The sequence below is a fragment of the Stigmatopora argus genome, chromosome 15, assembly GCF_051989625.1.
Source record: "Stigmatopora argus isolate UIUO_Sarg chromosome 15, RoL_Sarg_1.0, whole genome shotgun sequence".
NCBI lineage: Eukaryota > Metazoa > Chordata > Actinopteri > Syngnathiformes > Syngnathidae > Stigmatopora > Stigmatopora argus.
Window position 1 is genome coordinate 13161549 of NC_135401.1, and position 576716 is coordinate 13738264.

At 41.0% G+C, this 576716-nt stretch overlaps 11 protein-coding genes, 1 long non-coding RNA gene, 3 other non-coding genes and 1 pseudogene across 20 annotated transcripts in view; 9 read left to right on the forward strand and 7 right to left on the reverse strand.

The window, feature by feature from the left end:
* Positions 1–39978, forward strand: part of arhgap5 (Rho GTPase activating protein 5) — a 43870-nt gene extending 3892 nt beyond the window's left edge. Inside the window, exons 2-7 of the mRNA XM_077621061.1 lie at positions 8190–12092; positions 14805–14958; positions 33725–33802; positions 34328–34459; positions 35772–35877; positions 37610–39978. Coding sequence (XP_077477187.1) covers positions 8367–12092; positions 14805–14958; positions 33725–33802; positions 34328–34459; positions 35772–35877; positions 37610–37937 — 4524 coding nt within the window. The 5' untranslated portion in view covers positions 8190–8366 and the 3' untranslated portion in view covers positions 37938–39978. The remainder of the gene's footprint in view (positions 1–8189; positions 12093–14804; positions 14959–33724; positions 33803–34327; positions 34460–35771; positions 35878–37609) is intronic.
* Positions 39979–41648: 1670 nt separating this feature from the next.
* LOC144090121 (A-kinase anchor protein 6-like) lies at positions 41649–144482 on the forward strand (the record flags this gene model as incomplete). Its single annotated transcript, XM_077621440.1, has 20 exons — positions 41649–41877; positions 44528–44719; positions 45595–45772; positions 55055–55164; positions 55272–55428; positions 55588–56133; positions 56226–56468; positions 56537–56674; positions 56743–56868; positions 57383–57625; positions 62119–62241; positions 69683–69779; positions 73943–74115; positions 99281–99411; positions 102479–102599; positions 121023–121169; positions 124798–125019; positions 133740–133949; positions 139223–141724; positions 144096–144482. Coding segments are annotated over exons 2-20 (5988 nt in total), but the record flags the coding sequence as incomplete, so codon positions are not given.
* Positions 144467–151204, forward strand: LOC144089704 (uncharacterized). Its single transcript, XM_077620803.1, has 3 exons — positions 144467–145478; positions 148123–148191; positions 150344–151204. Exons 1-3 carry the CDS (start codon positions 144486–144488, stop codon positions 150383–150385), a joined length of 1104 nt encoding a protein of 367 aa, XP_077476929.1. The 5' UTR covers positions 144467–144485; the 3' UTR covers positions 150386–151204.
* Positions 151205–162698: 11494 nt separating this feature from the next.
* npas3 (neuronal PAS domain protein 3) lies at positions 162699–322535 on the forward strand. Of its 2 annotated transcripts, none has more exons than XM_077620285.1 (12): positions 162699–163129; positions 218460–218561; positions 237609–237853; positions 261656–261738; positions 281202–281291; positions 295410–295590; positions 310965–311083; positions 311768–311961; positions 314916–315022; positions 317941–318088; positions 319641–319756; positions 319859–322535. In XM_077620285.1, the coding sequence occupies exons 1-12, from the start codon at positions 162957–162959 to the stop codon at positions 321289–321291; spliced, it is 2991 nt and encodes a 996-aa protein (XP_077476411.1). In that variant the 5' UTR covers positions 162699–162956; the 3' UTR covers positions 321292–322535. The 2 variants fall into 2 exon arrangements, with proteins under 2 accessions (XP_077476411.1, XP_077476412.1); XM_077620286.1 differs by lacking the exon at positions 162699–163129 and adding an exon at positions 168022–169043.
* An 8341-nt stretch (positions 322536–330876) lies between these two features.
* Positions 330877–332967, reverse strand: sptssa (serine palmitoyltransferase, small subunit A). The gene is made up of 2 exons (XM_077620288.1): positions 332773–332967; positions 330877–331234 (listed from the first exon to the last, which is right to left on the reverse strand). Exons 1-2 carry the CDS (start codon positions 332873–332875, stop codon positions 331131–331133), a joined length of 207 nt encoding a protein of 68 aa, XP_077476414.1. The 5' UTR covers positions 332876–332967; the 3' UTR covers positions 330877–331130.
* Positions 332968–333112: 145 nt separating this feature from the next.
* eapp (e2f-associated phosphoprotein) lies at positions 333113–336965 on the reverse strand. The gene is made up of 6 exons (XM_077620287.1): positions 336771–336965; positions 335978–336165; positions 334817–334903; positions 333982–334099; positions 333768–333893; positions 333113–333712 (listed from the first exon to the last, which is right to left on the reverse strand). Exons 1-6 carry the CDS (start codon positions 336839–336841, stop codon positions 333445–333447), a joined length of 858 nt encoding a protein of 285 aa, XP_077476413.1. The 5' UTR covers positions 336842–336965; the 3' UTR covers positions 333113–333444.
* Positions 336966–374763: 37798 nt separating this feature from the next.
* Positions 374764–408758, forward strand: prkd1 (protein kinase D1). Of its 4 annotated transcripts, none has more exons than XM_077621342.1 (21): positions 374764–375181; positions 378898–379036; positions 381627–381758; positions 381847–382022; positions 382101–382124; positions 382788–382986; positions 383068–383145; positions 386556–386763; positions 386824–386947; positions 388203–388280; positions 388366–388530; positions 389089–389200; positions 395104–395156; positions 396707–396779; positions 396869–396975; positions 397281–397442; positions 399103–399201; positions 399272–399432; positions 403483–403589; positions 407136–407221; positions 407811–408758. In XM_077621342.1, exons 1-21 carry the CDS (start codon positions 374966–374968, stop codon positions 408021–408023), a joined length of 2712 nt encoding a protein of 903 aa, XP_077477468.1. In that variant the 5' UTR covers positions 374764–374965; the 3' UTR covers positions 408024–408758. The 4 variants fall into 4 exon arrangements, with proteins under 4 accessions (XP_077477468.1, XP_077477471.1, XP_077477473.1 ...); XM_077621345.1 differs by having other exon boundaries at positions 407136–407249; positions 407811–407959; XM_077621347.1 differs by lacking the exons at positions 407136–407221; positions 407811–408758 and having other exon boundaries at positions 399272–399308; positions 403483–403566.
* An 86660-nt stretch (positions 408759–495418) lies between these two features.
* On the reverse strand, positions 495419–497923 carry foxg1a (forkhead box G1a). The gene is made up of 2 exons (XM_077621776.1): positions 496176–497923; positions 495419–495797 (listed from the first exon to the last, which is right to left on the reverse strand). Exon 1 carries the CDS (start codon positions 497646–497648, stop codon positions 496206–496208), a length of 1443 nt encoding a protein of 480 aa, XP_077477902.1. The 5' UTR covers positions 497649–497923; the 3' UTR covers positions 495419–495797; positions 496176–496205.
* An 11163-nt stretch (positions 497924–509086) lies between these two features.
* On the reverse strand, positions 509087–533224 carry ehd4 (EH-domain containing 4). The gene is made up of 8 exons (XM_077621248.1): positions 532774–533224; positions 526577–526753; positions 523548–523645; positions 519064–519230; positions 518856–518989; positions 518677–518788; positions 516235–516399; positions 509087–511602 (listed from the first exon to the last, which is right to left on the reverse strand). The coding sequence occupies exons 1-8, from the start codon at positions 533001–533003 to the stop codon at positions 511045–511047; spliced, it is 1641 nt and encodes a 546-aa protein (XP_077477374.1). The 5' UTR covers positions 533004–533224; the 3' UTR covers positions 509087–511044.
* A 1459-nt stretch (positions 533225–534683) lies between these two features.
* Positions 534684–534802, reverse strand: LOC144090416 (5S ribosomal RNA). The gene has a single exon (XR_013305387.1). It is a non-coding gene; the product is annotated as a 5S ribosomal RNA (ribosomal RNA).
* A 7375-nt stretch (positions 534803–542177) lies between these two features.
* Positions 542178–542296, reverse strand: LOC144090417 (5S ribosomal RNA). The gene has a single exon (XR_013305388.1). It is a non-coding gene; the product is annotated as a 5S ribosomal RNA (ribosomal RNA).
* Positions 542297–547404: 5108 nt separating this feature from the next.
* Positions 547405–547523, forward strand: LOC144090420 (5S ribosomal RNA; annotated as a pseudogene).
* Positions 547524–550307: 2784 nt separating this feature from the next.
* On the forward strand, positions 550308–550426 carry LOC144090392 (5S ribosomal RNA). Its single transcript, XR_013305363.1, has one exon. It is a non-coding gene; the product is annotated as a 5S ribosomal RNA (ribosomal RNA).
* Positions 550427–552061: 1635 nt separating this feature from the next.
* znf839 (zinc finger protein 839) lies at positions 552062–572347 on the forward strand. Of its 2 annotated transcripts, XM_077620936.1 has the most exons (11): positions 552062–553254; positions 555718–555804; positions 555868–556719; positions 558427–558567; positions 558642–558761; positions 558828–558920; positions 563279–563425; positions 563481–563585; positions 563649–563730; positions 568659–568794; positions 570430–572347. In XM_077620936.1, exons 1-11 carry the CDS (start codon positions 552343–552345, stop codon positions 570737–570739), a joined length of 2985 nt encoding a protein of 994 aa, XP_077477062.1. In that variant the 5' UTR covers positions 552062–552342; the 3' UTR covers positions 570740–572347. The 2 variants fall into 2 exon arrangements, with proteins under 2 accessions (XP_077477062.1, XP_077477061.1); XM_077620935.1 differs by having other exon boundaries at positions 555718–556719.
* LOC144089786 (uncharacterized) lies at positions 559234–560132 on the forward strand. The gene is made up of 2 exons (XR_013305181.1): positions 559234–559502; positions 559533–560132. It is a non-coding gene; the product is annotated as an uncharacterized LOC144089786 (long non-coding RNA).
* cinp (cyclin dependent kinase 2 interacting protein) lies at positions 570193–576405 on the reverse strand. Its single transcript, XM_077620937.1, has 5 exons — positions 576264–576405; positions 575447–575609; positions 575110–575203; positions 574920–575049; positions 570193–571206 (listed from the first exon to the last, which is right to left on the reverse strand). Exons 1-5 carry the CDS (start codon positions 576268–576270, stop codon positions 570998–571000), a joined length of 603 nt encoding a protein of 200 aa, XP_077477063.1. The 5' UTR covers positions 576271–576405; the 3' UTR covers positions 570193–570997.
* Between the last annotated feature and the right edge of the window lie 311 nt (positions 576406–576716).

The following is a 576716-nucleotide window of genomic DNA, read 5'->3' on the forward strand; positions in this document are numbered from 1 at the left end:
TCCTTTTACTTTAATGCAATATGTTGGTCACACTACAGCTAACCATGTTAAAAATAGCTGTTTGTTTCTTATCATCTTCTTTGTCAATGGAAAGTTTGTCTGGATCTAGTGTTTAAGTAGCATCAGCGTCTAATTTTAATATCAATAAAATAAATCTTGGCTACGGGATCAAGAGATTTCAGTTTCCTTTAATCACTTCAAGTTTTTTAAGTATAGCGTCACTGTTTTCAAAAGTCGAATGTACTGTGTCTTATCTCATCTCATTTTCGGAACTGCTTTATCCTCACTCGGGCCGCGGGGGGTGCTGGAGCTCATCCAAGCTGACTTCGGGCCAGAGGTGGGTGACACCCTGAATTGGTGGCCAGCCATTCGCAGTGCACAAGGAGACAACAACCGTTCACGCTCACTCATACCTAGGGGGAATTTAGAGTGTCCAATCAGCTTGGTATGCATATTTTTGGAATGTGGGAGGAAACCGGAGTACCTGGCGAAAAACCCACGCAGGCCCGGGGAGAACATGCACACTCCACACCGATGGACCAACCTGGATTTGAACACAGGTCCCCCACTGTGAGGCAGACGTGCTAACCACTATGTTTCCACAAATGTTCAAATATTGCCATATATTGAAACATGAAAGTATACATAACTACAGTTTTTGTTCATACCAAGGTCATGGCTACTTCCGTGCATGTACTAGTAAAATAGTAAACGCTGGAGAAAAATACTTGGCTTGATAGTTAAAACTGAGACCCGGTTTGATTCCTTACTCAGAAAATGAGTTTGGAACAAACTGCCAGACTTAAATCAACTGACTTTAAAAAAAAGTTGCCCAGGGAATTATTTTGTGGCAGTGATCTCTCCGTGATCTGAGTGCACTGCCATAAAGCATCAAACTCCAAAGCTGCATTACAGCTGATAGTTCGTTTCCCGTGCGAATCATCTTGTGGGAAGAACCAAACACCGCCACAAAGAGTCAGAAGTCATGTCTCGTTTCAAGTCCATCGAATGCCCGCCTGGTGATTTAGGTTGAGAAAAGAAGACAAGGTGTTTGTGCTAATCTAACAGCTTTGATTTGACATAGTTTTCTGTCCCTGGCGATGTGTTTGGGGGGCTTAACAGTATTTAGTAGTTTCGAGAGCAGGCTGCCAAGTGATGCGTTAATCCACACGACCAATACGCTGATCAGAAAGCTGTAGCCATGGTAATGCTTCAGAGGCAGTTGCAATGGTAAAACTTGGAATCATAAAGAGAGCTAGAATTGGGTGTATTGGAAATAAATGATCACTTTTCACAGATTTTATTTATTTTTATTGATTTAAAAAAACCTTTATAGGTGATAGATTTAACAAATCTGTATTGAAATCCCTATAGAAATGACGGTAAAACAGATTTTATCCCCCCTAAACCGATTATATGGCTGTTCCATGGTGCGAAATGAGTTAAGACTCACACTGCTACTACAAGATTAGCTCTGTTCATGATGTCATATATATTCTCAATCATACTAATAATCTGACAAATATTGACCATCTATTGAAACAATTACAACGTGGTGGATGTAATAATAGGCATGGCTCAGCAGTTTTTTTTTTTTTCCAAATGGCGTTGCCTGGCCGAATGAAGTTGACACAATACCCCCATGCTTGATCCCACCTGCATTTTTCTCTGGAAGTCTCACATGTTATTATGCATTTGCACCTGAATTTGCATGTTCTCATGCGTGCCCTTATCATTTCCTTGGAAGCGGATGCCACACCCACCTCTTTGGACCTAACAAATTTCAGTAGCCACAGGCACGATGGGAAATATTTGGTTAGCGGTAACTAACACAAATCAGAGTTTGACAAGTGATAAGGAGACGAAGTGTCTTCTAGATATTAACATTACACATAAAATCGACAATGCATCAATACCATCTGTTTTGCATAACGTCCCCCAAATGCTTGTAGCGGAATGAAATGTATCCATAGGTGCTGCAAGCTAGAGCTCTGTGAATGTTTACTTCCGTATTTTATCTTGTTACCCAGGCCCAGACTGTTTTGTCAAATGATTGAACAACAAACACCCACATGCATAGGTTTTTTGTCAAAACCTGGGTCGCTTGCAAAATTTGCACCACCAAATGTATTTTTTTTGGTGTGGTCTCTAAGGAAAGCAAAATTTTACCTTTCTTGTTGTGAATATGCCCATACTGTCCAAAGTATTGCTTACTTTCAGTTAAAGTTGGCTGTAAACGTGACGCTAAATCAAGTATTAAGATTTCATCGAAGACTAGAAACATAAGATGATAATGACCGTATTTTTCGGACTATAAGTCAAAACTGAGTATAAGTTTTACAACATCATTTGTTAAATAGTATCAATAGACAAAATAAGCACTTGTTAGTTTAACAAATATTAAAAACTTTTGTTTTATTTTTATTTATTTTTTATAACTAACTATAACCTAAAATAGACAACATAAGCTGAAGGCGATCCGAGTGAAAAAAAATAATACCGGAGTGGCGGAGTCGCACTTGAGTTGAAGTCGGAGGCCCAACCAAAAAAAACAATGAAAAAAAACACACAAATAACTAAAAATACTTATACAAAAGAATATTTATTTTCCCTGCAACCTCTGTTGAGAGGTGTTGGAGCGTGGAACGTAAAATTAAAACTTTGAATTAAACAAATACGTTTATTGAAACATATATAATCTGAAACAATAATAGACATCTGTTTCCATTCAAAATATGAAAAAAGTATTTTATATTTTTAACTTATAAAAAACCTTTACAAATAGTTTTCATTAGATTTGTTTTTTCATTGAATTGCAAATTTAAAAAAATGAATAAAAAAATCATAAAATAAATAAAAACATTCCTTTAAAAATTCTCCTCCTCCTATATATATATATATATATATATATATATATATATATATATATATATATATATATATTAATTACATCTAAAAGAGCATTTAATTCTTTATACCATATTTGGTTTGCTGTTTAAAATAGTGACCTTCAGAAGTATTTTTTGGGAGAATCATTAACTCTGTCAATAACATTAATGATGATAATAGATGTCCTGTGGCGCTTTCCATCCTTTTGCTCAGAAATTAAATGAACTGGCAGGACCTGCCACCAATGAATGAATGAGATTAGAGTAAATCCTGTTTCAAATGATTTTTTAGATGTCCTTAAACCTTGTATACTGTGTGTGTATATCCAATTGAAAGTTGAAGAAAATGGCCATGACAAAGGTCAAACCTGAAAAGGTGATTTGGCAAAAGGATAGATTTGATGTCTCTGGCAGTCAATGTGCTGATTAAAATATATATATGTTTTTATATAAAAAACACGTACACATTTTTAAATAATAAAAGAAAATATATTACAGCTTTTTTTTCTCGATAAAAAAGGAAAAAAAACTAAATCAGGCAAAATACTTTCTGTACAATATTTTTTGGTGTACATTAATCCCTCGAATATCGCGGCTTCCCTACATCGGATTTTTTTCTGAGGAAAACTTTTTTTAAAAACATTAAAAATATAAAAAAAATTAAGTTCATAAAAATGTGAAAATCCACGCTGAAACTCACAAGCGGAAGCCACTCCCCTGTCTTCTGCTTGCTACTAGGAAAATGGCAGAAGACAGAACTCAGCACTGAGGAAAACATTTTTATTTTTTATTTTTTAAGTTCATAAAAATATACAAATCCACGCTGAAACTCGTGAGCGGAAGCCACTCCCCTGTCTTCCGCTTGCTACTATGACTCAGCACTGAAGAAAAAAAGGTTGTAACCATAGGGGTGATCCTACTTTGCGTTTTTTTGTTTCGCATTAACCACGATATTTGAGAGATGACAGTATAAGGTGCATTTAAATCATTTATTTTCCCCTAAAATTGACAGTGAGTCTTATAAACTAGGCCAGGGGTCCCCAATTCTGATCCTCATGGGCACTTATTCAATTCTGTTTTCCACGTTTCCCTCCTCCAACACACCTGAATCAAATCATCAGGATTGCTCGCTTTCAGGCTTCTGGACAACTTGGTGACGACTTGATCATTTGATTCAAGTGGGGTAGAGGAGGGGGATACGTAAAACAGACTGGATAGGGGCCCTCGAGGACCAAAGTTGGTGAACCCTAAACCAAGGCATCTTACCTATAATTTTGGATTCTACTTAACGCTTTCATTTCCATTGACAATAATAGATGCCGAATCATGTGGGGCTTTTTTTGTCATTAGTAAACGTCTAATCAATTTAAACTGTGAGGGCTGGCAGAAAGAATGTTAATTCACTCACTGTAAACGTTTTCAGTTCAAATGGATTGCATGGCTATCGCTGTCAATAGCAGCCAATGAGTTCAGTTTAATTCCTCTCTTTCTGATTTTAAACAAAAAACAAAACACAACTGATGTCAAAAGATAATGGTGAAAATAGTTGACATTTTTGTCAGATTGCCCAGCCCTAAGTAGAAGTAGTTTATTCGGAATGGGAACCGCCTCCACACTCACACTGGTGCGAATGGCAGCTCTGCTCGCGCCTCGCCAAAGATGTGAAGCAGATGTTTGGATTCGGGTGAACGATTGGCTCAAACACTGCGGTCTTCAAGAATTTCACGCTGTAATACACGGCCAGGCAGGCCACCAAAAACAATACAATTTGTCATTTGCGCAGTTGGCGTTTTTGCTCGCATATCTTCTCACACGTCACGTCCAGAGGTTTCCTTTCTCCAGGAAATTAATTAGCGACGTGTTTGCACACGTGTGGCTGAGTCAGGTCAAAGTCAACACCACGCCCAAGAAAGGAACGAAACAAATGTTTCGTAATGGCAGCGAATTATTATGTTTCAGTGCCATTGACTTTGATAATGTCCAATTTTGATGTCTATTGCGGTCAATGACACTGAAACATGATCAAATAATCCTGTGTGGCTTTGTTGGATTTGATTTCTGTCAATGAAGGGCCAATGAGTAAAGTCAGAGGTGTCAAATCAAAGGCCTGGGGGCCAAATTTGACCTATCAAATAATTTTGTGTTACATGCCAAAGTAAATCATGTACTATCAACTTTGTTCTTCCACTCTTATAAAACCTACAAATTCTTTGGTCCCCAATGAAATATCAAAGGCTGCATTTCATAAAGGGTATTTACTGTTTGTTTCCTTGTAACATTTTCAAGTATTTTTTTAAATGCTCACTGATTATTCTTTTTTTTTAAATGATCCATTTAGAAAATTGCAAATATCGATAATAAAAGAGCAGATTTAGATTTCATCCTTTTTCAATTTAAAAATACAAAAAAACATTCATTGATTTTCTGTACCGCTTATCCTCACAAGGGTCATGGGGGGTGCTGGAACCTATCCCAGCTAACAACGGGTACTAGCCGGGTGGCACCCTGAATTGGTGGCCAGCCAATCGCAGGGCACAAGGAGATGGACAACCATTCACACTCACACTCATACCTAGATCTTAATCTATAATTCTGCACCACATCTAGTGCAATAAATCAACATTATGCAGAGGTTAATATTTAGCAAATGTAGAACAAGAGATTATTTGTAGTTTCTCATTCTTATTTGCCACATATAAAACAAGTGCATACCTGTAGACAAAAAGTATTTCTGTAGTGTAGTGGTTACAAACATTTTTCAACAGGCACTCATACATAAACCATTTTAAGCTTTGGCAACCCTTCTACATCTATACCTATGCCATATTATATTGTCTACTTTAATAAAACAATAACATACATTTCCAAATAAACGTGCAAAAGAAAAAAACGGGAAAACGGGTGCAAATTTATAATTTTATTCCGATGTAAATCTTCGTCTAAGATCTGATTGAATGTTCAATGCTGCACCTGAATTTGGTTGTCTTTGTCAGATATTCAAATGAAATGCTTTCTCATAGAATTATTAAAATTACACATTTTAAAATTACGACCCTCTTTGCATCTTTGGCGATCCCCCCTGGGTTGGGAATTAATTATGTATTGTGATGCTAGAGTTAGATGAAGGGGATGTGATACTACCCAAAATAAGTAAGCTAGTGTTGACAGCAATTCAGAAAAATGTATGCAAAGGACCGAAAAAGTAAACCGGAAATGGGTGAAAATAAATAGAAATTATTTCATATACCACTCATATGAGAATATCAAAAATGCTGTTTGCATAAAAAGTAAACCATAACAAAAACAGTGATGGCGATTTTCAAATCGGTCACTCAGCATTGTATAAAAGCAGTGAAAAAGATGCAACAGAAGATGAAAAAAAATTGTGCAGTGCTATCCAAGTAATTGTTTCATTTGATAATTGATTAATTTTCAATGTATTGATCAATCATGGTTGGATAGTTGGTGGAGAGCCCTGTAATAGAAACCACAACTAAAATACGGTCCATGACAACGAGTTTGAAAGTAAAAAAATATAATTTCTCCACATCATAAATTCCGCATGAACATCTCGCCAAATGTCCTTGTGACGAATGACAGACTTATATAAGACGAAGAGACTGTCCCGCGCTCGTCAACGTCACTTCAAACCCCCTCAGTGCAGTGAAAAAAAGAGCTTCAGATCCATTTGCGGCAAGGCAGATAAAAATGGCAGCCAAGTGTGGCCCTTTGACAGCCACTGACCTAGAAATGATTTGGTTGGCTGTGAAATTCAAACAGAAAAACCAAATCAGAGCGCAGATCTGTTCTCGTCGCCATTGAGATGTAAAGTACATTAGTACTTCATGCATTTTGGCGACAAATCTTACCTCTACACAAAATGAGATTTGCATCCTCGGCTGTCCAACGGGCCGTGACACCGCGGGAGGCATGTGATTGATGACCGTATCTATGAGCATCTTACATCTGCGTGCCAATCGTGCTGCATGTACCCGCAAAGTACCTTTGAGTACAAATTCGCTGGGTTGAGGAGGAAAGAAAGCTATCCATGCGAGAGGAAGGGCAGCTTTACCACCAACGGGACCACTCGCCCCCATTTTCATGCAATCTCTTGAATTAGCGCTGAGTGATAAGGCCTTAACCCTTTGTCAGCTACTCATTAAACTCACTAGCTGGCATTAACAGTGCTGCAAGTTAAATCTGTTTTAATTGGAACAATAATAATTTGGTAGTTGTATTAAGTTTATTTTGTCTTGTGGTTATCTATGTTTTGAATGATTCGTATATAACAGACAATGGTGTGTTTTTTAGGTTGTTTTGTTACCTGACATGTTTTGGCGTGTTACTTCCTTCCGCCATCATCAGTGTCACTCTTGAGTGATATATGAGATAACGATAATTTGGTGTCAGTCCTCCCAGTCGAAATGGATGAGACGTTGAGCTTTGGCCGTGAAGGAGCAATCAAATTCAGTCCTTCCAGTGTAAAACAATGGGACGTTTTGGGCAGTCAATAGCAGTAAATGAATTTAATGATATGGAAAATAGAAAAAGCTTGTGGGTGATATTAGGGGTAATCAGTTTTTTATTCATTTGAGATTTTTCACTGACATTTTATGAATTCATAATATGATTCATTTCTGTTGATATAAAAATTATACTATATTGAAATACAATAATGCTTAATGATCAAAGATTTATAATTATAGTTGAGACTTAGCAGCTGCTTATGGGTACTTCACATTTTGGATTATGTAGGCCACAGCTGACCTAAAATTTACAATATTCAAGGGATTATTTTTTTTCCTTTTAAATGGCCAAAAATAGTCACTTTCCCTATCAAAAGTTAAATACTATAAAATTAAATAGCAAGTTCAAAATGAACTGCGGCCACCTGGCTCGCTGCCGAGCTATTTCATCAGCCCAGTGACATTGAAAACACTAAAAATACTGGCCAACATAGAAAAACAACAACAACAATAAGGTTGCACTTAAACAATATATTTCATTACACCTGAGTATCATGCATTCATTTAATTTTCAGGTCACTCCTCATTAATCTTATTTTTTTCGGCATTACTGGGTCACTCCACGTTAAAGTGGACTAGACGAGTTGAAGGTGTTTTTGTGTTCACTCAAAGTTGTGCTAGCTATTTTTTACTCAGTGATAATTAAGCTAAATGTCTTGTTAATGTAGCGGATTTGTTGCTTGTGTCTCCAAGGGACGGATCAAGCAGCTAATTGTTATTGTGTGAAGCGCGCCTGTGTTTATCTCACTGCAATTGTTTGTTCCATGTCTTGCAGGCAGGTGATAAGGGGAGACGCCAGCTGCCATTCACTAGCTCCACCAAGACCCGAGGGCAACGCGGGAGTGCTTGCTTATCCGAGATGGACTCGCCAGCACGCTGCTGACGGGAATGATATCCTGAGCTTTTTCCTGGCAAGCGTGCGAGTCAGCGATGAGCGGGGGGATATAATATAATGGCCAAGAACAAGGATGCACGCCCCCCGATATTTGCCGTCAGCGTGGTTGGCCTCTCTGGGACGGAGAAAGATAAGGGAAACGGCGGCGTGGGGAAGTCGTGCCTTTGCAACAGATACGTGCGTCCCAATGCTGACAACTACTACTCCGAGCACACGTCTGTGCTGAGCACCATCGACTTTGGCGGGCGTGTGGTTAACAATGACCACTTTCTCTATTGGGGTGACCTTTCTCACCGGGGGGATGAGGGACCCGATTGTAAAATCCAAGTCATCGAGCAGACTGAGTTTATCGACGACCAGACGTTTCAGGCGCACCGGAGTACCAACATGCAGCAGTACAGCAAACGGGCAGCGACCACCAAGCTTCAGTCGGCCGAGAAACTCATGTACATCTGCACCGACCAGCTAGGCCTGGAGCAGGACTTTGACCAGAAGCAGATGCCTGATGGGAAGCTGAACATCGACGGCTTTGTGCTGTGCATCGACGTCAGCAAGGGCTGCAACAGGAAGTTTGACGACCAAATGAAGTTTGTCAACGGTCTGTATTCCCAAATCATTAAATCCAAAAAACCTGTGGTGGTTGCCGCCACCAAATGTGATGAGTTTGTAGAGCAGCACCTGCGGGACCTTCATACTTTCGTGGCTAGCAAGAAGAACTTGCTCCTCGTGGAGACGTCGGCACGTGCCAACATTAACGTGGAGCTTTGTTTTAACGCCCTTATACAGCAGTTGGACAAAGCCAGGGGTAAACCCAAAACTGTACCATATTTAGACGCCTACAAGGTCCAGAGGCAACTGGTCGTCTCGGTGACGGACAGATTTGAGAAACTGATGGTGACGATGGTGAGGGATTACCACACCACGTGGAAAGGGGTGGTTGCTAACATGAAGGGCAACCCCGACTATGAGGAGTTCATCATTTTGGAGGGTTCCAGGAAGGGCAGAAATATGTTCAACAAGCACATTGCACAGCTGAAACATGAGCACATCAAGAGAAGACGAGAGGAGTACCTGACCACTCTGCCCAAGACCCTCAATACCCTCCTGAGTCGCTTGGACGAGGTGGAGCACCTGACGTGGGCCGAAGCGCAAAGCGTCATCCGCAATCGCTCGGATTTCCAGTGCTGGTTTGTGGTGCTGGAGCGGACCCCCTGGGACGAATCGGACCATGTAGACAACAGCGACCGGCGGATACCTTTTGACCTCTTGAACACATCCGATGGCGAGAGAATTTACCACAACCATGTTCAGCACCTGCTGTTGGAAAAGAGGAGGGTGGACATGAAGGAGAGGTTCAAAAAAACGCTGGACCGGGTCCACTTCATCACTGCCGGGCAGTCTTGGGAGGAAGTCATGTGCTTAGTTATGGAGGATGAAGCCTACAGGTTCATCACTGAATCAGATAGAAGAGATGTTTACTGTCGGCATCAGCAGGAGATAGTGGAGCGTGCCAAAGAGGACTTTCAGGAAATGCTTTTTGAGCACGCTGAGCTCTTCTACGACTTGGATCTAAACGCCACGCCCAGCTGCGACAAGATGAGTGAAATTCACAGCGTCCTAAACGAGGAACCCAGATACCGAGCATTACAGAAACTGGCCCCGGATCGAGAGTCGCTCCTCCTTAAACACATTGGTTTCGTTTACCACCCCACCAAGGAGACGTGTCTGAGCGGCCACAACTGCGTTGACATGAAAGTGGAACAGGTCCTGGCCAACCGTTTGGTTCAGCTGGATCATGGCCGCTCCAGCCTCTACTACAACAGTGCCAACGTGGACAAAATCAATCTCTGCCTTCTGGGGAGGGAGGGCCTGTCGCAAGAACTAGCTAATGAAATTCGAGCCCAATCTACGGATGATGAGTATGCCCTCGATGGCAAAATTTACGAACTGGAGCTTCTCCCTGTAGACGTCAACTCCACCTTGCTCTTCAGCCACACTTGGGTGTCCACTTTCAAGCCGCACGGCTGTTTCTGTGTCTTCAATTCAATCGAGTCCCTCAACTGCATCGGGGATTGTGTAGGCAGGATCCGAGCGGAGATGGCTCAGAGCAGGAGAGAGAAGTTTGGACCTCCTCTCCCTTTTATCCTCATCCTGGCAAATCAACGGGACAGTGTGTGTAAGAACATGCCCATCCTACGTCATCAGGGCCAGCAGCTGGCCAACAAGCTCCAGTGCACCTTTGTGGACATTCCTTCTGGCGCCTTTCCCCGAAAGTTCACAGAGTTCCAGATAAAGCAGGGCCTACGCGCCATCCTGGAAGGGCTCAGGCAGAATTGTGACGTCCTGGCGCCACCACCGTCCATAAAAGACATGTCCGAGGTGGACCTCCGGATCGTCATGTGTGCCATGTGCTGGGATCCCTTCAGCGTTGACCTTATCCTCTCTCCGTTTTTGGAGTCGCACTCCTGTAGCGCCGGGCATCCGGGACAGGCCAACGCTTTGGTTCTGGACAAGATACTCGGAGACCGCAGGAGGAGGATTCAGGTCACTATTCTCTCCTACCACTCGGCCATCGGCGTCCGCAAAGATGAGCTGGTGCACGGTTACATCCTGGTCTACTCGGCCAAGCGCAAAGCATCTATGGCCACGCTGCGTGCCTTCCTGGCAGAGGTCCAGGACGTCATCCCTGTCCAGATGGTGGCCATCACGGACAGCCAGGCAGACTTCTTTGAAAACGATCCCATCAAGGAACTGATGACTGAAGGCGAGCACATCGCCACAGAGATTGCTGCCAAGTTCACGGCCTTGTACTCACTGTCGCAGTACCACCGACAGACAGAGGTTTTTACTCCATTCTTCAACGAAGTCCTGGAGAAGAAACCAAACATCGAGAGCTCCTTCTTGTTCGACAGCTCGTCTCGGGAGTGCTCCACCGGGGCTGGCGATGAGGTCTTCCAGACTTCACCGCCGCACAGCCACTCCCCGGCCTACAACACGTACTACCCGGATTCGGATGACGACAACGAAGCCCCGCCACCGTACAGCCCCATAGGTGACGATGTACAACTCCTCCCCACACCCAGCGAGCGAACCAAGTACCGCATCGATCTGGAAGGCAACGAGTACCCGGTCCATAGCACGCCCATTGGCGACCACGAACGCAACCACAAAGTGCCTCCGCCCGTTCGACCCAAACCAGCTCTCTCCAAACCCAACGTAAAAAAATTGGACCCTAACTTGCTGAAAACCATCGAAGCTGGAATGCGAAGTAACCGCCGCACACCACGTGGTCTCACCACGCACTCAAACGATGCAGATGCTTCGGACAACTATGCAGACCCTGTAGACACCCTTCTGAGGACCAGGGGCTTCCATGCTGAGGATATTTACGCCGAGCCCGATGACACGCACAACCGTCTGGTCAAGCAACGCAATTCCTTTGGCCTGCACGGTGGAGGAGAGGATGAGAATGGGTACGATCGCAAGTCCCAGGTTGGACGCAGGCCTTCCAAGTACAAACATCGCTCCAAAATCCTCTTCAGCAAGACGAAGGCCTACCAAAGACGCTTCCACTCAGACAGCGATGGTGAGGAGACAGGGCCCGCCATGCAGAAGAAAAAAAAGGGAAGGGCTCACCGCGGCAGCGAGGAGGACCCACTGCTGTCCCCCGCAGACCCCTGGAAGGGGGGTATTGACAACCCTGCCATTACCTCTGACCCTGAGCAGGAGGATAAAAAAATGAAGAAGAAGAAAGCAAGTAAGACGCCAAAGGAACCCAAGAAGGTGAGTCCAACAATAACAAAATGAGACATTATTCAGTACAACACGGAGTTTGCGGATGGGAGAGAGAAAGAGACTTGACGGATGCGCTCGTAACATAACATAAACTTTAAATTTAACTATAATGAACTTAGATTGCTATACACGCACACACACTTAAAAAAGTCTTAATCTTATGTTACACTAAATTTAAACCTTCTTGTGCAATAACCAAGGCGAAGAGGTTAATGTATTCCACCGCGGCTTTCGAGGCTTCTTGCTTTTCCATATGTATTGGCGAGCCAGCTCAGTCACGCGTACATGTTTTCCGATTATTTCGTGCTTAATATCGATTGTCATCATACTCATTTTCTTCGCACTACCCTTCATTGCACCTGCTTGCTTTGGACACATTGTGTTTCCCTTAATTCTGCACTGACTAATGCAAAAAAAAACCACAAAAAATGCAACGCTCCGCCCAGTGCTCGTAGAGATCTTTGCACGAGGGAGATGCGGCCACCTCATATCTCAAAATTTGTCTCGTATCTCAAGGTAAATATTTGCTCTGAATTTTACTTTACTATTTTTTTTAAATCTCTAATTCCTTGTATTTTGGGGCACTCATAGGTCAACGATAACGATATTTAAAATGTTAGATGAATCAGTTAAGAGTTAAATTATCGAAAGATCAATAGAATTATTCAAAATTCGTGCAGTCACTAAAGCGGATTCCATGCTTGTGCACACAAGATTTCATCAGAAGTTCCTTATTCACATGGTGATGCTGGTAATGTCATGATTCAAGACAAAAATGGATGGCCCCTCCGCCGGCGTGACCAATCATTTATTAGCGTGCAAATTGTTGGAGCAACTCCGACCTAGGCGCTGCATGGCCGTGATGAATAAGACCTATTGTTGAAAACACTTGGCTCACACAAAACGCAAGGGGTTAAACCCATGGGTGTAGTTTAGAGAGGGCGGGGGGCTGGTTCTTTTACTCCTAACATTGGTTGTTTTGGGGATGATAAAGTGATCACTGGTATTTTATGTAACTAGAATTTCACATTTTAAGTAAGCCAAACTGAAGTGTAGTGAAGTGAGGATATAAAGTAAGTTAGATTCAAACCTGAAGCACCTGACTGCACTTCTAAAATACCATATTGGTGGAAAGGTTTTCTCTTATAGGTTGGAACGAAAACCCGCACCCACTGCGGCACATTGTAGAATAGTTTGCCCACCTCTGCTTTAGTCAAACAGTGGTGATGAATTTCACTTGTTGATGGCTAGATGGTTTTGTACTGATGAGCATTCATACTGGAGAGGAATGCGCTGCATAGGCGATTAATATAAATAAATGATAAAGGCCATTCAGATTTAAAAACATCGGAATTGAACTATTTATACTGCATAAAGATGTCAGATATATGTTACATGAGAGCAAAAACATTTACCTGTTGTGTGAATATAGCCAAAGTGCTTGAGGAATGCCCCATAATCCTTTGGACATGACCTGGAAGTATCCCAAATTGAATAGATAGTGGCCCAGGAATGCCCCAAATCAATAGAACCTGACTTTTCAACATTCCCAAATTTAGAAGAAGTGACCCAAAATGAACAGAAAGTGACCCAGTTATATCCCCAAACCAACAGGAACTGACCCAAAATAAGGAGGAAATGACCTGTAAATACCCCCAGATTATTAGGAAGTGACCCAAAATCAGTAGTAAATTTCCAGTAAACATCCTGAATTATTAGGAAGTGATCCAAAATCAATAGGAAGTTGCCTATAATGCCTCCAAAATCCACAGTAATTGGCCCACAACATTTCTAAACAGGGATGAAGCATCCTAAACAATTCCTTGAGGAATTGCATTTTCTAGTTGCTAAAGAACTCTGGTTCACTGCTGTCAGTATTAATGAGTTAAACCTTGTGCATGTTTTGCTCCTTTTTGTCCTCAACAATTTGTCAATTTGTCCAGCCCATCCCTGCAACTCTGACGTGGTAAAGCTTTGCTGGAAATGAAGATCTCTGTCGTCCTCCGCACTACCTTCTTATGATCTGCTCCCAGTTTGCCTCCCTCCTCGTCTTTGTCAAATGTTTTAGCATTCCTCCGTGTCTTCAATCTATTCTTCCATTCCTTTTGATGCACTTTTTCTTTTCAAACTTTTCCTCCCCCGTCCTCCTCCTCCTTGGGTCTCAAAGCTTTCACATTTTTATTCTGCGTTCTTTTTTTCTTCTTTTGCCCCACATTCCATGTCTGCTTGACGCCTTTCCCATCTTTTCTGCAGCTTCATCCCATGTTCTTTTGAAAGCAACATTATCACCACCAGTATAATCCAGGACTGAGTATATTTTTTGCTAAGGGGCCACATTAGTGGAGGATAAATAAAACATCTTTTAATTAGTAAACTCATTCGCTCCCACTGGCGTCTACTACCCTTTACCCAAGTTAACAATTTTTAGGTTTTTGTAATGTTTTCAGAACATTTGCATGAAATGGGAAAAGTCCTTTACATCAAGTAAGAAAATAATTACAGGTTGTCCTCAAAGGAGGACAGTGGGTTAAAAAGGGGTAATGTATGTTTTTACTGTCTGTCATTGACGGCTATAGACGTCCAATCCATTCAAAGTGGAAAGCATCCCAACAGATAACATGCAGTCTCAATTCCTGAAAACATTTTTTCCCAATTGTCCTACATGACAAAATGACTAATTGTGTTTTTGTTCTGGATCAGGCCAAATCTTCGAAGCCTCCCAAACCGCTGTACCCGCCAACCAGAAGAACGTGGGAGAGCAAATACTTTGGGGTCCCCCTGCACAACCTGGTCGACCCCGAACACCCAATTCCTCACTTCATCGAAAAGTGTGTCGACTACATTGAGCGAACAGGTGACTTTTTTCTTTCCTTTTCAGCGTACTTATTCCAAATGAGCCGCGCTGCCTGCTCTTGGGAATCAAAATCCATTGGGGTGTAATCATATTGTCTACTAGTGTCAAACTCAAGGCCCCAGGGCCATATTCGGCCTGTCCCAACATTTGGTATGGCCCGTGAACATAAATTGTGCGCCACTTTCAAATTGAAATATCTTTAGTCCTCTGCCTTGCACCATAAGTCACAGAAATGTTGAATATAACCCGTATTTTCATGCCTACAGCCGCACTTGAAAGCCTAAAATTTTCTCTAAAATGGATGGGGCGCCCAACCAGTTGGTGGGCCTTGTGTATGCACTAAATTCAAAATTTTGTATGACCCTGACCGCTTAAATGACTGGTTTCATTTATTTCCGACACGCTACCTACTGCGGTCAACCCAGCGGATATTCATGTTCTCGTGGTCAAATGAGCAGACCCTAAAAATCTTTAAAAAGTGATACTCAAGCAAAATCTAAAAAATAGTACTCACACATTACGGTATATTCGTTTAAAGCGTCCCAGACAAGTGGCGAAGAAGTTGACTTCCGTGTGCTCATAGCGCTTTTAACCCTCATAGCTAGCTTATAGCTGGTCAAATATTTTTGTAGGTAGCTCATAGCTAGCAATAACAAAGGAAAGGCCTGACGTCAATGACAACAGGATATGGTGAAAGTTTGGAAGATGGACTCAAGCCATCGATCGAACACGAAAGAACAGCTGGGTGAAGCAGCGTTACTCTTTGACAAGATTTGCTCAACTATTTATTGTGTAGAAAACAGTGATATTGGGACTTTAAAATAAAAAATGAAAAATATCTGAGAACATTATTAACTATTCACTATTAAGAGAATCAAAAATAACAATTTGAACATGTTTCAGGTCAACTATGTCTCAAAATGATAAAATATCAAAATGGTGATTTAGTTCCTTAATCATGATATTCCTAGTTGATAGACATTGTGGCCCTAGCAAACCATAGTTAGAATGTGGCACATGACAAAGATGAGTTTGACACAACTTATCTGGTCTACCAAAATATTCTTACTACTGAAAGTCCTATTGATGGTGACAGACCTCCAATTCATTTTGACAAGGAGGGCTAGCTGCGATAAAGAACGATGTAGTCCTCAAATCCATGAAATGATTTTGTCATCAAAAACATCTTTTCACTTGTATTTTTGTTGCTTCATAGTTTCACTTGAGAAAAAAAAATACTAGCGTCAGAAAGCATCTGTGCGGCAAATGTCATATGAGAGAGAATCCAGAGTAGGAATTTCCTGCATTCCTTGTCTTCTCTCTCCTGCCAGCCACCATCACTTTTTGTTTGCCCTTTTTCATTCTTATATCCTGTTCAGAATATCCCCATTGAATGCAGAAAAAAAACCAATGAAGCAATGGTTGGATGTGTTCAAGCTGCTCTGTGGATTATTGTTGGCATGCTAGCTGACTGCATTGCGCTGCACCAGTCGTCGCTTTTCATTTCCCTCTATATATCAGCATTTCCGCATTGTTACACCAAAAACTTTGCAGAGCCACCTTCACGTGCCGGTTACCATGGCAGCACTGTAATCTGCAGAATATATTGCCTTAGAAAATGTCAAATCTTTTTGTCGGTAAATTAACTCATTAGAGGCAATTGACTGTGATCGATTTCTCATACATTTGCTCTCTAAGGGTGGGAACGGATCATGGAATTATCATTCAATCAGTTATTCATTTTACGTTCCATTTATTCTCACAAGGGTTGCGGGGGTGCTGGAGTATATTCCAGCCATCTTTGGATAGTAGGAGAGCGACATGCCGAATTAATTGCCAGCCAATCACAGATCAAACGATTAATGACTGAAATATGATCCTTCGAGGAATCAAGTAACATCATGTTCTTAATAATGGGAGATTTTAAAATTTTAAGAAAAAACAACAGTACAAGCACAATCGCATCTGATCATTCTGTAAAAAGATCCAAATTTCACAGTAGTAAATTACAGTGTTACACTTTTGCTGTCTTAACCTTTCTGGAATAGAAATTAAGATACATTGAAGTTGTGGGATTGTTTATTTCAGGAGTTTTTGCTTTCGGCATGAGTTGGTAGACTGACTTGGTTAAAAAAAATCAATCTTTATTTAGCAATTTTGTGATTAATTAATGTTGATTAACTCTCGGTCCAAAAATATATTCTTTTAAAATGTAAATTTTGAATGTAAATCAAGCATAAATAGCTGCAAATATTAACTCTTAACAAATGCATTTAATCAGATTTACATAATGAAACAAAAAACACAAAAAATAAAATTAAAAGATCCCTGTCCCAAATTTGAAGACTCTGACAGACTAAATTAATGAAGTTGTCAACTATAGAGTAAAAAAAGTATTTTGACTATCAAATGAGTTATGAAAGAATCAGAAAAAACACAAGGATATTCAATGAAGATGCCATTGATCAATGGAAACAAGTGAGAACAAAGAGAAAATGAATTGTAACTCAGTGTTGTTGGATAATGGGCTAGCAATGCACAACACAGTTTTGTCTTCCAACAAGGAAACCCGACACTAGTCCAGGGGTGGCAAACAAGTTAGACACAGAGTAAAAATTTAAAACTGTGAGAGTCAAAGAGCCACGCCTTATGTCAGAAGCAGCATAAAAAAAATACAATACAGTGGTACCTCGAGATAGGAGCTTAATGCCTTCCGGGACTGAGCTCGTATGTCGATATTCTCGTAACTCAAACAAACGTTTCCCATAGAAATGAACTAAAAACAAATTAATTCGTTCCAACCCTCTGAAAAAACACCCCAAACAGGATATTGGATTGGAAAAACTTTTTTATTTGTTCTAATTCGGCATCTATTAACAAAGTAACAAATAACTAGTGGTTTAATATTACCAACGTGTTTAATAGTACTAAAATTATACGGATTTTGCTCTATTTGCCCCGCCTCCATCCTGACTTTCACATGCAACTAAAAGGAACCTATCGAGCATTGTTTACTTTTGTATTCCCTTCAAAATATTCCCAAAATGATGCACACAAATGTCCTCACAATAGAATAACACACGACCACTTGCCAATGAGAAGTAGTTTATACGCCATTCCCACTGACTAACGGGAAAAAAACACTAAAAAAATGCAACGCTCCGCCCAGTGCTCGCAGAAACATTACACGAGAGAGTTGCAACCACAGAGACATTACACGAGGGAGTTGAGGAGAGAGAGACAGTGCCCATGATGTTCTTATGAGCAGCCTCTCACGTCCGCTGTCTGCTCGTATATCAAAATTTGTCTCGTATCTCAAGATAAATATTTACTCGTATCTCAAATTGCTCGTATGTCGGGGCACTCGTATGTCGAGGTACCCCTGTATACCAAATTATTTTTTAAATATAATTTATTTGTTTTTAATGGACCCTGATGAATTTTAGTGTATTTTATGAGAGAATGAACATAAGAGAAACATGAAACGAAGCAAAGAGCCACCGTATGTACAAAATATGATAAGAAGCAAAGAGAAAATTCATTTTAGCCGGGACGCGCATGGGGCTTGAGAGCCCTGTACTAGTCAACCAATCAAAACCCCCAAATTAGACGTTTGTTATCAAAGCCACTGGATTCTAAGAGTGAGAGAAAAAAGTAGCAGTTTATAGTCTGAAAAAATATCACTGTAATCACCCTCCAAATGATGGTTTGAACACATAAATTAGGTCACTGATTATTTCCGTGGACTACGTAAATTCCCCATTTTTTCCTGCTCGTCTAATCTTATGAGCGCAAGCGCATGTTGGAAAACAACCACTGTTGCTGTGTATGGCAAGTCACGTCCGCTTGATGTTCGGTTGCAACCACATGAAACGATGACGACTTGTCGTGGTGGTTTCCCACTAGTGAGTGCTGCATCCACTCGCTCTTGTTTGTAGTGTGTCTTTGCGTCTGTGTAAATGAGAGAAAAAGTGTGCCTATGTGAGGTTCACTTCATTCACTTGCTTTGTTATTGTTCTTGGTGAGATGATAATTGTAGCATTGATATTTCCTGCTGTTGTGTGACGGTGTCTCGACCGTGGGAAAACATGTCACTTATGGTGTTTTAATTTTTTTTTAAAAATCCAATACGGTCAGTTTTTTTGATTCATCGAGATTACCTGAATTGAAACTTGGTCAGGAGGGGTTGGCAGTTAACCCTTTCTGGGTGAATGACTATTTTGGGTAAAAAAAACATCTTTAAATACATACTTAATATATAAGATTTATATATTATTATTTTTTCCTTTATTCATTATTAACCCTGAATCGGTGACCAGCCAATCGCAGGAGCGCAAGTAGACAGACAACCATTCATGCTCACACTCATACCTAAGGGCAATTTAGAGTGTTTAGGATCTGGGAGGAACCTGGAATACCAAAAAGCCAAAAAGCCCAAGGAGAACATGCAAACAGTGAGGACCGGCCTGGGATCGAACCCTAGAACTGTACGGCCAATGCGCTAACCACTCGCCCTCATCATTACAAATAAATTCAAGGAAAATTTCTGTTGTGTGACCGTAAAACTCAAATCATTAGAATTAAATGCAACCATTTTAACCATCGCGGGTGCAATTTCTGCATTTAACCCATACATACACAAGGTTGGGCGCAACATACGGTAGCATGCAAACACGATAAATTTTGATACATGCACGCTAAAACATGGCATGCTAGCATGAAACAGACGTTGGAAATTCATGCTAGCACAAGTCTTTAATAAAGGCAGTGGGAGCCACAGAGGCTCTGTATATCTGTGGGGTTCCGTATAAGGGATTCTGGCGAAAAGCTCGAACAGTTCTCGTCCGGGAATCCACAATCCATTCATAAATCATCTCATAACTCGCCCGATTCTGCCTGCCAGTCTTTGTATAGCTGTGTTCGCCATCGGGCATCCAATCGCTTCCGAGCCATTCGCAACTTTGCTGTTAATGGCCCGTTTATGTCAATGTTCACCGGTTGAGGTTCAGGTGATTTGTAGAAAAAGCCATACAGTGGTACCTCAAGATACGAGCTTAATGCGTTCCGGGACTGAGCTCCTATGTCGATATTCTCGTAACTCAAACGAACGTTTCCCCTAGAAATGAACTAAAAACATTAATTCGTTCCAACCCTCTGAAAAAACACTAAAAACAGGATATTGGATTGGAAAAACATTTTTATTTGTTCCAATTCGCCATCTATTAACAAAGTAACAAATAACTAGTGATTTAATATTACTAAAATATGTTTAACAGTACTAAAATTATACGGATTTCGCCGGGGGGAGAGAGAGACGGACAGAAGGAGGGGGGGGGGACATATTGCATGGCAACGCACTCGTAACATAACATAAACAAATTTAAGTGAACTTGTATTACGATGCAGACACACTCAAAAATAAATTTAATCTAACCTTACACTAAACTTAATTCTAATTTTGTTTTAAATTTTGATACCTTCTCCCGGCTTGGCTTTATTTGCCTCGCCTCCACCCTGACTGCACGGCAAAGCGCTCGTAACATAACACAAACAAATTTAAATGAACTTGGATTACGATGCAGACACACTCAAAAATAAGTTTAATCTAACTTTACACTAAACTTAATTCTAATTTTGTTTTAAATTTTGATACCTTTCTTCTCTTAGCTATATTTGCCCCGCCTCCACCCTGACTTTCACATGCAACCTATCGATTGTTTGCTTTTGTATTCCCTTCAAAATATTCCCAAAACGATGCACACAAATGTCCTCACAATAGGATAACGCACGACCACTTGGCAACGAGAAGTAGTCTTTACGCCATTCGCACTGACTAACGGGAAAAAACACTGAAAAAATGCAACGCTCCGCCCAGTGCTCGCAGAGACATTACACGAGTGAGTTGCGACCACAGAGACATTACACGAGGGAGTTGCGATGTTCTTATGAGCAGCGTCTCGCGTCCGCTGTCTGCTCGTATATCAAAATTTGTCTCGTATCTCAAGATAAATATTTGCTCAAAATTTTACTCGGATCTCAAATTGCTCGTATGTTGGGGCACTCGTATGTCGAGGTACCACTGTACCACAGTCAGCAATGACTATACAGACACTTCTCCCGGCTGCTGTTTTGTGCTCTATCCATTGCTTGAGTAGGTCTTTCAACTTGGGCCTCCTCGGTTTGCGAACTCTATATGACACTGAATGTCCACAATGTCCCAGAAAATAATATACTGACCCAAACAGAACGAAGACAGTTGTATTTCGCCATGTTTTATTTTCCTCCACTGTTTTGTAGTAATAAACAGTATTTATTATATGGGTTCGTTTCCCCTAGCGCTTTTTTTCCTACCAAAAAGTCAAGGAAAGAGCGTCCGCCTCATAGTTCTGGGGTCCTGGGTTCAAATTCAGGTCGGTCCTCCTTTGTGGAGTTTGCATGTTCCCCCAGCCTGTGTGGGTTTTCTCTGGGTACTCCGGTTTCTTCCCACATTGCAAAAACTTGCATGGTAGGCTGTTTGGACACTCGAAATTGCCCTTAGGTATTACTGTGAGCGTGAATGGTTGTCCGTCCCCTCATGCCCTGCAATCGGCTTGGCACCGATTACGGGTGTCCCCCACCTTATGCCCGAAAGTCAGCTGGGATAGGCTCCGGCACCCCCGTGACCATTGTGAGGATAAGCGGTTCAAATAATAAATGAAAGAAAAATGAAGGAATCATCAAACCGTGAATATTAACAATACACACAAGACTGAAGGAAGATTATTGAATTATTCATCAGCTAAAAAGGATGTAAATAGTGATTGCTATTCACTGTATGAACAACATGAATATAAAACTGAATAAATAAGACTGACACAAGCTTTAATGCATATAAAGTTAAAAGAAGTTTCGACCTTGAAGAATATAATGTTGAGGTCTTTGGAAAGGCGCGCGTCTTGTGGATAGAGGTTCATGGCTTGACATGATTATAAAATGAATCCCAGACGGCCGTAATGTGTCCTCTACTTGGAAAGTCATTAAATTGAAGACAATCCGTCGGTGTCCTGCTTGGAATCAAGACAAAGTTGAAAATGAGTAGTAGTTCCTTTGTTCCACCTTTTGGCAAATGTTTAGCTAAGAAATTTTTCTTTGCACTTTTCCCCAAATACTAATTGACAAATGTAAAGCACATTAACATGTATTCAAAGGCTGTTTTTCTTTCACCATTCATAGTTTAAAATAAGAAATAAAAAATTAACTTTAAAGCGTTATTGGGGGACAAACAGTGTTTCTGTTTTTATTTGTTTCATATTTTGTTTTTATTTACTATTTATTAATTCATACATTTATTTATAAAATATAGAAGTAACAGAGATGCGGCAAGGAGAACGATTTGTTCGCAGGTCTGCCTCATAGTTCTGAGATTGACAGTTCAATCCCTGGTGACTTCTGACTTTCCCGTGTGGAATTTGCATATTCTCCCCGTGCCTGCGTAGTTTCCTCCCCCATCCCAAAAACATGCAATGGTAGACTAGCTGAACACTCTTAAATGCCCCGTAGGTATGAGTGTGGGTGGGAATGGTTGTTCATTTCAGTGTGCCCTGCGACTGGCTGGCTACCAATTTAGGGTCTTCCCTGCCCTACACCCTAGTGAGGGTAAGTGGTGGAAAATGAATGAATGAAAGAAGTACAATTTTTTAATTGAAGAACGCACAATTATACTTGTTAACATTAAGCATTTTTTTTAATTACCCCAAATAGTCACTTTCCTTATAAAGATAGATTGATGGTGTGTTTTAAGACTTTAAATTAAAATTGATCTGAACTGATTTCATTATTTAATTTTTGAAACCATTTTTTAAATTGTTTTTTTTAACGACGATTTTAAGAAATAACTTTGCGTCAAAGAGAGACTCTTCTTTTCTTTCAACAAAGCACATGGATGTGTTTGATTTATTGTTTCATTGTTTTAGCGGCCGGGAGTTAAACACTCCCGGAATGTCTGGATCGAAGTGATTCTTAACACGTCAGTGGAAAATAAATGTAAAATTGGTAGATAAAGAGTGCGAAGAATAGAAAAAGACAATTCACGACATCTGCTTTGAACAAGGTTCAACAAGCCACAATTACCTGATGGAACACATTTGAGCTAACATTCATTCATTCATATTCCATACAGCGCATCCTCGTAAGGGTTGCAGGGGTTGTTGCAGGCTATTCCAGCTGACTTTGGGCGAAAGGCACACTCCACCGTAGACTGGTCGCCAGGCAGCCGTAGGGCACACAGAGAAACACATGACCATTCACACTCACAATTAACTTCCACCAGCGGGAATACAGCCTGCGCCTGTCTGCACGAAAGTCAGCCCAGTGAACCACTACACCATTAGGCGACTTGAGCTAACATTTCCCTTTAATTAATATATAACTCCATTACTGCAAACAATTAGCTAGGCATACATATTTGATGTTTGTAACAACTGTGTCAAAAAATTATTAAAGAGATAATGACAATTGTAGCTGTGTCGGGAACGCCCAATTCAATGAGTTACCTAGTGTTCATTCTTTAGGGTTGAGGCCCACTTCATAACACAATGTACCAGTCACAGTACTCCCCTGTAGTATCGTACGGGCCTACCGTATTTCATACTGATCTGTCCACAAATAATGGATGAGTACTCATTTTGAGTAAGTGCCCTCAAAAACAAGGAGAACATAAAGTGAGCCCCTTGAGTCTGCCCGCTAGCGGTATTCATTCATTCATTCATTTTCCGTACCGCTTATTCTCACAAGGGTAGCGGGGGGCTGCTGGAGCCTATCTCAGCCAACTATGGTTCACCAGGTGGGGGACACCCTGGAGTAGTCCCCAGCCAATCACAGGGCACCAGGTGGGGGACACCCTGGAGTAGTCCCCAGCCAATCACAGGGCACAAGTAAACGGACAACTATTTACACTCCCACTCATACTTAAGGGCAATTTAAAGTGTTCAACCCGCCTACCATGCAAGTTTTCTGAATGTGGGAGGAAACTGGAGTTCCCGGAGAACATGCAAAGTCCACACAGGGAAGTCCGATCCTGGGATCGCACCCTCGATCCAGAACCTTGCCCACCGGGTCCCGCGAAGCGCTGTATATAATTTTATTTGTTTTTGATTTTTTTTAAAGCTCTATTCCCTAGGTAGTTTAAAAAACTACTGCCTTTCTTACATCCCAGATCATCAATCATTCATTTTCTGAACCGCTTTATCCTCATTAGGATCACGGGGGATGCTGGAGCCTATCCCAGCCGACTCCGGGCCAGAGGCGGGAGACACCCTGAATTGGTGGCCACCCGATCGCAGGGGACAAGGAGACAACCATGCACACTCACACCCATACTCAGATTTAGTGTCCAATCAGCCTACCATGCGTGTTTTTGGAATGTGGGAGGAAACCCGGAAGAAACCCATGCAGGCCCGGGGAGAACATGCAAACTCCGCACAGGTGGACCGACAACCATTCACACTCACCCATACCGAGGTGCAATTTAGAGTGTCCAATCGACCTACCATGCCGGATTACTCAAAGAAAAATAGAACTCCACACAGGTGGACCGACCTGGATTTGATCCCAGGACCCAGAGCTGTGAGGCTGACGCGCTAACCACTCCACCGCCGAGCTGAGCTGCCCCTCATAAATCATTTTAAATCAATTTAACATTTTGAATGAAAGGATAGAAATCAAGATGTTAATGCACCCTCACCACGAATCGATGGAGTCAAACTCCTCACTTTGTCTTCTTTAATCGGAGTGTAGCTCCCGGACCATTCTGGGCCCAAAGCCAAACTCGAACGACAGAACTAGGCCTTCCTGGGCTTTATTATTCTGTTGCGAGACGTTACATTGCCTAGAGGACAATCCGGGAAGGAAGCCGAGTCCTTCAGAGGACAAACAGATGGCGGCGAGCTCACCATCTCTCTCCCAACCGACTCCATGAGGTGAAATTTTATTAAACGCTTCCTGCTCTCCAGAGACAGGAGATGCATTTGGCAGGGAGAGCGGCGGCTTGGATTAAATGGCTTTTTGATGCCCATGTTTTCCGATATCCCACTGCTTGTTATCGTCCTCGCTTGTTAAAGTCACTAGTATGTTGTTCGTCGCCTTGTACACCGCCCAATCTACCCAAATGTCTAGCTCCAGATCATTTTTTAAAAACTGGGAGATACTTCTCGACCCCAATCACAGCGAAAGCCATGCACTCCAAATGGACGGAGAGGGCTGACAGCGATCAAATGATCGGTGCCGACCCCTCTCTGTTTAAATGGATTGGACGTATATCTCTGTCAACGGTGCTGGAATATGATAATTCACTGACAGGCTTCCTAGTTGAGATACAGGATACTAGTTGATATTTTTACGCTTCAACCTTTGATTGCTAGCAGACCCTTTTAGTCAAAATGGATTGTCACTGTTGTTGGCACCCAAAGAACTAATATATGAAATAAAATGAAAGACGTTGGAACAGATGGTGATATGTTTGTTAGTTTGAGTGTTATAAGTGGCAATACAGCATGTTTCCTATGTAGTCATCAAATTATTTTTTTATTAAAAATAAAAATAGGAGCATTTACAGTTTTTAAAGAAAAATGATGAAACGTAATTAAAATCAATGCAGGGGTACCCCTACTTACCAAGGCTTCCACATATGAAATATTCAGCTTGCGAAAAGCCTCGATGGGAAACCTTTTGTTCCAAAATACAAAAGCAAGAAAAGTTACAAAACAGAACACGCCCCAATTTTTTTTGTCGTGATCTACCATATTTATTTGAGTGAAACGTGCACCCATAATTTCTGACTAAAAATTAGTATAATTTTTTGGTTTGTTTTTCTCAACTGACAGCAAGGATTGCACCAGTATAAATGCTGAACACATGTCGCCATGAGAAAAAAATTATTCACAACATATGGTATGGCAGGGCACAAGGAGACGGACAACCATGCACACTCACACCCAAACCTAGGGGCAATTTAGTGTGTCCAATCAGACTACCATGCATGTGGGAGGAAACCGGAGTACCCGGAAGAAACCCACACAGGCCCGGGGAGAACATGCAAACGCCACACAGGTGGACATGACCTGGATTTGAACCCAGGACCCCAGAGCTGTGAGGCCGACACGCTAACCACTCGTTCCACCGGATCTCCATATATATATATATATAAATGTGTGTATATATATAAATGTGTATATATATATATATATATATATATATATATATATATATAAATGTGTATATATATATATATAAATGTGTATATATATAAATGTGTATATATAAATGTGTGTATATATATAAATGTGTGTATATATATAAATGTGTATATATATATAAATGTGTATATATATAAATGTGTATATATATAAATGTGTATATATATATATGTATGTATATATATATATATATATATATATATATATATATATATATATTGTACTTGTATTTTTGTATGGGCACTTCGCTGTCGACATTATCCGCGAAATTCGAGGGATTACTGTATATACTGTGTCGTGCCCATCGTTCTGTAAGGGGTAAAAGATAGAAATTGCACCTGCAACTGAGATAGCGCCCTTTCAGTCGGTGCGCACTGTAGGCATGAAAATACGGTAATGCTATTGGCTATGGACACATGCACACACATTAAACTATAAGCACACAACCAAAGGAACCAATAAACCAGTTTTAAAAAAGCCAGAACCTACTAACTACACAGGTTAACACTTTTTCATGAAGTCACCATTCTGCCTCAGACGACTGAGCAGAACTGTGATGACTAAAAGGAAAGTCACATGAGCAAGATGTCATCACACTGAGGTCATTCGCACTTCATTGTCCGCGTTTGTGCTTTCTATTGAACAGATGTTTACTTTACAGGAAACGTTTGACACAAACAAATACGTTGTTTATTGGTTGGTCGTTGTTGTTTGGTCACTTCTTGCACATTACTCTATTTACTCACAAACACACAAACCTCCAAAATCAATGTTCTAGTGTGTGTCAATATTACAAAAAACAAACATTGTGCGTAGTGCTACTAATCAAGTATTTTAATTTTTAATAAAATGCTGAAATCATCGTTTCAAAGAGGACAAAAGAGAATCATCAATTCTTCTAATGAAGCCAATTAAGTGCTCGTTTGTGCAACGCAAACATAAAAACGCTGCTGACGGCAGCAACAAACAAGCAAACCACTTCACTTTAAAGGAGCACCAAAAATGCTCTTCAGACGTATAGCAAACACACACAAAAACGCTCTTTATCTGATCTCCAATAGATGAGAAATGTTACTGCCACTCTGTCCTCGAAGACCTTCAATGCGTCACCACAGCATCATGTGTGTGCACGCACGTGGGGGTGTTTTTGCAATCGGTGTGTTTGTGCACGCGTGTGTAGCCTGCAGCGAGGTGCTTGGTGAGGACATCAAGAGACAGACGTCTTGGAAAAGCATTCTACACATTCCCATTTGAGACGTTTTGAAAAAAAAGACATAATTTTCTCAAAATTGTTACACTGAAGTATGAGATTGATTCTATGATCCTGTTATTAACCCTTTATAAGTATGATGGGAAAAATACAAATGAAAAAGAACCTTGGGTGTCCACATTAATTTCTATGTTTTGGGTTAAATGGGCCGCAACATTAACATTTGTTATAGAAGTGTGGCCTCAATGAGGAAAAACTGTGCCACATCCAGATTTATTTTGCTTTTCTCCATTGAATACAATTTTTGGGTAAGGAGATGTTCATAAAAACTAAATTAATGAAACTGAAATGAATAAAAACAAATACACTCTTGTTATGACCCCCTGAAACACGTTACGCTGTTCTTTTTTGTGGCACCAAAGGTATTTTCATAATGACTTTTCTGCTTACAAATGTAGCTACCAGGAATGCTATTGCTAAAGGTACCTTGGCCAATGAGTGTTGTTGTATAATGAATGGTATTGTCATCCTTCACCACTTTGTGGCTTCAGTACATTGCATTTTTTATAGTAAGTATCCAAATCAAAAATGTTCATAAAAATGTCAAAATTCATGCTGAAACTCGCAAGCAGAATACAGGGAGTGAAAAATGGCGGAAGTCAGGGCTCTGATTTTTCTTCAGCGCTGATGAAGAAGCGATATTCACCGTAGAAGAATGACACGGCAAATAATATAAAAGGCCGAGAAGGATGATGCCTTTGTTTAGATTTCGAATCACCGTTAAAAATGTCTATTTTTGACATGACAGTGACCGAAAAAGGACATTAGACGTGCTAAAGGCGTAGCACGCCATTGCGGCATAAATGACCCGTGCGTTATACTAAGAAAGAAGAAGGACATTTGGAAAACGGCAACAAATATCGAGAGCATGTCAACACATTGTTCAACATCAACATGATGTTCCATTTTGCCTTTCCAGGGTTAATATGCCGTCAATGGCAGCCAATCGGTGTAAAGTAGAAAAAAATCAGTGCTCCTTCACATCAACGCTCCCTTGAGATAGTATGAGTTAATTTCGAATTTCTTTCCATGACCATGTTCGCGTATCTCGAATAATCCATTTACCCTGGTAAAATAATAAAATGGTTTTAATATGCATTATAACTTCAATTTCACACATTTTTACTTATTGTGAAATACTAACATAAGAATCACTTTGCCATCGTCCGCGTATGTGATGTGGTGCAGTTTGTGTCGAATCCTCTGGGATTTTGAATTGAATGTCGGATTTGTGATGAGCGATGAAAGGACATTTTAAATGACGTCTGCCATCGACTCACCATTTCTAAATCTCCCAAATGGTGATACTCGTGTTCCATTTTTGCGCAACAACCTCAACCTTTGGCCTTCTTGAAGCCAATCAGTCCACCCTTGAGTGGACGTTTGTGGAACAGGGAAACGATGATTCCCTCGAGGGATTCCCGAGAAAGACAAAGAAGGGGGAGGGATACGCGGGTGCTTTCACCAAAATGTCAATTAGTGTCCATCCAAACCGACTTCGGCTTTTGCTGCGTTTGCAGTAAAACCAGATAACCGTCTCCTGGTTGGTAACCATAGCAACCAGTATTGGTTGACCACTGGACTGAATGCGATGGCGGTCACCTTGCGACCGAAGAGCTCAGTAAAAATCACAATTAGACAAGATGAGATTGAGATATGAGCCGACTGACTTCTGACTTTTTCCAGAAATAGGTATTTGTTACTTTGTAAGATATATATGTAATATATATATATATATATATATATATATATATATATATATATGTAATATATATATATATATATATATGTAATATATATATATATATATATATGTAATATATATATATATATATATATATATATATATATATATGTAATATATATATATATATATATATGTAATATATATATATATATATATTTATATATATATAAATATATATATTTATTTCGGGGGGACTTTCCACGACAATGCACTCTTAACGGAACAAACTAATTTAAATTAACTTGGATTAATATATACAGACACTCAAACATACGTTTAATGTAACTTTACACAAAACTGAATTCTATTTTTTTTTTTTAATTTTTTTTTAACTTCGTTCTGGCCGGGTTAGCTGTTTGCCACGCCTCCACCCTCACGTTCGCTATCGACGGGCTGTTTGCTGTTGTATTACCGTCAAAATATTCCAAAAATGATGCACACAGATGTGTTCACAATAGGATAACGCACGACCACTTGCCAACGAGAAGTAGTCTTGAATTAGCGATCGCTCCGTTAACGGGAGCTAACAGGCTAAGGAAGGAATAACAGCCTACCGACGTATTGATTGTGGGTAATGAAGTTTTATTCTGAGAAAGGGTGCCATTGGCTGTCAGTGTTGTGTGGGTATACAACGAGTATACTTAATTACCCAGAAAGCCCTCTTTTTGCCCGCGCATGCGCGTTGTGCGTTTCCTGGTCGATGCGTAGGAAAAACTCGTCTGAATAAATCGTTCAGTGCTTGTAGATATCTGTTATACACGAAAGAGATGCGGCAAAAAGACTGTGCTACAATGATAAACAGCCTCTCATGTCATGGCCACCTGGCTTGGTCGCATCTCGAAATGTTGATCGTATCTAGGGCGAATTATTCGATCGAAATTTTCGTCGTACCACGAGCATGTCGTAGGCACAACTGATCATAGGTCGAGGTACCACTGTATAAGCATTTTCTATGTCAATTGTTGAGGGGAACGTCAGACGTTCTCCACTTCTTGATTTACCCATCTAACATTTTAAGTTGATCGCTTATCAACTTGTTAAATCTAAATTTTTTCTGCTAATTAATTTGCAGTAGTTTACCCTGGCAACTTGCATAACTTGATTAGAGAAGCCCGCAGGCAGTCCAGCATGGTTTTGGAAAATATATTACCATTAAAATGTTAGGTTTATGGGAATTTATGTATGTTTTTAAAGCCATTTATTTAAAAAAAATGTCATAAAGCACTGGGGAAAACCTGGTAATATGATGCAAGCAGCTAAATAAATCAACAATACTATTGTTTTTCCTAATACTTTCTGGGAAAATATTGATAAAAAAAAAAGAGCATACCAGGCTGAGGTGGTTTCTTACTTCTCCCCCACTTCGCCGCCTCAAAGCACATTAACCTATCCTCTGTGTGTTTCCTGCCTCTGGGAAGAGGGGAGTATATACCCCCCTGTGGCTCTGATCAAAATAGCCTCATCTGGCATTTGCCTTCAGATAAATGAATACTTTATTCATTCTGTGAAGGTAATGGGTTTTGCCCCGCCAGCATTATTTTTAATTACACCCCAAAACCATGAGCAACCACCAAAGAAAACGCCAAATACAAAAGCAGCATTTGAACGGGATCCAAGGAAAATTCACGAATGAACTTTCTGAAATATAGATGGTGATGAACATCCAATCCATTTAGACCGCGTGGGCTGACAGCAATCTGACGATCGCAGTCCAAATGGATTGGACGCCCATTGCCGTCAGTGGTAGTCAATGAGTTAATTTTTCAAATAATTCCAAAGTAGTAGTAAAGGACGATTATTTAAGGGTTTTTTTTAGATTTAGTGTTATAAGAGTTAAAATGCCAAAGTTATTGTGTTCAAAGTAAAAGCAGTTCTTCTTGATTCCTTTGTTACCAATACACACATCTAAGAAAATCTGGATTTAAAAGGTGATTGGAAAAAAAAAAACAGTCAAAGCATTGGATGAACTCACCCCAGGAGGAATACTATTGATTTGTATTGACCTTCGCTTGTGTGTGGGGTCAGCCATTAAATGAAAGCAACACACCGCTACAGAATATGATGACTCCAATTCTGCTTGGTTCTGTGTTATTACCTCGACATACGTGAAGGCTCCGCTGCCAAATGACTTCCAGACGGGAAATATTTCTTAGCTAAGGCGTGGGGGAAAGCGCTCCGACAATGACATTCATCCATCTCGCGTTTCGGCATGAACAAGTGCCCAAGGGCTTGTCCACATGTAGCAGGATCTTTTTGTTAACCAGTGGCCTCGTGCTTAAGTGAAAAAGCCAACAAGCCGTCGTTTCATGTTTCTTCAAAATTTGGAGACACTGTTTTGTATTTGTATGTATGTAATTTATAGTGCTACTTTGTGAAGGATTATTCCTTGATTGGATGTATCTGCCGACGGCACATATAATCTATAATCCTTATAAAGTGTGATTTATGGGTGTGTGAGTGTGTGTGTTTATGTTAAGATTCTTTCGCTATGTTTGTCCAAACCGTGCAAATAGTTGATTTTTTTTTATGGTGGCCAGAAACGGCTGTCGCATCCTAATAGGCGAGTGATTGAATTTCTTCACCTTCTCTAAGTATGTAAACTCAATTTTTTATTTGTTAAACAACCATTTTTCAAAAGAGAATTTTTTAATAGCGCAACAATTGTCTTTTGGTTCTAAACAAGCAGCTTGTGATAGTTTAAAACACAGTAAACAAGGCAGATACTTTGAGTCTTAAAAGGGAATGAATTAACTGTTTAAAAAAAAAACGCAACTGGCATTGAAATGTTTTTTATTCAGTTTTAAAACTCTTAAAATGTCAACACACAATTACAATTTTGTTAGTTTGATATGTATCTTTGTTTATCATTCATTTATAATTTAGTTGTGTTTCAATCATAAGTTATCTATTTACTATAGTGACAACATCATGTTAACACAGCAAAGAGTGAAGTGAACCAAGGGTGCTTGAAAAAAAGCATGCATTTCTGCTGTGCACACAGTAATGCCTGCAAATTACCACCTAGAAAGAACACTGACAAAGATAAGAAAACACAAACAACTTTCCTACTGTTCAATCAGTTTGAATGTTTTTCAATAACTGCCAGTGATGGTAATACACTAATCTATTTTGACTGGCTATCCAAATACATTTGACATCTATGGCTGTCAGTGCTGCAGAAGCATGAAAAACAACTGTTACCGCCTATCTGTACTGAGTAATGTCACATTTTAGTATTGAAGATCATAACCACTAGATAGGTATTTGTTACTTTGTGAGTAGGTGGTGAATTACAACAAACAAAAAGATGTTTTTCCATTGTAATATCCTGTTTTTGGTGTTTTTTCCAGAAGATGGGAACGGGAACGGATTCATTTGTATGTACTTCATTTTTATTGGAAAATTTGATTTGAGATACGAGTAAATTGACATATACGAGGTCGCTCCCGGAACGCATTAAGCTCGTATCTCATGGTATTACTGTAGTGTGGTATTTTGGAGTGGCAATCTTGTTCATTCATGCAAACAAAAATCTGTTTTATGACATTTTGAGCGCCAGTTCATTTAAAATGACAGAAAACGCGTATGAAAGATGGCAAATATTTTTTTCTCTTACCTCTGAAAATTGAGACAATTATTAAATGCAAAGAAAAGCACAGACACACTGATATTTATGTGGTAATGGTTTTTTGATGTAACTAGGAATTGTGGGTAATTTGTAAAACTCACATTTGACTTGCTAAAATATTATCTGCACTGATGAAAATTTCCACTTTGTGGAATTGCACATGTTATTGGTGTGTTTATCCTACTACAAAATTGTGTTTAAAAAAATAAAAAAAATTATTGGACAAAATTCATCCTCCCTGCAAAGCACGATAACGGTCTTGTTCCTTGAAAATGACCAATTTTTGTTGTTGTTTTTTTATTTTATTTTTTTAGGAGGAATGGATTAACTTTCACTTTTTTGGTGTTTTATTTATTTTAAATGCGTGTGTCTGTGTATGAAAATATAAAGACTAAATTTTATTTTTTATTTGTTTTACAGTGGCTACACAATTTTTAGACCAATGTCTTGTAACTATGAATTAAATTCCATCAAATGTGCTAGGTGTCCAAATCGTTTGAAGTGGGAGGGCTTTCAGTGTTTAGTTATTTGCTGTCAGCCTTTGGACGCCAAAAGGGTTGGACATCAACAACAAAAAATAATTGAAAAAATCACAGTACATGGAGGAAGAGCCACAACCAGTGCAACTGTTGTTTCAAACCATAAACACCTGAAATGATTTGCAACAAACCCAACTCACAGATTAGCGAACATGAAAATGTCCTAAAATACTACTGATGTGTTTGTCCTCTAATTTGTCAGCACTTCACGTGGCATCTCAGAATTTACACAACCATTAGATCAGTCAAATATTAGTCATACGCCTCACATTTCTAACCTAACGTGGCTCATGTGAAACCACACCTTATACAATTCCCATGATCATGGTTTTGGTGTTTTTGTGTTTACAGGTTTGACCACAGAAGGCTTGTACCGGGTCAGTGGCAATAAAACAGACCAGGATAATATTCAGAAGCAGTTTGACCAAGGTAACAAAAACACAAAAACAAAAACCTGCCACACACAAACCAGCTTTAACGGTGACAGATGTACAAATCATTTAAACTGAAAGTGCTAGCAGCGTCCAGCCATCCCAGTCCAAATGGACTCGAAGTCTTTCATCGTCAATGGCAGCAAATGAGTTGCTTAAAGTGACATGCACATGTTAGAATGTGAGAAATTGAGAGTGACAGCTTCCTTGACCGGGGGGCCGTGCCATCTGCCCCACCTCCTTTACTGATGTTCTCGTATGTGCGTATCAAAACTCTCATTTATTCATTTTGTCCCAGCTGTCAAAATCATGTTTTACAAAAAATATGCTTGTAAACTTTAAAAATTGCCTGCCATGTCCAGTTTAGTCTCTGATTTTGAGGCAAGGCACCTACAAGCGACCCATTATTTGTGCTTTCTGCCATCTAGTGGATGAGGATGAAAATGTTCCACTTAAACCATTTGTTTCACTTTTTAAATGTTTTTAATTTAATTATATTTTGGTGGATATTTTGTATTTTAAGATCCCAACATGGATTTTGTCGTTTTGGACGTGGCCATCAACGCTGCCGCCGGGGCCCTGAAGGCTTTCTTCGCCGACCTACCTGACCCGCTTATTCCATACAGTCTCCATCCTGAACTGGTGGAGGCCTCAAGTAAGAAGGCACACAAACACAACAATAATTATAAATAAATAAAATTATACATATGTAAACATGCTAAATATATAAAATACAATGCAATTTCCAATGAAGTTGGGACATTGCATTAATCTAATATGAACTGAATAGAGATTCGCGAATCAAAATCAATTCAATTCAGTCGTACCTCTACTTACGAAATTAATTGGTTCCAAAACTTTTTTCGTAACTTGAAAATTTCGTAAGTAGATCAGCACTTTATATGCAAATTCTCTAATTCGTTCCATGGTCCTCACACAACTACCAAGTAAACCCTTTAAAATTGGTCAGTGTCCCAATTTGTATGAAAGATGTGAGAAACACAAAAATGAGAGAAAACCATAAGAACATTATTGATTAATGTTTTAAAATTAATAACCAGCATACAAAATCTATACGTGTTGAAGCATGATATGCGCACACGCATTTCTGTATGACCCGAGGGCGTCAGAAAGAGATCCACTTTATAGTACATTTTAGACTATTACCTGTGCCTTGTGTGTGTGTGTGAAAATATATACCACGTTGCATATGTACGTTTTAATGAATTGCAATCATTAATAACATTTAGCCGAGGTTGTCAGGTATGTAAGAGAGAATCTTGAAACATGGATAGTGGTTGTTGTGAGACAGCCAGTGAGAGCCCAGTAGAGTGTAGCGAGGTTCTAAAGTGAAATTTAATGCATCCGTGACAATATTTTCAAAATTAAATAATGGATAAGGAAATGCATTTACTTTTTGGGGGATTTCGTAACTTGGCTCTTGTTCGTATTTCGAGGCACTTATATAAAAAGCTTTCGTAACCTGAACCTTTCGTATCTAGAGGCATTCGTAAGTAGAGGTATAATTATATTTAATTGAAAATGCTAAAAAGACAAGATATATATTGTTTAAACTAATAAACGTTATTGTTTCTAGCAAGTAATAATTAACTTGGTAATTTACACTCTAAAAATAGCTGTTTAGAACATACCACAAGTGAACAGGGGTGAAATAGGTTGTAAATACAATTTATTCACTACCAAAAACAGATAAATAATTTTGTTAAAAATGCTCATTTGCCTATTTTTTGATGACAAATCTGATCATCTTTCTTTTTGTAAGTTCTGTGGTATTTTTATCATTAAACTGAAAGTATTATGCTTGAAAAAATGAGGAATTTAATTTTGCTTTATAGTCAAATTGAAATGGACATCTATCACCATCAGTTCAAATGAAATCTTAAACATTTAATTTGTTGAAAATTCAATACAAATGTTTAATGTTTTGTATTTTTGTTGTGATTCAGAAATTATGGACTACACGGAGCGTCTTCAGGTCCTCAAAGAAATCGTCAAAAAGTTTCCCTCAGTCAACTACTATGTCTTCAAATACATCATCACACATCTCAACAGGTAACGCACATGGGTTTGAAAGCTGTCTATTACAGCCTGATTGAGGTCAAATGCACAATGGGAACACATTCAAACACAAACCCAACGGTATCATTTTTATGAACTAGTTTGGTATGGGTGACATCCACTGTTGATGCCACCAGAGGCAGGGAAACGACGGGTGAACTCAATGGGCAATCAAGGGGACAGGTCACACAAAGGGAAAAAAACAAAACAAAAAATCCCTAACAAGAAGTTACTTTTAAATACAGTGACCGCCATTGATGGCAATAAACGTTGAGTTCATTTGAGCTGAGACATTAATTTGTCTTCCGTACTGCGCATCCTCATATGGGTTACTGGAGCCTATGGCTTCGGACGAAAGGCAGACTACACCCTAGACTGGTTGCCACTCAGCCATAGGGCACACGAGAGAGGAAAAACGACCATTCGCGCACTCAATCATACTACCACCATTGGGATGGAATTTTATTTGTGAGGACTCAGGAGGAGGAGGGATAATTTATGATAACAAATTAAAGCCTGTCCTTTGTAACGAAATCTAATTTAAACAACACTGCATAAACATTTACATGTTTTATACGATAATATAGATGTTTGACGATCATAACTTTTGCCAGTACATCTTTTTAAATGCCTGCTCAGCATCGAAGTGTCAGTCTTTTGGCTCTGGTATGAAAGCAAAGCGCCAAATTGACTACATTCAGTGAAGCCAACGCAAGTTTCTCTAGCATATTCAACAATCAATTTGAAGCTTTTCCACACCTCACTCTTACCAGTGCGTGTTTGTCTTTTCAGTTCTGTCTTTAGTTTATCCTTAACTTAATGGTCCTCCAAATTGGGGATGCCAGGTTAACATAGATGCAGACTTGCAAAGGGGAAGATTATTAAGAGGGCGGCGTTCACGTGTTGTGCGCAGACCAAGCTCTGGCACTGTGGCTACTGTTTATCAGTTACATAGCAATTACATTATAGCGCCTTCTCTGATTTATCCAAATTATTTATTTTAGAACAAGTATTCCTTAGTTTAGTATCCACACCGTTTTAGTATACATTTTTATAAACATATATTAAAAAAAAAGTCACCGAGAGAGACCACACATCGTTTTTAGTATACTACATTTTTTTCAGCGAGAGAGAAGCCTGGCCTGACCCGAACCCCAAGTAATTATTTACTTTTTAGGCCGGGTCGGGCTCGGGCTTAAGATCTTTCCTCTACACCACAGGTTTCAAAGTGGCAGCCCGGGGGCCAAATTTTAGTAAATTATGAGTGCCGACTTTCTGTTTTAGGATCAAATTAAAATGAAGAGTATAGATGTATATTAAATTTCATGATTTCCCCCATTTTAAATCAATAATTGTAATTTATTAATCAATTTTTTCTTGGTTTTTAGTTCAAAAATCATTTTGTAAAATCTAAAAAAATATATAAAAAAGCTAAAATAAACATTGTTTTAGATCTATAAAAAACTGAATATACAGGGCTTTTAATCCAATTCTTTTAATCCATTTATTTTAAAAAATCTAAACATTATATCTAAAATGGTCCGGCCCACATGAAACCGAATTGACGTCAATGCGTCCCGCGAACCAACCCGAGTCTGACACCCTTGCTCTACACCAAAGTCAGGCGGGTGAACCACTACACCAGGGGTGGCGAACACGTGGCTATTATTTGCAATTATTGACTGGGACTTAATATGAATTACAGATTTTTTTTGGCATCTTGCAGGGTGAGCCACCACAGCAAAACCACGCTGATGACAGCCGACAACCTGTCCATCTGCTTCTGGCCGACGCTGATGCGGCCCGACTTTGAGAACAAAGAGACGCTGTCCACCACCAAACTCAACCAAGCCGTAGTGGAGGCCTTTATCGTCCAAAGCGACTTCTTCTTCCACGGTGGGGACATCTGCGAAGGCGACGGAGCCCCCGGAGCACCACCGCCCCCGGCTCACCACTGCCACAACATGGTGGAAGCCCTGTTGCCACTGCAACTGCCACCACCGCTGCAGCCGCAGCAGATCCAGCACGCACTCCCCACGGAGCCCCTCATATGAGCGAAGTCAAGTAAAAATGAAACTTGTTTTGAAATCTAGTGAAAAAAAACTAACAACATTTTTGGCTCGCAATGGAAAAAGGGCTGCAGGACAGCAAAATGCTGGTAAAGCACAACTTTTCTTTGAATTAAACAAATCCACACAAAAATTTGAAATCCTACCTCTCGAAAATTTGCATTCATGGATGAAATAAAAAAATTAGGCTCAAAATAATTCATGGTGAAACTTTAGCACATCAATTTGTTACTGTCATAAAACTACACATAACTCATTAAAAGGCATTAATTTGTGTTTGAGCTCTTCAGGATGGCACGAATGTTTTACACGGACGGTAAAAGAATTCTACGGTGGTCATATTTGTCCCGACTATTCCTGCTATTGACGGCGAGTGTAATCCAATCCATTTTGACTTGGATTGGCTATTACACATTTTTTTTTCATTTTAAACTAAAACCAACCCATACCCCTTTGACCTTTTTTTAGCTCCCCTGCATTGTTTTTAAGAAGCGCAAACAAAATCCTGCATACTCCACCATTCAAAAGTTTAGAGCCTGTCAAAATAACTCATTGGCTGTTGATGAGCCAATATTGAAGGGTAAATAATTGCAACATAAATGGCAATTTGCATTAGCATCAGAATGAATGGGCTTTTTGTCTATCATCTGATTCAGTCCTGTGGCCTTTTTTCAATTCCTTTTTTTAAATATGACAAATGTGGTCACATTTAATTTTTTTTTTTTTTTTTAGATTTCAAAGTCGCATTTTTTTTGACACACAAGTGACCACTTTTCCGAGTTGTTGATGATGCTCATGGAGGTGAAAAGGACCACGGGGGGCCTTCCGATTGGTCTTACCATTTCAGCACAGCAACCTCATCTTCCTCATCACGTGTAGATAAGTCGAAAAGAAGAGCACAGCGCTTTTCAATCATCTTTTTGATATATGTGCTCTCATTTCTACCTTGTTTGTGTGTATGTTTGTACGGATTTAGGAGGGAAAATTAGACGTGAGGCGTATGAAAGGGACAAACGGACAAACCACTACAGGACCCGTCTTGTATGACGTCTGCATGTTTCTTGTGAAAACGAAAACAAAAAAAAGTTCATGTTATTGCCATGAATTCAGTTAAAGGGGATTATTATTTTTTTTATTTTAATGGTTTAACCTATTTTTGCTTAAATGTCAGATAGTGTTTTTCCCCAAAATAGAGGAAATATGTTTATAAAAGAATGGAACTATATAAGAATTTATCAGCACAAATGCTGCTGATGGACATGAAACGACGACAAAACAAGACGGGACACCACAAATCGCCACTGTGAACGCAGCACGCCAAGTCTTCGCAAAACTCTAAAATTTGCATTCATGTCCACAATGACTGACGACGAGAATAAGCACTTTGTGGAAAATGTAGTTGAAAGAGAAGGCAAGGATGAAATGTGAAAAGTGAGGAGAAGGATGGCCATGTTGGTGTTTGAGAGAGTCATGAATGAAAGATAAGAATGTGTGTGAATGCGAAGAATGTGTGAAAGCGATTGTCTTTTGCGTGTGTGTCGTCTCTGCGGTCCAAACGTTATTGTGATGCTAACAAGCTGTTAGCACGTAAAACCGGCACTAGCAAGATGCTAACATGCTGGTAGCACCTGACAGTGGTGTTCCTGTTAGCACCTGTAGCCAGTTTTAGCATGATGCTAACAAGTTGCTAGCACCTGACCCATTTGCGTCCGCCATTGCGTCAGGATGGAAATTTAGAGGGAAGTTAAGAGAAACTGTAGCAATTAACGTGAGGTTTGAAATTGAAAAAAAAACTGTGGCCCTCTACTGTGGAGGACCAGTGTCTTGTTGGAATTAAAAAAATAACCAGCTTGATGATTGGCGTAAAGGGACAAAACTTGCAACACGTCCACAAAGAAGCTACTTGGAGCATCAACGTCTTGGTGTGTTGAAAGATAATCCCATCTTTGTATAATAGTCTGCCAAACTAAAGGCTGGAAAAAATGTTCATCTTGTTTGCAAATAAACTTCCTCTTTTCCAATATTATGTCACTGATGGTTGTGAAACGGTTTCATCATTCCTGACGGACGCTCCTCTCCAATACTGCCGAATAGAATAGAATAATTCTCCTATATAATTGGAACACACCCACCGGTCCCCCTTTTTAAAAAGGGGAAACCACCACCCTGGTCTGCCAATCCAGAGGCACTGTCCCCAATGTCCACACGATGTTGTAAGACAACCGCACAACATTCAGAGCCTTTAGAGCACATGTGTCAAACCGATTCCGTCGAGGGCCACAGTGGGTCCTGGTCTTTGTTCCAACAGATCCAGTGCCGACATTTTAACCAATCAGGTGTCTTCTAAAATAAGTAGCACCTGACTTTAATTAATTGATTACACTTGCAAAAGGTATCCTCTTGTTGAGTTGGAATGAAAACCTGCACCCACTGCGGCCCTTTGAGGACCGGTTTGACACCCCTGCTTTAGAGACTCGGGAATAAAGGTGGTGGTCATGGTGGACATGGTCCACTTGGACTCAATGTCCCCCGCCTCTTCCCAGACATGAACGAAGCTCTGCCAGAGGTGGGAGTTGAAACTCTTGACGGGGGACTTTGCTAGACGTTCCCAGCAGGCCCTCAGAAAATGTCTGGGTCTGCTGGACCGGCGTTTTCCCCCGCTATCGGAGATAACTCACCACGGTACTCTGCCGATTGGTCGCCGGACTTTTGGTCGCCCGGAAGGTTATTGATAATTACCATTTAAAATTGTTGCTCAAATTCCCTAAATACAAACTGCGAATTATTATTTAGTCATACTTGATGCCCTATTAATTATTAGGCTAAAGAAAAGCTCCAAATTTCCCGTACTTTTATTGTGTTTTGTTGGAGAACTTGTTAAGACCCTGACTGACGTCCCTTCCTAAGGGGACAACTCATGTATACATACAAACTCTTATACACTCACACGTCCGCTCAGTGAAACTGCTCAGGGCCATTGTTGGCTTTTATTGATGCGTAGACCGTGTTGTTTTACCTTGTTTTGTCGCCGGACTTTTGGTCGCCTGACTTTTGGTCGCCAGGCGTTTGGTCGCCGGTTGTTTGGGTCCGGGCGACCAAACGTCCGGTCACGACTCGCCACGAGGTGGTGATTGGTTGAAAGCTCCGCCCCTTCTTCACCCAAGTGTCCAAGACACTTATAGTAATTGAACATGGTGTTTATTATTGACAATACATAGCGAGCGCAGAAGTCCAAAAATTGAAGACCCCCGTCGGGTTCTGAACAGGGGGGCTGTTCTTCCCAATCACCCCACACAAAATTGCTCCTCGGATCATTGGGACACGCAAACCCCACCACCACCACGATAAGCTGATGACTCATCGGGGGGTGAAAGAATTCCGTCATGAGTAAATGTTTCACGATTAAAATTAAAAAAAATATATTTAACATGAGCTGTTCTGATTTCAGTGACAACGATCCATGTTCAATTTAATTGAACTGGGAGGTCTGGCAGACTTTTTCCCAGGCCATGGAGTTGTACTTCCACTTACGTGTTTGCTTTTGCCATGTTTCCAGCAGGAAGCACCCAAGAAGAAAAGAACGAATGGGGTGACACTTCCTTCCTACCAATCAGAGCAAAGTCCCGCCCTCTCCATCACATCCTCTCAGTTCCCAAGGCAACAGTATTCCCCGTTTCCTCCTCCTCCTCCTCCTCCTCCTCCTCCTCTTTCTCTCTGCTCGTGTCTCCCATCCTGAAGGTGCCGCATCATCGCCTAGCTTCGAATTAGCTTAGCATCGTGGCTGCTAGCACCGCAGTGGGACTGTCCCGACGGCGGAGGGAGGCGCCTCCCTTCCTCATCATCCATCCTTCCTCCTCCATCCATCCGCTGCGTCATCCTTTCATCCGACTGCTCGCTTCCAGCAAACACTGACCAGCCACATGTGGTATGTACGCATCTATTTTTTATTAGCGTGCTAGCGTTGCGTCGGTCAGTTGAAGGCGAGCATTGAGCAGAAGGGCATGGCGTGTCATCCCGGGGTGGGGTGACCCCATCCCGCTTGTGTCTAGCTTTGTTGATGCTCGGCCTGCGGTGGCCGACACCTTTTCGGGCTCGCTTGCGTGCGGGAAAAGTTTCACCCGTTTGCCGATTCATAATTCTGCCAATATTAGCGGGGAAAATACGATAAATGACTCATAGGATGATTAATTGTGCCAGCCCCACCCTGTCGGAATTGATTGGATGTTGTAACCGTTCCAGTAATGTGAGCTAAAGACTACTCTAAACTTGATTGTTGACGTCTTTCATGGGCACATTTTGTTTGTGCTTCTTTAGTAAAACAATATAGAGGGCGCTATAAATAAATTAAAAATTCATGAATACACAGATGTAATGGTCGCTCTATAAATCAGTTTTTCAAACTATAGATGAATCGTAAAAAATGATATGATATAGAATATGCTTTTCAAAAAGTAAACGAATGAATTTATTGATTAAAATATTAATGGTGTTTGAATTGTTGTAGAATTATATAAGAATTATATAATTCATTCATTTTCTGAACCACTTTATCCTCATTAGGGTCCCGGGGGGTGCTGGAGCCTATCCCAGCTGACTTCGGGCCACGGGGGGAACACCCTGAATCGGTTGCCAGCCAATCGCAGGGCACGAGTAGACGGACAACCATTCACGCCCACACTCATACCTAGAGGCAATTTAGAGTGTCCAATCAGCCTACCATGCATGTTTTTGGAATGTGTACCCGGAGAAAACCCACAGAGGCCCGGGGAGAACATGTAAACCCCACACAGGTGGACCGACCTGGATTGGAACCCAGGACCCCAAAGCTGTGAGGCTGATGCATCCACTAAATAAAAATATTGGAGAAAATAAATTAACATAGGATTGTATTTTTTTTTTAAATGCATAAATAAAAATAAAAATGTGCAAGCTGGTTTTCAAAACATAATATAATTTTAAAAATGAGGAAAAGAATGGAGTGGTCACCAAAACGTATTCATTCTTATCGCATATTTTAATCACTTACCTTACTCATAAGGGTTGCGGGGGTGATGGAGCCTATCCCAGCCAACTTAGAGCAGTAGGCGGGGCACACCTTGAATTGATGACATGCCAATCGCAGGACACAAGGTGACAGACCACCATTCCCTTCACACTCGTACCCAGTGGCAATTTAGAGTTTTCAACCAGCGTGCCATTAATGTTTTTGGGAGGAAACCAGAGTGCCCGGAGAAACCCCATGAGGCACAGGGAGAACATACAAACTCTAGAAAACTCGGAACCCACAGGCAATTGAACCGTCGATCTCAGAACTATGAGACAGCCGCGCTAAACATTCTTTCACCGTGGCACCAAATTAAACAATATATTAATTTGTTAATGGATGATACAATGTAGGAGGGGCTTTTCAAAACCTAAAGGTATTTTTTAATGTATGAATAAAATCAACTAGGGATTAATTTGGAATAAAGAAATAAGCAAGGTGGCCCGGTAGCCGAGTGGTTGGTGCAGTTCTGAGATCAAGGGTTCAGTCCCAGGTTCGGACCGTTCAGGCTTGCGTGGGTTTTCTCCGGGTACTCCGGTTTTCTTCCACATCCCAAAAACATGGTGATTTTCCACCATTGTGCGCTGCGATTGCCTGACAACCAATTCAGGCTCCAGCGCTACCCGCACGCAATTTTTGTGAGAATAAGCAGTATGGAAAATGAATAAATCAATAAGCAAACAAATGAAATATGTTGGTGCTTTTTAAAAGGTAAAATAGTTCATTTAAAAATGAGTGAACAAAATTAAACTTTTAAAAAATAGAAACAAATTGTACAAATAAAACAAATAAAGTTTTTTTAAATGTTTTTTTTTATTTTAAGACAAATGATTAGCAAAATTTGAATGAGTTAATACGTTCCCACTTATGACCACATTTGTTTATCCTTCACTATTTGTTAAACAGGCAAGTGGGGTATTGTCAATTTTTTTGCGTTTATTATAGCCCTTGATCACAACAAATGTCTCATAGGCTTTCACAGGGCCACAGTTTACAGATAATTACAACATCCTCTGAACTGAACCAACTAAAGAGCAAATGTTTGTTTACAAACAGCTATTAAATGGCTGTCGATTAATGGGTCTGGTGCTAGAGTGCAGTGGGCCCCTACAATAACCTTTTTTATTCTGTTTTTTAGATACATTTTAAGTTTCACACTCCCATTAATGGCGGTAAACGTCCAATCCTTATGAAATGGGAGGGTCTGGTAGCGATCATTTATTTAGTCGCACTGAAATGTGATCATTCACTTCCAACCCTTTTTTAGCCTGTTGCTTGTGTGTCGTCTTTTGGTACTGGGCTGTGTGTGTAGCGCAAGTGTGTGTCAATTGAGGCTTTTGTTGTATTGAGATAACGTCACGGTGATGTCATCATGTGTCATCTGCTAATTAGTGACATCTTTTCCTTTTAAAAGTGATGTAAAATTAACAGCTAGACATTTTCTTTATCATTTTCACCATTTGTCTTTTGCTGACATCATCAGTACTGTAATGTTGTGCCTAATTCTATTGTGTGTTTGTGTTGTCTCCAGGCTCCGCCCCTGAACGACGTCATCCGCTGTCAATCATCTCTTCCTCGTCTTTGTCGCCATGAGTGTGGTGGCGTTGTCACCTTTGACCCCTGAGTCGCCGTTCCCCATGATCACCACGGCAACGCCTGCTGAGGATCAGGAGGGCGCGGCCCAAGCTGAAAATGGGAATGTGGGGACTGACACCTGCCGCAGGTAAGATTAAGGGACAAAGGTGCAAATTTAAATAATATATACGAGAAGGGTTTTCCCCAAAAAATCTTGTTGCCATGTTCATTCATTCAGGCCTGGTGGTTTGATTGGTTAGCACGTCGGCCTCACAGCTCTGGGGTCCTGGGTTCTATTCCAGGTCGGTCCACCTGTGTGGGGAGTTCGCATGTTCTCCCCAGGCCTATGTGGGTTTCCTCCGGGTACTCTGGTTTCCTCCCACATTCCAAAAACATGCATAGTAGGCTGATTGGACACTCTAAAATTGCTCCTAGGTATGGGTGTGAATGTGCATGATTGTCCGTCTCCTTGTGCCCTCCGATTGGCTGGCCACCAATTCAGTGTGTCCCCTGTCCCACTGTTTGCACCTGCTCAGGTTTGTTGTCCATTCCTAATCATAATTAAAAACTGTATTTTAATTGCCAAAAGTCGAGGGACTCGCAACGTCTTCTGGTTCGGGTAACTTAAACATAAGCAATAGAATGACTTTAATATCTTAATTTTTCTATTGACTTCTAATATTTATTCAGGGCGGCCTGGCGGCTGAGTGGTTAGCGTGTCGGCCTCACAATGTGGGTCCTGGGATCAAATCCAGGTCAGGTCCATCCCTGTGGAGTTTGAATGTTCTCCCCGGGCCTATGTGGGTTTCCTCCGGGTACTCTGGTTTCCTCCCGCATTCCAAAAACATGTATGGTAGGCTGATTGGACACTCTAAAATAGGATAAATGTAGTGATAAATTTAATGATGTTGAAAAAAGTTAGCATTTTGATGAAGATGAGGATGAATGACAACGATGATTAAAGTGATGATGAGGACGACTTTCACAATGATAATGTCACATCATGGTCTTCTTCCGTGGCAGGTCTCGCGATGAGAAGCCTCCCCCTGTCCAGGCGGGGGCGGACTGGCAGGTCTTACTTCACCTTCCCCAGATGGAGGCGTGGCTTCGGGCCAGCGCCGCCAGGGTGACGGAGCTGACACGCTCAGTGGCACAAGATGGCCGCAACAGACACGTTGATACGCACTTGCTGCAACTCAAGGTCAGCAATAACAATACCACCATAATTTGGATAGTGGATTGTGTTGTTCAGTCATTCACAAAAGTAATCTGAGATTACTTCTTCCTATTTGAACTTTCTTTCTGCCATAAATGGCGGGAAATGTCTCAGCTGATGCAGGGAGGCGTGGGCTCGATTCCCGCTGGTGCCGGTATTATTGTGAGAGCAAATGGCCGTTTGTCTCTCTGTGAGCCCTATGGCTGAGTGGCAACCAGTCTAGGGTGTAGTCTGCCTTTTCATTTGAAGCCATCTGGGATAGGCTCGGGCAATTTTCATAACCCTTACGAGGATGCGCAGTACGGAAGATGAATGAATGTCTAAGTTCAAATGAATTCTGTTTATTGCCGTCAATGGCAGTCACTGTGTTCAAAAGTAACTTCTTAACTTTACTTATGACTTGATATTAGTAGTAGCCTTGAGAACACGTTATATAAGATACCACAGTTACTTGGACAAATAATCACATTCTTTTTTTTAAGGTTTGGTTTACTTTTTTTTAAAAATCTAAGCTTAATACCTTTACCGGCGGTCCGGCGGCGTGAGTGGTTAGCACGTCAGCCTCACAGCTCTGGGATCCTGGGTTCAAATCCAGGTCGGTCCACCTGTGGGGAGTTTGCATGTTCCGTGTGGGTTTCCTCCGGGTACTCCGGTTTCCTCCATTCCAAAGACCTGCATGGTAGGCTGATTGGACACTGCAAATTGCCCCGAGGTATGAGTGCGAGAGTGAATGCTTGTCTGGCTCCTCGTGCCTCGTGATTGGCTGGCCACCGATTCAGGTTGTCCCTTGCCTCTGGCCCGAAGTCAGCTGGTATAGGCTCCAGCACCCCCCACGGATAAAGCAGTTCAGAAAATGAAGGAAAAATGATTGAATACCTTTTACTCATGGATTTATTTCAAAATGATTTTGGATTATAAATGATAATATTTGTGGCTAGCAGTGTTGCCACTCTCTAATCTGATCACTGAAATGTTCCTTGCAATCCAGCCTTGAGCTCACAACTCATTCAAACTTAATATAGAAACTCATTAACCAGTCCATGAATGTGTGTGTGCATGATGAAAAAAATGTGTGTGCTGGTTTGCGTGACCCCAACCTAAGATAAGCAGAAGAGGTGAGATGAGATGCTGGTTGGCTGTTTTATGTTGATACCCATCATGCTTTTCACCACTTCTCACTTGTTATGCAACACTTTTGTTTTATTCATTTGGGCCACTTTAATATTTAACAAACGTTTATATAAAATAAATTAGATGTTTTTATGCATAATACTGTCAATTGTATTTGAGTGTTAGCTTTAAATTTGATGTAATTGAAAATGATGTAGTTGAAATACAGTATGTAATAGTTCTAACTGCTGAAGTTAATAATATAAAGGTGACTGGATTGAATCATAACCTTTGGAAAGGTGAAGCTAACTCGTTACCGCCATCTACTGGCAAACAGTAGAAGGACACAACTTCATAAACGTATCATTTTTTAGATGAAACTATTCTTCAAAATCCCCTAATAATAGTGGTATGTAAATCTTATAATTATTACTAACCATAAAAAACAGTAAAAAAAACAAATACAACTAAATATTTAAATATGGCATCTAACTGTAATTGTTGCTATAGCGCCCTCTTGTGGTGATTTTATCAAAATACACGTTTCTCTGTGCGGTAGAAATCCAATCCGTTTGGACTGGCAATAAATATCATATAACTGTGCTATTGACAGCGAAAAACGTCCAATTCATTTGAACTGTAAGTCAAAAGCCAACTTTCACAGTCCCTTACCTGTCAACCTCTGCCGATAACCTTACAAACACCGTACGACTCGTACGGTGTTTGTAAGGTTTTTTGGGGGCTTGTAAGGGGAATCATAATCATTTATAGGGGCAGTTATCGGCAGAGGTTGACAGGTATGCAGTCCTATTGAATTGGACGTCTACTGCCCTCAGTGACAATCAGCAAATTCAGAACATAGTACCATAATGTTGTACCGTGCATTTCAAATCTAGGACTTCAGTAGTGCTGCGTCTGAAATCATCCGACCCTCAATAAGTATTTGCCACCTGCTTCTTGCCCTTCTTTTCCTTCGGGTGTGACTTGATTTCCTCTTCGTGTTTTCTGTTTCCTCATGTCGTCATCTTTGCGCCAGCTGGGCCTTTTGTTACTTCACTACCGTCACAATGCCATTCAAGGACGTTGTTGGAGAACCAGTGTGTGTGTGTCTGCATGTGTGTTGGAATGCCATTCCAAATGCTAACAGCTGCATGAGGAAAGTCAATGTTGCTCTGATAGGGCGAGGCCACGCACAGACACACCAGACAAAACCCTTCCACATGCACCGAAGCTAAATATTTTTCTTATTTTCAACGACTTGATGCAGGAGAGAAATGTATTAGATGGGTTGATCAAATTACTGACTTATGAAACTGTGGTTTCAGAAGTATTTGATCAGTTTTCATCATGGAACTTGAATGTGTACATGTAGAAGTTCAGCTATTTTGCTTGCTGACAGCTGCAATTTGGCTGTACAGTATTCCCTCGAATATCGCAGTTAATGTAGACTAGACATGGCCGCGATAAAGGAAAAACCGCAAAGTAGGATCACCCCCATTATTACTACCACAATACATTTTTTTTCGTGCCTATAAAGTAATACAAGTACAGTGGTACCTCGAGATACGAGCTTAATGCGTTCCGGGATTGAGCTCAGATTTCGATTTTCTCTTAACTCAAAGGAACGTTTCCCAGAGAAATGAACTAAAAACAAATTAATTTGTTCCAACCCTCTGAAAAAACACCCAAAACAGGATATTGGATTCGCAAAACATTTGTATTTGTTCTAATTTGCCATCAATTAACAAAGTGACAAATAATTAGTGGTTTAATAGTACTAAAATGTGTTTAATATTACTAAAATTAGACGGATATCACGGAAGGGAGAGCGAGAGAGTGACAGAGAGGGGGGACTTTTTGCACGGCAACGCGCTCGTAACGTAACATAAACAAATTTAAATGAACTTGGATTACGATGTAGACACACTCAAAAATAAGTTTAATCTAACCTTACACTAAACTTAATTCTAATTTTGTTTTAAATTTTGATACCTTACTTCTCCCGGGTTGGCTCTATTTGACCCGCATCCACCCTGACTTTCAGATGCAACCTATCGAGGGTTGCTTGCTTTTGTATTCCCTTCAAAATATTCCGAAAATGATGCACACAAATGTCCTCACAATAGGATAACGCACGACCACTTGCCAATGAGAAATACACGATTCGCACTGAGTAACGGGAAAAAAACATGCAAAAAAATGCAACGCTCTGCCAAGTGCTCGTAGAGACATTACACGAGGGAGTTGCGGGGAGAGAGACAGTGCCCATGATGTTCGTTTGAGCAGCCTCTCGCGAACGCTGTCTGCTCGTATATCAAAATTTGTCTCGTATCTCAAGATAAATATTTGCTCAAAATTTTACTCGTATCTCAAATTGCGCGTATGTCGAGGCACTCGTATGTCGAGGTACCACTGTACACAAGGGCAATTATCAAAACGTGTATATTTATTAAATATTACAGCTATAATCCCATGCAAACCTGGGGAGAACATGCTAACTCCACAGAGGAAGGTTGGAATCTGGGACCTCTGAGGCCAACGTGCAAAGCACCGCGCTGCCTGTTTTGTAATTACACAATCAAATTGAAAAGAATGATACAAAAAATGACATAGCGTTAATATACATTAAATGGAATGTGATTTATTATATATGTAGTATTACTGTATTCTTGTGTGTTTCAAGTTTACTTGTGACAGATGGATTTGCTTCAGCTTTCGACACCAACCTCATAGCCTGGCAAATTAGCTTGACAAGATACATGACGATGGCGTATGTAAATCGGACGCAAGTTACCCCAAAATTTTATCTGTAATTATTTCCCTTCCTAAAGACAAAAAACAAACAAAAAAATAAGTGGATTCCAAATACAGTGGTACCTCGTCATACGACCGCTCGTCATACAAAATTCTCGTCTTACGGCGGAAATTTCGATCGAATAATTCGCCCGTCATGCGATCAAAATTTCGTGATGCGACCAAGCCAGGTCTTTTTTGCATATCTTTCATGTATAACAATATCTACGAGCACGGAACGATGAATTCAGACGAGTTTCTCCTAAGACCAGGAAACGTATGTTTGAGTGTCTGTATATATTAATTCAAGTTAATTTAAATTTGTTTGTTCCGTTTACGAGTGCGTTGTCGTGGAAAAAAACGACCGCCCCCCCACGCCCCCAAACGTCTCTGTCTCCCGTCGGCGAAATCTGCCCAATTTTAGTTAGATTAAACACATTTTATTACTATTAAAACACTAGTTATGTGTTACTTTGTTAATAGATGGCGAATTAGAAGAAATAAAACATTTTTTCCAATCCAATATCCTGTTTTTGGTGTTTTTTCAGAGGGCTGGAACAAATTAATTTGTTTTCCATTCATTTCAATGGAAAACGTCCGCTCGAGTTACGAGAATCTCGTCATACGAGCTCAGTTCCGGAACGGATTAAGCTCGTATCTCGAGGTACCACTGTAGATTAAAGTTAGGGGTGGCCAACTCTGGTCCTGTTTTCCATATGTCCCTCCTTCACCACACCTGAATCAAATGATCAACTCATCAGCAAGCTTTCCAGAAGCTTCATGCCGATCCCAATTATTTGATTCAGGTGTGTTGCTGGAGGGGGACATGGAAAACAGATTGGATAGGAGCTCTCGAGGACCGGAGTTGGCCACCCCTGGATTAAACAGTCTAGACCTGGGGTCCTCAACCATAGGTTCTGTTGCCGCATGCAGTTCTTTAGCACTGCTCTTGTCACGATTTGTTGGGGTTTTTGGGTGGAGGTGTGTGTGTGTATGTGTTTTCCTTGTGTGTGCTGTCTGGGTGATGTGTATGTCTCACCTCTTATGTCCCTCCTGGTTTCCCTTCCTCCCATGGCCAGCTGTTTGTAGTTCATAATTAGCCCTTTTCCGTGTATTTAAGGGAAGTGTTTGGTGATGTCTTTTCTGGGAGTTTTACCTTGTGTTTCCCTGTCCACGCAAGACATGTTTTTGCCTCACCCAGACCGTTTTGTCCAATGATTGAACGCTGTTTGCACCTGCTCAGGTTTGTTGTCCATTTCTAATAGTAATTAAAAACTGTATTATAATTTCAATTCTTTTTACATTGACCATTCACGTTGCCAAAAGTCGAGGGACCTGGAAGGTCTTCTGGTTCGGGAAACTTAAACATAAGCAGTAGAACAACTTTAATATCTTAATTTTTCTATTTATTTCTCGTAATATTTATTCACGGCGGCTTGGGAGATGCGTGGTTAGCGTGTCGGCCTCACAATGTGGGACCTGGGTTCAAATCCAAGTCACCACCAGCTGTGTAGAGTTTGCATTTTATCCCCGGGCCTACGTGGGTTTCCTCCGGGTACTCCGGTTTCCTCCCACATTCCAAAAAGATGCATGGTAGGCTGATTGGACACTCTAAAATTGGCCCTAGGTATGAGGGTGTGCGTGTGCATGGTTGTCCGTCTCCTTGTACCCCGCGATCGGCTGGCCACCGATTCAGGGTGTCCCCCGCCTCTGGCCTGGAGACACCTGGGATTGGCTCCAGCACCCCCTGCGACTCTAATGAGGATAAAATGGTTCAGAAATGAGATATCCCAAATACCCCAAAAATCGCAATGTCAGTTGTTTCCAATATCGTTCAGGCCTACTGCGTGGGTTTTCTCTGGATACTCCAGTTTCCTCGCACAGTCCAAAAACATGGATGGTAGGCTTGTGGAACACTACAAATTCTCCATAGGTATGAGTATGTGCGTAAATGGTTTTTTTTTTATAGCCATATATTCCCCGCACAACCAGTTCATAGTGTTCCCCGCTTCCTGCCCGTTGTTGGGTGGGATAGGCTTTAGGACCCACGTGGCCCGCATGAGGATATAAGCGGGTCAGAAGGTGAATTACAGTGGTTGATATGTATTATTTTGGGCGTGAGAAATGTAAGTAATGCCGTACACAGCATAAGAATGGCCTGAAATTCTCATTGCACTGGAGCTGAGAAAACTGAATGAGAATGTTTGGGTTCTTTTGCTCTGTGTGTGTTTTACATTGTGTGTATAATACATTGAATGTAGTGTGTTACATTGCTTGTGTGTAAGGTTGTGTCGTATTTATGTCAGAGTTTGTGTCTGAGTGCATTTGTTCTGCTTTGTGTGTCTGTGTGTGGAAGGGGGGGGTGCCATGTTAAGTGCGTGCCTGTCTGTGTTTTAGAGTGTGGGTATATCACAGTGTGGGGGTGTATGTACTGTATATGTGAAGGTGTGATTTTTTAAAATATGTTTGAGTGCATATGCCTATGTTTCTTTTTGTGTTTTGCTGTTACCACTATGTGTTAACCCTGACCATTGGGTGTGAGGTGTCTTAGTGAGATGCCACCAAAAATAACTTGCAACTGTTGCCCCCCCCCATGCCCCACCAACCCAGCATCCAATGAAGAAGCAGGTCAACGCGCATACTGTAACTGTAACACAGTTAGACATACACATATACAGTCAGACTGAGTGTGTGTCATCCTCATGGAAGTTTACGGCGTCCACTTCCACATGTCAACTTCTCATTTTTGAACACAGAAAAAAAACACAAGATTAAGGTAAGGGACATGAAATGTGTTTGTGTGTGTATTGCAAAATTTGTGAGAAAACAATGTTGTGTTTGTTATGTAAGTCCAGACAGGAAGTCATGTGATGACCACGCCTTGTTACTCTGTTGCTTTCAGAGTGTTGTTGCCATAGTTACCCTGTGTTGAGGTACTGAATTGTGTTGTTGCATACTTCTGGGGTAAAAGTTGTATTGTTGTGTTACTGTGGATTGCGTTTGATTGTTCCGTTTTGATTTTGGTGTTGTTGCTTTTAGTGTCACTGACGGACAGAGATGCCCATTACATTTTGAGTGGGGGGTCAAAAGCGGACAGCTAGTCAAAATGGATTAGATGTCAATGGTGGCTGATGAGTGAAGGGTGTTACCATGAAAATCACCCAATGTTAATCACAAAGATTTTGGGTTGCGCTTTGATTCTGACATGAAAATTCATGCGAACAACCTTCTGACAGTTTTTCCTAATGTATCGCTTTGCAAAATTCAACCTTGGACCCACCACCTTTGAAGCGTACCCCTCATACACACACGCGTGTGCGCATTTGACATGTGGGAGGAGTTTGAAGGTTATTGGCTGAAATGGCCATCTTTTGATGTCTTTTGGTGTCTTTGATATTGACGTAGATGACGACTATACGACCTGAAGTTCGCCAAAGAAACGTCACCACGGCAATGCGGCTTGATTGACACGTGTGCATTTCTGTGTGATTTTGTGTGTCTGCAAGTCTTCATGTATGTGCATATGTGTATGAATGTGTGATTAGCTCCCAACAGATGTAAGATCTTAAAAATGAGTTCAGATAGAGAAAAACAGACTTGCGCTTAATTTAAACAGATGTGTGTGTGTGTCTATTAGCATATGAAAGCAGCTTGTGTGTGTTGAGAACAAGTATTAAAAAGACACAACAAGGCTCTCATCAGTGTTTAACAGCAACTTGACCACACTTTCATGACAAACTTTGAATGCGAATGTGTGTGTTAATGTAATGTAATTCATAACACCCCCTCAGGCGCTTCTCGATCTCCCAGTGGGTCGTTTTTGACGCACAGGCGTTTGTACTCTGGTGTGTCGAGATGAAAGCGTGGGTGCGCCCGTTCGATTCCCTGGTGGCGCAAGACACGCAGTACTTTGATGTGACAGGTTGCAAGTCAGTAAGTGCTTCCATTTGATGCCGATAGAACTTTGGTCATCAGTTTCCAGAATGGCTTAATTCGAAGGTGGTTTGTCCAGGAAGAATAATACTATGAGCTGGTATTTCAGGAATTGCTGTGGTGATTTATTAAAGGGTAATAGAGAGGAGAATAATGAAGTTGCTATGTTGAGGAAAAATCTAGAGGTTTTGAAAAATGGAGGTGGTATGCTTTTGAAAATTAAGCTGATAGGTTTATTGAAAAACTGGATGTGGTCTGTTTGTGATGATGGAGATGTTATAGTTAGGGAAAATAAGGTGCATTATGTAGAAAATCATTTCCTGAAAAGCTTATCCTTCCTTACAAGGGAAGCGGGGGTGCTTTTTTAAAAATTATTATTTTTTCAATTTTTCAAGCTTGATGTAAAATAGGCTAGTATTTTTAGGTAATGGCAGCACGGTGGAGAGTGGAGGGTTCAATACCAGGCTCCGACCTTCCCGTGTGGAGATTGCATGTTCTCCCCGTGCTTGCATAGGATTTCTCTGGGTACTCAAGTTTCCTCCAACATCCTCAAAACATGATGATTGAACACTCCAAATTGTCCGTAGGTAGGAATGTGTACATGAATGTTTTTTTTTGTCTCATTGTGCCTTGCGATTGGCTGACAACCAATTTAGGGTGTTCTCTGTCCTACTATCTTTAGCTAGATAGGAAAGGGTCTGGCAGCCCCTCATGAGGAAAATTGGCATTGAAGATGAGTGAATAAATGTTTGGGAAACAATAGAGGTGGTATGTTTAAAAAAAAAAGGGGTGCTGATATGGGTTATGTTATAGAAACAATGGAAGTGATATCTTTAGCAATACAGGGGTGGAATATTAAGAAATAATACTTGTGGTATGTTCCGGAATCATTGGAGGTGATTTTGTATAAGAAACAACAATGTTGTTAGCATTAGGAAACAAAATGGCTTTGGTTGGGATTTGATCGGGACTCTCTTTGTAAGATGACCTGAGTGCATGGCTTGCCTTTGGACTGCCATCAAGCGGTCATTAACTCGGCCCTCACTGGCCCATCTGGAAATATGTGTTACCCATATTCTCTCCTGGCCAATGCCCGCCCACTGTGGAGCCGAGACACCGTTGATTGGCTAAAGATCTACTGTGAGCTCAGAACCAAGTAGGCAATCTGATCTACGTGCACATTCATGTTTATTTTTAGTCACAAGACTTATGAGTTGACCCACTGGGCATGACTTCAACACATGATGAACACAAGGATCAGAACCTTTTGGACAAATTTCACAATCAACACGTAAAATAATTGTGTTGTCTGTTACTGTGACAGCAGGAATTGAGTACACGGCACAAGAATGAAAGTTCCAATGTGCAAGCATGATCACATGTCTGAAATACATGCACATTGTGATCAGATGTGTGCGTTGTGTTATTCAGGATATCTGTGAGGACATCTCTGACCATGTGGAGCAGATCCACGCTCTCCTGGAGACTGAGTTTTCCCTCAAGCTTCTGTCCTACTCCGTCAACATCATAGTAGACATCAGGTGACCAACACAACAGCGCGACCAAACCACAATCTCTTTTCTACACACACTCTCGGACACACATCCCAACACATTGTGTATGATTAATGTATTTGTGTACCAATCAGGACGGTGCAGCTTCTGTGGCACCAGCTGAGGGTTTCGGTTCTGGTCCTGAAGGAGCGCCTCCTTCAGGGTCTGCAGGACCCCAACGGAAACTTCACTGGGCAGACCGACATTCTGCAGGCCTTTGGCCAAGACCCTGAACAGGGGGAACAACACCAGGTGTGTTCTCTCTAATCTGTGCTCATGACTTGATCGATAGCTCTCTTTGTTTATCTGCCTCTCGACCGAACGACCAACTAACCTACCTATCAATCGAAATTCTGCCTTGCCTTTCTCCCTCCCTTGCTCCCAACTCACCAACTTCTTCTTGTCCTTCAGACTCGTCGGCTTGACGCCCTGACGGAAGTCGATGATTGTGGTCAGCTGACCATCCGTTGCAGCCAGGACTATTTCTCACTAGACTGCGGCATCACTGCCTACGAACTGAGCGACTACAGTCCTGGTGATGGGCCAGAGAGCCGTGAAAACCAGGGCCAGGATGAGGACGCCACCCAGGAGATAGAAGAGATTCAGAGAGTAGGCTTGGAAAAGGGAGAGGAATCTGAATTACTAGTGTCGTCTAGTGATTCATTACGCCACATGCATCCTAGTCCAGGAGACATAAATCAGAGTGAGGCTTCAAAGCATTCTGTGCCGGGTGACAACCAGAACACCGGGCCGTTTTTCCCAAAGAGAATTCCTCTGACCTCAGACGAGGTGGAGGACACCAGAGAAGCATCTCAGATACAAGTCCAGAACGAAGTCAGGCACAACACCACCGCTGTTCTCATGGACCCTGTCATGGATCCTTTCATGGATCCTCTGGACCATTCCAAGTTCTGGTTGGAATTGGACTCTGTATCACAAAATGTCCACAACCTAAAGGTTTGTGTCACATGTATGTTAAAGCTTTTGGGTTTTCTGATTTGTAACCCAGCATCAAGTTTTTTTTTCTCATTAATGGTTTCAACCTCTAGAAAGGTCTGGTGACAACGGATGAGAAATCTTCTGGAGCGCCCTCGAATACACAGGAAAAGGCCTTCAAAAGAAATCGAGTACATCCCTGTGCTCACGGCGATGGTGATTCAGATTCCTCGGTGCCATCACCCACTGGGGAACATGCCATGTCCTCGGACCTAGAGGCCAGTGGAGAGGAGTCAGACCCCAGACCACCATCTGGAAAGATGCCATCCTGGTTAGGGAAGCAAAGAGGATACAATGTAAGCAGTCATTTCTTTCAAGTCCACTTTCTTACCTTTCTTGGAGTAATCACACCTTCTGCCCACAGCAGGCGTGTCGGGGCTCTTCAGCGACCAGTCTTGACCGGGTGCATTGGTATGGCTCCGATGAGTTCCTGGCACTCCCTGCTCAGATCCACAAGAATGAGATTCTGGCCATCGACCTAGAGAGTCTGGCCCGAGCGCTGGTTGGAAATTTCTTTTTGTCTCTCAGCACTCTTCCACAGTCTTCTTAATTGAGTTCCTTTTGTCGCAGAGACCTAGTCGTGAAGATATGACGCATGATGATTTGCAAGATGTGGATGACTGGGATTTGAATGATCTCAACCAGGACAACTGGGATTCTTCTGAAAATGGGGACAACATTCTCTCTCCACCACTGGTGAGTGCTTTGCTTTGCGATGATAGCCTGGGATTTTAGCCCAGTAGTGTTACTGTCCTCTCCTGCCGTGCTGGCTCCGAGGCGCAAGTCTGAGTCTCAACCTGATAGAGGCGGGTGGATTGCATTGAACGTATGTGGCGGACCGGTGTGTGATGATGACCAGTTTGAAGATATAAGGTTTTAAAAAGCCATAGTATTAGATTAGGCAAAAACTAGCCATTATGGTAATAATCTGTTTTTTGGGTCTGCGCTTTGCAACTTGTTATATGATTGGTCATTTGCAAACTACATAAACAAGCAGTGCGCTGGTGCCTTTGAAGTAAATGCACAAATATCCATATGTCTTTGTTTCAAACTACATTTAAAATTTTCACAATGGCGATGAAGTTTTTTTTTTATAACAATTTTTATAGCTTTAAATATGATACTGCAATATTTTTGCTTAACGTTATCATACCCTGAGAAACTGATGGGCCCATGCCTTCTTCTAATCTGCCCCTACCCTGATCCACAGTGTCCAATTAGGCGAAACCCTGTCAACCGCAGTAGCCCCGCCTCCTCCAGTGACATCGGTGCCTCATTGGATGAAAGTATTGAGTCGGGCCGGCTGAGCGAACTGCTGTCAGAAGATGAGGAAGGCCGTGCACTTGGGCCTGTGGCGCCCCTGGAGGATGAACGTAGAAGTGCAACTCTAGTGCGACAGCTTTTGGACGAAATCGGCCAGGACAAAGACTCGGCTATGTGGAACAAAATGGAGGTGAGTGCTAAATTAGGTTTGGGAAAATAATTAATTAATGGGAATCATTTTTGTGAACTATTTTATTTACTGCTGTCAGTTTGCTGCTATTTATAGTGAGAGACCAATGCCAATGAGGTAAAGCTTTGACAACATAAATTTAACTACCGTATTTTCATGACTATAAGGCGCACCACATTATAAGGCGCACCCTCAATGAATGACATATTTTATTTTTTTTTCCATATATGAAGCACACTAGATTATAAAGCGCCCTGTCTATTTTGGAGAAAATTTAAGACTTTTAAGTGCGCCTTATAGTCGTGAAAAATGTATATATGAATTTGAATCAAACATTTAAGATGTTGAATAGTTTCAATTTGAAATACCCTTTTCACTTAGAGAGTTTCACTATAGTAACCATAATAATGCGACAGTATTCTCTTGGGCCATAATGGTTTTAAAAATTTAGAGTGTTCAGTCAGCCTACCATGCATGTTTTTGGAATGTGGGAGGAAACCGGAGTACCCAGAGGAACCCCATGCAGGCCTGGGGAGGACATGCAAACTCCACACAGGTGGATCAACCTGGATTTGAACCCAGGGCCCCAGAACTGTGAGGCCGACGTGCTAACCACTCAGCCGCCAATTGATTGGGCTGTATTCAGAACTTATCCCATTAAAAATATTTTAAACTAGAGTAGTTGAACATTTTTGCCTACATTTTAACATGTAATATTTTTCCTAATTCATCTAATTATTGTTTAAGAGCCAGTAAGGGTGAAAAGAACGTTTTAAACATTTTTATGAAGCAGAGACAACTTACTAAATGACAAAACGTTCGCTCTTATTTTGAAAGTGTTAAAAAGTTTCAAAGAACCGACCGGTTATGATGGATCGGAGCGCTGTTATCGGCCTGTGTGCGTTTTTAGATAATCCATCATCTCATCAACTCACCTGCAAAGGTCGCATTTGATTGGCAGCCAGATTATTGACGAGGCTGTGTACTAATCAGTCATATCTGTCTTATTGAATATGGCCAAATGTCAATACGCTGAGGAATTACCGCATTTTTAATGAGACTGCATTGGGAGTCCTCGTTCTTTTTTCATTTTCTCTCCGACCGCTTACTCTTAATCGTAGAATATTACGTTCACATCTTTTATTTTTTAATCTTCATCCATTCAATCCCTAACAACATCAATGACAACCAATTATGAAAGTGGAAGTAAATGTACAAGTTATTTTTTTAAATTGTATTTTATATATATTTATATAGGTGGCCCGGTGTCCAAGTGCCTATAGTCGGCTGGGATAGGCTCCAGCACCCTCGTGACCTTTAAAAAAAAATGTTTTAAATAATAGTTCTGCAGTTTAAATAAGTTTTTTTGTATAATTCAAAATGAATTTTACTGTTTAATCAGTTATTTGTTTCAAACATGCACTTTTTGAATCTTTATTGCAATAAACAAATATCTAGTCAAATGATTTGATATGACAATAAAATAGAACAATACATTTTTTAAATTCATTCATTAACCGACCCACTTATCCTCACAATTGGTGGCCAGCCAATCGCTGGGCACAAGGAGACGGAAAAACATTCATGCCCACACTCATTCCTAGGGTGTTCAACCAGCCTACCAAGCATATTCATGCGATTTGAGAGGAAATCGGAGTACCCAGAGAAAACCCGCACAAGCCCAGGGAGAACATGAAAACTCCACATGGGAGGACCCACTTGGGATCGAACCCTTGATCAGAACTGACGCGCTAACCCATGTGTCAAAGTGGCGGCCCGGGGGCCAAATCTGGCCCGCTGCATCATTTTGTGTGGCCCGGGAAAGTAAATCATGAGTGCCGACTTTCTGTTTTAGGATCAAATTAAAATGAAGAGTATAGATGTATATTAAATTTCCTGATTTTTTCCCCTTTTAAATCAATAATTGCAATTTTTTTAATCATTTTTTTCTGTGTTTTTAATTCAAAAATCATTTTGTAAAATCTGAAAATATATATAAAAAAGCTAAAAAATGATTGTTTTAGATCTATAAAAAACTGAATATTCAGGGCTTTTAATCCATTTATTTAAAAAAAATCTAAATATTATATCTAAAATGGTCCGGCCCACATGAAATCGAGCTGACGTTAATGTGGCCCGCGAACCAATCCGAGTCTGACACCCTTGCGCTAACCACTCGCCCACCGGACCCCCCGGTAGCAAGATTAAATGGATTTTAACAAATTCCAACAATGAGGTAACCTGTTGTGGATCATTATTTGAATGTTATTATTTACATAGAATTTATTATAACATTTTTCATAACACACTGTGGACTAATCAAATAAATAATACAAATATAGAAAATGGCCCCAAAGCCTTCATATACATCAGGTCTCTCGATAATTTAAAAGCTTTCTGTGCAGCAATAAAGAACGAAGCCAACTTCATTAAGAGACACAGTTTGGATTTATTAGCTGTTGCAGACCAAAGCAATCGAGTTACACGCGCACACAGACACGCACTAACTTGCAAACTGGCACTCACGCTGGTCGTTCCTCTGTGCTCCCGGCTAATTAGCTGATTAGCCGCTTAATTAGCAGCATGTAATCACGGCGATGGATGAGCAGCCTAATTGAGGAAGTGAAGAAGACCAAGAACAACAGCTTCTGTTTCTCTTCTGCTGCAGTAGGACTCCACCCAAAGCAACACAATAAAACACACAAAACACAGCAAAAATTCAAACAGTTATATTTGTATTAGACTTTATTTTTTGGCTTCTCATCTCTCATCTCATTATCTGAACCGCTTTATCCTCACTAGGGTCACGGGGGGTGCTGGAGTCAATCTCAGCTGACTTCGGGCCAGAGGCGGGGGACACCCTGAATTGGTGGCCAGCCAATCGCAGGGCACAAGGAGACATACAACCATTCACGCTCACACTCGTACCTTTGTTCATCTTCTATACCACACATCCTCGAAAGGATTGTGGGGGTTGCTGGAGCTTGTCAGGCGCATGGTTACATAAAAGAATAGAACAATAAGACTAAAAAAGCAATGCATTCAGTACCTTCAATTGTTATTTTATTGCTGTGTAAAAACAAAATACAAAAACAAAGCGGTAAATGTCTTTAATTTCATTACATTTCAATTTGTTTTGTGAACACATGCATTCATTTTCGAAACCGCTTCATCCTCACAAGAGTCGCGGGGGGTGCTGGAACCTATCTTCAGACCAGAGGCGGACAACCAGCCAATCGCAGGGGCACGATGAGGCGGACAACCAGGCACACTCACACCCATGACTAAGGGCATTTTAGAGTGTCCAATCAGCCTACCATGCATGTCTTTGGAATGTGGGAGGAAATCGTGGTACCCAGAGAAAACCCACGCGGGCCCGGATAAAATATGCAAACTCTACACAGACCGATCTGGATTTGAACACACGTCCCCGAATGTGAAGCCGACGCGTAACCACTCACCCGCCGGGCCAACCCTTCATTTTTGTCTTTTTAAAAATAAAAAAATAAATGTTCACAATACCTAATCTTCGCAACATCATCTTCATCTGCTCATCTTCCTCTCTGTCTTATCAATATTTTTCATTTACATTTTTCTCCAACATTATTGATCTTTTGGATCTTTTTTTCCCCTTCAGGGGTCAAACTTGTAATTAACATACCGTCATAAATCCCCACACATATCAGAGTGCAATGAAGTTCACAAGTGAGTGAGTTAGGTCTTTTTATAGCTGCAAAAAGATGTACTTTCTACTCTTTATTTTCTAAACAAAGAGAATAAAACGTTCGTTTCGACTTCATTGTGAAGTCAACGATTTAAACCAGTAGCGCTACCTTTATGTATTTATTCATTTACTTTCTTTCAACACAAGTAACTTACTTAGTTTACAAGTTTTTGCTGTGCTGTATTCTTTTCCCGTACGTCATTATAATGTCAACCAGCAGGTGGCAGTAAGTCTCCGTTCACTCTATAATTCTCTCTGTTTTCCTTGTCATTTATTGTGAATATTTTCACTTTTTAAATTCTTTTTATGCGGTTTGTTTGTGGCCTATTGAAAATGTCTCTTAAAATGTCAAAAAAACCCATATTAAAGCATAAAAAAATTAAAACATTATTCAACAATTGAGGGTAAAAACAATTTTAAAAATATTTTTGTACTATATTAAATATTAAAGCATTATAGAAAACCAAAGGCATAAAAGTAACCAGTTTCAATTACAAACATGCATAATACATTATAAATTATAAATAAATGAAACTTTAAAAAATTATAGGATAAATCAATTTGACATTGACATTGAAAGACGTCCAATATATTTGGACTTCCCATTCCAAAAAGACCGGCATTATTTGTTAATTTGAATAATGTAATCCAACCAGTAAACTGTTCACAATACTAAAAACTAATTCTACCCTCTTCTGTTCTACTTCAAAAAGCCACATTTTTTTGCGATTGCCGCTCTGTTTAGTCAACAAATGTTTTTGGGGTCTAGGAATTTGTCCAGCAGTTGGATGGATTCATCAACTGGATGACGGAGGCCCTAGCAAGCACGCGTGATTGGACACCGCCTGCGGCCCGCTTGGATGCGCTCAAACGCTACCTGGACATACATCTGGTGAGATTTTCATATTTCTCCTTTTTAACAATTTATCTCATCTTTTTGCTTTGATATTCTCATCCTTTATCCTACTTTATTCTGCCTTTTATTGTTTTCTTTGACCGCATATTTGATGCCCCTATTTTTAAATGGAAATACAGCATCTACTTTAAAAAACCTTTATGTAAAAGGTATTTAATTATGCAAATGTCAAATTTGTTTCTATCTCTATTAATGGGGAAAATCCTACAGCAAACACCAAAGAATCATTCAATTTACAAGCGCTGCCATTTTGTGGCGTGAATTATACTCATGCAAAGACACATTGATAGACCTGATCCAATTGCATGTGATAATGGATATAATTCATATCAGTATGAAGAGTGGGCTATCTGGGATAAAGTCAAATCTCATTACTATGCCACCCGTCGGGACCGAGCAAAAGTGGCGTAGTAGCGAGAGTGGCATAGTAACGACGGTTTTATTGTTAAAAAAAGGCTTTATTTTCTCATGTTATCCATCAGCTTAGTCCAAATCTCTCAAAAATTGTCACTGGTGCATCTTTTGGCGGATCTTGAGCATCTCATAGTCCGGGATGTGCATCAGCTCGGCCAGTTTCATCGCCTTCACCTTGATGAGATCGCCGCTGACAGGCAGATTCTGTCCTCTTGCTTATTTTGAGCACCCCCTCATCAAGCTTTGGGTCTTGGAGCCTGCGTCAGCTTCATGCGCTTTGATGGAACTCCAGCTTTGATTGGTTCTCTTAACTTCGACGCCCCATTTCTTGCTTATCTACGTGGTTAGCTTGGACTGATTCTACGCCTTCTTCGAAGCATCGATGATCTCCTTCTTCTCCTGCAGTGTAAAGTTGGTTTTCTTGCATTTCTGAGCTGACATTGTGAGCTAAATTTGAAAAATAAATGAATTTGAAAGTACAACACACACACACACACACACAAAATAGTGGCGTAGTAGCGAAATTAGGGGGTGGCATAGTACATTTATTTTTTATTGAATTTTGTCGGGACCGAGCAAAAGTGGCATAATAGCGAGAGTGGCATAGGTGGACTTAAAACTTTATTTCATCCCGTATTCGGGAAATTTCTGGATAACGAGGTGGCATAGTAATGAGATTTAACTGTACTCGCATTTGTGGTCTGGCCTTGCAAAAATGGCTGCTGCCACTTTCTGGAAATTGTGGCTTTTATTGATCATTATCTCTTCTATATTGGAAAAAAAAATAATTCTGTCTATATTCATGTTTTTACATGTGATTCAGAAAATAATAAAGGTGATAGTTGTGCTGTTGACAAAAAATATATAAAAAAATATTTTTCGTATCTCGAGTCACTCATTTGCACATAAAAAAAATTGTAACCTGAATATTTCGTACCTAGAGGCATTTGTAAGTAGAGGTATGACTGTACTTCACTACATCGCAGATTCACCACATTGCGACTTAGATCCGCCAAATATGTATATAAAAAAATACAGTCATGCTTCATGTGAATCTTACAAGGTTACTTTTTTTTTTTTAAATTCCATAAAATACCTACTTGCCCTGTAGACTTCAACAACATTCTTCCAACTGGGATATACATGATAAAGGTGTTGTATTTCTCTTTAACACAAATGCTTCTCTCTTTTGTTATCTCTCTTGATTTCACTCTGTCCTCATTTGTAGAGAAAACAAAAAAACTCAAACAATCATCTACAAACATATGGATGCGCACTGACAGTGCAATGAGTCGAGACATCAACTCGCAAGATTGTAAACACTGACACACACACACACCTATGCACACGTGCACACACAGATTGTGTTTGCATAGTTTATATAAGATATATACAAGCGGGCCTGTGTTTTAACCGCACGCACACTGGGTGCTATTTGCATAGATTTGCATGTTCCTGGACAGACTTCGAAATAAGCGTCTAGATAGTCCCAGAAGACACAAACACACACACACAAAAACCCACGCTTGGCTTATCGACATATTTATTTTGCCTCAGCGCATTCGTACGTGCATGTTTGTTGTGCACGCCAGCAGGGCTACCTTTAGCGCCGGTTAGCTTCAATTAGAATGAGTGTGCGCTAATTGGTGCGCTTGTCTTCAAATGAAAATAAATACGGATGAAACTGCATAGCTAATAGGCTAATAGGCCTTTGTAGTGCCACGTCGTCAATAGCTTGTTTGCGAAGCGTCGTGGTGTTCGAATGTGTGCGTGGGTGTGATAGTCACACTTGCACTTTGTAGCCATTAGCGTAACAGCGTGCTTATAATTGTGTGTTTGCTGATTGAAGCACACTCGTCAACTTGAAAGATTTATGTTTTCTTTGTTGTTAACTTTCTTCTCGCGTATGTGATGTTATTTGGATGTTGTGTAGCGCAAACGCTAACATACATAGACTACCACCAGTCAAAATAAAGCATTTGAGCTGCCACGAAGAACTATTTTGACAGTCGATTGACATATATATATATGTATATGTACAGTTGTGGTCAAAAGTTTACATACACTTGTGAAGAACATAATGTCATGGCTTGCTTGAGTTTCCAGATATTTCTACAACTCAGATTTTTCTCTGATAGTGATTGGAACAGATACTTCTTTGTCACAAAAACATTCATGAAGTTTGGTTCTTTTATGACTTTATTATGGGTTAACAGAAAAAGTGATCAAATCTGCTGGGTCAAAAATATACATACAGCAACACAAATGAGCAATTTTGGTGACTTAGAAAGTTGTGTCAACGAAATGAGCCATAGCATGGCCTCTTAACTTCTTGTGAGTGATTATGAGTGACTACAGCTGGTGACTTCTCTGAGGCCATTTAAATAGGGCTCATTGGATGCAAACGCCCACAAACGCTACAATGGGAAAGTCAAAGGAGCTCAGCATGGATCTGAAAAAGCGAATCCTTGACTTGAACAAGTCAGGAAAGTCACTTGGAGCCATTTCAAAGCAGCTGCAGGTCCCAAGAGCACCTGATGCTGAGAGAAAATTGGTCAGGAGGGTGAAGATTCAACCGAGATACACCAAAAAGAAGATCTGCCAAGAATTAGAAGCTGCTGGAACACAGATGTCAGTGTCCACAGTCAAGCGTGTTTTGCATCTCCATGGACTGAGAGGCTGCCGTGCAAGAAGGAAGCCCTTGCTCCAAAAGCGGCACCTTAAGGCTCGACTGAAGTTTGCTGCTGATCACATAAACAAAGATAAGACCTTCTGGAGGAAAGTTCTGTGGTCAGACGAAACAAAAATTGAGCTGTTTGGCCACAATGCCCAGCAATATGTTTGGAGGAGAAAAGGTGAGGCCTTTAACCCCAAGTACACCATGCCTACCGTCAAGCACGGTGGTGGTAGTATTATGCTGTGGGGCTGTTTGCTGCCAATGGAACTGGTGATTTACAAAGAGTAAATGGGATAATGAAGGAGGATTACCTTCAAATTCTTCAAGATAACCTAAAGTCATCAGCCCGAAGATTGGGTGTTGGGCGCAGTTGGGTGTTCCAACAGGACAATGACCCCAAACACACATCAAAAGTGGTAATGGAATGGCTAAATCAGGCTAAAATTAAGATTTTTGAATAGCCTTCCCAAAGTCCTGACTTAAACCCCATTGAGAACTTGTGGACAATGCTGAAGTAACAAGTCCATGTCAGAAAGCCATCAAATTTAACTGAACTGCACCAATTCTGTCAAGAGGAGTGGTCAAAGATTCAACCAGAAGCTTGCCAGGAGCTTGTGGATGGCTACCAAAAGTGCCTAATTGAAGTGAAAATGGCCAAGGGACATGTTACCAAATATTAGCGCTACTGTATATTTTTGACCCAGCAGATTTGATCACTTTTTCTGTTAACCCATAATAAAGTAATAATAGAACCAAACTTCATGAATGTTTTTTGTGACAAAGAAGTATCTGTTCCAATCACTCTATCAGAGAAAAATCTGAGTTGTAGAAATAACTGGAAACTCGAGAGAGCCATGACATTATGTTCTTCACAAGCGTATGTAAACTTTTGACCACAACTGTATATGTGTATGTGTGTATATATATATATATATATATATATATATATATATATATATATATATATATGTGTGTATATATATATATATATATATATATATATATATATATATATATATATATATATATATATATATATATATATATATATATATAAATAATATTCACCTTTTTTCCAATCATTTTGAAAGGCTTAAACATTATGTGGGCAGTAGTTCAGGCATGTCTTGAAACAAATCATTATCTACATTAAATAGTTGTCAACAGCCATAGAAAACATGAAAATATTCACAATGTGAGAGCATTTATTGTTTCTTTGTTTGATTGATTGGAGTTTTATGGGGTAAAAGATCTTGTCACATCACACACAGTCACTCTCTCAAAGAAGATTTTCATTCTTTTTATCTCTTCCTAGCTCCCCGTGTAATTTAAAATCATTGTGAATGGGTATTTGTGTGTGTGCATTTGGGATGTTGGACAAATAAGCACAGGTCTTTTTTGGAAACCTCGGGAGATTAGTGAGGAGAACGGATTGCAACAAACATATGCACTCGCACACGCTCACTGAATGTTGTTTGTGCATCAAATGTCTGTATTGATTGCTGCTGATGGTTTATCCAGGCTTTGAATCAAATTATTAGGAAGAACAAGAGACCCCCCCCAAAAAACCATTCGCTAAAACTATTTCAATACAGTTGTGTATCATCAGTAATATAAATAGTTTCATTCTATTTTGAGAGACATTTGAGAGCCACATTCTGCATTTTATTATATTCACACCCATCTTGAGAAGCTTGACCATGCTCAGATTTACTGGTTCTCGTACTGTAGGGCTACAGGCCTTGGCCTTTGCCATATAAATACAGTATATAAATGGTGCGGTTTGGTTTAGTTATTTAACACTTTGTGTGATTCTGGATTATACTATGGATATTGCTGTCATTGACACATGCGCAAGCGATTGAATGTGAGTGCTTAACCTATTGGCTGCCATTAAGGGTGATAGACGAACCAAAAATTGCTCGAAAATTAACTGGTTTTAAATTGACTGCACAATAACTTAGGCAGCTTACCTCTTAGAATACTTATATCAAAGAAATACACCAACAATCTTTCTACTGGCTTAACAACTTTAATGTTATTTCATACATTGACTTTGGCTGACATTGAAAATGATAGAAGTCCCATCAATTTGAACTGGGAGGGCAGTCATTGCCAGCCGACCCAGTCAAAATCGTGACCGGACGTTTGGTCGCCGGACTTTTGGTCGCCGGACTTTTGGTCGCCGGACTTTTGGTCGCCGGACGTTTGGTCGCCGGACATTTGGTCGCCGGACGTTTGGTCGCCCGGACCCAAACAAACGGCGACAGAACGTCCGGCGACCAAGAGTCCGGCGACAAAACAAGGTAAAACAACACGGTTTATGCATCAATACAAGCCAACAATGGCCATGAGCAGTTTCACTGAGCGGACGTGTGAGTGCATGTACATAAGTTGTCCCCTTAGGAAGGGACGTCAGTCAGGGTCTTAACAAGTTCTCCAACAAAACACAATAAAAGTACGGGAAATTTGGAGCTTTTCTTTAGCCTAATAATTAATAGGGCATTAAGTATGACTAAATAATAATTCGCAGTTTGTATTTAGGGAATTTGAGCAACAATTTTAAATGGTAATTATCAATAACCTTCCGGTCGACCAAACGTCCGGCGACCAAAAGTCCGGCGAACAAACGGCCGAGTACCGTCAAAATAGATTGGATGTCTACTGACGTCAATGGCACGGAAACATGATCATCCATTGCCAGCCATACCAAATAAAATAGAATTGCTGTTGATTGATGTCAATGGCTTGCATGAGTAAAAAGAAAAAAAACAGTTCTTGTTGGAAGGAAAACAAATGATTCCCAAGAACGGTCTTTTTCTTTGTTTATATAAAGTATACTCTTGCCACTGACTCACCCACTCATCCTATGGCAAGCCAGAGCGAAGCGGTTAAAGGTAAACATCCAAGACAAACTGTTACCTCACAATGGATGTAGATTATGACAGAAGTGACATCGTATAATTTAACTCAGTTGGACGTTGATCATCGTCATTTGCAATCAAACACATCATTCCCTGCCAGCCATGGTTTTCTGTGGTCTTCACGGGCAAAATAAGATCATCTTTATTGCAAACACTGATTGGATCAGCCCTCGTCAACCCACAAAGTCATGCTTCAATGTCATGTGCCTATCAGCACCGCACATCCTGGCTAATATGGTAATGCTAAAGGCTAAAGCGTAGCAGGCAGCGTCGTGGTCCTCCGGGCTAATATGCTAATGCTAACAGCTAATCTGATGTGGCACGCTTTGAAGCGGCTCATTTCAACCAGTTTATGATAATCAGCTTAAGGAACTTTAGTTGAGCTTTTTTTGAGGAGGCCACAAAATGCCCAAATTTCTCATAGCACATGTACAAGATGTTTTTTACAAACATGAATTACAATTACATTTTCACAGGGATTTTTGGCAATTATAGTCATGATAAGAAATTGATAAATAATTCCATTCATTTTCTGTGTTTCCTCACATCTTTCGGTATTCGGACGTTTGATCGCCAGACGTTTGGTCGCCCGGACATTTGGTCGCCCGGATGTTTGGTCGCCCGGATGTTTGGTCGCCCGGACGTTTGGTCGCCCGGACGTTTGGTCGCCCGGACGTTTGGTCGCCCGGACGTTTGGTCGCCCGGACGTTTGGTCGCCCGGACGTTTGGTCGCCGGACGTTTGACAACATGACAGAGTTTACTGTTGAAACCAGCTCTCAAAATTATATTCATGAGCGAGAGAGTTTAATATCTAAATATCTACTGTTGAAACCAGCTCTCAAAATTATATTCAGCTGGGCGACCAAAGTCCGAAGTCAGCTGGGATGGGCTCCAGCACCCCCCGCGACCCTAGTGAGGATAAAGCGGTTCAGAAAATGAGTGAATGAATGAATATGGCTCACTTAAACTTAAATGGAATTCACTCATGGCAGTTGTTCAGACCCAAAAAATGCTAAATTGTTATTTATTTTCTTGCAATGGACTTTTTGTAAGTCTTATGATATTATGAAACACACCCACATTCGTTCATTTTTGTTGTTTTGACCAAACATTGTTTACTATTTCATTAAGATTTTAAGTGTTCCATTTTTTTGTTTTTGTTACATTTTCTATATATATTTGATTCCTGGAGAGAAGTGTGTGTGTGTGTGTATGTTGGATGGGAAAATGGTGTGTTGTGTTTTGAATGTTGCCCCAGGCGAACGTCTGTCTTCGCGGCGCCCATTTCATTCTGTTTATATTTGACTTGACTCATTTTCTACCTTTTCATCCAAACCAAAACCTCTCATCCGATAACTTATCGTGTGAGCATGCGTTAAAGTGCATATTTATGTGTTTCAGACATTTAAACTGAATGTGGACAGCCACTGCGCTCTGAAAGACAGCATCATGGAGGACGGTACGGCTCTCCTCGCCACCATACCCGCCCAGCAATCAGGTACACGTGCACACACACACACTCATGGTGGCCATTACATTCATTATTAATATTTAGATTAACATGGTGACCTTCAGAAGGGAACATGTGGTACAAAGAGATGGAATAAAACCTGGATGTGGATGAGGGAGACATTTAGGAGCCGAACTGTTAGTGTTTTAACACCTTGACAGCGATAGCTGTTCAATTCATTTTTGAACTGGGAAGTGTCGCCAGTGAATGACAACACTGGGGAATATATATATTTTTTGTTAAATTATGCCTTACAAATTTTTGGGTGCGGAATCTAGAACTCATCCCAGTTTTTTTTTCTTCCGTAAATCACGTTTCAAACTGTAGGATTCATTTTGTAAAAAATAGGAATAACACTGTAGTTAATGTATGTGCTTGTTTTATAAAACTGTTCAAATCTTGACATAAAATCAAATGTGAAAGAATCAGGCATGTCTGCAATGTTTATTTAACACTCTTATGTTGTAACAAAGAATGCAACTTATGTCATTATAATTGTACATTTTAGAAAAACTGACTGTAAATTGGCAATAGAGTATGTAAATGGAATTGTAAAATAAGCATTTACCTTCGGTTCGCTCAGATTTAATTTTAGTGAATTAATAGTTTATCATTTATTTAACATTTTCCGCACTATAAGGTGGACCTTTAATGAATCACCTTTTAATTTAATTTCATATATAAAATGCACCGGATTATAAAATGCAGTAGTAGTGGTGGTGGAGGTAGTTGTAGTAGTAGTAGTAGTAGCAGATCGTGTTATACATCCACTAATTGGAGCTGTTGGTGTGCTTAACCAATAATATTGATACATATAGGTTTATACAGCGAACTGCCAGCTTTTCGTTGTGCCTTATAGCGCAAAATATTGTATTCAGAAAATATCCTGTATCATAATAATGATTTTACTAATCAAAATAATAATTCATTCATCTTCCATACCGCCCATCCTCGAAAGGGTTGCGGGGGTTTACTGACAGCTGTCTTCAGGCGAAAGGCAGACTACATCCTAGACTGGTCGCCAGTCAGTTGTGACGACCACTCACTCTCACAATCACACTGCCATCGAGTGGGAATCGATCCCAGACTGCCCACACCAAAGTCAGGCCACTGCACCATTGGGTGGCCAAAATAATAATCATAATTTCAATTGATACTTGGTGTCCACATACATGGACATCACACATCATAATGTAGGCCACAGCTTTATAGCAAACAATTTTTTGGCTGACATGACCCAAAATGGCAGTTATTACTTTTTTCCCCTTCCCTCTCTGTTTTTAATTTAATTTAATTATTATTATTATTTTTTTACTTGCCCCAAAAAGTCCTTTGTCCTATAACCGGCATAGAAATCTTACCCATCAGGTATTTTATTTTTCAAATGGTTTTAGTGCCATTGATGGTAAGAGACACCCAATTTATTTGAACTGGGAGAGAAGCCGATTAGACAAAATAGAATAGACCAGGGGCAGCAAACTCATTTTGGTTCATTTGGTTTGCAGGCCATATTATTGGAATTAGTTCTCATGTGGACTGGACCTGTTAAGCAAGTTATCTCACTGGCTGCCATTGAAAGCGCTAAAGGCTGATTTATACCAATTTCGGTTTGTTTGGCTTCAAAACGTGGTACCTATTCTAAATCATACTAATCAATCTGGCAAATTTCACCGCACTCAAAAAGTCTACAATTGTGGCAGGTGTAATCATAGACAAACGTCAATTTTTTTTCTGGACCTCGAGGGCCGACCTTATGAGATTGACACAATCACCCTGTGCTGGACAGGAAGTTTACCACTGATCCAAAATAAAACATTTGGTTTCCTTCAGCAAATAAAGCACAGTTGTCAACTAGCATCGTGGAATCTGTCTGTCCTTTCCATTTTCATGAACACGTAAGATATTTGTTTACTTTTTTCATGCGCTTGTAATGTCCTCATGCAGACAAAACTCATGTGGCAGTTTCAATTTAATTATTTGTTTCGTGATAAACCATGAAAAACAAATGTTGCACTTATCCAACAATTATTCACAAATGGTAGTCATGGTGGGATGTGCCGCCTTCATGTTTCTGTGGAATTCATGTTATTGTGAAATTGCACCTGAATTTCTGATCGCAGCAAAAGTTCGCAACTGGGAAACTTTGGCCTAAGACATTGTCTTTAGTCATGATGCAGATGTATCACAGCCATTCCTGGTGTATTTCCTGGATACAAGCGGCTAAACCACTTGTATGGGAGGGGAACAAAACGTTTGATGCCTTCAATAGCACTGGAATATGAACATTCACAGCAAGTCCTCCCAGTTTAAGTTAATTGGACATTACTTGTTGTCAGTGGAAACACAAGAGTTAATTTTGGATCATTTTTGGGTACTTATGGGTCCCATTTGGATACTTTCCTGTTGATTTTGCAGCATTTCCAGGTCAACTCTTGTTCATGTTGTGGCATCTTTGGGTCACCTTTTTATAAATTCATTGGTAGCCATTGACAGAGCTAGACGCTAATGAACAAATATGACTGCGGACAAAGAAGTGAGACAAAGTGGAAAAGATCTTAAATCTCTGCTTTTATGGCACCAATGTCAAAATAAAAGCATGTGATTTTGTATGTACCGTATCGTGACCGGACGTTTCGTCGAAACACGTTTGGTCGACCGGACGTTTGGTTGACCGGACGTTTGGTTGACCGGACGTTTGGTCGACCGGACGTTTGGTCGAACGGACGTTTGGTTGACCGGACGTTTGGTTGACCGGACGTTTGGTCGACCGGACGTTTGGTCGAACGGACGTTTGGTCGAACGGACGTTTGGTCGAACGGACGTTTGGTCGAACGGACGTTTGGTCGAACGGACGTTTGGTCGAACGGACGTTTGGTCGAACGGACGTTTGGTCGAACGGACGTTTGGTCGAACGGACGTTTGGTCGAACGGACGTTTGGTCGAACGGACGTTTGGTCGAACGGACGTTTGGTCGAACGGACGTTTGGTCGAACGGACGTTTGGTCGAACGGACGTTTGGTCGAACGGACGTTTGGTCGAACGGACGTTTGGTCGAACGGACGTTTGGTCGAACGGACGTTTGGTCGAACGGACGTTTGGTCGAACGGACGTTTGGTCGAACGGACGTTTGGTCGAACGGACGTTTGGTCGAACGGACGTTTGGTCGAACGGACGTTTGGTCGAACGGACGTTTGGTCGAACGGACGTTTGGTCGAACGGACGTTTGGTAGAACGGACGTTTAGTCGCCGGGTTGTTACTGTTGAAACCAGTTCTCAAAATTAAATTCATGAGAGAGAGAGTCCGTTCTACCAAACGTCCGTTCTACCAAACGTCCGTTCTACCAAACGTCCGGTCGACCAAACGTCCGGTCGACCAAACGTCCGGTCGACCAAACGTCCGGTCGACCAAACGTCCGGTCGACCAAACGTCCGGTCGACCAAACGTCCGGTCGACCAAACGTCCGGTCGACCAAACGTCCGGGGACCAAACGTCTTTCAACGAAACGTCCGAGTACCGGCATCTTTGGGTCACCTTTTTATAAATTCATTGGTAGCCATTGACAGAGCTAGACGCTAACGAACAAATATGACTGCGGACAAAGAAGTGAGACGAAGTGGAAAAGATCTTAAATCTCTGCTTTTATGGCACCAATGTCAAAATAAAAGCATGTGATTTTGTATGTACCGTATGAATGCGCTAGTACGTACCGAATCGGACCCCCTGGTGGATTGTTTGACACCCCTGGGTTAGACATCTCCCGCCATCAGTGGCATGTTAACATGATCATTTTATTCCACATAGAATGCATTTGATGTTTATCACTGTCAGTTGCAGTGAATGAGGTAGTTAGAATATTTAGAAACACTTCAAATCTGTTGTTCCCAACAGGCTAGTTTCAAGCACGCTCTTTTGAAAGGAGTGAGAATTCACACAACTCCTGATTTCAAGCTCAATTTACTCAAAATTCTAAGTATGGCCCAGAGACCTTGTTCACAACTTGTTAAAATAAATTAGGAGTGCTTAAAATAACAAGTTACTGATGAGAATGTCTGAGTTATGTTGAGTCCAAATCGTTAGTTAGTATGATTAATAGGCTGTTTTGAACTATTTATTATCTTTACAGCCTATTCATATAGGTTTTGTGTTTTAGGACTCCGCAACATACTGGAAATGGTGTCCAACCAATGGGAGCAGCTTGATATTCAGATTCGCCGCCAACATGCTTGGATGCTCCACGCCCTGCGCCTCATCCGGACACGCCTCCTCCTGCAGGCCGGCCAATCGCCGCAGCCCGGGGAGATGTCTCCACCCAACCAACTCCAGGTAAGACAACTTTTTTTCTCTTCTTCTTCTTAATTTCTTTGGTTCGTCTTCATTATCTTTGCTTAATGACACGCGCGCTTAATTAGTGTAAGCATGCCGGTTTGAATGTGACCTTGACGGAATGGAAAAGTACAGGTCCGATTGTAATAAATGTATGCAATGATAAAGGCTGCTACAATATTTATAAGATGTTCATTACTAAAGATTAAATACGAGCTCGTATCAATAATTCAACATGGGTATCATCTTCATCTTTATTACTATCAGTGCAATGGAAGACTGCGCTAATGCTCCTGTTTAACCCAAAAAACTAAATAGAAAAAATAAAATAAAATACATAAAGGATGTTTAAATAATTTAGAAACTTCAATTTAGATTTCAACAATATTTTACAAAAGATGTGAATGATTTAGTTTTGGTGACAGCAATAGCTGTCCAATCATTTGAACTAAAAGGGGCAAATCATTTGAAAATTGCTGAAAATAACAATTCAATTAGTTTTATTTTTAAAAAAATATATATGAAAAGAAAAAATATAATATTATTTATTATTTTAAATGAAGTATAAACATAATATGAAGTATAATCGTGTTCACAATCAGTCGCTGTCAGCCATCCTATTCAAAATGGATCGGTCATCTATCGCTGTCAGTGGCAACCACTGAGTTAAACAGCATGTAATTAATGAAGAAATCAATCATATTTTGGCAATTGATTATATAAAAAGCTGCTGACTTTTAAAGACCAATAAACTCACACTTAACATTATCTCAACAAATTCAATTAAAATGTATTCCATCAATTTAATTTTTATCTAAAATGGAATGAAAATCCTTTTACAAATTTAACATTTTACTCATTTAATTAAAATGTAGTGGCATTTACAAAACGTCAGAATTTGATTTTCTTCAAAATGAAAAAAAACCTATTTCTGTAATTCTAATTTTCTTGCTCTCTTTTTTCCATTGTAAGATATTTGTGAGCGTCTTATTAGACAACAAATATCTGGTAAATGCAGCGGCGGTCCGTGCATTTTCTAGCGACGCCTTCAATCCAACCCTCAAAAACTATTTTATGGCTATAAAAACTCTACTGCCTCTACAGCTGCGACACATACAAAATAATCAATAATAACCTCATACAATTAAAATATTATTTAGGAATATAGCTATATTTTACTCACCAAAAATCCCTTTTAACTGTACACAATATCCATCCTCCTTTCTTTCTTCCTTCTTTTCTATCGCCATCGAAGCTAATGATGAAAGTCGAGGCTGTCCTGTCATATTTCCGGCATAGTCCGTCTTGAAAATGGCTTTAAATCAACACAACAATATATTTGCTTGTGCAGCTAGCTCTTTGTAGTTAGCGCACTGAAAGTGGCGCACACACCCTTTTCCCGGCTGTAACAGGGTTGCTAGCTTCGGAGTTGAGCGCCCTTTCTTAATGATGTCCATTTTTTCTGGAAAAGTCCATCTGGAAAATAGCTATGTGAGCAAATCGGCAACCAAATCTATTTGTTTTCCTGCGTCGGCCATTGTGGGTGGAGTTTGCTAGTCTGGCTGCCTCACTGTGGCTTTGGCCCGCCTACTCTATAGCTAGCCAATAATAGTTGGTGAAAGCAATGACGTAACCCCAAGCCAGCAAAATGGCAATGCCTGCGAAAAAGCATTGTGGTTTTGCCAACTCAAAATCTGATTGGTTAAAAGCAACAGTCTTGTTTAATGTAGCAGAGCCCGCAGAACTGATTGTGAAGGCTTTGAGGCAGATTTCTGATCCTAGCAACAAATAATGGCTGAAATGTGATTGGTTAAATGCTTCAATATGAAAACACACATCTGGAAGCAGTGCAACCAGGGGGGAAAGCAATGAAAGGAAGCTAACAGACCATTTGGAATAATAAGTATTGATGGACAAAATATAATATATGATTCAGATATTTCTTAGGCCAGCAAAGAAGGCCTTGAAGGCCCTGACGGCCCGCCACTGGGTAAATGTTACAAACCGATAATGAACCGATAATGTGAGACTAATTTAAAAAAAAATCTATCAAACACATCTATCTAAAACATTGCAGCAAACCATCATCACGTTCACTTTCAACCCCTTTTGATCATCTTTGTCCACTTTCAATCGGCGTCTTCCCTGGGCCTTCCCCTTCTTCCTCCATCCATCCTCCTCTTTCTCAACATCCTCCTCGTGGTCTCTTGTGTGTGGAGGGTTGATTCATGTAAATGTCAGGAAATATCACAGTCGGGGTTCTGGGATTAGACAGCGAGGAGAAGATACACTGATACCAGCAAATATAACACTCTGACAAGACCACCGGCGCGGGGATTAGGAGGCGCTTGCACACACACACTCGCACACACACACACACACAAGCATGTGCACACCTTGCCGTTATGAGATGTCTGCAGTGTCTCGCCGCATTTTAAGGATTTGTTGTGCATGTGTGAGGATTGTCAAGTGACATCTGTAGTGTTTTGTTGCATATTGAAGATGGAGCAAAAGGTTACGTGTTCATGTTGGTGTGTAGAGTGCAGCAGAGCCAGAGAGCTTTTTAATACAAGAGTGAGAGCGGTGTAATATTTAACAGCTTAGTGGGATTTGTCTGTCACATTAAACACACGCTCATACGCACTCAGACATACATGGAGGAGAATGTGTTCTGTTTGGTGATGGAAGGCTTCTTTATGGCTTTTTCTCCTGAAAGTAAGGATGAAATCTGTCTCTAAAATGTTCTTTTCTTATCATACAATCAGTTAATTTTGCAATCTTTTTAAACTTGATTTTTCTCTGTGATTTTGCTTGGGAGTTTTATAGAATGTACATTTGATACTGAAAATTGCAGAGCATTGTCATCCTTCACCACTTGGCTTTAACATTCGCAAATTCAGTACATCGCGTTTTTACATTAAGTATTAAAAATGTTCAGAAAAATATCAAATTTCACGCTGAAACTTGCAAGTGGAAGACGGGATGAAAAATGGCCGAAATTAGGGCACTGCTTCTTCGATGACGCTCAACGCAGAAGAAGCAAAATTTCATTGTAGAAGAAGAATGAAGCGCCGAATAATACCAACAGCCGAGAAGGACTTTTCTTTGGATTACATTTCGTATCACGCACAGAAAGACTACATCGACCATATTTCAGCTTTGAAATCGCCATTTAAAATTCCTCCTAATGTCATGCGTCATCTAAGGCATCTTATAGAGGAATCTACTGTGCGTTACCTCAAGAAAGAAGAAGCAAACTTTGGGAAAATGGCAACAATATATTTCTCAAAGGACACCAAGCGAGTGGCAACCACTAGGAATAAAATGAAGTCATTGTCAAGATGGAGAACGCCCTATTGGTCAGAATCTCGGACTGTAGGGAGAGGATAACTCTGGATACCAACATGTTTAGAACCAAATCCATGACCTTTTATGATAGCTTAGCTCCTGACGAAGACAATAACCTTAGTCTTGTGGTTTTATTGCAAGCAAGGGATGGTTTCAAAGGTTTAAGAACAGGTATGGTCTACAAAGTGTCTCGGCAAACCAAGAGGCACGGAAAGAGTACGGCGAGCAAGAGTTCCCTCACATAATTCAAGAGAATGGTTATCTTCCGGAGCAAGTTTTTAACATATCTTAAGTGGAATTTTCAAAAGGCTTAAAATGTGACTGTCTAAGAACAATCAGTTATTTATTCAAGCAAACACTGTTTTTCTTTTTAAATATGAATACTTCTTAAACATGTCCAACCTATGATTACTCTTGTTAGTTCTTGCAAGATTTCACGCAAACATAAGCAAGGTTGGTGCTGTTAAAATAATGGGATTCAGTGAGAACCTTGAAAAAACAGACACGATTAAGTGATGTAATTTCTCGATTCTCTCTTGGAGATTCCATTCAGGTCGTCTTGACTTTTAAACACGTTTGGATTACAGCATTTGATTTCAAGTGGTGTTTTTCTTTTTGTTCATATCAATTTTGGTTTGTTCTTGAGTTTGTCTAGATTTATTTTCAAACAGCATTAAAAAGTCATGAATTTTATTTGGCTTGAGCTGCAGGAATTATGTAACATGAAATATAATCCAGAAATTGACTCAAGAATAGAAAAACCCCAACAACTCTGGCTCGTAAATTAGGCTCGGAAGTCCTGAAAGCAAAATAAGATAGTACACTAATACCTTGACATACGAATTCCGCGACATACGAGGAATTTGAGATACGAGTAAAATTCCGACCAAATATTTACCTTGAGATACGAGGTGGCAGAGAGGCTGCTTATGATTTCTTGCCGTATATCCCTCGTGCAAAGATCTCTACAAGCACTGGGCGGAGCGTTGCATTTTTTTACGTTTCTTTTTGCGTTAGTCAGTGCAGAATTAAGGGAAACGCAATGGGTCCAAAGCAAGCCGGTGTAATAAAGGGTAGTACGAAGAAAAGGCGTATGATGACAATCGATATTAAGCATGAAATAATCGAAAAACATGAGTAGTGTACGCGTGACTGAGCTGGCTCGCCAAAACATATGGACAAGCAGGAAGTTCGCCTCGAAAGCCGTGATGGAATACATTAACCTCTTTGCCTTGGTTATTGCACAAGAAGGTTTAAATTTAGTGTAACGTAAGATTAAAACTTTTTTTAAGTGTGTATAGGAATCTAAGTTCATTTAAGTTAAATTTAAAGTTTATGTTACGTGGCAAGCGCAACCGTCAAGTCTCTCTCTCTCTCCTGTGCGCACCCCGCCTTGTAGTGAACATTGTCTCATTTTATTATTAAACATCATAACCACTAGTTATTTGTTACTCTATTAGTAGATGGTGAATCCCAACCAATAAAAATATGTTTTTCCATTGTAATATCCTGTTTTTGGTGTGTTTTTTTTCATAGGGTGGGAACGAATTAATTTGTATTTATTTCATTTCTTTGGCGTTGATTTGAGATACGAGTAAATCGACATACAAGCTCAGTCCCGAAACGCATTAAGCTCGTATCTCAAGGTACGACTTTAGAACAGAATAGGACAACATCCTAGAAACACTCGTGACCCCTCCCCCTCACTCACACTCACACCTTTGATACACTCTCATTTGATTTTCTGGAACAGACCAACTTCCCCCAGGGAAGTAAAGAGGAAGCCAAGCAGGGGAAAAGGTTGTCTGTGGGGTGATTGGTCCAGATGAGCACATGTTCTGTTGGACACGCAACACACACACACACGCAACACACACACACACACACACACACACACACACACACACACACTCTAATAAATACATTGCAATGTTGAACAAAAAAGTGCAGTTGCGACATCATCACTGTGTGTGTATGCATGTGTGTGTGTGTGTGTGTGTGTGTGTGTGTGTGTTTGTGGAAGGACAGAGTATATTGAAGTAAAAAGTGATAAGTGACCCCCTGGGTGGCACTTCACACAACCTGAGCTCTGACTTAAATAATGACTGTGTGTGCACATGTGTGTATGCTTGTTTCTTATCAGTGTAGCTGGTGGAGACAGCTTGTTGGCCTCAGGCTTTTATTTCACCCCACAGACCACAAGCACTCAGTGTGTGCGGGTGCGCATGTCAGGTGTGTTGAAGGGAACGAGGGAAGAAAGAAGGACAACAAGGGAATGCTGTTGCGAGAACAAATTAGATTGTTTTTGTCAGCAGAATTCAGTTTAAAAATAGGAAAGGATTATGGCAAGATTAGTCCATTCAAATTCACGTATGAGGTAAAGAAGTGTACACATGACATAAGGTCAAGATGCAGGGAGTTTGCCAAAGTATGCAGTCCCTATTGTAAGGAATTTCTGTTAAAAAAAAGAATGTTTTGCAAGAAATAGTAACAGTGAAATATTTTCTAAGAAATCGGTCCTTCTACCGTTTTGAATATATTGAATTAAAGTTAATTGACAGATTGCCCAAACATATTTCCTTTTTTTTTACTAGTTGACTGTGATTGATCTTCCAATCCCAAATGAATTGGACCTTTTTGATAAAAGTATAATAAGTATAATAAATTATAATAATACTATACTAATAACTAATACTGGCAGTGATTAAGTTACTGTTACTACAATTCAATTTTAAGAAGAACCTTATATTTTACAATGTTTTTTAGGATAGCGGTTAGGGTTTTTAACCCTAATTTATGAAAATCGTTAAAGTTGTCTGAACGGTAGGATGGGAATTGTTGATGTGTTTCATTTATTTGCTCTTTTGTGAGTAAAAGTGTTAAAAAAAATAATTCTGTGATATATATAGTACAGTATGGTTGCACGAAGTTAGGTTGCACAATTCCAACTTGAATATCATGATATTTTTCCTTTGGGTAATGAAGGCCCAGTGTTTTTCAAACATGAACATTTTGTTGTTGTTGTTGTACTTTAGTGTTGAAGTAGGTTTCAGAAATTAATTTATATAAATATACTTGTAAGTCCATTTTGTATTTTTTTTCCAAGCGTAGTAGTTTCAGGATTAATAGGTATTGAATCTAATCGTCAAATATGAGGCAATACACACCCCTAATTCTAAGTGTTAATTTAATAAAGTTACCATGTGGTCTATGTTAAAATTGTTAATTTTTAGAGTATCTGGACAGCTAGTGTGTTATGTGCAGTTGGGGTTCTGGGATGGTTTGTACGCTTTTCGCCTATTGTGTCCCTCATGGTTTCCCTTCCCTCGTGTGACCAGGTGTGTGTACTTTGTAATCAACTCCTGTCTGTCTATTTAAACCCTGTGTTTTTGTCAGTATTTGTTGGATCGTCTGCCTTGTCTGCTTTACCCTGCTTTGTTTGCATCATGCCAAATTACCACGCCATGTTCCATGTTCCTCGTTTTCCCGTGTCTTACCGTCAGGTTTGGTTTTGTTATTTGATTCGAAGTCCTTGTTATTTTCTTGATACCTTTGCCAAAGTTTTGTTAGTGCACTCTTTAATTGTTCCCCTGCATTTGGGTCCAGCTACACTGATCGTAACATAGTGACTTCAATTCAAATTGATCGCACAAAAGTGCACTGTCCTTGCTGTGAAACATGCCTTGAAATCTTAAGACTATCAAGGTATTCTAGCGGGAAATATGCTGACCCAAGTGAGAAAACTTGGTATCATTCGCAGTTGAGGGATTTTGGTGTGCTACCTGCATAGATATATTTCCGCCATACGTGACAAACAGGACCAAGTTGACTTTAAAATTAGAAAGAGTAGGAAAGAGCGTAAACATTCTTTGCATGTCGTCGGTCCTGAACCTCATTTGCATATTGTCCTGAGGTTATTACCATCTTAAAAAAAGAAAAAAAATCAAATTACGCCCTGTTGGACTCCCGCCTGATACCTGGAACGACCAATCAGACAGCGGCGCCTCACTTTCCATAATTTAAGATTAAACTCGGCGCTCCATGTTGCTGTTAATCCGCGTTTAAGTCGCGGTCATTTGGAAGCCGTCACACATACCGGGGGTATGCGTATGTGTGCGCCGGCGGGTTTGTATGCAGAAGATTTGATGCATTAAACATGTTCAAGTCATGTCGTGCCACAAACTTTAAAGTTTTGTCTTCAACTTAAATCTTTGGCCCCCAGTGACGACCCTAGACAGAGGGTGGAAGCTTTACAAAATAAAAACTGTTTTCCAAAATAAATACAAACATATAGGTGCCATGTTGAAAAAAAATGACTAAAAAATGTAGGAGGGGCTTAAAAATGTATAATTAATATTAAAATTAATAATTAATTTAAGGTGTACTTCTCTAAAATAATATTTTTATTTTTCAGGGCGGAATTAATTTTAGTTTGGAACTACAGAGATGAATGAAAATATTTTCTGAAATGTGTTATTTTTTCCAATTATATAGATGTAACGTGTCAACGTGTGCGAAATGAAATATGGAAATCTAATAATAAAAAATAATTATGATTGTGTGGTCTCGCTTGTGGCAGGTATTTTAACAAGCCATGTTTTTCAAAAACTTGGCGGTAAACTTAATTTACTGAAACTATATTTCAATATGAAGTTTGCTGAGAGCTGTGTGACAAGCGTGATGACTAGCTAAAGTATTAGAGAGTAAAAAGTCTTTGCAGCTTTCATTTCATATTTTGCCAATATTTAATTACGGAGATTGAAAAAGGTTTTCCCACCAAATTTGTTAGTCCAACTTATTAAAAGGTGTCACACTTTAATGAAATTTGCCAAGCGTTTTATCAATAAAGTCCACAAATGAAGTAGAACTTTTTTGTTAATTGAACATTCCGTTTACGCTCCATTTAATTGAATGTCTCCTCCCACCCTAAAGCCAATAAAAAACTCAATGATAAGTGGGTTTGTCGTCATCACTTTGAACTCTTTTGGGTTTGGTATTGAAAATTTACAAACAATTCACGTCCACTGTTAAATAGTTAACAATATGATACAAGCGAATAGTTATGCCCCTTCATTCTGGCCAAGCCATCCTGCTTGCTGTACCATGTTTTTTTCATTTTTACCTGTAATTTCTCTATTTTGTTCTGCTTTCTGTTTGTTTAACATGTAAATCCACTGTCACTACCATTAAAAAATGAAATTTCATTTTCTTTTCTCTGTCTGCACATCTTACGTCACCCTTCCTGAATTTCCATCTTTAGTATTCACTCATCTTCCATACCTTACATCCTCGTAAGAATATCGATGGAGCCTATCTTAGTTGACTTCGGGCAAAAGGCAGACTACATCTTAGACAGGTCGCCAGTCAGCCGTAGGTCACACAGAGACAGACGACCATTCACACTCACAATCATATCACCAACTGCGGGAATTGAGCCCGTAATTTAACAATAAATCTTTCATTCATTCATTTTCTGAACTGCTTATCACAAGAGTTGTGTGTGTGGTGGTGGTGGTGGTGGGGGGGGGGGGGGGGGGTGCTAATGCCATCCAACTATGGGCAACACCCTGATTATTCTGTTGTACAGACGGTTGTTGTGAGGTTTGTGTGCTTTCGAAGTTGTTAGTTTTTGCTTTTTTCCTCTCTAACTTGTCATTGTCATTTTCCATTGATTTCATCAGTGTTCACCTCCCCAATGTGTCTCAGATAATTGCCTTGTGTGTCACCCAACTGTTCTCCATGTCTCGTTAATCCATGACTGTGTATTTAAGTCCTCCTTGTTTGTTCATTTCTTTTTGCGTCTTTGTCAATGTCACGTCAGTGTCAGGTGTGCTACCAAGACATGTTTGATTCATCTTGGCAATGTTCCCTCTAAGCTGCGCGTGTGCGCAATTGTGCACTACTCTCGTCTTCTCTGCGCACAGCAAATCATATGGAGCGCACAAAATAAAATCCCTTTTTTTTTAGCTGTGAGACCGACATGCGAACCACTCATCCGCCAGGCCGCCCATTCATAGATATTAATCATTACATTTTATTATTACTAAATCATTTATGTGTAGTAGACATGCACCTGCTTATGGCAGGTGTGATACTGGTGTGTGCCCATAGCGAGCAATGATGATGTTGCTCACACGGTACTCAGTGTGCTCAGGGAAGTTGTCATTCTGCCCAGACAAACAAAAAAATTGAGGGAACATTGCATCTTGGTATTTTTGGGTACCCTGATCTTTGTTTTTGGTCTCTTTAATTAAAACCCTTTGAGTACACCACCATTCCCGGCCTACCTGTTTCCCTGCGATTGGGAACATCCCGTGTTTTTCACGCCTACATGTCCGTACTACGTGAAATTCGTATGTAGAGGTACCACTATATTTCTAAGCGACTCCAAGTAACTCACAGTTGCACGAGTGTGCCTGCGTGTGTGTAAGTAACATTGGCTTCCATTTATTTTTCATTAGGGAGTGTGGAGAAATAATTCAGCCCAAGAGGATAAACACACACACAACACTTTTAGTGCCATAGATGTAAACATCTGCGCACGTTCACACACGCTTTCTCCTGGCGACTCAATTACACCTCCCCCTCGTCGTCTTCGTCACTCTCAAAGCCAATCAAAAACACATTTCAACATTGTTCCACTTATTTTTATCCACCTGCACACACACACACACGCACACACACACACACACACGCACACGCACACGCACACACACACCCACACACACACACGCACACACACACACACACACTCACAAGATGGACAAGGTTCATGGTTGGTATCGAAGAATTTGGGTGTTTTGAATTTAAGGCTGCCACTAATGAATTCATATAAATAATTTTTATGAGGTGACTAATCGATTTATGTGGTAAATCACTTTATTTACATACCGTTAGCTCGACATTTTAGGTAAAACGCACTTGGAAATGAAAAACGTTTGTACTGAAATGAATATTATGGAACTATGGAACTTCGTCTTAGTATTTCAAAGCTGAAACAATAAGAAATTTTGATGAATTAGAAAGATCTCATCTCATCTTCCGCTTATCCAAGGTTGGGTTGCGAGGGTAGCAGGTTCAGCAGGGAAGCCCAGATTTCCCTCTCCCCAGCCCGTGTGCGGTCGTTTGGTCGCCGGTCTTTTGGTCGCCCGGACACAAATAACGGGCGACCAAAAGACCGGCGACAAAACAAGGTAAAACAACACGGTCTACGCATCAATAAAAGCCAACAATGTCCTTGAGCAGTTTCACTGAGCGGACGTGTGAGTGTATAAGAGTTTGTATGTACATGAGTTGTCCCCTTAGGAAGGTAAGTTAGTCAGGGTCTTAACAAGTTCTCCCAACAAAACACATTAAAAGTACGGGAAATTTGGAGCTTTTCTTTAGCCTAATAATTAATAGGGCATTAAGTATGACTAAATAATAATTCACAGTTTGTATTTAGGGAATTTGAGCAACGATTTAAATGGTAATTATCAATAAGCTTCCGGGCGACCAAAAGACCGGTGACCAAACGACCTAGTACCCCCCCCCAGCCACTTCATCCGGCTCTTTCGTGAAGATCCCAAGGCGTTCCCAGGCCTGCTGGGAGACATAGCCTCCCAGCGGATCTTGAGTCGGCCCCGTGGCCTCCTCCCATTGGGACGTGCCTGGACCATCTCACCAGGAAGGAGTCCAAGGGGGCATCCTAATCAGATGCCCGGGCCAACTCGTGACTCCTCTCAATCTGGAGGAGGAATGGCTCTACTCTGAGTCCCTCCCGGATAACCGAGCTTCTCACCTTAAATCTAAGAGAGTGTCCTGACTAATTGTGGAAGAAACTCATTTCAGCCGCTTGTATCCAGGGTCTTGTTCTTTTGGTCCCGACCCAAAGCTCGTGACCATAGATGAGGGTAAGGATGAAAATCAACTGGTTAATAGAGAGCTCCCCATGTTAGAGAAAATATTATAATAAGAGAATATGTACTAATACACATTCAAAAAATGCAAAATATTTTTTACTGTTAAGAGGTTCAAAAAAACAATATCTAAATATTTCATCAACTAACACAATAGTTATCAATTCAGAAAATTGACAAAATATTAATTAGTCACTTCATTGCGGCAACCCTTGTTGATGTCTATCGCGGGTTGGATGCCACCTAACAAAAAATAGAGACACGCATTAAGAAGAAATGAAGGCAGGTATCAATGTAAGAAGATGAAAGAAGAAGGGATGATGTGTCAGATGCATGAAAGGAGAGGAAGGGGGGTGCGCAGCCTGCCGTGTGCATGTCGTTGCACCTGAGAGGCGCAGTAAATCACAGCAGATAAGGTAATTGAGGCGTCGTTCGTCATCGGGCGCCAGACGTTTTTATGACCAGCAGATTGGCTGCGAGGAACGATGATGGCCACGAGACGAGAAGAAACGATGGTGGCGGCTGCTCCCGAAAACCATCTCACATTTTGCCAGACTATAAGGCTTCAATTCTGGCAACCTGTTAAAAATCAGTAAATACTGGTCAGCTTAGATTGCAATGTTTTATTCTAGCGATTTCCCTTTGAGATCAGAGTGAACCAACTGCTGAGTTTTTTAAGATACAAGATTTTTTTTTTACATTTTGACTTGCTCCAGACAACACAAATCCTGTGGTTAGCGAGTCGGCCTCACAGTTCTGGGGTCCTGGGTTCAAATCCAAATCCAATTTGCGTATATTGTGTTTTTTTCCAGGTGTACCCTGGTTTTCTCCTACATTCCAAAAACATGCATGGCAGGCTGATTGGACACTAAATTTCTCCAAGGTGTGAGTGTGAATGGTTGTCCGTCTCCTTTCGACCTTCGATAGGCTGGCCACCGATTCAGGGTGTCCCCCGCCTCCGGCCCGAAATCAGATGGGATGGGCTCCAGCACCCCCTGTGACCCGTGTTTCAGAAATCAAGTATATGTATATATGTATATACATATACATACATATATATATATATGTATGTGACAACAAATTTCCCGAATACGGGATGAATAAAGTTATCCAATCCAATCCAATCCAATATATATATATATATATATATATATATATATATATATATATATATATACATACACATATATACACATATATATACACACATATATATATATATACATATAGCTAGCAGATGATCTTTCGATTCATACAGCATCTCATAAATACCAAGGGCGATGATTTTTCTCATGATTTTCCCTTCAAAGTAACACATTTGTACTCCCTAATAAATCCATGAATATGGAGGTGAAAATTGTGAACCAGGGGGCATCATATACGAGAGACATCGTAAAATTCAACGATTTTAAGGCAATTTTTAGGGTTCGCTTATACGCAGAGGCGGTCAGTACGCGCGAAAATACGGTAATCGTTTTAATGACGATCTTTATATCTTTTTTCATTAAAATACATTGCTGATAATGATTGTTTTTTCCATGTGCTTACATCATTCAAGTATGCACCTAAAAACCTAACCTAATCTATTCATGTTTGGGTCAAATAAATGTAAAAAATCACTTTTCACATATTAAAACAAAAACAAATCCACTATAGGGTGAATGTTATCGGGCTGGCTGGCTTTACCAGTGAGGTGTTCCTTTTTTTTCAGGGAGTTGCCAACCATCGCCGTAAGTGAGGTAGCCTAAGATATAGCACAGAAAATATTGTTTTGACTCATTGCCGATCATATTGTTAACTGTAACCGATTGGTTCGGCGACCTCTCCCGCCTTTTCTCAATGTCACCGCCACACAAAATGTCCGCCAGCGCTTAGGGTAGCACAGTTACTGTATGTGCGCGAGATCACCAAGCGAAGCGCGAGGTACTTTATTTACTGTTTATTCTGCACTTCATCATCATACACCCCCCTTAAACCCTCCTTAACACCCCCCTTTGCAATCCGCCGTGAGCTCAACGCACCACTGACCACGCCGTAAGTGTGTGTGTGAGAGGGGGATGATGTCTATCCTTCCATCGGAAACCTTGTTAAATATTCATTGACAATTATTCCGCTTTGACCGGCGAGTTTGATGATGACGATGAGGAAGACGAAGATGCCGCCGCAGCAGAGGCAGAGGAGGAAAAAAAGAGTATATGTGTGTAGATAGATATGAATGATTATGTTTCAATACCATTGACGGCCAGAGACCATCGTCCGAAAGGATTGGAGGTCTGTCGCCGTCAATGGCAGTCAAGGAGAAAAATGAGGATAAAATAGATGAATACATGGAAATCTTGGTCGGAGGAATGCAACATTTGAAAAATATTTTCATACACATACAAAAAAAATATCAGCTTTACGACTTTTGGCGTCTGGCCCAAAATGGTCGTCACCCCCTTGGGTTTTTACTTCCTCGCCAGCTGGGGGGAGGGTTTAAATATTCAGATGAGCGTCGGGGGAGGGGTCTTGACAGACGGCCTACCTTTTATGGCCTCGTTAGCGACCGCAGAAGACCCGCTAGGACAACGCCGGAGAGGAATGTCGGCGTTCATATTTTTAACGACCGAGCTTTAACGTAATTTGCTTTGATATGGAAAAAACTTGAATTGCATTGAAAGAACCATGAATTGAATTGACAGACGTTGCAACTGGGCTTGTGTCTGGTAGATAATATAATAAAAATAATGGGATTTGAAATTGTAAAACAGTATGAAAAAAATAAAAAACATTCACCCATTTTCAACAACGCTTAACGTTGTCAGGGGGTGCTGGAGCCTATATAGGCAGACTTAAGGCAAAAGGCATTACATCATACATAGACTGTTCGCCAGTCAGGTGAAAGAACAACTGCACCATTGGGTGGCATAATAATAACATTCATTCATTCATTTTCTGAACCGCTTCACCCTAACTAGGGTCGCGGGGGTGCTGGAGCCTATCACAGCTGACTTTGGGCCAGGGGCAGGGGACACCCTGTATCGCAGGGCACAAGCCAGGACCCCAGAGCTGTGAGGCTGACGTGCTAACCACTCAAGCCGCCGGGCTGCATAATAATCTATAATCCTTATAAAGCGTGATTTATGGGTGTGTGAGTGTGTGTGTTTATGTTAAGATTCTCTCGCTACGTTTGTCCAAACTGTGCAACGTATAGACTTGACATTTTTTTATGGTGGCCAGAAACGGCTGTCGGACCCTAATAGACGAGTGATTGCTTCTCCAGTGTGTAAACTCAATCTTTTATTTGTTAAACACCCATTTTTCAAAAGAGATTTTTTTAAATAACGCAACAATTGTCTTTTGGTTCTAAACAAGCAGGGGGTGACCGGCTTGTAACAAATAAAAGAAAATACCAAATATATGCAAAAGGAATAAATAAATAAAATGAATAGTTTTTGAAAAATATAACACTTCTAAGATAAATAAATAAATGAAATGCAAAAGTTGTAATATAATTGGTTTACCATTTATTTAAAATCATATAAAAAGGCCGATAAATAAAACAATTGATAAATAAATACATTTCCATGTAAATACATTCTTAATGACACAAAATATGGCAGCCCGCCGGCTTAAGTGGTTAGCATGTCAGCTCTGGGGTCCTCGGTTCAAATCTGGGTCGGTCCAACTGTGTGGAGTTTGCATGTTCGGTATGGGTTTTCTCCAGGTATTCTGGTTTCATCGCACATCCCAAAAACATGCATGGTAGGACACTCTAAATTGCCCCTAGGTATGAGTGAAAGAGTTCCCTGCAATTGGCTGGCCACTGTTTCAGGGTTTCCCCCGCCTCTGCTCTGAAGTCAGTTGGGATAGGCTCCAGCACCCCCCCACGACTCCAGTGAGGATAAAGCGGTGAATAAATGACACAAAATATACACTTAAAATGACTAAAAACAGAAATACACTGGTTATGGTCCCCAATGGCACACTAAAGTAGATTTCTTCGGGACATGGGATTTTAAAGTATTCAATTCACTACTTGCCATTAATAACAGTCACTGTATGATTCATTTGAACTGGGAGAACTGGATGTGAGTGCTCATCTTTGAGTGCCCTCACACCACTAAGACAGCCAATCCTATTTGACTGGGAAGGGTGGTAGCAATAACTCGCTTCCAACCTCTTTCAGTGAAAATGGATTGGAAGTCGAGTGGCATCATTGGCAACCAATGAGTTCAGTGAGTGCCCTGTAAAGGGTTGACACTTTTTTTTCCCCATTTCCTTTCTTGGTTGAATTTTTGTGGCTGCGAGCGGCGTCTAACTTGTTGATAGCTGGCGAGTTAGAGAGGAAGAAATAGAAAGCCAGATTGTTGTATTTGCGGTGGTCTCACATGCATGCAGTGGGATTAAAAAGTTAATTATATTTTAAAATGATATTTTAATTAAATAAAGATAGGAGCTGAAATGGACTAGAAGCAAAATAATCAAACTCAAAAAAAGAACAAAGCTTCTCGTGTCATTCTGCGTGGTCAGCAAAATCTTTGGTCGCCGCTAATTATTTGGTGACCTATCCGTATTTGGGCTACTTTCTCACCTGCAGATTGTTTCCATGCAATCGTCAATATTTCAATTCGTAACAAAGAAAATACGAGTGTTCACACACCTTCTAGTGGCCTATGCGGTAATGACATCGTCCGTCTCTTAAGCTCTTGAAAGCAACTTTTGAATTTTTTTTGCATCACAAGAAAGAGTGTAATACTTTCTAATTAATTATATAAGTTCTTTCATGAGAATTAATCCACTCTTTCATCAAGGGATTATTACTTTTTAAAGTTCATTTCCTTTCCCAACTTTTGTAAATGCCAGCTGGAACTTTTTTTTAACATAATAATTGTAGCGCTAACAATGTGATAGACGTCCAATCAATCCGTTGGGACCATAAGGGCAAATGGATTGGACATCTCTCGCCGTCAGTGGAACTGAATGTTTAAATGAATGGATGCGTCACAGTGCGCGGGTGATGAAGATGTGTCAGCAGGTGTTACAGGGGGCAGGTGCTACAGCAGCTCTCATTAACAGAGCTAATTAACATTAGCCTCCATGCTAATTAACATGTAGGCTAATTAGCAAATAATGAAGATCTGCAAAATGTTAGAGGAAGGGAACCATAGAGGAGCAAAACCAGTGCACTGTTGGAAAAACCATTGCCTACTTCCATCATCAGTAGCATCTTTCTTTACTTTCAACATTCATCCATCCTTCTATCCATCCAAACTACTATCTTTACCTTCTCCATCACCCTTCCATCCATCTATCCATCAATTTATCAATCCATCCATCCTTCCATCAATTTATCAATCCATCCAAACTACTATATTTACCTTCTTCATCACCTTTCTATCCATCAATTTATCAATCCATCCATCCATCCATCCAAAATACTATATTTACCTTCTCCATCACCCTTCCATCCATCTATCCATCAATTTATCAATCGGTCTATCCATCCAAACTACTATCTTTACCTTCTCCATCACCCTTCTGTCCATCTATCCATCAATTTATCAATCCATCCAAACTACTATCTTTACCTTCTCCATCACCTTTCTATCCATCTATCCATCAATTTATCAATCAATCCATCCTTCCATCCATCCTTCCATCCATCCATCCATCCATCCATCCATCCATCCAAACTACTATCTTTGCCTTCTCCATCCCCCTTCCATCCATCTATCCATCAATTTATCAATCGGTCCATCCATCCGAACTACTATCTTTACCTTCTGCGTCACCCTTCCATCCATCTATCCATCAACTTATCCATCATTCCTTCCATCTACCCATCCATCAATCCTGACTTTCTCTATCATCCAAACATCAATCTTTATGTTCTCCTTTGCTCCACCTTTTTTATCTGCTCGTCTTTACTTTATCCACCCATCATCCATCCAAAAATATCTACCTTTTCATCCATCCATCCCAACCACTATCTTTACCTTCTCCATTACACCTTCTACTTCTATTTTTTATATGCTCATCCGTCCAACATTACTTTATCCATCCCTCCATCTACCCATCCATCCATCCACCGAACCATCCATCCACCCATCCATCCATCAATTTCATGGAAATTTAAAATGTTCCCATTCTTTTGATGACATCTGCGTTTCTACTCCCAGGACCAGGAGATATAAAATGTACCCATTTGACAGTAGTTTCTCAAAATTAACATTCTGACATTATCGACATTTCAACTTTTCTTTTTAAGATCAAAACCGACTTTTCATTTTTATGATCCCCTCAAATTCTGTCACATTTCCTGAAAAAATAGCTGCACATGTGCGTGTGCGCTCACATCAGACGTGTGTGCCTTGTTCTTGTATTCATAGTGGCCTGAAAGATGAGAGTTGAGCATTCATTCAACCGCTTCACACATTCAACTGTATTACAGTATTGATGTGTGTATGTGTACGCACTCACTGGCAGCCGCCCTCATATCCATTATCGATCATGTATCATTACCCACTGCTCCACTCTATCAAGACAAAAAACCCTCTTTATTGAAATATCTCCCCTGCAGTATTGACCTCCTCACTCGTACCTGAATCTGATTTTTATTTTTAATCCCAAGTGTGTAGTCGTCGTCGTGCGGATAAATGTTGTTGTTATTAAAGGTCAACACAAAATAATCTCTATCTGAGCTGTTCTTTTTCTTTTTTTAAATAAGATGATCAAACATATTTTAAAGCAATGAAATCACAGGATTTAATCAGTTTATAGCATTTAACTCGATGGCTGCCATTGACAGTGCTAGACGTTCAATCCATTTGGACACAGAAGGCTGGCATGCAATTATTTGGAATGAGTTAAGTAGCTATATAATGGCCGTTGTCAGCAGTGTAGTACCAAAAGTTAAGGGGAAAGTAGCCAGAATTAGGGATTTAAAATCAACACACTCGACCAGTGGTTCTTAACCTTGTTGGAGCTACCGAACCCCACCAGTTTCATATGCGAACCATACTTTAATGTAAAATACAATATGATTTTTTCCCCAAATTCAAGATATATAAATTCCTCACAGCACTAATTGGCGAAGCAATGTCACGTGATCATCTGCAGTCAGTGATGGTCAAGTGGGGGATGTTATCGTGAATAGACATGATGATTTGTCTTGACCTCTGCGGCAGAGGCTCCATCGAACCGCTGAGACCGACTCACCGAACCCCTAGGGTTCGATCGAACCTAGGTTAAGAACCACTGCGCTAGACACAACCCTTTGGTCTGGCACTCGGACGTTTCGTCGAAAGACGTTTCGTCGAAAGACGTTTGGTCGACCAGACGTTTGGTCGACCGGACGTTTGGTGGAACGGATGTTTGGTAGAACGGACGTTTGGTAGAACGGACGTTTGGTAGAACGGACGTTTGGTAGAACGGACGTTTGGTAGAACGGACATTTGGTAGAACGGACGTTTGGTTGCAGGGGTTGTTACTGTTGAAACCAGCTCTCAAAATTATAATCATGAGAGAGAGTTTAATATCTAAATATCTAATATCAAAATATCAACAATAAACTCTGTCATAATTTGACAGCGACCGAACCCAGCGACCAAACATCCCTTCTACCAAACGTCCGTTCTACCAAACGTCCGGTCGACCAAACGTCCGGTCGACCAAACGTCCGGGGACCAAACGTCCGGGGACCAAACGTCTTTCGACCAAACGTCCAGTCACGCTTTGGTCTGGTCTCAGACTAAATTCAGACTAAGACTAAGAATTTTTGTTTTGACTCCTGAAATTTCTTAGCTTCACTATATTTTTATTTTATTTTATTTTTTTAATTATTACTTTAGACAAGTCTTAGTCGGTCTCAATCTTTTTCTCAGTCTTGGTACTGACTGGTCTTGATCTTGACTTAAACTAGGAGAGTTCTGATTTCAGGCAAGACTGTCTGGTCACAGTTGTGATCTTGGTCATGTTAGGTTCATTTAAAAGATTTCTGATCTTGGGCAGTTGTTTTCGTCCAATCTTGAACATAGTTTTGCGCACAACACTACCAACTGTTCTTAGCCAATGAGCCTAACCAACAACCTTGGCCCAAATCCTAGCTAGAACCGGGATAATGATGAAATCACGGACTCAGTTAATGCTACATTACCGACTGCTTCTCCTTTATTTTTGTCAGTCTCCCCTCACACTGCACCCAACTTTTGTTGTTGTGTACTTGAAGATTCATAGGGACTTAAAAAGAACAATCTAGACGTAATGAACAACTCAGCATCCTAATGAATGAAAGTGGACGTCTATTTAAAGCAAGTGAGCTTGTGTACTATTTTCTTCATGCTCACGCAGATGATTGCGTGTTGCCGTTTTGTTTATTAGCTCCCTGATTGAGGCGCTCTGCCTCCGCCAGATTGAATGACCTTTCCAGATCCTTCCGCTGAGTCCGCTAAGTATATGAGACGGCGGACGGCACGGGCTTTGATTCAGATTGTTGCGTGCGTGTGTTTGTACGCTTCATCTCCATATAGTTTGTGTGCAATTACGCGCGAGCGGCACTGAGCGCTCTGGATGTGATTGTGAATCCCGGCGTGATGTGTGTGAAGGAGACTGTGCTTATCTGTGTGTGCGTGGGACGCACTCTTCATGCTTATGTGCGTGCATGAGAGGTGATTTGTTCCGCGGAATGCGATTCATGCTAAAGGTGTGTGATTTATGTTAGCTTGCATGTGTGTGAGAGGTGGAGGATGAGGCTTTAGTGTCATTCGAGTGTCGCGTTCTAGCTCGCTGGGCTTTAAAGGGCACGTCCATCACAATGTGGTGACAAGCGCTATCATCTAATAATAATCGGACATAGGCCATGTCGTCATTACCACAACACAAAAAAGCCTACTTGTCATCACACGCAGAAACTGCGTGTGACGAAATTGATGGTGCTTCTCCATAAGCTACGTTTAATCGGCACAAGACCTAAATAAGTGTAAGTTACGGACTTGTAATTTGTCATTCCGCTGTTGTGAATACAGGTCGCTTACCTCTCGATTACATACAGGTCGCTTACCTCTCGATTACCGCACACTGTCTGCCACTTACCTTCCTTCAAGTCAGCTAGGAGGCGGCAGATCACCAACCAAACATCTAATCATATGCCGCAGAAGGGAATGTGTGTATGTTAGCGCGAGTTTAGATGTCTGATGGATGTGGGGAAAAAACTGTCCTTAAGCCTATTTGTCCGAGCTTTGTGGGACCTATAGCGTCTGCCAGAGGGCAGCAGCTGGAACAGATTGTGACCAGGGTGGTAAGGGTCCCCTATGATGTGCTTGGCTCTGCTGAGGTAACGCGGGCTGGCAATGTCTTCAAGTGAGGGCAGAGAGCAGCCGACAATCCTCTGGGCAGTGTTAATCACTTTCTGCATGGCCTTTTTGTCTGCCGCCGTGCTTCCAGCGTACCACACTGTGATGCCGTACGCCAGGATGCTCTCTACAGTGGTTCTATAGAAGGTTCTCAGAAGATTGGAGCCCAAGTTGTTCTTCCTGAGCACCCTGAGGAAATGGAGTCGTGTCTGAGCCTTCTTCACCACTGCCGTGGTGTTTGTAGACCATGAGAGCTTGTCCGTGACGTGGACCCCCAGGAATTTAAAGGACTGGACCCTGTCTACACATACTCCATTTATGAGGAGTGGGGCCAGATCTGTGCCGTGTTTGCGAAAGTCCAGGATTATTTCTTTAGTTTTCGTGGTGTTCAGTGTGAGATTGTTCACCGAGCACCACGAAGACAAATTGTTGACCTCATCCCTGTAAGCCGACTCATCCCCTCCTGAGATGAGTCCGACCACAGTGGTGTCGTCAGCGAATTTGATGATGGCGTTAGACTGGTGGGTGGGTGCACAGTCGTAGGTGTACAGGGAGTACAGAAGAGGACTCAGTACACAGCCTTGAGGGGAGCCAGTGCTTAGTGTAATGGAGGAAGAGAGGTGGGGACCAAGTCTAACAGTCTGTGGGCGGTTGGTCAAGAAGTCCTTTATCCAGCAGCAGATTGAAGAGGATAGTCCAAGGTGGGAGAGTTTGTCAGTCAGAATGTCCGGTTTTATGGTATTGAAGGCTGAGCTGTAGTCAATGAAGAGCATCCTCACGTAGTTCCCAGGGTGTTCCAGATGGCTCAGTGCTGTATGAAGAGCAATGGCAATAGCATCATCAGTGGACCTGTTTGCCCTGTAAGCAAACTGGTGAGGGTCAATTGAGGGAGAGATTGTATTCCTGATATGGCGGGCTACCAACTTTTCAAAGCACTTCATGATCACAGGCGTGAGGGCAACAGGCCTATAATCATTCATGCTGCCAATGGTTGGCTTTTTGGGGACAGGGATGATGGTGGCAGATTTCAGACAAGATGGAATGATGGATAGTTGCAGGGAACAATTGAAAATATTTGTGAAGACTCCAGCCAGCTGGTCAGCACAGGCTTTGAGCACCTTCCCAGGTACTCCGTCAGGGCCCGCAGCCTTCCTGGTGTTCACAGACCGCATTACCAGTCTCACTTCCTGTTCCCGGAACGTCAGTGTATTGCTGCAGGGTGGTGGTGGGGGTGTTGAGACTGGGCCTGATTTATCAGTCTCAAAGCGGGCAAAGAAACGGTTCAAATTCTCCGCTAGTGAGGCATCTGCATTAACAGACATAGTATTGTTGTTGTAGTTGGTTATATGTCGTATTCCTTGCCACATCTTCTTTGGGTTATTTTCTGTGAAGTGCTCCTCAATTTTTTTGGTATATGCTGCCTTGGCCTTTTTAATGCCTCTTTTCAGCTCAGCTCTGGCAGCGCTATATTTTATCTTGTCCCCTGATCTAAAGGCGGAATTACGGCATTTGATGAGTGCCTGTGTCTCATTGGTCATCCAGGGTTTTTGGTTAGGAAAAACCCGTATTCGTTTATCTATAGTGACGTTGTCGATGCAGGTTTTTATGTAAGAAAGAACAGAGTCCGTGTAGTCCTGGAGGTTGTCTTGTACAAAAAGTTCCCAGTTGGTGCGGGAAAAGCAGTCCTGCAGCTGAGAGAGTGCGTTGTCGGGCCAAGTTTTTATTGTCTTTATTTGTGGCGTTGTTTGCCTCCGGAGTGGAGTGTAAGCGGGGGTGAGAGATAGGCAGAGGTGATCTGATCCAGCTAGGTGGGGTAGGGAAGTGGCTTTGTAAGCATGTTTGATGTTAGAATAGACATGGTCAAGAGTTTTGTCTCCTCTAGTATTACAATTTACGTATTGAATAAACTTAGGTAAAACAGTCTTTAAACACGCCTTGTTGAAATCACCAGCGACAATAAAAACTCCATCGGGGTGAGCAAGCTGTTGTTTGTTAACAGCCGCTAGCAGGAGGTTAAGCGCCGTGTTAACGTTAGCATTCGGAGGTATATAGATAGCCGTTGCTATGACAACGGTAAGCTCTCTTGGAAGATAATAGGGCCTACATCGAATTGCTAATAACTCTAAATCCGGGGAACAGTGAGTGTCAATAATTTTACTGTCGCAACACCATTCATTATGTACATACATGCACAGTCCACCGCCCTTGCTTTTGCCTGTTAATACTTTAGAACGGTCGTTGCGAAAAAGCGTTCGGCTAGCTAGCGATACCGCCGCGTCAGGGATATGCGGGTGTAGCCACGTTTCGGAGATGATAATAATATTACAGTTTCTAACAAAGCTGTTGGTAGCAAAACAATCTACAATAAAGAGCTAATCACACACAGTGACTCCTATGTGTTGGACAATGTAAAGGCTCTAGATAATGATCATTTTTATGAATATTTTGCCCGATATAGACAGTCATTGACTTCAAATGTATTTTGACAAGGGAGAGGCAGGCAGTGAATAGTTATGTTTCAGCAAAAGTTAATGTTTCTGAGGTGAGAGTTTATTCATCATTCATTGCAGCCAGTCATGGAAAAATACCTCTAATCCATTTTTATATCGCTGCAAGCTTCTCCAAGTCAAAATGGTTTGGCAGTCGACTGGCGTCAATGGCACTGGAAGAACGAAAACACACATGCATGCTGTTAATAAAACTCATGCATGCGCGCGCATATTCATAAGCTCTGATTGGTAGGAAAACGGCAGCAATGATGTAATTCTAAAGTTAGCGTTCGACCACAGACGCAATGACGGAAACTATCCATCTATTTGCAATCTGCTCATTCTCATGAGGATCGCGAGGATGCCGGAAAAATTGCAGTGACAGAAACTAGAATTGAAAAACATTGTAATCCGATGAATACATAAAATCTTTAATCAAACGGTAAAATCGGACCCGAATTGTTTACATAAACAAACTAAAAACTGAAAATGAGAACTGAAACTATACTACACAAAAACAAACGAAAAAGTATAATTGAGAATTAAAATTTTATTATGTGTTCACGGGTGGCTCATCAACTGTGTGGTTAGCGCATCGGCCTCATAGCTCCGGGGTCCTGGGTTTGAATGCAGGTCGATCCACCTGTGTTGAGTTTGCATGTTCTCCCCGGGCCTGCGTGGGTTTCCTCCGGGTACTCAGGTTTCCTCCCACATTCCAAAAACATGAATGGTAGGCTGGTTGGACACTCTAAATTGCCCCTAGCCATGGGTGTGAGTGTGCATGGTTGTCCGCCTCATCGTGCCCAGCGTTTGTCTGGTTGTCCGCCTCTGGTCTGAAGATAGGCTCCAGCACCCCCCGCCACTCTTGTGAGGATAAAGCGGTTCATAAAATGAATGAATGTGTTCACAAAACAAATTAAAATGTAATGAAATTAAAGACATTTACCGCTTTTTTTGTATTTTGTTTTTACACCGCAATAAGATAACAATTGAAGGTACTGAAGGCATTGTTGTTATTTTTTAGTCTTATTGTTCTATTCTTTTATGTAACCATGCGCCTGACAAGCTCCAGCAACCCCCACAATGCTTTCGAGGATGTGTGGTATAGAAGATGAACAAATGAATGGTGGACACGGTACCCGGACATTTCGTCGACGGACACTTCGTCGCCAGATAGCTTGCCTAACCTTAACCACTAACCTTAACCACTATTAAAGAAGACAAAGGAAATTCACATATTCTTTATTAAAGAAAATAAAACAGCAAAAATTCGCTTGACAACACAAACACATTAACATTTGGGCGTGTACAAGTGAATGTGGTCGTCTCTAAACACACTATGCGCGAAACGGTTCCTACATTGCGATTGTCTTTAAAATAAAAAGCAATAAATAAAATTATTTTATTAAAAAAAATATTGAAAAGAAGACAAAGAATCAACGTGACATAACAACTCAGATGTCACGTTGATTTTTTTGGGGGTCTTTCCAAACGTGGAGCGCTCAACGTAGGAACCGTTTCGTGCGTAGTGTGGTTAGAGACGAGCACATTTACTTTACGCCCAAATGTTAATGTGTTTGTGTTGTCGAGCGAGTTTTTGCTGTTTTATTTTCTTTAATAAAGAATATGCGAATTTCCTTTGTGTTCTTTTTATAAAATGTTTAATAAAATAATTTTATTTATTGCCTTTTATTTTAAAAATAATCGTTCGCGTGTCCGGCAACGAATTGTCCGTCGACGAAATGTCCGGCCACGATATGTCTGTTCAACGAAGTGTCCGGCGACAAAGCGTCCGTTCGACGAAGTGTCCGGAACGAAGTGTACGGGACGAAGCGTCCGGCGACGAAGTGTCCGTCGACGAAATGTCCGGTCACTGTGGACATGTGCAAATATGTGCCGATTGACTTTTAGTGCTAAAACAGTTAAACAGTAAAAATAAAGCAATAAAATAACATCCTACCCCAAAAAAGAACATGACTGCTGTGTTGAATGAAGCACGACTGCCCCATGAGCCCTGGTGTTAAGCTATACTATCCCATTAGTTTGTTTCTGTCTCAATAGTAAAATAACGAATAACTCTTTGCCCCGCCCCCTCCAGACGGAGCCGCTGTCCAGCCGTCGTGACACCCAGCGAACTGCTCTCCAACAGATGGCCGCCAAGCTTAGCAGCTTGCAGTACACCTCCACGGCCAGCAAAGGACACAACAGGCACCTGGGACGCAGCGACAGGTGAATGAAGTAGTGTGTCTGCGTGAGTGTAGCATAGTGTGTCACCTTCCATTGACAGCAATAGGCGTACAATCCTTTTGAACTGAGTAGGCTCCCCCCACTCCAGTACAAAAGAATTGCATGTCTATCGTCATCGTTGCCCCTGAAACATGATCATTCACTGGTAGCCCTTTAAGTCAGCCACTTGCGCTGTACCACCATTTCATCCCTGCAGGAAGAATCCATTAAATATGGCGCATGGCATCCAATCGCCTCATAAATCCGCCACGGCCGTCGCCGACTCAAAGGTAGCAGATGCCAATACGACTCATTCAACCTTTTCTTTTTACTGTGACAGCCTGACGTGTGCACCCATATTCTCACTTGCATTTTTCCCATCCAACCTTTCCTTGTCTTTCGCTACCTTTGCTCTCAATTGTTTCCAAATTCCACTTGTTTCTTTTTAGCATCTGTGTTTTTGTCCTGTCTTGACTTTGTGATGTCTTATTTCATCGGCCATCGTAAGCCAATCACCTTCTCCAAACCCTCGTGTTCTTGTTGTCTTGTCAATTTGTTTGTATATATTATTTTTCTTATTTTTGTTCCCACAAAATTGCTCCTTTTTTCTTACCGACATTTTATCACCTATCTTTTCTGAAATGTTACACCATTCCAACTCTTTTTATCAGTTGACCTTTTTGCAGTTCCGCCCAAACACTGACATTGCTCAATTAATCATTGTCACTAGATAACATCTGCAAGAAATTTTCCATTGAGTTCTTGTGACAAAATCAACAGGTGACCCCATAAGTGCCCCAAAAAGGAACCTGAAGTGACCCAAACTCAATAGAAAATAACACAGCGGGTTCATCTCTTAATTGCAGCGTTCCTTGCTCCTTGTTCTTCAAAACATTGGAGGATGTGGTTCACACTCTGCCATATTAAGGAGCGTCTATTTCTGTACAGTAATGCCTGTACTCACGAAATTAATTGGTTCCAGAACTTGTTTTGTATTTTCCGCAAATAGAGCAGTATTTTATACGTAAATTCTTTAATTTGTTCCTCAAATAAATAACAATTAAACCCTTTGAAAATGATCAGTGTCCCAAATTTGTATAAAAGATGTAAGAAACAAAAATGAGAGAAAGTTATTTATTAATGTGTTAAAATGAATAACAAGCTTGCAAAAACATTTTTGGTTGTTGGGAGGCAGCCAATGGGAGCCTGGCGGAGTGTAAGAAGATTGTCAACCAGGACGCAATGCTACCGCGACAATTTCAAAATAAAATAACGGATAAAGGAAATGCGTTTAGGTTTTGAGGGAGTTCGTAACTTGGACCTGGTTTTCGTATAGTGGAATTTGCATATCAAAGGGTTTCATAACCATAAAATGTTGTATGTAGAAGCATTGGTAAGGAGTGGTACCACTGTATTTAATTTGAACTAACAACCACTTAAAACATGGGTGTTACAAACCGGGCCTCAATGGCCACAGTGGGTGTAGGTTTACATTCTATCTGATGAAGACGATACATTTTCGCCAATCTGGTGTCTTAAACGTGTAATAAAAGTTGATGCCCAAAAATGTATGGTTGAAGTAACGTAAAAACAAGAAAATGACTCAAATATTGTAACATTATGACTTTAAAATTCTCAATATTACTTAAATCTCCTAACATTACACAAAGACCACTTTTGTGCTCACCCAGACTTAACGTCGACAAAACTTGAAACCATTGAATCCAACTTCCAGTTCACGTTACAGAACATGAGCAACAAAATGACTTTAATCTTTATTCTCATAATATTAAGATTTTTCTCTCAGAACATTACAATGTATGACTTGTAATTTCCCGCAGCACACCTGACCATCTCTAACGGCATAGTGATTGAGAACACTACATTAGATGATGTCATCAATCAAAGAAGGATTATATAATTTTCATAAACATGAAGTTCCTCCCTCCTATAGCTAGTTTGTCAATACATCATAATCTCATCAAATGAATTTCTGCTGAGAGGACCTAGCATGTAAACATAGTAGCTAGTACCTAGGAAATTATACTTTGATGCATGGATGGACCATGACAGAGGAGGATGCTGTTTCTTTAGAATCATCTTGGACGAGGACGAGTCAGGAGTGATTTTCCTTGCAAGCTGTAGCCAGAGTATGTTAATGATGTCTCCCTGTTTTGATTAAAGTGTATTAATAATAAACCTATCACATACTTTTCTGAAATTCAACTGGAGGTGACCTAGAACTGCCCCAGAATAAACAAAAAGTGATCCAAAATCATCAGGAAATAACCAAAAATCATGAAGAGCATTTTCATTCAACTTCCCCACCAATTACATGCTTTTAGTTGACTACTGAGTGTTTTGTATTTTACTCTTTTAATATTTAATTAAGAAAAATACATTGATATTTTACTTCTCAGTTTGTGTACACGACCGAGTTGCTTAAACCATGACAGTTTGCGTAAAAAATGTGAACAAAACAGTCAGTTGGGGCATACCGGAAATCACAATGAGTGTCAGTAGGGTTGAGGAAAAAGAGACCACGTCTGAAAGCGAATGTGTTTGTTGTGCATAGATGAGATGTGATAAAACCACACTTTCATTCTGTTTATTATGTCTTGTTTTTTTGTTGTCAATCCATCCATGGTTTATTCACGCACTTCTGTTTGCGTGGATGTGTCAGTGCTGTCAAAATGTTTACAACTAGGGAATTCCAAACAATTTCAGTGCTAATGTTGAGAAGCATGTTGCTGAGCCCCATTGAGACCCCCAAGACTGCCATTGTGTAAATAATACACGCAAAGCTTGACAAAGCAGCTGACAGTATAGTGTGTGTATATGTGTGTGTGTATCATGTCTGAACAAGGTTCCGACATTCTAAAAGCATCCATATTTCATGCAATCTAGTATTGTGGGAGGGAGGAGGAGTAGATGGGGGGAAGGGCATACAGTCCCTTGTTTGTCTATCTGTGGCGACCAATCGGTTGTCTATATATATGGACATTAACCGGTGAGCAGAATGTGTGCTGAAATATTGCCCCATATGTATTTGCATCTTTGATGTCTTCAGCCTTCAGGAATTGGAGTGCGCGTATGATGAGCTCTGGGATTGGTTGACGGACATGGAAGCCATGGTGACAGATAGCCACCAGCTGATGATGTCGGACGAGCAGAGAGAACACCTCTTCAAGGTAGGACCTATTCTAGAATTGTTCATCGGAAGCCATCTTTTCATTCGCTCCAACATTGTTTTGTTTGGGGTTTTTTGTATTCATTTATTATTATTTTAATGCGTTCATTTAAACATTCAAGGCGGTCCAGTGACGTGAGTGGTTATCGCGTTGGCCTCACAGCTCTGGGGTCCTGGGTTAAAATCCAGGTCACGTCCATCTGCGTAGGTTTCCTCCGGGTATTCCGGTTTCCTCCCACATTTCCAAAAACATGCATGGTAGGCTGATTGGATATTCTAAATTGCACCTAGGTATGGGTGTGAGTGTGGATGGTTGTCCGTCAATTCTGGGTGTCCCCTTGCCTCTGACACGAAGGTAGCTGGGATAGGCTCCAGCACCCCCCGCGACCCTAATTAGGATAAAGCGGTTCAGAAAAAGAGATGAAATGAGATTTAAACATTCATGCGTTTTCCGTTCAGTTGTGGTTCCAGTTTTATCCAACTTTACGTCTTTTTCTTGAGTCTGTATCCGTTTTTGCTACCGCAACCAAGATGGCGCCATTCAAGTGGCAGCCGGTGGCGGTAGCTCCGTCCACTCTTGTTCGTTTTGTGTTTTTGCTGCTTTTCTATCTTAATGATCTGATTTGGTGATTCTTAATGATCCCATTTACTATGCTTTGCTTTGTACTTTGTGCTTTTGCTTTGTTGTTCTGCGGCCTTTGCGACTGTACTGTCTAACTTGTAACTGTGTTTTTTCCCCTGTATCTGCACACACCAATGTGCACCCATAGACGTATAAAACAAAGATGTGAAACTCGAGGCTTTAGAGGCAGAACTGACCTACCTTGAACACTCAATTTAACAATTTAAAATTATGTTGTGTTTGGTGAAATATTGTTCCAATGACAATTGACTTTGGCAAACTGGGGACAGCAAGACTTGTTAACACTTTGATAACAGCACACTTCTTTTCACTCGCACCATAACTTTCTGGGCCTGTGGTGAAAAACAAGGAATAAAACTGCATCAAGCCCACTCATAAAAGCTCAAGAATCCATGTTTTAGAACTCCGAGACAAACAAAGGTCACCGCCAAAGTGTCTCCAGCATAATCTCGGAGAAAATGCCAGAAAAGAGAGATTTTCGTTGGACGGACACATTCATACTGTGCCGGAATGTTGGGAGATTAGTCGGGGCACACTGGTATGCCGCGGGAAATACATGTAATATTCAGAGAGAAAAATGAATATGAATATAAAGAGATTACAATTGAACTATTACAATGTTAAAATCAAAATATGATGAACATTAAAGTATAGATTATACTATTACAAGATTCGAATTGTGAAACAGTCATTTTGTTGCTTATTTTTCTCTAACATGAACCGGAAGTTATTTGGGTTTTTTGGGCATCAAGTTTTGGTGATGTAAAGTCTGTGTGAGCACTTTTTTTGCGTAATATTAAGAGATTTAAGTAATATTTGGGTCATAAAATTATGCAATTAAAACATGACATGACTTATTTTTGCATCACTCGAACTGGGAGTTGTTCAAGGTCTGCAGACATCAACCATTGGTGACATTAGGTCTGTGTGAAAAATTAGATTTTGGAATCATTTTGGAGGTTTATGTTTTCGAGTTTTTATAGATGGACGAAAACAGGAAATATCTTCAATCTATTGTCATCGTTTTGGCGAAAACACAACACTTTCTTTGGCAGTTCAACATGCTCAACAATGCCTCAAGATTCTCAGGGGGCTCACATAAGCAAGTTGTACAACGAGTTAGACAACGATTTCATGTTAGGCCATTAGCCATGATTCCACAATATTAACAATAACAGGAGTTGGAAAATCTCCTGGAATAGGAATGAAGCAAATATTAGAATGTGGGCAGGCATTTGTTGGCCATCGTCACGGCGACGATGTCCGACAAGACAATGACCTTGGGCCCAGCGGCGAGGACCATCAATATTTCAGCAACCCAGTTGACACTTCAAAAAAGAAAGAAGAAGAAGAAGAAGAAGGGAAAAAAAGAAAAAGGAGGAGGAGGGAAACGGCCAGAGATTCCTCACTCATGGAAAATTGATGGCTGTCATGAATATTCATACATGGATGAATATTTAAGCAAGCCTCCTTTGGAGAAATTAGCTTCATCTTTACACTTATCAATAATTCGCAGGCCAGGTGAGCGTGTTGGACCATGAATTAATCATGGATCACATGCGCAAAGTTGGGAATATCAGGTGAAAAATTGGAAGAAAAAAAATACACAGTGACGTGAATAAGAGTGAATAGCTGCCAGCTAACGCTCCCATGATTAATTGAGTAATTGACAGCTAACTGATTACCAAATGAATTGATAATTTTTTAAATTGAATTGTTTTAAGATTTCGCTGCCTTATAAAACAAAATTTTGAGATTCTTAATAGCAAATACTCTCCTGAATTTGTCACTTTCTAATTTAAAAATAGGGTGGGGCAGCCTTTTAAATTTATCTTCTTTTAGTTGTATTTAACTAAAAAAGAAAAGGTAAATATATTTTTAATTAATTTAAATTCATTTAATTAATTTTTCAAACAAAAAGGGGAAAACCAGTGAATATTTGACCCTCTCTCCCTTCCGCGAAATCCGTCTAATTTTAGTATACTATTAAACACATTTTAGTACTATTAAACCACTAGTTATTTGTTACTTTGTTATTAGATGGCAAGTTAGAACAAATAAAAATGTTTTTCTAATCCAATATCCTGAGTTTTTTCAGAGGGTTGGAACATATAATTTTTTTTAGTTCATTTCTATGGGAAACGTTCGTTTGAATTACGAGAAAATCGACATACGAGCTCAGTCCCAGAACGCATTAAGCTCGTATCTTGAGGCACCACTGTTGCACCATTTTTATAAACATGAAATACAGGTGTTGCATTTTTGCCCAATTTTTTTGCAGTTTTAAAAGTGTTTGTAAGGTTTTACATTGTATTTCTAAATTATGACAATTAAGATTTAAATTATCACTTTAAATATTATTGTAGGCAGTCCTCTAGTTATGCCAAAATATTTTGTATATACTTAATATAATATTTTGTTTTAGAAAACAAATTCAAATAAAAAAAATAAGAAGCTGTACTTAGCATTATTGCTGAGATGTGGATGGAGAGTCAGACTTTTCAATATTTTATTGACAGCCAAAGTGTCATTGGGTGCATTTAGGGAAAGCCCAGGAAACAGGATTACACACATTACCATTGCAACATGAAGCATATAAGCAACCTGATTCATTATATTTTTGTCATTATATCTAGTTTACGTGAACTGGAAATTGGTTGACTTTGACTGTTGGCGACATAAGGTCTGTGTAACCCAGTGGCGGTCCCTGCATTTTCTTGTAGCGCCTTCAACGGGTAAAACCCACTTCCTAGCAGCATTTAATGATTAAATACAAATACTGGAGCTTTTCAGACATTACAACCAGGCCGGGGGTGATTTTCCCGGGAAAAGACAGCGATGGACGTCAATGGCGAAACGGCAAAAATTGCACTAAAATGGGGTAAAATACACTTCCTAGCAGCATTTAGTGATTAAATACAAACACTGGAGCTTATATACAAACACTGGAGCTTTTCAGATATCAGAATTTGGCCCACAATTGAAATATTATTTAGGAATATAGCCATATTTTACTCACCAAAAATCCTTTTTAACTGTACACAATATCCATCCCCCTTTCTTTCTTCCTTCATTTCTATCGCCATCGAAGCTAATGCTGAAAGTCGAGCCTGTCCTGTCATATTTGTGGCATAGTCCGTCTTGAAAATGGCTTTAAATCAACACAACAATATATTTGCTTGTGCAGCTAGCTCCAGATACAGTTTGGTAGCTCTGGCTAATCACTAGCCAATCATAGTTGGTGAAAGCGATGACGTATCCTTACGCCTGTGAGAAGGCAATGACGTATCCCTATGCCTGCGACAAGGCATTGTGGTGTTGCCAACTCGAAATCTGATTGGTTAAAGCAACAGTCTTATCGACGCTTGTTTAATGCAGCAGAGCCTGCAGAACTGATTGTGAAGGCCTTGAGGCAGATTTCTGACCCTGGAAACAAATAATGGCTGAAATGTGATTGGTTAAATGCTTCAATATGAAAACACATCTGGAAGCAGTGCAACCAGGGGGGAAAGCAATGAAAGGAAGCTAAAAGACAATTTGGAATTATTTAATAAGTATTGATGGACAAAATATAATATATGATTCAGATATTTCTTAGGCCACCAGAGAAGGCCTTTAAAGGCCCTGACGGCCCGCCACTGGTGTAACCACAAAATTGCGTTCAGTAAAGCAAAGCATTTTCACATGACGGTTTAACTTTGTTCTGAGTGCAGCATATCTTAGCAAATCTAATTTATTATCTTTACCGTATTGTTTTTAGTATATTTTTTAGTTTGTGCCGTTTTTTAACAGTTCATCATACTCAGCAGTTATTATGCCAAACTAAAAATGTAGTATTGTGAGAACAAAAGCAAACACTATGAACACAACTAGACTATATTACTTATGGATCACTTCATTTAAATGGTAAATGAATACTAACGTGTACAGTACAAACTGTTACTTAGAACGATGACTTTGTTTATGTCTCAATATTTTTGTTTAATTAGATACAGTTGATCTGCGTGAATAACTACAGCGATGGAACATGTTTGCGTACCTGCTGGCTTTCGCTGTGCGTGTGCATGTGTTTGTGTTCCTTCCAAGAGGCTTTAGAACAGTCTAGTGTGTGTGTGTGTCTTTACTTTTTGTGTGACCATTAAAGAACCTCAGTGTTCCCCTCAGATGGTGGGAGGGATCGACCTCGTAACCATAGTGACACAAGCGGCGAACAAAACTTGTTCTTTTTTTGCAGTGTGTGTGTTTCTTGGCAGAATTGGACTGTACTGTTTATTGTAATCTTACATGGGGCACTTTTCAACCAAGTGTGTGGGCTGTGTGTTTATTGACACCAATGACTTTTTGAATAGTTGTTGTGTAAATGGTGTTGACAGCAATATGCGTCCAATTCATTTGAACTGGACGGGGTGGCAGCAATAGACTGATTAAACTGGACAACAAAAGAAATGTTGCACTTCTGCAAACACCCAGTTTGGGGACCTGAATATTTTTCTGTCAGATTTAGGATTTATAATTTTTTTCCCTCTTCTACTACAAAATGATTACCAAGTGAGCATTATATATATATATATAAATATATATATATATATATATATATATATATATATATATATATATATGTATGTATATATATATATAAATATAAATATGTATGTACGTATATATATATATATATATATATATATATATATATATATATATATATGTGTATATATATATATATATATATATATATATATATATATATATATATATATATATATATATATATACTGGACACCATAACTATGCAAACGCTTGAAAGGTTAAAGTGGTGTTGTATTAAAATTTATGAAGGTTCTGAACAAAATAACGCTGAAAGAAGAACATAGGAAAGGACCATTGAATAAAATGTAAACATAAAGAAAAAAAGATGGCAGATTTTGAAATCATCATACAAAACATTGTATAGAATTAGTAACATGATAAAAGAGCAACCTCAAGCTATAGAAAATGAAAACCAAATTGTATTTTATTGATCTATTTTTATTCATTACTAATTTAACTTTGTAAACATAAAAAACATTCAATTTTGATTTTTGGGGTATTTTTAAATTATTTTATTTGAGAAAAAAGCCACACCCCATTATTTTAGAAATGCGTGAAATTAGCACAGACAAAATAAGTCATTATTCAACGTTTAGAGAGAGTGAAATTAACTCATTGTCTGCCAATAATGGCAATAGGCGCCCAATCCATTTTGAATGGGAGAGGCTAGTGGTCACTCCCAGCCATTCCCGGTCAAAATGGATTGGACGGCTATCCCCAACAATGGTTCTGACCACCCCACAGCCCCTAAAACACATGACGCGAGCAAAACTAGAGCATTTCCTAGAGCGAGAATGAGAGAGAAAGAAAACGAGAGCAAGAGAAAGATGTGTAACATTTAATTAGTGTCCGAAGAGTCGTCATAGCCTCACAAGGTTGAAATAACAACACACAATCTCACGTGACATCATTTTTTGCATTAGTCCTTTTCACCTTCATCTTTTGAAACCATCTTTCCATCCATCCATCCATCCATTGGAGGTATGAAGTTGGTTGCAAAAACTGAAGTGGGAAAATGAAGAGGGAGGATTGGAAGAGGGATGTAAAGATGGTTTAAAGGAAAAATGGCTGGGATGAAGTGTAATGGAAGAGACAGAAATGAAGAGATGATGTTGGGGGAATAGAAAACTTGAGGAAGAGGAAAATAAACAACACTAAGAAAGAAGAGGAATTAAATAAACAAAATAGGGAAGGAAAGAAGGGAAAGGTAGAGTGGAAAGACAGACGAGGAAGAAAAAGAAGGATGTAAAACTGCGATAAAAGAGGGAAGGAAGAAAAAATGGAAGTCATGAAGGAAGGACGTGAGGAGGAATACATGTGGGGAACAAAGAAAAGATAGAAGGAAATAGTCAATGATAGACTGAAAAGGAATGAGTGAAGGAAGGAAGAACAGAAAAAAGAAAGGACGAGAGATTGGAAGAGGTGAAAGAAGTACGCCAATAAGGAAGGAAGGATTTGATAGGATCAAAAGAAGGCAGACAGAAAGGAAGGAAAGCTTAAACAAGGGAATGATGGGATGAATGACAGAAAGAAACAGGAATAAAAGAAGGAGCCATCGGTAAAAAAAAGGTTGAAATGAAGGAATGAAAGAAGGTTGTCTTTTCACCACGCCCACATTGAGCGCAAACTTTTCAAGTCGTGTTGTCAAACCTTGTCAATCTCCAAACCTTCTCTTCCTAATGCGTGCACGCGCTCACTCGCCGGCATACCCGCGGGAGCCACTTTTGCGCGCGTTTCTTGTGTCACTCTTGATAAAGTGGAGGATATATCTGCTATATAACAAAGAGACACGACTCAGCCCCCTCCCCCCCACGCCTGCTCCCCTCCTGCGCTGGTGTCGGCTCTCCAGAGACTGAACGTTCTTCTTCCCAATAACGCCTTCTTGACTCAACGTCACAGAAAGCGGCAGGCAGTCATCGTCTTTGCACAAAAAGTGCTCAATGTCACCTCAAGGTCACCGCCGCAAAACCTGTTGCATTCCAAAGGGTTGCCTTTCATGGCGAGGGATGACAACTCTTTTTGGACATGCACCCATTGGACGTCCATCGCCGTCAATGTTACAGCAAATATTACAGCGATATTAAATTGCATAATTCTCATATCGATTCTGGTGCTCTTACACCCGGGTTTACTAGTCAGAAGCAGTCATTCACCGTGCCCTGACATGTAGTAACTGTGCTTGGATGCATAAGGGTGCTGTTTCCCAGCTCAAGTCCCTTACCCTCCTGACTACCAGCAAAAAAAATGTTGTCTCATCACATTTATTTTGAAATTCCCCTGTCTAAGAGGGTACTTGGTCGTTTGGTCGCCGGTCTTTTGGTCGCCCGTTGTTTGGGTCCGGGCGACCAAAAGACCGGCGACCAAACGACCAAGTACCCTCTTAGACAGGGGAATTTCAAAATAAATGTGATTAGACAACTTTTTCCCTAAATACAAACTGCGAATGATTATTTGGTCATACTTAATGCCCTATTAATTATTAGGCTAAAGAAAAGCTCCAAATTTCCCGTACTTTTATTGTGTTTTGTTGGAGAACTTGTTAAGACCCTGACTGACGTCCCTTCCTAAGGGGACAACTCATGTACAATCAAAATCATACACTCACACGTCCGCTCAGTGAAACTGCTCAGGGCCATTGTTGGCTTTTATTGATGCGTAGACCGTGTTGTTTTACCTTGTTTTGTCGCCGGTCTTTTGGTCGCCCGTTGTTTGGGTCCGGGCGACCAAACGACCGGCGACCAAACGACCAGTCACTGTCTAAGAGAAGTAATTGGAATACTGCAAAATAATTTGGTATCATTGGAAAGCTCTGGATGTCCTCTATAGAGCACAAAATGCGATGGGATGCACTGGGTGGGAGATATTTAGGTTTACAAATGTACTCTACAGAGGAGCCTTTTAAACCTATCTTCTTTCAGTTGTAACTCGCGGCCCGGTGGAGCGAGTGATTAGCGCGTCGGCCTCACAGCTCTGAGGTCCTGGGTTCAAATCCAGGTCACGTCCATCTGTGTGGAGTTTGCATGTTCTGCGTGGGTTTCCTCCGGGTACTCCGGTTTCCTCCCACATTCCAAAAACATGCATGGTAGGCTGATTGGACACTCTAAATTGCCCTTAGGAATGGGTATGCATGGTTCTCCGTCTCTTTGTGCACTGCGATCGGCTGGCCACTGATTCAGAGTGTGCCCCGTCTCCGGCCCAGAGATAGCTGGGATTGGCTCCAGCACCCCCCGCAAAGCTGTTCAGAAAATGGGTAACTCTCCTTATGATGGCTTCTACATATGAAATTGTCATGTTACGAAAACCCTTTGGAATGCAAATTATTGTTGCAATATATGAAAACTATCCAGGTTACAAAATCCCCCAAAATGTCAATACATTTCTTGTATTCTTTATTTTATTTTGAAATTGTTGTGGGCTAACTCGTGGTGTAGAGGTTCACTTGCCTGACTTTGGTGTGGGCAGGCGCGGGCTCAATTCCCGCTGGTGGCGGAATGATTGTGAATGCGGATGGTCGTTGGTATCTCTGTGTGCCCTACGATTGACTGGCGACTAGTCTAGGGTGTGCCACTCTGCCTTTCGCCCCAAGTCAGCCGGGTTTGGCTCCAGCAACCCCTGCGAAGCCTTTTGAGGATGTGCGGTAGGGAAGATGAAAAATGAAATGAAATAGTTGTGGCAGCGTTGCGTTCTGCTTGACAATCTCCCTATACTCCACTGGCTTCCCATTGGCTGCCTGACAACAACACCTCTTTTTTGACCACCATTTTTCATCACAGAGTTCAAACAGGGTTTTGTTGTTTGGTTAAAATTATTGTTTCGAGTAAAATAAAGAAGCGGGCCCTGTTATCCATCCATGGCTGATATTATAAGGCAATACGGCTGTAGAAAGAAGCATAAAAAAGTGACAACTCCTTGGCATGGCTTCTTTGTGACTCAAAAAATGAGGTCACTGTACGATGGAGAGGCAATTACTCCTAATTACTTATTGTACCAACTAAAATCTAATGAAGTTTGGAAGTTCTCTTAAAATAGAACAAAAACAGAATACAATGATTTGCAAGCCATCTTCAACGATCATAACCCAACTACCACCCCCACCGCCCACTTTGGAAACATTTGAATTATTTGAAAAAGAGTTACACATTTATACAATTTAACCTCTAACCATAAAAAATGAAATTAAATGTCTACGATTCTTTCTTTAACTATGAAAAAAGTCCCATGGTTTTAGCAGCTCAAAGGTGGGACCAATCACGGAACAGCATTTACACTAACGTATTTGTATGTGGATGGGGGGTATTATGAAGATGACATGATTGAAATTTTTCTGTCCCGTAAAAAGTTCATGTCCAACTGTGTTTTCCTTCCGTATGCACACGTGATGCAATGAATGGAAACCGTTTTTCCTGGCCAGTCAAATGCCTTATTCTTGCGGTCACCATGGTAACAATTAAAATGTGTTGAGGGCTTCTTTGTGGTGGCTTGCTTGGGAACGTTGCCTTGCTTTTTCTTCTCGTGCAAACCGACCCCACACTTTCATTTGCTCAGTGCGCGCGCACACACAAACATACTTACATGTGAATGCGTTATTGGGAATAACTCCAGAACGGAAGAAAGCACACGACTCCATCTTGTTTATATAGTGTGTATTTGGGCTGCTACAAACAATTATTTTGACGTTTGACTAATCACTGATTACTTTTACGTATTTACTGATAACTGTTACAAATATGCATTGGAATTGAACGGGAATTGGAGGAATGTTGGATTATTAATATTGTACTATGTAAATATTTCAAATGCATATGGCTGAATTAAGGACTAAAAAATCAGAATATCCAAGTTTTTATTCTCTTTTGCTGTTTTAAATGAACTACGTTTTTTAAATTAAAATACATTTTAAAAATCCAATCTGATTGATGTAATGCCGGGATGCTCCAACGTTTTTGCTTGAAGATCTAGTAATTTTCAAGGAGATAACCTTCCACGATCTACCTTTTTTACAGGCCAACGACAAAGCTCAGCATTTATTTATGTTGATATACCTTACATTAAACCCTATAAACATGTATGGGAGCGGTAGGGAACAGGGGTGTAAACCCAGTCTCGATTCATGCTAAAGCTTACTGTGGATATACCAAATTTAGCCTAGCTAAAGAAACCGACAGGGGGGAGGGATCAAAATCTTATTGTCGTGTGATCTAATAATAATCGGACATATGCTTTGTCATCATTGACTCGACAAAAAGCCTAATTGTCATCAGACCCAGAAACTGCGTATGACGAAATTGGTAGTGCTTCTCCATAAGGTGCGTTTTCCCGGCAAAAGACCCAAATAAGTGATAATTTCGGACTCGTAATTTGGCATTCTGCCGTGATGGATACATCGCATCACCCCCCGAGCGGATCACTTACCTCTCACTGTCTTTCACTTACCTTCAGTCAGCCAGTAGGAGGCAGATCACCGCCCAACGTCTATTCATATTACCTCACCCCAAAGTTATTACGCAGAAAGGATTGTGTGTCGTGTTACCGCAAGTTTAGAGTCCTGATGGATGTGGGAAAAAAACTGTCCTTAAGCCTATTTGTCCGTACTTTGTGGGACCTATAGCGTCTGCCAGAGGGCAGCAGCTGGAACAGATTGTGACCAGGGTGGTATGGGTCCCCGATGATGTTCCTGGCTCTACTGAGGTATCGAGGGCTGGCAATGTCTTCCAGTGAAACCAATCGTACCTTGGTGATCTACCAATAGTCCTATGGCGATCTATCGGTAGATCACGATCTACGCAATGGGAACCCCTGGTGTAATCGTTCACTCACCTGACTTCGGTGCGGACAAACATGGGATTTATTCCCACTCGGTGGCCGTATGACTGAGTGTGAATCATTGTCTGTCTCTCTGTGTGCCTGACAGCTGACTGGCACCCAGTCTAGGATGTAGTCTGAATTTCGCCTAAAGTCAGCTGGGATAGGCTCCAGCAACCTCCGCAACCCTTTCAAAAACGTGTGGTACGGAAGATGAAGTACTAATCTTCAATTTTGAAATTTAATAAAAATGGCGGCCGGTTGGGCGAGTGGTTAGCACGTTGGCTTCACAGTTCTGATATCAAGGATTCAATTTCAGTTTTGGAACCTTCCTTGTGTGGAGTTTGCATGTACTCTCCTGGCTTGTTTGGGTTTTCTCCGGGTACTTCGGTTTCCTCCCATATATCAAAAATATGCTTTGTAGGCTGGTTGAACACTCTATATTGCCTCTAGGTATGAATGTGAGAGTGAATGGTTGTTTATTTATTAACTATGGGCACCAGGCAGGTGACAACCTGGTGGTCGGACAGAAAGAAATTCTTCATGCAAAAAAAATCATCATATAGGAAATACAAATAACACAATATATGGAGGTCACATTTAATTAAGCAGGATTTAAAAAGAAAAACATTTAAAATAGGAAACAGCAATAAATTGTAGATTTGAATTAGAGCAGCTACGGATACTTTTTTCAATGCCATTTTGTGCCATTATTTCAAACTAAATATAAAAACAAATGAGTAACATAAAACATTTAAAACATAAAATATAAATATAAAATAATTTATATTTTACTTTTTAAATAAAAAATATGTTGAAAAAGGAAAATACAAGGATGTTTTTGTAGTGAAAGTAGTCTTTAACAACATTTAAAAAATAGTCATTGGTTACTGTTTTGTATTCTCTATGGTATTTTGTAAGTATAACAAAATATATAAAATTTAAACGAAATGTATTGTTTTTCCTTTTCAAATATACTGTTTCTCCATGTTGCTTTATATTAACAAATGTAAACATAAAATTTAAATAAAACTATTAAAAAAGAGAACATTATTTCCTTTTCATATATATTGTTTCTCCATTTTGCTTTTTATTAACAAATGTAAATCTAAAATTTAAATAAAACTAATAAAAAAGAGAACATTTTTTTCCTTTTCAAATATTCTGTTTCTCCATTTTGCTTTATATTAACAAATGTAAACATAAAATGTAAATAAAACTATTAAAAAAGAGAACATTCTTTCCTTTTCAAATATACTGTTTCTCCATTTTGCTTTATATTAACAAATGTAAACATAAAATTTAAATAAAACTAATAAAAAGGACAACATTTAATACTAAAGGAACAAAAAACATTAAACATAATGTCAACAATGTCTCTAAACTACCAGTCACTCAAAATCTTGGTCAATTAACTTGATGATCAATTTGTTGTATGTAGCTTTGCAAATGAAGAAATAAAAAAATAGAAACAGAAAACAAAGAATATCGGAAGAAGTCAGAAAAAAGAGAAAAAACTGAGCCTGAGGAAGGAAAAACACAAGTGTGCACATGCATGTGTGTAAATGTCAGACATGACACTATGACATGTCAACACATATATTACACAAAGTCAGCTTGTCCTTGAGGTGCTCCACTTTGAAGGTCAACAGCATTTTGACTCTTTTGCTGTCTATTCAATACACACCCACGCGCGCGCATGCACCCTTAAAACATCTGAACGTTCGCACACATACAAGCTCCAGTGTGTGAGAGGGGATAAATGGAGTGTCAGTGTGCCACTTCCTGTTCTTTCACTGCCACTGGAACATCCATCTCAAGAGGAGACATTCACACACACAACTACCGATTCTCTCAAGTGCACAAACGCATACACACACTTAGATAAATTGTGATAGAAAAATATTGTTTTTCAAGCTAGTCTCTTCCCCTTCCATTCAAATTCTCATTTAATACCTTGGCTCTAACTTGACAGCGATAGACATCCAATCTATTTGAACTGGGACGGCTGGCAGGAGGTGAATATGGATGTTCATTGGGTGATACCCTGCCTTTTCAAATGCATTGGACTTCTACTAGTGAATCTATTTTTAATTTACTCTAGATGAATGAAAAAGGGCACATGATTGGATGTCTATTATTATCAATGTTACTGAAACAGTTTAAATGTTTGAACTAAAAATTGTGGGGTGTTTTACCCCCACGTTTTCCTCTCCGGTCATGAAAGAACGTGTTTATTTTCTCATCACGCATGTGAGAAGAATGAGAAACTAAATGAAAAGTGCTGATGTGTGACTGCATTGTGCTGACGTCTCATCTATGGAACGCGTCAATATGCGTCTAAACTCTATTTTTGTCCTTGAAGCAAAAAAAAGGAGAAATACCATATTTCCACGCCTATGGCACTCACCGATTTAAAGGGCGTTATCTCAGTTGCGGGTGCAAATTCAGTTTTTTTGCCCATACGCAAGGCGCTTCGGCGCAATGGGCGCAACATATGGTAGTGCTAGCGTGAAATATACTAGCTTATGTTTTTTTTAAATAGGCAGCAGGAGTACAGTAATCCCTCGAATATCGCGGCTTCAACTTTCACAGCTTCACTACATTGTGGATTTTTTTCTGGGGAAATGGATTTTCATTTTTTTTAAGTTAAAAAAAAAAGTGAAAAGGCGGCCCGGTGGCGCGAGTAGTTAGCGCGTCGTCCTCACAGCTCTGGGGTCCTGGGTTCAAATCCAGGTCATGTCCATCTGTGTGGAGTTTGCATGTTCTCCCCAGGCCTGCATGGGTTTCCTCTAGGTACTCCGGTTTCCTCACACATTCCAAAAAGATGCATGATAGGCTGATTGGACACTCTAAATTGCTCCTAGGTATGGGTGTGAGTGTGCATGGTTGTCTATTTCCTTGTGCCCTGCGATTGGCTGGCCACCGATTCAGGGTGTCCCCCGCCTCTGGCCCGGAGTCAGCTGGGATAGGTTCCAGCACCCCCCGCGATCCTAACCTGTCTTCCGCTTGCTACTAGGACTCAGCACTGAAGAAAAGAAAGTAGTTGTAATAGGGGAGATCCTACATCACGGTTTTTCGTTTATCGCGGCCATGTCTGGTCTACATTAACCGCGGTTTTCGAGGGATTACTGAAAACTGAGTTTGATTGTGCTTTATTGCCATAATCTATACTCACGTTAATATAAGTCAAACGATTCAAACACTCACAAATGCGGTCAAAGTCCTCAACTTCTATATCCGACGTAAAGAGTTCGGTCAATTGGGTGGGCGAGTTCGCCATCTAACACGTTGGATTCCATTTCACTGTCAGTCAGAGTTATGGAAGGAAGAAGTAAAAGTGATGACGCTGGCTTAGGCGAAGGCTTACCTTGCTAGTCGACACTTTAGTCCAGGCATCCCCACAATCCATTCACAAATCGTCGCGTAACTCGCACGATGCTGCCTGCCAATTTTTGTATAACTATGTTTGCCATCGGACATCCATTGCTCCCAAGCTGTTCGCCTTATCCATGGAAACAAGACAGTCGAGCAGACAGGGTCATACAGTGACATCTACAGAATTTTGAATTTAGTGCCTACACAAGACGCACTGATTAATTGGGTGCCCTGTTCATTTTAGAGATTTTTTTTCCTTTTAAGTGCTGTTGGGATGTGATATCCCCTTGACGTACTAGCCATTTACTGCCACTGATTCAGGCTGTCCCCGCCTGGTCGGCGTAGTTAGCAGGGATGGTACTCGGACGTTTGGTCGCCGGACGTTTGGTCGCCGGACGTTTGGTCGCCGGACGTTTGGTCACCGGACATTTGGTCGCCGGACATTTGACAACATGACAGAGAGTTTACTGTTGAAACCAGCTCTCAAAATTATATTCACGAGAGAGAGAGAGTTTAGTATCTAAATATCTACTGTTGAAACCAGCTCTCAAAATTATATTCACCCGGGCGACCAAACATCCGGCGACCAAACGTCCGGGCGACCAAACGTCCGGGCGACCAAACGTCCGGCGACCAAACGTCCGGCGACCAAACGTCCGGCGACCAAACGTCCGGCGACCAAACGTCCGGGCGACCAAATGTCCGGGCGACCAAACATCCGGTGACCAAACGTCCGGCGACCAAACGTCCGGTCACGAGCAGGGATATGCTCCAGCACCCCCTCTTGTGTGGATAAGCGTTTCAGAAATTGAATGAATGAAAAATAATCAGTGACATATAAAAAAATCTGTCGTTTTTTAGCTGGCAGCCTCTCCCAAATCAAATTAATTTGACTTCTATCGTCCTCAAATTTAAATTAAAATCTAATTGCAAGATGAGTTCCAACAAGTTGATCAACGAGTTTGTCCTTCTTAATTTTGTATTTCCTGTGCTTCCGACAGCTAATCGTCGTTGTTAGTGTAGCGCTTGTTGGTCTCCGCATGCTCGTCCTTCATCATTAGCGCCACCGCTATTTCAATATTTAAATGGCTTTGCGATCATTCGTCAATGTCCACTCCTCGATGGCGACGCTATCTGATGGCGGCACCTCCGCTTAAGAGGAAGGGGGCGGACGCCGCGCGGGAAACGCCGCAAAGGAAGTGGCCAGATTTATTTGCTGATGGCCGCTGTTGATGTGAAGGACGTTTATCCCTGCCGCTTTTGTCGGAAGGATACCGTCCGATTCGGCGGGAGCATTAAAATGCATGAGATAGAAACTTGGAGATAAATGCTGATGGTGGAGAAAAGGGGATGGATGACTGGTCGCAATGTATGCACGCCTGCGGACAATCTTCGCGCAAGCTTGGACAAACATGTGGCGCCCACCACTTTTCACACTTCAACACATCTAGCAACACTATAACGGCATTCATTCATTCATCTATCCAAAGCTGAATTCCAGTGAATTCTTCCTACCATTCTGACATCATCTCTTCAATAGGTCATACAGCCATTCTTTCATTCAATAACCTAATTCCAATAACCTTTTGGCTGCCATTGTCAGCGCTAGCCGTCAAAACCTTTTGTAATTGCGAGAGGCTGGCAGTGAATGCTTTTTGCCAGCCTTTCCAGTCAAAATGAACCGGACATCTACTTCCTTCAATCATTCAGTACAGTAATACCTTTTCAAACGAGTGCCCGACATATTAAGAATTTGAGATACGAGTAAAATTCCGAGCAAATATTTACCTTGAGATACGAGACAAATTTTGAGATACGAGCATACGTAGCGCGAAAGGCTGCTTATGAAATCGGCGCACTTTCTCGCCGCATCTCCCTCGTGTAAAGATTTCTACAAGCACTGGGCGGAGTGTTGCATTTTTTCCATGAGTGGTGTACGCGTGACGGAGCTGGCTCGCCAATACGAGAGAGGTTTTTCAACAATATGCACCATCCTGGAGCAGAAGGACGCTATTAGGGATATTAAGCCTTCCAAAGACTAACCATAATTTCCAAGCTGCGCAGTGACATTCATAACGAGATGGAGAGCTTTCTTTTAATATGGATAAAAGATAAACAGTTAGCGGGAGATAGCGTGACCGAGTCGATAATATGCGAAAAAGCCAGCAGAATTTACAAGAATTTAAAAGCAAAGCAAGCATCTGAAAAAGGGGAGCCTTCAACACGACCAGAACCTTTCATTTAAGTTAAATTTATGTTTACATATGTTATGTTACGAGATGCCATCCAACAAGTGTCTCTTTCTCTTTCTCTTTCTCTCTCTCTCTCTCTCTCTCTCTCTCTCTCTCTCTCTCTCTCTCTCTCTCTCTCTCTCTCTCTCTCTCTCTCTCTCTCTCTCTCTGTCTCTCTCTCTCTCTCTCTCTCTCTCTCTTTCTCTTTCTCTTTCTCTTCTCTCTCTCTCTCTCTCTCTCTCTCTCTCTCTCTCTCTCTCTCTTTCTCTCTATCTCTCTGTGGGGCGCGCACTCCGCAATGTACTGAACAATGTCTCATCTTAGTATTAAACATCATAACCACTAGTTATTTATTGCTCTGTTAGTAGATGGTGAATTAGAACCAATAAAAATGTGTTTTGGGAACATTTTCGTGGGAACGAATTAATTTGCATTAAATTCATTTCTATGGGAAACGTTAATTTGAGATACGAGTAAATCGACATACGAGCTCAGTCCTGGAATGCATTTAGCTCGTATCTAAAGGTATCCATCCAGCCAATTCCTTAATATGGCAAAATATGGTACTCATTTGTATATTTGTTTATTTGATTGAATTGATTGGTTCCTTCATGCCATCCCATGGTGTAGTGATTCGTTCGCCTGACTTCAGTGCAGACAGCGTGTGATCCATTCCCACTCGGTGGTTGTGTAATTGTGAATAGGAAGGGTTGTCTGTCTCTATGTGTGCCCTACGACTGACTGGTGACCCATCTAGGGTGTAATCAGCCTTTCGCCCAATGTAAGATGGGATAGGCTCCAGCACGCAGTGACTCTCATGTGGGCAAGTTGTGTTGAATGTTGAAAATGGATGAATGAATGAAGGTTTAATTCATTGATTCTGTAGAGCAATCAGTCCATGGCCATTCTCTTGTAATCCAACCCACAGGTTCATTCAACCTTTCATATGTTAAATAATGCATTATTACATATCTATTCATCATTAATTCATTCATTCATCCACTGAGGTATATCCACTCATTAGCCCAATAACATACTGTATATATCACCCATCTATCCTTATTCTACTTATGTATCTATCCATCCACCAATCATTCATTATTATTTTTTATCATGAACCTGTCGTTCATTTATTCATTCATTCAAAGTATGCATCCATCATTTCATTGGCTGTCATTGAGGGCAATCGACGTCCAATCCATCAGAAGTGGCAGAGGATGTCAGAATTTTTTAAAACAAATTTCAACTGATGGAAAAGCCACTTGATTGGATGTCTATCGTCGTTAATGGCACTGAAAGAGTTAATTCATTGGCTGCCATTGTAAATGGCAGAGAATGAGTTGATGTACAGTAAATGTTGCTTTAAACACTCATGGATTAATTTCTTCATTTACTGTTTTCATGAACCTTTCACTGCTTAAGTTAATCAGTGCTTCATTGTTTAGTTAGAAAAGTGGACAAAATCTTGTAAAAAGTAAAGTTAATCTTTGAGCATATGGATGAGTGTCATCCAACTTGCTTTGGATCTAATTGAAAGAAACGAGCGATGGCTTTTTTGCCGTATGTTGTCGAGCGCCAAGGAGAACACAATTAAAAATATTACCTACGTTTTTAGGCGTGAAAGAATTGTTTGTTGTTATTTTCCTACATTTAGTTGCCTTTGTTCAAAGTTTACGGAGGTGTAAAAGAATTGTATTTCCTTTAAGCAGTTAAAATTATTTTGTGTACTTCAATTGCATACATTTCGAGACTTAGAGAATATTTTTTACATATTTGTGTACAGAGCAGCCACAGTGAGCTGCTGGCGATGGCGGAGAAGAAATCGAGTCTGCTGGGCCGAGTTGAGTCACTCAAGAGAAACTCGCAACAACTACCGGCAAATTTCAACCACAAAATTCAACAACTCACTCACAAATGGAAGCAACTGGAGGTAACAAATGCACACACACACGTTTTCTTTTTATCGCCAGAGGTTTTGTTTTTCATTGCCCAGTAAAGAGGTCAGAGCAGGGGATGTCATCCTTAACTCATTGCCTGTCGTTAATAGTGGATGACGAACCAGATCAGGTCTAAAAATGAACAGTTTTTACCCTGACTATTTTGTAATTTAGAATTTTAGGATTCAAGCACTGAAACTAAGGTTCTCGTCAATTATAATTCTAGTTAGTATTTATTTCTTAGGGCCTCACAAATGGGGGACCTGGGTCCAAATCCAGGTTGGACCACCTGTGTGGAGTTTGCATGTTCTCCTCCGGCATGCGTGGGTTTTCTCCGGGTACTCCGGTTTCTTCCCACATTCTAAAGACATGCATAGTAGGCTGATTGGACACTTTAAATTGCCCCTAGGTAAGGATGTGAGTGCGAGTGGTTGTCGGTGTGCTTTTGCCCTCCAATTGGCTGGCCAGCCTCTGGGCTGAAGTCAGCTAGGATAGGCTCCAGCACCCCCCGCAACCCTAGTGAGGATAAATCGGTTCAGAAAATGAGATGAAGTGAGATGTATATATTACTATGACTTGTGATTGATTATATCAATATGAAGCTGCCTCGTGGTGTAGAGGTTCACTCGCCTAACTTTGATGCGTGCAGGTGCGGGCTCGATCCCCACTGGTGGCAGTATAATTGGAAGTGCGGATGGTTGTTTATCTCTCTGTGTGCCCTACGATTGACTGGCGACCAGTCTAGGCTGTAGTCTGCCTTTCACCCGAAGACAGCTGGGTTAGGCTCCAGCAAACTACGCAACCCTTTCGGGGATGGGCGGTCTGGAAGATGACTGAAAAGAAAAATATATACATATATATGATATACTCAATGATATTTTACTGTAATAGTCTTGAACACTCTTTTCAGTTTTAGACAAATATATATATATATATATATATATATATGTATATATGTATATATGTATATATGTATATATATATATGTGTATATATATATATATATATATATATATATATATATATATATATATATATATATATAAATCACAAAGCCACTGGATTGGTATAATTTGGGTGCCTGTGGACAATAGAATACACACTGAGCACACATGGCAACCTATGTGTTGTCAAGTGGTTGAAAGCTTTGAACAAAGTGGCATCGTCATTATGATGCACCAGGCCACAGAACAAATATATTAAAATGTTTTTTTCCATCTTTAATGTCAAAATATGAAGCTCGTTTATCAGAACAAAACCTAAATAAGCCGCGAAGTACAAACGTAGAGAAAAAAAAATATAGTCCAAAAAATACAGTACTTAGAACGACAGTGTCAAGTGAATGAAACTTCTCAGTTCGTCTTTCCCGATCGCGACCATTCCCTGACGAGTGGTCGCTGAGCGTCAGAGCGAGCAACCTAAGAAGTTTAATCAGCATCTGTTTACGGAGGCGGAAGAGCGACCGTTCATCTGTCGCCGCCGTTTCATTTCTGAGATGGAAACATGTTTGCTTACACGTGTCTACCACTTAATCGGTAGCGCTACGCCATCGGGGACCGCTCCGTAGATGAGACGCTCACAGATGGCGTCGGGGGCGACGACATCCTCGATGAGTCGGTGCCGCTCACCCGATGGGAAAGTTTTTTCCTCCCATTTGTTTCTTCCCGGGAACAAAGCCCCTCCGCCGCCTTTCATCGTCCTGATGAAATGCCGCCAGCTGCGTGCATGTGAATTAATCGGCGCGGACGAACCGAGTGTGTAAAATGTGCTTAACACAATAATACAGGAGCGATAGTTGGGTGTTATTAAACAGTCTACTGTCGCACTCTCTCATTTCATTTGAGTTATTAATTTAGTTTTAAAATAGTTTAATTAGTAAAATATCTCACTTATGGAAGTAGTGATGTCCTGACCCCATAATCAGTATTGGTATAGGCGACCATTACAGGTATTTTTTTAAGTATACCGGATAAAATCAAATTTAGTTCCAAGACTGGATCCTACCCAATAGTCGTGTTTGTTTTGAATGCGATGGTGCTTTTTGGCAGCTGTGAATAAAACCACTAGGACAACATGTCCACTGAATGGGACAATGGTCTTGGATTTGGAGTTGCTAATACTCATCCCGACCACTTCACACTTGGTTGCGAACCGCTCAAGTAAGAGTTGAAGACCGCGGCTTGATGAAGCCAGGACTACATCATCTACAAAAATCTGAGATGCAAAACTGAAGGCACCAAACCACAACCTATCAACAGAAGAGTAACAGATGGCAGCCTTGGCGTAGTCCAACCCTCACTGGAAACGGATATTACTTACCGCTGGACCAAACTGAAACAGGCCATAACCGCGACTGGACCCCTCTTACTATAGGACATCCTGGGGACATGGTGGAAAAGTTTCTCCAAGTCCATAGGGACTGTAGGGTAACCTCAGTCTCAGTCTGAAGAAGCTCCCCACCTTGTGGACTTCCTGTGTGTGGCTCCAGTTTTTTTAACTAGGTCTACAATGTCTTGTGTGTCTTGTGTCTGTCTTGCTACTTCAACCAAGATATTTCCCAAATACGGGATAAAATAAAGTTCTAACCTAACCTAAAACACATAAACTGGTTGGGCGAACAAAACGAGAACCCTACTGAGGGTATAGAGCTGATCCACTCTTCCAAGGCCAGCATGAAAACCACACTGCTCCTCATGAATCCGAGATTTGACTTCCTGACGGACTCTCTTTTCTAGTGTCCCGAAATAGACCTTACCAGAGAGGCTGAGAAGTGCAACCCCTCTATATTTCAACCATTCTGTTATTCGTTCAATTATTTCTAAATAATAACCATTCTGTGGTGTTTTCTGCCTTTCGCCTGAAGTCAGCTGTGATAGGCTTCAGCAAGCCTTACGAGGATGCGTGGTATGGAAGATGAATGAAAGAATGAATAAAAATATGGATATCGGATTGCATCGGATCTGTATCAGCAAAACTCTGATTGTTCAACAACAACAAAAGAAAAAAAATGCCCATTTGGACATTCCTACTTGGAAGTAACTCATTCACTTATCAGTCCACAAAAGATGCAAAGATGGAAGACAATTAAGAAAAGAGGAAGGAGAAAGGAAGACAGGCTGGCAGGGAGACAGATTTTATGAAGGAGTCTTCAATTATTTGCTCTATTTATTCAAATATTACTATCATGGTTGCCAAGGTTGCCTCACAGTTCTGAAATTGAGGGCTCGATCCCTGGTCTGAACCTTCCTGTGTAGAGTTTGCAGGTTCTCCCCTCTTGCGTGGGTTTTCTCCAGGTACTCCGGTTTCCTCCCACATCCCAAAAACATGCTTTCTAGGCTGATTGAACATTCTAAATTGCCACTAGGTATGAGTGTGAACGTGAATGGTTGTCCGTCTCATTTTGCCCTGCGATTGGCTGGTCACGAATTCAGGGTGTCCCCCACCTGCCAGGTGCCCGTAGTTGGCTGGGATAGGCTCCAGCACCCCCACGACCCTTGTGAGGATAATCAGTATGGAAAATGAATGAATAAATGTGTGGACTTGTATTCATTCCCCTTACAGTATTTTGTGTGTGTAATGAAGTTGATTGACAAGCAGCATTATGGACTCTCTCATCTGCAGAAAGTTCTCACTGGACTTTCGGCCAACGGAACTCAGAGTTGCCGCCTGCTGGAAGTGAAAACCGAGTTACCGCTGGGGCTGGGACACACCGATGTCCTGGAGCGTCTGCAGACCAACGTACAGGAGTTGAAGGCGTGGCTGAGGCATACTGAGCTTCTCATCTTTAACTCTTGTCTGCGACGGCCGCAGGGACACGCGATAGAACAGCTGCAAAGTTTTAAGGTAAATCTTACTGCACTTCTTATATTGGTGTATCTTATTTTGCCTTCTTTCTTTATGCCCATACTACCTCCTTTCTTTCTTTATGTCCCTACCACCCATGTGCGGTCGATTGGTCGCCGGTCTTTTGGTCGCCCGGACCGCGACAACGGGCGACAAAAAGACCGGCGACCAAAAGACCGACAACCAAAAGACCGGCGACAAAACAAGGTAAAACAACACGGTCTACGCATCCATAAAAGCCAACAATGGCCATGAGCAGTTTCACTGAGCCAACGTGTGAGTGTATAAGAGTTTGTATGTACATGCGTTGTCCCTTTAAGAAGCTACGTCAGTCAGGGTCTTAACAAGTTCTCCAACAAAAAACAATAAAAGTCCGGGAAATTTGGAGCTTTTCTTTAGCCTAATAATTACTAGGGCATTAAGTATGACTAAATAGTAATTCACAGTTTGTATTTAGGGAATTTGAGCAACGATTTAAATGGTAATTATCAATAACCTTCCGGGCGACCAAAAGACCGGCGACCAAAAGATCGGCGACCAAAAGACCGGCGACCAATTGACCGTGTACCCTACCACCTCCCTTCATTCCGTCATCACTTCCTCCCTTCTTTCCATCCCCACCTCTTCCTTTCCCTCTGTCCTGACTCCCCTCCCCACTTCTTCCTTTCCCCTCTCCCAACTATCCCCAACTCCTCCTTTTCTCCCTCTCTATATCCCCCTCCCCTCCATCCTCCATCCCTAACCTCTCTCCCTTCTTTCCCCCATCCCTTATGTAACATTCATTGTACAAATTTTGAGCAGCAAAGTTTTATAAGACAAACAAACTAACATGGCAAACTAGCAAACATTAAATAATAAATAAAGCAAAATGACAGCGATGGCATGCTGAGCGGCATCGCTTTAACAAAGGCCGAGGACGTATGGAAGGAAGGACGCTGCGGGACGTTAACGGAAAATTAATCAACGCGCGTCACACAGTGAAAAGCATCTCTGATTAGCCTAGCGATGTCACGCACACACACACATACACACACGCGCACACCTCCATATACTTAAATCAATGTATGCAAATGGGTGTGACATACATGCAGACACACATGAATTAACACATAAAGAAACATGATTAACAAACACCTACACCCAAACCTTCGTAAACAAGTTGGAGCAAGGTGAAGCTGAGAAACCGGGTGAAGCTTTTATGCTCCTTATGAATATTGAAGAAACTTTCTTGGAGGCCCTGAAGCCCACCAGATTGTGACAATCCCCACCTAAGACTTCCTTCATGTGTCAAATTCTCAATTTTGTTTTACTTTAACCCCTCTTAATTAAATGAGCACTCAGTTAATCGACCGTGTGGTCAACCCACCATATTAAACCACTAGTTATGTGTTACTTTGTTAATAGATGGCGAATTAGAACAAATAAAACATTTTTTTCAATCCAATAATCCGAATTAATTTGTTTTTAGTTCATTTCAATGGGAAACGTTCGTTTGAGTTACGAGAATATCGACATACGAGCTCAGTATTAAGCTCGTATCTCGAGGTACCACTGTATAGTGGCCTTTTTCAAAATGTTCAACTTTGACCCTCTAGTAGAATTGTCATGGCAAACTGTGCACACATTGATGTGTGAAATAGAAATTAGTGTTAATTAGATTTCCTTAGTTTTCGTTTAACCTTCACAAGGGAAGTGAGTTTTTTGGGGTAATTTGAATTAACGTAACCTAATCTGGGCGCACCGGGGGATGAGTGGTTAGCGTGTCCACTTCACAGTGGGAGACCTGGGTCAAATCCAGGTCGGTCCACCTCTCTGGAGTTTGTATGTTCTTCCCGGGCCTGTGTGGGTTTTCTCCGGGTACTCCAGTTTCCCCCCACATTCCAAAGACATGCATGGTAGACTGATTGACCACTCTAAATTGCCCATTGGTATGAGTGTGAGCGTAAATGGTTGTTTGTCTCCTCATGCCCTGCGATTGGCTGACCACCAAATCAGGGTGTCGCCCTCCTCTGGCCCGACGTCTGCTGGGATAGGCTTCTTTTTCTCTTTCTCTCTCTTTTTCTCTTTCTCTCTCTCTCTTTTTCTCTCCCTTTTTTTCTCTCTGTTTTCCTTTCTTTGTTTCTCTCTGTTTCTTTTTTCCTCTCTCTCTGTCTCTTTCGTTCTGTTTCTCTTTCTTTTTCTTTCTTTTTCTCTTTCTTTTCCTCTTTCTTTTTCTCTTTCTTTTTCTCTTTCTTTTTCTCTTTCTTTTTCTCTTTCTTTTTCTCTTTCTTTTTCTCTTTCTTTTTCTCTTTCTTTTTCTCTTTCTTTTTCTCTTTCTTTTTCTCTTTCTTTTTCTTTCTTTTTCTCTTTCTCTCTCTCTGTCTCTCTCTTTCTTTTTCTCTCTCTTTTGCTCTTTCGTTGTTTCTCTCTTTTTCTTTTTTCCTCTCTTTCTCTTTCTTTTTCTCTTTCTCTTTCTCTTTCTCTTTCTGTCTTTCTCTCTCTTTTTTCTTTCTCTGGCTCTTTTTCTCTCTCTTTTCCTATTTCTTTGTTTCTCTCTCTGTTTCTTTTTTCCTCTCTCTTTCTCTTTCTTTTTCTCCTCGTCTCTTTCTTTCTTTAGCTTTCTCTCTGTCTCTCTCTCTCTTTCTTTTTCTCTTTCTCTCTATCTATCGCTCTCTCTCCCGCACTCTCTCTGTCTCTGTCTCTCACTCTCTCCTTCTTTTATTTTCTCTTTCATTTCTTTCATTGCTTTCTCCCTCCCCCCCTCCAATTTCACTTTCTTTCAGACCTTTTCTTCATTTTTTCAAATCATCCTCCTTGCCCTTGCCTTTTTTCTTCTTTTAGGCTCATTCGTGTGTTGTTGTGGTTTTTGCGATCAGTGTGTAGTGTGGTCCCCCTCCCGGCGCGAAGTGTAGATGAATCCTCTTTGATACCTGCTGTTTTCCTCCCCTCACTCGTGTCCTTTGAAACCCCCAAGACCTTTCCACCCCCTTCAATATATTCTATTTTCAAATCCCCACCTTACCTAATGGTGGAAACAGTTTCTCGGCGTAATGTTCCAGGTTCTTTGCTACTACATAGCAACTTCTTCCTCACTTTCCCATCGAAAAATACCCTCGACGAGTCACTGGCTGTTGTTGTGTTTCAGCAACATCCTTCTTAAACGAATCTAACCAAGTCAGATCAGACGTCCACGTTGAAGCCGGATGCTTCCAGAAGGCGATGCCAGCTGTGTGAGGAAGAGTGTGATGATGATGATGAAGAATGGGACAGTGTGTGTGTGTTTTGAAGTTTGACGTTCCTGTTAAGAGTCGCTCATTAGAGGGTTGAGGGCCAGTGAATCAGGTGAGGTGTCTCCGTGGTAACTGCTTCGGTAAACACCTCCAGACTTTCATCTTTACAACGTGAGACGAGAAGAAGGAGAAGATGAAGAAGAGTCTTTCATCCGCTTAAGGTGAAGTGACATTGAATCAAAGAAGGGAGAAAGAGAAGATGGAGGCCGAGGGGAGAGCAGCGGTCGTCACGGCGCCTGCGTTGGATAAAAGCGCCACATTGCTCCATTTACACAAACAACAGCTGATGGGAGAAAAGGAAAGTCAAGGAAAGTTGCACCCGGTTGAACTTGTGTGTCACCAGTAAGATTTCATCAAGGATTCAATTGAATGGGCAGCAAGGTGGGCCAGTGGTTAGCCCGTCTGCCTCGCAGTCGTTTCTTACCAAGTGCACTGCACGCACACATTTAAATGAACCCAATCACTGGCTCACAATCATTTTACACCACATATGGTAACAAAATGAACCTCAATCATTCACTGAATCACACTTAATGGCACACCCCAACCAATTTCATTCAAAAAGTCAAACCTTCATCCATTTACTAACTCAACATGTCACAAATACACGTCAGCTACTCATTCACTGATACATAAAGTAAAACATGCAATTACACTCACTCACACATTAAGATATTTATGTCCTTTTACATACAAATGTACAACCAACTTCACTCATTCATTTTGGTAACATAGTCTCACAGTGGCAAATCCAGGATGGTCCACCTGTATGGAGTTTGCATGTTCTCCACAGGCCTGCGTGGGTTTTCCCCGGGTACTCTGGTTTCCTCCCACGTTCCAAAGACATGCATGGTAGGCCGATTGGACACTCTACAATGCCCCTAGGCATGAGTGTGAGCGTGAATGGTTGTTTGTCTCCTTGTGCCCTGCGATTGGCTGGCCACCAATTCAGGGTGTCCCCCTCCTCTGGCCTGAAGTCAGCTGGGATAGGCTCCAGCACCCTCCACGACCCTAGTGAGGATAAAGCGGTTCAGAAAATGAGATGAGATGAGAACTACCAAAACCCATACTCTTTGAATACTATAAATATATCTTGGCCACTCACTCAATTCCAAATACCAGTCACACAGATACCGCAAACAGTTTCACTCATTCATTCACTCACACATTTAGTTATCCAAAACGACAGCGTGAAAGGCCCAACTTGTTATTCACCTTCCTATTTTCTCTCTTTTTGCACCACATCTTTGCTGAAGAATCCTAGGTCCGCCCGCGTCTCTCCGTTAATTCGACTCTTCACGCTTTCCTCACGATGCCATCTGCGAGAGAGGCGTCACGCCGACCATTTTGATGTTGTTTAGAGAGCCTTCGCCCTCACGCTCGAGCGCGCGCACGTGCACTCAGCGGGCTTGTCGTCTTGATCCGGCGCGCCAGCCGCTGTTTAGACAAGCGGGCCGGCAGCAAATATGCTAAACTGTGGCGAGTCGGGCAGGAGAGCAAATACACAATGTGTGAGAGGGAGGAATCCCATTTCATTGTCATTGTGTTTAATATTTATTGGAAAACTGTAAAGAAAATGTAAAGGAAGTGCTTCACGGCGAGCCTCTGGGATTTGCATAAATAGTCGGCAGCAAAGTGTTTGGGCTACACTCTCTCTCTAACACACACATTTTCAGTCGTTCATTGACCACACAGTTGCACACAGGTGGCGTGAATACACAAGCACACACAGTCACATACACACAAACTCAGAAGCACACATGCAACAACACACAATTTTACTCACTCACTTGCTCACTCACCACCACACACATCATACTACTACTTTAGGCATACACACATGTTGTTTCACACTCAAATTTGTTTTGAGGGGAACGACCTAGAGTACAGGGGAGTCATCAGAGCCTTTGTTGACTGGTGTAGGCAAAACCACATCTACATCAACGCCAGTAAGACAAAGGAAATGGTGATCGATTTTCGTAGGAATCCTCAACAGACCACTCAGGTGAACATCTAGGGTACAAACATTGAAATTGTGGAGAATTTTAAGTACCTGGGTGTTCACCTCAACAACAAACTAGACTGGTTCACAAACATAGGTGCCCTGTACAAGAGGGGCCAGAGCCGCTTCGATCTACTGAGGAGACTACGGTCCTTTGGATTGTGCAGGACACTGCTAAGGACCTTTTTCAACACTGTGGTGGGATTTACAGTGTTTAATGCAGTGGTCTTTTGCGGATGCGGGAGCACGGAGAGGGACAGGAACAGGCTGAATAAGCTGGTCAGGAGCGCCAGCTCTGTTCTGGGCTGTCCTTTGGACTCTGTGGAGAGGAGGAGGCTGACCAGGATGATGTCCATCATGGACAGCACCTCCCATCCCCTGCATGAGACTGTGGAGTCCCTCCAAAGCTCTTTCAGCAATTGACTGCTGCACCCTCATTGCAGAAAGGAGCGCTTCCGCAGATCCTTCCTCCCATCAGCTGTCAGGCTTTCAGCAACATGCTTATTTATTTATGTATTCACTTATTTATTACCTATATATTAATGTCTAAAATGTATTTTCCTGTATCTGCATTCTCACCCTCTTGCTACTGTGACAATGAAATTTCCCAAATACGGGATGTATAAAGTTAAAGTAATCCAACTTTTCCTCATCCACTCAAACACCCAAACACAACATTGTCATTGACCTTTGAACATCCCTGCTGGTTCTTCAGTGTAAAGCGGTCATCACTGATCCAGGACCAGCGCACCAAACACGCTGGGTTTTTCCTAGTATGTAAGCGCACTGGTTCGTTTCAACAAGTCCAATTAGTGTCCGTCAAATGTTCTCATCAGTGACGATCGGCACAAGCATTAAGTCAACATTTGCTGTCCTGCAGCTACACATCCCGCTGAGGCGTCAAAACGTCACTTGCATATGAAGCTTTATTTCATATTCAGCAATGTTTGTCAATTTTGTTAGATTCTTCTGCTTAAAGACTGACTCTGACAATAATTTGGAGAATATACATTTTCATATTCAGTGGCGCGTGGGCTGTATACATGAATGTCATTTTAGAAGACCCCAGGGGGACATCTCCCCTGGACTTTTTCAAAATCCCATTTTCGTCCCGTGCAATTTTCACCATCCAAAAACAATGTTATGTTAGTTATATCAAACTCTGATGCGGTAGGCACTAGGACCAAGCAGAATATGGCCAATAAAGCTGAAGGCTCTTTAGGGACCCCACACACTCAGCGATTGGCTCTGTCCGTTCTGTGTGATTGGTCGTCCCCTTCGTGTCACTTGATCAGGCTGTAATTTGCCAGCATTTGTACACCAGTTAATTACTTTGGTTGCCCAGGATACAGAAGTTCCCAATTCAAGCTTCCTTGTAAATTGCTGCTGCCTGAAGACTAAATTGTTGAACATCATGTTGGACATTTGTTCTCCCTGGGTCACTGAACACTAATGTTTGATTTATGTCTAGGTGCGTGACCATGTGCGATTTATGTCGTGAATTCCATGTGTGCGTGTGGCGTGCCTCTGTCTATGTGGTGAATAAGCTCAAAAACAAGCAGGAAGGACATTAGAGACATCCTAAAAATCCAAGTGTATGTTTAGACCTATCCTGCAATACCTTTTCTTCACCTCCCTATTAAGCAGCATTCACTGTAAGATTGTCCTCATCATTTACAAAGATATAATTTTCATATCCAATGTATGACTGTAGAACCTCAACAATCCAGCGATTTTTTTTTTATAACCGTGTCATCAAAATTGTCACACTGTTCATGCCATATTTTTGTCAGGTGAAGGATAGTAGCTATACAGAAGGAGATACTGGTGTAGGTAGAACAACAGGGCCTGAAGGAAGGTTAAAAGAAACGGTCATCAGATTTAAGTGTTGTGACATGATCCGGGTCAAAAACTAACGGTAGGGAAGAAGTGACATGAACTATTTTACAAGGCAATACTATACTGTCTTAAATAATGAATGAATCATTAAATTATGAATTGCTCAATGATATTCCAACTTTTGTTGCGTTTATAAATGTAAGATTGGTACTATTGAGTTGGGGGGAAATTGACTAACAATGTGACACAGAATTGGGTAATAATATTTTGGCTACTTTCTTCAAACTATAAAACTGAGTAGTAAGCAAGTGTAAAAGTAACAAGAGAAAGGAAGGGCAGCTGGAAAACCCAGTACAGTAATAATATCTAGAGGTACAAGTTTAAGGCGTTCCAGGACCAAGCTCATATGTCAGTTTACTCATATCCCAAATCCATTTTTTCCATAGATAATAACTAAATACAAATTAATCCGTTCCCACCTTCTGAAAAAACACCAAAAAACGAATAATACAATGGAAAAACATTTTTGTATTTTTTTCTAATTCACCTCCTACTCACAAAGTAACAAATACCTATTGAGTGGTTATGATCTTCAATATTAAAATGTGACATTACTCAGTCCAGACAGATAGAGAGAGAGAGAGAGAGAGAGAGAGAGAGAGAGAGAGAGAGCGAGAGAGAGAGCGAGAGAGAGAGAGAGAGAGAGAGAGATAGAGAGAGAGAGAGAGAGAGAGAGAGAGAGAGAGAAAGAGAGAGAGAGAGAGAGAGAAAGAGAGAGAGAGAAAGAGAGAATGAGAGAGAGAGGAGAGAGAGAGGAGAGAGAGAGGAGAGAGAGAGGGAGAGAGAGGGAGAGAGAGAGATTTAGCGGACGGCAACGCGCATGTAACATCACATAAACTTTAAATGTAACTTAAATGAACTTAGATTAGTATACACACACTTAAAATAAGTTTTAATCGTATGTTATACTAAATTTAAACCTTCTTATACAATAACCGAGACAAAAATGTTAATGTAGTCAACCGCAGCTTTCGAGTCGGAACTTGTTGCTTCTCCATGCGTCAGAACTGACCGTATCCCAGTTGGTTTTTTTAAATTATCGAACCAGCCACGACTCGCTTTGAAGGGTTTTGCTGGTGTTTTTTTCAGATGCTTGCTTTGCTTTCAAGTCCAGGTAGATTCTGCTGAATTTTTCGCAGATTATCGACTCAGTCACGCTATCTTCAGTAAAAAATGCAACCTCTACGGCACGGTGCTCGTAGATATCTTTACGCGAGGGAGATGCGGTAAGAAAGACAGAGCGATACTGTTCTCATAAGCAGCGTCTCGCATACTCGGCCGCCCGGACGGCCGCATCAGGAACCATCTGATATGCTCGTATCTCAAATTTGTCTCGTATCTCAAGGCAAAAATTTGCTTGGAATTTTCCTCGTATATGAAATTTCTTGTATGTTGGGACACTCGTATCTCAAGGTATTACTGTAAATTAAAGAAAAACTTTTATTTAAAAATAACTGCCCCACCCCCACTACTTAGATCAAAATTCCACCCATGACGATATCAATTGCATATAGCGGGGCAGTAACGGCAGCGTTATGTTTGGTCCACAGTCTTTGTGTTCAGACGTGCAAGCTCGCCGCCAAGGGGTCTCGTGGGTTCTGAAAGTTTGCCAGCAACTGCTCCGGTCGAGAACCGAGGCGGAGCAGCACCGCGAGGCCCTGCAGCTGCTGTCCATCAACCTGGAGCGGCGCTGGGAGGCCGTCGTCATGCAGACGCTCCACTGGCAGAACAGACTCAAGAAGGAACTAGGAGAGCACCAGGTGGGATTCTGACACTTACAATGACACGCCTGCGCTTGCCGTTACCTTTTAGACACTAGCCATGTGTCTTGCAATTACTATTATTTCAATGGTTTTAGCTTATTTGATGTTTTAAGCATCATTCAAAATTAGTTATATTATTATTCAAATTCATCTGAAAAGAAATAAAAATACGCACTTTATTTTATTGTATTTTTAATCCTTAATTACATTATTTTATTTTCAAAGATGTTTTAGGAATCATTTAGGAACAAAAAGTGTTTCATTCACTAATTTATTCAATACTAGAGTTAAATTGGTTTTTTAAATTTATTTTTGTTTTACTTCCTGTTCATTCGATGATGTTTTAACCCCCACTCTTTTAATTAAGTCATTTTATTTACTTTGAATAATCAGAACAAAAATTTCAATTTTATGTTAGTATTGTTATTAAGATGATGAGCAAAATTTAATGAAGGTTGAAAGTTGAAGATACAGTAAAATAATCTTTTTTATTATTATTATAGATTAAAATTATTCATATCTTTGCTGACAATTTATTAGCTAATTCAAGGACTTTTCTTTGTTTTTTATATTCTCATGTTTCCAAAAATTATTTAAAATAAATAAATAAATTTCACTCAAAATTCCTGAACTGGCTGCCCAGTGGACGGTACTCGGACGTTTCGTCGAAAGACGTTTGGTCCCCGGACGTTTGGTCGACCGGACATTTGGTCGAACGGACGTTTGGTAGAACGGACATTTGGTAGAACGGACGTTTGGTAGAACGGACGTTTGGTCGCCGGATTGTTACTGTTGAAACCAACTCTCAAAATTATAATCATGAGAGAGAGAGTGAGTTTAATATCCAAATATCTAATATAAAAATATCAACAGTAAACTCTGTCATAATTTGACAGCGAGCGAACCCGGCGACAAAACGTCCGGTCGACCAAACGTCTGGTCGACCAAACGTCCGGGGACTAAACATCTTTCGACCAAACGTCCGGTCACGCCAGTGGACGAGTGGTTAGCGTGTCGACCTCAGAGTTCGATGTTGAGAGTTTGATCCCAGGTCGGTCCTCACTGTGTGAAGTTTGTATGTTCTCCCCGGGCTGGTGTGGGTTTTCTCTTGGTACTCCGGTTTCCTCCCATATCCTCAAAACATGCATTGTTGTCTGGCAAATTGCCCCAGGTATGAGGATGAGCCTGAATGGTTGTTCGTCTGGCTGTTTTTGTGGTTGATTCCCTGCCATGGTTAGCTGGAATAGCCCCAAGCACCCCCTGCTACCCTTGTAAAGATTCAGTTCAGAAAATGAATGAATGAATGAATGAGTTCCTGAACTCCATTGTTCCTGATAAATAGATGTATACAAAAGATTTGATATGGAAAAAAAGTTTTTGAACTCGAACAAAATCTCTTTAAACTGTTGGTATGTCAGAGATAGGGTTTGTGTCCAGACACACATTTGCGAGTGTGCACACAGGGATGACAAATTTGGCCGTCGGGCAGTTGTGACCTCGGCTCCCGCCTCAGAGTCATTTGACTTCCTTGGTGGAGCCAACAATAACAAAAAAGCTTGCGCTTATTAATAAATGCCGCCGCTTCAGATCAAACCAAGTCATTTTTCTTTGTTGTGTGTGCGTGCATGCTTGTCAACTTTATATATGATCGAAGTACTGGCGTGTCACTTAAACACTTCTTGTCCATCCAGATGAAGCACGATTATTTGGTATGTGAGAGAAATGATATGTTGGCCTGAAATGTAATTTATTATTTGAGGGTTTAAGTAAACTCTAACTGATCACAACAGTTAGAGTAATCTTACTTTTTAAGACCAGTAGTTAGTATTCACCATCCATCAATGTAGAATAAGACAGATGTTATAAGCAATTTGCATTTGTAGTTCCGTGTGCGGTCGATTGGTCGCCGGTCTTTTGGTCACCGGTCTTTTGGTCGCGGTCTTTAGGTCGCCCGGAAGTTTGGTCGTCGTCACCGTGTACCTGTAGTTCAGTATAAATCGGGGTTTTATCTTTCCGTCTAAACTGTTATGTCTTGGTTTTCTTAAAAATGTACCCTAGATATTCAGACCGATTAACGTCCAACCATGACTTGGTGAATTATACATTTTAAGTTCAATTTTAGTAAGGAAGGTTAACACAAAAGAGAAGGTTAAAAAACTGCGTTATAGCTCCAAGTTTGCTTTTCTGCCACAATGGGAGGAGAACTTTTGTGCTTTTCTCAACAATACATCAGCACGCTGAGAAATGATATTTCATTTGGTCATGGCACTTGGTAATAGCATCCAGAGAGACGATTTTATTCCTCCATCCATTTTACCGACCAATACGTGCACGCTATCTTTACCTCGTTTAATTAAACACTTTGTGAAACAATTGTAGCACAAACATGTCAACTTTGTTCTTATTGTTTAACATATTAAAACAAAGATACAGTACAGAGATATTCTCCTTGCTTTTCTCAGCAACATCAGCACACTGAAAAAGAATATTTTATTTGGCAATGCATTGACAGCATCCACAAAGACGATTTTATTCGACAATATGTACACGCGTACATACGCTCTTTTTGCCCTGGTTAATGGACCCAGATGCTACACAATTTTAGCATGATGATGGGGGGAGAGTGGGACTACCGTTCCATTTATTCATATTCAACACTGCTGATCCCGGTCAGTGTCGCAGGGTGCTGGAGCCTATCTTAGCTGACAGTCAGACTACACCCTAGACTGGTCGCCAGTCAGATGTAAGGCACACATAATGACAGACAATCATTCGCAATCACAATCATGCCAGCACCGAGCGCAAATCGACTCAACGGTGCCCACACCAAAGTCAGGCAAGAGAACCACTAGACCAGGGGTCTGCGAACAGCATTTGGCTCGCGGCCAAAATGAATTATCCTATTTTGTATATACCGAGGCTCTTTGTTTCTCTTATTTTTTTTCTCTCTAAAAACACACTCAAATTCATCAGGGCCCATTCCTGTGTGGTGTTTGGATTTTCTCCCCAATTTTTGCTTGGGTTTTCTACGGGTGCTCTGGTTTCCTCCCACATCCCCCCAAAAAACGCTTCGTAGCCTGATTGAACACTCTAAATTGCCTCTAGGTATGAGTGTGAGCGTGAATGGTTGTCTGCCTCCTTGTGCCCTGCGATTGGCTGGCCACTGACTCAGGTGTCCCCTGCCACGTCCCCAAAGTCAGCTGAAACCCCCGCAACCCTTGTGATAATAAGCAGTGCAGAAATGAATGAATGAATGTTTTTTTAAGGCTATTTTAATATGAGGGCCATTAAATGAATTATTGAAGTGCAAATTTTACACACCGTATTTTCTCGCATATACCGTATTTGTTGCTAAAAAATGATGACTGAATCAAGGGCACGGCTTATATGCGCACATTACACTTGACATGCACAAAACTGCAAGGTGACAAGGCCGAAATGCCATAACCCAAGACAAATTAATGTTGACGTGTATGAATTAAATTCAAGAAGAAAAAAAACGTATCTGGCATAAAACGTGACAAAACTCACTTACTTGTGCCTACCATTACTCGCTCAGGGCGTCACCATCTTACCTAGGGATGACAAACCAGACCGCTACGCACACGCTTCTTGGTTTTACTGCTCACGTGACTTCCTTTTTGAATTTGTCTACGTGCAGGCAACATCCTTTAGGAATGTGCGATCCAGCAATCGATTTATACAGTACCTCAGAAATACCACATGCGATGATTTTTCTTAAGATTTTCCTTTCAAAGTAACACATTTGTATTAAAACCATAAATATGGAGGTGAAAATTGTGAATCAGGGGGTGTCTTATACGAGAGAAATTGTAAAATTCAACGATTTTAAGAGTATGGCTTATACGCGGAGGGGCGGCTAATACGTGAGAAAATACGGTAATTGTCGTTTAAATTTTCATTTTGGTTTAGTTGAATACTAAAATAAAAATGAGATTAATTAAGTGGATTTGATTTACATTTGATGAAATGTTTTTAACTAGTAAAGTGATATCAAAGATAGACGTGCTATTAATTTCGGCCAAAAGTCCAAGGGGCACTTAAAGTTAATTTTGTTGATTTTAAATGTTATGTTTAACCCATTGCCTGCCATTGACAATGAGGAATATCCAATTTGGCTGGCAGCCCTCACCCTTCAAAATGGATAAGCCCCATCGATGGCTGCCATTGAGTTAAATGGATGCCTAAAAAGGGTGAAAGTAACCATTCATATGTGAAAATTACATAGTTTTGGAATCACGTAGGCATGATTCATGTGTGTTGTTTCCCTCTTTGCTGATGCTGACCTCCCTCAGCATAGCCTCTAGCTGAAGAAGATGAATCATGTTGTGGTGAGCCAGCCAGGCTGGGTCTCCTTGGCGCGTCCAGCCCATGCTAAGCTAACAAATGGGAGCAGTCAGGGCCAAGTAAATGGAAAAACTTTCCCCACTTGGCCTCCAAATACAACATCAAGTAATGAAACGGGACGAGCAGCGATAGAAATTCTTGTCATCCTCAGTTTCCACCAAGATGTCATTTGCCGTCTGTGAATTCTCGTCATGAAATTACCCACATTGCTCCCTCGGCTCAACTCCAAAGGAAGGATGGACGTGAAATCAATCACAGATGTAAATAATACAGAAGAAGAAGCTTTGTGGGGGGGATTTGATTGGATTAGGCGGATGGAGACCCCGCCCCCTCGTGTCCGGCGAGCGCGCTCATGTGCGGCGGCCTTATCCTAAACACACAAATCCATTACACGCACACACGGCCAACTAGTTTATGAGATTAATAGGCTATGAATGACTAATACGCTCCCCTCCAACTCCCCCCACACATTCATATTAACGAGATGAGGAGCAATTTGTATAATTATGCCTGTGCAAGTGAACAATTCCAGCGTCTAAGCACATTTTCTCAGCCCCGTCATTGCCGCTGCTGCCTTCTGAAGGTTTTTCATTGCATGTTTACGTCCACTGTGAATTATTCATCTCTTTGTTCCGTGCTGAAATCATCCGACTACACTCTGAGGAACACTTTTTTCCCTCGTTCTTCTCATCCTCTAACTTTTTCAGCTTTACTCAAAGATCACAGCTGGGCCCTAATGGTTCTAAAATACCATGAATCACACTATCACAATTACTTGAGTATAAAGAAAATGTTCAAATGTGATTGACTGCTTCTCGAAGAGCGGAAGAAATCTTGTCTAAGTAATTTCATCAAACTCAAATGTCTTTCAGCAATGTTCTTTGTGTGTTCCTTGTCTGTAGGTTCCAGGGAACTTTCTGGAAGCAAGCCTGGTGGACCTCCACCAAACAAGCCCTGTCCAAGCTGCCCCTGGGGCCCCAGTTTCTGACGACTCGTGGGAATGGGACGAGACCGACATGACCATTACAGAAGCTACAGAAGCACCAGAACCAGACCTGACGCACAATCTTCCCTGCTCTGAGACCAGCCCGCTGAGCAGCCTCCACCCTCAGATAGCATCGGAGGTAGTTCTGCCCATCTACCAGGTATATAATGTCCATACGGTGGAGTTCGACAGTACTCCAGAGGTTCCCCTCAATTCCTGCAAGCCAAGCAAGATGAAGCAGCACATTTTTCAGAAGAGTCTGAGTAAAGACTCCACTTTTTCCTCCATGGAGTCCCTTCCGGACCTTTTAGGTGGGCTGATGCCAAGTGAGAGATGCGTGGAGCGGAAGCTTCAAAGGGAAGGGGGAAGAGACAGCGGCCAGTCGTCCGGCGGCCGTCACTCAGAGAGTGAAAGTGGAATTGTTAGCGATGTTGGAGACGCTGAAATGATACTCTGCCGTGGAAACTTGGGAGACGGAGAAGAAGAGGAACTTGAAACGACCAATCTGATGCTGCGCACACACAACCAAAGAGTGGATGAAATCCCAAAAACCCAAGGACTCACAGAAGATGAAAAAATGGTTACTCTTGGGAAGTCTCAGAGTGAGGAGCTCGAAAACCTAACCAATGATCGGAATGACTTGGCCCAAAATACGACCAAGTTTCTTTCGGGCCGCTGTTTGGATAAACTGCCTGGGCAGCGCCTTGTGAATGCCAGTCCTTTCTTATCTCCGGGGTCTTCTTTAGAGTCCCTCCTGTCTCTGGGCATGGAGCTTTTTCCATCCAAAGAGCACCTTCATCGCAGCGCCTCCCTGGAAAGTGGCCTGGCCGTGTGTCACAGCCTGGACGGCGACACCAGCGCTAGCCTCGTCAGCCTGGCGGAACTGGACCTGAGCCATACCAGAGACGAGGGCCACAATGGTTCAGAAGACCAGAGAGCTGGAGCTCAAGGAGAGTTGTCATCTGGGGAGCTGAGCCGGAGAACTCTGGATCTCTTGAAGCGCCTGGAGAACATTCAGAGTCCTTTGGCCACTAAAATGACTCGGAGTGTGTCAGACATGACGCTCCGGAGCAGATCTCCTCTTCGCCATCGACTGCTGGGCATTCGACACTCGCGGGGTTCCAACAAAGCTTTGCCGTCGCTCCTTAACGAGAGCTGCACATCTCTCACAGAGCTTAGCAGCACCGAAGAGTTGTCTGTGGGTTCCGAAGATCTCACAATGCTCCCGGATCACCAGAACCTCCTTCTGAGTCAGGCCTCGGCAGGGAGCGGCAATCAGTCCACCTACAGGAGGTGCTGCAAGAGGAGCACTAACCGAGAGGAGGCAGATAACGTCAGTTTGAGCATGGTGGTCAATGTCTCTTGCACTTCTGCCTGCACAGATGATGAAGATGACAGCGATCTCTTGTCCTCATCCACCCTCACACTCACCGAAGAGGAGATGGGAGTCCAGGAGGAAGAAGAGGAGAGGCTGACAGTCACATCGTCCGGGAACGATGATGAGGATGATGCGTTGGACATGGAGGAGCCCGACATGCTCGGCCTAGACTATATGAGGAAGGAGCTCCATGCGTGGATGCGACCTCCTCGCCCAACATTAGCAGCCACTTCAAAGACAGAAGTAGGACTTTTGGATGAACTTCAGTGCGGGGCCAACCCAGAACAAGGAGATCACCTGAGTTCTTCCAAACGTGACCAGGAACTTCACAAAAAGAAGGAGAACCAAAAGAATACTGCGAGGAGCTTCATTAGCCAGTTTTTAGACGATGTGGAGAACGGCAATGTGGAGCAATGTAGCTTGAAAGGCAAAGATGAGGACGACGAGCTCCTGTGGGATGAGTCCAGCGTGTTCACCAAGAAAGGAGACCCTCTCAACATAAGAGTAGAAGAAGCTCTTACCAGTAGAGGAGAACTTCTCAGTGAGTCCTTCTCCAAAGCTGAAAAGGATGTAAATCCACTAAATCAAGTTCCTTTGTCACCATCTTCAGAGTTCCTGCAGCGCACTCATGAATCCCACTTAGTTGGCCAACTAAAGGGTGAATTACCCTGTCAGAGCGCCTCCTCGCCACCTAAGGATGGGCCACAGTCCCATGACAGGAAGGCCATCACCATCCAAGAAAAATTCAAGTTTTCCTCCTTGGTGACGGAGGAGAGCAGGAGCCAGCTCCGGGACAAACATTCCTGCCAACGAACCAGAAAATTGAAAAGTTCTCATGGTTCCTCATGCTGTCATCTGCTTTCCACCCCAACTTCATCCTCCCCATCCCAGGCAAAGGACACTGTGCATGACTTTGTCATGGAGATCCTCGACTTGACTTCAGAAGCCCGAAAGAGGAAAGACATTCCAAGACAAGAGTTGACGCAGAAAGAATCTGATGCTGAGCTACAGCCTGCTTCACTCAAGCACATAAGAGACAAGGTAAAACACCCACAATTGACAGTTGGTTAAATAAAAAAGGATGTTCCGCTATTGAAAATAAAATAGGAACTCTAAAAGAATAAGTCACCTGGGAAAGGATCCAGCAACCCTTACGAGGATGCGCGATACGGATGATGAATTAATATTTAGTACAGTATAGTTAAGTATATAATACGGTGATAGCTCGTACAAGAATAAGAAAATGTATGTTAAAAACACTCCACTATGTCAATATAGATGTTTAATTGATTTAAACTGGTGGGCAGTTACTTGTGGGAAGCCCTCCCTGTCAAAATAGAATGGACACCATGGCAGCCAAATAGTTAAGATCTTGTGTTTACTACACCAGTAAGCAATGTTCCCTCTAAGCTGCGCGTGTGTGCGCAATTGCGCACTACTCTTGTCTTCTCTGCGCACAGCAAATCATATGGAGCGCACAAAATAAAATCCCAATTTTTTATATTTTTATTTATTTTATTTTAGCTGTGAGGCCGACGCGCAAACCACTCATCCGCTGGGCCGCCCATTCATAGATATTAATACCGTAATTACTCGAATATAACGCGCACTCGAAAATAACACGCAGGTCATTTTGGGCCAAAAAAATCTGGAAAAACGCAGTACTCGAATATAGTGCGCACCTAAAATTTCCCGCTGACGAAAATCAGAAATCTTACCTTTTTTTCTTCGTTTCACGATTGTTTTGTTCAAACAAATTTATTCATTAGAATCCTTCAAATGAAGAGTTCCTCTCTCTCTTTGTCTGTCCTCTTGTTATGATCGCGCCGCGTCGCTGGGTCGTCGCAGCGCGATCGGGGGCATCTGTTACGGTCGCGCCGCGTTGTGCGACGCGACCGTGGATGTAGGTAGACCCGAATACAGGAAGCAGGAGAGGACGAGGCATTCAGCGTGATACGGAGTCCTTTAATGAATCAACCAAGGCGTGGAAACAAACGTGGCCGCATGCGGCGCGCATACGGACAGAGGCAACAGAATAACGACAGCTAGCGACCGCTAGCAACCGCTAACAACAGTCAATGATAGTCAACGATAGTGAACGATCCGGCGACGTGTGATGACGCGTTGCTACTTAAATACAGGAAACGAAAGGAATCAATGGATTGGCTACAGCCGGTATGCGTCAACTTCCTCTTCCTCCCACAACACATCATCCGATTGGCTTTACGAGATGACGTAAAATCCGTGCGTCGGCTGTACGAGATGACGTAAAATCCGTGCGTCAAAGTGAGTTTGACAATGCTTTTTTCGATCGAAAATTTCTAATTTATTTTAGTTATTGATTATAACACTGAACTGAGAGAGGGTGAACTGGGACGAGTACGAGGCTAGAGGGGGGCAGTGGTGGTCTCGGCTTTCCGATTTTCGATCGGGTTTACGAGATGACGTAAAATCCATGCGTCGGCTTTAGGAGATGACGTAAAATCCGTGCGTCAGCTGTACGAGATGACGTAAAATCCGTGCGTCAAAGTGAGTTTGACAATGCTTTTTTCGATCGAAAATTTATAATTTATTTTAGTTATTGATTATAACACTGAACTGAGAGAGGGTGAACTGAGACGAGTACGAGGCTAGAGGGGGGCAGTGGTGGTCTCGGCTTTCCGATTTTCGATCGGGTTTACGAGATGACGTAAAATCCATGCGTCGGCTTTAGGAGATGACGTAAAATCCGTGCGTCAGCTGTACGAGATGACGTAAAATCCGTGCGTCAAAGTGAGTTTGACAATGCTTTTTTCGATCGAAAATTTGTAATTTATTTTAGTTCTTGATTATAACACGCACCCCCAACTATTGGAATTAATTATATAGCAAAAACCTGCGTGTTATATTCGAGTAATTACGGTAATTACATTTTATTATTACTAAATCATTTATGTGTAGTAGACATGCACCTGCCTATGACAGGTGTGATACTGGTGTGTGGCCATAGCGAGCAATGATGATGTTGCTCACACCAATACTCAGTGTACTCAGGGAGGTTGTCTTTCTGCCCAGACAAACAAAAAATTAGAGGGAACATTGCCAGTAAGTTTTTTTTTTTTTTAAATCTAAGTATATTTGAAGACTAATGTCTTGTAAAAACGCAGAAATACTTCATGGTATTAGACTATTCAAGTATATTCTATGTGTTCTTTTTGGTTGCACTTGATATTTTCAATTAGCTGCTGTGAAATTTTGCTCTGCATCTTTTTTGTCTGTGTTCCCATCAGACGTTGACTGATTTTCCGTCATTGAATCAAACACATTACAGATCGCAACTTGCAATGTTTGTTTCTAGTCGGATCAGTTAAAAGTGCCCCTCAACGCATCCAATCATGAATCATTGACTTTGTTTTGTTGGTACTTCTACCAGGTGGTGCAACATTCACATCAGCCCTTACATCTCCGTAAAGGCGACTTCTACGCTTATTTGTCGCTCTCCTCTCACGACAGCGACTGCGGCGAAGTCACTCAATGCGCCGAGGACAAGAGTGCCACACCCATACCGTACCTCATAACGACCTTTGCCGCAACCCCCACACCAGTCCCCAGCCCTGATTTGACCGTTGAAGCCAAAACACATCGTCCTGACAATGACAACGTTTGCACTCTGGACTTGGATACACGTGATCACCCCGCCGCCATCTCCAGCCCCTCGTTGCCTCCCAGCCCGGACCTCTGCGACGAGGAGACGCTCTTCCCTGCCTGCACTGAGGAGGTCTACTTGGGCCCACCTCTCATGCCACCCACTAATAACGCCCCAATGATATTTAAACCGGATGGCTCACAGCCATTCTTGAAGAAAGAGGGACAACTGAGACAGACTGAAGAGGATCGGAGTGCCACGTTTGCTCTTCCAGAAGTTATAGACCACGGTTTTCCCCTTTACAACAACATGCCATCCTATGGAAAGTTGTCAAAGATCTCCAACCTTGATTCCCTAAAAACCGATGAGGAGAAAAAGATACCTGAGGATGTCCAAAGCAATGTCTTAGCTGTTCAGGAGCCTTCTGTCGAGGTCTCCCAAAGTTCGCCCCTATACTTCACCATGCCAGCAGTCCAGGAGAAAGTCTCCAAACTTGAGGAACCACAACTCTTGAAAGAGGAGAATAAACCAGGTGATCTCAAGAGTCTTGTCTCGGCTGAACCGAAGACTCCTTATAGCTTGTTTTGCATCAATAACGAGGTCCAAAAGGGTTCGGCAGTCAAGATTGCTGGTCCTAAGCACTTCCTCACAGATCCTGAGAAGGTCAAAGGCATGGCATCTGCTGTCCAGGAGCCTCCCTACAGCTCTTTCTCCATCAACAGCAAGGTTTCAGGTGAAGCAAAGCGGGGGGAGGCCTCGCAACTCGCAGGCTGCGACGTGTCATGCCGGCATGAGGAGGCGCGTAGTAATGAGGCGCCTTCTTATCTTAATCCCCGGGCGCGTGTCGCCCTGATAGACTCCTCGCCGGCCCAATGTTTGGCAGATACTAAAACGCTTCAATCCAATATTGGCGCCGTAATGACCAAGATAAGTGTCGGCGGCGCTGCGACAAATCCCTCAAAAGAGCCGCCCGCCTCCGCCGCTGCCACGCGTATTAATCCCAAAATTAACTGCGGGCCGATCAAAGAGGCTGATAGGGCGGCGACGGGGAGGCGAGGCGAGGCTGCAGCCCGCAGCGTCAAACAGCCTGAAGCCAGGACGACAGCGCGAAGGCGTCAGGAAGCCAACACGACAACGACAACCGTCATGGCGGGGAAGAAGAAAAAGCAGGTTGGTCCTATGCTATTAGTCTGATCCTCTTAAATCTTCTTGTTAGTCCTGGCTAGGGTTAGGTAGGACATTAAAACAATAACATCCATCCATCTACCGTACCGCTTATCCTCACAAAGGTTGCAGGGGTGCTAGAACCTATCCCAGCCAACCACAGGCACCAGGAAAACTGGTTACCAGCCAATCACAAAGCACAATGAAACAGACAACCACTCACGCTCACAGTCGCACTGCCACCAGACAGCCTAATTCAAACAGGAAAAGAACCACTTCAACATCTGTTGGCTCTTATAAAATGTTTAACATTGTTCAACTACTGTTTGATTTCTTACTTAGATGATAAAATCAACATTTTACTTCACAGGTGTCAAACTCCAGGCCACCACATAAATTAGTGATGCACACAAAAGTATTTAACTTCATGTTTCTGTTTAAAATCTCATCTCATCTCATTGTATGAACCGCTTTATCCTCATTAGGGTCACGGGGGGTGCTGGAGCCATCCCAGCTGTCTCCGGGCCAGAGGGGGGGGACACCGTGAATCGGTTGCCAGTTGATCGGAGGGCACGTTAAGACGGATAACCATGCACACTCACACCCGTACCTAGAGGCAATTTAGAGTGTCCAATCAGCCTACCATGCAAGTCTTTGGAATGTGGGAGGAAACCGGAGCACCCGGAGAACACCCACACAGGCCCGGGGAGAACATGCAAACTCCACACAGGTGGACGTGACCTGGGTTTGAACCCAGGGCCCCAGAGCCGTGAGGCCGACTCGCTAACCATTCGCTCCACCGGGCAGCTCTCTGTTTAATAATAATAATAATAATAATCGGACATAGGCCCTGTTATGATCACGCTGCGTCGCTGGGTCGTCGCAGCGCGATCGGGGGTATCTGTTACGGTCGCGCCGCGTTGTGCGCCGCGACCGTGGATGTAGGTAGGGACCCAAATGCAGGAGGCAGGAGAGGACGAGGCATTAGCGTGATAACGAGTCCTTTAATGCATCAACCAAAACGTGGGAAACAAACGTGGCCGCATGCGGCGCGCATACGGACAGAGGCAACAGAATGGCAACAGAAATACGACCGCTAGCGACCGCTAGCGACCGCTAGCAACCGCTAACAACAGTCCATGATGTCATCGATAGTGAACGAAGGTAGTATGATCCGGCGACGTGTGATGACGCGTCGCTTACTTAAATACAGGAACCGAAAGTAAACATTGAATTGGCTACAGCCGGTACGTGTCGACGGCAACCCAGGAGGGCCAAAAGGGCACTCCTGACAGGCCCTGGCGTCATTATCAACAACCAAAAAGTTTAAAATCAAATAACAAAACATACCAAAAATTCTGTAGCCTTTGATAAAAGCTTGAAGGCTATTGAAAATTAAATGAAGATTTACTTCCATTCCAAACCGTTTTCCAAACTGCTTATCCTCACAAAGGTCCCGGGGGGGTGCTGGAGCCTCTCACTTCTAAAACACGTTGCACACGTTTTGCAATGTTGACTCCCAAATAGATTGGACATCTTTCACCATCAATGGCAGTGAATGGATTAAAATCACTTATGAAGGTCATCTTACATTATACACATACATAAGGAAGTTCATGTCATCTATTTCAGTCCACACAGGGAATGTGCCATTCAATCCGCAAGCTAAATGCTAAGCTAAATATCAAGTGTATATTCAAGTCATGTCTAGCAGTAAAAAAATGACTTTTACACACACAAAAAATGTATGCTTCCGCTCAGTTTTGCATCACGCCCCTGCCCCTCCTACCCCCGAGGTGCTAAGGTGGGATTTGCAGACGTCTCACTTTCAGGTCCAAGGAACAACATCAGCATAATTACTATCAGTCGCATTTGATTAGGATTCATCAGCCTTGAATTAGTGCATTTGGGCTCTTTTTTTTCTCCCCCACTTTTCTATTTCCTCATGCAAATCAGCACACGGTCTTGCTCGTTGGCGCTTTAGCCACTTTTAGCACTTTGAGGGAATCGTCGGTAGGCACGGACAATTTTGCTGCTAGTTGCGGTTTTCCAAACACAAAAGGGAAAAAAAGCAAATGAGATGAAAGTGCAACCCAAAGAATAATAAAATGTAATGCATTGTTATTATTATTATTATGCATGGTAGACTCTGTATCCCTTTGTGGATTTTATTTACATCGCCCAAACGCTGGTTGCAAAAACTCGCTTGATTTGTTTTGATTTTTCTTCTTAGAAAGGACACAACTAGCTTATCCCAGCTGACTTCAAGCAAAAGGCAAACTACACTCTAGAACAGGGGTCACCAACTCTGATTGTCAAGGGTCCTTATTCAGTCTGTTTTCCACGTCCCCCTCATCCAACACACCTGGAACAAAAAATCAGGATCATTATCAGGCCTCTGGACAGGTTGCTGATGAGTTGATCATTGGATTTAGTTGCGGTAACTGAATAGTGGCCCTCAAGGACCGAAGTTGAAGACCCCTGCTTAAGACTAGTCACCAGTCAATCATAGGGCACACATAGAAAAATAACCATTTCTACTCACAATCACACCGCCGACAAATTTTCTGGACCAATTCGTGAATTTAGTTTTAAGCTATTTCTGCACATTTCAAACTGAAATTAATGTCTTTCTTTGTCTGTGTGGAAGGTCAAGGCTGTCAATCAATCCACCACGGCCCAGAAGGGGCGGGGCCAAGTCTTGGTTCGGCCTATCAGAGTAAGTCGCAAACAACTACTGATTTTCTTCCATTCTTGTTCCATAAGGTTTATCCACATTAGGCTCATTGCGTGGCCGGACGTTTGGTCGCCAGACTTTTGGTCGCCGGACTTTTGGTCGCCTGACCTTTGGTCGCCCGGACCCAAACAATCGGCGACCAAACGTCCGGCGACCAAAGGTCCGGCGACCAAAAGTCCGGCGACAAAACAAGGTAAAACAACACGGTCTACGCATCAATAAAAGCCAACAATGGCCCTGAGCAGTTTCACTGAGCGGACGTGTGAGTGTATAAGAGTTTGTATGTACATGAGTTGTCCCCTTAGGAAGGGACGTCAGTCAGGGTCTTAACAAGTTCTCCAACAAAACACAATAAAAGTACGGGAAATTTGGAGCTTTTCTTTAGCCTAATAATTAATAGGGCATTAAGTATGACGAAATAATAATTCACAGTTTGTATTTAGGGAATTTGAGCAACAATTTTAAATGGTAATTATCAATAACCTTCCGGGCGACCAAACGTCCGGCGACCAAAAGTCCGGCGACCAAACGGCCGAGTACCGGCTCATTGCCTGCCAACCCTCCCGGTCAAAAATAATTGGACCTCTAGCACTGTCAGTGGCAGTGAATGAGTTAAGACCTGGTCGCCAGTCAATGTCCGGTCACATGTAGACAAACAGCAGAGGTGGAAAATGATCTAGCCTGGCTCTTCCCCTGAATTCCATCATTTCTATCACATACAAAATCAAACAAAAAAAGCCGAGGAACAAAGACTATGAATATACGGTGCGCTTTCACGTGTGTGTACACTAGTGGCTGGCCTATGGGTGCCTCCAGGGCTAAGCAAACCTCAGTGCACCCATCTACACTCACAAACCACCCTCAGGGCAGGGCACGCGAGTCCTGTAGACACTCTGACAGCCCAGCAGCTGCACACACACGCGTGCACACACACACGAGAGGACGAAGCTGCATGCACAAAACACACACACACACACCCACAAACACATGATATCAGCGATGCATACAGCTGGTACTGACCCCCATCGGGTGTCCCAGTCTAGCCCACCTGTTCACGCACACACACATGCACTAGCTCAATTAAAGCAATGGTGAATGCAGCTCATGATGTGCTCTGTGACCCAGACAGCAGAAGGTCCACAAGTGTGTGTGTGTGTGTGTGTGTGTTTGTTGAGGTTTCATCATCCACTGATGCACTGAAAGTTTCATACTGACAAAAGAAGAGAAATAAATAGCAGTTCTTACTGTGGACTGATTCAAAAGAAATATCAGTGAAAGTATTTTTCTCACCCAAATCAACTAGCTTGATGCTAATCTCCATAGTGAGACTAAATAGCGTTAAGTTTATGGTAGTTGCTCATAATAAAAACTTGCAGAAAGATGTGCTTTATGCATATATATATATATATATATATATATATATATATATATATATATATATATATATATATATATATATATATATATATATATATATATATATATATATATACATATATATATATATATATAGAGCAGGGGTGTCAGACTCGGGTTGGTTCGTGGGCCGCGTTAACGTCAACTCGATTTCATGTGGGCCGGACCATTTTAGATATAATATTTAGATATATTTTTTATAAATGGATTAAAAACATTGGATTTAAATCCCTGAATATTCAGTTTTTTATAGATCTAAAACAATGTTTATTTTAGCTTTTTTTAAATATATTTTTAGATTTTACAAAATGATTTTTGAACTAAAAACACAGAAAAAATGGATTAAAAAATTACATTTTTTGATTTAAAAGGGGGAAAATCAGGAAATTTAATATACATCTATACTCTTCATTTTTATCCTAAAACAGAAAGTCGGCACTCATGAATTACTTTCCCGGGCCACACAAAAGAAAATCAGGAAATTTAATATACATCTATACTCTTCATTTTTATCCTAAAACAGAAAGTCGGCACTCATGAATTACTTTCCCGGGCCACACAAAATGATGCGACAGGCCAGATTTGGCCCCGGGCCGCCACTTTGACACGTGTATTCTAGAGTGTGAGCATAGCCAAATTTTGCCTCCAAATTGTCAATTGGTACATTTTTCTTGAATTCCATCTGCATTTCCTTTATTTGTTTACTTTTCCCATCCAGACAGGACCTTCAGGAGGCAGGGCCATCCCGGTTCAACTGTGAGGGCTGCCACCACCAAGCATTTCAGAATGAGGACAACTGACATGTGACTGCTGAAAGAGAAGATGAAAGTATAATACAGAAAGTGTGAAGAATTTAGAAAATAGAAGAAAAGACATAAGAAAGAGAAAATCCAAGGTTGAACATCACATCCAACACACACATACACACAGTGCACACCAACACAATTATGTGCACTTCATCACATACAAAATACACGAACACAAATAGGACCATGTGACAGAGCGATGTTTTTTTGAAGATGACCCTGAAAGTTAAACTGAAAAATGGACAGAAATGTGATGTTTTATCTATGCAACGATGGCATAGCATCCATGTTGCGTGTGTGGTGGTGGCCATATTGCGAGGGTCATGCTTTGGTGTTTTGCTGTTTTGCTTGGATGAATGAAGCTCAACTATGGTTTGAGTCTATTTGTGCCTTGCTTAAGATGACATCTACCTTTTTAGCAACCATATGGATGAGGGTGAGGATGATGATAAATTGTGTACATTTGTAAAGGTGGAATGCTACTTGTGTGTTGCTTTGCGTGTCCCGACTGCATGTTTCCCGCATCCTGAAACTCATGCGAGCTAAGATATCAACGTCATTTTTGGAGAAGTGTTTCATCTTCTTCTTTTTTTTTTACTTGGAATTGATGTGTAACAGAGGTCAAAAGGTCTGTTTGCTATAAGAAGAAAAAAACAGGCACTCTTTTTACTGTTTGCTGTATGAAGCTGATGTGATTAGGATGACTTGTAGCACCTCATCCAGAGAGAGGCATGCTAGACTACGCCAATAATTAATAAAAATGAGAATTATCATCACTTTTTGTCTGTTTTTGTCAAAAGTGACTATTTTGTGTAGTGAGAAAGTCGCAGCCTCAATCAGGATGAAAAAAATGACCACAGACAACCAAATGTTTATGTTTTGCTTATTGAGATTATGATGGTGATGATGATCAAAGTCATAAATTCCCATTTAACTGCAAAAATTTTTGTCCTGCCCTCAATCACCTCCACTTTTCTTCTTCTCCGCGCGGCATGATTGGAGTATAACCACACTGAAGTGAAAACTTGTTTTCCTTGCCCATCACAAGGTCACCACCATGATGATGATGATGATCATAAAAATGATAATGAAAAAGATGATGTGTTTTTATATGATCATAATGTTGTCCTGATTGAAGGAGCAACGTTCCCAAAGTGATCCCAGCACTCATGACGGAAATTATTCATCAAATGGGAGAAGACAATCGCACCTTCGTCATGGTGTACATTCGTGCATGTATTTACTTCTATATCCTGTTATCTTTGCATTGCTTTATAAGACAAATATTGGCTTGTTATTCATATTATTTTATTATCTTTTTCACTCTAGATACAAATGTATTAGTGTTGCAATGATCACATATCAGTGCCATTGACGGCGATAGATGTCAAATCTATTTTGACTGTGACGGCGTGCAGTGGGTGGACCGGCGGCTTGAGTGGTTAACACGTTGGCCTCACGGTTCTGGGGTCCTGGGTTCAAATCCAGGTCGGTCCACCTGTGTGGAGTTTGCATGTTCTCCCCGGGCCTGTGTGGGTGTTCTCTAGGTGCTCCGGTTTCCTCCCACATTCCAAAGACTCGCATGGTAGGCTGATTGGACACTAAATTTTCCCTAGGTATGAGTGTGCGCGTGAATGGTTGTTTGTCTCCTTGTGCCCAGCGATTGGCTGGCCACCAATTCCCCCGCCGCTGGCCCGAAGTCAGCTGGGATAGGCTCCAGCACCCTCCGCAACCCTAATAAGGATAAAGCGGTTCAGAAAATGAATGAATGAATGAACTCTGCTATAGTTCATTCATTCAAAGAGGGATGCTATAGTTACTATAGTATCCCTCTTTGAGTTTAAAGATGCATTTGAGTTTCATTGTAGTATACACATACTGTTTTATAGCACCAAGACCACAAAAATCTCGACTATTCTACGTCATCTTCAAAACATGACGTTGAGTTGGGAGGACAAACCACCTCATGGAACGCGGTAAGCAAACCACCATCTTTTCCACATTCAATATGGAGGGAAATATGGGTGTGGTTACGCCTATTGGCGACGCAGCTGCGTAAATTAAGCACATGCGCAGTATCTCGTCCTTTCAAACAGCGTTTTCAATGTTGGCGGATGACTACCACGACGAGGTAAGGTGTAGAGCAGGGGTCTCAAACTTGCGGCCCGCGGGCCAACTGCGGCCCTCGGGACGATAATTTGCGGCCCCCGTCTTAATATGAAAGATCGATTTTTATTTTAATTGTAATTTTTTTTTTTTTTTTTTAAATTTTTTTTTTTACCCCTTTCCCCATGATGTCGCCGTTTAAGTGGCAGCCAGTGGCAGTAGCTCTGTCCACTCATGTTTTTCTTGTTTTACAGCATGTTTTACATGAAAAATTAGAGGGAACATTGACATGCACCTGCTTGTGGCAGGTGTGATACTGGTGTGCCGATAGCGAGCAATGATGATGTCGTGACCGGATGATTCGCCTAAAGACGTTTCGCCGACGGACGTTTGACAGACGGACAGGTCGTACTAGTATTTGTTAGTTTAATGATTAAATACAAATACTAGTATTTGTATTTAATCATTAAACGCTGTTTTCAGCTGGATTTGACCGAATTTGAGAGCATTTTGAGCCGTTTGGCGAATGGACGTCTATAGACGTTTTTTTGCCTCCATCGCGATATCATCCAGTATTTGTATTTAATCATTAAATGCTGTTTTAGGATGGATTTGACCCGATTGCTGTCATTTTACGGCTCGGTTCTGCTACATCTGCCTGCCCAAGAGTGCTTACTCCCGGACTGCCATTGATGGTAGACAAACATTGATTTTTACTATAATTTGGACAACACCGGCGGCGGGCCGGATTAAAAATCCTAACGGGCCGTATATGGCCCGCGGGCCGAGGTTGAAAAACTTGTACACACACGATCCGGCGGGGCGAGCGTTCGAATCCCGTTTCGGCGAAACCTCCGTTCGGCCGAATGAACGTTCGGTGGAATGTCCATTCGGCGACCTGCCCGTCTGTCAAACGTCCGTTGGCGAAACGTCTTTAGGCGAATCATCCGAGTACCGATGATGTCGCTCACACTGGTACTCAGTGCGCTCAGGGAGGTTGTCTTTCTGCTCAGACCAACAAAAAATTAGAGGGAACTTTGGTTCGGAGCTGAATGAACCAATCACGGTGAGGTATACGGCTCTGGAGGGCGGGACATCGGCCGGGCTGTCCAGTGCCTCGCTCACTCACTCATTCATTCCTCCAATCAGCTGGGCGGAGGAGAAGCCGTGAGGCCGATCACTCCGCTCGGCGCGCACACTCCTCCGCTGCTCTCAGCATAGAACTGAATGAGGCGCTATGACCCGTGATCCAGCCTGTGTCAGTGTCTGTAGCCATCTCCGCGATTGAAACGGAGAGCGAAAGTGCACATGCGCCACAAACCCGCGCGACTGAATGTGAAAGATCAACCCGAGACTCATTCCAAGTGGAAAAACATATTACAGAGCCCCAGAGATGTCTCTTTCAAAGCCTGCCGTGAAGAGAAAGGTCGGTGATGAGCACAGACAGTTTCAAGAAAAGTGGGGAGTGCAATATTTCTTTGTTGAACACAGGGGCACCCCGACGTGTCTCATTTACACTGAAAAAGTTGCGGTGCACAAGGAATACAATTTGAAACGTAATTGTACTACGAGACATGCTGAGGAGTACGAAAAATACCAGGGAGATGAGAGAGCCAACCAGGTTGCCAGTCTTAAAACACGTCTTCTGAGGCAACAGGATCTCTTCAAGAAGGCTACCAAAGACAGTAATGCAGCAGTCAAAGCTAGCTACACCGTTTGTGAGTTGATTGATCCTGTGCTAAGTGATCCCAAATGGCTCATGGACTTGGCTTTTCTTGTTGATATCACACATGAGCTTAATGTACTGAACAAGAAGCTACAAGGCCAGGGGCAACTTGTCAGTGCTGCCTATGACAACGTGAGAGCATTCTGCACTAAACTTGTGTTATGGAAAGCCCAGCTCTCTCAGACAAACCTTTGCCATTTCCCAGCATGCAAGGCTCTCGTGGATGCAGGCACACCATTCAGTGGTGAGAAGTATCTTGAGGCCATTTCGAAGCTACAGGAGGAATTTGATCACAGATTTGCAGACTTCAAGACACACAAAGCCACATTTCAAATTTTTGCGGACCCCTTCTCCTTTGATGTGCAAGATGCCCCTCCTGAGCTTCAAATGGAGCTCATTGACCTGCAGTGCAACTCTGCACTCAAAGCCAAGTTCAGGGAGGTGAGTGGAGAAGCAGACAAGCTTGGGCAATTTTTGAGAGAGTTGACCCCCAGCTTCCCTGAACTTTCCCGAAGGTTCAAGCGTACCATGTGCCTTTTTGGGAGCACATACTTGTGTGAGAAGCTCTTCTCCACCTTGAACTTCAATAAGTCCAAGTACAGGTGCAGACTTACTGATGAGCATCTTCAAGCTCTACTGAGGGTCTCCACTGCTTCCTCCCTCAAGCCAAATGTGACTATGTGAGAAGAAGCGCTGCCAGGTCTCTAGCAGCAAGGAGTAGGCATGAGAAGCCGTGTTCAGAATATTTCATGTTCAATGTTCCATTCAAGTTCAGAAAGTTAAAGGTTAAAGAGCTGTTAATACAGACATTTGAAACGGAATAAAAATAATTCATTTTCTCTACTTAGCCAGCCAGTGTATATCTACTGTATGCTCATTAGTATTATTTGGTTTTGTATTACTGATTGATTTATTTTTTATTCATCTTTAAGTTAATTTATTTAATTCATTATTTTTTGTTAAAAAATAAAGATATTTGATAACGTTGGAATGTTTTATCAGTGCTTTTCTTGTGGAAATCCTGATGCGGCCCAGTCTCACCCAGACTCGGCCTCTAGCGGCCCCCAGGTAATTTGAGTTCGAGACCCCTGGTGTAGAGCAATTTACTGCCCTAAGTGCATTTTTATCACACTACCGGGAGATTTTTTTAGCAATCAATTGAGCCAAAAACACCAACAAATCTGTTAGTTTAATGCTAGGTTGAACACACCGTTGAAAATTTAAGGTAGGTAGGGTTATTTGAAACCTCTTTTAATCATAATATTTAATGTTGGCTAATTAAAAGTAGATTTTGGAGCAGCAATTTTTGGGGGGTATAATTCTCAGTCTTTTTTGTTAATATGCTAAGGCAGGATTTAATTCCAAGTCATTTTTTCTTTTAAAAATACATTTTTTTAAATATGTTTTTTTGGGGGGCAAGATTTAATTCTAAGTGTAATGCATCTAACTATGTCTTGTCCTATGTCTGCAGGTGGAGAAAAATAAGACTGGCCACACCAATCCACACTTCAATGTGATGCCAACTGTGCTAATGTTTTCCTGTTAATAAAAAGTTTTAACTTGTCATCTTGCTTGCATTCTTTTGCTAGGTAAATGTGATGAATAAGACATGCATACAATTCAAGAACTTTTATTTTTCCACAAAAATTCTAAGTGGGTTTCGAGATAGGTTCGTGTAGGCCGTCCAGCAATTAAAAATGGACCGGTGCAATCGTCCATCGGTCAATGGACGAAAAATCCTCTTCTTGGCGTTGGAATTCTGGGAGAAAAAAAAGTCTGGGGTCCCATAGACCAAGTCCAATATAAAAATTAAAAAAACAGACTGGGGACTAGTTAAGTCAAAATTCTTTAGCATTGATTTGGTAAACTTGGGTGCACATATGACACATTCATTTCCCATGTTATTTCATTCTGGATGAGTTTTGCCAGTCAATCATTTCAAATCCATTCATTTAAAAAAAAATCCCAAAAAGTCATCATTCCTTCCATTTTTCTCTTCATAAACTGAGGAAAAAAATATTATTTTACCACATGTTGAAACTTGAATCAAAAATGACCCCTGCACTATTGTTGAATGAATTTCTCCCTTAGGTTTTGTCAAAACCACATTTAAATATTAAAAATGAAAAGGTCCAAGCCCAGGGTAAAGGTATATATCAGTGGTTCTTAACCTGGGCTCCGTGACCGGATGATTCGCCTAAAGACGTTTCGCCGTTAGGCGAATCATCCGAGTACCCCTGGGTTCGGTGGACACATTTTAGACACATCGATTCATCATGTCTATTCACGATAACATGCCCGCTTGACCATTACTGGCTGCAGTTGATCACGTGACATTGCTTGGCCAATCAGTGCTGCGAGGAATATATTTATCTTGAATTTGAAAACAAAAATCAGTTTATTTCACATTAAAGTAGGGTTTGGGAGGTCCAACAAGGTTAAGAACCACTGGTATATAATCTATAAGTGTACTGTTTATTTCTTACACCTCCACTGTAACACTTATATGGGTGTGAGTTATCCACACAAGTTCTTGCTATTAAAAATCAACACCAGATCAGTTAAAGTGTGTTTTCATTCAAAATTTGAATGTAGCATAATGAAAAACAAGCTAATTGAGCAAAGCATTTAACGCTGATATTTAATTATTACACGGAGAGAGAAAATTGAAACTAGTATTCACTTTGCTGACAAACAGCTCAATATGGCGTCGACAAGCTGGTCCTTTTTGGTCGTTTTGGTCACATTCTTGGTGTTTTCCAGCAGTCTGTGCTCATTGAGGAACTGAAACATACAATGGAATGATTTGTTTTTAAACATAAAGAGCTAGAGGTAACGCAATGTAGACAATTTGTTTGCAAACATTTTTCTGTCTCCAACCACGTGGGGCTACATCACGCCAACAAAGTATTCTCCCGTCAAAAAGCACTCTTAAAATGAGAACTGGGGCTTCGAAATCCCCAAATGACAACGTACCGAATGCGCTGCATTGTCCTGTAAGAACTTTATCCGGTCTTTCTTCAGTAAATCGCCACTTCTGAGCTGCTCTGCTCTGCAATCCACTGCCGTACTGACTCCCGGCTCATCTGCCATTTTGAAGATTGGCGGCGGCGATTTAAACTCTGACCTTGGTCACGCCTATTAAAAATAGACACACAAAAAATTCATTGTTTTCATAATAACGTGTATTATACTAATACACGTTAATATGAAAACAATGTAGTTTTTGTGTTTATTTTTTGTGCATTTTACATGTACGCCTTCAGTCTGAATCAATCCAACCCTCAATAACTATTGTATGGCTATAAAACCTTTACTACTGCTACAGCTGCGACACATATAAAAAGCATCAATAATAACCTCATACAATAGAAATATCATTTAGGATACGTATATTTGCTTGTGCAGCTCGCTACAGATAATTTGGTCGCAATGACTAGTCCACTATCTAGCCTATCTCAGCTGACTTCGGGCCAGAGGCGGGGGGCACCCTGAATCGGTGGCCAGCCGATCGCAGGGCACAGGGAGACGGACAACCATGCACTCTCATACCCATACCTAGGGATAATTTAGTGTGTCCAATCAGCATACCATGCATGTTTTTCGAATGTGGTAGGAAACCGTAGTACCCGGAGGAAACCCACGCATGCCCGGGAGAATATGCAAACTCCACACAGATGGACATGACCTGGATTTGAACCAGGGTCCCCCCACTGAGAGGCTATGTTACCAAAATGAATGAGTGAAGTTGGCAACTGTGAGGCTGACGCGCTAACCACTCGCCCATATATATATATATATATATATATATATATATATATATATATATATATATATATATATATATATATATATATATACATATACATATACATATACATATATACATATATATATATATATACACATACACATATACATATATATATACTTCAGCAACACGCTTATTTATTTATATATTTATTCATGTATTTATTTATTAAATAAAATTATTTATAGTAAAATTAAGTGAATGGTGTTTGTATCAAGCCATCCATTTGCCATCCATTTGGATTGGGATGGCCTGGTTATCCCTTTAATGTGTCAAATCCAGCTGTTGTCTGGTCCTTGAACGCATCATCTGTGTAGTTAATTGTGTACCTATGCTGATTGAATGTTCCTAGCAGCTATCAGGAAACATTTAAAAAACAATTTAATAGAAGACGGCGAAGGGCTGAGCGATGTCCGAAAGGCCAAAAAAAAGCAAAGTGAAGTTGACGTAAGCGTCCGAGCGACACATTGACGGCCGCCATCAATCATCACGCTACGTCCATGTGTGTATGTGCGTGTGTGAGACAGAGACAAAGACATAAGTTGATGTCTATTATCAATCACTTGCATATTGAGGTGTGCAGCTTAGATAATTGTGTGTGTATACATCTGTGTGTATATTTGAATTTGTGAGCTTCTGAGTAAGGGAGTTGGCAAAAGAGGGGGTGTATAATTGTGCGGGTACTTTGCAAAGCTCCTCACATAATATTTGATTTTTTCCCACCCGCTTTTTTGTTGAACCGTACAGCCAACCAATTCACACCATTCTTACCTTGAAACATTCCAAATACTTCCTCCTATATTGCTCCTGAGACTCATGGTTGGCCGAAAAACACAATATCTGTTTATTCCTACCAATATAACATCATTCATTCATAACAACATTAATTTCCAGTTGCAAACATTTCACATTTTCAAATGAGGCAGTTTTTGTTCTGATATACTAAATTCACACAACCATGAATTCACAAATCCAATGTATACACAAAATTTGGGCAAAACGTATTGTTGTTCAAAGGTTTGATAAAAAACACCATAAACATTTCCTATCCCTCCATTCTTACCCAATGGCACAAAACAAGACCCACAAAAACGCCACAATTTTTGCCCAAAAAATAAAAACTTCCTTGAATTCTCCCAAAATCAACATGAATTCACACAGCAACACGGCCCAAAAAAACAGATATCAACACAAAGCCACCCGTGAATGCCCCAAAATCAACTAGAAGTGGTCGCTGAATGCTGCCAAATCAGCAGGAGGGTACTCAAAATCCACAGCAAATGACCTATAAATACCCTAAAATCAACAGGAAGAGTATACTACAGACGAGAAGAGCAAGGATCCCCGCAACAATTCTCCAGAAATTGCATTTTCAAATTATAAAGTCAAGCTCTGTGTTCATTCATTCATTCATTTTCGGAACCGCTTTATCCTCACTAGGGTCGCGGGGGTGCTGGAGCATAGCTCAGCTGACTTCAGGCCAGAGGCAGGGGACACCCTGAATCGGTGGCCAGCAAAACCCAGGGCATGAGGAGTCGTACCAAGGTCTGTGTGTGAGTGAATATTTGAGTGTTTTTGTCTGACTGTTTTTTTTAACTGATTTCTGTGATTTTGGATTAAAGTTAATTAATGTAGCCACCTGATGGTGTAGAGCAAGGGTGTCAGACTTGGGTTGGTTCGCGGACCGCATTAACGTCAACTCGATTTCATATGTGCCGGACCATTTTAGATACTATAATATTTTGATCGTTTTTTTATAAATGGATTAAAAGATCTGGATTAAAATCCCTGAATATTCAGTTTTTTATAGATCTAAAACAATGTTTATTTTAGCTTTTTTAATACAAATTTAGATTTTACAAAATGATTTTTGAACTAAAAACACAGAAAAAATGGATTAAAAAATTACAATTATTGATTTAAAAGGGGGAAAATCAGGAAATGTAATATACATCTATACTCTTCATTTTAATTTGATCCTAAAACAGAAAGTCGGCACTCATGATTTACTTTCCCGGGCCACACAAAATGATGCGGCCGGCCAGATTTGGCCCCCAGGCCGCCACTTTCACACATGTGGTGTCGAGGTTCACTCATCTGACCTCACTGTGGGCATGCACAGGCTCGGTTCCTGCTAGTGGTGGTATGATTGAAAGTGGGAATGGTTGTTTGGCTTTCTGTGTGCCCTATGGCTGACTGGCGACCTATCAAGTGGTGTAGTCTGCATTTTGCCCGAAGTCGGCTGGGATAGACTCCAGCAACCCCTGCGATCCTTATGAGGATGTGCGGCTGTATTGAAGATGAATGAATAATTTTAATGTTTGTCCCAGTGAGGGACTTTTCAGTGAGTATTTGTGTCTATGTGTAATCATAAATGTGGCTTTGTTTGCTTCTGAGTCAATGCGAGTACTACATAAATGAATCATGTAAGAACATTTTAATGAAGTGTGGACCTGGATCTTAGAATGGATATTTGTGTTTGTTTGTGTATAATGTTCGTGCATATGTGTATGACAGTATGATGAAATAAAAAGGAGTTGTCTATTATGTGAGAATGATTTTGGCAGTATGAGCCACCTGATGATGTAATGGTTCACTTGCCTGACTTCAGTGCGGGCAAGCGTGGGATCGATTCCCGCTCTGTGCTGCTGTGATTGTTAGTGCAAATTGTTGTTTTTCTCTATGTGTGCCCTGTGACTGACTGACCAGTCGCACTTGTCACCAAAGTCAGCTGGTATAGGCTCCAGCACCCCGGTGACACTTGTGGGGATAAGTGGGATGGGAGATGATTAAATGAAAGACTGTGTATGTGACAGTGATTTTAAATTTTGTGTCTGAATTAGTTATTTTAAGTTGATGTATACTTTTATTTTCAAGTGTGAACGAATAACTTGCATTTTTGTGTCTGTGTGTGAAGTTTGTTTTAATTTGTGTGTAACTGAAAGTATGACAAAGACATAAATTGATGTCCCTTATCCATCATTTTCCTATCATTGAAGTACGCAACTAAGATAACCAAGTGTGCGAGCACGTCACACAGCGGCGTGCTTAATTCCCGTTAGCACTTCATTCATCACTTGCGTGCGAAGAGGCGTCACTGGCGTTTCAGTTTTCATTACCGCTGCGGGAAGGCGCGCTCGGGCTCCACTTTCACCTTTGACCCTCGGCCAACCGACCTCATCCATCAAGTATCAGAGCGGCAAAATTTTCATCAAATATTAACAGTGAGCCACGCTTTGACTTCCAGCGCACGATGCGCATTTTTGGTGGCGCCTAATTTGATTTGACGATCTTTCTGCTCATTCTTGTCATTGTTATAACATTTTTTGACAATCTTATCATTGGATATCTCGAATCAAAAGTTGAGACTTTTTAGCTGATGACTTTTTAGTCCAATGACAGCAATATTCTTCTGTCAATGGCAGTGAATGAGTTAAATGTTGGACTAGACAAACAGGGCTGCCACCCATGGATGCTATCGACATGCTGGGGAACAGAACATGCATTCATTCATCTATTTTCCGACCCACACATCCTCACAAGGGTCGCGGGGGGTGCTGGAGCCTACCGCAGCGGACGATGGGCACCACGCGTAGGAACTGAATCGGTAGCCATCCAATCGCATGTTCACACTCATACAACAATTTTAAGACCTACCGTATGCATGCATTTGCATCTATGTGTATGTATGTATATATGTGCTTATATATGTGTATTGTGTATGTATATGTATAGGTGTATGTACACATATGTCTATATGTGTATATATATATGTATGTATATATATGTATGTATATATATATATATATATATCAACACGCTTATTTATATATTTATTCATGTATTTATTTATTAACTTACTTATTACCTATCTATTTATGTCTAAAATGCCTTTCCTATTTCTGCATCCTCACCCTCTTGCTACTGTGACAACAAAATTTCCCGAATACGGAATGAATAAAGTTATCCAATCCAATCCAATCCAATCCTACCAGGCATGTTTTTGGATGTGGGAGTAAACTGGAGTACCTGGAAAAAACCTATGTAAGCCCAGGGAGAACTCCACACAGGTGGACCGACATGGATTTGAACCCAGGTCTCCCACTCCGAGGCCGACGCGCTAAACAGGCCGCCCCAGATTTCAACGACTTAATAAATAAATATATTTTTTCTGATTTTGTGTGTTTGTCACTTTTTTCATACAGAATTTGTATACTTGCACCTCTACTTACGAAACCACTTCTGCTACGAATTACTTCCGCAAGTAGAGGCACCACTATATTACATGTTGCCGAATTTTATGACCTTGAAGAGTAGTGTCAGCGTACAATGGAGTTCACGACGTGACTTTTCATCTTAGGGCAGACGCAATCGTTTGGGTTAAAAAAAATGTAAGCTGCTAAGTATTTGAAATATTTACATTCCATAATGTTTTGAGTATGAAGCCAAATGAAAAAGGTTTTATTTGAACTCACGTCATCACCAAGGTTTCGCTCGTTGACATTCCTCCACGCGTGCACGCGCACGCCCCAAGTCGTCAGCGTATCATCGCGCTGCAGAGGCGCGAGCGTACACGGAGCTCGCAGGCAGCAAGCTGACACTCGGCGGGGAGGATGGCCGGACACGAGACGCTTTTGTCGGCGTGCGGAGAGAGACGATAACGGCCCGCCGGAACGCGACATGACAAGTAGAAAAAAAACAAGATCATAATCATTTTAATCACGGTTACTCACAAAGACACTTTTTTTTGGGTTCTCGTTTTTTTTTTCTTTTCTTTCGGTGGGGCAACCGAAACCATGCTACGGACTTCCAGAGTTCCATCAGAAGGTTAAAGAAGAAAAGAAAGAAGACAAGGAGGTGTTCTGCTCTCCTCACCGCCACTATGATCAGGATCTTCCCGGACTTCAGCGTGCAGGTGACCGCGTCGGCTGCCGGCGGAGGCTCCGGAGGAGGCGGAGGGATGGTGAGCGGAGCCCCGGTGGGGCGCATGCCGGTCCCGGGGGTCACCAGCGGGACCCAGCAGAGCGTCCAGGGACTTCCGAGCTATCAGCAAAGGTACAAGGCGACCTGTAGCTTCACCGCTCGAACAACTCAGAATTCAAAAGTCCACTTTTCGGACCATTTTGACACATCTCTCATCTCATTTTCTGAACCGCTTTACCTTCATTAGGGTCGCGGGGGGTGCTGGAACCAATCCCAGCTGTCTCCGGGTCAGAAGCGGGGGACGCCCTGAATCGGTGGCCAGCCGATCGCAGGGCACGAGGAGATGGACAACCATGCACATTCACACCCATACCTAGGGGCAATTTAGAGTGTCCAATCAGCCTACCATGCATGTTTTTGGAATGTGGGAGGATACCGGAGTACCCGGAGGAAACTCACGCAGGCCCGGGGAGAACCTGGACTTCATTTTGACACATCTTATCTTAAATTTGCTGGTTTCATTATGGCTTAATAGCTTTGGCTTCGAACTCATTTGTCACGACCGACGGGGACAGGCGTCAAGTCCGTTTGAAGTGAATGTTTCAGTGACATTGATAGCAAAAGATGACAAATCCATTTGAAGTGGCTTCGCCGCCGTGTTCCTGGTTCACCGTCATTTACGGTGATGTGCGTCACATTTATTTCAACTGAGTTGACGGGCATGATTCAGTGTCATTGACAGCAGTAAACGTCCAATTTATTTGAACTGGTTGGATTGGATGTGAAGGATGTCTCCGTGCCACTGACAGCAACAGTTGTCCAGTTTATTTCAACTGGTTGGACTGGGTATGAATGATGTTTCAGTACCATTAATGGCAATAGATGTCGCATTCTTTTTTAAATAAGTGGACAAGCAGTATATATTGTTTAAGTTCCACTGACGGCAATCGATTTTAACTGGGAGGGACTGCAAGAAACCATTCAATCTTTTGATTTTGGCTATTGACAGTAATAGGTGTCTAATCTAATTGAACTTGGGGGGACTGGCAGTTATCAGTCTATCACTGTCAGTCCCCCCAGTTGAAATGGAATTTATTTCTATCGTTGTAAATGGGAGACAATTTTTAATAATCATTTTTAATGAACAGATTTGGAGATTTTCCTGATGTACAGAGCAAAAAGATGGTGATATCATAGTTTAATTTGGCCCAAAAATAATTGTGACCGCATTTACAATACATTTCGAGTCTTTGTTTGGTCTTTTTGTAATGAAAGAAAATCAATTATGTCAAATTTTGAGAAAGAGTTATTGGATCGCATGTGAAAAAGTCGAAACAATATCGGATCAAAATGTCATGTTTATGCAAATTAGTCAATCAAAATTGAAAATGTGGGATTTTATGTGAAGATGTGTTGCCCCATTTCCGCCAAATTCCATGGCTTTCACAACTGGTAGACTTAAACCAGCTGGATTGAACGATAAAATCTTATTCTTCAAATAAAAATTCCACCCATCTGTTGATTTCATATTTACTTCAAATCACCCACCCTATCCCCCTCACGGCGCCCCCGTAGGACACCGTGAGTCGTGCGCTGAGCTCCCTTAGCTCCTTTCCTCCTGTCTCTGGTTCCTTCGCTTCCTTTCTCCTCTCATGCGCTCACAGTGTGAATGATTGCTTGGTGGTCCCACTCAGTGGGTTGTTTTTTTCTAATCATCACACACGGTGGGGTGCCGAAACACGAATACAACCTAAAGCCCCTCCCCACCCGCACACACCTTCAGGAATTCCTAGACAAGTGGTTCTCTGATGAAGTAGAACCGCTTTGAGAGGACATCAATCAGGGGCGGAGCTTCATCCTCCAATGGGCGGAGTTGTTATTTAAATATAGCTCCAGGGGATGCTTTTTCCTCTGAAGGGAATTTAACTATGTTGTCAACTGATGGCCTGTCAGAGGACCTGAGAATCCTCAAACATGTGCTTTGACGTTGACAAACAAAGGCTGTGTCGGGGAATCTCTCGTGATCTGATATAAAGTGAATTTTCTATTTTTTGTGTGCTGTCGGACTGTGGCAAGTATACGGTAGACTATATCTCCTGTTTCCGTTTTTCCCGCAGGGGTCAAAGGGCTCGCTCGCTTTTCCCCCCGTTTTTCTTCTTCATGGAGAGGACTTCAACTAATTGGTTACTCTTTGGTTAATTGTTGATGGCTCAAATGTAATTTGGTATGTTGTAGGCGTGTGTACATATTGATCATTGGAGTTCATTTTTTTATTATTTTTTTGTCTCAGGGTTGATTATTTAGTTTGATTATTTGCAGACTTATTGTTGCCTGTAGGTTCCAGCTCAGCCAGTAGAGGGCATACGTGCTCTTTGGGTCTTCTTATCGTGTCTGGGTTGATGAGACTTTTTAGCAAGTTACATAGCTGGTCATATTTCAGTTGAATTTGTAATTCTACTTATGTGCAATTATTTACATGACAAAAATATTACCCAAGAAATCACTTCCAAAAAATGGACTTTGTCCCCAAAATTGGTAAAAAATGTCATTTCCAACCAAGGCCACAAGATGGCTTCAAATACTTCTATGTGAGATAATGCTAATATTTGAATATTTAATATATAATATTTTAAGCCAGCAGGGTTCATTCATCTTCCATACTGCTTCTTACAAGGTTCGCGGAGGGTGCTGGAGGCATATCCCAGCCAACCATGGGCAACTGGTGGGCGACACCCTGAATTGGTTGTGAGCCAATTGCACGGCAAAATGAAACGCACAACCACTAACGCTCACAATCATACCCCCACCGAGTTGGAATCGAACCCAGAATGCCTGCACCAAAGTTAGGCCGAAGAACCACTTTTCCTGTCAGGTGGCAAAGCCTGCAAGATATGACCTGAAAATACATTATTGAATTATTTTGGGGAAAAAAGATTTGAGTTTGATTTATTTAATAAAGGGACAGTACTAGATATTAATGAGCATATACATAGTCATGTTAATGAACATATATATTCTTCTTTTTTTCTTTGAGTAGTCTTCACAAAGTATTTTTTATTTTCTCACCATTTTTTTTTGGAAAAAAGGACTTAAAGTGGGAAACTTCAGTTTAAAAATAATTTCCCCTCACCCCATCTCGCCCTATTTATGCTATCTTACCCCATATGCAATATATTATCTATGCCAGGAAACAAAAGGAGTCCATCTCTTGCACTAGTCTACTGAATCAATATCTGGCTCTCAAGATTTCCATTCTCTCACCTGCACCGACGTGGATAATTTCTGTACCTTGTTAGGCATTCATTTTCATACTTTGAAATATAAAAATAGAATTGTTTTGTAGGGCTGCCTGATGGCACGAGTGGTTAGCACGTCAGCCTCACAGCTCTGGGGTCCTGGGTTCAACTCCAAGTCATGTTCTCCCCGGGCCTGCGTGGGTTTCCTCCCACATTCCAAAAACATGCATGGTAGGCTAATTGGACACGCTAAATTGCCCCTAAATATGGGTGTGAGTGTGCATGGTTGTCCGTCTGCCCTGCGAACTGCTGGCCATTGATTCAGGGTGTCCCCCGCCTCTGGCCCGGAGAGAGCTGGGATTAGCTCCAGCACCCCCGTGACCCTCAATGAGGATAAAGCGGTTCAGAAAATGAGATGAGATTTTTTTTTCGTTTTTTCATAGTACATTTTTTCCCTTAATCCTTAACCTAACCTAAGCTTTAGGTAATTCATAAATGATTAAATATTCTTAATATGATCAATAATAGTTACTACTTGTGTTTACACTTGCTCACTTGACAAGTTGGTTACTAACACCTATAATACCCAGTTTACCGATTTTTCCCTTTACAGACTTCAGTTTTCTTCCTCCTATCACAAATTTTCCAAACTTAAGTATTAGGGACCACTTCTTAAAACTCATATTGACCCTTACCGTTTGTGTGCAATGGGGGAAGGGATAAAAGTAGCTCTCTTTGGTCCGTATTCCAGATTCCAACAATTAGCAACATCAATTGATCAACTCATCAGCAAGATGTCCAGAAGCTTCATAACGATCCCAATTATTTGATTCCGTTGTGTTCATCCCAATTATTTGATTCAGGTGTGTTGGTGGAGGGAGACATGGAAAACAGACTGGATAGGGGCTCTTGAGGACCGGACTTGGCCACCCCTGACCTAATCGTAGTTTTACCGAATGTAGTTCAGTCCCTTCATATCAACATAGTTGCCTGGCAATAAGATATCACTAAACGGTACCAAATCCATGAGATTTTAGTGGTTTGGCTTTGTGAGTTTTTCAGGAAATCCCTGAAAGTTTGAATGACGCTACAAAATATTTTTTCACCTGTTTAATATTTCAAACACCACGTTTTTAACATTTTGGAATTTCATCCTTCACCAAAATGTTTGCCAATGGCCAGATCTATCTTTAAAAAATAAATAAAGTAAAGTTTTTTTATTCTGAATCAAACCAACATTTTATGATGGATATTTTTACCAAGCAGACAAATGAATGATTATCAATTTATATGGTTTTGATGGCAATAGACGTCCAATTATTTGAACAGTGAGATTTTAGTAAAGATAATATTGCTTTCAGCACTCCTTGACCAAATAATGTGGACGTGAATCAACGTCAATAGCAGCCAACGAGTTAACAATTAAAAACAAAGTGTATCTAGGCCCGGTGGGGTGAGTGGTTAGTGTGTCGGCCTCACAGCTCTGGGGTCCTGGGTTCAAATACAGGTCATTTCCATCTGTGTGGAGTTTGGATGTTGTACCTGGGCCTGTGTGGGTTTCCTCTGAGTACTCCGGTTTCCTCCCACATTCCAAAAACATGCATGGTACACTCTAAATTGCCCCTAGGTATGGTTGTGAGTGTGCATGGTTGTCTGTCTCCTTGTGCCCTATTATCGGCTGGCCACCGATTCAAGGTGTGTCCCCTGCCTCTGGCCCGGAGTCAGCTGGGATAGGCTCCAGCACCCCCTGCAGCCCTGAGTATAAAGTGGTTCAGAAAATGAGATGAAATAATGTATATAATACTAATTGATCCCTACCAAGGATTTCTTTGCAGAGAACTTAGTTTTTTATGTTATTTTCCCCACATGCTCGTAGCCGCTGAATACCCATAATGCCCTTGACCTTGAAAGGTTATTAGTGTAGAACCAAACGCCTCCTCGGGGGTTCTCATCACACTAAGCCACGCTGACACATGGCAAAGACATGCGTTTCGAGTCTAGAAAATTCTAATTTTGTGCAGAAATATGCTATTTTATGGCAGTTTTAAGGTTTGAACGGTGCTGTTTATTGTATTAAAAGGAGAAGATACTTATTGACTTGATGAATTGGCTTAAATTCCCTTTTTGCTATCCAAGCCAACAGGTTCGACAGTAACTTGGTGCGCGTGCGTGTGCGATTTACCAGGTAGTTTTCCAAAATTCTTTGTGCCGACATTGATGGCAACCTGTAAAAGGCGGATTTAATGAAACTCCCCAAAACGCACACACATTGAATCTGTCGCGCGCACACGCACGACACGTGCGGCGTGTTTGCGGCACGCAGGGAGAGAAAACACGCCGCCGTTGCCGGAGGAGGGGGACACGCCGCTCCACCACTGCCCACCGGCGTGGAGTCGGTCCTTCCGTTTGCATTTTTTTCTGCAGTCGTTTTGGTTGATATTTTTGTTCCCTTAATTCCATAATTCCACGCGGTGGGCTCGGAAATCCTCGCCGAGCGGAGCAGTACATTGGAGGCTCCTTAGCGGGGGTCCCCCTCGCCGCGTTCGGCATGCAGTCGAGCGCCGACCGCTTCCCCCTTTCGAGTCGGCACGCTCGCGACAGGAGAGCTTGACGCGCACGCGCACGGCCATGGCTTTGTCTCGCGCGGCCGCCGTGACGCATTGGCGTTCCTGCCGACGCGCCGCCGCTTCCGCCGCCTCCGCCGCCGCCTGAGCGAGCGCGAGAAGAGAAGCCCCCAAGCAGGCGGGCGGCCCCGGGAACATGGCGCCCACCAAGTCCAGCATCCAGCACGAGCACGCGCGCACTCAACGGTAACGTTGCCGAATCGTGTATGTGGCTGTGTTTAGGGTTGTGTGTTTGTGTGTGTGTGTGTTTGCATGTGCGTGTGTTAGTGTATGTTGGCGTGCAAGCTGAGCAACAGTGTCGCGTGCACGCGCCTGCTCGTGTGAGCGTCAGCGTGGGCATGAAGTTTTATGGCGGCGCGTGCACGTAAAGGCACCTGTGCTGAGATCACGTGACCACGCTCAAACGCTGCCTTCTGATGATGTCTCACCCGCTGACATGAATTGCATTCTCTTACGATGACATTTTTTTGTTTAGTCATCAAAAGTGTGATGTTGAAATTTCCTAAAGACAGATGGACTCTTTTTTTGTCCTCTTATCATAACTTTTTAAGTCCTTACTTGTTGCTCAAATGGCCGTTTCTACCTATCATTCACGGGTAAGAGGGAATGGTCATGAAATAATACAAATAGCAAGCTAGCGAACTTGTAGATTTCAGAAATAGTTATGCAAGAAGTTAAAGAATATGATTGTGATATGAATAGTAGTTGTATTGAACAGTAGCCTAAAGCCAGTGTGCAGAATCTCATGTTGCTTTGTCTGAGTGGCTCACAGTTAAATTCTCATTAATCAGCTTAAATCCGGCATCCATATTTTGTCAATATTTCAGAATGATCCCGCTAGTTAGGAACAAACACACACTGATTAAAGCCCCCCAAAAGGATAACTTTGTTTATGAATAAATATATCTTGTGTCAAGGTTAAAATGTACATCCTTGTTTGCTTTTTACAGTAATCTCTCAAATTTCACGGTTAATGTAGAACAGACATGGCCGAGTTAATCGAAAAATCGCGAAGTAGGGTCACCCCTATTATAACTACTTGATTTTCCTTCAGTAGCAAGAGTGGCTTCCGCTTATGAGTTTCAGCATGGATTTTCATGTATTTATGAACTTTTTAAATGAAAAAAATAATAATTAATAGTAGAAAAAATCACTAAGAAGTGAATTCGCGATAAGTGAAGTCGTGATAATCTGGGGAAGACTGTATTTCTTTTAGAGAATCTAAATCAGGAGTGGGCAAACTATTCCACAAAGGGCCGTAGCGGGTGCAGGTTTTCATTCCAACCCATAAAGAGGACACCTTTTCACCAATCTGGTGTCCTACAAGTACAATCAGTGGATTGCTGTCGGGTGCTTCTTGTTTTCTGCAGAAATCTCAATGGTTAAAGTGTCTGTGCTGGATCGGTTGCACCAAAAACCTGCACCCAAAGCAGCCCTCGAGGAACGGTTTTGCCACCCCTGATCTAAATTATTCCATTTAAAATACTAAAACCTCACAAATGTGCAGCTACTTAGTTGCCTGGATAGTTTCAATGCTAATCCACCCAACCTCTTTATGAAGCTCTGAATGCAGGAAAATTTTATTTGTTTTGAATATATATATATATATATATATATATATATATATATATATATATATATATATATATATATATATATATGTATATATATACATACAATACAGTTTTTTTTGTCCTTTCTGAGGCAAGGGTAATTCCTGGCGTCCTCTCTTTCCCATTTGCTAAACTGTGTACAGGTATCTGCATATACACTATATTTGTTAGATAAAGTATAAGTTTTAAATTAATGACATTTTATTTTTCATATTTTATATATCACTTAAAGTAACCCAATTTTCACTAAAAGCAGAGAATGTTGATCCATGTTATCCTCCCAAGGGTCGCAGGGGGTGCTGAGCCTATCCTAGCTGACTTAGAGTGAAAGGCAGATTACACGCTAGACTGGTTAGCAGACAGCCATAGATATAACATCATGTAGATTCATTCATTTACCCTCACAAGGGTTGCGGGGATACTGGAGACCATCCCTTCTAAATATGGGCACAAGTTGGGGGAAAACCCTAAATCGGTGGCCAGTCAATCGCAGGGCACAAGGAGACGGAAAACCATACACACACACAATCATACCTAGGGGCAATTTAGAGTGTTCAACCAGCCTACAATGCATGTTTTTGGGGGGATGTGGGAGGAAACCGAAGTACCCGGAGAAAACCTAAGCAGGGGGAACATGCAAACTCCGCACAGGAAGGTCTAGACCTGGTATCGAACGGAACCATGAGACCGACATGCTAACAACTCGTCTACCGGGACGCCATCATGTACATATATTTGTAAATTTCGTGTTTCGGTCATGTATTTGGGTAAAAAACAAACTGACAATTAATTCACATTCTTCATTGTGTTTTTTTTTTGGGGTGGTTCAAATGTTAGAACTGTACATTTTGAAAGTACATCTACTTTTAGAAAGAAGATTGTAAACATCTTTGGTTCCATTTAATGTTGATCAAGCATCTGTGTGGACGCCTATTTCTGAAACATATATTGCATGTGTGCTTAAGCGTGAATCAGCTAACGTGATTATTGAGCCGTATATGTCAGCGTGACACGCGTACGCTGTTTTTTTCCTCCAATATTTCGTCAGTGTAACCTCGACACCGACATCTGTCGTTAGCACGGCGTCGTGGATCATTTTGTTCCGGCTGGCTGAGGACGCTTTTTCCCTCTCCTCGCCTCCCTCGCCCGGCTGGCTTTTTATGTTTCACGCTATAACGAGGCGACACCTGCCGCTCGGCCCGAGTCCAACGCTAGGCTGACAAGTCTAGGGATATTATCCAACTCTTATATTTTTACGTTTATTTTTTTAGCCCATTATGTACCTTTGATCATGATAAACCTCCAATTTATTTGCATTTTGATGTTAAAAAGTGCTTTTGGGCTGATTATTATATCTATATATATATATATATATATATATATATATATATTGCCTTTTGACTTTTTACATTAACACACAGTACATTCATTAGTAAAATCCTGATAATTCAGAGCTTTTAACAATAATCCCTCATCTCATCTCATTTTCTGAACCGCTTTATCCTCATTAGGGTCGCGGGGGGGGCTGGAGCCTATCCCAGCTGATTCCGGACCAGAGGCGGGGGACACTGAATCGGTGGCCAGACTATCGCAGGGCACAAGGAGACGGACAACCATGCACACTGACGCCCATACCTAGGGGCAATTTAGAGTGTCCAATCAGTCTACCATGCATGTCTTTGGAATGTGGGAGGAAACCGGAGTACCCGGAGGAAACCCACGCAGGCCCGGAGAGAACATGTAAACTCCACACAGATGGACGTGACCTGGATTTGAACCCAGGACCCCAGAGCTGTGAAGCCACCGGGCCGCCTTTTTTTCGTATATTGGAACAGTAATTTGGATAATAAATGGTTTCATAACGTTAGCATGTAGGGGTCTTACTGTACTTAAATTTGATCTATTATGTGGATCCATGTTTGTTCACATTGTCTCGTTACTGCAAGCACCATGTTACCACCTCTTTTTACAATTGGACAGTGAGCACCCAATCCGAATTTGCCCTGCATTCCGACTTATGATTGGTTGAGAATAGTGACGGACTCGTAACCCCAGCAAACGGGAAATCTGTGTTGTACGCATGTTAGAAAGGCAAAGTAAGTGCAAAATAATTATGAATTTATAACAAAAACAAAACTTTCTTACGAAAGCATGCATTCATGTCCTGGAAGATTTGATCTTCTTATCATCAAGCCGTCTGCAGGTGTGTGTGTGTCTGAGAGAGTGAGTGAGTGTGTGCAGGATGCTAAAAGCATTTCAATGGAGTCTATGTGAGTCTGTTTGTTTATAGGAAAAAGCACTTTTATCAAATGGATGACAAAAAACCTGGCAAAGACGCCATGAGTTATGTCGGCTGTGAAGGATCATCCGTGAGAAGGACGCTAGAGTGTTTTTCCACTCAAAAGAAAAAACTATATGCAGTGGTACCTCTACTTACGAATGTTTCTATATACGAAATATTCAGGTTACGAAAAGCCACGACAATAAAAATATATTAAAAAAATGTAAGTTATCAAACATCAAATGAAATCAAACATCCCCTGAAATATAATTACACTTGTTGTATCCTGGAATTTTTTTTTAATTGTTGGGGTACAGTTGCTTTCCCATTGGCTATCTCCCAATACCTCACTGGCCTCACATTGGCTAAAAGGAAGCTGCGTCTTCATGATGCTGGAACTCAGGTTAGAGTGCTGTAGGTGGATTTGAGCGCCAACTTGTTTGGGGTAGTGGCCACTGGGTTCGACGGGGAACCCGCAAATGACACTAGAGCAGACATGGGCAAACTACGGCCCGCGGGCCATATACGGCCCGTTAGGCCTTTTAATCCGGCCCGCCGACGTTGTCCAAATTATTATAATTTTTTATTTTTTTATATTTTTTTATGCAGTCAAAATACAGGAAATCATTGCATGACCTTCATGAGCAATTCTGCTGTCGGTTTTGTGATTTTGGAAAAATTGACAGCTGGTGTCATTTCCTTTCTCACAAGACCCGGAAACGCTTACACAGGAGTTGCAGTTGGAACTGATTGATCTCCAATGTGACAAGTTCAACTCCCTGAAAGTCTCTGAGTTTTAGCCTTCATTAAGTGCAGCCAAATTTCCAAACATCCAGAAGATGGCACAGAGGATTCTGGTGTTATTTGGCTCTACATATGTGTGAACAGACCTTTAGTCTGATGAAAACCAAGAAAGCACCCCATAAATCCCAGATGAGTGATGAGTATGTTCATACTTTAGTCCTTTTTTTCTGTTTCTGTTTCATATGTACTGTTAACGGATGCAGTTTTTATATGTATCGTATCTTGTGCTGACCCGGCCCGCCTGTCAAATTTTTAAAGTCAATGTGGCCCCCGGGCCAAAAAGTTTGCCCAACCCTGCACTAGAGCAGTCTCGAAATGTCAAATCAAGTTATGTAAACACTTCTGGAACAAATTCATTTCGTTAATAGAGATACTACTGTATTTGCAGTTTGGCATTCAAAAGTTTGGGGTCATTAATTTTTCAGCCAATTTGAAAAAGGAATATTTTTTTATTATTCAATTAAAAACGTAAAATTTTGATTGTTTTATTAAAAACAAGACATTTCAAATTTGACAATGTAGTTATCGCATTGCGATCAATAGTGGATCATTATTATTAAAGGCACTGAAACATAATTATTCACCAACAGCATCTAGTATACAATTTCACTGAAGCATCAATCAATCAATCAAATCAAAAGCCTTTATTGTCATCATACACAGCTGCGTATAACGAAATTGGTGGTGCTACGCCAAGCTTTTCAAAGTGTGTTTTCCCAGTAAAAAAAACATAAATAGTAATATAAAAGTATAAAAAGTCACATCCCGGCTAGGTGAATTCTAAAATATTGCACAGAAATCTAAAATATTGCACAGATTCTGAAATATTGCACAGATTTTAAAATATTGCACAGATTTCTAAGATATTGCACATTGTTATTGCACACCCAGAAGTTATTGCACAGAAGGGATTGTGTGTCGTGCTAGCTCAAGTTCAGAGTCCTGATGGCTGTGGGAAAAATTGTCCTTAAGTCTATTTGTCCGTGCTTTGTGAGACCTGTAGCGTCTGCCAGAGGGCAGCAGCTGGAACAGGTTGTGACCAGGGTGGTATTGGTCCCTGAAAATGTTCCTGGCTCTGCTGAGGTAGTGAGGGCTAGCAATGTCATCCAGTGAGGTCATAACCACCAGTGAAGCAACATTTGCAATATTTCAGTCCTCCCACTTTAGATGGAAACCAAAGAGTTAAGCATAAAACTTGATATTTCAGTTTTTTGGGTGGAAACTGCTGAATTTAGTAAAAGCTACCTATGCCCTACAGCTGGTTAAAATCAAACCATCTTGTCGTAAAAGATGCAATTCTGCTATTACATTTGTTTGTTTTTAGTGGTGATTTGTGCAATATTCTGTGGAAAATCAGTCAAAAGTCAGAAACTGGTCTTTGCATCTTAGTGTCTTCTTTGAGAACTTGTCACTTTTTTCATCTGTCTTGTGGCACTTCTAAAACTTCTCATATGATGTCTTCTTGCACTTTTATGAATTGAACCGTGGTAAGCAAGAAGCCGATTCATCGGCAAAATGGCCTCTGCCGCCGCTTTGTCTGGGTTTGTCGGTAATTCATCTTTTAATTTCTGCCGTCATTCATCTGTCTTCTTCGCCCTCCAACGCTCCGTTCACCGGCGGCGTCCAATCCCACGCGCCATCTGCTTCTCCTCCTCCCCCGCAGCCAGTTTTGTCTGCTGCGTGAGGATCCATTTCTGGAGGCATTTGAGCCCCGATAGGCATCTGGAGGAGACCAAATTAATTTCCAGGTAGCAAGTGAGGAAGCCGGTGGGGGTGGCGAGGGAAGCGGGAGCGGAAGATGAAGCCGAGGAGGAGGGTGAAGCGCTTTTAGTACCAGTAAGTGAAGGAAAGTGGACTGTGACATCATCGACTTGGACAAGCAATGTTTAGCAGGAACAATTGGGGAGGAAATATTAAGAAATCCAGAATCAAAAGTGAGTAACGCATGTATTTGTGTTTATAAAACGAGAATAAAACTCCTGTCATTTGTGTCATATGTTCACCTAAAACAGGGGCATCAAAGTCATCTTTGTCTTTTGTGGACTATAAGTGACTCCGACGTATAAATCACACAACCCCAATGCAAAATGAAGAAGAAAAACAAAACAAATCCCACTGGATTTCAAGTTGTATTTCTGGGAAGAATCTGAGTCCAAAAAGAAATATTATAGTCATATAATAGTTAAAGCAATCATTCGAACAAGACTTCTTTTAATAGTAGTTTATTTCTCAAGACTGTTCATGGACCAGAATTTGAGACTCTTGTTCTTGTCTTATACCCAGCCTGGCTGACAAGGTGGACTGGGATTTCTGTTAAGACCAGTTCTTAAACTTTATTCATGTGATCTGAAGGAAAAAGACTTCGTTATGAAAAATAACAAAGTAAAAAAACCTGTGTGGGCGGCCTGGCGGCTAAGTGGTTAGTGCGTCGGCCTCACTGTTCTGGGGTTCTGGGTTCCAGTCAAGGTTGGCCCACCTCTGTGGAGTTTTTATGTTCTTCCTGGGCCTGCGTGGGTTTTCTCTGGGTGCTTCGGTTTACTCCCACATCCAAAAACATGCTTGCTAGTCTGGTTGGCCACTCTAAATTGTTCTTATAGGTATGAGTGTGAACATGCGATTGGCTGGCTACCGATTCAGGTAATATATATATATATATATATATTTTTTTATGGTCTTGTTCTGTTCTCGGTCGTTAACTTCTAACCTACATCTTGTGTGGTCTTGGTCTGGAGAAAGGGTTTGTCTCACATATTGGGTTCTTTAGGTTTTTTTTGAGGACCGTGGAACGAATTAGAGAATTTACATATAAAATGCTGCTCTACTCACAAAAAAATCCAAGTTCTGAAACAAATTCTGGAAGCAATTAATTTTGTAAGTAGAGGTACAACTGTAGGTCCACGGACTCAAAATGCTTAATATTGAAGAGGACACAAAAAAGTACAACCAAAAATTCAGGAAGCATAAAAAAAGCCTGGTGCAAATAAAATGAAGACGTTAGCCCTGTTATCCATCCATGACTGATATTGAAAGGCAATAAACCGTAACCCACCTACCATCGCTACAATATTGAATCAGAAGGATGATATGTGAAGCTTTAAGGCTAAAATAAGAGAATTTACAAATGATCTGGTGCAAGGCTTGCACAGGGACAGAAAACACATTGACAAGAACGTAATTAATGAACAAACACTGGGAACTTAAATTCACAGACATGGGGTAACGAGAAAATGGGAACACGTGGTTGACAAGGGAGGAAACTGATTGCTATACACCCAAGGAGCAGGACACAAGAGGATTTATGTCAAGCGGAGAGGAACTATTTTCACTGTGAATACAGTATTTAAAATATTTACATTTTTGCATAGATACATTATATTTAGATATTTAATACAGTCTTTTGCTATGCTTATAGTAAGGAAGTATACTAATATTTAAATACACACTTTGATAATTGTACTCGATCCTACGTCACATTTTTTCCTTCATCGCGGCGGCCATCTCCGGTCTACATTAACCGCGATATTCGAGGGATTACTGTATTAATTAATATAAATATCTTCATCTTGATATTCTCATCTCATCTCATTTTCTGAACTGCTTTATCCTCACCAGGGTCGTGGGGGGTGCTGGAGCCTATCCCAGCTGACTTCGGGCCAGAGGCAGGGGACACCCTGAATTGGTGGCCAGCCAATCGCAGGGCACAAGGAGACAAACAACCATTCACGCTCACACTCATACCTAGGAGCAATTTAGTGTCCAATCAGCCTACCATGCATGTCTTTGGAATGTGGAAGGAAACCGGAGTACCCGGAGAAAACCTACGCAGGCCCGGGGAGAACATGCAGACTCTACACAGGTGGACCAACCTGGATATGAACCCAGGTTCACCCCTGTGAGGCCGAGGCGCTAAGCACTCACCCACGGGCCACCCGCAAATTAATTATTCCGTCTAATAATTATGTTCACACATGTAAATTCAGATTTTCTTTTTTTCTTCGATTTTATGCTGACAATTTTGTGCAGTATGAACACACCAATTTCATTGTTTTCAAATACGACATTGGCCTTTTGTGGATATAATTGCAATAGCTACCTTTCAATTGACTGGCAATATATTCAGGGTGTACCCCGAATTGAGATCCCTTTGACCTTTGAGAGGATAAGTCTCTTGGACGATGTATGAATAATTATGTATCCAATGCTGCTGCACTATGAACGCTCCTCTGAACATATCCAAACTATACATCATCAACAGGTGAAATTTCATTGCCACTGTTGTCACTACAAACAACACGTGTTTGGTCAGTGCCAGATAAAGACAAAAAACTTTTCAACCTTTCACATTTCAGGCTTCAAACATGAAGATATAAAACAAAACAAATTACCAAAAATCAACAAGTGGGGCATAATTGTCTATTGACATTTTATACATTTTTAACAAGAAAAAAAGTACTGAAAATTAGGGTGTGGAATATTATTCGACCCATTTCATTTCAGTGCAGCAAACTCACTCCAGAAGTTCAGCAAGGATCTCTTAAATAGAAACCACCTGTGTGTATTTATGTCTCCGTATAAATGGGCCTGCTCTGTGATAGTCTCAGGGTTCTGTTTTTTGCAGAGAGGATAATGAAGACCAAGGAACACACCAGTGTCAGAGAGACTGTTGTGTAGAAGTTTAAAGCCAGATTTGGATGCAACAAGATTCCCCAAATTTTAAACATCTCAAGGAGCACTGTGCAAGCAATCATATTGAAATGGAAGGACTATCAGACCACTGCAAATCTACCAAGACCCGGCCGTCACTTTAAACTTTCACCTCGAACAAGGAGCCCGCGGCGTCACTTTAAACTTCTCAAATAAGGGGAAGACTGATGAGAGATGCACCCAAGAGGCCCATGGTCACTCTGGATGAACTGCAGAGATCTACAGCTGAGGTGAGAGAGTCTGTCCATTGGACAACAATCAGCTGTACACTGCACAAATTTGGCCTTTATTGAAGACTGGCTAGAAGAAAGCCAACTCTCAGAGATATTCATAAAAAGTCCTGTTTAAAGTTTTCCACAAGCCAACTGGGAGCCACACCAAACATGTGCAAGAAGGTACTCTGGTCAGTTGAACCCAGAATAAAACTTTTTGGACACACAAAACGATATGTTTGGTGTAAAAGCAACACAGCTCATCAGACACACCTCTGAGCACACTATCCCCACTGTCAAACATGTGGTAGTAGACTCATGGTTTGGGCCTGCTTTTCTTCAGCACGGACAGAGAAGATGGTTACGAAGATGAATGGAGCCAAAGATACGACCATTCTGGAAGAAAACCTGTTGGAGTCTGCAAAAAAACTGAGATTGGGACAGATATTTATCTTCCAACAGGACAATGATCCAAAACATAAAGCCAAATCTACAATGGTATGGTTCACAAATAAACGTATCCAGGTGTTACAATGGCTAAGTCAAAGTCCAGATCTGAATGCAATTGAGAATCTGTGGGCAGAGTTGAAGACTGCTCTTCACGAATGCTCTCCATCCAACCTCACTGAGCTCGAGCCGTTTTGCAAGGAAGAATTGGCAAGAATTTCAGTCGCTCGATGTCCAAAACTGATAGAGACATACCCCACGTGACTGGCAGCTGTAATTGCAGCAAAATTTGGTGCTACAAAGTATTAATGCAAGGAGGCTGAATAAAATTACATGCCCAACTTTTCAGGTTTTTATTTGTAAAAACGGTTTATAATATCCAATAAATTTCATTCCACTTCAGGATTGTGTCCCTCTTGTTCTTGATTTTTGACAGAAAGAATTAGTTTTATATCTTAATGTTTGAAGTATGAAATTCGGCGAAAGGTTGAAAAGTTCAAGGGGTCCGCATGTTTTCTCAAGTCACTGTACCTTCTGCTTCTTGCTACCACATGAGATATAAAGATATAAGAATAAAAATATGTTGGCTCCAGTACCGTAAAATCATAAAAAAATGCCACAAAAGTGTGACGACAGATAATGTATCTTATTATATATCTATATTTACTTTCGTAAACACGACGACATGCAAAACATGTTACAGTGCGCATGGGTATGACGTCATTGAAGTGTTTTTTTTACGCTGGGGGCTGCATGTGTTTGTGCAATATAAATGGCTATATAAAAATACCGGAATTACCATGAATCCAAAATTGGGCATCAAACCCTGCGCTGGGAATGTAACGTAAGGGCTTATTTACAGCAGACCATGCTTCAAAAAGGAATACACCAACAGCAACAACAAAATCTTCTAAAGTAGCTGCCAGCTCACTTCAAGGAAGCTTATTCACTCCTTTCCTTTTTCTTCTGCAACTACAGTGGTACCTCGTCATACGACCGTTCGTCATACGGAATGCTCGTCTTACGGGGGAAATTTCGATCGAATAATTCGCCCGTGATGCGGTCAAAGTTTCGTCATGCGACCAAGCCAGGTTGCCATGGCATTTTTTTTGGCATATCTTTCGTGTATAACAATATTTACGAGCACCGGATGAGCTATTCAGACCAGGAAACGCACAACGCGCATGCGCGGTGAAAAGAGGGCTTTCTGGGTAATGAAGTACAGTGGTACCTCGTCATACGACCGTTCGTCATACGGAATGCTCGTCTTACGGGGGAAATTTCGATCGAATAATTCGCCCGTGATGCGGTCAAAGTTTCGTCATGCGACCAAGCCAGGTTGCCATGGCATTTTTTTTGGCATATCTTTCGTGTATAACAATATTTACGAGCACCGGATGAGCTATTCAGACCAGGAAACGCACAACGCGCATGCGCGGTGAAAAGAGGGCTTTCTGGGTAATGAAGTATACTCGTGCTCGCAAAAGTATCCCCGGCAGCAACTCTATCATAGGCGCCGTTCGATGGGACGCGAACACAGATGCTACAAGCTAAAAGGAGCCGCTAGCCAGCGCCCCTGTAGCTCCCATGAGAAATCCGACTCGGATCGCTGCCGCCTGTGCGACGAGGAAACAGAGTCGTCTGAACACTTATGGCTCCGCTGTCCGGCCTTAATGACCGAACGCTACCATCGCGGCTTGGGCAACTCCCTGGATGAACTTATCCATGTTCCAGTGGCAGCCCTAGCGCTGCTGAGGGTAATCCTCAGGCGCCTGAGGTGAAAAAGAAGAAGAAGAAGAAGAAGAAGATGAGCAGCGGGGCGATCGCTGATAAGACTGCTTGCTGCTCGTTGGCAAGTGGTCGTGCGTTCTCCGATTGTGAGGACATTTGTGTGCATCATTTTCGGAATATTTTGAAGGGAATAGTACGACAGCAAACAGCCCATCGATAGCAAACGTGAGGGTGGAGTGTTTGTTCTGTTTACGAGTGCGTTGTGTGGAGGGGAAAAAAAAACGAAGCCCCTCTCCCCTCGGCGAAATCCGGCCAATTTTAGTTAGATTAAACACTTTATTTCTATTAAACCACTCGTTATTTATTACTTTGTCAATATATGGCGAATTATAAGAAATAAAACATTTTTTTTCAATCCAATATCCTGTTTCTGGTGTTTTTTTCAGAGAGTTGGAACGAATTAAATTGTTTCCCATTCATTTCAATGGGAAACTTTACCTCGAGTTACGAGTAACTTGTCATACGAGCTCAGTCCCGGAACGGATTAAGCTCGTATCTCGAGGTACCACTGTATTTCCTTTTGATCAATATGCAAACCGAACTTGAAAAAATTTGGTCCATTTTATGTTAATTAACCTTGACTGGGAAGTGAATGGGAACAAATTCTGCCAAAGTGTTACGATCGCACCGAGACGTCGTGGTGCGATCGGAGGGATTTGGACCCAGTAGCGGGGAAGCAGGAGGAGGCGAGACGAACTGAGCTCATGACAGTAACTTTAATGATTCAAAAGCTTTACAAAATAACAAGGACTTGTACATCCCAAAACGAAACAAAACCGGAGCAGGGAGAACTGTACCTTTGCGGCGATGTATGCAGTGTCACGCAGGGCGATCCGACAATGACTAACCACTTCCGTGGTGCTTAAATACACATCAGGAAGTAATCAAGGATCACTTGTAGCTGCTCTAACCTAACGGCAAGCCAGGAGGGACAAACGAGCTGCTCCTGACACAAAGGAACTTTTGATTTTGTACCGAATTAAAATCTTTTTAGCATATTTCAGATGAAAATTCGATTTTCGTTGCATCTAATATACTTTTAACCCTTTTTTTTTTACAATTCATTAAAAACACATTCTGGGACATTTAGACCACAATATTAGATTTTTTCTACGTGTGTGACCTACATGACCCTTTGTGGCTCGAAACAAATCACTTGTTGGCATTTCTGTTTGTGTACGCAAACGTAAAAACAGGCATCAGTTGTTAGCGATTGCGCCTCAATTTGCTGTAGCCATAGCAACACCAAATAACGGGTGGAACGTATCATCACACATACGCGCCATCATTTTCAGGCTGATCCTTGATAAATACTCGTCTACTACCTTCTCTTGTTTTTTCCTCTAGTGTGTTTGCACGTGTGCGTGATTGTGCCAGACAAAGTGTGTAATGGTGTGAGAGCTGCTGACTGTGCAGCCTTAGCACTAATATCTACCTGTCCTTGAGAACACACTTCAATTACGCCGTACCTCAAATGCCTTAAATGTGCACGCACAAACACAAATGCGCATGCACAAACACACACAATGTATTGTGTCAGGATGTGATTTATTTTTACTCGTCTTTTTCATTTCTAATGTGCATCAGGTTGCTGTTTTGAGAATTTCCTTGGTGGAAATAAAATAAGAGTTCATTCTTATTTTCTTTTTGTTTCTTTATTCCTCATTTAATTATTTTTGATGAAAAATTATAAGGGTTTTATTTAAACACATTTACATCAGGTTGCTATTTTGAGAATTTTGCTGTGGAAGTAAAATAAGATGTGTATATGTGCATGTGTTGGTGGGCTTTGTTGCCTAATGCTAACTTCTTCCTTACACTTATGCACCTACACGAATAGAAAATCTTTTTACATGCCTGTTATTCATTTTAATACATTAATTAATAATTTTCAAATCATTTTCTTTCATTTTTGTCTGTTTCTCGCATCTTTCATACATAATTGGGACACTTGGATGTTTTTAAAGGGTTTAGTTGGGAGTTATAATTGGATTGGATAACTTTATTCATCCCGTATTCGGGAAATTTCGTTGTCACAGTAGCAAGTGGGTGAGAATGCAGAAATAGGAAATGCATTTTAAACATAAATAGATAGGTAATAAGTAAGTTAATAAATAAATACATGAATAAATATATAAATAAATAAGCGTGTTGCTGATATATATATATAATAATAATAATAATAATAATAATAATAATAATAATAATAATAATCGGACATAGGCCCTGTCGTCATTATCACAACACAAAAAGCCTACTTGTCATCACACGCAGAAACTGCGTGTGACGAAATTGATGGTGCTTCTCCATAAGCTACGTTTACTCGGCAAAAGACCTAAATAACTGTAAGTTACGGACTTGTAATTTGGCATTCTGCTGTTGTGGATACAGGTCGCTTACCTCTCGCTTACCTCTCACTGTCTTTCACTTACCATACTTCAGTCAGCTAGTAGGAGGCAGATCACCACCCAAACATCTTTTCATATTACCGCAGAAGGGAATGTGTGTTATGTTACCGCGAGTTTAGATTTCTGATGGATGTGGGGAAAAAACTGTCCTTAAGCCTATTTGTCCGTGCTTTGTGGGACCTATAGCGTCTGCCAGAGGGCAGCAGCTGGAACAGATTGTGACCAGGGTGGTAAGGGTCCCCTATGATGTTCTTGGCTCTGCTGAGGTAACGAGGGCTGGCAATGTCTTCCAGTGAGGGCAGAGAGCAGCCGACAATCCTCTGGGCAGTGTTAATCACTTTCTGCATGGCCTTTTTGTCTGCCGCCGTGCTTCCAGCGTATATATGTATATATATATATATATATATATATATATATATATATATATATATATATATATATATATATATACATATATATACATATATATATATATATATATATATATATATATATATACATATATATACATATATATATATATATATATATATATATACATACATATCAATGTTCCCTCTAAGCTGCGCGCGTGCGCATTTGCGCACTACTATCGTCTTCTCTGCGCGCAGCAAATCATATGGAGCGCACAAAATAAAATCCCAATTTTTTTAAAATTGTTTTTATTTTAATTTCAATTTTTTTTAGCTGTGAGGCCTATATATATATATATATATATATATATATATATATATATATATATATATATATATATATATATATATACATACATACATACATACACAGGAACAAATTAGATAATTTACATATAAAATACTGCTCTAGTAAAAAAAAAATCCAAGTTCCAAAACAAGTCCTGGAACCAATTAATATCGTAAGTAGAGGTACCACTGTATTTAGATATGGATGTGGATGCTGTGTCGTAATATTTTCCATTTGCAGGTCAGTTGACATACTCGTCATGCTTCAAATTGAATGTGTTTATAAACCCGGAAGCATCTTATGATCTTTTGGACATCATAGTTGTACTTGTGTAGAAGGCGACAACAAGCACCCGATCAGAATTTGTGCTGCGTCACGAGTCCTGAATGGTGGAGAATTGAGGCAGATTTGTTATGGCAAAGTGCATCTGACTAGTGTACGCTTCAAAAACATTTTACACGGTATTTGACATCTTATGAATGAAACTAACGCAATGTTTGATAATGTCGGTGCTTGTTGTGTGTGGAAGAAGAGCCGAACGCTCAGTGCACCTAAACACTCGTGATCCCAAACACATGATCTAGTCTTGTTTCTTCTTTTCTTTTTGGACCACTGACAATGACGCCTGGTGTGTGGGGAAGAGCGCCCATAAGCTTTCGGGAGCCTTCGGCACACTGGTCGGATAGCGCTTAGTGTACACTGGGCTTTTAGTTTTAACTGTACATGGCAGCGTTCCAAGCTTGTTGTTGCTTGTGGATTGTCCTTGCTAAATCTGTTAGCTGTCATTCAATGCTTATTTATGTCTCCCTCGTAGACTAATGTTGTGCATGCAAGTGTGACCTTAAGGCGGACACGTGCTGTCACCGTGTGAATCCCAATAGTTTGAATGCATTCAAGTTGCGCAGGCCTGATATTTGAACTTTGGAGAGAAATTGCCAAGGTGACATGTGTGGCATTTAGCCGCAAACAACAAAAGTATGCGAGCGCACATACTATGCCCATATTTGCAAAAATTAACTCAATGACTGCCATTGACGGTGATAGACCTCCAATCCTTTTAAGTTAAATCAACATGGCACATCATGTCTTTTCTTATTCTTATTATATTATTTTATTATTTTAACATTTCTCTCTCTCTCTCTCTCTCTCTCTCTCTCTCTCTCTCTCTCCCTCCCTCCCTCCCTCCCTCCCTCCCTCAACTCTCTTTCTTTCTCTCTTTCTTCACTCTTTCTTTCTCTCTCAAGCTTTCTTTCTTTCTTCCTTTCACTCTTTCTTTCTCTCTCTCTCAATCTTTCTTTCTTTCTTTCTTTCACTCTTTCTCGCTCTCTCGCTCTCTGTCTCTCTGTCTCTCTCTCTCTCTGTCTCTCTGTCTCTCTGTCTCTCTCTGTATTTCTCTTTCTTTCATTCTCTCTTTCCTTCTCTCTTTCTTTCATTCTCTCTTTCTTTCTGTCATTCTTTCTCTCTTTCTTTCATGCTCTTTCTTTCATTCTCTCTTTCTTTCATTCTTTCTGTCATTCTTTCTCTCTTTCTTTCTCTCTTTCTTTCTCTCTTTCTTTCATTCTCTCTCTCTCTTTCATTCTCTCTTTCTTTCAGTCTCTCTTTCTTTCATTCTCTCCTTCTTTCATTCTCTCTTTCTTTCATTCTCTCTTTCTTTCATTCTCTCTTTCTTTCTGTCATTCTTTCTGTCAAATAAAATGGGATGAGTGAAATGTTTTGATGCTTGGTGATGTTGGCTTACCATAGTCTAGCTGAGCCAGATGAAGGACAAACCAGTGGGGAAGGCGAAACCTGCAGAGGAAATTGCCAGCATGGTCAGCGCGGAGGGGGGATGGTCGGCTGGGAAGGCAGGGGTGTTCACTGGAACAAATTGAAAGTCGAGCGTGTATCAATCAAGCCCAGGCCTTTCTCCCTTTGCTGGGCTGGATGTCTAAACGCGACAACAAGGTGAACAACACAAAAGAACAGGTAGAAAAACAAACATCCTCCACAGGAAGTTCTGTTCACTTTTCACCTTAATTCTATACAGGAAAGTAGTTTGGGGACCAGTTCATTTCTTGCCAATGTGTGTCCTAACATTGATCAATGACCGATCTCTTGTTTTTCTCTCTGTGATCTGGAATTGACTGATGGATAGTTCGTTTTCTGTCCATTTATAGGTTGTTGTTAATATGTACTGTATTCATTTATTCATTCATTCATTTTATGAAACACTTTATCCTCACTAGGGTCGCGGGGGGTGCTGGAGCCTATCCCAGCTGACTTTGGGCCAGAGCAGGGGTGGGCAAACAATTCTGCAAAGGGCTGCAGTGGGTGCAGGTTTTCATTCCAACCCATAAAGAGGACTCCTTTTCAGCAATCTGGTGTCCTACACGTGCAATTAGTGGATTGCAGTCAGGTGCTTCTTGTTTTCTGCAGAAATCTCATTGGTCAAAGGGTCTGTACTGGATTGGTTGGAACAAAAACATGCACCCACAGCGGCCCTCGAGGACCGGTTTGCCCACCCCTGGGCCAGAGGCATGGGCAACACCCTGAATCGGTGGCCAGCCGATTGCAGGGCACGAGGAGACAGACAACCAATCACGCTCACACTCATACCTAGGGGTAATTCAGTGTGTCCAAATGTTTTTGGAATGTGGGAGGAAACTGGAGTACCCGGAGAAAACCCACGCAGGCGCGGGGAGAACATGCAAACTTCACACAGGCGGACCTACCTGGATTTGAACCCAGTTTATTTATATACCTGTAACAAGTCCATTGTCATCTTCATTTTCCAAACTGCTGATTCGGTGGACAGCCAATTGCAGGGCACAATGAAGCGAACAACCATTCACACTTATGCTCATTCCTAGGGGCAATTAAGAGTGTTCAACCAGCCTACCAAGCACGTTTTTTGGGATGTGGGAGGAAACCTGAGTACCTGGAGAAAACCCACACAAGCCTGGGGCGAACATGAAAACTCCACACAGTGAGGACCCACCTGAAATCAAACCCTTGACACCAGAACTGTGTGGCCGACGCGATAACTAACCACTGACTCACCGGCCTCTTCAATAGTATGTATTCTATGCACAAGTCGGGGGAGCGCAGTTGACTAAGTTTAATTCTCCTATAAATAAGCTCCTATAGGTATATAAATATTGTTGCAAATATGCCAAAAAAATGTTCACACTATTTAAAGCACTGTGCTACTAAATATGATCAAATGCTGCTGTCTTTTTAACCAAGTGCAGCTTTACAAATGGCGCCCCATAGAATGTTGTGTATATTAACTTAGCGATATTGTACTCATTTCCACATCTTGAGTGGTTGTGAATTGGACACAGTATTGTTCATTCTTACATTGCTTTTTCAGCACACAAACACACACATGCATCCTGATATCCTGTGTGTGTGGTTAATTGCAGTGTGAGGTCCATGACAGCAGCGTATCAACAGCCCGTTGACGACATTAATGAGAATGATAGCAGCTTTAAAAAGTCTCAAGTCTGTTCCACAGTGTGACCAAACTCATTAACACGCGCACATACGCACACGCCTCTTTATCCCTTTCTATGCTGTCCGTCTCCTCATCATTTTTCCAAGCTGTTTACCTTTTGGTTTTTGATGAATTATTGCAACGATTAATCATTTATTCCAGGAGTATCAAACTAATCTTTGTCACAAGCCACATAGTAGTTATGATTTAGGTTAGACTGCCATGGTTTTTTCAACTAATCAACAACTTTTAAGTTGGAATGCTGTCGAAATATGTGAAAATAGAAGAACAAGCGGTGAAAGTGGGGGGAAATTTTGTTTTTCGAGTTAGAAAGGTCGGTTGTGAACGAGTTTTCCGTTGGAAAAATATGGACTAAAAAGCGACACACAGCAGAAAAGTCATTTGAATGAAAAAGGACAGACGTGAAAAATAAAGTAAAAAGATTTGTGCAAACTCTAGTGACATTAAGACGTTTTGTGTATGGATATTAACATGTATTCATCTTCCATACCGCCCATCCTCGAAAGGGTTGCGGGGGTTGCTGGACCCATCTGTCTTCTGGCGAAAGGCAGTCTCCACCCTAGAGTGGTCACCAGTCAGCCGTAGGCCACCCTGGATATTAACAATTAAATATTATTATGATCATTTATGGGTATTAGAAATACATCTGTGATGGCAGGTGTAATACTGGTGTGTGACCATAGCGAGCGCATCTGATGTTGCTCACAGTGGTCCTCAGTGTGCATGTCTGTATAACCAGACATGAAAAATTAGAGGGAACATTGGATAGGACTATGCCATAAATTGGTCAAAGTCAACAATACTACCCTTAATGACGCACTCAAGCAATACTCCTGTTAGAATTTAAATCGCCCAATTTTTAATGGGAAGATCAATTATTTGAGCAGCAGCATCTCATCAAAGCTCTCATAATATCATTAATTTAAATCACACGCCTCTACTCGGGAAAATCTGCAATAACCTAATACGTTGGCATAATCAACCTCTCTTTTAGGGCGGATAGCTACAGTGAAAATGAAAGCATCACCCTGATTGTTATTTAAAGTTATTTGTTCTCAATGATAATTTCAAACCGACCCAAAAATGTTTGCAGCTTTAGACTTGGCTGTCACTAAATATTATTTAAAGAAGAAAAACTGAATCATCCTTTCCAGTTTAAATTAGACTGAGACTGGACGCTCCAAATAGTATAGATGACTTTTTAGCCAACATGTTTTCATGCAGGGTGACCCGGTGGATGAGTGGTTAGCGCGTCGGCCTCACAGTGGGGGTCCTGGGTTCAAATCCAGGTCGGTCCACCTGTGTGCAGTTTTCATGTCCTGCGTGGATTTTCTCCGGGAATTCCGGTTTCCTCCCACATTCTAAAGACATGCATGGCAATCTGAATGGACACTCTAAATTGCCCCTAGGTATGAGTGAATGGTTGTTTGTCTCCTTGTGCCCTGCGATCGGCTGGCAACCGATTCAGGGTGTGCCCCGCCTCTGGCCTGAAATCAGCTGGGATAGGTTCCAGCACCCCCCGCGACTTTAATGAGGATAAAGTGGTTCAGAAAATGAGACGAGATAGAAATAGTTCATTTTAAAGCAGATTTGATTCATCTATCTTTCTCATTGGAAGCCAATAAATTATACATTACATTGTCACCAATTCACATTTTTTTGTATGTTTTTTTATTTTATTTTTTTTGCCTTTTTGTCATCGTCTTTTGCTTCTATCTGTCATTCTCTTTTGCTATGTCGTTCTTGTTTTTCTTCCTCAAGGGCTTTTTATGTATAGGCTATGTGAGCCTTTGGTGGACACACACAAGCACGCACACCCGCACTGAGCCCCCGAGCAAGCTAAATTAAATGTAGAGCTATATGTTGCCACCATCCAGATGACAAATGATGTGTGGTAATCGTCTTAGCGCAGATAGTGCTATAGCTATAGCCTCTGGTAATACACACACACATACTTGATACACACACTTGCACAAGCAAATATATTCATCTCAGTTTATTTGTTTGGTGTGAATGCGTTTCTCTTGTGTTGGAGGAACATCACTTGACATATGTCATGCAATGTGCGTTTGCATATAAGGATGTGCGTCTGTGCCATGTGTGTATAGGTGTGTATGTGATGGTATGCATGTAGGTTAGACCGTGTGAGTCTGTAATTACATGTACATTTTTTTTCTCTACATGCCACAGCACGTATATAAAAGTAAGACATCTATTTACATGCCATTTCTGCTTCATGTCCATATTCACATTTGGGTTGGGTGTGTGTGTGTGTAGTCTGAGCGTTGGCAAAGGGAAAAAAACAATGTATTTTTTCAGAAGGAGATAAGAAACTCGTGTAAGTTTATTTACATTTTAATAACCTTCATCCTTCATATGTGTCAAGATGGTCAGTGCAAGGTTGCTCTTTTCGTAGCTCGCTGGCTGGTAACATTAGCACATCGTGTTTGTGAATTGAGACAGTTCCTACTTTTTGAAATCTCACAAATGAGGAGTTTGGGCATAAATTCTCAATCGGCTCATTAATAAGTCGTTATTAATACAACCAACTAGGCATACTTCATAAAAGTGACCAATGTTGGAGTGAAACAAGAGAAACAGAGTTTTTTCCCAGTCCTCTTCCTCTTGTTTCTCTGGGGATCGGTGACACTTAAGGGTGACACGCACACATGCATGCACATTATTCAAGTGTCGCTCTCGCACTGAGCGCAGACCACCGAGTGGAGGATTTCCCATGCTGTCATGGGAAATCCGTCTGTTGCTTGTGCACAGTGTAACTGTACCGTCATTCCTCCAATTTTTTTCAAAATGTGATCTCATCGGAAATCGTCTTTCACCATTTAAATAACTTAATCTAATTCCCAAACTTCTCTCTGATATTTGCACCTTGGCTATTGTGAGGCAGTATTATGTAATACAATAAGGCAGACACACATGAAGAAATGTCTTAACAAGTTGAAAAAAATGACGGAAAATATAGCTTTAAATATGTGATCGCTTAAACATTATATATAAATAATTGGCTGCCATTGATTGGATTGTATTTTGTATTGGATTGGATAACTTTATTCATCCCGTATTCTGGAAATTTCATTGCGACAGTAGCAAGAGGGTGACAATGCAGATACAGGAAAGGCATAGTTACACATAGTTCCAAGTTAGACAATACAGTCGCAAAGGCCGCAGAACAACAAAGCAAAAGCACAAAGTACAAAGCAAAGCAAAGTATATGGGATCATTAAGAATCACCAAATCAAATCATTAAGACAGAAAAGCAGCAAAAACACAAAACAAGCAAGAGCAGACGGAGCTACCGCCACCGGCTGCCACTTGAGCGGCGCCATCTTGGTTGCGGTAGCAAAAACGGATACAGACTCAAAAAAAAGATGTTGTAGAGTTGATTAAACTAGAATCTCTCATAAGAAGTCTTCCAAAAGATGGGGAACTTCTGCAGACTGTGACCAAGGTAGATAATATGAAGAGTCACTCTTCCAAGCTTATCCGCACAGTTCCTCAGTAATTTGGAGCTGAAGAATCAACAATAGCAGAGTAGAACCCCTGGACTCCGTTTCCGGCCTGGTAAGCGCTGACAGCTCTTCCATCTTATCCCATGATGGAATGGTTGGTCTGAAGTGTCGCTTCTTCTCCCGGCACTTTTGTCCAGCTCCGAATTTCCAGGGCATGGCGATAGATATCCAATAGAACACTGAGGCCTGGTAGCAACCAAATGACTTAAAATGTCATTGCATACCTGTCAATTTATACGTTTTTTGATCATTTCAAATTCTGGATGCCGTACAACAACATTTGTACAGGAATTATTTTTTTTAAGTCCGTTTTTTGCAATTTCGGCTGTAATCCGGATCGTTTACTTAACTGGTACCAGACGAAAACGTCATCGTCGACTGCTAATATTGTCATGCTTCAGGCATGATATGCGCACACGCATTCCCCTTCCACACAGTGCATCAGCAAGCAATGTACACAGACACTCAAGCTGTAAGCGTCATACAGGGACATCTACAGAATTTTGAATTTAGTGCATGCAAGAGGCGCACCGACTGATTGGGCATAGTGCGTCCACTTTGGGAATTTTTTTAGACTTTTAAGTGCACCCTATGTTAGTAAATAGGTGAAACACAGCATTTGTACGGTTTATTTTCACTTAATAAGGGGAATTGCAATCATTAATAAGGGTAACAACAGGTACGTCATTGTATACTTACTACATTACGAGATTTTTCTGTATATTTCCATTATTACACGAGTGTAAACACGGCAGTTCTCTGTCCTGCCCCCGTTGAACTCCACTTGTCCTCTACCGCTTTGTCCTTTAGGCGTTTAATTGGTTGCCTGTTTAGAAAAACCAAAGGTGTTAAGTGGGCGGAATTCCCTGAATGCTTCTTTAGTGAGAGGACCCACATTACTAATCGCTAATGGTAGGCTATTAACAAATACAAAAAGAATAGGGGGGAGTATCTCAAGTGCATGCGTGCGTGCGTGGGTTTGACATAATTTTTTGGGGGGTACTCCAGTTTCCTTGTGTGTGTTTTGTGGGAATGTTATTTAAATGCCACACACGGTGATGAATGTCCAATCCATTTGAACTGGGAGGGAAGGCACAGATTGATCAGACATTCCACCACATGAGGTTCTCAGTAATTACTTTAGCATCATAAGTTCATGAAGCACTCTCAGATAGAACTACCAGTCTTTGATAAGCCTGACAGCTCACAGCCACCACACACACACATGCATACACCCCGGTCAGTGTGTGTTGTGCGTAATATTTGATATGTAGATAAGTGCTAAAAAGTACTCATTTGCATATCACAGCTTTGCTGTGCGCACGCCACATTTTTAATCATCCAGCTAGGAAAAATTAATTTGTTTCTTTATTGGGAGGTGAGGTTGTGATGTTGACTCCATTTTGTGAATGTGTGTGTTCTGCTAGCAAATAGTCTTTTGTCAAAAATGGTTTTTTTTCCAAACTGTCTCTTAACTGTTGTTTAGTTTGAGTGTTTAGCAACACCGCAGTTTTTTTGTGAATACAAAATAGCTTTTTGAGTTTGGGTTAAAATGGATGTTTTAGATGTTCGATAGTGAGCTGGGGTTTGGGCGATTAAATGATCAAGAATGTCAACAGAAGAACTTTGATTAAACATTTTTAATTTTCAAACATTTTCGATTAAACTTGGATAATCCCCTTGACTACAGTTTGGCAGAACAGTCTCTCTGAAAGAGTCTAATGACGATGTTTTTCAAGGTGTTCATTACAATCCAATTGAGGTTAACTGTAAAACTATACGCACTTAAATGAGAATTACTGACCTTTCAAAAACAAGACACACTTGACATTTCTTTGCTCCCAAAATTCTGTTATAATTCTAATACAGGCCCCATTTACAAGATGGAGAAAATTAGAATGACTTTGCAGTATTTCTCTCTCAAAAGAATGACATTTTATTCGCAAACACCTCAACACCTCTGAAACATTCATAGACGAGAAATAGAACAACGCTTGTACACTGTAAAAAAGACAAACAGGGACTTCTTCCACTACACTATGTTACAGTCAGTGCTTCTCTGTGAAACGCCAATGCCTCCCCATTGCCAAGAAGCGCAGTTATTTTAACAAATTCAATTAAAGTGTCTATTATCGCTGTGAAAAATGTTTCTTTCCTTATTCTTTTTAATTTATTACAGGTTTAAGGTCTGTCAAATTGCCACTCAGGTTATTGTTCTTCTTGTGACATCAGTTTTAGAGTCTTACAAATCACATACTTCGTGAAACGATGTTCTTCAAACATGGTGGGTATGTAGCATCGTGACCGGACGTTTGGTTGCCGGACGTTTGGTCGCGGGACGTTTGGTCGCGGGACGTTTGGTCGCGGGACGTTTGGTCGCCGGACGTTTGGTCGCCGGACGTTTGGTTGCCTGGACGTTTGGTCGCCCGGACGTTTGGTCGCCCGGACGTTTGGTCGCCCGGACGTTTGGTCGCCGGACGTTTGGTCGCCGGACGTTTGGTCGCCCGGGTGAATATAATTTTGAGAGCTGGTTTCAACAGTAGATATTTAGATATTAAACTCTCTCATGAATATAATTTTGAGAGCTGGTTTCAACAGTAGATATTTAGATATTAAACTCTTTCTCATGAATATAATTTTGAGAGGTGGTTTCAACAGTAAACTCTCTGTCATGTTGTCAAACGTCCGGCGACCAAACGTCTGGGCGACCAAACGTCCTGGCGACCAAACGTCCAGGCGACCAAACGTCCGAGTACCATGTAGCATGGACTGATGTCTGTCGATCCTCGAAGCATGATTTTTATTATTATTTTTATTTTTTGCATCAAGGCTTTTGAAACACAGAGTTTTTGTTCCCCTGTTGCCTCAAGGTTACGAGTTAACTAGTAGAAGGCATATGCGTACAGCCTTCAGCCTGTATAATGCTGGGGAACTCGTGTGTACGTGTTTTTTTTATCTCTGGAAAAAAAACTAATTTATGAAGTTTTTTCTTTGTTAAATGTTTTTATATTAATTTTATTCATTAATTCATCACCCGTACCACACGTCCTCGTAAGGTTTGTGGGGGTTGCTAGAGTCTAACCCAGCCGACTTTGGGCCAAACGCAGACTACCCCCTATACTGGTCGCCAGTCAGGCGTAGGGGACACAAAGAGACAGACAATCATTCACACTCACAATCATACCGTCACCAAGGGAGAACCGATCCCACACTTGCGAGTGAACTATTACACCATCAGGTGGCGATGATCATACCGTATTTACTCGCATATAGGCCGCCCATGCGTATAAGCCACACCCTTAAAATTGCCTTAAAATTGTTGAATTTTACAATTTCTTGTGTATAAGCCCCCCCCCTGATTCACAATTTTCACCTCCATATTCATGGTTTTAATAGGGAGTACAAATGTGTTACTTTGAAGGGAAAATCTTAAGAAAAATCATCGCACGTGGTATTTCTGAGATACCGTATGAATCAATAGCACATTATTAGGGTCAATATCATAGAAAGTTAATATGCCTTTCTTTGTAAATGCAAAATATTAAATTATTCAATTTAAAAAAGAAATAAGTCTATCTTGATGAGAACCTGATGCTTTTTACTGATGGAAATTACACTTTTCTTACCAGAAGTTTAAGCTGTTTTGAGGCGGCCAAATTGCTTCTAATTTCAAAATATCTCGATTTTTTTCTATGGTTCATATTGCTGCAATAGTTGTCAGTTTCGACCAAGAATTAAAACGAAAAAAATCAAAGCGTAATTTTGTTTTATTTTATAATCACAAATGTACAATCATTTCCTTTCAAAAAGGAAGTAACGTAAGCACAACCATGAAGTGTGTCCGTAGCGGTATAGTGTTCACCAAGTCTCTGGGTGCAACGGTAGAATGAGATACACATTACGCAGGTAACAAGGCTGATATTTTAACGATCGGCCTCAAGACCTTCGATCAGCCCTAACAACTATTAGGATGTGGTGACATGGTAAACGCTATGAACACATCTATCAAGACTACTCGCGTCTGGTCAGTCAGAGCACGTTTAACTAGGTAAGACGGCGGCGCCTTGGTAAGATGGTGGCGCCCTAGGTAAGATGGCGACGCCCTGAGCAAGCAGTGACAGGCACAATTGAGTTTTTTCACGTTTTTTGCAAGATACATACGTTTTTTTCTTAAATTTCATTCATAGACGTCAAAATAAATGTTGTTTAACGTTTCATCTTTTCTCTATTTTGAAATAAATGACTGAATCGGCCGGATTGTCTTGCGTTATGGCGTTTCATCTTTGTCACCTTGCAGTTTTGTGCATGTCTTCTTTTTATGCGCATATAAGCCGTACCCTTGATTCAGTCATTTTTTTGTCCGATAAATGCGGCCTATATGCAAGTAAATACGGTATTTCATATTGAATTTGGATAGAATTTCAGATCTGTTTTTTTTCAGATAATGAGCGTGAGAAGTGTTGTTTACAGGTGGCAGGCTAATTTATTGTGGGATCAACTGAAAAAGTTGAACTACTCTCAACCTTTTTAAATCCTTTTTAATTTTATTTTAATTTTATCGCAAATTCTTTTAAACTACATGAAAAAAAGACCAATCAAAAATACGGGAAAATATTGAGAACATCTTTGAGATTGGACAATGTAGCAGAGATGTGGAAGTAGCGAGGGGATGGGATTGAACACCTCCTCTTTGAGACTCACACTTTGCACCACTTTCCATTTAAAATTCGACAGATTGGCTCACAAAACTTAGAAGGGAGACATAGACGGAAAGACGAACGCGACTGCACTCCTGACACATTTGTGTGTAGGCTTCTTCGCATAACCCAGTCCAATATCCTTGACATGTAGCTACTTACTTTTTGCTGAGACCCAATGCTGTGTGGTGGTGGTGTGTATCTGTGTGTGTGTGTGTGCATGAGTCCCTGGGCAGTGTGACGATAGGCGGTAGTTATTAACCTGCTGCCCAATTTCTGTCACAGTTGCTTTGTGGCTCTGAGCGAATGAATCTGTGTGTGTTTGTGTGGTGTAACAGCGAAAAAAAGGGGAGTAAGCCTGAGTGAGTGTGTGAACTCTTCACTTATTAGTGGAGGCCCAAAAGTGAGTGAATCAAGAAGAGTTCAACTAGAGGAAGTTGTGAGTTGCTGAAAAAATGAGTCGTCCAAGCCATTTCCACAATCAAGCCTCACGTCATAAGAATAAAAAAAAACACTGGTAGCATCTAAGCTTTGCTAAAATTGCTGCTGCTTTGTAACTGTCTCTGTGAAATTGCCCCCTGTTGGAAGTAAAATGCTCATTTGCATAAAAAGTCACACACTAAACATGCAGAAACAAACAAGCTTATTTACACAAAAGAGCACACACTTGGCACAAAAAACATGCTTAAATACACACAAAACCTAATGTAAAGCCTTGACACAAACACAAGGACACAAAAATGAAAAAAAATCTCACACAGTACACACGCTCGAGAGCCTATGAAACCATTACCTCGACATACGATCTTAATCCGTTCCAGGACTGAGCTCGTATGTCAAGCTTCTCGTAACTCGAGCGAACGTTTCACGCTGAAATGAACTAAAAACAAATTAATTCGTTCCAACCCTGTGAAAAAACACCAAAAGCAGGATATTGGATTGGAAAAAACATTTTTATTTGTTCTATTTCGCCATATATTGACAAAGTAACAAATAACGAGTGGTTTAATAGTACTAAAATGTGTTTAATAGAACTATAAAATTAGACGCGGAGGATACACAGGCGGACATACACATACGTAGACTTTATCCACGGCAACAACACACTCGTAACCAAACAAACAAATTTAAATTAACTTGGATTAATATATACAGACACACTCAAACATACGTTTAATGTAACTTTACACAAAACTGAATTGCAAATGTCTTGATAAATTCCACTGCGGCTTTCGAATTGGAACTTGCTGCTTCCCCGTGTCTGATTACCGAGTTCCTTCCAGATCTTTTTTTACATTTTTCGAACCAGCCATGACTCGCTTTAAAGGGTTCTGAAAGTGTTGAAGGCTCCCCCTTTTCAGATCCTTTCGTTGTTATCAAATCCATGTAAATTCCGCTGGCTTTTTCACATATAGTTGACACCGTCACGCTATCTCCTGCTAACTGTTATGAATGTCACTGCGCCGGCGGAAAAGCAAGCTCATTTGACACGTACACCACTCTCATATTTTTCAATTATTTCGCGCTTAATGTTGATTGTCAGCGTTCGCCTTTTCTTTGCACAACTCTGCAACTGCTCACTTTGTATGTAGTATTATGCATTGACTAACGGGGGAAAATGCAAAGCTCCGCCCCGTGCTCGTAGATATATTTTATACACGAAAGAGATGCGGCAAGACAGTGCCATGGCCACCTGGCTTTCTCGCATCTCAAATTTTTTCTCGTGTCTAGGGCGAATTATTTGATCGAAATTTTCATTGTAGCTCGAGCATCTCGTAGGTAGAGCTGCTCGTATGTCGAGGTATTACTATATAAGTAAGTCATGTAACTTGACAGTTGGGTTGCGTATAGTATTAGCCAGGTTTTTTGTCTGCATGTGTGTGAAAGGTAGAGGAGAGAGAGGGCGAGAGAGAGAGAGAGAGAGAGAGAGAGAGAGAGAGAGAGAGAGAGAGAGAGAGAGAGAGAGAGAGAGACAGAAATGACTATAATAGTGTCCTGTTTATGGGTGCTGGCAGTATCAAATAGAGGCGTCCTTTCATTGGCCAATCAGCTGTGAGCGACATTAGGGAAAGAAGCCAAGCTGATTGGCTGAGAGCCTGAGAACACTTCCTGGATGCCTCAACTGGTCGCTCTGTCACCCTCGTGCTCTTCATCTTCATCCCCTCCTCTTCCTCTTTTCATTCTCCCACCATTCATCAACAAGGCATCTTCCTTCCACTGCTTCTTCTTTTTCTTCTCTCTCCTTTCTTTCCTTCGTTCCTTCGTTCTTTCATTCCATCTTTCTCTCTTTCTTTCTTTCTTTCTTTCTTTCATTTCTTCTTTAATCTCCTTCTCTAGCTTTGCTTTTTTCTGTTCCTTTTCATTTTAGTCTTATTTTTTTTCTTTTATTCTTCATCTTTTTTCTTTCTCCTTTTTGCCTATGCTATTTCCTCCCTTCCTAAGGTGCGTTTTTTATTTCTTTAATTTTTTTTCTCTTTCCTTTCTTTCATTCTTTCTTTTGCCTGACCCCACTTTCCTTCTTATTGGTGGTACAGGTTGTCGATTTGATGAAAAACTAGTATATTTTGAAGTTAATTAAGAACTGTTTTAAAAATATAATTTTATCTCTCTTCCCTGTCTACCTAAGATTGGTTTAAACCAGGGGAGAGAACCTATGGCTCGGGAGCCACATGTGGCTCTTGTAATGAGTGCGTATGGCTCACCGCTAACCTGTGAGATAAAATATGGAAACCACTGGTGAGAGAGCTGAGTCCCGAACGCACCAATAGGAGTGTGAAGTTGGCACTGTGGCGTTGAAACTACGTCTAGCGCCTTTTTATTCACTCATTTTCGGAACCTCTTTATCCTCACTTGGGTCGCGGGCTGTGCTGGAGCCTATCCCAGCTGTCTTTCGGGCACGAGGCACGAGACACCCTGAATCGGTGGCCAGCCAATCACAGGGCACGAGGAGACGGACAACCATTCACTCTCACACTCATACCTATGGGCAATTTAGAATGTCCAATCAGCCTACCATGCATGTTTTTGGAATGTGGGAGGAAACCAGAGTACCTGGAGAAAACACACGCAGGCTCGGGGAGAACATGCAAGCTCCACACAGGCCTCCACACCGACCTGGATTTGAACCCAGGACTCCAGAGATGTGAGGCTGACGTGCTAACCACTCAAGCCGCCAGGCCGCCTTAGCGCCTTTTTAATCATATTTTTTTTCATTAGACTCTTCTGCATGCATATTCTCATTGATTCTCATTGATTTGCAACAGCGTAACAATGTTATCAAACGAATTCAAAGACTTTTTGTCCTTTCAAAGCAGTGAAATGATCAAAAAAGGCACACATTTTCATGTATGTTTTCTTTTAAATTGAGTATGGCTCTCAAGGAATAACATTTGAAAATATGAATTGTTTATGGCTCTCTCTCTCAAAAGTTTTCCGATCCCTGGTCTAAACCATCAAAATTCGTCTTTTACTGAGAAGTGCAACAATTAATCAGTTGAATCCACAACTAATGAATTGTCAAATTATTCAACAACTATTTTCATCATTAAACATCATTTCAATGGGGCAAATCCTCGTTATTGCGGCTTCCTGGCATTGAATCCAAATGAGACATTTGCAAAAAAAAAATAGCTTTGACTTTGAACATTTTTTACTTTCTTCCTTATTTATGAAGGATTTGAAGGATAAAACTACTAACTAAATAATATTTATACGTTGCTATTCTATTCCACTGCATTGAAACCTGGAGTTTATTCTCCAATGGTGCCAATTTCTGCATTTTTAATTGCAAATGTTCCAAAAACACCTGCACCATAAAGTTAAGGGCCGAATATACACGAGAAAATATTTTTTTTTTGCAAAGTTTCGTTGGTTATATACTTAAATTTGTCTTTATAGAACTGTGAATTGAAACATCTTCTAAATGCGTATATAACCATATTATTCATTCATCTTCCGTACCGCGCATCCTCTTACGGTTTGTTGTGGGGGTTGCTGGAGCCTGCCCCAGCTGATTTCAGGCGGACAACAGACTACACCCTCGACTGGTCGCCAGTCAGGCGTAGGGCAGTAACCATTTTCATTAGAAAAACAATAATCCAACTTATGAATGGTGAGTTGCAGCTCTAGTAGGAATGTTGTTTCTCTGGCGTGTGTGTTGGTTGCTTTTGGAGCAGACGTATTGCGCGGCGGAATCTTTGACAGGTGTAATTGTGAGAGCGTCATCTGTTCTTGTTTGCACAAAATACATTTCTTGGCGTCTCTCTTTCCTTCTGCCTCTCCGGTCCCCTCCGTCGTCCTAATCTGGCCGCCATCATCGCGCCGTCCGGCCGACAAATCCCCTGTTATTTGAACAGATGCTCGGGAATCCATTGTGCTGATAAGTTGCCTCTAGTTAGCATTTAGATTACCCACAAAAATGGAACAATTTACTACTCTCCCTCCCAGCATAAACCCCCTTTCTTGCCATCATTTTGAACCCCCTCCACCCGCCTTGGGGTCCCCCCACCACCTCCACACCCTTCAAGTGTGTTTCACGCTTTGTGCTCTGCTGCTTTCCTACCAATTACACTGACGACTGTGTTAGAAGGCAAGCAGAAGGGAGGAGCCAAAAGTCCACGGTGGGAAAATGCACTTAAGCATGCCGCTAACTGCTTAAAGCTAGCTCGCTAGTCAGAAAAAAACGTCACTACGCACATTTTAATATCTTATCTCATTGGTTCCGGGACTGACATTATTTCAAATGAGTTGGACGTTTATCAGTGTCAACGGCAGGGATTGAGTTGAGATAATGGAAAAATCGATAATAATCTTCATAGGCGTATATTCTTTATCCTCCCACAAAAATTGAGCAATTTCCTGAGTAGAAGAATTGGGAAGCAGGCAGATTTGGTAAGACTATTTTGAAAGACACAAGAAATGTTGTTTGTTTATATGTGCCCTGCAATTGGCTGGCAAGCTGTTTGCCTATGCCCCACCTCCTGCTCATTGTTAGCCGGGATAGGCTCTAGCCCTGCCACAACCCATGTGAGGATAAGCGGTTCAGAAAAAAAATGAAATCTCAAGTATTTGCCCTCAGGATGTTAATTCAATTCCCAAATCGAGACTAAGAAATCCCAATTTGAACAAGCCTTGATTCAGTTTGCCGGTCCTACACTTGTTAAAAAAACAATCCTTTCAAATCATTTTCAATAACAGAGTAGAAATAGGGGCGGCCCGGCGGGTGAGTGGTTAGCGCGTCGGCCTCGCAGTGAGAGGACCTGGGTTAGAATCCAGGTTTGGACCTTTCTGCACCTGTGTGGCTTTTCTCTGGGTACTCTGGTTTCCTCCCACATTCCAAAGACATGTATGGTAGGCTGATTGTACACTCTAAATTGCCCCTAGGTATGTTAGCGTGAATGGTTGTTTGTCTCCTTGTGCCCTGCGATTGGCTGGCCAGCAATTCAGGGTGTCCCCCGCCCCTGGCCCGAAGTCAGCTGGGATAGGCTCCAGCACCCCCCGCGACCCTAGTGAGGATAAAGCGGTTCAGAAAATGAGATGAGATGGGAGATGAGTAGAAATATATTACATTTATAAAACCACCTGCTTTTAAAATATGTATGTATTCTGAAGTCAAATGATGGAAACAAGTGTCAGTGAGGAAACTTGTGTACTGTACTTGTTTACCATTCATTCATTTTCTGAACCGCTTATTCTCACATGGGTCGGGGGGGTTGCTGGAGCCTATCCCGGGTAACTGCGCACCAGCTGGGAGAAACACTGAATCGGTGGCCAGCCAATTGCAGGACACAAGGAGAAAGACAACCATTCAAGCTCAGACTCATATCTAGGGGAAATTTAGACTGTTCAACCAGCCCACCCTGCATGTTTTTGGGATCTGGGAGGAAAGCAGAGTACCAGGACTAAACCCACACAAGCCTGGGGGGAACATGGAAACTCCACACATTGAGGACCAACCTGGGATTGAACACTCGACCTCAGAACCTTGAGGCCGACACGCTAACCCAGACCTGGGCAATCCGGTCCTCGAGGGCCGCTGTGGGTGCCGTGTTTTGTTCCAACCGATCCAGCACAGACTGTTTAACTAATTAGATTTCTGCTGAAACAAGAAGCACCTGACTACAATCCACTGATTGGACTTCTAACATACCAGATTGGTGGAAAGGTTTCCTTTTATAGGTTGGATCAAATTAATAGCCCAAGTCTGCGCTAACCACTCGTACACTGTGCAGCCCATTTTTATCCAGTACCATTTAACTCCCATTCTGTAAGAATTTGCTTCCATTTAATTCTTTCTTCACAGCCGCCTAATGATGTAGTGCAGGGCTGGCCAACTCCGGTCCTCGAGAACCGTTATCCGTTCTGTTTTCCATATCTCCCTCCTCTACCATACCTGAATAAAATGATCAATTCATCAGCAAGCTGTTCAGAAGCTTGGTTCCGATCCTAATTATTTGATTCAGGTGTGTTGGTGGAAGGAGTTATGGAAAACAGACTGGATAGTGGCTCTCGAGGACCGGAGTTGGCCACCCATGATGTAGTGGTTCGCTTGCCTGACTTTGGTGCGGGTTAAATGAACAAGTAATACACAAAATGTTGTCACGTTTTGGTGATGTCATTCAGGCACATTCGCTTCAGAGTTCATCACTCTCTCTTTTGCTCTCTCATTCACTTTTTCTTTCATTCTTTTTTGTTCTCTCTCTCTCTCCCTCTCATGCTCTTTACTTTTTCTCTCGCTATCCTTCTTTCCCTCTCATGCTCTTTACTTTCTCTCTCGCTATTTCCTTCTCTGTCCTTCTTTTCTTGTTTACTCTTTCTGTCTCATTTAATCTTTCTTTATGCTCTCTCCTCTTTTCTCATTCTTTATTGCTTTCACTTTCTCTTGGTCTTTCCCTCTTTCTATGTCTTGCTCTCTGTCTTTCTCTTTGTCCCTTCTACAGTATTCCCTCGATTATCGCGAATTCACTTCTTTGCGATTTTTTTCTGCTATTTATTATTTATTTATTTTATTTTTTATGTTCATAAAATGTTAAAATTCCCGCTGAAACTCGTTAGCGGAAGCCACTCTTGCTAGTAGGACTCAGCACTGAATATTTTTTTTTATTTTTTAATAGTGACGCTACTTCGCGAATTTTCAATTATCGCGGCCATGTCTGGTCTATATTAACCGCGATATTCGAGGGATTACTGAATCTCTTGACATTCTCTCTCTCGCTCTCTCTTAGTCTTCCTCTCATTTACACCATTCCATTCAACTCTAATGCATTGTTTTTTGACTCTTAGTCTTTTTCTTTGTCTTTATTTCCCTTTTTTCATTCTCTCTCTCTTGCGCTCTCGCTCTTTCACGTAAGATTTCTTTTCGCCCTCTCTCAATCTGTTTCACTTTCTATCTGTAGACCTCTTTTGCCCACCCCCTCTCCCATTCTATCTTTCTCTCTCTCCCCCTCTCTGTCTATCTCTCTCGCTCTTTCACGTAGGCTTTCTTTTCGACCTCTCACTGTTTTTTTACTTTCTATCTGTAACCCTCTTTTGCCCACCCCCCTCTCTCATTCTCTCTCTCTCTCTCTCTCTCTCTCTCTCTCTCTCTCTCTCTCTCTCTCTCTCTCTCTCTCTCTCTCTCTCTCTCTTTCTCACTCTCTCTTTCTCTCTCTCTTTCACGTAAGCTTTCTTTTCGCCCTCTCTCACTCTGTTTCACTTTCTATCTGTATCCCTCTATTGCCCACCCCACTCTCCCTCTCTCTCTCTCTCTCTCTCTCTCTCTCTCTCTCTCTCTCTCTCTCTCTCTCTCTCTCTCTCTCTCTCTCTCTCTCTCTCTCTCTCTCCCTCTCTCCCTCTCTCCCTCTCTCCCTCTCTCCCTCTCTCCCTCTCTCCCCTCTCTCCCTCTCTCCCTCCCTCCCTCCCTCCCTCCCTCCCTCCCTCTCTACCTCTCTCCCTCTCTCCCTCTCTCCCTCTCTCCCTCTCTCCCTCTCTCCCTCCCTCCCTCCCTCCCACTCTCCCGCTCTCTCGCTCGCTCTCTCTCTCTCCTGTTCTCTTACACATCTACATTCATGTCTCTGCCAAGCGAAATCTGCCTGGCATGACTTGAGTTGAATCACTGAGCTGTGCTTGTGTGTTGTTTACACCATATATCATAAATGAATGCCATAAGAGCTTTAATTCAAACGTTTGAAGGAAAGAAAAACATGCGAAAGTTGAGGTGTTTGTTTAATCTCTTGACTTTGAAGCGCTCGCTGCCTTCATTTTTTACCAGTGTGATCTCATATTTTTAACCATTCCGTTTGTGATGTTCAAGAACAAAATCTTAAATTGTTTTGTCAAGATTTACGGGTTGTCTCAACGTGTTCATGAACTCATTAGTTGCCAGTGACGGCGCTAAACGTCCAATCCCGTTAGAACTGGGAGGGAGTGGCAACGTAAATGAAGTGGTGGATCAGTGTAATAAGCAAGATGGTTCCCATGGTAACGCGCCATCACTGTTGACTCTACACTTGTTTTAGTTTAGTTTTTGATCTTTATGGAACAAGCAAGCGTGACCTTTCATGTCAGCTGATCGCTGTCTCGCTAATTTGTAACACGCCTCCTCCTCCTCTCATCTTTCTCGCCACCACCTTTTTCCGTCCCGCTTCCTGTTCCTTGACGCCGCCCGGCTCACAATCCTTCACTCGCACAACAGGAAATTAAAAGAGCCCCGAGCCAGCGGCGACACTTTTTGATTTGTGTGAGGCGCTATCGCTAATGAAAATCACAAAAGACACTTGTTGACCGCACAACAACACAACAACACGCTCCACCTTCTCTTGCTCCTCCAATGTACTATCTCAGTGGCGAAGTGAGATTCTGTTATCATGGAATCACTTAGAAAATATGATAACTGAGTGGCGTTTTTTTACATTAGAAAAAAAACATGCGCAGAATAAAAAAATATCCCTTTGTGCTCATCCAAATACGTGATTATCACCATGAAATGCTAAGTTGTGACCACTAAATACTCAACTGGCCATGACATTCTTAGAAACATTCAGGTTGTGACTGCAAATGTCTAAATGCTCTCCACAAATTACTAAATTATGACCACAAAATGCTGATCTTTAGCCGAGAAACCGAGCTAGAGTAGCCAAAAATTATAGTCAACTAAGAGTAGCATTACTTCAAAATAATATTAGTCAACTAGTCATCTGCCAAAACTTCACTCTAGTACAAGTAAAAAACAATATTCAAATACTGAGTAACTGCTTATATTTAAACAATGTAATCAGACAGACAGAAATACTAATTTCGGAATGTCTAAATAATATAGAAATAAACCCATTGAGGAAGAACAAATTCAAGCTTGTCGAAATGTCAGTTTATTTTAGCAGACACAGAAGACACCGCATTATTTTTGCATAGTGTGTAAGCAAAAATGCTTTGTATATAAGCCAAAGGTGTTCATTATTTTCAATTTCAACACGGGATACATTTGCCACCTTTTAACCCTCGACGTCCTGAGCCTATTTCTGACTGACCTTTTGGTCGACTTTTTAAAATACTTTTGCATATACATATTTTGCCTTTATGTTGACTGACTTTCCGTGTATTCCCTCAGATTTGGCACAACAATCGAACTTGGGCGCTCAGACCAGTGAGCAGACCTGCCGTTATTAACTATTACATTATTATTACAAATTAACTATTACATTACCGGGGCGGTCCGGCGGCTTGAGTGGTTAGCACGTCGGCTTCACAGCTCTGTGTTCTTGGGTTCAAATCCAGGTTGGTCCACCTGTGTGGAGTTTGCATGTTCTACCTGGGCCTACGTGGGTTTTCTCTAGGTACTTCGGTTTCCTCCCACCTTCCAAAATCATGTCGGTGTCCTCCGCCTCTGGCCCGAAGTCAGCTGGGATAGGCTCCAGCACCCCCTGCGACCATAGTAAGGATAAAGTGGTTCAGAAAACGAATGAATGAATGATTATTACATTACCAAATTAGGACGGGAAAAAAATAAATCAATGAATTTCGACTGGAATAATATCCAGAAATTAAAGGTCAGCCGTCCCAACAGTCCCATTGGTGAAACTGGTACAGCCACTTTGGGCATCCCTGGCAAAAATGAGTTACATTTAGAAGGAAGACAGAAAAAATTAACAACACTAGAGGGTACTCGGACATTTCGTCGAAAGACGTTTGGTCCCCGGACGTTTGGTCCCCTGACGTTTGGTCCCCGGACGTTTGGTCCCCTGACGTTTGGTCGACCGGATGTTTGGTCGACCGTACGTTCGGTCGACCAGACGTTTGGTCGACCGGACGTTTGGTCGAACGGACGTTTGGTAGAACGGACGTTTGGTAGAACAGACGTTTGGTCGCCGGGTTGTTACTGTTGAAACCAGCTCTCAAAATTATAATCATGAGAGAGAGAGAGTGAGTTTAATATCTAAATAACTAATGTTAAAATATCAACAGTAAACTCTGTCATAATTTGACAGCGAGCAAACCCGGTGACCAAACGTCCGTTCTACCAAACGTCTGTTCTACCAAACGTCCGTTCTACCAAACGTCCGTTCGACCAAACGTTCGGTCGACCAAACGTTCGGTAGACCAAACGTCCGGGGACCAAACGTCAGGGGACCAAACGTCCGGGGACCAAACGTCAGGGGACCAAACGTCTTTCGACGAAACGTCCGGTCACGACACTAGAGTAGTCCAAAGTAGCGGTGTAAGAGTGGCAATTCTTCTTCACACATCTACTCAAGTAAAAGTATAAAGTAAGGAAAAACTACTCTAAGAAGTACATTTCTCAAAAAGTTATTAATGTAAATAGAAGGGATTCATCTCATCTCATTTTCTGAACCGATTGACCTTCACTAGGGTCGCGGATAGAAGGGAATGTTACCAGAAAATACTAACTTGTGATGAGAAAATACCTAACTGTGCCCAAGAAACATTAAATTGTGCCAATAAAATATTAAATTTTGACCACAAATTACTAAATTGTGGTCACCAAATAATCTACTGTTCATGCCTAAATTGTGGCCATGCAATACTATGTTGTGACCACAAATGTCTGACTAGTAATTACTCAAGTGTCGAAAAAAATAGCCGGCACATCAAAATGTGGCCATAAAATACTAATTAATAATTCTGTGAAGAACTAATTTCTGACCACACGATACAAAATTTCACCCACAAAATACAAATTTAAGACCAGCGAATACTAAATTGTGCCGCTTAAATTATAAAATCGGAATTGTGAATTGTAAATACTACATTGTGAACACTAAATACTAAATTCTGACCACAAAGTTCAAAATCGTAATCATGCTTGCTTTTTATTTTCCAACACAAGACTAGTAGATGTATTTTGTTTTTCCTGCTTACAAAAATTGTATTCATTGGTTTACAAGTGTAAAGGTTGAGTGTACTGTGAGCCTTGAAAACACAGTTAGCATTTTTACATGCACACACTGTTCTTTCCCACCTAAAATTTGATAGCATGTTCTCTTTGCTGAAAAGTTTTAGCAAGACAATATGGGTAAAAGATTTTCCCATTTTATTGACGATGATAGATGTCCAATCCATTTTGACAAACAGTCCTTAACTGCCTCCCACTCTTAGTCAAAATGGATTGGACTCTATCATCATCAATAGCAGCCAATGAGTTAAATGACTTTATTTTTTTCTTCTTATTCTTTTCATCAGATACCATGTCGTAACAGAAAAACACTACATGTCCACCATTCTTTTTGAAGCCCAAGAGCTATTTAGCGTCACCGCCAAGGTCATTGCCCATTTGTGTATGTTTATACGTGTGCTTGTGCATCATCCAGGCACTCAGCCAAGCGTGAATGTCTTGATCCACCACTCACAATATTATGTTTAATGTACGCTATTCACGCAAAAATGTTGATACAAATATGCTAATATGTTTACATTTAATGCAATCTATGTTTATCGTATAAGGACATTAAACATAAGAACACCCACATCAGATCAATGTCATAATTAACAAAATGTTTTATTGCATTTTTGCTTCCCTGCTTTAATGGTCCTCTGGAAAAAAATCAGAAAAGTCAGCAATCATTTCTCCTACTGCAGCTTATCAATGTTTCTCTCTTTGCAAAGCACGTCATAAATATTCATGTAGATTGGCTACGCTTCCTGTGTGTGCATTTGCGTGTGTGTGTGTTTGTTGATCATTAGTGTCTGCTTTTGGGGTTGTGAATGCAGGACAGCTATTGTTTACAATTTGTTTATGTCTTATTGGATGAATAGATTTGTGTGTGTGTTTTTTAAAAACAAGCTGACATTAACTTCCATTGGTAGTCTTCGTATCAGGATGTTTCCTAGTGACCAGTCCATTGTTAGTCTATACATTTCTTATATTGATTGGTAACCCATCTAGTGTGTCGTCTGCCTCTTAACCAACTCAGCCGGAATAGCTGCTTGTATTTCAACTATGGGTGCGACTATAAAATGGTAATCAAACAGAAATTTTGTCAGAGCACAATTTTATTCATTCATTCATTTTCTGAACCGCTTTATCCTAACTAGGGTCGCGGGGGTGCTGGAGCCTATCCCAGCTGAGGCAGGGGACACCCTGAATCGGTGGCCAGCCGATCGCAGGGCACGAGGAGACAGAAAACAATTCACACGCACTCATACCTAGGGGCAATTTACAGTGTCCAATCAGCCTATCATGCATGTTTTTGGAATTTGGGAGGAAACCAGATACCCGGAGAAAACCCACACAGGCACGGGGACCAACCTGGATCCGAACCCAAGACCACAGAGCTTTGAGGTCTATCAAATAAACTGACACAAATTCGCGTCTAACGACTATCGCAATTGTTATGATGCTCTCGATGGCAGAGGCGAGTTGGACCCAATTGCAGGAATTAGGCAGACAACGGGAGTGCGGGTGCAAAAACGAAATGCTTTAATAACAAAGGGCACACTACGAAATAAAACCTTACAAATAAAACACAAATTAACAAACCCCCTTGCTACTGTGACAACGAAATTTCCCGAATACGGGATGAATAAAGTTATCCAATCCAAACAGGGGAAAAGGCAACGGAAGGAAAACGCTCACCGACCCACGACATAACCTCCAAACAGGACACGACAATACCCCCGAAGACTGACAAAGACTCTGGGTTTAAATACATAGACAGGGGTTTGACAAGACAATTTCATACACCTGGGTCACACAAGGGAAGGAGGGCTGGAAGGACACAGCAGGTGAAACTCATATGCAATCGCGTGGACAGGACACACAATGGGAAGCACACCCAAACCACTAAACCCCAACAAAACATGACAGAACTAGAGTAAACATTTTAAAAAGAGGGCGGTGCAGTGTTCAAGTGGTTAGCCTTCTTGTGTAGAGTTTGTGGGGAGTTTCTCATCTCATTTTTCTAATTTTTATGAACCGCGTTATCCTTATTAGGGTCGTGGGGGGTGCTGGAGCCAATCCCAGCTGTCTCCGGACTAGAGGCAAGGGACACCCTAAATCGGTGGCCAGCCAATCGCAGGGCACAAGGAGACGGCCAACCATGCACACTCACACCCATACTCAGGGGCAATTTAGAGTTTACTTTTTGTATTTTGACGACCAATTAGATGTTGTATTGTTGAGAAAAATATCCTAAAATGGCATTTAACTTCAGCACTTTTAGGGGTTCACTTGCCTAACTAGGGTGCGGGCAAACATGGGATTGCTTCCTTACAGCGCTAACAAAAATTAGCATTGACCATCGACCAACTCCATCAAAATATAATTACCCTCATTCAATGCCATATGCTCTTTGTACATAGCTAAAAAGTTATGTCAACCATCGACAGTAAAAAAAGAATGACATTTTAAAAAGCAGAAAACATTCTTCCACTCGTTTCTTTTTAATAAATGAACTCCAATGTTTAGGATAGTTATACTTAAAAAATGTTATATATTTCTGCTAAACAGGCTCTAAGTTCTGATTCTATAATATATATTCTTGATACATTCTTGCATTGTTTAACAATGTATTTATTATAGGTTTTTTTTAAATTTACTCAAATAGCAATATTGTTGTGTTTTCTGAAATTTTACTTAATGGTCTGTAACTATCTTTTCACATTGGGCCAGGAATATTTTCTGTTTGGATTTTATTGTTTAGGACAGGGGTGTCAAACCGATCCTCAAAGGACCGCAGTGGGTGCAGGTTTTCATTCCAACTCAACAAGAGGATACCTTTTGCAAGTGTAATCAGTTAATTAAAGTCGGGTGCTACTTATTTTAGAAGACACCTGATTGGTTAAAATGTCGGCACTGTATCGGTTGGAACAAAGACCAGGACCCGCTGCTTCCCTCGGCGGAATCGGTTTGACACCCCTGGTTTAGGATGTTAATTAAATGAGTGTCCTATGAAGGGTTAATCTCATCTCATCTAATTTTCTGAACCACTTTATCCTCACTAGGGTCGCGGGGGTGCTGGAGCCTATCCCAGCTTCTTCGGGCCAGAGGCGGGGGACACCCTGAATTGGTGTACAGCCAATGGCTGGGCACAAGGAGACAAACAGCTATTCACACTCACACTCATACCTAGGGGCAATTTAGAGTGTCCACTCACCCTAGCATGCATGTCTTTGGAATGTGGGAGGAAACCGGAGTACCCGGAGAAAACCTCCACAGGCCCGGGGAGAACATGCAAACTCCACACAGGTGGACCGACCTGGATTTGAACCTAGGTCCCCCATTGTGAGACCGACGCGCTAACCACTCTGAAGGGTTAATATTCCTGTTAAATGTGCACTATTCCCTTTGTGTTACATTTCCACCTTGACTCATTGGCTGCCTTTGACACTGTTAGGCGTCCAATGTATTTGGAATCGAATAATCGCTGAGTCTGACTGACTGCTTTCAGAATGCAAAGAAGGAAGAGCATGTACCGACTGGCATAGTTTATGATTCCTTTCGGGTTATCCCCAGCAGCTGTTTACATTGGCTGGTGTGTATATTGTGTGTTGTGTGTGTGTCGCATCCCGCTAAAAACGACCTTGACAGTCGCAGCTCAAGAGTTCTTCTTTGTGTCTCTTTGAGTGTTTTACTTGTAATGAAATGTGCACGTCCGCTAAAGGCGTGATTAGCATATATATTGTATTGACACGCGCTTGCTTTCTTTTTATTTTCCTTTTCTTTCAAGTGCTTCAGTTTTTTATTTGCGCCGCTGGAGCCGCCGCAGCGGTCGACTATTATTTACACTCCACCTTAACAATGAATTGCCACCAACAACAAAACGTGTCCACCATTTTTCTTTCACTTTCTGCTCATGTTGATATCACTTTGTGATGATGTCATAAGGCCATATTGTCACCACAACATATGCATCAAATGTTGATGATGTAGGAAAAGTGACATATTGATTTCCCCTGTTACAATTCAAGACGGTGGATTTTTCGAGCCAGGATGCAGTGACGCATCTTGAGATATTCAAAACAACATTGGTCAAACAAAACTACAAAAGAATAAATCAATAAAACACTGGTCGGACACTTACCGGACAAGGAAACCTATATAGCACAGTGAACGCACTGCAAGTGAATTAAATATGAATATAACTTTTTTCTGTATCATGTTGCTGTGTAATTAAGTGAGTGACAGGTGTCCAGCTAATCATAGAATATGATGCAATTGTGCTACGTAGCCAATCACGGCATTGACAGTAATCGTACGCATGTACAGTGTGGCGGAATTAAGTGGCACCAATTCTAACCTTGCTAAAGTGAATGTGATATGTCGACTTCCCAAACCAAAGTAAAAAAGAACAGCGGTTCTTTTAAATTGGAATCGTTGTCGGAGCACTGCAAATAGAAGAACAAGTGGTGAAATTCGGTGAGGTCTTTTCTTTTTCAAGTTCGAACTGTCTGCTCTGCAAAACATGTAGCGAAGCTAAAATTAAAGCGAGTTTTTTGATGGAAAATAGGGACTAAATGGAAGCGAGACTACCTCATTACATTTTATTATGACTCGATCATTTATGGGTAGTGGAAATGCACCTGCTGATGGCAGGAGTGATACTGGTGCGTGGCCATAGCGAGCACTTCTGATGTTGCTCACAGTGGTCCTCAGTGTGCTCAGGGAGGTTGTTTGTATGCCCAGACATAGGAAAAATTAGAGAGAACATTGCCTTTGACTATCACAGAGCAGGTGCATTTATACAAAGACATGACTATACAGAGGTGGATTCTATTTATCTTCATCAGTCAACAATAGATCATTCGGAGACCCTCACTGAACTTCAGGAGTGTGTTTGCTGGACTGAAAGTAAAGTGACCCAACAATATTCCCACTTTTCAGTTTTTTATTTGTTAAAAAAATTCAAATATCCAATGAATTTCATTCCACTTCACAATTGTGTTCCAATTTTTGTTGATTCTTGACAAAAACATTTATATCTCTATATTTGAAGTCTAACATGTGAAAAAAAGGCAGACTACAATGTAGGGTACATGTAGAGACAGACAACCACTCGCACTCACAATCACAATGCCCCTGAGTAGGAATCGATCCCATGCTGCCTGCACCAGAGTCAGATGAATGTACCAACAATGACTTCTTCCCTTGTACATTTGAGTTAAGCCATTAAAATTTCAATTTTTTAAAATCTGTGATTTAAAAAATAACTCCCCTCCCCACACAGTTACCATCATTTTACACCATATTCTCTTTTGTCAACTGATGATGTAGGAAATGTGACAAACTGATTTCCCCTGTTGCGTTTCAGGAAGGGGGATTTTTCGATCCCCTAAAGTTACCATCATTTTACACCATATTTCCCTATGTAATTTAACAACCTTATGTCAAATCGAGACATTCACATAATGATTTCATGTGTTTATTGTTCTTCTCATGTTATCTGTATACCCGTAATATACAAATGTATGGTGAGTTTTTGTCCTAATATTACAAGTACATGTCTCACTCTCACAATATGACGATTTTTCTCCCACATTACTACTTTACTTATCATATCTTTTCCTTGCAATCATGGAATATTATGACACTGTTTCGACTTCATTCTTCATAGTACAGTGAATCACTGTTTTAGTTTCTCACCCAATTAATAAAACACACATGTTCCCCCAATTCATGTCTGTTCTCTTGATCGCATTTCCTTGACAAGCTAAATTGTGCCAGAAAGTTGGCAAAAAACCCCACAAACTGCCATTTTCACCAAATTGTTGCATATGCAAGAAATGTCTTTCAAGGATACACACTTGGTGCACCTATCTTAGTCCCGAACTTTTTGCTGACATGAAGATCTACTTACTCTCAATTCTATAAAACTTACCAAAATAAGGGCCTCAAAGTTCAAATTACAACTAAACTTTGAAACTATTCATGTGGTCATGCTGCACCAACAGTCAACATGAGTCTTGATTTGATTCAATGCCAAGGACGTTGCCAGGCATCCACTTTTTCCCACACACACGCAAAATGACATGTCCTGCATCTCCACGACAACCGGATGTCTTTTCATTAAGTGTGTGTCTCCATGGAAATGGAAGAAAGCTGGGGGGCCATTATCGCAAAAAAAGGTATGATGGGAAACTAACCACACTGACCTCATATTTGTCCTGCTGACTGATTGTTGGGCTGGGTTATAAAAAAAAAAGTAATATGTTGTTAAAATATATTAATTATTGGGAGGCAGTGTAGACTTACAGTAAAACGTTTTCGTAGATCTATCTTGCTTATGTCAGCGTACAACGAGCTTCTGCTAGTATGTATGGTTATATTTCTTGTCTATGAATTTTCTGGAGGTGTTTGTGTGTCAATATTCAATGTTTTGAGAGATAACTGACATGATACTATCGATGTAAATTGCACTGAAGTGTGACTATCCCCTGCCGGCTATTTCAGTTAAAATAGATTTTATATCTTTATCCGTCAAATGACAGCTAATAAGTCAAATACTGTGATGTGATGTTAATTTTGGTGTCAAGTATGTTTTGGATGGTAATGCATTAGATGTATTATTGTCATTTTCATTCAAGTTTAAAGTTTATTTGAGAATCAAGGACCAGAGCCTGTTGGTCCCCAAAAAGAAATAAATCAATATTTGGACTTGAGCCCTCATTGAAGGAGGATCTTGAATCTTTTTTTCTCCCTTTTGTTGCCTCCCACGCCCACTTGCCCCTCCCCCTTCCTCTCGCTCCTGTCCCCCTTTCCTTTCGCCTCTCTACACAAATCAGATATGACAGGAAATATTGTCCTTGTAATGGAGACTCAGGGCACTCTGCCTCAATGTGTGCAGCTAAATAGGCCTGATATACATCAACACACATACTGTGGAGTGAAGTGAATTATTGGTCTGCAGTGTGACGGTCATCTGGGCTTGTTGTCGTAGCACAAAGCTTTTATATCGTTAGGCGCTAATTGGACGCTGCTTGATTAAAAGAGTGCCATGTGATTGTGTGTTTTACTTATTAACGTGTGAGTGTGTACTCGCAGAGGTCAATGTGATACCGTGGTTGACGGCATCACCATATTATTTATTACGGGGAGTCAATAGTTTCATCAGATTGACCTCCAGGTTTTATTCTGAAATGAATTAACAGTGCCAGGAAGTGTTTCTTTTGCTTGCTAAACTCGAGGAATGGTGTATTGTCAATTGGCAATATACTTTTACTGCATTTTAACCATTCATTCCTTTTCCAAAATGCTTATCCTCTCAAGGATGATGAGGGGTGCTGGAGCCTATCCCAGCCAACTATGTGCACCAGGCAGTGTAGACCCTGAATCAGTGGCTAGCCAATCGCAGGAAACAAGGAAATGGACAACCATACCCGCTCACACTTATAGCTAGGAGCAATTATTAAGCAGCCTACCATGCATGTTTTGGAAGGTGGAAGGAAACCAGAGTACCCAGAGAAAACCCATGCATGCCCAGGGAGAACATGCAAACTCTATACAGTGAGAACCCACCTAAGATCGAACCCTGAACTGTGAGGCCGATGCGCTAACCACTCGGTCCCTGAGCCACCCGGTATTGTTAATATGTTCAGTAAAATCAATTTATTCATGGTTGCTTCCAAGTATGTTGAGGAGTTTCATTAAGGCAAAAATAGGATTTAGACTACATTTTATGGCAGGGGTGTCAAACCCAGTTTGGTTGGCGGGCCACATTCATGTGGGCCGGACCATTTTAGATATAAAATTTAGATTTTTTAAAATAAATGGATTAAAAGAACTGGATTAAAAGCCCTGAATATTCGTTTTTGTATAGATCTAAAACAATGTTTATTTTAGCTTTTTTTATATATAGTTTTATATTTTACAAAATGATTTTTGAACTAAAAACACAGAAAACATTGCTTAAAAAAGTACAATTATTGATTTAAAAGGGGGAAAATCGGGAAATTTAATATACATCTGCACTCTTCATTTTAATTTGATCCTAAAACAGAAAGTCGGCACTCATGATTTACTTTCCCGGGCCACACAAAATGATGTGGCGGGCCAGATTTGGCCCCCGGGCCGCCACTTTGACAGATGTGTCTTATGGCGTCTTCTTAATTGAATTAAAGTGCGTATTAAAAAAATACAACTTTGATGCCATTAGATGGTATCTTTTTGCCACGAAACTATATTGAATTGAGTTGAAGACATTCATTTCAGCAATATCAATGCATCAGTACCATCCAGTGTTAATGAACTATGTCGAAGTTAGTTCATAATACTCACTTAGACACAAGTTAAGGTTTTTGTGCTATCTTGGATCTCAAAGAAAATGTCGAATTGGGTATAGGAGTGTCTTTACAAAAAAATAGGTATTTTACTTATTGCTGATCTTAATTTTGTCAAGAGTAAGGCGCCATTTTGGTGTCAAGGAAGTATGCTCAAGTGAGTTGAGAAGTTTCATAAGACAAAGTTGGGCTCTGGTGCCATCTTTTGCCATGCTTATCTCTTAAAACTATGTTAAAATGAGATGAAAGTCGCCCTTTAAGTAGGTCTTTGACACTATCACTGGCCTTGTTCTATGAGCCCTTCCCAATTCTGATGCAACCAATAAAATGAATAAATAATGAATAATGCTTTTTGCAGATGATGTGGTTGGCTTCGTCAGGCCACAATCTCCAACTCTCAGTGGAACAATTCACAACTGAGTGTGAGCGGTAAGGATGAGAATCATCACCTCCAAATCTGAGACCAAATCTGACAGCATCCTGAATGCCTCCCTGGTGACATGTTTCGGGCACGTCTCACCAGGAGGATGCCATGGAGCCGTTCATCAAAATTAAAAAACTGAATATGAAGAAAAAATATTAAATACATTAAAAAGAGAACATTTACATTTGTTTCTCATTTTTTATTTGTACAATGAAAACAGACAAGAGAATAATTCACAAAAGAGGATGTTGACAGTTTTTTGGTTAACAATATCCGTTGATCATTTTTTTGCCGAAAACAATTTTTGTTTCGATTAGTAATTTCGTAATCAATCAGTTGTGGATTAGTCCATTATTTATAGCAGCCCTACCAGTTTTCTTCTAAAACTCTTCAACTCCTATTCTTATTTTGCGGTAACCTTTAACCAAACATGATGAGTGTTTGATTGAGTTGAGCTAGCAGCTGACACGCTTGCTCTCACGCTGCTCTTGAGGCACTAAGCCAACAACATCAGATGCACCTATGGTGCTTTAAAACACTTCGCCCACCCACCAGTCCAACGACAATACCCCCTTGCAGTGCTGCCATTTATGCTACCTTAGTTATTCACCTTGACACCCTCTTTTGTAGTCGATCACGTAGCAAGTGTACCCAAAGTTGCTATTTCTTTGAGTGAAGGTTTAACAACTTCACTTGAGAAATATAGGGGAGTTATACAAGTTGAAGGAAAAATAAAGAAACAGGGTAACATAACATAACACCATAATACCATAGCACCATAACACCATGACACTATGACACCAGGACGCCATGACGCTATGACTCCATGATGCAAGACAATACGGCCATTTATTTCAAAAAAGAGTAGAAAAAAAACAGATAAAACGCTAAACAAAATTTATTTTGACGTCTATGAATGAAATTCATGAAAAAAAACGTATGTTGCATAAAACGTGAAAGAACTCACTTGCTCGCTCGGGACGCGGCCATCTTAATAAGGCCCTGCTGTCTTACCTAGTTAAACATGCTCTGACTGGCCAGACGCAAGTAGCCTTGATACATGTGCTCGTTTATGTCAGCACATCCCAATTGTTGTTAAGGCTGATCGAAGGTCCTGCGGTTGATTGCTAAAATATTTTAAATATTATGACGATGAATTAGACTTTAAGGATTTAAATTTTCAAATTACATTTGAGAATTGTGTTCATACTGGTAGTTTGTTTTACTAGGTTTCCGTACCATATGTTTTGAATAAATGTTTTGTCATAGTGACATGTGTTCAGCATCTGCCAGTTACCAGTACTGGTGCAATCCTAGGTGTGAGCTGTAAAAAAGTGAAAAAAAGTATTTTAGTCACAAATTATAGGTGCGTGTAATATACGGGTGCACGTTATACATGGGTGCGCGTTATACTCGAATCAATACGGTATCTCCCAACAGCAAGCTGACTTTGCAGTGGCTGTATGAATGTGCAAGGTTAGCATGCTGTAGAAGCCAGCCAGTTTAGCAGAGGAGCCATCGTGTCAAAGAGTATAATTAGTGAAACAAAATATGACGCTCCTTGTCTCTCTGGTAGGGAGTTGTCACAGATGGGTCAACGTCTTAAAAGGCATAAACATTGGAGTCTTTTGAAGGCGCTCTGCCATCTGCCAAACTGTAGTCAGGCTTCATTTTTCCTATATTTGATCCATTAAATATGTTATATTTGATCAAAATTTCCCTAATATATTTCCCCATCAGCGGACTTAATCTTAACATCATCCAGGGCTACTTTGTGCTTCGATCTGGCGGTTCAGCAAAGCAGTTTCTTCTTCAGTTATATCAAGTGCTGGCAGTACACCACTTGCGCGCCACAGTTCAAGGGAACACTAAGCTACTGCTCATTGGCTGTGAATAAATGGGTAGTGTTTACAGCAGAGCAAGCTGCCCTCTTTTACATTCATCAATTGCACTACCACAAATGAGGAAAACACAGTCAAACACAGCCAAAAATAGTGCATTGAGTGTCATCACTTTAAAATCTTATAGGACAGGTTTCGGGAACCTATGGCTCGTAGGCCAGACACTTACTCTAGTTCCATTACATTGACCAATGGGAGCACCGTGTTGGCAAACCAAATTTAAATGGCACCGGCACTAACACTATAGCGCTGCTTTAATCATATTTTTTCGTTTCATTAAACTCCCTTGCGCATGCTGCATATATACTCATTGATTAGCAACATCGTAGCAATGTTGTTAAAACAATTAAGATACTTATTGTAAGTGTTTAAATCACAAAAAACATGCATTTATTTTTAGTTTTAAATTCTGGGTATGGCTCTTAAGGAATTACATTTAAAAACATGAATTGTTTATGGCTCTCTCGGTCACAAAGGTTCCCGACCCCTGTTATATGATGTTCCAGTTGGTTTTGGTCCATTTCATCATTGCAGTTAACTGACAATGGATGGATGTGGATGATGGATTAGTAGTGCCTCTACTGGTAAACGTCAGTAATGAAACAGTGAAAAAAATGAGCAGTAAATAAAAGCAAAGTGCTGGTCTTAACACATCAATAAACATGTCACATGTACATGTGCGTGTTTATGCAAGGATGGGGGGGTCATCCCACAAAAACCTTGTGTTGATATACGAACCAGTGGACAGCGAGCGATGTCGTTTACAAATAAAAGCTTCTGACGAACGCGCTCTAAATGTTTCAGGTTTCTCATCTGTGCTCGCATAATGACTGGTAACTCTTATGATTATTATTATTAATGTGTTCTTGTACTTTTGTGTGTCTCCCACAGCGAGCCCTACTGGGAACGCCCGGCCAACGCGGGCAGCTGTTCCGCTGCCCGGCCGAAGACTCTTCACCTTGCTAGTGGACAGCAGCACACCTCGTCGCCATGGTAACTGACAGCATGCTACGCTATTAGTCGTATGGATAATATTTTTAGTTCATTTTGGGTGTTTCATTGCCATTGGCAATGATTGACGTCTAATCTATTTTGAACTTGGAGTTCTTGTAGCGAACAATTGCTGGGAGACACTCCCGATCAAAATGGATTGGCTGGCTGTTGCCGTCAATGGCAGCAACTGAGTAAAAAAAACATATCTCCTGGTCATTTTCTCAGATTTTCTGACCCTAACCTTTTTCTCCAATTTAAACAAAATAATATGTGCACCTGGCTATCAATTGCAGCACCCAAATCTTGGAAGAAAAAATGATTGATAAAAAACATATGCAGTGGGGCAAATAAGTATTTAGTCAACCACCAATTGTGCAAGTTATCCTCTGTAACTCTTCACAAGCTTTTCACACACTTGCTGGTATTTTGGCCCATTCCTCCATGCAGATCTCCTCTAGAGCAGTGATGTTTTGGGGCTGTCGTTGGGCAACACAGACTTTCAACTCCCTCCACAGATTTTCCATGAGGTTGAGATCTAGAGACTGTCTAGGCCATTCCAGGACCTTGAAATGCTTCTTACGAAGCCACTCCTTTGTTGCCCTGGCTGTGTGTTTGGGATCATTGTGATGCTGAAAGACCAAGCCACGTCTAATCTTCAATGTCCTTGCTGATGGGAGGGGATTTTCAGTCAAGATATCTCGATACATAACCCCATTCATCAATCGTCCTGGTCCCTTTGCAGAAAAACAGCCCCAAAGCATGATGTTTCCACCCCCATGCTTCACAGTGGATATGGTGTTCTTCGGATGAAAATCAGTATTCTTTCTCCTCCAAACACGAGAACCTGTGTTTCTACCAAAAAGTTCTATTTTGGTTTCATCTGACGATAACACATTCTCCCAGTCCTCTTCTGTATTATCCAAATGCTTTCTAGCGTACCGCAGACGGGCTTGGCTGTGTACTGGCTTCCGCAGGGGGACACGTCTGGCAGTGCAGGATTTGAGTCCCTGGCGGCGCATTGTGATACTGATAGTAGCCTTTGTTACTGTGGTCCCAGCTCTCTGTAGGTCATTCACTAGGTCCCCCCGTGTGGTTCTGGGATTTTTGCTCACCATTCTTGTTATCATTTTGACGCCACGGGGTGAGCTCTTGCATGGAATCCCAGATCGAGGGAGATTATCAGTGGTCTTGTATGTCTTCCATTTTCTAATAATTGCTCCCACAGTTGATTTCTTTACACCAAGTGTTTTACCTATTGCAGATTCAGGCTTTCCAGCCTGGTGCAGGTCTACAATTTTGTCTCTGGTGTCCTTCGACAGCTCTTTGGTCTTGGCCATATTGGAGTTTGGAGTGTGAGAGACTGAGGGCGTGAACAGGTGTCTTTTATAGCGATAATGAGTTAAAACAGATGCTATTAATACAGGTAATGAGTGGAGACCTCATTAGATCTAGTTAGAAGAAGTTAGACCTCTTTGACAGCCAGAAATCTTGCTTGTTTGTAGGTGACCAAATACTTATTCTCCACTCTAATTTGGAAATAAATTCTTTAAAAGTCAAACAGAAGAATGAATGGGGCCATAGATCGAGAGATCATGACTGAAAATCTTCCATCAGCAAGGACATTGAAGATGAGACGCGGCTTGGTCTTTCAGCATGACAATAATCCCAAACAAACAGCCAGGGCAACGAAGGAGTGGCTTCGTAAGAAGCATTTCAAGGTCCTAGAGTGGCCTAGCCGGTCTCCAGATCTCAACCCCATAGAAAATCTGTGGAGGGAGTTGAAAGTCCGTGTTGCCCAACGACAGCCCCAAACATTACTGCGCTCGAGGAGATATGCATGGCGGAATGAGCCAAAATACCAGCAACAGTGTGTGAAAAGCTTGTGAAGAGTTACATAAAACGTTTGACCTCTGTTATTGCCAACAAAGGGTACATAAAGTATTGAGATGAACTTTTGGTATTGACCAAATACTTATTTTCCACCATGATTTGCAAATAAATTCTTTAAAAATCAAACAATGTGATTTTCTATTTTTTTCCACATTCTGTCTCTCATGGTTGAGGTTTACCCATGTTGACAATTACAGGCCTCTCTAATCTTTTTAAGTAGGAGAACTTGCACAATTGGTGGTTGAAAAAAAAAGTATGTACATGTATATACATGTGTATATATTTATATATACTACACCTTATATATATACACATACACACACACACATATATATATATATGTATGTATGTGTATATATATAGTCATATATATATATATATATATATATATATATATATATATATATATATATAAGGTGTAGTTAGCCTTAGTCCGCTGGCATAGGCTCCTGCAACCCCCGCAACCTTTTTTGCAAGGATACTCGGTATCCTCTATCGTCTTCCTACCCTCCTGTTTGCAGATTGTCTATGTCAATGAGCGGAAGGGATTTGGAATATCATAGTGAGTGTGTGTACGAGTGCAAGCCCTAAAAATGCGTGTGTGAGTATCGCTTACATGAAATAAAAGAAGGATTTGCGACAAATCAGGCAGAGCTAGAAGACGGCAACAGTTATTAATTCATTAGAGACACAGCTTAAAAGCACATAAACATTTTTTGGGATGCGTCAGACAAGGATGACTTCCTCTCTGTGATGTGAGCCTACTTACTTTTCCCAGTTTACCGCCTTCATCAGCTCCAAAAAGACATTTTTTTGTTCTTTTTCACATGCAATTTTTGTTGGTTTTCAACAAGTGCTTCAATGATTCAATGTCTCTTTGTTTTTCTGTATTTCACCATCTTTGTTTGCCAGAAAGTGGGTTAATAATGGATTGAATTCCCTCACAGGTGTAAAAAACACAGAGTGTTTGAAGTGTTACGTGTTGCCCCTCGCTCGTCCAGCAGCGGTCGAGTATTGATCGGGCTTGTTTGTCTGATTGCCTGTGAACTCAGTGCTGAGAATGGGTGATGAGTTAGTTTGAAGAAGATAACAACAGTTTGACTTCATTTTCATGCTTTTTCTCCTTTGGAGTTCGAATTCGTCTCTTTTTTTTATTTTGAGGCGTGTTTAAATAGCGAATTGCTGTTATCATGAGCCGGTGGAGCAGTATCCCCTGTTTCTCTCGCCTAAACAACACCTCGTATTTATCAGCTGCAATTTTGCACATCAGTATTCAATTAATTTTCTGTAATACTACCAATCATTGGAAAGAGCCATCTTTGGCTACAAAATCCCCATAGTGCTTGTCCCTTAAATCTAACATCTCGGCTACAATGAGAGTGTAAGTTGACATTTGTTCCTTTATAAAAAAGAATATTTAGGAGCATTGATTCATTGTTATGTGCTGATTTCATTCATTGTTTTATATATAATACTAACAATGGAAATTGGCAGTTTAAAATGGGCGGCGTGAGGTGTAGACACACACTAATGTGTATTGATCATTTTTAAAGGATAAAATACTGTATCATTCTGCTGCAGCCTCAGAGAAAGACACAGAAACAGACTGTCTTCTCCTTCAGAGTTGTATTCTGGCTTGGATTGTTCAAACATGCATGATTGTGTTGACAGAGGACAAATGCTAACTGCATTAGCGGAAATGCTCACAAGTGCCAGTATACTGTGATTGACAGTCGGGACAGACATGTCTACAAAATCCTAATACACTAGTCCTTCGTTTTTCACAGATAATGTAGACCAGACAGGGCCGCGATAATCGAAAAACCGTGAAGTAGGGTAACCCCTATTATTACAACATACCATACTACGTTTTCGTGCCTATGCAAAAATACAACTACAATTATCAAGAAGTGTATTTATTAAAAATCAGTTACAGGCATATGAGACTGTAATGTCTATATGTAATCTATAAATTAAAAAAAGTAAATACCTTAAGTACTGTACTTATAGTGAAAATAGTCATTCTCTGCTTTATTTAATTCATAAAAAACAAGTTATTGGTGCTTTAGTCCAAGTCCTCTTCGTCAGATTCGAGAGGCATTTTTCTTGTACAAATATTGCTGTTGTTGTTGTCTTGACACTGTCAAGACAATTGCCAAATTCAATGGCTGTGATCATGTTGTCATCAGTCTCCTTTTGAGTCGCCCCATGCAGTGTGTTGACGTCCTTTTTGTCATGCCAGCTTCACGATCGTATATACGGTGCAAAGGATTTAACGTTTCTTGGACCAAATCATTTGCCTTTCATTGCCAATGCGGAAGGATTGCCTGAATGCTCGCTTTGCAGCGAAAAGTTGTTAAATAACAAAAAGAGTCACGTGGAAAGTCATTTCCAGGTAAGGCATGCTACATTTGCAGTCGAGTACCCAGTTGGGAAAGAGTGAAAAAGTGTGATTGCATTACGTCTGGAGAAATTAGAGGAGCACCAAAATAGATTTAAGAAGTGAATGGCATCTACAAATTCCATGACTGCTGCAAGTTTTGTTGCAGCCCAGCATTATCTGCTAAAGTGTGGAAAACCATTCACGGATGGCTTTAATTTCATCAAAGCAATGAAACATAATTCATAAATATTGTAATGAATTTAAATTTGAGGCAGCATCGGACAACAGAGCAGTCACGTGGTGCGTCATTCTCTACAGAATGCAGTGCAGGGAAAATAAACATTTAATCATGAATGCTCAAGATGTATATGTAGCCAACTTAGTCATTTTGATAATAGGCTAATATATATACACACAGAATTTGTTGCTTTCATTATAAGGCTTTTTTTTTTTTTTGCGGCTCCAGACATAATTGTTTTTTTTTGTCCAATATGGCTCTTTCAACATTTTGGGTTGCCAACCCCGACCTTGTCCAACAATTTATTCATTTTTACTTTGAGTCTGTAGCACCTGTATTTGTTGTTTGAAATGAATTACAAATAAAAAATGGATGAACACAATTTGAAATGATCAAAAAATGTATAAAATACAGGTAACAAGTATAATTTGACCGGTATGATAATTGTAGTTGTATGTTTGTATAGGCGTGAAAACATGCAGGATGGTATTAATGATAGGGGTGATTCTACTTCGCGGCTTTTCGATTATTGCCGCAATGTCTGGTCCACATTATCCGCGATATTCGAGGGATTATTGTATTTATTTATTCATTTATTTTGGCTGGCCTACTGTCAATCTTCCCAGCTCCAATTGAATGGACGTCCATCACTGTCAATGGCACCAATTGAGTTAATGAAAAACAACTTATGTTGTTTTGTGTTGTCTGCTGTCAGCTTCTGCTGTTTTGCATGTGCATTGATTTCCTCTCATGCTATGGTGCAGGCGAAAACATTCATTTTGTGTGTATGCGTGTGCTTGTGTGCGACACAAACTTGAGAACAAGTGTGTCTTTAAGTTTAGCATTTTTTCTTGGACGTTGTAATTGGACACAGGTGTGTGTGTGTGTGCCTTTGAGGAATGTCTTCATAGCCAAACAGGAAGGAAGTAAAGATTTCGTGTGATGAAGATGAAGTAGTTGCCTGCTGCTGCTGATTTATTTACATGTTCAGGTTTTCTTATGGGAATCGTCGTGCATACAGTTGGCCGTTTATCATCTGTCTATATTTGCCCTGACTTTGATGGGCGTTCAGCCCATTGGTTTTCTCTATGTGCATCTGTCACTAACTGGTGACCAATCCATTGCTTGGTGATACTGACTGGTGGGGCTATCATTTGTCTATCTCTGCCTTGATATAGGAGATCAAGCCATTGTTTTTTGAAAATAATATACATGATATTGACTTACCACCACTTAGTTATTTCATACCTGTCAACCTCTGCCGATAACTGCCCTTATAAATGATTATGATTCCCCTTACAAACCCCCCAAAAACCTTACAAACACCGTACGAGTCGTACGGTGTTTGTAAGTTTTTTGGGGGGTTTGTAAGGGGAATCATAATCATTTATAAGGGCAGTTATCGGCAGAGGTTGACAGGTATGTTATTTGTCAAGCAGATTTTGATAGGATACTTGTCCATTCATTGTCTGTATGTGCCTTGTCACTGAACGGTGAGCCTAAAACTGACTATCGACCAGTCCAAGATGCAACATCCGCTTGCTTAAAGTAAAAAAAGAGCATCAATGTGTCGTCTTGATAACAATAACTGTTGTTTGAAAGACAACATTTCATCTTCTTCCTCATCATCATCATCTTTCGTCTTCATTTCACCATGATAGCGATTGAACTGTAAAATATGAACGGTTGCAGCGTTAATCCCCTGGCCCATGCAGCTTCTCCGGGCCTGGATCGGACTCCATTTCCTGTCGTTCTGCTCTACTTGCCGCATGGAGAAGATTTAGCCACCAATCCCCCAAAGATAGCAGCAGAGTATGAGGGAGTTCATATAGTCGATTAACGGTTGAATGAGCGGCGTGAATGATCACACTTCTTTCATTGCCATTGACGTCACTAGATGCCCAATTCATTTGGACTTGGATCATTTGATCACTGCCAACCGCTCCAGACTATGACAGCGGATAAGTTAAGAGTCCTTAGTCATTTTTGTGAGGCCTCTGTGATCCCATTTGACCCTGATAATGTCCTTAAATAACATTCATACACACACATTTGTCATTATCGCGCATGCGTGTCTACTGGACAACATGGGAAGTCTCAGGGGGACGCCGCCATCACAGATGTGCTGCTGATTGGATGTTCAATTAGTTAGCACACACACGCACATATGCAAACAGGCTTTGATCGCCTCGGTCGTAGGCTGAAGGACAACAGAGCATTCCGTCTGTCTGTTCGGTCGGAGGTAACAACAGTGTAATTTCGACCTTTTTGGAATGGTCGCCTGCTGGCATTCCTCATGCATTTTGTTGCAGACAACTGAGACAAACATGCTGGGTAGCCAAAGAAAAAGCGAGCAAGCGCCGCATGAATGTCATCAGCTATTCAGTTTTGTTGCTTGTGTGGAAACAACCTGTTGATTATGTCTCACGGCGACACTACATTGAGGAAGACGAACAAAACAAATATAACTAGAGGAGCACTCTAAGAGAGTATACACCTCTACTTGAACAGCTAAATTCAACCCTCGTTATCATCATCAATCCACGGCCGCTCAACTATTGTGTACAATTATTTTGTCTTCATGCCCCACAATGTCATCAAAACGACTGAGTTTGTGACCAATGACGTAATTATCCCAAAATTTAATGGCCTCTTCCGTTTCACACTACATACAGTATCTCACAAAAGTGAGAGTACATACAACATACTACCTTTTTTTAATTATATCTTTTCATGGGACCACGCTAAAATGTCACTTCGATACAATGTAAAGTAGTCACTGTGGAGCTTGGATAATAACAGTAACTTGTTGTATTTTCATTCATTCATTCATTTTCTGAACCACTTTATCCTCACTAGTGTCGTGGGGGGTGCTGGACCCCATCCCAGCTGACTTCGGGCCAGAGGCGGGGGACACCCAGCCAATCGCAGAGCACAAGCAGACGGACAAACATTCACACACACCCATACCTAGGGGCAACTTAGAGTGTCCACTCACCCTACCATGCATGTCTTTGGAATGTGGGAGGAAACCGGAGTACCCATAGGAAACCCACGCAGGCCCGGGGAGAACATGCAAACTCCACGCAGGTGGACCGACCTGGATTTGAACCCAGGACCCCAGAGCTGTGAGGCCGACGTGGTAACCACTCGCGCCACCGGGCCATCTATTGTATTTCCAAAATAACAAAAAACAGCAATGAATTTGTCAAATGCTGCCAACAGAAGTGCGTATACCCCAAGCGAAAAATTTAATAATTGGCACAGAATCCCCGTTTAATGCAACTAATTAGGGAAACAAGGTGTCAGATATGATTGGGGAGCATATATATTAAATTCAGCATTGTCACTCCCATACTGGTCACTGGAAGTTCAATATGGCACCTCATGCAAAGAACTCTCTGAAGATCTGAAAAAAAGAATCATTACTCGACATAAGGATAGTCTAGGTTATAAGAAGATTGCCAACACCCCGAAATTGAACTGTAGCACAGTGGCTAACACTATACAGTAGTTTAGGAGGACAAATTCCACTCAAAACATGCCTTGCCATGGTCGACCAAAGAATTTGAGTGTGCCTGCTAGATGTCATATCTGGAAGGTTGTTTTTGGAAAACAGGTGTATGAGTGCTGCTGGCATTGTGGATGGGGGAGTCAGTCTTTCAGTGCTCAGACCTCATGAAGTACACTGCATTCAAGACTAAGGATATAGATTCCTGGAACTATGTCCTGAGGTTTGAAGAATCCAGGATAAACCTATTTAGTTCAGATGGTGTCAAGCATGTGCAGTGGCAACCAGGTGAAATATTGCAGAAATGACAGGGGTTTACTCACTAACCACTCCAACACCAGACCTTTCTTTCTTTTTACTTTTTAAAAATGAAATGGAATGAGTGAAATGTTTTGATGCTTTGTTGGCCTACCCGTAGTTGATGGAGAAACGAACAAACTGTCTGTATGCCTGTTTTGAATAGTCGGTCGGTCCGTCTCTCCATTTCCAACTCTGCATATCCTTGTCAGGGTCGCGGGGTGCTGGAGCTTATCCCAGCTGATTTCGGGCGAAATGCAGACTGCAGGCTGCCAGTCAGTCGTATGGCACACAGACAACCATTCACACCTAAAACAACACAGCCACCAAGTGGGAATTGAATTGATCCCACACTGTGTGCACCGAAGTCAGGTGAAAGAAACCCTGCACAATTGAGTGATCTATATGTGAAAAGCTATCTATATATTGTATATAGCTTTATTCTGCTATTTTATCATATGACATTGTCTTCAGAGGCTTTTTCCTTATTTCTCAAATTGCTACCAGATGGATGCCCTTCTTTTACACAAGCCAACACAAAAATCTTTACCTCAAATCTATATGACTTATTTTTTTTCAATCCCACTCAGAACACTGGAACCAACTCCTTCAAAATATTGGCCTACAAACTTAATATTTTACATTCTTAATCAATATGTGACCTAGACACTCGTGACCGGACGTTTGGTCGCCGGACGTTTGGTCGTCCGGACGTTTGGTCGCCCGGACGTTTGGTCGCGGGACGTTTGGTCGCCCGGGTGAATATAATTTTGAGAGCTGGTTTCAACAGTAGATATTTAGATATTAAACTCTCTCATGAATATAATTTTGAGAGCTGGTTTCAACAGTAAACTCTCTGTCATGTTGTCAAGCGTCCGGCGACCAAACGTCCGGCGACCAAACGTCCGGCGACCAAACATCTGGGCGACCAAACGTCGGGGCGACCAAACGTCCTGCGACCAAACGTCCGGCGACCAAACGTCCTGCGACCAAACGTCCGGCGACAAAACGTCCGAGTACCTAGACACTGACTCATAAAGTTTAATATTTTACACAATCCTCATAAACACGTGATTGGCCCAAATTTTCTCTAAGAGATTAGATGCATGAAATAGATGCAAACTTTGCCCAGCCATTCACATGCATATGTTTGGGTGATGTCCCAAACTTAATGTCTTTTGGCACCTTGTCTTAAAATAAAGTTAAGAAGATTGCTTGGCACCAAGGTAAACCCTGACCCCCTAATCCCTATTTTTGGAATTGTCCCCTCACCTGCTCTGTCTAAATCATCAGGAAAAGTCATTGCTTTTAACACCCTACTTCCTTATTCTTCTTAAGTGGACTCACTCATCTCCACCGACACAAGATAAATGGATCCCAGAAATTTTACAGAGCTTGATACTAGGGAAAATACAATGTGCCTTAAAACGTTTCCTACACCCCTTTGATAGAATTTAGCAGCTTTTTATCTTATTCATTCATTTGATTATTATTGTGGGCGGCCCGGAGGACATAGTTCTGGCGTCCTGGGTTCGAATCCAGGTCTGTCCACCTATGAGAAGTTTTCATGTTCTGCCTGGGCTTGCGTGGGTTTTTTCCAAGTACTCCGGTTTCCTCCCACATTCCAAAAACATGCATGGTAGGCTGATTGGACACTCTAAATTGCCCCTAGGTCTGAGTGAGAGTGTAAATGGTTATCTGTCTCCTTGTACCCTGGGATCAGATGGAAACCAATTCAGGGTGTCCCCCGTCTCCAGCCCGGGGTCAGCTGGGATAGGCTCCTGCACCCCCACGATTCTCGTGAGGATAAACGTTTCAGAAGATGAATGAATGAATGATTGTTGTTTTGTTTTACTACCAACCTACCTTCCCCCTAAATAGTTTTGCACAATTCTTGTGGAGTAATTGTACCAATAGCTTGACTTTTTTTTTCTTTGCATATGTTTGCTGTTTTCTTGTGTGCATGCCATTAATGTGTAAACAATATATATGTGATAAATACCGCGAAAAAAATATGAAAATGCTTTAATGTGCCGTCTGATCTAAATATAATCTATACATTTAAATAAAGTAAATCATTCTTTTCTTGTACAAATATGCTTTTGTACAAGGACATGGCACTGTCAAGACGATTGCCAAATTCCATGGTTCCGACCATGTTGTCATCAACCCTGGAGCCATTGTTGCAAACTGCGTGCCATGTTCAAGATCTCCTGCAGATGTCTCGTTATGCCAGCTTCACGGCCGTATCTATGGCGTAAATCCTTCATAATGCTGGTTCATTTTTTTTTATTCATAGTTGTTTCCACTTACTTAGTTTCCTTGGAAAAGCATATTGTGTCCGTCTTTTGAATGTTTGCTTCCTCTTTCTTGGTAATACGCACGGTAGATTCATTCAACGTCACTTTTTCGGTCAATGTCGTCATGTTTCGTTCTTTCTTGGACTCATTGGACCCTAACCCCAAGGACAATTTGAAATACAAACAAAGCTTGAATAGAATCAGCGTAGTGTTTCTCCACAGGTAATGTGCATGATTCAAAATATAATCCAAAGAAACCAAGAAATGGCAAGACCTTGTTCCTCTCGGTCTTTTATATTATTCGGCGTGTCATTCTCATTCTACGGTGAAATATCGCTTCTTCTTCAGTGTGAGTGCCACCCAATTCAGCGCCGAAAAAGAAATGGAGGCCTGACTTCCGCTTCCGAGTTTCAGTGTGATTTTTTATGAAGTTTTTTATATACTAAATTAAAAAAATGTGATGCATATATGTAAATATATATATATATATATATACACACACATATATACAGTGGTACCTCGAGATACGAGCTTAATGCGTTCCGAGACTGAGCTCGTATGTCGATTTTCTCGTAACTCAAACAAACGTTTCCCATAGAAAAGAACTAAACACAAATTGATTCGTTCCAACCCTCTGAAAAAACACCAAAAACAGGATATATGTATTGGAAAAACATGTTTACATTTTATAATTCACCATATATTAACAAAGTAACACATAACTTGTGGTTTAATATTACTAATGTGTTTAATAGTACTAAAATTATACAGATTTCAAAGGGGGAGATGGAGAGAGAGACGGACAGAGGGGCGGGGGTATTTTGCACGGCAAAGCCCTCGTAACGTGACATAAACAAATTTAAATGAACTTGGATTACGATGCAGACACACTCAAAAATAAATGTAATCTAACCTAACACTAAAGTAATTCTAATTTTGTTTGACATTTTGATACCTTTCTTCTCCCGGGTTGGCTCTTTTTGCCCCGCCTCCACACTGACTTTCAGTCAATATCGAGGGTTGTTTCAGTTTTTATTCCCTTCAAAATATTCCCAAAATGATGCACACAATTGTCCTTACAATAGGATAACGCACGACCACTTGCCAACGAGAAGTAGCATATATAACTTTTGTATTAGTGATCGCCTCACAATGACTAACGGGAAAAAAACCATTGAAAAAATGCAAGCTCCGCCCAGTGCTCGCAGAGACATTGCAAAGAGGGAGTTGCGACCAGAGACATTACACGAGGGTGTTGCGGGTAGAGAGACAGTGCCCATGATGTTCTTATGAGCAGCCTCTCGGGTCCGCTGTCTGCTCGTATATCAAAATTTGTCTCGTATCTCAAGATGAATATCTGCTCAAAATTTTACTCGTATCTCAAATTGCTCGTATGATGGGGCACTCGTATGTCGAGGTACCACTGTACATACATACATACATATATATTTATATATAAAATATCACAGTTACAGGCATATGAAAATACTTTAATGTATTAATATCTATATATATTTATGAATTAGAAAAATGTAAATACTATTGTATTCACAGTGAAAATAGTTCCCCTCCGCTTGATTTAAATCATAAAAAACAGGTTATTGGAGCTTTAGTCCAGGTCCTCTTTGTCACACTTACAAAAGGTAAGCCATTAAATGTGTTAGGGCTCATCACTGTAATGCCCATCAAATTTTTTGTTCATTAATAATTCTTGACAAATAGGCATCTTTATCAAGAATTTTGAACAAAAGGGTACAAGTTTTAGCAACTTTAGCTACAGATGAGGTTTTCTCACAATCAACAATGATTTTATTTGAGTTGTTCATACAGCTAAATTATTGATTGCACAAGGATTTCATAGATTGTGGCTGTGAGAAGTTCATATAGACTCTTTGTTTCATCACTAGAGTCAACAATGACTGCATATGAATTCATATGCTGGGATAATGACTGAGGACTTCATACGTTCTTGTATAATTGCATTTTTATTTTTCATCCTGTCGCTCACATAATAGTTTCATATAAAGAATTCATATCATCAGATAACGAGGGGAATTCATACAATGAAGTTGTATGTGTGCATGTTGTGCGGACTGCAGGTGTTTTCCAGCAGGTGTGTTGCAGCTAATATTGTTGTCTTCTGCTTTCATATTGAAGACAAGCTGTTTGTCTGCAGGATTTTTGTGTGTTTTGGCTTCTTTGCAGTTAGTGCGCACGTTTTCAAGTATGCGCGTGCGCAGCGTGTTGTAGGCCAAAGGTGTGTTGTTCTGACACAGTTGCCAAACTAATTAGTGATGTTGAGCTCGGAGGCCTGGAGAGAGATTACACCACACTCTGTGCGTGTGCAGGTGTGTGCGCGTGTGTGATATTGTGCCAAAGTAGCTCTTTGTTTCTCTTTCTCACCATTCTTGTACACCTCAAACACAAAAACAGGGCTCCTACTGATCGGCAAGATGTGCGTGTGATGAGTGTGTAATGTAGTGGTAAGACAATCCCACACCACATTGCTAAAAAACTCATATGATTGCAAATCCTTCTAACATAATATGTGTGAATATACTTTCCATACATATACTCCAGTATATGTACATTTACATGCATGCAGTAATCCCTCGAATATGTAGACCAGGGTACACGGCCGTTTGGTCGCCGGACTTTTGGTCGCCGGACGTTTGGTCGCCCGGAAGGTTATTGATAATTACCATTTAAAATTGTTGCTCAAATTCCCTAAATACAAACTGTGAATTATTATTTAGTCATACTTAATGCCCTATTGATTATTAGGCTAAAGAAAAGCTCCAAATTTCCCGTACTTTTATTGTGTTTTGTTGGAGAACTGGTTAAGACCCCGACTGACGTAACTTCTTAAAGGGACAACGCATGTACATACAAACTCTTATACACTCACACACCGGCTCAGTGAAACTGCTCAGGGCCATTGTTGGCTTTTATTGATGCGTAGATCGTGTTGTTTTACCTTGTTTTGTCACCGGACTTTTGGTCGCCGGACTTTTGGTCGCCGGACGTTTGGTCGCCGGTTGTTTGGGTCCGGGCGACCAAACGTCCGCGACCAAACGTCCGCGACCAAACGTCCGCGACCAAACGTCCGGTGACCAAAAGTCCAGGGACCAAAAGTTCGGCGACCTAACGTCCGGTCACGGTACACCAGACATGGCCACGATAAACGAAAAACCGCAAAGTAGGTTATCACTACCACAATACATGTTTTACATCTCTACAGAAATACAAGTACACAAGTACAATTATCAGAAAGTGTATATTTATTAGATATTACAGTTATAAGCATAACAAAAGACTTTAATGTGTTCATATCTAAATATCATCTATAAATTTAAAAAAAAAACTTTAAGTATTGTACTCACCGTGAAAATAGTAATAATAATTTTAATGGCTTAATAAATAATGTTCTTATCCTTTTTCTCATTTTTTTGCATGCAAATATACATTTCCATATATATTTCATGCAAAATTGCGACTTATAATTTTTAAAAGGTTTAGGGGCAGTTGTCAAAGATCATGGAACGAATATTGCCAATTCACTGTAAAACATGTCTTACGAAAAATTCAAGTTGAGACCACTTATGGAACGAATTAATTTCATAAGTAGAGCTACCACTGTATGCAGCATTTTAGTTTTCATTTTGACACATCATGAAAACTATACTTTGACATTGCTGACAATGAAAACCATGCATGCTGTCTGGAATGAGGCCTCAGTTGGGTCATTAAATCCTATGGAGATGTCAGTCACATGATGATTATTTAGTACATTTTTTTTGTGCGAGTGTAGCATCGATATTGGCTAATGAATGGCCTCCAGATTGACATGCATGTGCGTTAATGTTGATGAATGGTCATATTAGTTAGTGTTCATCACTAATTGCTGTTATGCGTCCCCACCAGATAAATTATGTCACTGCATATTAATTATTATTTCACAAGTGCAGACACTAATTAGAAACTTTCTTTTCTTGGGAAAACTCAAATTATTTCATGGCCGCGGGCAGCTTTTTTCTCATTGTTCTTTGTTCGTTTTAATGCAGCAATTTGTTCTCCTCTCACTGACCACTTTATTAGGAACACCCTTTCAGCACATTAACGTAATCATAGTAAAAACAATAATGAATTGCTCTTTTATGGGGTCACTAAATAGCACCTTGATAAGGTTAGAAAAAACACCAGTTTAAGTCACCAGCATAAAGTTGGTGGACATGTCTAATGTAACGTGATGCACTAAAAAAGTAACAAGGACACTTTTGCCATAAACGGGAAGTCGTCCATTTTAGTTTGAATTTGCTATTTTGGGGTGTATTCCATGGCTCACACTCATCATCCCCTCTTCGTACTTTTTCCCTCACACAGTAACAAAAGCTTCACAGCAACTGTCCAGATGAAAACGCAGTCTTCAAATCAATTATTCCATGTTAATTAATAAATCTGCTTTATTAACAAGCAAGAAAACACCGCAGGGTTCTGCAAACATCCCTGTGTGCCCTGCCATGCCCCCTCCAAGTGCACAGTGGGTCTCTAAGCAGATCAGCTCCTCCAGACGGCACCTGAGGGGGTTGCAACGGAAGCGGCAGTCCACCTCAGTGTCACCTCTTCATCTTATCTGTTCGTTCAAGTCACTCAACACTTGTGCTTTTTTTTTTGTTCTACTGGAACATTTTCAGCTTTTTTGCCTTCCAGCAAAAACCTGAAACATATTGGCATATGAGGCCTCCTTCCCTTCAAATGCATCAACTTTTTAATTAAATGACATGTTATCACAACGCGTTGAATGCTGTCACTCACGGATAAAGCTTAACAAAATTGTTTTCTTTCTTTTTAGTTATTCAATATTCTTTTTTTTAGGGAGGATTAATCGAGTGTCAACGTTCACTGTGTACTGCATTTATTTGATTTCAATGAATCAGTGCAACCAGTATTTTAGTCAAAATGGACAATACACTAATCCCTCGTTTTTGGCGGATAATGTAGACCAGACATAGCCTCGATAATCGAAAAACCACAAAGTAGGTTAACCCTATTATTTTCACTCCTATATGAAAATACAAGTACACAAATACATTTATCAAGAAGTGTATTAAATATCCCAGTTACAGACGTATGAAAAGACTTTAATGTATTAATATCTAAGTATAATCTATACATTAAAAAAATGTAAACCCTTGAAGTATTGTACTCACAGTGAAAATAGTTCCTCTCCGCTTGATTTAAATCATAAAAAAACTGGGAATTGGACCTTTAGTCTAGGTCCTCTTTGACAGATTCGAGAGGCATTTTTCTTGTACAAATATTGCTGTTTTTGTTGTCTTGACACTGTCTAGACCAGGGGTGTCAAACCGGTCCTCAAAGGGGCGCAGTGGGTGCAGGTTTTCATTCCAACTCAACAAGAGGATACCTTTTGCAAGTGTAATCAGTTAATTGAAGTCAAGTGCTACTTATTTTAGAAGACACCAGATTGGTTAAAATATCGGCACTGGATCGTGGTCTAGACAATTGCAAAATTCAATGGCAGCGATATCATCAGCCGCCTTCCGAGTGGCCCCATACAGTGTGTTGACGTCCTCTCGTCACGCCAGCTTCACGGCCGTATCTACGGCGTAAATCCATCATAATGCTGGTTCTTTTTTATATTCCTTGGAATCGGGGTGTCTTCGTACACGAGAATTTATAGTTTCATACCACGAAAGTTGGAAGCTTTAGCGGTGCACAACGGCACATGCGCGCCAAGGAAAAGGGAAGCGCTTCGGGGAGAATAACGGTTGCTGCAATTTGCAGCACGGCAACCTAGGCGGAGAGACCAGCCGCTACACCTCGGACTACTTCACCTCACAAGAATTTAGTTTTATTTAGAAGCAAACAGATCGCCACAACACACATGCATATCCAGAGGGCAAAAGCATTCACTTCCAGTGTGTCACTGTTAACCGCACACTGGAGCCCATTAACATTAAAACGTTTTCTACCAGCTGAATTTCCTTATGCCACAATGGCATGTTACTCCTTTAGCATATCAAGGAATGTCAATATTTAGGAGGCATTTTCAACGACGACTCAAAAAAATGGGCAAAATTCTCTCGCAACAAAAGAGAAAATGGAAAGACGAATGCATCTAGGCACTGTATTATATGATATTTGGCGCGCCCATTCTCCCTCTATTGTAGGTTCCTTCTTCGGCACTTAGGGATGAAGCGCTGCCCTGACCTCCGCATTTTTCATCTGTCTTCGGGTTGAGAGTTTCAGCGTAGATTTAGACATTTTTAATAACTTTTTTTTAAATCTGCGATGTATTGAAGCTGCAAAAGTTAAAGCCACGAAGTAAAGAAGGAGCGCAGTATATTTTTGGGTAGAAGTCCGCTCCATTTCAACTAATTCAAAATGAAGTGGACATCTCTCTCTCTGTTTATGGCAGCCAATGAGTTAAAAATCATGTTTTATTTCGATGGACAGTGTGAATCTATTATCTACAAAGACAGGTCATTGATGTATTTAGATAAGAGTGACTCAATTTAGCTTAGCCTCAGTCTGCTTACTTAATGTTAATGCTAAGAAGCATCAATTTTGCTGCGCTTGTATCCTTCGAATTGAACACATTAAGTGACACATTTGAATAAACACATTTCAAGACTCAGTCATATATTCTTTATCCTCTGTGAGGAATGACTAATATTAGTGCTGTAGAGATGAGGTGAGAGGTGTTGAGGAAGCTCAATTAACAGAATAAGGATCTTTCTATCTTTTACTGCCCCCTAAAGGCCAAGGTGGACACACCAGGAAGCTGTAAATAGACATTAGAAAAATGTCAAACCTCACATATCAATGAAAGTGACATCTATCCCCGTCATTGGAAGCCAATGAGTTAACTTTCATACCTGTTAAGAGGAGTGTTCAGAGTAAAACGCCTAGTCTAGTTTTTATTTTTTTATTTTTTTAAACAACAATCATCATTGAATGTAGCACCAAAAGTGATGAGCTTTCTGACTTTCCATTCAAATCAAATCAAATCAAATCAAAGCCCTTTATTGTCATCATACACAGCTGCGTATAACGAAATTGGTGGTGCTACTCCACAAAGTGCGTTTTCCCAGTAAAAAAAAAAAAACTGCTGCGTAGCTCCGGCTGGGCACGGCTTCTAAGTGCTGGTAAATCTGCCTGGTGACCAGTCCTCCCTTACACATGACAAACAGGCCGTTTGCCCTCCAATTGACCAGGAAGTTAAACCTTGATGGTGGCGGCCGACCTTCTCCACATGTTGGCTGCCTGCGCACACGCGCCAAAACACACATCTTACTTCCTGGCTGACAACTGCGACACACCTCACTGAACTTAACGATGCGCGGGCATGCTCAGACATTGCCCACATACACACCTGTGTCAAGCTCTTTAAAACGCCATCAAGTTAGCAGGCCGAACTTTACGACGTACTTTCAGCTTGTGGTTTTAATGCATACACCCCACACACGGAAAAAATGCATAAATGTGTACATAGTGGGACAGAAAAAGCCCCATTCATTTTGTTTTATTTTGTTGAATATGGAAAGATAGCACTTTATTGGCCTCTATTGACAATCCAATTGAACTGTGAGAAGCTGGAGGCAATCATTCAATCAAGATAAGTTAAACAGCAAATAAGCCATTATTATTTTGATGAATCCAAAATATTTGTTGACTAATTTAATGACCGTTTAGCACCTCTCTCTCATAGTTCTGAGACCAATGGTTCAATCTCCGGTGAGTTCGAACCCATCTGTGTGGAGTTTGCATGTTCTCTTCGGGTTTGTGTGGGTTTTCTCCAGGTACTTGAGTCCTACATCCTAAAAAAAATGTATGCTAGGCTGGTTGAAAACTTTAAAAACCAAATTCCTTGTGAGGATGAACGCTACAGAAAATGAAAGAATGAATCATTTGATGCCCAATCAATCATTTGGTTGACATTTGTTTCATCCAAATTTCATTAAATTTATTTATTTAAGGTGGAAACAAACAAATTGAAATATTACATATACAACTACATTTCTTGCGATGCATTCCACGGTGATTTAAAAAAAAAATGTCCATACTAAACTTGAAACGAACCAAAATTACAATAAAATAATTTTAAAATATGTATTTATAGTTTAAAACGAAGAAAAAACTGGAATGAGTCAAGAGTTTGTTAACCATAATTTAACCATGCTTGTTGTTTGCTTATGTTGGCCACTGGGAGGCAATAAAATTTGGAACTATTTCAAAACAGACTCCAACTATTTTGTAAGTTACTGTAATATTACTGACAAATGTGGGCTACTTTACTTGTACTGTAAATCTATCTGGGCTAACTATTATTACCCCAATGTGATTTTCCATGACATGTTAGCAGGAAGGTAGTTCATTAGTGTGCCTGTGCAATCATTCTTTGCAGGCTTCAGGCTCTGCGCAAGGAGAAGTCTCGTGATGCGGCGAGGTCGCGGCGAGGGAAGGAGAATTTTGAGTTCTACGAGCTAGCCAAAATGCTCCCCCTGCCAGGTGCCATTACCAGTCAGCTGGACAAAGCATCAATCATCCGCCTCACCATCAGTTACCTGAAGATGAGGGACTTTGCCAACCAGGGGGATCCCCCGTGGAACCTGCGTATGGAGGGACCGCCACCGAATACCTCAGTCAAAGGTACAACACATTCAAGAGTGCTTGTCAATAATAGTGATGGAAGAAAATCACATCAGATGAATTATATATAATTGTGCCTCTACTTACGAAATTAATCCATTCCAGAAGTGGTTTCATAACTTGAATTTTTCGTAAGTAAAGTTGCAATCTACATGTAAATGCCCTAATCCATTCCAATGTAACCAATACTACCCTTTAACTCTTTATAATTATTAATTATACACATTTGGTATGAAATATGTGCCAAAGACTAAAAAAAGAGAAGAAATTATTTATTAAGCCGATAAATGCAAAGTAACGGTGGTGGTGGATGAGGGAGGAGAAGTGGGCAAATGTTTGACAGCTGAGAAAACATACGTACACCAATTTAAAATTATGTAATGTTTGGTGAAATTACGACCCAAAGATGATTGCTTTTGATGACTTTTCAGAATTTTTCTAAAGTCCGCAAGGCATATGTCATAAAACTGGGCGACAGCATGACTCGTGAGTCGTGACCGCTTTTTATTTTTACTTGCACAGAGAATAACTTTATTAGGTCCTCTGATGAAACACAAAGAATAAAATTGCATTCGGTACACTTGGGAAAACTTATGAAACAGCGAGTTAGAACTACGTGTTGAATGAGGGTCAAAGGCACTTACTAAGCATTATGTCCTCCTAGCCAATGGGAAGCCAGAGAGGCGTTTTTCAGTTTTAAAAGTTGATGCGGATTGGTTAGCCTGTCTATAGTGTTTCACTGTCTCAGATTTTTTAGTTCAAGACTAAAGTCAGGGCACTCTATTAGGGTTTCCTCCAACATTCCCAAAACAGTAGGTATGAGTTTGTGGATAAATAGTTTATTGCATTGTGCACTCTGATTGGCTGGCAACCAATTCAGGGAATACCCTGCCTACTGCCCGTTGTTAGCTGAGAGGCTACAGCACACCCCCACAACCGTTGTCAGTGTAAACAGCATAGAAAATTAATGAATGTTTTAGTTTCTTCAATGCACCTATGTGGTTTGAATACATTGTAAAGTTGATTTTTGTTTTATTTTGTTTGGCCAATATTTGAGATGAAAGTGACCGTCAGACCCAAGTCAAGTGTGATCAAATATCGATGTTCAAATTCTCTGGCTGTATTTGCTGAGCAGAAACAGATTTAGGACATATCACTTCATCAATGTGGAAAATCAATGTATTGTATGAGTTGACTCACATGCTTGTTCATGAAAGGAATTTGAACTCGTAAGTCAGTCATGTTTCAGTACCACTGAAGGCAGTTGACTTCCAATCAATTTTGAGTGAGAGAGGCTAGAAGCGAAGGATTGCTGTGTGCATTACGTTTGAAACCAACAACGGCGGCAGCCGGGGTGTATGCGTCCATGTGAAAATGTGTGTGCATGGTAAGATCTCCAAAGGAAGACGGCACATACGGTCGCCTCGCCAGAGCAGATGGCGTCATTGTTGTCAGCACTTTGAAGAGCTGCATGCATTTTAATGAAACTAACCCAAACACCTGTGTGTGCGTGCGTATGTATGAACAAAAGTGAGTGCATGACCAGTTTTTCACAGTTGTATGAGGACATACTTTGACCACCATCTTTTACAAACGCGCTCAGAAATTTACCGCATTTTCACGCCTATAGGTTGCAACAACTTTAAGGGTGCTGTCTCAGTTGCAAGTGCAATTTCTGTATTTAGCCCGTAAACAAGGTGCTTCAACTCAATGGGTGCAACATATGGTAGTTCTAGTATGAAACATAGGCTAGCATGCATGCTAATGCTAGCGTATGTTTAAAAAAAAGTAACAGGAGTTGTGCATCATTGATGTAATGTGTACTCACATTAATTTATGTCAAATGTACAAATCCGTCAAAGTTCTCATCTTCTGGATCCAACATAAAGAGTTCAGCCAAGTGGCCAAGTTCGTCGCGCAACATGCTGGGTTCCATTGCACTGTCAGAGTCAGTTTTTTTGCCCTTGAGTTCCCTAAAAGGTTTTGGCCAAAGTTCAAACTACAGTGCTAGCCTTCACCCTAGTCCAGGCATCCACAATCCATTCACAAATCGTCACGTAACACCTGACGCTGCCTGCCAGTTTTTCTAGTGTAAGGCACGAGGAGACAGACAACCATTCACTCTAACACTCATACCTAAGGGCAATTTAGAGTGTCCAATCAGCCTACCATGCATGTTTTTGGAATGTGTGAGTAACCCGGAGTACCGGGAGAAAATCCACACAGGAGAGAACATGCAAACTCCACACAGGTGGACCGTCCTGGATTTGAACCCAGGACCCCAGAGCTGAGAGGCTGATGTGCCAACCATTCAAGCCGCTGAGCCCCTGGAAACAATACAATATATGTCAATGTTACAAAGCTGCCACGATTCAATTCAATTCAAGAGATTTTATACCATTTTTATAGACATTTTTGGAATGGGCAGCCCGATTTCTGAGTTGTTAGCGCATTGGCCTCACTGTTCCGCGATCGATCAATCCCAGGTTGGAATCTTCCTGTGTGATGTTTCCACTGTCTCCCTGGGATTTTGTGGGTTTTCTCCGGGTACTCCGGTTTCCTCCCAAAACCCAAAAACATGCATGGTAGCTTAGTTGAACAGTCTAAATTGCCCCTAGGTATGAGTGTGTGCATGGACAGTTGTACGTCTTCTTCGGCCCTGCGATTGGCTGGCCACAAATTCAGGGTGTCCCCCCCGCTTGTTCCCTGTAGATGGCTGGGATATGCTCCGGCACTCTCCACGACCCTTCTAGGTATAAGCGGTATGGAAAATGAATGAATGAATTTTATGGTAGCACTTCCATTTCAGCAAAAGCATTGAACAATTCAGCACACTTTTATCATTTTGGACCATTTGATTGCTGAAACATTCCAAATGTTTCAATATAAACCTACCAAAACAGCATAATATCTACGGTAAATAATTTTAATCGATGATTTGGATTACCTTCGATTTGAATCAATGGTGCTTCACCAATCCACCTATGTTACACTCATTACTACTTTCACTGTGCTGTTACCAAACTTTCCAAAGTACAAGTACAGACTTGTGGATCTGTCTGCAGTGAGCAATATGAGCTCAAGCTCCATATTTTCTCCCCCCCTTCTTCCACATTGCCCTTTGCGTTAATTGACCCATCAGTTGCTCTTCTGCAGTTTAGTGTTGCAGCTTTTGACTTGCTGTCACACATTCTCCACATCTGCTGTGCCACACAAACAACCCTGACCTTTGCAGAATCCTGACACTCTTGTGTGCGTCTGTGCACGCCTGTGCCAGACTGAAGGCCGCTCCGTGTGTTTTATGTGGGAATTCATAGCAATGTGGAGGAATGTGTGAGTGTTTTAAACTCCGTTGAGTCAGTGTTTGTGTGCATGTGACCCGCTCCGACACCTGCTATTTCATTATGCATGCAGAGAGCAGCAGACACTAAAATGCCACACTTCACCAGACACCATACAATCAACACAAACACACACAGCGCAGTTTCATTTATATCATTAGATTCCACTATATCATATTTTCTTGGTCACTCTTGCTGGCAGTAGATGGGTGACCATTAAACATGAAAATTTTGGCTTTTGTTTGTGTGTGCAGATTTATTTTATTTGCATTTTTCTCAGTAGATTTTGTCATTGTTTTTCTTTATGTGTGAGGAGTGTATTTGTGTTTATGTTCCGATTAATTATTTATCAATATTTTACAATGCAGTGGAATTGTGAAACATTTAGCTGGATGGAAATGTGCATCTGTTCATTTGTGTGTGTGCTTTTGACTAGGTTACTTTTATATCCACACATTTATCGTGATTTTTTCTTGTTTGGAGGAAGTGAACACAATTTTGCTTCCAGTGTTTTTTTTGCTTCAACTAGTAGGAATCTTAATTATTGACAACTCATTTATAGTTAATTGTTTGTGTAATATATTGTTATATAAAAACAAGCACATATAAACATATACTCTTCTGTACTTTTTAAAGAAAATATTTTTTAAAAGTTAACCAAAACAAAAATATTTCTTTTCCACCCCACATTCTTATTATTCTCTTTTCTAATTTTATTTCAAATGTATTGATGTCATTTTCAATTTAAAATTATAGAAAAAAAGTATTTTCTGATTTCTGTCTTTGATGACAGAAAGTGATTATATTTGTGATAATACATTTGTAACCCAGGCTTTCTCCATGGAAATTTAGTTTCATAATATTTTTCATCAATTAAAATGCAAATTTGTAGCTATAATGTACAGCTCAGTGTAATATAACAGTAAATAATTGGTTTTATTAAAAATATTGCCTTAAAATAATAATGAATAATTGACCAAAAATACATTAGTGGCAGGTTTTACTGATATATATATATATATATATATATATATATATATATATATATAAAATATATATATATACTATATATATATGTATATATATAATATATATATATATATATATATATATATATATATATATATATATATATATATACTATATATATATATGTGTGTGGAGTTTGCATGTTGAACACTAAATTGCTCCTAGTTATGCGTGTGAATGGTTGTCTGTCTCCTCGTGCCCTGCGATCGGTTAGCCACCGATTCAGGGTGTTCCCCGCCTCGTGCCCGAAGTCAGCACCCCTCGCAACCCTTATGCGTATAAGTGGTTCAAAATGAATGAATCATTTTATATATCATCTGCCATGTAAGTTGATGTGATGTTTAAAAATGCGTGCTTGCTTCCATGCATATATACTTTTGTGTTTTCTGTTCTTACTTACAGTGGCATGTATCCCATTTTTTTCCCCTACATGCCAACTGTAATTGATGTGAGTGTTATTTTGCAAGTAGGCAACCAGGCAAGCGCTTTACATAAAGTCAAGCTGTGTCCCATCCAGTCTAAACGATGCCGGCACGAGCAAGCCGTGGATGAGGAGCACAAAAGAGAAATGACAACAGACACTCAATTACTGCTGTGGCTGCGGCGAAATTCTCATCTTTGTTTCGTCTCACTCTCATCTTGCTATGGCATCCACCATTATTCCCCCACAGCACAATTTTAGGGGAAGTCAGTGGCCACCAGTGTAGACTCGCCCCAGTTCACGCGGAAGTGTCCAAGAATAAATGACTTATCGACATGTACTCAAAGTAATTTAATTAAAAATCCCTAAATCATTAAAAAAATCCCAAAGGGCCTCTCAAAAACCAGTTAACTCATTAGCTGATTCAATAAAAGCATAGTTTTTTCTTTGCCCACACAGAAACTTTAATTTTATTAACACTAACAGCAATAAAACAAAGGAAAAATATCAACCTGCTTTAACCCCTTTAATGTGTTTTCATAAATTAGTAACTCATTGGATGCCATGAACAGCAATCGAAGAAGTGAATGATTAAATGAACAGTAAACATTTAAATATAAAAGGAGTAAAAACATTTTTTTTGGCATAAATGTTTTTTTTTCTTTTAATGTTTTTACCTCTGAAACCTATGACGGAGGTTATTCTGTGTACGGTCAATATTTTTGTGTTTAAGATCATTCAAGTGTGAATATAGGCATTAATATCAAAGTGCAGTTTTTGCGTGCAATTTGAAACGGAAAAGGTTATTAAATTTCAGTTAACAGGGGCAAAGCGAAAAAATATATATTCTCTTATTTCTGTAGTCCTCAAATGGAGGCAAACTCATTACCTCTGTAAAAAATCAAAATGAGATATTTGCAATCCTGTTTTTGCTTTGGAAATCAATACTACACTTTCATCATCATTCGTACTGCACATCCTCGCAATGGTTGTGGTGGTTACTGGAGTCTAGCTCAGCTGAATTAGGGCAAAAGGCGGACTGCACCCTAGACTGGTCCCCAGTCAGCCGTACGGCACACAGAAAGACAACCATTCACACTCACAATTATACAACCACCGAGCGGGAATGAATCCCTCGCATGCCCACACCGAAGTGAGGGGAGTTTAACAAACACCATCACGTCAACTCGAATATTGGCTAAACAAAACAAAACAAAATTTGACTGTATAATATTTTAAAAATCCCATACAGGTGCCTTGAAAAAACTAAACATTCATTCATCTACAATTCTGCTTATACTCTCACTCACCCAGCAGGTGGCAAATATTAACATTTTATCACAATAATAAACTTATAATTATATAGTAATACTCAATCAAAAGTGATTGTGAGTGGTTTTCTATCTCTGTGTGCCATAAGACTGTCTGGCGACCAGTCTATGGTGTAATCTGCCTTCCGCCTAGTCAGTTGGGATGGGATCTATCACCTCGCGACCTTGACCTGTGATGTTGAAAATGAATGAATGAATATTCATTCATTCATCCTCTGATCCGCCTATCCTCACAATGTTTGTGGGCGGTGCTGGAGCCTATCCCAACTAACTCTGGGCACTAGAATAATCTGTCTGTCTCACAGTTCTGTGAGCGAGGGTTCGATCCGGACCTTCCTGTGTGGAGTTTGTATGCATCTTTTCCGGCTTCATCCCACATCCCCAAAACGTCCAGGGTAGGCTGGTTGAACACCAATTCATGGTGTACCTTGCCTGGTGCCCATAGTTGGTTGGGATAGGCTACAGCACCCTCCGCGACCCTTGATAAGCAGGATGGAAAATGAATGAATGAATTTTCGCTACCCATAATGTCTGCGTACATTGTAAATTTCAAGCTAAAAGTACATATAACCCTTAGTATTTTTTTTCATTTCATTTTCTGAACCGCTTTATCCTCGCGGGGGGTGCTGGAGCCTATCCCAGCTGACTCTGGGCCAGAGGCAGGGGGCATCCTGAATCGGTGGCCAGCCGATTGCAGGGCACAAGGAGACCGACAACCATGCACACTCACACCCATACCTAGGGGCAATTTAGAGTGTCCAATCAGCGTACATACATGTTTTTGGAGTGTGGGAGGAAACCGGAGTACCCAGAGGAAACCCACGCAGGCCCAGGGAGAACATGGATTTGAACCCAGGACCCCAGAGCTGTGAGGCCGACGCGCTAACCACTCGTCCCACCGGGCCGCCCTCCTTAGTGTTTTAACAGTAAATACGATTTTTCTAGGGGCGGCCCGGCGGCTGAGTGGTTAGCGCACCGGCCTCACATTTCTGGGGCCCTGTTTGAAGTTTGCATGTTCTCCTTGGGCCTGTGTGGGTTTTCTCTGGGTACTCCGGTTTCCTCCCCCTTTCCAAAAACATGCATGGTAGACTGATTGAACAATCTAAATTGTCCCTAGGTATGAGTGTAAGCGTGAATGGTTGTTTGTCTCCTTGTGCCCCGTGATTGGCTGGCCACCAATTCACGGTATTTCCCGCCTCGTGCCCGAAATCAGCTGGGATAGGCTGCAGCACCCCCGCGACCCTAGTTGAGGATAAAGCAGTTCAGAAAATGAATGAATAAGATTTATGATTTGTCTCAACTAAAAAGTAGTCGGCGATGAGTCCACACTGAAAAATTGTCCATCACAGCTATAACCGCACAGTGGTGGAGCGTTCATGGATAGAACAAGCCGCTTGCCGCTCACCAAATAACAAGAAACCGTTTTGGGGGTGGGGATGAGTCACTCGTCCCGTCCCGTCTGGCGACACTAGCAAATATGCGTCGTAATTATAAAAGTAATTAGCAAATGCTGATGATGCCTGCAGGCTTTGCGTAACTACATTTACACCAGGAAATTGCTTTGGGCGCCCGACCACGCGTCCTCTTCATTTTTTTTTGGCCCGTGTTTTTCCTTTCTCGTCGTGAGCTGCTGTGGAACATAATCGCCATGGAAACAATTACGGAAAGCCCGTTAGTGCTTTTATTTTTTCGGGCGGACAAAAGCCCCGCGGGGGGCGTTGTTACACTGCAACGTGTGGTAATGGCAGAGAATAGTCACTGTTGTTTGTGAAAGACGTCGGGGCTAATTAAGGACGACACGAGATCGCTTTGAAAAGTGATGTGACGTTGCAGCTTTGTCATGTCGAGAGCGCTCGCTAAACGGGACGCCACTTTACTTTTTCATCGTACTTTTAAATCTGTGGCCTTTTTTTAAAATCAATTTGTGCCCTTTTTAGAATAAACACATCTCGTTATGATAATTGGTATAAGAATACAATACTCACTCTAAATTGCTCCTAGGTATGAGTGTGAGCGTAAATGGTTGTCTGTCTCCTTATGCCCTGCGATTGGCTGGCAACCTACTCTGGATTTTCCCCACTTACTACCTGAAGTACCTGTACTACCTGGGATAATCTCCAGCACCCCCCGCGAGCCTTGTGAGGATAAGCGGTACGGACAATGAATCAATTCAATTCTAGCCTACTTGAACAGTCTTCATGTTGATTTTTGCATTAATGTTTGACGAACAATGTGTGAAAACAGAAAGTTACATTGTTTAAAGTTTGTTTTTAAAATAATCAACACTTAATGAAAATTGTGTTTGTAGTTATTATTCAGACATTTTAATAACATTAAATTTCTGAACCCCTTAACCTCAGAAGGGTAGCCGGGGGTGACCGTAGCCTATTCCAGCTAACTACCGGCACCAGGCAGTGGACACCCTGAATCGGTAGCCAGTCCATCGCAAGGCACAAGCAGATGGGCAACCATTCGCACTCACACCCATACCTAGGGGCAATTTAGAGTGTCCAATCAGCCTACAATCCATGTCTTTGGAATGTGGGAGGAAACCTTAGTACCCGGAGAAAACCCACGCAGGCCCGGGGAGAACATACAAACTCCACACAGGTGGACCGACCTGGATTTGAACCCAGGACGCCAGATTTGTGAGGCCGACGTGCTAACCACTTAAGCCATTGGGCCGCCTCGTGGTGTAGAGGTTCACTCGCCTAACTTCCATGCGGGCAGGCGCAGGCTCAATTCCTGCTGGTAGCGTATGATTGTAAGTGCGTATGGTCGTTTGTCTCTCTGTGTGCCCTACGGCTGACAGCAACCTCTGCATCCATTATGAGGATTTGTGGTATGGAAGATGAATGAATGAATTTAATTTACATTTTTTGAATAGAGTAACTTACTAAAAATGATAGAATTATCAACTTGAAAGTTAAGGAAATTGAATGAAAATACCAACTGAGCAATTAAGTCAATTATTGAAATAGATAATTCAGTTTTTATGTTTTCATATAAATACTTAAAGAAGAAAACATGTAGACATCGCCAAACATTATTCATTGCAGTAACTCATCTCATCTCATTTTCTGAACCGCTCGTTAGGGTTGCGAGGCCTGGAGCCTATCCCACCTGACTCCGGGCCAGAGGTGGGGGACACCCTGAATCAGTGGCCAGCTGTTCTCAGGGCAGACGGACAACCATGCACACTCACACCCATACCTAGGGGCAATTTAGTGTGTCCAATCAGCCTACCATGCATGTTTTTGGAATGTGGGAGGAAACCGGAGTGCCCGGAGGAAACCCGCGCAGGCCCGGGCAGAACAGGCAAACTCCACACAGGTGGACGTGTGCAATAACTCATTCATTCAGTTTTTCCACTCGCAGGGCACAAGGAGATGGACAAACATTCACACTCACACTCATACTTAGGAGCAATTTAGAGTGTTCAACCAGACAATCATGCATGTTTTTAGGATGTGGGAGGAAACCGGAGTACCCGGAGATAACCCATGCAAGCCTGGGGCGAATATGCAAACTCCACACAGTGATGGTCGAGATGGGACAGAAACCTCGACTCTAGAACTGAGGCCGACGTGCTAACCACCTGCCTGCAATTAATCAATGAAAACAATTAGCAGAAAATGAATATTAAATATAAAATGTCATTTTTTGTTGAAACAAAAATAACTTACATAGCAATGCTAACCCTATGCTTGAATATGAAACTGAGTGAGCATCTCGAACATGCAAGAGCATGCCTTCCCAATGTATGCATTCAAGGTGACCTTGACAAGTGACTGCCCCACTGTAAACAAGGTTCTAACATCAGCTCCCTTCCTCTACCATCATCATACTTAGTGAGCTCATCACATTTGAGGCCGAGTGAAAGTGAAGCAAAACGTCACTTCATCACTTCACTCCGCTGACCTTGGCGACGACCTTGGCCCACCATGGCTGCTTTAAACACTCTTCACCTGCGCTCCACTCGCGTGAGCACAAAGGAATGCGTTTAATGTCTTTGTGAGAGCGAGCAGGAGAGTTGGAGGACACAAAAATGAATGAATCAGAGATCAACTGGCAGGAGGCGGAAGCAGCAGCAATGGAGTGGGGGGGGCGTGTTCGCTGGACTGTGAAGATGCAGGTTCGCGGGTTAGCCCATTTGCTAATAACACTCACAAAATAAAATAAAACATTCATTCTCTCAGGATGGTCTGGTGACCGAGTGGTTAGTGATTCTGCTTCACAGTTCTAGGGTCGAGGGTTTGATCCCAGGTTGGTCCTCACTGTGTAGAGTTTGCATGTTCTCCCTGGGCTTGCGAGGGGTTTACTCTAGGTGCTCATGTTTCCTCCCAAATCCCTAAATCATGCATGGTTGGCTGGTTAACCACTAAATTGCCCTTTATGAGTATGAGTGTTCGCGTGAATGATTGTTCGTCACCCCGTGCCCTGCGATTGGCTGGCCACCAATTCAGGGTGTCCCCCACCTGGTACTCATAGTGAGCTGGGATATGTCTGAAGCTGAGATTTAACCCTCATTCTCAAAACTGTAAGGCCCACACGCTAAGCACTCGACGAGTCGCATATACTTTTGCGAAATATGCAGGACTGCACAAAGATACAGACGCTCCCCTACTTACGAACGAGTTAGGTTCCGAGCGATTGTTCATAAGTTGAATTTGTTTGTAAGTTGATTCAGTGCTATATTTTGTATTATAATTTATGTTTAAGGCCTATATAAGTATATTGAAGGTTTATATAAGTGAATTTGTATGTTTAAGGCTTGTATAAGTAACACGCATTGGTTTGTACTGAAAAAAACATTTAATAAAATGGAGAGAATATGTACAGTACTGTATAGAGAGAGAGAGAGAGAGAGATGTATGTATTAGAAACTGGCCGAAAGAAGTGATCTAACGACGATTGCACAGTTTTCTTCTTTTTTTCATCATAAATGATGTGGTAGCACTGTATGGCATCATTCAATTGATTTGCAAACTTTGTGCAACGTTCAATATTTGGGTCCTGCTGCCCGATCTTTCTGTTTATAAATGGTACTGACGGTTGAACGATTCAAGTTGTATATGTGCAATGCTCACCACTCTCACGCGCATCAAGCTTCGTTATTATTGCCACTCGTTTCAAATGAAATGGCTTGCCTCTTCCTTGTAACTCCCTCAATAGAAGCCTTTCGCTTTTTACCAACCATATTCAATAATGGATGCACGAGATATTTAATGATACAAATGAAAAAGGTTCTTTGCGCACTGGCGATACGTTCACGCACTTCCGCATTGCAATGAATTGGACAGAAGAAGGTAGATGCTGGGTGAGCTGAGCCCTCACAGCGCCAGGCGTCGGTATTAGCGGCGGAAAGAAGCACTACTCTGAAAAAAATACAAAATCGAACTTACGAACATTTTTCGACATAAACGCAATTTGCAGACATGTTCGTATGTACCGTTGTTCGTAAGTCGTATGTTCGTAAGTAGAGGAGCGTCTGTACACGGAACAAACAAAAAAATACAAATTCGACTTCACACCTTGTGTTGTGACGTTTCGTACATGTGGGGCTTTACTTTCTGAAACCATTGAAGGTTTTTTACACAAACACACCATAGGCAATGGGTAGGCGTGACAATCTTATGAACTCACATTCAATTGCCTTGAAGAGTACACATTTAAAATTGAATGTCAATGTTTAGATTGCCTACTTTTGGCCTTTATTGAGATTTTTCTCCACCATTACACATAATAAATTACAATTATTTTTTCTCCAAATGTTTAACAAGTTTATTTCCACTGGGATGCACTTCATGAGTTACCATACGTATTTATTTCTCTTTACTCTCTTTCCTAATGAAACCAAGCAAACGAAAACGATCTTTGATGTTCTTCAAAACACTCTTTTCTCACAACAGAAAACAAATTGTCCCTCCAGAGAGCAAAAATGATAATTCATTAACATTTATATTAAAGACTAATAAAATTAATTTCTCACTTTTGTGACATTATTGCATCATTTCCCGTCACTGAAACACACAAACACACAGATTTGGAGTCAATAAACACGTCTTATTGTTGAAGAGGACACAAGATAATTGCAATGCTGTCAAAAGTGTGCACATGAAGTTCGATCTTCCCTTTTTCTTTTTGACTTTTTAGCCTTCAACAACACACACAATGGATTGTATCGTGCAGTTGTCAGTTGGTACGTGGCTTTATTGCGCTATCAACTCCACATCACTTGTGTGGAATGTGTGTGTTTGTACACATTTTCCCATAAGAGCCGTGTCTGAGCTGCAAGATGAGCATCATACATCATAGTTCTACTGTACGAGATAGCTTATCTCACACACAAACACACACTCATACGCACTGGGAGTTATTATTGTTGCTGTTTTTTATTTAGGAGATGGAACAGATTGGATGTGATTTTCAAGCAGCTTTGCAGGACACGTTTTGTTCGTTTATCATTTCACGTATTAACAGGTGTTTGGGTGCGTGCGTGGATGTCATCAATCATTCATTCATTCATTTTCTGAACCGCTTATCCTGGACAACTTTAGGCACCCTGAATCGGTGGCCAACCAATCTCAAGGCACAATGAGACGGACAACCATTCATGCTCACTCTCATACCTAGGGGAAATGTAGTGTTCAACCAACCTACCCTTCATGTTTTTGGGGTGTGGGAGGAAACTGGAGTACCCAGAGAAAACCGGGGAGAACATGCAGTAAAAGTCAGGTTTATTTATGCCGAAGTTGTCTAATCTAACTACAGTGGTACCTCGACATACGAGCACCCTGACATATGAGCAATTCGAGATACGAGTACAATTTCGAGCAAATAATTAGCTCGAGATACGAGTAAAATTTCAAGCAAATAATTAGCTCCAGATACGAGTAAAATTTCAAGCAAATAATTAGCTCGAGATACGAGTAAAATTTCGAGCAAATAATTATCTCGAGATACGAGACAAATTTCGATATACGAGCAGACAGCGGACGTAAGATGCTGCTCATAAGAACATCATGGGCACTGTCTCTCTCCCCACAACTCGCTCGTGTAATGTCTCTGGTCGCAACTCCCTCTTTGTAATGTCTCTGCGAGCACTGGGCGGAGCGTTTCATTTTTTCAGTGTTTTTTTTTCCCGTTAGTCATTGTGACGCGGTCGCTAATACGAGAGTTATATATGCTACTTCTCGTTGGCAAGTGGTCGTGCGTTATCCTATTGTGTGGACATTAGTGTGCATCATTTTGGGAATATTTTGAAGGTAATACAAATGCAAACATCTAGGTGAAAGTCAGTGTGGAGGTGGGGCAAAAAGAGCCAACCCGGGAGAGGAAAGGTATCAAAATGTCAAACAAAATTAGAATTAAGTTTAGTGTTAGGTTCGATTAAACTTATTTTGAGTGTGTCTGCATCGTAATCCAAGTTCATTTAAATTTGTTTATGTTACGTTACGAGGGCTTTGCCGTGCAAAAAGCCCCTCCTCTCTCTGTCCGTCTCTCTCTCTCTCCCTCTCCCCCCTTAGAAATCCCTATAATTTTAGTACTATTAAACACATTTTAGTAATATTAAACCACTAGTTATGTGTTACTTTTTTAATAGATGGCGAATTAGAACCCATAAAACATTTTTTCCAATCCAATATCCTGGTTTTGGTGTTTTTTCAGAGGGTTTGAACGAATTAATTTGTTTTTAGTTCATTTCAACGGGAAACATTCGTTCGAGTCACGAGAATATCGATATACGAGCTCAATCCCTGAACGAATTAAGCTCGTATCTCGAGGTACCACTGGGTCTTTTTAGAGAGACCTCACCAGCATTCCCCATGGTAAGGAACTCTGGGGTCCCAGACTGGTGAGAGCCATATATTCAGGTTACATGACAAAGGAAAGATCAATGTACTAATACAGCATTAAATGCATGACATAACATGATTAAGATCATTTGTTAAACACTATTAATCCAATGGTGCAAAACTGGGATTGAACCCAGAGGCTGATAGATTAACCATTCACCCACCGTGCCCTCTATTCCAAATATGAATACACCTCATATATGTATGGTTTTCAGATGACCCAAAATGTGATGTCCATATACTGGATGTTGACGCCCAGTCTTTATGGGGTCAGTTTGGTTTTTTATTACCAAAAATAGACTTGCCCGATATAGAGTTTTTAAAAAAGTTGGATGGTGGACAAAAGTAACGTATTTAAAGTGCATCCAATCTATTTTGACAGCCCAAAAAAATGTCCAGCGACAGCAAAAAAAAAAGGAAATTACAACTAAGATAGGTCAATTTATCACATTAGGCTATTTTCCATATAAGTGTGTTCATGTGATACAAAATACAGTGGCACCTCTACTTAAGAATGCTTCTATATACAACATATCCAGGTTACAAAAAGCCTTGATGGAAAACCATTTGTTCCAAGATACGAAAATATTTAATTAACGAAACATCAAACGAAATCAACATGAATCCACTTCCTGTATCTGATTAGGTTTTTTCCCTTTTTAAATTGTGCTAGAGGTGCTTTTCTTCCAACATCTCGCCGGCCTCCCCTTGGCTAAAAAGGATACGTGTCTCCATGAACCCAGGTTGGCGCGCTTTAGATATAGACATTAGAGTATGCCAAGCGGCAGCGACAGTCATGATTTTGTGCCAGCGAGACGGTGGTGCTATAACAGACACGAGAACTGTCCCAAATGGGCTAGTTGTCACTGGCGGTGTATGAGTGTGACTGTCTGACCAAAAGTAACCTTTCTGCGCACTTTTTCATCTTTTATCTGGGCCATGGCGGAGCACTTCCTGTCAGCATTGAGTTCCTGATTCATGTTGCTTCGACCCTCGTTTGTCACAGAGTTGTTCCTTGAGTTTTCTGAGCGTGCATAATATAATTTTAAGTTGTGTGTTTATGTGCGTGGGTAATTACCATTGTTCAGCTGTCAATTGAAATTCCACCCGATTGGAAAATGTCTTTGCATTTCAAAATATATCTCTACTTACAAAAAATCAAAGTTACAAAACCCACTTCTGGAATGAATTAATTACGTAAATACTGGTATGACAGTGTTTAAAGCATCGTTTTGCTTCTACAAGTGGTCTCAAGTGAGCCTTTAATGCACATGTGTCAAACCGATTCCGTCGAGGGCCGCAGTGGGTCCTGGTCTTTGTTCCAACCGATCCAGTGCCGACATTTTAACCAATCAGGTGTCTTCTAAAATAGGTAGCACCTGACTTTAATTAACTGATTACACTTGCAAAAGGTATCTTCTTGTTGAGTTGGAATGAAAACCTGCACCCACTGCGGCCCTTTGAGGACCGGTTTGACACCCCTGCTTTAATGGCATAGCTCTCTTTTTGGAAGATAGGACATACTATATCCGTACAGAAACAAAACGTTCTAACTCATTGAATATATGCCTATATTATTCTTCTAGGGCCCGAGCACCTTCAGGCAAAGGCCCCATTGTTCTTCTAAAGATAAAATTATTAGCTATAGCAAATCGTCTTTCTGGATGACTTATCATACCCCAATACCCTGGTAGTCCGTGAAAATTGAAAATGGCCTCTCCTCTTCTGTTTTTTCAAGATAGAGCTGTGAAGTTTACTGGCTCGTTATTTTGTACCAGACTGCACAAAAAAGTCACTTGGAGCCATACACCAACCCCAACACGAAGCCGACCATCATGAATTGAACTTGGAAAAAAATCACAGATTTTTGGCCGTTTCTAGGCTCCACATTTGAACAAACTCGTCCGAAAGACTTTTTCCAATCAGCCTCATAATTAGTCTGTTCCTGAGATCTAAAATTATCAAAACTGTGAGTTTTTATCATCGGGTGTGGCTTCAATGGGGGAGTTAAAGTTCAAAGTACTCTTGGCAATGTGCCAAAATCACTAAATTGTTAATAACTCCCAGAGCCAACGTTCAATTGTTATGATATTTGATATGACTGACAAGTGTCAGATTTGTCTTGGTTGTGCAGGTTGGCCCCATTAATGTTTTTAACAGCCATAACTTGGTTGTAATTCAATGTATCTGTGCCCAACTTCCTGAGCTCATTGAGGTTCTTACCCTGAATAGGCCTGAAGGGGGTATTTGCGAATACACTAGTGCACAGGTGTCAAAGTGGTGGCCCGGGGGCCAAATCTGGCCCACCGCATCCTTTTGTGTGGCCCGGGAAAGTAAATCATGATTGCCGACTTTCTGTTTTAGGATCAAATTAAAATTAAGTATAGATGTATATTAAATTTCCTGATTTCCCCCCTTTTAAATTAATAATTGTCATTTTTTAATCCATTTTTTCTGTGTTTTTAGTTCAAAAATCATTTTGTAAAATCTAAAAATATATTTAAAAAAAAGCTAAAATAAACGTTGTTTTAGATCTATAAAAAATGAATATTCAGGGATTTTATTTGAGTTCTTTTAATCCATTTATTAAAAAAAATCTAAATATTATATCTAAAATGGTCCGGCCCACATGAAATCGAGTTGACGTTAACGCGGCCCGGGAACCAACCCGAGTCTGACACCCTTGCTCTAGTGGTAACAAATATTCACTCTTTTCACTTATACATGTCCTTCTGTAAGAAACATTCTTAAAATCTGCTATTGACATTCCTCATTGAAAACATATAAGCTAGGATACCTTGAATTTCATCTTGAATTCACTTTAAAATTGCGGTGTGTGTACTTGCTCAACATTGCTGTCTTGCAGTTGTCCCTTGCTCATGTATGCCAATACGCAGTTTAAAATTCCCATTTCTTTGGCTCTACATTTCTGAGGTATCAAATTGGTACTCGTTAACGGCAGATCCTAAAAGTCAGTTGATTCAGTCTCACGCTCACATTTAGAAAATATGCAATTTGGACAACCCTAATATTTCCAAGAAAATGTGAAATCTTTCTTCGGATACTGTTTTATATTTCTGAGCAGTCTAGAATAAAAGAAGTACAGTCCTTTGATTTTGATTCGTCAGTGTGCGTGTGTAGGCTATCAAGTTGGTGTGCTGTCGATTGATGTTAACACGTGTAGAGCAGCATTGCGTTCGTCATTGTCACACGTTGCCATCTGTACAAAAATGTGCGTGAGCAGGTGTGAGCGCAAGATGGCGACAGCTCAAAGTTGAAACATGAAAGCAACAATTGCAAGTTCTTTAATCTTAGTTCACTAAATACTACATATACTATAGTGAAACTCTGATATTTTCCAGATACAAATATAATTCCAGAAAGGTTTGCATTTTCAAGAGATTAACAATATTGCATATTAGAAGGAAGTGTCAAAGTGTGGTTTGAGTACCAGTGAAAAGCAGGCTTCTTTTAGTAGTAGATCATAGACTGACTGAATTAAATATAATATCTACTACAGTGTTCATTTTTTCTTCTTCAAATAGTTAGGTAAAGGTTTTATGTAAGTATATTCAAACTTTTAGTCCAGCAATACCTTGCCATTTCGCAGATCGACTCTTGCGGATTCACACATTGCGGGAACACAGAAGTCACATTTGGAGATTATTGTTTGGCCACCAGAGTGCTATATCTACCTTTGGGGGTTAAATTATCGTATAGAGAGTTTTAAAAGTACAAATAAATATTTGATTAAATAGAAACCATAAAACACTCCCTACATTGCGTTTAGACACTGGAACCTATTAACTGCGATAAACGAGGTATTATTGTATGTTAAATGTTTTACTTAAAATCGCAGTGTTAATGATAAAACTGTGGCTCATAAAATGAAAATAACCTATTCCTTTTTTTAGCATTTTGGCCCACAAAACTAAAGTGATTTAATCTTCAAACTAAAGTGATTTACTCTTCACCTGCCATTGACCGCAAAAGACGTCCAACTCATTTGAAATGTGAGATGCAGCTTAACTAGAGTTTAACACACATTAATAAGAAGATATACTGTGTATTAAAATACAAAATACAATACACATTCCATTATTTACTGTGTTATACAGCTAGCAGAAATGAAAATTGACACACAAACACCTCAGGAAGACTCATAGACAAGAAAAAAATGTTCATTGGCATCTGCCATATGCTCTCTAAACGCCGGCAAAAACATTATAGCTTCAAAGCTTGAACTGAACTTCTACTACTTGTCTATGTTACTGTTCGTGTATCGAGTGTATGTTTTGGACAACTGGGGTGTATTTCCTTGACAAAACTATATTTTATATTTTATTATTGCAAATTTAATATCCATTAGGCTACTTGTTAGCCTGAAGAAAAGTATAAAAATAGCATTCTGCTATTATTGGCATTTAATGAAAGACAAAAACCATCTGTTGGCAATAACAGAGGTCAAACGTTTTCTGTAACTCTTCACAAGTTTTTCACACACTGTAGCTGGTACTTTGGCCCATTCCTCCATGCAGATCTCCTCTAGAGCAGTGATGTTTTGGGGCTGTCGATGGGCAACACAGACTTTCAACTCCCTCCACAGATTTTCTATGGGGTTGAGATCTGGAGACCGGCTAGGCCACTCTAGGACCTTGTAATGCTTCTTACGAAGCCACTCCTTTGTTGCCCTGGCTGTGTGTTTGGGATTATTGTCATGCTGAAAGACCAAGCCACGTCTCATCTTCAATGTCCTTGCTGATGGAAGGAGATTTTCAGTCAAGATTTCGATACATGGCCCCATTCATTCTTTCCTTTACATAGATCAGTCGTCCTGGTCCCTTTGCAGAAAAACAGCCCGAAAGCATGATGTTTCCACCCCCATGCTTCACAGTGGGTATGGTGTTCTTTCGATGCAATTCAGTATTCTTTCTCCTCCTTCTTCCAGTCCTCTTCTGGATCATCCAAATGCTCTCTAGCGAACCACAGACATGGATGTGTACTGGCTTCCGCAGGGGGACACGTCTGGCAGTGCAGGATTTGAGTCCCTGGCGGCGCATTGTGTTACTGATAGTAGCCTTTGTTACTGTGGTCCCACCTCTCTGTAGGTCATTCACTAGGTCCCCCCGTGTGGTTTTGGGATTTTTGCTCACCGTTCTTGTTATCATTTTGACGTTAAGATCTTGCATGGAGCCCCCGTTCGAGGGAGATTATCAGTGGTCTTGTATGTCTTCCATTTTCTAATAATTGCTCCCACAGTTGATTTCTTTACACCAAGCGTTTTACCTATTGCAGATTCAATCTTCCCAGCCTGGTGCAGGTCTACAATTTTGTCTGTGGTGTCCTTCGACAGCTCTTTAGTCTTGGCCATAGTGGAGTTTGGAGTGTGAGAGACTGAGGTTATGGACAGGTGTCTTTTATACCAATAATGATTTAAAACAGATGCTCTTAATACAGGTAACGAGTGGAGACCTCGTTAGACCTGGTTAGAAGAAACTAGACCTCTTTGACAGCCAGAAATCTAGCTTGTTTGTAGGTGACCAAATACTTATTTTCCCCCACAATTACAGGCCTATCTAATCTTTTCAAGTAGGAGAACTTGCACAATTGGTGGTTGACTAAATACTTATTTGCCCCACTGTACATGTACTTATTTGCCCCACTGTACATGTACTTATTTGTCCCATTGTACATATATATACATATACACATACACATACACCTACACCTACACATACACCTACACATACACCTACACATACACCTACACATACACCTACACATACTCACACATACACACACATACACCTACACATACACACACATACACATACACACACATACACGTACACATACACACACAAACAAACACATACACATACACATACACATACACATACACATACACATACACATACACATACACATACACATACACACACACACACACATACACATACACATACACATACACATACACATACACACACATACACATACATGTACATCATGTACATATACATATACATAAACACAACAAGTATAACCTTTGTATCCTGACTGCCATGAACCCAGCAATACTCCCTGTGCCCTCACACTGACATCTCCCACATTACAAATGTGTATAAGCTGGTGTTGTGGTGTTGGAGTGATCCCCGTGCGGGTATTCAAGACATGTTCAGTTCACCATTGAGGCTTCATGGCTCCTACCTAATTACACTGTGCGTGTGTGGTACAGTAGGCTGGTTCCTAATTACTTGTCTGCGCCCTCTATTCCCCCAATGCCAATAGCTTCTTGCCTCACTGAACCCTCACTGTGTGAGTCTGTATGTTCGTGTGAGGTCATGTTGTTTGTTGGCCTAATAAGGAAAGACACCAAATGTGCGAATGAAAAGTGAGGATTTTTGTTACTGTGAAGATATATTGGCAGACAGAAGACACATTAAAGTGGCCACATTGTGGTTATGTGTGTGTCTTTGTGATGCCCGAATAAGGAAATCATCGTGTTGTGGTACTGGGTTCGGAGGGAGAGCAGCTGAAACGTGTCTCAATACCAATAAAGTGCACCAAATTGAGGCATAATCGCACCAAATCTCTATATATGGTCATATTAGATATCTTAACGCCGCGTTACCCAACCTTTGGCTAATGGGGAGGGCGACAACTAGAGGTGAGATCTTGAGCCAGGGCCCGAAACCCTGAAATTTCAATCATAACTTTGGGTTTGGGTCTGGTCGGTCTTCTCTCATGCTGCAAAAAAAAAAGTATATTAAAACGATGTGTCGTCCGAATTGATTGTCACAAGCATGTCTTTGGCGCAACTAGAAACATTTTGCTCTTCAAATAAACAAATAAACAAATGAAAGTTAGCTTTGTTGGTTTAACTATCTCAGAATTTTAAACAATTTGATCGAGATTTTGGGGGAAAGGGTCGAGAGGGTTGGCGTTTGGGGCTGTCTCCTGTGAATCGGCCAGGGCGTCGAAAGTGAGCTTTGTAACGAGCGCACATGGATTATTAACACGAACACTCGTCAAATTTTTAAGTGGCTGAAACGCATCTTTAAAAGTCCACCAATTAAAATGAAATCAATTCAAATGCCTGCAGCACTAATGACTTTTTAAACAGCTCAGGGAATGCAGCTGTGTGTGCGTTTGTACGTTTACACTTAAACCATCACACACTGACATCACTTTCTCTCAACAGGATGTTCTATTGGCATCTCATTGTTTATTTTGTAGTATCACAAAGTGTGTGTCTAAGTTCTGTCTTGTTTGTGCAGATTTGGTGTGTCAGTGTTTTGAAGTTTTGTGGATTGGTATTTCGTCTGTATGTGCATTTGTCTGTGAATTTTCTGGTTGTTTGTACTTTCTCTGAATGTATGCGTCAATGGGTGTTTATATATATATATATATATATATATATATATATATATATATATATATATATATATATATATATATATATATATATATATATATATATATATGGGTTCAAGTCCAGGTCAGTCCACCTGCGTGGGTTTTCTTCAGGTACTCCGGTTTCCTCACACGTTCCAAAAAACAGGCATGATAGGATGATTGGATGCTCAAAATTGCATCAAGTCAATGTGAGCGTGAATGGTTGTCCGTCCCCTCGTGCCCTGCGATCGGCTGGACCCCGATTCAGTCAGCTGGGATAGGCTCGAGCACCCCCCGCGAACCTAATGAGGCTGAAGCGTTTCAGAAAACGAGATGGGAGAATATGAATACACAATTGTATACTCATAAAATCAAACACATTCAAACACTGCATTATACATTTCTAATGGTAACAGTAGTTTATTGTTTCGAACCATAATTACAGTTTGTTTACAGGTGTGTATTTAATACAGGCACGCGCATGGGCACATGTAGACTTATGGCAAAGCGCTGAGAGCGTGGCCGCAGGGCTTTTCTGATTTGTAGAGTTTTTCTTCTTTTATTTTGTTGTTTTGAAGTCCCGGTGGTCCTCTTAGGGGACCTTGTCTATTTGATGAAGATGATGAGGAAGATCAAGCGTGCCCCGAATCATCGGACCCGTGCAGAAGACGCGGCAGGCGAGCTTTCAAATGAGCTGCCTGATGACATCATTAATGGTGCCTAACTGCGCATAGTTAGGATAAAGGGGAGAGGGCGGGGCCCAAGATGAAATTTGGCCTAATGAGGTCTGGGGGGACCAACAAACACCTCAGGCTATCACAGCACACACGTGCACACACGTTGCCTGTCTTACCATCTGACCCGTCTGTCTGCTCCAAGTTGGCCGCATTCTTTAGCTACTTCACATTCGACCTATTCCTTTCGTGCTCTTTGTTGGACTGCCTGTTTTTCTGTAGTTTCTTTATTTATTTCTTTTACTTTGTGTTGCCCAACATACCATTAATTCTTTACTGTATTAATATTAATAATATTACTATATTTTATACACTAATAATCACCGATAGGCTAATATAAGAGCTTAATTCAACTTCACTTCAAGCATTTCAACCATCATGCTTTGTGGTACTCGGACGTTTCGTCGAAAGACGTTTGGTCCCCGGACGTTTGGTCGACCGGACGTTTGGTCAACCGGATGTTTGGTCGACCGGACGTTTGGTAGAACAGACGTTTGGTAGAACGGACGTTTGGTCGCCGGGTTGTTACTGTTGAAACCAGCTCTCAAAATTATAATCATGAGAGAGAGAGTGAGTTTAATATCTAAATGTCTAATATCAAAATATCAACAGTAAACTCTCATAATTTGACAGCGAGCGAACCCGGCGACCAAACGTCCGTTCTACCAAACGTCCGTTCTACCAAACATCCGTTCTACCAAACGTCTGTTCTACCAAACATCCGGTGGACCAAACGTCCGGTCGACGAAACGTCCGGTCACGATGCTTTGTCCGGTAGATGGATTTTTTCCCGTTTGTTAAAAAAAGAACACATACACTTACAATGACAACATAATGACACTGTTTTTTTTTTCTTTAGTTAATTTGTAATTTTTTGTTAGTTCGATTTGTTTTGTGATGGGGGTTTCAGTTGATTTTTTTAAATATATATTATATAATAATATGAAATATATTTATTTTCGTTCTTTTGTTTTTGTATTTTTGTTGTTCGGGTTTCTTTTCTGTTGTTTTTTCATTTAGTTTTTGCTTTTTCTGTTTTTTATGTCCGTTTTTTTATTTTTTTTCCTTTTTTCTTGATTTTCTTTTTTGGTAAGTATTTTAAATTTTTGTTTTGTTTTTGTCTTTTGTTCTTTTTTGTTTAATGGAATTTTTACTTAGATTTTTGTTGCATTGTTTTGGCATTGTTTTGTCTTTGTCTGTGGCAGGATTCTTGAGTGCCACATAATTTGGAAAAAAATCATTAGGCTGAAATGCATCGTGGGAAATATAATTTTGTTTTTCTTTTATTCTCACATTTAATATCTCTATTTTTTTATTTCCATTTTAACTCATTCACTGCCAGCTATGATAACATTTGATTAGCCCGGGTGTTAAGCCCAGCCCCTGATGGTGATTACCTTGTTGAAACTCCAAAGAGCGCACAGCTGACCTGATGGATTCCTCTTGTCCTGTGCAATGTGTGTTCGTCATGCCAGGCTGGCTCCACGTGTGTGCAAGTGTGTGTATGTGTGTATGTGTGTATGTGTGTGTGTGTGTGTGCGTGACTGTGTATGGGGGTGTGTGTGAAGCTTTGCTCGTTTCAATGTGTCCAAGTCTCACCAGTCTTCTTCTGTCCTGTCCTGTGCTTTTTTCTCTTTCCTCGTGTGTATGTGCGTATGCGTGCACGTGTGTGTGTACGTATGTGCGTAGCTATTGGCAACCAGAGGAGGAGGAGCCCCGGCGCATTGGCTTCGGACATCTTTGAACCACACCTGGGCAGTCACATCCTGCAGGTAAGCAATAATTCAAGTCATCTTTGCTGTAGTGAACATCACCACTTTTAGGTAACATGAGTGAGGGTTCTCGTAAAAAAAAAAACGTCAAAACTTCAAATTCAATATATGAACCTTTCGAAAATGTATCAAAATCAACCATATTTTCATGGAAGGCCTGGCCTTGAATGATCATTGTACCATGCCATTGATCTCAATATACATCTCTCTTTGTCCAAGTCAAATGGATCAGACGTCAATCACTGTCAATGGCCGCCAATGAGTTAAGGTTAACCCCCTCAATCTTCTGTGTGGGCGGGAGTCCAGCCCAGAGTGATCCGAGCGCATTCTTTCTTGGCTCTAATCCAGCCGCTCCGCTTCACATCCCATAATATATTGTTCTAATCCCCTGGGAGTCGACGCAGCAACCCCGCTGCGAAGATGTGATGCTGATTGAAGCGCGGCTTAGATTGGAAGTGACACCCGCAACGCCTTCAGCCGTCGAGCGTGTCTTTGAGTGCAAGTGTGTGTGTATATACCCGTTTGTGAGTGGAAATGTGTCCGCCAGTCTTTTACTCATTCATTTTTCATACCACTTATCCTCACAAGGGTCGTGGGGGATGGTGGAGCTGACTTTGGGTACCAGGCAAGAGACACCCTGAATTCGTGACCAGCCAATCACAGACCTGTTTTTTATAGAGTGCTAATGGAGTCTCGTATTCTGATTAACATGTGGCCCTATTGATAGTTGGGTTGAACAAAAAATAAAAAATTGGATAATACTTAGTGTATTTCAAACAATAATTGTTTCGCTTCATGCTAACGCTAATTGGAATCTATTTATGATGTAGTTGGATAGTATAGCAGCACTTATAGTCATATATTCCTATTCTTGGCTTGGAATGACTAATTTTAGTGTTATTATGTTTCCAATTCAATTTTAGGCAAAAATAAAAATATATAATAAAAATCAAACAACATATACATACGCGATATTATATATATCCACAAATATCACGGATAATGTAGACCAGACATGGCTGCAGTAATCGAAAAACCGCAAAGAAATATTACCCCTATTACTACATACCATACTACATATTTTTTGTTATACAAAAATACAAGTAGAAGTACAATTATCAAGAAGTGCATTTATTAAATTACAGTTATAGGCATATAAAAAGACGGTAATGTATTAATATCTAAATATAATCTATGAATTAAAAAATATAAATACTTCAGGTACTGTAATCACAATGAAAATAGTTCCTCTCTGCTTCATTTAAATAATAATGGAAAAAAAAACGGGTTAATGGGAGCTTTAGTCCAGGTCCTCTTTGTCAGATTCGAGAGGCATTGGATCATCAATGGAATCTTGAGGAGGCGCCATAGGGGCAAAAGGAGGAGAGAAAAAAATATGACATTTATGTCATGTACTCTTTTTTTATTGTAACTCCGTCTGTAACTGGAGCCTTTGATACATTGGCATTGAATTTAAAATCAAATGTGGCACGGGAACTAGCAAAGCTGCTAGCGCGATGGCGTCTGCCATGTCGCTCATTGTCTTCATTAAGACGTCCGACCTCAGGGCCTAATCTCCCTCGTTCGAAGTTGCGCTGGTGTCGCTAAGTGACTCACTGGCATTCATTAGCGCCAAGCTCGGGCACGATCAATCACGCCGCCTCGCTCACCTCGCGTTCTTCAAATGTCATCCACAAACTTCTCACAATCAATTAGGCGGAGGATTAAGGAGGCTAATTTGCAGACACGGCCCACATCGTCACGAATGCATAAAGGTTAATATATGGGCGTTTACATTTACATATAGGTGAGTGCTGTAACGGGCAGGGCCATGCTTGTTAGCGTGGCTTTCAATTCATACAAACATAACCAATGACAAAGTTCATTTTTAATTGGCGTCAATTTTTACTGGTTTTTCCTGTTTGATGTTTTTTGACCCAATGTCATGATTATTGATCTTTTTTCAGATACAAATTTAATTGTTCTATTAATTTTTTTGAAAGAAAATTATATATATATATATATATATATATATATATATATATATATATATACACACAGTGGTACCTCGTCATACGACCGCTCGTCATACAAAATGCTCATTTTACGGGGGAAATTTCGATCGAATAATTCGCCCGTGATGCGGTCAAAATTTTGTGATGCGACCAAGCCAGGTGGCCATGGCATTTTTTTTTGCATATCTTTCGTGTATAACAATATCTACGAGCACGGAACTAATTAATTCAGACAAGTTTCTCATACGACCAGGAAACCCACAACGCGCGGGCAAAAAGAGGGCTTTCTGGGTAATGAAGTATACTCGTGCACACAACACCCATAGGCAATGGCAACCTTTCTCAGAATAAAACTTCATTACCCACAATCAATACGTGGGTTAGCTCAACTATTGTATTTCCTGTTATTCTTTCTCAGGAAAGATGCTCCCGCGATCGTTCTTTAAAGACTATTTCTCGTTGGCAAGTGGCCGTGCGTTATCCTATTGTGATGACATTTGTATGTGACATTATCGAAATATTTTGAAGGGTAGACAAAAACAAACAACTCCTGATGCGTTCCTTTTGAAGACTTCGGCGGAGCGGCCAGGTGGTGTCAACCCGTAGAACTACGTAAGGTAAAAAAGATTACAACAAATTTAGAATTTAGTTTTGTTTGAAGTTACATTAAACATTGAGTGTCTGTATATAGTTATCCAAGTTAATTTAAATTTGTTTGTTCGTTTACGAGTGCATTTTTGCCGTGGATAAAGGACGAGCTCAGTCCCGGAACGGATTAAGCTCGTATCTCGAGGTACCACTGTATGTATGTATATATATATATATATATATATATATATATATATATATATATATATATATATATATATATATATATATATATATATATATATATACATACATATTTATATATTCTTTCAAAAAAGGCCTATTTTTTCTTTAGTACCCTTTTTTAACATTATATTACCATTGTTTTTTTTGATAGTGAATATCAGCCAATGTAAATTTACTTTTTTGTAACATGGATTATTTTATAAGTGTGGCATTTTACATGTGAATTCTTTAATTTGTTCCACAGTCCTCAATATACTACCAACAAAACCGATTATGAATATTTAAAGTGTACCAATTTTGTATGGGTTGTGAGAAACACACCAAAAGATAAGAAAAAGCATTTATTAAGACATTAAAATTAATAACAAACACATGCATAAACATTTTCTAGGAGGCAAACATTTGGCAACTGACAAAACATACAAACACAAAACTCAACAAAGATAACTTTATTGGGGAACAAAATGAAAAATAAAGAATAAAGTTATTTTGAGTTAAGTTGAAAAACTAAATTTAAAAAAAGAATAAAATTATGTTGAGTTAAGTTGAAAAACTAAATTTAAAAAAAAGAATAAAGTTACATTGAGATAACTGTAACAACTCACAAAACACATTTTAGGAGATGCAAATGGGAGGCCAGCGACGTGTTGGCTTTTCTGAACCTGAATAGTTTTATATATTATCAATATATTTACATATATTTTTAATATAGTTAGAGACAGTCATAAGTAGAGCTACCATTGTATATTAAATTGCTGTATTTTTGTTGATAGCCTTCTAATTTTCACCATATATTTTGATTTAAGGTGGATCACTATAAATGGAAATGTGTATTTTCAGTTAGGAGGAATGGTATGGCAATCATATTGATTGGCGACTATATCTGCATTTCGTATTTGCCAATGTCTTCTTATCTCCTTTGTCTGGAAGTATTTCTGTCGTAACAAATTGATTACGCGTACTTTCGTCTGTAAGTCTGTTGTTTTAGTTGGATGCACGCACATTAAAGCATTTCTTTGCTGACAGCAGCTGATGCCAGTCTCACACTATGATTGACAGTCTGACAGGAAGCGATATCATGTCTTAATTTGTCGTCCAAGTTTCTATGATAGCAGCCGGTAACATAAATATGACTTCCTGACAATGACAGGTTTAGGGTTTCAAACAAGTATTTGTCATAAAAATTAGACTTTTGTGACAATGTTGGCGTTTTAAACAGTGAAAGAGGTGTGAAGGAAGAGTTTCAAATCATAGTCATAGTTTCAAATATGTTTTCAAATTAGGACTTAATATCATTTTTTAAGGTTTAAAACAAGGGATAAAGTTTCAAATAAGTTTTGATGAAGAATTTAGCCTAGATTAGGGGCGCTCATTATGTCGATGACCAAGGGACTGCTGGTAGATCACCCTGAGACTAAGATTTCTAAGATTAATGTTTTCTAATGACGCTTCAGTGAAAGTAATGGCTATATATGCCCAATGCAAAAGCTTGTAGCAATCATTCATTCATTCATCCATTTTCTGAACCACATTATCATCACAAGGGTCACGGGGGATGCTGGAGCCTATCCCAGCTGACTTCGGGCACGAGGCGGGGGACACCCTAAATTGGTGACCAGCCAATCACAGGGCACAAGGAGACAAACCATTCACGCTCACACTCATACCTAGGAGCAATATAGAGTGACCAACCATCCTACCAATAATGTTTTTGTAATGTGGGAGGAAACCGGAGTACCCAGAGAAAACCCACGAAGGCCCGGGGAGAACATGCAAACTCCACACAGACGGACCGACCTGGATTCCAACCCAGGACCCCAGAACTGTGAGGCCGACATGCTAACCACTCACCCTCCAGGCTGGTAGCAATCATTCAATCATAATCATAGATTGGACGGCTATCGTCGTCAATGGTTCCCAATGAGTTAAAAACCATTACTATCACTCTCCTCATGTCATGTTGTCCCTGTGTGTTATTGTGTATATGTCAGGGAGGCTGCAGCAGCTGGCAAGGGCAGTCCCCAGAGGCATTGTGGGTAGTGAGGGGAAGGTTATGGCTCCAGTCCCATCAGCAATCTGTTGCCTGTGCGTGTGTCAATCCTATTTGTTGTGTCGCGTGTCACGGCGTTGAGCTCCTCGACATTCTCGCGCTGTTTGTTTCGTCCTTGGCGCTCTCCCTGAGTGGGTGGAGCTTAACTGGACTAATACTGCAGATGAATTAGCAATTCTGGTGCTACATGTAGCAACTTTTTGACTACAGTAATACCTTGAGATACGAGCTTAACCATCCCTCTGAAAAAACACCAAAAATAGGAAATTCCAATGGAAAAAAAATATTTTTATTGGTTCTAATTTATCATCTACTAACAGAGTAACAAGTAACTATCATACCTGTCAACCTCTGCCGATAACTGCCCTTATAAATGATTATGATTCGACCTTACAAACCCCCAAAAAACCTTACAAACACCGTACGAGGTTTTTGGGGGGTTTGTAAGGGGAATCATAATCATTTATAAGGGCAGTTATCGGCAGAGGTTGACAGGTATGAACTATCTAGTGGTTAGAATGTTCAATAATAAAATAAGACATTATTTAGTACAACGAGGAGTGCAAGGAGGCGAGAGTGAGAAAGAGAGAGAGAGAGAGAGAGACAGAGAGAGAGAGAGAGAGAGAGAGAGACAGAGAGAGAGAGAAAGAAAGAAAAAATGACAGAAAAAATGACAAAGAAAGAAAGGAAAAATGACAGAAAAATGACAGAAAGAAAGAAAGAAAAAATGACAAAGAAAGAAAGGAAAAATTACAGAAAGAAAGAAAGAAAAAATGACAGAAAGAAAGAAAGAAAAAATGACAGAAAGAAAGAAAGAAAAAAATGACAGAAAAATGTTGTCATCCTGAGTTGGCAGAATGCAATGCGCTCGTAACATAACATACACTAAATTTAATTTACATGAATTTGGATTACTATACACACTTAAAAATAGGTTTTAATCTTACGTTACACTAAATTTAAAACTTTTTGCGCAATAACCGAGGCAAAAGTATTAATGTATTCCACCGTGGCTTTCGAACCGTAACTTGATGCTTCCCCGTGTCTCAGAACCGAGTGTATTCCAGATCGTTTTTTAAAATTTCTGAACTAGCCACGACTCGCTTTAAAGGTTTCTGTAGGTGTTGAAGGCTCCCCTTTTTCAGATGCTTGCTTGCTTTTAAATCCATGTAAATTTTGATGGCTTTTTTGCATATTATCGACTCGGTCGCGCTATCTCCCGCTAACTGTTTATCTTTGATCCATATTAAAAGAAGGCTCTCCATCTCGTCATGAATGTCACTGCGCAGCTTGGAAATTATGGTTAGTCCTATGGAAGGCTTCATGTCCTTAATAGCGTCCTTCTGCTTCTAGATGGTGCATATTTTTAAGTACATACTCCTCTCGTATTGGTGAGCCTGCTCTGTAGACCACTCTCATGTTTTTCGATTATTTCGTGGTTAATATCGATTGTTATTATATGCCTTTTCTAGGCACTACCCTTCATTGCACCTGCTTTCTTTGGACCCATTCTTTTCCCCTTAATTCTGCACTAGCTAACGTAAAAAAAAACACGTAAAAAAAAGCAATTCTGCGCCTAATGTTCGTGGATATCTTTACACGAGGGAGACGCAGCGAGAAAGACAGTGCGCTGTTATCATAAGCATCCTCTCTCATCTTGGCCACCTGACTGTCTCGTATGCTCGTATCTCAAAATTCTTCTCGTATCTCAAGGCAAATATTTGCTCGGAATTTTACTCGTATCTCAAATTTCTCATATATTTGGGCACTCATAGTTACTACTACTATTACTGTACTTTCTTCAAAGCTAGCATAAAGCTAATGTATCATGAGAACGACGTTAGGATTGGGCTGACAGTTTGTGATAAGATATCTGGCGCAATATAGCTCATCCCTCATCTCAATTTCCGAACCGCTTTATCCTCACTAGGGTTGCGGGGGGTGCTGGAGCCTATCTCAGCTGACTTCGGGCCAGAGGCGGGGGGTACCCTGAATTAGTGGTCAGCCAGGGCACAAGGCGACAAACAACCATTTACGCTCACACTCATACCTAGGGGCAATATAGAGCGTCCAATCAGCCATGTCTTTGGAATATGGGAGGAAACCAGATTACCCAGAGAAAACCCACGCAGGCCTGGGGAGAACATGCGCGCAATATACAAAGTGCTCAAGATGTTAACGTCATGGTTCATTTGTTTTGTGGCGTTGTGCGTGCCCGCTCAACACAATGGCCGCTTAAGAACGTGTCCTTGCATCCGTTTACGCAGCGTGACACGTTCAGGTGTGCGGGCATCAAGCTGTGTCAGAAATGAGGCAAGTGGCAAGACATTCCATTTGATTGGATCGGTTCAGGATGTAACTTGTAGAACACTATCTTTCCTGATTTCTCATGGCACAACCGAGTCAGAGTTAGGGTTACAAATTGGGATTTTAAGACATAATTAGCTCTTTCCTTGCCACTAAACATAATACATGTCTAATCATGTGGCTTTTTCCATCCTTCCACTGTGAATCTAGTAAATTGCTTTGACACTAGAAGACGAAGTCGAATCCATTTGAACTGTGACGTTCATTCCCTGCTTGGCCGATCAGTTGAAATGGATTGGACGTCTGTTGACGTCAAGGGTAGCCAATGGCTACAATGTCAAAATAAGATTAGCATTTGAAAATTGGTTTTCAAGCAGGGTTTGGATTTCGAATGCGAGTTGGCATTGCAGATCAAGGTTTTAAGGCGAAATTGAGTTTTAAAATTAGAGTTTGAAAACAAGTTGAGGTTTGGAATAAAGGTTAGGTTTTCTAGGGTTTTCAGTTGTAGTTTTAAACTAAAATGAAGGAGTTACATTTGAGTTGTAAAAGTAGATTTTAAAGGTTTGGAGTTCAAGCCTAAATTGAAATGAGTTCACTTTCAAGCAGAGTTTTTAGCAAAGTGTTTTTTTTTTAATTTGAGGAGGCTTACACAAGATTAGGTTTAGAATTGCATTTTTTTTCACCAAGAGTGAGTCTTCAAGGGTTTCTAATTAGATTTTGAAACAGGGTTTGAAGTAATGTTTTTAAAACCAAGATAAGGATTTAATTTTTTTTATTTCAAAACAGGATGGGGAATTCAAGAGAAGGTTAGGTTTTCCGATAAAAGTAACAAAAAAGATTAGAAATCGGTTTCAAGCCAGTTTCAAGTACAAATGATCACCCCCCCCAAAAAAAAAAATCTAAGTCAATGTCAATGCAAGCCCAAATGAAGGTTTCTAACTAATATCATCGCTGTACATTCCTGTAGCGTTAAAAGGTAACATCCCAATTCGAACCTTTTGATGTCAGACCCAAAGGGAACCTTTTCCAACCATGATGTCACTTCCTGTTTGGCCTCCACCTTAGCCTGATCGGCTGTCCCGCTTTCCTCATTCTCCCTCTTTTTCTCTCTCTCTCTGGTCGTGATTTCCTTGTTGTCGTGAGCAAGCGGGCGGCCGTGCGCTAATCAAAACGCATGAAGGCCGTCACGCCAAATGAAGACAAATGGAGGACGCCGCCGCTTTGGACTCATTATCCCTAGAAGCGCCGCCCTCCGCCTTCTCATGCTCGCTCTCCACCTTCGCCTTCCCACCTTCCGAAGATGACTCAATTTTAAGCCTCGCGTGACAGCGCCGCTGCAGGTCATCATGATTATTGCGCCTCAGCGTCGCCATCATATACAAGTTCAAGAGCATTCACTGATTGGCTGCTATTGACGACAATAGACTGGGAGGGATGGTTATATTTTTGATGGTTGATGAATCACTGAATATTTTGTGTTGACTCATCGGTTCATAAACGGCAAAGATATCTAAACTTTAAAATCGGTCTTCATTTTTGTGCCTCCTGATTACGTTTTTTTTTTATCTCCAAATTTTTCAGTAGTTTAAATAACGTCGCCATGTTGTTTAGTGCATCGAGTGACTCAGAAAATCTGTACATTAAAGGCATGATGGTATTGGTCCATGCTAAAATAGAAAACCGACTGACTTAAACATGGCTCAAACAAAAACTGGCAAAAATCAGACCAAAAGAGTTTTTGCCTATCACCCAGAGATTCAGTCAGCAGTCATTTGTTCTCAGCTTGTGCGTTTATTTTCAAAGAGGTATTTAATAAAATGCACTCATCTAAATGACTTTCCAGCGCATTTAAAGTAGAGGTCAGGGTTTCAAATTATAGAATAAAGAAAATTGATTTTTGTTTTAAGCACATTTTAAGGCCAAGTTTGGTTGTGAAAGCAATTTCAGGCGTTTAAACAAGAGGCAGGGTTTTGGAAGTATTACTTGATATTAAAACTGTTAGATTTATAGAATAGAATTTGCTTGATTAATTTAAAAAAATGGTGGCCCGGTGGCTGAGGGGTTAGCGCATCGGCCTCACAGTGGGGGACCTGGGTTAAAATGCAGGTCGGTACACCTGTGGGGAGTTTGCATGTTCTCCCTGGGCTTCGTGGGTTTTCTCCAGGTACTCCGGTTTTCTCCCACATTCCAAAGACATGCTTGGTAGCCTGATTGGACACTCTAAATTGCCCCCTAGATATGGTGTGAGCGTGAATGGTTGTTTTTCTCCTTGTGCCGTGTGATTGGCTGGCCACCAATTCAGGGTGTTGCTCGCCTCTGGCCCGAAGTCAGCTTGGATAGGCTCCACCACTCCCCCGTGACCCTAGTGAGAATAAAGCGGTTCAAAAAAATGAGATGAGATTAAAAAATCAGTCAGTTTCTCCACTGACTGACTGCAATTGGAAGAATCAACTTTTGAAAAAGCAAACTCTCTTTTGGTCGCTTTTGTTGACGCAAAGTCTGTCAGCTATCTCATCCATTCAGGATGCTAATTAGCATCAAACATTAGCATTGGCGGTGCCCACTATTTATTGCCAATAAAGATCGTTAGTGTACGTCGTGTGACTGATGAGTCATCATCAGCTACATTTCACGACACTACATCAGCAATGCATATGTCATTGCCTCAAACGATAATAAAAATAATAATTAGCAATCTCGAAGATAAAAAGGAAATAGTGTGAGATGACTTCCTGGTTAACTCATTAGCTGCCATTGACCTGATAAAAAATGCAATCCATTTTGACTAGGTGGGCTGGCAGAGATTGTTGGATTCCTATTTAAAAATGGATGTGACATCTATCCCCGTCAATGTAACCAATGAGTTCGTAGTAACATATGGATATATGTGTGCGCAAGCGTGTGTGTGTTCTGGAAGGGTACGACGAGGTTAAGCATCATCCATCTGGAGAAGGTTTCCAGCGTCCGTCCTTGAATTTGCGCCGTCTGGTCGCTAGGGCAACGGCTTTAACAAGCCATCAGGCGTCACGTGACCTGTCAACACGTCCAAGCAGCCTGCCAGCTCTTTGCTAATGCTAATGTTAATTTCGCCTTTCATTTGTGTCCGCACTGATGTTTTGTTGTTCAAGGTCAAATTAGTTTCTGTAAGGCTGATGTCACTTCCTGCCTTTTTTTGTGTTGAGTTTCGGCTTCACCGAAAGTGACATCATGCATTTATCATGATCATCATGAAAATAGTAAATTAGTGGGCATTATTTGGAGATGTGTACAAGCAGTCCTTCTGGCCCCACCCTTTCCTTTCTCTAGTTTACCCCTCCCTCAGTGGTTTTCATTGACACATTGACCTTTTCTGACTCTCTCGCTCAGCTCTCCCCTCCCTCACCCCTTTCCCGTTGCCTGGCCTCCCGCCCCCTACGCCGATCGATGGCTTCATACTGATCGTTCTATCGCCAATCAGCAAGAAGTTGACCTTTGGGAATTGGCAATGATGGCGCCAAGGTTGACCTTTGCAGCCCCGAATGTCAGTGAGCCAGCCGGCCTGTCGGCACACCCGATGGACATAAAATACCTCAGTTAGACAGGAAGTGATCACAATAATTAGAACAAAACAGGAAGTGCTTCACATCAACGAGAACTACAGTACCACCATATACTATATCAATTAAAAAAATAGAGCTTGATGTCTAATGAGCACTGCGAGCCATTTGGGACAGCACATTTTGTGTCAGCGTCACACTTTTTTTTCTGTTTCAAAGAGAATAATTAACCATTTCCCCTTTATTGTTTTTGGTTTGAAGTACAGTGGTACCTCAAGATACGATCTTAATGCGTTCCGGGACTGAGCTCGTATGTCGATTTACTCGTATCTCAAATGAATGTTTCCCATAGAAATGAACTAAAAACAAATTAATTCGTTCCAACCCTCTGAAAAAAAAAACAGGATATTTGATTTAAAAAACATTTTCATTTGTTCTACTTCGCCCCTTTATGAACAGAGTAACGAATAACTAGTGGTTAAGATGTTTAATAGTACTAAAATTAGACGGATTTTGCAGAGGGGAGAGAGACAGGGACCAGAGACAGCGAGAGCGAGAGACATTTTTACACGGCTAGGTGCTCGTAACATAACATAAACAAATTTAAATGAACTTGGATTACGATACAGACACATTCAAAAATAAATTTAATCTAAGCTTATACTAAATTTAATTCTAATTTTGTTTTACATTTTTATACCTTTCTTTTCCCGGCTTGGCTCTATTTGCCCCGCCTCCACCCTGACTTTCAGCTGCAGCTAAAAGTAACCTATCGAGGGTTGTTTGCTTTTGTCTTCCCTTCAAAATATTCCAAAAATGATGCACACAAATGTCCTTCATTTCTTTGAGAGCCATACTCAGAATTTTAGTGTAAAAATGTGAAAATGAGATGTGACTTATTTGGGGTCATTTTACCACTTTTAAAGTACTAAATGAAGTATTTTGACAGCACTGTTTCACAGTTGCTAGCCAATGAAAATGTGCATGCAGAAAAGTAATAAATATATAATTTAATAAAAGATGATCAAAGTTAGAGGTACTGTCAGTGCCATCCATAGTGCCGACGTGACACTCCTTTTGGTGCATTCGGGACTCGGCTCTGTCACCAAGCGGTTTAAATACATATTTTACCTCACAGTTAGCGAAGAGCCACATGCACCCATCAGAAGAGCCACATATGGCTCCCGAGCCATAGGTTCCCTACCCCTGGCCTAGAATAAGGATTCGGACTATTTTTAAGTCAAACAATATCTATTAAAAAAACAATTATCAAAATGATTGTCAATTCCTTTTGGCTAATTGATCATAACATAATGGCCTTCTGAAGGAAACCATGAATAGTTTGACACCTCTTCCTTACTTTTATTAAAAAAGGAAGTATACGTTATATGCACTGCGATCGGCTGGCAACCGATTCAGAGTGTCCCCCGCCTCTAGCCCGGAGTCAGCTGGGATAGGCGGTTCAGAAAACGAGATGAGACTTTTTTATACAGTAATACCTTGAGATACAAGCTTACTGCATTCCGGAACCAAGCTCGTATGTCAATTTACTCCTATCTCAAATAAATTCTTCCCATTTGTTCCTACCCTCTATTTAAAACCACCCAAAAATAGGATATTTCAATGCAAATATATGTTTTTAATTATTCTAAGTCACCATCTACGCTCACAAAGTAACAAATACCTATCTAGTGGTTTTCATCTGCAAAAAAATGTGAAATTTGCTCCGAATTTTCCTCGTATCTCAAATTTCTTGTATGTTGGGACACTCATATGTCAAGGTATTACTGTAGATAGGAACTAACTAATTTATTTGAGGGGTTGACAGGAAGTAATAGGAAGTACCTCAATTCCATCGAGGCTAAATAGAAAGAAAGTACTTGAGCAAGAAGGACATTCCTCAGCTAACTTTCAGCTGGACTGGAAAGTAATTTAGCTACACGGAAAGTACCTGAGCTACAAAAGAAGTATTAAGTACTTTCAAATGATAATTTCAAGGCTTGCTAGAGGTTTTTTTTTCTCTCTACACTTCATCTTTCATCCAACATGAACGTCCGACAAGGAAAGGAGGTCTTTCTCGTTTTTTTTCTTCTTTTTTTCCCTAAACTCTTTTTCCTTTCATTGCTCATCTTCCCCCATAAATTTCTTTTAATCATGCCAACTCCTTGCTTGATTTCTCTTTTTGCCATACCTCACAGCCTTTTCTTTTACCATTCATTTGTTGTCCTACACACACCCGCACACACACACTTTTCCCATTTGTCACGACGAGGAAGCTCGACAGTAACATTTAAACTGGCTGTTCTGAATGGTTAAAAGATGGCCTCATCTTCATTGTGTTGGTGTGCGCGTGAGGGCGGACGATCGATGCAGTAATCTACAGAAGGTGGAAAGGAGAGAGAGAGGAGAGAGAATGCATGCGGCAGCGCTCGCTAATCAATTGCACCTCTTTCTTTTACTGTCTGAATGTCCTCATTTTACTCATTGGTTGCCATTGATGGCGATAGAGGTCTAATTTATTTTGGCCCCCCAAAAAATATTTATTGGCCCTCTATTGTCATCAATAACAATCAGTGAGGTGTGTTTGTATGGATGAGGGAACAATTTTTTACCTATTTTTTTTCTTTTAGCCTACAATTAACACGTTTAATTTCAAAACTCAAACTATTTTTTGCCCCAGAAGTAGAAAAAAGTATACCAAATTTGTATGAATTATGTATGCAAATGTTTGTATGTATAAATATAAATGGAAAACACAAAAGAAAATTATTTATTAAGCCATTAAAATGAATAAGAAATGCAAAAACATTTTCCAATGGGGTGAAATTATGAGTGACAGCTGAGTAAACGTATGTACACATACAAATTAAAATTACGTTACGCACACTCAGAAAAACAAGGTGGTTGAACTGACGAATGAAGGCACACAAATCAGGAACTCTCCGTCGGCCGGAGCTGCTTTGCCATGACCCTGAAAAAATGAATGGGTGACCAGAAAGGGGCATTTGGTTGGACAGTCATACTCAACGCTACCCCATTACGGAACGTTTTTTTTTGTTTGCCTGCAGCAAGCCATTTTTGGGTCGGACTTGTTACCGTTCTTCCCTGTCGTGCCCGGTGGCCCGCTTCACAGGCCTGCTTTCGTATCCGCCTACTTCACGCGAACCTTAGTCATAATGGAGACGCAGCTTCCTTTTTGCCAATGGGAGCCCAGCGAGGTGTTGCGCGATAGCCAATGAGAAAGCCACTCTACTGTATTTTCACGACTATACGGCGCATCGTATATTTAGCCGCAGTGTCAGTAACGAGTGCTATTTCTGTATTTTACACACACAAAGGAGGCACCGTTTTTATAGACGCAGCCAGGCATGGCAAAACATACACCAGTTTAAACATACACGCTACACCCACACGCTAAAAACACGTTTTTAAAAAGGCAACGGAAGCAAAACTGAGTTCGGTTGTACTTTATTTAGCCATTTTACAACGTACTCACGTCATCATCACCCACAAATCCATCAAAGTCCTAATTTTCTGTGTCCGAATTGAACAATTGTCCAAATGAGTCATCAAAAACGCTGAGTTTGATATGTTCGTCCAGGCGGCCACAATCCATTCGCAAATAGTAGCTAGCTAGTAGCTAGCGTAACTATTCCAACGCTGTCTTCCATGCTTCGTAAAGCTGTGTTGATGTCGATCGCCAGGCCACAATCAATTAAATACACTGAATGCCTTAGAATCAAATTATGGCATGCTTTATAATATTGGCAAATATCGGTAGCCAGAATGTGACTAAAAATTGGGATTTGGTCCCAAACACTAATTTCATCGAAATTACATCTCTGAAACTATATTTTTTAAATACACTGAATGCCTTAGAATCAAATTGTAGCATGCTTTATAATATTGGCAAATATTGGTAGCCAGAATGTGACTAAAAATTGGGATTTGGTCCCAAACACTAATTTCATCGAAATTACATCTCTGAAACCGAAAGGTTGACAGAGTCAAATAGCTTGAAAGGATGCACTCTTGACACACACAAGTTTCTGTAGGAGACATCAGCGCTCACAGTGGAAGAGCACCCATGACATTCACTTCCCACCTTTAAATTTTCCCTTTTAAATCTCCACTCTTATTCTCACACGCGTGCAAAGTGTCTTCTCACGTAGTGCACAGAACTGCATGTTGCATTTAAAAGCTACTTGGAGAAAACCGTTTCAGATTGATACCTTCAATTACCACCCTGAAAAACAAATTTTAAAAATGTACAAAGGGAATGATGTCTGTGGAGAGATAACAGAATATATTATTAGTAGGACTTTGAGTATTATTTTTACGATATCGTGCAGAGGTGTCAAAACTACGTCTTATGAGTCCTCTCTTACTACTTCCATGTATCTTCTCCTAGGGTAGGGGCCGTTATCCTATGGACCAATGGAGGCCTCGCATTGGCAAATAAAAGTGGCTCCGACACTAACTCTAGTGCCGCTACATCGGCCAATGGGAGCGTCGCGTTGGCACATCTCTGTGTTCGCAACATTACCCCGAATGCGCTTCATTGACCAACGAGAGATTCGCATTGGCACATCACAATTTAAATGGTGCCAACTCTAACTCTAAACTTGCCTTAGTGAAAATTTTTCTTTTCATTATACTCCCGTGCATATACTCATTGATTAGCAACAGCGCAACAATGTCATTAAAATAATTTAGATACTTATTGTACTTTAAAAGTGTTGAAATGACAAAAATGCACATATTTATTTTTACTTTTAAATTCTGGGGATGGCTCTCAAGGCATTACATTTAAAAATATGAATTGTTTATGGCTCTCTTGGTCAAAAATTTTCCTAACTCCTCTAGCCCTCTTCCCTGGCAGTTCCACCTTTATCTTCTACCAATATTTTCCCTATTTCTTCATTGGACACGCCCAAACCATTGTAGTCTGGTCTCTCAGACCTTATCTCCAAAATGTCTACGTGTGCGGTCGATTGGTCGCCGGTCTTTTGGTCGCGGTCTTTTGGTCGCACCGACCGCGACAACGGGCGACCAAAAGACCGACGACAAAACAAGGTAAAACAACGCGGTCTACGCATCAATAAAAGCCAACAATGGCTATGAGCAGTTTCACTGAGCCGACGTGTGAGTGTATACGAGTTTGTATGTACATGCGTTGTCCCTTTAAGAAGCTACTACGTCAGTCAGGGTCTTAACAAGTTCTCCAACAAAAAACAATAAAAGTCCGGGAAATTTGGAGCTTTTCTTTAGCCTAATAATTACTAGGGCATTAAGTATGACTAAATAGTAATTCACAGTTTGTATTTAGGGAATTTGAGCAACAATTTAAATGGTAATTATCACTTACCTTCCGGGCGCCCAAAAGACCGGCGACCAAAAGATCGGCGACCAAAAGACCGGCGACCAATCGACCGTGTACCAATGTCTATACTTCACTGTCCCTCTCATTGTTTCATTTCTAATCCTATCCAACCTGGTCACTCCGAGGGAGAACCTCAGCATCTTCCTCTTCGCTACTTCTAGCTCCGCTTCCGTTTTTTTACTTCAGAGCTACTGTCTTTAAGCAATACATCATGGGTGGCCTCACAATTGTCTTTTGGACCGTTCCCTTCATTGTTGCTGACCATCTAGAAAATACACCTGATACTTTCCTCTGCCTTCATATTTATTTGAAAAGCATAACAAAATTAAATCAGATTAATTAGTATTGTGTTTTTTCAAGAGAAATATGTTTTTATAAAATATAATTGGTTTTGGCGGCACACTGGGCGAGTTTAGCGCGTTGGCCTAACATTTCTGAGATTCAGGGCTCAATTGCAGACTTGTATGATCTCCCCGAGCTTGTGGGTTTTTACCGGGTACTCCGGTTTCCTCCCACATTACACATGCATGATGGGCTGGTTAAACACTCCAAATTAACCCTTGGCATGAGTGTGAGCATGAATGGTTGAACGTCTTCTTGTGGCCTGTGATTGGTTGGCCACAAATTCAGGTGTCCTTCGCTTCGTGCCCCCTTAGCTGCTCTCTGAATGAATGAATAGTTCATTTCGGTTGTCTGCCTGTTTTTCGATATTCTGTTTGTTGCCATCAAGAAAATGATTATTTACACTCCTAATATTTACATTCATATTTTATACATAATCACCAAAAATAAAATCTTTGCAATTTGAGCAAAACTAAAACTTGTTTTGTTGTCTTCACAGCTTTTTTAGCATTTTCATCCTGCCTAATAGGACAAAGCAATTTATTGTGACACACACTATTAACTCAACACAAGCGGTCCACACCCAATGAATAAAATAAATAAAAGTACAATCAAAATTGCAATTACCTGCGGAATTTGTGAAGGGTAAACAAATCTGTGCCACCCCTCTCTCGCTCATACGCACTCATACACACACATACACACGCACGCACACACACAAATGTAGCGTTAGCGTTCTAGTTAGCATGCTGAAATGAATACAGTTAGATCCAAAGCAATTTCCTTTTATTTATCTTAGCAGCCGTGCATAAATAAAGGCAAGGGCATCCAGGCAATTAGCATAATTACTAGGAGGCGGTCAGAGCCTCTGTGATTTCCCTCACAGACACACACACACGTATACACACACCGCCATGGGGCGTTTGGGTGTGTGCGTGTAGATAGAGACAATGAAATGTGTTTTGTTACTGTTTGTTGTTTTCTTAACTTGTGTGTGAGTGGACAACTCCTGTGGTCCATTTGTTATATTCACACACAGACACACCTAAAGACTGAGTGTGTGTGTATTATTAATATGCAAATCAGTTGGAGAAACAAGCGCCGGGCCGTAGAAACAATATCCCGTCTGACAGGCGAGGTCAGCTGATTCGGGATCCGCCGCCCGCGCTCGTCTGATTGGTTTGCTGAGCCCGTGGTTGCGTCCGGCTCATGAATATTAACAAGGCCCGCCAGCTGTCGCACATGTGCGAGGCCCCAACGTCTTCGAGACAAACGCAAACTTTTTGTCATGACGGTGATGTGAAAAAAGATGTCTTCTCGGCCACTTGTGGACACATAATGCTGAATTGTGAATGTGTTAGTAGTGGAATCTGAGAATGCTTCTGTGCAGTGTGTGTAAAAATAAATTCTCGGAAGCAGATTTTAATCTGAAGTACCGTATTTTCTCGCATATTAGCCGCCTCTGCGTATAAGCCGTACCCTTAAAATTGCCTTAAAATCGTTGATTTTTACAATCTCTGTCGTATAAGACGTCCCCTGATTTTTTTGTCTGCCTAAACTTATGCTTGGAAGAAGCTGCGGCCGAGTGCCTTCGACGGATTCGCAGTCGACAACAACTCTTCATGATTTAAGATTCTCTCATGTTTTTTTCACCGCCGTTCGTCATTCGTCATCGGGAAGTTTTTCTTGGAGGAAGCTGTGGCCACTCAGTGCCTTCGACGCACTCAGAGTCGAGCCTCAACCTGACCCAAAGCCTGCAATGGGCGAAATTGTGCCGCGGGGGCAGGTGAAGCCGCTTGTAGTCAGTACGGAGGACGTTGATGAGTTGGTCGAGAGAAACCAAAACAAACTCTCAAAGGAGCAAGAATAAATGCAACGCTCGGCAATACACGAAGAATTCAACGAGAAGGCAGCTGAAGAGGAGGCAGCCATCATTCCAACAGCACAAATCAAAACGGGGGAGAAACAAACTTTCCAACTTTGTGGAATAAACACCCTGAAAAAGTGTTCCGGAGTCGTGCGATCGCCCACTTTGACGACGTTTGTCTTGTGCATTTTGGAAACATTATTAAAGTCGTCAATTGTCTTTAGATACATTTCTCAAAACGTATGTCAATAAGCACTGCCGAAGGGGAACGTAAATCCCCCGGTCTGAGTAGGATTCCTCCGGGTACTCTGATTTCCTCCCACATTCCAAAGACATTCTTAGGCTGGTTGGACACTCTAAAATGCCCCTAGGTATGAGTGTGAGTGTGGATGGTTGTCTGTCTCCTCGTGCCCTGCGATCAGCTGGCCACCAATTCAGGGTGTCCCCTGCCTCGTGCCCGAAAGTCAGCTGGGATTGGCTCCAGCAACCCTTCTGAGTGTAAAGGGGTGCGGAAAATGAAGGAATGAAAAAAGGATACTTGGTGGACACAAGAATTCGGGTGACATGAGTATCCGTCTCATCCCTAGTTAGGGTCATTAACAATATTTTTGTTAAGTAGTAAAATATCCAACAAGAGCACTTATATGTTCATATAAATGACTACTAACTAAATGTAATGGGCCTAAATGACTCTAGACACAATTGGCAGACAAGATATGTTATTATTTTTAATTTTCAACTGATCACTGATCTCCCAATATAGAAAAGAAAATCTGCTCCTATTTATCGTTTCCCCTACATTATTTACACGTTCATTTTTATATAAATATGCTTTGTTAGAGTAGAAGCAGGAAACAGCTCAAATGAGTCTTTCACATTTTTTTTTAATTTAGCTCATTCACTGCCAATGAGAGAAACAGAGATGGGATTGAATGATCATCTGTCATTACCATTGATGACAATATAGTAAGTCGGGAACGTCATAGTCAAAGGAAAAACAGTTCATTTTTAAGTGCGGGTTTATCTAGCACTAAGAATATTTTAACTGTTAATCGTAATGTGCTGCAGTATCAATTTCTTTTTCATGTTCAATATTGACTATGTGTATTTTTGTGTATTTTTATTCCAGTCTCTGGATGGTTTCGTGTTTGCACTAAACAAGGAAGGACGCTTCCTATACATCTCTGAGACTGTCTCTATCTACTTGGGACTCTCACAGGTCAGTCCATACCACACCCTGACCCCTCATATGATTTTGTATGGCCCATTAAAGCAGATCATTTGCATTGACTTCATGTCTTTCGTGGAAAGAAGCACAATTTTAGATTTTTGTCACTTTTAAAAAGTTGATATGTTGCAAGTGTTTTGTCACCGTAAATGGAATTGTTGTTGAACTGAACATTTTTCGTGGCTTCTAATTTTGAAACCGGTTATCAAGATGATTAGGTACAAATAAAAATTTGATATAATGGTGACCAAAGGGAAGAAAATAGTATCACAAATCAAATTTTGACATCGTCCAAATACACTTCATCATCTTGTACCATCTTAACCAGTATTCATTCATTCATCTTCCATACCGCGCATCCGCATAAGGGTTGCGGGGGTTGCTGGAGTCTATCCCAGTTTACCTCGGCCGAAAGCCAGACTACACCCTAGACTGGTTACCAGTCAGCCATAGGCCAAACAGAGAGACAAACGGCCATTCGCACTCACAATCATACCGCCGCTGGCGGGAATCGAGTCCGCGCCTGCCCACACCAAAGTCCAGTGAACCACTACACTTCCAGATAGCGATTTTAAACAGTAGTTTACAGATTTGTATACTTTTTACAAAATAATTATTTTTTTGCCCTAACAAAAAAATACAAGACCTACTAAAATTGATGTCAAACATGTTTGTTCAAAGATTTTCAACATGCAAATTATGAGTTTATTTCCACAGAAAATAATGTTCAAACAGAAAAAGACAATGCGAGCGACGTGCAAGCACCGCCATCGTGTGACAAATGTGATGTCAATCTCACCAAGCGCACACATCGCATATAAATCTTAATGCTCTTGTAACTGATGAACATAGCTAAGAAAATAAGCATAGGTACACTCTTTTCTAGTTTGGCTCCCTATGTAATATGTCTACCTGCTTCACTTCGTTGGTCCATAAATGCATCTATAAGCCGCAGAAGTGGGTAGCAATGCATGACGAATACGGGGAAGGTAGTCTGAGATACTCGTATTTGATTGGTTAAAATAGTAATGGCATTTAAAAATGTCTGACAAAGCCTATTTTGTCTTTCCTTCCAGTATTACTGACTATTATTCATGTTTTCTGCACTATTATACAACTGAAGATTTTTTTTTGTATTTTCACACAATCAAACGACATTGTTTCCACTGGGATGGACTTTTTCAATGTCCTGCGCTTTAAATACAGGTATCTCATCTCATTTTCTTAACCGCTTTAACCTCTTTAGGGTCGCAGGGGGTGCTGGAGCCTATCCCAGCTGACTTTGGGTCACAGGCGAGGGACAGGGAGACTGACAACCATGCACACTCACATACCCAGGGTCAATTTACAGTGTCCAATCAGCCTACCATGCATGTTTTTGGAATGTGGGAGGAAACCGGAGTACCCGGAGGAATCCCACGCAGGCCCGGGGAGAACATGCAAACTCCACACAGATATGACCTGGATTTCAACCCAGGACTCCAGAGCTGTGAGGCCGACGCGCTAACCCCTCGGTCCACCAGGCCGCCTAAACACAGGTTTTGGCAAAAATGCACATGAGCTGAGAACTGTATTAATCATTAACATAGGGATATTAAATATTTACACGGTGACATGGGTTGGTAGGCACATTGGTGTTCAGAAGGAAACCATGATGTAAAATAATGTGGCCCTCGACAAACATGAGTTTGACAAGTCTGGTCTATGAATTCTTCCTCTTTATATATCTAAACGTATATGTTCTGTGTCGTTGCCATTCTCTCCATGTGTAATCGGTCCAATCAGGTTTTCTTTAATTGTCTTATTTGGTCAACAAAGACAATTGTCAACAAAGGAGCTTCATTTACAATCTCATCAACGCTCACCATTGCGTTCATCGGCCCGTGTGCATGTGGTTGTCAGTTTGTTAACGAACCGTGCGTCTCTATTGGCTCCCTCTCTACTGACTCGCTTTAATAAATGCCTGAAGGTCAGCGCTTTGACCTTGATGGAGCTAATAACTTATTACTGACGAACTAAGCGTGTGTGCGTGTACGTGATTGTGTGAAGTCAACAATGGCGGCTTAAAGTGTGAGTGCTGATGAAACCTGATAAGCAAAATGTCTTTTACTTATCTCGCGTTTTAGTGTTTATGTCTGATAAATTACAACATTAGCATTATTTTTTTCTTCTTGGACAGTAGCACACCCCCACCCGGCAGGGAAATGTAGTGCGATGCTGTGTCAAGAATGCTTAAGATTTACAAAGTCACCCACCCATTTAGAAATTACTTTTCTTTATACACTACCTGACTTGTGTTGAATGATCACTTATTGTGCGCTTAACAATACTTCTTTTATTATTATTAATTGGTTGCTCTCCAACATCACACAACAAATAGGTAATAAGTAATATTTCCACCCCCCAAAATATATATATACATATATATGTATATATATATATATATATATGTATATATGTATATATGTATATATATATATATATATATATATGTGTGTATATATCTGTATGTATATATTTATTTATATATATATATATATATACACATACATATATATATACATTCATATACACATATACATATATATATATACATATATATATATATATATATATATATACACACATACATACATGTATATATACATATATATACATACATATACATATATTATGAAGGCCATTTTCAAACATACATATATATACATACATACATATATATATATATATATATATATATATATATATATATACATACATACATACATACATTCATACATATATACATACATATATATATATATACATACATATACATACATATATTATGAAGGGCATTTTCAAAACATCTAAACATGCTGACTGGACTACTATTTTAATGACTCCCTATCGACCTATTTTAATTTCATCTTCTGGTGCATAAAGTTCACATTCAATACATTTGACAGATGGCTCATCATCTTGCAGAAAGCCATTTTTTCCTCTCAAAATCTCTTAATACCACAATTTCTCCATCAAGTTGTGGAATAATTAGCGACAAGAACAAGATGGAGAATGCGGAGGTTTGTGTGTGATTAAAGGCCACACGCCAACACGCCAAAGACACGCTAATCACACACCGAGCACACCCTGCCAAGCGACGTTCATAATGCACGATAAAAGCCAAAGAACAAGATAACGTTTGCCTGCTTCGGGGACCCATGTGACAATTAATCAATTATTTGATAGACATCATCAATCAATGCTGAAGGTGGAATTAATCCAGGGAGCAAAACGACTGGGGAGGCGGGGTGCTGGGAAGAGACGAGCCATCCTCTTTAATTTATTAAACTGATTGGTCGCCATTGTATCTGCGCGCGCCCACGTCTCGTTCAGTTTGGAACACCTGACGTGACATGGATGGAGAGGAACTTATCACTTCTTCTGTAGCGACACAACTTGGCGGCTTGTTCCGAGTGTGCATGTGTGTATAAGTATATTTACATACAAACATATATAAACACACACACTAACCTCTCCCCTCCACCCACACACACACACACCGTGACACAAATATACACAGACGGTAAAACACATTTACAGTATACACAGACTGCCAAAAACTGACATAAACAGCAGTTTTGGATTGTTATTTTCCCCTGTCAGATAAAATTACACTTAGTTGATGGATAGGGAAAATATTTCTTTGACTGGATTTTTTTTGTGAATATAGATTTAATTTGATTTTTTTTAAATAAAGTATATGTACATAACATTTTTTTAAGTCCAGAAAGCTTAGATTTTAGAGTATTATTGGGTAAAACACTGTTTATTCTTATTTTGAATCTATTATTCTTACTCTTCCCAATTTTTCAAATACATCTCTTGAATATTATCCAAACTAAACCCTTAACTCTGGTTAAGAAAGGTTACTATTTTTGTAACCAAAATAACATTATTCTTAGTTTCCAAATGCCATAAAATGGACTTTTCTGGACTTTCAGTCGCAGATTTTTTTTTTGTAGTTTGGCCATGGGTGCGATTTATACTCTGATGTTAGACTAATTCTTCTATACTAAACAACTTTTGAAAATGAATTTCAGTTCAATATAATACCAGAAACATGTAATGTAAGTTGCCATTGCTGTTTAGGTCGCAATCTGGTAGCGACGTAGGTGGTGTTTCGGTTTAGTCGATATCTGAAGCAATGAGCTCAACCGTTGAACCTTTCTGGCTCCAGTCAATGTGTAATGAAAATAAAGAGGACTTTACAAAGCGAGAATTGAAAATTTAACTGGAAATCTGGACAATGTGCGGGTTGAATCATTAATTGGTATGCTTCATTGGTGTGTCAGTGTTAATGTTATATTGATATACAGTCATACCTTGAGATACGAGCTTAATGCCTTCTGGGACCGAGCTTGTATGTCGATTTACTCGTATCTCAAATCAACGTTTCCCATAGAAATGAACTAAATAGCAATTAATACGTTCCCACCTTCTGAAAAAAAACACCCAAAAACAAGATATTACAAGGGAAAAACATTTTTATTGCTTGTAATTGACTATTACTCACAGTGTAACAAATAACTAGTGGTTATGATGTTTACTACTAAAATTATACATTATTCAGTACAATTTAAATTAACTTAGATTCCTATAAACACACTTTAAAAAAGTTTTAATCTTACGTTACACTAAATTTAAACCTTCTTGTGCAATAACCAAGGCAAAGAGGGTAATGTATTCCACCGCGTCTTTCGAGGCAAGCTTCCTCCATACGTATTGGTTAGCCAGCTCAGTCGCGCGTACACTACTCTAATGTTTTTCGATTATTTCTTGCTTAATATCGATTGTCATCATAGACCTTTTCTTCGCACTATCCTTTATTGCACCAGCTTGCTTTGGACCCATTGTGTTTCCCTTAATTCTGCACTGACTAACGCAAAAAAACACAGAAAAAATGCAAAAATGCAGTGCTCGTAGAGATCTTTGCACGAGGGAGATGCGGCGAGAAAGACAGTGCGCTCAAATCATAAGCAGCCTCTCGCGTCTCGGCCACCTGGCTGTCTCGTATGCTCGTATCTCAAAATTTGTCTCGTATCTCAAGGCAAATATTTGCTCAGAATTTTACTTATATCTCAAATTGCTCGTATGTTGGGGCACTGTTCTCCTTGTCCAGGTATTACTGTTCTAGAGATGTGCGATGAATGGAGGGTGGGCTGGTCCTCTGAAAGTAGTGTTTGAATTCAATCCACTTCTTGTTGAATTGAACGTTGGTAAATATTATAGTTTCTTATGTCAAGGTATTACCTTGATCTCAGAACTGTGAGGCTGACGTGCCAACCACTCGTCCAGGGTTATGTTGCTCTTTATAAAATTTCAACAGAATATGCTGATATTAGAGGCCATCCATTGTGTTTGCAGATCTTTTCTTAACGTATTGTTTAAGTGTCATGTAACGTTATCTGAATACGTTACGTTAACTTATTGTAATTCTTTCAGATACAATCTGTGCTTTTTATCCCTACTGCTAGCATCCATTTTTAAATCCAGACCAAACCACAGAAAATGCTTGCCATGTATTTTGTAATGAGCAAAGGTCAGGCTGCCATGCCAGTTTATGCCCGCCAGCAAGCCTCCTCCAGCCAAAAACACATCTGTCGCCTTCAATGGCAGCCAACAAGTTAAACCAAGACATACGTAGATCTCCAAAAAGACACATAAATAAACCAAAACTATCAAATTTTCCCCCTTTTTTGGTATTGAAACTTTGTCCCTTTTTAAAAAATAAATATTCCTTCACAGTCCTGCGTGTCGGGGACAGGAGGCTGTACATTTACATGAGGTGGCGCGGGGGCATGGCGGTAGACGGATGAGGAAGCTGAGGATGATGAGGCAGAGACGAGGAAGGTCACACTTAATTGAGCCTCCCTGGTGAAGCTTCTCACGCACGCACATGCACACGCTGTCTGTCCCCATTCATATTTTATGACTGCTGAGCTCGTGTGTCATTACAATGAAATCAGAGCTTTAACAACTGCCACCGAATAGGAATCAGGGTGCGTATGTGGACGCTGGCCATTGAAATTAAGTGTAGCTCGCGTGTCAGAGTTCATAGTTGAGCGCTCGTGTATTTAAGGTGTGAATTTCGTTCTTTTAGAGTCCAAATCAAGACACTCGCTTGAAAAATCGTCTGGGAAAACGCTCACATATCACAAAGGGCAGTGGCGGGCGGAACTCCGACCCCGCCCCCCCGACCCACTCGCTGCTCAGACGTGTCGGGACGGTGCTTTTTGTGCGCGCTGGCGCTTTCTCATACATTTCACATGCCGCTGAGGTGAGGCGGCCGCGTGACCTTGACGGATACGCCGTACGTTTCAATTTTTCTTTGAAAAAGAAGTCTTTTAAAAAAAAAAGTCATTTGTTTCAGTTGGATTCACTCCTGAAAGTTGAAAATGTTTCAAGTTTGACCTCAGCAATGTCAAACCACAGAATGTGATTTTAAAACTACTTGAAGAATTTTTTCATAAACTTTCTTTGCTAGATTTATTTATATTTGTGTTACCCCAAAGGACATTTGAGGAGAATTGACTAAGAACCATGAATTATTTGCAATGAATCAATCAAACACTTTGTATATTAATCATATAGTATTTATATTATATTAGTCTGGGCTTAAAATGTCAGCTGTAAATGTGCATTTGAGGCAATGGAATTCTGAACAACTACACCAGGGGTAGGGAACCTATGGCTCGGGAGCCACATGTGGCTCTTTGGATGGGTGCATCTGGCTCTTTGCCAACCTGTGAGCTAAAATATGGAAATCGCTGTTGACATAACTGAGATATTACATTTAGAACTGCTTTAATCTTCATTTTTTTTTGCAGTAGACTCTTCTGGAATGCATCCTCTCTTTGATTAGCAACAGCATGAGAATCTTTAAAAAAATATTCAGTTTTTTCCACTTTAAAAGTGGTGAAATTACTAAAAAAAATTGAAAAACACTTGTTTGCATGTATGTATTTTGACTTTTAAATTCGTAGTATGGCTCACAAGGAATAACATTGGAAAATATGAATTGTTTGTGGCTCTCTTGGTCAAAAAGGTTCCCGACCCCTGAACTACACCCTAGATTGGTTTCCAGTCAGTCGCAGGGCACATATAGAGACAGACAACCATTCACACTCCAAATCAGAACGTTACCGAGTGGGAATTGATCCCACAGTGCCTGCACCGAATCAGTTGACAGAATCGGCGTGCTGGATTTAGGGTGATATCCCCCGTACATGATGGTGAGCTTTCTGTTGGGCAGTTGTGATTCCCCAGTGTGTGCTTGCGTGCATGTGTGTTCACTTGCCACCTGACGGACGACGAAATCGATGACCCGCATCTATTCCTAAAGTTGAAGGTCATTCAAGGTCATCCGCTCTTGACAAAGAGTGACAGCTAGGGGGCGGGGCCTTTGAGCTCCGGCCAATCGAGCGATGGCCTGTCAGAATATGAAGCGGCGCAGACAGCAAATGCTAATGAACTCAATTTGATGCAAATGAAGGCGATCATTTTTATTGACACGCCGGATCGATGCTCAGCGGAAGGTCAACGGCGCTCCCTGGAGACACTGAGCACATTTGAATAAAAAGCCCTGGAGGAGGTCACTCGTGTCCTTCAGGTGTGTGTGCATGTGCATGCGTCAGGTGTGGTTTTGTGTTCTTGAAGAGGCGAGGCAAGCTTTAAGAAAAAAAAAAGATTTTGCCAAACTGCGTTTAAATATTCCATACGTTCTCGAATCCTTCTCTAACGGTGAGAATCAAATATTTTCTCTAGAACTCTCTAGAAGCAAAACAGTAATGATAACCATCGAGCTTCTTCGGAATGTCTTTTTTTACATTCGTAAATGAGCGCTATTTAGAGTGATAGATCCAATCCATTGGAACCTCAAGGTGAGTAATCGACAACTAATTGACTTTCAAATTAATCCACTTTCCACTATTTTGTCGATTTATCGTTTCAAGACATACTGTATTTACTCAGATATAAGCCGCTTTTGTCAGACAAAAAATGACTGAATCGACATGCACGAAACTGCAAGTTGACAACGCCTCAACACCATAACGTCATGATGCCATGATGTCATGACGCCAAGGCGCCACAACGCGATGACACAAGACAATGGTCATTTATTTCAAAATAGAGAAAAGATAAATATATAAAAGGCTAAACAAAATTATTTTTTACGTCTATGAATGAAATTCAAGAAAAAAACTCACTTGTGCCTGTCACTGCTCACTCAGGGCGTCGCCATCTTACCTAGGGCCGCCATTTTACCTAGGGTGCTGTCATCTTACCTAGTTAAACGTGCTCTGACTGGCCAGACGTGAGTAGCCTTGACTTTGAGATAAAACTAAATTCCACTTTGATTTTCTTTTCGTTTTATTTCTTGTTCGTAAGTGACAACTATTGCAGTAATATAAACCATCGAAAGAATTTAGATATGTTGACATTAGAAGCAATATGGCTGCCACAACATCTTAAACTTCTGGTAAGTAAATTTTAATTTCTGTCATTAGAAGGCAACAGGTTCTATCAATATAGACTTATTTCTTTTTTCAAATTTAATAATTTGATATTTTTCATTTACAAAGACAGGCATATTAACTTCCTATTGATATTGACCCTAATAATGTGCTTTTGGGATAAGTGGTTTAGGAAACTAATGATTAAATAAATACTTTTTTCTATGATTTATATACATTGTATATATTATTAAGCTCGAGGGTTCCATACCAGGTCGATCCACCGGTACTCGGTCATTTGGTCGCCGGTCTTTTGGTCGCCCGGAAGGTTATTGATAATTAGCATTTAAATCGTTGCTCAAATTCCCTAAATACAGACTGTGAATTATTATTTAGTCATACTTAATGCCCTATAAATTATTAGGCAAAGAAAAGCTCCAAATTTCCCGTACTTTTATTGTGTTTTGTTGGAGAACTTGTATGGGCGACCAAAAGACTGGCGACCAAAAGACGGCGACCAAAAGACCGGCGACCAAACGACCGCACACGGATCCACCTGAGTGGAGTTTGCATGTTCTCCCTGGGCTTGTGTGGGTTTTTTCCAGGTACTCTGGTTTTCTCCCACAAGACATGCATTGTAGCCTGATTGAACACTCTAAATGTCCCCTAGGTTTGAGTGTGAGTGTGGATGGTTGTCTGTCTCCTTGTGCCCTGCGATTGGCTGGCAACCAATTTGGGGTGTCCCCTGCCTCGTGAAGTCAGCTGGGATTGGCTCCAGCATCCCCCGCCACCCTTGTGAGGATAAACTGTTCAGAAAATGAATGAATTAAAATGAATGGAAGTAATTACTGGAGAGAATTGCAAGTTCTTTGCACACCATTAAACAATCAATGATCATGTTTCAGTTCAAATTGCGAGTGAAATATGCCTAATCCAATTGGACGCAGAGGCTAAAAATAATAGCAATTGTTCGCCAGCACTGCATCTTTTATCTTAAAAAAATAAAATAAATAAACTTTGCCAGTTCACAAACCATTATCTCTCACATTGCCAGTGTCGTCCGTCTCATGTTGATATTAACATGAGGACACGAGAGCCTCCATTGTGTGAGCTTATCACTTTCCCATAATGCACGGTGGGGATCGAGCATTTCGTGGGACGTCTTTACTTTTAATGTATTGTCAAGGACTGATCAGATAAGCATGAAGCGTGTGACTGATGAGTGTGTGCGTGTGGACGCGTCAGCAGGTTGAAGAAGCTTTATGATTTGTGCCACAGACACACAAGTGTGTAAGACCACATATTGATCGCACACTTCCTGTTCCTCTGGGACTCCTCACACACACTGAAGAGTTAGTGAGGTATGTTGAAATGTTGATCCTGCTGCAGACAAACTTGCTGCTCTCTTCCTGCAAAATGTCTTCGACTCTGGCTGTGTTTGTGTGTATTGCATTGTACCTCCTTCATGGTCCATGTGACATGATTGTTTTTAGCATCCTGTGCTTTGTTTGGTTTAATACATCACATTCTATCACACTCAGCTGACACACACACACACACACACACACACACACACACCCCTGCACACACAAGGCAGTAGAAACAGTTCATATTGGCGGGTTCATTTGTCATCTTTTGAGCGGCTGACAAGCTGAGTGCCTACTTACCTAGAGTGCACACGTGTTTGTGTTTGTGTGTGTGTGCATGTGTGTGTGTGTCAAAAGAAATTCATACTCATCCATCCGGCTGATAACACACTTGCGTTGTCAAAATACGCATGCAAACATACACTTTAGCGGAAAGGAACAGCCCCCCAAACTGGTGCGCTCCTATAATTTTAATATGAAAAACAATCCTTGTGTTTTTCAATATGGATGCTTTAGATCAAAATTGCCAGCTTAATGTTTAATTGTCAGTGTGGGGCTTTTTGTGTGCTTTTAACTGAAGCAAATGTCAAGGGGTGACTTTTTTTTATTCTTGGCACAATTTTTAAAGAATTTAGGCACAAAGTGGGCTGTTGTTTTTAGGCCACAGCTCCTTGAGACTTTTGGTACATCCAGTTATGATAGCCATGTCCACCAAGTTTCTTGTTGTTGAGTGAAACTGATGCTGTAGGTTGTATTTAAAAATATATGCATATATGCCAATCTGTTTTTTGATTGAAACCTTTCTTGGCACATCTTTCCTGAAATTTTGACTTGAAAACAGCTGTTTCATTCAGAAATGAATGTTCAATTTGGTGCACAGGACTTTGAGACTATTTTTTATTTTATTTCGACAGACATGTCCACCAAATATCATGGTGTGTAAAACTAAAGTCTAGGCAAGTTTTTATTTTTTATTTTTTCAACCTTGGCACTTTTAAGGACTTTCAGGCTGAAATAGGTTGAGTTCAAACTAAAATGGTGGACATCTGGTTCATTTTGGGACATGAGTTCTTGATGACAGTCCAGTGATGACATGTTCATGAAACCGGGGTCAGGCAGCCTTTCTTATCACATAATTGAAGGAATTTAACCCTGAAATGGTATGCTACAATGCAAAATGGCCAACCTCCTGTTCAATTTAGGGTTATGGTCTTTGAGACTTCCTTCTACCTTGTTTTGATAGGTGTGCCCACCAAATTTTATATTGGTGAATGAAACTGCCATTGTGTGCTATTCTTGTTGTTGTTTTTTGAAGCTTTTTTTGCACCGTTTTCACAGAATTTAAGACAGAAATGGAAGATTTCAAACCAATGGGTCTTTGAAACTTCCTAGTCTATCCTGTTATGATAAATTCCATGCTGATCACTTCTTTTTCTACTATTTTTTTTCTAATTGAATTTAAAAACTAAATAGGTTGCTTCAAACCAAAATGTTTGACTTCCTGTTCAACTTGGAAAATGGGTCCTTAAGATTTTTTTTTTGGCATCCCATTGTGATAGCGAATCCCACCGAACTTTTGGTCGATGAGAGAAATTGCCATCAGGGGCTGTAAAAAACGACTTAACATTAATTTAATGAGAGAACCCGGGTGTGTGGTTTCCAGGGTGACGAGACAGACTATGGTGGGATGTTCTTAATCTCAGTGCACGTTCACGGCTTTCCTTGAATGTTCTCTGAGCGGGCTCAGTGTCGTCAGCGGCCGGCTCGTTAGCGACCGGCGTCTAATTATGCGCCGTCAAACTCTGAATATTAGCCCACTTAGCTCATGTTTAATGTCCTCATTAATTTTGTGCTGCCAGCACACATCCATTTATTTGATTACGTCTTTGCAAAGTCACCAAGAGCGCTTACGCTCTCGTCACTAGGTGTGTGCGTGTCTGTGCTTCTGTATTTTTGTGTGAGTATGATTTCCAACCTAATGAAAACGCCATCAAAGATTGAGATTAATGGCAACACTAAATATTTTTTTAAGTAAACATATTTTATTATCGCCCCAATGTTTTATTTTCAGTGTGCGTTTGTTTTAGTGACCCTGCAAATGTTCCGTTGACAATTAAAAAGTACTACAAATTGACCAAAACCTTCAAACTTTTTCCTTATTATAAAATACTTGTTAATTTGTGCAAACCTCCCTTAGGGGCTGTTTACACGCATGTATTTGTGTACATGCAAGCGCCCGATCCAATTAGCGTGGCTCCGTGTCGGTGTGGACGCCAACTCCCATGATGCGCTGGGTTTTTGCCGCCACGCCTTCCGTAATCGGAGCTACACTTTATGACACACTCAGATGCCTGGAAGGAATTCCTTAATAACAGGATTACATGAGTGTAATCCCTTTGTCTCCATGGACACACACAACCTGCACACGCTCACACATACTAGACAATTTTACATGTGCAAATTGATGTGAAGTATACTTTTGATGTGTGTTTTGAACATGTTTTTGCCCATAAATTGAAACAGAAACTAGTGACTCTTAATACTTAATTCATTTGACTTATTTGTCTGCCAATAACGGTGATGGATGTCCCATTCATTGGGTAAGGGAGACGTTTGGTCGCCGGGCGTTTGGTCGCCGGACGTTTGGTCGCCGGACGTTTGGTCGCCGGACGTTTGGTCGCCGGACGTTTGGTCGCCGGACGTTTGGTCGCCTGGACGTTTGGTCGCCCGGACGTTTGGTCGCCGGACGTTTGACAACATGACAGAGAGTTTACTGTTGAAACCAGCTCTCAAAATTATATTCATGAGAGAGAGAGTTTAATATCTAAATATCTACTGTTGAAACCAGCTCTCAAAATTATATTCACCCGGGCGACCAAACGTCCGGCGACCAAACGTCCGGGTGACCAAACGTCCGGGCGACCAAACGTCCGGCGACCAAACTTCCGGTCACGAAGGGAGAGGCATGCAGGGAATGTTCACTACCTACTTTCGCAGTCAAAATGGATTGGACGTCTATCACCATCAATGTCACTGAAAAAGGAGCATTCACATCCACCCCTCATAGTCTAACATTAATCATAGATGTGTTGCTGTTCTTTTCTGTATTTTATTATTTTTGGTTAAATTAACATCATATAAGGGCGGCCTGGTGGATGAGTGGTTAGCACGTAGGCCTCACAGTGGGGGACCTGCCAAATCCTGGTCAGTGCACCTGTGTGGAGTTTGCATGTTCTCCCCGGGCCTGCGTGGGTTTTCTGCGGGTACTCCGGTTTCCTCGCACATTCCAAAAACATGCATGGTAGGCTGATTAGACACTCTAAATTGCCCCTAGGTATTAGTGTGAGTGTGAATGGTTGTTTGTCTCCTTGTACCCTGCGATTGGCTGTCTTCTACAAAGACAGAAAGTTCATGAAATTTCTCAAGCATTTCTTAGATTTTTGCTGTTGGAATGCTCGCTGATTCCCCCTTGTCGTCCTGTATTTCCAAATTTTCCATTATCTCTAGAGTTTGTTTTTATGCCCCTCGACCAAATCGTCATTGTCCTCCTCGCTGACCACTTATTTTCATTCCCACTGGTATTTTTGGGGGGAGGCATGATGATAAAAGCAGAAGCTGCTGCTTTATCTACACTTGGAAAACTCAACAAAAAAAACACAGACATAACTCTGTGACGACGAACCGCGGTCTAAAGTACATAAGGCAGAATCTTGAAACATGGATCGTGGTTGTTGTGACACAGCCAATGAGAGCCCAGTAGAGTGTAGTGAGGTTCTAAAGTGAGAATCAATGCATCGGTGACAATTTTCAAAATAAAATAACGGATGATGAAATGCATTTCCATTTTTAGGGGATTTCTTTTCCGTCTCTTATGGCACTCATTTGCATATAAAAAGCTTTCATAACCTGAAAATTTCGTACCTAGAGGCATTCGTAAGCAGAGGTATGAATGAATTACAAAAAAATAACTTTTTTTTTAAAGTTGCCTTTTAAGTAAATTCTTAATCTGCAAGGTTAGATTATTTCATTTTTCAAACTGTAAAAATTGATTAATGTGTTAATGTGAAAGAATATTTATCGTTTGCTCGTTCATTCACTCACACAATTATTCATCTTCTTTATTACTTTACAGGAAGTAATGCCTTTCAATGTGGAAGATGACGTTGGTGTACTAACCAGAATAAGTCTTAATTTTAAGGGCCGTATGGCATTCTAAGTAATGCTCCATTTATGCTCCTTTTCCTCAGGTGGAACTAACGGGCAGCAGCGTGTTCGACTATGTCCACCCAGGCGACCATGTGGAGATGGCCGAGCAGCTGGGCATGAAGATACCGCCTGGCCGGGGCACGTCGCTGTGCCAGGGCGCCATCAACGAGGATGCCGCCTCATCAGCATCATCCTCGTCGCACCCAGAGACACCTGAGCCAGGTAACCCGAGTGTTCACTCGGAATTTCTTGCACGAGTAACGGAGCATAATTCTTTTTTCATCAAATGAGTTTTCTCCAAAGACAGAAAACAAATATTTTATATTTTAAAATACTTTTATATCAAAATACAGTAGTACCTCTACTTACGAAATCATTTGTCTCTTAGTCAAAGGATTCTTGAAGAAAATATTAGGATTCAAACAACAGAATAGACTACTCATCTATTGCGCAGCTTCTTCTGTGTCTGATTACTAAAATTGACAAAAAAAAAGATGTTAATATCTGTGGTCTTTATCTCTTTCCAATTTCTTTCACAACTTAACTATTTTCCGTTAACATCTTGGAGAAAAAACCCAACAACAACTAAAACCATTGTAGTCTGCAACCCCCACAAATCTTACGAGGATACGCAGTATGGAAGATGAATGAATGAAATAGCGAAGCTTGGTGCAAATCATGTTTTTGTTAACGATGACAATAACAAAAATCTTTGTTATCAAAACAATTTTTTCATGATGATTACTTAACAGTGCCCCGGTGGTCAATTAGCATGTCGGCCTCACAGTTCTGTGGTCGAGCGTAAACATGAATGATTGCCCGTCTCCTTGTGCCCTGCGATTGGCTCGACACCAATTCAGGGTTTCCCCTGCCTGTGGCCCGCAGTCAGCTGGGATAGGCTCCAGCACCCCTCGAGATCCTTGTGAGGATAGGCGTTCAGAAAATAAATGAGTTAACAGGGAGGGACCAGCTAAAAACTTGTCATGGTTGACTCTAACAAAAGACAATTGTCATTTTTCGAGACAAAAATGCTATATAGTTTCTGTCATATTTTTAAAATGCATGATATTTGTTTATTGTACGTGTAGTTTGTCAATCTGCATCCTCAACGTGTTTGGCCGTGTTAGTCATGCAACGTGACTGGTGAATAACAATGGCAGCAGGCATGCTTGGTAGTTGGAAACTGCGCAAGGATATATAGTCATATTTTAAATCTAATCAGACCGAAATGAGAACAGAATGCAAACTAGGTAACAACACTACGACTTATCTGAAGCAGCAAGTGAAAGTTTATTCAGTCAATTCAGTATTTCACTTTATTCAAAGGTAGCTTTTGACAAGTCAGTGTAAGACGAAAATTAAAAGGGTTGCCCAAAACAACACTGGTGCTAATGAAGAACTTTGTAGTTCGTGATTCTGCAATGCGTCAAGGTCACTACACTCCTTTCTAACACCCAAATCCTTCCCAACACAGACCGAGTACTCCACCAACAGCCAATCAGAATATCGAATATTCAAATTACAGCCACAAGATTTTTCAGAAATGCAAAGAAAAGACCCAACTATAATAACTTGAAAAGTGAAATTCTTGGAAGAAAGTAAACAAACCAATTTAAATACTTATAGTGCAAATGTTTTTCTTTTGTTTAGCAGATCTGTAATTCATTCACCTTTAACGTTACGCTCCCCGTATTGGCTCTTAATTAAGCTCAAAAATCAATTAATCTTTAAAGCAATTTGGTAATCGTGTTATGTTTTGTTTAGACACTCATTTTAAAATTACCGTATTTTCTCGCATTTAAGCCGTATTTGTAACTAAAAAAATGAATACTGAATCAAGGGTATGGTTTATATGCGCATAAGACTTAGAGCGTTGCTACAATCCTTTTCACCAGTAGATGTTGGCAAATTAACATTTACAATTTGTTGGGTATTTTCTGTTTTGCAGTAAGAAAACAACCATTACTGGATGAATTACTAACTTCCTGATGTTGATATGATATTGACCCTTTTGATTGGTACTCGGACGTTTCGTCGAAAGACGTTTGGTCCCCGGACGTTGTGGTCCCTGGACGTTGTGGTCCCCGGACGTTTGGTCCCCAGACGTTTGGTCGACCGGACGTTTGGTCGACCGGACGTTTGGTCGACCGGACGTTTGGTCGACCGGACGTTTGGTCGACCGGACGTTTGGTCGACCGGACGTTTGGTCGACCGGACGTTTGGTCGACCGGACGTTTGGTCGACCGGACGTTTGGTCGATCGGACGTTTGGTCGACCGGACATTTGGTAGAACGGACGTTTGGTAGAACGGACGTTTGGTCGCCGGGTTGTTACTGTTGAAACCAGATCTCAAAATTATAATCGTGAGAGAGTGAGAGAGTGAGAGAGTGAGAGAGTGAGAGAGCGAGAGAGCGAGTTTAATATCTAAATATCTAATATCAAAATATCAACAGTGAACTCGCTGTCATAATTTGACAGCGAGCAAACCCGGCGACCAAACGTCCGCTCTACCAAACGTCCGTTCTACCAAACGTCCGTTCTACCAAACGTCTTTCGACCAAATGTCCGTTCTTAAGATTTTCCCTTCAAAGTAACACATTTGTACTCCGTATTAAAACCATAAATATGGAGGTGAAAATTGTGAATCAGGGGGCGACTTATACGTGAGAAATTGTAAAATTCAACAATTTTAAGGCAATTTTAAGGGTGCTGCTTATACACAGGGGCGGCTTATATATCTACACATAAAATTATGTTATGCTTCAATGGTAAAGTCCTTTTACGTGTATATGTATATATATATATATATATATATATATATATATATATATATACACATGTTGTGAAGTAGCGGCATTCCCTCCTGACATCTTTGCACCCTGACTGTGAAAATACCCCAAGAAACTAATTCCAGTCCAAAGCAACAGCACACCATTAGCATTCCGCAAGCGTTCCAGCTGCGGCACGTGGACGACTTTTCACCTGGCAAAGCTTCTCACGCTGCTGACGATAATTTGAGAATTAGAGTGAAATCCATTTGTAAATTAAACAAAGTGACTTGATCTGGGCGGAGGACGTCACTTCATCAGGACGTTCAAACATGCCGCAGATTGCCTCGCTGGCTGTGGCGGTCCGCCGAGACGCTGCGCTAATTACATCTGCCGCACATTTATTCGCAGCTCATTGCTGCTGCTTGACGGCTGGGGAGACACGAGGGAAGAGGGGGGCTTTATTAATTGGAATTCCACATTTTTCACTTTTTTCTCTTTGACTTTGTGCAAACATCTCACAGCTCAAGTTGCCCGACACTTGTCACCAGAAAGAAAACGTCCCCCCACCCTAACAAAATGCCCCAATAACTAATTGTGAACTAAAAATTGTTCATCATGCTATGTCTCCTTCTACCTGACTCCTTCTGATCTTTGTCAAATGAGACATGACTTACCTCGGTGTGCTACTATTAGCCATGTTCATGATAAGGTATATTTTTTTGTAATTTAAAATGTTCCGAGTGTCAGGTAAGCTATTCAAATTTGGTAAGAATTGAAGTCTTGAGGACAGATTTAACTGTAAACTAAAATGGTTGACTTCCTGTGCATTTCCTTGTAGTTTTATTCATAATGATGTTCATCAAACTTCATTTTGTTAATGCCTAACTCAGACTACACAGTTTCAGACACATTTTAACCAACGTCGTGGAGAATCATTGACTTTTGTGGTTGAAACTTTGAAGTGAACGCCGTCTGTAGTGTAAAATATTCATCCTAGGAAGTATGGTGAATCTGAATTTCTGCCTACGTGTTCCTACTATTAGTTGATGAATATTGACCAAATAGGGGCGGCCCAGTGTGAATGTGGTTTGAGCATCAGCCTCACAGTTTTGAGATTAGGGTTCAATCCCAAATTCGGAGATTCCTGTGTGAAGTTTGCATGGGTTTTCTACGGGTACTCCGGTTTCCTATCACATCCCAAAATCGTGATAGGATGGTTTGACACTAAATTTTCCCTGGGATTGAGTGTGAGCATGAATGGTTGTTTCTCTCCTTATGCCATGCGATTGGCTGGCCACCAATCCAGTCTGTCCCCCGCCTGGTGCCCGTTGTTGGCTGGGATGGGCTTCAGTACCCCTCGCAATGAGGATTAGCGGTATGGAAAATGAATGAATGAATTAGTATCGACCAATAATGAGTGTAACTTCATGACCAGCCTTTGCTTTCATTTGTTTGTGCTCTCTCACGCTTGGAATTTTTTCTTCTGTCAATTTGAGCTCACCACCCAATACACATAATCACCATGGCACCTAAGGGTTATGACAGGTCAAATCACCATTGATAAGAACTACCGTTTTGACGACGCCATTCCTGCAAGTAAGCAAAAAAGTATTTTTATTCTCTAGTACCTTTCAACCACTAACACATGCAACCAATCAGGTATGCACAAAAACATTGAATTAAAATGTTAATAATATTGCGATATCTTTGCTAACAAGGGGAGCGTTCTTCGAAAAGAGAGCTCGAATTGAAAGCAGCATGACACCTACACATGTTCCTCCAGCCGACGAATGAACAGTGAATCCCAATTTCCTATCTTATTCATACCGATATTTATAACAAACGTGTTGATCCGAGCAGAGCAAACGACCATCACTATTATGATACAAAGGTTCTCCGTTGCCATTACTGATTGACAGCTGCTCGTCCCATCTCCTCAAAAACATCAGCTGTCAGACTCTGAATTTTACGGTAGTGCACAATGAATAGCTCTGGTCTTGTGGTGTGACAACTCGTCCGTTCCAAGAGACACTCAGGTATCAATTGGTAATCTTACACCGCGATCGTCAGAAATGACAAAAAATATGGTGTAGTCAGAGACCTAAAACAATCAGGTGTCAAGGGCTGGATGTTTTTAAATCGTCAAAACATTGAGAAGTGCATTATGGCAAAGCCTGACTACGGTGCAGGCAGGCACCGGCTCGATTCCCGCTGATGGCGGTATGATTCGGTATGATTGTGACTCCGTATGGTTGTTTGTCTCTCTGTGCCCTACGGCCGACTGGCGACCAGTCTAGGGTCTAGTCTGCCTTTCGCCCTAAGTCAGCTGTGTAGTGTTGTCCATGGTTTCCTGAAATGTTTTTCTAGTTCTGTTGTAAGTGATGATGTTTACATAATTTCATGATGCCATTGAAATCTGGCTTTGGTCCAAATCAAATAAGATCAGAAAAAAATTATAAATGGTGGTAAACTAACGTCTATAACCCAAAATGGCAGGTTTTCTTTGTATTTACTACCTCTGATGAATTTCATTTATTTATATTCTGAAAAGTTTATCCTGACAAAGGTCACGGGGGATGCTGGAGCCTATCCTCCAGCTAACTACAGGCACCAGGTGGGGGACACCCTGAATCGGTGGCCAGCCAATCGCAGGGCACAAGGAAACAGACAACCATTCACGCTCACACATGACTTCAGGCAATTTAGAGTGTTTAACCAGCCTACCATGCATGTTTTTGGAAGGTGGGAGAAAACCTCAGTTCCCAGAGAAATCCCACTCAAGCCTGGGTAGAACATGCATACTCCACACAGGTGGACCGACCTGGATTTAAACCCAGGACCCCAGAACTGTGAGGCCGACGCGCTAACCACTCAGCCGCCAAAAAATAATTTTCTTTTCATTTTCTTTCTTTTTTGTGTGTTTCACATTTTTCGTACACAATAGGGACACTTTAATCATTTTAAAAGGGTTTAGTTGGTAGTTGTTTTTTTAAGACCGTAGAACCAATTAGAGAATTTTCAGATGAAATACTATTTAGAAAAAAAACTAAACTAAAAATGACTTTGATTGCATTTTTAAATTATTTAAAGAACCCTTGAAAATTGCTGTAAAGTTTCTAAAATGGGCACTTTATAGGACATTTCAAACTTTGCGTCTCATCTTCCTACACTCATAATTGGCACATTTCCAAAATTTAATTCAGATGAACAAAACCGTCTTTAACTTTTCTTGCCAATTTTGTTTCTCTTTTCCAGTAGCTCACATGCACATGAACAGGTGAGCGTACATTTTTAGCCGTGAGCGTAAAGTTAAAATTTTAGTGATCAAAAGAGCAAAAATCAAATGACCTTGTCAGACTCGCATTGCAGTGCAGAAAATCATCTTGAAAGGAGCATGATGCAATTTGACTGTTAAAAGTCCAACAGATGATTCATGCAAAATATCTGAGCCGTCTTCTTGCATGCCACACCCTCTATCATCGCCACGGGGTAAACTCGACACATTTTCATAAGGGCTTTGAACTCGCTATTCAAGGTCACAGGGATGGACTTTTTCCATCGGGCGTTCAGGAATCAGAAATGGAACTAATATGAACTATTGTATACAGTTCTATCATCATGGCATCAGCCCTCCCCCCTTAAAGGTCTGGGATTTTTTGGGGCAGTGACATTTTGTTGAGGTGTGTTTGGGAGCATGTTTAGCGTATGGCACACTAATTGTCTTATTTCAACATGGTCGCCTTGGTTATTGTCGCTAATGACACGATTAGCCCAGCAGACTAATGGCTCACATTTATCATCATCACTATGCAATGTGTGCGTGCACGCATGCAATGTGTGTAAAGAATAATTGTCATTTGATACAATGAGGCTGGCTAAACGATGACACACGGATGATATCATCAAGGAGACCCAGCACACTAATACCCTGAGATACAAGCTTAATGCATTCCGGTACCGAGCTCGTATGTCGATTCACTCGTATCTCAAATCAACTTTTCCCATAGAAATGAACTAAATAGAAATTAATTCGTTCCCACCCTCTGAAAAACACACACCAAAAAACAGGATATTACAATGGGAAAACATATTTTAATTGGTTCTAATTCACCATCTAGTTACGGAGTAACAAATAACTAGTGGTTATGATGGATTTGGACCCAGTAGCGGGGAAGCAGGAGGGGACGAGACGAACTGTGCTCATGATAGTAACTTTAATAACTCAAAACGCCTTACAAAATAACAAGGACTTGTACATCCCAAAACGAAACAAAACCGGAGCATGGCGAACAGTACCTTTGCAGTGATGTATGCAGTATCACGCAGTACGATCCGACAATGACTAACCACTTCCGTGGTGCTTAAATACCCACATCAGGAAGTAATCAAGAATCACTCGCAGCTGCTCCAGCCTAACGGCAAGCCAGGAGGGACAAACGAGCTAATCCTGACAGAGCGAAGGAACACTTTCGTAACAGAACATAAACATGAATGTAACTTAAATGGACTTAGATTACAATACAGACACTTAAAAATAACTTCAGTTTACCTCTCACTAAACTTAATTCTATTTTTTTTTTTTTTAACTTTTCTTCTTCCAGCTTGACTCTTTTTGCCTCGCTTCCACCTTCAGTTTTTAAAAGGAACCTATCTAGGGATGTTTGCTTTTGTCTCCCCTTCAAAATATAACAAAACGACGCACACAAATGTCTCATATTGGCAAGCCAGCTCTGTCACGCGTATACCACTCACATGTTTTTTGATTATTTCGTGCTTAATATAGATGTTCATCATCCGCCTTTTCTTCGCACTACACTTCATTGCACTTGCTTACTTTGGATTCATTATTTTTCTCTTAATTCTGCACTGACTAACGCAAAAAAAACAGAAAAAATGCAACGCTCCGCCCACTGCAGGTAGATATCTTTACACGAGGGAGATGCGGCGAGAAAGCCAGTGCAGTGTTTTCATGAGCAGCCTCTCGCATCTCTGCCAACTGGCTGTCTCTTATGCTTGTATCTCAAAATTTGTCTCGGATCTCAAGGCAAATATTTGCTCGGAATTTTACTCATATCTCAAATTTCTCGTATGTTGGGGCACTCTTATGTCAAGGTATTACTGTACTAGAGATGTGCGATGAATGGAGGTCCTCCAAAAGTAGTGTTTGAATTAAATCCACTTCTTGTTGAATTGAACATTGGTAAACATTGTAGTTTGGGATCCATTTAATTCTTTTTGGGGGAGGCATGCGATTTTACATTATCGATAAATGGTAACTTATCTCCAGCGTCAGTCTTGCCTGTTCAACTTTTTCTTTTCCCTTCTTCACTCCTGATTGTTTCCCCAAAGAGGGAGAGGATCTGAAGTGAGCTTAAAGGGGCTTTAACATGGCGGTATGGCGCAGGAGGAGGATGAAGGGGAGGCAAGAAGAAGTGTAGGGATCAGGAAGTGTAGGGATCAACGCGTTTCCATTTTCAAGAGGCGGGCGACGAGCTCTCAGGGTGGAGCATGCTGACATCACACACATGGGCACCACTAAGTTGCTGGCTTTCCCATTGACTGTTTTTGACACTTGCTGTCTTTGTTACTTATTGTCATTTCCACATCGAGTCTTTTTCACTTTTTCTTTTTTCACGTGTTTTGTGGTTTCCTATTTTTCCACTTCCTGTCATTTTCGATTTGTTTACTTTGCATCACTTTCTTTATTCATTCTCATGGCTATTCAACTTCCTGTCATTGTCCTTTTTTGTCTTTTCCATTTTGTCAATTCCGTTTGTCTCTTCTTTCATTCCCCTTTCAAAAATGTTTACCCTCTCATCTATTCTCGTTTTCCTTTTCCCCTTCTTGTCTGTTACATCTCTCTCTTCTTAGACATCTTTATTTTTTTCATCATCTTTCCTGATGGCCCTCCGAAAGCGTTTGTCAATTGACAGCAAAGCCGTCGTTTCCTTGAAGGGCTCCATCTCGAATCCCGCCTCATCCCTGTGTGAGCGATTCAGACCCCCCTGACGGGACCCTTGCACAATGTTTACACTATTCAACTATCAAACACAGAGCATGCCCACCCCCTTCTGCCCACCCATGTGATGTATGTGGGCTTATACCTAGAAATATATGTTTCTTCATATATATATTGATATAGATGAGCGTGTGTGTGTGGGTGTGCATGGTTACGGCACATTAGTCATGATCGCTCAGCACCTCTACTGCTGGTGTTGTTGTTGTTGTTGTTGTTGTTAGGCAGCTTCGAGGGACACTACCTCCAGCCATTTGCTCCAGATATTGAGTGCCTCTTTGGGGGATGTCAAGAGGTCTTTGTGTGTCCAGCCATCTGGGTAGAGGGCAGTCATAGCTGGACATTTCGTCAGGACGTGTTCTGCCGTCTCAGCGTCGCCCGTGCCGCATAGCCGACATTCTTCTGACTCCGTCAGCCCCATCTTCTTCCTCCAGTAGCGCAGCTCCGGATGATGTCCGCTTCGGAGGCGACTAATCGTTACTTGTTCTTGCCGGTTCAAGTTTTGATCTCTGGGGAAGATCGTGTTGCCTTCGTTGTCAGCGTAGAGGTTCTTTCGTTTGTCGGCGTGGATGCGGTGGCTTCGTGTCGCTCGCCGGATGGCAGCTTTTGCTGTCGCGAAGTGTCTTGGTGCACCGCCTTGTTCCATGCCGCCTCCTGCAGCGGCTAGTTGGTCGGCTCTCTCATTGCCCGGGACACCGCAGTGGCTTGGGACCCATAGTACTTCCACCGCCACTTGTTTATCTTCGAGGGTAGTCAGGAGTTCTCTGATTGAGGCCTCGGTGGTGGTTTTCAGTTTGAACTCATGTTCCATGGTTTGCAGCCTTTGATGGGAGGAGAGGCTGTCTGTCACCAAGCGGATTGGGGCCCCTGGCTCACACCTTTCGGTGGCCATCTTTAGCGCCGCTTCGATCGCGATCATCTCAGCTTGGAAGGAGGAGGTCCAGCTTCCAGCGGGTAGGCTTTGCTCCCACGTTTCCCCTGATTCCCTGTGAATCATCAGGACTCCGGCACCTCCGGCAGTATTACCAGTTCGCGCCGAGCCATCAGTGAAGCAGGTCAGTTGGAAGACGTCTGCATCTTTGTTGAGAGCGCTGACTGTGGCTGCGTAGTTGTCTTCGGGTTGCTGGTATCTGCCTTCAGCCGCTTTGGCAAAGGTCATGGCGGTGGTCTCTTCCCACGGTGCTCTCAGTTGGGGAAAGGGGTCCTGGTCACCCTGTGCATTGACGAACACCGTCACCCATCTGTCGCGTGCGTGGTCGCGCCAGTCGGTCTTCTTAGTTCGCCTTGTCGGGTGCCTCTCCGCCACCAGTCGTCGCGGGTTGTCGTCTGGAACGCGTAGAGACTTGTCGTATGCGTAGATTGCTAGCTGAGTAGTTCGTGTTTTGATAGACGGCAGATCACTCTCAATGAGGACTACATCAGATGGTGTCGTCTTCAGAAGGCCAGTTATGGCTCGAGCAGCATATCTTTGCGAGGCTTCAAGTTTTTCCAGGTTGGTGGAGGAGATCCAGGGGATCCAGGCTGGCGCCGCGTACTCTGCTACCGTTCTGACTGTGGCAATGTAGGTGTTCCGAAGGGTTGCCTTGTCATAGCCCCAGTCAGTGTGTGCTAGTTTGCGGATTGCCCGAGCTCTGGTCGCCATTTTGCGCGCGACTGTTTCGGTGTATTTGGTGAAGGTCAGTTGACGATCATAGGTGACTCCGAGGAATGTGGGTGTTGGATTGTGGTGCATCGGTTGTTGGAGGATGCTCAGCGTAGGCTGCCACTTCGCCTCGTGTGTGTTTGTGGAGAAGAAAGTACACTCACACTTGGATGCATTTAAAGTAAGTTTCCACCTCTTGCTCCACCCGACTATGGCATCTACCGCAGTTTGAAGTTGTTCTTGGGCAGTCTCCAGTTGCGGCGCTTGGGTGTAACATGCCACGTCATCTGCAAAGAGGCTGCTGTGTACGCCACTGGGCAGGGTCTTCGTGAGGTCATTCACGTATATCAAGAAAAGTATTGGCGAGATGACCGACCCTTGTGGTACCCCCTGGCGAAAGATCCCAATCTTACTTCTCTGTCCACCGAATGTGACAAAGTTGACTCGGTTGGATAGCCAGCTCTGCACCCACCTGACAACGGTGTGTGGTAGCCCCACTTGGATCATTTTCCAGAGTAGGGCATCCCGCCAAACCTTGTCGTATGCCTTGCTGAAATCGAACAGCGCCAGCATCGTTCTTTGCATCGGCTTGGCCTGAAAACCGTCGCTGATTGTTTGTGAAAGTCGTAGGAGTTGGTCTTCAGTGCTCCTTTGCGACCGGAAACCGGATTGCTCTGGTGTCAGGAGCCCTTCTCTTTCCAGGTGGTAGATCAATCTGTTAGTCACCATACGTTCCATAACCTTTCCCATTGCTGAGGTTAGGCTGATTGGTCTGTACGATGACACGGCCTGCGGGTCTTTCCCCCGTTTGAGGATTGGTCGGGTAGTAGCTCGAGTCTCGTACCTTCTCGCGGTGGGCTGCGAGGGCGACGCCGTACGACGACGCCTGCGAAACGAGACAATACAGCACCGAAGGGTGCTGCCTTCAGCCATTACTGCTGGTGTTGCATTTTGGGTAAAACGCAGCGGACTGAAAAAATGAACTGACAGCTCAAAAACTCAAATCTGGAACAAAAGAAGTCACTTCCTGTCTTTTTCTATTTACTGTTTTTTCAACCACATCTCTTTTTTGACCCCCTTTTTTTCTAGTGTGCATCTTTTCTAGTTCCCGTTTTGTTACAGTTTCAGAGCTGCCAGCTACTCCAGAATTTCCGGAGTTTTCCCGGAAATGCAACGCAAACTCCGGAACTCTGGACAGCCTCCATAAACTCTGTAAATCCCCAAAAATTGTCACTGATTTTTTTAAGCAACCATTTTGGAAAAATACCAAATGTCGATTGCATAGGTAGCCTCTATCGCTTTAACATTTTCATTTTCGTTTTTTTTCCATAAGGATATTTTTAAGGCTGTCTAAACCAACTGTTTTGTTTTGAAACAAAGTTTCAAAAGACTTTCCACGACAACGCACTCTTAACCGAACAAACAAATTTAAATAAACTTGGATTCATAAATACAGACACACTCAAACATACGTTTAATGTAACTTTACACAAAACTGAATTCTAATTTTGTTTTAATCTTTTTTTTTTTTAACCTTCGTTCTGGCCGGGTTAGTTGTTTGCCACGCCTCCACCCTCACGTTCGCTATCGATGGACTGTTTGCTGTTGTATTGCGTTCAAAATATTCCGAAAATGATGCACACAGATGTCCTCACAATAGGATAACACACGACCACTTGCCAACGAGAAGTAGTCTTGAATGAGCGATCGCTCCGCCAACGGGAGGTAACAGGCTAGGAGGAAAACAGGAAATACAACAGCCTACCCACGTATTGATTGTGGGTAATGAAGTTTTATTCTGAGAAAAGGTGCCATTGCCTATCGGTGTTGTGTGCACGAGTATACTTTATTACCCAGAAAGCCCTCTTTTTGCCCGTGCATGCGCGTTGTGCATTTCCTGGTCGATGCGTAGAAGGAAACTTGTCTGAATAAATCGTTCAGTGCTCGTAGATATCTGTTATACATGAAAGAGATGCGGCAAAAAAGACAGTGCGCTACAATGATAAACAGCCTCTCATGCCATGGCCACCTGGCTTCGTCGCATCTCAAAATTTTGATCGTATCGCGGGCAAATTATTCGATCGAACTTTTCATCGTACCACGAGCATGTCGTAGGTAGAGCTTATCGTAGGTATAGGTACCACTGTATATGTAAGTATGTATGTATGTTTCATTTAAATTGTCCTATGCTTATTTTTTTTCAATTTTATATAAAATTTGTGTTAATCACGTTCACTCCGGAAATACTCCTTAAATGGGACAAGTGCACTCTTGAAATAGGGTCAGAGGTTAGCAGCTCTGCAGTTTGGCTTCTTCCTTTTTTCTGCCCTTTTTATATGCTGTTTTTTTTTTCAATTTTGATGTTTTCTGCCTTCTTTCCTTTGCTATTTTGTGTCTTTTCCATTTCCTACTTATTCCACTTTATGCCTCTGTACATCATTTAGTTTTACCCGCTACATCCAGTTTGTTTTCATTTCCTGTCTTCTCTACTCAGATTCTTCTTTGCCCTCCCCTAGTGGACGCAGCGTTTCTGTCAAAGAAAGTAAGAAGAAAAGTTGCTTTTTCCTCTGAAGGACTTGTGCGTCTTTGTGTCGGCGACAGTCACGACCTTGACGTTAGGTCACGTCATCTCGTTATCAGCGTGGCACAATGACGCTCGGCGAGCGGGCAGCCATGTTTTAGCTTCACAAAGACGACGGGGCCCGTGGAGACCAGTCCCCGTCACGTCGTCGCACCGGTGGGGGCGCGTGTAGGTTTTTGTCCGCACGGCTCGTTCTTTCTAATGAACGTTTCGTCCTTCAAAGGCCGCCAAAGTTTCATGGCGCAGATGATAATTATATTAATAAATATATAACAATAATGAGCTCCCGAGTGGCGCGGCGCCACCTGCCGCCTTTCAGGCTAATCTTTGTCTTAGAGGAGGCTCGTCCCACAAGATGTGGCAAAAGCCACAGAATGAGAAGCAGCACCTTTGTAACCCCAGCGTGCATCCTCGTCTTCGTCATTGGTTTCTTTCCTCCTCTTTGCACAATTGTCTACATTCATGTCCTTGTTTTTATTTTTTGCCTTTTTATTATTTTTCATTGAAAACCTGTGTGTGCCCGGAAACGTTTCTGTGTTGCTTATTTGTGTGAGTGTAGCCATGGGTCGGGGTGTGTGTTCTTTGTGCACATATTTGTCTGTGTGTGCGTTCCTGTTAGTGGGGGTGTATGTGTGTAAGTGATCCCATTAATTCGGCATGTGTAACAAAGAGGTCTTCCTTGGCCGTATCTTCTCTGTCCTCCCTCCATCATCATTATTCGTGCATCACGTCCATGGTGATTTCCTGAGAGGAAGACGAGCAAGAGTTGTCTCCACTCCTGAGACATAAAGGCTTGTTCGTTCATTCTTTCTTTCTCTTCTTTCCCTTTGCCCATTTTCTTCTTTCCCTTTCTACATTTTCCTTTTAAAATCTTACCACCATCCTCCCTTCCTTTTCCTTGTTTCATACCCTTTCTTCTTTGTATTGTTTTTGATCTAAGTAATATAGAGAAACAAAAACACTCGTAAACGGAACAAACAAATTTAAATTAACTTGGATTAATATATACAGACACTCAAACATACGTTTAATGTAACTTTACACAAAACTGAATTCTAATTTTGTTGTAATCTGTAAACCCTCGCGTTCGCTATCGATGGACTGTTTGCTGTTGTATTGCCTTCAAAATATTCCCAAAATGATGCACACAAATGTCCTTACAATAGGATAACGCACGACCACTTGCCAACGAGAAATAGTCTTTAAAGAACGATCGCGGGAGCTTCTTTCCTTAGAAAGAATAACAGGAAATACAATAGTTGAGCTTACCCACGTATTGATTGTGGGTAATGAAGTTTTATTCTGAGAAAGGTTGCCATTGCCTATGGGTGTTGTGTGCACGAGTGTACTTCATTACCCAGAAAGCCCTCTTTTTGCATGCGCGTTGCGCGTTTCCTGGTCTTAGGAGAACCTCGTCTGAATTAATCGTTCCGTGCTCGTAAATATTGTTATACACGAAAGATATGCAAAAAAGACCTGGCTTGGTCGCATCACGAAATTTTGATCGCATGACGGGCGAATTATTCGATCGAAATTTCCGCCGTAAGACGAGAATTTTGTATGACGAGCGGTCGTATGACGAGGTACCACTGTACAAATTAATTTGTTCCAACCCTCTGAAAAAAAACACCAAAAAACAGGATATTACAATGAAAAAACATTTTATTGGTTGTAATTCACCATCTACTAACAGACTAACAAATAACTAGTGGTTATGATGTTTAATACTAAAATGAGACATTATTCAGTACAATGTAGAGGGGAGAGAGAGAAGAAAAGTTTTAATCTTACGTTACACTAAATTTAAACCTTCTTGTGCAATAACCAAGGCAAAGAGGTTCTATGTATTCCACCGCGACTTTCGAGGCAAACTTCCTGCTTCTCCATACGTATTGCCGAGCTCAGTCACGTGTACACTACTCATGTTTTTCGATTATTTCGTGCTAAATATTGATTGTCACTGATTGTCGCACTACCCTTATTTTGCACCGCTTGCTTTGGACCCCTTGTTTTTCCTTTAACTCTGCCCTGACTAACGCAAAAAATCACAGAAAAAATGCAACGCTCCGCCCAGTGTTCGTAGATATCTTTGCACGAGGGAGATGTGGCACTGAAATAATAAGCAGCCTCTCGCATCTCGACCACTTGGCTGTCTCGTATCCTCGTATCTCAAAATTCGTCTCGTATCTCAAGGCAAATATTTGCTCGGAATTTTACTCGTATCTCAAGGCAAATATTTGCTCGGAATTTTACTCGTATCTCAAAATTTGTCTTGTATCTCAAGGCAAATATTTGCTCGGAATTTTATTCGTATCTCAAATTGCTCGTATGTTGGGGGACTACAGGTATTACTGTATGCTGCTTGTGATCATGACTAAGCCATAATGTCGTTTTTTACACTGTAGTACTTGAGTTGCATGCTTGTAGCTTTAAAAGGCAGGGCCCAACCTGGCTAGTGATTTAGGAGTCAGCGAATGAGAGCATAGTGTATCAGTGTTCACCTGGTTTTGTGATTAGAGATGACCCGTGTACTCTGTTACTTTGTTTTGAAAACACTGAGTTGGAATCATGTTTTTCTGTTTCCAGCTGAGTCAAGTAGTCCTGGTGTGGTGTCACCCAACTACTGTCTAGAACGTTCTTTCTTCATCCGAATGAAGTCGACCCTAACTAAGAGAGGTGTACACATTAAGTCATCGGGATACAAGGTGAGTAACACGGGTTGTAACTCCTTCGCTTACTGAAGCAGGCTGACATCCAATCATTTTGAACTGGGAGGTGGGTTGGGTTGCAGTGATCAGTTCGACCATTACACCAATTTCGGTAAAAATCTGCCTTGCTAAACTTGACTAATCTGCATTTTGACTGAATGCCATTTCCCTTAATCCAAGTCTGAAAAAAAATGTCACGTTTAATAAACCAATTCAAATGTGATAGGACCGTCCGTATCTTTGTACCATGATGGATTTGATATATAAAAAAATAAAAATAAAAGAACAACTTTGCCGTACTAAACTCGAACACAACAAAAAAGTTTTTTTTTTTTTTTGTTAAATTCTATTAAATTTCAAAAATGTTCAATAAAACCAACTGAAAAATTATAGGATTTTTTTCAACCACAATGGACCCTTACAACATGGTCGGTAACAATCGACCTTACTGATATTTTAACTGATTTCCATGCAAAAAATGGTTTATTCGTGATCAATTTCTTTTAAAAATAGTCTAATCTAGTGAAATTTGACAAAGTTAACCGATCAGTGCTCTTGTGAAATTTTAAAATTTAATAAATCCTTCTACAAAGTTCACTGTATCAGCAATAGCAATGACCCATTGACTGCCCCTGACTAATAAACACTAATATTATTATTACACCTATTATTTTTCACCAGGTGATCCACGTGACCGGTCGCCTGCGCATCCGCATGGCGCTAACCCACAGCCGCTCGGTGCCCAATCAGATCATGGGCATGGTAGTAGTGGCACATGCCTTGCCACCGCCCACCATCAATGAAGTGCGCATTGACTGTCAAATGTTTGTCACTCGAGTCAACATGGACCTAAAGATTGTCTACTGTGAAAACAGGTGAGATCCAAAGTCAGCTGAGATAGTCTCCAGCACCCCCGCGCGACCCTAGTGAGAATAAAGCGCTTCAGAAAATCAGAAAAATGGGACGTTTTCCTCCCACTTTTGCGCTAAAGCGGGTTTCATTCCGCCGTCTCTTAAGATTCCCGACGCGGAATCTGTCCATTCGTCCGTCCAGTGGCCGCTCGCGTGGCGCATTTTTATTCATGAGCCAATCGCGTGCCGTAAGCCGCGGGCAAGTCTCTGATGGATCTATCTGGCTCGCTGGCGTCCAGATAAAAGTGATAGCATCTCGCTCACGACTTAACTGGCTGACCGAGGAGATTCTATCAGCACAAAGAGAGAAGAAAGTGGCGTGTTTTATTGTGAAAAAGAAAATTGAGGTTTGTATGGATTCTTTTTTGTGGGCGACACAATGATGAGCACCAGCCGCCTCCATTACAGGAATAGGAAATGTGTTTTAGGAGGAACGGGGCATGCTCCTATCTGCCTCCTTGTGTGATGCCCTGTATCTTAAATTCATAAAATGCGGGAGGAAAAAAACACTCCGGAATGTACCATTCTGTGCTGACGTATGACACAGAACGACGAATGACTTGATCGTCGTCAGGTGAGATCAAATCGTAGGAGACGAGAAGATGGAAAGAAAGATTAAAGGATTTGAGCAAATTGTGCATAAGATAAGAAAATGGAAGATAAGATAAAGGGAAATGAATTTTTTAAAAAGTTTATTTTTAAATGGAAGGTGTAAGGTAAATCTGAATTTTTTTAATGCATTCATTGCCTTTGACGGCGACATATTGTTCAATCCATTATAACATCTATTGCCAATCCAATAGGGAACAAAGTTGGGTGGCCATCGTAGGACAGGAGCTGTCTTTCAAATAACTACACATAATTTTCAGTACATTTACTACATCCTTAACTTTTGTGTTTCAAAAACTACTCTTAAATTCCCACTATCTCAGATTTTTATACACCAATTTAATGATAAAAACGTGTCAGAGTATTCAAAAATAAGATAAAAATAAGATTCATACAGATCCATAATTATTGAAATTGTACAAAAGAATAATTTACCTAAAGTTGTCCATTAGCATTCTTAAATAACAATGACATATGAAGAGTAGAGGACAGGAGCCAGCAGAGTGCATATATGACTGAATAGAAAATGAGTATACTCATTGCATCTATCATTGAATACTAATTTGAAAATGGTTCTGAGGCGTAAGTCCTGAAGAACATGAGATTTTACCGTACGAGTTAAAACCGAAGGCTAAAACACCATAACATAGGCTCCATGACACAGAGGAAAGGAGAAATACAGTCCCAGACAGATGCTTCTTAAGCTCCATTCACATAAGAGTTACTTGAATGGTAAATATCTTATATTTACGACCCCAGATTTTTTTTTTAATGGTGTACTTTTGGTGTCGCTGGCCGGGGCTACAAATGCAACTCACACAGGAGAACATGCAAACTCCACACAGGTGGACCGAACTGGATATGAACTTAGGACCCCAGAGCTGTGAGGCTGATGCGCTAACCACTCATCCGCTGGGCCAGGATTAAAAAATGTTTATTTATTTTTTTGAATCCGATTAATTTTCCAAAGAAAAGGACTATAGTTATCACTCAGTGAAGTCCAATCAAGCGAATTCAGTGGTACGACGTTTGGTCGACCGGACGTTTGGTAGAACGGACGTTTGGTAGAACGGACGTTTGGTAGAACGGACGTTTGGTAGAACGGACGTTTGGTAGAACGGACGTTTGGTAGAACGGACGTTTGGTCGACCGGACGTTTGGTCGAACGGACGTTTGGTAGAACGGACGTTTGGTAGAACGGACGTTTGGTAGAACGGACGTTTGGTAGAGCGGACGTTTGGTAGAACGGACATTGGTAGAACGGACGTTTGGTAGAACGGACGTTTGGTAGAACGGACGTTTGGTCGCCGGGTTGTAACTGTTGAAACCAGCTCTCAAAATATAGAGAGTGAGTTTAATATCTAAATATCTAATATCAAAATATCAACAGTAAACTCTCTGTCATAATTTGACAGCGAGCGAACCCGGCGACCAAACGTCCGTTCTACCAAACGTCCGTTCTACCAAACGTCAGTTCTACCAAACGTCCGTTCTACCAAACGTCCGTTCTACCAAACGTCCGGTCGACCAAACGTCCGGTCGAACAAACGTCCGGTCGACCAAACGTCCGGGGACCAAACGTGTTTCGACAAAACGTCCGGTCACGGAATTCAGTAAAGTAGGTCTTCAGAAAAAAACTACCAACTAGACTCTTTAAAATGATGAAAGTCTCCCAATTGTGTATGAAAGATGTGAAATACAAAAATATGAAAGAAAATAATTTGTAATTTTTTTAAAATGTATTAAAATGAATAACAAGCATGCAAAAGTATTTTGTATTCGTGCAGGTGCATAAGTGTAAGGAAGAAGCTAATATTAGGCAACAAAGCCCGCCAACACATGCACATAAACATACATCTAATCAACTTCAAATTATGAATTTGAAACAACTTGGCATTACATGCCTGCTTTTTCAGAAATAATAATAATCCGTCTCTGTATGTTCTGCAATTTCTTTCTCCTCTCCCAATTTCAGCGACAATTTCAAAATAAAATAATGGATACAGGAAATGTATGGACATTTTGGGGGATTTCATGACTTGAATCTTGTTTTTGTATACTGGAACAGTAATTTGCATATCAAAGTAACCTGAAAATGTATTTGGTAGAAGCATTTGTAAGTAGACGTACCACTGTCAATCTTTTCTAGTCTCAAGACATTTTTTATGGCAACATTAATGCTCTATACACAGGCTGGGCATTTATCTGCATGACTCTGAGTTGTTTGTGGACATGGACAGCTCATTTTAACGAATTGAGTTGCCAAGTTAACAATGATGATCTTAGATTTGCATTTGTGGTATGGGCAGGATCAGCGACTACATGGACATGTCGGCGGCGGACGTTGTGGGGAAACGCTGTTATCAGCTAATCCATGCAGAGGACGTGGACGCCATCAGGCTATGTCACGTGGACTGTGAGTAACGCTACAACTACCGTATTTTCTCGCATATAAGCTGTATTTGTAACTAGAAAAATGACGACTCAATCAAGGGTACGGCTTATATGCGCACAAGACTTGCTATACTCTTTTTCACCAGTAAAGTATCATTTACTATTTGTTGGTTATTTTCTGTTTTGCAGTAAGAAAACAACCATTACTGGATGAATTAATTCCTTATGATATTGACCCTAATAATGTGCTTTTGATTCATACAGTATCTCAGAAATACCATAATGTGATGATTTTTCTTAAGATTTCCCCTTCAAATTAACGCATTTGTACTCCCTATTAAAACCATGAATATGGAGGTGAAAATTGTGAATCAGGGGGCAGCTTATACACGAGAAATTGTAAAATTCTACGATTTTAAGGCAATTTTAAGGGTGTGGCTTATACGCGGGGGCGGCTTATATGCGAGTAAATACGGAATCCTGCGCTGCACTCCTCTCAGACACTCGGCTGGCCGTACCACCACAGAAAGTTCTCCTTTTTTAATGAGAGGATGTCGTTTGTTAGGAGGAAAATGATGAGGGTGAGGAGGACTTGAGGGCACGCAGTGATCAATTTTTAATTTTTTTGTTTTGCTTCTGAAAAATATTCTTCTCACCATCCTCTTTGTTACTGCAATGGTCATCTCTTTCTTTTATATCCTTCTATTCCTCATTTTCATCTTCCTCATCTTTGACCTCTCCTTCCTTTTCCTCAACATAATCTTTCTCACCACCATCTTCCAGGCCCTCCTTTTTTCCCACAATCCTCTTTCTCTGCTTGCTCTTCCTCACTAGGATCAGCTTCTACTTCACCCCCACACTCATCCTCATTTTCACCCTCCTTTTCTACCTCATCTGCATCACCACTTTCTTCACTTTCTCCTCATCTTCCTCATCCACCTCACTTAAATACCTCCTCATCCTCCTCTTCCTCCTCACCCTCCTCCACCTCAGACATAAATAATAGCCACAATATATAATTCATGTTTTGACGGTGATGTAGCTGACGAGGTGCACTTTTCAAAGACGTTGAGCGCAAACGCTCGAAAAGAGGGTTTGAGCGTCAGAGAGGACGATTGGACGCCACGGCACAAAGACAAACATGGAGGCGATGGGCTAGTGAGAGAGAGAGAATTTGACACAGAGCTCAGCGTTGAAGCCTGGAGGCGCTTTAGCTCAAAAGGTCTCTGCGGACCCCCAGCACCTTTAATCAACGCAAACTTAAACACACACCGACACACATCAAATACTTGGCATACACATGCACACACACACATGCACAAGTGCAACACAATATCAAGTCCCTTCAATGTCAAACACTAAAGTTTGACTTCCTGCTTTTTGGTTGACTTTTGTCACACATACATGCACGGATGTTATCATCAATGATGGATTGCCAAAATGTTACAAAGACACACGCCACTCAAATTCTTGTACGCATGTGAAAACAAGCAGCACATAACAGTCATTTTAACTTAGAGGCTGCCATTGACGACTATAGCTGTCCAATCCATTAGAAGCAGGAGCTAGTTTAGCATTCATGTTTTCATCCTCGTGTTGCTGCGCTCTGATTGGCTTAGCTAGGGCAGGAAGTAGATTGCCAAATTGTGCACAGACCTTCCTCAGGTGGCGCGTTATTTTCGTTTTCACCCTTTTAAAGTTCGTTAGCCACCAAAGACTGCCCGCCCCTTTACAACTTTGCACACAGAGGTCATAGTTTGTCACCATGGCAACTGTTCTAGTGGCCTTGACTGAAGGTCATTGAAGATTCTTATTCCATGGTATTAAAGTGAATGATTAATGCGTTACTCTCTTAGTGCTCATGTTCGGGGATCTTAGTTTGAGTTTGACGGTTTGTGTAAAACTGCACGTGGGCATCCAATTGTTTATGTGTGAGTTGGGTTGTACATTTTTTGGTTTTATATCTTAAATAATGTAAATAGAAAAAACTAAATTATATGAAAATACATGCAGTAAATAACTAGAAACTAAAATGATTCATTCACTACTTCTAGAATACGAATTATAATAACAAACAAACAAACCAAAACAATCATATCATTATCATATTCACCTCTTTCTCAATTTTGAGCCTCTTTATCCTCAGCCCTGTCCTCCTCATTCTCCCTCACCTTAATGATGAAACTGACTTGCTTTGAATGCTTTGGTTTGGAGCTGCTTAGAAGAGTCACAGCAGCATCTGGTGGAAAAACACACATAAAGCAACCAAAATTACTTGATTGATGCACGTCGGTCCACATGCCGAATAATAGTAATTGATGAACGTTAAAAGAATTGGTCCTCCGTTTTTTTATTAGTTGTTTTTTTTACTAAGTGCATCCCAATAGAAATAATCTTGTTTGAATTTTCTAAAAATAAGAATTTCTTTTTCCAAAGAGACACTAAATCCAATAGTCGCCTTGGCTCAAACAGTTTGGCTTCACCTTGCAGGCGCTCTCACATCCAATACATAATTTGAGAAAAGGCTTATCACTCGAACTAAAGCACTTCATTCGCATATTCATTTGCCTCGCGGACCCAATATATAGGAACCCGCAGCCTTCTCTGGCGTTCTGACATGCTGGCTGACAGTCCATAAATTCCCTCCAGCAGGGAAGAACTTTGGTGTATCTAACTTGACATTCTTTCCAATAGGTCAACACTTATTTTCTCTGTTTTGCTCATTCTGAAGAACATGTGCTGTTTACATATTTACATTCTTCTAGTAACTAGATTTATCCTAAAAGATTACAATTTGACTATCATGTTTCAATGGCACCGTAGTGCATAGACTGCCAATTCATTAAAACTGGGAAGGTGGGAGCAATCAACCACGCCATCAAACTTTACTTGGGAACGAGCACGATAACATGAGTTATGTGAGTGTGAATTTGTTCACAGTGATAACCAAGGGTCAGTGTGTGACCAAGTACTACCGATGGATGCAGAGGAGTGCCGGCTTCATTTGGATCCAGTCCAGCGCCACCATCGCCATAAATGCCAAGAATGCCAGTGACAAGAACATAATTTGGGTCAACTACGTGCTTAGGTTAGATCTTGTCTTATCATGATACAAATTTACTCATAAATTGTTTAAGGGGTGTTTTAATTGCTTTATTTTATTTTGTACCTTGTGTTATTATTATTATTACTGTATTCTTCTTATTATTATTATTATTAGTGGTAATAGTGGTAGTAGTAGTAGTTGTTGTAGTAGTAGTTGTTGTAGTAGTACTAGTTTTAGTAGTAATAGTTGTAGTAGTAATAGTAGTAGTGGTAGTAGTAATAGTAGTAGTAGTAGTAGTAGAAGTAATAGTAGTAGTAGTAATAGTAGTAGTAATAGTAGTAGTAGTAATAGCAGTAGTAGTAATAGTAGTAGTAGTAATAGTAGTAGTAGTAGTAGTATTAGTAGTAGTATTTGTAGTAGTATTAGTAGTAGTATTAGTAGTAGTAGTATTTGTATTATTACTAGAAATATTATTATTAGTAGTAGTAGAATTACTATTACAGTAGGGCAGCCCGATGACGTGAGTGGTTAGCGCATCGGCCTCACAGGTCTGGGGTCCTGGGTTCAAATCCAGGTCACGTCCACCTGTGTGGAGTTTGCATGTTCTCTCCGGGCCTGCGTGGGTCACTATGGTTTCCTCCCACATTCCAAAAACATGCATGGTAGGCTTGGACACTCTAAATTGCCCCTAGGTTTGGGTGTGCATGGTTGTCCATCTCCTTGTGCCCTGCGATTGGCTGGCCACCGATTCAGGGTGTCCCCCGCCTCTGGCCCGGAGACAACTGGGATAGGCTCCAGCACCCCCCGTGACCCTAGTGAGGATAAAGCGCTTCAGAAAATGAGATGAGACTATCTTTTTTTTCTTCAGTGCTGAGTCTGAGTACCAAGAGTGGCTTCCGCTTACGAGTTTCAGCGTGGATTTTCACATTTTCTGAACTTAAAAAATAATAATGATATTTTTTTTGAAAAATAAGTAATAGCAGAAAAAAATCTCAAAGAAGTCAATTTGTGATAAATTAATTGAATTGAATGCTTATATGGTCATTATACAAGTATAACGACATTTAAAGCGTTCACCACGTAGTGCACAAAAGACAACAGACAGACAAATAAATAATCAAAAATATAAGAAATGAATAAATAAGTAGTCCAAGTGAGGTCAGCAGAGTGAAGCGGGCTTATTCCGCCTGAAGTCCAGGATGAGTTCCATGGTATTCGTAGACGTTCAGTGCCAAGTCGCACCACTCGCTGAGTCTATGGACCCAAAAATAAACAAGCAGACACATAGAAAATCAATATATAGTAAAGATAAATAAGTAGTCCAAGTGAGGTCAGCAAAGCGGAGCGGGCTTGTTCCGTCTGAAGTCCAGGATGAGTTCCATGGTTCTGGAGGCATTCTGAAGTTGCGATAATCGAGGGAAAACTGTACTTTTAATTTTGCTATTACTATTTGTATTATTTATTATAATTCTTTTATTTTATCAAGACTGCAACCAATATTACGGTCAGACTTTTTATTATTTGAGGTTTATGCTTTCATTTTGATCATTTTCAATGTTTGTACTGTATTGTGTTTTCCCATCTGTGTGTGCAGTAATCACGAATACAAGGACACACCCATTGACATGGGCCAAATGCCCAATCTGCCAGAAAAAAATTCTGAATCCTCAGAATCTTCTGACTCGGAATGCGAGTCCAAAGAAAATTCTGGTGAGTTCTATGTCATTGTAAGTAGCACAATATGTGCACCCATTAGACAGCATGGACATAACTTAATTTTTTGGGGGAAAATTCTGTATTTGTTTTCATCAGACAATGAGAAAGCAGCAGGGAGGCTCAACCAATCAGAGGCCGGCCAGGACATGGAGGAAGAATCTCGACGGTTGCGACAGCAGCACTGCATCCAATCCCAATGCCCGTCGGAACAGGACGTTAAGCGGCTTGAGGAACACGATACATCCAGTAATGCCGACAGCCGAGACAGCGACGACAGCCTGGACGCTTCCGAAGCTGAGCCCGACGAGCCCGAGGAGGCTGGAGGGGTGGCCGGGATGGGAAGCGTCCTGGCTGCCGTCCCAGGCGCCGTCTTGGGTGGCCTTCAGATCAAAGTGGAACATTACGGCGAGGCAGAGGAGCATCTCCATGCCTCACAGTCGTCTTCATCAGAGGAGGAGGATGACGAAGATGAGGGCATCCTGGTAGGCGCCCGCACAGTCGGCGGCAGCGTGGAGCGACTTCAACGGCGAAAAAGGCGGAAAGTGCAGAAATGGGATAGGACGCAAAGTAGGAAGTTGCGGCTTTCCTCCACATCGACCAGCCCGATCACTGACGGAAATCCTTTGCTCGATGGGGGCGTTCAGCACCCCTCACAAATCCTCGACGCTGGCTCCCCAGAAGGCAATGCATCTTCCGTCCTGAAGATCAAGACTGAAATGTCAGAGCCCATCAACTTCGACAACGACAGTAGCATCTGGAACTTTCCGCCCAACCGGGAGATTTCTCGCAACGAGTCCCCGTACAGCATGACCGCCAAGCCAGCCACCACGAGCCCCCTCAAGCAGAGCGGCTCCCTCCAGGTTCCCATCCCCGACGCCGTTCTGACGCCGCCCGCCACCGATAGCGGAGGCGGAGCCAGGAAGCTTCCATACAACGGAAGCTCGACCCCGTCTAGTTTAGCACCGCCCTCCGGCGGCTCCTCCGCAGACCCCCTGTCGCCGCCCCTATCGGCATCACCGCACAAGCAGCAGGGTACGCCCACAACCTCTTCCTCCTCATTGCTCTGCTCGGGCGACCTGGAAGCGCTTCAGCGTTTACAGTCGGGCAACGTGGTCCTCCCGCTTGTCCACCGCGTCACCGGCACGCTCGCGCCTACCGGGAGTACACCGCCGCGCGTGTACACCACCGGGACCATCCGCTATGCTCCTGCGGACGTCACGCTAGCCGTGGCACCGGGGAGCTTGCTCCCCAACGCCTCAGTGAACTTTGTGGATGCACCGGGTTTTGGCCTGGATCCCAAGACGCCCATGGAGATGTTATATCACCACGTACATCGTCTCAACATGTCGGCCGCCGCTGCTGCTGCGGGTCCCTTCACGGGCTCCCCGGGGGCCACCGGAGGGACGGGCACTCTGGGAGCCCAGATCCCCGCCGCCGCTAACGTATTTACTACGGCCGATGGGATTTTCTCCACCCTGCCATTTCCAGTGTACACCAATGGTATCCAGGCCGACAGAAAGGATGACTAGCTCAAATGGGGCCCCCCGCCGGAGACCGCGCTACTGTGTTTTCCGACTCTACTGTGTCACCAGGGACGACGAATGAAAGAAATAAGGACAGGAAAAGAGTGAATTGGGGGGAGGGTTGAAGAAAGGATGGACAAGAAAGGAGGCGATGAAGTAACAAAGAATGGTACATTTTAGATGGGACAAATAATTAATGGATTAAATCAAGCGGATAAATATGACAAAAGTAGGCATACTTAATAAAATTAAGATTGCTGGGGAAGAAAGAAAAAATCACAACTACAGAAATGTGCAAGGGAGGAAGAATTGAGAAAAGAAAGGAAGATAAAGAATCAACGATGGAATAGAAAGCAAGGAAGTACAAAGCATCGAAAGAGGAATGGGAAGGACGAAATCTGCAACAAAAAAAGGAAGGAGAGATGAAAGGAAAGAATAATGCCTTGAAGGACTTAAGGGGGAACCGCCAGACTTTGTGTAGCACTTTTTAAACTCCTCGCTTGTTTCTGCCGCCATTTTGCTCCCCCGCTAATCTAGTTGACGGTCGATGACATCATCAGTCCTATTTGTCATCATTTCCTATTGTCGCCGGCGAGGATAAAAAAAAACATTACAACATAAAACTGACATGAGAAAACAAATGAACCAAGCGACGTGTGAATGTGGAACTACTTCATGTTGCATCATCCGTTTCTGTGACAACACACTTGTGGTGCTACGACAAGATGGCCACCATTATCTCAGTCAGCAGCTCATTCTCTTACTAGTCAAATGATGTTGAACCTAATTGGCATTTTTTTTTTCATTGATGCTAATGGGATAGCATTCCAGATAAGATCAAGGCTAACAAGCTAGCCTTAATCTTAATTTAGTGGTACAGATGGTAATCAGTTTCCTTGGCGGATCATTGATGTGCTTAAATGCTGACCAGTTACCATAATTGATGCTATTTAGTGAAAATTTTCTTAATAATTTCAATGCTAATAAGACAGCATTAATGTGAATTCCTACCCTGGTAAGCAGCTAGCATTGTTGCTAAAAGTTAGCACAGATGCTAGTCACCTACTAATATTGATACCAATCACTTAGCCTTGGTGGTAATTGGTTCGCACTCTTGATATTCTCCCACTAACATGGATGGGTATTTATTTTCTATATTAATCCGCCATCATTGATGCTTATCTTTTGGCACTGATGCTATTCACTCACTAGCATTGATATCAATCAGCTAGCATAGTTAAGTTGAAAAATGAATGTCTTGGACCAGTCGCTGTTTCATTACTTCTTCCGCCAACTTTGGGGAAGGCAATCCACTCACTTCCGTCTCATCACCAAACTCCGGAAACCCAACCACACATCCACCAGACGCCTCGTTGACAAAAAAGGGAAAAAAAGAGGAAAAAATAACTAACAAACGTGCACTGTGAATCAACGTCATTTGTAATTTTTGCTAAGACGAAAAAAAATCCCACGAAAATGTGCTCAGCGCGTAAAAATGTTGTTTTTGTTTTCTTCCTCTGCCGTGTTTTTCGTGTTGCTCACGGCCACTTCCTGTTCCTGTGCGTATTGCTCTGTGCCGTGTGTGCGCTGTCGCCGCTGCTGTTGTCGCGCTGTCGTTGTGTCTTCTCTGTGCTCTCGTGTGAACCCCAAAAGGAACCCAGGGAGGTTTTGGAGGTTTGTGTGCTGCAGGAAACAAAAACAAGGAAAAAAAACAATCGAAAACATTTCTACTATCTTCTCTGTTGTTTTCTTAGTTGTTTTTTTTCTTTTTTTCTTTCTGTGTTCTCTGCTTTGCTTTCGTGCCGTTGTCTTTATAAAAACTGCCTGGACGCTTCGTGCGAGCAACGTCAAGCATTCTGGGATTCAACATCCACTTTCACTGAGTTATTTTATTATTAACAGTGGAGGGCCTTGCATTTTCTCACCTAGACCTTCAGTAGTGCTACATCCTAATCAATCCTACCCTCAATAACTATTTTATGGGTAGAAAAACCTTAACTGCAGCTACAGCTGCGACACATAAAAAAGCATCAATAATAACCTCATAAATTTGAAATATTATTTAGGAATATGGCCACATTTTACTCACCAACAATCCTTTTTATTTGTACACAAAATCCATCCTCCTTTCTTTCCTCAAGAAGATTTTGATTACTCTGCCGTACAGATTATCCGTGCGTTTCAATTCCATCAAGAAGTTATTTCCTATCGCCATCGAAGCTAATGCTGAAAGTTGAGCCTGTCCTGTCGTATTTCTTGTAGTATATTGATACTATAACTGTTTAGTTGCATCAGGTTATACAGGTGTGTTTAACCACCGCCACCTAGTGGCCATTGGGTAATACAGTGTGACCCGGATGTTGACATGTTTTGAGGTAGTCTGAGAGTTGAAATAAAGAAGCACGCACGTGTGCAAGTTGGCTTTGTCGTCTAGTGCTGTTATGGATATATTAACAGTTATATAAAAGTGCAAAGCTATCACATTTCTGGCATAGATTTTTATTCGATTTAGGGCTGAACATTTATTAAAAAATTACAATTATTGATTTAAAAGGGCGAGAATCAGGAAATTTAATATACATCTATACTCTTCATTTTAATTTGATGTTAAAACAGAAAGTCGGCACTCATGATTTACTTTCCCGGTCCACACAAAATAATGCGACGGGCCAGATTTGGCCCCCGGGCTGCCACTTTGACACGTGCTGTAGAGCAAAAGTGCTCAATACGTCGATCGCGAGCTAACAGTCGATTTCTAAGGTACTATTGGTAGATCGCATGACAGTAAGATATGATCCAAGGATTGGATTTGTAGCAAAATTGCATATGGGACTTGAGCTGGGAAATAGCGTCATCGCCAGTCCAGGCACGATTACTACCTGCGTACATTATGTTGGGTCTTGATGCCATCAGGTATATCATCAGCATAGATAACGGCTGAGCTTTGTCAGGGCCCCAGAAAAGAGGGTAGATCGTGCAAAGTAGGTTCCTTGAAAGGGAGATCTTTGAGCAAAAAGGTTTGAGCACTCCTAGTGTAGAGGTTCACTTGCCTTACTTCAGTGTGAGCAGGCGTGGGCTCGATTCCATCTGGTAGCAGTATAATTGTGAGTGTGAATGGTCGTCTGTCTCTCTGTCTGCCGTGCTGCTGACTGGCGAGCAGTCTAGAGTGTAGTAGTCTGCCTTTGGCCCGAATTTGGCTGGAATAGGCTCCAGCAACCCCCACAACCCTTACAAGGATGTGTGGGATGGAAGATGAATGAATGAATAAACTCAAAGTAAAAATGAATACATTGTAGGATTAGGGGTAAAAATAGATCTCTATTTGTGTACTCTGGTATGTGATTAAACTTCATTTCCTTGTTTTTTTATGGTTAACGCAGCATACTGCACAACAAGACAACTTGACAGCTCTTTTTGCCAATTAACTTTGATCCTGATTAAAAATTTCTTAGCTATAATATTGACTACCATTGATACAAATCACTTATACTTGTTTTTAATTATGTGCAGGCATGCAAATCATCCAATAGTGTTATGTAAAATTAATCTGATAACATTGATGCTAATGGTTTAGCCTTATACATATGGGCTACCGCTGATTCACAAACTAGCTTTGATGTTAATTCCCAAACATGATTTTAATCTGTTAGCACTGATGCTATTCGCCCACTCTAATTCCCACTCTATCATGAGCTGACATCGGAGTTGTAGCGCTACCAATACACCCGATGGCATCCTACTTCCGAACCATACTCCATTACATGTGATCTGTGTCAATACTACTTTGGCATGCATTAAAGGGGCTCAGATTTTGTACAAACACATGAAATGAGCCACTAGCCCCTTTTAAGATGCAATGGCCTAATTTTTGCAATCGAGCATTCATGAAAGTATTCAATAATCATCACTAGTTTCCCAGAGTGCTTTGCGTTTGGATGCACGTTTTGAGTGTATTTTAGCACTTTCCAGCCAAACATAAGGAGCAAAGGCTGATCATATGATGTATTGAGTCTTTGTAAGGAAATGAAAACTACAAAAAAATTAAAAAACAAACAATAACATTCTATTTTTCTAGCACTTTGAAGCTAGTCTCTTTAAATCTGTAGTGACTAATCACTTGGGGGGGGTGGTGAAAAGGACACAATTTGCCTTCTCCTTCTGTTGTTAATACACGCAATACGTGCACGCACGAAAAAGCTACGCCTTCTTTTGAGGTTCTTCTTGGTTTCCGTGTTTGTCTGTGAAGACTTGAAACAGCGGTCGGCCGCTGTTGCCATCATTTAACTGTGAACAAAACCTGTGTCTGTGTTTTGGAACTTGTTCTTCTACTTATTGTTTTCTAAGAGACGACAACAATGCTCTTCTCTTACTATCAGTGTTAACTGTGTTACTCAAGAGTAAAACAAAAAGACAAAAAAACATTATGAAAAGAGTAAATAAACTATGGTACATTTCTATTTTTCCCTCGCAGAAGCGGAGGAACATGAAGCCGATGCTAACGGATGCTAACTTTGAGTGCCTGCCTTGTTTTTCTCTTCTTGTTGAGTTTGTCGTTTGATCATCAAAAATGCTGCAAACCTCATTTTTATAACGGTTCTTCTTTTCTACGTTTACTAAGTTGTCGCACGGCGTCACTACGACATCTAGCAGGAGACATTTTCAAAATAAAAACCTTTCTCTTCACCTTCCTGCGACCATTTTGATGGCAACACTTCCTCACCACCACTAAGCTAGTTGTGGAGAAACTCCAGTCATGAGTGGGATGAAAACTGTCTTCTGTAGCCTGCAGCTGTTTTTCTTTTGCTTTTATTATCTTGCTCATCTTTTTCTCCCTCCGTTGGTCATGGAGTAATAACAGTTTCAGCGGCGATAATAATAATAATAATGCTCTGAGATAGGGGAGAGGTCAGCGGCGTCTGTGAGCGTTTTAAATATTTTAGCCTGAGCGAAATGAGCAGCCATGAATGATGGATACGAGCCGAACCGCAACCTCAGTTTCACCTCGGCCTACGGGCCTCGCGTGATGAAAGACGCTCGGTATTCCCGTCGTGCAACGCGGTGAGAACGAAGGTGCGCCAGTCAGAAAAACTTCATGCATACTTTACTTCAAGGGTGTCAAACTCCGGTTGGTTCGCGGGCCATATTAACGTCAACTCCATTTCATGTGGGCTGGACCATTTTAGATATAATATTTAGATATGTTTTAATTGCATTAAAAGGACTGGATCAAAAGCCCTAAATAGTCCATTTTTATAGACCTAAAACATTTTTTATTTAAGCTTTTTTTCTTAGTAAGCGAAAACGTCTTTTAATCATGTTTTTCATTTCAAAAGGAAACTTTTTTTTTTATTGTGTTCATTATTAAGGTGGAAAAAAGAAAATATTTGTATATATTTATTTTTAGATTTTACAAAATGCTTTTTGAACTAAAAACACAAAAGAAAAAAATTGGATTAAAATTTGCAATGATTGATTTAAAAAGGGGAAATCAGGAAATATAATGTACATCTATAATCTTCATTTGAATTTGATCCTATAACAGAAAGTCGGCACTCATGACTTACTTTACCGGGCTGCACAAAATGATGCCAGTTTGACACCTGTGCTTTACTTTACTTGATTTAAGTTAAGTTTTGAAAGAATTTTAATGAAGACTTGAAGTCCAGAGAATAATAACTAGAGGCAATAAAAAATATTTTAAAAAAATATCTTTGTTGCTCCCCATATAAAATATTCCGATTTTTGAACCCATTCTGCAAGCACCAAAGTCACGCAGAAGAAATACTGCACTCAGGAGGAAAAAGTACTGTACAGTTTTTGCAAAAGAAATATACGGTTCTGTCCAAAATCTGACCCCCAAAATCCTTATTCATTTAGGCCCCATTCTTTTTAAAAGAGGTTAAAAAAAATCACACGATATCATCGGGAAGGAAGTGACCTGAAAAGCCACAAAATATCAAGGAAATACCTAGAAATTCCCTAAAATCAACAGGAAAATGTTATAAATGTATTGGTAGCAGAAATGCCCCAAGATGTGCAGGAAGTGACCTGTATGTACGTATTCTAAAATTAACTTGGGGGCCACGGCACACATCCAAATAATTTAAACTGTGAGGATTGACTATGAATGCTCATCTTTCAGGACCACGGACAGTGCCAAACCTCCCATTCCTTTTGACCAGGTGGTCCCAGCCAAAAGTAGTGTACGTAATGGGAAATCTATGGCAAGTGACTAATGACAGAGCAAATCATTCCCACGCTATTTCTTCAGAAATTGCATTTTCGATAGTATAATGTTTGACTTTGTTTCATTTTTATTTCCAAACATTTGTACTTGTACTAAACTACCAAATTAGAGTGCTTCTGAAACCTGCAATCATTTCTGACATAAACTGCTTTACTAATGCTTTTGTTTTTACTAGTACTTTTAGTGAAGAGCACTCTTAGAAAGTTTTTCTTCATAAAAGTATATTTACTTTACTTAGGTACAGGATCTGATTTTTTTAAATATTAAATTTGCTCCAGTAAGTATGAGTCACCTGTGAAACGATCATCTTAAAATCTAGTAGTAATGTAACACAGGCCAGTATCTACTGATCCTCTAAGGCTCATTTTTATCTCTGAATTTATTTTTTATAACAGGGCTGATAAATTGTTGACATATACATACTGGCAGTTTACAAGTTAGCCTGCAGAGGGCATGACTGCACAGCCTTCGGGATGGCCTAAAAATACAGCTTTGCCTATCACATAAATACGTACAGTGTTCTGTTTATTTCTTACACTTCCACTGATGGCACTTATGTGGGTGTAAGTTATCTACACAGGTTCTTGCTATCAAAAATCGACACTAGATCAGTTAGTGTGTTTTCATTCAAAATTTGAATGTATCATAATGAAAAACAAGCTAATTGAGCAAAGCCTTGAACGCTAATATTTAATTATTACACGGAGAGAGAAAATAGAAACTAGTATTTAAAAAAACAACTCACTTTGCTGACAAACAGGTCAATATGGCGTCGACAAGCTGCTCCTTTTTGGTCGTTTTGGCCACATTCTTGATGTTTCCCAGCAGTCTGTGCTCGTTGATGAACTGAAAAACACAATGGAATAATTTCTTGTTAAACATAAAGAGCTATAGGTAATGCAATATAGCCAAATTGTTTGCAAATATTTTGATGTCTCCATCCATGTGGTGCCACATTGCGCCAACGAAGTATGCTCCTGTCAAAAAGCACTCTTAAAATGAGAACTGGGGCTTAGAAATCCCCAAATGACAACGTACCGAATACGCCTCATTGTCCTGTAAGAACTTTATCAGGTCTTTCTTCGGGAAATCGTCACTTCTGAGCTGCTCTGCAGACCAGTCCCGTACTGACTGCTGTCTTATCCGCCATTTTGAAGGGGGGCGGCGGCCATTTGAACTCTGACCTTGTACACACAAAAAATGTTTTCATAATAACGTGTACTAATCGAATACACGTCAATCCAACTCTCAACAACTACCGTAATTACTCGAATATAACGCGCACTCGAAAATAACACGCAGGTAATTTTGGGCCAAAAAAATCTGGAAAAACGCAGTACTCGAATATAGTGCGCACCTAAAATTTCCCGCTGACGAAAATCAGAAATCTTACCTTTTTTTCTTCGTTTCACGATTGTTTTGTTCAAACAAATTTATTCATTAGAATCCTTCAAATGAAGAGTTCCTCTCTCTCTTTGTCTGTCCTCTCATACATCTCTTCGTTGAGAATCCTATCAACGTCCACGCTTCCTTCATCCACTTCCTCTTCCTCCCACAACACATCATCCGATTGGCTTTACGAGATGACGTAAAATCCGTGCGTCGGCTTCACGAGATGACGTAAAATCCGTGCGTCGGCTCTACGAGATGACGTAAAATCCGTGCGTCAAAGTGAGTTTGACAATGCTTTTTTCGATCGAAAATTTGTAATTTATTTTATTCAATTCAATTTCAATTCAATTTATTTGGCAAGAAAAAGCACCAGGCTAAGGGCCATGTAACAAGACAAAAAAAAAAAAAAAAAATTAGTTCTTGATTATAACACGCACCCCCAACTATTGGAATTAATTATATAGCAAAAATATGCGTGTTATATTCGAGTAATTACGGTATTTTATAGCTATAAAACCTATGCTGCAGCTATAGCTGTGACACATGAAAAGCATCAATAATAATATTATTCAGGAATATAGCCACATTTTACTCACCAAAATCATTTTTATTTGTACACAAAATCCATCCTCCTTTCTTTCCTCCTTCTTTTCTATCGCCATCGAAGCTAATGCTAAAAGTCGAGCCTGTCCTGTCGTATTTGTGGTATGCCACAAGTTTGTATTCAATTTAGGGCTGTAAATGTCCGTTTCCGGTTGTGACAGGCTAGCTTGCTTGGGAGTTGTCCAACCTTTCTTAATTATGTCCAGCTTTTCTTGAAAAGTCTGTCTTGAAAATGGCTTTGACAGTAAATCTGAAACCATATCCACTTCTTCTCCTCCTTCGGCCATTGTGGGTTGAAAAACCCGCTATTAAATCAACAGAACAATGTACTATTTGCTTGTGCAGCTCGCTACAGATGCAGTGTGGTAGCTGTGGCTAGTGCACTCTATCACTAGCCAATCACAGTTTGTGAAAGCGATGACGTATCCCTACGCCTGATTGTTGAATATGCTAAATAAACTTGCGTTGGCTTCGCTGAATGTAGTCATTGTGGCGCTTTGCTCTCATACAAGAGCAAAAAGACTGGTACCTCGACGCTGAGCAGCCATTTAATTAAACAGTTGAAATCGTCAAATATCTACATTATCATATAAAATATGTAAATGTTTATACAGTCTTGTTTAACTTATTCCGTTACATCTCATCTCTCATTTTCTGAACAGCTTTATCCTCATTAGGGTTGGGGGGGTTGTGCTGGAGCCTATACCAGCTGAATTGGTGGCCAGCCAATCACAGGGCACAAGGAGACGGACAACCATTCACGCTCACACTCATACCTAGGGGCAATTTAGATTGTACAACCAGCCTACATGCATGTTTTTGTAAAGTGGGAGGAAACCAGAGTACCTGGAGAAAACCCACACAGACACAGAACATTTAAACCCCACACAGGTGGACGTGACCTGGATTTGAACCCTGTACCCCAGAAGTGTGAGGCCGATGCGCTAACTACTCGCGCCACTGGGCAGCCTAGGCTTTAATCTGTTATCATAAATCACCCCTTCTCCTCCCAATTCCGGTCGGGAGTCCCGAGTCCTCACAAATAAAATATGAAATTTCGGATTTAGTTCAGGCTCGGGGCTGCAAATCATGTTAATGGCTCGAGCTGGGCCGGGCCGAAAATTAATACCCGAGGGGCCGGTCGGGTGGGGCCGGATTTTTTCGGCCCAATGTTACCTCTACACAGAGGTAACTCAAGTAAACAGGCTACATAACTTAAAATATGTTTTTCTCTACATACGTATCTGTATCTATGCTGCTATTGAAATACTTAGCTGAAATATATCTCTGTACTTTTTTAAAAGTTTACAGCAGGAAAGTCTTTAGGGACTAAGAGAGAGGCAATGAACTTTCTGGCTTAAAACATTTTAACTTTATAATATTCCTCCATCCACGAAACACACACAAAGAACTCATTTGTACTTTACATACATACAAAGTGAATGTAACAACACAAACAGTGTTGTCATTTTATGGAGAAAAAAAAAGGTTCCTTTTCAAGGTATGATTGAGTGGTCCATTAAAAGGACGTAGAAAGCGTCCATGTCGTTCAATAAGAACTTGCAGAAGAAGGCCGCTGGAACTTAAGAGTCCAATGTCGTCATCACTGGACCATCTGGAAGTAGCGTAGAATGGCCATGATGTGCTGGGGCATGAACACGTAGCCAGTGTACACAGCCATGCCTGCCACGCTGACCAGTAGCGAGTCTGCGATGCCAGTGGTTAACGAAAACAACATGGAGGAACATGAGGTCAAACAATGGCTCCAAAGCAAGCCGATGCAATGAAGGGTAGTGAGAAGAAAACGTTGACAAAGGATATTAAGCATGAAATAATAGAAAAACATGACAGTAGTGTACAGATTACTGAGCTGGCTCGCCAACATAAGATTAAAACTTATTTTTAAGCGAGTGTGTATAGTAATCTAAGTTCATTTATGATAAATTTAAAGTTTCTGTTTTGTTACGACGTGTCACAAAAGTGTAGCGAACCGAACGTGTTGTGGGTTCAAATCCAAGGTCGGTCCACCTGTGTGGAGTTTGCATGTTCTCCCCGGGCCTGCGTGGGTTTCCTCTGGGTACTCCGGTTTAGTCCCACATTCCAAAAACATGCATGGTAGGCTGGTTGGATACTTTAAATTGCCCCTAGTTATGGGTGTGAGTGTGCATGGTTGTCCGCCTCTTTGAGCCCTGCGATCGGCTAGCCACCGAGCCTGGAGTCAGCTGGCATAGGCTCCAGCACCCCCCGCGACCCTAATGAGGATAAAGCAGTTCAGAAAATGAGATGACCACTAGATATGTATTTGTTACTTTGTGAGTGTGGTTGGTGAATTAGAACAATTAAAAACATGTTTTGCCACGGTAATATCCTATTTCTTGGTATTTTTTCAGAGGGTGGGAACGGATTAATTTGTATTACATTATTTTGATTATTTTGAAAAATTATTGGAAAATGACATACGAGCACGGTCACGTAACGCATGGGATCTCAAGGTATTACTGCATTTCATAACCAGACTTTTTATTGTCAGGTGCCGTTTTATAACACTTAAAAGTTAAGTCATGACACCAATAAAGGTGCTGCACGCTATTCAGCATAAGCAGTCTTCGGTCCGACGTAAATTCCCTTGACTTTAAAATACAGTTGGGTGCCTGAAAGACTAGATCGCCATTGTAACACGTAACAAATGTCATTTTGACCCTAGAATGGTAACCCTCTATTTCAGGGGTTACCTTTCACGCTTCTGAAATAGAGGGTAACCACCATGGTTACCGGGGGGAAAAATGGGTACCCTTCATTGCACCGTCTTGCTTAGGACCCATTTTTCCCCGGTAACCATGGTAACCCTCTATTTCAGAAGCGTGAAAGGTAACCCCTGAAATAGAGGGTTACCATTCTAGGGTTAAACCCTTGGCTCATTAAAAACAACAACAAAAACTACCCGCATACGATTGTTGTAGCTCACCTGTGTGAAAACGAGCAGGGTAAAACCTCTTGACAAACTAATCAAACACATAACTCATTACCTTTTACAAAACACATTCAAAAAGTTAAAATTTCAAATAGACCCACGTGAGCTGATTCTGCCCTGAAAATGCCGTAAGTCGACGTACTTAAGATAACTGTTGAAAAACGCATCTTTATGAAGTCAACACGGAAGAGGAGATGCTATTGCTAACAGATAGCGAAAGGATATGGATACCTAAAAGTTAACTCGGAACCCGGATAAGAGGGGAAAAGGATACTGAAGACGGTTCTCTCCCACGGTTCTAGCATGTATAGAGCAGTCACTAGAAGATATTGGCGGTAGAACCACGACAAATTCTTCCAGCAGTCGCCAAGAGCCATGTTACAAACTTGTGCTGGTGACTAACTAGCGACCGTGTTTATTTTGCACTTGCCTGAGGTAGGATTTCCGTGTTGCAGTGACGTCAACGCGTACAACATGTCAACCAATCCGACGTCCACGTTTTCTTTGGCGAAGGCGGTACTTCCGGGGTGCTAGGATAATCATGATCTGGCTCCTCGATTGAGCTTCGCCATATTGTATGTGACATGCGCATCTGACCTCTTAATCGGCGGAAGTAATGGCCAACGTGTGTTACTTTTATTGTGATGTTTGTTACATATTTTACAATTCATTATCACAGTAACGTGTTGAATACAATACCCCACAAAATATGTTGACAGAAAACATCAAGCCATTTACAGTGAAAAAAAAGTTTATAGAAATTCCAGGACAGATCTATTCACAATCATCAGTTGAGCTGCATTATATGTTCTGTGATTTAAAAATAATAATAAAAAAAGAGATTAAAAGAAAATAATGAGTGGTGGCTTGAAATTCTTCTGTAATGTGAAACATTATACAAGAAGCTCCATTCCTCGCAAGACACTATAAAACCGAAGAACAAAGTTCAGCTGTGACTGGACAAGATGTTGAAGAAGTGGTAGACGTCATCTTTGTCCATAACCGCGACCTCAGTGGAACACTCGGAGCACTGCACTGGATAGTAAACCTCATCTCCGTCCAATCCAGCAGGCATCGTCACTTTCTCGTCTTTTTTTCGCTTCCTGTTCCTTGGCACGTTCTCCACTTGCTTCTTGTAGCGCAGAACTTCCTCCCTGTTCACGCTGCAGTTCATGACGAACATGGCGCGGTACTGTGTGCGGTACCTCTCGTGTCTGTGCAGAATACAGTGCTGAATAATGGCAGGGCACACAAAAAAAGTCACCTCACCGTTGACAGTCTAGACACAGCGTGGTCATGCAAGCAGGACAGTTGAGGACAGCATCACTCCTGGGAAGACTTTTGGGTTGTGAGCGCTGTGTGTGAACAGACAACGCTGGGCGCTTCCTGTGATACCTGAAAGAAGGCAAGGACAGTTCACGACAGCCATTGGGGGAAATAAAAATCTATCAATTTTGGCGTCAAAACCCCAAAACACACTTACATTCGACGCCTGGCGTCTACCCAGGCCTGGTCCCGCTCATCCTCGTCAGGATCGTACAGCAGCTCGTCATTAGTTGGGATTCGTCGCTGAACTCGATGCTGCCCGGCGGAACTACTTGCTAAATCACACATTTTATGACGAAAAAACGTAAAGCCTATATTAGAGCCTGTGGATTGAAATAGCCAGATTACATCACTTGAAACTACGGCAAGATTGGCTATGCCACGGCGCAGTAGGTATTCTCAAGCATTCACTTTTTAAAACAGTCCACGGTTGATGGTTTTCCAGATGTTTGTTAACTCTATTTGAGGTGAAATATAACATGAAACACAAACTACAAAGTGAGATATACTAGTGACCAAAAAATAAACAGTGGTACAGTAATCCTTCAATTATCGCATCTTCACTTATCGCAAATTCACTACTTTGCGATTTTTTCCACTATTCATTATTATTATTTTTTTAAGTTCATTAAAATGTGAACATCCACGCTGAAACACGTACGCGGAAGCCACGCTTGCTACTAGGACTCAACACTGACGGTTTTCCTCCCTACTGAAACAGTTTCTTCAGTGCTGAGTCCTAGTAGCAAGCGGAAGACGAGAGTGGCTTCCGCTTGCGAGTTTCAGCACGGATTTTAACATTTTTATGAACTTTAAAAAAAAGTTTTTTTAAATAATTAATAGCAGAAAAAAATTGCAAAGAAGTGAATTCTTGATAAGTGAAGTCGCGATAATCGAGGGAAGACTGTATAACAGTACACAGAGCATATAACAACAGTGAATAAAATGTGGTTTATACATGAGGCAATGAGTGACATCATTTCAAAACTTACTGGGCTTGTCTTCGTCAGAGTCCGAGTCAAAGTAGATCTTGTCGTACATTTCAGGTTTCGCAGTGTTAGCACATGTCGAGCCATCAGCTGCACGATTTAACATAAAAAAAAGATATGTTAGATTGGTTAGCCGCTGTGTAGTTGGTGGCTCAAAATTGTCCTGGCTCCAAATGGTCAACAGCAAAGACAGCTCATTGTCGATGGCAACATTGGTATGTGAATGAATGTGAACTCATGTAAAGTGCCTAGAGCAAAGTAAAAAAAAAAATGTCAATAAAGCTCCACTATTAGTACACTCTCTATTTACCATTTAGATTAATAGCTTGTAAAAATATTTTTTTCTCTGCTAAATTTTGACCTTAAAATATTTGTCTTCGTGGTATTTGGTGAAGAATCTCACACTAAACACCAAGAAAACTAAAGAAATAATCCTGGACTTTCGCAAACGCAGCACAAATCTGGCCCGACTCCTCATAAATGGAGTATGCGTAGACAGGGTCCAGTCCTTCAAATTCCTGGGGGTCCACGTCACGGACAAGCTCTCCTGGTCTACCAACACCACGGCAGTGGTGAAGAAGGCCCAGAAACGATGCTTCTGGTAACCTTCTATAGAGCCACTGTGGAGAGCATCCTGGTATACTGCATCACAGTGTGGTAAGATGGAAGCATGGCAGCAGACAGAAAAGCCATGCAGAGAGTGATCAACACTTCCCAGAAGATCATCAGCTGCTCTCTGCCCTCATTGGATGACATTGCCAGCCCTCGCTACCTCAGCAGAGAACATTGTTAGGGACCCATACCACCCTGGTCACAACCTGTTCCAGCTGCTGCCCTCTGGCAGACGCTACAGGTCTCACAAAACACGGACAAAGAGACTTAGGGAAAAAAAATTTCCCACAGCCATCAGGACTCTGAACTTACGTTAGCACGACACACAATCCCTTCTGTGCAATAACTTCCGGATGTGCAATTACAATGTGCAATATCTTAGATTGTGCAATATTTTAGAATTTACCTGGCCAGGATGTGACTTTTTATATTTTTATATTACATATGTTTTTTTACTGGGAAAACACACTTTGTGGAGTAGCACCATCAATTTCGTTATATGCTGTTTATGATGTCAATAAAGGCTTTTGATTTGATTTGATCTATACATACCTGTCTGACTGGGCGTGGGCACCCAAGTGTCTTCCATGGTCCTGATGGTGGAACTAAGCTCAGCCTCCATCTCCTTCTCAAAGTCATCGTCGCTGGACGACTCACTTTCGCCAGTTAAGTACTCTCGGATCAGCTTCTTTTTCTGCTCTGGAGTACCATTCAGCAGTACATCAAGCTCGTCTTCCGAACTACAACAACAACATTTATTACGTCCTTCATTATCATTGAGGGGGTGAATGTTCAGTCAATTTTGCCAGACAGGGTTAGCAGACACTGTGCTCGCGTGTGTGTGTGTGTGTGTGTTGTGTGTGTGCGTGCGTGTGTGCATGTGTGTACATGTGTTTTTATCTTCAACCTACACAAGGGACAAAAGATAGAAATGAGCTCTTGGCTACAATTTTACATATTTACATATATATGATCATTAACATGAATATAAATGTTCATTAATATCTGCTGTCCCTTATTAGATAAATTAAACTCAAACTCAGAAATCAATTACTGTCAGCATGTCTTAGTCAAAATTGTACGGACGTCCATCACCGTCAATGGCAGCCAGTTTGTTACAGACAACAAAAAACCCAATGAAGCAAATTCAAAAAAAAATCATAGTGACCATGTTTTCACCATTACACAAATATCACATTAAACATTTCAAATCAAATGCCGACACAACGTGACTTCTCTATCAGATTGTTTACATTTTAGCAGCATTCTGCGCTAGCGTGCGGCTTAGCCATGAGTTGCTTAAGCTAACAACATTAAAATAATTAAATATAAATAGAAGAATAACCTGCTGGACGCTCTTTCTTCGTCGCTTGGCTCCTCAATTTCATACGCGTCAGCGTCGCTGCATTTATTCATCTTGTTCAACGTGAAACGATTAAATTTAACGGTACATTGGAGCTAACAAGTTATACAATTTTAGCCTGTTTCTTCTTCTAGTACAAGTTTGGCTTCTTTGGGTTTTTTTGGTGGACGACACGTGATTGCCACCTACCGGTTAAGTTTAATAGCTGAATGAAATGGAACAAGAAAAGAATAAATGAGTTTTTAAAAAGATGATGTTTGATATGCTGCCCATTTTTTTCACGAAGCGTATTTTCATTCCGGCTTTTCTTTTGACAACTGTATAATAGGAAGCAATTAATGCGGCGGCCTTTTTTGTAGTCTTTTTTGTCAGTCCACCTGTTGATGAGAGCTGGTCAATAATTTTCATTTTGTTCATGTTGTGAAAGCGCATTCAAAAGCATCGTCTTTGAGTATAACATTTTTCAAAAAGAAGTTTTTGAACAGAATTTTCGTTATAGTACTGAGGAACATTTGACCAATTCGTGAGCTTTGATTGACAACTTGCCCTGCGATTGGCTGGCCACCGATTCATGGTGTGCCCTGCCTCTCTTCCTCCATTACACTGACCACTGGCTCCCCTCAAGGCTGTGTACTGAGTCCTCTTCTGTACTCCCTGTACACATACGAGTGTACACCAACCCACCAGTCTAACTCCATCATCAAATTTGCTGATGACACCACTGTGGTCGGAGTCATCTCAGGAGGGGATGAGGCGGCCTACAGAGACGAGGTCAACAAACTGTCTTCGTGGTGCTCGGTGAACAACCTCACACTGAACAACACGAAAACTAAATAAATAATCCTGGACTTCAACAAACAGAGCACAGATCTGGCCCCACTCCTCATAAATGGCGTTCGTGTAGACAGGGTCCAGTCCTTTAAATTCCTGGGGATCCACGTCATGGATAAGCTCTCCTGGTCTACAAACACCACAGCAGTGGTGAAGAAGGCCCACAAACGTCTCCATTTCCTTAGGGTACTCAGGAGGAACAACTTGGACATTAAGCTTCTGGTAACCTTCTATAGAGCCACTGTGGAGAGCATCCTGGCATACTGCATCACAGTGTGGTACGCTGGAAGCACGGCAGCAGACAAAAAGGCCATGCAGAGAGTGATCAACACTGCCCAGAAGATCGTCGGCTGCTCTCTGCCCTCACTGGAAGATATTGCCAGCCCTCGTTACCTCAGCAGAGCCGGGAACATTGTTGGGGACCCGGACCACCCTGGTCACGACCTGTTCCAGCTGCTGCCCTCTGGCAGATTCTACAGGTCTCACAAAGTACGGACAAATAGGCTTTAAGACAGCTTTTTTCCCACAGCCATCAGGACTCTGAATCTGCAGTAGCACGACACACAATCCCTTCTGTGTAATAACTTCGGGGTGAGGAAACATGAAGGACGTTGGGCGGTGATCCGCCTCCTGCTGGCTGACTGAAGGTAAGTGAGAAGACAGTGTGAGGTAAGTGATCCATTTTATTCTTTGTTGGCATCGGCGAGGCAAACCTTTTCGCAGTCGCCGGGATTTGGTTGCGCTCGGGAGGTGATGCGTTGTATCCATCACGGCAGAGTGTCAGCGAGTCTGAAACTATCACTTGTTTGGACCTTTGCCTGGGAAAGCGCACTTTGTGGAGTAGCATTACCAATTTCGTCACACGTAGCTGGGTATGATGACAATTAGGCTTTTGTCAAGTCAATGATGATGACAAGCCTATGTCTGATTTTATTTTTTTATTTTTTATTGTGTTCATACTTGGCTGGGGTAGGCTACAGCACCCCCTGCGATCCGTGTGAGGATCATCAGTTCAGAGAAGGAATACATGGATGACAGGTGCATAACAGAACTTGACATCATATGCAACAAGTTGAGCGTTGAAACAGTCAATTATTCTTATTTTATGTCTCATCTCATTTTCTGAACCGCTTTATTCTCACTAGGGTCACGGGGGTGCTGGAGCCAATCCCAGTTGACTTCGGGCCAAAGGCAGGGGACACCCTGAACTGGTGGCCAGTCCATCGCAGGGCACAAGGATATAAACATCCATTCACGCTCACACTCATACCTGGAGGCAATTTGGTGTTTCCAATCAGCCTACCATGCATTTATTTGGAATGTGGGAGGAAACCGGAGTACCCTGAGAAAACCCATGTAGGCCCAGGGAGAACATGCAAACTCCACACAGGTGGACCAACCTGGATTTGAACCCATAACCCACACTGTGAGACCAACGCGCTAACCACTCAGCCGCAGGGCCGCCCTCTTATTATATGTACACATTATTATTTTCATTACTCTCACTCTAGTTCATATTTGGATACAATAATATACGAATAGAACACGAGTCTGGTTGCTGATTTCCGTGTTCATTTTGAATTGAGTTTGTCTAGCTTTTGACTTTTGTCCATTTACATTTCATTCAGACGGAGAAACGTACAATGTGCATAAAAACAGTTTATATTTAAAAATACATGGTTTTAATGTACTCATGTCAAATATATATAATTCTAAAGGTTAAATTACAGGGTTTGCAGCTAAGACAAGATTGACTGCGTCTTGACGTCTTTGATATTTTCAAGCAATCTCCCCAAATTCACCGCTTGTAAATTTCCACAAAATGGCGGATGTATTCGTAGGCTTGACATATTTTTTTTTCCGCACGGCGTGGCCCGGCACGAAGTTGACACACTCACTATATTAAGTAAGATGTTGTTGTTTAAGAAGGCCCAAACCTTGTGTGGGTTTCCTGTGTGTGGTTCCAGCTTTATCTAGGTCTACATTGTCTTTTCCTGTGTCTGTGCTTGCTACTGCTACAAACTGAATTTCCAGAATACAAGATGAATAAAGGTTAATCTAATCAAATCGATTCTAATCTAATTGAACCAGAGTTGGTGACTCCGGTCTAAATTGATTTCTAAATGGGTTCCACCGGGCTTGCGTGGGTTTTCTCGGGGTTCTCCGGTTTCCTCCCACATCCCACACACATGCATGGTAGGCAGGTTAAAAACCCTGAATTGCCCCTAGGTATGAGTGGGAGCGTGAATGCTTGTCCAATCTCTGCGATTGGCTGACCACCTTCTAGGTTGTCCCCGCGTGGTGCCCATAGTTGGCTGGGATAGGCTCCAGCACCCGCGCGACCATTATGAGAATTTGCTTAATGCTTGACAAAATGAATGAATGAGATTAATGAGAAAACCTTCAACTAATTACACAAAGTTAGACTTGTATTTAATCCAAATGGTCAGTAGAGGGCAGAAAAACCCAAGATTTGAAACTCCATCTTTTCTAGAGGTCAAAGAGGGCATGAAAAAGTTGCCGTTGAATACAACAGATTTTCCCAACCTTTTTTGAGCTGCAGCGCAATTTTTGCATAAATAAAAATCTCAAGGGAAACCACTATCTGAAAATCATTTAATTTAAAACAATGTCGCCTATATTAACAATAGTCATTCTCATCAAAGTTTTATCAGCAGGAATCACATAAACTGCCAAAATCTAATTTTTCACAGTGACCTAATGTCACCAAAAGTTGATGTCTGCAGACCCTGAACGACTTCTGGCAAAAAATAAGTAATGTAATGTTTTTAATTGCATAATTTTAGGACTTTTCTCCAAATATTACCTTAAATCTCCTAAATTTATGCCCCAAAAAAATCTCTTAGGCTAACACAGACTTTACGTCAACAAAAGTTGATGGCCTAGAAGCCAAACAACTTCCGGTTCATGTTGGAGAAAAATAAGCATGAATGAAAGTTTAAATATTGAATATAAAATACATAAATCCATTAAATTACGCTCTTAAACCAAATTTGAATGTTTTCACATTGTCATATTGTTGTTTTAAACAAGCAGATCAGCTACACCCACGCAGGCCGCTGCGTCCACCTTTATGCCTCGTAACGAGCTTATTGAGCCTATTAGATGCAGGTGTGGTGCTAATTAGACCAGGTGGCTCGCCGAGGAGGTAAAAATATTCTAATCACACACATCTGTACTGGTAGCTGCCTGCCTTCATCTCCCACCGGGTGACACTCAGACACACAAACACACAACGGGAACAATGGAGGTGTGTGTGCTTTTGCGCTGCTATTTCTGTGATTTGTTTGAATCTACAGTCAAAGAAAAACAAACTATCATTGCGAGATATAATTGTGTAATATGTTTTCTAACACACATAGACTGGGTTACCATATTTTCTCGCATATAAGCCGTATTTGTAACTCAATGAAAATGATGACTGAATCAAGGGTACAGCTTATATGCACACAAGACTTACAGTGTTGCTATACTCTTTTTTTACCAGTAGATAACGGCAAATTAATATTTACTATTTATTAGTTATTTTCTGTTTTGCAGTAAGAAAACAACCATTACTGGATGAATTACCAACATCTTTATGATAATGTGCTTTTGATTCATACAGTATCTCAGAAATACTGTGAATCAGGGGGCGGCTTATATGTGAGAAATTGTAAAATTCAACGTTTTTTAGGCAATTTTAAGGGGGCGGCTTATATGCGGGGAGGCTTATATTCGAGGAAATACCATACCTGTCAACCTCTGCCGATAACTGCCCTTATAAATGATTGATTCCCCTTACAAACCCCCAAAAAACCTTACAAACACTGTACGAGTCGTACGGTGTTTGTAAGGTTTTTTGGGGGTTTGTAAGGGGAATCATAATCATTTATAAGGGCAGTTATCGGCAGAGGTTGACAGGTATGAAATACGGTGTTACATGCCACGTGTCAAGGACAATAAAGGTAGGGTTTCCACAGAAGAATACATAATTTGAAGTTGACCCAGGTTTAAGTGTGTCCATGAATGATTGTTGGGCGCATTATGGCCTGCGATTTGCTGGCAACCAATTCAGAATGTCCCCTGCCTATTGCCAAAAGTTGCCTGGGATAGGTTCCAGCACCCAAACAGGGGATAAGCTGTGAAGATAAACTGTATAGAAAATGAATGAAGGAAGGAATTGCTGAGTATTTTTGTGCTGAATTTAAAAACAAAATTTGGAATATTTTTTTTTTACTTTGAGCTTAACATTTTTGTTGGAAATGTGCATTTTAAGCCAAAACTAAGTACTGATTAAAATTGTACTATCGCCGCATTTGCACTGACTGGTCCAATACGGGCCGGGGCAGGATCGAATAACATTTCCACACTATATATACTGACAATGTTGTGCGTTTCCACCTCCAAAGTTTTACTATTCAGGTAGGCGGCATTATGGGTAGGCAGTGGATGTTGCGCCAAAATGACATCGCAGTAAGCATGAAAAATTTCCAACAAAGAATTACGATGGAGGGTAGTGTTTTTCCTCCTCCTCATTTCTTGATTTTTGTTACCAGAAAATAATGAGTACAATAAGATGGGGATGCGTGAAGCCTGCAAGCATCTACGAGGGACTAGAAAAATTACTTGTGACTTGTTAAGAGAATAAAGATTGCAGTACGAGTCGTACGGTGTTTGTAAGGTTTTTTTGGGGTTTGTAAGGGGAATCATAATCATTTATAAGGGCAGTTATCTGCAGAGGTTGACAGGTATGCTAATTGATAGGTTCACCAATAGATATACTTTAATATAAGGAAGACATCGGAACGCATATCCAGCTTTTCTTGCAAGAAGAGAATCGATCCTGACTCGTCCTCGTCACAGATCATTCTAAAGAAACGAATCCTCTCCTGCCCATTTAATTGCATTAGAGTCAAAACAATTAAGGTTATCTATTCAAAACAATTGCATAAGAGGTAAACGAGCAACACGATTAAGATCAAAATTCAAAAACAACTGCAACAACAATTGCATAAAAGCTAAACCGAGCAACACTTTTTTTTTAAACAATTGCGAGTATTTTCGGAGGTCGATTCGATATCGCCATCTACTGCGGGATCCAAGTCAAAACAATTAAGAGTCCTTCCCGGATTTTCATTGTGAACTTGCAACTGGGTAAGAAGTCGAGGTTTAATCCAAGTCAAACAATCAACAGTCCTCGGATCCATGTGAGAGGCCAGGGTTAAAGAAAATAACAGTACTCGGAGCCAGTAGCAGTGGGGAGTGACCTTTGAGTTTGTTTCGGTAACAATTAAAGTAAGCGTTTGTCAAGCACATATACATATAATGAATATTATTCCAGACATACATATAATGATTAATATTTCTTCGTTGTACGCACATATATAATAGTACCCAAAATAACTCCAACACTAATGCTAAAAAGTCAATATATTGTGAGGTACTATAAACTTAAGGTGTTTAAAAAAATGGATTCCGTGATATATAGCAAAATTACGTTGCACAAATTTCATATCGATTCAAAATCCGTGTTTTTGCTGGAAATAAACAATAGGTGCCTGCCCCTCTACTCCCGTCCACAAGCTGGGAGCATGCATCCGTCATGCCTTGCAATCTGCCAAAATAAAAGCACAAAGCAGTGTGCTGCAATCTGGGCATGTTGACCAACTTGTGTTCCTTCAAAAGAATCTTGCTTGGAAACACGGAAATTCTTGAAGAAACTATTTCATCTTTTTTCCTAAATGCAGATTTTTCTTAAAAGTAATAAAAATAGATTATTTCCAATTTTGTAAATGTATTTGCTATTGTAGCTGATCGAAATGATTCTTTTACCCAAATGTCGAGTTAAAGTAGAATGTCTTACATTTGCTCTTATTGCAATGTGACAATACGACTGGTATCTGACTGGTCGCCCGCAAATATAGCAACCAAGCACAACCTTTTCTCGATTTTTCTGTCAGGTGAGCCAAGTGCAGAAGAATACTTGACTTCATGTCCATACATGAAGAACATGTAACATGTTTTCCCCGCTCGTAGCACGACTCCACCTGTTGGCCCGCTGAGAGACATGCACTTTCATTATCTTATCCCACCTCACATTACATGTCATCACACTTGCACACACGCGCACACACACACATATACACGCATTGAGAAGTGTGGAGGTTATTATCGGATGGTGTCAGTGGGCCGTGGACATGTGCCATCAAGTGAAATGAATCTACTCAGGTGTGTTATATCCTCGCTCTATGTTCCACTGACAATTGGAAGGTGCAGGTGGGCTGGGATGTGGGGGTCTTCTCGATCGAGTCCACCATGCTATCACATACTTAACGTTTTTTTTTCATGATAAAAAGTATTTTTTTTAAAATGATTAAAAAGTGACATTACAAATTTCAAAAGAAACCCTTACTATAAAGACAGGTTGTTTCGGTGGTGGACTTTCGGCTTAAGTCATCTATAATGTACATCCTTTAATATAGTAGTGTTAAACAATTAATTTTGACAGTGTGGGAATCGTCAATGTTGATGGAGGTTGCCCCTAAACAAAGGTTACAAAGACGTATGAATAGTCAGTGGACATTTTGGGGGCAGAATTTGCCAAACCTTCAGGATGTATCCTGCCAACCTCCCATAATTCGCTGGGACTCCAGCAACCCATTACCCTCCTGAGGGTAAGTGGCACAGAAGATAAATGAATAAATGATGGTGATAGATGTCCATTTTACCTGGAAATACAGTTGCAAAGGTCTAGATGTCACCATCAATGGCTGCCATTGAGTTAGTGATTGGCTGTCAGTAGATGTCAACACAGATACAGGTGTCACGTGCATCCCGTACCATCATTTTATGTGAATCATGAATTGTCTCAATGCCTGCAACTCACTCTACATTATTATTATTTTTCACATGTACGTATGCTGCGACCAATCGGTGCACCAGATTCACACTTGTGACACACAGGAAGCGGAGCGACGTAAAGAGAAGACAAAAAGTCCAGCTGTGACTGAAGGTGGCACAAAGAAGGAAGCAGATGTCGTCTTTTTGGAGGAACACACGCGCCCGCGCATTGAGCATCTGAGCATGTTAACGTGCATGTGATTGGTTGTATGTGAAAGATGTCGTCTCCAGCTTATTATTTGCACAAAGTTGCTTATTTGTGTGCTCATGAAATTAACGTAATTGCTTGTTGTTGAGGATTTATTGGTATTTTCATGGAGGCTCACACGCTAGGGGGGGCTTTAAATGCACACACACACATCCGCGGCAGGTGGCCGCACTCACACACACACACACCACAACAAGCACACACACGGACACACACTCTTTTTCAAACTCAATCATGCAAAGACACTTTTTTTCAAACTCACTCAATCGCTTCTGTGTGACTTTATCATAAACATGAACCGCTGCAGATGGGTCACATGACAATGCTTGGGCCCAAAACACCAACATGATCTCATCTCACATCATTGGCAACGACCAAATATAATGTGACAGAAAACAGACGGCAAACAGCCAGCACACACACAATATCCTTCACGCATTCATGAATGCATCTTTTCATATGAACATGTTTCCTTGAGATCCCACATAATGACTAAGAATTTTTTTTCAACTTTAATTTTTTTTTACAAAAAATACATGTAAATATTTATATATATATATGTATATATATATATATATATATATGAACTGCTCTATCCTCACTACACAGGGGGTGCTGGAGCCTATCCCAGCTGACTTCGGGCCAGAGGCGGAGGACACCCTGAATTGGTGGCCAACCAATCACAAAGCACAAGGAGACAAACAACCATTCACGCTCACACTCATACCTAGGGGCAATTTAGAGCGTCCAATCAGCCTACCATGCATGTCTTTGGAATGTGGAAGGAAACCGGAGTACCCGGAGAAAACCCACGCAGGCCCTGGGAGAACATCCAATCTCCACACAGGTGGAGCGACCTGGATTTTAACCCAGGTCCCCCCACTGTGAAGCCGACGCGCTAAGCACTCGCTATTCAGTGGCGGGCCGTCAGGGCTTTCAAGGCCTTCTCTGCTGGCCTAAGAAATATCTGAATCATATAGTATTATATTTAGTCTATAAATACTTATTAAATAATTCAAAATTGTCTGTTAGCTTCCTTTCATTGCTTTTCCCCCTGGTTGCACTGCTTCCAGATGTGTTTTCATATTGAAGCATTTAACCAATCACATTTCAGCCATTATTTGTTGCCAGGGTCAGAAATCTGCCTCAAGGCCTTCACAATCAGTTCTGCAGGCTCTGCTGCATTAAACAAGCATCAATAGGACTGTTGCTTTAACCATTTAGATTTCAAGTTGGCAACACCACAATGCCTTGTCGCAGGCATAGGGATATGTCATTGCCTTCTCGCAGGCGTAGGGTTACGTCATCGCTTTCACCAACTATGATTGGCTAGTGATTAGCCAGAGCTACCAAACTGTATCTGTAGCGAACTGCACAAGCAAATATATTGTTGTGTTGATTTAAAGCCATTTTCAAGATGGACTATGCCAGAAATATGACAGGACAGGCTTGACTTTCATCATTAGCTTCGATCGCGATAGAAAAGAAGGAAGAAAGAAAGGAGGATGGATATTGTGTATAGTTAAAAAGGATTTTTGGTGAGTAAAATATAGCTATATTCCTAAATAATATTTCAATTGTGGGCCCGGTTCTGATATCTGAAAAGCTCCAGTGTTTGTATTTATGATCCAGTGTTTGTATTTAATCACTAAATGCTGCTAGGAAGTGGATTTTACCCCATTTTAGTGCAATTTTTGCCATTTCACCATTGACGTCCATCTCTATCTTTTCTCGGGAAAATCACCCCCCGGCCCAGTTGTAATGTCTGAAAAGCTCCAGTATTTGTATATAATCATTAAATGCTGCTAGGAAGTGGATTTTACCCGTTGAAGGCGCGCCGAGAAAATGCACGGACCGCCACTGATATATATATTTATATATGAAGAGAGAGAGAAAAACATTTACTTCCCATACTCCTTACGAAGGTTGCTGGTTTGCTGGAGTCTATCCCAATCAACTATGACCTGAAAATGGATGTTTGGTTGCAAGATAATTGCAAGGCACATACGTATAGACAAACAACCATACACACTCAAAATCACACAGACAGTGTTCAGTCAGCCTACCTACTGTGGAAGAAAGCCCAAGTGTCCGGAGAAATCCGCCACACGAAGGCCGGAGCCCAAGATTGAACCCTTCATCTCAAAACTGTGAGGTGTGTTCCACCAGGCCCCAAAATGTGCATATCACAATTTTCTATTTTGCGTTCACAAATGAGCCGACACATAAAATGTGGACATTTTGTATTCCAACTTGGAACAGTGTCTCCAAACACAACATCATGTCTACACTTTCTGTCATTGGCATGCGTAAAAAAACATGTTGTGTGTATTTCTCCAACTGAAAGCACCCACAGGTTGAAAGCTGTGAGAACATTTTCTTTTGGCCCGAAGGTGTTCGATCAAACCAGCAACATCTCATTACGAGCCTTCCCAGTGCACACTGTGTGCGCGTGTGAACAGCTCCCCAGTGTGTGCTGCTGTATAATAGCTTTTGGAGGAGATTGGCGCTTTGTATAGACATTTGATTGACACCTCCTGATGTCTCGGCCCAATTAGAGAGCTCCTTTGTTAGTGTACACCAGTCCATGTGGCTGTTTGTGAGTGTATGTGTGTGTTTGAGAGAGAGAGGGAATGAATAATAATAATATGCTAGAGTATGTCTTTCACACACTCAGACACTTAAAATGGTCAATTATTTAGCTGATTAAATTGCATCTGCTGTTAAAAATTGATGAAGACATTGATGAGGAGGATGAGGATTGGGACGTTTTTGTCGTGCTGTTTGATTTCGAAGCGTATGTGAAATAAATAAATAATCTGAAATGAAATCGAGATTCTGTGGTAATTATGTGTGTTTTCTTTGGAGAATTTTAGAATATTGTTCAAATTTTTCTGTAGTTTTGTTTCGTTTGCACTACAGAAAATACACAGGTTTTTTAAACATTGTTTTATAACCTTTAAATAATGACGAGAATACACATTTAAATGAAATGAATAATATATTTTTATATTTATCCTGTGACACTGGATTTTATTTTAACTATATATATATATATATATATAATAAAATTCGTACATAAGTTCATTTAATTTGGGACAGAAAATATTTTTTAAAATTCCATTTTAATAAATAATATGAATGTGTTTTGCATTTTAAAATAGTAATAATAAAAAAGTACAATACTAATCCATACAAGAATGAATGTGTATATATGTGTGTGTCAGTTTGATGAGTAATGAATGCCAAAAAAGCCAACAAAAATAAAAATGTCAAGAGTTTATTTCAAAATCTATAACAAAGAAAAATGCACATATGCATTTTCAATAACTATATTTAATCAAATTATGCTTGAATAATCAGCACAAGCTCTCCACTTCAAATGAGTAGGACGTCTATCGACCTCAGTGGTAGTGAATAAGTTAAGTATAAGAATAAGTTGTATTATTCTTATCTCCTGGTGTCTCGCGGACTCAACAGAGCACAAAACATCCAACACACAACACACTGTTATTGCTTTTGCCAGCAGGATGCAGTGTATGTATGTGTGAGTGCAAGTGCATGTGAGCAATATGACCATGTTAACGAGCGGCCTGTCACTCTTCAGCTCTCAAAGCAGACTTCTGTGTCATTAACGACCTGGCATGTGTGCGAGTGTGCGTGTGTGACACGGGGATAAATGTAATAATGTCTCAGCAGGACAGAAAAAACATTGAGTCTCTTTTGGTGCCACAATGTCAAGATTTCAATGGCCGCTGTCTTCTAATGCTAAGTGCTGGCCTGCATGTGCGCGCGCGTTTGTACCCTATCAGAGTAGCACAATGTAAAAATAATAGCATGTGTAAAATGGCAGTGAATTCAAAAAGGAGGATTTTATCAGAAATGTCATGTCAATGTCTTTTAAAACGTAATATAACGTAAGTCATAATAAGCAATGATTTGTGAAAGAAATGCTTCCACGTCATGTGTTAAAACAATTGCAATTATAGCCATATGTTGTTCATGCTGTTGTGTGAAATAATAATAATCAAAAGTTCACCATGCGATAATGTCAAACGATATAATTCTTAAACAAAATAATTGGCAATTTCATGTCAACAACTGCTCAATGTCATTATTAATAGGATGAAAAATGCTATAATACTGATGCTATAATGTAAAAGCATATATACTTTCATCATTTTAAACTGGGAATACACGAAAAATAAAATAATGTCTGATGTCATAATGTAAATATATTATTTATAGATTTTAATATACAATTGGCTAGCAACTAATTCAGCGTGTAACCTGCCTTCTGTTCATAGTTAGCTGGGATCCTCCCCCAGTTTAGAGGATGAATATAACAAAATATATTCATTATTACTGCAGTGCTTCACAATAAAATAATTTAAAATTGCTACCCTTATAACGTGAAATAAACAAAATTGAGAAATTGAGAATTTAAGAATGTGCCTATATTTACTCTAATTTCATTATTCAATGATGAATAATATACTTTACAAGTAAAACAGCAACATAAAGTAAGGTATCTGGGTAAAAGAATGTAAATTTTTATCATAATGTAAGTGTTTCTTCATTGTCATATTGCAATATTTTTTTCTAATAAAATGAAATCCTGTCATACTGTATTAAATAATGTCATGGAAAAGCAATATTGTATAAACAAAATGGACTATTACTACAATGTAATAATCATGGTATCAAAATGCTAAAATGCAAACATGTAATATAATTGTAACATTACAGGAATGCAGAATAACAGTCATGTCAAAAATTATTCATGGTGCTTGATCAAGTGTCATGTGTGTGATAGGTCACATGCATTATGAAATACATGCAGCATATGTCCAAACAGAGTTAAAACTGAATGAGTTGACACTTGAATATTCATTGTTGTTTTGGTTTTATTTATTCATGATATTATCATGAATCTTTTAAAAATTGGATTGAAGTAATTCTCTTCTTTTTTCAGAGCACATTTAAGTCCATTTACTGCCATTAACAGCCATAAATCTCGAATGCATTTGAACTGGTATTCTGTTGCTCTCAGCTACTTCCAGTTAAAATAAAAATGCAACTTCACTTGATCATGTATGAAAGTGTTAGTATATTTAGAATTCAAAGATGGCTGATGGTAAATGGACTAAAGAGAGATAAGCGGCACAAAATCTCATCAACAGGAATTTCAAAATACATAAAATAGTAAAAATAAATGAATTAATTCTCCTTTTTAGGCCCTCCCCACACCTCTTCCTTTATGCTGCTGTCTTTCTTCCCATTTTCGTTTTTTTCTTTTCTTTTTTTTCCCCCTCTGGTAGTTTGCGTGACGTTCTCTCAGTGTTTTCATAGCTGTCGAGACCTTGCAAGCAAACACTGCTGCCTCCGCTCCAATTCACACATACACACACACACACACACATGAATGAGCACGGGTACACACTGATATTCTCTCTACATACACAATAACACACACAAGACACATGTAGACAAACCCACATTTAATCCCAAAATCACACACCCACACAGGCAAACTTATGTTCTCTCTATGCACACAAACCTACATACACGCTTACACAAACGTATTCGTGATGTCTTACACAAATCTCTATTTAAAATGAATAATACATTTTCTGGGAAGGAATTATTTATTTTTTAGTTTTGATTAAATTGATTAAAGCAATACAGTCATACCTTGAGATACGAGCTCAATGCGTTCCGGGACCGGGCTTGTATGTCGATTTACTCGTAACTCAAATCAACGTTTCCCATAGAAATGAACTAAATACAAATAAATTCGTTCCCACCCTCTGAAAAAAAAATCAGGATATTACAATGAAAAACATATTTTTTATTATAAAAAAAAATACACCCGGCTGTCTCGTATGCTCGTATCTCAAAATTTGTCTTGTATCTCAAGGCAAATATTTGCTCTGAATTTTACTCACATCTCAAATTACTCGTATGTTGGGACACTCGCATGTCAAGGTATTACTGTAGTAATCTTTTAGTGTGAATGAACATATTAAATATCATTCCCGAAAGAATTCATTCATTTATTTTTAACATAGCTCCACATTAGGGTCACGAGGTGTTGGAGCCTATCCCAGTTGACTAAAGGCAGGCGACACCCTAGAATGGTCGTCAGGCGTCAGTCCTAGGTCACACACATAGAAACAGACTACCATTCACACTCACAATCACAGTGCCAATGAGTGGGAATCGATTTCATGTTGCCCGCACCGACGTCAGGGTAATAAATCACTACACCATCCGGTGGCGTTCAAAGAATTTAAATAAACAATGTTTGAATTTCATAGAACAAGGAACCGGGAAAAATAATTATAAGGCCAAATTTGTCTTCAAATACTGCTTTACCATACTTACAGATTTAGTAGACAGTAATAGCTTGAAATACGAGTGCCCCGACATACCAGGAATTTGAGATACGAGTAAAATTCCGAGCAAATATTTACATTGAGATACGAGTAAAATTCCGGGCAATTATTTACATTGAGATACGAGACAAATTTTGAGATACAAGCATTCGACACAGCCAGATGGCAAGGCCGGGAGAGGCTGCTTATGATTTTGGCGCACTGTCTTTCTCGCCGAATCTCCCTCTTGCAAAGATCTCTACGTGCACTGGGCGGAGCGTTGCATTTTTTCCGCTTTTTTTGCGTTAGTCAGTGCAGAATTAAGGGAAACAATGGATCCAAAGCAAGCCGGTGCAATGAAGGGTAGTGGGAAGAAAAGGTGTATAATGACAATCGATATTAAGCACGAAATAATCGAAAAACATGAGTAGTGTACGCGTGACTGAGCTGAGTCATGAACCCCGCCTCATTTAAATCTTACTGACAATTCATGTCATATTTTGCTTCTAGCCTGGTTGTGTTTTTTTATTACAGAGCCCAGGTGTGTGAAGGTGGACAGTTCCCTGCATAACACCTGCATTCCCTCTTGTCAGCAGAGTATTTAAACACAGGCGATCCAAGAGAAGGGTGTCCAGGTGTAGTCTTGCTCGACGCCATTGCCTAATTAAATTCTAGTGCCCTTAGCTGCTTGCTTTTTATTCTCTACCTTTTGTAGATATTGAGTGGTTTCCTTTGTTTTGTACTCGTACCCTTCTATTGCAGCACCCCTCCATCGCTTTAGTTAGGATTTTTTTTACCTGTACACTTTTCGTTAGTTACCGTATTTTCCTGCGTATAAGCCGCACCCTTAAAATTGCCTTAAAATTGTTGAATTTTACAATTTCTCGTGTATAAGCCGCCCCCTGAATCACAAGTTCACCTCCATATTCATGGTTTTATTTGGGAGTACAAATGTGTTACTTTTAAGGGAAAATCTTAAGAAAAATCATCGCACGTGGTATTTCTGAGATACTGTATTAATCAAAAGCACATTAGTAGGGTAAATATCATAAGGAAGTTAGCAATTCATCCAGTAATGGTTGTTTTCTTACTGCAAAACAGAAAATAACCAACAAATAGTAAATGTTAATTTACCGACATCTACTGGTGAAAAAGAGTATAGCAATGCTGTAAGTCTTGTACACATATAAGCCGTACCCTTGATTCAGTCATCATAGTATTTTTGTTACAAATACGGGTTATATGCGAGAAAATATGGTACTTTTTGTGTGTGCATGTGTTTTTGAGTTAAACAAATATTGTTAACACGCCTCCTTGGTTTGAGTTGTCTTCTTCAGGGTCTGCTTCTCTGGACCATACCAGTTCCTATGGAGTACACTTTATCAAATAGGTCCAATATTATATGCATGCCAGTTATCTTTCTCTCTCGGTTTATAGCAACACTTATGTTTTCTTTTTCGCAAATGCTGGGTTTTACTTCTTAATATTGTTCGAAAAGTAGCTCTTTCTCCTCGGAAAGAGTGTGTTTTCCAATGTTCCAACTGTGGTTCTGTAATTGATTTTGTGAACCTTTTGAGTATGTCGCATCTGTGCTGTTACAACATTCACACCTGGTTCGTTTAAACAGCTTCTCTTCATCCGGCCAATGGAAAAATGGAACCAATTGTTTCAGGAAAGCGCTGATCAGGGTTCGTCTTTGCATGTGTCCTTTTACTTTTGTGCAATCGCCAGCTGGTTGCCAGGGCTCTATGGGCTACATAAACTAAGGCTGGTACAACCTTTACAAGCTGTCTGAATTAATGATGTCATCTACAACTACGGCATAAAAATAATAATAATAATAATAATAATAAAAATAAATTATACAATGACATGCTTTGGAGATGCCTTCAATCAATGGAGACACTGTTCACAACTTTTATGGACACAACATCTAGACGAAGCCAATGTGTTGAGGGGGTCCGGTTTGGTGGCCTCAATATTGCATCCCTACTGTTGATGTCGTTATTTTGGCTTCATCCGACCATGATTTAAAACTGTCATTGCAACGTTTCACAACTGAGTGTGAAGTCCTCGGGCTGAGAATGAGAACCTATAAATCTGAGACCAGTTCCTCAGCTGGAAAAGGGTGGCATGCCCTCTCCGGGTCAGTGATGAGGTCCTTCCCCAAGTGGAGGAGTTTAAGTGTCTTAGGTTCTAGTTCACGAGTGAGGGGAACAATGGAGTGGAAGATCGACAGGCGGATCGGTGCAGTGTCTGCAGTGATATGGACTCTACATCAGTCGGTTGTGGTGTAGAAGGAGCTAAGCCAAAAGGCTAAGCTCTCTATTTACCGATCGATCTACCTTCCTATGCTCATCTATGGTCACGAGCTGTGGGTCGTGACCGAAATAACAAGATCCCCCTTATCTATCTCCATTAGAGATAGAGCGAGAAGCTTGGTCATCCAGGAGAGGCTCAGAGTAGAGCTGCTACTCCTCCGCATGGAGAGGAGCCACATGAATTGGCTTGGGAATCTGATTAGGATGACTCCCTGGGAGGTGTTCCAGGCACGTCCCACTGGGCGGAGGCCACGGGGTCGACTCAAGACGCGGTGGGAGACTTTGTCACCCGGCTGGCCTGGGAAGAGCTGGATGAAGTGGCATGGGGAGAGGGAAGTCTGTGCTGAAGCTGCTGCCCCCGCGACCCAATCTCGGAGAACCTTAATATAATGATGAAAGTAGTTTTTAAATTGACACATTATTTATATAAAAGTTGACATTCTAAAAACAGAAACATTTTACACAAAATACACATTTTACCATACACAGACATTTTGGATTATATATTTAACCACAAAAATACACATGACCACACAAGCTCATGGGCAATTTTCGGTCTACAACCCAAACACACACTTGTGTGTGTGCGTGTGTGTGTGTTTGGGCTGTGAACTGAATATTGATTGTTAAAGTAGTTTGAGTGTAACATGTCACAAGTTGTTAACATCAACTCACTCAGCCGAACGCACAACAGTGCCGCTAGCACGCAACCACCAATAGAGGTGGGGGGGGTTGAGTGAGGACCAGAGAGAGAGAAAGAGCAAAGAAAGCACTGCCATTGGACTAGAGAAATCGGGGGAGCGGCTTACTCTGCAAGTGCGTGTTTGTGTGTGTGTTGTCAAACAAACTAACAAACAAACAATCCCTCAGGCTTTCATTCAATCTGTAAACTGTGTGCGTTTGTATCTGCAAACACACACATGCACACACAGTCCAGATTTTCAGCCATGAGTGACGTCAAAATGTGTTTTTCTCTAAGAAGCCGCACATATTTCCTTATATGCGACATAAAACTACATAAATGTATGTGACTGAATCTGCCTCTGTATATCACACACATTTCTTTTACAAGCCAAATAAGATTGTATGAATGTCATTCCTTAACATATTACCACACTCAAATCAGATCAAATCATACTAAATGCAAAATGTATGGAAATTCATACACCACAAAGATTTCCTAATCATACCACAATAAACTGTTCATACTTGAATGTGTGCCCTGAACGTGTGCCCTGTTACACTAAATTGTTCATACCATAAGAAATGTGTGTACATTTATAAGCCATATAGATAAGAAAAGAAGTTCTAACAACTCTGAATGGATGGCCACCGATTCACGGTGCCCCCCACATGGTGCCCATACCCTGAGACTTATTATTCTCAAGACCCCTTTTAACTATTTTGACAGTATGTTTACGGTCATTGGCCATTTGGGAGACCCATTTGCACCCATGTTGTAGCTTCCTGCCCAACTTCTTGAGATGTTGCCTTAATATCTCCATGTAATGTTCTTTCCTGATGCCCCACTACATGATGCCGCCACCCGCATGGTTAATAGATGAAACGGTGTTCTCAGGGTTACTAGTTTCCCCCTTTATTCTCCAGATGTAATGTTGGTCAGCATGGCCAAACGTCTCACTTTTGTTTCATCAGCCCGGAGTCAGCTGGGATAGGCTCCAGCCGTGTGCGGTCGTTTGGTCGCCGGTCTTTTGGTCGCCCGGACCCAAACAACGGGCGACCAAAAGACCGGCGACATTCATAAAACAACATGGTCTATGCATCAATAAAAGCCAACAATGGCCCTGGGCAGTTGCACTGAGCGGACGTGTGTGTATAAGAGTTTGTATGTACATGAGTTGTCCCCTTAGGAAGGGACGTCAGTCAGGGTCTTAACAAGTTCTCCAACAAAACACAATAAAAGTACGGGAAATTTGGAGCTTTTCTTTAGCCTAATAATTAATAGGGCATTAAGTATGACTAAATAATAATTCGCAGTTTGTAATTAGGGAATTTGAGCAAAGATTTAAATGGTAATTATCAATAACCTTCCGGGCGACCAAACGTCCGGCGACCACCAAACGTCCGGCGACCACCAAACGTCCGGCGACCAAAGGTCCAGCGACCAAAAGACCGGCGACCAAACGACCGAGTACTGGCTCCAGCACCCTCCGTGACCCTGATGAGGATAAAGCGGTTCAGAAAATGAGATGAGATGAGACCAAAGGACATGTCTCCGTAAGTTATGTTAATGTTCGTCTTGGTGTCTTTTTACAAATTTTTAATCTGTCTTTTTATGTTTCTTTGGGAGTAATGGCTTCATTCTTACTGAGTGGCCTTTCAAATTATTTTAGTGCAGGCCCCGTTTAATTGTTTAAACAGATAGGGCCCGGTGGGCCACTGATTAGCGCATCAGCCTAACAGTTCTGGGGTCGATGGTTCGATCCCAGGTGGGTTTGCATGTTCTCGAGTGTGGGTTTTCTCTGGCTACTTCGGTTTACTCCCACATTCCAAAAAGATTCATGTTTGCCCCTAAGGAGTGTGTGAGTATGAATGGTTGTCTGCCTCCTTGTGTCGTGTGATTGGCTGGCCACCAATTCAGGGTGGTCTCCTGCCTGGTGCCCATAGTTGTGTGGGATAGGCTCCAGCACCCCCGCGACCGTTGTGAGGATAAGCAGTTTGGAAAATGAATGAATTAATCTTTGAACAGATGAAGATGGCATTGTTAAGTATCTGCAAATTGCCCTCAAATATGAGCAACATTTGTCATACTCATTTTTCTGGGCAATTGCTTTGCTTAAATTCTTACTTATGAGTTGTGCAAGCTATTCTTTGACCAACTTTACTTTTTAAAATTAAGTAATAGTCGTAAAATACCTGCGTGAAGTTGCTAGATTTATGATAATGCTAATTTAGCACCTGGATTGTGTTTTATTAATCCTTTAGCAAATAATTGAACACTAATGGTGCAAATTTTACAGATAATTTACCAATAAATGGCTTCCCAGCGGCTTGAGTGGTTAGCACGTCGGCCTCACAGTGGAGGTCCTTGGTTCAAATCCAGGTCGCTCCACCTGTGTGGTGTTTGCATGTTCTCCCCAGGTGGGTTTTCTCCGGGTACTCCGGTTTCCTCCCACATTCTAAAGACATGCCTGGTATACTGATTGGACATTCTAAATTGCCCCGAGGTATGAGTGTAAGAGTGAATGTTGTATGTCTCCTCGTGCCCCGTGATTGGCTGGCCACCGATTCAGGGTGTCCCCCGCCTCTAGCCCGAAGTCAGCTAGGATAGGCTCCAGCACCCCCCGCGACCCTAGTGAGGATAAAGCAAATGAATGAATTAATGAATTTACCAATACTTTGTCACCTAGTTTTTATCCTCTGTATAGAATAACTAATGTTATTGCAATGTATAACTGTCTTATGTGCTATTTTGGCTTTATTTTCCTATTAATATTAGATTTTTTGTTGTTGCTGATTTGTGATTACGAGTGTTTTGTCTTTGAAGCACAGAACAAATCAACGGCAGCGACATGAGCATCATCCCGCAGTCGACGTCGTCATAGCAACAAGCCGCGTTCATACGTGACAGCGCTAAAAGAGTGGCGGTTTCTCAGTGGAGACAAAAGACAAACATTTACACCTCCCGCTTTTCAGCACCGCGCTTCCGACTCATCAGCGCACTTTCCCGTCACTACGCCGTTTCAAGGTGTGCATGTGAGAGTGCGCGTGTGTGTTGCAGGTGCTAACAGCCGGAGCTAATTGGGCCGCTGAGCCCATCAAGGCGGGAGGAGCATGACGAAATTAGTGATGATGTGGCTCATAAGCGACGAAGACCCGCAGTGAGATCGACACCCACTCAACCAAAGTGCCCCGTTCTGCCACTAGAGGGCAATATTTACTAGCAAACAGCTTCAAAAGTCACTTTGTGTTCATGTAAAATGAAACAAATTGATTTTTTTTTGTCCCGCAAACAAGTCACTCGTTGATGATGTCATCCGCTAGCCTCCAATAAAAAATGCTCCTATGCGTTCATGGTCTTGTTGCCTAGCAACCAGGCACTTGTGTTTCCTGGAATTGCTGCATAGAAATAACTCAAAATGTGTGTGTACAAATACGTTTGCGCAAATTTGTGCATATGCCTCTTTCTGTTAAATAGTAATTACATACATACTTATAAAAACAAACAATATTTTTTCCATCAGTGTGTGACTTTCGGGGTGTATGTTTGCAAGAGTATAATATGTGTTTGGATTAGTGTTTGTGCATGAGATAGTGTTTCAGTGCCTTTGTGTCAGTGTATGCATATGCATGTTACATATTGATTAACTCATTGGTTGCCATTGCCAGCGATAGACGTCCAACTCTATTTTGACTTGGATGGGCTGGCAGAGGTCAGCCCCTTCCAGTGAAAATGGATTGGACGTCTTTAATAATCAATGGCATTGAAACTCTTAATTTGTTGCCAGATCCTCAAGGTTGTGTATTGAATGATCCAAGATGGCGGCGTGCACGGGTGCAGCGGCTCAAAGCTCTCCAGTTTGGTGTTTTGTTTTCTCAATCTTATCGTTATTTACTAACATCTGCGAGGCAAACTTTTTCTACAGTCGCCAGGATTTAATTACTCTCGGAAGGAGATGCGATATATCCATCACAACAGATTCACCAATTTTCGTCATACGCAGCTAGGTATGATGACAATTAGGCTTTTGTCGAGTCAATGATGATGACAAAGCCTATTTCTGATTATTAAAATTGCTTTTCTTGTCAGCCAATGATTTAAATAATTTGAATAATAATTACATATTAATATCAGAGTTATAACACCACTGTAGCAGAAAATTTTCACCATCTATATTTGATTGTTAGATTTTTGGGCTGTGTTTCGATTCTATGTGAATGTTTGTGTGTATAAATGATATGTATGTGTTTTGTTTGTGTATGTAAACAAGGTGACCACCATCCCCAATAAAAAGATGAGCCCCAAAATTGAATAACCATATTTTCTTTAATCTTGGGAGAATAAACAGAACATGGAGCTAAAACCGGTTTATTTTTAACATGATTTACAATGTTCAGGAAAAAAAGTTATCCAAATTTGGCACCTGTTTATTTTTCATTTATTTTTTTAAAATCCTGTTTACTTATGAATATGTAACTGCAAGTGTGTGTAAGAATGTATGTAATTATGCAGGTGTGTCTACATGGCTCTGTGTATACAGGTGATGGTCTTTTGTGTTTACGTGTGTAAGTCTAGGTGTGTACTTGTTAGTATTTATGTGTTTTTAACAGCATAGTGTAATTAATTGCATGTTCCTCCCATCCTGCCTGACAGCAGCAAAGGAGCAAGAAAGAAAGATGGCGCTGATCAATGGCATCATCCTGTGCTTGCTACACCCCCCCCCCCTCCACACACACACACATACACACACATGGGGTGCAAAGAAGCACACATGCATGGAGGGTGTAATTAGGAGGCCTCTGCGCCGCCGCCATTGATGTGCAGATGAAGATGGCGTTGTGAAAGCAGACGTGTGTTTTACGAGTGTGTGCGTGTTTATGTGTGTGTGTTTTGCTTTTCGTTTTGTCAACTGAACAGCTGGATTGCCATTTTTCACTCAAATTAGATTTGGCCTCAAGCACCGGCGCTGGGGGGAATTAAAAACCGAGGAGGAAGACGGCACTGGTGCCTTTGGCGTAGTCAAGCGTCGCCGTTGCCTAGAAGTTTGCGCTTGTTTCCCATTTTCTGGTTTTTCTTTAGCACCATCGGAGAGCAGTGCAGGCCATGCCCGAAAAACGTTTGACGACGTTGATTCTTATAGGTGTTCGGAGTAATGTTAAGCTAATGCTGAAGCTCATTGTCAATATTTTTGATAATGCTAATAATGCTGTAGGTGTAGCAGCTAGTGAGGCCTCTGTAATTACCCTCATTTCCATGATGTCATAGTTACTCACTGGATTTACCGCATTTTCTCGCATATAAGCCGTATTTGTGACTAAAAAATAATGATTACTGAATCAAAGGTAAAGTTTATATGTGCACAAGACTTGCTATACTATTTTTCACCAGTAGATGTTGGCAAAGTAACATTTACTATTTGTTGGTTATTTTCAGTTTTGCAGTAAGAAAGCAACCATTACTGGATGAATTCATCCCTTATGATATTCTCATCTCATCTCATTTTCTGAACCGCTTTATCCTCATTAGGGTCGCGGTGGGTGCTGGAGCCTATCCCAGCTGACTCTGGGCCAGAGGCGGGGGACACCCTGTATTGGTGGACAGCCGATCGCAGGGCACAAGGAGACATACCCTTATGATATTGACACTAATAATGTGCTTTTGATTCATACAGTATCTCAGAAATACCACGTTCGACGATTTTTCTTAAGATTTTCCCTTCAAAGTTACACATTTGTACTCCCTATTAAAACCACGAATATGCAGGTGAAAATTGTGAATCAGGGGGCGGCTTATACGCGAGAAATTGTAAAACTCAATGATTTTGAGGCAATTTTAAGGGTGCGGTTAATACGCCGGGGTGGCTTATATGCGAGTAAATACGGTACAGGGGAATTATGCAGCAGCAACATACATGATGGAAATAAGCTAGTTAGGTAGTATTCATTATTATTGTTAGAATAGTTTTTTTCATAATACATTTGCATTTGTTTTTAAGGGGGAGTTTATCTATTACTAATATTGATAAAATAAGTATGTTTTTTCTAACGTGTGTTCTTAAGTGGTTTGTGGGAAAAGTTAAAAGTTTATTTTACGGCCTGTAGGTGGCATCAAAGATCAGTGAACATCAGTGCTTGTGAGATCTAAAAGGTTTCCAAATGTAATCGCGATAATTTCATGCAGGAAAAAAAAAATGGTTAAAATATTCAGGGTTAATGTGATCAGAGGATCTTGTGTTAGCATATAATATGTCTTTCATTCATTTTCTGAACCGCTTTATCCTCATTAGGGTCGCGGGGACAAGCACCGCACTCACTCATACCTAGGGACAATTTAGTGTCCAATCGGCCTACCATGCATGTTTTTGGAATGTGGGAGGAAACTGGAATGCCCGGAGAAAACCCACACAGACCCAGGGAGAACACGCAAACTCCACACAGGTGGACCAATCTAGATTTGAACCCAGGACCCCAGAACTATGAGGCCGACGTGCTAACCACCATAATAAGTCTCATTTTACTAATATTTTATTCATCAAGTTTACATACCGAGTGTTTATTCTGTTCAAAAGTGCATTTTTATGGATGTTTGATGTTTTGAAATGTTTAAATATCCGGGATTGTCTCTTTAGTGGGTTCACTTGCCTGACATTGGTGCGAGCAAGCGTGGGGTCGATTCCCGCTCTACAGCTAATTGGTGTTGGTGACCAGTCTCGGTGTACTTTCCCTTTCACCCCAAAGTCCGCTGGCATTGGCTTCAGCAATCCCCGCAACCCTTGCGAGGAAGCGTGGTATGGCTGATGAATGAATGTTTCTGTTAAACAAGAAAGAATCAAAGCAGATTTCCTGTTTTTTCACCTCTTTTACTTTTGTGGTTTTTATTTAAACATGAAATATTTAAAAACAATATACATTTTGCCTTGTATTTTCTATTGTTTTATTATCTCATCTTTTAAAAATCATAATTAATGTTTTTTTCTACTGAGACAATGTCACACAGTATCTTGCAATTTTTTTAATCAAACATATATATATATATATACATATATATATATACATATATATACACATACATATGCACATACGTGTGCATACACATATATATATACATACATACACATATATAAGCACATATATACATACACACACATAGATGTACATGCATGCATACGGTAGGTCTTAACACTCAGCCATTTGTTTTGTTAAATTGTTTTTTTAGACATTTTGGCAAAGAAAAGATTAATATAACTGTTTAATTTCATTATTTTAGGATATTTATCAATACAACCATCAGACTAAGAGAAAAATATATAAGTAATAATAATGATAAAACTTTGAAGAAAATATTAGGACTAAACATCATTGACTTATTCCCATTTTCTTCATGAAATAAAGTTTGATTTTGACAGATAATCATTCCACTCCCTTAGATAACAAAAAATAAAGCACATTTACTGTGATGAGGCTAATTTTATTTTACATTTTCTACTTAAACAAGGTCTTAAATAAGGAATTGTATCAAAGAGGTCCATAATTGCTGTTCTTAGAATTTTAATGTATAAATTTTGAACTATTTATCATTTCCAACATGATATGAAGCCCCTCTGTCGTGATTCAGTTTTGTATTTTTTTAATGCAAAGGCAAACAATAGTGGAATGGATCCTATTTTGTTTTCTTTTCACTTGATTGTTGTGATGTGTTGTCTTAACTTGTGTTTATACTCTGATACTCCAAGCAAACATGGACATGTTGTTTTGTATCCGCCGACACCGATCGCACAACCAATTATTTTATACACACACACACAATGACGTGCACTGACTTTGATGGCAGTCAACAATAACAATTACACAACTTCATTAAGCAGCCAACATCTCGTGTTTGGTGGTTACACTCTATCTCATTAAAATTTGATGTTAATGTTAAATATTTTATATTTATTAGTTGTAACATGAGCTAGCATTTTGTTTTAGGTTGCTCATGTGATAAAAATTCAACTTTAATACTTAATAATGTATGATAATTAAAATCTCCAGGTAATGTTCCTCAGGTGGCTGCTGTATTAACAAGTTGCCACATGTTTCCAGCAGCAAGGTGATAGATTATTCCATCAGGACAATCCATCAATTCCACTGAGGGATTTGTTTTGAAAGATCATCTTTCAGTACTTACCTTACATCTCTGAGAAATTATGATATGAGGGTAGGGTGACTGTGCATCTTGGATTCTGCAAATTCGGGGTTTGTTTTCTGACCATGGGCTCAGTATGACAATGCACTGCTTGTCAGGAGCGGCTCGTTTGCCCCTCCTGGCTTGCCGTCAGGTTAGAGCAGCTGCAAACAATCCTTGATTACTTTCTGATTTGGGTATTCAAGTACCATGGAAGTAGTTAGTCATTGTCGGATCATCCTGCGTGACACCCTACGTGTTACAGCATACATCGCTACCAGGTACTATTCTACATGCTCGGTTTTTGTTACGTTTTGGGATATACAAGCCCTTGTTATTTTGTAAAGCTTTTGAGTCATTAAAGTTACTGTCATGAGAACAGCCCATCTCGTCTCCTCCTGCTTCCCCGCTACTGTGTCCAAATCCCCCCGATCGTGCTACGACTTCTCGGCGCGATCGTAACACTGCTTAGGAAGAATGGACCAATCAGAGGCCAGTATCTGCACAACAAGCTAAAACATAAATATATTGAGGTTTTATAGATAATCCTTACATGTACATATCACCAGCTTATTTCCGTTTATCATGACATAGGTTCATTCAATTTGTACAAACATAACAATAGTAATTACCATTTTCATAATGATACCTGCAAGTTTGGAAATCCCCATATGGATATTTTCAAACAGTATTAAGAGTAACAATTGTTTTCTTTAGATGATCTGTCACCTTGCTGACATCTTGGTAGAATACCGTTCAATTATTCATTTTCTGAACTACTACTTATCCTCACAAAGGCCGTGGGGGTGCTGAAGCCTATCCCAACTACCTAGGGGCAATTTAGAGTGTTCAACCAGCCTATCATGCATATTTTTGGGATGTGGGAGGAAACCAAAATACCTAGAGAAAACCCACCTAAGCCCAGGGAGACGATGCAAACTCCAAACAGTTTGGATTGAACCCTTGACCCCAGAACTCTGAGGCCAACATGCTAACCGCTCGGTCACCGGGCTCCTTATGGAAGACCGTTAACAAAAACATCTCATCTCATCAATTTTAAATGGATAAAAGTGTTATTTATGGATCATTTATTGAATTTCTAATAAATGGGGGAATTTTGAGTGTTCAACCAGGCTACCATACATGTTTTTGGTATGTGGGAGGAAACCGGAGTGCCCCCAAAAACCTACGCAAATCCGGAAAGAACATACACAGTCCACACAGGCAAGTACGATCCTGGGATTGAACCCAAGATTTCTGAATGGTGAGGCCGATGCGCTAACCAACCAAACTGCCATTTACTGAAAATTCAATAAGGAAAATACCAAATATGAAAATGTTTTCACCCAATACAACATTTTTGACTTCACCCAATACAACATTTTTGACTTTCATCTCCCAAATCTGTGCAACTTCCAACTCATTTTTCTACACTAATTAACAAATGTCATTTTTCAAATCCAATGTTTACAGTAGTATAGAAAACAACAGTATAGAATAGGCCCCAAATGTTTCCATGACGACAATGTCAAATATTGTTAATGAACTTCTTCAAACATATACTAAAGTCGTCTAAAATAAATCCACTTAAACGCCTACTGCCTTTAATTGCGCTCACTGGGTGTGAGCTTCATTATCACACACATGAGACACACGCACACAAGCTGCAGCAATATGGCAACATTGCTCCTGAGGGAGTGCGTTTGTGTATGTGTGTGTGCCCACAGACAGGTGACACATAGACACTTGTGCATGTTAGACACAGCTGAACACGTTTACGCTTGATTATTAAGTCTAACGAGGCTTCATGTGTTGCAGCCACTGGGAGTTGAGTTCTCACAATACTGCGAAACAATTACACTCTGGATCTTTGTGTGTGTGTGTGTGTGTGTGTGTGTGTGTGTGTGTGTGCGTGAGCTTGTGAATGGACTGTATTGTATTTTTGTTTGCACTTTATTGTGTTTTTGTATGTACATGTTTGTTTATCTTTTATGTGTCTCTACTGTCCTGTTCTTGTGTGTTTTTGCATTTACGTGTATGGTTCTACAAGTGTGTGGGTGTGTGTCTTTGTGAGTATGAAATAATGTTGCAATGTACCGTATTTACTCGCATATAAGCATACAATTTTTGATTTTTACAATTTCTCGTGTATAAGTCGCCCCCAGATTCACAATCTTAACCCACATATTCATGGTTTTAATAGAGAGCACAAATGAAATAAAAAATACATTTGAATTTAACTTTACACAACAATTCTACTAGACGAACTGCTTTTTCCGAAACAGGCATAGATCTGCTCTTTTACAAGTATGAGAGGATCCAAAAGAAGCGTGACCGGACGTTTCGTCGACGGACACTCCGTCCCCGGATGTTTCGTCGAATGGACGTTTGGTCGACGGATAGTTCGTCGAACGGACGTTTCGTCAAACGGACGTTTGGTCGACGGACAATTCGTCGCCGGATTCGCTGCCGAACATTTCGTCGAACGGACAATTCGTCACCGGATTCGCTCGCTCTCAAAATTTTGTGGTCTAAGAATGTAGTACTTTAAAAAGAGGTTTAATATTAAGGCAGGGGCGGGATATTCACAAAGGGAATTAACCTGTGGCTATAATCTTACATATTTACATGTATATGTTCATTAATTTGTATAGTCCCTTTATCCAATAAATCTAACTCAAACTCAAGTGCAGTTCAAATGTAGTTGCCAGACAACCAATCCATTTAAAGTGGAACCTCTGGTTGAAATGTACTGTTGACAAGTGCAGTGAATGAATGGGCTCTTTAACTGCCAATCGCCCAATGAAAATGGATTGGACGCCTTTTGCCGTCAATGGCAGAATATGAGTTAACCTCACACACTGACTTGTCTAAGCTTTTCTGTGGAATTTATGTCTATTCAATACTGGCAGATTCTTCAATGGACAGCACAACAAACTGACCAGAGGTGCTACTACAACATGAAGGCCATGTGTTTATCACCATTGGTTTGTTCATTTATTGTCTTTTGAATAGGAAACTAGGTTCATTGGAGAAAAGCAGACATTAAACAACATTCATTAATCAGCATTACATAGGAAATTGCCCGAATTATTGCTTCCCTAAATCATTTTTTACTGGTCAGTCAGCACCATGGACAGAGGTCATATCTGTTCAAACAGACTTAAATTTAAAGTTTATGTGGGCGGCCCTGTGGTGCGAGTCTTTAGCGTGTCAGCCTCACAACTCTGGGGTCCTGGGTTAAAATCCAGGTAACATCCACCTGTGTAGAGTTTGCATGTTCTCCCCGGGCCTGCGTGGGTTTCCTCCGGGTACTCCGGTTTCCTCCCAAGGCTGATTGGACACTCTAAATTGCTCCTAGGTATGAGTGTGAGCGTGAATGGTTGTTTGTCTCATTGTGCCCTATGATTGGCCGGTCACCAATTCAGCCTGAAGTCAGCTGGGATGGGCTCCAGCACCCCCCGCAACCCTAATGATAATAAAGCGGTTCAGAAAACGAGATGAGATTATGTTGTGTTACGAGCGCATCTGTCAAGTCTCTCTCTCTCTCTCTCTCTCCCTCTCTCTCTCTCTCTCTCCCTCTCTCTCTCTCTCTCTCTCTCTCTCTCTCTCTCTCTCTCTCTCTCTCTCTCTCTCTCTCTCCCTCCCCCCTACGCGCACTCCACGTTGTACTCAATAATGTCTCATTGTAGTTTTAAACATCATAACCACTAATTATTTGTTACTCTGTAAGTAGATGGTGAATTACAACCAATAAAATTGTTTTACGTATCCTGCTTTTCTGGTGTGTTTTTTTTCAGAGGGTGGGAAATAATTAATTTGTATTTAGTTTATTTCTATGGGAAACGTTTATTTGAGATACGAGTAAATCCACATACGCGCTCAATCCCGGAACACATTAAGATTGTATCTTTAGGTATTACTGTACATGCCTTATCCATGGTTTTGACTGCATTTTAAATGCAGTTTGTCAACCCATTTGTTTCTGGTTACTATGACAATGAAAAAGCATGCTAATCAAAAGGGAAAAAAACTCCTGTTTTCCATTAAAATCCACTCATAATCTCTGTCATACATACAAACACACTTCATTTAGCATGTTCAACAAGCATGCACATAAGCTTGCACTCTAGCACCTGCGCAAATGAAGCTGCAGCACATCATCCTTGAGTCTGTCAATCAAAAGCTTTGCTAATGGACCTCTAGACTACAAACACATAGATGCAGCTGTACCTTCTCACCCATTAATCATGCAACACACACTTGAGGAGACAAGCAGGCACTCAAATCCAAAACCAGTGAATGTCCAAAGAGGCTACATTCTCACATCCCATTTCATTTGGATTGGACATACATACTTTCCCGACTGGCAGCCAAAAAAGAACACAAGGCTAACAATTATTTTTAAAGAAACAAAGAACAATGAAAGTCCATATGAACTGAGAGTCGAGCAGCGCTGCCCACCTCCGTCGACCCCATTTCAGGAGTACCGTGGTCCCATTTCGGGAGTTTTGTGTTTTCATCAAGAGTGAATGCGATTCACACAAATTTGATATAAAGTGTAATTTAAATCAAACTGTTATTATCATGCTCGGATGATTCACAATGCACTCGTGTTACCGAATTCATCCGGTTTATAGTGCAGTTGAATCAAATGCGTAATTAGTATGGCGGAAGGTGGTCTGAATTTCGAGGAATTTAAATATGAAATTTGGCACTTTTCCGAAATGGTTGCTTCATAAAAAAAATAGGTGACAATTTCTTTCTAGGTCCAGAGTTTAGGGAGGTTGTCAGGAGTCCCGGAATTTGTGTTACTTGTCTTCCTGAATTCTGGAGAAGTTGGCAGCTGTGGTAGAGGTTAATGAGTTGTCAAGAGCACAAAAAAAACAAAAAACAAAATTTCCCATGGATATGAATGTGAGCGTACATGGTTGTCCATCTCCTTGCGCCCTGTGATTGGCTGGCCACCAATTCAAGGTGTCTCCTGCCTGATGTCTGTAGTTAGCTGGGATAGGCTCCAGCACCCTCCACGACCCTTGTGAGGATAAGCGTTTTGGAAAATGAATTAATGTTTTTAGTTGCAACAATTGTTAATTGTTGTTGTTATAGTTCCATTCATTGTTTAATGTACAACTTTCCCTTTAGCATACTTTGATTTTGAATTAACATTTCTATCAAAAATCAAAAGGGAAAGAAAATAAAAAAGATAAAATTAAAAGACAACTACGAAAAAATATTTTTAGCACTGAATGAATTCGATTTATATTATTCCTTTACACATTTTTACTTTAAAAATACATACGAACAAAGAAAACAATAAGATATTTGCTCCAGTTCTGTAATATTCACATTCCATCATTTTTTATATAGTATTGTTTTGGGTAAAAATGCCCATTTCCTTTCAAATAAAAGATTTGTGGCAAAACATTTGCCAAACAAGCCGAATACAAATAAAAGGCAGTTGTTAGCATCCTAGCCCAGCATGTTCACTAACATAGAGCAAGATGGCTAATTAGCTTCTTGCTAAATGTTAGCATGCAGGCTGGCTAAGCTAGATGGAGGATTTGTTTGTACTAAATCAATTTCTGGACAACGCAGGAGTGGCAAACACGTAATGTGCACAATTTCCAAATAAAGTCACTCACACGTGCAGTTCAAGATAGAGGCTAAGGTGTGATCTTGTTTGTGAGACTTAACGAGCTAAGCCTGAAGATCTAATTAACCAGAGAGAGGCAGACGTGCAGCACACACACCTGCTACAATTAAACACACACATTCACCCACAAAGCACAAGCAAGAAAACATCGTAAATGTCTTCACAGTCATTACTCCCATGTTACTATTAAAGTAAATTCAAGTCAAGTAATTGTTGTGCGGATGCTTTGAAAAGCAAAAGACATCACATTAAAATGTGTGCACTTAAAAGTAATTCCCTCCACTTTTTTGACACACTGCAAAACCAACCTTTTTTTGACCTATAAAAGCCCAAAAATCTCTGAAATGTCTGAATCGTTCGATGCAATTTGCCTTTTATCTGCAACCGCGTAAAATTCAGTTTTGCCAGAGTTCTGCCAAAATGTCATAACCATGCAAAACATCCTACCGGAGGTAAATTTAACTGCCAAGGTAACGTATTTTCTCGCATATACGCGGCTTATATGCGTACAGTGGTACCTCGACATACGATCGTAATCCGTTCCGAGACTGAGATCGTATGACGAGATTCTCGTAACTCGAGCGGACGTTTCCCATTGAAATGAATGGAAAACAAATTAATTCGTTCCAACTCTCTGAAAAAACACCAAAAACAGGATATTGAATTGGAAAAAATGTTTTATTTCTTCTAATTTGCCATATATTGACAAAGTAATAAATAACGAGTGGTTTAATAGTAATAAAATGTGTTTAATAGAAGTAAAATTAGACGCATTTCGCGGAGGGGAAGGCAACGACACACACGGAGGCAAGGGGAGGTGTTGGGGGGACTTTATCCACGGCACTCGTAAACGAACAAACAAATTTAAATTAACTTGGATTAATATATACAGACACTCAACGTTTAATGTAACTTCACACAAAACTGATTTCTAATTTTGTTTTAATCTTTTTTACCTTTGTAACGGGTTGACCCCAGCCCGACGTTCCGCCGGAGCCTTCAAAACGAACGCATCAAGAGTTGTTTGGAACTTGCCGCTTCCCCGTGTCTGATTACCGAGTGTATATTCCAGATCTTTTCTTTGCAAAACTCTGCCGATCCATTGTTGTTTACCTGGCATGTAAATGTAGACCAAAGTGGGGGGAAAAACGGGTGTGGAAATGCAAAGTCCGCCCAGTGCTCGTAGATATATTTTATACACGAAAGAGATGCAAAAAAGACAGTGCCATGGCCACCTGGCTTGGTCGCATCACAAAATTTTGATCGCATCTTGGGCGAATTATTCGATCGAAATTTCCGTCGTAAGACGACAATATTGTATGACGAGCGGTCATATGACGAGGTATGACTGTACAAGACTTACAGCATTGCTATACTCTTTTTCACCAGTAGATGTCGGCAAATTAACATTTACTATTTGTTGGTTATTTTCTGTGTTGCAGTAAGAAAACAACCATTACTGGATGAATTGCTAACTTCCTTATGATATTTACCCTAAAAAGGTGCTTTTGATTCATACAGTATCTCAGAAATGAATATGGAGGTGAAAATTGTGAATCAGGGGGCGGCTTATACGTGAGAAATTGTAAAATTCAATGATTTTAAGGCAATTTTATGGTTGCAACTTATACGCAGGGGCGCTTAATATGTGAGAAACTACTGTACTAATGAACATGTACGCACTCACAATTTTGCAGCATAGCTTTTGTTTGTGCGTATGAAGTCAAGTTGCTCAGCTTATCGACTTCTGGCGAGGTCGTCCATGTCTGAAACTCACATACGACAACTTGACAAAACTTGAAAACACACACACGCGCACATTGACTTTGTTGGGTCTACATTTTCACATCCGAGTAACGCCTCTTTCGCTCCTCGGCGATGCCGTCTGTGCGCCTCACCAGGATGGGACTTTTTGCAACACACACATACACTGTGACAGATTTGACACCAATCACCCCCTCCCATCTCTTTGGGTGCTATTCCTGTCACTGCGTGCATCTGTGTGTGAGAGAAAGAGAGACAGAGAAAAAAAGTGTGAAAAAGGCAACACATTAGCGAAACTTGGTTGTGCATTGTTGTGCAAATGTTTGGAGGCAAAGTTTGCCGACGCTGTGCACAAGTTGACGCAAAACACCAGCAGGAAGTCCCCAACACTTTTAAAACTGTTTTTTTTCCCTTTGTATATGGAGGACTGGTCAAGCACATTATTTCATAGTTCAATGCTAAATAAATGAATGACAATGATGTTCTAAATCCAAACATGCAGAGTGATATATTTCATCCTAGTTTGTTACTGAGTTACCTGTGGGCAATCTATTAATCAATTCTTCCCATCCCTGAGTTGGTTTTCTCTTGGTACTCAGTTTCCTTCTCCATAACACGCATCGTGGGTTCATTTCATTCCATCGGTGTTATGAGAATTGGAAATATAGTTTGTTTATACTGTATCTGCCCTGTAATTGACAAGGCAATCAGTTCAGGGTTCACACTGCATTTTCCCCATATAGGCTCTAGCACCCCCTGCTAACCACGCCATGGTACACACAGTCGTCGTCAAAAGTTTACATACATTTGTGAAGAACATAATGTCATGCTCTCTTGAGTTTCCAGTTATTTCTACAACTCTGATTTTTCTCTGATAGAGTGATTGGAACAGATACTTCTTTGTCACAAAAACATTCATGAAGTTTGGATCTTTTGTGACTTTATTGTGGGTGAACAGAAAAAAGTGATCAAATCTGCTGGGTCAAAAATATATATACAGCAGCGCTAATATTTGGTAACATGTCCTTTGGCCATTTTCACTTCAATTACTATGAAGACCCGAATAATCGTATGCCCACGATTATTTTTTCAACTCAAATTTTCGCATGCCTACGATTCTTATTCGGGTGCCTACGATTATTAATTTTTGCCTCAATTAAGTCCGTGCAGCAGCAACATTTTTCTATGTCATTAACTTTCTACGTGTAAAGCACACGTGCTGTTTTTACTAACGTACTAGTACTAGTAAGAACGTGCAATTGCCACTGGTAGAGTTGCAATATACATTTCTGTGTCAGATGAAAGACACCGTAACAAAAGCCAGACGCAGTTTGAAGAAAAGAGTCATGAATGCAAGTGAAACCCTTGAAGAAAAATGAAAAGGCTGGATAATACACACAAATAATATCACTACTAAGTACACTTGTAGACTTTTGTTGCTTCATATGATATTTCTTTATGTATCTTAAACTGATGTTTAACAGTTTGAATTGAGCCATTTATTTGGACTGACAGAAAAGTTGATTATTTCTTTACAGTAGCCTATGTAATCGATCATCATGACTTTAATTTGTAGCTAATTGTGGAATTTAAACATATTATTTTGTTTCATGCTACTAGTAAACTGTTGATTAAAATAATAATGATTGTCCTTGTTATGATTTTATAATAAATATTCCATCATAGCTTTAATTCTATGCATCGAATCTGTTTAGACACTAATTATCTCGTGCCTACTAATATTCATTATTTTTGGAATTTTCCACTGCCTACTATTATTCCGGTGCCTACTATTATTAATTCATTTGGAATTTTCCACTCCCTACTATTATTCCAGTGCCTACTATTATTCGGGTCTTCATAGTAGGCGCCTTTGGTAGCCATCCACAAGCTTCTGGCCAACTTCTGGTTGAATCTTTGACCACTCCTCTTGACAGAATTGGTGCAGTTCATTTAAATTTGATGGCCTTCTGACATGGACTTGTTTCTTCAGCATTGTCCACAAGTTCTCAATGGGGTTTAAGTCAGGACTTTGGGAAAGCCATTCGAAAACCTTCTAGCCTGATTTAGCCATTCCATTACCACTTTTGATGTGTGTTTGGGGTCATTGTCCTGTTGGAACACCCAACTGCGCCCAAGACCCAATCTTCGGGCTGATGACTTTAGGTTATCTTGAAGAATTTTAAGGTAATCCTCCTTCTTCATTATCCCATTTACTCTCTGTAAAGCACCAGTTCCATTGGGAGCTAAACAGCCCCACAGCATAATTCTACCAACACCGTGCTTGACGGTAGGCATGGTGTACTTGGGGTTTAAGCCCTCCAAACATATTGCTGGGCATTGTGGCCAAACAGCTCGATTTTTTTTTCGTCTGACCACAGAACGTTCCTCCAAAAGGTCTTATCTTTGTCCATGTGATCAGCAGCAAACTTCAGTCAAGCCTTAAGGTGCCGCTTTTGGAGCAAGGGCTTCCTTCTTGCACGGCAGCCTCTCAGTGCATGGAGATGCAAAACACGCTTGTCTCTGGACAATGACACCTGTGTTCCAGCAGCTTCTAATTCTTGACAGATCTGCTTTTTGGTGATTCTCGGTTGAATCTTCACCCTCCTGACCAATTTTCTGTCAGCAGCAGGTGACACTTGCGTTTTCTTCCTGATCGTGGCAGTGACAAAACAGTGCCATGCACTTTATACTTACAAACAATTGTTTGCACTGTTGCTCTTGGGACCTGCAGCTGCTTTGAAATGGCTCCAAGTGACTTTCCTGACTTGTTCAAGTCAAGGATTTGCTTTTTCAGATCCATGCTGAGCTCCTTTGACTTTCAGTCACCAGCTGTAGTCACTCATAACTACTCACAAGAAGTTAAGAGGCCATGCTATGAAGCTCATTTCACTGACACAACTTTCTAAGTCACCAAAATTGCTAATTCGTGTTGCTGTATGTATATTTTTGACCCAGCAGATTTGATCACTTTTTCTGTTAACCCATAATAAAGTCATTAAAGAACCAAACTTCATGAATGTTTTTTGTGATAAAGAAGTATCTGTTCCAATCACTCTATAAGAGAAAAATCAGAGTTGTAGAAATAACTGGAAACACAAGAGAGCCATGACATTATGTTCTTCACAAGTGGATGTAAACTTTTGACCACAACTGTAAGTGGTAAGAAGATGAATGCATATACTCTTCAAAGCCAGTTAGTTAAAATCGTATATCAATAACGTATGAAGACTTCATCTTTTTCTTTAGGGATTTTAAAAAACTGAAAATCAGAGTTTGCTCCCACAATATGACATGGAAATATTAAGGTTTCATATAAATACTTTTCGTTTCCATTTCCAATCGCATTCCTATTCCTATTTTCATTTTCATGGAATTTCCTTTTTCATTTTTAACACTGCTTGCACTTGTCAGGAGTGCTGCAGCCTATCCAACTGCCTTTGGGAAAAAGGCACACTACGACTTGACTGGTCGCCACACAGTCATCGGGCATGCATAGCGATGGAACAACCATTCACACTCACAATCACACCGCCACCGAGTGGGAATCGATCCCTTGTTGCCGTGCTGGAAGAACTACTGCTTTCAGGTGGCTTGAAAATACATTCTTGTCAACATTAAAGTACACATTTATGCTTGATTAATAGTTTTTCTGACAAAGTATGACATTACACTTGTCACAGTATTTTTTTAAAAACATGGTCACCCCCTACACATTTTTTTTCACAATTAAGACTGATTTTAATCCAAGATTTCAGCATTTTTCACAAAAGTATATAACTTGGGGCGGCCCTGCGGCCAGGTGGCTAGCACGTCGGCCTCAAATCTCTGCGGGACCAGACGTTTCGTCGAAAGACGTTTGGTCCCCGGATGTTTGGTCCCCGGACGTTTGGTCGACCGGACGTTTGGTAGAACGGACGGGCCGTCGACCGGACGTTTGGTCGCAGGGTTCGTTCGCTGTCAAATTATGAGGGAGAGAGAGACAGAGTTTACTGTTGAAAGCGAGCAACCAGGTAATCTCTTGCTCTCAAAATTATAATCATGAGAGAGACAGAGAGAGTCCGTTCTACCAAACGTCGGGTCGACGCCCCGTCCGTTCTACCAAACGTCCGGGGACCAAACGTCCGGGGACCAATCGTCCGGGGACCAAACGTCTTTCAACGAAACGTCCGAGTGTCAAATTTCATGACCGGACGTTTCGTCGAAAGACGTTTGGTCCCCGGACGTTTGGTAGAACGGACGGGCCGTCGACCGGACGTTTGGTTGCCAGGTTCGCTTGCTGTCAAATTATGAGAGAGAGAGAAACAGGGTCTAATGTTGAAAGTGAGCAACCAGGTAATCTCTTGCTCTCAAAATTATAATCATGAGAGAGAGAGAGAGAGAGAGTCCGTTCTCCAAACGTCCGGTTTGATCCCAGGTCAGTCCTCACCGTGTGGAGTTTGCATGTTCTCTCCGGACTTGCGTGGGTTTTCCCCAGGTACTCCTGTTTCCTCCCACATCATCCCCAAAACATGCAAAATAGGCTGGTTGACCACTCTAAATAGGTAAGAGTGTGGGCGTGACTCGTTGTCAGTCTCCTTGTGCCCTGCGATTGGCTGGCCACCAATTCAGGATGTGCCCTGCTTGCTTTCCATAGTTGGCTGGGATAGGATCCAGCACCCCCACGACCCTAGTTAGGATAAGCGATTCAGAAAATGAATTAATCAATATATATGTCGATTCTCAAAAAACAGCATTTAAAAAGACTTTCAATCAAATTTACCATGAAAATCTAATGCTACAATAATGATAACATAATTAAATTAATAATTTTGTCTAAGACAACCCATTTTATCTAGCAACAGCTCCCATTGCTAAACCGGCACTCCGTCTTATGATTGTTCTCCAAATTGATCACATGAACGCGTGGCTCCATTGGGCACGCTGTTGCGTTTCCATGGCAACGGGGACAACTTTGTGCTGTTTTAAGGCAAACTTGTGTGTTCAAAGGTGTCACATGATCGCCATCGTCATCATGATGATGAAGAAGAGGAGGAAGAGTGTCCTTCTCCCTCCACTCCCTCTTCATCCCTCCTCCTCCTTTTCCCTTCACAGTAGCACCAGAGTCCAGTGGAGTGCCGCTCGTTCCTTCTTTCTGCTTTTCCACCTCTCGTCTTTTTGCTCCTTTTGGGAACTTCTGACATCCACGACGCGCCTCCCTCCTCTTTCTCCTCCTCTCCTTTCTTGGCATCCTTTAGAAGCGGCGGGTCTTTTTACTTTTTTTGCTGACATGAGTGCGCCTCCGCTCATCCGCACCCCCAGTTTACTCACCTTCCCCGGGGGGCAACCAGGAGGAGAAGGAGGAGGAGGAAGTGGAGGGGGCGGAGAAGGCGTGCTGTCCTTCCATATCCAGATCGGTCTGAGCCGAGAACCGGTCCTGCTGGACTCGGCTGACGTGAGTCTAGCTCAAGTGCGAGAAGTGGCCTGCTCCATCGTGGACCAAAAGGTAAGACCGGAACAATCACAGTCAACACAGTCAACACTAGTCCTAAGAGAGGAGGGTGACGATGTGAAGTCAAACTTCAAATAAAAAGTTGAAGAAAGACACATTTAGCAAAATCGCGGTCTAAATGCTGAAAAACAATTCACTAAATATTAGTATTTAGTAATTACCTCTTGCAGATGTACTTTAACCCAGTCCCCTATCCAATTTTGGTTGTTTTTCCGCTGTCAACTAATGGGATCTTTTAGACTTGGAAGGCTGGCAGCAATCAAGAATGCGATCCCTGTATGGCGTAAAAACTTCTTTACAGTGCAAACAGATTGGTTGGGAATCGTCAACAATGTCTATGAAACATCATTACAGTTCTTATGGATTGGATGTCTATTGCCGTCCCTGGCACTGAATGGGTTACTGCCACATTACTCTAACACAGTGTGAATTCAACCAATGAATAAGAATGAAAACAGGAAGGAATTGAGTTCACCTGAGTTTTTCCATCCTACTTTACACTCAAACAACAATAATTCATTTAGTTGGGGATTATTAATTAATATTGTCAAATGATTAGTTGGGAATTTAAATCCAGGTTTAATAAACTATGCATCACCAAGACGAGTGTAACCAAGTCATTGCGCTGTGGACAGTAAGGCATTATTTTAATGTAATTTCATTTTATTTTTTATGTAAATACAACCTAATCTTGCAAAGAAATTAAGGAAATTTTGGGATTTAGTTTCACATTAACATTATAAATGCTAATCAAGTCAACATTGAGTAAATTAATGCCAATCAATGCTTATGATAAAAAAAATATACCACACCTCTCTACAGACACTTACATTACTGCAATACAACACACTTGCAAGCACATCCATACACAACCCACATAAACAAAAATATACACACAATAAAGAACACCAAATAGCATACACAAACAAACATTCCCAAGCAAATCAACAAAATGTATACAAAATAAAATAAACCCATAAAATATACATAAAAAACAAAGGCTAACATCCAAGACACATGCATAAGTATTACACACACAAATACAAAAATTACACCAAAGAAAGTACACTTGCAAACTGCACATACCAAATCACACAACTAACACACATAAAACAAACATACAGCCATTCCTTCAAAACAGACATTACAAAAAACACTAAAAACACATACACAGAAACAAAAATGCAAAAAAATATAAGTCAAAATGTAATGCTTCTGTCCATGTTTACATGTGAACGTGTTTGCTTGAGTGAGAGCATGTATTGGAGGGATTTCAATGGAGGTCATGCAGTGATCATGTGTAATGCTGCAGGCTAACCACACTAACCATAGAGTTATAAGTTTGAACGCTGGGACAAGTTACACCAATGAGGTCATATGATCATGCTTACTTCAAATTGTTAGCTCTTTGTTGATTTTAAAGTGCACACTTGCATGAATCTGTGTGTGTGTGTGTGTGTGTGTGTGTGTGTGTGTGTGTGTGTGTGTGTGTGTCTGTGTGTGTGTTTGTGTATGTTAGCACAGTAACTGACCCGGAGATTGGCCAACATTCTGTTGGAAGTCTATAAACTCTTTGCAGAAACTGTTAGCAAACACATATTCCACATATTTACACAAACATTCCCATTAACAACTATGTGCATACACTTACCCAAAAACAAGAATTCAAAGGTTTTTACTGTTACTTTAACACAGGAAATAAAACCTCAGAGCAGTGTAGCACAAAAAACAGAGTACACTTACATTATTTACACAAACGCATAGGGACACACAAACCGATGTGTCCATTAAGTTACTTTAATTGTCGCACTTCAGTTGGCACTTTTGCACCTGAACTGTTAGCAAGCTTGCTACGCGCAAATGCACATATGCAATGTTGCTAGCGAGAGCAGCAGGTGACCGCAACACCTGTAAGACAGCATGCGACACTTAACACATTTACACAAATGAACGTATTAATGTGCATGAGTGTTGGTTTTAACAAAACCTCTATTGCCTGGAAAGTGCTTAATGACGGGCTCAACGATTATGTTCCCACTAGAGGACGTGATGCACAATTTTGATTTAAAAAAATAATAATTACGATTTTTTTAGCCGAAGATACGCAACTCGCAATGTGAAGAGAACACTTTCATGACGTCACACGCATGTGCATTGTGAAAAGTCTCAAAGGTTTTTTTTTAAACAAAATTATGTGTAAACTTCAAACAAATCCCATCATGTAAAGGCAGCCAATAGTATTTTTTTTAATGAGCCAAACTATGGCAAGTTTCCATAAGGGGGTTCTTACTACTAATCACTTCTTCAAATCAGGCAAATAACAGAACTTTTTCCCACATGTTTGCCAACTGTGAATCACTTTCTAATTCGCTTACACAGCTGCATTTGGTTATGCAACATGCCAGTATTTATTTTTGCCATCACGAGTTTTTTTTTTTTTTCAATTGAACCACTGGTAATAAAGCGAAACATTTTAGTTTGCTTGGCAAGTTGAGTATAATCCTTTTAAAAATTAGATGATGAAAATTCCAGGTTTGGCTAATATTTTATTTATTATTTTAGTTTAATTTTGTGTCTTGTATTTTATATATTGCTGGAAATATAATTAATGCATTGATTAATTCATATTTTTTGATTTAGTCATTTAGTTAATTGTTTTTTTTCAGTGCCATTGATGCCAATTGACCTCCATTCCATTTGAAAACACATGAATGTGTAGAGACACCCACATTTTATATATTTGATGACATAGTACATAGCTTTGATGGGTTTATGTTTACCTTATTACTATCATATATGTACTATTTGATGCATGTAATTATTGTTTAAGTCATTTGCTGTAGTTGACAGCAATAAATGACCAATCCACTTTAACAGGGACAGCTGGCAGCACTCAATCACCATCCATGATAGGCGTTAAGGATTTTTTTTAAACAAAACCGGGTGGCTTTGCAAAATTTTGATATATCATTCGTTGTATCAGGGTACATAAATATATATATATGTACCTATAATATAAATACACACACACACTTACACAGAGACACACAGACAGCAAGCGACTGACAGTTTTAATAAAGTCATTTGTGTCATTTGAGGCTTTTTCCTACTGTTGCCCGGCAACTGATGATGATGATGATGAGGATGATTGCGCTTGTGAAGTGTCCTCATGTCATTATGGCTTTTATACGCACACACTCACACACAGTGTGTGTCTGGTCGAGGTAACAACTTTTAGTGCAGTTACCCATCATGCATATCAGAGTGCGTGTGTACATGAGTGTGTGTGCATACGGTGGAAAAGGAAGAAGCCTTGAGCAGCGGCTACTGCCATGCCAACTGAGTGCTGTTACCGTGGCGACGAGCATCACAAGTATGAGGAGATCAGAATGTTGCAAATAAAGGACGATGGCAATAAATGTCTTAAATTATTTGGACTGGAGATTATTATATATTTCAGTGCGATTCATGGCGATAATCAATTAAATATTGTTTCCACCGTACCGTTGTAACCGTTATGACGGTAGGTAGGTTGTTGATATGTTTCGTTCTTTGGAGGGTTGTAAGTGGTGGTAATATGCCAAAGCTACAATATTGTCATGTAAAAAGAGTTTTTTTAGCCCAGATCTGATTTTCTATTTTCATCACAGGTGGCAAATTATATTTTTGGTCATTATGCCATTTTTCTTATTCATATCTCAATCCTTTAGATTCCTGAATGTGGCTTTTATGGGATGTACGACAAGATCCTTCTTTTCCGCCACGACTCGACAGCTGACAACGTTTTACAGCTGCTTCGTTCAGCCTCACAAATCCAAGATGGTGACCTCGTGGAAGCCGTCCTCTCAGGTGGGTTTACATCAAGCAAGTAATTTTTTAATTACTGGAAGTGAGGAACTATATTAAGCTCACCTGACCATAAGCTACACTAATGAAATTTCTGAAAATGTAAGAAAAAATATGGACATAATAAGCAATACTATATATATACATATATATATAAATATATATATATATATATATGTATATATATATGTATATATATATACATATATATATATATATATATGTATATATATGTATATATATATATATATATATATATATATATATATATATATATATATATATATATATATGGTATGCATGTATCACATGGTTAAAGTCCCACTATTCCAGATTTTTACACACAAAGGAAATGCCAGATTTTCATCTGAGTATTCAAATATAAACTATCAAGACTCGTACAGATACGATTAACTATTAAAACTGTGCAAAGAAAATAATTTATGTAACATTGTGGGTAAGCATTCTTAAAAAACGTCGATGTACTGGGCAGAATCCACCAGAGGGTGTATGAATCAATGGACAAAGAGTATGCAGATTTATACATTCATTGTGTTTATAATGTGCCAAATTGGAATACAAAATTGAAAGTGGGTCAGAGAAGGAAATAAGTACCAAAGAAAATGAGATTTTACCGTACAAGATCAAAAGGGAGACTCAAACAGCATAACACGGGTCCCTGTGCGTCAGCAAAAAGGAGAGAATAGGGAGCCTTTTGAGTTTCCTTATTATCTGGTCTGCTGAATGCCAAATATCTTACATTCATGACCCTCGACTCTACATTTATTATATGAAATCAAAACCGCGTGGAGTAATCCCTTGAATATCACGGTTAATGTAGACCAGACATGGCCGCGATAATCGAAAAATTGCTAAGTATGGTCACTCCTATTATAACTTTTTTTTTCTTTAATGCTGAGTCCTTGTAGCAAAAGTGGCTCCAGCCTACGAGTTTGAGCATGGATTTTCACATTTTTATGAACTTTTAAAAAGAAATAATAATAATAATTAGTGAATTTGCGATAAGTGAAGACGGGAAAATCGAGGGATTACTGTATTTTTACTAGTTCAGTTTCAGTAGACCAAATAAAGCCTTATTCTTTTGGTTACCATGTCATTGTAACACGGGTATATTTTACCTGCGGGTTCAGTCCTACTGCGGCCCTTTGTGGAATTAGTTGCCCAGGTCTGGGCTAATGGCTTTCAACGCTACTCCTAGATAGCTTTGCCAACTTGCCCAAGAAAAAAAGAAGACATTTCATTTGTAAAACTGGCCGACCCAATAATCGTCACCTTTTAATTCTTTTTGTGTGTGCTTTTTAAAAATTATTTGGCTCAAACCTGAGTTAATTAGGTACATGTTTTACTGATATAAGCACGTGGAAATTCAATAATCATGAGTGATGTATTTTAATTTTAAAAATATATATAGATACATGTTTTTGCGTCTTTAGAATATGAAGAAGTGTATATATTAAATATTAGATGCATATGTAAATACTAAACAAATATTATCTATTTATAATAAATGTGTAAATACTTTAAGTACTCTAATCACAATCGCTCTTCTCCGCTTGAGTTTAATCCCCCCAAAAAAATGATGAAAGATCTGTGCAGTATGATGAAGGTGAAGTAAAGAATGAAAATGAAGATTTACTGCACAGGTTGGATTGGATAACTTTATTCATCCCGTATTCGGAAATTTTCGTTGTCACAGTAGCAAGAGGGTGAGGATGCAGAAATTGGAATTTAGACATAAATAGATAGGTAATAAGTAAGGTAATAAATAAATACAAAAATAAATAAACGTTTTGCTGAAGTATATATATATATATACATATACACATACGTGTAAATACACATAAATATACATACATACACATACATATATAAGCACATATATACATACATACACATAGATGTACATGCATGCATACGGTAGGTCTTAACACTCAGCCATTTTTTTGTTAAAGAGCCTGACAGCTGATGGGAGGAAGGATCTGCGGAAGCGGTCCTTCCTGCAATGAGGGTGCCGCAGTCTATTGCTGAAAGAGCTTCGGAGGGACTCCACAGACTCATGCAGGGGGTGGGAGGTGCTGTCCATGATGGACATCATCCTGGTCAGCATCCTCCGCTCTCCCACTTTCTCCACAGAGTCCAAAGGACAGCGCAGAACAGAGCTGTCCCTCCTGACCATCTTATTCAGCCTGTTCCTGTCCCTCTCCGTGCTCCTGCATCCCCAACAGACCACTGCATAAAACACTGTAGATGCCACCACAGTGTCGTAAAAAGTCCTCAGCAGTGTCCTGCACACTCCAAAGGACCGTAGAGTCCTCAGTAGGTAGAGGCGGATCTGGCCCCTTTTATACAGGGCATCTATGTTTGTGGACCAGTCTAGTTTGTTGTTGAGGTGAACACCCAGGTACTTAAAATTCTCCACGATTTCAATGTCTGTAACCTGGATGTTCACCTGAGTGGCCTGTTGATGATTCCTCCGAAAATTTCCTTTGTCTTACTGGTGTTGATGTAGAGGTGGTTTTGCCTGCACCAGTCAACTTTACCTTGACCATTGAATATTTTGTTGCGTGCTCAGCTTCAGCCACAGTTGAAGACTTCCAGATCCGCCCTCATTGCCTGTTCGTGCACTCATACCGGGCACCTGCCTTCTGCGACCATTGCGGTGAAATGCTGTGGGGGCTTGTGCGGCAGGGCCTCAAATGTGAAGGTACGTTAAAAAGAATTGGACGTCTTTGGCCCTCAGTGACAGCCAATGAGTTATAAATGTTTGTTTGCGTGTTTATATGTATGTGTAGGCTGCGGGTTGAACTACCACAAGCGCTGTGCATTCAAGATCCCAAACAACTGTAGCGGCGTGAGGCGTCGCCGCCCGTCAAGTGTTTCTCTGACAGGGGCGTCAGGCTACTCAGTGGGTCGCCCTCTCTCGGGCGAACCCTCGCCCCCACCCCACTTTGGTGATGAGGCCCTGCTGGTCAGCACCTTCACACTCATCATTGTAAACTCATTCAATATGCAAAACCTCACTACCTATTTCATGTTCCTTTTCCAGTCACCGGTCAGTCCAAATATGGAGGTAAGAACAGCAACGTAAGATTTCAAATAGGAGTTACGGCTTTAAATTGGAGTCAGACGAAATGAAGGCTTCAAAAAACCTCTGGGTTTCAAATATTGATTTAAAAAAATGTTTATGGTTCAAAATTGCCTTTTAAGCTTGGATTAGTGGTGTAAATAGTATGGCTTTGAAATTAGGGTTTCACCTAGCAGCACACGTTGAAAAAAATACATAGAAATGTCAAAATAAAGATTTTTTCCAGGAGCGAATATTAGAAAATTGGATTTCAACATTATATTGCTTTACATTGGAGAGCTTTCAATTGAATGACGGTCATTCAAATTAAGGTTTGAAATCATGGTCAGCATTTTATAACATGTTATTGTTTCACATTTGTGTTTTGGGCCTGGGTAAAGTTTCTTTAAAAAGTGTAAGGTCTTTTAACTTAGTTTTCGCGTTATTGTTTTGGTTGAGCGAAATTTGCAGAATAGAGTTCATGAACATTTTAAGCCTACTTTGGAATTCCTACAACAGTTTTGGTTTAAATTAGGGTTTTCATCATATTTTAAGGTTCAAAATGTTTTTTTTTCCATGTGTGAGGATTCTATTACGAAAGACGTCCCACTTTCAATGAAAGTTGTCAATAAGGTTTTTTTTAACTAGAAATGTTCGTTGTGGTCGTAGGGGGACACGTGGCGGACACGTGAGCGACGCTTTAGCAGCCAGTCATATGTGGGTCGACCCATCGAGCTGGACAAGCTGCTGATATCAAAGGTGAAAGTGCCCCACAGCTTTCTCATCCACTCATACACGCGACCCACTGTCTGCCAGCACTGCAAGAAACTCCTAAAGGGCATCTTCAGACAGGGCTTGCAGTGCAAAGGTCTGTGGCTAGCTCATTTCCTGCCATTGACAGCGAGTTCTGTCTCGTGTCTTATGTTAATTTGTCTCTCTTCTTGTTCAGATTGTCGCTTCAATTGTCACAAGCGTTGCGCTCCAAAGGTTCCAAACAACTGCTTGGGAGAAGTTTCCAGAAACGGTGGTGAGCACACACAAACACGCGTACTCACACCCACACCAACACAGGTACATTTGTATGGAGAACCAGGAGTGGCACAATTTCATCATAACTGAGTTTTAAACAATGCTCACTTGACTCATAACATGGCCTAAGGTTGTTGAGAGAAGATTCATTCATTCATTTATTTGCTTATTATTTGTTGATTTGTATAGTTAAAACGTCATGGGCAATGTTCCCTGTAAGCTGCGTGCATGCGCAATTGTGCACTAGTCTCGTCTTCTCTGCGCACAGCAAATCATATGGAGCGCACAAAATAAAATCCCCAATTTTTTATTTTATTTTTTTTAAATGTATTATTATTATTTATTTTTTGTAGCTGTGAGGCTGACGCGCTAACCACTCATCAGCCGGGCCGCCCCATTCATAGATATTAATCATTACATTTTATTATTACTAAATAATTTATGTGTAGTAGACATGCACCTGCTTATGGCAGGTGTGATACTGGTGTGTGCCCATAGCGAGCAATGATGATGTTGCTCACACCGGTACTCAGTCTGCTCAGGGAGGTTGTCTTTCTGCCCAGACAAACAAAAAATTTGAGGGAATATTGGTCATGGGTGTGCTGGGGCCTCTCCCAGCCAACTATGAACAGTAGGCGGGGACACCCTGAAATGGGCGCCAGCCAATCGCATGGCACAAGAAGACGGACAACCATTCACGCTCACACTCAAATCCAAGGGCAATTTAGAGTATTCAACCAGCCAGCCTATCTTGCATGTTTTTTGGGATGTTGGAGAAAACCGGAGTACCCGGAAAAAAACGCACAATTCCAAGGGGAGAACATGCTAACTCCACACAGTGAGCTAACAACTCGGACACAGGGCCGCCGTACTATATTGCAATTTTACAAAAGTGAGACGTTCCCTCAGTAAACACTTCTGCCGACAAAAGGATTCTTTTCATTCAGGATGCAAGCTTTTGCTATGATAAATCATTAAGTCTACTTTAGTAAGAGATTCACTCACTTGACGCCTACACACTCATGCGGTGCGCATAAGTCATCATTGACTTGCAGGTGTCAGAAGGCGACATAGATTCGCCGGGGGTGATGGAGCCTATCCCAGGTGACTGGGCATGGGGCGGGAGACACCCTGAATTGGTGGCCAGCCAATTGCAGGGCACGAGGAAACGTACAACCATTCACGGCCCCACTTATACCTAGGTGCAATTTAGAGTATTAAACCAGACTACCATGCATGTTATTGGAATGTGGGAGGAAACCGGAGTACCCGGAGAAAACCTGCACAAGCCAGGGAGAATATGCAAACTCCACACAGGTGGACTGACCTAGATCCGAGCCCAGGACCCCAGAACTGTGAGGTTGACGCCTAGTGAGGATAAAGTGGTTCCGAAAATGAATGAATGAATACATTTTTTTAAGTTTCAGAAATGATCTTTATACAATGTCTACATTATATTTATAGTCACATTTAAATATTTATTTATTTCAAATTTGATTTAATTTAGTTTTTATTAATATATTCCAATTCCCATTTATTAAAATACTTATTTAGTTCACTTTTTATTTTTACTCCAGTTTCCTTGCACAAATGAACTGTTATTTGTCCATTAAACTTGGGGTAGGTTCTTGAAATAGAGTTTCCCACCTAAAGGGTGCTGTCTCCATTTCTGTATTAAACCCACACACAAAGTACTCTGGGTCAATGCGTGCAACATATGGTAATGCAAGCATGAAACGTACAAGACTATTTATGCTAGCGTAGTTTTCAAAAGGCAACAGGAGCAGAACTGAGTTTGATTGTGCTTTACTGACGTAATGTGTATTCGCGTTAATATAATTTGAAGCATTCAAACATCTGCAAATCCATCAAAGTCCTCATTTTCTGTATCTCGCATAGAACTCGGCCAAGTGGGAGAGTTTACCGTCCAACACACTGGGTGCCATCTCACTGTCAGAGGTGTCACCGAGGGCTTTCGTAAAAGTGATGCCGACCGGCTTAAGCAAAAGCTCTCCTTGCTCGTTGACTGATTAGCCCAGACAATCACAATCCATTTCAAATCATCACATAACTCGTACAACGCTGCCTGCCAGTCTTTGTAAAGTAACTATATTTGCCATCCGACATCCATCGCACTCAAGCCGGTCGCAATGTTGCCTCTTTTGTGTTCTATCCATGACTTGAATCCATCTTCCAAGGTTTCACACCTGCATCCTGTTGTCTTCATGTCAGGCCTTTCCTCTACATAGCTATATGGTGTTGTTTATTTGCCTATTGAGAGTATTTTTGACGGATTAAAGCGCTACGAGCACATGGAAGCCAACTGCCTGGTCACTGGTCAGAGATCTTTTGATCAGTGGCGGGCTGTGCATTTCAAACCGACACCTTCAGTGCTATGTCTGAATTAATCTAACCCTCAATAATTATTTTGTGGCTATAAACCAGCTACAGCTGCGACACATAAAAAAGCATCAATAATAACCTCATACAATTGAAATATTATTTAGGAATATACCCACATTTTACTCACCAAAATCCTTTTTATTTGTACACAAAACCCATCCTCCTTTCTTTCCTCCTTTTCTATCGCCATCGAAGCTACTAATGCTGAAAGTCAAGCCTGTCCTGTCGTATTTCTGGCATAAGTTTTTATTCGAATTAGGGCTGAAAATGTCCGTTCCCAGTTGTGACAGGCTTGCTAGCTAGTTGTCCGACCTTCGCCCGTCTTGAAAATGGCTTTGAGAGTAAATCTGCAAGCAAATCAATTTCTTCTCCTCCTTCAGCCATTGTGGGTTGACAAACCCGCTATTAAATCAACACAACAATATATTTGCTTGTGCAGCTCACTCCAGATACAGTTTGATAGCTCTGGCTAGTCCACTCTATCACTAGCCAATAATAGTTTGTGAAAGCGATGACGTATCCGTACGTCTGCGAGAAGGCCTTGGTGTCGCCAACTCGAAATCTGATTGGTTAAATCAACAGTTTTATTGATGCCTATTTCATTCTGCAGGGCCTGCAGAACTGATTGTGAGGGCATACACGTAGCTTTCCAACCCTGGCAACAAATAATTGGTTGCAAATAATTGGTTGGTTAAATGCTTGAATATGAAAACACACATCTGGAAGCAGCGCAACCAGGGGAAAAGCAATGAAACGAAGCTGACAGTCAATTAGGAATTATTTAATGAGTATTCATAGACAAAATATAATTTTGAATACAGAATTTTGAATTTTGTGTATACTCAAGGCGCACCAACTGATCGTGCGCAAAATCCATTTTAGAGCAAATTTAATACTAGTGCGCTCTACAGGCGTGAAATTATGATGAATAAATAAACTTTGATGAGCCATTTAGTTAAGTATTTTCATTTTATTATGTACTCTCACCAACGCTTGAACCCACAGAGCTGCTAAGTCCAGGGGCCGAATCCGACGGCATCATGGCGGACGTTTGCTTTGACGGCCAAGAGAGGGGCGGTGGGCTGATCGATGACACAGATGACATCGCCATGACAACAGATGACATGACCGTTGCCGTGGCTGCAGAGGCGGGGTCCACAGATCTTGGAGACGTGCAAGACCAAGATGGGGATGACTCCAACAGGGCCATCAGGTAGCTGCCTTTCATGATAGCTTTGTGTGTCAATCAGAGGTTTGTCCCGACCCTTCACAGCCCATCGACCAGTAACAACATCCCATTGATGAGAGTGGTGCAGTCAGTCAAACACACCAAGAGGAAAAACAGCAACGTCATGAAGGAAGGATGGATGGTCCACTACACCAGCAAGGACACCCTGGTACTCGTCTGGTACTCATTGGCTGTCACTGACGGTGATAAATGTCCAATCTATTTGGACCGGCAGTGCCAGAAAGATACAAAAGTGTTGTGCTTAACAGATACTTTCATCAGAAAGATATTTACTTACTCATTTCAATATACTAGCTTTTGGGCATCATCATGGCATAAGATAACGTCAAAGCCCTATTTTTGTCAAAATTTCATCTCATCTCCTCTCATTTTCTGAACTGAGCTTTATCCTTCATTAGGGTCGTAGGGGGTGCTGGAGCCTATCCCAGCTGACTCCAGGCCTGAATCGACGGACCACCATGCACACTCACACCCATACGTAGGGGCAATTTAGAGTGTTCAATCAGCCTACCATGCATGTTTTTGGAATGTGGGAGGAAACCGGAGTACCCAGAGGAAACCCACCTAGGCCCGGGAAGAACATGCAAACTCTACACAGGTGGACGTGACCTGGATTTGAACCCAGGACCCCATAGCTGTGAGGCTGACGCGCTAACCACTCTTTTGTCAAAATGAAGCTCTTTAAATCACTTTGGGGAACTCCCTTGCCAACTATAACCACTTCTTTTTTATTAATAATACTATTTTAATATTTTATCAATATAATACATGATTAAACAAAATAAAAGTATATTTCTCAAATGAAGCTTGTAAGTCATTGTAACAGAGAGAAAGCAATTTATGTAGAAATTACACTCCTCAATACACTTCAACATAGTTACTCGACACCTTAGCCCTACCTTTGTTTAAGTCAGGAGTGTCAATCTGATTCCGCAAAGGGACGCAGTGGTTGCTGGTCTTTATTTTAACCAATCCAGTGCCGTTAATTGAACCAGTGAGATGTCTTCAAGCGCTGCGAGAACATTCAAACTCCACACAGTGAGGGCCTTCTGTGAGGCCGACGCACTAACCACTCGTACACTGGGCTGCATTATCAAAACAAAGCGCCCAAATTCACTTCAATGTGGTTCTTCAGCAGGAATATGCCACAAGATGATGCCAAAGCACGACTTTGTAAAATGAACTCATTGGCTGTCATTGCGGAAGACAATCTTTTTCTGATTGAGGACCATAGACTCATGGCTGCCAGCCTTTCTACAGTCTTCCAGTCAAAAAGGACTGGATGTCAATCGGCGTCAATAACAGCCAATGATTGAAGCCAAATTGGATAGCCATAGAGTAAAATAATGAAAAATATTTTTTTTATTCATTAAAATTAATGATGTGACACATGTATGTTTCAGAGAAAGAGACATTATTGGCGCCTGGATAGTAAGTGCCTTACGTTGTACCAGAACGACACCGGGAGTAAATATTATAAGGTAATGTCAAAGCTAAAGAAAATAGTCATGCAAACTGTATGCATATTAATAAGCAAGAAAATGTTGTCCCGTGTGTGTCATTCAGGAGATTCCGCTGTCAGAGATATTGTCATTAGAGGTCGCTCGGAATTTCTCGCTTCTCCCAGACGGCGCCAACGCACACTGCTTTGAGATTGCCACCACAAGTTCTTTGGTTTACTATGTGGGCGAAGAGCTGCAGGGGTCTGAGAGCAACGGCGATAATGTGCTGGTGATGCAAAAGAAATAAACAAAAACAACTCCTATTAATGTACAAGGCATTCACTGGCTATAATATTGTTGAGCATATGTGGCTAAGATTTGGTAGTTATCAGTCAAAATCTGTTTGACTTTGAAGGACCCCTTGGAAAAAGCTGACATGAATTGATTCATGAATGGCTCCTAAAGGTCAAAATGTCTGACTTCCATTGTCTTTTTGGGGCATAAATTCTTTTTCTTCTTCTTCTGGGTCTACTAATTGATCTAGTATTATAATAGACGTGTTCCCCACATTTCATTTTGCTACATTAAATTTGCTTCTTTGGCAGATTTTTCCCAAAATTCTGAGCCTCCTTTAAAGGAAACTGACTCAAACAAACCTCCTCCTTTGTCTTTTCAGGCATGACATCTTGAGCCTTTTTTGGGGTGTACATGTTGCCAAGTAAAACAGACATTGGAGGTTGCAGCTTTAACAGGACCACAAGAAATGTTGAAAATGGCCCTAAAACGGCTGTTTTTAAACATAATTGCAAACTTTGTATTGTTTGATGAGATTTTTTTTTCCTACCAGGTGAGCGGTGCGGGTCAGGATGTGGCCCGTATGTGGGAGATGGCTATACAGCACGCTCTCATGCCTGCAGTCTCCATGGGAATTTCTCATAGTTGTCGTGGCGACGGGCACAGTGAGTACTCTGACATTAAAATTACAAATTATTTTCCCCCCTTTATTAATAACTATTTGGCTGACCACCAATTCAGGGCGTCCCCGGCCTTGTGCCCATTGTTAGCTGGAATAGGCACCCCCGCGACACTTGTGAGGATAAGCGGTTTGGAAAATGAATGAATTGTTAACTAAAATGCAATTTTTCCAAATCTGCTCAAAGAATCTACAATACACATTATTCATTACAAATGTGTGATGCGTCAACAACACGTGAAGTTGTGTGTTACTCTGGTTTAAATGGTACGACGTCTAAATGAGGTTACTCGGTCGTTTGGTCGCCGGTCTTTTGGTAGCCGGTCTTTTGGTCGCCTGGAAGGTTATTGATAATTACCATTTAAATCGTTGCTCAAATTCCCTAAATACAAACTGTGAATTATTATTTAGTCATACTATTATTAGGCTAAAGAAAAGCTCTAAATTTCCCATACTTTTATTGTGTTTTGTTGGAGAACTTGTTAAGACCCTGACTGACGTCCCTTCCTAAGGGGACAACTCATGTACAAACTCTTATACACTCACAGGTCCGCTCAGTGAAACTGCTCATGGCCATTGTTGGCTTTTATTGATGCGTAGACCGTGTTGTTTTACCTTGTTTTGTCGCCGGACTTTTGGTCGCCCGGACCCAAACAACGGGCGACCAAAAGACCGCGACCAAAAGTCCGGCGACCAAAAGACCGCGACCAAAAGACCGGCGACCAAACGACCGCACACGCTAAATGAGCACCACCTGATGAGCAATCTTATATAGTCTCTTTCTTCAGTGTTGCCTAGTTTATCTTTCTTTCTTTCTTTTTTTTTTTGGCAATTGCACACAACGACTTCTGGGTTAGCCCAACTTTAGCCTAGGATTCCCCTTCTCATTCTGTTAGTCAGTCGAATCTTCAGTCAGATTGAGATTAAAACTATTCTGTCCCTTGGAGTTATTTGTGTTTATACTGTTTATAGTCCTGGAATGCTTTAGGATGCTGACCCTTGGTGACATTGTAGCCATTGGGGTGGTCATCGAAGGCTTCATTGTTCTCCTGTCCCTTGGTAGCGTTGATGCCTTTCTGGTCGTCTATGGCTTTGTCGCTCTGCTATGACTTGGTCGCGATCTGGCCCTTGTGATGGTCATAAAGGCCCCATATAATGGTCCCGAAAACCTGAGATTGTCTCGTACAAGTTCAATCCACACCGTAACACGGCCCCCATAACTCTCAAAAGGAGAGACACAGACATTTTTCTTACTTTGCTTTCAATGGCGCCGTCTGGGTCATCGTCGTCATCATCATCGTCATCCTCATCGTCATCCTCATCGTCATCCTCATCGTCATCCTCATCGTCATCCTCATCGTCATCCTCATCGTCATCCTCATCGTCATCCTCATCGTCATCATCCTTCTCATCTTCATTATCATCGTCGTCCTCATCCTCATCCTCAGGGGAGAACATGCAAACTCCACACAGGTGGACCGAACCTGGACTTGAACCTGGACTTGAACCTGGATTTGAACCTGGATTTGAACCCAGGACCCCAGAGCTGTGAGGCCAACGTGCTATCCACTCAGGCCACTGGGCCACCTTCTGGAACAAATGCATTTTGTAAATAGAGTTACCACTGTATTTACCATGCAGTAGGGGAATTGAGCCCAAGTTGCATAGGTTCTGGCATTGTGTCTCTCCTTTTTCGAGTCATGGTGCGGTTTGACCATATACTTGTAATCTCATATTTTCAGGAACTGCTTTCATTTTTATATTCCATGATGAAACCAATAAGAACCTGTCTACTTACTGAAAACCCTCTTCTGGCTCCCTCACTCTCGTGACGTCAATGTTTTTTTAAGAAAGCTGACGGCAACATTACATAAATGATTTCTTGGGGACAATTTTAATACTTCCATGTGAATGCTGTTCTTTATTTTTTGAATTTGAGAAGATTCTATCTTTTTAATTGGTGTGTAAAAATTCAGGTTATAGGGCCTTTAATTCCTGCTGCGTTTAGTGAAGCCGTATGCGACCATTGGCTTTAATTTCTGTTACGAATTACGAATCTGAAAAGCAGTGGAATATACATGCACCAGAAATGCTTTAGAAATACGGCCGGGAAGCCATCCCTGGCCCTCGTGCTTTGTATTTAGGCGAGGGCACAATGAAACAGACATTTACTCACACTCACAATCACGTGCCATTGAGTGGGAATCGAACCCAAACTTACAATACCCCAATGTCAAGTGGAAGAACCACCGCATCAAATTCTGGATCTTTTAACAGTAACATTTTAAAACGCCATGTCGTAGGTTATTGAAAGGTGAAGTCAGTTTGCAAATTACAAATTCGAATCACCGTTTTAAATCCAGCAGTGGTTGCTGGTCTTCTCTCAATACCAGCTGGTGGTCTGTGGGTGCCGACTCCCACGCCAGTGATCATAGATATTTCAGACTTAAATGACATCAAAGTGGTTGTGACTCATGTCTATTTCAGGCTTCTCTCCCCATATAACATAACCTGAGAGGACGGAAGAAAAATATTGGAGGTTTTTTGTGTGGCGAGTGATATTATTCTGTGCTTTATTTGAACAGTGAATTATCATAATTCAGCACCATTAAATGGTTCCTTCCAGACATTCCAGTCAGAATTTATTTGACTTCTAGTGCTAAGAAGTGCAGCCAATTAACTGCTAAAGTAAATCAAATTAAGTAAGTTGGGGAGTGCCAATTTAACCATTCAAAGGGCACTCATGTGAATACTGTAAAATACAATTATTTTTCAGGTATTATTCAGGAACATGACCAGTTTAAATAATATTAATTTTGGTCTATTAACATTTCACTAAATTTTAGCTTCATTTATTTGTAAAGTATTTAAGCAATTATGATTTAGAATTAAAAATACTATATACACTGCTAAAAAAAATTGAAGAATTTTTTGAAGAAACAGGACAATGTCCTACAAACAAAAGGATGGTCACGTCTTTCAATGGAAATAAAAATTTCAGCTCAATTGTGTAGACACCCAAAAATCAGAGTGGAATGAAGCTAAAGCAGGCTATTCCTTTTTTTTCTTCTTAAACTTAATTTTGGCAACTCAAAATGGTTTTCAGTATCTTATCTGGCAGCCACAACCTTGTATGCATGCTTGACAACATTGCGGCATGCTCCCGAAGAGAAGACGGATGGTGTTTTATGGTATTTACCCCCAAATCTGTGTGAGGGCATCAGTGAGCTGTTGTAAAATCTGAGGAGGAACCTATTGGTGCCTAATGGACCTGATATAATATCCCACAAATATTCTATTGGGTGGCCCGGTGGAGCGTGTGGTTAGCGCGTTGGCCTCACAGCTCCGGGGTCCTGGGTTCAAGTACAGGTCGGCCCACCTGTGTGGAGTTTGCATGTTCTCCCCTGCGTGGGTTTCCTCCGGGTACTTCGGTTTCCTCCCACATTCTCAAAAAAACATGCATGCTAGGCTGATTGGACACTTTAAGATTGCCCCTAGGTATGGGTGAGTGTGCATGGTTGTCCGTCTCCTTGTGCCCAGCGATCGGCTGGTCACCGATTCAGGGTGTCCCCCGCCTCTGGCCCGGAGACAGCTGGGATTGGCTCCAGCAATCCCGCAACCCTAATGAGAATAAAGCAGTTCAGAAAATGAGATGAGATGAGATATTCTATTGGTTTTGAGTCAGAGGATCGTGAAGGCAATTGTTTCAATTCCTTCATCCTCCTCTTACCACATGAGGCCAGGCATTGTCGCGCATTGGGAGGAAACCAGGACCAACTGCAGCAATGTAGGGTCTGAGAATGGGTCAAGGATTTCATCTTGATACCTTATTGCGGTCAGACCACCATTTCCCAGGCAGTATAGGTCTGTGCGTCCCTCCATGGATATACATCCCCACACCATCACCGACCCACCACTAAACCTGTCATTTTGATCGACCTTACAGAGAGCATGACGTTCTCCTTGTCTTTTCCAGACTCTTTCATATCGATCACAGGTGCTCATGATGAACTTGCTCTCGTCTGCTCAAAGTAAAGGGCACTAGTGGCGGACTTGGCAATTCTGGTGTTCTTGACCAACTGCAAGTCAAGCTATATACTGCTGGCCAGGGATTCTGACTTCCTGATTTAGGTAGAGACATTCACAGCAGTGGTCTTCTGGAGGTCATTCAGTAGGGCACGAGTAGTGCTTAGCCTGTTCTGCCTTTTCACAATGGAGAAGGTATCAGTCCTGCTGATGGGTTGAGGACCTTTTATAGCTCTCCGAGAATAGCCACCAATCTGTTGAAATCCCTTCCATGCTTTGAAGATTTTGCTGGAAGACACGTTAAACCTTCTTGCTGCAGCACGCATGGATGTGCCATTCGTGAGAAGTTGGACAACCTGAGCAACTTCTGCAGGGTTAATGAATCGCCTCATTTTGTCAGTAGAGATAATTATTCAAGCCCAAACCAGCACGAGTGGAAAACCATCCAAATCCAATCCAATCCAATCCAAAAAAGATAAAGAAACAGGCCTGTTTTGAGGGTTTTCTACACTGAAGTGCACCTTGTTGTTAATTCAATGAACGCCAATATAGTTGATAGTAATAAACGGTGCCCTCAGCTGCTTAACCAACCAGAAAGTTATAAGAAAGGTTTAATTGATTTCATACCAGGCCCAATGAAAATGTGTTCCTTTAAATTTTCTGAACAGTGTATATTTATGCAGCCATTCATTCATTTTCAACACTGCTTTTCCTCATTAAGGTAGCTATCCCAGCTGTTTTCGAGCAAAAGATGGGCTAAACCGTATACTCCTCACAAGTCAGTTGTAGGGAATATATTACGCCTGGGCAATATGACAAAAATTGTTATTGTGATAAGAAAAAACTGAAAAAAGAATCAGTCAATATGGATAAATAGCAGGATAACTATCACATGTTTTTTTTCTTTCAAGTTTGAAATGTGAAACTTTTGTGAATAAGTAAATAAATTATTAATTGATTCAATTTCTGAACCGCTTATCCTCACAAGGGTCGCGGGGGCTGCTGGAACAAATCCCAGCTAACTGCGGGCACCAGGCAGGGGACACCCTGAATTGGTGGCCAGCCAATCGCAGGGCAATAAATAAAGTACTTTTTTCATTATTAAATTTTGAAAGTAACTACATTACCTTACTTTAAAAGAAAATATAATATGAAATAGAAATTACATAACTCCCTTTTGACAGGCGTCTTTATTTTCATAAATTTAGATTCAACATTCTCCATCTTAATGATGTTTTTATTCCTTGTGGTTACCCCTCGCTTGGGGTCCTTGGAAAAGGATATTGTTGTCATTTTCCAAATGTTCGCTTCTTCTTTCTTGATATAATGTATGGTAGATTCATTCATGTCGTAATGCATGGTACATGGGCATACTTATTGCCCGTCTTTAGCATATCTAACAACTTCACTTTTTCTGTCACATCTTTCGTTTTTTCTTGGACTAATTGGATCTCTTTGATGGCACAGGATGCTTACGAGTTTTTTTCAAAGGTGATCCGAAATCCAAACCTTTTATATTATTCTGTGCTTCATCCTTCTTTTATGGTGGAATTTTTCCTTTTCATCGCCATTGTTCTTCTTCAACGCTGAGTTAAGTGGCGGTCCCCTGTCTTCCGCTTGCGAGTTTCAGCGAGAATTTTCACATTTTTATGAACATTTTTTATTTAGATATTTAATACACCGTGATAGACTGAAGTCATAAATGAACCTGTCGTTTCTCTTCCATGAAGGAGAATGAGAGGCGCATTTCAATTTGTTTCTTTTACTCTCTCTATCAATGGAAGCCATATTTTGAATTTTTCCAGTGGCTGTTTACAGTGAAGAAAAATGTCAAATTCAGTTTTTCTCTTTGTGTTTGTGCAGAGGAAATCTCCATCAGTATTTCTGTCTCCAACAGTCACATCCAGGAGAACGTGGTGAGAACTAGCAAGCACCTAAACACACACACACGCACACACGCATGCACACACAGACTGGCTATGAACCCAGTGTTCTTCTAAAATGAATGCCCAAAGTGCTCAACTTGACAAAGTGGCGCTTGTACCAACCCCAAGGTGAGTGTCGGGCCAGTCCGTGCGCCACCTCGGCAGGAGATGATTGTGATTACTCAGTGAGGCTGAGCGAGTGTCGCTATGGCGACGCGTGGTAATTAGGCTGCGAGCAGCCAGTAATATTTTCTTCTTTGTGCGCTCCTGATGTAGGTGTTATATTAGCCTGTCAGCGCACACACACGCACCAGATGATGCGACCTCACAGCTGGAAATATTTCATGCCCAAGACATACACAGAAAATCCACAAAACATTCGAGAATAACAAATCAACAAAGTTGGAAATAAAACTTCCACCAAACCTCTCCATGGAAGCATATACACAAAATCTACACGATCCACACAATATATACACATAAATATCATACCTGTCAACCTCTGCCGATAACTGCCCTTATAAATGATTATGATTCCCCTTACAACCCCCAAAAAAACCTTACAAACACCGTACAAGTCGTACGGTGTTTGTAAGGTTTTTTTGGGGTTTGTAAGGGGAATCATAATCATTTATAAGGGCAGTTATCGGCAGAGGTTGACAGGTATGAAATATGCACACAGTGTCTACACAATAACTACATAAAATCTATGGGCAGACAACATAAATACTGAAGGCACACAGAACTCAACACAATGTCGACACAACAGTCAAATGAAAACACACATACAAAGCCTAAAATTAAGACAGAATGCTCACAAAAACCACATAAGTTTGACATATTATCGACATAAAACAAAAATATACACAAAATCCAGTCAATGTCAATAAAAAGTGCACAAAACATATACACAAAAGCCTCATAAACATGCATATCCCATTTACACAAGAATTTCACAGCATCTGCACAAAATCACGACTTTATTTATTAACTTACTTATTAGCTATCTATTTTTGTCTAAAATACCTTTCCTATTTCTGCATCCTCACCCTCTTGCTACTGTGACAACGAAATTTTCCGAATACGGGATGAATAAAGTTATCCAATCCAATCCAACACACAAAATCCTCACGATGTCAATAACAACAATGAGTGACATGCACAGAAACACTATATACACAACACTTATAGAAAACCTATACAGGAAGACAACATAAACACAAAATGGACAAAACACCCAGGAAAAACCAAATTATCTACACAAAAACTACATAACAAACAAAAAAACTCAATATCAACTGAACGCCCAGATAACAAGACACACATCCACACAATCATATGCACACACAAAATTTACACATGATTAACAAAACATCCAGATAAAAACACAAACCATCCGAACAACATAAATACAACTTACTCAACATTTTAAGGACACGCCTACAACACACACAAAAACAAATATTCATCCTAGAAAAATCATCATGTCCATCTGTTGAGTACTTGAATTTTTCAATCAAATGTTTGTTTTCATGTTTCAGGACATCAACTCCATCTATCAGATATTTCCAGATGAAGTTCTTGGATCAGGACAGTTTGGAATCGTCTATGGAGGTCAAACACAACACCTTTTCACTCACTGACTGCCACTGAAGTATATTATCATAAATGGCAACCAATGATTAACTTGTTCGGGTTGACAGGAAAACACAGAATTTCGAGCCGCGATGTGGCCATCAAGATCATTGACAAGCTTCGCTTCCCCACCAAGCAAGAGAGTCAGCTGAGGAACGAGGTGGCCATCTTGCAGGTCGGCACTCACACCATGACAAATACAGTAATCCCTCAAATATAGCGGTCAATCTAGACTGGACATGGACGCAATAATCGAAAAATCGCAAAGTAGGGTCAACTTTTTTTGTCTTTAGTGCTGAGTCCTATTAGCAAGAGTGCCTTCCGTTTATGAGTTTCAGCGGGGATTTTCACATTTTTATGAACTTTAAAAAATATATATATACACATATATATATATATATATATATATATATATATGTATTTTTTAAGAGTTGATAACATCTGGCATCTTGGTTGTGTGTTTGTCTTGGATGTGGCTAGAACCTTCACCATCCTGGCGTAGTGAACCTGGACTGCATGTTTGAGACTCCGGAGCGAGTTTTTGTGGTGATGGAGAAGCTTCACGGCGACATGCTGGAGATGATTCTGTCCAGCGAGAAAGGACGTCTGCCCGAGCGCATCACCAAGTTTCTGGTCACGCAGGTCCAACGCATTCCAAATGCTTTCCCTTTGTTTCTTCCATAGTCGAGTTTAAATTAGCCCGCTTGTCCCTGATTGAGTTTTTCAGTCTGTGTGTTGATTTGTTAGGTTGTTTGTGTTTTGTTTTGTTAGTTGTTGTTTTTTTGTTTTTTTGCAGTTAGTCAATTTCTGTGCTTAATTGATTTCTCACTTAGTTTGTCATTTCATTCCAAATTAGGTTGCATGCTAGTTATTAAGTCATTATTTTCATTCCTCTGTTTGTTTCTCAGTTGTTGTTTTTTGGGGGGGATTTCTTATTATTCAGTTTACTTGTCATTAGTTAGTCCAATAGTTATTATTTGACTACCATACATGTGTACTATGTTAGAGTTTGTTTATTATTGGTTTCATTCATTGATCTTTAGTCTATTGTTACTTTTAAGCTTAATTAGTTGATCAGTGTATCAGTAAGTCATTTATTTAGTTTGTTGGTTTGGTTTTGAGAGTATCGTTCATCTTTTAATTATGTTTGAACTTTGGTTAGTTGTTCTATCCGTCAGTTTGTATTTTTTTATCAACTGGTAAATTATTTTCTTTTTCTCAGTAAGTCAGTCAGTTAGTGTGTTAGTTTCTATATACGTAAGTCAGCCAGGCAGCTATTGATTAGTTTGTTTTTCTTTGTCTAAACAACTGTTTTTTTTAACTTACTAGATAGTTTTTTAAATATTAATTTTCATTTTCCTCACCACTTATCCCTGTCAAGATTATGTGGTGACATAGCCTTTTCTAGGCTTAACCCTAGACTGGTTGCCAGTTTGTCGTAGGGCACACATAAAGACAGACAGTCCGCAACAAAGTCAGGCAATCGAACCACTGAAGCGTCCGGTGGTTAAGTTTGTTAAATAGTTAGCGGATTCTAAACATAGTAATTAGACGGCGGCCTGGCCGTGATTGGTTAGCGTGTTGGTCTCACAGTTCTGAGCTCGAGAATTCAATCCCAGGTTCAAACCTTTCTGAGTGGAGTTCGCATGTTATTCCCGAGTTTTATCTGGGTACTCCGTTTTCCTCCCACGTCCCAAAACAACATGCAGAGTAGCATCATGTCTTGATCTAACACTCATTTCATTTGATCTTCTCCAGCACCTCGCTTGGCCATGTGGGTGGGCCGGAGTTGCACACATGCATTAGGAGTAGTACTCAGTATTTGAGGACTTGTGTCACAGACAATGGCTGTTTGGCAATTGAATTTTGCTTACCGACAAGTGTTCCCGATATTCCTCTCGAGTTCTCCTTCCTCTAGAAGTCTAGTTCTGCTTAGTTGGTGTACTTTGCTTTTCTTAGTTTACTTGCCGACTCACTTGTGCTGTTTTTGTTCGACATTCACTCTTTTGTACTCGTATATATGAGTTTATGTTTGGATCTATTCTCAACGGCCTGCTGTTTCATGATAGGTGGGCTGGTTGAACACTCCAAATTACTCTTAGGTATGAGTTTGTGAGTGATTGTCCGTTACGTTGTGTCCTGGCAACTAGTTCAACGTGTCCCCCTCCTTTTGCTAGTAGTTGGCTGGGATAGGCTCCAGCACCCCCTGCGACCCTTGTGAGGGTAAGCGGTACGGAAGATGAGTGAATGAATAGTAATCACTTGTCCATTTATGTTTTTTCTTTGTTTGCCTTGTTTTCAGATCCTGGTTGCCCTGCGTCATCTACACTTCAAGAACATTGTCCATTGTGACCTAAAACCCGAAAATGTCCTCCTGGCATCAGCAGATCCACTCCCTCAGGCGAGGAACATAATCACGAAGCAAAAATATGCTTCGTCGACTTTTGGTCCATTTTTTTTTCTGTCTTCAGGTGAAACTTTGTGACTTTGGATTTGCCCGTATCATCGGTGAGAAATCTTTCCGTCGCTCAGTGGTGGGCACGCCAGCCTACCTGGCACCAGAGGTGCTCCGCAACAAGGGCTACAACCGTTCACTAGACATGTGGTCGGTCGGCGTTATTGTCTATGTCAGGTAAAATTAACAAGCTGATTAATCAAATACAGTTGGCAGCTACTCTGTGATTCAGGTGGTTTATTTTGTTTATCATTGTTTTTTTGTTGTGTTTTATTTTTATTTTATTTTTTATTTTTTTAATATAGTAAATTAGTTAAATAAATAAGTCTCTTTGTCCAATAGCTATGTTAGAATTATTTTATTTAGTTAGTGAATTGAATTGAATGCTTTTATTGTCATTATACAAGTATAATGAGATTTAAAGCTTCACCATGTGCACAAATAAATAATCAATAAATAATAATAATAAATAAATAAATAATAAGTACTAAATAAATAAGTGGTCAACATAATAAGTCGTCAACACAGTAAGTAGTCAACAACATTAATAAGTAGTCAACATAGATAGGTAGTCAACATGAATCCGTGCTCACATAAATAAGTAGGTACAAAAGTGACTAAAGTGGTTAGCAGCCTATGGAGTTTTAGTGCAAGTACAAGGTAAGACATTAGTCTTATGTAGGTCCTCGTAGGTGCAGTTGCATTAGTATTAAATTAGACCGGGAATTTGTTAATCTTCCTGATAATGAGTTCATGTTTGTTTTCTGATAGTTAAGGAAACTTTTCAGACAGTAATACTTTGAGATACGAGCTTAATGCGTTCCGGGGCCCGAGCTCGTATGTCAATTCACTCGTACCTCAAATCAATGTTTCCCATATAAAATAACTACCGTAATTACTCGAATATAACACGCAGGTTTTTGCAAAATAATTAATTCCAATAGTTGGGGGTGCGTGTTATAATCAAAAACAATGTTTTTTTAATTTTTTTTTTTTTTTTTTTTTTTTTTTTTTTTGTGTCTTGTTACATGGCCCTTAGCCTGGTGCTTTTTCTTGCCAAATAAATTGAATTGAAATTGAATTGAATAAAATAAATTACAAATTTTCGATCGAAAAAAGCATTGTCAAACTCACTTTGACGCACGGATTTTACGTCATCTCGTAAAGCCAATCGGATGATGTGTTGTGGGAGGAAGAGGAAGTGGATGAAGGAAGCGTGGACGTTGATAGGATTCTCAACGAAGAGATGTATGAGAGGACAGACAAAGAGAGAGAGGAACTTTTCATTTGAAGGATTCTAATGAATAAATTTGTTTGAACAAAACAATCGTGAAACGAAGAAAAAAAGGTAAGATTTCTGATTTTCGTCAGCGGGAAATTTTAGGTGCGCACTATATTCGAGTACTGCGTTTTTCCAGATTTTTTTGGCCCAAAGTTATACCTGCGTGTTATTTTCGAGTGCGCGTTATATTCGAGTAATTACGGTAAATACAAATTAATCCGTTCCCACCCTCTGAAAAAAACACCTAAAATAGGATAATACAATGGAAAAACATGCTTTTAATTGTTCTAATTCACCACCTACGCTCACAAAGTAACAAATACCTATCTAGTGGTTATGATCTGCAAGAAAATGTGACATTATAATGTACAGTACAGTATGGAGTTCTTACCTTTGAGACAGACGGTAGCAGCTAACGGCGGTGTGTGCAGCGGCGGAGGAGAGAGACTTGATGGCAACACGTTCCGTTCGCTACACTTTTGTGACAATATGTTACATAAGATAAACTTTAAATTTAACTTAAATGAACTTCGCTTACTATTAACCACAAGTGTCAAACTGATTCCAGAAAGGGCCAAGTGGGTGCAGGTTTTCCTCCCTACTGAAACAGCGCTGACAGTTAGGCCAATGAGGAAGTCTGCTGGAAGTAACAGCACCTGACTTCAATCAACTCATTAGCAATGTAAGAGAACAGCTTGGCAAAAAGGTGTTGTCTTGATGGGTTGGCTCAAAATCCTGACGGGGACGAGTCAGAATGGATTCTCACTTGCAAGTTAAAGCTGGATTATGTGCTCCGATGTCTTTCCTTTTATTAAAGTATATCTATTAATGAACCTATCAAAAGCTGTTGTCTTGGTGGGTTGGAACAAAATCCTGCACCCACTTGGACCTTTCTGGAATGGGTTTGACACCTATGCTATAATTGCACTTAAAAATGGATGTAACCTTGTGCTATAACCGAGGCAAAGATGTTATTAAATTCTGTCGCAGCTTTCGAGTTGGAACTAGCTGCTTCCCCGTGCCTCATAACCATGTGTATTCCCAGTTCGTTTTTTAAAGTTATCACATCAGCCACGACTCGCTTTAAAGGTTTCCGCTGGCATAGAAGTCTCCCCTTTCTCGGCTGCTTGCTTTACTTTCATCCCTCCTCCGTTGTTTTTATAAATTACACGCTTTTCTATGGATTCTAAGCCAATGTTGAAAGTATTAATACAGGTCCGCAGGCCTAGACCACCCTTTTGCGGTTCAGTATAAAAATATTGAGAAATGATATAATAATGTGTGAATAATGTAACACTTACGTCACACTCGAGTATAAGTCACACCCCTGGCCAAACCCATCTATTTGTCTCCCGCTCCTCTTTTTTCCCCTCACTCGTGAACAAGACTCCAAGATACTTGAACTCATGCACTTGGGAAAGGACTTCACCCCACCTTTTCTCCTGTTGGAGGTGCAAATTCACATCTCGACCGCTTCAGACCTGGTTGCATATCGTTCCAGTGAGAGGAGCAAACAGGACCACATCAATGCCATGACTGCTTTTAGATATTCTGTCCATATAAACAGATACGCTGATATAGGGCTGCTTTGGCAGAGTCCAACGCCCACTGTAAACAGGTCCGACTTATTGCTGGCTATGCAGACCAGACTGAGACACAGGTCATACAGGGACCTGACCCTACGGATCAAGATTCCGGTACCCCATATTCCCGGAGTACCCCCTACAAAACGAATGCCTTCTCCAAGACCGCAAAGCACACATAGATTGGTTGGGCGAGGGCTTAGAGCTGATCAACAAAACCCACACTGCTCCTCCTGCTTCCAAGATTCAACTTTCTGGTGGGCCTCCTCTCCAGTACCCCAGATAGACCTTCCCGGGGAGGCTGATGAGTATTATTCCCCTATAATTGGAACACACCCTGCGGTCCCCTTTTTTAAAAAGAGGAACCATCACCCTGGTCTAGAAATCCTGAGGCACTGTCCTCGATGTCCACGCAATGTTGGAGAAACCAAGACAATCCCACAACATCCTGAACCTTTCGAAATTCTGGACAAATCTCATCCACCGAAGAGCTTTCTAACCACCTCAATGACTTCAACCCCAGAGATAGGAAAATCTACCTCAGATTCCCCAGGCTCTGCTTCCTCATGGGAAGGTGTGTCGGTGGAGTTGAGGAGGTCTTCAAAGTATTCGGCTCACTGATTCACAACATCCTGAGTCAAGGTCAGCAGCGCCCCATTCCCACTATAAACTGTTTATGGTGCACACCTTTCCCCTCCTGAAACATCGTATCAGGAACCAAAATTTCCTTGAAGCCACCTGGAATTCGTTCTCCAAAGACTTCCAAGGACTCTAAAAAGGGTGGGACTCTGAGCTGCTGTTTGGAGCGTAAGAACAAACAATATTCACGTCCTGTCCCCCCACCTGAAGGCAGAGAGGTGCTACCTTCTCGTCTACCGGGGTGAACCCCAATGTACCAAGCCAGGGGGCAATGAGTATGCCCACATCTGCTCATCGTCTCTCACCGTGGGTGACGAGTGAATGAGTGTCCACGCCCCTTCGAGAGGACTGGTACCAGAGCCCGAGCTGTGTGAGCCCGACTACAGCGAGTCTAGACTTCTCAACTTCCCGCACTAGCTCAGGCTCTTTCCCAACCAGAGAGGTGACATTCTACGTCTTAAGCGCAACTTTCCGCAGCCGGGGATGGGACCACCAAGGATCCCTCCTTTGGCTGCCACCCAAATGTCTGCGCCCCCAACTTCGTTGGCACCTTCCATAGGTAGCGACACCTTGGGAAGGGGCACCCACCAAGCCCGTCCGGGCCCCATGGGTGCAGGCCCAGCCACCAGGCGCTCACCATCGTGTCCCACCTCGTTTTTAACCTATGTAACACTGATTTATTGCAATTTCAGATAACCCATATGGTGTTTTTTCCATATTTAGCCTGAGCGGCACGTTTCCATTTAACGAAGATGAAGACATCAACGATCAGATCCAAAACGCTGCCTTCATGTACCCACCGCACCCATGGAAAAAAGTGTCTCCGGAAGGTATGTCTCGCAAATACACGTTTACAAGTGAACATTAAGTGTCTTTTCCCCCAAACTTTCTAAAATTCAATAGTGTCCTACTTCCCATTGTCCCAATAGTCCCAAGACTATTGTTTTTGGAGGAACTGTGCTTCCAAAGCTCTGTTACGGTTTACACATGAACATCTGGAAAAGATAATGCTCCGCAGCATATTTGTTCATATTACTGCCAAGCTACCTACCATCGGGATTTAAGGCTTTGTTGGGATTTATTTTTTACCAATTCCTAGTAACAGAATTCTAAGTACAGTCCTAATCCTTATGTCCCGGCTATATTCAAGTGCTTTTGTACCACAACATTGTGTTGTTTTGTTGATTTCAAAGAGCATTCAAAATTCATTATTTGGTTTGCCTTTTTTTCATAGCAGTTTATTCAGGATTTAGATTAATAATCCATGTTGTTTCTTGGGATATCAAATATAAATAGGTTCTGTTGTTGGCTGTCATTGAGAGGCGCATGTGATCGACGCATGCCCCACCCAGTTCAAGGGGATTGGACATCTAACGCCGTCATTGGCAGCCAATGATTTATTAACCCTTAGCAATTTGTAGTGCATTGCAGTAACACCCCCAATGGACTAATAATGAAATGATGTTTTGTAGTAATCTAGTTTGTAATAAGTTCTTTTTACTTACTGATATGCTGTGGTGTGATCTATGGTAAGCTTGTGCTGACATTAGTATCTTAATTGACTTTTTTAATGTTTTAGTTAGTATTTTATATATTGCTCTCAGGCTCTAAGGTAAATTAACTAATGTAATTTACTGTGTAAAATCTTATTTCATAGTTAAGTTGTTGTGATATATTAGTGTTTTGTATTCAGTACTTAACATGGTCCTTTAAAGTCACACGATTACAAGTTTTTACTTAGTACTAATTGTATGATAGAATCTTGTCAAAGAGTATTCAGAAATAATTAATCAAGACTCACACAGGGTCACCTGATGGTGTGTGGGTTTTCTCTGGGTACTCGGGTTTCCTCCCACACTCTAAAACATTCATGGTAGCCTGGTTGGACACTCTAAATTGCCCCTAGGAATGAGTGTGAGCGTGAATGGTTGTTTGTCTCCTCGTGCCCTGCGATTGGCTGTCCACCGATTCAGGGTGTCCTCCACCTTGTGCCTGAAGTCAGCTGGGATAGGCTCTAGCACTGTGTGACCCTTGTGAGTATAAGCGGTTCAGAAAATGAACGAATGAATGAAAAAAATATGACACGCTTCAGCATTAAATTCTGTACTCTGATGCTAAAATTAGTGACATCAAATGTGGGAATGTAACTTTTGACATTAGAACTTGTCAGAATGGTTTTGTTTGTTGCCCTGATGTTAAGCTAATCACAGCAACATGACCGGGTACGACAGAATGTTTGATGTTATGACTCAGCGGAGCGTAAAATTAATGAAATATGAATGGAAATGCCAGCCGTTAAGCTTTCAAGACTTTGTTTTCCATTGGTTGGTCACCCTCCTGCTGGCTTTAATGAGCAACTTTTACATCCGCTTGGATAGCCATTCCCGTGCTAGCCCATTTCACGCCACCTGCCGACGACCATTATGGTCACGTCTTAGTCTTGACCGTCTTGTCTACTGGAGATTTTGTGACGACCTCTGCTTGGATTCAATTGTTTTATAGACTTCACTGGTAATGATTCGCTGCAAGGCCTCCAAGTTCACTTGGATTGGACATCTGTTGCCATCAGCAACAGTTAATGAGTGAGGGTTGCATTGATTTGGTAGTTTTCCTTTCGTGTTCTTCTTCGACTCTTCACCTTCACTTGCTTCTTTACTCATTATAGTGGAGGAGGCAGAAGGATGTCATCAAGCAAATGAGTGACTCATGAGTGTTTAGTTGAGAACGACAATGTGGCTTGTGCAAAACGACGAATATAGATAAACTGATTTGATGAGCAGGTGAGGATATCACCCCCTGGGTTTTTAATGTCTTTGATTGACTATTTCACCATGGCAACAAGTCATGTAGTAGCACAGGAAAAATAAGTGGGTACCATGAACAAGTTGGGAGTTGGTTTGGTATGTTTTGCCCTTTGTCAATTAGTTGCTTGGTTTTCTTGTTTTTTTTTAACTGAGCGAGTCTGAGACTTGTTAATTGTTTTATCTGGTATTTGATTGATTCGGTAATTCATTCATTCAGTTTCCATACCGCACATCCTCGAAAGGGTTGCTGGAGCCTAAGTCAGCTGACTTTGTGCGAAAGGCAGACTAGACCCTAAACTGGTCGCCAGTCAGCCATAGGGCACACAGAGAGACAAACAACCATACACACTCACAATCATACCACCACCAGCAGGAATCGAGCCCGTGCCTGCCCACACCGAATTCAGGCGAGTGAACCTCTACACCACGAGGCAGCCGTGATTTGGTAATAAAACATTTTAATTTAAAAGCATTTTGTCCAATTAACAATTTGGTTCATTCTATATTAGTTTAGTTTAATCTTTAGTAGTACATTTGTTATCTGTTTTTTTGTTAACATATATAAAGTGGAATTTAATCTTGCTTAATTGATCAGTGAATTATATCTTGTTCTTTTATTAATTTGTACTTTGTGTTGCCATTTTAGCTTTTGGGTTTCTTTTTCGTATTCCTTCACTCAGTTAAGTCATTGTTTAGTTAGTTTAATTTAGTGTTTAAAAGTTTGTGGCGGCATGGTGAAGATTGGTTAGCACGTTCGCCTCACCGTTCTGAGCAATCACTGGTTGGTTTCAACCTTCCTGTGTGGTGTTAGCATGTTCTACCCACGCCTACGTGGGTTTAGTCTTGGTATTTCAATTTCCTCCCACAACATTCCCATGAAAATATGCACGGTAAACTAGTTGAATAATCTGAATTTCCCATAGGTATGAGTGTAAGCGTGAATGGTTGTTTGTCTCAGTGTGTCCTGTCAATCAATTTAGGGTGTCCTCCGCTTACTGCCGAACGTTGGCTGGGATTGGCTCCACCACCCCCACGGTCCTTGGTAGGGTTAGGGTGAGCGAAGGGGAAAATGATTGAATGTCAGTGGGATTTTTAGTCAGATTGTGACAAGCGTACTCTCTTTTATTTTTTAAACATTATTAGTGTTATCTTAAAAAGTAAATTTGTGGAGAGCACTTTAGACTCAAGGTGAACATATTTGAGTGACAGAAATCAGTAACGTCACTTTTGATTGAATTCTTGTATTTAAGTATACTTTATTGTCCCTCATAGAGAGAGAAAAAAATGTGTGAGGAAGCGGGGCTCATTCAAGCAGGCGTGCACTCATGTGAATAATGGTAGACGATGGCGCCCCCCTCCCCTACCTCAGCAGCTCCTGCTGCATGGGCCCCCGTGCCGCCGGAGCCTCTCAGACCACTGACCCCTGAAGAAATGTTAACATCATGTTAGCTTTGCTCATTAGCCTCTGCTGACCCTCACACCGGAGGGGGGCCGAGAGGAAGTGGGAGGGGACCCCAAAACCTCCGTCTTAACGCTTCCACCCCCTGCCTCCCTTTTTTTCTTCTTCTTCAGCCATCGACCTGATCAACAATCTTCTGCAGGTGAAGATGAGGAAACGCTATAGTGTTGACAAAACACTAAATCACGCTTGGCTGCAGGTCAGAGACTGACCTACTACTGACTGTGGTGAAGACATGACTAAATACTAATGTGAATGAGAGAGTGAATGCATAAAAGGAAATGGTAAGTTAAAACATGATTTAATGTGTGAGTGGCTAAACCAAAAAATACATGCATGAATAACTGAGTGAACAATTGACTACGTGCGAGAGAGTGAGTGAGTGTGTGAGTGAGTGAGTGAGTGAGTGAGTGAGTGAGTGAGTGAGTGAGTGAGTGAGTGAGTGAGTGAGTGAGTGAGTGAGTGAGTGAGTGATTGTGCGAGGTTGAGTGAGTGAGTGAGTGAGTGAGTGAGTGAGTGAGTGAGTGAGTGAGTGAGTGAGTGAGTGAGTGAGTGAGTGAGTGAGTGAGTGAGTGAGTGAGTGAGTGAGTGAGTGAGTGAGTGAGTGAGTGAGTGAGTGAGTGAGTGAGTGAGTGAGTGAGTGAGTGAGTGAGTGAGTGAGTGAGTGAGTCAGTCAGTCAGTCAGTCAGTGAGTCAGTCAGTCAGTGAGTGAGTGAGCGAGTGATTGAGCGAGGTTGTGTGAATTAAATGTTGTCATCTGTTGTTCTCTTTGTTGTTTGACTTTCCAGGACTACCAGATGTGGTTGGACCTCCGCACCCTGGAAAGTCGCGTGGACAAGCGTTATGTGACACACGAGAGCGACGACCTGCGCTGGCATCATCACGCCAGGCTCAGCGGAATCCACATGCAAGCCTATTTGGGGGGCCAGCAGGGGACGCAGCTATACCGGGGCAGGGAGGATGAGCTGGAGACCCTGAGCGAGCGTGTCAGCGAACTTTGAAGTTCAAAATCAGAAAATAAGGAGTAGAGTGAAAAACACAGAAAGTTGAAAAAAAGACAGGAAATAGAAATAAAGAGGAAGGCAAATGAAATAGGACATTGGTGAAACAAACCAACAGGAAGTTGACAGGATTAAGTATGAAGATGAGACATACCGTATTTACTGGCATATAAGTCGCATTTGTCAGACAGAAAATGATGAGTGAATCGAGGGTACAGCTTATATGCGCATAAAAAGACGACATGCACGAAACTGCAAGGTGACAAAGACGAAACACCATAATGCCATAATGCAAGACAATGCGGCCGATACGGTCATTTATTTCAAAATAGAGAAAAGATAAACAGATAAAATGCTAAACAAAATTTATTTTTACGTTTATGAATGAAATAAAAAAAATCGTACATTGCATAAAAGGTGGAAAAAACTCTTGTACTTGCCACCGCTCGCTCATGGCGTCGCCAGCCCACCGCAGTTATAAACGTGCTCTGGCTGGCCAGATGCGAGTAGCCTTTATAGATTTGTAGCGTTTACCATGTCAGCACATCCCAATAGTATGTCAAATATCAGCCTTGACACTTGCGTAATGTGTATCTCGTGCTATTATTGCACCCAGAGACTTGGTGAACACTATACTGCTACGGACATGTTTCCTGCTTGTGCTTACGTCACTTCCTTTTTGAAAAGATATGATTGTACATTTGTAATTATGAAATAAAACAAAATATCGCTTCATTTTTTTCTTTTTATTTCTTGTTCGAAAGTGATATGAGCCATCGAAAAGAAAACTGAGATATTTCGACATTAGAAGCAATTTGGCTGCAACAACATCTTAAACTTCTGGTAAGAAAATTGTAATTTACTAAAAAGCATCAGGTGCTGAAATCAGGGAGTGAGAATTGTGAATCAGGGGGCAGCTAATAGGTGAGAAATTGTAAAATTCAACAATTTTAAGGCAATTTTAAGGGTGTGACTTATATACAGGGCGGCTTATATGCGAGTAAATACGGTAACAACAGGAAATTGACTGAACCAAAAAGGAACTTGAAACTAAACTACAGTACAGTGGTACCTCTACATACGAGCTTAATTCGTTCCGGGACTGAGCTCGTATGTCGATATTCTTGTAACTCGAACGAACGTTTCCTATTGAAATGAACTAAAAACAAATTAATTTGTTCCAACCCTCTGAAAAAACACCAAAAACAGGATATTGGATTGGAAAAAATGTTTTATTTCTTCTAATTCGCCATCTATTAACAAAGTAACACATAACTAGTGGTTTAATACTAATAAAATGTGTTTAATAGAACTAAAATTAGACAGATTTCGCGGAGGGTAAAGAGAGAGGGACAGAGAGAAGGGGGGACTTTCCACGGCAACGCACTCGTAACAGAACAAACAAATTAAATTAACTTGGATTAATATATACAGACACTCAAACATATGTTTAATGTAACTTTACACAAAACTGAATTCTAATTCTGAAATTGTTTTAATTTGTTTTACCTTTGTTCTCTGGGTTGACTCCACCCGGACGTTCAGCGGGAGTTTTTATAAGGAACGCATCAAGGGTTGTTTGTTTTTGCCTTCCCTTCAAAATATTTCGAAAATGACGCGCACAAATGTCCCCACAATACGATAACGCGCGACCACTTGCTAGCTTGTCAGGGTGCCTCTTTTCTACAAAATCAGAAAACTCTTGCCACTTCGCTAGCATGTCTTTGAGATCCTTTGTAGCCAGGCGGCCCCCCTCTTCCACCTACTCCTCGCTACTGAGTTCCCGCAACATCTCCAAATGTTCACTCTCCTGGAGCTTGATTAAATCTTGTGTCATCAGTTCTTCGTGGTGCTCGGCGATTAGATCATTCACATCTGCCTCGTTAACCTCCAGCCCCAAGGAATTTCCAAGTGACACGATATCATCCATGGCAACGAGCAAGCACTGTGACACGTACCTCACTCTCATATTTTTCAATTATTTCGCGCAGAATGTTGATTGTCAACATTCGCCTTTCCTTTGTACAACTCTTCATTCCACCTGTTTGCTTTGGATCCATTGTTGTTCACTTTGTATTATGCATTGATGAACGACGAAAAAAAGACGGGAAAATGCAACGCTCCGCCCAGTGCTCGTAGATATCTGTTATACACAAAAGAGATTCGGCAAAAAAGACGCTACAATGATAAACAGCCGCTCATGTCTTGAGCACCTGGCTTTCTCGCATCTCAAATTTTTTCTCGTATCTAGAGATAATTATTTGCTTGAAACTTTCCTCGTATCTCGAAATGCTCGTATGTAGAGGTGCTCGTATGTAGAGGTACAACTGTAATTTTAACCCTAACTAAACATAGAGTTAATTAGGGACACAAACAGAAAACTGAAAGAAAAATGCAAATCAAAGAAGTTAAGAAAATTGAATGTTGAACTCAAGCCTGCAGTAAGTCATCGAAAAAAAAGCATTCAATGTGACCTTACCTCTCAGATTTTTTTTTAATTTCTCAAGATTTTTCTTTCTTTTAGACGTAAGAAAGTGACCAGTAGCAGTTTGTTTCTCCTTGTGTGATGCTAACAATGCTAAGCTATCACTTAATCCAATTAAAACTTTGTGTCTGATCACTCACTTTTAGCCTCCAAGGCTAAAAGATAATTATCCTTTTTTAGCATTAACATTTCATTTTGAGAAAGATTAAAGGGTGTTGTTACATTCGCATGCAATTTGTTACCATGTTTTTAGTGAAAGAAAAACATTTTAAATGTTGTCAATTGTTTACTCTGAGTGATCATTACTTTATCAGCAACAAACTGGCTTTTGCAGTACCAGTGATGGCGATGGTAGCCCATCTCCTTGTCTCATCTCTCAATATATATAAATAACATATCAATAAAAGCAAAATTGAGGGGGGGAAGTTTGTTTTGTTCTTGTACACTTAAAATTAAGTTCAGGGGAAAAGTATCAACATATTGCCATTATCCAACGTGGGAATCAAACTTAGCAGGCAACCAGTCAATTGTGTTGCAGGGGAATGTTTTACCCACATGAAAAACAAATGCTATTAATCAGTACCGGGTGGCCAATTAGCAGAATACTACTTCCTGTCACATGGGTCTCATGGTTGCTGCGCTGCGAGTTTTCGTTTTTGCTTCAATTTTGCTGAAGCCAAGAATTGGTGAGTAAATAGCTTTTATGAATTTGGGTTCGATCCCCAGTGGGTCCTCACTGTGTAGAGTTTGCATGTTGTCCCAGGCTTGCGTGGGGTTTCTCCAGGTAGTCTGCATTCCTCCCAAAATATGCAGGGTAGGGTGAATTGCCCCTAGGTATGTGTATGAGTGGTTGTCCGTCTCTTTGTGCCCTTCAATTGGCTGGCCACTGATTCAAGGTGTCCCCTGCCCTGTGCCCATAGTTGGCTGGGATGGGCTCCAGCACCCCCACGACCTTTGTAAGGATAAGCGGTTCGTAAAATAATAATAATAATAATCGGACATAGGCCCTGTCGTCATTATCACAACACAAAAAGCCTACTTGTCATCACACACAGAAACTGCGTGTGACGAAATTGATGGTGCTTCTCCATAAGCTACGTTTACTCGGCAAAAGACCTAAATAAGTGTAAGTTACGGACTTGTAATTTGGCATTCTGCTGTTGTGGATACAGGTCGCTTACCTGTCGCTTACCTCTCACTGTCTTTCACTTACCTTACTTCAGTCAGCTAGTAGGAGGCAGATCACCACCCAAACATCTTTTCATATTACCGCAGAAGGGAATGTGTGTTATGTTACCGCGAGTTTAGATTTCTGATGGATGTGGGGAAAAAACTGTCCTTAAGCCTATTTGTCCGTTTTTTGTGGGACCTATAGCGTCTGCCAGAGGGCAGCACCTGGAACAGATTGTGACCAGGGTGGTAAGGGTCCCCTATGATGTTCTTGGCTCTGCTGAGGTAACGAGGGCTGGCAATGTCCTCCAGTGAGGGCAGAGAGCAGCCGACAATCCTCTGGGCAGTGTTAATCACTTTCTGCATGGCCTTGAACATTGAAAAAATGAGAAAATGAATGAATGAATGTATGCTCGGTTGAGCAGCAAAGTGGGAGAGAAGGAACTGAACACCGATAAACCCATTCTTAAACCTATGGAGGTATAAATTATTTAGCAGAGGGAACTATAGAGTTTTTAACTTGAGTTGTTCAATACAATGCTAGAAAGGAAGAAGATGCCAGATCGGTGGTTCTTAACCTTGTTGGAGCTACCGAACACAACCAGTTTCATATGCGGGTTCACCGAACCCTACTTTAGTATAAAATAAATCATGAGTTTTTTTCAAAATCAACATATACAAATTCCTCGCAGCACTGATTGGCCAAGCAATGTCACATGATCATCTGCAGCCAGTGATGGTCAAGCGGGGCATGTTATCGTGTATAGACATGATGAGTCAATGTTTTTTGGTCTCTGCGGCATAGGCCCTACTAAACCAACTCACTGAACCCCTAGGGTCCGATCGAACCCAGGTTAAGAACCACTGTGACGGACAGAAGTCAGTGAATGGGAAGAGGACTATGGCTTTATGCTGAGGAAGAGTATCACAAATGTGATGTTTGCACCATACTAGCAGTGTAAAAGCACAAGGGTCAGACAGAGCTGCATTGTGTCTTGTCAGATCTTGAGAAAACCAATGACGTAAAGAGGAACCTTGGAAATCTTGGAGGAAGTTTGGTGTGGTGGAGAAGTATGTCAGAGTAGTTCAGGACCTTTATGACATTTGTCATGACAGTCATTTACACATTTTACGTGCTGCTTAAGGGTTGCCTGGGGAGGGTGCTGGAGATTATTTCAGCCAACTGTCGGAAGTACCTGATGGACAACATTAATAGGTTGCCAGCCAATCGCGGTGTAATTTTGTTTCATAAATAATATTCACTTAGGCCGTTGGTGTAGTAGTTCACTCACCTGGCTTCGGTGCAGGCAGTATTCTTGCTGTATGTTTTATTGTGAGTGCGAATGGTCATCTGTCTTTCTGTATAATATATATAAATATATATATATATATATATATAATATATATATATATATGTATATATATGTGTATATATATGTATATATATACATATATATATATATATATATATATATATATATATATATATATATATATATATATATATATATATATATATTACAGTGGCGGGCCGTCAGGGCCTTCTCTGCTGGCCTAAGAAATATCTGAATCATATATTATATTTTGGCCATCAATACTTATTAAATAATTCAAAATTGTTTGTTAGCTTCCTTTCATTGCTTTCCCCCCTGGTTGCACTGCTTCCAGATGTGTGTTTTCATATTGAAGCATTTAACCAATCACATTTCAGCCATTATTTGTTGCCAGGGTCAGAAATCTGCCTCAAGGCCTTCACAATCAGTTATGCAGGCTCTGCTGCATTAAACAAGCGTTGATAAGACTGTTGCTTTAACCAATCAGATTTCCAGTTGGCAACACCACAATGCCTTTTCGCAGGCGTAGGGATACGTCATTGCCTTCTCGCAGGCATAGGGATACGTCATTGCCTTCTCGCAGGCGTAAGAATACGTCATTGCTTTCAACAACTATGATTGGCTAGTGATTAACCGTAGCTACCAAACTGTATTTGGAGCGAACTGCTCACACAAATATATTGTTGTGTTGATTTAAAGCCATTTTCAAGACGGACTATGCCAGAAATACGACAGGACAGGCTCGACTTTCAGCATTAGTTTCGATGGTGATAGAAAAGAAGGAAGAAAGAAAGGAGGATGGATATTGTGTACAGTTAAAAAGGATTTTTGGTGAGTAAAATATGGCTATATCATAAAATAATATTTCAATTGTGGGCCAAGTTCTGATATCTGAAAAGCTCCAGTGTTTGTATATAAGGTCCAGTTTTTGTATTTAATCACTAAATGCCGCTAGGAAGTGGATTTTACCCCATTTTAGTGCAATTTTCGCCGTTTCGCCATTGACGTCCATCGCTGTCTTTTTCCCAGGGAAATTATACTCCGGGCCCTGTTCTGATGTCTAAAAAGCTCCAGTATTTGTATTTAATCAATAAATGCTGTTTTCGGCTGGATTTTACCCCATTTTCAGGCAATGTTTGCCGGTACGCCATTGACGTTCATTGCTGTCTTTTCCCGGGAAAATCACCCCCCGGCCCGGTTGTAATGTCTGAAAAACTCCAGTATTTGTATTTAATCATTAAATGCTGCTAGGAAGTGGATTTTACCCGTTGAAGGCGCTACAAGAAAATGCACGGACCGCCACTCATATATTATATATATATATATATATATATATATATATATATATATATATATATATATATATATATATATATAAATAAATATATATATATATATATATATATATATATATATATATATATATATATATATATATATATATATATATATATATATATATATATATATATATATATATATATATATATATATATATATATATATATATATATATATATATATATATATATATATATATATATATATATATATATATATATATATACTACTATATACTAATCATATATTGAAGTGACATGTGGTCCCACTGGATGGCGCCCTACTACTACCTCACATGCACATGTGTGTTTGTGTGTGTATGCCCGAGTGTGCGTGGTGAGATAACCTACCGCGGTGCTTGTTGGGACGCGGCAGGCCGCATCAACACACGCACGCACACTTACACACACGCACAGACACGCACACACGCACACACGCACACACGCACACACGCACACACACGCACATGCACACGCACATGCACACGCACACGCACACACGCACGCACGCACGCACGCACACCAGCACACGCACGCGCCGCACACGCACAAACACGCGCACAAACACACACACACATTTAAGAAAGAAAAAACAACAACAACAAACACGTTTGTGTGAGCAAAACCACACACAAACACATCATGCAAAAAAGTAATTGCAGCCAATTAGAAGGCGAAACAAAGCAAACACGTTATAGCTGATTTCATCTTTCATAAAATTGGAGTAGGCAGGGTTTGAGAATGCAAAGAAAAAAAAACATTTACCACATTTGACCAACAAGCCTACTTACGCATTACTCATGGCGTTTAAAATCTAAAGTTTTATTTCTGTTTTCATATTATCGTTTTTATTTTGGAGACTCAAACTTTGACTTTTATCTCAAAAGCACGAATTTGATATTTATAAGATAATCAAACGTCAGATTTATACGTAGTTCAATAATTTAAAAAACTGTTTGGGCAGGTTGAATGCACTTTTATTGAATGTAAAAATGTTTAGCTAATGCATTTTACAAAAACATTTTTTCTTTTATAGTTAATTGTGTTTAAGTGATTCTTCAAATATATATACAACTATATTTTACAAAATCCTTAAAAAGTTTGCCAATGATGACAATGTTTGACAATAATTAATCCTTGAGTATATCCTTCAAGTAAAAAAACAAAATGTATATATGAATTATGTATTTCAATGAAATACATCCATTGAAATACAATTTTGTTTTTAAACAGTTTTTATGTATGTTGTATATCTATAAAACTAACACAATAAAAATGATTTTAATTGAGAAGAAATGTTACGTTGAAATATTGGCATTGATGATATTTTTTATTTAGCAGTTGACATGACTATTATCATTCGTTTTTAATGGGCTTTATAAAATAAGTCTCATCATGAATGGCATAAAAATCTAACAATTTCTGCCTTCATCTTTTTTGGTATATATTAATGCCATAAAAAGATTTAGGGGCACATTATTTAACGTGTATTCATTCATTAATTTTCAACATTGCTTATCCCCCAGAGTTGCGGACACGTGTTTTCAGTCAGACATTATTTATCTAAGAATAAATCAAGATGTTGCCATTCCATTCATATTATGATCATCATTACTATTACTATTATTGATTTAAATGTAACATCACATTGTACTAACTTATTACAAACATTTGAATTTTTTATTCCTATCGCTAAAAAATAAATAGCCTAAAACAATCTGGTGTGAAAATCTACACATTTTGCAGTTACTTTGCTTTGGCTATTTGTGAAAATCTATGGAATGTCTCTCTAACAATATAGAACTCTTAAAATATTACATCCATTATGAAAATAAGAATGAATTTTATACCTGTCAAGATGAGGATTTTTTTTCTCTTTGCGGACGGAAACAACGTTGACGTCTTGTGCTTCACTCTTTGTGTTCTTCTCATTCGTTAACGAAAAGTCATGCTGAGGCTTTTCTTTTCTTATTTTTAAACTGCTGTTTGAAAGCAGCATGCAATTTCAATTTAAAAAAAATAAGGAAATGAAATAAAGGTACTATAAAATATGATTGATACGTCATAGTGTAATTTTATAACCTGCATTCAAATGTGTTCAAAATAACAAGCATTAATAATGTTGAAATTCGGCCATTTTAAATATCTACATTTTTAGATATTTTACATCATTTTTTTCCTCAAAGGATTTACTATTCAAAAATCATAAATTATTTTTAAAATGTTAAATGTTTCATTTTTGGATTTTTTTTTTTAAATTTGTATTAGCTATTTGGGTAATTTGGTTATCTATAGTTATTATTTATAATTTGAATTACTGCGATAATTTTGGAAATGCTTTATTCATCTTTAGAAGTGGAAATGGGAAGCAAGTGCACAGCACTCGTGCTTTTCTGTCAGGTTCGGACAAAGACGCTTAGAGGGAAAAAAGTGTGTATGTGAATCTACACGTCACCCTGTGTGCATGTGTGTGTGTACATCTTATCTCGGGGTGTGTGTTTATTCTTATTTGTTTCTTTGCTTTGCTTTGTTGTGTGTGTGTCCTTTTATTTTTGTACATCTATGTTTTATATCTTAGTTTTTTTCTGTGTGTGTGTGTGCATCTTTTTAGATCTGCACGCGTTTTGTATTTCTGTGTTAATTTATTATAGCTGTGTTTGGGTCATTTTTTATCCTGTGTACGAGTGTATGTGCCAATCAGCAAAAAAAAAAAACAGGAGGTCAGGGTTCGGGTTAGATTCAGGAATTGTGAACTCATGAGCAAAGGGAACCATCTTGTTTCAAGTTGTCTAGTTACCAGGGAAACAAGACATTCATCTGTATGATCCACTTGAAAGCGGAATCAAATATTCCCCACAGGGTCTACTAGATCAGCAACATGGAGCCGTCCGGTGACCGCCAAACATTTGAGTAGCCCGCGTGCCTGCTTGAAAATTAGATCATGGGGATCTGAAAAGGAAACAAATAGGGAAAGACAAAACGTAGGTGAATACGATTTATGACACAAGATGATTACGAACAAAATCCATTTGAGATCATTTGTTGCTAGCATTAATTCATTGGCTGCCATTGACAATGAGACGTCCAGTCCCTCTTGAACTATGCTTCCATCGCTGCCAGCCCCTCGCAGTTCAAGACCTCTATTGCCCTCGATAGTAGCCAACAAGTGAGATGAGTAGTTCAAAGAAGCTTACAGACTTCCCCAGAAGTTTTTAGCCTGTTTTCTTCCGCTTCTCAATTCCATTTTACACTACACACACAAACAACTTAAACACTGCTACTATGTATGAATACACAGTCTCTCACGCACAAAAAGACAAAACTTACATACACATGCATTCTCTCTCACACACTCCATCGTTCATGCACACACTGTCAGACACACTCCCTCTCTCACTTACATGTGGAGTGAGTTCTCTTTTGCACACACGCACACTCATTTCCAAACACTTTCCCCCTCACACTCTCTCTCTTGCACAAATCCACTTTCTCACCACACACACACACACACTCGCACAAATTTTCTAAGCCCCCCTCACAAACACAAAAACTTACAATCACACAATGCGTAGCGTTAACTTACTGTTGCAAACACACTCATTTCGACATACACACGAACTTTCCCTCTCACACAATCACACACACTTTTCCTTCTCTTCCAAAAAAACACACTCTAAAACAAATACACACACTTGAACGGAGTGCGTCAGGCATGCTGGGATGATGTCGCGGTTGCCACGGTAACCACCGTGGCCGCTTCCTGTCAGCATGTCGAATGACAAACACGTCGGTGTGATTTGTCTGGGTGTTTACGAAACAGAAAACAGCGTCGGGCAGGCAATGGGCGCCGTCCCTCCGTCTGTTGATGTCGCGCAAGACAACAAGCCGAAAAAACAAAAGAAGGAACAATTAACACGTCATGCTTTCCCATGCAACAGAAACACACACTGCAAAACATTTGTTTTTAGCCTTTCCTTTTTAAACACATAAATAAAGGATCCTCATAATTACAACCAAGTGATGGCGATCGTCTACAAATTTCAGGGAATGATATGGTAGATCTTCTGAGACATAGTTTACAATTACTTTAAGTTCTAGTAGATCCTTCAGTGACTGATCTAATCGATCCTCCAAAATGTTCTATTAAATCTAATGGTGGGGAACCAGGGAGGCCCGGCGGAATAGTGGTTAGTGCGTCGGCCTCACAGTGGGGGGACCTGGGTTCAAATCCAGGTCGGTCCACCTGTGTGGAGTTTGCGTATTCTCCCCGGGCCTGCGTGGGTTTTTTCCGGGTACTCCGGTTTCCTCCCACATTCCAAAGACATGCATGGTAAGCTGATTGGACACTTTAAATTGGCCCTAGGTATCAATGTGAGCATGAATAGTTGTTTGTCTCCTTGTGCCCTGCGATTGGCTGTCCACCAATTCAGGGTGTCCCCTGCCTTTGACCTGAAGTCAGCTGGGATGGGCTCCAGCACCCCGCGCGACGCTAGTGAGGATAAAGCGGTTCAGAAAATAAGATGAGGTGGGGGAACCAAGACTTGCCCAAGACCAGAACTCACTTAGATGAAGAAAAGACAAAAAGACCTAAACATTTTGGGAGTCAAAGTTAAATTAAGTCAAAACTACTACTACTACTACTAAACCTTTGGTGTGTCTGGCAGCAATCAACTTTTTGCATTTCACCCTGTCCTTAGCATCATCCTCACCTACTCCAGCCACTTTCATGTCCTCCCTTACGACATCCATGTATCTTCTCCTAGGTCAACTTCTGTTCCCTGGCAGTTTCACTTTTAACATCCTTCTACCAAAATCTCTCCTCTGGACATGCTCAAACCATCAAAATGTGGGATCGCTGACCATGTCTCAAAAATCCCTAACCTTCAATGTCAATTTTATTATCTCATTCCTAATTTCATACGACCTGGTCACTCCAAAGGAGAACCTCTGCAACTTCATTTCTGCAGCTTCTAGCTCGACTTCCTGTCTTTTCACCAGAGCTTCTGTCCCAAAGCTAACATTTTTTGAGCTGTGGACACTTTTTACATTGAAAAAATCCCAGGGGACACCACCATCTGAAAATCTTTTAATTTAAAACTATGTCACCTATATTAACAATAATCATTCCCATCAAAGTTTTATCAGCAGGAATCACATAAACCTAAAAAAATATTCCAAAATCAATTTTTTCACACTGACCTAATGTCACCAAAAGTTGATGTCTGTGGTCCCTGAACAAGTTCTGTTTTTGAGTGATGCAAAAATAAGTCATGTCATGTTTTTAATCGCATCATTTTATGACTTTTCTCCAAATATGACTTTTCTCCCAATATGACTTTTCTCCAAATATGCCTTTTCTCCAAATATGACTTTTCTCCAAATAAGACTTTTCTCCAATTTTGACTTTTGTCCAAATATGACTTTTCTCCAAATATGACTTTTCTCCAAATATGACCTTTCTCCAAATATGACTTTTCTCCAAATATGACTTTTCTCCAAATATGACTTTTCTCCAAATATGACTTTTCTCCAAATATGACTTTTCTCCAAATATGACTTTTCTCCAAATATGACTTTTCTCTACATATGACTTAAATCTCCTAATATTGCACAAAAAATGTTGTGCTCACCAAAAGTTGATGCCCTAGAAACCAAACAAGAAAAATAAGCAACAAAATCGCTGTTTCAAAATGTGAATAATAGTCTATAATTTAACATTCATCATATTTTTATTCTAACCTTGTAATAGTTAATTTCAATCTTGCTATATTCATATTCTCTCTGCATATTACATTGTATGACTTCTCTCAACACCTGACCATTGCTCACGACACACCGTTGTGCCGCGGCGAATTGGTTGGAAAATACTGATCTAGTGGATCAGCAAAGTGTGTTTCCGTGACAACCAGACAACCAGCAATTAAATTGTCAGCTGAATCATTGGTCGAAATCTGACAGAATCTTGGTAATGTATTGCTGAAGTAGTCAATCTCAGAACGAGATTGAAATTCCCACCGTCTGTAGCACGTTGACGGCCACCTGAGGGGATCTTTGAAAAGCATCTCCCGCCTCAGTCGCCGCCAGTTGCCGATGTTTACTGGCAGCAGCGAGCAGCACAAACACACAAACACATCTGTGTGATGGCAAGGGCGTGAAGCGGGTGGCATGCTGGGATAATGATGGCGACATTAAAGCGCCATACAGGAAGTAAACAGCAGAGAGTGGCAAGGAAACACAAAGCAAGTTACGCGACAATTAATTAGGAAAAGGGAAAAGTTAATCGACTTCCATCAAACGTTTCAAACACTTCAAACGTGACGGTGTCAATCAAAGCACCATCAGTTGGGGAGAGGAGGCCTTTTTCAGCAACGAAACACTTAGCCAGCATAGCCGATAGCGGCCTGTACGTGAGTGTGTGAAAGCGGAAGAGTGCACATGTGCTCGTTTGTGTGTGTATGAGTGTGTTGATGGTGAAACTGGTGATACTGGGGATGACGAGCAGGGGGCTCAGGGGGGTCATCATCCATCCAAATCAGCATTAATCAAGACGGCGGCTGGTATCAAATCAGACAAATGATTACCGCCATTCAGCTACCGATGGCAAAGGGGCGACCACGCTGCAATCAGTTCACTTCCAGGAGATTCTTTTGCCAGCGAATCATCTGATGAGTAACGAGTGGTGCCCAGGGAAGTTTTAAGTTTTGGCGCCATTTTAGATCAACATTTCCCCCCTGCTATCAAACGCGCTAATTTCATTTTTAAAACACTACAGAAGAAGAAAGCGAGGGTGGAGATATTTTCTTTAGCAAAGACCAGTAAATCTCAAAGTGTAAAATCGCAACCCCTAGTACTAAGTGAAATAATGACTAACCTGCCCTACTGTTACTACCTTTCTAGTACAACCTCAGTTTGTGTTGACTTTGTGGAGTTTTGTGTACATTTTCTGCTCACTAATCCCGCAATTACGAAGAAATTTGATATCCCTTTCATGTAGCATTGCAGTTTGCAGGTTCCTGACTTCCTCTGTGTTACCGGAGTGTGGCGTACCACTAACGAGCCACCTTTGTCTGGGAACATCCACGCGCGACTTTCCCAGAGTTCTAAGGGGCTGCACCGCGGCGGCCTGGCCCAAAACCGCAGCTCATCCCTGGGGGTAACAGGAAGGCGGTAGCCTTGGCGGGAGCAGGTTGAGCGTGGGAAAACACTGATTTAAAAAAAAACGGAGAATCTTAAGCTTATACTTGAAAACGTATCAACTCTTTGGCCATTGAGAGCAATTGACAACCATTTGAACATGAAGCTCCTCGTCTGATCAGTCTCTATATACATCTAATTCTAAAAGCGTCTTCATCGTTGTTAATACAACGATTATCAGTTTAAGCTAACGCAAGCACATTTGCTTGATAGCTGTGGCGGTCCATGCATTTTCTCGTAGCGCCTTCAACGGGTCAAATCCACTTCCTAGCTGCATTTAATGATTTAATACAAATACTGGAGCTTTTCAGACATTATAACGGGGCCGGAGGTTGATTTTCCCGGGAAAAGACAGCAATGGACGTCAATGGCGAAACGGCAAAAAATGCACTAAAATTGGGTAAAATCGACTTCCTAGCAGCATTTAGTGATTAAATACAAACACTGGAGCTTAAATACAAACACTGGCACTTTTCAGATATCAGAACTTGGCCCACAATTGAAATATTATTTAGGAATATAGCTATATTTTACTCACTTTTTAACTGTACACAATATCCATCCTCCTTTCTTTCTTCCTTCTTTTCTATCGCCATTGAAGCTAATGCTGAAAGTGGAGCCTGTCCTGTCGTATTTCTGGCATAGTCAGTCTTGAAAATGGCTTTAAATCAACACAACAATATATTTGCTTGTGCAGCTCGCTCCAGATAAAGTTTGGTAGCTCTGGCTAATCACTAGCCAATCGTAGTTGGTGAAAGCGATGATGTATCCCTACGCCTGCGAGAAGACAATGACGTATCCCTACGCCTGCGACAATGCATTGTGGTGTTGCCAACTCAAAATCTGATTGGTTAAAGCAACAGTCTTATCGACGCTAGTTTAATGCAGCAGAGCCCGCAGAACTGATTGTGAAGGCCTTGAGGCAGATTTCTGACCCTGGCAACAAATAATGGCTGAAATGTGATTGGTTAAATGCTTCAATATGAAAACACACATGGAAGCAGTGCAACCAGGGGGGAAAGGAATGAAAGGAAGCTAACAGACAATTTAGAATTATTTAATAAGTATTGATGGACAAAATATAATATATGATTCTGATATTTCTTAGGCCAGCAGTGAAGGCCCTGACGGCCCGCCACTGCTTGATAGTGAGTTATCAGTGGAATTACAACAGACTCACGCAAACATTTGAAATAATTCATTCATTCATTTTCTGAACCGCTTTATCCTCACAAGGGTCACGGGGGGGTGCTGGAGCGTATCCCAGCCGACTTCGGGCACGAGGCGGGGGACACCCTGAATTGGTGGCCACCCAATCGGAGGCCACGAGGAGACAGACAACCATTTATGCTCACACTCACACCAAGAGGCAATTTAGATTGTTCAACCATGCATGTTTTTTGGAATGTGAGAGGAAATTGCAGTACCCGTGGGAAAACCCACGCAAGCCTGGGGAGAACATGCAAACTCCACACAGGTGGACCGATCTGGATTCAAACCCAGGACCTCAGAACTGTGAGGCCGATGCGCTAATAACTGAACCGCCGGGTCACTCAATAGATATAATAAGAACAAGATATTTAGATGTTTAAAAATGTTACCTAGTTTGTTGGTCTCCTTATGTGTTACGATTAGCTGGCCACCAATTCAGCGGGTACCCTTCCTATTCCTCGTTGTTGGCTCAGACAGTGACCCCTGTGACCCTCGTCAGGATATGCACCTTGGAAAATGGCTGAATGAATATTACTTCTTTCCAGATTACCCTTTTCTTTTCATTTATCATGCAAAAGAACAGGGCTCTATAAGTGCCTTTGGCAGCAAATGACATATGACCCATTTGATTTCGCCAGAGGTGCCATTTTTTTTCCAAAGCCAAGCTATGGCAAGATACATTGGAATAATTTGATAATTAATTAATAACGAAAAGCTTTAGGTCAGGGGTGTCAGACTCGGGTTGGTTCGCGGGCCGCTTTAACGTCAACTTGATTTCACGTGGGCCGGACCATTATTGATATAATATTTAGTTTTTTTTAAATAAATTAATTAAAAGAACTGGATTAAAAGCCCTGAATATTCAGTTTATCATAGATCTAAAACAATGTTTATTTTAGCTTTTTTTTCATATTTTTAGATTTTACTAAATGATTTTTGAACTAAAAACACAGAAAAAAATGATTAAAAAATTACAATTATTGATTTAAAAGGGGGAAAATCAAGAAATTTAATATACATCTATACTCTTCATTTTAATTTGATCCTAAAACAGAAAGTCAACACTCATGATTTACTTTCCCGGGCCACACAAAATGATGCGGCGGGCCAGATTTGGCCCCCGGGCCGCCACTTTGACACGTGCTTTAGGTTATCATTTCCATTCTCCAGAAACAGCGCTGTAAAAAAGTTAATTTTAAATGAAGTTCTGCTTGTGAAATTTGATAAGCCCTCATCATAATCTTCATGTAATTCAAATGTTGTCATCAACATACACTCGTTAAAAAATAGATCTTGCAAGGCATGAAAGGATAACACTGGCGTTTCATCGTGGCAAAGTCATCCATCAATGTTGAATTTTTTTCCAAGATATAAAACAAATTCAAGTGATGTAGTTAAATGCAAATCAAAAAAAAAATCATACTCCTGTATTTAATTTTGAAAATGACATGATAAACTTGCTCTCCAATATGTCCCCATGCTCCGTGATGCTTTTTGAGTGTCTTTGACCGCTGTTTGTCGTCACGGCGTTCTGTTTCATTTCATTTTTGTTCCAAAAAATGTTTAGTTGGTTCAATTCATAAGCCATGTGTATGTTTTGTCATTTTCCGAACATTTGCCTCCTCCTCTCTCACCTACGCGCCACAACTCCAATAGAAAATGTTGTTTGTTATTCATTTTGATGGCTGAATAAATCAATTTCTTATCCCTTTTTCTTTCTTGTGTGTTTCTTACACCTAAGATACATTTTGATCCATTTTAAAAGATATAGTTCAGTGTTTCTCATTCCTACTGTCCGCTGGCAGCCCATTCTTTCCTCATCTCTCACTGAAATAACAGTAAATCCAAGTGCTGAATACGATTCATTATATTTGCTCCTCTTGGGTTTCAGGTGACCTATGTTTGACTTACTATCTGAGTTAGTCTCCGCCTTTCTTTCCATCCTTCTCAAATACTTTTCCATGGTGTTCTGCTGTGGCGACCCCTGAATTATCGTTGGATAATTTTGCTTTGTACTGTTTGTTCTAAAAAAAAAGTATGTTTTTCGAAATCAGATGCTCCCAGGCATTTATGGGTCATTTTCACATAATTCAGCAAATAACGGTAAAGACACTTTCAGAAAATGAATAATTTACAAAATGCAATTCAAGCATTCTGATTATCTCTAATTAGCAACACTAGCACTGCCTGGAAATATCTTAGCTGGAACTTTAATGAAAACATAATTAATTAAAATTTAAAAAATATGGGTGAATATTTGGAATCTTTCCTTGTGCCTTTCTTTTCTGATATCGTTCCCTTTCTTTCTCTAAATATTTGTGATAGGCTCCAGGGTCATTTTTAATCTTCTCCCTGCATTTGCGCATCGCTGCAGCATTAGATTTTTTCGCAGGTGGCTTACCGCCTTTTTTCTTAAATGGATTCATGTTCTGGAAATTTTACAAATCAAAGCAGGAATTAGTATACACATAAACATAGCATAACATGTTAGCGTCATCTCTACATATCTGTTGTATATTTAAAAATATGTATTTCATCTCTACATATCTATTGTATACACCTTTTAATAACGGTAAAGACAAAATTTATTAACGGTAAAGACACAACATTCCACCTCAGCCTTTGACATTGGTAGATGGTATTTCTTGGCACTCAGTAAATGATAGTGTTCTGCATGCATACACCATGCCCAGTTCATTAAAAAGCAAAGTAATTATGTTCACCAAGTTTTTAGGACATCGGTAAAGACATGGAATTGTTACGACATTTCACAGGTATGGTCCTTACCTTGGTTTTAGTTTCATTCTCATGGCTTCTGCTTAGCTGGCGTTGACAATATGGCTGACAACATCCTGGTACTTCTCCCACACCAGCCACCTGGTGTATTTACTGTGAATTTTTTGGTGTATTTCTCATGTGATAACGGTAAAGACACACTAACTGATATGAAAGGTACATCAGTAAAACTGTTTGCAGTTGCAATTCTTTTGCATTTTTCTCAAAGACAACTTGAGTGAAAATACTATTGAAACAAATCTAAACAACACATTCTAAATAGAGACAAACAAATAAATCATAACCCGACTTTTCATTCCTATAAACTGTGACACTAGATTCTGGACATCTAACGGAGTGGACAAATTCAACATAAACTGGCTCTCAATGTATTTGTGTCTCAAATAGATTTCTCTTAAAATTGGTGCCAAATGTAGTATAATATGTGGCAAACAAAGCAGTAGTAATTAATTTTTATAACTTTGTAACACATAAAGGGAAAGTCCAGGGCCATATCTTTACCGTTATTTGCTGAATTATGTGAAAATGACCCTTATTTGCTTTGCACCTTCCTAGAGGGGTGTGCTCCACTATTTGAGAAGCACTGGTTTAATTGGTAGTATATAGAGGACTGTGGAACAAATTAGACAATTGACATGAGAAAATGCATCTCTCCTTACAAAAAAATCCAAGTTACAAAACCACTTCATTTCATAAGTAGAGGTACCACTGTACTTAATCGTAGCGCCCAGTTATAGTTTGCAGTTTTATATGAGTAACGTAATAGTGAATTGGAACAATAATTTTCATTTCTTGATTATACTATACATTACACGTTTCGACTTTCGCGTCCTCAATGCATCGTGGATTTTCTCTATTAATAGATAATTACAGTAATCATAATTACTAGCATGCAAGACGTTTATCAGAAAGCCCACAAAAAATGTACAGTAGCGGTATGCGTCAGACAGTACTGCTAGTATATGTTAGGAAGTATAATGTAGACTGTACAGTATGTCAAAAACATTTGATAATTGAATTGAATTGAATGTCGCGGTGGCGCGAGTGGTTAGCGGGTCGGCCTTATAGCTTAAGTTGCTTGGTCGTCCATAATTTTGTCCAAGACAGAAGCCTTACTAGAACAAAGAAAATCAGAGAATTTAGCTTTTTCTAGTTTTTATATATATTTTCTTTCTCCTGTGCAATGTTCCCTCTAAGCTGCGCCCATGCGCAATTGTGCACTACTCTCGTCTTCTCTGCACACAGCAAATCATATGGCGCGCACAAAATAAAATCCATTTTTTATTTTTTTTCCCATGATGGCGCCGTTCACGCGGCAGCAGCTCTGTCCACTCTTATGTTTTTCGTGTTTTACAGCCCTTCTATCTTTTTTTAAATTACATTTTAACATTTCTTAATACGTTCCTTTTTACTTTATTGTGCAAAAAGAAGAACAAGCGGGGAAATCGGGTGAGAACTGTCTATATCTGCTCTGTGTGTGGTTGTGTGCGTGCGTGTGTGTCTAGTATGTGTGATCGTTTGCCTTCAACCTACACAATGGACTATAAATGGAAATTAGTCCTCGGCTACAATCTTACATGTATATGTTCATTAACATGAATATAAATATGTTCATTAATATGTGCTATCCCTAATTAAATAAATCAAAGCAAAATCATGGAAGAATATTGCATATAAATGGAAACTTGACTATCTCAAGTGACACGTTCAGCAGAAAAGTCATTTGAACGAGAATGAGAAGTGAGAACGACAGATGTGTAAAATAAGGTAAAATTTAAGTCAGATTTGTGCATATTCTAATGGCATTTATGAAGAGGTTTTATTCATAGAATTTTTTTTCATTCATTTTCTGAACTCGCGGGGGGTGCTGGAGCCTATCCCTGCTGACTTTGGGCCAAGGGTGGGGGACACCCTGTATCGGTGGCCAGCCGATCGCTGGGCACAAGGAGACGGACAGCCATGCACACTCAGACCCATACCTAGGGGCAATTTTAGAGTGTCCAATCAGCCTACAATGCATCTTTTTGGGATGTGGGAGGAAAACGGAGTACTCAGAGAAAACCCACGCAGGCCCAGAGAGAATATGCAAATTCAACACAGGTGGACCGACCTGTATTTGAACCCAGGACCCCGCCGGGCCGCCCATTCATAGATATTATTCATTATATTTTATTATTACTAAATCATTTATGTGTAGTAGACATGCACCTGCTTATGGCAGGTGTGATACTGGTGTGTGCCCATAGCGAGCAATGATGATGTTGCTCACACTGGTACTCAGTGTGCTCAGGGAGGTTGTCTTTCTGCCCAGACAAACAAAAAATTAGAGGAAACATTGCTCCTGTGTTGTACACAATTTAATGTCTTGGCCATCTAACATTAAAACTAGGTTTACTTTAATTTTACCTTTTGGTTTTCATTAATCCATTGCCAAGTTGTTTGAGGTCCAACGTCGTTATTTCGTGATTACTTATGGTAGTGCCAAACACTCGTTGATTGTTGGCTAGCACATTGAGATGTAACTTGACTATCGTCTGATCTTGATGAACACTTCTGCAGATGCATATATTTATGTATTAAACAAAGTCATATCCAGAGGTATTGTATTCAAATGTAGCGCTATCTTACAGAGTTCCCATTAACTTTATGTATGAGTTTGAGCTTGCATGGTTGTTCGTGTCCTTGGGCCCTGCGATTGGCTTGCGACCAATTCAGGGGTGGGTTAGGCTCCAGCACTCCCCATGACCTTTGAGAGGATAGGTGATATGTTAAAAGAGTGAGTGAATGTACTTTGTGTTATCAATGTGGTAAAAAAAAATGACATTTACTTTCCATTGGATGATAATGATTTGTCATGTAATTTGTTATCGGAGACACTAATGCTGGTGGGATCTTCCAATGGGCCTACCAAATTATGAATGTATTGTTCCTTGTAACTCCAAGTCATTATGCCAACAGGACGGACAGCCATTCACGGCATGTGTGAGTTGGGTGGGAGCTGTGATTTGGGCTGTTTTAGTAGTAAACCTTTACTGTTTCCAAATTAACTCATTCATTGCCATTGACTACAATATATATCCAGTCCATTTGATCTGGGAGAGTTGGCAGCGAATGATTTCTCTTCACGTACAAATTGATTGGACGTCTATGCCATCAATGGCAGCCAATGACTTAAACATGTACTCAAAAAATTTGAATTAAGCTTTTCTACTTAACGGTATGATTCATATTTATACACAAACATGATCACAATATGCTGCAAGCAACATGAATGACAAGAAGAGAAAAATTGTACAATTAATGTATTTAATCATGTTTTTGTACAGTCAACATTTCCACGCTCAACCTATTAAAATTTCTCAACATTCACAGTTAAGCACTATCAATAATTCATCATAAGCAGCAGGAATCAAACTTGATTTCCTTTTATTTGAAACTCTGCTAACAAAACGTACTCCGTGCTGATTAAATGTCATATTTATATTCATGACATGATATCATTAAAAAAAACTAAAACATCAAGAAGACACACATGCGCACACAGGTGGCGAGTCAATAATCAATCAGGAAGCTGAGCGGCGTGTGATTGGTAGAAGCATGGCTCGGGCGTAAACAATCCCACGACCTGCCGGGCGGCCCCTCGGCCATCCTTCTCCATGCCGCCGCCCTCGGGGGACAGCATCCGCAGCGTGGCGATACCTGCTGGCCCCTCCCCCTTCTTCCTGATTGACAGATGGTGGCTCCATTAGATGAGGATGATAAGTGGCACTATATTGGAGGAAAGAGCTTCCTCTTGACCCATGACTCTACCAAAGTACAACTCTTGACCCCTATTAGGGCGATGCCCTGCCCCCTCTCACTTCGGCCTTCACAGGTGCAAAACTTTCCAGGACTTTTAAGTAAAAAAAACTCCAGAATGAGGTTCTAGATTAATTCTAGAGTGGATCCTAAATAAGAAAAGGAAATGAACTAGATGAATGAAAATGAATATTTGACGGTTGACAGTGTTGGATGTGTCGTTGAAGTAGAAACATATTAAATAGAACTCAAACAGAAAATAGAAAGCTCCTGACACAAGAACAAAAATCAAAGTAAAACTTTCTTAACTCACTTATGGAATGACGGCAAGAAATATCAATTCATCTTTGATCAGAGAAAATAATATCAGCAATCATTCATTCAGTATATATACTATATATATATATATATATATATATATATATATATATATATATATATATATATATATATATATATATATATATATATATATATATCAGTGGTGTGCCGTCAGGGCCTTTAAGGCCTTCTCTGCTTGCCTAAGAAATATCTGAATCACAGACTGATGTTAATTATATTTTGTCCATGAATACTTATTAAATAATTCCAAATTATGTGTTAGCTTCCTTTCATTGCTTTTCCCCCTGGTTGCACTGCTTCCAGATGTGTGTTTTCATATTGAAGCATTTAACCAATCACATTTCAGCCATTATTTGCTGCCAGGGTCAGAAATCTGCCTCAAGGCCTTCACAATCAGTTCTGCAGGCTCTGCAGCATTAAACAAGCGTCGATAAGACTTGCTTTAACCAATCAGATTTCGAGTTGGCAACACCACAATGCCTTCTCGCAGGCGTAGGGATACGTCATTGCCTTCTCGCAGGCGTAGGGATACGTCATTGCCTTCTCGCAGGCATAGGGATACGTCATCGCTTTAATTAACTATGTCTGGCTTGTGATAGAGTGGACTAGCCAGAGCTAACAAACTGTATCTGGAGCGAGCTGCACAAGCAAATATATTGTTGTGTTGATTTAAAGCCATTTTCAAGACCGACTATGCAGAAATACGACAGGACAAGACCGACTTTCACCATTAGCTTCGATGGCGATAGAAAAGGAGGAAGAAAGAAAGGAGGATGGATATTGGGTACAGTTAAAAAGGATTTTTGGTGAGTAAAATATGTCTATATTTCTAAATAATATTTCAATTGTATGAAATTCCCGGCGAAAGTCGTCCTCCGGGCCTGGTTCTGATATCTGACAAGCTCCAGTGTTTGTATTTAAGCTCCAGTGTTTGTATTTAATCAATAAATGCTGCTAGGGAGTGGATTTTACCCCATTTTAGTGCAATTTTTGCCAGTTCGCCATGGACGTGGCCCGGTTGTAATGTCTGAAAAGCTCCAGTATTTGTATTTAATCACTAAATGCTGCTAGGAAGTGGATTTTACCCGAACATAAATCTTTACTCTTTGATGATGAAGACATCCCAAGTTCCAAAAACTTATTTCAGGGAGATGCTTATTGAATCTATAAATTAGGGTTCTCCAAAGTATTCCACAAAGGATCGCAGTGGCTGCAGGATTTAGTTTCAACAAAAAAGATGACACATTTTCACCAATTTTGCTGTTTATTAATGTAATCAGTTGATTCAAGGCAACTGCTGCTTGTTTTTGCAGATGCCTGTTTTGTAAAACTGCCTGAGCTGAATCGGTTGGAACAAAAACCAGGGCGCACAGTGGCCCTTGAGGACCACTTTGGAGACCCAAAAATATGATTTTTCTTATTATTGTTGTTTCTTGTTTTGTAGTCTTTAATTTGTTGGAATGAAATGATATACATTCATACATTTCTAAAACCCTTCATTTTAGCCAATTTTAATCCGCTGGACAAATGATGTGAGTCTTGATTGCCGATCCAGCAATTTTCAGCAGAAACAGTGCATAAAACTTCCCCCTGACAATAAATCGAAACATTCTCGGTAGGGTGTAAAAATATCAATTTATAATAATTTCAAAGGCCCTAAACTGTAAAGAAAGTTTCTTTTTGTGTGTGTATGTGTGTTTTTTTAACTCATTGGCTGCTACTGGTGGCAATGGATGGCCAATCCAATCTACCTGGGAGGTCCTTTCAGATGAAATAGAATCGATGTCCATTGCCTGCGATGACAGCAAAAGGGTTAAACATGAAGAAGAATGATGTCAAAAGTAGAGTACAGATGTGGTGTTCATCGTTTACGGGACACCACTTTGGTTCGCAAGACATCCCGGTGAGGGGTTAACAAGTTGCTTTTGTTTACAGCGTTTTCCAATCTGTTTTCATGACGCCGCCGCCGGCCCGCCCGCTCAGAAAGTCACCACCAGCTGCTGGAAATCACACCTTCAATTACGGAGCTTTGCCTTCATGCACACAAATATTTAGTTCGCTTACCACTGCGGGAACACAACACTGAAGTCATTACTCATAAGAGCATGAAGGTGGGAGGCCATAAGAACGTCGTATCTTCAGACACGTGCAAACAAGAACACAAGAAGGAAAGCAAGGGAGGAGTAAAGAGGGAATTTCAGGAACGAAGGCGGAAGAAGTATAGAATGTGTGAGTATCAAGTGAAAGGATTGAGAAAGGCAAGACCTGGAAAGGATGAGAAGAAGGAATGCAGATAGGATGGATGTAAAGAAGGAAGAAGACTAAAGGTCTACTACTACTATATCTAAAAATACTGAATGGGTGAAAGAAGGGGAAGATAATAAAGTAAAATAGGAAGCAATAATTGATAAGAAAGAATAGAGAGAAAGGAAGGAAGGAGGGAAGGAAAGAAAGAAAGAAGGAAGGAAGGAAGGAAGGAAGGAAGGAAGGAAGGAAGGAAGGAAGGAAGGAAGGAAGGAAGGAAGGAAGGAAGGAAGGAAGGAAGGAAGGAAGGAAGGAAGGAAGGAAGGAAGGAAGGAAGGAAGGAAGAAAGGAAGGAAGGAAGGAAGGAAGGAAGGAAGGAAGGAAGGGAGGGAGGGATTTAGGAAGGAAGGAAGGAAGGAAGGAAGGAAGGAGGGAGGGAAGGAAGGAAGGAAGGAAGCAAGGAAGCAAGGGAGGAAGGAGGGAAGAAAGGAAGGAAGGAAGGAAGGTGGTAGGGAAGGTGGGAAAGGAGTGAAGGAAGGAAGGAAGGAAGGAAGGAAGGAAGGAAGGAAGGAAGGAAGGAAGGAAGGAAGGAAGGAAGGAGGGAAGGAAGGAAGGAAGGAAGGAAGGAAGAAAGGAAGGAAGGAAGGAAGGAAGGAAGCAAGGAAGGAGGGAGGGAAGGAAGGAAGGAAGGAAGGAAGGAAGGAAGGAAGGAAGGAAGGAAGGAAGGACGGAAGGAAGAAAGGAAGGAAGGAAGGATAGAAGAAAGGCGGTAATGAGGGAAGGAGGAAAAGGAGGGAAGGAGGGAAGGAAGTTAGGAAGTTAGGAAGGAAGGAAGGAAGGAAGAAAGGAAGAAAGGAAGGAATTAAGGAAGGAAGGAAGGAAGGAAGGAAGGAATGAAGGAAGGAAGGAGGGAAGGAAGGAAGAAAGGAAGGAAGGAAGAAAGGAGGGAAGGAAGGAGGAAAGGAGGGAAGGAGGGAAGGAGGAAAGGAGGGAAGGGGGTAGGGGGCAAGGAAGGAAGGAAGGAAGGATGGAAGGAGGCAAAGAAGAGAGCAAGAAAAGAAAGAAAGCAAGCAAGAAAGAAAAGAAACATTGAAGAAACACGACAGCGATCATTTCCAGGGTCGAGGGTCAGCGCTCAAGTGAAGAGTGTCCTACTGCTGTTAGGTCAAAGGTTACGTTAACACAGGAAGTCCTGGTCTGCTGACGCGGAAATCAGCCATTGGCGGAAAGACATCAAGGTGCTCATTGGAAACACAGAAAGTCAGTAAAGAAAGTTCCGGTCTTAGTCGAGTTTGCCCCCTCGAGTCACCCCGTCACGCCCCCATTGCTCCTCTCTCTCCCCCCTCCCTCAGGCACCCCTTTCCTTCCCCATTAGCGGCAGCTTTGCAGTCGTAGGGAGTCATTAACGCCACCGTGAGCCTCTCAGCTCCAAATATGGCCGCTTGTCACCACTGCGCTTGATTGGCATGAGCCAGGGGGCGCTGGAGGGTGGGGGGATGCTCAGTTGTGTGATGGGAATGCCACTCAAGATGTGAATTGGCTCGGCCACTCCAATCAGGCCGCTCAATGACAAATGAAGTCTCTCTCTCGCTCTCTCTCTCTCTCTATCTCTCTCACTCACTCGCCCACTCTCTATTTGCCCCCCCTCAATCCCCCATGTCCATAAATCCCCACCACCACCTTCTGCTTCACACTTGTCGGCCATTCGGGCTCAAGAAGAAAAGGCGAGTTCATGCGGGAGTGCTTGACAGCAACACAATCACATTCCCATTCAGCCCCACCCGACCCCCGCCCGCCTTCCACTAGTGCGCTACCACGCTAAGACCACGACAACGAGAAACGGCGCGGCCCAATTAGAATCTGTGAAAGACACAAAAGGTCTTTAGAGGTTTGGACAGGTGTCTCATTTTGGCCGCAGGACACTTTGGCAGCTTTTTCAATCCCGTTTGTGGGCAGCTAGTGAGGAAAAGTGAGGAAAAGGTTATTTGTCGTGCTGTCATGCCGTTCGTCTTCCTCGCCGTCTATGGGAAATGAAATCATCTTCGCCTTTGTGTCGGCTCTCGTCATATTCGTAGGCTGGTGAACGCACCCACAAAACACATACATATCAGTATGTTTATAAATAAATGTATTTGCTTTCCTGACGTGTCATTAGAAATATGCATACAAAAAATGTGCTATGCCAATTTGAAGCAAGACAGGAGATCCAAAATTCCTGAAATCACAACTTCATTCATTCATTTTCTGAACCGCTTTATCCTCACTAGGTTCACGGTAGTTGCTGGAGCCTTTCTCAGGTGACTTCGGGTCAGAGGAGGGGGCAGCACCCAAACCGGTGGCTAGCCAATCGCAGGGCGGAGACGGACAACCATTCACTCTCACACTCATACCTGGGGGCAATTTAGAGTGTCCAATCTGCCTAACATGCAGGTTTTTTAAATGTGGGGGAAAAACAGAGTACCCGGAGAAAACCCACGCAAAAAAAAATCACTCAGACCTGGATTCCAACCCAGGACCCCAGAGCAGTGAGGCCGACATGCTAACCACTGAATCCGCCGGGTCGCATCGCAACTTCAAAATGTCTGAATTACAAACAAAAACATTTCTGTTGGAAGTCAAATTTTAAGAGTCAAATACAAAAATAAAAAGGTTGCTCAAACTATTACATTTTTGAATTTTAGGTGAATAAATTGAACATTTCTGAAAGAGGACAAAAACTGAATTAAAAAGCTCTAGAAACAAAAGATACACGTAAATTTAAGAAAAAAAAACAGAAAAAAAGTCCAAAAGACAATTAGATGTGGAAACCTCCAGAAACCTTCAGGTTATATAACGTTCCATAGGTCCGTATCTTTTAAATTAAAAAGTTAAAAAAAAGCTCTCCGGGAATATGAAGGAAAATCTAATTCAAAAGGAATATATATTTTTTTAAGTACGATGTTTACAGAAAAAATATATATATAAACCGAAAGTAAAACTTCTCTGTCAAAGAAGAGGAATAACCATAATGAATGAAGTATTTAGTACTCTGCACGTTCAGCAAATGAAGTTCCTCTAAGAGGAATTCAAAATCTAAAAGAAGGCCAGAACAAAAAAGAAAAGTTGTTTTAGCAGGTGCTGGAGCATCCAACAAAAACGTCACAAAAAACCTGCAAGAACAAAAAAAAAGTCTCAAGATAGTAGAACTCTCTTAAAGTGCTACCTAAGCACAAATTATAATGAGACTTAGTAGGAAATAAATAAAAAGTAATTATAAATAAAAAACTAGAAAGCCAAAAAAAATCAATTAAATGAAGAAAATGGAAATAAAACAAGAAATGAAAATTACTTAACACAGAAATGAAATCGTTCACTTTAAAAATGAAGTAAAATCTCATAAAACAGGAATCACAAATTTCAAAGTATACAGTAATCCCTCAATTATCGCGTCTTCACTAATTCGCGAATTTTTCCGCTTTAATTATTTTTTTAAAAGTTATAATAGGGCTGACCCTACTTTGCGATTTTTTGATTATCGCAGCCATGTCTGGTCTACATTAACCGCCATATTTGAGGGATTACTGTCATTGAAAATCAAACTTTTGACAAGTTCATCTGATTGTTCAACACTGCCAAAATGTGATCCAAGCAAAAGTAGCTAAAGAAGTACTCCTGGTACAAAAAAAAGTACCTGACAGGCACCAAGTTAAAGCAGCAGCTACACAAGCCACCAACTTGTGGGCCATTCGCCAAAATAACAAGTGAGGAGGGGGCATGGGTCTGGGGTGCCGGAGCAAGCGGGGGTCTGAGAGGAGGAAATGTGAGAACGCTGGAGGTGACAGGCTTTGTGCAAAGGTGTGAACAGTGCAGACAAGAGGACTGAAAGTTGTTCTTGTCCTGAGAGGAAGAGGACATTCACCCCTCAAAGAACCCCCTGGTCCCCCCCACTCCGCCCCCTTGCGGCCCCCCACCCCAATTAGACAAACATTAAGGTCGATTAAGGGTCCTCACGGGAACGTTGGCTCTATATAATTACCTTAATGGGCGGACTCTTTCTCTCTTTCTGTCTCTTTCTTTGGACCCTCAATGTCTTAAACAAACTTGGAGGGCCTGAGCTAGGGGGTGCGCAAGGGGGCTGGGGGGTCAGACAAACGTTGATGGGCAGCAGAGGGGGCCGGGGGTCCTGCTTCACCATTAGGCTTTGTGGCAAGGCTCCGTCACAAAGGCCTCGCTTGAATTGAAGCTATTGGCCCACAAACAAGGAGCTGTTCCCACCAAGGAAAGGGGAGAGGGAAGGGGGGCGCAAAACAGACCCCCGACTGGAAGGGTCAGTGGGTGGGGGGATTGAGGGTTGGGGGGTTGAATGAGGCCGGTACAGGGCTGATGAAGATGTCAGGCTTGATAGTGATGTCATGTGCGATCATCTCACATGCTGTTTGTTTAGCAACAAATTCTACTTCCTGTCAGCCATCTTGAGGTGTTTCGTGACTATAGTTACTCATGTCTATTCATGGTTATCTCATTAGTCGTTATTAATCGAGTTAAATTGTCATTTTATTACACCTCATCCAACAATCAAGTTGCAACTGTTGGGATGTTAATGATAAATGTGTTTGTTTACTTTTCAAATATTTGTTTCACTCGCTACTAATTTAACATTAATGCAACGTTCCACTTTTGTTTTTAACTTTGGTATTTTTGACCTCCTCATTGACACGTTTGACATCTTGTCAATTCATTAATTTCTATAGAAATTGCAGTTTTTTGTCTAAACATGCTGACAAATGTGTGTTAAATACTTCTTAGATATATATATGCTTTGTTAAGAAACTATTTCTAATGGCTCCTATGATTTTTTATAATATGGTAAAATTTGATTGCACAAGTTAACTAAAGCATCGCCTGGTAGTGTAGTGGTTCACTCGCCTGACTCTGGTGCAGGCTCAATTCCCGCCGGTGGTGGTATGATTGGGGGTGCGGATGGTCATTTGTCTCTCTGTGTGCCCTACGACTGACTGGCGACCTGTCTAGGGTGTAGTCTGCCTTTCGCCCGAAGACAGCTGGGTTAGGCTCCAGCAACCCCCGCAACCCTTTCGAGGATGGGCGGTTTGGAAGATGAAAAAAAAAAGTTAACTAAAGCAAGACACTCAAGTGCCGTCGCCCACTTGGACGGCACGTGAAAGAAAATCATGTCAATCTTAAGAAGAATGCTGTGGTGTCAACCAAGAGAAAGAAAAAACAAACAAAAGTGTCTTTGCTTCATTTGCTGGCAGCTAACGTTGCATCGCCGTCCAGGACAGACCGGCGAGCGAGCGCCTCTTGGTTCGATAACTGATTGACGCACCGCAGTCCATTGTTAGGGCCGCCAGCTGGACGGCGCCAGCTGTGGCGAGGAAGCGGGCAGTGACTGCATCCCTGAGTTGGCCATGATATGAATCTTTTGAGATTTTACCACTTGGGCAAGGGAAAAGCTAATAAGTGGAAGAAGAAAAAAGACACTAACAGACAAATCCAGGTTGGTCCACCTGTGTGGAATTTGTATGTGTTACACCCTGCATTCGATCTTGACACACAGGGGGAAATAATCAGAACAGAGAGATGTTGTTGTTAGTTCAATCCAAACTTTTACTGTAATGATTCAACAGACCTCCCGTGCCTCAAGCTCTTTGCTAAGACATCAATAATCGAATACCGATCTACTTTAACATGCCCCACACTTGCCATGTGGATCCAAGGATCACCAATCGAACACCGATACACACATTCAATCCAAACTCGTCATAGCTTCTTTACATGCAATCGTTAATAAATCAAACACTCTAGCATGTCACACTAATAAATCAAACACTCTAGTATGTCACACTAATAGATCAAACACTCTAGTATGTCACACTCTCCCCCACAAAAACAAATGTCGTCCCGACATCAGTATATTCCAAATATCTTCCCCTTGTTGGTTGTTATGCTGAACAGTCTAGCGAACTTGTCATTTCACATCCTCTTCTGTAAACTGATACTTATGAAAACTCCAGGCGGCAAGGGCCACAGTTCAAATATAATCCACACCTCGTACGGTCCACGTTCACTGGATGGAAACTGTAATCACAGTCGTAACAGTCCATGTTCGCATAATACATGCCACCCTTGTAGGCTCAAGCCCGTTGGAGTCCATACATAAAGGGTGGTTGAATGTAATATGGCTGCAGGTGTACTAACCAAGGAACCACTCCTGGTGCAGGGTAAGGAGGTAGCAGCTGATGTGGTGACTGAGTACTATAACAGGAGGGGACACCAAGCTGATCATAGGTCGTTCGTCGTGGTGGATGTCTCTCCCTTCTTGGCCGTTCATAAGTCAACGCCTCAGGTTCATTCACAGTGGTTGGCGGAGAGGTCTCTGATAAATGATCATCACGAGGATCTTCAACAGCCAGATTTGTTCCCTCACCAGGCAGGTCCTCCCGCTGATAGTCATCTTCTCGTTGTACTGGTCCGGAAGCAGGGCCCTTCACTCCGAGTCTCTGATTCGCTGGCAGTGGCCTGTGCTCAGACTCCATCCCTTGAGCATCGCTCTCATTTAGCCCCTGGAGGGGCTCGTAGTGAAAGTCATATTCGTAACCACTGTCTTGGTCTGTCTCTTGAAGATGAGATACCGGCTGCTGTTTATTTCTCTCCATACTCTTGTCAATTTTTCCTCCTTCTGGTGTCAGGTTTTTTATCAGGATGCGCTCTCCTGGTTGTAGCACGGAGCTCCTCACTTTGGTGTCATAGTGCTTTTTACCTCGTTCTGCAGCTTTTCGTACACTCACGGTGGCAATGGTGTACGCCTCCTCCATCCCTTGTCTCCCTTTCTCCACTTTGGCCTTGTATAACTCCAGCTTGTCAGCTTTGATTGCGCGTTCTCTCAGCGCATCCAGTTCATCACGATAGGCGCGGGCTGCACGGGCGTCTACGAGCAGCTTCAAATTCTCCTGCTGGAGCCTCTTTATTTCTTCCTCCATGTTTTCCTGCTGGTGTCTGTTGTCCAGCAGTTGTTCGTTCCTCTCTTCTAGCTCTTGTCTAAGTCGTCTGATCTTTGCCTTTGAATCGGCAGGTTCCACCATCAGGTGTTGCTGAGTTCCCACCTGCTGCTGTTGCATGCTGGGAGGATTGACGATGGCCAGTGGACTGGGTGTGCCACAAAGCACACGAACCACACCTTCCCTTTCCTGAGTTAGCTCTGCTATAGTCTCTTCTTTTAGTGGTCTGCCTCCTCGGATTTTACATCCAGCTTGGAAATGTTCTCCACTCCCACACCGATAACAATGTGTGCACTTCACATCTCGCCCTCCCTGCTGACAAGCAAAACACCTTCTTGGGACATAAGCAGGGCGGCTAGTGTTCCAGGGGGGTGCTGGGGGCTTGCTGTAGTAATTTTGTTTTGCAAAAGGTGGCTGGGGCTCCCTAACTGGTCTTCTAACTGAAGGTGGGAGGTAGGACTGAGGCTGAAACATAGCCTGCTGTAGTGTCTTTCTGATCTGAGCTATCTCTGCACTGAGATCTTTAAGAGAAGCAACACTTGCCTTAAGTTCAGTCAACTCCGCTCGTACCTCACGGGACACTTTTGGTTTTTCTTCTCCAGGGCAATTGGTAGGTCGTAGTTCTTCTGAGTGCACCTTGCTAACATGTGTCGCTGCCTGTGGGGTACTAAACTTCTTTTTATTTCTCCTTTCTGTTTCATTAGCACAGGCTACATTTAACCTCTCTAGCAAAAGCTCATCTGAAGTCTTACAGTTCAGCAAGAGAGGCTGCATATCTACTCTAACACTGTCACTCTGGAGACCAGTGAGTATCGTGTGCAAGCACATACGCTGGACTAAACTTGGGTTGTACTGGATTCCTGATTCTGATTCTCGAGATGCAAACAGTACCTTCTGCCTAAGAACTAAGACTCGCATTAAGAAACTTTGAGGAGTCTCTTTGATATGCTGCACTTCTGAAGCTAACTGCACATAGAGGTCGGTAGCACTCCTTTCCTGAAAATGAGCGCGTAGGATGCGTTTGAGTGTGGGAAGAGTGAGGTTAGGTTTCTCTTCCAAATAATTACGTAGCTGCAAACTGGGGGAGATAGCTCTGATAACTGCATCAATAATTTCCACATCTAGGTAACCCCTATTCAGTCCATTTTCAATTTGATGAACAAGGCTGGAGAATGTCAGCTTGTCCCTTTGGCCTGGTTCACCTATCTGGCCAGCAATTTTGAAGTCCTTGCGCCAGTATGAGCTTGGCTGGGGCTGGGGAGACACACCCCCTTGAGGGTCCGCAGCATCTGGTAGCTGGGGCAAAGTTATTGGAGTCTCTTCCAATCTTGATCCTTGCTTTTCGTTTTCATCTATTTTGACTTCATGCTTCATATCTGATATTTTATCTTTCAGTTTCAACAATTCAGACATGCCTTCATCCTCTACTTCCTCTAGTTCTTCTCTTTCTAGGTACTTTACAATGTGAGCCACTAATGACAGACGCGATTTCCGTTTAACACTTCTTAATATGTTAAGAAAATCACATATTTCCAGTAGGTTATTTTCCGTCAGGTTGTTCAATGTTCCTACCACCTCTTCGAGTAACTGTTCCATTTTGTTGACGATCTAGGAGCTCTGTTGACTGTACAGGAGTGAACTCTGAACTGGCACGTCTTTACTGTCCATCTGATGATCTCGTAGGCCTCAGATGACAAGTACTCAACCGCCAACTTCCAGTTCTTCTTAAACAGCAACACCTCCTCTCACTGCCATCGGCCTGGTTTGTAGTGTTTGGGGGGATTTAGCTGGCTCAGAATTCAGTGAGCAGGTCTTGGACACTGGACATCTGAACAGCAATCCCAGCGGTGCCTCCAAAATGTTACACCCTGCATTCGATCTTGACACACAGGGGGAAATAATCAGAACAGCGAGATGTTGTTGTTAGTTCAATCCAAACTTTTACTGTAATGATTCAACAGACCTCCCGTGCCTCAAGCTCTTGCTAAGACATCAATAATCGAATACCGATCTACTTTAACATGCCCCACACTTGCCATGTGGATCCAAGGATCACCAATCGAACACCGATACACACATTCAATCCAAACTCGTCATAGCTTCTTTACATGCAATCGTTAATAAATCAAACACTCTAGCATGTCACACTAATAAATCAAACACTCTAGTATGTCACACTAATAGATCAAACACTCTAGTATGTCACATATGTTCTCCCCAGGCCTGCGTGGGTGTTCTCCCGGTACTCCAGTTTCCGCCCACATTCCAAAGACATGCATGGTAGGCTGATTGAACACTCTAAGTACGAGTGCGAGAGTGGATGGTTGTTTGTCTCCTTGTGCCATGCAATTGGCTGGCCACCAATTCAGAGTGTCCCCCGCCTCTGGCCCGAAGTCAGCTGGGATAGGCTCCGGTACCCCCTGCGAGCCTAGTGAGGTTAAAGCGGTTCAGAAAATGAGATGAGATGAATTAAAGTAAGAGAGGATGGCCCAGTGGCAGAGAGTTGTCAGCGCATCGTCATCACAGTTCTGAGATTGAGGGTTCAATCCCAGGCTTCTGACCTTCCTGTGTAGCCCGTGTTCCCGCTTGGTGCCCATAGTTGGCTAAGATAGGGTGTAGCGGGTACCCGGTCGTTTGGTCGACGGACGTTTGGTCGACGAAACATCCATTCGACGAACTGTCCGTCGACCAAACGTCCGTCGACCAAACGTCCGTCGGCCAAACGTCCGTCGGCCAAACGTCCGTCGGCCAAACGTCCGTCGGCCAAACGTCCGTCGGCCAAACGTCCGGTCACGGGGTGTAGCACCCCCCTTGTGAGGATAAACGGTAGGGAAAATGAAGGAATGTATTAAAGGAAAGGAGGTGAACTTCTTCCTAACTATATTATTTGTGTGTGATTTTGTGTGAAAGTGTTAGGTTTAGTTGCGGTTTTGCTTGGCTTTGTTATGCTTCTTTCCCTGTGTGTCCTGTCCGAGTGATTGCCCATTGTGTTCACCTGCCGTTTCTCCACCCTTGGTGTATCCCCTGCCTGCTCCCTCTTGTGTTACCCAGGTGTTCCTAATTGTCTCGTCAACCCATGTCTGTCTATTTAAACCCTGTGTGTTTGTCAGTCCTTGCCGGATTGTTTGCTTTAACCTGCTTTGTCTATGTGACGCTATATTGCTATGCCATGTTTCAAGTTCCTCGTTTCCCCATGTCTTCCATGTCAGGTTTGGTTTTCTTATTTATTTGTAAGTCCTTGTTATTTTCTAGATTCCCCTCCTGCCTTAGTTATTAAAGTTTTTGTTCGAGCACTCCTATGCTTCCCTGCATTTGTACCCTGCAAATGCTTCCCTGCATTTGGACCATACTACATTCCACGCTTGATGCCGAACTTAATGGAGCAGAAAGCTTATTATATCCTAGACCAGGGGTGTCAAACCGGTCCTCAAAGGGCCACAGTGGGTGCAGGTTTTCATTCCTACTCAACAAGAGGATACCTTTTGCAAGTGTAATCAGTTAATTAAAGTCAGGTGCTATTTATTTTAGATGACACCTGATTGGTTAAAATGATGGCACTGGATCGGTTGGAACAAAGACCAGGACTCACTGCGGCCCTCGGCGGAATCGGTTTGACACATGTCCTAGACCAGGGGTAGGGAACCTATGGCTCGGGAGCCACATGTGGCTCTTTTGATGGTTGTATATGGCTCTGAGCTAAAATATGGAAACCGGTGGTGAGAGAGCCGAGTCCCGAATGCACCAATAGGAACGGTGGCATTGACTCTTTTTTTTCATTAGAGTCTTCTGCATCTATTCTCTCATTGATACTCATTGATATTCATTGATTAGCAACAGCGTAACAATGTTGTCAAAAGAATTCAAAGACTTTTTGTACTTTAAAAGTGGTAAAATGACTAAAAAAAATGGCACATTTTCATGTATTTTGACTTTTAAATTGTGAGTATGGCTCTCGGGGAATAACATTTGAAAATAGGAATTGTTTATGGCTCTCTCTTTCAAAAAGGTTCCCGACCCCTGTCCTAGACTAATGTTTCCCAACCACTGTGCCGCGGCACACTGGTGAGCGATGGTCAAGTGTGCTGTAAGAATTTACAAGGATTCATAAATTGTAATATTCCGAGAGAAAAGTCTTAACACAGTCTTAAACACAGTTTTAAGACGGATGAATTTTTTGAAAAGGTCACAGTACTGTAGCTGCGGTGTGAATTAAAATCTAACTACTATGGAACTGTAAAATTGAAATGGGACGAACACTACATTATATATTGATTATTTTTGGATCTGGACTCTGGATTCTCTCTGATGAGGGAGATGGCGAGCCACCCTTGATATCGACGGACCCTGACTCCTTCCTGACTCCAAGGAAAATCATCCCTGACACCTACCCACCGGTTGGTTAGGATTGTGAACTGCATCTGCAGTAGAATTTGATCTGAAAAAAACTGCATTTTTCCACCTTTTTATTTTCATATCTACTCTTCATTTGCTTTGAAGGAACACTTTGATTTTCTTTTAAGAAAGAAACCAAAAAAAACATTCAGTGTGTTGTATGCTAGTGAGCTGGCTCAAAAGATAGTGACTGTGAATAGTTGTATATTTTCCAAATTGTAATTACACTTCTTTTATAACACTTTTGTGGCTCCTGTTTCTTGTTGTTTTCAAGTCAGTTGTCCATTCACTAATCTGTTCCTCCCAGAGACGAACCTAGCGCACAAGCCCGTTGTGACCCATCATATTAGCAGACCACAGGGGTTACCATTACATTCCACCATGGCAAGAAATATGCCGTAAAAAAAGTTTTTAAGTATTTTCACGTTTTTGGATGAAAGCCAACTACTGTGGTGTTAGCGAAACACCTACTGTAATAATTGTTGGGATTTGTGAAAAGCTTTGAATATTGCTGCTTTAAGCAGTCGGCGTACCTTAACGTGGCTTTTATGCAAATATTTCAACGTCATGGCTGCTTTTTTTTGCACTGACATGTTTGAGCATGAGTGTAATGAGACTACTGCGCCAACAAAAGCGTGCCACTGACGTCCTACTTTGACACTACCTGCTCAGGACCCAGCGGGGGGCGTCGCTCTGGACTGGTGCTCTGACAGGAATTGGCAGCAGCGTATGAACTGTTATTAGATTTTTGCTATGTCTGGGAACACGGGAGTCAGCTTTAAATCCCAGCACTAAAATCATGCCAGTGCAATGATGTCTTTATTTCAATAGCTGCCACTGACAATGATAGACCTTCAATTCAGGTAAAGCTCCAGAGGGTTGTGTTTAGGCCGTTGACACTAATAGGTGACTAATTATTTAGTCATTCGGCTTATCCTGACTTGCGTTGCGAAATAAATCAACATTTCAGGAAATCAAAAACGAAATGAGCATTTAATGTTAAACAAACAATAATGGCCACCGAGTAAGCTCAACATACAGTACTGTGGTACCTCGACACACGAGTGGTCCGACATACGAGCAATTCGAAATACGAAATTTCGGGCAAATATTTATCTTGCGATACGAGACAAATTTTGATGCACGAGCAGAGAGCGGACGCGAGATGCTGCTCATAAGAACATCATGGGCACTGTCTCTCTCCCCGCAACTCCCTCGTGTAATGTCTCTGGTCGCAACTCCCTCTTTGTAATGTCTCTGCGAGCACTGGGCGGAGCGTTGCATTTTTTCAGTGTTTTTTTCCCGTTAGTCAGTGCGAATGGCGTATATAGTACATCTCGTTGGCAAGTGGTCGTGCGTTATCCTATTGTGAGGACATTTGTGTGCATCATTTTGGGAATATTTTGAAGGGAATACAAACTCAAACAACCCTCGATATTGACTGAAAGTCAGTGTAGCGGCGGGGCAAAAAGAGCCAACCCGGGCGAAGAAAGGTATCAAAATGTCAAACTAAATTAGAATTAAATTTAGTGTTAGTTTCGATTAAACTTATTTTTGAGTGTGTCTGCAGAGACGGATTTGTTTATGTTATGTTCGAGCGTGTTGCCGTGCAAAAAGCCCCCCCCCCTTTCTCTGTCCGTCTCGCTTGCTTTCTCCCCCCTTCGAAATCTGTATAATTTTAGTACTATTAAACACATTTTAGTAATATTAAACCACTAGTTATGTATTACTTTGTTAATAGATGGTGAATTAGAACAAATAAAACATTTTTTTCCAATCCAATATCCTGTTTTTGGCGTTTTTTCAGAGGGTTGGAACAAATTAATTTGTTTTTGGTTCATTTCAATGGGAAACGTTCATTTGAGTTACGAGAAAATCGACATACGAGCTCAGTCCCGGAACAAATTAAGCTTGTATCTCGAGGTACCACTGTACTTGATTTAGATTATAGTTTTCAAACAGAGATGGTGATGGTGAGCATCACCACACTTTTTTATTTCCCGTAGTTTCTTGCATATAAGCCGTATTTGTCGCTCAAAATATGATTACTGAATCCAGGGTATGGCTTATATGCGCATAAATTAGACTTGAGATGCACAAAAGTGCAAGGTGACAAAGATGAAACGCCATAACGCAAGACAATGCTGTCGATACGATCATTAATTTCAAAATAGAAAAAAGATAAACAGATAAAACGAAAACAAAATTGATTTGTTGTCTATGAATGAAATTCAAGAAATAAAAACGTATCTTGCATAAAAAGTTAAAACACACTCATTTGTGCTCGCACAGGGTGTCGCCTTCTTACCGTAGTTAAACGTGCTCTGACTGGCTGGACGCGAGTAGCCTTGATAGATGTGTTCGTAGTGTTTACCACAGTGTCAGCACATCCCAATATTGTTAAGGTTGATCAAAGGGCTTGCGGTCAATCATTAAAATATCACTACCTCCGTAATGTGTATTTCGTGCTATTATTGCACCCAGAGACTTGGCCAACACTAGACCACTACTGACACACGTCCTTGTTGTACTGCTCACGTTACTTCCTTTTTTAATTTGTCTACGTGCAGGCAAACCCCTTTCTGAATACAGAAAGGAATTGATTGTACATTTGTGATTATGAAATAAAACAAAATTCCGCTTTGATTTTTTTTCTTTTTATTTCTTGTTCGAAAGTGGCAACTATTCCAGTAATATTACCCATCGAAAGAATTGAGATATTTCGAAATTAGAGGCAATATGGCCGCCACAACACCTCAAACTTCTGGTAAGAAAATTTTAATTTCTGTCATTAAAAAGCATCAGGTTCTTGTCAAGATATACTTATTTCTTTTTTAAAATTGAATAATTTTATATTTTGTATTTACAAAGACAGGCATCTTAACTTCCTTATGAAGGTCATGGAAGAATTATAACATTTATATTGGGAGATCTTGGAAAACAGTTTTTAAATACGTTTTCTATGAAGTTTCCAGTAAGTTATTGTCTGTTTGGCCACACAAACAGATATTTTGAGTTCCTCGTGATACTTCCTCAACCCAATGGCTGCAATCGATGACAATGTATCCAAACCATTTGAACACCGAACGAATAAATAATGCTTGTGTTACGCTAGTATGTCGAGCGTGGAATGTAGTTGGACCCAAAGGCAGGGAAGCATGCAATGGATGAGTGCATGGAGTACTCTAACAAAACTTTAATACTGAAGGCAGCTATTTAAACTTTAAATAGACAGACAAGGGTTGATTACAAAGTACACACACCTGATCACATGAAGGAAGGGAAACCATGAGGGACACAATAGGCGAAAAGCAAACAAACCGACCAAAACCCCAACTAACCCTAACAGCTTGGCTATTAGTAACCTATACTTTTTTTAAGTACTGTAAGTTTAATTAATTGGGTTATTTCTGTTCTATGTTTTTAATTACAAAACATCATTTGTAATATGTATTTTATCTATTCGGATATGAAACCAAATTGGCGTCATGCTTTGTCTTGTACAGAATTTAATGATGTCTCTTACAATCAACATGTCTTAAATATCTTCCCACTTTGCCTGCACCTGAACAGGGCTTTCAATCACCCGAGGGCTGAAGGAGGGGACAGATGGAAGGTGAACGCAACTATGCCACTCATCGGTCTTGTTCATCTATAAATATACATCTATACATAAACGTCCCAGTCGTAAAAGCATGTGACGCCTGCAGATGGAGAGCATGCCTGGGTCACATCACCATGGAGATAGGTCTACACACATACTATGAATGATGTATGTGCGTTAGTGATGTCTGTACGCATGTCTTCTCAAAACTCATTGAACTTAATTTCTGAGCGTTCTGCCCGCATGATTTTTTGGGGGCATTTTTGAATGTTTGCTAACATGTTCAGCAGCCTAGTGACTAATTCCAAACATACTAAACTACAAAAAAAGATGAAAATGCAAAAGATTCCGCACTCGTGTGCGGCTGTCAAGTGATGAATAATCATCACTTCCAGAGTTTATTTTCTCAGCACAGATTCAACTGATGGACCGTTGGGAGAAACATCCACATGACCCCAGTGTGTTGTGTGGATATGCGTGTGTGAGTGTGTAAAATAAACACACATACACAGAAACAGCTGGAAAGATACACATTGCGAGGAGTGACGACAGTTCACAGAACATCTGCTGTCGGGATCTTTTTTTTTCTTTTTTAAAGAGAAATGCCGAAAAGTGGTTACGCTGAAGTGTGTTTAGCATATTGGTATGAGTTTTATTACATGTACTCATTATTTGGTATTGACGGTGATAGACGTCCAATCCATTTTTAATGGGAGGGGCCAGCAGCGACGAATGTCTATCAAAATACCACTATCACAGATTTTTCACACCATTTTAATGATAGACTATTCAAAAATGAATGATCTGAGTCTGAATTTATATAAATAAAAATCATTTGTGTCACATTGCCATCATCTTTTTAAACAAAAAACAGTGACATCAGCACAGGAGTACAGGAGCCAACAGAGCCTTTGCCTCAAGGGAAAATCAGAACACCATGTGTTTATCATGAAATACAATATTGTGAGTGGGTCAGAAGAAGTAAGAACATTTTATAGATTTTACAATACAAGATCAAATCGAATTCTAAAGCACCATAACATGCCCCGTGACTCAGAACACACAGTCCTGGCACAAACGCATAATGGGCTCCATTCACATAGAATCTATTGAATGGTTAATATCTTACATTTATGACCCTCGACTCTACAAGGTAATAAAAAATCCATCTAACACAGGTAAATTTTACTGCTGTTTAGCCCAAAAAACAACCCAACTCATTGGCCACAGGTCTTTTGTCATTTAATCAAAGCAGGCTTGAGGAAAATATTCAGATTTAAAAAAGAATAGACTACTTACCAGCTGATTCACTTTCTTCTATTTTTTCAATTCACTTAGCTTACCACGCGGTAAGATGCAAAAAAATAGAGGCTAAAATCGGCAGTGTTTGTGTCATTCCAATTTTCTAAACAATATGTATTAATCACTCTCCGATAAAACGATTGAATTTCTTGGGGGAAAAAGAACAAAATCACTGGCTGCCACAGTCATTAAACTAAACAAAGGAGGACATGTATACAAAGAGTCCGTACGCCAGTGATGTCACTCGGTAAGAATTGTAATTTTCTGGCAAACAGAAAAATAGGATTACTGTTTTTGCGCATTAATGGTTTATTTTACAAAGAAAAGGACTTTGGGTTGTGGCTCAGCGAAGTCAAATCTATCAAATTCAGTAAAGTACCCATCCCCTACGTAATAGATAGTGACTTGTACAGACAGACAAACATTCACACTCACGATCACACAATTAAGTGAGAATCAAACCCACAATGCACACGCTTAAGTTGGGCGAAAGAACCACTGCACCATCAGGTGGTAGAACTGATACAGAAAATAATAATAAATTTAACAAATACAACATTTAACCTCTCAAATTGCTGAGGTTCTTCCATGTGGGCGGTATGGGTTCGATTCCCAGTCGTTGGCGGTATGATTGTTAGAGCACGTTGTTGTCTTTTTCATTGTGCCCTGTAATTCACTCTTGCCCGTGGTTGGCTGGGAAAGGCTCCAGCAAACCCGCGACCCTTCTATGGATAAGTGGTATGAAAGTTTAATGAAAACTCTCAAGAACACTATGAAAAATTGCCACAATAAAAACTAGAGGAACCCCCTGAGAGTACAGATCTCCATCCAAGCAAGCCAAATTCAAAATCTCCCCATATTTGGTAGCTTTTGCAGGAAACATCGCGAACATCCTTCTTGTTTTGCTGACCTCTGTGACCTTTAAGCTCATCAACCCAAAATTTAATTGCCTCTTATCTTTCATTATGATAATGGCGACATATTGGAAAAAGGGTTAGCACATATGCTTGAGATGTGTTACGTCCACGGGAGACGTCGAGGCGAGGTAGGAGTGATTAGGACCCAATGTCGGGGAAGCAGGTGAGGACGAGGCAAATTGTGCTCAAAACCAAAACTTTAATAACTTAAGAGGGAACTTAGAAAATAACAAAGACTTATGAAACAAAACATGAAACCAAACTGGATTAGGGAAAACATGTGTAATCGAGGAGCAAGGTAGCGTGGCTGCATGGTAAGGGAATTTACGCAGACGATCCGACCATGACATTAAACTCAGTGGAGTTTAAATACACAAATCAGGGACTAATTTCAAATCATTTTGTGAAGTTTCCAGAGCCTCTCTTTGTCTGTGATAGTTTTCTCTGCGCTGGTCTGCTCCCATAACCCAAAAATGTGTATTATAGGCTTATTATCCATTTGAAATTCTCCATAAGTATGAACGTTTATTTGTCCACGTGACCTACGATTGGTTGGCAACCAGTTCAAAGTGTACATTGCCTCATGGCCATCATAGCAAGCTGGGATGGATTCCAGTAGCCTGTGATCCTCGTGAGGAAGCGTGGTGAAGATGAATGAATGAATAATAATTATTATTTATGTGTTCTTTAGATATCTTAACATAAATCTTCAGACAACAAGACATACACACAACCGAAGACTGGGATCCTTCACCAGTTCACGGCTTCCGTACATTGCGTTTTTTTATATTAAGTATAGAAAAGAGTTCATAAAATGTAAAAATTCACGCTGAAACTCGCAAGTGGAAGACAGGGGGAAAATGATGGGCTTCTTCGGCGCTGAATTGAGTGGCACTCAGCGCTGTAGAAGACGAACGACGTGCAGAATAATATAAAAAGCTGAGAAGGACAGCCTCTTGCCGTTTGCAGTTTTGTTGGGGGTGAATTTCCCATCGCGCACATCACCTGTGGAGATAGACTACGCCGAGCAAATTCCGGCTTTGTTTGGATTTTGAGTCGCAATTGAAAATGGCTCCTAAGCGCCTTGGGCCATCTAAATCATCCAATAATTCTAAAAAAATGAGACATGCTAACAGTGAACAAAAAAATGACATTCCTAGTTATGCTAAAGGCATAGCACGCCATTGCGGCATAAATGAATCTACCTTGCGTTATACCAAGAAAGACGAAGCGAACATTCATTATCCAAGCACACCAAGCGAGTGGTAACCACTAGGAATGTAAAGTTGAACAAGCAGGGATTTACGCCATAGATAAGTCCTTGAAACGGGCATGGTGAGAGCAGGTCAACATTGCTCAAGAACCACTCACTTAAAAAAAAAACTGCATACTCTACACAACAAAAATCGATCCGTCATTGCTAGAAAATTGGACAGTTTACTGAAATCCTCAACTTCAGTGAATCAACGAAATAGGTTCTTAATGTGGCATGATGTGTGCGTATCAGTGTGTTCATATCATGTGATTGACCTGCCATAAATCATCCATAAACAACCCTCGAATTAAAAGCCAGACAATACCACAACTTTGCTTCTCACTTCTCACAGCAACATGTGTGTGTCTGCGTGTGTCTGTCTGTGTGTGTGCACTTATCACCTCTGATTCTACCACACCTCAAGGCTATCACACACACACACACACACACACACACACACACACACACACACACACACACACATCCACCCAAGAAGCGCACAGATGGCCTCACAATCATGTCTCCTGCCAAACAGATGGACCTCGATGCATTCATTCAATGATGGACACACACGTACACACAGACAGTGGCGACCGACCAATCACTGTGCCCTCGACACACAAACAAGTACACACTGACACGCACAGTGGCTGGTGTCCAGTACCAGTGCCCTCAGTGTGTGTGTGAGAGCGAGTGTGTGTTGCATGTGAAGTCTAATTAGCAGATCAGCATCAATATTGATGAGGGCCATTTTATTACAGTACATGGATTATTCCTAACAGTACGCAAACAATCTCTCAAATTACTTTTAGTATTACTTTAATCCAGTGGTTTCGAACCATTTTACAGCAATCTCAAAGAATACCTGGCTCTTCAATGGCAGCGAATGTGTTAAAGTTAGAGGTGGGACTTGATTAGTAAAGTCAAAAAAAACTCAAATTCATTAGTGGTATTTTAATGAAATAATATTGACTAATTAGATTTTAAACGCATAGCTGGGTTTAGCAAAATTAGGTACATTTTATTTATTAAACAGATTGTTAGTGGATAAATGATCCAGTATGTTCAAAAAAAATGCAATCAATTGAATTTTAATTCAAACGATGGAAAAAAACAGATCTGTTGAAGTTAAAATGCCATTTTAGATCGATTTTAAAGGGATCGGTTTTATCTTTAAATGGTCATAAGAAGACAGAAATAAAAAGTGCACACTTTCTTCTTCTAAAGAAAGAAATGAATGGTTAAGAAAGCTCAAGAGGTCGAAAACTTCAAATAACCTAAGCAAAAATTTTGGGAGTGAATAATGTGATGACTATATATATATATTTGCCCACCCCCACTTTTTTGTCAATCTACCTTTTCAGGATGCAATGTGTTTACATTGGATTTCTGTATTTCAGTATAAAGGGCAGAGTTTAGTTATTTTTATGAACCACATTTTAAGCATTAACATTGCACTTACAGCATTCAGTCATTCATTTTCTGAACCACTAATCCTCACAAGGGTCACGGGGTCCTGAAGCCTGACTTTGGGCACCAAGCGGGGGACAGCCAATCAATCGCAGGGCATGAGGAGACGGACAACCAATCACACTCACACTCATACCATGCATGTTTTGGGGTTGTGGGAGGAAACCGGCGTACCCAGAGAAAACCCAGGCAAGCCGAGGGAGAACATGCAAACTCCACACAGTGAGGACCCACCTGGGACCTAACCCTCACCCCCAGAATTGTGAGGCCAACACGCTAACCATTCTCTGCTACCGGTGCCAGCCATCACGATAGATTGGTGGTCATCTCCACAATTTGTATTGTAACATGTTAAATTTAGGCCCTGATAATTTCTTGACAAATGTTTGGAGAAAAAAGTAATTTTAAATGTAGTTTTCTCACCCCATACTTTTTGCTTTTACTTGAGTAGATTTGTGAAGATTTTTTGTACTAATTTGAGATATACAAGTTGTAATGTTTTACTTTCCAAAGATGACTACAATGAATCTCCCTGGTTTGTCAATAATACTTTGCAACATTATTACTAGACTGAATTATATCAATCAGACATAAAAATACAGTCAAATAACCACGCAAAAGCTTGCAGTCGCAAGTCCTATATTCACACCAGCGTGATCAATCCTGTGTCATCTTTAAAGTGCTGTGAAAAAATAAATTATTTCACATAGTTAATTGATATTATTTAAAAGCACCGGCTTCAAATTCTCTCCCAGTTTTTATTTGGCACCGTTAGACCACGAAAAACTGAGATTTGATCAATTAAATTTTGTGGCAGAAAATAGGTTTCATCCACTAGAGGGCACATAGCTCTTGGGGAGGCTGTTTTCTTGCTGTAGATTTTCCCAGTGGAAATTTGTTGATTTTTCTGCATTATTTCAGCCCAATAAGGCCAATTTTGTTTCATAAAAAATATTGAATCAGGCCGTTGGTATAGTAGTTCACTCACCTGGCTTCGGTGCAGGCAGTATTCTCGCTGGTGGCAGTATTATTGTGAGTCTTTCTGTGTGCCGTAGTTCAACGTGCTCTGACTGGCTAGATGCAATTAGCCTTGATACACATCAATAGTTGTTAAGGCTGATCGGTGGTCTTGCGGTAGATCATTAAAATATCGGTCTTGATACCTGCGTAATGTGTATCTCATGCTATTATTGCACCCAGAGTCTTGGGGAAAACTAGACAGCTACGGACACACTTCCTGTTTTAGAGCAGGTAACACCCTTTCGGAATGTGAAATCCAGGAGACTACCATTTCGATGCATACAGTATCTCAGAAATACCACTGCGATGATTTTTCTTAAGATTTTCCCACCAAAGTAACACATTTGCACTCCCTATTGAAACCATGAATATGGAAGGGAAAAAATTGTGAATCAGGGGGCGTCTTATATGAGAAAATGCGGTGTGTAGATGTATATATATATACATATACATATATATATAGCAGTTACTTATTACTTGAGTATTTTCACTCATTACTTTTTTTACTTATACTTCAATACAATTTTTATTTTTACTTAATATTATTTTGAAGTAAGGCTAACTTTACTTGAGTAAAAGTTTTGGTTAGTCTTGGAAAATATCCACTCTGGGGTAGACTAAAGCAAGTTGTGTCATAGAGCGTATAAGTCAATTAGCATTCATTTTAACATAGGCGGAAAATCTGCGGATGCTTCAAATCATATTGAACTTTGTTGTGCACACTGGAACACATCAATATTCTTACATTTGTTTGTGCTGCGTTTGTAACCAAAAAAATGGACTGAAAACTCAGGAATATGAACAGCATCGGAAAAGAGTAAGAAAATCTTTATTCGAAGTGACATTTAAAGAGCCCATTACAAACATTTGTGTATTTTATACTTATATTGAGCTAGGTACAAACACTTGAAAATATTGTAATTTTGTACACAGCGTATACCTGAGGATTTCTGACTTTATGTAGACTTTTGAGCCTTTAATGTGAAATCTCCTGTTGCGTCTATTTACAATATGGGCTTCAATTGAAAAAGTTTTACTTTTAGTACTTTTGGTTATTTCAAACTAATTGTTGTTTATAATTGAGAGTCGGTGACTCGTCCCCATCTGGCAGCCTGATGAACTTCGGCAAAACAAACAGCACTTAAGAAGTTGTTTTGTTTGCAGCACCGAGGTGTTGAGCTCTTCAAGCTTGGAGCTCTTGAGGCTTTGCTTTGACACCACACGCACACTTTTCCCATAATCTATCAGCATGCACACACACACTTGCGTACACGCTCGCCATCCATCCGTCGGCGCCGCCGTCTCGTGGGACGAATGTGAAGTAATGCAGAGCAACTCGGAATTAGCAACGTTTGCTTTTTTAGCCAATTGGTCACACAGGCGCACTCATCTTTTGAGTGTGTCGAAACATTGTGTTCGTACATTTCTTTAGGTGTGTGTGCGTCAGTGTGTTTGTGTGCGTGTGTAATTGCAGTGCGTTGAAAGATGAGAGTGTTCACTTTCAGGCGGGCCGACATTGGATCGCCTAGCCGGGTTCAAAGTTCACCATCCATCCTTCAAGCGTACCTACGAAGCGTGATGATGTTGCCTACTCTAACTGAACGCCAGAGGACATTCTTTCGTTCCTTCACTTCACATACTTTTTTTTTTACTTATCCTCAGCCCCCTTGCTGACATTTGGCTCCACCCCATTGAGTCCCTGGGGGCGTGTGATTGGTGGGGTTGGTGCAGATTAAGATGTCGCAGGAGAAAAGACGCGTTAAGAAACACACATTAGGATTTAGAGGGATTAAGAGAGTCGCTCGCCTCCTTTAACGTTTGATGAAACGAACAGGTCAAAATAACCAGCTGCTAACACGCTAGCATGCTAACTAAGGCCACATGTGACTAAAACGAGTTATTTTGCATGCATGACTTAGCATTAGTGAGTGCTAGAATGCTAGCTCAGTATTTGTTCTGTTTGGACAAAGACACCAAACAAAGGCCTAAGATCTGAAGCCCTAATTAGCTTTGTCACAAAGTAAAATGGGTACCTGCTGGTCCACTTCCCTTTCAGGGTCACAAATGGTCAGAGGTCACAGGTCGACTACTTTGTTTCTCGCACTCGTCCGGGATCGAACCGAGCCGGATAGACGCAGCAGGCCCCACCCTGCTAATGTTTGACGGTTGCGACGAGGTCGCAGAAGTCAGCTGACCAATTGGTAGTGATGATTATCCCAAACAAACACACTTGCATTAGTTTTTCCTTGGCCTGCTAGTTTTCAATTTTGTTGAGCTAGCTGTTTTTCTACTTTTTCTTTGTTTGCTTAAAAGGCATTACAGTAATACCTTAACATACGAGTGCCCCGACATACGAGGAATTTGAGATAGGAGTAAAATTCCAAACAAATGTTTACCTTGAGATACAAGACAAGTTTTGAGATACGACCATTCGAGAAAGCCGCGAGAGGCTGCTTATGATCTTTCTCGCCGCATTTCCCTCGTGCAAAGATCTCTACGAGTGGGCAGAGCGTTGCATTTTTTTCCGTGTTTTTTTTGCGTTAGTCAGTGCAGAATTAAGGGAAACACATTGGGTCCAAAGCAAGCCGGTGCAATGAAGGGTAGTGCGAAGAAAAGCCGTATGATGACAATTGATATTAAGCACGAAATAATCGAAAAGTGGTGTACATGTGACTGAGCTGGCTCGCCAATACGTCTGGAGAAGCAGGAAGTTCACCTCGAAAGCCGCAGTGGATTATATTAACCTCTTTGCCTTGGTTATTGCACAAGAAGGTTTAAATTTAGTGTAACGTAAGATTAAAACTTTGTGTATAGGAATCTAAATTCATTTAAAGTTGATGTTATGTTACGAGCGCATCCATCAAGTCTCTCTCTCCCATCCGCAAACTCTGCGTTGTACTGAATAATTACTAATTTTAGTATTCAACATCATAACCACTAGATAGTTATTAGTTAGTAGATGGTGAATTACAACCAATAAAAGTATGTTTTTCCATTGTAATATCCTGTTTTTTGGTGTTTTTTTTCGGAGGGCGGGAACGAATGAATTTGTATTTAGTTCATTTCTATGGGAAACGTTGATTTGAGATACGAGAAAATCGACATATGAGCTCAGTCCCGGAACACATTAAGCTCGTATCTCAAGGTATGACTGTATATTCTTTGATTGGTTTCTTCCCAGCGACCCTGTAGAGAGTGGTTAGCGTGTCCACCTCTCAGGACTGAGAATGAGGGTTCAATCCCCAGTGGTTTCTGACCTTGCTGGTTTCTGATACGTAAAATTAATAAATGTTTGTTTTTGTTTTTATGTCATTTTTCTTCACATTTCCCTCAATTTAATTTTTCTGTGTTTTATTCATTCAACACTGATTATCCTTATCAGGATTACAGGGTTCAAGAGCAGCTGACCTCGGTTTACGGGCAGACTACATTCTAGACTGGTCGCCAATCAGTCGTGGGGCACACATAGATACAGACAACTATACACTCACAATCACAGAGCCACAAAGTAGGAATCGATATCGCACTTCATACCAGGCGAAAGAACGTCTGAACTGTTTGTTTGTTTCTTTTTTTTATGAATTGGCACTTTTAATTTATTGTACATTTGTGCTTCACCTCTCATCTCATCTCATTTTCTGAACCTCTTTATCCTTATTAGCGTCACGGGGGGTGCTGGAGCCTATCCCAGTTGTCTCCATGCCAGAAACAGACAACTAAGCACACTCACACTCATACCTGGTGGCAATTTAGAGTGTCCAATCAGCTTACCATGCATATTTTAGGAATGTGGTAGGAAACCGGAGGAAACCCATGCAGGCCTGGGGAGAACATGCTAACTCCACACTGGTGGAACGACCTGGACTTGAACCAAGGACCCCACAGCTGGTTTTCTTTTTTGATTAATTTAAACTTCTCCATGTTTTTTCTTTCATATATGTTCTTTTTTTTCATTCCGCCCATCCTCGAAAGGTTTGCGGGGGTTGCTAGAGCCTAACCCAGCTGTCTTCGGGCGAAAGGCAGACTACACCCTAGACTGGTCGCCAGTCAGTCTTAGGGCACACAGAGAGACAGACAACCACTGACTACATATTAATATTGATTGTATTTTTATCGAATTGTTTTGATTAATTTACATCTTTGTTGTCTAGCTTTTTTTATTTGTTTATCTTTCCATCATCCAGACATATTTTCTTTGCTATTGATCGGTGTCCAATCCATTTTGATTGTATTGTCACTGCAAAATCTCCCTGTCGTAATGGAATAGACACCTATTGCCAGTAATTGCAGTAATTGAGTTAATCCTTGCTCTTGCGTTTACGTTTCTATTTCCACATGTTGTTTCTGTTTTTGTTGCATATCTGTGTGTTGTTTGTCACTGAATGTTTAGTGGAGTGTTTCTTTTGGCTGGGTTAAGATGTGATTGGATCACACGGATCGTGTATCGCTGCCGAGGAGCCAATTAGCCGCCGACACTGATCCAGCGTTGGTTTCTTCGGCCACATCTGTCCGCGTATTAGCTGGCCGCCATTAAAAATGAATGTCGGGCTTTTAAAGTGGACGGCAAAGGGGGAAAATATTGTTATTGATCCAAAGTTCTTAGATGTAAGATGATCTCGACTGCTTCCAAACATCCATCACGAACAAAACTCAACACCGCCGGAACAGCGGGCGGGGCGGCACGGGTGTGGTGAGGGGTGGCGGCATCCCAGGGGTGGGAGAGGGCCGTTGTCGCGGGGACAAGGACGATGAGTGCAGTTATGAAAATGAAGTGGGCCTAATTGATTGGCTTGGTTACGTTTTTATTCCTGTATATTGATTGTTGGGCCACGAAGACGACAAGAACATGGCTGCCAAACAAGAAACAAGGAGCAGTGGGCATGGGCGGGGCCATCAATGCAGGCTAGAAACTCAGCTGAGCATTTAAATTTGAATTGATTGAAAAAAGAAATAAAAATGGAAAAACAGGATACATTTCTATCACAGACTGGAAACAATGCTTTGTTTTTTTCTTTCTTCTTTCTTAGTTGTGTTAAATTCTATTTGGTAATGTTTTTAATTGGGTTTTTTTGGTGTCAGTTGCTCGATCTGATACTTTTATCCATTTTTGCTTTTTTCTTTATTTGTTTTGTTTTTTAGTTGTTATATATTTTTTATTATTCTTGTTTTTTAGTTGTTATATATTTTTTATTATTCTTGTATTTTTTGTTTCCCTTTGCTCTGGTTTCTGTTTGCCCGTGTTGTCTGGGTGGACAGTTTTGTTTTTCATGATTTTTTTTCTCAAGTTGAGTGTTTTCAATGTTTGTCTTTTTTTATTGTCTTATTTATGTAGCATTTGAGTTTTAGTTTTCTTGATATTTCCATTCCATTTAGTGTTTATTTATATTTTCCTGTTCTGTTTTCTGCTTTTTTCTGTTTTTTATGCATTCAAATTTTTATTTATTTTTTGCTCATGTGGATGGACATTTTGCTCAATTATGTGTTTTCTGTTCTTTTGTTGTGTTCATTGTCTTTAATGCTTTCGATTTTACATATGTTACTGTTCATCCTTTTGTCCTGCATCATCCCCTTTATGTTTTCCATTTTTTTGATCTTGCGTTGTGGCTTTTTGCTAATTGGATAACTTTATTCATCCCGTATTCGGGAGATTTCGTTGTCACAGTAGCAAGAGGGTGAGGATGCGGAAATAGGAAAGGCATTTTAGACATAAATAGATAGGTAATAAGTAAGTTAATAAATAAGTACATGAATAAATATATAAATAAAAAAGCGTGTCGCTGAAGTATATACGTATATACATATAAGCATACATATATATATACACCCACACACATACATATATATATGTATATATATATATATATATATATATATATATATATATATATATATATATATATATATATATATATATATATATACGTATATATACATATATATATATATATATATAAATATATATATATATATATATATATATATATATATATATATATATATATATATATATATATATATATATATATATATATATATATAGCCTTTTTTTGTTAAAGAGCCTGACAGCTGATGGGAGGAAGGGAGGTTTTTTATTATTGATGATTTTCTTTCATTTATTATTTTCTTGTTCTAATTTTTGTTTTGGCGGTCCGGCAGCTGAGTACTTAGCGCGTCACCCTCATAGTTCTGCTGTCCTGGGTATGATCGCAAATTGGTTCTCCTGCATGTTCTCTCCGGGCTTGCGTGGGTTTTCTCCGGGTACTCCAGTTTTCTCCCACATTCCAAAAACATTCATGCTAGGCTGATTGGACACTCTAAATTGCCCCTAGGTATGAGTGTGAGCGTGAATGGTTGTCCGTCTCCTCGTGCCCTGCGATTGGCTGGCCACCAATTCAGGGTCTCCCCAGGAGCCTCGTGACCCTTGTGAGGATAAGGGGTACAGAAAATGTATGAATGAATTAAAACTTTTGATTTGGTATGGACTGTTTTGACTCTTTGTTCATCTTTTTTCAAAGCAGTAAAACTAGAAAAAAATTAAACAATATGTAAAAGTTAAATAACACCATTCTGACCTGAAAAAAAGAAAACTCGGAATTCAACATTAAATCTGAAATAACACAGAGTTTCTACTCGTCTTGATGCACGTGTGTGATTACAGGTTAGGGTTACATCTCATCGTGATCCTCATCATCTCGCCATCCTGTCAGCCAATAGCGGTGAGTTTGATGTTGTTCTTTGATGCTTTGAGTGTTTCTGCGCTCGATGCAAATCTCATCAGAGCACACAGGCACGCGCACACACACTGACCCAGGACGCATTAGAGCTTCTGGAAGGAAGCGAGCAAGAAGAATAAATATGGCATCGAGTTTCAAGCATTTAGAAATGTTAGAAAATTTGATCGAAAATGCACAAAGTGACTCCCACAACAAGTTCGGTTTACATCCCCCCAACACCCCCTCGCACACACTCACAGCAGTGCTAAGTTTCATGCTGTTTTGTGTGACACATATCATTGACTTTTTCTTTTAATTGTCATGTAAAATCATTAATTCAGGATCAATTCCAGGCCAAAATATTTTTGAAAATGAAGAAAGTAAAAAAAAAATCTCCCACAGATAAATAATGATCATGACTTCTTCCTGTAATGTCTTTGTGTGTGCATGAATTTGTGTGTTTGCGTATGTGCGTTCGCCTCTCTGTACGTAATGGACTCCCCATCTGACTAAGTTGTGCGTAAGTAGTCCGCGTGGTGTGTGATGAAGTTGTGGCGGTCGATTTGCCAGCCGCACTGTTGACTTCCTGTCAGAGCTGCACAAGACATTTATTAAAGCGAGAGGGCGGGAAATCAATGCTAATCAATGCCAACGCCACGAGCGCCACATTACTACTGGCTACTCACTGGGTTTGCGCGTGTGTGCCTGTGTGTTTCGAGTGCGCTTGTGTCAACCACAATGCTGCTTACTATACAGTTGGACTCCCACGATTAATCGACAACTGATCGATTAATGAATTAATTGCCAACTAATCGAAGGAATTCGATAACTGTGTGTATAGCAGTGGCGGGCCGTCAGGGCCTTCAAGTCCTAAGAAATATCTGAATCATATATTGTATTTTGTCCATCAATACTTATTAAATAATTCCAAATTATCTGTTAGCTTCCTTTTCTTGCTTTTCCCCCTGGTTGCACTGTTTCCGGATGTGTGTTTTCATATTGAAGCATTTAACCAATCACATTTCAGCCATTATTTGTTGCCAGGGTCAGAAATCTGCCTCAAAGCCTTCACAATCAGTTGTGCGGGCTCTGCTGCATTAAACAAGCGTCGATAAGACTGTTGCTTTAACCAATCAGATTTTGAGTTGGCAACACCACAATGCATTGTCGCAGGTGTAGGGATACGTCATCGCTTTCACCAACAATGATTGGCTAGTGATTAGCCAAAGCTACCAAACTGTATTTGTATTTGCTGCACAAACAAATATATTGTTGTGTTGATTTAAAGACGGACTATGCCAGAAATACGAATAATATAATATAATTAATTACCAACTTTGCAATTATCTAATCGTGAATCACATTTTAATCTCAAAACACTTTTTGGCCCTTTTTTATTTGAATACATTTCAGTGATTAACTAAAAATACACGCAAAGGTGAACATTTGTTAACATTCAATAAACACATTTAATTGTATCACTTTTCATGCTAAACAGTGAAAAAATAACCAAACTGAAAATATCCCACCGCCTGACGTTGCATGGGTCTTTCACAGTACGGGCAGCGTGGGTTCGATTCCCACCTGGTGGCAGGTTGCTTATAGGTGCAAATGGTTGTCTGTCTCTGTGTGCCCTACGACTGACTGGCGACCAGTCTAGAATGCAGTCTGTCTTTCACCTGTAAGTCAGTTGGGATGCTCTCCAGCACCCAGCAACCCTGACAAGTATATAAAAGGTGTTGAAAATGAATGAATAAAAATATCCCTTAGAAAATTTGAGTTTCACAATAAGAGTATTGCTTTGTTGCTCCTGATTTTGTATGCAAATATCCTTCCATCAAGAAATATTACTTAACATTCCCTGGCAGATGCAAGTTTTTAACATTTTAGTCCAACATAAACACAAACCAGTCTGCTCTTTGAGCATTTTAGTGCAAATAAAGAAATAAATTAGAATATAATATAAATACAATGATTTTATTTAATTATCACCTAAAGTCCAATGATTCCCCCCTCAGAGCCACAAATTGCGCTCTCTGCAATACATAATTTATTCCTCTCAGCATCATAGAGATGTTGAATGTTGCTTTACATTGTCTTTCTGCAAAGCCATTTGAAAGTCGGATCACATGCACATTTGCAAGCCCCTTATCTTCAAGAATGCCCACTGCCCAGAGTTATTTAATTTACAAGTGAGTTTCTTCAATTTCCCGGTGTTAATTTACTATCTCTGCTCATGAAGGCAAATATTTATTACATTTTTGTTTAGTTTGCTGACAACTTGTGCTGCTGACAGGGCTGCTCGCAGCGTCAGCTTCTGTGTTTACAAATAGTACATGAACACCTTTATAGAAGAAAAATAGCAGAAAAAAATGGAGCAGCAATAGAGCTAGCTCACTGTTCATTTTTCAGTCTACTTCTGTACCAACCCTTTAAGGAAGCCACCTTAGGAAGTTTGGCTTCCTTCAATTCACTCCCATGGAGAAAGAATGTTGAGTTGCATCCAAGGAACACCGACTGTTAAACAGGTCGAATCCTCATGTTTTGGGGCTGTTCCTCAAAAAGTGACCAGGACAACTGATAATATATGTAAATTAAAGTAATTTTGCAAGTACACCAAAACTCCAACAGAGAGAATAAATGGAGCCATGTATTAAGAGATTTTGAATGAGAACCTCCTTTCATCAGCAATGGAAATGAAGACGAAATGTGGCTGCTGGGTCTTTCAACCTGACAATGATCCCAAGGCACACCACCCGGTTAACCCCGCAGGGAGTGGCTTCCAAAGAAGCATTTCATGAACCTTGAGTGGCCTAGTCAGTCTCCAGATCTCAACCCCTTTGAAAATCTATAGAGAAGTTGAAAGTCAGTATCCCCCAATGACATCCAATGGCATCCAATGGCATCCAAACAACACTGCTCTGAAGACATCTGCATAGAGGAATGGGCAGAAATACCTTTGAATACTGGCTAAGGACTTATAGGTAATGTTTCATCTCTATAATTTCCAACAAGTCTTAATTTTAAAAAATTAGACTGACATTTGCAATCGACCAATCTAGGGTTTAGTCTGCCTTTCGACCGAACTCACAAGGGTCACGAGGGGTGCCGGAGCCTATCCCAGCTGACTTCGGGTGAGCCAATCGCAGGGCACGGGGAGATTCACTCACACTTACACTCATACCGAGGGGCAATTAAGGGCGTCCAGTCAGGCTACAATACATGTTTTTGGATGTGTGAGGAAACCGGAGTACCCGCCGAAAACCCACACAGGCCCAGGGAGAACATGTAAACTCCACACAGGTGGACCGACTAGTCGACTAATTGCAACGATAATCAGTGATTAGTTTAATAACACACGCTGTCAAATATTAACTTATTAGTAACGATCGATGCCCGTTCAAAATGCACTGGACATATATCGTCGTCAATGGCAGCTAAAGAACTAATGAGAAACACCTCCGAGGGTTGCGGTTTCTTCTTTGCATTGTTTGTTTGTGTATAATTTTTTATGTTTTTTTTCTTTTGCTAATCACGCAAACACAGGAAAGCACTCAGTCGCCTAGCAACAGGCCAGGCATCCTGGCGTTTACTTGAGATGTTTGTTGTTGCGAATCGGAGGCAGCGGCGAGTGAGCCGTCCGCTAAGCTATTAGCAGTTGACGGTACGTTCAAGTGACCTGCATCCACAAATCTATTATTATCCAAAACAAAGCACTCTGCGGACGTAAGGACACGCCCCATCAAGGGACTAGTCGACCCTCCCCCACACCCTCAGACCCCCAGCGGCGGCTAAGTAGCCTTCGCCAACAACTTGTGATAATTAGCACTCTGAAATGCCAGAGCACAGCAGGGCAACGCCAGGGCGGTGTGCTAGCACGTGCTAATGGCTAAACAACATGATGAGCCCTTCAGGGGCCGTGCGTAATTATAGCCTAGCTCACTCTGACGACTAGCATGTATGCCGGCTGCTTAGCCGTTACCTTGGCCTCGGCATGGTCATTGCCGTTTATCTATTAAGGTGACGCCGTCTTGGGATTTAAGTTGCCGACCTCGTTAGAGAATCGAATGTAGGTCAGACACAAACACAGGGGATGTTTTATTACCTCTGCCAGGTAACATGTCTGCATGTTTGTATTTGTGTTTGAAGGCTATAGAGAGACTGTAAATTATTTTCAAGTGGCTTCATCTGCTACTTGTAGTCGTTAGCCTTTAGCATTCAGGTGTGGCATTCTGGCTGCAGTTACCGTGGCAACGACTAGCTAACGCTCAGTGAGAACATGTGACCACATTACCTTAAATCCAGGCAATTGTCTCTTCTGTGTAAAAAAATAGAGCTTTCGGAGTGGCTGGGAGCCACTGTGAGGGTGGATTTTTATCAGAAATGCGAGCCCCATGCAACCTTACGCCGTAGCGCTTATTTGAAAATAAATCTTGCTCGGCGAATTGGACGGCAGAGAGCTTCAGCAAAGGGAGATTATTTTGAGAAATGCAAGCCCCGGACGACGTTACAGTGGAAGTTTAATTTCCTGGCCATTCGGTCAACGATTCGACGGCCCATGCCCGCGTCATCAACCGGAGCTTCGGCGGCCCCTACTCGCGACGACGGCCGGTGCTTTGGCATCCCGTGCCCGCGGCGTCGGCCGGTGATCCGGTGGCGAGCGAAGTTTTTGGGAAGAGGATGCCGGGCATTTTTATACAAAAACCAACTGAAAATGCCAGGACTCACACGGATCGCATGTGTGGAGATGTGTGGTGTGCTGGCTGGCTTCATGGAAAAGCCAGCCTTAATCAATAAGTTCGACCGTCCTCATGGTTTCTAAAACAAGAACAAAGCCTATGTTATGACAGATTAGTTTATAACAGACAATGGTGTTTTTAAGTCTTTTTTTTACCTCACATGTTTATTCAGGCGAGAACAATAATCCTGTGGCCCATGGCCACAAGAAGACAAAGGACTTGGACTAAAACTCCCATTTACCTGTTTTTTTTTTTATTTATATCAAGCGGAGAGGAACTATTTTAACTGTGAGTACAGTATTTAAAGTACCGTAATTACTCGAATATAACACGCAGGTTTTTGCAAAATAATTAATTCCAATAGTTGGGGGTGCGTGTTATAATCAAAAACTAATTATTATTATTTTTTTTTTTTTTTAATTTTTATTTTTTTTTTTTTTTGTGTCTTGTTACATGGCCCTTAGCCTGGTGCTTTTTCTTGCCAAATAAATTGAATTGAAATTGAATTGAATAAAATAAATTACAAATTTTCGATCGAAAAAAGCATTGTCAAACTCACTTTGACGCACGGATTTTACGTCATCTCGTAGAGCCGACGCACGGATTTTACGTCATCTCGTGAAGCCGAGACCACCACTGCCCCCCTCTAGCCTCGTACCCGTCTCAGTTCACCCTCTCTCAGTTCAGTGTTATAATCAATAACTAAAATAAATTACAAATTTTCGATCGAAAAAAGCATTGTCAAACTCACTTTGACGCACGGATTTTACGTCATCTCGTAAATCCAATCGGATGATGTGTTGTGGGAGGAAGAGGAAGTGGATGAAGGAAGCGTGGACGTTGATAGGATTCTCAACGAAGAGATGTATGAGAGGACAGACAAAGAGAGAGAGGAACTTTTCATTTGAAGGATTCTAATGAATAAATTTGTTTGAACAAAACAATCGTGAAACGAAGAAAAAAAGGTAAGATTTCTGATTTTCGTCAGCGGGAAATTTTAGGTGCGCACTATATTCGAGTACTGCGTTTTTCCAGATTTTTTTGGCCCAAAGTTATACCTGCGTGTTATTTTCGAGTGCGCGTTATATTCGAGTAATTACGGTAGTTACATTTTTAAATATATACATTATACTTAGATATTTATACGTTATAGTCTTTTGACATGCATATAGCTGTAATATTTAGAAATATACTTTCAAAGGAAGGATGATGATATGCATGGTTAAATTTGTAAATATATACATTATGCTTAGATATTACTACATTACAGTCTTTTGACATGCTTATGGCTGTAATATTAAATAAATATACACTTTTTTAACATTGCACTTATGTACTTGTATTTATGTATAGGCGTGAAAACATGTATTTTGGTAGGTATAATAGGGTGATCTTACTTTGCGGTTTTTCGTTTATTGCAGCCATTTCTGGTCTACATTAACCACGATATTCGAGGGATTACTGTAGTGGACTGATCATGTTCTTTTCTCGCCCACCCTTGTGTTTGTGTGCATCAGTCACTGTGTGCGTCCTCGCCATATTTATTTGATATGTGGCCATATTTGTGTGTGCATGTGCGCGCAAGTGTGTGCACGTCAATCTTTCTGGCGGCATGCATGTATGTGTGTTCTCAGTGTGAAGTGTGAATTGAAGGAGCTGCGAGCAGATGGGCTCTGGAGATCAGGTTACCTGTTTATAGAGCAGCATCTGTCCATCCTGTCAATCAAACACTGACATGAGGGGGAGGACAAATTCGGCATGGGAAGATGGGGCTGGAGGGATTCTTGTGCAGGGGGATGTGGTCAAATTGCCAAGTATTCTCACTCCACGTCAGCAGGGGGCAGCAGGCTGCCAGGAAGTGGATGTAAAAATTGCAGTCATGTTTCATTCCCGTGGCCGGTGATCCCTCCCAGTCAAAATGGGTTGTACCTCTATCGTCATCAATGGCAGTCAATGCGTTAATATGCTAAAACATGTTACATGTTGAAGGAATGTTTAAATTTGTGTTAATTCTTTCCATTTATATTTTTCTGAGTTCTCACACTATATCCCAGTCTCTCCCCCTCCCTCGTCATCCCCCAAACCAGCCCTCCACCCTCCCCCGGTGCGCAGTCCATCATTATGTAGCTGATTGCTGCGTTTAGCCTGGTAATTGAAATAATGAGAGAAGATTACCAGCACGCTTTTAGTCACTGCGCCTAATCCACCAATCAGCTGTCAGCAGGTCAACATACAGTGTGTACAGTGTGTGTGTGTCATGTTTGCAGCCCATGTTTGGCATGTTGATGTGTTTGCGTGTGCAGCGGCCGGAGGAGGGGAAAAAAGGAAATCGATGCAGTGGCTCAACATGACACAAACCGGCTGTGTGTGTGTTTCCATGGCCTTGCAGGGGAGAGAAAAACTCAATGCTCACGCAATCTGCAGCTCCGTTGCTACTAATACAGCAGGGGTCTTATGGATGGATGCTGGTTGGATGGATGGAAGGATGAGCGGTGGGTGGGTTGATTGGTCTGTTGGTTGGTTGTATGGATAATGATTGTAATTTTGATTGGTTAGATGTAAAGATGGATGGTTAGTTGAATGGGTAGATGGTGATGGATAACAATGGATTCTGAGTTAGATGAGATAAGGAGGGACATAAGGATGGATGTAAAAATGAGTGGATGATAATTATGGATGTAATGGTCGATTGCTGGATAGAAGGACGATGATGATGTGGATGGTTTATTGGATGTAAAGATGGAGGGCCAGGACTTGGCGGGCAGGAACTTGGCGGGGAGGAACTTGGCGGGCAGGAACTTGGCGGGCAGGAACTTGGCGGGCAGGAACTAGGCGGGCCAGCCGGCACGGGAAAGCTGGTTCGTGGCTTCGGCCCGGGTGCAAGAGGCGGCCCAGCCGGCACGGGGAATATTTTGCGTGGCTTCGGCATGGGAAAGCTGGTTCGTGGCTTCGGCCCGGGTGCGAGAGGCGGCCCAGCCGGCACGGGGAATATTTTGCATGGCTTCGGCACGGGTGCGACTGGCGGACCAGCCGGCATGGGGAATATTTTGCGTGGCTTCGGCGCGGGTGTGACTGGCGGTCCAGCCGGCACGGGGAATATAGTGGGTGGCTTCGGCACGGGTGCGACTGACGGTCCAACCGGCACAGGGATTCTTGTGCGTAGCTTCGGCCCGGGTGCGACTGGCGGACCAGCCGGCATGGGGAATATTTTGCGTGGCTTCGGCGCGGGTGCGACTGGCGGTCCAGCCAGCACGGGGAATATAGTGGGTGGCTTCAGCACGGGTGTGACTGACGGTCCAACCGGCACAGGGATTCTTGTGTGTGGCTTCGGCCCGGGTGCGACTGGCGGTCCAGCCGGCACGGGGAGTCTTGTGCATGGCACGGGAATACGGGAAGCTTGGACGGGCAAGGTCGAGCGAGGAGCTTGGACGGGTGAGGTCGAGCGGGGAGCTTGTTCAGGGGCTCGAGTGTCCAGCCTCTCTTTCCGCTTCTCCCTGTAACGTTGTTATCGCGACAAGCTTACATCAGTCTACGGGTTTTCATATTAGTTGACCTGTCGGATTTAAATGCCATTATGCAAAATTGAAAATGTTTTAGCGATTTTGTCCTTTGTGCCATTTTGGACCACGGTTGGAGCCTCCTCATGGGCGCCGCCAGTCGTGGGATCGCAGGTTTTCACTCGGCCCTTCTTCCTCTCGTGTCTTCTCCATGGGGAGAAAGCTTTTAGCTGTGTGCTAGTCGCACGTGGCTAGCAGCTCTTAAAGGCTCCTAACTGTTCAGCCAAATGTCGACGCGCATCAACACGTAATTAAGCGCGCGCGACGCCCAACGCAATTGCGAAGCACTTTGAGGCGAGGCGAGAGCACCCGGGAGCTTCAATCTAATTGAGCTATATCAATTTGTTTCGCATTTGCCAAATATCACGCCTTGATGTGAAGCCATTTGCATTAGAGCACAGTGTTTTGTTAGCTTTCCACCGCATATGGAGTAAATATGCCTCAAATAAATATAAAAGTGTGTACTTGTCCTTTGACGGTGATTGACGTCTGATCAGTTTTGACTCCAAGTGAATTGTCGTCAATGAGAGCCAATGAGTTGAACATGCAACCAAATGAAGTTTATCTTGGTGGTCAAGACGAGGAAGAGGAGACTGATGGGACATTCCATCAGGAGGAAGAAGCCAAAGTATCAAATGTCAAAATGCTCTTAGGAAATGTTTGCTAAACACTCGGCGTAATCGCTTCACTCATGACTAGCAGACGCACACACGTGCACACACACGGGATGTCGAGAGAGCACGTCACAACAGGCCAAAAGATAAAAAAGTGAAAAGGACATCCGAGATTTACGGAGGCGTATTGCATTCACCTTAAAATGAATAAAGCCATGACTGTTTTTCAAATTAATTCATTTTTGGGGTTGTTTTTTTAATATATATATATATATATATATTTTGAAAAATCAGTTTTTTTTTTAATAATTTATTTTCTAGGGTTGTTTTTTAAATCATTTTTTTAACTTTGTTAATTTATTTTCAAGGTTGTTCTTTGAATTTTTTTTCTTCTCCATTTTCCGTTTTTTTCTCCCTCAGCCAGCGGAAAAAAATATTTAAAAAAAACAAACCTGGCCGCCAGCAAAAAAAAATCATTCAAAAAACGAGCAATCAGTAGTTATCAAGATACTTGGAAGTCTTGCGCGGACTGCGTTCCCCAAATTCTAGACATGAGAGCCCCTGCTCATGTACACACTTGTTTCCATATTGTACAAAGATTATTCTTCAGATTACCTAAATAAAAGTAATTACAAATTTAGCAAAAAGAATACGAACATAGTCAAATGCAAAATGAGATGAAAACTTCAATAACAGCATGCTAAATTTTGGACTACAGGGGCCTGGCGTCCACTTATGATGTGGACATCATTTTTCTCAGGAACTACATCATGTAAAAAGACGATTCTTTGTTTTTACACTCATCCGGTCCCAATTAGCCTAAATAATAAATGGAAAATAAAAATGCGTGCATTGCAAGAGTCTTAGGAGATTAAATTACACATCCAAATTCAAGAGGTGCAAGTTCCGTGAAGTTCCAATGGTGCTGACAGATGAGATAGATTTTCAAGTCATATACAGTGACAAGTTACATGTAGTTTTACAAGTCACCTGCCGAGTCAAAGGTGTCAAATTTTCGACTACTTCTGTACTCTTTGTGCTCTTTCGTGTCGTCTTTGAAGCCATGCTGCCACATCATCGGAAAGTCGATCTTGGCATAACACGAGGATGCCAGAGGGCACACATCCACCTCACTGACACTCCAAATGTGTTTCTCCAACATTTATATTCCAATGATTTATTAACACCTCAGCTGAAGTCGAATTTGAATTATTAGCATTAGCAGCTAGTGATTCTGTCAATTATACTCTTGCACCTACAGGCCATTATTATCCTTGGGAATTCCAACAGGCACACACCTGTCCACATGCGGATCAGGTTGAGCTGTTAAGAAAATCCACATGTCAGATCTTTTCTTCTTCTTCTCCCTCAAATTCATCCTCCAACTCTTTTGTTGTCCAACTTTCCTCCTTCAGTGCACACAAACATGACCCCACTGCACACACACATTGTTACCTGAGTAGCTGTAATTACATGGAAGGTGCGAACAGCAATCCTCTCACCTCACCAGGAAACAACCTACCTGTGTGTGTGCAATTGTGTGTTAGTTTTTCCAAAGAAACTCCGGGTTTATTCTGTACAATGAATTCATGACGTCCATTTCCTGTTTGTCAGGGTCAAATGGCGTCACTGCTTGTATTACGTGGTCACATGACACCGCCTTGTTGATATACTTGAGCCTACTAAGTACATGTGTGTTGTCCTTCAACTAAACAAGTGCTCCTTGTTGACATACTGCCCATTCATGTGTTTTGACATACAGTACCTGCTATCGCTTATTATAAAAACACACACTCATGCATGCATATATATTCATTCATTCATTTTATGAACCACTTTATGTTCATTAGGGTGGCAGGGGGTGCTGAAGCCGATCCCAGCGGCCTTCGGGCACACGGCGGGGCACACACTGAATTGGTGGCCAGCCAATCGCAGGGCACTAGGAGACAAACAGGTAGACCGAACTAAAACAGGTTAATGTTGATTAAAATACATCTTAAAAATAAAGCATACAATGAAAGAAATATTTTTAAATAGTATCTTTTGTTTTATGTTGTTATTTTTACGCAATCCTCCCCCTGACAAAAACGCAACGTATTGAAATATAAAATTAATACTAAATCCAAATTCATCTCAAACCAATCATTTACAGCAAAAGGACAACTAACAAAAACTTGAAAATCCACATTCAAAGAAAGTTAATTCATTCATTTTCTGAACCGCTTACCCTCACAAGAGTTGCAGGGGGTGCTGTAGCCTATCGTATCTAACTACGGGCACCAGGCAGGAACACCCTGAATCTGTGGCCAGCCAATCGCAGGGCACAAGGAGACGGGCAACCATTCATGCACATACTCGTACCTGGGGGCAATTTAGAGTTTCCAATCAGCCTACCATGCATGTTTTTGGAATGTGGGAGGATACCGGAGTACCCAGAGGAAACCCACGCAGGAGAACATGCAAACACCACTCAGGTGGACGTGACCTAGATTTGAACCCAGGACCCCAGAGCTGTGAGGCCGACGCACTAACCACTCTGAGCTCAGAAAATGAGATGAGAATATATAATAGAGAGACATTTTCAAATATTTTTATATTTGTTAATTAAGTGCAGAATTATGTACACAAACATTCATGTTTACAATGTAGACTATGTACACACAAAAGAGGGTTGGTTTCATGTTTTGTATTGTTGGAAGTGTAGTCATGTAAATTAGTGACATCCACTATGTCAACACACTCACACACCCAAAGGAAGACTTGTTTTCTGTTTTTCTCATTGGAGGTATGAATCAGGTGAATTAGTGACAGGAAGTATGTCAACACACACACTTGCGTATGCACACACACAGCTGGAGGGACAAAGCTTGTGTTGCTTTTCAGGGTGAGTCCAAAGGTGCTCGTGTTACCTTCTCTTCAAGTCATTTGTAACCCCCCACCACCCATTGCACACCCCCAGCAGCACCATCATTAACAGCTAAAGTTACTTCCCCTCCCCTGCAAGCTAAACACACTCATCAGTGTCTTATGTGTGGGTGGGTGTTGGTATGTGGACCGTGCGCCACCATGCAAGTCCTCAAAGTCCAATAACCCATGAACGTGCCCTTATTAACTCAATATGTGCCACTGATGGCACTAGACATCCGAACCATTTTCACAGGAAGATTTGAAAGCGATTGAACAATCCCTTCCCACTCCAAATGGATTGTGCATCTAACCCCCGTTAGTGGTACTGAAACATGATAATTCACAGTCAGGAGTTTTGAACAAGTGGTGGGATTTAAATCTATGTTTAGGACTTAAATTTTGGGTTTGAACCCAGCATTTGGGTTTTTGACACGTATCAGGGTAGTGGACTAAGTTACAAGTGAGGGTTTATGATAACGTTTAGGTTTTTATTAAAGGTTGTGGTTTGGAATTATGGTAAGAATGATTTATTATGGTTTCTAGTGCGGGTTTATAGGAAGGGTTGAGTTTTGAAATTAGAATTAGGATTTAAAATCAAAGTGTGCAGCGCGTCGGCCTCACAGTGGGAGACCTGGGTTCAAATCCAGGTCGGTCTACCTGTATGGAGTTTGCATGTTCTCCCCGAGACTGCGTGGGTTTTGTCCGGGTCCTCCGGTTTCCTCCCACATTCCAAAGACATGCATGGTAGGCTGATTGGACACTAAATTACCCCTATGTATGAGTGTGAGTGTGAATGGTTGTTTAGCTTCATGTGCCCCACGATTGGCTGGCCACCGATTCAGGGTGCCCCCGCCTCAGGCCCGAAGTCAGCTGGGAGAGGCTCCAGCACCCCACGCAATCATACCGCCACCAGCGGGAATCGAGCCCGCGCATGCCCGCACCGCAGTCAGGCAAGTGACCCTCTACACCATGAGGCAGCACTGTGATATAGTTGCTGAGGGAAAGCATCACCTAACGTCAAATTTAATGTGCACTTCATTTTACCCTTGTCACTTTTTCTGGCTAAACAGAGTAATAATGTTTTTTCCCTGGACAATATGATGTAATATGTGTAGTTCAGCAGCAGAAATAAAAATCTAGGTTAATTATTCAGTCATTCATTCACTTTTTGAACCGTTTATTCTCGCAAAGGTTGCAGGGGGTGCTGGAGCCTATCCCAACTGACTTCTGGCACAAGCTGGGGGACACCCTGAATTGGTGGCCAGCCAATTGCAGGGCACGAGGAGACGGACAATCATTCACGCTCACACTCATAGCTGGGTGCAATGTAGAGCCTACCATGCATGTTTTTGGAATGTAGGAGGAAACCGGAGTACCCAGTGAAAACCCACGCAAGCCATAGGACAAGAAGCAAACTGACCTGGGTTCAAACATAGGACCCCAAAACTCTGAGGTCTAACCATTCAGTCGGCAGGCCGGTTTGAAATTAGTAAGGATTATATATTATGTTTCAATCAAGAGTTAAGTTTTGGAACTAGGATTTCAAGACAGACTTTGGTTTTATACTCATGATCAGGTTTTGAACAACCATTGGGCTTACAAAGTTTGGTCCAGAAAGGACTTTACATGCGTAACAGTTTGAAATGGGGTTGAATTGGGTCTACCTGGAAGGCAAAATAGAGAACATAAAGCCTCTTTGACCGCTAACCTTCTAAATCCTTTATTTTGCTGTTTCAAAGGAAAAGAAAATCCAACTTGAGCTCTCCAACAAAACACACACAAAACGTCACAACATCACAAACACTTTGTGTCACATACAAACTTTTTCAATCTCCTCACTCAACACACACACACAGACTGAAGATGATGACAATAAAGGTCAGTGTTAATCTGTTGTTTTTCTTCTTTTCTTCTGTGTTTTGACTGCACTAATCCCCAACACCTGCACCGCCGCAACGACACGTTGACGTCATTCGTTAAACCACTGCGACACCCGACACATTCGACACATTACACTTGCCGAGGCCGCGCCCACGGCACACCACCAAGCAACATGAAGCCACTTCATTCTTTTCAAAGGCTCTGCACAACTGTGCGTCTACTTACATGTATACATTTTTGTGTATGTACAAATTTTAAATGCATGGGCAATGTGGGGGTGTCAATTACGTTCAAATGTGTGCAGGGGATTGTATGTAGAGGTGTACATGCACTTATTTAGTTAGTTAGTAAAAGTATTGTACAGTGGTACCTCTACATATGAGCAGCTCTACCTACGAGATGCTCGAGATACGAGGAAAATTTCGAGCAAATAATTAGCTCTAGATACGAGAAAAATTTCGAGATGCGAGAAAGCCAGGTGGCAATGACATGAGAGGCTGTTTATCATTATAGTGCAGTCTTTTTTCCGCATCTCTTTCGTGTATAACAGATATCTACGAGCACTGAACGGTTTCTTCACACGAGTTTCTCCTACACATGGACCAGAAAACGCACAACGCGCATGCGCGGGCAAAAAGAGGGCTTTCTGGGTAATGAAGTACAGACACTCCTCAACTTACGAACGCAATTGGTTCCGAGCGATTGTTCATAAGTTGAATTTGTTTGTAAGTTGATTTAGTGCTATATTTTGTATTATAATTTATGTTTAAGGCCTATATAAGTATATTGAAGGTTTATATAAGTGCATTTGTATGTTTAAGGCTTGTATAAGTAACACGCATTGGTTTGTACTGAAAAAAAAAAAAATTAATAAAATGGAGAGACTATGTACAGTACTGTAGAGAGAGCGATAGATTTATGTATTAGAAACTGGCCAAAAGAAGCGACCTAATGACGATTGCACAGTTTTCTTCTTTTTTTCATCATAAATGATGCAGTAGCACTGTATGGCATCATTCAATTGATTTGCAAACTTTGTGCAACGTTCAATATTTGGGTCCTGCTGCTCGATCTTTCTGTTTAGAAATGGTACTGAATGTGCAACGCTCACCACTTTCTGACGCGCATCAAGCTTCGTTATTATTGCCACTCGTTTCAAATGAAATGGCTTGCCTCTTCCTTCCAACTCCCTCAATAGAAGCCTTTAGCTTTTTACCAACCATATTCAATATTGGATGCATGAGATATTTAATGATACAAATGAAAAAGGTTCTTTGCACACTGGAGATACATTCACGCACTTCTTCTTCGTTGCAATGCGGAAGGTAGATGCTGGGTGAGCTGAGCTCTCACAGCGCCAGGCGTCGGTATTAGCGGCGGAAAGAAGTACTACTCCGAAAAAGACGCGAAATACAAAATTGGACTTGCGAACATTTTTGGACTTAAACGCAATTTGCAGACATGTTCGTATGTACCGTTGTTCGTAAGTTGAATGTTCGTAAGTAGGGGAGCGTCTGTATACTCGTGCACACAACACCGATAGCCAATGGCATCTTTTCTCAGAATAAAATTTCATTACCCACAATCAATACGTGGGTAGGCTGAGCTGTTGCATTTCCTGTTTTTCCTACCTTAGCCTGTTAGCTCCCGCGGTCGCTCATTCAAGACTACTTCTCGTTGGCAAGTGGTCGTGCGTTATCCTATTATGAGGACATTTGTGTGCATCATTTTTGGAAGATTTTTAAGGGAATACAACAGCAAACAGTCCATCGATAGCGAACGTGAGGGTGGAGGCGTGGCAAACAGCTAAAAATGTAAAGCAAAATTAGAATTCAGTTTTGTGTAAAGTTACATTAAACGTATGTTTGAGTGTGTCTGTATCTATTAATCCAAGTTAATTTAAATTGTTTGTTCGGTTACGAGTGTGTTGTCGTGGAAACTCCCCCCTTCCAGCAAGAGGACAACTAATAAAAACTTGAAAATCCACGTTCAAAGAAAGTTAATTCATTCATTTTCTGAAACGCTTACCCTCACAAGGGTTGCAGGGGGTGCTGTAGCCTATCTTATCTAACCATGGGCACCAGGCAAAAAACACCCTGAATCTGTGCCAGCCAATCGCAGGGCACAAGGAGATGGGCAACCACTCATGCACACACTCGTACCTAAGGGCAATTTAGAGTGTTCAACCAGCCTTCGCTGCATGTTTTTTGGAATGCGGGAGGAAACAGGAGTACCCCGGGAGAACGTGCAAACTCCACACAGTGTGCACCGACCTGGGATCGAACCCTCGATCGTAGAACTGTGAGGCTGACGCGCTATTCATAACTAAATTATATATTTTTAAAAACAATCATATTATAATTATAGCAATCTTGGTGTAGGTGTTAGTGTTCCTGTAAATGAGCATATATGTATTCGCATAGATAAATGTATGTGTGTATGGGGGTGGCAGTTGTGTGTGCATGGGGGGAGAAGGGGGTGGGGGTGTTAATGTATTCTGCGACTATTGCTTTCAAATTTTTGCCCACTTTTGTCGCCAGGTGAAATTCCAGGACAAAAAGCTACATATTTAACAGGTTCCCTGCTTCCTGTCGGTGTACACTTTGACACGCTGCCGCGAAATGCTAAATTGTAACGATAAGCGTGATGAGAGCTAATCATGTGACAGCACGCATTGCTAATTGTAAGGAGCAGGAGGTGGTTACTGCCACACTTCCTCCTTTGGTTTGTTCCATACATGTGCAAATGAAAAAAAGTCCTTAAAAGGAACGTCTTAACTAAATGCAGTGGCGGTCTGTGCATTTTCTCGTAGCGCCTTCAACGAATCAATCCAACCCGCAAAAACTATTTTATGGCTATAAAATCTCGACTGCAGCTACAGCTGCCACACATAAAAAATAATCAATAAATCAATGCACAAAAATTGGGTAAAATCTACTTCCTAGCAGCATTTAGTGATTAAATACAAACACCGGAGCTTCAATACAAACACTGGAGCTTTTCAGATATCAGAACCGGGCCCACAATTGAAATATTATTTAGGAATATAGCCATATTTTACTCACAAAAAATCCTTTTTAACTGTACGCAATATCCATCCTCTTCTTCCTTCTTTTCTATCGCCATCGAAGCTTATGCTGAAAGTCGAGCCTGTCCTGTCGTATTTCTGGCATAATCCGTCTTGAAAATGGCTTTAAATCAACACAACAATATATTTGCTTGTGCAGCTAGCTCCAGATACAGTTTGGTAGCTCTGGCTCATCACTAGCCAATCATAGTTGGTGAAAGCGATGACATATCCCTACGCCTGCGAGAAGGCAATGACGTATCCCTACGCCTGCAACAAGGCATTGTGGTGTTGCCAACACGAAATCTGATTGGTTAAAGCAACAGTCTTATCGACGCTTGTTTAATGCAGCAGAGCCTGCAGAACTGATTGTGAAGGCCTTGAGGCAGATTTCTGACCCTGGCAACAAATAATGGCTGAAATGTGATTGGTTAAATGCTTCAATATGAAAACACACATCTGGAAGCATTGCAACCAGAGGGAAAAGCAATGAAAGGAAGCTAACAGACAATTTGGAATTATTTAATAAGTATTGATGGACAAAATATAATATATGATTGATATATTTCTTAGGCCAGCAGAGAAGGCCTGGAATGTGGGAGGAAACCGGAGTACCTGTAAAACCAACGCAGGCCCGGGGAGAACATGCAAACTCCTCGCAGGTGACCTGGATTTGAACCCAGGACCCCAGAGCTGTGAGGCAAACACGCTAACCACTTATCCGCTGGGCCATTAAAAACTGTGAATAAAATCCAAAATGATAACTAACTGAAACTACATATTTTGTGTCTACAAAACAAAGTAAAACATCAAATTTGAAACATTCAGGAGGGCCAGCTCTGTTCTGGGCTGTCCTCTGGACTCGGTGGAGGAAGTGGGAGAGCGGAGAATGCTGACCAGGATGATGTCCATCATAGACAGCACCTCCCACCCCCTGCATGAGTCTGTGGACTCCCTCCGAAGCTCCTTTAGCAATAGACTGCGGCACCCTCATTGCAGGAAGGAGCGCTTCCGCAGATCCTTCCTCCCATCAGTTTTCAGGCTCTTTAACAAAACAAATGGCTGAGTGTTAAGACCTACCGTGTGCATGCATGTATATTTATGTGTATGTATGTATATATGTGCTAAGCAACACGCTTATTTATTTATATATTTATTCATGTATTTATTTATTAACTTACTTATTACCTATCTTTTTATGTCTAAAATGCCTTTCCTATTCCTGCATCCTCACCCTCTGGCTACTGTGACAACGAAATTTCCCGAATACGGGATGAATAAAGTTATCCAATCCAATCCAATCTTTCATTAATTTCATATTGATTTGCAGTTGATTCACCTGTTGTAGTAGTTGTTCTCGCACCTGGCAATATGGCGGCTAAAGTCGGCAGAAAGCATTAGAGTCCTATATGGCAGGGCCCCCCCAAACACAGGTCCACGGAATGCTATCGGTCCACAAGCCACTTGCTGCCGGTCCACCAGATAAATAAATATTAATGTTTTAAACCTCATGCACCTAAGAGGGCACCCAAGGCATCGTTGGCTCTCAAATATGGACATCATGAGCCAATGGCAAGCTCCACCTCAATGTTCCCAGATCACAAAGACTCCAAAACAACCACACCGTAAATGTAAACCACCCAGTTTAGCAGGAAATCTAGCTACACAGTTGCAGCTACGCATGTTCACACGGTCCCATGCGCCCTTCATAAAACAAACATGGCTCCTGTGAACTGGTGCAATGTCCCTGAAGTTGCTTTCAGTCGCGTCTGAGTCAAAGATTTGCTCAGCCAAGCGCAGGTTGGCCGAGTCGCTGAACTCCAGAGGCAGCGAGCTGCTCTGGAGGAAGCAGGCCATTACATTGCGGTCGCTTTTCTCCGTGTGGCGGCTCCAGGCCGCAACCGCCACCCCACGTCCTTGAAGCCGCACCATGGCCAAGTCGAAGAAGCTGCCCCGCTGTTGCTGGACGTGGCGCTACACTTTTGGTTTCACCAGTCCAACGAGACTTTAGGTTGTATGTGCATTCAATGTGTATGACGGTCATTTTCTGGAGGTTTCCTGAACTTTGGGGTGCTTGAAAACGTGAACGGACATTTGGTCGCCGGACGTTTGGTCGCCGGACGTTTGGTCGCCGGACGTTTGATCGCCGGACGTTTGGTCGCCGGACGTTTGGTCGCCGGACGTTTGGTCGCCCGGACGTTTGGTCGCCCGGACGTTTGGTCGCCGGACGTTTGGTCGCCCGGGTGATTATAATTTTAAGAGCTGGTTTCAACAGTAGATATTTAGATATTAAACTCTCTCTCTCATGAATATAATTTTGAGAGCTGGTTTCAACAGTAAACTCTCTGTCAGGTTGTCAAACGTCCGGCGACCAAACGTCCGGGCGACCAAACGTCTGGCGACCAAACGTCCGGCGACCAAACGTCCGAGTATCGCTTTAAAAGTGGTTGGTTCTCACACACAACACGTTTTCGCCAAAATTAGTACAGCTGTTTAAATCTTGCCTTCCTACTTTAAATGAGAAAAGTCGCATTATTCTTGTCTAAGAATGAAAAATAAATGCATTGTGGTTTTCATATGACAAATACGTTCTTCTCATGTCTAAGGTCTTCTCAATCGATCCCATGCTTGCCCCCACCAAAGTCCGGCGAGTGTACCCCAAGATCTTCAAAAGGCTATTAGTATGACTTCAATTATTTAAATCATTTTCAATATACACAAGTTAAAAGCACAAAGGCCCAATGTGTAAATGGGACAATTTTAAAATAAAATAACTGTTTTGGGTGATTTCGGACTATGGATCTTCTTTTCGTGTATTCGAATGGTCATTTGCATTTCAAAATGTTTCTTAACTTGAACACTTTGTATTTAGAGGAATTTATAAGTTGAGGTACCACTGTATATGCATTCATTCATTTTCTAAACCGCTTATCCTCACAAGGGTCACGGGGGGTGCTGGAGTCTATCCCAGCTAACTACGCACACAAAGTGGGGAAACCCTTAATCAATGGCCAGCCAATCGCAGGGCACAAGAAGATAGACAACCATTCACGCTTCCACTCATTCCTAGGGGCAATTTAGAGTGTTCATGTTAGATAATATCAATAAGGTAATAGTAGGGAGGAGGAGGAGGAAAAAAACTGTACAAAAGACTAGAAAGCAGCATGGAAACGATAAGACAAATAGCACAGGTCTAGGAAGTGTGGTGATCACAATGTTTTTCATCCAGCAGCCAGTCTTTAAGATGATTGGCAAAGAGGTTCAAAGACGGGATTTCACATATAGTATTTGGTATTCAAGGTATGTATGTGAGGCACGAATAGAGAAGGTGGTTTGGCTAAATGCACTCTTTCTGAGGGGAACTACATAGTCAACTTTTGAACCAGCTCTTGTTGATCCGTTTAATTTTTTTTGTTACAATTTCTTGCAGTGGAGGAGGTTTGTGATGGAAGATTTTGTAAACCAAGATGGGATCGGCATATTTGACAGTATTGTTCCAGTTCAGGTGTTTACGGTTTTTTTTTAAACATCTGACAGTGATTGTATGTTTTTTTTGTCCAATACTTTCCGAACTTGCTTATAAACAGTTTCAATTGGTACGCGGAGTAAGGAGTAAACCAGGGAGAACATACAAACTCCAAACAGTGAGGACCTACCTGGGATCAAACTCTCGACCTCAGAAATGTGAGGCCAACACGCTAACCACTCATCCGCCGGGCCAAAACCACTGTAGATATATACCGTGTTGATCCGAATATAATACGATGTTTTTTGCAATGAAATAAGACTGAAAAAGTGTCAGTCGTCTTAAAATCTGGGTGTAGACATTAGACCCATTCATAACACTAGATAATGCCAGATACTTTTAAAGCGAACACTGATGGTTAATTGAATTGAATGCCTTTATTGTCATTATAAAAGTATAATTAGATTTAAAGCTTCTTCATGAAGTGCACACAAATAATCAATAAATTAGTAATAAATTAATAAGTAGACAACATAAATAAGTAGCCAAATTTGAAAAGTCGTCAGCATGAATAAGTGGTCACATAAATAAGTATAGCCAGGTACAAAAAGTGACTAAAGCGGTTAGCAGCCTATGGAGCTTTAGTGCAAGTACAAGATAGGAAATTATTCTAGATTAAGTCCTCTTAGGTGCAGAACTCAAGTTGATGCAGTTATTTCAATTTTGTTTTATATCACAATAGATTGTTTAATTTACATTTCAAAAACCAGAAGCCGTTCATTTACAAATGCGCTTTAGTTTACATATTTAAATATTTAGATATTAAGATGTGATAGACAGTTTTTGCATGATTTGAAGAAGGCAAAATAACATGCTTTTTCTCTCAAATATATTGTTATAATCATTTGTTTCAGATGTACTGCCATTATTGTGTGTAAATTGAATTTGGTGTTCAAAAAGTCTTTTTCAAACGAGTCTTGAAAAAGAGGGGTCGTCTTATAATCGGGGTCGTCTTAAATTCGGGCCAATACGAAGTATACCAATTAAATAGGTAGATGAGAGGGTAGCCTTTCTCTCCCTGGGACAGGCAGGTTTTGATTGTTGTTTGTGCCAATGCAACAAACAGCAGTTCAGAGCACCCATCTTTTTTGGAGTCTTTGATGGTGCACCCATTGCAGATTGTCAATGATGAACACCGTGTTCAGGCACTAGGGTGTCCATATGTGCATTGGCACCAAATCACTGTAGGCCAAAATTTGATAATTGACTTTGTAGGTGTGTCATCGGACTTGCAACCACGTTTTGGACACTCAGGTGAAGAGAGGGACAGAGCTGTCAACTGATCGGAGTTGGCTCCGATGGTAGGGAGGGAGGGTCAGCTGGGAGCACCTGGATGAGTCCCCTATCAGGAGTTTCGATTCCCATATTTTCGACAGGGCTTCACCCATATCCATCACTGCTGTAATACGTATGATGAAGATTTGTCTTTGATCATTGTGATGATGATGATGAAAATTTATTAATTGATTCAGTTTCTAAACCGTTTATCCTTACAAGGTTTCACAAATTGTGCTGGAGCCAATCCCAGCTAACTAAGGGCACCAGGTGGGGGACACCCTTAATCGGTGGCTAGCCAGTCGCAGGGCACAAGGAGATGAACAACCTCACACTAGTACCTACGATCAATTGAGAGTGTTCAACCAGCCAACCCTGCATGTTTTTGGGATGTGGGAGAAAACTGGAGTACCAGGAGAATACCCATGCTAGCCCAGGGAGAGCATTAATGAAGGTGATGAAGAAGAAAATTGTAATGCTGATGATGATGACAACAAAGATGACATAATGAAAATCATGACAGCGATGATGATAATGCAAATCATGTCAATAGTGATGACGATAACGATGATGGTAATGCAAATCATGACACTGATGATGACAGAGAAAATGATGTAGACAACGATGATGCCAATGCCGACGACAACAAAGAAAACTAGGAAGACGCCAGTGCGAATACAAAGACTATTCTGATACCACATCTCCATGGGCGCACGAGCTCACGCGTCCGCAGCATTTTGATTGACAGCCACATGACAAAAGGCAACCAAGCGCCCCCCCTCTCCCCCCCTCGCCGCCGTTTACGTGCTGTCAGCAGCTCGCATCCTGAGCATATAAAGCATCTAAAGCGACGCTAATGCATCAGCCCTCTGCCCTCGTATGCCATCGGCAAACCAACCGCCCCCCCCAGTGAGAGCGATCTGAATAGTTGCCGCATTGTGATGCAGCGGCGGCGAGATCAGGAAGAAAAGGGGAAGAAATTTACTGGATAATGGCAGCGGGAAATAGCGAAACATGTTTAGCGGGACAAAAGGGACGCCGCCTGTCAGACGACTCACAGATACCTCAATCTTCCAGGTGACGCTGGATGGCGGCTATGGTGCCAGACTGACATCGCCATCATCATCATCGTCATCATCATTATTATGATGCTTTAACGAGCCACAGTTTGAGGATGGCACTATGACCAACATCACCATTTTTCATAATCATGATGATGGCAGTGATCATGTTCTCCATTGGTGCCGCTTGCCAAACACTCAACATTAGCCGGCTTTTGACCCCATTAACTCATTTTGACAGCGACAGAGGAACCATCTCATCTCATTTTCTGAACCGCTTTATCCTCATTAGGATCGCGGGGGGTGCTAGAGCCTATCCCAGCTCTCTCCAGGCCAGAGGCAGGGGACACCCTGGATTGGTGGCAAAGGAGACAAACAACCATTCACGCTCACAAACAAACCTAGGGGCAATTTAGAGTGTTCAATCAGTCTACCATGCATGTTTTTGGAATGTGGGAGGAAACCAGAGTACCCGGAGGTAACCCACGCTGGCCCGTGGAGAACATGCAAACTCCACACAAAACAACGAATTATCTTTTTACATGATGTCGTTTCTGAGAAAAATGATGTCCACATCATAAGTGGACGCCAGGCCCTTGTAGTCCAAAATGTAACATTGCAGTTTTGTGACAACTAAAATGTGATGTCCACACATGTGGACGCCAAGTCCTCGGAGGTTAAGTCTCATTCATTCATTTTCTTAACCCCTTTATCCTCATTAGGGTCACGGTAGGTGCTGGACCCTATCGCAGCTGACTTCGGGCCAGGGACAGGAGACACCCTGAATTGGTGGCCAGCCAATCGCAGAGCACAAGGAGAGAAACAACCATCCACGCTCACACCCATACTTATGGGCAATTTAAAGTGTCCAATCAGCCTACCATGCATGTTTTTGGAATGTGGGAGGAAACCGGAGGACCTGGAGGAAACCCACGCAGGCCTGGGGAAAACATGAAAATTCCACATAGATGGACATGACCTGAATTTGAACCGAGGACCTCGGGGCTGTGAGGCCGGCGTGCTAACCACCCGCTCCACCGGGCCGCTTAGACAAACCAGACTTTAAAAATTTAACCGAGAAACACATGGTAACTTATTACAGTAGCACCTTGGGATACGAGATTAATGCGGTCCGGGACTGAGCTCGTATGTCAATTTACTCATATCTCAAATCAATTTTCCCATAGAAAATAACTAAATGCAAATTAATCCGTTCCTACCCTCTGAAAAAACAGCAAAACAGGATATTACAATGGAAAAACATATTTCTATTTGTTCTAATTCACCGCCTACTCACAAAGAAACAAATACCTATCTAATGGTTATGATATTCAATACTAAAATGTTACTCAGTACAAACAGACGGTAACAAAGTGCGTGGGCAAGAGAGAGAGAGAAAGGACAGGAGAGACACTTGACAAAACATATATTTTTTGTCAACATAAAATAAATCAGATTACTATACACACACTGAAAAATATGTTTTATTCTTACATTACACTAAATTTAAACCTACTTGTGCGATAACCGAGGCAAAGACGTTAATCTATTCCACCGCGGCTCTCCAGTCGGAACTTGCTGCTTCTCCATTCCTCAGAACCGAGTGTATGCGAGTATATTGGCTTTACGTCTGAATACTGGCTAAGCCGTACCAGAACCTTGACATGCTTCTTACAGAGCCACTCCTTGGCTTTTCTGGCTGTGTGCTTTGGGTTATTGTCATCTTGGAAGACCCAACCACGCCCCATCTTCAGTTCGCATACTCAGGGAAGGAGATTGTTCCCGAAAATCTCAGAATATATGGCCTCAGTCATTCTCTCCTTAATACAGTGCAGTCACCCTGTCCCATGTGCAAACCCCCCCATGCTTCACAGTAGGGATGGTGTTCTTGGGGTGGTACTCATCATTCTTTTTCCTCCAAACACAGTTAATGGAATTATGACGAAAAAGTTCTATTTTGGTGTCATCTGAGCACAAAATCTTCTCCCATGACTCCTCTGTATATATCATCCAAATGATCATTAAGAAACTAAAAACGGACCTTGAAATGTGCTGGTTTAAACAGGGCAACCTTTCGTGCCATGCATGATGTATTAACCACAGGCACCTTGGAAACAGTGGTCAATGCTCTTTTGAGGTCATTGACCAAGTCCTCTTGTGTAGTTCTGGGCTGTTTCCTCACCTTTCTTAGGATCACTGAGACCTCACGAGGTGATACTTTGCATGGAGTTCCATTCCGATTGAGTTGGACCATTATGCTACAAGCAAATATATTGTGTTGATTAAAAGCCATTTTCAAGACGGACTATGCCAGAAATATGACAGGACAGGCTCGACTTTCAGCATTAGCTTCGATGGCAATAGAAAAGAAGGAAGAAAGAAAGGAGGATGGATATTGTGTACAGTTAAAAAGAATTTTTGGTGAGTATAATATGGCTATATTCCTAAATAATATTTCAATTGTGGGCCCGGTTCTGATATGTGAAAAGCTCCAGTGTTTGTATTTGAGCTCCAGTGTTTGTATTTAATCACTAAATGCTGCTAGAAAGTGGATTTTACCCCATTTTAGTGCAATTTTTGCCGTTTTCTGATGATTGCTCCGACTCTGGACCTTTTTTCACCAAGCTGCCTGGCAATTTGTACTTTGCAACTTTGCAAGCTTGTAGAGCTGTACAATTCCTTCTCTGGTGTTATTGGACAGCTCTTTGGTCTTGGCCATGTTACAAGTTTAAGTTTTACTGATTGTATGGTGTGGACAGATGTCTTTCTGCAGCTGATGACCTCAAACAGGAGCATCTGATACAGAATAAGACATGGACTGGAGATGAACTTTTAAAGGCAGACTAACACGTCTTTGAGAGTTAGAAATCTTGCTGATTGACACGTGTTCAAAGACCTCTTTGCAGCTGTATCAAACATACATTGTGATTGTTGGATTTTTCTTTTTAGAATATCCCTCTCACAGTGGACATGGACCTGCAATGAACATTTCAACCCCCTCCATGATTTCTAAGTGGGAGAACTTGCAATATAGCAGGATGTTCAAATACTTATTGAACTGAATGTTCGGTAACTAAAATTGCAATGGAGGAATAAAATTGTCTTTGTGGCTGCTGTCAATGCATTACCAGATGAAATATATATTAACTAGTGTGCTTATAGGTTGTTGAGAAAATTACAAGCCTGTCCCCCTCCTGGTGACCACCCTTGCGATGAATAGCGGTACAGAAAATAAATGAATGAATGTTCTATATTAAAATAATTTTACCGTTCTTTCATTCAGTCTTAAATGAAATTAGGCATGAATTCTCTCATTCCTTAAATCGTTGACATATTCACTCATTCGTTCATCCATTCCGCCATTAATTCATATAAAATCATTCACCGCCTTCCCTCCAATTGATGATCCATTCATTCATCATTTATTGATCCCCTTCCACCTGTTTATTCATCAATTCGTTCACTCACTTTTGTTAGTGTGTTTGTGTACATCCATCCTAACAAGGTAGCATTCACACTTGCACTTTTGGCTGCCAGAGGCCTCCATCCCTTCATTCTGGTTGCCGTGGAAACCATGGCTGAGGCTGCGCGTCAGCCGTTGATTGACAGGCACGCTCTCCCGCTGTTTAATGGCTCCCAATTGAGAAAAATGTAGCAGCGTCGTCTTCATCATCGTTTCTTCATCCATGACAGATTTGTGACGCCGTGAATGTTTGATTTCATAACGAGAATCACTCAAACGTTGATCGTTCACAGGAACATTTAACACATTGATGTTCTATATTAGAAGCCATTTTCTCAGTTGGATTGTTCCAAATGGTATATTCCAGGGTTGTCAAACCAGTCCTCAAAGGGCCGCTGTGGGTGCAAGTTTTCATTCAAACTAAACAAGAGGATACCTTGTGCAAGTGTTATCAGTTGATTAAAGTCAGGTGCTTCTTATTTTAGAAGACACATTAAAAAATGCAAACTACATAACTCATTGGCTGCCATCTTAACTGCGAGGGATGGTAGCAATCAAATAAACACTGTCAGCCCACCCAGTCGAACTTGAATGGACGTCTATCACTGTGCAGCTAATCTTACACTCGTGGACTCTTGTGTATGGAGACAATACGAGTCACAAAATTCAATAACTACATACATAATTAGAATTATCATGAAATTTAGGGTTAATCGGTGTGGAAAAGGAATGATTAAACATGGTATTTCAGTATTCATTTCAAGATTATTATATCATTTATTCATTCATTCATTTTCTGAACCGCTTTATCCTTAGTAGGGTCACGGGGGTGCTGGAGCCTATCTCAGCTGACTTCGGGCCAGAGGCGGGGGAACCCTGTATTGGTGGCCAGCCGATCGAAGGGCACAAGCAGACGGACAACTATTCGCACTCACACCCATACCTAGGGGCAATTTAGAGTGTCTAATCAGTCTACCATGCATGTCTTTGGAATGTGGGAGGAAACCGGAGTACCCAGAGAAAACCCACACAGGCCCGGGGAGAACTTGCAAACTCCACACAGGTGGACCGAACTGGATTTGAACCCAGAACCCCAGATCCGTGAGGCCGACGTGCTAACCACTCAAGCCGCTGGGCCGCCGTATTATCAATATGTATTTATATATTTCACTCAATTTTTTTTGCATCTTTTCTCATTTTGTTCCACATTTATGCCATTCAATTTTGATTTCTGTATTTATTTATTATTCATTTGTATTAATTCAAATGTGTTTGTATTGTATATATATATATATATATATATATATATATATATATATGTGTGTGTGTGTATATATACATATATTGATTTATTTCAGAATTGGTGTTATGTATCATTTTTTGTATTAGTATATTTCAGATTTTATGTATTCATTTCTGTGTAATTATATTGTATTATTTTATTTATTCATTTCAATATTTGTTCATTTTCATTACTATATTGTAATTAGATTATTTGTCTGTATTTCCATTTTATTCATCTAAAAATAATCTAAATTTGTTTAGCTACTTTCATTAGCTACTCATTTCAACACAATTTCACTTGTTACCTATAGCTCTTCAATTGTTGCCACATTGCGTTGGTCTTTAAGTTTATATACTTTTCTGTGTCATTTCATTATGCTCTCTATTAATTGTTTTAGTGTCATTGAGAATGATAGACGTCCAATCACATGGCTGTTTTCGTCCCTCTGATGTGAATTTAAATTATTTTCTCAGTATCGTCGACATCCAGTCCATTTCAAATGGGAGGCTGGAACAAACAAACAAATCACCGTTAAATGCAAACAATGAGTTAAAAGTGGGTTATTGTTTTCTATCGCACTTGACAAAATGAGATCGTCATATTGTTGTTTTCAGTGTTTTTGTTGTTGTTTGTTTTGATGTGGACGGACGATCAACAATACACAACAAGAAAAGGCCTGCTGCGTGTGTGTTGTTGTTGTTGTGCGCGTGTGAGTGTGCGGCGGCGTGTGAAATTTCACAGTCGCACAAACAACAGTGGCAAGATATAATATGGCGTTGAGGGTATTCAGGGTGTGGATGTGTGATTTTGGAGGGGGGTGAGAAAGCGCACCGCCGCCGCCTCTGGTGGTGGAGATCATCAGGCACATCCCGAGACGCTCGCGCGCCATCATTAGCAGGAGCAGGTACAGCTGGGACTAAAAAGCCCACGCCACCTGTCCTCGTGCTTGTCTCACACTGATCAACGCACAAACACGTACACCATCAGCGATGAACTCGCTGGCTGCCATTGGCGGCCAAAGACGTCTGGTCATTTGAATAACAATGCGAATCTTCGTAGGCAGCCATCCCTGGCAAAATAGGTTGGACGGCTACCATTGATGGTGGAAGCCAATGTTAATGGCATAGAAAATCTCTTTTTTTTTGTCCTCTGTACTAGACTGTTCTTGAAGGAAGACCAATTATAAATCCAATCAATGGTTGATTTCTTTATTTATTTATTGTTTCTGTGTATTCCACGCCAACATGGATTTATTACGATTGTGTTTTGTTTGGTTTTATGTATTAATTTATTCTGAATATCATACATTTTTAATTCATTTTTTTTATTGATTTACATTTGTATGGCAACTTATTTATTTATCGTGTTCCCTTTAGACTTTCATTACATTTTATTTCAACTTTTATTTAATTTAACATTACTTAATTTATGGCATATTCATGAATCAATTTTTATGTATTTATTTAAATTTTGGGGTCGAGGGGGGTGCTGTAGCCAATCCCAACTCACTTTGAGCTAGAGGCGGGGGACACCCTGAATTGGTGGCCAGCCAATCACACGGCACGAGGAGACAAACAACCATTCATGCCCACAACCATATCTAGGGGCAATCTAGTGTCCAATCAGCCTAATTATGTTTGGAAAGTGGGAGGAAACTGGCGTACCCAGAGAAAACCCACACAGGCCCGGGGAGAACATGCAAACTCTGGGTGGGTGTTATGCGTGGTGGGCGTGCGGGCGGTCAGACGGACGAACGGACGAATGGACGGACGAAAGAAGGAAAGAAGGAAAGAACGAAAGAACGAAAGAACGAAAGAACGAAAGAATGAAAGAACGAAAGAAGGAAAGAACGAAAGAACGAAAGAACGGACGGACTGAAGAACGAGGGAATAAATGAACGAGTACACTTGTTACGAGAGATGGAACAAATCTGATCAGGGTACAGGAGCGATGAAGATGACCAGGGCCCTGCGTCCTGATTGGGAGGGCTAGTGGAGATTTTGCTGTGGGATCGATGGCCTGCTGGCACTGCTGTGTCATTGTTACCTTGACTCGCCAAACACCACATCTCAACTGTAGAATGAGGGGTGTGCTGCTAGCGAGGAGTGTCTTATCAGATAGAATATGTGCACCACCTTAACCACTATATTATACCTTAATGACTGACACCAAATTTTCTGTCCCTCCATTTGCTCCATCGGGCCCCTTCGGCCTCCTATAGGCCGCACTGCCAGCAACCGACCCTTAGCTCTGCCCCTGCTTATTCTTTTGCACACATTATTTTGATCTATCATTTGTCATTGCAACCATTTAACCAGGCAATCCCTTCCTTCCCATGTCAAATGGATTGGACATATGTAGCTGTCAAAGGCAATGCACATAAACATTCACTGCCATCTGTCCCATTGCCAGTGGGTTGGGCGTCTGTTTCCATATAATCAATGGGCAGATAGTCATTCATTCATTTATCATCAATACCACGCATCCTCGTAAGGGTCGCAGGGGTTGCTGGAGCCTATCCCAGCTGACTTCGGGTGAAAGGCAGACTACGCCCGAGACTGGTATCGAGTCTGCCGAGGTAGGTGAACCACTACACCATCAGGTGGCTCGGGACGATATTAAGGGTTAAAAATGAAATTCACAGTTTCTCCACTCGATCCACAATTTGCTTATTTTCAGTGAAATATTCTGCTTCTCACAATAACGCTAAGGTTGACTACCACTAACGTTAGCTTTGCTAGCTATGAGTGACAGGACACACATAGAGTACTAAATAATTAATGGTGTGAGAGTGGTCGCCATTGCTAATGGGATAATTAGTCGTAGCTCGCATTAGTTGATATCGGATCTGGGCTCCTCAATGCTAACGTCTAGGGCCCGCGTTGGGGGGGTCAGACTGTCATTTTCTGCTCCGGTGGCACAGAGGAGGAATGGGAAAACTAAGGGCTTGGTGGTTCAATGGGGGAACAAGTGGAAGCCTTTTCAGGTATCAAAGTGTCCAAAGCAAAGCAGTAAGTGGACAAAGTGTTTTGGCGGAAAGGAGCAAAGGAGGCGGGGCTACTACAAGCTAAGCTTTGTTTAGAGGCCCAGATTCTATCGGGACGGAGATCCTGTCAGGACCAGTTTTTCCTGCCGCTGGATCGCTTTACCAAAGGGAGACTTGCTGACGCCCGAGAAGATAACAGGAAACGACACACAGGAAGTGCACGTGTGTGCGCTAAGGTGGCTAAGTGGCTAACTTGAGTGTTATGTTGCTGACCTGCTAACGGTTACTGCGGAAACAGCCCGCCCATGAATTTGAGGCTGATGATTGGCTGAAAACCAGGAAGTTCATTACCATTTCACAAAATTGGTTCAAAATGTTTGTTTATAATCATTGTCTGCCATTGATGGAGATAAACATCCAATCCACTAAGAAAATTTTGACAACTAATTGATTATCAATTTCATCTCCAACTATCTTTATAAGCAACTAATCGTTACCTTAAAAACGTCAGCATCTTTTTTTCACCCCTATTAAATAGTGTCTATTTATTTTAATAAAGGCAATTAAAACATGAAATATTCATGTTTTACTGTATTATAATGCAAAAATTAAAAAATATTGATATTTTTAATATTAGTTTTAAAAATATTTTCTGAGTACCTCAAACTAAAATTTTAGTTATTATATTTTAAGGTTCAGTTAATATACCAAAATGTCTGTTATGTGTCACAATCTATCGCTTATGGCCCTTACAGGTCAAAATGGATTTGTTGTCTATTATTATCAATAAGCAGCCAATGAGTAAATTTACATTAGAAATAGACAATTATCCCAATTTGTCAGATAAATAATGAAATTGATCGTGTTGACTCCTAATTGGCTCAAAAACAAGGAAGTCCGTCATGTTTTCCCACATATGTCAAGACGAGCCAAAGGTCAAAGTTGAAGGGTCACATCTCGTTAGCGCATCAAAGTGGTGGCAAAGGAGCGCCTGCACTTCCTGTCCCGATGACCTCACCCAAACATGCCGAGGGTCACAGATTAAAGACGAAGCCCCCCCCAAACCCATTGAAACTGACCAACAAACTACTGTCATAAAAACAAATGTTGAAGAAATACTTTGAAAAAAAACATTTAAAGACAACTAAAATAACCAAGGTCGTTTTGAGTGGTTAGAACGTTGGCCTCACAGTCGGGGACCTGGGTTCAAATCCAGGTTGGTCCACCTGTGTGGAGTTTGCATGTTCTCCCCAGGCGTGCGTGGGTTTTCTCCGGGTGCTCCGGTTTCCTCCCCCAGTCCAAAGACATGCATGGTAGGCTGATTGGACACGGTAAATTGCCCCTTGGTTTGAGTGTGAGCGTCTGGACCAAAGTCAGCTGGGATGGGCCCCAGCACCACCCGCGGCCCTAGTGAGGATAAAGCGGTTCAGAAAATGAGATTATATATATATATATATATATATATATATATATATATATATATATATATATATATATATATATATATATATAACCTGAGTTCCAGTCCTCCTCTGAGTTTTCATATTTTCCACACACTACCAGCGTTGTAATTTTGCAGTAGCAGGTTAAGCAGCACAGAAGATATATAGATGAATTATAAAACAATTGTAATAAACGGACTCATTGGCAGCCATTGACAGCGATAAATACATTTGAAGTTTATTTTAGTTGGACGTCCACTAGTGACCAACTCATTTGAATTCACAGCACAAACATGAAAACCTCTACATTATTGGGCGTTTTGAAAGGGATCATATAAAACCTAAAGAATGAAAATCTATTAAATGGATCAAATTGAATGGAAAATGAAATAAAAGACTTGGAGAAAATAGAAAATGAATGAAAAAGAAGAGTTTTTTTACTCATTGCTTGCTATTAATGGCTATAGATGTCCAAATGCGACTTTTTCCAATCCAAATAAAATGGACGTCTATTGTCGTCAATGGCACTGAAATATATGCATGGAGTGTAATTAAACAATATCTGAACCTGTCTGCTAATTGGAGGAAGACGAGAGAGGGCGGAGTCAAAGGAGGAAGGAGGGAATGAAAGTGAGGGCGCTACTTTGCACCCGGACAAAAGGATTACTTGAGTTTGTTTAACTCGACAGCTGCTTTTTATACTAACTCATTAAAAACATTTTTCACGAGCCGTCGACTGTTTGCACGCACACACACCCACACACATACACACACACACACACACACACACACACACACACACACACACACACACACGCACACACACACACACACGCTCGTCCTTCCTTTTCCAACATTCTTCGAAGCACGTGAAAATTATTCTTATAGTTAATAAAAACGCACAGAGAATCACTGATGACCACTTAGTTTGACTTGTGTCTTGCTATTATCTTTTTTAATACTCCTTGGTAGCATTTCCCCTTTTACAACAAAATATGGAGTTAAATACGTACATTAAACCTACATATTGCTCTTCGTATATTACTGAGTATAACTTCAGTATTTATTTGTATTTTTTTCTTTTCTGTAAAACAAAAAAACAAAAATAGTGAACTTGCAAACATTAGCTCATACAATAAACCCTATACATATACATCTAGATAAGTGTATACATGCTTTCTATACATATGTGGTGTTGGGTGGTGTATAATATACATGTATAAAAATGTACATGGATGCATATATGTATATTGAATTTAGCTTGTATTCGTATACATATGCATAGACATACACACACACACACACACATATATATATATATATATATATATATATATATATATATATATATATATATATATATATATATATATATATATATATAAATATTTACATATATATATAATTGTTAATTTGGGTTTGAAACTTTATAATAGTTAAATACATTTGTACCATGTTTTTGGGGACAATTCTGCAATTCCATACCTTGAATGATTACATGGCATACTTGCCACTTTTCTGTTTCTTTTATGTCTACATGTCATGGTCAATGGTGGCTTTTATTCAAATCCATGCAGCCTTTTTTGTTATCATTCTGCCTCGGTGATTTTCACGTTGCCCTTGTAGAATTCTCATTTCTTCTTTTATTTGAAATCCCTTCAATGATTTTTATACAATGATTACACATATTGAATCTATACATGTTATTGTTGCCACCATTTTTTTCACCGTTTTCCTTCTTTTGTGACTAAGCATGGACATGAATTTTCTTAATTTAATTTATAATTGTATTTATTCCTGTTGGAAAATACATAAATACATACTTTGATATATGCATTCGTTACAAAATTTATATTTTACACCCATATATAGTCCATTATATATATATATATATATATATATATATATATATATATATATATATATATATATATATATATATATACATACATATATATATATATATATATATATATATATATATATATATATACAATGAAAAAGATGTAATGTTGATGCGTCAATAAAACGTTTTCTCGTTTTAAAATACTTAGAAATCAATTTTCTTTGTGCGAAATGAAGAAGTCGTTGTAAAGTGCGATCATAACGGTTTTAATTTGTGTATTCGTTGATGTATTGATTGAATGATTGGAATCCCTGCGGGTGGAGTGAACATTAATTCGCTCTTGCGGTTCTTAACAATCCTTTTTTTAAGGAACAAATAATTTAACACTATAAAACGTACATGTTTTGATTAGAGTAGATGAAAATATACTTGAAATTGAAAAACAGACGAAGCAAAAGTGCACAATAAAACATTAACGGCAACATTTAATACAGCAATAGAAAGTCCAATCCATCTGGATTGCGAAACGCACAATTGAAATGGATGGCAGTGAATTTGTTAATTGGAAAATGAAATATATTTGGCACATTTAAATTGTTAGCAATGTAGACCAGACATTAGTCAGTTCTTTCAAAAGGTTATGGTGGAAAATATTCATGCGTATTTCCATTCAGGTTAAAAGTATACCTTTTAAAGATGAAAATGTGCATTTATTATCATAAAAGACCGAGGAATTTGAAGAACTTGAGTTAAAGCTAAGAAAAACAATTATTCAAAACATTTTCAACCACAAAAAAATCTTCTACTTTGTGTGTTTATAGGCTTTGCCAGCGTTTTGAATTTGTTTTTCTCGTGTTGACAATTTTTACGTTTTACACAGACGCAAGTTTTATTTATTTATTCCCTTTGTCTTTTCATTACAAATTGGCATTTTTACAGATCTATCTATTTTTGGGCCCGCTGTATAGATGTGTTGTTATACGGTGTTAAACAAGTACAATGAACAAATTTCGGAAAAAACTTGTAAAAAATAAAAATAAAAAATTCTATTGAATTTATAAAAATTAATGGTTTCTCATAAAATATGAAAAATAAACCATGTCCAGATTGTGTCGTTTTTTTAATCCGCCTCAAATCTTTCATGGGTTTTTAAAGGAGTGTGTAGACACACATACACACACACACACACACACACACACACACACACACACACTCGGGTGCGGACTCCATTATTGTTCAATAAAAGATTCTAACCCCAATTGTTTTTTTGGTTCATCACACACGTTTAAAAACAAACACTTTATTTTGATCAATATTACACATTTTAACAAGAGTCATCTGATATTATTAGTTCAAATAAAAAGGTACACATGCTTGCAGTCGCAAATATTTTCCGAAATTGAATCAATCGCGTGAGACATTTTAGGGAGTGAAATAGAGGGAAATAAGACTGCTGTGTTGAAACTATTTTTTAATTATTATTATTTTTATGGTTTTTCACCAAAACGGGGCCAACGGCTTGAAAACTAATGAAAAGGGAGATGTGTTCTTCTAGTTTAATTTTTCATTAGAAGCTTCAAAGATCAATTCTCAGTAGATTTCAAGTATAATTATGCATTATCATAACAGTTCGAATTCAACATAAAAAGCATACAAAAGTTAATTAATTCGTGACGTTTCTGCTCAATGAGGGACTAAAATACTATTTTTTTCCATTTGTTTTAATTGGAGGAGGGAAATTTGAACAATTTCCTGAATATTGAATATTAGTATAGAATAATAGCATTATTTGCTATGCCTTGTGGTCTACAAATCTTGCATTTGTAACAACTACAATTTAAATCATTTTAATGACAGCTTTATATTTCTCATTCCTCCTTAAAGACAAAAGAAAAATGCATTGTAAATACCACACCTCCAACAATTCGAATTCCAAAACAAATGTTCTTCTTTTTCCCAAATCAATTGAAGAATAATTCCAGAAGATTTGGTTTCATTTCCATGCAAGCGTAAAGCAAAAAGGTTTTAAATGAATAATAAATTGCTATTCCTAAAGGAGAAGTACACTTTGAATTTGAACATTTCTCTGTCATTTATTTTAATGTTTACATGAGGCGAACTTCCGCAAAATGTTAAAAAAAAAACTGACGCAATCATTTTAGAGTTGTTGTTTAATCAAAATACTGACACATGCGCGCGCAAGTTTTTGTCCCAGATCTCAAAACCGGAAGCCTGTGACACACTGTAATGTGCTGTTAACCTACATACATGAACGCGCATGGTGGATGTATTTTGTGCACGTGCACGTCAGCAGCAAAAAAAATGACAAAGAATTTTAATAAGGTCAGCTAGCTTTATTTCGTAAAGATTGGAACTTTTTTTTCCTTCTCGCTCTTGTTTTTTTCTTTTGAGGTTAAAGCGACACAAGAAGAAAAAGAAAAAAAGAAGACATTCAAAAAGACAAGCAGCAGAACATTTTGGGGAGCCCAGAAGACGAGCAGACATGTTGTTGGTGTCTCGGCAACAACAAAAAAAGTCCAGTCTGGTCAGTAGAAAAGGGAGAAAGAAAAAAAAGAGGAAACAGGAGGGTTGGTTTGCGTCAGTCGACTGCATTTTACATTTCTTCAGTCAGAAATTAACAATAGTAAAATAAAAACTTTGTCACGAATAATACTGAAACATGTTCAAGTGTAAATGTTGAGCCGAAATAGGAAAAAAAATAAAAACTAACATTCTAGTCGACATGACACCCGCACGCACTATTTATACACACGAATCCAGAACACGAAGAATAATATTAATAATAATAATGATAATAATAATAATATTACAAAATACCTGGAAACTTCCCGTTTTTTTTTCTTGCTCTAAACATTTTTTTCGCTTTTGTTCTTTATACGGATGTAAATGTTCCACTTACAGTTGCGGAGGCTCACTTGCGCCAGTTCGGTTAGTGGATCAGCGGGTTGGGCGCGGAGGCTTGGTTCTGGTGTGTGAAATAGTCAGAGAGGCCGGCGGAGAGTCCGGACGAGAAGGCCGGTAGAGAGACGCCCATGGGCGGCCTGAGGGAGTCACACGAGGCGGCCTGCGGGGAACCGGAGGCAGGCGCGCGGACCGAGGGGCCTCCTCCGCTTCCCCCTCCACCGCCACCCGGCGTGCTCAACGGGACGTGCGGGAAAAAATAGCTGGTCTGTCCAGAAAGCAGGTTGACCGAGCACGGGTTGAGGGAGTACGTGGTGCCGGAGCAGGGCACCGACAGGCCGCAGGGTACCGCCGAAGCCGCCAGCGCTGCCGCGGTCAGGTGGTGCGTGGCGTAGGGCAGTTCGCCGCCAACCAGCCGCTCCATGCTCAGGCCACTGGACGGCGGGGGGAAAGGGTGCCCGGTGCCGTGAACGTTCTGGCCGAGCATGGCGCCGTACGACATGGGGTGCCCTGGGTAGGCCGCCGCCGCCGCCGCGGCCGCCGCAGCCGCAGCCGCCGCCGAAGCGCCGTTGTAGCCCACCGTGGCGCCGGCCCTCGGGTGGTGCAGCGACAGGAAGGGAGATACGGGCCAGTAGAGCGAGCCGGCCCGCTCCATGAAAGTGAGGCCGGAAGTGAGGCGGGCGCCCCGCTTGAAGGCCAGTTTGGCCCGGGAGGTGGTGGAGCGGCGGCGGAGCTTCCCGGTGGTGCCGCCGATGAAGACGTCGTCGCTGCTGGGGTCCAGCATCCAGTAGTTGCCCTTGCCGGGGTCGTCGTAATGGCGGGGTACCTTGACGAAGCACTTGTTGAGACTCAGGTTGTGGCGGATGGAGTTCTGCCAGCCCTGCTTGTTCTCTCGGTAGTACGGGAAGTTCTTCATGATGAACTCGTAGATGCCGTTGAGGGTCAGTCGTTTCTCGGGGCTCTGGCGAATGGCCATCATGATTAGCGCGTTGTAAGAGAACGGAGGTTTCTCGAACTTGCCGCCCTTTTTCTCGGCTTCCTTGCCGCCGCAGGCGTCCGCCGAGGAGGCGTCTTTTCCCTCCTTCTTGTCGTCGGGCGTCTCAGCAGCAGGAGCAGCCTCGGTCGCCGCCTCGGGAGCTTCCGGGCCGGAGTTTTCGGACCCCGACCCCGGCGGATCGCTCAAGGCTTCCGCCTTGCTGTCATGCTGGGCGGCGGCGGCGATGGTTGTGGTGGTGCCGGCGATGGTGGTGGTGACAATTGGGGGCTTGAGTTCTGCGTCGTCCCCTCGGTTCTGGACGTGGTGATGATGGTGGTGATGGTGGTGGTGGTTGCTGTTGTTGTGGGGGTGATGGTGGTGATGGTGGCTGTGGTTGTGGTTGTCGCTCTGCACGGCCTCGGGCACCAAGCTGTGGATGGTGAAGGACGACTTGGGGATCATTTTCAGCTCTTTGCGTTCGCCCATGTCCAACATCACCGAACGGAGTCGGAAGTGTGCCGCCGAGCAAAGCGAGCAGGACGGGAAAGGGAGGAAGGAGGCAAGGAAGGGGGGATGGATGGAGGACAAGGAAAGTGTAGCCCGACAAACTATTTCATGTTCGCTTTGGGGAGAAAAAGGGAAACACACACTCTCACACACATACACATGCAAAAACACACGCGCACGCACACACAAGGATAGGAGACAGATAGCAGCAATTAATTAGCGAGCCGCAGAGGCTCAACACATTGGTCGGCCTTCCTGCTCCTCGGCCAATCAGCATCACGTCATCTCCGGACCGCAGCCAATCAGCTTCCGTGGGGAGCTCTCGCGCACGCGCAAACTCGAAGAAGTTTCCTCCCAGCACAAACGCGATAAGGCAAAATGTTTTCTTTGCTATCGTTTCCAGTTCGCTTCACGTCCGCAAAATGTGCGTGTGTTGTTACGCGAGTAAAAATACTCGCGATAGTCAAGACCACAAGTATTAATTTTATAATTTTGTGAAAAACGAAGAAGGGAACTAAAAAATAAAAGACAAATATTCAATTACAAAAAACTCTTGACTGATGTACTAATTCAATCACATATATGCCAAGTGACTATGTGGCTAATAAAAAAATAACATATGATATTTTTAAAGTAACTGTATGTATAGTTATTTTTAAAAATAATATATAAACCAGTGGCGGTCCGTTGCATTTCCTAGTGACGCCTTTGGCAAAAATTATTTTATGGCTATAAAACCTCTACTCCAGCTACAGCTGCGACACATAAAAAATAATCAATAAATCAATGCACAAAAATGGGGTAAAATCCACTTCCTGGCATCAATTTAATTAAATACAAATACTGGAGCTTTTCAGACATTAGAACCGGGCCAGGGGGGTGATTTTCCCGGGAAAAGACAGTAATGAACGTCAATGGCGTACCGGCAAACATTGCCCAAAAATGTGGTAAAATCCAGCCGAAAACAGCATTTCTTGATTAAATACAAATACTGGAGCTTTTTAGACATTAGAACCGGGCCCGGAGTATCATTTCCCCGGGAAAAAGACAGCGATGCACGTCGATACGTCCATACGCGAAACGGCAAAAATTGCACTGGGGTAAAATCCACTTCCTAGCAGCATTTATTTATTAAATACAAATACTGGAGCTTTTCAGACATTACAACCGGGCCAGGGGGGTGATTTTCCCGGGAAAAAAACAGCGATGGACGTCCATGGTGAACCGGCCAAATTTGCACTAAAATGGGGTAAAATCCACTTCCTAGCAGCATTTATTGATTAAATACAAACACTGGAGCTTAAATACAAACACTGGAGCTTAAATACAAACACTGGAGCTGTTCAGATATCAGAACCGGGCCCAGAGGACGACTTTCCTAGGGAATTTCATACAATTGAAATAATATTTGGGAATATAGCCATATTTTACTCACCAAAAATCCTTTTTAACTGTACACAATATCCATCCTCCTTTCTTTCCTCCTTTTCTATCACCATCAAAGCTAATACTGAAAGTCGAGCCTGTCCTGTCGTATTTCTGGCATACGTTTTAATTCTATTTAGTGCTGAAAATGTTCGTTCCCGCTTGTTTCCTTTGGAGTTGTCCGACCGTTCTTAATGATGTCCAGCTTTTTTTTCTTGAAAAGTCCATATTGAAAATGGCTTTGACAGTAAATCTGCAAACAAATCAATTTCTTCTCCTCCTTCAGCCATTGCGGGTTGACAAAACCGCTATTAAATCAACACAACAATATATTTGCTTGTGCAGCTCGCTACAGATACAGCTTGCTAGCTCTGGCTAGTCCACTCTATCACTAGCCAATCATAGTTGGTGAAAGCGATGACGTATCTCTACGCCTGCGAGAAGGCAATGACGTATTCCTATGCCTGAGAAAAGGCATTGTGGTGTTGCCAACTCAAAATCTGATTGGTTAAAGCAACTGTCTTACAGAGCCTGCAGAACTGATTGTGAAGGCCTTGAGGCAGATTTCTGACCCTATATATATATATATATATATATATATATATATATGTGTGTGTGTGTGTGTGTGTGTGTGTGTGTGTGTGTGTGTGTGTGTGTGTGTAAAAACTCAATCAACATGAATAAATCACCACGTTATTTTATTGAGGATAAGCAGATTGGAAGATGAATTAGTGAATAAATACACTGGTTGTGGCTTAAAACACCCTTCAAAGTTGATTTTTTTATTCAAATTAAGTTTATCAATGAAGGAAATATTAATAGAAACGAAATTCATTTTAAAAAAGAAATAGAAAGAGAAATTCCCACTGGATATAGCTCTTATAAGCTCTAAAGGTGATTCTTTTTACTTATTTATTTTCTCTATTTAACCCAGTGTCCATCCATTCCAGTGATAGAAATCCAATTTATTTAAACTTGGAGGCCTGCCAGTAAATATTGATTTTTCCGTGCCTTAGACGTTCAGTCCATTATGATTGGGAGGGTTGGCAGCAATCATTTGCGCTTACCCTGTCTCTGTTAGAAAGAGTATACAGGCAAAACTCTTATTTCTGTACAAAATACAAGTTTGGAAAAGTACTTAAGTATAAAAGTGTGAACTAAAAATTCAACAACAATGTAATTTTCTGATTGACTCAATCAAACACACCCAATCAAAATATTGGGGCTACTCTGTTTGGGTCAAATTGATTTGAAGTTTATTGCAGTCAAAGGTTAAGAAGCTTAAATTTTATTTTTTTCCTAGGTTGATTAACCTTGATTTTTGTTAGCGTGACAACTTCCTGCTTCCTGTTTTTCACCAGTTTGCATGTCACCAAAAACCATGGAGACAATAGTGTCCCTGGAGATGACCTTTGAACCGCAGGGTTCCTCATTAAGTTCTTATACCTGAGAAGGTTCCTGTCAATTATGATAAAGTTTCAAAAATATTAATAAATCTAAGTTAAGTCTATATTTGTTTTTAATTATATCTTGATACTATAGTTTTGTTGTTGAGTTTTCATGTTATTAGTCATAATATGAAGTAATTTCTTAAGTATTTGCTTTAATTCCATAGGTTTCATCAATGTGAAAAGGTGTTAAGAAGTTGCATCTTCATTGAAAGTCTTTATGTATTTTGAATTCATATATTAGGGCAACCCGGTGGGGCGAGTGGTTGGCACGTCGGCCTCACACCTTTGGGGTCCCGGGTTCAAATCCAGGTCATGTCCATCTGTGTGTAGTTTTCATGTTCTCCACGGGCCAGCGTGGGTTTCCTCTGGGTACTCTGGTTTCCTCCCACATTCCAAAAACATGCATGGTAGGCTGATTGGACACTATAAATTGCCCCTATGTATGAGTGTGAGCATGAATGATTGTTTGTCTCCCTGTGTCCTGCGATTGGCTGTCCACCAATTCAGTGTGTCCCCTGCCTCTGGCCCAAATTCAGCTGGGAATGAGCTCCAGCACCCCCCGCGACCCTAATAAGGATAAAGCGGTTCAGAAAATGAGATGAGATGAGAGTTAATGTGTTAATATGTCATCAGTTTCCATTTTAAGTGTATTTTGCTCATGTTCCATTGTTGCATTCAAATATTGGAAATGTTGAAAAGTTGGATTTTAGTGGTTTTCTAGGATTATTCATGCTCCAAGCTGCTTAGCTTAAAACTAACAAGACCTAATTTGGAGAGCCTACCATGCTTGTTAATAGTATGTATAGGAGGAAACCGAAGAAATCCCATGTACATGTATATGTATGTATGTGTATGTATATATATATATATATATTTATGTGTGTGCGCGCGTGTGTGTGTGTGTGTGTGTGTGTGTGTGTGTGTGTGTTTCTGTGTGTGTGTGGAGAGTGAGAGGAGAGAGAGAGAGAGAGACGGGTGTCTGTTTGAGGTTTCCTTACTTCGACATTAGAGAAGAGCAAGGGCGCCTCCCAGCGGCCAGAAGAACATTACGGTAATGCAGCAAAATGTGAAACATGAATGTAAAGTGATCCAAAATATGTCCTTTGGCATTTAGATAATCAGCATTTTTATGTCGTATGAAGTATACATAATTGTGTTTTTTAAATGTGAAAATCAAACTGTTTTGATGTGGTCTTGTGATTTCTTTATTCAAAAATGTTTGAAAGTGATCAATAGGAAAAGTTTTGAAGCTGCAGTAGCTCCTGCTTCAGGTTAGTTAAGAGCGTCTGCAAAGTAAGATACTGACATCAAGTGGCCAAAACGTCAACTGCATCCATCCGACAATGAGAGGAAAGTGATGAAAGCAAATAATTTAACATTCAACGATTACATAATGATGTCTTGTTGTTGTTTTGTTGTTGTTGTTTTTGTTGTTTGAATGGAGATTTGACATGTGAGGTCAGTTTGGATTGAAAGTAAGATGTTTCTTGAAGTAACTATTATTTTTTTGAAAAGTCATAGTTAGAAACTTAAAATTGAAGAGTCTATTGTATTTATTATTTAAATAAATCATGTTTTTTTTTAATATTGCAATTTATTATCATCCAGGGATCAATTATCTTCCCAACTAATGCAAAATTTAATTTAAATAAATTAGAATTAATATAAATAAAAAGGCAGCCTGGCAGATGAGGGGGTTCTGTGGCCTCACAGTGGGGGTCCTGGATTCGAATCCAGGTCAGTCCACCTGTGTGCAGTTTGCATGTTCTCCTCGGGGCTGCGTGGGTTTCCTCCTGGTACTCCGGGGTATGGGTGTGAGTGTGCATGGTTGTCCGTCTAAATTGTAAATTTGTGTCCTGCGATCGGCTGGCCACCGATTCAGGGTGTCCCTTGCATCTGGCCCGGAGTCAGCTGGGATAGGCTCCAGCACCCCCCGCGACCCTAATGAGGATAAAGCGGTTGAGAAAATGAGATGAGAGGTCTGATATAGAGAGAGGGAGAAAAGATTGTTCTGCTTTGCATATTAACCCTCATGTGTCCCCTGATCAATCACAGGGGGTCTTTCAAGAGAGTTGGCAAACCAATTAGCACCTGACAGACAGATCTTCAATTAACGTCTGTCAAGTTCTCTTGCTAAGCAGGAGTATGTCGCTCCCAGGTGCCAAGGTGTTATTATGTGCACACCCCATTGGAAAGGCCAACCCTTTAAGATAGTGACTAGAATTCACCACAAAAAATGTTGCTCTTTTATTTGTGGGTTTGATGAACAGAGAGTTTCTTAAGTATTTTCTTGGAAAAAAAACAGCTGTCCTTCTGATTAGGAAGATTTGGTTTGTGAATGGCTTGAAAGCACTTTTTGGTCAGGTACCTGGATGAGTGTCAGAGCATACTAACTCAGGTCTTGATTAAGTCGAGGACATTGCTCTGCCTGGTGCTCCTTGGCCACAATGATAAGTTCCTCCCAATATGCGCTGCAAAAATAGGTGAAATCACAAATATTTGTTCATTTTCCATACTGCTTATCCGTACAAGGGTCACAGGGGGTGCTTGAGCCTATCCTGGCCAACTATAGGGAGCAGGTGGGGGACACCCTGAATTGGTTGCCAATTGTAAGGCACAAGGAAACGGACAACCATTGATGCTCACAACTTGCGGAAATTTATTGCGCTCAACCAGTATACCATGCATTTTTGGAATGTGGTATGGAAACCAGAGTTCCCAGAGAAAATCCACAGAGGCCCGGGGAAAACATACGACCTTCACACAGGAATCGAACCTCAAAACCGTGAGATGGATTGGATTGGATTGGATAACTTTATTCATCCCGTATTCGGGAAATTTCGTTGTCCCAGTAGCAAGAGGGTGAGGATGCAGGAATAGGAAAGGCATTGCACTAAGCGCCCTATTTTAATGGGTCGCCCAAATCACACATATCAAACTGCAAATACAAGAGTAACCAACATACTAGAGGTTCTGTAACTCTTGCCCAATGGCGACATTCTGCAGGTGTGTTGGCTGGCATTGAGTCGGGTCCCCTAGTTGCCACATCTGTCCAGTCGCTTCTCAGCCAACTCCAGTTCCTTCATGAACTCATCAAACGTCCTCAGATGCAGCTGCAATATGAGAAGGCCATCACCACCACGTGCTGTTTTAATGGCCTTCCCCTATGTGGCAACAAAAGCTTCTAAGACTGCCTCACCTCAACATATTTGTAGTCGGCACCAAGATCCCGGAACAAGGTTGTCTTCTTCTAGTGCTGCAAGCATCAGTAGCCTCTCATAAGAACTCGTGCAGATCCATTGCTCCCCTAAATCTTTGAAGCCTGGCACCGGAGAAAGGTAATGGCCGCAGATGTAGTTGACATCAAGTCATGTGTCTTAATCTGTAATCCTTATAAAGTGTGATTTATGGGGGTGTGTGTGTATGTTAAGATTCTCTCGCTACGTTTGTCCAAACCGTGCAATGCAGAGAGTTGATTTTTTTATGGTGGCCAGAAACGGCTGTTGGACCCTAATAGACGATTGCATTTCTTCACCGTCTCTAAGTGTGTAAACTCAATCTTTTATTTGTTAAACACCAATTTTTGAAAAGAGAATTTTAGTGCAACAATTGTCTTTTGGTTCTAAACAAGCAGGTGGGACCAGCGAATCCGGGCCCCCCTGCTTGTAACTAATATGCAAGGGCTAACCTGCGAGCCACTTTTTGAAGCAGTTGCTGCTTCAGTAAGCGCGGACGTCCCACAGGTCTGTGCAGCTCCCGCAGATCCCATTTGAGGAGTGCCTGCTAAACTTGGTCCTCAATCCGATCCATCTCCACCTGCAGATGCTCCAGCTGGGCCTGGAGAACCTGCGGAGAATGAAACGTTTACACGTGACAGAATGACAAATGCGGGTGTGGTACTGGATCTTAAATTCCTCGCTAGTCCTACTCCAGTCCTTCTCTATTCCCTAAAGTCCACCTCTTGTTGTTCACTCGTAATATCTTCATCAGTCTTCTCTATTAGTTTTAACCTTGAGTCCTTCTTTGGATTGTTTCAGTACTTTCCATATCTGAAGCTAGTGCTTCATGCATTCAATTCAAAAAATAAAAATGTTTTTACAAAATTTAATTCCTAGACAAGTCCCTTTCTAGTTTAGGTGGAGTAACAAGCTACTGCTTGCTTCATCGAGTCGGCATAGCAAGATAATCCCAGGTCATCCATGTTAAGAAGGTCCAGAATATCCGTCAGCCAAGCATCCAGTGAAGAACAGTCCACTAGCAACTGTGTCACAATAACCAGACACCCTTAGACCTCTGCCTGAAGCTCCTACCCAAGCGGAGAATTCCACCAAAAATCCTGCCCGATGGACAGATCTGGTTCATCACATCATTTTGCATGTAAATCATGTGCATCAACTTCGTGTTTCTTGCTAAAATAATACTGTGATAATAAATATGATTTTTGTTGTCCCCAATGAAAGCTCAAAGAATACAGAAATCAGAGAACATTTATTGTATTTTCTGCACTATAAGGTACAACTAAAAGTATTTTTCTCAAAAACCAGCCGTGCGATTTATAATCTGATGCACCATAAAAAATTATCAATATTGGTTCATCATTAATGAAATTCCATTTAGCACAGCTCCATCTAGTTGATGTATAACACAAGTCAGAACCACTGCTATTACTACTACAACTCCATCTAGTACTGTGCTTCTCAAATAATAAAATCCAAGGGGGGGAAATATAACTAAACGTATGTAGCACTTGGCTTTACTGTTATTTTGGTGCAAAATGAGGAAAGGCTGGTATGTTTGCTTTGCCAAAAAGGATGACAGCAGACAGCAGGAAGCCAGATAAATTTGGACGTCATTTAAAAACATTACCCGCAATCACGCTAATCAGCCGCTTAAGCGTTTTCAGCGAAACATGCCGAATATTTGCAACATCTCATCTGCTTTTGCTTATCCGAGCTATGAACAATAACCAGTACAACATCATTAACAAACATGAGCAACAAAAAGAGTTGATGCACATACAGTTTGTTACAGACAAAAACGTAAAATGTTAAAAATGTTTAATTTATTCTTATTCTTATACTCATTTTTGTTTCTTTTCTTTAATTTTAAGGATACAATTTTATGCAGAGGTGTACTTGGAATTTTCTCATCTCATCTTCCTCCGCTTATCCGAGGTCGGATCGCGGGGGAAGCAACTTCAGCAGGAAAGCCCAGATTTCCCTCTTCCCAGCCACTTCATCTAGCTCTTCCAGGATTCAGGGTGGCCCCCGCCTTGTGCCCGAAAGTCAGCTGGGATAGCCTCCAGCACCCCCCACGACCCGTGAGGATAAAAAAGTTCAGAAAATGAATATTATATATGTGTGTATATATATATATATAGGGAGAGAGAGAGAGAGAGACTTGACGAAAGGCAACGCACTCATTACATAGCATACACTTAAAAATTTAACTAAAATGAACTTAGATTACGATACACACACATTTAAATGGGTCTAACTTTATTGTGCTATAACCGAGGCATAGGTGTTAATGTATTCCGCCGCGGCTTTCCAGTCAGAACTAGCTGCTCCCCATGCCTCACAATCGAGTGTATGATCGCAGTTCGTTTTTTAAAATTATCGAACCAGCCACGACTCGCTTTGAAGAGTTCAGCTGGTGTCTTTTTCAGATGGTTACTTTGCTTTTAAGTCCATGTAGCTTCCGCTGGCTTTTTCGCAGATTATCGGCTCGGTCACGCAATTTCCCGTTACCTGTTTATCTTTTAACCGTATGAAACGAAGCCTCTCCATCTTGTTATGAATGTCACTGCGCAGCTTGGAAATGATGGTTAGTCCTTTATTGCACTGGTTTGCTTTGGACCTGTGACGTCATGTTAGTCTTTTGGGGGGAGGTGTGTGTTTGTGTGTGTGTGTGCTTTTCGCCTGTTATGTCCCTCCTGGCTTCCCTTTTCCCCGTCACCTAAGTCATGCTTTTGCCTCTTCGTCAGTGTGCGTCTTCCCCAGTTTAGTCTCGCCATTTTGGTACTTCTGTTTATTGTTTTTGTATGATTATTTTTGTCATTAACCAGTTGTGCACCGGCGCTTCCCTCGCCTTTTCCTCCCTGCTTTCTGGGTTCTGCCTCGCTTTGCACCCCAGGCGAACCACGACGGGACCCAATTGTTTTTCCCTTAATTTTGCACTGATTAATGTAAAAAATGCAACCTGAATGGCCGTTACTCGTATATATCTTTACATGAGGGAGTTGTAGCGAGAAAGACAAAGTGATGCTCATAAGCAGCCTCTCGCAGACTCGGACACCCAAACAGCTGCAGTGGGAACCATTTTGTATGCTCTAACCCAAATGTGTCACGTATTTCAAATTTCACTATCGCAAGGCAAAAATCAGCTTGGAATTTTCCTCTTATCTCAAATTTCTCCTATGTTGGGACACTCGTATGTCAAGGTATTACTGTAAATATATATGTAAGGGCTGACCCTAGTTGAATGGGATAGGCTCCAGCACCCCCGCAACCCTTATAAGGATAAAGCCGTTCAGAAAATGAGATGAGAGACGAGATGAATGAATGAAAGGTCATTGAGGTACGAAAGGAGTGGTCGAAACTATTACTAGTAATTTTTCATCTTTGTGTCCAGAAAGTATAGCATAATGTTAAAAACAAAATGTTGTTATTTCTGTTTGGACACATTTTTTTAGATGATGATGCAACACCAAAATTTACCACACAATATTGTTGATTATCAAACACATTGGCTGACTTGTGTGCGTAAAATTGTGTGTGTTGGGGGATTACATGTCACGTATGATTGGTGGCAAACAGATCGCCACCTTGCTTCTCAGGAAGTTAATGGCAACGGCATTGTTCTCCAGGAAGTAGACCCTGAGTCTGCGGCGGCTGGGCGGCGCCAGCACTTTACGGGAGATAAGTTCCAACAGGCACATCAGAACCATACGCGCTCTTGAGCTCTGTGTACAAATCCGTCAGATCAGCCTTCTCCTGTACACACACGTACAGTTTAATGTCATCCAAGGCTTTGAGCTACACTTGAACATGTTGACAATTAGTTTGACATATTTTGACATTTCCTTTCAAAATAAAATGTGGGATGTTTCCAAATGGAAGGTGACAGGTTATCCTACGAGAGAAGTCCTCGGCCAGACTTCCTGCAACTGTTGCACAACTTCCTGTTGGCACGCGCAGAGAGGCTAAATGTGTCTCCAAGGCTTTGAGTTGACATTTTTGATGAATTTCAACACTCCAATAAATTTTTACCGGTTAAATTAACTTAGCTGTGTGTGTTAGTGGGAGGACTAAAAGGGATCATGGGAGCTAGAGCCTATCCAGCTGACTTGGGCCAAAAGGAAGACTACACCCTAAGTCAGGGGTGGGCAAACTATTCCACAAAGGGCCGCAGGTTTTCATTCCAACCCATAAAGAGGACACCTTTTCACAAATCTGGTGTCCTACAAGTGCAATCAGTGAATTGCAGTCAGGTGTTTCTTGTTTTCTGCAGAAATCTCATTGGTCAAAGTGTTTGTGCTGGATCGGTTGGAACAAAAACCTGCACCCACGGGGGCCCTCGACCGGTTTGCCCACCCTTGCCCTAAATGCTAGTCAATCGTACACACCAAGACAGATCACATTACCAAAGAGTGGGAATTGAATCCACGTTGGCTGCACTCAAGTCAGGTAAAAGAACCACTGCATTGGGTATTTTTTTGAAGTAATAATTTCAGTTGTTTTTCATGGTTTGGTTACTTCTATTATTTTACTGCAACTTTCGGCATTCACTTTGTAATACTTTGTTCTTTACATTTTTCATTTGTTGTCAGATGTCAGATTGTCAGCATCTACAACTAAGTGCAAACCGAGTGTCTTGCGCACATGTGAGTCCTTTGAATCAATTTACAGCACATTTACCATCTCCTGACCATAACACTACACAGTCCTGACTGTTAAAGTTCACGTAGACAATCAATCCAATTTGGACAGTAGTGGTTGGCGCATCGGCCTCACAGTTCTGGGGTCCTGGGTTCAAATCCAGGTCACGTCCACCTCTGTGGAGTTTACATGTTCTCCCCGGGCCTGCATGGGTTTCTTCCAGGTACTGCGGTTTCCTCCCACATTCCAAAAACATGCATGGTAGGCTGATTGGACACTCTATATTGCCCCTAGGTATGGGGGTGAGTGTGTATGGTCGTCCGTCTCCTTGTGCCCTGCGATCGGCTGGCGACCAATTCCGGGTGTCCCCTGCCTCTGGCTTGGAGTCAGCTGGAATAGGCTCTAGCACCCCCCACGACCCTAATGAGGATAAAGCGGTTCTGAAAATGAGAGATGTATATTGTGAGCCACCTGATGGAGTGGTTCACTCGCCAGACTTTGGTGCGGGCAAGCGCAGTATCAATTCCCACACCTGGCAGTATGATTGAGTGCAAATGTTCATCCGTCTCTCTGTGTGGCCTACATCTGACTGGCGACCAGTCTAGGGTGTATTCTGCCTTTCACCCGAAGGCAAACCATATGAGGATGCGCGGTATGGAAGATGAATGAATGACATTAATTGAAGTTATTTAAGTGTATGTATCACAACTGATCAACCACTCAGAAGGCAGAAAAATATCATCATGTGGTCTGTCGATATAATGAGGACCAATTTAAATTGCCATTGGTTAAATGAAAGAATCAGTATCATTGCAAATATAGAATAACTGAATCATGATTGTGAAGATTAGGTTGACATAGCAACAGATATTCTAGAATCTGATTGACCTTAAACAAAGTGCAGCAAATCGAAACATGACATAATGGATAGAATTACATGAAAATCATACATATTATTTGACGTAATAATGTGTATGATTGCACAAGAAAGGAGTCATAAGATAAGATAAATTTGATTTTTGTAAACTGCTTTTAAATCTCTTTCCGCAAAGCTTTTATTGTGAAAAGGGGCGCAGAAGAGGAAGGCACACACTTAAAGAATGCACTTTCTCAAAGACCATTCCTCAAAGACCACAAAGAGGTTTTTGTGATCTTTTCATGAGAAAAAAACTAGCACAATATGAAGAACAAGTAAAACTAAGAGGAAAAAGAGTAGGAGGAAGAAGAACAATAACAAAAAAGAAAACACGAAGACAAGGAAAAAGAACAGTCACAAGAGCTAGATAAATGTTGGGGTTATTCTGGATAATATTATAGATGTATGCATTTTAATTACTTTTGTATAAGAGTGTCTTTAATTTGAGACTGGGGCAAACTCGAGGTCACCCTGCTGGCTCTAGCTTGTTGACGTAACACCTCACCCTCTAAGGACTGTTTACTGGGAGATACACCTCGCAACCCAGACACCCATATGCAAGTTCGCAATGAAGATCTGCGAAGGACTCATAAATTGCTTTGACTGGGACGCCGGCAGTTTACCTTATAAAGAAATTATTATGCTTATACTTCAAATTCTTACGCAGGTGTTTTGGTTTCGATCTAATATGAGCAGTTGTTTTTTGACCTTAATGGTGTTATTCGGTTAGCTTATGCAATTGTTTTGAATCAGATTACATTAAATGTTTTGAGTATGTTGCGACTAAATGGAGAGAAGAGTATGCCGCTCTTCAGAATACTCTTGAACGAAGGCGAGTTATGAGTGATTCTCCTTGCAAGTTGTAACCAGTGTATGTTTAAAGATGTCTTTCTGTTTGATTAAATTCTATTAATAATGAATCAATCAATAAACATGAACAGCAACGAGACAGGAAAAGGAGAAGAAAAATTGAAAACAAAGAAGCCTTGAAGATGAAGAGCAAAAGTCAGAAGAACAGGAAATAACAACAAGAAGAACAAGATGAACAAAATGAAGGAAAAAGAAGAAAATTTGGTATAAGAAAATGAAGAGCAAGAACCAGAAGAAAAAAAAAACAGGAACAACCAAAAAGACAAAGAATATGAAGAACAACTTGGACAATGAGGCAAAAGGGATATTTGGAGAACCACGGCTTTGGTCCGAGCACAGGGAAAACAGCGAATAAGCGTGTTTTTAGTGAATCATGAAGAACGGGTTCATCCCAAAAACTTTCTGCGTGAATAGCATATATGATAACAGAAGCATATTCCTGCCAAACCAAAAAAAGGTTCATATGTTTTTACCTAATAGTAACAGGTAAATCCTTACGAAATATGTGAAATTGTGATAATGTATCATATAAAAACAATTCCTGTATGATTTGGCAGTCATATTGTGTGTCCACTTTTTTTTAATCTTCCATTCCACTTATCCTCACAAGGCTAATGGGGTTGTTGGAGCCCATCCCAGCCAACTACAGGCACCAGGTGAGGGACATCCTGAATCGGTGGCTAGCCAATCATAGGGCACATTGAGAAGAGGATTTCAAGTTTGTCTTCAATTCTGAAAAAAAAAATGGTATGTAAAAATGTCATACCGGTCTATTTTTTAGTTTGGCAGCAATATGATTCAATAGCAAATAAAAGCAGGTGCGTTAGGGATATTTAGTTTTTTCAGTCTTCGGTGTGGTTGTAGAGGGCATCAGCGTCACGGTGCTTGCGGTGGGAAGGGGGCACCAGGTGCAGTGGAAGCTCGCCAGGTAGCTCATAGCCTTCCAACTTAACCTTGATGAGGTGCTGAGCCAGTGCGAATTCCTCATCGTCCAGACTGCCATCCTGGTCACAGTCAGCCAGCTTCCATATCTTTCCCAGCACAGTATTTGGCAGACGCGAGTTCATCATCTCTTTCTTAGCGTTGACGCCGCTGATCTTGCCGTTGACCGGCATGAGCGTGTAGAAGATCTCATCGTAGCGATGCTTGTCCCGACTCACGATCCAGTCCTCGGCATCGGCTCCGGCGCTAATGCCCTCCCCATAGCCGCGGCCAAAGGGCCCCTCCTGGGAGCCCTCGAAGGCACCACCCGACACCATGGCCGGCGGCGCTTTGGACTCCTCCTCGCGGATCATTGCCATCAAACCGGAAATCTTGGAAGAAAGCATTTTGTCCACCGATTCAATCAGTTTCATCTTCAGAGAGGGGAACTTGCTGAAGTCGTAATGCTGTAGCATGTCCTGGCAAAAAAAAATCAAATTTGTGAAAGCCTTTACAAAATTAATTAATTTCAGAACTTGTTTCGTAACTTGTATTTTTTGTAAGCAGAGCAGTACTTTATATGTAAATTCTGTAATTCGTTCCACAGTCCTCAAAAAAAGCTACCAACTAAACCCTTTAAAAATGAACAAAGTGACCCAATTTTGTATGAAAGATGTAAGAAACACACAAAAATGAGGGAAATGATGCGAAAATGATTTATTAACGTATTAAAATGAATAACAAGCAACATGCAAAAACATTTTCTATTCATGCATGAGTACAGTGCAGTCTAAGGTGGAAGCGAACATTAGCACATAAACACATCTAAACAACTTCAAATTATGAATTCAAAACAACTTAGCATTAAATAGAACTCCAAATGAGTAGCAGTTTCTCAATCTTGTCGTTCAGTACAGAGAGGCCTTGCCAATGAGTCGTCGTATTTAAAGCTTCCTTCTGCTTCAATACCGTAGCGATGCTAGGTGGATTACGGCCGGCTTGTATTGCCTTGCAGTAACAGTCAACCTGCACGCTACTTTCTTATCTTCTGTTTTTCTTCAATGGATAACCAGGCCCGCTTATTTCATTCGGACCAATAATGTTATATAGGTGACGACAAACAGCAGTCAAATAAGAGTTACTGTTTTTGGGCTTCAATAGGCAGTTAGCGGAGTGCCAAGCAGTGCACGGACAATTTCAAAATAAAATAACTGACACAGGAAATGTATTTACGTTTTGGGGGATGTTGTAACTTGGATCTTGTTGTCCGACCACAGTCCCAGAAAAAGATGAAAAAGTACCCAAAAGAGGTTTTTGGTCAGATGGTTGTTGTCAAACTCTGCCAAAGGCCGGAACCCCATTTCTGGCTGGCTCTGGTGTCCGCCCAGAGCGTGCCATTACAGTAATCCCTCGATTATTGTGGTCAATGTAGACCAGACATGGCCGCGATAAACGAAAAACCGCAAAGTAGGGTCACCCATATTTAAAAAGATTTTTTTTATTTTTTTATTTTTTACTTCAGTGCTTAGTCCTAGTAGCAAGCGGAGGCCAGGGGAGTGGCTTCCGCTTGTGAGTTTCAACATGGATATTCACATTTTTATGAACCCAGCTTTTATAAACTTACAAAAAAAATGTAATTAAGAAAAAAAATTCCCCCAGAAAAAAAAACGCGATGTAGTGAAGCCGTGATAGTTGAGGCCGTGATAATTGAGAGATTACTGTATTGGGTCAGCCTGGTGGCGTACTTCCTTTTGGAGCTGGTGGCGTCTATCCCTCACAGGCTGAGATCAATTCTAGCATGATGGAGACGCAGCTAACTTCTAGTTAATGGAGCCCAGCGAGGTGTTGGGAGATAACCAATGGGAAAGCAACTCCACCATAACAATTTTAAACAAAAATACCAGTTACAGGAAGTGTATTTACATTTTGGGGCATGTTTGATTCTGTAACTTAGATTTTTATCTTGGGACAAAATGCTTCCTATTGAGGCTTTTTGTAACCGGGATATTTCGTATGTACTGTATTTTCAATTATCATCAATTATTTTAGAATTTTGTTACCCGAATTTGGTATTGAAAATTTATTTTTGTTATAACTTTCTCATAAAAGTCATGATTTCCCCACAATATTTCTCGAGGTCCAACCAAAGACATACAGATTTGCATATTTTTACTTTAAAACAGAGGCCAGAAAAAAATTAACATTTTTAAATCTAATTTCTTAAGAGCTATACTGAGTAAAAATAAATGCATGCATTTTTTGTCATTTCAACACTTTTAAAGAAAAACAACTATGTAAATTCTTTCAATAACATTTTTACACTGTTGCTAATCAATGCGAGTATGCAAGCGCAAGAGAGTCAGTGTAATGTAATAAAGTGTTAGTGTCGGCGCCATTTCAACTGTGATATGCCAACGCTAAGTTCCAATTGATCAATGGAGCCCATTCCTGTCAGGAGCGGCCCGTTTGTCCTTCCTGGCTTGCCGTCAAGGCAGAGCAGCTGCAATCAATCTGGGATTACTTCCTGAGTTTGTATTTAAACACGAATGAGTTTTAGTATCGGTGTCGGATCGTCCTGCATGCTCCTGCAAACTCCTGGATGTCACTGTGTAAATTCCATTGCCATGCAGCCACTCTACCCTTCTCCTCGATACTACTTGTGTTCCTGTTTCCGGTTTGGTTTCGTTTCCGTTTTCACAAGTCCTCCTTTGTTTTGTAAGGTCCCTTCTGAGTATTAAAGTTATTGTGTTGAAGCTAACTGCCTCGTCCTCACCTGCTTCCCCACGGCTGGGGCCTAATCCATTCCCGATCGCACCACGACTCAGCGGCGCGATCATAACAATTCCAGGTAATGTCGTGAACACTGTCATGACTCCCTCGGGTGCGCAACGAGGACAGAACCCAGGATGCGAGAGCAGGAAAAAGGCGGCGAAAGTGCTGGCGCACAACACAGGATTTTAATGAAAAATAATCATACAAAACTGGGACAAAAGTTACCAAAGTAACAAACAAACGGAGAGGGCACACCCCAACGAAGAAGCAGCCGGTACTTGCAAAAAATCCCGGACAGGGAAACACGAAACAAGCGACAATTGGCAATGGTGGGATCTGAACCCACAGCCCCTGAGAGACTGTAGTCTTAATCCAGCACCTTGGACCTCTCGGCCACACTACCCACACACACCTCCACCCAAAACCCAAACACAGATATGTGCCATTGTGAGGCTCCCATTGGTAGATGGAGTAGTGGCACTGTGATGTGCCAATGTGAGGCTCCCATTGTTCAATGTAGCGGGGCTCGAGGTAATGTCACTATCACAGTGATGTGCCAACGTGAGGCTGCCATTGGTCAATGTAGCAGTGCTCGAGGTAATGTCACTAATACAGTGATGTGCCAACGCGAGGATCCCATTTTACGGTGTCGTGACGCCACTGTGATGTACCAACACGAGGCTCTCATTGGTCGATGTAGCGGTGCTAGCCTTAGTGTCGGTGCCACTGGGATGTGCTAACGCGGGGTTCCCATCTATCGATGTAGTGAAGCTCGAGGTAGTGTCGCAAACAAAGTGATGCGAGGCTCTTTCCTATTGGTGCGTTTGGTACTCAGCTCTCTCACCAGTGGGTTCCACATTATAGCTCACTAGTTAACGGAGAGCCGTATGCATCCATCAAAAGAGACATGTCTGGCTCACGAGCTATAATATATTTATTTTTTATTTGAGTAATTTATTCTTTTGGGTACTACCCTGTGTTTATGAGCACCCAAGACTACCTGGGTTTAAAGAAATGTACCGTATTTTCTCGAATATAACACGCAGATTTTTGCTATATAATTAATTCCAATAGATGGGGGTGCGTGTTATAATCAATAACTAAAATAAATTACAAATTTTCGATCGAAAAAAGCATTGTCAAACTCACTTTGACGCACGGATTTTACGTCATCTCGTAAAGCCGATCGAAAATCGGAAAGCCGAGACCACCACTGCCCCCCTCTAGCCTCGTACTCGTCTCAGTTCACCCTCTCTCAGTTCAGTTTTGGACATTGTACAAGCAACATGGCATCAAAACGAGCAAGTTATACCGCAGCGTTCAAAAGAAAAGTCATCAAAGTGGCAGAGGAATTGGGCAACAGAGAAGCTGGAAGAAAATTCGATATTAGTGAAGCTAACATCCGTGGTTGGAGGAAGAAGAAAGACTCATTATTGAAAGAAAAAGCAACAGCAAAAGCATCAGGATGTGGAAGAAAAGCAATGTTCCCAGAGTTAGAGAAAGAACTTCTTAAAACGATTGCTGAGAGAAGAGCTGCAGGGTTTGCCATTAACACAGTCGAGCTGCGTATCCTCGCCCTGAAAATCATGAAAAAAAAAACAAGGATTCCGGCTTCAAATCGTCTGCATGTTGGTGCTATAAGTTTATGCAACGGCACGACCTATCTGTAAGAAAGAGAACGTCAATTGCCCAAAGGATGCCGGAGGACTACGAACATAAACTGATGGAGTATCAGCGGTTCATAATCAAGATGAGGAAGAAGCACCACTATGCACTTCGGAATATAGGAAACGCTGATCAAACCCCACTGACTTTTGATCTGCCGAACTCACTGACTGTGGATTTTAAGGGTGTAAAGTCAGTCACCATCAAGTCTACAGGAAATGAAAAATCTTGCTTTCACAATCGTGAAACGAAGAAAAAAAGGTAAGATTTCTCATTTTCGTCAGCGGGAAATTTTAGGTGCGCACTATATTCGATTACTGCGTTTTTCCAGATGTTTTTGGCCCAAAATTACCTGCGTGTTATTTTCGAGTGCGCGTTTAATTCGAGAAAATACGGTATTCTTAATGGTCGTGAATTATTTGAGAAGTTCACAGACCACAGATGAACGATTGAACTACATCTCACCAACATTGAAGTGTTTAGTGCTGTAATAATCTAGCCTCAAAGATTTGAGATTTATAAAAAATATATATTCTATCAACATTTTAAAACATTTTTGGTAGCAACATGTGGATATCACAAGGTTTGGCCGATCACATGGTTGTGACCATCAGCACTTTCTCAAGAATTTTGGGGTGTTCTTGTCTTATTGGTTATTTTTGGTCTTTGCATACCTGCATTTTGGTGACATTGGGGAAATCTCCTGGACTGATATGGTGCTCCCTCTGCAGGATGGCATAAATTTCCGGCAGCCTCATGATAAGCTCCTCCTTTTTCTTTTCTCGCCCGAACAGTGATGGCATCTCCTTCTTCAGGTAACTGATGATGTAGGCGTGCACCTAGCACGCAATGGCAAACGGGACAAAGTTTATCTACGGGTGAGGGGTAGGAGTTGACACCAACCCAGTATTAACCAGGCAGGAATGTCCTCCCGGTGCATCGTGGGAAGGAAGGAAGGATAAAACACTTAGTGCATCATGATCCACATAGAACAGCAGCGGCTGATTGCGTCAGCCGCTCCACCGACAGGAGACAAAGTGCAGGAACACGCTGATAACGAGTCCGCTGGCATGCCGTTTGTTTTCACGGGAATATTACATGGCGCCAGCAATTGAGCCGCCAGTCTCCATCATGGAATGGAACATTGTGGGCATTCCACAAACATTTAGGGTATATTTGGTGCCGCATTCCAGTCAAGTTTAACTGGAAGGCCTGGCAGTGACTTATCACGTTTCAGTGCAACTGATGGCAAAATACATTTGGACTTGGAGGGATGCAGCAATTGGTGTATTGATATACGTACGCGCCCACGTATGCGGCAACGTACGCGCCCACGTTCAGATATTTATATACAGTAATACCTCGACATACAAGTGCCCCGACATATGAGCAATTTGAGATACGAGTAAAATTTCGAGCAAATATTTATCTTGAGATACGAGACAAATTTTGATATACGAGCATGCAGCGGATGCGAGAGGCTTCTCACAAGAACATCATGGGCACTGTCTTCCTCGTCTAATGTCTCTATGAGCACTGGGCGGAGCGTTGCATATTTTCAGTGTTTTTTTTCCATTTAGTCAGTGCGAATGGCGGAACTTGTTCGCTAATACGAGAGGAGTACTACTTCCCGGGTTGGCAAGTGGTCGTACGTTATCTTATTGTGAGGACATTTGTCTGCATCATTTTTGGAATATTTTAAAGGGAATACAAAAGCAAACAACCCTCAATAGGTTGCATCTGAAAGTCAGAGTGGAGGCGGGGCAAATAGAGCCAACCCGGGAGAAGAAAGGTATAAAAATGTAAAACAAAATTAGAATTAAGTTTAGTCTAAGGTTAGATTAAATTTATTTTTGAGTGTGTCTGCATCGTAATCCAAGTTCATTTACATTTGTTTGTTATGTTATGAGCGCATTGCCGTGCAAAAAGTCTCCCCCATTTCTCTGTCCCTCTCTCTCGCCCCTCCGCGAAATCTGTCTAATTTTAGTTCTATTAAACACATTTTAGTACTATTAAACCACTAGTTATTTGTTACTTTGTTAATAGATGGCGAATTAGAACAAATAAAAATGTTTTTTTCCAATCCAATATACAGTTTTTGGTGTTTTTTCAGAGGGTTGGAACGAATTAATTTGTTTTTAGTTCATTTCTATGGGAAACGTTCATTTGAGTTACGAGTAAATCGACATCAAATCAAAAGCCTTTATTGTCATCATACACAGCTGCATATAACGAAATTGGTGGTGCTACTCCACAAAGTGCGTTTCCCAGTAAAAAAAACCATATATAGTAATATAAAAGTATAAAAAGTCACATTCCGACATACTCAACGCATTAAGCTTGTATCTCGAGGTACCACTGTATAAATAAACAAATGTTTCCCCAATAACCCTTTAGATACCATCCATAATGGAGCCCACAGTGTGCGTGGGAACCATGTGGGAGAAACCTGGGATACAAGGGCCCATGTTAAGCCCACCTAGGCTTGTCTACATAAGGCCACTATACAACCCCCAGAGAAAATTATCTGGGGTGCTAGCTGGACACCCCAAACGCATCCCAACTACCAGGCCACACCTAAACCTTGGGGGCACCACATAAGCTTATAATATAAGTGGTACCTCGACCTACGATCAGCTCTACCCACGAGATGCTCGAGATACGATGAAAATTTCGATCGAATAATTCGCTCTAGATACGATCAAAGTTTTGAGATGCGACCAAGCCAGGTGGCCATGGCTCTGTCTTGCCACATCTCTTTCGTGTATAAAATATATCTACGAGCACGGGGCGGATATTTGCACTCCCCTCGTTTTGAAGACTGGTCCGGGTGGAGTCAACCCGTAAAATAAAAGGTAAAAAAGATTAAAACAAAATTAGAATTCAGTTTTGTGTTAAGTTACATTAAACGTATGTTTCAGTGTGTCTGTATATATTAATCCAAGTTAATTTAAATTTGTTTGTTCGGTTACGAGTGTGTTGCCGTGGATAAAGTCCCCCCGAATAGCTTCGTTCGCTCAGTTGGGAATTCACGGCAAATGTACAATAATAATAAATCGCAATTAAACAACACAGTAAAGACTTGTTGTGAATCACTGTGTCACATCCCATCTCACCTTAGCCAGCCTAGCTCGCTTGATGAGGTCGTTGAGTTTCCGCAGCGCCGCGTTCCTTGGAAGACTTTGGATGTCCCGGAAGAGATCCTGAGACTCCGCCTCAAAGAGACGCCTGAGGGTCAAAGAAAGGGTGAAGTTTCCGCTCGATTGCGTGATGGCCACGTCGCACTGGACTATACCTATTCTCCGTGTTCTGCAGAGGCTTGGCCCAGAAGGAACCCAAATAAACTCGCACCACTTCGGGTGTGTTGATCACTTTGCCCAACGACCACATAAGGGCCCCGTACACTCGCATCAGCTGCTGCGTGTCCACCTGCAATACAACAGAACCGATTGAAAACGGATAGGGGAAGGTGATAATTAGAGGGCAATGGGGAGATTGCTGACTTGATCTGCTTTGTTAAGGACCACCCTAATTTTGTCATCTTGTCCTTTGAGGGCTCGGATGGCCTCGGAGAACTCATCTGAGATGTCCAACTTGTGTGCGTCAAACAACAGAATGATTCTGTCCACTCGCTCACCAAACCAGCGCAGAACCTCAGCAAAGTCGTAACCTACGCACACGCAGCAAAGTTTTAATTTTTTGGTACTGGACTCAAAGGTTACGTTCCAGGACACAACAACAATCAAAATTTAACAATTAGTTACCAAAATATTTGCATTGCAGGCCTGGACGATTATAAAATCATCATTGTTGATCATGAAAAAGTGAGGTGGATTTGGATGAGCAGCTTAATTCACGAAAATTCTGTGTAACTAGAAAGCAGTTCCTCCAAAAAAATCCCATGTTGATGATTTAAGACATTTATTAATCCAGTTGAACTAAACACATGAAGAATCAGTCACACCGCTACAGAAATTTATTTTACTATCATCTGTTGATGAACAAAAATCCTGTACAAAGTCCAGTAAAAAAAAAAAACTGGAATTCTGGAAAAATTTAAATCACCATATAATAAAAGAAAAACACTAATGTCTATGACATTGAATTCGTTAGTCTCCATATCACGCTTTGAGGGGGAAAAAAGATTTTTGCAAAACCTACACATGTACTACTGCTGATTACTCAACTGTACATCTAATCAATCCAAAATTTCCACGTGAACATAATCATTGATTAGGTTCTAAAATGGCTGTCAATTTAGAGCTGGTTACTATGAAAATAGCTGCCAAAGAAAGACTAACTCATTAGTTAGCATTAACCACGGAGCGGCTGCAGGTAAATGATACAGTTTTACCATAAACATCCAATTCATGGAAATGGAGAGTTTCTGGTTCAAATAAACTGGACGCCTATCGCCGAGAATAGCAGCCATTGAGTAAACTGACTCATTTTGCACGGCAACGCGCTCGTAACATAACATAAACAAATTTAAATGAACTTGGATTACGATGCAGACACACTAAAAATAAATGTAATCTAACCTTACACTAAACTTAATTCTAATTTAGTTTTAAATTTTTATACCTTTCTTCTCCCGGGTCGGCTCTATTTGCCCCGCCTCCACCCTGACTTTCAGATGCTTTCAACCTATCAAGGGTTGTTTGCTTTTGTCTTCCTTTCAAAATATCCCAAATATGATGCACACAAATGTCCTCACAATAGGATAACGCACGACCACTTGCCAACTTGCCCGGGAAGTAGTACTCCTCTCGTATTAGCGAACAAGCTCCGACATTTGCAATGACTAACGGGAAAAGAAACACTGAAAAAATTCAACGCTCCACCCAGTGTTCGTAGAGACATTACACGAGGGAGTTGCGACCAGAAAGACATGCCCATGATGTTCTTATGAGCAGCCTCTCGCGTCCGCTGTATGCTCGCACAGTGGTACCTCTACATACGAGCAGCTCTACCTACGAGATGGAAAATTCCGAGCAAATAATTAGCTCTAGATACGAGAAAAATTTCGAGATGCGAGAAAGCCAGGTGGCCATGACATGAGAGGCTGGTTAACAATGTAGCGCACTGTCCTTTTTGCCGCATCTCTTTCGTGTATAAAATATATCTACGAGCACTGGGCAGAGCTTTGCATTTTCCCGTGTTTTTCCCCTGTTAGTCAATGCATAATAAAAGTGAACAACAATGGATCCAAAGCAAACAGGTGGAATAAAGAGTTGTGCAAAGAAAAGGCGAACGTTGACAATCAACATTAAGCACGAAAGAATTGAAAAATATGAGAGTGGGGTACGTGTCACAGAGCTTCCTCGTTGTCATGGATGATATCGTGTCACTTGGAAATTCCTTGGGGCTGGAGGTTAATGAGGCATATGTGAATTATCTAATCGCCGAGCACCACGAAAAACTGATGACACAAGATTTAATAGAGCTCCAGGAGAGTGAACATTTGGAGGTGTTGTGGAAACCCAGTAGCGAGGAGTAGGTGGAAGAGGGGGGGCGCCTGGCTACAAAGGATATCAAAGACATGCTAGCGAAGTGGCAAGAGTTTTCGGATTTTGTAGAAAAGAGGCACCCTGACAAGCGGTTGCGCGTTATCGTATTGTGAGGACATTTGTGCGCGTCATTTTCGGAATATTTTGAAGGGAAGGCAAAAACAAACAACTCTTGATGCGTTCCTTTTAAAAATTCCCGCTGAACGTCCGGGTGGAGTCAAACCGGAGGACAAAGGTAAAAATTTTTTTTTAAAAATTAGAATTCAGTTTTGTGTAAAGTTACATTAAACGTATGTTTGAGCGTCTGTTAATCCAAGTTAATTTAAGTGCGTATTCGTGTATTCGTTCCAATCCAATATCCTGTTTTGGGTGTTTTTTCAGAGGGTTGGAACGAATTCATTGGTTCTTAGTTCATTTCAATGGGAAACGTTCGTTTAAGATACGAGAAGATCGACATACGAGCTCAGTCCTGGAACGAATTAAGCTCGTGTGTAGAGGTACCACTGTATAATCAAAATTTGTCTTGTATCTCAAGATAAATCTTTGCTCGTAATTTTACTTGTATCTCAAATTGCTTGTATGTCGGGCACTCGTATGTCGAGGTATTACTGTAATCCCTTGAATATTGCGGTTAATGTAGGCCAGACATGGCAGCGATAATCGAAAAATCGCGAAGTAAGGTCACCCTTATTATAACTAACTTTTTGTTTCCCTTCAGTGCTGAGTCCTAGTAGCAAGAGTGGCTTCTGCTCATGAGTTTCAGCATGGATTTTTACATTTTTATGAATTTGAAAAAATAAATAACCAAGTTTGCTCATTAATAGCAGAAAAAAAGTCGCAATAATCGAGGGAAGACTGTAATCCCCAGGTTTTCTGTTTGTTATCAATAAATGAACAGTGTGACAAAGACAACACTCTCCGGTGTCAGGTTTCATCAGTGTTTAACTTCAGAAAGCCTGTTGTTGACTTCAAAGTTTCCATTTCCTCTTCTTAAGAAATGCTTGTAGTCAAAAATCCTGCTTCCCCTTTCCAACGACAGTGACACAAAAACATGCGGCAAATATCCTCACGTATTGACTCAAGAAAAACACATGCACTTTCATTCATTGTTTGTTGCTCCAGAAACACATCCTGGTGCCGACAGGACCTGCAGGCAGAGCTCGCCAATTGAAAGGCGTGGATCAAATTTCACTTGCTTGATTTTGCAATGTCATCACTCAGCTTGACTTTGTAATCGTGAGAATCGACTACATTCATGTCATTTTGTAATTCAATTTCTAGCAAACTGAACGTTTCCAGATGACTTGAATGCCTCGCCCCCATGACTCCACCCATCTTGCTGAAGCTTTAAACTGATGATGTCATTACGCAGCAGAGCACCAAAAAGCCACTCGGTTTGGACTCAATAGCGTCTTTCAGGCAATGAGAATATCGAAGAGACCGACCGGTGTGTCTAAAAGCACACCAGTGAATGATTCTCTTTCATTGGTATTGATTTGAATTCTTCCAGTTTAAATGAATTGAACATTTAACACCATCAATGGCAGTCAATGCCCTAATTGTTTAATTCTCTAGGTCAGTGTTTCCCAACCTTTTTTGAGCTACAGCACACTTTTTGCATTGAAAAAATCTCAAGGGACCCCACCATTTGAAAATCTTTTAATTTAAAACTATGTCGCCTATATTAACAATAGTCATTCTCATCAAAGTTTTACCAGCAGGAATCACATAAACCTCACATAAATTATTCCCAAATCTAATTTTTCACACTGACCTAATGTCACCAAAAGTTGATGTCTGGGGACCCGGAACAACTTTCGGTTCGAGTGATGTAAAAATAAGTCATGTAATGTTTTTAATCGCATAACTTTATGACTTTTCTCCAAATATTACTCAAATCTCCGATTACGCAAAAAAATGCTGTGCTCACACAGACTGTCGCCAAAAGTTGATGCCCAAGAAACCAAACAACTTCCAGTTTATGTTAGATAAAAATAAGCAACAAAATGACTTTCACAATTTGAATCTTGTAATAGTATAATCTATAATTTAACAATCATCATATTTTGATTTGAACCTTGTAACAGTTCAATTTTAATCTCATTATTAATATATTCATATTAATTTTTCTCTCTGAATATTACATTGTATGACTTCTTGTTTCCCGCGGGAGACCTGACAATTGCACAGTGGATGGGGAACACTGCTCTAGGTTAGGTATTCAAAATAATAGGTACATTTTTTTTGTTTACCTGTGTATTGCAGTTATACATATATAAATCCATACATATAAAATGTATAATCAAATTAGAAATATTACATAAAATAAACTCAGGAATATTTCCTTCATTAATTGTCAATTAAAAAATGATCAACAAAAAAATGATTTGCCAAAATGATAATAAATTATTAAAATAATAATGCATATAATTAATACTCATATATATACTACTCATGGTATAGATAAAACTACAAACCTCTGCTGATACGCTGCTTCTCTCCGGAGAGAATCCCAGGTGTGTCAATGATGCTTATGCTTTGAAGAACCTGATTAGGCATCTGCGAGCAGATAAACCTAAATACACATGCAAATCAATGGTGAGGTTTTTTTTTTAATCAGCTCATCCAACAGGCGACTAACTAGTGGCAATTTCATCTCATTTTTCTGATCCGCTTTATCCTCACTAGGGTCCCGGGGGGTGCTGGAGCCTATCCCAGCTGACTTCGGGCCAGAGACCGGGGGACACCCTGAATTGGTGGCCAGCCAATCGCAGGGCATAAGGAGACAAACAACCATTCACGCTCACACTCACCTAGGGGCAATTCAGAGTGTCCAATCAGCCTACCACGCATGTCTTTGGAATGTGGGAAGAAACTCCACACAGGTGGACCGACCTGGATTTGAACCCAGTTCTCCCACTGTGAGGCCGCCCCGTATCAATTTGTTGACCTCAAATTTGAGTCCTCAGTGGGTCTTTCTTAGTGTTGGCACTTAAAGTACCTATTGAATACTTCATCAAGTGACTTTAAAGCAGGGGTGGGAAACCTATTCCACAAAGAGCTGCAGTGGGTGCGGGTTTTCATTCCAACCCATAGAGAGGGCACCTTTTCACCAATCTGGTGTCCTACAAGTACAATCAGGGGATTGCAGTCAGGTGCTTTTTGTTTTTTGCAGAAATCTCATTGGTTAAACAGTCTGTGCTGGATCGGTTGGAACAAAAACCTGCACCCATATGGGCCCTCGAGGACTGGTTTGCCCACCCCTGCCCTAAATGCTAGGGGGGTTGTGTTTAATGTTATATGTATAGATAATAAAGATATTAGTTTTAAACAAACAGTTAATAAGATGGACGTTTCATTGTTTTTTAATTTGAATGATGACGTCAGTGCATCCATACCATTAAGTTCACCATGTGTCACTGTTGTGATGTCATAACTAGAATTGCTGAAAAAGTGGGTGTTCCCTGATGCCAAATTCACACCTGCAAAATTACATTATTGGAGACATTTTCTGTTTTTGACAAGTGACCATTTCTAAGGACCTTTAATTTATAATTGTGATCATTGAGAACTGGCGTCCACTTCTATCAAATGTTAATATTGCGGCCTTCATGGCCCAAAATATGATGTCCACATATGTGGACGCCAGGGCGTTATGAATTTTTTTTTTTTAAACAGAATATCTAGTACTCAGTTGGCAATCAGTTATGTCCATTTTCTCTTGAGCACAATTTCATACCTTTCGGGAAGCAGTTGTGGGTTAAACAAAAGAAAAGAAAGCTGAAAATTATGACCTCCTGCTCAACTCACATGGCGACCATAAATCATGTGGCAGTCGAGTGGCAGGCGGGAAAAAACAAGAGTTTGCTGCCGCTGCATGTGACGCACAAACGCTTCCCCCAGGAACAATCGTTACAATAGCTCTTATTTTTGGGGTCGGTGTCTAGAGGGGAGCTCTCTGGTACAAGATAGGTGAAGGAACGCCCAGATTTCCGGGACAAATATTTCTGGATGTAGGAAACGCAGTTCAGACTTAAGCTGTCAGCTAAATTTAAAATCCTGGAATGTGCACAGTGAAATGTGAGGATGCACAGTGATGATGTCCCTTCCTTTGCGTATAGTCGATAATTTATTTCGATAGTCGATTTACCAATTATTTGTGCAACTATTCAAATCTTTGACTCATATATGAATCACAGAAGTAATTTTCTATAATTTTACTGGGAGCTTTCCATTTTAGCTTGAAATGTGCAGTGAAACTAACAAACGCCAAAAGGAGTAGGAATGTTATGCAAGTCTAGCATTGTTTAAAAACAAATGACGCATATGTTTGCATTCATCAAGGACAATAGCGATCGGACATTTTTTCTTTTTTTAATTAAAATGGAAAATGTTTGAAATGCAATTAAAACGATTTTAAAATACAGTAATACCTTGACATACGAGGAAATTGAGATATGAATAAAATTCTGAGCAAATATTTACCTTGAGATACGAGAAAGTTTGGGATACGCGAGAGGCTGCTTATGATTTCTGCGCACAGTCTTTCACACCGCATCTCCCTCGTGCAAAGATCTCTACGAGCACTGGGCGGAGCGTTTCAATGGGAAACGTTGCTTTGAGATACGAGTAAATCGACATACGAGCTCAGCATTAAGCTCATATCTCAAGGTATGATTGTACTTGTCAATTAATTTGATTAATTCATTGATTAGGGGAATCATCACGGTACACGGTCGATTGGTCGCCGGTCTTTTGGTCGCCAATCTTTTGGTCGTCCGGAATGTTATTGATAATTACCATTTAAATTGTTGCTCAAATTCCCTAAATACAAACTGCGAATTACTATTTAGTCATACTTAATGCCCTATTAATTATTAGGCTAAAGAAAAGCTCCAAATTTCCCGGACTTTTATTGTTTTTTGTTGGAGAACTTGTTAAAACCCTGACTGACGTAGCTTCTTAAAGGGACAATGCATGTACATACAAACTCTTATACACTCACACGTCGGCTCAGTGAAACTGCTCATGGCCATTGTTGGCTTTTATTGATGCGTAGACCGTGTTGTTTTACCTTGTTTTGTCGCTGGTCTTTTGGTCGTCGGTCTTTTGGTCGCCGGTCTTTTGGTCGCCGGTCTTTTGGTCGCCGGTCTTTTGGTCGCCAGTCTTTTGGTCGCCGGTCTTTTGGTCGCCCATTGTCGCGGTCCGGGCGTCCAAAAGACCGGTGACCAATCGACCGCACACAATCATCACACTTTCGTGAGCAGCCTGGGCCCACAAGTCCTTCCCTGCTGGGCTAACACTATCACAATGAACTCAACTGAATTCAAAATTTAAATTTTTCTTCAACTATTTTGTTGGGCTATCAGTACTTATATTCACCCTCACTTGGGCAGTTTTTTCTGTCCTCTGATTGACGAGTCTCAACAAAACTAGTCTTTAACAACTACTGTGCATACACAGATTGCCTCGTTATAGTGTTGCAAATGCTCGACACGTTGCTTACCTGTTGAGGAATGAATTTCCGAAAGCATTGAGCTTCCGGAAGGGCTTTTTGGGGTCCACCACCAGGGCATTGCCAGGGACGACACCTTCACTGTCACCATACATCACCGCAATAAAGCCATCAGTAGTGGGCTCGGGTCCAATCCGCATGCCCGGAAAGTCTTGTTCCAGAAGATACCTGCCAAAAGAGAAACTTCCTGTCAGCATAATACAGTGGTACCTCTACTTACAAAATTAATTAGTTCCAGAACTTGTTTCCTCACTTGGATTTTTCATAAAGAGTAGTATTTTATATGCAAATTCTCTAACAGCCCTCATAAAAACCACCGACTAAAACCTTGAAAAATGATCCAAGTGTCCCAATTTTGTACGAAAAAGACATGGAAAACATGCAAAATGAGAGAAAATGATAAGAGAATGATTTATTAATGTATTAAAATGAAGGACAAGCATGCAAAAACATTTTCTATTCGTGTTCGTTCATAAGTGTAAGGAGGAAGCTAAAGTTAGGAAACAGAAAGTCAATATGAATCCCGGCTTCCACCACTTCAACTTCCTGCCCTCTGGAAGGCGCTACAGAGTCATAACAGCCAGGACAAACAATACCGTTGTTAATTGTACAACGCTACATTGGATTGGATTGGATAACTTTATTCATCCCGTATTCGGGAAATTTCATTGTGACAGTAGCAAGAAAAGGCATAGTTATAAGTTAGACAGTACAGTCGCAAAGGCCGCACAACAACAAAGCAAAAGCACAAAGTACAAAGCAAATCAAAGTCAATGGGATCATTAAGAATCACCAAATCATTAAGACAGAAAAGCAGCAAAAACACAAAACGAGCTACAAGTTTTGGTAGCAAAAAGGGATAGACTCAAAAAGACGTAAAGTCAATACATACAAATCTCTGCCATTGACACGCAAACATTTAGCAACATTCCTTTTCCGTAGGAGTTCACATACTTTATACATTCACTCATTCATTTTCTGAATTGCTTTATCCTCACTAGGGTCGCAGGGGGTTCTGGAGCCTGACTTCAGGATAGCGGCGAGAAAATGCAAACTCCACACAGGTAGACCGACCTGGATTCGAACCCAGGACCCCAGTACTGTGAGGTTAACATGCTAACCACTCAACCACAGGACACTTTCTTCCATACTGCTTATCCTCACAAAAGTCACAGGGATGCTATAGCCTATCCCAGCCAACTATGGGTACCAGGCGGGGGGCACCTTGGATATGTGGCCAGCCAATCGCAGGGCACAAGGAGACAGACGACCATTTACACTTACACTCATGTCTGGGTCAATTCAGAGTGATCAACTTGCCTACCATGCATGTTTTTGGGATGTGAGAGGAAACTGGAGTACCCAAAGGAAACCTACACAAGCCCAGAGAGAACATGAGATTGAACCCCCAATCTCAGAACTATGAGGCGGACGCTCTCACCACTCTGCACCGAGCCACCCCATTTAGCAGCAGTTGTCGTTATTTTACAGTAAACAGATCATTGATCACAAATTATTTTTACTACGATACTCCCAGGTATTTATCTTAACAGTCAAATAACCAATTAAGGACAACTCAAACACATAACGGTCTTGTAGGCTCAGCAAGCTTCCTTTTGGCATAATTCCTCATAATCCTTCTGATTCCCATGACTCACAGCATTCCAGCAGAACAGGGTGGGGCCTCAGTAGTGGTGTACATCCACATAATACAAAAGGACCTCACTTTCTCTGCAGCTTGGATCTGCAGATGGTGTCCTGCCAAAAAATGTTACCACATAGACACACTAACAATGTTGGGATTCCTCCGCTTAGTCCGCAAAAACATTCCACATTCTGTTCACGCTTAGTAGTTTGTTGCATTAAAAATAATGGTAAAAGTTTTCTTGTGTATACTTCTTTAAGTATTCAGTGAAAAATTATCTCCCATTCACGGCAATAGATGCCTATTCCTCTCTGACTGCGAGAGGCTGCTGACAGCGGTCATTCCTAGGGCCTTTCGAGTGACCAATCCCAATGCTTTCTACTCAAAATGGTTTGGATGTCTATCTATGAACATCCTCATTCGTGCATTTCCTCATTTGAATTAATTCCAAAGATATTCATTTACTTCAGCGGCCCGGTGGATTGAATGGTGAGCACCTCGGCCTCACAGATATGGGGTCCTGGGTTCAAATCCAGGTCGGTCCACCTGTGTGGAGTTTGCATGTTCTCCCTGGGCCTGTGTGGAGTTTCTCCGGGTACTCCGGTTTCCTCCCACATTCCTTTAAACGTGCATTCTAGAATGATTGGACACTCTAAATTGCCCCTTTGTATGGGTGAATGAGTTTGAATGGTTGTCCGTCTGGTTGTGCCCTGCGATCAGCTGGCCGCCGATACAGGGTGTACCCCCGCCGCTGGTCTGAAGTCAGCTGGGATAGGCTCCAGCACCCCCCGCAACCCTAATGAGGATAAAGTGGTTCAGAAAATCAGATGAAAGAGATGAGATATTTTTTGAAGAAAAAAAATCTTCCCAAAAATGTGTTCTGAGATAAAGTGTTCAATCTCTGGTGGCTTGCAACCTTCATATGTGGAGTTGGCATATTCATGACTGTGTGGGTTTTCTCTAGGTATACTGCGGTTTCCTCACACATCACAAAAACATGCTTGGTAAATGATTTAATGAATGAATCTGCGTACAGTTTATTTATTTCATATACACCAACCAAAAAGCTTCCAGCAATTGGTATTCCCAAACTGTGTCCTATCCAAGTACTAACAAGGCTTCACTTTCAAAATTGGACGTTTTCAGGGTAGTATGGCCGTAAGCCGACAAAACCTCCTGAATCTTACGTGTTTAAAAATCTGAAGAGCTAACGTGTAACCCATCAGGCGGTCAACCGAAGTTATAGAGATTCGCCCCTGTTTGGCAACCAGGATAGAGCATTCACAAGGTAAAATGGCTGTTTACCAACTAGTAAAAGAAACTATATTAAAGAAATGTTTCAATTAGCAGCATTAGAAAAGTGCTAAGCTTAGGGGCAGAGGTTGAGGAGGTGCTGGCAGTGCGGTTTACCCGGCCCTCAAGGAGGCCCTGTTTTTTGGCGAAGCTAGCCGATGAGGGGGTGTTCTCTCTATCTTTCCGCAGGATTTTCTGGGTTCTCCGGTTTCCTCCCACCTCACAAAAACATGCTTGGTCGATGATTTAATGAATGAATGTTTGTCCATTTTCTTTCTTTCATATACACCAACCAAAAAGCTTACAGAACCTGGGAATACAAATAATTGCTTAACTAGATGTCATACTGTCTAGCAGGCAGTCCAGGGTCTACCCTGCCCTTTGGCAGGGCCTGCAAAAAAATAATCAATTTTTGTGCTAAAAATATATCGCTTTGCGGCCCCTTCCACCTTGGCATCGCTCTGCACCCCCTACAGGTGAAGATAGACGAACCAGAGTTGCACTAAAAATTAGCTGTTTTCACATTTGACCACACTAGGGCGATAAAACGATAACAATAATTATTGTGAAATATTTTTTGTCAACAATAATTATAAAAACTTTTAATAGAAATTAGATAACTGCAATTACATCAGCCAGCCACCACAGAGAACTGGGGCGCTGTTGTGAGGTGAACGGTAGACCAACACTCAGGAGAAGAAGAGGATGATAAGGAAATGTGTTTTTAGCTTAGTTAGCAATAAAGGCTAACATGGAGCATGAACGCAAAAGGACAATAACACGCATACCTGTCAACCTCTGCCGATAACTGCCCTTATAAATGATTATGATTCCCCTTACAAACCCCCAAAAAACCTTACCAACACCCGTACGATTCCCCTTACAAACCCCCCAAAAACCTTACAAACACCCGTACGGTGTTTGTAAGGTTTTTTGGGGGTTTGTAAGGGGAATCATAATCATTTATAAGGGCAGTTATCGGCAGAGGTTGACAGGTATGTTACACGGCCAGACGTCGTGATTATGAGATGCAGGACAACACAGAGCCGGTCCACTAAAAGATACAAGTCAATTCTCCCTGGCGTTTTTTAATGCCTCATAAATACCTGTGCACAAAGAGCAGCCTTTTTGAAATTGTTATTAACTCACTGTCCTCATTTGAGGACAGCCTGTCATATTTTTCTTACTTGATATCATGGTGTTTCCCCATTTTATGTAAATATTCTGAAAACGTTGCAAAAATCTAAAACTTGTTATCTTGCGTTATTTTATTTATTTCAGATTGCACAACATATTTTGCTTTGAAGGCAAATTTATAAAAATAAAGACGCCTGTCAATTTTTTTTTCCACTGTTCTAACGTTTTTTTTAATGTTATTTCATAAAATAACTCACTGACTACTCCCTGTCCCAGTCTAAATGAATTGGGTGACTAAAATCGTCCCTAAAATATGAAGTGGTTTTGAGGTCTATTACTGTCAATGGCAGCAAAAGACTAAATCAGGCCCAGTTTACAATGTTTTGCAATGAGTCAAGCAACGGTTGTGCTTGTGTTTCAAGTGCACACATGACATTCAGAAAGCGCTGACAATAGGGGTGTCAACAACGGTAGGTCTGTCATCAAAACCAGAAATTGACACCGAGAGGTCATTGAGGACTGAAAGGAGTGTTCGAAACCTGCATGTCTGCTTGCACGTGTGCTGACAAATATGTGAAAAAGTTGCCTTGCATGAAAAAAACATGTTTTTGCAGCTGGTATAGGCTCCAGCACCTTGTGACTCTAATGAGGATAAAGCGGTTCAAAAAATGAATGAATGAATAAAAGGTCATTGAGGCCTGAAAGGAGTGTTCGAAACCCGCATGTCTGCTTGCACGTGTGCTGACAAATATGCGAAAAAGTTGACTTTCATGAAAAAAATAATGTTTTAACAGATGGGATAGGCTCCACCACCCTCCACCACCCTAATGAGGATAAAGTGGTTCGAAAATGAATGAATGAATGAATGGATAAAAGGTCATTAAGGCCTGAAAGGAGTGTTCGAAACCCACATGCCTGCTTGCACATGTACTGACAAATATGTGAAAAAGTTGCCTTGCATGAAAAAAAATGTTTTACAGCTGGGACAGGCTCCAGCACCCCCACAACCCTAATGAGAATAAAGCGGTTCAGAAAATGAATGAATGAATAAAAGGTCATTGAGGCCTGAAAGGAGTGTTCGAAGCCCGCATGTGTGCTGACAAATATGCGAAAAAGTTGACATTCATGAAAAAAAAATGTTTTTACAGCTGGGATAGGCTCCAGCACCACCGCGACCCTAATGAGCATAAAGCGGTTCAGAAAATGAATGAATGAATGAATGAATAAAAGGTCATTGAGACCCGAAAGGAGTGTTCGAAACCCGCATGTCTGCTTGCACATGTACTGACAAATATGTGAAAAAGTTGCATTGCATGAAAAAAAATGTTTTTACAGCTGGGGTAGGCTCCAGCACCCCCACAACCCTAATGAGGATAAAGCAGTTGAGAAAATGAATGAATAAAAGGTCATTGAGGCCTGAAAGGAGTGTTCGAAACCCACATGTCTGCTTGCACGTGTGCTGACAAATATGCGAAAAAGTTGACATTCATGAAAAAAAAAATGTTTTTACAGCTGGGATAGGCTCCAGCACCACCGCGACCCTAATGAGGATAAAGCGGTTCAGAAAACGAATGAATGAATGAATCAATCAATCAATCAATCAATGAATCAATGAATGAATGAATGGTCATTGAGGCCAGAAAGAAGTGTTCGAAACCTGCATGTGTGTTGACAAATATGTGAAAAAGTTGACTTTCACTGAAAAAATATGTTTTTACAGCTGGTTTGAAACTGGTCAGTGGAATCACGTGACTTCACCGCGCGCGCACACACACAAAAGCCTAATGAAAAATATCTCAATTCTGAATAACTTGCATTTGAAAAATATGTTTACGACTGGAATTAGTACAGATTTCTTAACGTGTTTGGGGCGTTCGGGGTGTGTTTGATGACCTGAAGAAGCAAGCTTGGTCATTTATTATCATTTTGTCTCGGCGAATTTGCGGAAGTCCCCGACGCTAAAGGAAATAGATTTGGAGATTTCTTGAGAGAAAACACGGGTTTGACTTTTACGACATATGATGTTGATTTGTGCCCCATTACCAAAACGACGCTGAAAAGGGGCTGACTTAAAACCGAGAATTTCCCCACGAAGTCTGTCGATCCCCCCTACCTGATGAAGGTGGTCTTCCCGGTGGAGTACTGGCCAACAAGCAACACCATGGGCTTGCTTTGGAAATCGGCCGGTTCTAAGGCAGGCGAATGGAAGTCGTGAAAAAGGTAAGTCTCCTCCAGGGGAAGCAGTTTCTTGCTGTAGAGGCTCTGAAGCCCCTCGGTGACGGTTTGGTACATCTCGCCTTCCTTGTTGCGGCCGGCCTGCTCCTGCTTCACCCAACTGAACATCACCGCACGAAGCAGGAAGACCACCAGAAGACAGAATTATAACTTCCAAAAAAAAGAAAAAAAAGAAGAAGCAAGCCGCGTGCCACGGAATACAACTTCCTTCTTCTCCGACCTTCACCCCACACTGTTTGCGGACAACTGGGACTTATTGGGCCACTTGTGCACGCGCATAAACAGTGCCGCCTCTGTCACGGCGTGCCCGCGCACGTTCTACCTGCTGGAGGGGCAACGCCCTTCTCAACCCCCATTACTCTTTAAAAAAAATCTGTTCCACTTATATAATACATGTCTGAGAGATAGATGTAATAGTTTCAAATTTTAAAAGGTGTCTTGGCGTCCCCTAGAGGACATATATTGGTACATACACACATGATTACGCATTTTAACCTCTTAAGACCCATACTCTTGCAAGGCATGTATTTTTTATTTTCTCTTTGATATTTAGGCTAATTGGGACGTGATGAGTGAAAAAACAACGAATTATCTTTTCACATGATGTCGTTTCTGAGAAAAATAATGTCCACATCATAAGTGGACGCCAGGCCCTTGTAGTCCAAAATTTAACATTGTAGTTTTGTGACAATCAAAATGTGATGTCCACACATGTGGACACCAAGTCACCGGAGGTTAAGTCTCATTCATTCATTTTTTAACCCCTTTATCCTCATTAGGGTGACGGGGGTGCTGGACCCTGTCCCACCTGACTCCGGGCCAGGGGCAGGGGACACCCTGGTATTGGTGCCCAGCCAATCGCAGAGCACAAGGAGAGAAACAACCATTCACGCTCACACTCACATCTAGGGGCAATTTAGAGTGTCCAATCAGCCTACCATGCATGTTTTTTGGAATGTGGGAGAAAACCGATGTACCTGGAGAAACCCACGCAGGCCCAGTGAGAACATGCAAACTTCCCACCGGTGGACCGACTTGGATTTAAACCCAGGCCCCCCACCTGAGGCCGACGTGCTAACCACTGAGCTGCTGGGCCGCCCACAGAACAAATTATGAATTAATTTATATTTCTTAATGGAAATGAACCACCAACTCTCCCTTTTATCAAGGATTAGTATATAAAGTCTGGCTACATATAACTGCACTCCTAACATCAATAAAACCACATAACTATAAAATGCATGCTAATCAAAACTCCAAATTCATTCATTAATGTGCATTGTGTTGCATATTAAATCCAGTTGTTTGAAATTAAAAATACCCCAATATCACAGTTTTGTTGCAAAGTTTTAACATTAAATTGTCACAGCATTTTGGCCATCATTTGCCATAAGAATTTTGCACAACAATATTTTTCTAATGGTCAGACATAAATAAAGTTGTAATTAAATGTCTACCGAATATCCACTTCAAAATCAAAAAGATTACAAAAAATTACAGTTAATTTCAGATAGAAATTGCCAGGCCAAAACAAAAACAAAATAAAGACATTTAATTCACTTAATTCTTCCCAAAAATGTGTGTGGCATCTGCTTGACAGTTTTGAGATCAAGTGTTACAAGTGTGGCGTGTTCCGACATTCCGATGTGGAGTTTACATATTCAAGCCTGTGTTGGTTTTCTCTAGGTATATTCCGGTTTCTTCCCATATCACAAAAACATGCTTGGTCGATTATATAACGATTGAACGTGTGTGCGGTTTCTTTCTTATACACTAACCAAAACAAAAAGCTTACAGCACCTGGTATTCCCAGGCGGTCTCCCATCCAAGTACTAACCAGGCCCGATCCTGCTTAGCTTCCGAGATCGGACGAGATCGGGCGTGTTCAGGGTAGTATGGCCGTAAGCCAAAAGAACTTCTGAAAATTACTTATTTAAAAGTCTAAAGACCTGATTCGACAGCCTGTAGTATATAATCCTGCATGCGGTCTCCCAAAGTAATCATCAAATTCACCCCTCTTTGGCGACCAAGATAGAGCATTGGCAAGATAAAGGAACTCTTTGTTGGGGTTATTCTGGGATATTATTATATATGTGAATATTAATCATTATATGTATATGAGCTTTATTTCAATTGGGGACCGAGCAAGCTCGAGGTCACTCTCCATGGCAGCTGGCTCCGAGGACATTTCATTGTTTTTTCGACTATTCACCTGACAGATCACCGAGTTTCGGGCCGAGGACTGTTGATCTGAGTTCGCAATGAAGATCTGTGAAGGACTCTTAAATTGCTTTGACTTGGATTCCGGCAGATGGCGATAATCGAATCAACTTCCGAAAATACTCGCATATTGTTTCAAAATACTGTCGCTCGGTTCACCTTGTATAGAAATTATTATGCTTACTCGTGCAAATTCTTACGCAGTTGGTTTTGGTTTCCGACCTGATATGCAATTGTTGTGGCAGTTGTTTTTTTACCTTAATTGTGTTATTCGGTTAGCTTATGCAATTGGATTGAATAGATAACCTTGTAATTGTTTTGATTCGATGTCTTAAATTGGCAGGAGATGAATTCGGTCCTTTAGAATGTCACGGTGGCGAGGACGAGCCAGGACTGATTCTCACTTGCAAGTTAACGCCGGAGATGTGCCCGATGCCTTCCTTGTATTGATTTATATTATATTAAAGTATACCTATTAATAAACCTATCATTATTTAAATAAATAAAAATTCGACCAGCAGCATAAGAAAAGTGATCAGCTCAAGGGTAGATGTTGGAGGAGGTGCTGGCAGTGTGGAAACCCCGTTTTTGGGCGAAGGCAATTGATGAGAGGGTGTTCTCCCTATCTTTGCCTAGGTTTTCCCGGCTGCCCTGGTTTCCTCACACATTCCAAAAACATGCGTGGTAGTCTAGGGTAGCCACTTCAGGATCGACCCTGCCCTTTGGTAGCTGGGATCAGCTTCAGCACCCCTAAGATCCTCGTGAACATAAGTGTTAGGTTCAAACACCAGACATTTGTTTCACCAACCTGAAAAGAAGGAAATCACAGAGAATTTGAGTTAACTTTATTTAAAAAATGAGAGGTTCTCAGGACCGTTCGCGTCTCAGCCCTTCGAAACACTCTGAAGAAAATCTCCCCTCGCCTATTCTCTTATTGTGTTTTGGGAGTGTCCAAGTTACAGGAAGTTTCAAGCTGATCAAGGGAGAGATAGTTCTCTCCCAGTTACAAAAGGTTCTTTGATCATGACCATATGCCCCTTCAAGATAACATCTTTACAGTCTTATTCCTGATATCTTGCAACCCTCACAAAACAGACAAACAGACAGGCGTCGGCCCCCCTGGGTAGTTCCTCTTTGTTGAATAAGGTGAAACTTTTCCCAGGGGGTCAAGACATCCCCAATTCTATTAACTAACATTTCAACAGTCTAAACTAAAATCAGGATAACTTATTTACAATAATTCCAACATAACCCTCCTGTTTATCCGGATTCTTGTTATAAAATATCATCACCCATGACCTCTTCTTATCCGATTTTCGCATCACAGGATCACAAAAATAACAGAAAAACGTTACACTCAAAAGTCAACAAGGCATAGTGTTTAGCATCTGGGAACATGTCAGGCATTCCCATGAACTGCATTTCCTCCTCATCCCCAGATGCGTCGGCGTCGTCGTCATCCCGTGGTTCGCCTCCAGATGTCAATAAGGCATACATTTCTGATTTGACTGGTTGTATAGCATTTGTTATTAACCTTTCACATAACGCACGAATACAGGGAATGCAACAACAGCCACAAGTTGTGAGAATGGCAGCATAAACAGCGATTGACATTAAAACTGATACAACCAACTGTTTGTATCTGCCAAACATGCTACCAAATTCACCCCACATTGAGGTGTCGATTCCAGAATATTCTTTCATCTTGCTGTTGAGGGATCGAAGGCCCTCCAGGGCCTTGGTTAAACTCCCGTCAGCTGCTGTGTTGTTAGGGATGAACGTGCAGCATTGGTCGCCAAAGATGGAGGTCACGCCACCTTTCTCTGCCAGGATCATGTCAACAGCAATTCTGTTCTGGAAAGCCATCAAGAGGTCACCGACAACTGTTCATGGATGGCTGCAAACCCTTCCTCCGTCCTGTTCTGGAGTCGTGCAATTTGGTCAGCGAGTTTATACTCATCTGGTACACCGCAGGAAACTCCGATGTTGTTGATGTAGATTGGGTCCCCAGTCCCCATCCAAGAGCGGACCGCTTGGCTCTGCCTTTCCCGTGATGAGGCAGGACGTTTCCTGCACTTGTTTTCCAACTCGAGTCTCTGTGGGCGGGGCGTTCAGATACGCCCAGGCTGTCACTGACAGTCCAGTCACTGTGATGTGGATGGCAACAGCTTTCACTGTGGCTTCTGTATAGAGGTGCAAAGTCTATGGGAGGTCAGGGTTAAGTGAGGGGTGCTCGTGGCTGGTGAGTAGACGTCAGATGAGTTTCTTCACGGACAAGGGTTTTGACACCGTCCGACTTAGTCCTACTCAGAGTCACCTGTCTCGAATACCTTGACCTGAATCGACTTTGACTTTTCAGCGATCTTTGCTGCTGTGGAGGTTGGTGAGTTGGGCCACGAATGGGTCTTCCCATCGTGGAGAGAACCAGGACTTCATTTTTATGACTCGGATCAGGATCCAGTCACCTGGCTACACCACCTCCTGCAAGATAGACAAAAGATCACGGCACCTTACATGTTCTTTGGATAGTTTCTCTCCTTCATCTTCCCATAAAGGAAGTTGAAATGGTCTTCCAATAACTATCTAAAAAAGTGTTAATCTCGAGCTAGTTCTACCAGTTGTTTTGCCATGTTTTGCACTATGCTGTTTGAAAAATGAGCTCCATGATGATTCTGGAGATCCCATGTTCTTTACAGATTAATAAAATAACAAATTAAACAGTTCCTACAAAAATTTTAAAATAGGTATTTATACCTCTTCACCATACCTCCCCCCTGTTGAGACATTTATGGCTCAATTATGGAATACATTTTTGGTAGGTACGGTAGGCCTTTAGCTTTGTACAGTTCGTCTGCTGACTGTTCTTGAGATCGGCTCAGTTTTGTTGTTGTGTATGCTGCTGTGTTCTGTCGTTATCTTTAACACGTGCTTAACATTCATCATTATGTTTGTGAAAATTTAAATACCTTATCAGTCAAAATTAAACATGCTAGCTGATATTCTATTTTGAACACTGCTTCCTTGTTAAGATCAAAACCCATATTTGTTTTTTCCTCTTTCCTACAATTACACAAATTAACTAATCATACTAAGAATAGGAAAAATACAAAAAGCAAACCAGGCTGCTTTCTCCCCAGGAAAACAGCTTTCCCGTTCTCTGTAACAGTTTAGATTCACATCAATTAATATTCAGAAACAAAATGCACACATTTATAATTCTAAATAGAATTGAACCCAGTAAAATGTAACCACCCCTTGTTTGTCAGGGTCAATATTTTTAGCATAATTGTATCTTTTAGAGCAATTAAAACCCATTACTTTTAAAATGCATACTAATCAAGTCCCAAATTCATTTAACAATGTGTAATGCGTTGCATATTAACCTCAGTGTTTTTTAATTCAAAATATCCCAAACTAGTAGTCTTATTATCAAATGTAACATTCCATTGTCTTCGGAGTTTGCCAATCATCTCCTATAAAACTTCCTTAATCAATATTTTTCAATAGTCAGGCATAAAATTAAATTCTAGTTACATTTCTATCCATTGTAGTTTCTCTTTTCTCTCTAATTGTTTACTTCAAAAATATGTAAGAAGATCTAGTCACAATTGTTTACTTTAACTATCTGTAAGAAGGTGTAGTCTCAATTGAAACGCTTTTTTTTATATGGAGACAATAAAACCAATATAAAAAGTTCCTTATGGCTTACAGCATTGCTCCCCAAGCAATAATCTTTCCAATCAATATTGGAGTGCTTGCCATTTTATCTGATTACGTCAAAAAGTTTATCTTACCTGTCTCCTCACGTTTCAACTGAGAGAACCTTCTTACAGAGCACAAAATGGATCCGCTATTTTCATGTCTGCTGGTTTGGTCAGGAACATTTGCACTCTCATCCCGGGTTGCTCATCATGTTTCCTGTTGAGAAATGCAATCTCCCTCTGCCAACCCAAAATTAATGCGTTTCTTTAAAGTTTTTTCTTTTATGCAGACATATGTTTAGCCTCATCCTCCAGTTCCAATCGTGTAGTTAATAATGGTGTTTGGTATATTCCACTAAATTAGATTTCCATTTTTTTTTTTTTTTTTTTCGGAACGAAATATGGAAACTTTTGTCAATTCAGTCAATTATTCTGTTAACACAATTTGGATGCCATTATCACAATAAATCAATAGTACTTTGGAATTTGGTATCAAGCACTGTCTTTTCAGTGCTCCTAAATTTTGCATAGCAGATTTGTTTCTCCACTTCAAATTTCACGTTTGGAGTACTGCTGCTTTTACCATTAAAATTTCATTTGACTAAACAATTTTCCATAATTTTCATCAAAATTTGATTTCAAATTTCTAAATCATTTTCCACCTTGATATCTGATTGATTATATCTTGATGGTCGGCCAATTAGAAACACAAAAAGACAAACAATTTATCTAAATTTACCTAATAATTTGGATAAATGCCGTTTCTGCATTGTTTTCATGTTTGATATCATTAATAATTTGGATGATTCTTAATACTTAAGTCTAAATCGCAAATCACTCTCATATTTCTAAAACCCAATAGTTAAAGCTCTGGCTTAATTCCTATCCGCTCTAAGAAGGCAGTTTTATTTAAAATAAGAGCAATTTTCTGTGCTCACTATTACCTCAATTACAATTTAGGGAAAATAACCTTTCACTAGGCATTTCCTAATATAAATTTTAGTGTTTAATAAAAGACCCATAATTTTTCCACTAATATATATCATAACACTATCAACTATCTCTGTCTCTCTTGTGGTAGTCTTTCCTGCCCTTTGTTTTTGGTGTGAAGGGAGCAGTAAACTGTATGCCCCCCCCCTCTCCTTTTGTTTGCAAAGAGTGTGCTTAGCTTGAGGGGGGTCCGCATCTGTGAAGGGGGGGCTTCACCACCTTTTTTATCTATCTATCCCCTTACTTTTGTTAACCATTTGTTTTGCTACCTCCTGTTTTAGTCGTGCGCTATCATGTCGTCGCTGTGCGCGGGGAGGGTTGCCCCCGCATTCCCTGGCTATGTGGCCCTCTTTGCCGCACGACCAGCAGGCCCCCTTTCCCCCCCCTCGTCGTCGTGCTCCCCGCTTGCGTGTGGAGCCTCGCACGAGGAGAGCTGAAGAGGGACCACTGTTTTTTAACAGGCCTAATATAGTTATCTCTTCTCTTTTTTGTTTAGCTACTTTCTCAACCTCTTCTATTTGCCCTGCTATTCGCAACCACGCTTTGGTTTGATCATAACCTTGTTTTTGCATTTTACTTCGTTTTTTGTTACACGATTTTTCGATTTTTTGTTGTAGTTCATGGATATCTTTTATTATTAGTCTACCGGTGAACCCATATTTTTTTTACCCAATAACGCAAGGATTCCACCGCGTCGGGATCCTCTCTATGGACTATCTTCCAGTCTTTAGACGCAAGTTCCGAGAGGAATTCCTCTTTTTTACTTGTTTTACTTTGTACTTTACCCATTTTTGAATAAAATTTAGTCCCAGTGGGTCTTTGCACCTATAGTGCACTAACACTGGGTTTAGACAACAGGATGTCGATAAATTCCTTTAGTGGTAAACTCACTTCAACCTTTTCAGGCGGAGTTTCGCGTCTACATACATCCACTAGAGGTCGACATTTGTCTCCTGTTGTTTGATATGAGATACAAATCACCAAATGGTAAAATGTATTTCCAAACACACTTTTTGCACGTTCACTCCTTTTAATTCGCAACCAAGGCTCCGCAAACCTTTACAGAGTTTAATTAGTCTTTTGCAACTAAGGGGGTCTGTTACGCCGCGGATGTTTGTTGTTTGAATTTTACCTGATAGGGCCTAGGATTCTCAGGGCTTTTATTTCTTTAATCAGGACTCCGCTATCCTTTACAGAGTTTAATTAGTCTTTTCCAACTAAGGGTGTCTGTTACGCCTGCGGATTTTTAATTTACTTCGTTCTCATTCATTCCTTTTTTAAACAAAATTTTACTCACGATTCTCTGCGTCCTCGGTATCCCTTCAACCTTTGGACCCCAGCCCGTAAGGAAGAAACAGTCCTGGAAAAGGATCTTTATGCTGTGGCCACAGACTTTTCTGGATCTTGCTCACCCGCTGGGATCCTTAGGTATCTTGGAATCCGGCTCGAAGGACCAATTAAATGTTAGGTTCAAACACCAGACATTTGTTTCACCAACCTGAAAAGAAGGAAATCACAGAGAATTTGAGTTAACTTTATTTAAAAAATGAGAGGTTCTCAGGACCGTTCGCGTCTCAGCCCTTCGAAACACTCTGAAGAAAATCTCCCCTCGCCTATTCTCTTATTGTGTTTTGGGAGTGTCCAAGTTACAGGAAGTTTCAAGCTGATCAAGGGAGAGATAGTTCTCTCCCAGTTACAAAAGGTTCTTTGATCATGACCATATGCCCCTTCAAGATAACATCTTTACAGTCTTATTCCTGATATCTTGCAACCCTCACAAAACAGACAAACAGACAGGCGTCGGCCCCCCTGGGTAGTTCCTCTTTGTTGAATAAGGTGAAACTTTTCCCAGGGGGTCAAGACATCCCCAATTCTATTAACTAACATTTCAACAGTCTAAACTAAAATCAGGATAACTTATTTACAATAATTCCAACAATAAGTGGTTCAGAGGAAACTGGTCGATGTTAATCCATTTTGCAAAATTGTCAAAAACCAAGGCTAATAAAGAACCAATAGTGCCTATCGTGGGATTTAACAATATATCGGACATTTACAGGTCAAGAGAAACAATATTTTAAAGCCCAATATCAATATTGGAAAATAATACGCAGGGAAAAGTGCAACAATACCTCCTTAATTCTTCCCAAAAATGTGTGGGGAATCTCCTTGACAGTTTTGAGATCAAGTGTTACAACTGTGGCGGGTTTCTACCTTTCTGTGTGGAGTTTGCATATTTAAGCTTGTGTGGGTTTTCCATAGGTATACTCTGGTTTCCTCCCACATCACAAAACATGCTTGGTCGATTATTTAACGATTGAACGTGTGTGCGGTTTCTTTCTTATACACCAACCAAAACAAAAACAAAAAAAGCTTACAGCACCTGGTATTCCCAGGCGGTCTCCCTTCCAAGTACTAACCAGGCCCGACCCTGCTTAGCTTCCGAGATCGGAGGAGATCGGGCGTGTTCAGGGTAGTATGGCCGTAAGCCGAGAGGGCTAATGAAAAATTCTTATTTAAAAGTCTAAAGACCTGATTTGACAGCCTGTATAATCTTCCACGCGGTCTCCCAAAGTAATCATCAAATGTGCCCTCTTTGGCGACCAAGCTAGAGCATTCGCAAGATAAAACGGCTGTTTACCAATAGGGAAGGGAACTATTAAAAAAAAAATCGACCGGTAGCATAAGAAAAGTGGTCAGCTCAAGGGTAGATGTTGGAGGAGGTGCTGGCAGTGTGAAAACCCCGTTTTTGGGCGAAGGCAATCGATGAGAGGGTGTTCTCCCCGCAGTGGCGGGCCGTCAGGGCCTTCAAGGCCTTCTCTGCTGGCCTAAGAAATATCTGAATCATATTATATTTTGTCCATCAATACTTATTATTCCAAATGGTCTGTTAGCTTCCTTTCATTGCTTTCCCCCCTGGTTGCACTGCTTCCAGATGTGTGTTTTCATATTGAAGCATTTAACCAATCACATTTCAGCCATTATTCATTGCCAGATCAGATCTGCCTCAAAGCCTTCACAATCAGTTCTTGCGGGCTCTGCTGCATTAAACTAGACTGTTGCTTTTAACCAATCAGATTTCGAGTTGGCAACCCCACAATGATTTTTCATAGGCGTTAGCATTTTGTTGGCTGGGACATGTCCTTGCTTTCACAAACTATGATTGGCTAGTAGGCGGGCCAAAGCAGTACCCGAGGCAGCCGAGATCGCAAACGCCACCCACTATGGCCGACAGAAGCAAAAACAAATGGATTCTGTTTGCTCACAAAGCTATTTTCCAGATGGACTTTTCCAGAAAAAAATGGACATCATTAAGAAAGGGCGGTCAACTCCGAAGCTAGCAAGCCTGTTACAGCCGGTAAAATGGTGTGGGGCACTTTCAGCCCGCTAACTTAGCTCCACAAGCAAATAGTATATTGTTGTGTTGATTTAAAGCTATTTTCAAAATGGACTATGCCGGAAATATGACAGGACAGGCTCGACTTTCATCATTAGCTTTGATGGCGATAGGAAAGAAGGAAGAAAGAAAGGAGGATGGATATTGTGTAAAAAGGATTTTTGGTGAGTAAAATATTGCTATATTCCTAAAAAATATTTCAATTGTGGGCCAAGTTCTGATATCTGAAAAGCTCCAGTGTTTGTATTTAATCACAAAATGCTGCTAGGAAGTGGATTTTACCCCAGTTTAATTTTTGGCGTTTCACCATTGACGTCCATCGCTGTCTTTTCCCGGGAAAAATCACCCGCCTGGCCTGGTTGTAATGTCTCAAAAGCTCCAGTATTTGTATTCAATCAATAAATGATGCTAGGAAGTGGATTTTACCTAATTTTAGTGCATTTTTTGTCATTTCACGTATGGACGTATTGACGTTCATCGCTGTCTTTTTACCGGGGAAATGATACTCCAGGCCCGGTTCTGATGTCTAAAAAGCTCCAGTATTTGTATTTAATCAATAACTGTTGTTTTCGGCTGGATTTTACCCAATTTTCGGGCAATGTTTGCCCGTACGCCATTGACGTTCATCGCTGTCTTTTCCCGGGAAAATCACCCCCTGGCCTGGTTTTAATGTCTGAAAAGCTCATTAATCATGTAATGCTGCTAGGAAGTGGATTTTACCCCATTTTTGTGCATTAATTTATTGATTATTTTTTGTGTGTCGCAGCTGTAGCTGCAGTAGAGGTTTTATAGCCATAAAATAGTTTTTGAGGGTTGGATTGATTCGTTGAAGGCGCTACCAGAAAATGCACCGACCGCCACTGATATATATGTATATGTGTGTATATATATATATATATATATATATATATATATATATATATATATATATATATATATATATATCAGTGGCGGTCCGTGAATTTCCTAGCGACGCCTTCAGCTGACGGAATCAATGCAACCCTCAAAAAATATTTTATGGCTATAAAACCTCTACTGCAGTTACAGCTGCGACACATAAAAAATTATCAATAATAAACTCCTACAATTGAAATATTATTTAGGAATATAGCCATATTTTACTCACCAAAAATCATTTTTAACTGTACACAATATCCATCCTCCTTTCTTTCCTCCTTCTTTTCTATCGCTGACGGAATCAATCCAACCCTCAAAAACTATTTTATGGCTATAAAACCTCTACTGCAGCTACAGCTGCGACACGTAAAAAATCATCAATAATAACCTCATACAATTGAAATATTATTTAGGAATATAGCCATATTTTATTCACCAAAAATCATTTTTACCTGTACACAATATCCATCCTCCTTTCTTTCCTCCTTCTTTTCTATCGCTGACGGAATCAATCCAACCCTCAAAAACTATTTCATGGCTATAAAACCTCTACTGCAGCTACAGCTGCGACACGTAAAAAATCATCAATAATAACCTCATACAATTGAAATATTATTTAGGAATATAGCCATATTTTACTCACCAAAAATCCTTTTTAACTGTACACAATATCCATCCTCCTTTCTTTCCTCCTTTGCTATCGCCATCGAAGCTAATGCTGAAAGTGGAGCCTGTCCTGTCCTATTTCTGGCATACGTTTTTATTCAATTTAGTGCTGAAAATGTTCGTTCCCGGTTGTGACAGGCTTGCTTGCTTTGGAGTTTTCCGACCTTTCTTAAGGATGTCCAGCTTTTTGGTCAGTGTACTAAATGAAAGAAAGAAAGCGCACACACATTCAATTGTTAAATAATCGACCAAGCATGTTTTTGTGATTTGGGAGGAAACCGGAGTATACCTAGAGAAAACCCACACAGGCTTGGATTTGAAAACTCCACATACAAAGCTTGAAACTTGTCACACTTGTAACACTTGATCTCAAAACTGTCAAGCAGATGCCGCACACATTTTTGGGAAGAATTAAGTACAGTGGTACCTCGTCATACGACCGCTCGTCATACAAAATTCTCGTCTTATGGCGGAAATTTCGATCGAATAATTCGCCCGTCATGCGATCAAAATTTCGTGATGCGACCAAGCCAGGAGGCCATGGCACTGTCTTTTTTGCATATCTTTCGTGTATAACAATATCTACGAGCACGGAACGATTAATTCAGACGAGTTTCTCCTACGACCAGGAAACGCACAATGTGCATGCGCGGGCAAAAAGAGGGCTTTCTGGGTAATGAATTATACTCGTGCACACAACACCCATAGGCAATGGCAACCTTTCTCAGAATAAAACTTCATTACCCACAATCAATACGTGGGTAAGCTCAACTATTGTATTTCCTGTTATTCTTTCTAAGGAAAGAAGCTCCCGCGATCGTTCTTTAATGACTATTTCTCGTTGGCAAGTGGTCGTGCGTTATCCTATTTTGAGGACATTTGTGTGCATAATTTTGGGAATATTTTGAAGGCAATACAACAGCAAACAGTCCATCGATAGCGAACGTGAGGGTGGAGGCGTGGCAAACCGCCAACCCGGAAAACGAAGGTAACGAAAGATTACAACAAAATTAGAATTCAGTTTTGTGTAAAGTTACATTAAACATATGTTTGAGTGTCTGTATATATTAATCCAAGTTCATTTAAAAAATGTTGTTCCGTTTACGAGTGCGTTGTCGTGGGAACAAAAACGATCCTATCCCCCCCACCCCCCCACGCCCCCAAACGTCTCTGTCTCCCGTCGGCGAAATCTGCCCAATTTTAGTAAGATTAAACACATTTTATTACTATTAAACCACTAGTTATGTGTTACTTTGTTAATAGGTGGCGAATTAGAAGAAATAAATTAAAAAATCCAATCCAATATCCTGTTTTTGGTGTTTTTTCAGAGGGCTGGAACGAATTAATTTGTTTTCCATTAATTTCAATGGAAAACGTCCGCTCGAGTTACGAGAATCTCGTCATACGATCTCAGTCTCGGAACGGATTACGATCGTATGTCGAGGTACCACTGTAGAGTGTTTTTGTTTGTTTTGGCCTGGCAATTGATATCTGAAATCAACTGTAATTTCTTGTTATCGTTTCGATGTTGAAGGGGTGTATATTCGGTAGACATTTAATTTCAACTTTTTGTGTGATGTGCAAAGTTCTTATAGCAGATGATGGACAAACTGCAGTGACTAATTAATGTTAAATTTTTGCAACAAAGCTGTGAGATTGTGGTATTTTTTAATTTCAAACAATTGGTTTTAATATGCACCATGATGCACATTATTGAATGAATTTGGAGTTCTTGATTAGCATGCATTTCACAGTTATGTGGCTTAGTTGATGTAAGGAGTGCTGTTATACGTAACCAGACTTAATGTACTATTCCTTGCTAAAAGGGAGAGTTGGTGGTTCATTTCCATTAAGAAATATAAATGAATTCATTGTTTGTTTCTGAATAAATTCCTTTTAAACTGAAACCCACACACTAATATTCAAATAACGCCCACGTTTGCCTGTTGGAAAATAATTTATAAATGGGAGTCAGGTATCGGAGGTTGTCATTTCTTGCAATAAAGCACGCTGGTGTGAGAGTTGATCCTGAGGGCCTCAGTCTGTCTGTGTGTCTCCGTCTCTCTTCAAAAGAAATCCTCCAGGACAGAAAACGAGGTCGAAAAAGAACAAATGCCAATAGGGTGTAGGGGTGCTGGAGTTTATCCCAGCTACCAAAGGGCAGTCAGCTAAGAAACCGTGTCGACCCTGAACTGGCTGCTAGGCAGTACTAGGACACATCTAGACAAACAATGATTTGCACACACTGATACCTAGGGACAATTTGGAGTGTTTAATTAGTCTACCACGCGTGTTTTTGGGATGTGTGAGGAAACCAGGGCACCTGGAGAAAATCTACGTAAATATGGAAAGAACACCCTCTCATCGGTCGGCTTTGCCCAAAAACAGGTTCCAGCACCTTCCCCAACCTCTGCCCCTGAGATAAGAACTTTTCTCATGCTGCCAATTGAAACATTTTTTAAGTAGTTCCTTTCACTAGTTGGTATACACCCATTCTACCTTGTGAATGCGCTATCTTAGCCGCTAAAGGGGGGCGAATCTGATGATTACTTTGGGAGACCGCATCCAGGATTATACGTACAGGCTATCGCATCAGGTCCTCGGTCTTTTAAATAGGTATCTTTCATGGAGTCTGATGGCTTATGGCCATACTACCCTGAACACGCCAGATCACGTCCAATCTTGGAAGCTAAGCAGATTCGGGCCTGGTTAGTACTTGAATGGGAGACCACCTGGGAATATCAGTTACTGTAAGCTTTTTGGTTGGTGTATATGAAAGAAAGACACCGCACACACATTCATTCGTTAAATCATTGACCAAGCATGTTTTTGTTATGTGGGAGGAAACCGGAGTATACCTAGTGAAAACCCACACAAGCTTAAATATGCAAACTCCACATAGAAAGGTAGAAACCCGCCACAGTTGTAACACTTGATCTCAAAACTGTCAAGGAGATTACGCACACATTTTTGGGAAGAATTAAGGAGGTATTGTTTTTTGTTTGTTTGTTTTTTTGGCTGAGGAGTTGCCTTTTCCCTGTTTATTTTTTTCCAATACTGATATTGGGCTTTAAAATACTGTTTCTCTTGAACTGTAAATATCTTATATATTGTGAAATCCTACCATAGGCACTATTGATTACTCATTTGTACAAATTAGCATTGGTTTTTGACAATTTTGCAAAATGGAGTAACTCTGAAGAATGTGTTGTATGCTTTATACTGATCAATGTTGTAGTACTTTTATTTTCAATAACACATCCTAGGATGCAGAAGCTACTGTCGCCTCAAAACGACACAAAGAATTGGCCGCACAATTAAAAGAACAGTCTGATGTTGACTTTGTAATCTCTGTTTGAGTTCCTAGTACTTTTGTAAATGGAAAACTTTTGTTGTTTCTGTTTGTTTCTTTTAGTATGCTTTAGAATCTTTTTTCCCCTTGAAAGTGAGGGATTTTTTTTGACGTTTTAGTTGTTACGTGCATTCTACTCTCTCTTGTGTTTTAAAGTGTATATTTCATTCATTTTATTCTCTCATAATAGCTTTTTATTGCTTTTGAATGTGTACTTTTATAGCATGTTGGACTCTTCCTTGCTTAGAAGAAGGTACTGATGGATACTTGCGTGTGAGAGACTAAGATCGTGAACTGTAGAAGAAAGAATTGCAAGAAGAACTTCAACTGCAGACAATCTAGTCAAAGAGGATTTGATTTTTATACTACTTATTCTTTCTGTTTTTTTGTTACCATAATCAAGTAGAATGCACGGTATGTTTTTTTTCTTCTTGTGCATGTCAAAATTGAGAACGTTTTTTACCATACCAAGGGTTTAGATGTGTGTTATTTTTACTTAATTTGAGGAGACAGACAAACATTCACGCTCACACTTATACCTAGTGGCAAGTTAGAGTGTTCAACCAGCCTACCATGTGTGTTTTTGGAATTGGATTGGATAACTTTATTCATCCTGTATGTAAGAGGAAACCAGAGTACCCAGAGAAATCCCACACAAGCCCAGAGAGAACATGCAAACTCCACACAGGTGGACCGACCTGGGATTAAACCCAGGCCTGCAGAACTGTGAGGCCGATGCGCTAACTACTCAGCTGGCAGGTCGCTCTCAAAAGTGCACAAGGAAAAAAAATCCTAATTTAAATCTATTAAGATTTCGGTTTTTAGTTTTTAAATCACTATGCTTGTAATAAGATATTTACCATTCAGTAGGTGCTCGAGATCTAATGTTGATGAAGCCCAAAATGATTCCGTGTGGGGCGCTTTCTCTATCTTTTTCTCCCTACCCACTGGGAGTGTGTTATGGGGATACTGCCTCTCCAGTCTCCCCAGAATCATATTCTTCTGGTCTTTCTCCTCCGCTGACCAAAATTCAATTTTGTGTTGCAACTCCTCGCTCGATAAGGACAGCGAGTAAGGACGACTACTTCTAGAGTCATATGACCTCTGTCGGAATCCTTACCTTTGACTAAGCCATCAACTATGTAGAGGCAACCCGTTTCATAAATTTTCTATATTTATTTTACATTTAATATTTTTGGATGAGCCGGCGAGAGTGGTTAGCACGTTGGCCTCACAGCTCTGAGGTCCTGGGTTCAAAACCAGGTCACATCTATACCTGTGTAGAGACTGCATGTTTTTTTCTTTGTGTATGTCAAAATTGTGAAGTTTTATTTTTTTATTTGATTTTTTTACCATACCAAGGGTTTAAATATGTGTTGTTTTTACTTAATTTGAGGAGACAGACTGTGTGGGTTTCCTCCGGGTACTCCAGATTCCTCCCACATTCCACAGACATGCATGGTAGGTTGATTGGACACATTAAATTGCCCCTAGGTATGAATGTGAGCATGAATGTTGGTTTGTCTCCTCGTGCGCTGCGGTCGGCTGGCCACCGATTCAGGGTGTCCCCCGCCTCTGGCCCGGAGACAGGTGGGATAGGCTCCATCACCCCCGAGACCCTAATGAGGATAAAGCGGTTCAGAAAATGAGATGGAGATGAGATATTTTTGGATCTGGGTGAGACTTAATACATTTTAAAATAGTCATCGACCAGTTTCCTCTGAACCACTTTTGTTCACGAGGATCGTAGGGGTGCTGAAGCTTATCCCAGCTACCAAAGGGCAGGGTCGATCCTGAAGTGGCTACCCTAGACTACCACGCATGTTTTTGGAATGTGTGAGGAAACCAGGGCAGCCGGCAAAACCTATGCAAAGATGGGGAGAACACCCTCTCATCGACTGCCTTCGCCCAAAAACGGGGTTTCCTAAAGCCTGGCCGGGTTAACCGCACTTCCAGCACCTCCCCCAACATCTGCCTTTGAGCTGACCACTTTTCTTATGCTGCCGATCGAATTTTTTTTTTTAAATAGTTCCTTTCCCTGTTGGTAAACAGCCACTGCAGATGCTCTATCTTGGTCGCCAAAGAAGGGCGAATTTGATGATTACTTTGGGAGACCGCATGCAGGATTATACAGGCTGTCAAATCAGGTTTTTAGACTTTTAAATAAGTAATTTTCAGAGTTCCTTTCGGCTTACGGCCATACTACCCTGAACACGCCCGATCTCGTCCGATCTCGGAAGCTAAGCAGGGTCGGGCCTGGTTAGTACTTGGATGGGAGACCGCCTGGGAATACCAGGTGCTGTAAGCTTTTTTGGTTTTGGTTGGTGTATAAGAAAGAAACCGCACACACGTTCAATCGTTACATAATCGACCAAGCATGTTTTTGTGATGTGGGAGGAAACCAGAGTATACCTATGGAAAACCCACACAAGCTTAAATATGCAAACTCCACACAGAAAGGTAGAAACCTGCCACAGTTGTAACACTTGATCTCAAACAAGCAGATGCCGCACACATTTTTGGGAAAAATTAAGTAGTGTTTATATATATATATATATATATATATATATATATATATATATATATATATATATATATATATATATATATATATATATATATATTTAAAAAAACACTACTTAATTCTTCCCAAAAATGTGTGCGGCATCTTCATATTCATATATATGAATTCAACTGTAATTTCTTGTAAACTTTTCGATGTCGAAGTGGCGGATATTTGGGAGACATTTAATTACAACTTTATTTATGTGTAACCAGTAGAAAAATATTGTTGTGCAAAATTCATATAGCACATGATGGACAAACTGAAAATGTAATGTTAAAATTTTGCAACAAAGCTGTGAAATTGGGCTATTTTTAATTTCCAACAACTGGTTTTGATACAAAACACGATGCACATTATTGAATGAATTTGGAATCATTGATTAGCATGCATTTTAGTTATGTGGTTTTATTGATGTTTGGAGTACAGTTGTATGTAGCCAGACTTAATATACGATTCCTTGCTAAAAGGGAGAATTGGTGGTTCATTTCCATTAAGTAATATAAAGTAATTCATAATTTGGGCGGTCCGGCGGATGAGTGGTTAGCGGGTCGGCTTCACAGTGGGGGTTCAAATCCAGATCGGTCCACCTGTGTGGAGTTTGCATGTTCTCCGCGGGCCTGCATGGGTTTTCCCTGGGTACTTCAGTTTCCTCCCACATTCCAAAAACATGCATGGTAGGTTGATTGGGAACTCTAAATTGCCCATAGGTATGAATGTGAGCATGAATGTTGGTTTGTCTCCTCGTGCCCTGCAATTGGCTGGCCACCAATTCAGGGTGCCCCCCCACCTCATGCCTGAAGTCAGCTGGGATAGGCTCCATCACCCCCTGCGACCCTTCTAAGGATAAAGCGGTTCGGAATATGAATCATAAATATAGGAGACTATTTGCATTTTTTGCATTTTTTAATACATTAAAATAAAAAGAAATATGAAAATACTTGCTATTAAGACCCTCAAAAAGATATTCAACTGTGGTTAATGAATTAACGTTGGGTATAACAGATTGACAAACATTACTGAAAACCGCTATCTTGTTCTGTTCTTATAAATAGTTTTATAAAAAAAACAGGTCTGCAGAAATATTAACTCTTTTAATGCTATTGATGACAATAGATATCCATTCGGGCTGTTTTCATACATTTGCTATGAATTAAATTGAGTTTGTCACTAGTAGATGTTCAATTCCTTTGGATGGTGGTGGCAGTAAAACATTTAATGGCAACCTCATACTTCAAAGGGATTGGACAGCTATCACCGTCAATGGCAGCCAATGAGTTAACTAAGATATCGCATAAGGGACCGCAACATACTGTCTCGCGGGCCGCAATTAGCATCCGGGCCGCAAGTTTGACACTATGTTGTAACCTAAGTAGCAGTTCACTCCAGTGATCCAGTCCGGAACGTCGGCTTCCCTTCCCGCCTAGAGCAGCTAGGCGAAGGCTAAGCTAAGCTATCTGAAAACTCCTCCACGGATCCGTCATCTGCTGCGTGCTTTCTGCTCTGGTGTTCATGTTGTTCTCCGCAGCAGCGGGACATTTCACTTGACCTAATCTACACGCGCGTCGATTTACGTGGTTGTATCGCGTCGCCATTGCATTTACTTTGAGGCACAGACTGGTTCCGTTAGCCGCTCAGCTAACAGCAGCCGCGCAGCCAAAATGGCGGACAACGAGGATGAGAGTGGCTCCGAGAGAACAATAACAGCCGCGGAACCTCTGCTCTCTCCGGCCGCGGATGAGACCCATGCCGCGGACTCCACGCAGCCCGAGGACGACGTCCCACTGGCGGCTGTCGCCTCCAGCGCCGAGGCGGTGGAGTGTACGCCCGCTGAGGCGACCGTAGAGCCCGGGGAAAGCTCGCCCGTGGTATCCGCAGGGCAGAGCGACCATCCCGGGGAGCAGCCCAAGACGGTGGTCGCCGAGACTCAGCTGGTGGACTTTTTACAGACGGAACAGAGCATTCTGGTGGGCACCGATTTCTCCAGTTTGGGCGCAGACATGAGCAACACCACCATCATCTACGTGCAACCGGATGGCACCCTGATGGAGGGCTCTGGGCTGACCCCCGAGGAGCAACAGGCTCTGCTGGAGCAACTCAGCAAGCAGCAGGTGGTTCAGGTCTCGGACACTGAGGCCGCCCAGCTGCTTCAGCACAGCCAGTGTGTCAAAAGCAGTCCCGTCCAAAGTGTGGCTCTCAACCCCAACCAGCTGCAGCAAGTCATCAGCCAGGTGAGCAGCAAGTCCCAGCAGCAGCAGCAGCAGCAGCAGGTCCAGGTCCAGGAACGGCAAGTCAATCAGATAGTCCATGTTCAGCCTCCTCAACAGCCAGTCAAGCAAATAGTCCAGATCCAGTCCACGCCACAGCAGGTGGTCAAACAGCTAGTCCAGGTCCAGGTGCCCCAGCAGACGGTCAAGCATCTGGTTCAGGTCCAGGCCCCGCAGCAGTCTGTAAGACAGATAGTTCAGGTGCAGAATGCCTCTCAGCAGCTGAAGACCGTTGCTCAACAGGTTGCTTTGCACGGGAGCACTAGTAGCGTCGGGAGCAGCACAGTCCACGTGACCCCACCCAAGGTAAGCGGGGATGGCCAATGTGGCCTCAAAATTATATTGTGATATTGCAAAACTTGCGATGACAATATGAGAAAAGAAATACAAAAAAAGATACCGTATTTACTCGCATATAAGACACACACAATTGCCTTAAAACCGTTGAATTTTACCATTTCTCCCATACAAGCCGCCACCTGATTCACAATTTTCACCTCCATATTCATGGTTTTAATAGGGAGTAGAAATTAGTTACTTTGAAGAGAAAATCTTAAGAAAAACATCGCAGGTGGTCTTTCTGAGATACTGTAGGAGTCAAAAGCACATTAGTAGGGTCAATATCATAAAGAATTAATTCATCCAGTAATGGTTGTTTTCTTACTGCAAAACCGAAAATAACCAACAAATATTAAATGTTAGTTTCCTGACATCTACTGATGAAAAAGAGTACAGCAAGTCTTGTGCGCATACAAGCCGCACTTGATTCAGTCATAATTTTTTTGTTACAAATATTATAAGCGAGAAAATACGGTATTAATAGAATCTCTGTTTTAGGAAAGCAATATGTTTATTGCACTCAATAATTAAGCCATGGCTATGTAAATAGCGCTTATCTAGCGCAATGCCTAAACCAGTGTTTCCCAACTAGTGTGCTCAGGTGTGCCGCGGGTAATTACAAGAAGTCATACATCGTAATAATCCAAGAGAGAAATCTAAATATTAACAGATTAAAATCGAACAATTACGAGGTTAAAATTGAAATATGAAATCATAGATTGTACTATAACAAGATTCAAATCGTAATAATATGAGATTAAAGTCATTTTGTTGCTTATTTTTATGTAAAGTAAACCAGAAGCGCTTTGGTTTTCCGGGCTTCAACTTTTGTCGACGTTAAGTCTGTGTGAACACAAAACGGTTCTTCTCGTAATATTAGTTAGTTGAAGTAACATTACGAGAGTCATAATATTACAAGATTTAAGTCATTTTCCTGTTTTTACGGCACATGGAGCAGAAGTTTGTTTTCTGGGGCATCAACTTTTGGCGACGTAAAGTCTCTGTGAGCGTAATATTGGGAGAAAAAGTCAAAAATTAAAATAAGGTTTAAAAAATGTTGCATTAATTATTTTAACATCAGTCGAACTGAAAGCTGTTCGGGGTCTGCGGACCCCAACTTTGATGACGTTAGATTGGTGTGAAAAAAATAGATTTGGGAATATTTTTGGGGGGGGATTATTTAATTACTGTTAATAAAACTTTGATGAGAACGACTTTATAATGTTAATATAGTTTTAAATTTGAAGATTTTCAGCTAGTGGTGTGCCTTGAGATTTTTTCAATGCAAAAAGTGTGCCGCAGCTCAAAAAAGGTTGGGAAACACTGGCCTAAACAACAGCTTCAAATACAAAAAAATACCAAGCAGTGATTAGTCTCAGAGGTCAAATTTAACTACAGTTTAAAACTTGAAACTTTAGGATTGACATTTTAGCATCCACCAGCAAAACGCACCAAGAAAGCTGCAGACTGTGATGTTTTTCTTTATTTTTTTCATTTAAGAACATTCATACATCTCAGAATTTTAAAATTTAAATGTTGACAGTTTCTTTCTTGTTTTTAAATTACAAAATATTTTAAATAAAACCCAACAAAATAAAGTAACATTCTTTTGCAATTCCTTTTTTGGTTTAGTTAAACATTTTAAATAAATACATTTGCAGTTTGAAATCATGTGAATGTACCTACTGTTGTGAATTAAATGAGTTTGTCACTCATAGCCAATCATTTAATCCACATGTGTCAAAGTGGCGGCCCGGGGGCCAAATCTGGCCCGCCGCATCATTTTGTGTGGCCCGGGAAAGTAAATCATGAGTGCTGACTTTATGTTTTAGGATCAAATTAAAATGAAGAGTATAGATGTATATTAAATTTCCTGATTTCCCCCCTTTTAAATCAATAATTGTAATTTTTTAATCATTTTTTTCTGTGTTTTTTGTTCAAAAATCATTTTGTAAAATCTAAAAATATATTTTAAAAAAGCTAAAATAAACATTGTTTTAGATCTGTAAAAAACGGAATATTCAGGGCTTTTAATCCAGTTCTTTCAATCAATTTGTTAAAAAAAATCTAAATATTGTATCGAAAATGGTCCGGCCCACGTGAAATCAAGTTGACGTTAAAGCGGCCCGCGAACCAACCCGAGTCTGACACCCTTGATCTAATCCATTTGAAGTGAAAGCGATGGCAGCAAACAGTCCTACTTCAAATTGTACATCTATCGCCGTCAATGACAGTCAATGTTTTTTTAAAAATAAAAACAAACATTGAATCGATTTTTTTTGTCTTTTATTTTCTAACTCCTTCCCACAAAGTGGCTTGGATGCCCATCACCGTCGAGGGCGGTGAATGAGTTTAAATCTGCACATTTTGATACCAGCTTGGTATCTTTTGCAAAATTTTCAAAATGTGATTTTCCTTTTGGATCCACAGTCGGAACCAGTTCGAATCCAGATTCAAGCTCCTCCCAAACAAGACCTGAAGGTCCGATCCACATCCCAGCAGCACAACAATCCACAGGTGACGCTGTCAACCAATGGGAGCACTCAGATCATCCACATCCAACCAGTAGTGTCTCACCAGGGCCAGCAGTTGTTCTTGCAGCAGAATTTGGGCGACACCCCCATCCAACTGGTACTCCAGGGCGCTACCCCCGTGGTGAGTTCCCTTCTCCCGTTGGTCCAAAAGCTGTCGGCCCCCACGTCCACCACCGTCACCTCCATCGCCAAGACGACTCCAAGCCCCACAGCTCGGATAGCCAATGTGTCGCTCCTCAAAAGCAACGGCACCGCGCCGTCCCTCCCTGCCGCTGCGCTGCCTGCTCAGCCCAGCACCCCCGTGGTGGCGGGCAGCCCTGTGGCGGCAGTCGCCCCCCCTGTACCTAAAGACCGAGACAAAGAAAAGGAAAAGGCTCGGAAGCAGAAGAAGAAAGAGAAGAAGGCGATCAAGGTGCAGACCCGGTCAGGCCGAGTGTCCAGACCGCCCAAGTACAAGGCCAAAGACTACAAGTTCATCAAGACTGAGGACCTGGCCGAGAGCCACCAGTCCGACTCGGACGACTACTCGGACATGAGCACGGAGGACGAGGAGAGGAAGGACGGCGCCCACGATGTCGACTCCTCGTTGGCCTACAGCCACAAGTCCAAGCGCCACCCGTGCCAAACCTGCGACAAGGCCTACATTGGACAGGGAGGACTCAACCGCCACTACAAGCTCAACCCCAGCCACGGGGAGCCCGAGCCTGAGCTGGTCCGGGAAGCGCCGGCGCAAGGCCAAGGCGACGACGGGGAGGTGTCAACGCTTGGCGACAAGACGGCGGAAGCCAGTACGGCGGAAGCCAGTACGGCGGAAGCCAGTACGGCAGATGCCAGTACGGCAGATGCCGATTTGGAAGAGGAAATGGAGGACAAAGCTGCTCCTGTGGAAACAGACAAGGTACAGAATTCATTTGCCATGTTTTCCACAGTCTAGAGCAGTGTTTCCCAACCTTTTTTGAGCTGCGGCACACTTTTTGCATTGAAAATCTTGACATCACCATCTGAAAATTTTAAAAAAAAATCTACTATCTCGCCTATATTAACAAAAGTCATTCTCATCAAAGTTTTATCAACAGGAACCACATAAACCTCTAAAATTCCAGTTCATGTTAGAGAAAAATAAGCAACAAAATGACTGTTTCACAATTTGAATCTTGTAATCGTATAATCATGTGTAATTTAACGTTCATCATATTTTGATTTCAACCTTGTAATAGTTCAGTTTTAATCTCGTTATATTGATATTAATTTTTGTCTCTGAATATTACATTTTATGACTTCTTGCAATTTCTCGCGGCACACTTGACCCTTGCTTATGGCACCGTGGTTGGGAAACATTGGTCTAGAACACACCCGATTATAGGACGCATCGCCCAAATTTCTCAAAATTAAAATCAACCCATTACCTGTTCTCCTGTAATGGCATCAAGTAGTAGCTTTTATTGGCAGTAAAGCCCTCTGAGCGCTTGTTAAAAACGGATAACCGTCGCTAGCATAGCTTCCTCTTGTGGTAGATAACAGTGGATATCTGTCCTTTTAAAATCATCATCACATGTAGCATCAATTAATCTATAAAATCCCCAGTGTTTGATGAAGTCTGATTCTGGCAAGCTTTGTAAGGAGCTGAGATGTCTAACCATTTTTGTGTAAACCTGAATGGTTCCAATTTAATGGCACCTTAGCTAACCCTAAACACAAACTAATGGTGGATTAGGCCAACGTCCTAACCACTGAGCCACCTTTTAAGTATTCTTTATTTCCAAATAGATTTTATTTGTTAAAAAAATAACATTTCAAATTGAAACAAAGAGTAAAATAAACATTTGGACTCTAAGCAGTGAATGTTGTAATAAATATTCTGAATTATTTTAAGATTTTGTTTCCATTTTTTTTCCATGTTTTTTTTTTTAATTCTAGAATTTTAAAAAAACTAATTCTCTTTATTTTATTACTTCAATATTTAAAAATTGAAACAAGAAAAAAACTGTAAATATCTCATACCATTCATTCACAATCATACCTAGGGCCTATTTAGGGTGTTCAACCAGCCTACCCTGCATGTTTTTGGACATCTTGTGGGAGGAAACTGGAATACCCGTAGAAAACCCATGGAAGCCCAGGGAGAACACACAAACTCCACACAGGAAGGGTCGGAACACACCTGGTATTGAACCCTCGATCTCAGAACTGTGAGGTCGACACGTTAACCACTCTTCACCGGGCCCCCCACCCCCACACACATTGAATATGCTCAGTAAATATTATTATTTTTATTTATATATCGTTTTTTATTAAAGGGAAAAAAAGCTAACATTCATTTATTTTCCGTACCGCTTATCCTCACAAGGCTCGCGTGGGTTGCGGGGTACACCCTGAATTGGTGGCCAGCCAATACAAAAAAAAAAATTAAGCGTTATAATTTAAAAGATGAATAAATGAACAAACTGGAGAAAATTAGTAAATATTTTTTTATTCATTAATTAATTAGTATTTAATTCCTTGTTTTGTTTTTTGGTATTTTTTTAATGGGGTGGGGGAGTAGGAAACAGAATAAATGTTCCTATCTGACACCTCATCATGTTTATTGGCTGTCTGGTCATTTCAGGAGCCAGGCCCATTGGCAGCTGTGACGGGAGGATTCCGAGAGCTCTACCACCGAGGTCCCGGCAGGCCCCGCGGCCGAGGGCGGGGAAGGGGACGTGGACGTGGACGGGGCCGGGGCAGGTCCCTCGGAGTGCCACCTAAGGTAAAAATCACCTGAAACATTTTTTTTTTAAAATCTCCTAAAACAAGCCAGTAACAAGTCAACACGCGGTGAAGTTTCTTCAGGGGTCGGTCGGCTTCTTGGGCCGGCGGGGGCGCCCCGGACGGCCCCCAAAGTTGGGCGGCCTGGTGAGCGCTGAGCTACAGGAGGAGAGGAGACGGGAGCGGCTGCAGGAGGTTTGCTTGATCGCCGCTGTGTTTGTGGAAATAATGGGTTTTTGTGACAACGGGGCTTGTCCACAGCTAGTGGATCAATGTGAGGACGAGGATCTGATGGACATCGTTCTTCCTCGTCTCACCAAAGTCTTAAGCGTGTGGGAGATGCTGCTTGCCAAGGTACGCAAATCATCAGGGTCACCAGGAATGAAGTCATGGTGCTTACGTCCAATCCAAATAGATTGGTTGTCTAAGCGCCATCAATGGCTGTGAATGAGTTCATAGAAAATACTTTATTATTGATTATAATGTTAAACTTTATATTTGTTAAATAGGTTATAAACTCATAAAAAAGCGAAATATTCTAATCTATTCACAATTTTATTAGCTTTATGTTTTAATGATAAACAAAAAGGGACATTTTAGGAATGAGGAAAAAACAGTAAATATTGTTTTATATATGTTCACAATTTTAACTGGATATACAGTGGTACCTCGTCATACGACCGTTCGTCATACGGAATGCTCGTCTTACGGGGGAAATTTCGATCGAATAATTCGCCCGTGATGCGGTCAAAATTTCGTTATGCGACCAAGCCAGGTGGCCATGGCATTTTTTTTTGCATATCTTTCGTGTACGTATAACAATATTTACGAGCACCGGATGAGCTATTCAGACCAGGAAACGCACAACGCCCATGCGCGGGGAAAAGAGGGCTTTCTGGGTAATGAAGTATACTCGTGCTCGCAACAGCATCCCCGGTAGCAACTCTATCATAGGCGCCGTTCGAGGGGATGCGAACACAGATGCTACAAGCTAAAAGGAGCCGCTAGCCAGCGCCCCTGAAGCTCCCATGAGCAGCGGGGCGATCGCTGATAAAAGACTCTGCTCGTTGGCTGCTCATAAGAACATCGGGGGCACTGGCTCGCAACAGCATCCCCGGTAGCAACTCTATCATAGTCGCCGTTCGAGGGGATGCGAACACAGATGCTACAAGCTAAAATGAGCCGCTAGCCAGCGCCCCGAAAGCTCCCATGAGCAGCGGGGCGATCGCTGATAAAAGACTCTGCTCGTTGGCAAGTGGTCGTGCGTTCTCCGATTGTGAGGACATTTGTGTGCATCATTTTCGGAATATTTTGAAGGGAATAGTACGACAGCAAACAGCCCATGGATAGCGAACGTGAGGGTGGAGTGTTTGTTCTGTTTACGAGTGCGTCGTGTTGAAAACAAACCGAAGCCCCCCGCCCCTTTTGTGCGTCTCTCTCTCCCCTCGGCGAAATCCGCCCAATTTTAGTTAGATTAAACACTTTATTTCTATTAAACCACTCGTTATTTATTACTTTGTCAATATATGGCGAATTATAAGAAATAAAACATTTTTTTCAATCCAATATCCTGTTTTTGGTGTTTTTTTCAGAGAGTTGGAACGAATTAATTTGTTTCCCATTCATTTCAATGGGAAACTTTACCTCGAGTTACGAGAAACTTGTCATACGAGCTCAGTCCCGGAACGGATTAAGATCGTATGTCGAGGTACCACTGTATATATATATATATATATATATATATATATATATATATATATATATATATATATATACAGTGGTACCTCGAGATACGAGCTTAATCCGTTCCGGGACTGAGCTCGTATGACAAGTTACTCGTAACTCGAGGTAAAGTTTCCCATTGAAATGAATGGGAAACAAATTAATTCGTTCCAACTCTCTGAAAAAAACACGAGTATATATATATATATATATACAGTGGTACCTCGAGATACGAGCTTAATCCGTTCCGGGACTGAGCTCGTATGACAAGTTACTCGTAACTCGAGGTAAAGTTTCCCATTGAAATGAATGGGAAACAAATTAATTCGTTCCAACTCTCTGAAAAAAACACCAGAAACAGGATATTGGATTGAAAAAAAAAGTTTATTTCTTATAATTCGCCATATATTGACAAAGTAATACATAACGAGTGGTTTAATAGAAATAAAGTGTTTAATCTAACTAAAATTGGCCGGATTTCGCCGAGGGGAGAGGGGCTTCGGTTTTTTTTTTCCTCCACACAACGCACTCGTAAACAGAACAAACACTCCACCCTCACGTTCGCTATCGATGGGCTGTTTGCTGTCGTACTATTCCCTTCAAAATATTCCGAAAATGATGCACACAAATGTCCTCACAATCGGAGAACGCACGACCACTTGCCAACGAGCAGCAAGCAGTCTTATCAGCGATCGCACCGCTGCTCATGGGAGCTTCGGAGGCGCTGGCTAGCGGCTCATTTTAGCTTGTAGCATCTGTGTTCGCATCCCCTCGAACGGCGACTATGATAGAGTTGCTACCGGGGATGCTGTTGCGAGCCAGTGCCCCCGATGTTCTTATGAGCAGCCAACGAGCAGAGTCTTTTATCAGCGATCGCCCCGCTGCTCATGGGAGCTTCAGGGGCGCTGGCTAGCGGCTCCTTTTAGCTTGTAGCATCTGTGTTCGCATCCCTCGAACGGCGCCTATGATAGAGTTGCTACCGGGGATACTTTTGCGAGCACGAGTATACTTCATTACCCAGAAAGCCCTCTTTTCACCGCGCATGCGCGTTGTGTGTTTCCTGGTCTGAATAGCTCATCCGGTGCTCGTAAATATTGTTATACACGAAAGATATGCCAAAAAAAATGCCATGGCAACCTGGCTTGGTTGCATCACGAAACTTTGACCGCATCACGGGCGAATTATTCGATCGAAATTTCCCCCGTAAGACGAGCATTCCGTATGACGAACGGTCGTATGACGAGGTACCACTGTATATCGTATTTTCACGACTATATGGCGCATTGTATTTTTAGCCGCAGTGTCAGTAACGAGTGCTATTTCTGTATTTTAAACAAAGGACGCACCGTTTTTTTAGACGCATATATGTTATATATTATATATGAATATCTAACCGCAATAGCGCTGGCTACCGGAAGCAGCCCCATGCTCTCTTTCCGGTTTCCGGTGCGCAGTGACTGCTGGGATACATAGTTCTTGCACGCTACACCCACACGCTAAAAACACGTTTTTAAAAAGGCAACGGAAGCAAAACTGAGTTCGGTTGTACTTTATTTCAGCATTTTACAACGTACTCACGTCATCATCACCCACAAATCCATCAAAGTCCTAATTTTCTGTGTCTGAATTGAACAATTGTCCAAATTAGTCATCGAAAACGCTGAGTTTTATATGTTCGTCCAGGCGGCCACAATCCATTCGCCAATAGTAGCTAGCTGGTAGCTAGCGTAACTTTTCCAATTGTGCTTTCCATGCTTTGTCAAGCTGTATTGATGTCGATGTATACAGGCCACAATCCATTCACAAATAGTAGCTAGCTGGTAGCTAGCGTAACTTTTCCAATGGTGCTTTCCATGCTTTGTCAAGCTGTATTGATGTCGATGTATACAGGCTACAATCCATTCACAAATAGTAGCTAGCTGGTAGCTAGCGTAACTTTTCCAACAGTGCTTCCCATGCTTTGTCAAGCTGTATTGATGTCGATGTATACAGGCCACAGTCCATTGGGTGTATTGACAAAAGAACTACTACATATCCCAGCAGTCACTGCGCAGTACTTTGTCTACGGGAAAATAGTAGAGTCGGTGTACCCTATCAACTGATTCATTTTATTTTATCGTGATAACATTTTTAGTATTGGTCCATATATAAAGCACACTGGATTATTAGGCGCCCTGTCTATTTTGGAGAAAAATCTAAGACTTTTATGTGCGCCTTATAGTCGTGAAAATACGGTATACATATATAATGATTAAAAATAACTTAAATTTAAAAGTGCAAATATTCTCCATAGTTTTTGGATTTATTAAAAATTAAGAACAAAAAAGGAAATTATAGAAAATGTCATTTCATTTAACATATTCCAAAATATTTCATATAAAAAATGAAATATTTGAATTTATCAATTATGTTAAGGTGAATTATATTATAAGTTATAAGTTTTTATTGCGAAAAAAGAGGAAGTAAAATGACTAATCCATTCACTCCAGTACTACCAGTATAAATTTAAACTACAGTAGTATACTTGGCCAAAATGTTTAGAAATAAAAGCTAAATTTCTATTTCAATATTAGTTTGAACACAGAATGGAACAGCATACAATAACACTGCACTTTCATTTAAGAAGAAAATGATTCATTATGTACTTAAGATTTGAGTTAAGTGGTATTATATCTAAAAGTTGTTGATGAACATTCAGGGGAGGAAAACAGTTTTTAAAGTTGATTACAACTAAAATGTAAGTAATAAATACATTGTAGCAATTATTTTCAAAAAGGCATTTGGAACGTTTTAACATTATAGAACATTGTTCTTTTTGTGTACCACAAGAGGGAGCCCATACACCTGATGGTACTCATAATCGCAATTGGACAACCACTGCTTTAAGATTAAAATTAAGAAACAGCATTAGGAGTTCATTTGGGAATGATTCTAAATTTGGTGTCAAACAGTGTTTTGGTTGTCTAAAATGGTTTCTTTCTTTGTTCCAGGTCGAGCGCAGCACCCCGCCGCGTACTCACTTCCCGGATATTTACCGAGAGTTCGAGTCACTGCAAGGCCAAGTGAGACAGGCCGCGCAGGATTACATCGTAGCCCCACTTGGAGGAGCGGCGCCATTGGAGATTAGGAACATCGAGGTCAGAATTTTGAAGTTTGACATTTTGAAGAGGTTATTTACCATGCACGTTGCAGGTGGCACGTTCCCTGGGCATTCTTGACGAGGTCAACCGGATGAAGATTCTCCCCGGCACGCCGGCCGTCTCCAGCGTCGGCAACAAAAGTAGCCGTTACATGGAGGTGAGAAGGCAAATTTGCCGCATCGGCCTTCCTGAACCAAAAACTCCTATTTGCTCCTGCCAGAACTCCAAGATGCTGCCACCGTCCAAGCGTTTCAAGATGGAGAACAGCGTTCCTCTGCAGCACAACGGGATTGAGAAAGCGGGTACGTTGGCAGTGTTGCGGCGAGGCGGTGGGATTTGCGCACTTGGCGTATTGGTGCAAAATCGGAAGCTCAACATGCCAAGCTTCCCACACAAATTCCTCAATTAGACAAATTAGTGAACCAAATGACAGACTTAATGAAGGAGTGTTTTTCCACATACAGCAGGAGTACAGCATTCCTGTGCTTCGAGGTGGGTGTTAGTAGGGGCCTGCTAGGAAAAACTCACTAGCGCGCGCCTACTCACAGAGTTAAAGGGTGGTGGGTTTGGCCCTAATTTAATACGGTAGTACCTTGAGATACAAGGTTCCGGGACCGAGCTCGTATGTCAATTTACTCGTATCGCAAATCAACTTTTCCCATAGAAATGAACTAAATACAAATTATTTCGTTACCACCCTCTGAAAAAAACCCACCAAAAAACAGAATACAGTAATACCTCGACATACGAGTGTCCCGACATAGGAGGGATTTGAGATAGAAGTAAAATTCCAAGCAAATATTTACCTTGAGATACGAGACAAATTTTGAGATACGAGCATTGGAGACAGCCAGGGCGCAAGAGGATGCTTTATGATTTCACCGCACTGTCTCTCGCCTCATCTCCCTCGAGCAAAGATATCAACTGGAGCGTTGCATTTTTTCAGTTTTTTTTTTTTTTTGCATTAGTCAGTGCAGAATTAAGGGAAACACAATGGATCCAAAGCAAGCCCGTGCAATGAAGGGTAGTGCGAAGAAAAGCCGTATGATGACAATCGATATTAAACACGATATAATCGAAAAACATGAGTAGTTGTACGGGTGACTGAGATGGCTCGTCAATATGTATGGAGAAGCAGGAAGTTCGCCCCAAAAGTCGCGGTGGAATACATAAACCTCTTTGCCTTGGTTATTGCACAAGAAGGTTTAAATTTTGTGTAACGTAAGATTAAAGCTTGTTTTAAGTGTGTGTATAAGAATCTAAGTTCATTTAAGTTAAATTTAAAGTTTATGTTACGTTACGAGCGCATCCGTCAATTGTCTCTCTCTGTCTCCCCTATCTACGAACTCCCAGTTTTTTAAAATAATGCCTAATTTTATTATTAAACATCATAACCACAAGTTATGGGAACATAACTAGTTTATGTTACGTTATAAGTGCATCCGTCAAGTGACTCTCTCTCCCCTATCCACGAACTCCCTGTTGTATAAAATTGTTGGAATAATGATAAATACCATTAAATCATTATTAGTAATATTTAATTAAAATTGGAAGACATCGTTCACATAACTGATTACAACTTGCAAGGAGAATACACTCATAACGCGCCTTCGTTCCAGAGCATTCTGACGTGCAGTATACTCTTCTTCTCTGTATTTAGTCGCGACATACTGAAAACATTTAATGTAATCTGATTCAAAACAATTGCATAAGCTAACCGAATAACACCCTTAAGGTCAAAAAAACAACTGCGTTGCCGAAAACAAGCGTGTAAGAAATTGCAGAATAAGCATAATACTTTCTTTATAAGGTAAACAAAGCAGCCGTATTTTTAAACCATAATGCGATTATCGCCATCTGCCAGAGTCCAAGTCCAAAACAAGGTATGAGTTTCTTCGTAGATCTTCATTGCGAACTTGCATCTGGGTGTCTGGGTTGCGAGGTCTATCTCCCAGTAAACAGTCCTTGGAGGGTGAGGTGTTATGTCAACAAACTGGAGCCTGCAGGGTGACCTTGAGTTTGCCCAAGTCTCAAATTAGAGACACTCTTATACAAAAGTAATTAAAATGCATACATCTATAATATTATTCAGAATAACCCCAACAAAAATAATGCCTCATTTTATTATTAAACATCATAACCACTAGTTATTTGTTACTTTGTTAGTAGATGGTGAATTAGAACCAATAAATATGTTTTTCAATTGTAATATCCTGTATTTTGGTGTTTTTTTTCAGAGGGTGGGAACGAATTAAATTGTATTTAGCTCATTTCTATGGGAAACGTTTATTTGAGATACAGTGGCACCTCGACATACGATCTTAATCCGTTCCGGGACTGAGATCGTATGTCGAGGTTTTCGTAACTCGAACGAACGTTTCCCATTGAAATGAATTAAAAACAAATTAATTCGTTCCAACCCTCTGAAAAAACACCAAAAACAGGATATTGGATTTGAAAAAAATGTTTTATTTCTTCTAATTCGCCATCTATTATCAAAGTAACACATAACTAGTGGTTTAATAGTAATAAAATGTGTTTAATATAACTAAAATTGGGCGGATTTCGCCGACGGGAGAGAGACGCACAGAGGGGGGGGGGGGGGGTTCCGGGGGACTTTCCACGACAACGCACTTGTAACGCAACAAACAAATTTAAATTAACTTGGATTAATATATACAGACACACTCAAACATACGTTTAATGTAACTTAACACAAAACTGAATTCAATTTTTTTTTTAACCTTCGTTCTGGCCGGGTTAGCTGTTTGCCACGCCTCCACCCTCACGTTCGCTATCGATGGGCAGTTTGCTGTTGTATTCCCTTCAAAATATTCCTAAAATGATGCACACAAATGTCCTCACAATAGGATAACGCAGGACCACTTGCCAACGAGAAGTAGTCTTGAATGAGCGATCGCAGGAACTAAGGCTAAGGAAGGAATAACAGGAAATGCAACAGCTGAGCTTACCAACGTATTGATTGTGGGTAATGAAGTTTTATTCTGAGAAAGGGTGCCATTGGCTATCGGTGTTGTGTGCACGAGTATACTTCATTACCCAGAAAGCCCTCTTTTTGCCCGCGCATGCGCATTGTGCGTTTCCTGGTCGATGCGTAGGAGAAACGAGTCTGAATAAATCGTTCAGTTCTCGTAGATATCTGTTATACACGAAAGAGATGCAGCAAAAAAAGACGTGCGCTACAATGATAAACAGCCTCTCATGTCATGGCCACCTGGCTTGGTCGCATCTCAAAATTTTGATTGTATCTCGGGCGAATTATTCGATCGAAATTTTCATCGTACCTCGAGCATTTCGTAGGTAGAGCTGATCGTAGGTCGAGGTACCACTGTACGAGTAAATCGACATACGAGCTCAGTCTCGGAACGCATTAAAGTCGTATCTCAAGGTACCACTGTATTGGAATGGAAAAACATGTTTTTATTTGTTCTATTTTGCCATCTACTAACAGAGTAACTAAAAACTATGTAGTGTTTATGTTGAATACGAAAAAGAGACATTATTCAGTACAATACGGAGTGCGGGAGGGGAGAGAAAGAGGCTTTTGCACTGCAACGCGCTCGTAACATAACATAAACCAATTTAAATGATACAGACACTCAAAAATATATTTAATCTTACGCTAAACTTAATTCTAATTTAGTTTCAATTTTTCTTTACCTCTTGCTCTTTTTGCTCCACTCTAACTTTCAGCCAGTGTTTTTAAAACAAATCTATCGAGGGTTGTTTGCTTTTGTCTTCCCTTCAAAATATTCCGAAAATAACGCACACAAATGTCCTCCCAAGAGGATAACGCACGACCACTTGCCAATTTGTCCGGGTGCTTTCTCCTCGTATTGGCGAGCAAGCTCCGCCACGCGTACACCACTCTCATATTTTTCAATTATTTCGTGCTTATTATTGATTGTCATCATACGCCTTTTCTTTGCACAACTCTTCATTCCACCTGCTTGCTTTGGACCCGTTGTTGTTCCCTTTATTCTGCACTGACTAACGGGGGGAAAAACGCGGGAAAAAAATGCAATGCTCTGCCCATTGTTTGGAGGTATCTTTACACAAGGGAGTTGCAGCGAGAAAGACAGTGCAATGCTGTTCTCATAAGCAGCCTCTCGCGTATCGGCCACCTGGCTGTCTCGTATGCTCGTATCTCAAAAATTGTCTCGTTTCTCACGCAAATACAGACGCTCCCCTACTTACGAACGAGTTAGGTTCCGAGCGATTGTTCATAAGTAGAATTTGTTCGTAAGTTGCTCAGTGCTATATTTTGTATTATAATTTATGTTTAAGGCCTATATAAGTATATTGAAGGTTTATAAGTGCATTTGTATGTTTAAGGCTTGTATAAGTAACACATTGGTTTGTACTGAAAAAAACATTTAATAAAATGGAGAGAATACATACAGTACTGTATACATACATTAGAGAGAGGGAGAGAGAGATTTACTAGAAACTGGCCGAAAGAAGCTATCTAATAACGATTGCAGTTTTCTTTTTTTCATCATAAATATTGCGGTAGCACTGTATGGCATCATTCAATTGATTTTCAAACTTTGTGCAACGTTCAATATTTGGGTCCTGCTGCTCGATCTTTAGGTTTATAAATGGTACTGACGGTCGAACGATTCAAGTTGTATTCCCGTGCAATGCTCACCACTTTGTCACGCGCAGCAAGCTTCGTTATTATTGCCACTCATTTCAAATGAAATGGCTTGCCTCTTCCTTGCACCTCCCTCAATAGAAGCCTTTCGCTTTTCACCAACCATATTGAATAATGGATGCACGAGATATTTAATGATAAAAATGAAAAAGGTTCTTTGCGCACTGGCGATACGTTCACGCACTTCCGCACTGCAACGAACTGGGCAGAGGAAGGTAGATGCTGGGTGAGCTGAGGTCTCACAGCGCCAGGCGTATTAGCGGCGGAAAGAAGCACTACTCGGAAAAAAATACAAAATCGAACTTACGAACATTTTTCGACATAAACGCAATTTGCAGACATGTTCGTATGTACCGTTGTTTGTAACTCGAATGTTCGTAAGTAGGGCAGCGTCTGTATTTGCTCAGAATTTTAAATCTCAAATTCCTCATATGTCGGGGCGCTCGTATGTCAAGGTATTACTATATCTAGCTGCAATGCTGCATTGGTGAGAACAGATAGAGAACCTTTTGTCAAGTTCAAATTTTGACCTCTGACCTCTTAATACTCTAGTGGTGTCCTCCGCTTCCCCTGTGGTGACCTCCGCTTCCCCTGTGGTGACCTCTGTAGCCCCAGTGACACCGACGACGACGACGCCATGCGCCGCTTCCACGACGGAGACGCCGCTGATTCCCGCTGAAGCCAAACCGTGAGTGACGCACATCCAAAAATGTACAGACACATTCCAATGAGGAAATTCATGTGACATGTGTGATTCATATTGCTATGCATAATTGCTATGCATATTTCTTTGAAATGTGTCACTTATCACATTAAAATACAGAATTTATCATGTTAAAATATAACTTATTACAATAAAATGCTTAATTTACCCCATTAACCTATCTTTTCTCAGAATATAATGTGAAATTTATTACAATTATATGTGAATTTAATTATGCTTTAAAACCTGATTACCTTATTTTCTCGCATATTAGCCGGATCCACGTATAAGTCATACCCTTAAAATTGCCTTAACATCGTTGAATTTTACAATTTCACAATTCAGAATTTTCACCTCCATATTCGTGGTTTTAATAGGGAGTACAAATGTGGTATTTAGAAGGGAAAATCTTAAGAAAAATCATCGCATGTGGTATTTCTGAGATACTGTATGGATCAAAAGGATCGTCTGCTGGATTACACATTCCGAAAGGGTGTTGCCTGCACGTAGATAAATTCAAAAAGGAAGTCACATGGGCAGTACAACCAGGAAGTGTGTCCGTAGCAGTCTAGTTTGTCATCCTTAGGTAAGATGGCGGCACCCTGAGCGAGCAATGGCAGGCACCATTTTTTCACGTTTTATTCAAGATACGTTTTTTCTTGAATTTCATTCATAGATGTCAAAATTTATTTTGCTAAACTTTTTATCTGTTTATCTTTTCTCTATTTAGAAATAAATGACCCTATCGGCCATATTGTCTTGCGTTATGGCGTTTCGTGTGTCATGTCTAATTTGTGCGAATATAAGCCGTACCCTCGGTTCAGTCATCATTTTATTGAGCGACAAATGTGTCGTATATGTGAGAAAATATGGTGTAGGACAGGAGTGTCAGACCCGGCCGGGTTGGTCCGCAGGCCGCGTTAACGTCAACTCAATTTCATGTGGGCCGGACCATTTTAGATATAATATTTAGATTTTTTTTTTAATAACTGGATTAAAAGCCCTGAATATTCCGTTTTTTATAGATCAAAAACAATGTTTATTTTAGCCTTTTTAAATATATTTTTAGATTTTACAAAATGATTTTTGAACTAAAAACAGAAAAAAAAATTGATTAAAAAATTACAATTATTGATTTAAGAGGGGGAAAATCAGGAAATTTAATATACATCTATACACTTCATTTTAATTTGATCCTAAAACAGAAAGTCGGCACTCATGATTTACTTTCCCGGGCCACACAAAATGATGCGGCGGGCCAGATTTGGCCCCCGGGCCGCCACTTTGACACAGGTGGTGTAGGATTTCAGATTTGTATGCAATGTATTTGTGTCCCAGTAGGGGGCAATAGTTGACATTTACCACATAAAAACATTCAATTGATCATGATAAATCATTCATTTAATTCATTTCAAATGTGGGCTTTACAGGTTAAGACATGAAGTTTCTCATGTTAAAATGTTTTACATTAAAACGTGACATACATTCATAAAAAAGCTTGCCCGGTTCAAATGGATTGGAACTCAATTTCTGGCAATAGCATTCGCCCATTTCAGTATATCGATATATGTTACACGCAATATAACTGCTGTAATAAGCAGTATGTATGTGCTCTTACAGCCAAGATCCTCCGGCCGACACCCCTATGGAAGTGACCGTGTCCGAGGTCCCCCCGTCGACCCCAAGCGAGGCGGCTCAGAAGCTGCCGGAAGCCGAAACAGAGCCCGAGAAGCTTACAGAAACGTGCGTGGTTGAGGAGGGCCAGGAAATCTACATCGAGACGGACAGCCTGAGCGAGGCAGACGGCATCGTCATCGTCAACGGGCCAGATGGGACCACCATGCACATCCAGACCCCCCAGGGGGTTCCCCTGGAGGCGGTGCAGGCCCTCTTGGGTATTGAGGCCGCCGACCCCGGCAAAGCCAGCTGAATGGGGGGAGGGGGAAAACAAAAGACGGAAGATTCTTCCCCTGGAACTGGTCTTTTAGTTCCTATTTATTTCGTACGTCCGTATTTTCTTCTCAAGACGCTGGATTGATTTTTAAGAGCTTGTTGTAAATGTTTTTTTCATATCTGCCTTGTTAATATGTAGATAAAAGTGAGAAACACGGCTGCGCTATTTTTATGACTTTTTTGGATAACTGCCGCTCGTTGCTTTCGTTTCCTGTTTTCACAATAAAAGCCACTGTCAAGAGGAAAGGTGTCGATGGCCCGTCTCCAGGAGGATGGCCTCCAGGGCCAGGCGGGCCCGGGCCGGTACTAACGGCTGGTGCAGCCAGCACGAAAGGTACACCAGGCCGAGGTCGGCGTCGGTGCTGTGAGCTGCTTCCCGCAGGATAACGCGCTTTAGCCGCAGCTCCGACGAGAACGACTGCAGTAGGATGCTGCACGACGACGCTGAAAAATGGAGCGAGGAGAGAGAAAATACGGTCAACATCTTTCTTTCCCCTTTAACACTACTGTTCATGCACACAGTCTTCAAACAAAGTGAACTTTTGCCCCTTTCACAGATTTAATTACTGTATTTTCTCACATATAAGCTGTATTTGTAACTGAAAAAATGATGACTGAATCAAGGGTTTGGCTTATATGCGCACAAGACTTGCAGGGTTGCTATACTCTTTTTCACCAGTAGATGTCAGCAAATTAACATTTGCTATTTGTTGGTTATTTTCTGTTTTGCAGTAAGAAACTCATTACTAGATGAATTGCTAACTTCCTTATGATATCCTCTTGACTACCAGGAAAAAAAATGTTATCCAATCACATTTATTTTGAAATTATAATAATATTGCAAAATAATTTGGTACCATGGGAAAGCTCTGAATGTCCTCTATAGAGCACAAAAGGACTTAATGCAATTGGATGCACTGGGTGGTAGATATTTAGGTTTACGACAAATTTGAACTACTGGTAGTCAGGATATTGAGCCTAATGTAATTTTGATTCATACAATATCTCAGAAATACCACGTGCGATGATTTTTCTTAAGATTTTCCCTTCAAAGTAACACATTTGTACTCTCGATTAAAACCATGAACAATGGAGGTGAAAATTGTAAAATTCAACGATTTTAAGGGTGTGGCTTATACGCGAGGGCGCCTTATAAGTGAGAAAATACAGTAAATCACCTTCAGGAAACACAAAATTAAAACATGCTGTTTTGTGGCTCCATGATGCTATTGACTTGCAAATTTTGGTTTGTCACTTGTAGACCTGCCCAAATGGATTGGATGTAGGGATGGGCGATATGGAAAACAGATCGTGTCACGTAATTTCTTTATATACAAACAAAACATGATTTTATCAGGATTATTTTGTTTTTCTTTAGGGTTATTTCAGTGTTCTCCAGCTGCAAGAGCTGGTCCAGTGTGCCGTGAAAAATGATCTGCCAAGTCACATTTTGTAATAATCTGAGGGAAAAGTCCTAAAATTACGATAGTTAAGTCATATATTGTAGTATTCCAAGATTAAAATTGTAATTTACAAAACAACATTTTGTAATATGATATTAAAGTTGCGTTGTTGCTTATTTTCACATTACGTGTACTGGAAGTTTTTTGGTTTCATGAGCTTCAACTACAAACTACTTTTAGTGTACTTTTATGAGATTGAAGTAATATTGGGAGAAATAGGTTGTAAAAATACAATATTGAAATTGTTAACTTGCATTTTTTTTTTTTTACATCACATGAACCGTAAGATGTTCAAGGTCTTTGGACTTCAACATTTGGCAGTTGGGAGGGTGTGAAGAATAAAACATTGAATTTTTTTTAATTCACTTAATATTCCTGTTGATTAAACTTGGATGACAATAACGTCATATTGTAGAGGTAAGATCGGCTGGAAAAATCCAGCCCGATCTGACGCGAGCCCGCCGAATTAACTTGATTAGCAGACCCGAAATTCCATATTTAATTTGTGAGGACTCACTCGGGACTCCCGACTCGGGAGGAGGAGGGGTGATTTATGATAACAAATTAAAGCCTGTCTTTTATAACGAAATCTAAGTTAAACAAGACTGTCTAAACATTTACATCTTTTATATGATTATATAGTTGTTTGACGATTTTAACTGTTTAAATGCCTGCTCAGCATGGAGGTGCCAGTCAATTTGCTCTGGTATGAAAGCAAAGCGCCACATTGACTACATTCAGCGAAGCCAACGCAAGTTTCTCTAGCATATTCAACAATAAAGTTGAAGCTTTTCCACAACTCAACGGCGCTCAAAATATACGTGGACTTGCGAAGGGGAAGATTATTAAGATGTGCACAGAGCATGCTCAGGCTCTGCGGCTCCAATTGCAATTACATTACAGCGCCTTCTGTTTTATCCAATTGATTTATTTTCTCATCTCATTTTCTGAACTGATTTATCCTCATTAGGGTCACGGGGGTGCTGGAGACTTATCCCAGCTGATTCCGGGCCAGTGGCAGGGGACACCCTGAACTGGTGGCCAGCCAATCGCAGGGCACAAGGAGACGGACAACCATTCACTCTCACGCTCATACCAAAGGTCAATTTAGTGTCCAATCAGCCTACCGTGCATGTTTTTTTTTTGAATGTGGGAGGAAACCGGAGGACCCGGAGGAAACCCACGCAGGCCTGGGGAGAACATGCAAACTCCACACAGATGGACATGACCTGGATTTGAACCCAGGACAGCAGAGATATATTTCTAAAAATCAATTTTTGTTTGAAATTTTTTTCAATTATTTTTTTTACTAAAGCTATTTCTGCTAAATAAAATTTAAAAAAAGACTGTTTACTACTTTTTCTTTTTTAAAGAGGAAAAAAAAGCTTTAAATAGAATACCGTATTTTCTCATATGAGCCGCCCTGCATATAGCTGCACCTTTAAAATTGCCTTAAAATTGTTGAATTTTATAATTTCTTGTGCATAAGCTGATTCACAACTTTCAAGTCTATATTCATGGTTTTTGAGAGATGAGAATAGGGAGTACAAATGTGTTACTTTGAAGGGAAAATCTTGAGAAAAATCATTGCACATGGTATTTCTGAGATACTGTATGAATCAAAAGCACGTTATTAGGGTTAATATCATAAGGAAGTTCGTAATTCATCCAGTAATGGTTGTTTTCTTAATGCAAAACAGAAAATAAGCAAGAAAAAGTAAATGTTAATTTGCCGACTTCTACTGGTGAAAAAGAGTATAGCAACGCTATAAGTCTTGTGCGCATATAAGCTGTACCCTTGATTCAGTCATCATTTTTTTGAGTTAGAAATACAGCTTATATGCGTGAATATACAGTAGGTTACTACTAACTCACTGGCTGTAATGGACGGCTATAGACGCCAAATCCATTTGAACTGAAAGGACTAGAGCAGGGGTGGCCAACTCCGGTCCTCGAGGGCCGCCATCCGGTCTGTTTTCCATATCTCCCTCCACCAAGAGACCAGAGTCAAACAATCGGGATATGCATCAAGCTTGCTAATGAGTTAATCATTTGTTTCAGGTGTGGTAGAAGAAGGAGATATGGAAAACAGACCGGATAGCGGCTCTCGAGGACTGAAGTTGGTCACCCGGGGACTAGAGTGAAATGACACATAGATTCCAAATTCATTTAGACCGGCAGTGATCGTCTGGTCAAATACGTGACCGGACGTTTGGTCGCCGGACTTTTGGTCGCCGGACGTTTGGTCGCCGGACGTTTGGTCGCCCGGACCCAAACAACCGGCGACCAAAAGTCCGGCGACAAAACAAGGTAAAACAACACGGTCTACGCATCAATAAAAGCCAACAATGGCCCTGAGCAGTTTCACTAAGCGGACGTGTGAGTGTATAAGAGTTTGTATGTACAGGAGTTTTCCCCTTAGGTACGAGAATTACGGGAAATTTGGAGCTTTTCTTTAGCCTAATAATTAATCGGGCATTAAGTATGACTAAATAATAATTTGCAGTTTGTATTTAGGGAATTTGAGCAACAATTTTAAATGGTAATTATCAATAACCTTCCGGGCGACCAAACGGCCGCGTACCGGCCAAATAGCACCCTTCCGAGTCACATTGGATTAGACATCTGTAGGTGTCAATGGGAGACACATACATATGGTAAAGTGAATCCATTTTTTTTGGATTGCTGCCTCACCAAAGTCTTTAGCGCTCCAGCTGTGGAAGAGCGGAACCTTCCGGCCTTGTGGCCCAAACTGGAACTCCTCCAGATCCACCAGGCCTCGCTGAGATGCCATCAGGCGCTCCATCTTGGCCACAATGACCGCCTAAAACAAAACTGCACATTAGACAAAACAATTGCAAAAACTGAACATGGATTTTCTCACCATTTTGTCGATGACGCCCTCGAGTTTTTCGCATTTCTCACGAAGCGCCAAATTCTCAAAAACCAGATCCTGTGTTGGTCCTTCCGTGTCAATGCTGCACAAAAAGTAGCGAGTAACGTAAATGTTAGTACGCTAGCTCATTTATTTCAGGACAGGCATTTGTGTTGAGGTTTTCTACTGTAATTTATTCATTTTCTGAACCGCTTTATCCTCACTAGGGTCGCGGGGGTGCTGGAGCCTATCCCAGCTGTCTTTCGGGCAAGAGGCAGGGGACACCCTGAATCGGTTGCCAGCCCAACATGGTGGTTAGTTATGCACGGCAACAGGAAGCCATTACCTGCTTCTCCTGGCGTTGACGATTGAACTCGCGAATGTGAAGCCTTCGTCGTTGAGTTTCTCCCAGCGGAGCATCAAGTTATGCCAGTCGGCGGCGTTATCCTTCAGTTTCCGCCCACTTCCTGTTACGGCTGAGGACTTCCTGTTCACGTTAACAATCTCGCCTGAGGAAATAACAACGCTGTAATTCACACTTTTCAACATTCCATTATTACACGGCAAATAATTAAGGGAATGAATTAATTGAGAAAATGTTGGCTTTTGTCACTGCCATTACTTTTTCCACTCAAAAATGAGAATTAACTTTGAACATTATTAAGTTTTAAGAAAGATATCGTAGATTTATGGTTGCTTCAAAAATAAGATGTTCTGCATTTGACAACACAGTAACTTTGGCATATCACTTTCCAACATTCAAACTAAGGAATCACATCAATAACCTCCCTGCGGCCATGATTTATTGGCTGCCACTGTCAGCAATTGACGTCCAATCCATCCAATCTTGACCGTATATTACTTTGAGTGACTAAAGGAGGTGATAAGCCAAGCAAACATCGATTACTACTACATATTTTTGATTTCGTAATATTTTGGTTGCCCCTTTTATGCAACATTATCTCTCTTGTAGCCATTATCAACACTTGGTAAAAGAATTGAAAGCAAATTTGCACATAGGAACACAATAGAAATGCGTGATTATAAAAAAAAAACACATTCTATTGGATTAGTGCATCAAGGTCGGTGTTTTGTACAACGACGTGGCGTCGCTAAAACACACGAAAATGTAATAGCTTCGTTTTGTAAGGTTTTACTTTTACCTTCCATGTGTTTGTAATTACATTAGTCGCCGCACGATGACGTTTGATTCTTCTTCTTCGTTGGTCTAGTTTGTGTCCGAATGCCCATTACCACCCCCGGCTGTCCAAAATCATGCCTAAATAAATTCGATTGTTATGCCAGTGTTGTGAGCCCCTAATGGACATTTCGCCCAAATTTAGATGTTTAACAAAATACGTATACAAGTTATACGTACAGACTGTCAAATTAGGTCGGTAAGCTTTTACATAAGTAATTTTCAGAGTTCCCATCGGCTTACGGTCATACAATATTTTAAAGCCCAATATCAATATTGGAAAATAATACACAGGGAAAAGTGCATCAATACCTCCTTAATTCTTCCCAAAAATGTGTGCGGAATCTCCTTGACAGTTTTGAGATCAAGTGTTACAACTGTGGCGGGTTTCTACCTTTCTGTGTGGAGTTTGCATATT

Excerpts from the sequence above, each read along its gene's own strand:
- LOC144089704 (XM_077620803.1), top strand. The coding sequence starts at position 144,486 with ATGATATTTAAACCGGATGGCTCACAGCCATTCTTGAAGAAAGAGGGA. Across the intron at positions 145,479-148,122 it reads CGGGGAAGAAGAAAAAGCAG|GTCAAGGCTGTCAATCAATC; the intron begins GTTGGTCCTATG and ends TCTGTGTGGAAG. Across the intron at positions 148,192-150,343 it reads TCTTGGTTCGGCCTATCAGA|ACAGGACCTTCAGGAGGCAG; the intron begins GTAAGTCGCAAA and ends TTTCCCATCCAG.
- npas3 (XM_077620285.1), top strand. The coding sequence starts at position 162,957 with ATGATCAGGATCTTCCCGGACTTCAGCGTGCAGGTGACCGCGTCGGCT. Across the intron at positions 295,591-310,964 it reads CCCAGAGACACCTGAGCCAG|CTGAGTCAAGTAGTCCTGGT; the intron begins GTAACCCGAGTG and ends TTCTGTTTCCAG. Across the intron at positions 311,084-311,767 it reads TTAAGTCATCGGGATACAAG|GTGATCCACGTGACCGGTCG; the intron begins GTGAGTAACACG and ends ATTTTTCACCAG.
- sptssa (XM_077620288.1), bottom strand. The coding sequence starts at position 332,875 with ATGGCTCTTGGCGACTGCTGGAAGAATTTGTCGTGGTTCTACCGCCAA. Across the intron at positions 331,235-332,772 it reads GTGGGAGAGAACCGTCTTCA|ACTCGCTACTGGTCAGCGTG; the intron begins GTATCCTTTTCC and ends CTGGCATCGCAG.
- eapp (XM_077620287.1), bottom strand. The coding sequence starts at position 336,841 with ATGAATAAATGCAGCGACGCTGACGCGTATGAAATTGAGGAGCCAAGC. Across the intron at positions 333,894-333,981 it reads GTAGACGCCAGGCGTCGAAT|GTATCACAGGAAGCGCCCAG; the intron begins GTAAGTGTGTTT and ends GCCTTCTTTCAG. Across the intron at positions 333,713-333,767 it reads CTGTGTCTAGACTGTCAACG|ACACGAGAGGTACCGCACAC; the intron begins GTGAGGTGACTT and ends TATTCTGCACAG.
- prkd1 (XM_077621342.1), top strand. The coding sequence starts at position 374,966 with ATGAGTGCGCCTCCGCTCATCCGCACCCCCAGTTTACTCACCTTCCCC. Across the intron at positions 382,023-382,100 it reads TTGGTGATGAGGCCCTGCTG|TCACCGGTCAGTCCAAATAT; the intron begins GTCAGCACCTTC and ends TTCCTTTTCCAG. Across the intron at positions 407,222-407,810 it reads TAAATCACGCTTGGCTGCAG|GACTACCAGATGTGGTTGGA; the intron begins GTCAGAGACTGA and ends TTGACTTTCCAG.
- foxg1a (XM_077621776.1), bottom strand. The coding sequence starts at position 497,648 with ATGTTGGACATGGGCGAACGCAAAGAGCTGAAAATGATCCCCAAGTCG.
- ehd4 (XM_077621248.1), bottom strand. The coding sequence starts at position 533,003 with ATGTTCAGTTGGGTGAAGCAGGAGCAGGCCGGCCGCAACAAGGAAGGC. Across the intron at positions 519,231-523,547 it reads GAAGCAGCGTATCAGCAGAG|GTTACGACTTTGCTGAGGTT; the intron begins GTTTGTAGTTTT and ends GCGTGTGCGTAG. Across the intron at positions 511,603-516,234 it reads CCAATGTCACCAAAATGCAG|GACATGCTACAGCATTACGA; the intron begins GTATGCAAAGAC and ends TTTTTTTGCCAG.
- znf839 (XM_077620935.1), top strand. The coding sequence starts at position 552,343 with ATGGCGGACAACGAGGATGAGAGTGGCTCCGAGAGAACAATAACAGCC. Across the intron at positions 558,921-563,278 it reads GGGAGATGCTGCTTGCCAAG|GTCGAGCGCAGCACCCCGCC; the intron begins GTACGCAAATCA and ends TCTTTGTTCCAG. Across the intron at positions 568,795-570,429 it reads ATTCCCGCTGAAGCCAAACC|CCAAGATCCTCCGGCCGACA; the intron begins GTGAGTGACGCA and ends GTGCTCTTACAG.
- cinp (XM_077620937.1), bottom strand. Across the intron at positions 575,050-575,109 it reads AGGGCGTCATCGACAAAATG|GCGGTCATTGTGGCCAAGAT; the intron begins GTGAGAAAATCC and ends GTTTTGTTTTAG. Across the intron at positions 571,207-574,919 it reads CTGGAGCGCTAAAGACTTTG|CGTCGTCGTGCAGCATCCTA; the intron begins GTGAGGCAGCAA and ends TCCATTTTTCAG.